We start from the raw sequence: 568,047 nt of genomic DNA on the forward strand, positions 1-568,047 counted from the left end.
GGGTTCTCATGGGTGGTTTCTGCTGCCTTTGTGCTATCCGAGTAGTGCAAAGAGGGTGGCACACTACAAAGATTCTGCCTCAGAGTACTGGTTTTAGCCTTCACCTTTTTGAAATATGTTTGGCCTCAAGATGAAAACATTGTTGCAGCAGTGCATTAAGTGCTGGACTAGTATCTATTCCATGCTTTTCTTTTGCCTTTTCTCTCCCCAGGGCAAAACACTAAATTTTTATGATGTGCTAAGTGTACATATTTGCTAAAATACAATACCTAGATCTTTTTTGTGAGGTTACCACTAATTCAGAACTCATCAGTGTATATGAGAAGTTTAAGTTGTTTCTTTTAACATGCCTTATGTTGCACTGGTCTACATGGAATTTCATGGGTTGCCACATTGTCTGGCTTTGATTGGTATTTCTGAAGTTCCTCAACACTCCTTAGGCTTGAGGAACCTAACTAGTACCTTACTGGTATATTTTGCCACCTCTCTATTCACCCTTAATTTCCAAATATTTAATATATTAAACACCAATCCTAGAACTTATCTGTAGGTTTCCTTTAAGCCCTTTCCATGCTGAAAACCAGACAGTTATTCCCTCTTTTTGCCTAACCCTTAACTACTTTTTAATCTATACCAAAACCTTACATCTCAGCTCTCTGCTGCCTACCTTTATCCCTTAAACATAAATGTGGTCAGGAAGAATTCACGTCTGAAGATGGCTGACAGGCATTTTTTCAAAAGCTTTTTTAAAGTTTAAATAAAATTTTTTGTCATTATTTAGTTAACCCTTTCAAAGAATTGCAACAAGTTGGAGACAAGATTTATCCTTAGAAGAGCTGTACTGGTTTGTCCTCTTGTATTGTGTTATATCAAGAAAGTCAAACTTAATTTAACAAAAATAATCCAAGTAATTTCAGATTATTTGAAAGGGGTTACCTCTTTCCACATGCATTGTTAGATGTTATAGATGTCCAATACTAGGCTCATTGATAAGTGCTAAGAAGAAGGCCAGCAGCTTTCACATGGAATTTCCTTGTTACATTGCAGCTTAGTAAGGCCCCATGTATCTTGCAGTGAACTTGATCTAAATTCACTGCAGCAAGGGCTCTTCATTTCTGCTGCACTCCAGTATAGCACAATGAAACATGCAGCTTCTTGTACCATTCAAACATTGCTCTTTGAATTTACAAGAAGCTTGTGCCTGAAAGGTTTTTTTTCGCGTATTCAATATTATTCATGCTCCAGAGCGCTTTACTTATTCCACCTTATCAGCAGATGAATAGAACCAACAATTATATACGATGAAATGAAAGGCAACTTCCTACTTCACATAAAATGTTCAGACAGCCATCTCAGGGAGGAGAGGTAACCAAGTATGGCACCACTCACCCACCACACACAAACAAAACCCCTCTCAAACTCAACCCTCCTCCTGAAACTCTTGAGTCAAGAATCCAAAGTCAGCCTAGGACTTAGGGCTTCCAAGTCAGAGGACTAGAGATCTACAAGCAGCGGGGATCAGTACAGTAGATAACCCATTAAATGTATTTATCTGTAAACCACAGCAAAAAACAAAACAAAAAAACTTATGCCATTTTACAAAAGTGAAGGGACCCATACAAACTCCCTGCCACGCTCCACATATCCACAAAAATACCCTCATCCTACTCCACAAATATACCCTCATCCTACTCTTGAGCAGCTCCTGCTCTCCCACTGCTACCTATCCCAATGTCTCTGTCAGTACATCTCAATCCTAACATCCTGCTATTCCAATCTAGGCACACTGAACAAAGACGGTCAGTTGTACCACACTCTGGGATGAATATTTGCTAAGGAGTACAGTAAGAAAAAAAATCATTTCACATGTAATTTAAATCAGGTTTCAACATCTGGAGAAAAATATTGTGGCAGCAGTTCTCAAATTATGGCTTGCAAAGGGTTCTTGCTTTCAGCTTGTGCTAGCTGCTCATTTACAGTGTCTTCTATGGGTAAATAAGCTCCTCACTACAGAACACTGATGTAGAAGCAGCTGGAGAAAGAGGAAATGAAAAGAAAAAAAGGAAGACAGGATTCAAATTATTTCTTTTCAAAAAAATGTAATTTGGCATTTACTAATTCACCAAGTACACTACTTGCAACAGGGATATCGTGGTGCAGAATGGAGAGGTATGGAGTGGGAAACTGTTCATTAAATTCTCATACTTTAGTGATCCATATGACGACAGGCTTTGAAAACCTCTGGACTAGGGCAGTAACCAAAAAGTGCAACTGAATTCCAATACACAGTGTTTTTGACCCAGAAAGGTGAAGACTAAGCCCCCAGAAAAGTGGAGCGTAAACTTCACCCTCACTATGTTCAAAGTCACCATTAATATTCTGAAGCTAATCCTCCCCCTCACCCGCCAACAAACTCTGAACTCCATACAAAGCTGGCAAGAAAATGGATTTCTCCTTCCCACCGGAGATTTCAAAAAAGATACCAGGGAGTAGGATACTTCTCTGAAGAAACTGATACAAAGAAAGGAGGAAAAACAACATCTACTGACATTTGCAATCAGTTGCATTCAGAGGACGTATCATTGGAGGAACAGAAGCTAATACAGAAGGGAGACTGAATCCCAAGACAAGAGCATAGAACTCAAACAAAACCCAAACACAACTTTGAAAGGGTACCTCTATGATGTATGAAGACGACTTGAACAATCTCTCTCCCCCTGCCCCAGCTTGTGTTTTAATAATAGCAGGAATGCATAATATTGTCTTCTTTGGTTTTGTGGTGGGAGGCATTTTGGGAAGTGGAAGATAAGCAATTACAATAGATATAACATTTTAATTGAAGAGGAGAGGGTGATGACTCACAAAGGCTTCCTGTATTCAAAATGGTAAATGCGTAAGTGTCAATAAAAAATAGTTTTAGGCAGTTTAACTAAAAATCTTTTCCCCTAACAGCTTAATTTTCATTATCTTGCTGCTTTCTTGTGATGTCACCATTTACACTAGCTCTCCAGTTTTTCAGCCTAGATGGGACCTAAATTTCTCACATAAAAAATAAAGCAAAAACTTCTGAAAAAAATTCACGCTTTTACACGCATTTTTTTAAAAAGCAAAAAGGGCACCAGTCCATTTTTCCCTTTGTAAGTCCACCTTTAAGAATAAAGAGTTACAGGCTGGCGTGGAGTAAAACAAGAAATATGAAATGGTAAGTCGCTGCTCCTTTCTGCTAACCTTGCATAATTCAGAACTTGATCAATTTCCCACTGAAGTCAGTTGGAGTCTTTCTGCTGATTTCAATGGGAATTAGATCAAGCCTTTACTGGTCAGGCTTAATAGTGGAGATCTTACTTCTCTACTGCGGTCATATCAGTGTCTCTCATCACCTGAAGATGGTTAAAATGAAATACTTGTTTGAAATAAAACAATGAAAATTTAGAAAAAAATATTTTTGATTACCATAAGTTTATTTTAAATGATTTAACAAATAAAAAAATGTTAGATTTATGCAAGCAAACATTTTAACGCTTTAATCTTTGACAAACTGTACAAATGAAAACCATCACACTACAGGTTTAATGGCTCAGGGACCATTCAGGGTGGGCATGTATGCAGCTGTGGCACACCGAGCGAGTCCAATTCCTGAGACCAGGGTTCAGATCTTCTGGTTCTTCAGAGCAGGACAGCTGCTAAATGATTTAACACAAATAGTTACTGGATCACAATACAATGAAAGAAAGGCCATTTCAAATCATGTAAGTGACCTCAAAATGTCTGGTCCAGGTGTCAGGCCACGGAGCCTTACCGATTAGTCTCCTTCTTCAAAAGTGAGTTGACAGATTTTCTCCCTTGCTTAGTGAGGTGGTATCCACATGTGTTTATACAATACAGTATGAGACCATTTAAGTACAGGTGTAATACAACAGTAATTACAAACCACAGGACATGAAACAAAGTCAACTCTATTCACACTTTCTGCATTTCAAACAATGGGAGCAATCAAAATCATGCATTACATCTGAAATAAACTTTTAGTTTCAATTCTTCTGCAAGAGTGTCCGTTTCCTTAAGTTCTGAATGGGTTTTCTTGAGCTTGTCTCACAGGCTAGTTATGGAATGTTACTGATGGAAACGTGTGAACTGGAAACCATCCAAAAATGGTAAAGAATAAAAGACAAAAAATAAACAAAAACAACCAAATCACACATTATGAGATTCCATTTTAATGGCAGAGTACAGAAAAGAAATTGGTGAAATTTCACAAGAAAAGCATTTTACACAATTCAGTATGTACAGAATAAAGTGTGTGTCTGGTTTTTGGTAAAACAAGTGTAAGTTTTAGTCAGTATCTACTGCAGGATGCAAAATACTCCCATATTAAACTGAAACAAAGAATATACATAACAAAATCCCAGCACCGGCTCCTCAAATATTGAGACTGGCTGGGTCCATTTCAACCCACTGGGCTCTCTGCTGAGCTTTCAGCAGTTACTGAAGCTAGCTTGTTAGTTTCCAAACTACCGTCAGCAGTTTTTATCTTGCTCTGAACAATGCACAATCCATTGTCCCCTGAGCCACTCTCCTTTGCAGGTGTTTCCTTGAGCTCTGGGAGGACAGTTTCAATGCAGCCAGCAGCCTGGTTTTCCACACTGTCTCCATCACAGCTCAATGATGGCATTTCAGCAATGTCTGCTGTGCTGTCTTTGCTCTCCTCCACTTGCAGAAGGATCTCAGAGATTGGAGGAATGCCCTGTATTTCTAGAACAGGCATGCCCACTTCAGTAGTGTCACTATTTGATAAGCGTGACTCAAGGTGTGGGACAGCTGTTTCAGAGATCAGGGTGCAAAATTTGTCTTCTTGATCACCAGAAGTTAATGCAACAAAATCAATAATTTCTGGTTCATCGACTGGCTGCTCAATGCTCAGTTCACTGGTTTTGCTGGGCTCCAGCCCGATGGATGCAATGGTTTCTAATTTGGGGAGATCTTCAGTATCCTCATTTAGAATTCCTGCTGTTAGGATACCAAGATGTTCACGTTCCACTTCAATGTCCCCCAAACTGAAATCAATGCTTTCTAACTCCAACTCTGCTTTCAGGATGGGAGTGTCACTAGGTTTCACATCTTCTGGCTTTAAGGAATCTTTCTCATTTTCCATATTAAAATTTAGCGTGAGAGTTTCTGATTGTTCAAAGCTAAATTCTGAGTAAGTGGTGTTAAGGTCAAAGTCACTAGCTGTTGAGGTACTTAAGACCTCCTGGTTTATTTCTGCGTGGGTAAGGGTCCCTCCTCCTAGACGACCCACACTGAAGTCTGCTGGTAGAGCATCTAGTGGCTCTTGAACCATACCAGACTGACCACTAGAAAAGTCAACACCTCCTATTTCTAATGCATCTTTCTCTGCAGTAAAATTCCCTAACTTTATATCTGATTCAGGGCCCCTCAATGTATTATTTTCAACATCATACATTAATTCTAGGCTGGAATTGGGTTCAACAGTGTTTGCAGTGCAGGTGCTGACTAGCTCTGTGACACCCTGTTCCTGGTGGTGGATGTCTAACGTCGCACAGCTTGAATGTTCATGCCTGAGCTCTTCTTGTACCACTAATATGCTATTTTTCATTTCTACATTGGTGAGACACGTGACAGGGACATTGACTTCATTAGAACCATTGTTTATTTCTGGATTATCTACTGTTTGAGTATATGGTAGTTCCTGACTACGTGGTGACTGAGAACTAACCAAGATGACCTGTTTGTTTTTATTACTAGTTTGAGAGGAGTCCAATTCACTTGGGCATTTTGCTGTCAATTCTGAAACCCTATTTTGCATCTCTGAAGTCTGGAGGGCTTCATCAATGACTGCTGACTGAGACCTTTCCAAGACTACATTTTCCAGTTTTATACCTCGTAAGGAAGCATTATGTTCTATCATTATCGCTACTGAAACTTTTTCCTCACTGACTTTATTTGATGTGTCTAGTCGTTCAGGAACCAATTCACCCTGAACATATGGCAACTCTGGGCTGTCAATTTCTGTATTAGTTTTATAGCTGTCATCACTTAATTTTTCCTCTGTTAAACTGGGATCTCCCACCTTGTGGATTTCATTGCATCTTTCAGGTAACTGATTCTCTGGGTGTCTGAGACTAAGTTCAAACTGAGCTCCTGTTAACTCTGAGTCTTCCATCTCTATATCTTTTTCAGAAGCATTAGATATATCTGCTTTGGCATCCACAGTACTGTCTCTCTTCTCCTCTCTGGTTTTCCCTTGGACCTCAATTATTTGTGGATCTTGGGATTCCTGGCAGACCTCTTGTTCTCCACTTGTTCTACCCATGTCTCTCATTTCTATAGATTTCTGGATATGGGTGATGGTTTTAATTTCTGACAATTGTGTGACTGACATTTCTGGTATCTGAGGCTCTGGCAATTTCTTACTAATTTCTGCCTGATCAATAGTTTCCATTTCTACCTCATTCTCCCAGTGAACTGAAGCACCTGCTGCTTGATCTTTAGACTGCACGATTTCCTCTTCTTTGGATTTAGCTTGAAAATCTGATGCAAGAACATTTTGGGATTCATAGCTCACCTCCCCCTGAACTCTGTTTGGGATTTCAGTGCTCTTTTCTGTATAGGGTGTTGAAGTCTCCTGGACTTCTACTTTCTCAGGTTCTGAGGCCCCCTCATCTGAGTAGACCTGACTAACCTCTGAGTAAGTAGCTATATTTTGGAAAGTTTCTTTCATGGAAGATGGACTGCTACTTGGTTTAGAGTTTGCTGGCATATCTGTGCTTCTCTCTGTTTTTGCTATGTTAAAGTTTTCTCCATTTGGAACTGGGGAACTTGCAAGTTTGCTGTCAGATGAATTCTTTCCACCACTACTGTAGAATATATCATAGAGGTCTTTAGCATTTGCTGTGGCCAGACAAGAGTTCCGTTTCTCTATTTTTTTAGCCTGGTCACTAAAAGCAGTAGAAGGTGGTGGTGGAGGGGGGCGCACTGGCATTGCCAGCATTTCCTGGTCACTCTCAGATACCCCTGGCGCCACTTCATCTGCTGGGATGACTGCTGCCTGTTTAGCTGGGGGTGGAATTGAGGGTGGAGGGGGAGGTGGCTTCTCAGAGGATTCATTCTTCTCTGGCACTTTCATATCTTCCTGTGTCCCTTTCAAAATTACCTCCTCTCCCCCGAACGCTTTTGAGATTATATCTGGAGGCAGCAGAACATCTGCATTGGATTCTTTCACCACGGGTAGTGGTTTGGTGGTGGCACCAGAGGATTTTATAGACAAAAAAGTGTTTAAAGGTGCTGGCTTGCTTACTGTTGCAGTTGCAGACTTCCTGAAAATCATGGTAGGGACTGGCAGATTGGGTCGAATTTTTGCTTGTGTTGAAGTGGAAGCGACTGGCGTCCAGGGGCTAGTGTGTGGTATAACGGTTTTCCCAGAGAGCTTAATTTCAATGGGCTTAGCATGGGGTTTCCCAGATTGAGACTTGCCCTCCTCCTTATCTTTACTTCCTTCAACACTCTCCTCCTTTGGGGGAGCTGCAACTGCTCCTGGATTTTTATCCTCTCTCTCATTCTTTTTCCAGCTGAACTTTCCAAAGGAAGATTGAGTTGGCGATTCCTTTTTTGAGTCCTCTTTCTTCTCTTCCTTTTTTTCTTCCTTCTTCTCTTCCTTCTTTTCTTCCTTCTTCTCTTCCTTCTTTTCTTCCTTCTTCTCTTCCTTCTTCAATTTAAGCTTAATACCAAGTTTCCGCCCAGCAGTATCCATTTTGCCCTGAGTACTACTGGTTTCACTAACCCCTTCTCCCAGCTCTGGAGTGCTCTTTGTTTCTTCTTTTTTTGCCACTTTTGCCTTCTTCTCATCTTTCTCCTCTTTTTGCTTTTCTCCCAGTTTCCTTTTCATCTCATTCTGCCGCCTGCGCTCTGTTTCCAGGACCACAGCCAACCCAGCTTGACGGTCCAGGTTTCTCCTCTCTTCATAAAGTGGATTCTCATCCACATGTTTCTGTGAAAAGAAATGGCACAATCTCAGCAGCTGTTACTAAAGAAATAAAACTTTGCTCTGGAACGGTTCTGACTTGTTAGATTTGCCAGTTCAACACTATTAGGAGAATAGAGATCTTCTTCCTGCCAAGAAACAGGAAATAGGGGTTTCACGCCCAGAATTCTGCAACTCAATGCTAAGAAAACATTAAAATTAAATCCTATATTCTATGGAAATGTTTGAAAGTCAGCACTGGGATTAAAGCCTGACTTCAATACCACACAGATGAACGAGCCTCTATATAAGCTAGTAAATTCTATTTATTGCTCTTAGTGTGTTTAATTTGTTCAGTAGTAAATGGTCACACTACTCAACCATGAGGCAAGTATTATTTCAAAGGGAAGGAACTGAGGCAACGGGAAGGAAAAGAGAGAATCAGAAGCTAACCAAGGAATGGCTCACTGCCAGTACCCCAGGTACCAACCTTGTATTTCTCATTGTGGGGATGACTTTTCACATGTTGCTCTCCTGAGATTTGATCTCCAAAAAATTCATGACAGAGCTGGCAATAATATCCAGTGATGGGAATCAGAAACTCAGAGCCTGAAAAGGCAAAAGAAAATAGAGAAATAAAACAGAAGAAAATGCCTAACCTTTAATAAAAGCCAAAAAAAAATCCATGACAGGTACCAGTGATGTAGAACCTCCAGCAATGTTCCTATTCATGCTCCTGGAATTGGACAAACTATTCTTTACACTTCCAGTATGGGAACTTGCACTACCGGGAATACTCCTTAGATTTAACACATCCTAACTTCAGCATCATGGCTGGGAGAATTATTTTCAATTCTTTCCCTCATCCACTACTATTTCTTAAAATATTAAACTGCTAGTGCTTGTGCTTTTTGTCTGCTTTCTCATCTCCAACACGAAGTCCACTCAAATACCAATCGCCACCTAAAACTGCAAAGCCTTCTAAAGGAAAGCACTGAAAATCCACAATGCATGCCTGGGAAAAAAGGCAACTTTCTCAATAAAGCTTAATTCATTGTGTCTTTGTGCCTACAGGAAACCACCTACTGTAACCTAACATACAGCAGATCCTTCCTCCAGTGCCATTATCCAACACACCAGATTGAGAAGATTATACACAAGACAGTAAATCAATTCCTAGCTGGACTGTTAAGTACATCACTTGTGTGCAGTAGTATTTTTTGATCCAAACATTATACCTTCCCAATTCACTATAAATCCTTTCCTCTGGTCTCTGTCACTTGAACCCAACAAGTTTACATCAGAGGCCTCTCAGGGGCAATTCCCAGGACCAAAGCAAATATATAAAGGAAAGTTACAGGCTTCAGAGCAGCTAAAATACTAAAGTCCCCCAAAACACTAAATTTTGCAACCTTTTTCTTACTCCCACTGTTTCAGCAGCAGATCATGTTAGAATGTCCGGAGAGAAGGAAACAAACCACCTAACGCTTAGAAGAAGCAACCACCGCAAAAGTCAAATGTTAAAAACAGCTTATGTTTCCCTACAATCTCACTCCATGCCCTTTTAAACTTGATAATCAGGTAATGAAACATTCCCACCTAACTTGGAATGGTTACCATACTCCTCCCATACATAGCAAGGTTTTACACACTATCTAGAACCACAATCAAAACCATTGGACTTCCTCTCCCAGAGCAGCTGGAACCTGCTGGAGGGCAGATCAAGATCATATGTAGGAGAAAAGGAAGTAAAGTTACCTTTGGCGGGAACTGTTATCTTATCAATGCGTTTTACGAAGTCTTGTTTGGCCTCACTCTGGGTCTTCGAAGCCCAAGGTCTGTTGTAAGGATCCAGGGTCTATTTGCATAGTGACAGAGGCATACAAGCTCATTCATTACACTAACAAGTCAAATACACCCTTCTTGTTTTTTCTTTTTACATCACTTTAATACAGTGAGAACCAAAATCAGAATACAAATATGTACAAGAACTATGTTCTATTCCCTTTCCCCTTCCCTCCTTGTGATTTGTTATAAAGAAAATAACCTGTGAAAAGGTAACAGATAAATCAAATCAACAAGTAGGTGGTGTTTGAAATGCAAATTTTAAAAAACTGGTGCCCTACTGAACTAGATACAAAAGCCCCATTTATGCTCATAAACAAGTTACACAAACTGCTGAAGCTTTACATTAAGCAAATTACATTAGGCAATTGCTCTTGAGTTCAATATCACTTCAGGCTCTCTTGCAAAGGATAATTTTGTGACTGATACTTCAGTGTGTAATTCCTTATAACATGAAATCTACTTAATGAAGGAGGCTTGACACATACCTGTCTGTGTTTCTTATTGTGCATGTGTGTAAAAAAGTCAAACATGGTCCCACAGATGGTATTGCAGTCTTTGCACCAGTGGTTCCCTGCATCATAATATTCATAAATATTGGCCAACTGGAAAGGATGCTTGGACGACTGAGAAGAGGATTCTGCAGGCTTGGGACTTTTACCTCTGGACTTTTCATTTGTTGTTTTTGATTCCTAAATGGAACACAAGGAAACGTTTCTTTAAGACATGGAAGGACACACGATGTGTTGGAACTCAAAACCTGCCTCCAGCAGAGACCATACACACACAAAAAATATATATCACCTGCTAGTCAACGCTCAGGCTAAGTCCACCGTTTCAGTGAGCTGGCACTGCAGACTCAGATGCTGTGTGGCCAATGAAGAGCTTCCAATAAGATTCCCAGATGTAATGGCTAGATAGTAGGTATGTAATCAAGGAACCAAATGAGCAAATACCCCCAGGGCAAGCATCCTCCCCACTTTACGGGGTAAGTGTATGTACCCGAGTGGTGCCAGTTAGGAGTACCAGCTAAACATTGCCAGGAATATCTAAAAAACTCCCTACTGCCATACTGTGGTTATTGTAAAAATAACTTGGATGGAAACAGAATAAAAAGAAATTGAATCATTTAACTCAAAACTATTTAACAGGCAAAGAACAACACCCTGCAAAACTAAACAAGTGCCTTGTATTTTCCAACAGGCTCATGATTTCTAAGGAGCCAGAAAGAAGCCTCTTTTACCCAAGTTTATGTGATACAACGTGTGTCTTGTGCTTAGATACATCCTGGAATAGACGCTAGCGCTTTACGCTTTGAAGTCTATGCTAATGGACACTGACCTGTAAAGGCCAAAGTCATACAGCAGAAGACCCCCACCATTTTTAAAAATAAACAAAATGAGTATCTTAAATCAGGAATCTGAGGTACAGGTGAAAATCTGAGAGTGAAAAAAATTAAACAATACCCAAGAGGGACATAAGATTGAGTCAGCCTTGTTGGCTCAGACAATGACCTGTAGATATTGCCATTTAGTAAATACCGAGTTTGTGCTTTACATTCTGATTGGGTGAAACAGCATCATAGGACCATTTCTAATCTGTGCAACTGTCTCAAAAATTAACATTTTAAGGTAACTGAGATGGCACAAAGCATGGATCTGTTGCACCATCTCCAAGTTATTCAGTTCCCAGTGTCGAACAAATCCAACTATATGACCACTCCATATCTTCTCATTAGTGATCCCTACTTGAAGTTCTCTTTGATAATGGAGCCGGAAGAGATCTACACACCTAGTGGCTACTTCCAGAACTACTGACTGCTCAGGAACAGAGTGAACATAGCATTCTCTCATCCAGAGAATGTGCAGGGCAACAAGTGATTGGTCAAAAGAACAAGAAAGTGTATCCATGATATCTAAGAAGTGGGATTGCTTATGCTGTTAATTTTATATACACTCATATTTGGGGTCCTATAAGGCATTGTGTGTATGGCAGGGACAGACCCCAATAAGTCACATCCCTTTGGAATGATCATATTGACCCAATGACAGATGGCAGTCACTTCTCACCTCCTTTTATGCTTCTTCGCTTGAAAGTGAGCAGCATGCAGATCACAGGATCTCTCTTCAATACCAACAGAAACCGTAAAGGAAAAAAGCTCATGCAGGAGAGCAGCCTTATTAGGGCCTCTTGTTTAACAGGCAATACTGCAAAATTGGTGCTTCACTTCTTTACCACTAGTATTATGTTTTCAGCTTCCATATTTGCAATGGGTTTGTGCCAACACACAGTGACTATCCAGTCTCAGCAGACAGATAGATTGTAAAATATTGCCACAGAAACAGATATACTCATGCCATGGAGAGTTTGTTTCAGCCCTGCCCAAGGCCAAGGAAAATGTTCAGAATCTTCATGTCAGATTAGAAAAGGTCACAACCAATTTTTCTCTTTTTCTTTTTATTAAAGTTACCAATCCGAACTCCTAGGTGAATCTAAGAGATTAATCCCAGTATTCCATGTGCCTGTAAGAATATACCAGCTGTTCCTGGTGAGGGTGTAGAATTTTCCAAGTTAAAATGAGCAACCATTAAAGGAAATCAGTTGACTATGAGTATACAGAGTACAAACAACATAAGACGAAGTAATAAGAGTGGAATGCTCCACAGTCTGAACTGCCGCAACCCCACCGACCCCTTTGCAAAATACACAATATGGTCACACCTACAAAACAAAACAAATTTATGATGAATACTATCTCCCTTCCAAATATATAAGTTACCCATTCAGAAACTAGGTTCATATATCTCCCAAACATATACACCCCTCTTCAGAGGCTGTTGTACATGTGACCTACATAAAAGTTTCAGGACTGTCCCCAGGAATGTAGGTAATCTATTCTGGGGTTACTGTTACCCCTTTAAATGTAGAGAGCCCATATGAAGAGTGGTGGCATTCCCCAAAAGTGAACAGGCATGTATGTGTGCACCAATAATGTCATATAAAAATGTTAGCTTAATAAGTCTTGCCCTGATCTCCTAGTGAGTGGCTGGGAACAGACACCTCCTCAGTGCCCTCTTCTCAAAGAGGGGAAATCATTTCTCACCCAAGTCTAAGATTTTACCTTATTGGAAAAGGGCGTTTTCTCCAGACCTTTTGCATTCTCTGACTTGCTGGTTTTTTCAGTGGATTCTTTAGTTTCCATGGATGGTTTCCGGGGTTTTTCAAAAATGTTTATCCCCAGGATCTGGGCTACTTTGTCAAGCTCAGATTGCTTCTTCTCTGCTGCATCAGACTCCTTGTGCAGCTCAGAAATCTCCTTCATAATGTTTTCTTGCAGCCGGTTCACCTCTGCTAGTAACGGGTCTTTGTGCCCATCCTTCTCCCGCCTTTTCTTCCGCAGCATCTCCCCTGAGCCAAATGAGGAGGTAGAGGAGTAGGAAGCGCAAGAGGAAAATCATGTTAAAACATGTACAATTATTCCAGTCAGATAATTAACTGTTAAATTTATAAAATATCTAGGAAATATCTAGGTTAGAGTTTTTGACCAGAAAGGAAAGAAGGATGAAGTTGAGCTCTTGGGAAATAGGCACAATGGAGTCAGCTCACACCCCAAGAGAGAAACTTAAATTTCCCTCTTACTTCTGAGCAAACAAGTAGTCCTTGGCTTTCCCTGCATTGCTCCACAAATGGATCTCAAACTCTGTCCTGAAGGACACTTTTTCCTGGGATGAAGGAAGAATTCAATCTTTTGTTGGTTAAACAAAAGTTTGAAATTACCCAAAAATGTGTGCGACTCTGTTAAGAGATTGCTTGCACTGTTGTTGTATCCTTGTTGGTTCCAGGATATGGGAGAGACAAGATAGCCAGGTAATATCTTTTACTGGACCAACTTCTGTTCGTGGAAGGTACTAACTTTCAAGCTACACAGAACTCTTCTTCAGGTCTGGGGAAGGAAATCAGAGTGTCTGCACTAAATACCGGTTAGGATAGATTGTAATTGTATTTAGTTCAGACACTCGGATTTCTTTCCCCAGACCTGAAGAAGAGCTCTGTGTAGCCAAAAGCTTGTACCTTCCACCAGCAGAAACTGGTCCAATAAAAGATATTACCTCAACTATCTTGCCTCCCCAAAGAGGAATTTATCTTCTCTCTCCAGATTAGATTTAATAAAAACAAGTAAGTGAAGGGTAAATTGACAGGCCCCCATTTCTGCTACATTAACACACTGCAATGTACAGAGTGAAGTAAATTTAATTTGTCAAGTTGCTCAATGGCCCATTTCAGAAAGTTGGGCACAAGTCGTGGCCTACATACTTTGGGTCACTACAGAGAGATTCCAATTCCAAAGGCGTGTAAGCAACTGCTGGTTACAGAATGGCTGTTTCATTTGCCTACACGCATGATGGTAATGTTACAGTCACTGCTTTCTAAAAAAATTCTGGGGTGCCTGGGTGGGAAAACATTAAATCTCATATTCTAGACTATTATTCTGATCTGTACTCATATTCTAAACTATTATTTCTGATCTGTACTTATTCTGATCTGTACTACGACATAGGGCCTTTGGAGCACATCCTGAGAGAAAAGGGAAGGAGGAGAAGAAAGCAGTAGTACCTTGTTGTTTACGTAGCCTATCTAATTCAGTCTTGAGATAATAGAGCTTCTTCTGTCTTGCTTCTCTGTCATTCTTCAGTTTCTCTCTCTCTTCTATGACCTAAAAAGATTGGGAAGAAAAGGGCATGAAACTCCCATCTCCTTCCAGCACAGATAAAGCAATACTGCAAAAGTGATTGCTAGGACCCCTTTGCAGTTCATTGGATGTCAGTCACTTATTCTAATCACTGTTCTCAAAATAATCTTTTGCTGTTAACTTTTTAATATAATAAACAAATCCACTTTTTTTTCGCATTTTTGAGTTACTTTTTGCATCTGTGTCAATTTTTCAATCCAACGAAAACCCAAGAAAAAACTCACCACTATATCTAGACTTGAACTGCATTAATGCTGGTTGCTGCTACTGCACTGGTAAATGCAGTTATTCTCAGAAAATCTAGTTTAACTTTTTAAAGAATTCAATCACCAGTAAGTTATGGGAGAGAGGACAAGGCTCATGCTAATCTACCGCAAGCCAGTGACATCTAATTGTAGAATAGGGCCTTTTGGCAGAGAATAAACTAAATCCATTAGCTTACAAATTCTTTTTACATTATGACTGGGATTTTCAAAAGCACTCAGGTGTTGGCCTACTGACTTCGCTGAGTGCAGTTAGTCCAGTGCAGAGCCCTTTTGAAAATCCCATGCTATATCTTCACAGCATGCACACTTCAATGAAAACAAATGAAAAATGGACTGCCAAGCCCTACATCTAGCTTTCACTACTTACACTCTCCTTGGATTTAACAATTTATTTTTGTTTCAGTGCTACCAGTTTGTAATGCTCTGTGTTTTGAAACACAACTGACATCTGTTGAGTCCCTGGATGCTGTCAGCTTCTTGTATAACACAGACAGAGATGGGGACTGGGGAATTCATAGCGCCTATTTTCAATGTAAATAGGCTTCCATTTAGAAAACAATGTTCCTGTTCTAAGGAAAACATTTACAATGAATTTGGAAGCTTTTTTCAGCTTCCCCTCATCCCCTCCAGCCTTGTTTTTTAACAGATTCACCAGGTTTTGTTACCTAGGAGAATCTGGCAGCATACAAGGACCCTCTAAGAGGGTATCACTGGTCCCTCCCGTACAAAAACAAAATGGGATACAAATTAACATTAAGGAGTCTTAACCCTGTTGTAACCATAAAGTGCTGAAAGGACATCATCAGTTTGACAACCAGTCAAATTTTAAGAGTGAAGTATTTTCAGGTCCCCCTAACAATCAAAGTTTTATGCTACTATACTTTTATTCTAGGAGTGCTTTATCAGTAGGAATATCTGTACTTTATGGAGGCAAAGAACTCCTAGTGTGGATGCAGCCATACCAGCAAAGCTGTGCTTTATTCCAGTATACTAAGACCCTGCCCCAACAAGCTGGTAAAAGCACAGTTTTGCCACTATAACTGCATCAACACTAGGGGCTTCTTCCAGTACAGCTATGTCAGCCAGCTATGTCACACCTCTTCACACTATATAGCTATGCTGGCAGAAGTCTATAGCATAAACATAGGAAAATATGATTGTAAGGCTATTTTAAAAACATTTTTCAATCCCTGATCTTATGTGGAAGGCCCACACAAACAGGCAATCTGACAATACAAAAAGATATAGGGAAATTAACTACACAAAAAATGCTGTCAAATGCACTAAGTAAATTTAAAAAGCAAAGAACAATATTTTTTCCTATCTCTTCCACTTCTTAGAACCTTTGGAGTTACTTGAAACAAATTTAAAAAAAAAATTTTTTTTAAATGTGATGTTTAATCTGGTCCTTTAATACCTATTTAAGAATTTCTAATGCATCCAGCACTGTGCTATCACATTGTATTTTAAAAAAAAAAATAATAATAATAAAAAAAAAAAATCAGAAAAGCTTGTTTACCTTCAAAGGCTCAACAGTTCCCCATCTCACCAGAAAATAGTCTTCTCTAACAACTATTTTTCCCGCTGATACATAAAAAACTCACCTGTTTAATAAAACAAAACAAAAAAAATGCCTACTACTGTCAATACTCCAAGCTCCTGTAATGTTTTAAGCATAACATAGTGGTCTTCATGTATTCCTCAGCCATTTCTTAGCTGGTTGCAGGTGATCAGCTTTGCACCTCCCTCCCAAACTGCTCAGCAACAGCCCAAGAGCATATGACTTGTTGCGGTTTAAGTGAATTCAGTATAAATATTGTTAAACTGCAAGCACACAGAAAAACATGCCTCTGAAGATGAAAAGCCAATTATTTCATCAGAGCATCAGCAGCAACTAGCAATCTAACCAAGAAACCTTGCTGTGTCAAAGAGGATTGAAAAACAAACACAGATACAAGTTATGATTCTAAATTTGAGTGGTTTAGCCAAATATTTATAATTCCAAATAATACACTCACCTTCTGCTTTTGAGCTGCCCGATTTTTTTCATCAGAGATCTTTTCCGTGGTACTTTTGAGTGGGCGTGTGGCAAGCCGAAGGGGCATTTTGGAGTAAGTGGTAGTGGTGATGGGGATTTGCATGAGCACAGAGTCACCTCTCTTGATATTAGGGGGATTTTTGCCCATGGAAACTGTCTCAATCACCCGGAGGTTTGGGCGTGTGGGGTTTGCTGGCACTGCCATTGTGAGAAGCCCATGAGCCTCTGGCAGTGTAGGGTTAGGCTGCTGTGGAGGGGGGTACATGGGCCAGCCAGAGGCTGCATAAGCCATATAGTGCCCATATGCATCATAGGCGTGAGGGGCCATTGTGGGAGGTGGATAGTTTTGTGGCATCTGAGCTGCAGTGAATTGTGGATAGTTTGGAATCTGGTATTGGGAAACAGAGGTAGGGGGCAAACTGGCAGGAGCAGGCGGCGCAGAAGGGATTAGAGACACAGAAGGAACAGACTGTTCTGGTGGGCAAGCAGATATCTCCTGACCCACAGCTTTGCTTTGAGAGTATTCTGATTTCTGGAGAGAGGATGTCTCTTTGGATGGCTGGAAAGAGCCAGGAGGTGATGCAGAGCGCTGCTGGCTTGACTCTGGAGAACGAGTGTCACTCCGGCTGCGGCGCATCTCCCAGGATTCCAGTCTGCGGGAATCTGAAGAGTGACGATCAGGAGAATGAGATGCCAGCTTTTTGCCATGGAGACGTTCCTGCGTGCGGACAGCCAGTTTGCCAATTTCAGCCACCCCAATGTCAAGCCCAATGGTTTTGAGTAAGTCATGAATCTTTGCATATTCTGTATTGGACTCTTCCAGAGAATCTAGCTTTACAGCTGGAGAAGGAGGGGGACTCACTTTCTGGCTTGTAACTTCACTCCCACAACTCACTGTGGGCTTTTGAACAGAGGAAGACTCTGTTTTGGAGTCTTCATCCTCATCACCATAAAGAAATTTTTCTTCATCCTCAATGTCAGGAAAGCTGCGCCTTCTCTTTTCTTGAGCACTGGCAGAATCAGCCATCATGCCCAGAATGCGAGAGAAGCCACTGCCATCCTGACTGGCCCTCTCATGAGGGAGGAGGAAGTCAGTATGACGGTCTGCAGGCTCTGATTTTGGTTCCAACTTCTCCTTGTGACTTAAGAAGTTTCCAAACTTCTTTTCAAATGTAAAGTTATCATTGGGAAGCCCAGGAAGTGAATTCCACTCATATACACCATCATGCAATTCCTTGTTTGCCGACTCCACAGAGTCTGTGTTAAACCGTTTGAGAAAGTTCTCCACTTCAGAGGCAAAAGGAGTGCTGCTGCTGCTCTGGGACAAAGATGAATGACTTGAAAGAAGAGGGAGATCTTTGCTGGATGGAGAGCTGCTTGGAAAGCCCTCAAGCTGAAAAAGAAAAGAATGTTTATTACAGCACCCCAAAAGGGGGATAAGCACCTCAGAGTACAAATAAAAAGACATGCTCACTTCACCTGAAGAATTTACAATCAAAAATTTAGAAAAGACAACACATGAGAGCAACAAACCATGGAAAGGGAACAAAGGAAAAGAAGGTAAGTATTATAAAAAAAGCTCATGTAGTTACTTGGGAAGTCATTAAGATGTTTTTATGGGTGCTTAAGAGAATACACATGCACAACCACTTAGCATTTTATTACAAGTTCTCAACAGCCTCACAAATTGAAGTTTTCTTCTGTGAACTTCTATGAGATAGAGAGCTATGCCACAGGTTTTAATCATGTATCTAGATAGATCAATCTCAAATACAGGTAAGACTGTGTGGATTGGGGCTATTTTCAATCACTTATATACAGGGTATGCATGCAACTCATTCTCCCTTGAATAGGGCTTCCTCTAATACATCTAGCCGAGACCCTTCACTTTCAAAGTATCCTATACTACAAACACCACCACTACAAAACCAAAGCAGATCAATATGAGATATTGGTTGAAGTGATGAACTGAAACCTGAGGCAATGCCAAGCATCCCTTTTATCACAATAATGCTAAATGCATACCAATGAGTTTTTATTGCTAGCCTTAATCGGTGACTGAACTATGTAATCTTATTTCTCATAACAAACATGGTTGAGCCTGATCAGTACTTGAATGGGAAACCAATGAAAAATGCAAGATTTTGTAAAAAGTAATACTGATACTCAGTAGGTGGCTCTCTTCACTGAGCCATTTCTAATCTAACACTCTGTGTCAAAATGTTAGATTGGAAATGGCTTAGTGAAGAGTTCTAGGGGGCACTGTAGCTGGAGGTGCCACTCAATTAATATACTGACTGCCTGTGTTACTAAAGATACTGTAGCACTTTCTGTAAAACTTGGCGCTGATCCCAGTGCCCTGACTAAATTGCAGCCAGGGCATTTGATTCTGCCTCCCTAAATTCTACTTGCATACAAGAGTCTTCATTAACTGCCCTAACTATCGTATGGAGTTACCATGAACTGCTGAATATCTGCAAAATTCCACCCTCTAACCCAGATGCTAATGCACCATTTATTCCTGATTGTACACTCATTCCCTCAAACCCAGCTATCATAGCTTTAACATAACGCAAAATTTAACACACACAAAAAACAGGCAATGCAAAGATTCAGGTTCCGACACGTTAACCTGGTCACATTAAATACATGTAACATCTTTTATTCCTCCTTTTCCTCTCTAAATATACAGGTTTAGTATATTTGTTTAAGTTATTACATATATATCTGTACCATAAAATATAGAATATGTGCATCTTGGCTGAGTTAATGTTGCTGCTACTTGACCTTTCACATCTCCGGACTTAACACTTATTTAACTGTGGGGACTTTCTTTAGAATTTCAGCTCATGTGTGCACTTTTAAGGGGTGGGGGAGGGAGTATATCTTAATTCTGGACCTATGCAGACAATGACAGTGACCCCACTAGATGGCACTAAAGCACAAGATTTCCCTCCATAGCTATCGCTTCTCTGGAAAATCTTCAGTAGAGTTCCATTCTGCACATAAATGAAGATGTTTATAGGGAGGACACACAGATCTGATGCCCTGAGACATAAGAAACTAGGGGAAGTGGCCACAAGTGGTCCTAAGGTACACAGAGCAATTGCGGCTTCTGTAATTAACTGTGCTGGATCAAACCCCAGGACAGGGAGGGCAACCTGCAAGAGATGCACCAATACGACAGAAGAAGTATCCTTAATTCAGTCTATCAGAGAAAGGAAAAGGCAAGAGACTGAAGATCAAATTAATGCAGTGGAGTGCAAATTGACTGTTCTGAGAAGTAGAGGAATAGTTGAGGGCCAAACCTGCATTGGGGACTCCATTTCCACCTCCACTCGTTTCTTCAGGATAGATTTTTTGGGCATAGATGGCGCTTCATCAGGTCTGTATAAGTACCGAGTCTCAGAAGACTGCAGTGTGCTAGTTAAGCCAGGGATCATGTATCCACTACCAGACAGATCATGGTTCAAGTTTCTGCTCCGTTCTTCCTCTTCTCTTTTCCTCCTGGCACGGTCAAGCTCCCGGAACTCTTCACCCAGATATGATGGGCTTTGGCTTCGGCCACGGCTCCGTCTGCGATAATTTCGTGTTCCCAATGTGAAACCATGATGATCCCCACTCATGCCATGCATCTTCTCATCCTTGTCGTACCGAGGGCGCTTCGCTTCTCGCCCTCTCTCCTCTGGCCTTGCTGGGTAGGAGGATTTCCTGAGTTTATCACTATCCCTGTCAGGTCCCCTTGACAGTTCTTCACGATGACCATAGTGTGGACTGTAGTCTGATCGGTGAAGGAATACATCTCTGTTGCGGTAGTCCTCATCATGCCTCATTATGTAGGGACTGGAAGACGGATCTTCATGAGACGGATAGCGTTCAAGGCCTCGAGGGCATGGGAGGCCTCTGGTAAATATTGGACCGTCAGCCATGTCATCCCTGGTAAGAGAGGCACATGGAGTTAAACCTAGGTCAGTGAGTTAGAGGAAAAGTTTTTCAGTCTCTTACTCTACAGTAGCAAGACTTCAACGCTGCCATTTGAAAACAATATGAACTCATGGCATAAGTGAAAAGCAGCACCTCAGAAGCAGGGAAGAGGACCACCAGTATTATATACATATCGTACTTCACCCCCCTCCTATGGGATCACTCTCAAATACAGAAGTCCAAACACAAATTGCAGAAGGACAGCCAAGATTTAATATAGGGAACTGATCAATAGGATAGCTTTGGTTTTGTGAAGGAAAAAGGCTACATACATGTTTTCTAAATTTCATTACTACTAAGTTTCAGGCCACAAAAGACTTCTCCCACCCTCTACTAGGTACTCTGGTTGTGTTACATAGGAATTATTCAGGATAATTTAGCTTTGCATTGCACACGTGGCCAGATCTTCAACTGGTTTAAAATCAGCTATGCAGATTTACACTAGCTGAGGATCTGGGCCATGAATTCTAGACAGATTCTGTGCACGGGTTATCAGTGAACGCATTTCTAGTGTACCAGAAAAGATGCTTTGGAACCTCTTCAAACTCAAGAGGACACCAAAGCAGTGAAGTCTGTACATGTAAGAAAATCACTCCTTTGTGCTAGCCTCAGTTTAGATGGGAAGAGTATATATATGATATGATATGTTGATAGTTAGTACAACACCAAATCAGCACCTTCTTTGGTGACTGCTCCCTACTAACACTCCCTAGTGCAGGGATGCCCTCTTTAAGAATGTTTTTCCCCCAGTATGCCTTTCTGGATCGGCCTTTAACAGAGCCAAGCAGCTGCAGTCCTGAAGTGGCCATTTTGCAACTGGCAGCTGCTGGATGTATCTCTATCTCTTCCATCTAGTAAGTACCTGTTAAGCTTTCCCCTGATTTCCCCATTTTCTTCTTACTGGGAAGATGGAACATTTTCACAGTATATAAAAATGATGCCTGTACTGGACTTCTTGTAAAACACTGCTAATTACAGCTTTTACTATATAGATCAGTATTTGACACAGTGAAATTATGATATTTCGGCAAGAACGCTGGAAGCAAAATGAAACTGGAACAAGAGTCTGGGGAATCCAGAACTTCCTCCCAAGAGCTGCATGTGAGAGCAGTCTTCTCTAATATGGATGGGTCAGAAGCAACTATTTCTTCAGTGGCATTAAGGTTTTGTTCAGGTTTCAATTAAGTGTTATTTAAATCCTCATTGAGCATGGAAACAAATACTGATGTTAGGCTAAGTTCTAGAGTACTTTTTTTATGCAAGTCTGCCATGTGACCCCTTAGAGAAATTTAGGGCTGGTGTCTAACTGCTTTGGATCCCTCTCCTATAAAAGACTTAACAGTTCAAACTTTCAGGAGAGGTAGCTCTAAAAGTCTCATGTACTGGGTAGTTTTTAAATAGAAATATTAAAAGGCAACTAACTTATTTGGGAATTTACTTGCCCTGTAATTTTGCTTCTCTGAAGAATTCATCTTGCAGGATTCTCATACATTACATGCACTGGAGTCATGGGAAATTCCCATCTCTCAATACTATTGACCTTCTGAAGCGCATGTAGGGTAGCTTGAGGGGTCTGTCATACTGAGCATGGTTCAACTTCAGGTACCCAAACATTCTAGCTAGTTCCTTTCAACAGCAGGAAACAAAAGTGCCCTGTAAGCCTCTAATGAAACAAAAAGAATAGGGAAAAAGCCTCCCTCAAGAAATCAACATGCCACATAAAGGATGGACAATGGATAGATGATTGTCTAGAGGATGAAACCCCAAGCATATCATCTCCTGTTCAAAAAATTCCAGAAATCGGAGATGTGATAGGTGAATGCATGTGATTCTTGCCAAAAAGACACCTTCAAAGAATCAGAATTACAGTAAATATACTCCCATCTCTAAAGACATCAAACAAATCATTACCATTAAAAATCCTAAGCATTAAAATGACTGGAAATTATTAGATAAGGTAGTCTGCATAAGTATTCTATTCCTCTTACAGTTTATACATTGTTAATAACACTGATATGTGAAAATTCATCTTCCTCATACCAGCAATTCAACTCTGAGCCACAAGACAATTCTCAACACACTTCATAGGTCACTGACTGGATGCTTTGCATAGAATCATAGAATATCAGGGTTGGAAGGGACCTCAGGAGGTCATCTAGTCCAACCCCCTCCTCAAAGCAGGACCAATCCCCAATTTTTGCCCCATATGGCCCCCTCAAGGATTGAACTCACAACCCTGGGTTTAGCAGGCCAATGCTCAAACCACTGAGCTATCCCTCCCCACCCCCAAGTCAGAGACATACAAATTTAGTGATGGATATATACTGAAAAAGTTAATTAGCGCTGTCTTTGGATCAGAGTTAAGGTGGAAGTAGGAATTAACAAGGTTCTACTATATCCTAAAGTAGAATGCACCCAAGTTGACTACATGATCACGTTTCTAGCTTTGGCTTCTGGCAACATACACAAAATAAGCACCAAAATATTTATACCACAGTAACTGAAAATAACTTGCACACAGATAAAAGCTGGTACTTTCACCACTACAGGGCACAGCTGACTAACTTATTCTTCACTTTCAGGAAACACCTTTTCAGTACCACCCCCTCCTATTCCTGAGATCTCACTACACCCAGAAAAAATGCATGAAAATGTCATGGGGAGTAACTGATGCGCGTTACAAAATACCTTCAGCTGATTTTTTTCTGCAATTAATTATGTCACTCTCACTAGCCAAGTAGCAATCAACAATCCTTATGAACTCTGATTATAGCAGCCAACTTAAGGGGAACATTTAATGATATCTCAGAGGGGATGGAGCTGAAATTGTGTCATCGGTATAATTAGCAAAGGCACCAAAAATACACTCTGGACAGCAAAGAAACATGGATTTAGAAGACAGCCACACTGGAGAGCAAAGGATATAACACACCTGTGTACAGGGCTGGGGATATATGAAACGATTGCTTATCCTACAGCAACTCTGGTTCTTCAAAACATGCTGTCAATATACATTCCATTGTGGGTGTGCCTGCATCCCACACACGTGGCCAGCAGTTTCCATTGGGACTGCACCTGTGCCCTGAGTGTCCACAAGCCTCCCATCCTGAGAGCATAAATGGTGAGGCAACCCCAACCGCACCTCTGTTCCTTCACCAATAAAGAATCCAGGGATTACAGGATTCCCTAGTAGTGAGGAGGAGGAGGAGGAGGAGGAGGAGGAGGAGGAGGATGGATCATGGAATATTTGTGGACAGTGCATCCTAAACAGCCACAGCTACTGTAAGGTAAGTAACAGTTTCTTTGCCTTTGATATGGTCCCTCACCAAAGGTTCTTAAGCAAAGCAAGCAGTCATGGGATAAAAGGAAAGCTCTTCTCGTGGACTGGTGATAACTGGCTTAAAGATAGGAAACAAAGGGCAGAAATAAATGGTCAGTTTTCACAGTGGAGATAGGTAAATAGCAATGCCCCCTTGGGACCTGTGCTGTTCAACATATTCATAGATGATCTGGAAAAGGGGTTCACACTTATATGGAAAAATCTGTCAATGACACAATTACTCAAGATAGTTAAATTCAAAGCTGAATGTGAAAAGTTACAAAGGAATCCCAAAAAACTGGGTGACTGAGCAACCAAAATTGCAGATGAAATTCAATGTTGATAAATGCAAAGTAATGCACGCTGGAAAACAATCTCAACCATACAAACAAAGTGATGGAGTTGAAATTAGATGTTACCATTCATGAAAGAGATCTTGGAGTCATTGTGGACAGTTCTCCAAGAACATATGCTCAATGTGCAATGGTAGTCAAAAAAGCTAACAGAATGTTAGGAACCATTAGGAAAGGGATAGATAATAAGACAGAAAATATCTTAATGCCATAATATAAATCTACAGTATGCTCATACTATGAGTACTGTATGGAATTCTGGTCACCCCATCTCAAAAAAGTATATTAGAATTGGAAAAAGTCCAGAGAAGGGCAACGACTAGGGGTATGGAACAGCTTCCATATGAGAAACAATTAAAAAGAATGGGACTGTTCATCTTAGAAAAGAGACAACTAACGGGGATATTATACCGGTCTATAATATCATGAATGGTGTGACAAAAGTGTTATTTACCCCTTCATAAACCACAAAAACCAAGGGTCATGCAATGAAATTAATAGGCAACACCTTTAAAACGATCATAAGGAAGTACTTCTTTACACAATGCACAGTCAACCTGTGGAACTCGTTACTAGGCAACATTGTGATGGCCGAAAATATAACTGGTTTCAAAAAAGAATTAGATAGGTTCATCTGTGTTTACTAGCCAAGATGGTCAGGGACATAACCCCATGCTTCTGAGACACCAGAAGCTAGGACTGGACAACAGGGGATGGATCATTCGATAACTACCCTGTTCTGTTAATTCCCTCTGAAGCACTTGGCACCGACCACTGTCAGAAGACAGGATATTGGGCTAGATGGACCATTGGTCCGACCCAGTATGGTTATTCTTATGTTTGAGTGTTTATCCATATATATTCCACTGTTGGTGACTCACTAGCAGAGACCTAGATCAGTGGTTCTCAACTAGGGGTCCAGGGCCCCCTGGGGGGCTGTGAGCAGGTTTCAGGGGGGCCCACCAAGCAGGATCAGTTAGACTTGCCGGGGCCCAGGGCAGAAAGCCTAAGCCCTGCCACCCAGGACTGAAGCCCGGGGCCCTGAGCTCCACCACCCAGGGCTGAAGCAGAAGCCTGAGCAACTTAGCTTCATGGGGGCCCCTCTGGCGTGGGGCCCCAGGCAATTGCCCGGCTTGCTACTCCCTAACAACTTTTATATGCAGAAAACAGTTGTTGTGGCACAGGTGGGCCACAGAGCTTTTATAGCCGGGGGGGGGCTCAGAAAGAAAAAGGTTGAGAACCCCTGACCTAGATCACAGTAGGTGGGCGCTAGGAGCCTACGTAAACAATGATTATAAGACAGCCCTACCAAAATGGGGATCAGATCTTGATGCTTCTACCACAAAGTAATGGTGAACCCCAGGTAGCTCCCCTATGTATCTCTTGTACTGAACATTTCTCAAACAAGCTAAAGAAACTGCCTGAGCTCTAGTGGAATGTGCTGTAACACTCTATGGCAGATCTAAGTTGGTTACTTCATAGCACAACTTAATGACTGTAGAAATCCAGCTAGAGTCTGTGTGTGGATATGGTCTGACCTTACACTCTACCTCCCTAAACTACAAATAATCTGGGGGTAGGGGATTCCAAAAACGATTTAGGGCATGTCTACTCTAGAAACTTAAGTAGACCTATATTAGGTCGACTTACGGCCACCGCAGTAATTACTGCAGTGGTGCATATCCACACTACCCTCCTTGGGTCAGTGCTGTGTGTCCTCACCAGGTGTGTTGTCCCCGCCCCACGCCTCCCCGGGGGAAGCCACCCAGGGCTTCTCGCCTCCCCATTCCCCGCCGGGAATGGGGGGGAAGACACCCAGGGCATCTCACCCCCCGGGGGAGTGGGGTCCAACTGCCCTGGCTTTCTTTCCTCCGCCTCTTCCCACCCACTCCTCCTCAGGTTATTTCACAGCTCTGAGTCCTGTTCCAATAGGAAAGTGCCCTACAAACATCTAGGGTGTAAAGTTTAGTCTTCCCTTTGCTGGAATGTGGCTCTGAAAAGAAAACAGGCAGATGTATTATGTGGTTGACATGGAATTTACAGAGTACTTGGGCAAGAATTTTGGGTGAAGTCTCAAAATTACTATCTTTATGAAAAAACAGGGAACTTGTAGGCAGAATGCTCAAAGGGTAGACCCTTTAAACCTATCAGTATAATGTTGAGATCCCAACAAGGGGGAAGCTTTCAGACTAGAAGATATAATTCCATAGGGTCTTTCAGGAACCTTGATACTGTAGGATGTAAAAATATGGAATATCCCTGAATTGGATGGTGGAAAGCTGAGATGGCTGCCAGGTGGCCCCTAAGAGAAAGAACTCTGCGCTATTTGAGTTAAGCACAGAAGGTATTCCAGTATGGCAGGTGCTAAATGGAGTCAACTGATGCTGCTGAGCGTACAGTGAATCTTTGCCTCTTGGCTGTGTAAGTAAGTGTTAGAGTCCTTTCTACTATGGATAAGGATGTTTTGTACTTAAGAGATACAGGTCCTTTCCAGGGATGTTAACCAGACAGCATTCAGGCTGTGAGGTGCCAGAAGGTGAATCTGGATGAAGAATCTATCCTCATCTTTGGGATATCACATCAGATTCAACTGGACTGGAGGTTGAATGGAGAGATTCATCATGTCTGAGAGCCAGAGCTGCCTCAGCCATGCTGATGACCAATGTGAGAGTCCTGCCTGAGTTTCTCTGAGAGTTCTTGGGATCAATAAAATATCAGAGTAAACATTAATTACGTCCGAGGGCCAGGGGATCAGGAATGCATCAGACTCTGACTATGCCCATCTCTGGAGCTGATCTTGTGGCACTTCTTGTTCTCGTTAGTGGCAAAGAGGTCTATGGATGACCCCACTTAATGAATACGTCTTGGATAATGGTATCCTTTACTGACTTTACTTTCTCCTTTTGAAGGAAGAAATCGATCAAAAACTCTAAAGCTAACTCAAGTAACTATTAAGTACCAAACTATGTACAATACAATGCATAGACCACACAGTAACCAAGAAATTTGGACACTACAAGTTCTGACTCTGACTTGTAGCTGGGGGGAGGATATCTAAGATACAGCTAGGGTCATTGTGCCCTTTATGCCCTCAGGTGGGATGTGGGAGGCATGAGGACACTCAGGGCACAGATGCAGCCCAGAGACTGCTGACCAAAAGAATTTGAACTGGAGTACATGAGGTTCATGTATGCCAACAGTGGATAGATATGGGAAAGCATTCAAATAAGAATGTAAGTTTATATTATCTCCCTTTCTCCTCCTTATCTTAGTCTGGTTTAGCTGTTGCTTCTCATACTTTTTTAGCCCCATGTTCCTCACTACTTCTTTTACCATTTCAAATTAATAACGAAGCTTTATCAGGGAGTCAAAGTGAAAGCTGTTAATTTGTCTGAGGGAGGTAATGTCCCTCCCAGTAGGGCATTTTCACTTTTACATTAAAATAAACTAGGCCACTTCTAACCCTAAAGCATGACCACAAAACATGATATATATACACCTACTGGAGAAAAGAAAGCAGTGGGGAAGCCCCAAAAGGCAAATAAGGACAAGCCTTAAAGTTGTGGCTATGCTCACATTTCTCTTTTGTATCATTTCCCTCCGCCTCCAGTACATGCTGCTATCCCCTGTGTACATGCACCAGTTCTGGCTGGAAAACTAGTACCCTGCAAAGGGGATTTACAGATGAAACACTGATTACAAGAGAATTGAGCAGAAGGCTTAAAAGTGATAGTATTACCAACTAAACCCTAATTTTAATTACTGCATCTGCTGGAACATAATAACTTTAAAGAGCTGGTATGCTTCTAGAGACAGGAAACATAATGAAAGAATTCTGCTCAGTTCCCCTCCTTTGTGCTACTACTGCTGGGGTATTTGCATGAAAAGAGGATGTTTCAGTGCCTCCTCTGCACCTGCTGCTTAACCCCTCACCTGAAGACACAAGTGGCTGCAGTGATGATGATTATGAGGGGCACAGACTCTATGTAAAGTCTTTTCCATCTCTGACCTACTGTGTTCCTATGTCAAAGCAGATAACAATTTCAGTGGGGAAAAGACGATTCAAGCTTTGAGTATTAGTTCTTTGTTTCCTCTGCCCAGTTTCACCTGCTTTTCTGTAACAGACACTTTTAAAATATAGATGTCTATCTATATTTATACCATGCTCCTCACAGTACTATCTATCACTTCCAGTAAATCTCTTAACTAGGTGTACTTGTCTCCAAGTCCCATCAGTAGGGCTTTTGAAATCCTAGCACTTCACTGAATTTTTGTCCTGTGTGAGACACTCTCCTTCTCAATGTCCTAGCAACAAAGCATGGCCTCTTGCCCAATTCCCAAAGGCTGCTTTTACATCTTGATGCGCCCTCCATACAGCTTCCAGACACTGCAACAGCTTTTTCCCAGCTAGAACACCCATTTCACTCTAGGGCTGTTATCTGGGCTTTTCTATGGCTCAAGCAAGTAGGGCATTCCAAAAAAATTGCTTAAAGAACCTGGGGAGCTAAGCCTTAGTCTCACTCTATGGGATCCCAGTCTGCAGAGAACCATACCTGTCCATGTCACTGAGGTTATCAACTGGTGAGCCCAGTCGTTCAGGCAGCCTCCTTCGCTCTGGTGTGTCAATGCAATACCGGTCATTACCAACAGTGATCCGCAAACTCTGCTCCAGTGAAGACTCAGAACGGAGGCTCGGAGAACGTCTCTGTAATTGAAGAGAGAATGAAAGCCCAGCACAGGACTGTCCCCTCAACCACAAGACAGGCATCTGAGTCTGTCCACCTCATCATATTAGACTTGGGGGCAGGGATCGTAAGAAATAAATTAATTGTACATCTTCTCCATTTATATAAATTACTATGCAACTTAAAAAAAGAAAGGGACTGAGTGTAGTTACTTCTAATCCTACATGCAACTAACAATCACTCTGTATTTACACTAGCTCCACAGGAACTTTTAAACTTGAAAATACCTTTTGAAGAACTGCACTTCTGGAGGTAGAACAACAGAGAGGAAGAAGAGGAAAAAGAAGTTGTTCAAGAAATTCCAAAGCTGCTGTTGTGCTCCCCTCTTGGTTGGGGAAGCCAACTGTATGAATTGCGTACCCTGCAGTGCCAAGGAATTTTTGTGCACCTATAGCAGATACACTTACTAGGCAGGTCCTCTTGGCTTAACGAGAGCCTGGGTCACTGACAGTGACAAAGCCCATTAGCAAAACTGGAAAGTGTTCCAGAAGGGGCTCTGCTACTTGACTCAGTAGTAAATGAATGCTCTACGTCAGTAGTTCTCAACCAGGGGTACGCATTCCCCTGGAGGTACATCAACTCATCTAGATATTTGCCTAGTTTTACAGCAGACTACACAAAAAGCACTAGTGAAGTCAGTACAAACTAAAATTTTCATACAGACAATGACCTGTTTACACTGCTCTATATACTATATCAAAGTTTCTCAACCTGGGGGTGGGAACCCCGGGGCGGGGGAGGTGTCACAGGATGAGTTTAGAGAGTCACAAGTGCTGGGCCAGCATTAGCAGGTGGCAAGCAGGGGCCCCCAAAGCTAAGATACATGCAGAAGCCCAAGCCCCACTGCCCACGGCTCAAACTGAAGCCCGAGCTCTGCTGCCCGGAGCTGAAATCAGACTCATGAAAGGGGTACAGTTCTCTGGAAAGGTAACCACTGCTCTACATGAAGGAGCTATGCTATTACATAGGACGGTTAATCTACATGAGCTGGCCAGTTCAAGATACTGAACACTCGTGATGGGTTAGAGATGAGAAGCTGTAATGCCTCCCCAAAACACATTACTTCTGTAAGGGAAGGAAGATGCACTAGTCTGGAGTAAGAAGTACAGCATACATTTCTTTTTATCAAACACACTGTACCCATTCTGTGTTGTTTTGTAAGAAACAATACTATTTCCAGCTCCTCAACAAGCCACCTATTATTTGATGGAGCCCTGAAGACCACGTTCAAAACAAAGCCTTGGAATGCAATCGCTATTCTATCTGAAGAGTGGGCAGGAAGATCTTCCAAAGCCCATCAACAAATTGAATGGCTGAAGGATTGTTGTTGAAGGGCACAATCACCTTCCTATCCCCAGGACTGAGCAGCACCTGCACTGGGGTTTCTCAGCAGAAATTTCTACATGTTGCTAGTGCAGCTCTATCAGAGCAGTACCAATGTGAACCCTAGTGAAAACAAAGCTTCTTTATTTACTGGCGTTTTCAACACCTTCCTTGTTGTCTAACCCTACTTACAGCACGTATAAACACCACAGTGTTAAAAGTGCCAATGGCCACAACCGCCTCATGTACATTAGCATTACCCACATTGTTACCATTAGAATCATAGAATATCAGGATTGGAAGGGACCTCAGGAGGTCATCTAGTCCAACCCCCTGCTCAAAGCAGGGCCGATCCCCAATTAAATCATCCCAGCCAGGGCTTTGTCAAGCCTGACCTTAAAAACTTCTAAGGAAGGAGATCCCACCACCTCCCTAGGTAACGCATTCCAGTGTTTCACCACCCTCCTAGTGAAAAAGTTTTTCCTAATATTCAACCTAAATCTCCCCCACTGCAACTTGACAGTTGTGCTATAGTTTAAAAAAAAAAAAATCTCAGTGTATCTAAGTAGGCAAGGTCTGAGTGAGCTATCTTTGTAGACTTCCCCCTAGAACACTAAATACCCAAGAACTTCATTAACACAGAGTTAAGGTTGCCCAGTGAGGCATTCCAGAAGATGGAGTGATGACTAAACTTAAAAATCAGAAAATCAGGACATAAAAAAGTTATGGTATATGCCACCTGCACTACACTACCTTGACTCTGACCCTGAGAGCTAGCAACACTCACTGGGAATGGTTCAGTAAGGGAGATGCCATAATAAGCAGACAAGGAAGTTCTAAGAGAATATGCCACTGTTTCTGTTACATAGCACAGATTTGAATTCCAGCATTTATCTGCATGCACTCCAATTGCCTTCACTGCGCTATGTTTAGTTGTACTAAATGATGGAGGGTTTTGTTGGAGCAGTGTGACAGAGCTGTTACTGTGATATGATGAGAGGTGGCTGTATACTTTGAAGGATGAAACACACCTGATTTCTGCAATGAGTTTTGCAGGATGTCAGTAAACATGCACAAGGGCATCTTCTTCCCATGGGCATTCTCAATGGTCTGGTAGAATAGATGATAGCGTTCTCCAGGGCTTACTGAAAGGGGTAAGCGAAGGCAATGTGTCAGAAAGAATCCTCAGGGCAAGGGTGTTGCAGGACCACATTTAGCAAGTGGGGCAGGGCGGTGAGTTGTATGGCATAGACTTAGTGTTTCAGTGTAGGCCTGGCGAAGACAGCTCCCGATTGCTATACCTGTCCTAAACCCGAGTTTTGCCTTAACAAAGAGGTGTTGGGACTTTGTCCTGTAGTGCTCATGTGCTCTGGTCCCAAAGTGTTCTGTAGCACCTGAAGGGTAGAGTGCGAGTATATGTTACTGCCATGGGGGGGGACATTGCTCAGAGGGCAGAAGTAAAGATGCATAATGGGGATAAGATGTACCTTAACTTAGTATTTCCTGGTTTCCAGAGGTTTAAGTTTGCATTACCTTAACTCTTCATTGTCTGGTTTTCAGTTTTAAGTTTAGCCACTCTCCTTGTTCTGGAAGGGCATGAGGCATCACTGGGCAACCTTAACTCTTGTGTTTATATTTTTGGGCATTTAATTGCCTTGGGTTTTAAAAATAATAGTTTCTCAGCACCCCCATGTACCACAGCCCATCTCTCCCCCTCCATTGCCCCAGGCTCCTTAGCCATGATTCCTCCAGCCACAGAATGCACTGGCTGCACGTTAATCCCTTCACTGCCCTGCATCTTGTCTTGGTCTTCCCTCTCTCTGCCTATCCACAAAGGCTTGGTCCTTCCTCCCTGCGGAAAAGAAAGGGTCAGCAAAGGACCTGCAGTTTGAGGAGCTGTGACGAGGATGCAAGAAGAGTGCAGGGACAAGCATGGAGTCAGTTGGGACAGACATGGGGGGCATGGACGTAGCGGGTTTTGGGGAAAACAGAGAAGTCCCCTAACATTCCCCATTGCACAGCTCAGAACTCCTGCTTTCCATCCCATTTTTCAATATACTGTTCCAACACCCCTCATTCTCTCACTGCTGCAACTGCCTATATTCCATTCAACTGTGTAAGAGACCCACAGATTGCTCCAACAGAGCTCCAACTCCTCCAACAGTCTCTCCCTTATACCCATTGCTCTGATTACTCACATATCCCCCACTGCTTTGAGGCTCATCTCCACCTCCCTCCCCCGCCAACTATATCATGTAAAGCCTTCTCACTCCACCTCATCCTTTTCACTCCATGCCCCTGCTAAGCTTGGAGAGCTGGTAGGGAGGTGGTGGGCTGCCAGGAATGCTGGACACAGAAAGGGGCAGGAAACTGGAGATACAGTTTCCCATATCTAGTTCTAATGTATGGGGAAGGAGATCTACAAAGTCATCTACAGCATGGGAATCTTAAGGTCTCCTGTGTAGCCACTCTATACTGATGGGAGAGAGAGCAATCCTGTCAGCATAATCAAACAACCCCCTGAGTTGCGGTAGCTATGTTGGTGGGAGAGCATCTCCCGACGACATAGCACTGTCCGTGCCAGTGCTTTTGTTGGTGAAACTTATGTCGATCAGGAGTGTGTTTTTTCACACCCGACCAACAAAAGTTTTACCAAAAAAGTGCTAGCGTACACATAGCCTTAGAGAAGTATAAAGAAGCGTATTCAGCTGAGAACATCTCAAATGAATAAGTACAATCAATGGAGATGAATACAGCCTGAAACAATCACTCTGAGATTTGTGACCTGCTCCGTTCAACTCAGTAGGTGTTCTCATTGCCTCCCTCAACCTTTAGGCTCACAGAGGGGAGTGGGGCTCAGATCCACACCCCCAAGGGAAAGACCCCAGATCCCAGCTCACAACAGGGCAGGGAGAGGGGTTTACCCTCACAAGGGGAAGGGCCCCCTGATCTTGGCTTACACACTGGGGCAGAGGGACATAGGAAGAATGGCTCAAACTGCTCCACCATCCTAATCCCCCAATTCCACTTGCCACTCATCCCAATGCTCCCTCTCAGCCTCCCAACCCCTCTCCCTTTGCCATTTATTCCCCACCCCATAACCCACCCTCTCCTCACTGCAGCCCCAAACCCCCCTCTCCCATCTCCCTCCTAAAACCCTCTCTCAATCTCCACATTCCCACACCGCTCTAACAACCTCCCCGCATTCCCCCTCAATGCTATAACCCCCCCTTATTTCCTTGGTCTGCACCAACAGGTTATAAGGATCTGAAAACTTTATGAACAGCTCATGTTAGGGGGACTCTGTATTAGGAAAAAGCCCTGACCAAATGACCCAGTGACTTGCTTTCCTTTGATCATGCTTCCTGAACAATGGAACTTTGAGTGTGAGCACGTTATCCTGTCTTTCATCTTTTCTCTGTTTGATCAATGCTAATTTTCTTGAGAACACACCTAAATTTAAATGAGCATATGCATGTGAATTTTAGAGCACTCTGAAAAAATATCATTTTTAAATCAGAAGTTTTGGCCTCAGGGCAAAACTTCCAAAATGAGCCCTTGCAGAATGCAGGTAGAGAGCAAGGAATGTACACAATGCTATGAAAACTATCAAGTGTAGGGCTCAAACTCAGTGCACAGGTGAGCTCTGGGTCATTGACCACAGCATATCGTCTTGAGCCACTCAGTCACTGCGGCAATAGCTTGCCTAGAAACCCTCTTACTTCAATAGAGCCCTAGTCTAGCTGCAAATGCACATTTCAATTTCTTTGGTTCTGCAGTTTGCCAATCTCTAGATCCAGAAATCTAAGGTCAATACCTTTTTTTCCCAGTATTGCTTCTCCAAAGGGGCAGTGGGTGCTATGCCCAAGCTGAGAAAAATGCTGAGTGACTGCGATCAGTTGGGGAGGAAGGCTATACCTCATGAACCCCTTACTCAAATGACCCCAAAATTGGAGCATTAACACTACCCAGCACCCCCAAGACACATAGCAAGTGTAAAGACAAATTGAGTAAACATATGGATTTTAGAGCTCTCAGAATAATAAAAGCAATTATTAACTTTACTAGCAGACCTGGTGCTAGGCTACAATCATTTGGGAATCTCTTCTGCAAGTATATTATTAACTAAGGGCTTGTCTACCCAAGAAAATCTGGAGTAAGGTAGGGTATGAATTTAAAATGGATTAAGTATTCCTGATTAACTACATGTGCAGATGCTCTTATTTTGGAATAAGAGTGCCTTTTTCTAAATTATCTTAATCCACTGGACTGCTGTCAAACCCAGTGGATAAAGCTAATATGGAAAAACGCACTCATTCCTGAATAAGGGCATCCACACATGGAGTTAATCAGGAATAGCTATTCCAAAATAATTCTCCACATTGAGAAGCTCTTAGACAGTTCAAGACAAAAACCTCTTTCTTACTGCAAAGCATATTCATAGATAATCTACTATTTACTATATAGATTTACTCCTTATACAATCACAGTACCAGACAGTAAAGATATTCACATCAGAAATAGAATTTTAAAAACAGGGTTTTACATGCACAAATCTGAATATTTTGCTTAGGCTGAGATGAGAAGTTTTAAAAACATATTAAACAACTTTCAGAGAATGAATCTGATGAACCACTAACTGGCTCTCTATATCAACAGGAAGAACTTAAACTTAATGTTTATTAGACATTTGATTTAGAAAGTTCTCTGCATTCTGCACATATAAATGATCTATAAGTACAAGATTCTGTTAAATGGTCAAACTAATCCCATTAGTTAAATATTCTATTTTACCCATAGGAGCCTTTGCTTAGCTAAAAGATAGTTTGATCTTTGATTCTTAGCTGAAATAGCTAAGGTTTCTGGCCAGCTATAACTCTGAAAAGGAATAAAAGCCTGAAGGGAGAAAATCAAAGGGGCATTACTTGGGATGGGGACAAATGATGAAAGGAGAAATCATTAGACATTAGAAGCGAAAGACCCCTAGTAAATAAAACCACCTGCTTTTAATTTGTAGATCTCAAAAGTAGGTGAGAATGATTATCCTTACTCTACATACAGATGGAGAACCTGAGGCTCAAGGAAATTACGTGATTTACGAATGGTCACACTGTAGGTCAGTGACAGAATCTGAAACGGAGCCAGTTCTCTACACCCACTCCAGTGCCCCACTCACTGACTAGACCATCCTGTCCACTTCTCTAAAAACACAGGACTGATCCCCACGGACTCTGTCAGTCAGGAAAAATATTGTTCTGTGGAAAGAGGTGTCAGATTCCGAACGGATTATTTCATGGAAGAATCAGAAAGACTTCAGGGGAGCAGGACAATCAGTATTACTGAGTGGAAATCAAACGGGGTTATTTGGGAAAAATCAGATGAGGGAGATGGGGCATTCAGGAGTAGTCTCCTGGCTGCGGCTGTCCCTGCATGGTGGGACAGGTGAGAAACATACAGAACAGGGTGTCCTTACCCCAGTAAGAGGGAAGGGTACAGTGGGAGCGGGGACAAGTACACAGCGCTAAGCAAGCAGCGCTAGGACACCACAGACTGTCCGATCCGCAGGGCAATCGCCCAGCCTGGGGAGGGGGCGGAGCGGCTAATTACCCGGGGCCTAGCCGAGGGTGTCCTGAGGGGTAATTACCCGGCTACTGCTGCTGTCTCCATGCTCGCCCCCACGTCGGGCCCGGCTCCTCCCGGGCCCCGCTCCCCCCGGCGGGGAGGGCAGCCTCTTGCTGCGGTGCGGGGACGGGGAGCGGCGGGAGGCTGCGCGGTGGCCGGACGGGGAACGGTGGCGGCGGGACGGGGGAGGCGGCGAAGCTGAGGAGGGGGGGCGGCCGCGGCCTGGGCCCGGCCCGGACCCCGAGGTACCCGAGCGGGAGCTGCGGGACCCCGACGAGCTGCTCTCCTTGGAGCGGTGGGAGGAGGGCGGCGGACCGGAGCGGCCGCTGCTGGAGCGGTACATGGCGGCGGCGGTGGTGGTGGTGGTGCAAGGGGCCGGGCGGGAGGCCTCGCAGTTCAGTTTCCCGGCGCTGTTCTCCTCCTCTGCCCGCGGGGCCCCTTGCGTGCGCGTCCCCGACACCACCACCGTCACGAAGGGGGCGCGCTCAGACACCCGAACAAAATGGCGCCGGCAGAACCCCGGTCACGTGATCTAAGGCAGGCGGGAGCGTCTCCCTGTTTCGCGGGTGACCCTGCCTTATGGCGCCCACCTCCCGCTAGGGACAGCGCCTCTTTTTCCCTGCCTCCCCCAGCATTGGCGCCAGCCCCCGCTCTGGCGGCATCCTGCCCTGCAGCGCCTGCCGGCCGGGGGCGGCAGCTGTAACCCCTCGCGTGCGGCCGCGGGGGCTCCGGGGCTGGCGGGCAGGCGGCCCTCCTTGGAGCGAAGTCGGGACGGAGCGGGGTGAGGCCGGTAGCTGCACAGAAGCAGAGCTGCCCCTCCGCGACCAGCGCCCGGTGCAGAGAGGAGACCGCTGGCTTCGCCAACAACGAGCAGTCGAGAGGAGGCGGCCGGCTCCCTCTCCCCCTCTGGTGCTACAGGAACAGAGGCACGTGCCATGAACCGGGGACGCACCAAATGTAGATGTGCTGGAAGCAAATATGTTGACACGCGTGTAATTAACCGGTGGAATGCCGAGCCCAAAGCTACCACTGAGGCCAAGAGATTAATGGGATTCAAACCAAGCTATCTGGGGATTGGGAATGCTCCTGGCTACGTTAGATAGAGTTTTGTAAAAGTTTGGAAAGCATATCAAGTCTCCTGTCTCAAGGTGTAAGCCAATCACTATACAACCGAGTCAGGAAGAAACTCCTTTTATGGGGAGATTATTCCATACGTGTCCAGGCTCTTTTGCAGCTTCTTTGGAAGCATCTGGTACTGGTCACTCTCAGAGACAGGACATTGGACTGAGGGACTGCTGTCCTGATCTAGTGTGACAAATCATATTTTCCTGTGTCAAAGCAGACAAGTTAATGTTGCAGTGGAAATCCCCACTTTCTAAATCCCTGCCCTTCTTTGTTGATTAGGAGTTGAGATGGGTTTAGTCTCTGGTTAACAACAGGTTGGGATCTGAAGGGTGGTGTTTGTAGAGCCCTGTACGGATACAAAATTCATATTCGCATCTGCTCTGCAAACATGTTCTGCAGATTTGCAGGGCTCTAGGTCTTTGCAAGCTCAGCTCAAATTTTGCCCACTTCTGGGGTTTCGTGCCCCAGAGCACACTTGAATCAGACAACTGTAGCTGTAGAAAGGTTTTCAGGCTTATTGGTCCCCTGACACCTTAACAAGGCACATGTGCAAATGGGGTAAACTGAGTCTTAATGGCACACTACATCCAACTGCCACACCTTTAAACTGTTTCTGAATGAGTGCACTGCTATACTAATTCAGGAAATACACTTAAATGTGTAAACCATCAAAGCATGCACAACACACAGCACTCTGCATAATCATGTGAATTTATTTCTGTTACCCTTCTCCACCCTACCCACTACTCTCTCAAAGTTTGTTAAGATTCACTTGTGACTTTTGACTACATTGCATGTATTTGTACAGTGCCCAACATAAAGGGACTCTGATCCTAACTGAGATTAAGTGTGCAACACAATAGAACTAATTAATAATAAGGAAAATGACCAGGTAAATAATTTCTAACTAATTATTTCTGTAGAGCTCAGAATCTTTCAAACTCAGCATGCACTGAGTACTGCTCTGTGACAATGTTATGAAACCGCTACAGCACTTAAAATTTGCAACCAGGACAATGTAATAGGTACAAATATACTTTGTTTATTAATTTAAAAAAAACATTTTCATGTCTGAAAGTCAAGGAAAGATGCGAGCCACAAACTTTAAAAATGCAAAAATAGACTCCAGTGATGGAGAAAAATGTCCTTTTTTGGTTTCCAGCTGCCTGAATATTTGTTCCATCCCTTTGCTTTCCTCAGAACAGTCCTGAATCTTTGGTTTAAAAAAGACAAATTTGTTTCCTTTTTCTGTAGTCATTTTACCCATAAGACAGTCACTTTAAAGCAACCAATATAAAAAACCTAGGAAAGCTTTCTCTCTCAGGCTTTTAAATAACATTCATTACTGTGGCATATAAATGCTGCACAGAAACCCAGAACACCAAAATGTTTTATCACTCTGTTCCTCTAGACAGAAGAACAGGTCCTGGTGACTATATTGTAGTAAGTGGAACCTGGAAGCAGAAGTTATCCAGGTGCCATTGCTATTATGTTTTTGTTCTGTGTGTATACAATGCCTTGCATAATGCTGCCCTGATCCATGGGCTCCTCAACATAATGATAATAAAAATAATAAATAATATGTTACAAAAATGCAAATGAAAAATAATAAGACTAAAACCTCTTTCTCCGTTCAGATGACAGAACTGCTCAATGGCAAATAAAAAGGATGCAGATACGAGAGATTACATGGGGCTGAAACAGTCTAGAGTAGAAAAACTCATCTTGTCTTAAAGAAGCATTACAACCTAATGTTATAGTGTCCTATTATCCTACTGGGCAGCTCTTTACATTTTCAGTTAAGAAACTGCACTATATTTCCATCTCTAGAACACACACTACTGACCCTTTTTTCAAAGGGGCTAAACAATCTTTAACTTCAATGGAATTTATAGGTGCTCAGCAGTTCTAAAAATAAGGCCATAAGGGTTCAATCCTTCCAGGTGCAGAGCAAAATGTGGATGCTCAGCACTTCACAGGATGAGGCCCTAAGCTTTGTCATGTGATTGAAATACTCAAGCAAGGTCCTTACCTGCTTTGCAGAGGTTTTTGAAAAAGTCCCATCATTGATGCTCCAGGCTTTCACAGGACAAAGGGGCTGCCACTCAGTCTTCTGTGCTAATCGTTGGGACCTGAAACTGTCCTTTGGAACCCTGAGGCTCATTTTGGGCTGAGGAACTTCCAGCTAGCTGATGCTTGAAGAAAGAGATTTTAACCAATCAGATGTAGATGGCAGTGTTTGGAAATAAGGGGTCTTTTCACTCTTATTTCTCCCAGTCGGTAGCCAGATGCCCAGAGCTGGACACAAGAAGCCTTGAATAAAGAAACAGAAGGGAGAAAGTGGCAGAAGAAAGTACTTTTAGGAAAGAGAAGGGGAGAGAGTAACATGAAAGGGAATTAGCCAACAGAAGTTAGAGAGGATTAAAAAAGTAAATAAGAACAGGCATCGGGAATTGGGTTTGGCTGACAAGCTGTTAAGTGACAAGGACAAGAATAAAGGCTAGGAAACATGTAAAATCTTTATTTTTAAATTTGTTTTACCTTCATAAGTCTGAGAAAAGACCAGAGACCAGCACACAGCAGGCCCCAGTATCTCTAATCCCTGGAATATTAATAAGAGAAAATGTGGTTTCTTTTCTTTCTTCCTAGGCAGAGTTGCATGTTTGCTGCTGTGTGTGCATTCACCCATATGAGATGTGTTGGAGGTTATCCCCTGTCTCCAGAATTTGGCATTAGTTTTTTCTGTGGAGGGCAGAGAGAAATGTACATTCTGTGTCTTCAGATCCAGAAGTAAACAGGTCAAGAAAATATTCCAAACTGAGCCAGCGAGGGAATGTTCAAACCTCCCCCTTCTTGTGACATCACAGAATTGTAGGAGAGTTCAACTGATAGTAAAGCCCCAGCTGGGAGAACAAAACTGCAGCCAAATAGTTATTTTAAGACCATTTGTGGATGATGGTGAAAACGCTGATATTTCTGGGTTCGAGCCTTGTCTGGATCTGCCTCATCCTGATCGAATTCAATACCTACCTGTGTTTGGGAGGTGAGATGGTCATACACCCCCCTCTGTCACTTCCCAGTGCACAAGCCCTGCTGTGGGCACTATGTAATAAGTCCAAAAATAAATTATCAACGAAAATAGGAGACGCTTCATCATTTGGGACATTTTAATCTTGATTGGTCAAAGCCCTGGAGAATAGACGGTTGGGAACAATTTTGTGCTAGGCCCTGGGGGAGGGACTAGTCCTAACTTTTTCTCCATCTCTAGTATTAGGATTCTATGATAAATGTAGGGTGTGTTATTATTTATAAATGGTGTGCATGGTATTTTATAGGTGAATATGGCACAAGCCCCTGCTCCAAGTTGCTCAGAGCCTAAATCAGACAGAAACATAACGGAAAATTAGAACAAGCCATGATGATATTACAAGAAGATGGAAAACATAGGGAAAAAAGCATTATTTAGTAATGAGACCCTGCTCCCACTTAAGTCAATGTGAGTTTTGCCATTGACTTCAATCAGAGGGTACAGACTTCAGACCAATAAGTTCAGATCAGTTATGTTGGACTCTGGTGGTTTTTTTGGTTCTTTTCCTGGTTCGCTTTATTAGTTTTTTATATATATATAATCGTGTGAGTGGGTAAACAACACTGGCTGAAGTAAAGAAGGATCAGTGGTCCCTGAAAACTGCTTCTCGTTCACTCCCGAGGAAGCAGGTCCAAAAGGAGAGGTCAGGAGAGAAGAGTAGGCAGAATGCAGGGCACAATAGGGGCAGCAGAAGGAGACAAGAGATGCTAGAAGGTCTAGTTGAAAAAATCTGGGGAGAGTAGTTTGAGGAACATAAAATCATGCTTTGTTCTGGATATCTAAGAACTTCTCTTGGTGCCTTATAAAGCTATGAGAAGCTTCTGCATTTGAACTTAAGTAAGATTTCAGCACAATGAAGAGCTGTAATGTTTTATTCAAGGATAGATCCAAGCTTGGATGTTTCATATTTGTGTTCTTGAGATTCCTTTTGTATCACAACATTTCCTCAGTTGTACCTTCCTTGATGAGAGAGCACATAAAGCAACAGCAGAAATCCAATCATCATGTCTTCTACATGGAAGCTGACTTACTTATTAAAGTCAACATAATCTTTCTTCATAGCCTTTAAAACAGTATGGTAGAGGCAAGAAAGAACCCACCAAACACACACACAGTGTGTACAGAATCAATGGCCGGCAATACATGCATGATAAAGGTACCTTCTGACTTCTACATGCAGGTAAGTGTTACATTTAAGACCAGGAGGAGCCAGGATACATGGGCAGAAGAATGGGACAAGCATATAGATATACCAGTAATTGCTTTATGCAACCAGGCGGACCAGAATAGACAAATAAACCTTTTTCTTGCCCCTTAGTAATAATACTTAACATTGATAGAGGGCTAATGAGTGGAATAGAGGCTCACAGTCATGGCCTACACAGAGCCAGTTCTTTCCTTTTGTCCCTATTTACAGTACAAAGAAAAGGAGTACTTGTGGCACCTTAGAGACTAACCAATTTATTTGAGCATAAGCTTTCGTGAGCTACAGCTCACTTCATCGGATGCATACTGTATTCCACAGTATGCATCCGATGAAGTGAGCTGTAGGTCACGAAAGCTTATGCTCAAATAAATTGGTTAGTCTCTAAGGTGCCACGAGTACTCCTTTTCTTTTTGCGAATACAGACTAACACGGCTGTTACTCTGAAACCTATTTACAGTACAGTATTCATGCCCTTTGGGTCCCTCTGTCTGAGAGGAAGGGCAGGACCCCAGTTCACTCAATCTACCAGTAACTCCAGCTGAAAGCCAGTGTTCTGATGTGAAAAGAATAGCACAAGATGCTAATGGTGGGGAAGAGGTACTATCTCTTGTGGAGAAGGGGAGGGCATAGGGTGACCAGATAGTAAGTGTGAAAAATCGGGACACGGGGTGGGGGGTAATTGGCACCTATATAAGAAAAAGCCCCAAATATCGGGAGTGTCCCTATAAAATCAGGACATCTGGTCACCCTAAATGGGAACGTAGTAGAGAAACCTTGATCCTTTACACAGTTTCTTCTCATCTTTCACAGCATGGGAAAAACAAGATAAGAGAGGAGCAAAGTGAAAGGAGTCCAAATACCAAATAGGCTCAAGTAGGAGTCTTGGGAGTGAGCACAAACTATCTGGGACTGGGGGCACTCAGTATCCACCCCGGGGCTTCAGTCATTCTCCATCCCCTTAAAGCCTGCAAAAGACCTTTGGTGAGTGCCAGCTGCTTCGACTCTCCTTTCTCTCCCTCTCTCTCTTTCAAGGAGCCTAAGATAAGAAGGTGCTTTGGCCTCACAGCTTTTACTTCTGCCTCTTCTATCTCAAACTCCCTCAGCCTGATTGTTTTGTTTTCCCAGACAGGAATGCTGCTGGTGTTTTGTTTCCCCAGCACCCCACTGATAACATTGACACTTACTCTCACAAGCACAGAGGACTCTTCACCATGTGTGTCTGTACTGGCTGGGAGTTGGAAAGACACTTGCTATCTACAAGGAATTGCTTGCATCTGATGATAGAATTACCACTTTGTACAGAATTGGAGGGGGCAGCCTGTCTGGCCCTGAAGTTAACTCTGGCAGAGTCAGGGGTCAGAGAGACCTTGGCAAAGGCGTGTACTCATAGCTTCAGTACTGAAAATCACAATTCCCTTCTCCACCAGCCAGAGTGCTCATACTCTGGGGGTGACCTTACACCCACCTATCATTCTGTAATAGATGGGTTGTATGTGCATGCAACTGTCCCATCCCAGATGGGAATGTTGGACCTGCTTATGTGTATATCAGTTCTTTCTTGTCTGACTTGAGGAAGCTGAGCCTTTATCTCATCTGCTAAGGGCCTGTGTGTTTGTAGTTAAAAGTTGTGTCTTGTATTTCCTGATTCTGCTTGCCTCACATTATACATGCTTTAGTCAAATACAGTGATTGGGCTCAGTCAGGGCTTACTTTCAGCCGGAGTCATCTGGAGTGGAGCTCCAATAAATATTTTCAAACATGCAGGAGCTCTAGCACCTCCTGCGGGGCTGAAAGCCTGAGCCCTGGTTTGCCCTGTGGTGCAGAAGCCTCAAGCCTTGGGGCGCCTCCTGCAGGGCAGAAGCCCTGAGCCCCAACACATCCCGCAGGGCTGAAGCCCCGAACCTGGTGCGTCCCACGGGGCTGAAGCCCTGAACCCAGATGCATCCCATGGGGCAGAAGCCCAGAGCCCCAGTGCACCCCACAGTGCTGAAGCCCTGAGCTCCAGTGCCCCACCGTGCAGCTAGAGCCCCAAGCCCTGGTTCCCCATATGGAGATAGAGCCCCAGTGCCCCCCTCAGTAGGGCTAAAGCCCCAAGAACCCCACCCTACAGCTGAAATCCGGAGCCCTGAATGGGGCTGGGAGGGCATGGGGGGCTCCAGGAAATAAGTTCTGAGAATTTAACCCCTGGGCTCAATATAGTGGTAATTGATATAAATTCTCTGGCCTAGTTATACTAGATTATCCTTATGGTCTCTTCTGGCCTTAAAATCTATGAATCTGAGAACAGGTGGCTGACGTTGAGAACCAAGATGAAGGGAGCAGGAGGGATGTCTGGGAAACCTGTGAGGGAACTAATGGGATTTGGGAAACAATTATTGTTGTTCTTGGATACCGATCTGCTTTCTAGGCATTTTTTCTGGGGGGTGGGAGGGGAAGGAAGGCTGCATAGTATTTGTATATGTACCCAGTGTACTAGTTAGGCAAATATTTAAAGAACTCAGATTCATTAAGCTGCACATATTTTACCCTTTCCTCATAACTTGACCCACAAACGTGTTTTGTTGCACTTCTCTGATCTCCCTCTAATTTGTCGTCGTTCTGGTAATGAGGTACCCAAAATGGCACACAATATTCTAGAAGCTGTTGCGGTGGAGCTGATTAGAGCGAGATTGTGAACTCTCTACTCCAGGATACGACGCTCTGTATGCAGCCCAAAATTGTATTGACCTGCTTAGTTGCTGTGTCACTTTGCAAGGCCATGTCTAATTTGTTGTTCAGTCACTCATACATCTCTTTCAGCCATTCCTACTTTCCAGGTTGCTCCTTCCCATGTTACCCTTCCACAGACGTACTAGCTGCATATTTTAAAACTCAATTTATTGAAGTATTTTCTACCTCTCTTTTATCTCTGTTCCCCCCATTGTATTATATTTCTCTAACCTAGTGTTTGCAACTCCTTTCATTGTAGTGTCATCGGCAAATTGTATATTCCTTGGGGTTATTGCTTTGTGTGTCAAGAGTCTCAAATTCTATTGCTCTCTAATTTGTATTTTTTATTATTTGCCTTGTTGATTTGACTGTCTCTGTAGTGTCTCTCCATCAACTTTATGGTAGCAGGCATAGATTTACTTAACTGATGAATAACATATGCGATTACTTTGTAATGCTGGATGTTTGTCTTCTGAATGGCACCCTTGGCTATGGTACCCATTGGGAAATCAGATCTCTGCGGGTGGACCCTTACACCTGCACAAAGACCAGCTGAACTCCAGAGGTCTCTGCACCAGCACAGGGGTCTGCTTGCACCCATCTCACTGCAGGGCCAGGGCTGAGGTTCCTCCTGGTCTCAAAAAGGACTAATTCTAAAATGACCAATAACCCTCTCCCCTCCTGCCCATAACCGTTTAGACCTTTTCTCTTCTATCGTTTACTTAAAGAGGAGCTAACAAAAACATGGGGTTTTAAAGGTGACCCAGAGGCTCCCAGAAGGGACCAGCCCCGCTGTACGATCAGTGATCGGCACCTGCCCGGGCCCTGCCATCTGCCCATCCGCGGAGACGGGGAAAGACCGGGGACGGGGGGGCGGTGTCTGACACTCCCCTGTGCAGAGCCAATGGACAGGCGCTTTCCCCTCCTGCCCGCTCAGCCCCGGGGCCCTGAACGGCTGCCACCGGAGCGGCTCGGGATTGACGCGGACACTGCGCCCAGGCCCGCCGCCGGACAGGGCCCGGGTTTGTCCTTCTTGGCTCGCCGTCGCCAGGCCGGCTCGGCAGCAGTGCGGCCTCCCGGCGGCAGAGAGCGCAGCCGCGAGGAAATGGGTGCGGGCTCGTCCTCGCGAGCCCAGCGGAGACAGGGACGCGCTCAGGTACCGCGGGGGCAGGGGTCAAAGGCCGCCCGCTCAGGGGGAGGCAGCCAATGACATCACCCGAGCCCCTGGCGGGTGCTGCGGACGGCCCCGGCCCTGTCCTCACTGCCTGCCCCTGGCGGGTGGGCCGGGGGACCCTTCCCTTTCCGGGCATCGGGCCGGGCGGCGGCTGGGGCGGGCGCTGCGGGCCGGGCGGGTGTGCGAGGCTCAGCCGGGGCCGGAGGGCCGCGGGCTCCGCTTGGAAGCTCCCAGAGCCGGGCTGGGCCCGCTGCCTTGGCCACGTCCCTGCCGGGCGCTCCGCCCCGAACAGCCCCTGCGAGAGGGAAGGTGGAGCCCGGCCGACCCCCCGCGGGACCGGGCGGGGTTTGGGGAGGGAACGGCCAAGGGCGGAAGGTGCGAGGGCGGGAAACGGGGCCCGTGTCTGGTTCGATCGAAGGGACTTTTCGCTTCCCAGTGAACGTGTCTCTCATTCAAACAGCGAGGGCTGCGCTGAAGGGAGACACCCTGCTACCCCCCTGCCCCGGGGATTCATTTGTTGGATGCTCCATCCCTACCAGCTTTCCTCTGCCCGGCCCCAGGCAGGATGGGACCTTTTTTTTTTTTTTTTTTTGGAGCTCGAAAACTCCCTCCCCGCCCTAGTAAATTGCATTTTCTCTCCTTTCGGGCCCAGTCAGGGTTGTACCCAAAGTGATGGGAATTAGGTTTGAGATTTGCTGAGACCAAGTGTTTCGCTGAATCCAGCTTTGGAAAATAATTTTGGCCCCCTTCCATCACCCATCCAAGGAAACAAGTTTGTGACCTGCTGAGGATCATTGTAGAAAGGGGGCTTGGTGCCTTTTTTTCTTTCTTTGCTGCTTTATGATGGAGGAAGAGGCCTGAAAGAGGGTTTAACCTTTTTAAAAATAAAAATAGGGGGTGAGGTGGGGGAAGGCTTTGCTTATTTTCTTAACCTCGGAAATGGAAGGCCTGGTCTACATGTAAAATTTAGATTATCCTAGCTACTTCTAGGTACGGAAAGGAGTAACAAAAATTACTAGGGTTATGGAACGACTTCCATAGGAGGAGAGATTTAAAAAGACGGGGGCTATTCAGTTTAGGAATGAGAAGGGAGGGAATATGACAGAGGTCTATAAAATCGTAAATGGTGTGAGAGAGAATAAGGAAGTGTTATTTACCCCTTCACATACCACAAAAACCAGGGATCACCTGATGAAATTAACAGGCAGCAGGTTTAAAACAAACATAAGGAAATACTTCTTCACACAGCACTGTCAACCCATGAAACTCATTGCCAGGGGATGTTGTGAAGGTCAAAAGTATAACTGGATTAGGTCCACCAGTGACTATTAGCCAATGGTCAGGTATGTAACCCCATGCTCCAGTTGTCCCTAAACCTCTGACTTCCAGAAAGTAGGACTGGACAACAGGGGATGGATCACTGAGTAATTGCTCTGTTCTTTTTATTCCCTCTGAAGCATCTGGCACTGCAAGTGTCGGAAGACAGGATGCGAGGCTAGATGGACCAATGGTTTGGCCCAGATGGACCAATGGTTTGTCTTATGTCCCTCAGAGGTGTGAAAACTTCACACCCCTGAGAGATGTGGTTAAGCCAGCCTAAGTTCTGGTGTAGACACCACTAGGTTGCTGGAAGAAATTTTCTGTTGACCTAGTTGCTGCTTCTCGAGTTGGCAAATTTACTACAACAATGGAAAAACCCCTCCTGTCGCTGTAGCAAGTGCTTACACTACTGCAGCACTTGTTTTGACAATGTAGCGCTTGCAGTGCAGACATATCTTCAGGCACATTAAGGGCATGTCTACACTTAAAGCGCTGCAGTGGCGCAGCTGGCAGCGCATGTAGTGAAGATGCTGTATGCCAACAGGAGAGAGCTCTCTCATCGGCATAAAATCCCCACCTCCACAAGCGGCAGAAACTTTGTTGGCAGGAGAGCTTCTCTCCTTACGACAGTATTCACACCCCCTGAGTGACATAAGTTTTGACGACTTAGGCTGTTGTGTAGACATAGCCGTAGTCTAGTTTTCCCTGGTTTGCTGGGGAGGGCTCAAAGTCTACAAAATTTTAATTAGTTCTTGATGTAGAATCATAGAAGATTAGGGTTGGAAGAGACCTCAGGAGGTCATCTAGTCCAACCCACTGCTCAAAGCAGGACCAGTCACCAACTAAATCATCCCAGCCAGGGCTTTGTCAAGCCAGGCCTTAAAAACCTCTAAGGATGGAGATTCCACCACCTCCCTAACTAACCCATTCCAGTGCTTCACTACCCTCCTAGTGAAACAGTGTTTCCTAATATCCAACCTAGACCACCCCTACTTTAACTTGAGACCATTGCTCCTTGTTGTGTCATCTGCCACCACTGAGAACAGCCGAGCTCCACCCTCTTTGGAACCCCCCTTCAAGTAGTTGAAGGCTACTATCAAATCCCCCCTCACTCTTCTCTTCTGCAGACTAAACAAGCCCAGTTCCCTCAGCCTCTCCTCGTAAGTCATGTGCCCCAGCCCCCTGATCATTTTCGTTGCCCTCTGCTGGACTATCTCCAATTTGTCCACATCCTTTTCATAGTGGGGGGCCCAAAACTGGGTGCAGTACTCCAGATGTGGCCTCACCAGTGCCGAATAGAGGGGAATAATCACTTCACTCAGTCTGCTGGCAATGTTTCTACTAATGCAGCCCAATGTGCCGTTAGCCTTTTTGGCAACAAGGACACACTGCTGACTCATATCCATCTTCTCATCCACTATAATCCCGAGGTCCTTTTCTGCAGATCTGCTGCTTAGCCAGTCGGTCCCCAGCCTGTAGCAGTGCATGGGATTCTTCTAAGTGCAGGACTCTGCACTTATCCTTGTTGAACCTCATCAGATTTCTTTTGGCCCAATCCTCCAATTTGTCTAGGTCACTCTGGACGCTATCCCTACCCTCCAGCATATCTACCTCTCCCCAACAGTTTAGTGTCATCTGTGAACTTGCTGAGGGTGCAATCTATCCCATCATCCAGATCATTAACAAAGATGTTGAACAAAACTGGCCCCAGGACCGACCCCCTGGGGTACTCCCCTTGATACTGGCTGCCAACTACACATTGAGCCGTTGATCACTACCCATTGAGCCCGACAGTCTAGCCAGTTTTCTATCCACCTTATAGTCCATTCATTCATCCTATCCATACTTTTTTTAAATAGGCGCTAACAAAAACCCAGTGTTTAAAACAGTGACTAAAATGCCCTTTCCCTTAATTACTGCAGCTTTCACTCTTTTAACTGTTGTAATGTCATGCTGTCATGTTTCACTAGTTCTCCAGTTGTCAACCTTATCATGATGCACAGGACCGGAATTGCTAATATAAAAGAACCCTTTTCATAACAAAACATTTCCAGGCCCCTGTACGTATCAGTAAGAGGCAAAAAATGAGCACAAGTTCAATCTTTTTTCCTTTGTAGGTAATCTTTAAATTCCCTTGGCAGTTTCAATTGGAATAGGATTCTCTTCTGCTTCCTGTTCTAAAGCGTTGCATAATATTGCTGTGTGCTGTTAAAGATCTGCTGTTTTCCACTCCAGGCATAGTCACATAGCGGTCATTGGGAGAATTGTAGGAATAACTGACTTTTCAGTTCATTGGCCATTCCAAAAAATCGGGGGGAGAGGGAATTGTTGTGGGTTGACCCAAAACAAAAACAAAAAAATCTAATTTTTAGTGAACCAAAAAGTTGGGGGAAAATGTCATTTTGGGTCAAACAAAATGTTTTGTTTTCAATATTTTCAATATTTTTTATTTTTTATAAAATTGAAGTGAATTTAGAAACAAAAAGTTGTTTTGAATTGAAACATTAAAATGTTTCATTTCAAAAATGTCAAAACAATGTTTTGATCTTTTGTGGATTTGGTGGGGGTGGGGATTTTGACCAAAACAATTTGACACAAATTCATTAGATGTTTCAAAGAATCATAGAAGATTAGAGTTGGAAGAGACCCCAGGAGGTCATCTAGTCCAACCCCCTATTCAAAGCAAGACCAACCCCAACTAAATCATCCCAGCCAGGGTTGTGTCAACACCGGCCTTAAAAACCTCTAAGGATGGAGATTCCACCACCTCCCTAGGTTTCCATCAACCTGAACCTACAATTTTCAGCAAAAAAAAGTTTCACATGAAAAATTTCATCTGTCTATAGTCATGGATGAAGTTAATCCTGTGTGTGGCTTACCTATTTCACGGGGATAAGGGGAAGGCAGTAAAGTGTAATAAATGTTTGTAAAATTGTTTGAGATCTTCATAACAAGGGACCTGCAGTGTGGCAAGGAGTTTATTATTATTAAAGGAGGAATCTTCCTTTCCTATCTCAAGCTGTGTTTGATTTAGTTGTGTGCCTAACTCATTCTCTTTCCTGTTTTCTTCCCTAGGAGCTCCCTGGCTGTTGCACTTGGCTCCTAAGAGAAGATGGAAGAGATCCTGGCTGATCTGTGTGGTACCAGGCCGGAAGACCCACTTCCTGTGTGGGTCCATGGTAGTGTTGGTCACTGCTTTAACCAGCTGATTTTGAATGTTGTCCCTCACGCAATCCTTGCTTTAGTAAGCGCCTGCTACCTCGGCACTCCAAGGTACGGTAGCCATCTGTGTCTCTTCTTCATTGTAATGAAGAATGTGGGAAAAGGCTCCTGGATGGTGGAAATCATTTCTCTCTGTGCCACGTGGCAGCTGCCTGCAGGAAACATTCACAGTCTTGTGTTTACTCCCTTTTGGGAGGAGTGCTGGAGCATATGCAGAGTGAAAAGGACTATTCAGTCCTGTTTAGTCCATCCGTATCTCTCAGGGCCAGTGTAGAATCTAGCCCTATAGTTTATTCCCCAGGGTTTTGTCCAGTTCAGTTTCAGATATTCCAATCAATGGAGATTCCACCGTTTCCCTTGGGGAGATGATGCCCAAGCCTAATTGTCGCTAATATTTCCTGATATTCAGCTGACATATTCCCTTTTGAAAAAGTTATATTTATCCTGTGTTTGTGTTTTGTTGCATTACACACCATAGCTAAGCCAGTTGTACTTCTTTTCTCCTTCCTCTTAGTTCAGTGGTTCTCAAACTTTTGTACTGGTGACCCCTTTCACACAGTAAGCCTCTGAGTGCGACCCCCCATAAATTAAAAACACTTTTTTTATATATTTAACAGTATTATAAATGCTGGAGGTGAAGCAGGGTTTGGGGTGGAGGCTGACAGCTAGTGACCCCCCATGTAATAACCTCGTGACCCCGTGAGGGGTCACAACCCCCAGTCTGAGAACCCCTGTCCTAGTTATACCTTAGGTATCACCCTAAACAATTCCTCCTGCTCCTTTCATAATTGTAGGTGGTTATCATGTCCCTCCTGAATCATTTCTTAGCCAAGCACATATATTCTCTGTATCTCACTGCCTCCAGTCCCTTAGGTTGTATTATTTTTTAAAACAAGAAAAGTCCTACATATTGCTGGGTTCTAAATTAACTGTAACCTCTCAAGAAAGATCTGTTCATCATTGTGGACAGCTCAGTGAAAACATCTGCTCAATTTGCAGTGATAGATTGTTAAACAAATACATCCTTAATTCTGTATAAGGGATTGGATAGAGAAAAATATTATAATGCCATTACACTAATCAGTTTCCTCACCTGGAAGTATTGTATATAGCTGCTGTCGCTATATTCTCAAAAAAGATTGAGTAGAAATAGAGGGAGTTCAGAGACTAGTGATCAGAAGGATTAGAGGCCTGAAAAAAACTTCTGTATGAAAAGAGATTGAAATTATTTAGGTTAGAAAGGATATAAATACAACATGGCATTGAGAGAATATACAAAGTAATAAATGGTGTACAGAAATTATATTATGGTTTCCTATTTACTCTTTCTCATAATTCACAAATAAGAGAATGGTCAATGAAATTGAAAGGCCACAAATATATTACTGATAAGGAAATTGTTATGCGGTGGATAATTAGCCAGTGAAACTCTTTGCCACAAGACATCACTGAGGTCAAAAGCTTAGGAGGAATCAAAAAAGAATCAGAAATTTGTATGAAGAACGTGAACATCCAGAGTTATATTAGAGAGGATAAAAATATATATTTAGCAGGGATTTAAACCGTCCTGGTTCAGGACCTAATTCAACCACCAAGTATCACAGGTTAGGAAGAAATTTCCCCATAAATGTCAACTGTGGGGTTTCTTGCATCTTTCTTTGAGGTATGTGCTACTGGCCACTGTCAGAGACAAGATACCAGAGTATATTGACACATGATCTGATCAGGTGTGGCAATTTTTATCTTCCTAAAAAGCTCTGAATGGGACACAGAGCCTGACACCCTCTGTATGGGTAAGAACTAGGGGTGACTGGATAGTTGTGGGAAGAGAAGAGGAGGAGTGAGTCAGAGGTAGCTGGCTCCACTCTGAAGCTTTCACCACCTTTCTCTCCACTAGATCTCCTGTCCAAGGGGCTTCCCACAGACCTGGCTGGAAATGCAGAATTGCTGCCTCCTTCGTACTCACTGGCCTCCCCATCCTTGATATAATCTCAGCAGCCATCACTCAGCAGGAGTTGGGTACCCTGTATCTGGCAGTGCTGGCAAGTGGCATTGCTCTGCTGGCATGGCTCACTCATAGCCTGGCACTCCTCATGCTTTACAGGTCCATGTACGGTTCCTCCCGTGGCCCTGTAGCCATGGTGCTCCTAGCCCTCTTCCCTGTCCCTGCCCTTATCATCACACTGGTATGGTACTGCCAGAATGGGGTGGCCTGGCCCCACTTCCATGCTGCTCACATCTGCAGACTCTCCATCCTCTGCCTGCAGTTGGCCTCTCTACTTATCTATGTGATCGGGTATATTACTCCTGTTGCCAGCAGGCAAGTTTTTTGCTCCATCAATGACTCCTGGCAGCGTGAACCTCTCATCACAGAGTCAGGGATCCCAGCGCCTAACTGGCAGGGAGTGGCAGAGGATGGTGAAAGCTGGCTCTCGCGCTTCTCTTATGCTTGGATGAACCCTCTTATGAAGCGTGGCTATCAGTGGATGCTGAATCGGCCACAGGATGTCTATCTGCTACCTCGACGGCTCCAGGCTGCCAGGGTCCATGACCATTTCTACTCCTGCTGGCAGGAAAAGGCAGCTCTCATCCAAAAGGAGGAAGATACAATGTCTTCCACTAGCCCAATTGTCACCAAAAGTGATGGGAGTGGAGATGCCTCCCCCTCTTCAGGGAGCCGCTGTGATGCCCAGCAGGCTGTGCAACTCCTCTCAGTGCTGCATGCAGCCTTTGGGCTCCGCTACTACTCCCTAGGACTCCTCAAACTGGCTGGCAGCCTGTTGGGTTTCTCAGGTCCCCTGCTCCTGAACCTGCTGGTTAGCTTCATGGAGTCGCACCAGGAGCCTCTGAGCCATGGGGTGCTGTATGCCCTTGGCCTCTTTGCTGGCTCCTTCCTGGGTGCTCTCTTGCGGAACCAGTTCAGCTATGAGGTGAATAAGGTGATGCTGACGGTGCGTGCGGCAGTCATCTCTGCCATCTATCGCAAGGCTCTGCGGGTTAGCGGCAGCAGTCTGGCTGGCTTCACCATGGGTGAGATTGTCAACTTCATGAGCACAGACACCGATCGGCTGGTCAACTTTTGCGTCAGCTTCCATGAGGTGTGGAGTCTCCCTTTCCAGTTTGCCATCACCCTCTACCTCCTCTACCAGCAGGTGGGGGTAGCCTTCCTGGGAGGCCTGGCCCTGGCCCTGCTGCTTGTGCCTGTCAACAAGGTCATAGCAAACCGTATCATGGAGAACAACAAGGAGATGCTGAAGCACAAAGACACACGAGTTAAGGTGAGGCAGTCTTTGGGTTCATTGCTGCATTTTCTTCCTGGTCATTCTTAGAACTTTGGCTACATATTATGGAACCCATTTAATGAGCTGGGACCTCGAAAACCCTGATGGGAGAGCAGAAAGGTGAGATACCCGAGGAGCTCAGTGCAAAGCAATGTCATTGTGATTCCACCTAGAGGGAAGTTGTTCTGTAATATCATTCTCAGGTGTTCCATTGCCTCCCTGGCATGTTCAGTCTCTCCAATAGATCCCTGTCCTGTGAGTAGCAGTTACTGTGGAACCCAGGGCCCATTCCTTTGAGACACTCCCATCCCATCTTCCCGCTGATGCCTTCTAATTCTGGGACCCCTGCCCACTGCTGGTTCAAAGTGCGTGCATGCGTTCACCATTGTATGGTGGGTTTGTGCCTCTCTGATTTGGCACCCTCAGAGTCAGTGTCATCCACTTTCTTGCTTCTGCCATGTGAGCATCTCCACCACTGACTCTTCCCTCTTGGGATTACTATCCAAGTGTCCTGGGCTCCAGAGTGATAGGATTTTATTGTAATGTTTTAATTTAGCATCTGCAATGGCGACAGAGCTCTCTCCAGCCCTTCCAATCCTTTCGCAACTCTCAACCCATATTTTGGAAGCATAGAAACTTAAGTCTCACTCCCATACACACAGCAAATCTGTAGGAGCTTTTGCAATATGTTCCTGAAGGAAGTTATATCTAGTTTATATTTCCCCCAGTGTGCACAGTGGTCTTCTCTAGATAAGTCGGGACTGCTCTGCAGGATGAACCTTATGTGAGGAGCCAGTTGTTTTGCTCAGACATTAAATACTCAGTGTTTAGTTTTTTACTGAACACCACAGAGCTCAAATAGGAGGGGGTAGCATCAGGGAAGAGGGGTCAGAGCTCCGGACTGCTGCCACTGCCACATGTAGACATATTCTAGTCCTAGCCCCTTGTTTCTCCATCATTTGTCCCCTCTTTGTCAGATCTGTCTGGCTAGGGTCTAGTGTGACATGGCTCTGGGACTGTTCTGTTCTGCTTGCCTCTCTGACACAGCTAATGACAGAGTTCCTGTGTGGCATGCGAGTGATCAAGTTTTACACCTGGGAGCAGCACTTCGGTGCCCGGATAAATGCCTGCCGAGCCAAGGAGCTGCAAAAGCTGCGAGCCATCAAGTACCTGGATGCCGTGTGCGTGTACCTATGGGCAGCACTGCCAGTAGTCGTCTCCATTGTCATCTTCATCACCTATGTCCTGCTGGGGCACCAACTCACTGCCACCAAGGTGAATGACAGGGGAGACCTGTGCAACCCCATTGCTCTGCTCAGACTGATGTGTGAGGTGGGAGGGGAATTTTCAGAACTATTCTAAGCATAATGACTGTGGGGCACCTCTCCCGCATGGGGTTGCATTTCTCTGGAATGTCCCCTGGGGACAGAGCTCAGCCCATCATGCTGAGTGCAGCTATAGCCACCCTGAGAATAGAGCTCAGGACCCTTCTGTGAGCCATGACCTTCCCACAGATGCAAGGACATCTGTCCATGCTGTCTTCCCCTTCCCCATGATGGTCTCTAATCTGTGAAACTCTTCTTTGTGTGTGTAAGGTGGGTGCCAAAGGGTCACTATCCCCCGATTCTTTATTGTCTCCCTCTCTGACACAGGTATTTACAGCCTTGGCGCTTGTTGGGATGCTGATTCTTCCCCTCAATAACTTCCCTTGGGTGTTGAATGGAATCTTGGATGCCAAAGTGTCCCTGGATCGCATCCAGTGTTTCCTCGAGCTCTCTGACCAGGACCTGCATGCTTATTACACCACTGGTATGGAGACAGGAGATGGGACACAACCAGGAATGGATGCTGTAGGCTTTTGTGTGGAATTTCCATGTGAGGGGTGGGAAGAGAACGGAGAAGTCTGAACACAGAAGGTGCTTGGGTGTATACGGCACAAGCCTATAGGAAACGGGCTCACTGGCCCTAGTGCAGTTAGGTAACTGCTCCACCTCCTCTGAACTCCCTAGAGTGCTGAGCAGTGAGCTGTGCTTCCTTCAGTCAATCTGAGGTGAGCGCACACCGTGGACCTGTGGAAGTGTCCCCAGGAGAGGACAGAGCAGTAGTATTACTCTCCACCAGCACCAAACAGACCATGCCTGTGCCTGCTGATTCCAGCCTTTGTATATTCCTAAAGCAAAGGCTGCTTGCTCATTTCTCAAAAATCTCCCTTGACACTGAAGCCATCAGCCCTGTTGGCTTTGGTTGGCAGAATGGGTGGAACTTCTGCACTGCCCTCTACCATATTTCCCTTCTCCCCCGCCCCCCACTCCCTGTTGCCAGCTCCCTGCTGTTCCTTCCACCTTCAGACATAGGGAGTCCAGTTTGTTCTTGGAATGACTCCATGGGAGTCACTGGGTCTCCACTTGCTTCCTACAGGGATTCAGAGACAGGTGGAAGAGAGAAAGAAGGAAGGATTTTAAGGTGAGGTTACAACAGGGAAGTGTCTCAGTGTCACACAGTGGCCTTGTACAGCTGCAGGGAGTGTGTCAGAGCTGTGTCTTATCCTTGCCTACTCTGTTTGGGAGTGGAGTTGATGGTGCTACCAGCATCTGAGATTGTCTGGGTTGCCTTTTCTCGGAAACATACTACAGGAGTGACTGAGCCCAGCTTAGTGTCTCCCGTGCACTTTCTGATCCTTGAGGATTAATGCAGTGGCTGTGCTGCTTTTCTTTTGCCAGATGGCCCCACAGACCCATCCTCTGCACTGGAAATGCGTCACTCCACCTTCTCCTGGTCACCGGCCAGGGAGGAGAGCACCAGGCAGCACCTGTCCAGAGGGACTCTGCAGATCTTCATTCAGGACCTGGCAGTGGCAAAGGTGAGTGGGGGTGCAGGGAATATGGAAGAGGGAGCCATTACCAGAAGGACCAAGTATTAATCCAATAAATCTTCTGCTGCTTGTTTCCCTCTTCAGGGGGCGCTGGTTGGAGTTGTTGGGAAAGTTGGCTGTGGCAAGAGCTCTCTGCTTGCAGCAATCACTGGAGAACTCAACAGGTAAATAGCCAAAAGACATTTCTCTCCCCTTGTCCCACCTTCCAGCACCTCTGCTACAGGGGATTTTCCATGGGTAGACCCATTTGCCAGGCACACTTTCCCCATGTTATTTCTTCTCCTTTCCTTTTCTGCCTCTCTCCCCTACCCGGCTCTGGGGTGTTTGCAGATTTGGCGGGCAAGTGTATGTCTCGGATCTGGAGCGAGGATTTGGCCTGGCCACGCAGGAGCCCTGGATCCAGTTTACCACTGTCCGTGAGAATATACTCTTTGGGAGGGACTATGATGCCAGGCTGTACCACGAGGTGCTTGAGGGCTGTGCACTTTCCGATGATCTGAATGTGAGTGCCCTGTGATGAAAACATCCCACTGGCTTCCCTGTGCCCTGCCCTGAATCTCAGCCTGAACCTTAACTTCTTCATCAGGGCACAGAACCTATTTCCCCAGCCTCTCCCTCCTTCCTAAGCCAAATGTGCCATGTGTCTCACACAGCTTAGCTGTTTGTTCATTTTCATTACTGGTCCCTGACATTGAGTCACTTCCCTTCCCTTGGACAGAGGCTCATGTGTGAGGTTGGCTTGACAATACTTTGTACTGTTTCCTCTAAGACTTGTCCTGAGGAGCAGAAAGCTCTGAATCCCAAGAAACGGAGAGGTTGTTTGAGGCTGCCTGAGTACTCCCATTAATAAGCAGTTAGGTTCTGGCTACAGGGAAACTATCAGAAGCCAATGCTTTGTTGGAGCAGAAAGTCCTTCCCCAGGATCTGGTGGAGCCACACAGGATGAGAAGAGGCCTGAAATTGTGTCCTCCGTGTGGGACTGCTGGTAGTAGCAAGGCAGGAGCCCCAGATGTCCCAAGGAACTGCAAAGCAGACTCCTTTTGGGAGATGAGGCAGCAACAAATCTCTAAGCAGGTCTGATGATGCTCCACGCCTCAACCCTAAAGAGAACTGGAAGGAAAGAATTGCTCATCTAGGTTGATTCAAGCCCTCACCCTTCTCCAATCAGTAATCCCCACATCCCATCCAGGAAGCACATTAGAAACGTTAGCTGATGAACTCTCCTACAATACCCGGGAGGGAGGGATTGTTGTCCTTCCATTGCACAGACAGGGAAGCAGAAACACAAGGAGGCTTATGGTCTGATTTTTCAAAGATGCTGAGTTCTGGCAGCTCCCTTTGATTTTAGCGGGAGTTGTGGATGCTCAGAGTTTCTGAAAATCAGGCCACTTGTGTCTTGTCCAAAGTCTCATAGTGAGTTAGTGTCAGAGCCAGGAATAGAACTCAGGAGTCCTGGTTCTGCATCCCCTATGTCATGCTGTCTCTGTGAAGCAACTTTTTAAATGGATTATCTTGTGCGTTTCATTTCTAGATCTTACCAGCAGGTGACCAGACGGAGGTAGGTGAGAATGGAGTGACCCTCAGTGGGGGACAGAAGGCTCGAATCGCCCTTGCTAGAGCCGTTTATCAGGTAAATAGGAGAGTGACCCTACAGAGGGCCAGTTGCTGCAGGTGCATTATCCAAGAGCCAAGGCTGGGCTAGAGAAGCAGGAAGCGTCCAACAGCCAGAGCTCCTGCTGCACATCCTCCAGCTCTTCCTGTTCAAGCAGGCTGGCGGTAAAGGAGCTGGGAACTGCCCCAAGCCAATGCACCTTTCTCTACAACACCACCTTGTGGGGAAAGCTGGCACTGATGGAACTGGGAGATGTATCACTGTCTCTTCTTCCTCAGGAGAAGGAGATTTATCTTCTTGATGATCCACTGGCAGCTGTTGATGCTGATGTAGCCAATCACCTTATGCAGAAATGTATTCTGGGAGTTCTCAAACACAAGACCAGGATTCTTTGCACACACAGGACGGAGTTTTTAGAGAAGGCTGACACCTTGCTGCTCATGGACAATGGCAGAATAGTCAAGACAGGTACAGTGGCACACCTGCTTTTGTTTCAGTCTGTGTACCAGAGGGCTAAGAACTCTGTCCCAGCCTTATCAGACAGACGGATGGGCTGTGAGTTCGGATGGAAAATGGCCATAGAGGATCAAAGCAGACAGCTGCAAAGAGGCTGGGGTAAATTAGTGGAAGCCCAGGGGAAGAGGAACACTGGATAAGCTGGGAGAACTGGGACATGGTGAATGTACAGGAGTATGGATAAAGCAGATGGAATCTGAAGAGATGGGTCTTGGGGTAAGACACAGTGCATGGACAGGAAGCAGTGGTTGTAGGGTTGCGGGTGCTGAATGGAGGAATAGGAGGGCAGAGGTAGAAGTAAATTGGGCTGTCTTGTACCAAATAGCTAGCTGAACTTCCGCAGCTAGCATACGGTCCTTAGGATCTCTGCAGTGTGTAAAGCGCTCATGCTCTCTCTCTTTCCAGGGACCCCATCTGAAATCCTGCCACTGGTGGAAGCCACTCCCAAGGTCAATGAGAATAAGAGGAGGCAAAATAAAGGTCAATATGTGGCAGTTTGAGGGGCTTTGGTGAGGGTGGGTGGGGTCACTGTGGCTCAGGATAAACATCCATGCGTAACCGCCTACTGCCACTATCTGACCTCCAAGCAGGAGTTCAAGACAACTGCTCTAATGGGACAGGGTGGAGCAGGAAAACAGCCAAGGGAAACTGAGGGAGACAGAGGAAGTGACTTGCGTAACATCACAGGGTGAGTTGGGATTATTAGACTCCTGGTTCCCAGCCCTGTGCTTGATCTGCTGACTAGGCCTTGCCTTCTTTTCGTGGCAGAAATAAGAGCATACAATGTATGTGGAAAAGGTCTGAATACACAGGTTTCTCTGAGTTCTCCTGGCGCCTTAGCAGTAATCACATCCGCAGTTATGAGCTGAAATGAGGGTAATTACATTGATAGCTGTAGGGCTTGGAAAAGAACTCCCATTCCCACACCTCGCACAGTGGGCCAGGGGTATTTTCTGTGCTTGGGGTAAAGGGGCCATCGGATACTGGCCAGGAAGCAGTAAGCTGATCTGCACTCCCACCTGCTGCAGGATTTCCTGATAGAGGCCTATGGTACAGGGTGCAGCTGGCATGAACTCTGTTGCAAAGGGAAGGAAGAGGGGACAAACCTTAGAAAGCCTCCTAGGAATATGGCGAAGCCTTCCCTTTGGCATAGACCTGCCCTGTTTACAGTGAGGAGCTGGTCCTATTGATGCTGCACTGACCTGTGCCTTTTCCCCCAGTCCCTGCTGAGCAAGGCCAAGAGGAGGACATGGAGATAGAGGCAGAGGAACTGGGCCAAGCCAACTGCCTCCTCCAGCGAGAGGAAGAAAAGAAAGAAGGGGCAGTAGCTTTTCAGGTGTATAGGGCATATTGGCTGGCAGTGGGCAGCTGCCTAGCATTGTCCGTCTTCTTCTCCCTGCTCCTGATGCAAGGTAAGGCAGCAGCTCACTCCATGCTCTGTTTGGGCCATTCTCCATTCTTGCTCCCTTGCTATGCTCCCCAGATATATGAGGGGTCCCTGGGGGGTGGCAGACTTGGTTTTCTCTCTCTCCCTAGCCCCTGCAGGAGGAAGGCCCAAACCTCCTAACTTTCCAGCCGGGGCCACTTCAGCACTTTCCTGCCCATCAAGTTGAAGGGTTTGTCCAGAGCCCTTAGCCAGAGTGAGGGCAAGACATTGTGTCCTAATTTGTGCCCCTGCTACCATGGGGGACACCGGGGTGTGGGGTGGTGTCTCCATAGAAGACTGTTTTTCCCTAGGGGACCTGCTGTACTTGGCTCCTATGGCTGCTGGCTGTCATCTCTACTGCTCAAGTAACCGCAGTGGCGAATGTATTGACGGCAGGGTATAGGTTAGGCTGGGTAGTGAGATGGTAAGAGCAGTTCCTCAGAGTAGCCCCAGCTCAGCTCCACTTCCTGCTCTTCTCCCCCATGTTGGCTGAAGCAGAGTCTAACCCCCCACCCTGCGCTGACTCTTGTGTATCTCTGCAGCATCTGGGAATGTCTCAGTTTGGTGGTTGTCACACTGGATCTCCAACCTGCCCCAGACGGCGAACATCTCCACGAGGCCCCTGTCAGCTTCTGTCCCTTCCCCACAGCTGCTGCTCTTCTCCCTTGCGGGGCTTGTGTAAGTGGGCGTAGGTTGGCTCAGGAGCTGGTGTGGTCTGGCTGTCGGGGGAGCAATGGTCTCCAAAGTTGCTCCTTGGTGCCCCTTTTGCAAAGGCCTCTTGCTGTGAATAGAAGCTGGCTAAACACCCCCATTGCATAGAGCCAATATAGTTGTGCGACCTAGATAGGGACAAAAAGCCCAGCCCAGCGCAAACCGGTAGTGAAGAGGTGCTGCTGGATTTGCTGTCTGAGGCAGATGGAAGACCCCCCTGGCTGCACAAGGCTCTTGGGGGTGGAGAGCGCCTACAGCTGGAATTGTAGGGATCAGTCTGCTGCAGCTTGCCAAGGCTGATGAACAGCAGGAGGAAGCTGGTAGCCCACCTTGGGAATAAGGACTCCTGGCTTCTCCCTCACCCTGGCCCTTGTGTTTGCTGTCTCAGGGGCTCTAGGCTTCAGCCTTGGCATAGTGTGCACTGTGGCTGAAGCATGTTCTGTGTCCTTCTCTCTCCCAGGTCCCGCATCCAGGTGTTGGGCACAGCTCCAGTCCATCCCAATAGCACACTGGATGTGAACTTCTACCTGATGGTGTATGGCGGCATTGCTGGGGCCAACTCAGTCTTCACCATCCTACGGGCCTTCCTCTTTGCCTACGGCACCATCCGCGCTGCCACTGTCATTCACAGCCGGCTGCTCCAGAGAGTGATGAAGGTATCGGTCATAAGGGTGGGGTAGAGTGAGGTCCCAGGAGCTCAGCTCAGGGAGAGAAATGGGGGCAGGGGGAACAGAGATGGTCACAAATGGGGTGGAGTGCTGACATGCTCAGCCGGAGAGGGGGAACAGAGATAGTCACAAATGGGGGCAGGGGGAACAGAGACAGTCACGGCTCACTGGAGTGCTGACCTGCTCGCCCACCCCTTGGCTGCAATCATTATGCCTGCCTCTCAACTCTCCACAGCAAGAGGTACCTTGAAGCCACCACATTGTGAAGGTGGCTGGCTGTGCCTTGTGAGATGTGTGCTGCTGCTGGGGATTGGGGATGCCCATTCCAGCAGGGCACCTCTACACTCGGGGGGAGAGGGGTTTGGAGTCTGGGTCTGCTGGACCAGTGCAGGCTGGGAATTCCTTCCTTGTCCATGTTCAGTCCTGCTTCTCTCCAGGCATTCTGAATAGTGGCTGCTTGCTGGGCCATCTACCAGCCAAGCTATATATAACTCCAGGGGCACTGCTCCCTCTCCAAGGTTGTCCCAGTCCAGTGTGGCTCTTACCACTCTGGTTCCCATGTTGCCAGGCCACGGTGACCTTTTTTGACATTACGCCGACTGGCCGGATCCTGAACCGCTTCTCTTCGGACCTGTACTGTGTGGACGACAGCCTGCCCTTCATCCTCAACATCTTCCTGGCCAATGTCTTTGGGCTGCTGGGCATGCTGGTGATGATAACCTATGGGCTGCCCTGGATTGGTCTGATCTTGCTGCCACTGGCTGCCCTCTACTTCTCCATCCAGCGCTATTACCGGTGTACCTCCCGTGAGCTCAAGCGCCTCTACAGCCTCACCCTGTCCCCCATCTACACCCACTTCTCAGAGACCCTGACAGGGCTGAGCACTATCCGAGCCACCCGGGCCACTGACAGGTGAGGGCTGCTCCTCGGATGGGGAGGGTGACAGCAACTGGAGAACTTGGGGCTTTCACTCTTGTAAGGGACAAGAGTGTTACCTAGAGCTTCTGGCCCTGGGGCTGGCTGGGGTGACAGATGAAGGGCAGTGGACCCTGGGACTGATCCTGGTATTAACCACTGCATTGTGCCCGGCTCAGATTTGAGGCAGAGAATCAGCTGCGACTGGAGCAGAACCAGCGCTGCCTCTTTGCCACTAACACCGCCATGCAGTGGCTGGACATCCGCCTGCAGATGATTGGAGTTGCTGTGGTTACAGCTATAGCAGGAATCGCCATCATCCAGCACCAGAGGCAACTGGGAAATCCAGGTGTGCTGTGAAACTTTGGAAGTTTACCCAGATCAGTAAGGGGTTGTGTCACTGCCTGCCCAGTAACCCTGGGTGCTTCTGTGCTGTGCAGCTTTGGCTCAGAACCCTGATACCAGCAGCCTGCTCGCAGCACAGTGACCTCATCCTGGCTTCCACCAGCCTGGTTACTCCTTGCAGGGTGGCACCAGCAGCCCTTCCAGTCCTGAGTCTCCCCAAAGCCATCTCCTCTGCAGTGCTCAGCCCCGCTCAGTGCAGCACTCTCAAAACCTGATCAAGTTCTCTGCTTCTTTAAAGAGACAGCACCAGCCCGTTAGGTTGACTGGGGATTTTACTCTTCAGTTGGAAATGCTGCACTGAAAGGGTTGTGTAATAAAACAAGATTAGGTTTATTAACAAAGAACAGGTATTTGAGCCTTCTTAGTGTATACGCAACGTGCCTCAGGTGGCACGTGACTTGGATTCATCACCGAATTTGGTCCATGGGTCAGATCATTAGCTTGCCCGGGCCGGGTACTAACAGGGAGTGCGACATGAACACTGATTCATGGCCCCCGGTATTCAAGTGATACTAAGTAGAAGGAAAGTGGGATAGAAATGGTTACAAACAAACAACAGTAAAAATATGCCTCTAAGACTAAAACCTAACTTAACAAACTTGAATCTCTTGTTCAAAGTAGCTTTCTCACCACAGTCATTCTTCCAGCATGGCTGTCCAGTCCTTAGCCAGGATCCAACACAGAGCCCAAAGCACTTGGTTTCAGGCCATCCTGTTCCCTATCCTAGAGCTGCAGCTCTGTCCACCTTCCCAGGAGGTAGATCCTCAGCCTCTTCTCCTCCCCCTCCATCTCCCTATCTCAGAGATGGGTTGCCAGCTTATAACCTTCCCCTGGTGCTTTGGCTCCTTCCTTGTCCCCCTCAGTCCTCCCTGGCTGGAGTTGTGTCCCCTGCTTTCTCCACTCCTTCACATGCCTGCTGTGCTCTCTTATCATCTCAGGTCTTGTAGGCCTGGCCCTCTCGTATGCCCTGTCTGTCACAAACCTGCTGTCAGGCCTCATCTCCAGTTTCACGCAGACAGAGACCATGATGGTGAGTGTGGAGCGAGCAGAGGAGTACTCCACAGACATCCCCATAGAGCCCCAGGAGCAGCTGGTCCAGGTAAAACTTCTCACTCAGCCCTCCAGGTCTGGCCTGCATCCCATCTCATGGATCTGTGTTTTGCACTCTCTCTCCTGTCTGTGCATTCTTCCCATCTGCTCAGGTGTCCCACAGGGCTCTGATGAGCCGGTGGCTGGAGATGATTACAGGGATCTAATGAGTGGGCACTGGGGACTGCTGGCCTGATCTACAGGAACTGCCCAGAGCAATTGCCCTTTCCTAATACCAACCCCCCATTTCCCCCACCCCCAAGGTCTTCTTGTGCAGTGGGAGAAGGGCAGGGTGGGTGGAGCAGGGCTGTTGTGCGGTTGGGAAGTGCAGAGGAGGCTTAGAGTCAGGGATGGTCAGGAACAGAGAAGCCAAGTAAAGGGACAGATGGCAAGTGGGGCAGGCTGGTAGTTGATCCTGGTCACACTTTGGTCTCATCCTCTTCTTCTTTTGAGGTTGCCCCTGACTGGCCGAGCCAGGGCCACGTGGAGTTCCAGCAGGTGGTTCTGACATATCGGCCAGGACTGCCCAATGCTCTGGATGGGGTAACCTTCACCATCTACCCTGGAGAGAAAGTGGGGATTGTGGGGCGCACTGGATCTGGCAAATCTACCATCTTCTTGGCACTCTTCCGCATGGTGGAGCTGAGGGGGGGACGGATCCTCCTGGACAATGTTGACAGCCGATCAGTGGGCCTGGAGAGCCTGAGGTAGGGTGGGCAGAGCAGAAGGAGGAGCAAATGTCATTTAGGGTCCAGCCAGGAGCCCTTCCACCAGAGACAGGACTCTGGTTCTAATGGCTGCCAGCAAAGTGATACTGAGGGGGTTGGTTAGTGGAGATCCTTTCTGGCCACTTTTGGTTGCTTGTGGCAGTTTCCTATCAGTTGCTGAAATGTTCCTGAGCCCCTCCTGCCCTGGTTGTGTGTGCTGAGACTCCTAGGCTGAGAAGACCCCTGCCTGGTCCCTAGTGTGTCTCAAACATGCCCTGTTTACATGGCCATGCCTGGGACCGGCCCAGGAGAGTCAGGGCCAGCCTGGTTACCATTGGCTCAGAGGAAAGGCCTTTTGCTTTCATGCTGTTCCCACCCGCTAAGCCTTCATCTCTCCTCTCCCTGCAGATCCAAACTGGCCATAATCCCCCAGGACCCATTTTTGTTCAGTGGGACAATCCGGGAGAACTTGGACCCCCTGGGGCGACATACAGACTTTGACCTATACCAGGTGCTGGAGCAGTGCCACCTACAGACGGTGATTACTCAGATGGGTGAGTCCAATGCCTGCAGGAGATGAGGAGGCTCTGGCAGTGGGCAGAGCCAGTGAGTTGGAGGTGGTAGTCAAGGGCCTAGATGCAGCAAGATCTGCTTTGGGAGGCAAGACCCCAGTGGGGTCCAATGGGATTGACATGTGAGGCCCAAACAGAATCCTGTAAGGTCCAGTGGAAGGACATGAGCAGGTGAGTTTATCTGATGGGGGTAGTAGGCAAGGCTCTTGCAGGACTGACTAAGGGAGGCCAACCCCCAATGGGATCCAGTGTGGGGGAAGAATAGGGGCTTCCAAGTCTCACACACTAGTCTTTGTGATCCTAGCAGAGGATACACACACACTGTTAGTGACAAATCTTGCTTCTGTCCGAGTCTAAAATCCCAAGGCTTTGGGCTGGGGCTGAGCAGAGATGAGGTCTTGAGCTGGAAGCTCCTGGCCCAGGCATGCTGTGCAGGGGCTCTAACCAAAGCCTTGCTAGATAAGAGCTGTCCTTGCCTACTTGCAGGTGGACTGGACTCTGAACTGGGGGAGAGAGGGAAGAGTCTGTCGGTGGGACAGAGGCAGCTCGTGTGTCTGGCAAGAGCCCTCCTGACCCAGGCCAAGGTGAGTGCTGCTAACTCCATCTGGATTCTCCCTGCTCAAAGCAGGGAAATTACTTGTTTGGAGAGGGGGTGCCTATTCCTGATTGTGGGGATAGTAGGGCAGGACAGGGAGTCTGTGTCAGGAGGCCCTAGTAAGTAAATGGACTGTCTGATGTGTATGGGAATTAGGGCTGTGAGCTGATTTAGGGTGGCCTCTTAGGTGTATCTCTGGGCCGGGAACAGAGATCTCCTCCTATGGTGTTGGGATACCCTTTACTTTGTCACTGTGTCACTGGCAGGTGCTGTGCATCGATGAGGCCACAGCCAGTGTGGATCAGAAGACCGATCAGCTGCTACAGCAGACCATCCGCCAGCGCTTTGCTGACAAAACTGTGCTCACGATTGCTCACAGGTACAGCCGGCTTCCTCTCACACCAAGGGCATGTCTCCTCTGCACTGGGGAAAGAGCCTTCCAGCCCCGTCCACAGATTTGTGCTAGAGGGGCTCACACTACTGCTCTCAGAATAGCTGTGTAGATGTTGCAGCTTGTTCTAGAGCTCGGGTTTTAAAGCTGGGGGGAAGAAGGGGGGCCATGTGAGACCCTGAGCCCAGCCCAAACCATAACGTTGAAGCACCATCTGCACAGCTATTGTTAGAGCGCTAACATGAGCCCTGCTAGCACAAGTCTCTGGACCTTGGCTGGGAGGCTGGCTGCCAGAGGCAGTGTAGACATACCCTGTGAGCCTTCTAAATGCCTTATGGAGAAAGGGACAGCCCTCTGCTCTTAAACTCACCTCACCACAGCGCCAGCCTTCCCACACCGGCCACAACCCCACCATTAACCACTCACCATGCCCACAGCGCCAGTCTTCCCCCACTAGCCACTTCTACAGCCCCAGCATTACCCACTCGCCATGCCCAGTGCTGGCCACGCCCACAGTCGCAGCATTGTGTTTGCCCCCACCTTGATATTCAGCCCCATATGTGAGTTGACCTGTGAAATCAGCATGACAAGATTTTTCAAGTGCAAACTTGTCTGTTTCCTTTTGCTGCTCTGGAGCGAAGCAGGCATTTACCATCCCCCTTCAGCTCCTGCCCCTGGGCCCCAGTCCACCTGACTGCCAGTCTCCAGGAGCATCCAGATACTGTCCAAATAGCAAACTCTTCTCTTTGGTGGGTGCCAGGTGGAAACCCAGCATGTTCTATATATTGCTGGAAGCTGTCTGATAGGGACTTAGGGAGCCCCTGAATTTCCTGCCAAGTGGAACAGGGGTATTGTAGCCTCAGAGGGTGAAAAGGGGTTGAGAATATAGAAAACTGAGAGCCTGACAATTGTACTCAAAGCTCCCCACCATCATGGAGAGCAGAGAGGGTGCAGAACATGAAACAGAGCTGGTCTTGCCCAGTAGAGGGCACTGCAGGACAGGCAGAGGACGAGAGACTGCACTGCCACCTCCCGGCCAGGGATGCCCTTGCTCCCCTGATGTGGGCCATTACCACTAGATTAAAAAGCTCCAAGAGAAAGAAGGGACTGGTGGATAGGAAGAGCACGCTGCAGCCAGGCCACCTCAGGCTGTAGACTATACTCACCTTAATACTGTGTGCAGTTCTAGTCGCCCCATCTCAAAAAAGATACATTAGAATTGGAACTGGCACTGAGAAAGGCAACAAAAATAATTAAGGGTATTGAGCAGCTTCCATCTGAGGAGAGATTAAAAAGAAGGGGACTGTTCAACTTGGAAAAGAGACGACTTGGAGGGTTTATGACAGAGGTCCATAAGATCAGGAGTGGTGTGGAGGAAGTGAATAAGGAAGTGTTATTTACCCCTTTTCATAATGTTGGAGACCCCAGGGCATGGCCACTAGTTAAGTCGAGGGGATGGAAGGCCATAAGGGTCGAGGAGGTCTTCCTGCTGAAGGCCTAAGGGCTTTTTTTTTAACCCTTTTTAATAGAATTCAGGCCTGGCTGGTTTGAGTAAGCTCTTTTGCTTTTAAAACAATGTTGCAGCCGCAGATAATGCCTTATAGTGTAAGGTTTGCTGACGCCAAGTTAAAAATAATAGGAGATAGACCATTGCTCTGACCCAGTATGGCTGTTCTGATGTATGTGGCTGAGTCATTACTTGGATGGGAGACCTTTAGGGAAATCCAGGTGCTGCAAAAGAATCAGTTGTTGGTACTTTTCACTCCATCAGGACTGACTCGTGCCCCAGCCCGGCACCGTGGGCTGTGGGAGGTTCTGTCTTTTGGGGGAGATGGGAAACTGAGATCCTGACCACCTGGGGTCCATGTGAAGATCCACTCGTACTTTCTGTAAGAGTTGGGTTATTAATGTCAGTTCTGATCCAATTCCAGTGCTGTGACTTCATGCAGTTTATTCTAATACCATTAATAATACTACATCCTCCCACTGTATCTCTGTGTGCTTTAGACAGGAATGAATTTAGGCTCCCAGCCCCCCGGGAGGCAATGGCTATCATTATCCCCATTTTACAGATAGGGAAACTGAGGCTCAGATTGGCAAAATAACTCATCCAAGTTCACAAAGCCAGTTGATGGAAAAACCAGGCAGGTGACCCAGGTGTTCTGACTCCCAGCCTTCCTGCTCTCACCTACTAGAAATGCTGTCTTCCTGGGTTCTCACTCTGTCTTGAAAGTTGTTGTGTAGCGTTCCTTTAAACAGCTCCCAGATTTCTCCCCAGAGATGGCTGCATTTTAGCGCTGAAGGAGTGATCCCTGTGTATATAAGTGCTCCCCCAGCAATGAGCCCAGCCCAGATGAAGGGCTCTGTAGATATTGGTGCCTATGTGGGGGGGGTCTCAGGCTTCTGTGCAAATGAAGGGGGGAGCAGTATTTGGTGTGTCTCCCCCTGCACAGACCAAGACACCCCCGCGCATACACACACATGCATGTTTCTATGTTTGCTCTCATCAGGCTGAACACTATCCTGGACTCAGACCGTGTGCTAGTGATGCATGGGGGGAAGGTGGCGGAGCTGGATTCACCTGCTGTCCTCAGCAAGAGGGAAGACTCCTTGTTTCAGCAACTCTTGACCAGTGGGCAGCAATGACTTCTCTGCTAAGAGACTGAGACCAGTGATGAGCACCTCCTGGCTGCACACCTGCAACCCCCATCTCTGCTGGACCCCAACAGGCTGGTGGGTGCAGGCAACTACCTACTTCCTGCTGGGCCAGGAGCTGCCATAGGGATGCACTAGCCTGCACAAAGGACAGCAGAGGGTGACACTGGCTCTCGGCTTGGGTCCTGCTCAGAATGGACCTTGTTTCAGGTGGGAAGTCGTGGGAGGACGAGGAGCAGTCTCCCAAGCCTTGATGGGGTTGGACTGAGACTTACTGGTCTGGGTCAAGAATCCTAGGATGAGGAAACATGCTCCTGGCTTGGGGCAGCATCCCCTTTGGTGTAATGAGGGTTTATTCTCTACTGTTAAGTGAATCAGTGACTCCTAGTGAAGGACTCATGATTTAAAATAAAGAGCAAATGTCCTTGTTAAGCTCTCTGTTTGTCGTCTGGCTCTGGCCCTCATCACTGCTCCCCTTTCCCCAGAACCAGGCCCCCTCACAGTCCCTCTCCCAGTCAGAAGATTCCCTCACACACACACAGTTTTCAGGTGCAGTCTCCTCACCGGCCTCCACAAAGCAGCCCATGACTCTCCACACTGACACCAGTGACAGGCAGTGCTTAGGAGCCATGGTTCCTCTGTCCCTACATCTCCTGCTGGAGTAAGCCCTTTCGCATGCTGGGAGCCCAGCACAGGTTGCAGATACCTCCTCCCCTGAGCTGTGGTTTCCTTACGGCACAGCCTCAGCGGACTGAATAGCGGGCATTGGGTTAGGGACAGGATCTGGCCCCCTGTATGTACAAATACGCTAGTGCCCAGAGATGGTGTCAGCGTTGCATGTTGTACTCGTTATGGCTGCTCGGGGACCCCACACCCTTCAGGTGTTTAAAGGCCTCCAAAGTTAATCTAGGTGGCACTATTCCAAAGGAGATCTTATATCCCTCCTCCCACAACTCCACAACCTTCTGGTTCAGGAGGCTGGAGAAATCTTCTCCTCAAACCGCCTCAGCACTGCTCTGATTCCAGCTTGGCCATAGAGAGAGGCCCCTGTAATGAAGACTGAAGCCTGGGTATCTCACATAGAGCCTACCAGCCTGGGGATCTGGGCTGTGGGCAGGGAATGAGGGAGCAGCAGAGCTGGGTTTTGAATCCATGTCTCCCACACAATGACGTTGGCCTATGTAAGCTGAACCTCCCTTTCTTACCTCCCCATGGGTGTTAGTTTTCCTCCATCCTTTGGCCTGAGATCTCTCCCCATTTCTCCTCCCACTGCCCATAGTTAGGCTAGACAGACTCATAACCCATCTTGCTCTCCTAGTGTGCAGTTTGGGGACCCTGCCATTACCACACAGCCCCTCTCTCCACCACTCTGAGGATGCCCATAGCAGAAGCAAACCCTTCTCCAGACTGACCTGAGACACAGGTGCCCCTTTCCTGCACCTGAGGCTGCAGGACCCAGCTGCATCCCTGCGGGGTGCCCTGGTCCCTCTTTGCTCATTGAGCTGTAGCCCAAGTTGTAACACTGCCTTTCTGTCTTGGGGGTAATAGGATTGAGGACCCCCCAGCAGGCCCCATGGGTTAGAGGGTCTCTCTGAGGTACAGCATGAGAATCAGGTATTAGAGGGGCTATGGGGAAGCTCCTCTGGCAAAGATTTAGGGTGGACTTGGGCAGAAGAGAGAAAACCACCAGCAAAGGGTTCTGCTTGTGGGCTTGTTAGGCTCCATGCTGGTTCTGGTATTTTATTTGATAAAGTTACATCATCCATCAGTGTATTAAAAAAAATAATCTTCCTTGTAAAGCCCTAATCTCCTCTCCCTCTAGCCCCTTTGCCTGCTCTGCCTCATTCCCAGGCAGGAGCCCGCCCTTCCACCTGGGGCTCTAGCTCCTTTACCTTGGCTGTGGCATGGCCTCTGTGGACCCTGCCTGAATACAACATAGCAAGGCTGTGGGGCAGTGGTGAGAAACAGGGAAACTCTCTCACCCTTGTTTGAGGCATGGTGTCTAGCCCTATGCTGTCCCTGGCGGGGAGGGGGTGAATGATCTGTCAACGGTGATTGGACTGGACCAGCCAGGAGATTACCTAGATCCATGGTTAAATGTCCCATTCCCTCTGCTGTGTTTTAGGGATCAGGACAGGTGTGCTTCCTACTGAAAGGTGCACCAATGGCTGCTGAGCAGATAGGGCTACCTTTCTGTTCCCCAGGGCAATCCAAAACTTTAATCTGCCCCTGCATCCTGTAGAGAGAGCCTCGCCCTCACTTTGTATTGAAAGGTGCTACAATGGCTGGTTTTAGCTTACTCCCAGCTCTGTGCCTGGGGGAGGCAGTCAGGAACTGGGACCTAGACTACTTCTGAACCAACCAGAGCTCACTTCCAGCCTCCTCCATATTCAATTCCACCTGCAGGGGCATGTGGTAGGGACCAGCCCAGTCCTCCAGAACACTGGAGGGGAGATGGCTGTGTTTTTAACATATCTGGCTCTCCCCCCTCAGCGAGTGGGGAAGCGGAAGCATGTGTTGGGGTGGGGAAAGAGCTTTGTGCATTACTAGTAGAAGACACACAAACCAGTTTGGTAAAGGGGGAAGAGACAGCTGGATCAGCAGCAGCAAGGTACAAAACACTCTCACAAGAAGGGACATGATATCAGGGCAAGATGGGCTCTCAAGCCACCTCTGGAGTCTCTCCCAACCAGCTCACAGCACCTCAAGGCTATGGAGGGAGCCCGTTTGCTCACTCCTTTGGACTGTGCAGTTGGAACAGACAAACTATGGCCACCAGAAAGAGCTGGGAGCCCCACAGCCCTACAGAAGGGCAGACACAGAGCCCAACAGCTCCAGAAGCCCTAGCCCCATTGTGAACAGTAGGCCAAAGATGGCACTAGTGGCAGCACTAGGAATTACCAAGCATCCAGGGGCCTGGCAGAGTTTGAGTTTCTCAGAGGGTCATGCCCCTCTTCTGCTCTGCCATGATCAGTCTCATTTCTAGCGTGGTTTAGTATAAGATGGTACCAATGTCTTCTGGTGCTAGCTGACAAAGTCAGTGTGCTGCCGTTTCCAGTAGTGGGCTGTTCGGACGCAGCCCTTGCTCTGGACTCCTAGGTGCGCCTGGTTGATGGAGATGGATTAGATCCAGGACAGGCTGGTCACACCCTGTTCGAGAGTTCTGTTTTCAAATACGAATTCGCTGCCCTGTGGAAACCCCCTCTCCACTGAATCTCAGACCAGGTTGCACCAAAGACCTTTAGTACTTTGGAGATACCCAACCAGAATGACTCCCAGGGCGTAGTTTGAAGGGTTCATTGGCATGACTGCCTGGCAGGGCCCCACTCTAAGAGTGCCAGAGCCCTCACAGCTCTGTTGTCTTCCTGGGTTCTACCATGACTGTATTTAACATGCCCACTTGACATTCTTGTTCCTGGAGCTTCCTTGCAGCCTGTGAGGGGCTTTGGCACCAGTTTGACCTCTGACGCCCTCTCTGCCGGTTCCGCAGCATTAACAGTATGGTCACCAGGACCAGCGCAGCTGTGAGTATCCCAAACACCAGCACGGTCACCAGCTGGGACTTACTCAACCCTGCATCCCGCTGGGTCACCACCTCTTTCACAGAAATTTTCAACAGCCCTCCCCCACTGGCTCTCTCGCTGTGGTTGGCAACCCGCCTCCCAGTAACCACAGTCCTGACTGGCTCGGGCTGCGTAACCCAGAGATGCTCGCTGGTTGTGCTTTTCACAGCACCGTTGTTCTTCCTGTTAGCAGGCAAGTAGAAGGTGACCCAGGTCGGTTCCGGAGTGGAGACCTCGCACGTTTTGCCAGTAAAACCGTCAGGACACAAACAGTCAAAATCATTGATGCGATCATAACACTTTGCCCCATTTTTGCATGGACGGCTGGCACAGTCGTCAATGTTGACGGTGCAGAAACGGCCTTCGAAGCCCACCTGGCACTGGCAGGAAAAGCGGTTCATGCCATCATGACAGGTGGCACCGTTGGCACAGGGACGCATCAGGCAGTCATCTACGTCATTCTCACAAAGGGCACCGATAAAGCCAGCCAGGCACTTGCAGGTGAAGTTCCTAGCAAAGCCGTTCTCATCCTGGCACTGGCCACCATTCCTGCATGGAAACCTGAGGCAGAGAGCAGGAACAGATCACAGGCCTGGATAGGACATAGCTCTGGCCCCAGATAGACTTGCATTCTCAGGGTGAAATGCACTCATGGGCTTAAGTGGTGCCTAGGCCTTGTGCTTGGTCTCTGCACAAGGGGGAATTCCACCCTCAAGCGGGGGAGAGAAAAGGGCAGGTATTTGGGTCCCTGTGCACAGAGGGGAAAAAGGCCGCCAAAGATGTCTCTATGGACGTGCACAGACACACCTGGAGCCCAGCTACCTCTCACCCTTCTAGAGAGTGTGGCCAAGTCACTGGCCAATCCCACATCAGGAAAAGCCTAAAGCCAAACCTTACAAAGGAGAAGGCTGACTCCCAGTAAGTTTCCCTGAGTGCAAAGCAGAGGCAGGGTCACTGTGTTAACCGTGAGTGACTGGAATCTCCTCTGATCACAGCTCAGACTCCATCCACTGTGGGAGCTGCCATTACAGTTAGCTAAACCAAAGCTCCCCTAAAGACTAGGAAGATTTTGGCTTCGTGCCATAAACATGGAAATCCACAGCTAATGATCCAAGCTGGGCTATTGATTGGTAGAGTATGAGCTGGAGCTAATGCCTTATGTAATCTCCACCTGCCCTGCCGCTCTCTCTCACCCTGCCTTCTCACATGGCCCTGTCTTCCGCTCACAGTCCTTCCCATGGAAGCCCTCAGGACACAGGCAGGAATACTCCCCGTCCCCGTCATAGACGCACTCAGCCCCGTTCTGGCAGGGGAGCTCATGTTCACAGATGTGTACGTCTGAGGAGAGAGAAAGGGAAGGCATTTGGTAAGCTGAGCTGGTGCCAACAAGAACTGTCAACCCCACTCCAAAGGGAAAAGATGAATCATGAGCTGCAGCTTCCCTCAGTCCCAGCAGCATGGCTTTTACACAGAACTCTCTGGGGTACAACTCAGTCAGTTCCCTGTCATTGCCTCAGGCACTGGAGCACCTCAGTCCCGCCTGTTCTCTGCCTGTGGCACGCAGTAGTTTAGCCTTCTGAGGGCTGTAAAACTTTGGTCTAATTCTGGGGGTTGGGCTTGGAGTGGGGGTGGCTGAGTAGGATTTAATGGCCTGTGGTATAGAGGGGTCAGACAGTTTAGATAAGCTGGTGGTCCCATCTGGCCTTAAACTCTTCAGCGACAGCTCTCAACGCACTTTTACATTGTTCTATATGGCAGGGAAAGCGAGATGCAGAGAAGGGAAGGCCCTTAGCTGCCCTGTGGCTCTGAGCGCCATAGAATAACTGTGTACTGCATTCTGAACACCCTCCAGCCTGAAGCGCAGAACCCCGAGACCCCTAGCTGGAGGGCAGATTAGCTATGCCATGAAGCTGCTTCATCACTCACTTCCATTTGAAGTGGACAGAGTGAGTGGCTCCCACCCAGCTGGCTGCCAAAGGCAGAAAGTGCGGATGGAAATAGAAAGCACTGTCAGCAGACCCAACAGTGAGGGAAAGCCAGCGAATACCATTAACGCCACTGCCTCAGGCCCATCGATGTCACAGCATCACGGGCCCTGCAAACTGGGAATCAGAGCCCAGTAGCCTGACCACCTTCTGTAGAAAGGAAAAGGGATGGGCCAAATCTCTGACAGAAAGATAAGACCCCAGCCTCCCATGCAAGCATCACAATGAGAAAACGCGGGTCACCTAAACAGCCACATCAACCTTTCATTTAGGGAATGTGTGCTGGGCTCCTGCCCTAATCGTGAAAGAGTAAAAAATAGAATCTCATGGGGATATGCTCAGGCAGCTGGATTGACACCTGGTGCCTCGAATCCCTGTGCCCTCCACATTCCCCTCCCTTGCTTTGCAGGGCACTTGGACCCTCCCCCACACCACATTTTCCCCACCCGGAGATCTTTATTGTAAACAAGTTACCAGTCACTGAACCCTTTGCTGAAGCAAGCTGATTCCTGTCCAGCTGGTGGGACCTACCTTTGTCACAGAACTTGCCAGCCCAGCTATTGTGACAGATGCATTGCCAAGGCTGATGGCATGTACCATGGAGACAGCCCGGCATCCGCACACACTGCTCGCAGTACTCTCCTTCCCAGCCTGGATCGCACCTGCAAGAGGATACAGGAGGGTCAGTCCGAGCACAGCAGCCTCCCCAATAGCAGCACAGTATAGACAAGAAGTGGATTATGTGACGGCTTACATAAGCCTATCTTCACACACCTTCCTGCGCTTGCTATAGGTGTGTGGGGTGCTTGGAAAGTCTTCTTTCAAAGCGCCCCCAGGAGGCAGAAAATTGCTTCTTCTGGGGAGCCCATCAAGGCCAAGGGAGGAGGCAAAGATGACAGATCCTGGGCATGTCTACACTCTAATCATGAGGTGTAATTGCAGCTGGTGTAGACGTACCCAAGCAAGCTTTATTGTAGCCAGCTTGGGTCCCAGAAGCAGTGAAGCTGGGGCAGTGCCGGCAGCGTCAGTATTCCTGGAACCGTGGGTAATTCCTCTACAGCTAGCCCATCACGCCGCAGCATCACTGCTCCAAGACTCAAGCTAGCTCACTTAAAGCTAGCTCTGGTATGTCCACTGAGCTGCAGTCACACCCGTGACTGCAGCGTAAACATACGCCTGGTCTGGTAACGTGGCTGTAGTGACATTGTGTGCGTACATGTCCACCGCTGCTACCGCATTTATTTTCTCCCATAAAAGCTGGAGTAGCAGCACTCAGCACATGCTTTCACACACTTCAGCATCAAAGCCCTTTCCCAACATTTAATGCCTTATTCCTCCCAAGGGATGGAGGTAAATATTATCTGCATTTTACAGATGTGGGAATTGAGGCAGAGAAGAAAAGAGATTTACCCAACAAGGTTACATAGGGTGGCAGAGGCAGAGCCAGTAACAGAACCCCAGACATTTGGCTAACAGCCTTGATTTTAATTGCTAGTCCACATTGTCCTCCTCCCAGTAGTCCGCTCTGTATCCAAGTATCAAGTTAGACAGAAAGAAAATGCCTGTACCCTTCCAGCCAAGCTAAAGGGCAGGTGGCAGGCACCATCAGGGACGCAGAATGCCCCCCAGGGCCCCGTAGCTTTGTACATTTTGTTGCTTTCTTTTTACTAGTATAATGTGTCCATTTCCTTCCTGCAACAAAGCTACCAGCTCAACACACCCCCTCCTCTCTGGCTCTGGCATTGCAGCAACTTTTGCCTCGGTTTCCCCTTACTGTCCTTTGGCCTACTCCAGCTATAAGATTGGTCTGACCAGAGGGCGAGGACAATTTGAAAATTCCTGCCCTTCCCAGGGCCATAGAGTCCTTTACCAAAGAACAAAAGAAATATCAACAAAACCAAATCTTCAGCCCTCAGCTGGCTGCCTCTTCCTCACAAGTGTGCCTCATCTCCTACAGATTGTCCCCATACTTTGTCAGGCTCCTGTGCCTTGAACAACCCACTGTCCAGGGAGCAGCACATTCCTTCCTTCCCTCCCTCCCTCAGGGGTTCTGGCAGGCTATAACGCCTCAGGGTCCCTGTCTCCAGTCAGGCTTCCAGCTCACTCCTGCAGTAGCCAACCAGCCTGCCCTGCTTCTCAGCCTCCTATCAGGCTGCTTCCTAGAGCAGAAACTTTCTACCTCCTCTCCTCTGGGTCTTTCCTCCCTAACTGGGCTCACCCAGCTCTTTATAGAAACAAGCCCTGCTCTTCCCCCAGCTGGGCTTTATCTCTAATTATGCCTGGCCTACCCTCCAGGTATGAGCAGGCAGGTTAATTGGTCTCTCAGGCCCATATTAACCCTTGCCCAGCACATGTGGGATGAACACCCCATCACACTTCCTGAATTGTGGACTCAAGGCACTGCACAATAATCCAGATGGGATCCATGTATAGTATTACCTTATTCTACAAGTTCACCATAAGAGTGTGATGGAGAAACCAGTCACTGCAGTACACGGCAGCATTCTGGACCTAACAGGACAGTGGGCATTGATTGTAAGTGTTCCCTGATTGGACAGTGCCCAACTCCACAATGGGGAAAGAAGAGATTATGTGTCCGAGAAAGAGAGCACCCGGATTAAAGTAGAACTGAGCTGAGGTGACAGAGCAGGGAAGATATAAGAATCGGACTCAAAACGTATCACAGAATTAAACCTCACAAACTCAATGCAGCGCCTACAATCCCAATAGGCTCCAGCAAGATAGCAGGAGCTCTGAGCTTCTCCACATCTGGGCAATGAAAGTCCGGACAGAGCCAGCCAGAGCTAGCACAGGCTAGCCAGAGAGTCTCTCTGAGAACCAGATGATGGGGAGAAGAGGCTGCAAGCTGCAGGAGGGTTCAGAGAACAAGGGTGACCTGAAAAGGGAAGGCAGTAGCTAACACCTCTGTAATCACCTCAATAACAGGCAGCAAGACCACCACCCTGACTAGCACAGCACCCTTGACTTGCCCTTGCCACCTCTTGTGCCCCAAACCAGCCAGGGGCAGCGAGTTACATGGGTCTGTGGTGCCCGGGCTCCAGGAATATTCAAGGCCAGGGGCCCAGCTCCACCAATATTTGGAGCCAGGTCTCTTCCCCGGCCTGGCCCCTGCCTGCCACCCCCCCGCGTGCCTCCCCCCGGGCCCCGGAGCGTCCCTGCCTGATTGAAAGCTGGGGGCTGCCCTGCCGCTCTGCGTTGCTCTCCCTCACCTGCCCTGCCGGCGGCTGCTGCTGCTGCCTGAGGCTAGGTTACAGCACAAGAGCAGGCCTGAGGCAGCTGGCTGCTGCTGCACCTGAGGAGGTGCACACATGATTGGCAGCCCAGCCCTCCCCTCCCCCGGCACCCACCGGGAGGTGACCCAGAGTGGGTTTCCAGCTGGGGTACCTCTGGACCTCATTCACCTGAGCAGCTGCTAGGGCTTCCTTGAGTGTCTGACCCTGTGATCCTGCCCTGCAGGCAAGGGGCAGCCGTCCCCTGTGAGACTATGGTGTGGGGCAGGAGGTTGCAGCAGGGGAGGAAGCCACATGTGATGGCAGCTCCCTCCCCCTCCAGCAACCACCTACCACAGGGGAGATGAGGGGGCTTCCTGGACCTGAGCAGCTGGGGCTTGGGTGAGTGTTGTGACGCCCTGCACACACCCCCCACACCCCCCGCACACAGTCACTGTTCCTGCCCCATGCTGGGCAAGCAGCAGCCCCATCCCCCACCCCCAGTGAGGCTACAGTGGGGGGCAGTACCAGTGGAGGAGAGGGTTGGGGGGAGTCCTCCTCCCGGCCCTAGCCCCGGGGCAGCCTGTCTGCACCCCAAGCTCCTCAGCCCCGGCCCTGCCCCATCCCAGAGCCCTCACCATCCTGCACCGCAACCCTCAGTCCCAGCCCTGAGCCCCCTCCTGCCCCAGCCCATCCCCCGCACCCAAATTCCCTCTCAGAGCCCATCCCCCCGCACCCACTCCTCCTGCCCAGCCCGTCCCCTGCACCCCAACTCCCTCCCAGAGCCCAGCTTCTGCCCCAGCCTAGAGCCCGCACCCAAACACCCTCCCAGACCCTTAAGGAGGTGGGGCGGGGGGGAGGGAGAGAGGAGCATGACTTGAACCTGTTCTGGACACCACCAAAAATTATACAAACCTGCCACCCCTGAAACCAGCCACATCACTGTCTTAGAGGCATCACTACAGAACTGAGCCACAGTGGGTTCCCCCATTCCCACCTGCAACAAGTAGCACAGAGAGAGTATGGCTCCAGGGACACTGTTATAACTGAACCCTAAGCCAGGACTCTAGCTAATACTGCTCTTTCTGTGTCAACGCTACTGTGGCCTTCTATTTATCATGTATGTTATGTGTTCTGCAAGTACCCACATTGCACACCCACAGGAAGACAGTCTCTGCCCCAAAGAGCTCAGAGTCTAAAGCAGCTTACAATTAACCTTTTCCTGCTGTCTGGGTGGCTATCGTTCTCTGTCTAGGATACCCATCACTGTAATATCTAAGCCCTGAGGATCCCTAGTGTCACACACATTGCTGTGCTGCCTATCAGACTGCTGTTGAGATTATAGGGGCCACTTTGCCTCTGCAGAACTGTGCAAGTTTGTTGGCTTCAGGTGGGATCTAAAGGCTTTGAAGCAAAGCCCACAACCCTTTCCCACCAGGAGGGTGGTCCATCCAGTTGGCTGGAGTATGTGACTCTTGGAGCCTGGGGACTGAGATTTGGATGAGTTGAGTAGGATGAGTCCCTTTGCATTCCTTGACCTAGGAAAGGGTTTGGATGTCCCAAGGAAACAGTGCATGGAGCGAGAGATCAGCTGTCCCAGGAATGGTTAAAGTTGAAATGCACCCACACTGGAATTCCAGACACCATACCTGCACTTGCCGTCCTGGTCACAGCAGCCGTGGGCCAAGTTACAGTGCTCACTGCAGTCATCACCTGCAGGACAGGGCAGAGAGTGGGAGTTAGTGCACAAGGAGGTCAGAAAAGCAAGCAAAAACCAGTGCATGCAAGCCCCGGGGTTCCAGAACTGCTCATGCCAAGGGCCCCTATTAGGTCAGATCTATCCACACTGAGGGCCCTGGGGCAATATACCCCTTTTATCTTGCAAGTGCTCACTTCCCCCTCCTTCATTTATCTCTGACTGCCCCTCATTATGTCACTACCACACTGGGTGTGAGGGCTTTACAAGAGACCATCTGCACAGGGAAGGATCAGACAGTGAGGAGCAGGTGCACAGAAACAGTTAGTACTTGTATGACAACAGCATTTTGGGACCCCAATCAAGAATTAGGGGCACTGGCATGCTAGGTGCTGTATAAACAAGACAATCCCTGCTCCAGAGAGCTCACAATCTAGGGCTGTGACAAGACACAGCAGGTAGGTGGCTGAAACACTGCGTCTTTGTTCAGAAAACTAACAATGTGCTTGAAAATTACGTATTGGGATCATGTCCTTCACCCTGTCTGTGGCACTTTCCTAAGACAGTGGCTGTTCTGGGAGGGAATATGTATTACTTGTGGGTTTACAGCACCCAACCCAATAGGGACTCATCCTACTGGGGCCTCCAGGTGCTACTATAATATAATAAATAATAATGATAGTAAAGTCTAGGATTAGCTTCCGAGCAGAAATCTGAGGAGCTTAAGGGCCTTGAGAAGGATTCCTTCTATTCTAAAGATTCTAAACATTTGTGTCCTTTGGGAAAAGCCAAGTTTCCCCAAGATGTAAGGTGAGTGAGGCTGGACTGGCACTGTCTCAGTCCCCAGCAGTGCCTCTATCCCTAGGGCTGCAGATGCTTTCAGAGTGCTATGCTGCGAGGCTCTGCCAAGGCCAGGCTGTGAGTAACAATCCCTCACTCTATTGCAGAGAGAAAGGCAAGAGTAGGGCATTATTACCTGACAGGTGTCAAGTTCTATTTATTTATTTAAAGGCCCCAAAGGCTGTAACTGAGCCATGGCCTGACCCCGCTGCTCCTCCTCCCCACCACTGGCCTCCTTTCTTCAGTCAGGTGTCTCCTTTCATCTCCAGCCCTCTTCCCTCATGTTCATTGCTCTCTGCCTCTCCCTCTCGGGTCACCTGCTCTCTTCTTTCTATTCACTGATTATCACTGAGACTTGGCTTTCCAGGGCTCAGGAGTGGCCATTAGACTCAGTCCAGAGCGCTCAGTCTCACATCGTCTTGTGGCTGGGACAAGCTGGGGGAGCTCCACTCCCCATCATTGTTACTCTTAGGCTTTGAGAGCTAGGGGCACGAACAAAGCAAACAGCTTCTCATCCTGCCCCCTGTCCAGCAGGTGTCACTGCACACCTGAAACATGGGCTGGAGTCAGACAAAGAGAGCAGGAAGAGAGACCCGCATGGGGTAGGAATGGGAGAGCAGAAGCAAATATCAGGAAATTGGACCTCTCATCTCGGGGACTGAGCCTCCTTTAGCCCCCGTCTTGGAGATGGAGGACTGGTAGCTGATTGAGTCCATCTCCCCTTGGCCTGTGCTGGATCTCGAATCCCATCAGCAGAGCTTATATCAGGCTGCCAGCAAAAGAGACTTTTGGAACATGAGAAGTCAGAGGAGATGGCGTGTTCTCCTCACTGCATCCTAACGGCCTTCACTGCAAGCGGGAGGCAGACTCTCTCTGGCCCAGACCAAGACTAGAAACTCCCATAATGTGCCATGGCTAATCTGGAGCAGCATGAGGGGCCAGTTCAGCCTGTGGCTGAGTATTATCTTGTTTCATGTCTATAAGCACTCTGCAATGGTGGGTGCTTTGTGGCTTCACCACTTAACTGGGGCAAATTCAGGATCCAAGTTGGCGTTTTGCACTCCTCCTGCCTTTCCCTGCCTCTTGGAACTTTTGTGTCCATTACCATAATCCAGCCATTTTTATAGAAAGTGAGTGAGCTCCCCATGCAGCCCAAGGGAGTCCTACCCTCTGTCCCTTTGGGCATTGCCTAGCACTGCACTGATATGACACTTCTGGAAAGCAGCCAGTCATGCACAGTACGCCTACTGGCTAAGCAGAGCCTCTGCTCTCATCTGTCGGATCAGCTTCCTTTTGCTGGACAACAGTGATGTGAGGAGACTTCAGCAGCACCAAAGTGGGTTTGGAAGGATGGACACAGGAGAAAGACACATGTCTACTGAGTCTCACCTTGGGCAAGATGGTGATGGGCCAAGAGGATCCAAACCAAGGACATGAGCTGAAGACAGAAACTTCTAAGCATGGTCAATGTGGCCCCACCGAGATGAACACCTACAGAGACATAAAGAGAACAGTCAGAAAAACCCTACACCCACCCCCCTGCAGCCTTGTTTGGTTTGCTTCACACATCCCTTTCTCCCCATCATCCTATTTCTCTAAGTTCACATGCATTTTTACAAGGATTGTCCACTTGTCACATTCTCACTACATCTCTCCACCAGGTCTTTCTGGGCTACCTCCTCTCCTGGGGACAACCAGAGCTCCAGGGTCCAAACAGCCTCCTTTAAATGTATAAAGCAGAATTATACCCGTGTACTGTATATAATGACTAAGGATATTAAACTGGAGCCCATCCATGTATCTCAGCCTTCCCCTCCAGCAACCCCACTTCCCCAGCATAGGGGAACCATCCCCATTTTTATTCAATACTGAGATCACTCACATGACTCTACCAATGCATCTTAACTGCGGTCTGAATGGACAGGTGACACTCTCTGAGGTGCAGCTTAGGCTGTGCTGAGGAGATTGCTTCTCAGTCCTCACTGCCTCTGCAATCAGTGCAGCCAACTGCACTCAGATGTAGAGCTGGTGACTTTATGTCCTCTCACTAGACTCTGAGCTGCAGCTAGCAAACCTAATAAAGCTGATGGCTAAGCAGGGAAATTGTTTCTGTCTCTGCCAGACTCAAAAGGGGGGGGGGGAGAAAATAAATCCCTCCAACTCTGGCAGGTGGTCAGTACTGCCAGGAGCAACATTTGCAGGACGTGGGAGTGGGGTAAGGGCCCCTAGATTTGGGGTTAAAGCTTAAAGAAGCAAAAGCAAAGATTCCCTTCCTAATTAACTGTAGTTCATTCTTTCCTGTTTCTCCTGCCTTCCTGCAGAGCCACTGGTAGCTCCAATGTTTCTGAGTCCCTTTATTTTCCATCCACTGCTTGCCCTCCTGGAGCAGCACTGCTACTTCCCAAAAAGGCCTTGTTCCTTCATAGCTTTCTGGGGCACACTGGGACTGTTATGGGCAGGCAATTGACACAATAGGGAAAGAAATATAACCAGATCAGAAGGGTCAGGCAATTTTCCTAGGAGAATGATGAGCACATGGAGGGACTCTACCCAAACATGTGGATGGGAAGGACAGGGGCTGTTCTACCTTAAGGGTGGCTTGCAAGCAATGCAGAGCTGGGCTGAGCTAATACTTGGATGGGAGACTTCCTAGGATTCAGGCAGCAGACAGACTCTTCAGGAAGTGACACTGGTACCTCAGCAGGGGGCTGGTCTGAGTCTGGACTGTCCTGTTGTCTTAGAGGTACGGTGCTGCTAGAAGCATCATTCAAATGAGTTGCAGAACAAAGATTCTAACCACCTGTGGCCATTACAAGTCCCATGGCACTTCTGATTAGCCTGACCAAATTCCACCACAGATAATTACATTCTACCTCCCTGAATTCCCCCTACAGTTACATTTGGGCACAGGATTCTCCTTCACTTCCTGTCCTAAAGTGCTATGTAGTGTTGGTGTGAGCTCTTGAACAGCTGCTGCATTTCAGGCGAGGGTGAAGTGATTCCTGTGAATCTTATAAAATAATTTAGGGATTATGATTGAACAGTTGGCAGCCTGCTCCTCCGGGGCCGTTAGGAACTGAGCCTCATACCACATGTCATTGCAAAGGTCATTTTCCCTTAGATTTCTCATGAAGTGTCCCAGTTTGAGGCATGACCATCAAAATGTGGACATTATTCCCAACGCTGTACCTGCAGCTCAGGCAGAACCTTCCAGCACTAGTGGGGAGGCAGCATGCAAAGACCGTGGGATCCTTTGGGATTAAAGGCTCTAAATAAACATAAGGTGTTCTGACAATGCAAAGGCAGTATGAGCAGTATTTGGACTGGGGCTAGGTCTTTATTCCGAGCCCTAGGTCACTCTCATGAACTGAGGGAACTTTCTCCTTTAAATACTGTACTCATGTATTTATTAGGCTTGCTGAGCAGGGATTCTGCAGGCTACCAGATCAGTGGGTTCTGGGTGAATTGGTGGATGGGGGGGTTGGTGGCTGAGGGTTACTGGGGGGGTTGGTGGCTGAGGGTTACTGGGGCTATGACTTACACCTCTAAGCTCCACTCCCCACCTTGAGCTGCCCCCCTGACCTCTCTGCTTCCTTAGCATTGACTTCACAGACACACGAGTTTGCTCGCTAGGCGAGCGTCACACTTTGGAGGTGGGGGCGCAGGGGCTCCCTACAGCTCTCTCTTTTTTGGGAGAGGGAGTTAAACTAAACTAGCTGTAAATGAAGACAGAGCACAAAGTGGATCAGCTGAAAAAAGCAACCACCTCAGAGCAAAGTAGGAGGATTGTCCCCTGCCCCCAGACGCTATTGGAGGGGATGGCCCTGAATCTCTCTCTGGCACACCCTGATATTGCTCAAGCTCCAGGTTCTGACTCCTTGAGGCCAGGGCCCGATCTCCCCCTGGCAGCAAGGAGTGTGCAGGGGGTGGTGCCCCTTGGGGTGCACCCCTCGAGGTTCAGTGCTTTGGGGAGAGGAGCACTGTCAGCCCTGCCTAGCCCCCTGACTCCTGTGCACTCAGGCGGGGTCTCTGCATCCAGCCTGACCCCCAGCCCAGAACGGCCCTGCCCCGCGGGATGGAGCGAGAAGAGAGGGACCTGGGAGCCAGGTCTCCGGGACCGCTGCAGACGCCTCCATTCCTCCTCCGAGCCAGCTGCAAGGGGCTCGCTCAGTGCAGACACGTGCTGCCCCCGCCTCACCTCAGCCACATCCCCCTCCCCAGGCGCCCGGCCCGGCAGGGGGCGCCTCCCCTCCGCCCGCCAGCAAAGGCCGCCGGGCACCGAGAGCCTGGACTCCAGCTGGCGGTGGGGCAGCACCTCTGCCGGCTCCTGCCCCCCGCGCAGCTGCCTGCTCGCCTCCTCCGTAGGCAGCCGGATCCTCCCTCCCTCCCCTCGCGGCCCCCCACCCAGCCCACCGCCCCCTACTCCTTCCCCAGCCCGCAGGCCGCCCCCTGATCTCCCCCGCCTGTCCTGCCCGCCTCCCGCCTCCTCACCTCGGCGATCGCAGCGGCTCCTTTGGCTCCCGGGGTCTAACGCGGGGAGCGGCGGAGGGGGGCTGCCATGCCCGGCCCGGCCCGGCTGCGGGGGGTTCGGGAGGCGCAGGGCTGCGGAGCTGCTGCGAGGCTCCCCGCTCCGGCTGCTCCTCCCGCCGCTGCCGTGCGCTCAGGCCGGCTGCCAGGGGCTGCGTGTGGCTGCACATCCCTGCGCCCTCCCCGGGACATGCCGCCTCCCGCAGCCCGACGGCGAGCGGGAGCCAGGAAACCCAGAGCCCCCAGCCGCAGGCAAGCCCCTGCCCTGCCCCTCTCACCTGCTCCAGCCCGATTGGCAGCCGGGAAGCCGCCTTTGCCTGAGCCGAGAGCTGGGCTGACGCCTCCCTGCCCCCTCCCAGGAGATCTTCCCCCTCCGGCCTCCCCCGCAGAATCTGCCCCAAGGTTTTTGTCCCTGTGCTTGCTCACCTAGGGGGTGGGGGGCAGCCACACACCACTGCAGAGGAGGAGGGAGGAGAGTGCCCTGTTACAGAGCCAGAGCCCCCGGCTCTGTCCCAATCCTGGGGGGAGGATCCCCCTGTGATCTGGAATGGCACTGGAGCCCTCTGGGGTCTGCCCAGGAAACACTGAAAGGGAGTGCGGGGCTGAATAGACAACCCCTTCCCACTGATGGGGTGCTACAGTCCCATATGAGTGAGGAGAGGAAGTGGGGAATGAGGTCCGGTGGGGAAGGATACAAGGAATGAAAAGCCAAGGAAGGAGAAACCACTGGGTGCCAGGAACCAGTCCCAAGGGCTAGAGAAACAGACGTGAAACAAGGAGAAACCCCCACAACAACTCTTGGGTTACCCCATGTCACAGGATGCTGGTCAGTGGTCATGGAGATTTTAACTACCCACATATTGCTTGGCAGCCAGCCAAAATCTGCTTCATGGAGACTGACCAGCAGAGACACCAAGCCAGGCTTCCTGCTGAGAATGAAAGATGAGAACCAAGGACTGCAAGCAGCTTCAGATCCACATGGAGAATGGGGCAAGAGACTCCCCTAACACAGCAGGGTCTTGGCTTCTCTGGCATTTCTCTCCTTCTCCCAGTGGCACTAGCACCAGTACGGCTCCAGCAACGGGAGCAACATTGGGAGTCCTTGTGTGAATCAACCACACAAAGATGCCACATTTTAATCACTGCATTATTTAGGCCTGCCTTGATCAAGTCTTCCTGCTCACACTTGCTGCTTTTTTCTACATACATTTTCATACATCAGTGCTCATTTCCCCCATTATTAATCATCTCTTGAAAAATGTCTCCATCTTCTATTTTGATGTTTATATTGAACGTACATGCTAAATTATCTGAATTAAGTGAAAGCTCCTCCTTCAGCCCCTTCCTGTCTAGTTTAAAGGCTGCCCTACAAGCTCTTCCAGTTTTCACCCCAAGGGATAGTCCATTGCTTAAAGCGGAGACAGAGTAATTCTGACAGTCACCTCCCATCAGAAAGGCAATCTGAATGCTCTGTGAATCCCAGTCCTCCTCTTCATACCATCCACAAGCCATTAATTGATCTCCAGTAACCAACTTCTTCTTCTCCATCCACTCAAGACGGCAAGGATCTCCAGGAAGCTTACTGGTGTGTCAGCCCCATCTTCAGTCAGCTGATTGCTTGTGTCTGCGTGTGCGTGTATAACAAGGATCTTTATGTGTGGTGACAAGGACTCCTGGGGAGCATCTGATTGTTTGTTCTGTCTGCATCTCCAAACCAACTTGCCTCTCTAAAAACTCTACGTTTCCTTGCTCCTCCAGAACCTTCCATTACATGGATAAGCTCTAAGCCCTTAAGAGATCACTTGGAGAGGTACTGGTGCCCCAAAGCTTTCTTCATCAGACCTAGACAGAACAGCTAGTCCTCTGCAAGGCCTCTCTCCAACCCAGGAAGGCACCTTCCTGTCTATTGCTGTGTAACATCCAAAGGCCCTGGCAAGTTTCACTCTTCAGCATTACCAATCTGCTCCACCACCTGCCCACTTTCTCCTCTTCCCCTCACCTCTTGCCCAGAGTTTGCCACTTCCTACCACTCCAGAACTGCATCAGTTAACAAAAGCACACAGCCACTAATTCCGCACTCTCTGTCTCCCAATCCTCCCAAATCACCATATCCACGCTCATCACATCTGACTACCTTCTCTCAGGCCCTGTCCTCTCCACTCTGGCTCTCTCTGCCAGCACTATGATCATCCATTCATTTCTTGGCAGCTCTATCCCTACCACACTCATAGCTGCAGTGCTCCTCAAGAAATCACTTTTGACCCCACTGCTGTCAAGTGTGGCCCCAGATCAAATGTACTCTTCAAAGCAAAATACTGTTGAAAATCATCTCTGCAACACCCTCACTGCCCACAGCATCCTTGGTCCATTTCAATTTGAACTCCAGAGCACTGAAAGCACTCTCCTCAGGCACTCTCCTCCTCCCCTCTGTTGTCTAGGGCTCCCTCACACTTGACCTCAGTGTCGCGTTTGACATGGGCTACACATCCCTCTTGGACTTCAGGCTGGTGTCTCTGCTCCCTCCCTACCTGAGATCTCACCTGTCTCTATAACTGTGCCTCATATGTCTGTCATACAAGACACCATTCTCTTCTCTGTCCACCCCTTCCAACTTGGGCACATCATTTCACTTACCTCAACTATTGCTTTTATGCTAATCACCCTCAACTCCCTCTCCTTGCATCTCCCTCCCCTTTTGTCACACACGGTGACACCTGGCTCTTAACTTGCTCCACTCAAACATCAACAAGACAGACACCTTCCCTCTTGAATGGAGAAGGACACTCAGCTGTAACCACAATTCAACCACCTCCCTTCTCACTGGTCTCTTTTCTCCTCTTGGCCCTAAGTTCCCCTAGTCTCTGAGCAAACTGTTGCACCTCAATCTATCTTCTAGACCTTCTTTGCTGAATCGCTCCCTTCACAAGTCAGGTGCATGAGCACCCATTTCCATGGTCTCCAGAGGCCCCTCAGATCCATACCTCAGTCTCTTCAGGATGCTTCAGCCATCTGCTCAGATGTGCATGGAACAGAACTGCTCCAGCTCTATCCTGGGAGGCCTTCACTGGTTCTCCATCTTCTACAAAGTCACTAGCCTCATCTTTGTAGTAGTAGTTGTATTATCATAGCGCCTAGGAGACCTAGTCATGGAAGGCACTGTTCTTCAAGGCCCTTTGTGTTCTGACTCAGTCTACAACTGTGACCCTACCTCTCTTGATACTAGGCATTACAGTAAAGGGGAGCAGTGAGGAGGAGAGTACATCTCCCCTTCCTCTGCTAAAAGCAGAAGGAGAGCTCTCCTTCCCTGGCTGGCACTGCTAAAAGAACAGGAAGAACTCCCTTGCTGTTCAATCTTCTTTGACCATTGCCCAATATCCCCACTTGCTCCCTCTGCTCTGCCAAGCCCAGGCAGCGCCTGGCACTGCTAGGACCTTTGCTATGGGGCTTAGGCTGCTCACCTCCCTCCCTCCTCCTCCTTCAAATGGTACTGCCTGCACCAGCTTCCTCGGACACTACCCTGGTGTAGCAGGCGCTTGCTATTACTCACTCTTCACATCTCTCCCTGTTCCCTGTCCTCACCTGCTCTCACATGCTCTTATTGTGATATTGCCCTTGGACTGACTGCTGGGCATTGCGAGGCCACTATGGGAACAGGGTCCCATACAATTACATTGTATTTTTCTTAGTTTGAGTGATAAGGACCTCTGAGTGCCAGTGCCATTGTGTGTGCTGGCGGACGGAGTGTGTGTGTTATGTATTTGTGTAGCCGTGGTGGTGTCAGTGTGTATGTCTGCTCTGACAGAGTGAATGTGTGTGTACCCGTATAACGAGAAGCACTCCATGTTAAGATCAGTGTGTGCATGTACATACAACTCACCAGGATCTGTAAGAGGGGGAGATGGGCTTAGATTGCAGTAAGTAGTACAGGACCCAGGGTTTTCCATTTTGTTCCTCTCAAGCGTGAGAGTCGTGGCACTGAGTGAATGCCATCTGGGTACGTGAGGTGACACTTGGTCACTGGAGATATAAACTCACAGGCAGTAGGGTAGGGAACAGAAATCATTTCAATAACTGAGAGAGGAAAAACTGGGTGAATTTAAACAAATGACACTTTTCCTTTCACTTTTTAACCATGGTCCTTGTATGATTCTTACAGAGAGTAAGAGATGGGGAGAAGGGAGGTAAAGAAAGTGGGGGAAGGGGACAGAGGGGAAAAAGGAGTGGGAGAACACCTGCAGCTTCTTTGTCTAGCACTAGGGGCTGAGAGTGAAACTTCCCCAGGCGTGCAGGATTCTCAACCTGCCCCTGCTGAATCCTTGGTCTAGGACTTGCTATAACAATGTCCAACTCTTTGAGACCTAGTCAGGAAAGACAACTCTTTCTGCAGCACCTGAGATTGGAGATTGGGATTCCTGCCCCCTACCTCAGGCTTAGATCCTGCTCTGCTCGCCTCTGATCACTGCTACACCATCCCCAGCGGCTTCTCACACTGAACAGCTGCTGGGTCAGAATTAGGAAGGATTTTTTTTCTAGCCATAAGAATCTGTCCAGAGATTTTCCCCTGTTCAAGGAAATCCCACAAAGTGGGAACCTGGGGTTGGAATGGGGTGACCTGTCACCCTTTTGCATTTGTCCTTCACTCCCTTGGCACGTGCCAGCTAAACAGCCCCTCCCAGGCCACTCTTCCAAAGTGCTGTCACCACTCACATACAGCCAGAAAAATTACCTGTCAAAACCAGCTGGACCTGCTTCCCTTTCTTTTGCTGTCTGGAGCCTGTTCCTTGGAGGCAACTGGACATCAGGGGCATGAAGCAGATGCTGGGCTGAGGGAACAGGTGATGCTGCGGCTTCCCCTCCACTGGGGAAACCTTCTCCGAAGCAAAGAGAGAAACACTTTTCTGTGCAGAAGCCCAGTGAAACTCACCCCTTCCTGCCCCCTCTAATACCTCCAGGCCAGGAGACAGGGGAGTAGTGAAAACCAGCTGGAGAGGGACCACAAAAGCCACTGAGCTGCCAACTCAATTTAACATCCCATAGCTTGGCTCTCACTCCAGGTCAATCACACACGCACGCTGCACAGCATAGCACAGCACCAGGCGGGGGGCTATATATTAAAACAAATGTTCTCTCCCTCCCCCTCGCTTTTCCCATTCCACCCTGGCCCACAACAAACACCCGCAGCCCGCTGGCCCTGCGGCAATGTAACCCAACCCCCCTGCCATTGTTCCCCCTTCCCCAAGGTCTATATTTGACTCTGCAGCAGCAGCAGCACGTGTCTGTGTCTGTGTGTGTGCGTGCACGCGCACGCTCCGATATTTGTTCAGAGCCTCATTCCCCAGATGCCCGGGATTGCTTAGAAATAGCTTCCATGGGCAGCAGGGATATGAGCGTGAGTGTGTGTACTGGGGAGGTGGGGGTGGCAGAAAGAGGAGAGAGGGTTAAGGGCAAAGGTGAAACAGCTTCTGGCTCTTCCTGGGTAATTTTCACCATGTCAACAATCTGTCACCCTGTGGAGAGTGGCTGTGTTGAAATACAACTATGCACACACCCGACAAGTGTGGTTGGGACTTGGAGCAGATCCTGGGAAGAGGAAGAATGGGAAAGGCCTAAGTGATAGTACTAACTCCCTCACACTGCCCGCCCTTCCTCAGCCTGCTCTGGTGGTCGTCCTCCGATGGTACAAATGGAGTTCAGTCTCCAAGGCCCTTTCAGTCCTTTGGCCTCGCTGCTGAGGCTGCCACTGAGGACCAGCAAAGGGGTAACTAATGCCATTAGCAATGGTGGGTTTGTGGTATGCACACTGGCATAAGAGGAACTAGGCTGGGACACCCTCTGGCTCAGCTCTGCATTCTCTGCTATCTTAAACCCCCCCGGGCCACCTAATGCTACATTTTCTGTACCCCAAAGTCCTTGGGGATGTTGTTCAAACCCAGTGCCAGATTCTCTCTGACCTTGATGTCCCGGTTGCCATTGCCTAGACTCAGCACCAGACTCATTAGTTCATGGGACTTCACATCACTTTTGGCCCTTCCAGATGGCACTTCTATTTACCCTCTTGTGCCATTCAAGAACAAGGGTGGGGACATTCCAATTAAATGGAAAGGCAGTATATTTAAAATTAATAAAAGGTAACCCTTTTCCACACAGAACATAAATAACCTGTTGGGGCCTATTACAGGAGTGGGTGGGTGAGGTTCTATGGTCTGCAATGTGCTGTAAGTCAGACCAGATAATCATGATGGTCCCTTATGGCCTTAAAGTTTATGTGTCTATAACCCCTGGAACTCGCTGCCACAAGATATCAAGACAATGAGCTCAGTGGAACTCAGAAAAGGATCGGACATTTACATGGATAATGAGAACAACCAGGGCAATGATAATAAGGATATAAAAAATAGTTCCAGGAGGGATACAAACCCTCCAGCTCCTGGGCTCTTAAGCCACTCTCTAGTTCAGAGTCATTAGGAAGAAGCAGTTTATATATGCTGGTTATTCCATAATTGTTCACTAGGGATTCTTGTACCTTCCCCAGAAGTATGAGGTACTGGCCACAGTCGGAGACAGGATTCTGGACTTGGGGCAAATCCATCCATGCAGTTGCATAGGTGCCAGCATCTGAATGGAGAGGAGGCAACTTGCTATTCCCATATTCAGAAGTTCTTTGGGCCAATGGTGATTAAGTTGCACCCCTGCTTGAATGGCCCCATAGGGCTTTGTAGGGGTGTAGAATCACCAAAAGTGAAGATCCGTTCAAGCCGTATCCAATCCTCCCTCCTCTGGCCTGCCCATGCCCTGCCTCTTGTCTGCCCTGCACCAGGCATAGGAGTCTCCTGTGCTGGGATTATTCCTTCTGGGATTTATGTCTGCTCTCTGGACTCCATGCTGTAGCTTGGCTGGTGCAAGGGGCTCCAGGGTGACAACTAACTGGGCCCTAGATGGACCTGTGGGCAGATCCAGTATGGCAGTTCCTACGAACAAACCTGCTTGCTCAATACTGGGTAGCCTCAACCCTTGCTAGAATGAGCTGGAGTGAAGGATTGGATCATAAGTCATTTTGGGAGGGGCAGGGCCCCAGATCCACTCTAGCCAGGAGAGGGCAGAGGGACCAGAAAAATAAAAGGGAAGCTTGCGGGCCCAGAGGCTGAGGCTCCAGGAGTGAGGCAGAGGTGCTTATAGGCAGCAGCCTGGGACCTGACTGGGAAGGGAAGCGGTATTGCTCACCCCACATGTTCACAAATCCAACTGCAAAAAATCATGAGATTGTTTTAAAGGTTAGGCTGAGGTTTTTACTCCGTCTTTTGATTTTTGAGCTTCCCCTGCCCACCCCCAGTTTGTGTGAGAGACACAGTTCATGTTGCCGCTCTCCCAGAGATACACACTAGGGTGATTTGGGCCCTGGCTGCAGGCTGCCTGGTGGTGTGGGGCTTCCAGCTTCTCCCCAAACCCCAACATTCCCCCCACCCCACTTCTGCCCATTCCCCAGCCTAAAAGTTTATCCCCCCAGTCCCACCTCTGCTCCTCCTGCAGCTCCAGGGCGCTTCCTCCCCTCTCCCAGGCCTGGGGGGCAGTTGCAGTGGGGTCCCCTCTCCCCATTCTCATGTCTGGGGCAGGGGACAGCTCCATGGGCTCTTCACTCTCCTCTCCTCCTTCTCAGGCCTGGCATTGCTGAGATTGAGAGGGGAGGATCAGACTGACCCCTTATTTACAGGAGAGGAGGAGGGAGCGGAGCCCCCCTGAGCTGCTGGGCTATTTCTGCTCCTTCCTTGCTGGGGTAGAGCTTTGCTTGCTTCCTGCAGCAGCCCTGACCTGCTGCTCTTCCCCAGGAGAGGAGGCAAGTGGGGAAGACAGCTGACTGACCAGAGGGGCTTTTGCCTGGCGAGACTGGCTCCAGCAAGGGCCCTACATTGTGTTGCTCAGGTTGAACTCAGGAAAGTTGGTAGCACTGGGGAGTAGCCTGCAAGTAGGAGACAGGAGGCAATTGCTGTGGGTGGGCAACAGCATGTAAGAAGCCCTAGCGACACCTCAAGGGATGGTGGTTAGCTGCCCTCAAGGGATGGACTGCTCAGGTCATGCCAGGAAGGAGGAGTCTCACAGGCAGTGGCTAGCTTAGGGGCTCCTGTGTTTATCTTTTATTGTAATCTCTAGGCTGGTACCTAGGATATTTGCCCACTCTTCTTCCTGTTGGAGGCCCTAAAGTGAATCCTCCTCCAAGTCTAGTGTTTGTGGCGTCTGAGCTTGTGGTACACAGAGCATGCTTCCAGCTATCTTCTACGAGGGCTGGTGTACCTAGGGTTGCCAACTTTGTAATATTTAAAAAACACACACCCCAGTAGGAGCGCCAGAACCTCCCCCTCCCCACTTCTTCCCTCTGATGGCCCGCCCCCTCCCCCTCCCCCAAGGCCCCGGCCCCATTTGCTCCTCTTCCCCCCTCTCCGCGTTGCTCGCTGCTCTTCCCCACCCCACTGCCCGGCTCAGGAGGGACTCATCTGTGGAGCAGGGGCTGGGAGCTGCAGACAGCACAGGTAGGAGGCAGCCCCGACTAAGTAGGGGTTGGCATGGGTGATGACCTGCTGCCTCCCTGCCTCCCCTGCCCACAGTAACCAGAATTTTGCTGTCCCATCAGTAGATCTGACTGGACACTGTGAGGTCCCCTTTTCAACCGGATTTTCCGGTCAAAAACCAGGCACCTGGCCACCCTAAGTGTACCTCACCCTCACAGTGAGGCCTGGCAGGAGTGTCAGCTACAGTAGATGCCAAGCTCTCTTCCTCCAACTGCAGCCTCTCCTTAGAAGAGCTCAGAACAGACACTGTGAGCGATAAGGAGGAGCCCATCATTTCCAGCCAAAGCTCTAGGGGTGCCCAGGCCTCTGGGGTTGAGATGGTAAGGCAGGAAGCTGATTCCAGACTGACTGGCTCCTTGGCCTCAAGAACTCTTGTGAAGCAGGGAAGCAGCACACTCAGCCACACACCAAGTGTGTCCTAAGGAAAGGTAATTCCTTCTTGGCCTGCCTGGACCTGTCCCTATAAACAGCCAGGGCTCCCCAGGGAAAGCAGTGTTACGGATTTCACAAGAAACATCTCTTCCAAGCTGGAGGAGTGAGCTAGGAATGGAGAAAAATTCAGACAAACTCTGATTCCTCAGGAGCCTAGGTAGCCAGATACCCCTGTCTGACAGATGCTCAGGATAGACAAGGATCAGGGCAACGCCTGAGTCTGTGCAGGGCTGCGGGTATGAATGGCCCACATTACAGAATAAAATCATCATAAAAGGTAAACAGGACCACCCCCCCCACACACGTGAGACCTCCCTCTCCCTGTACACACAGGGAAAGCACCCCGTCTCCCTGAACACACAGGTGAGGCTGCCCCTGGTCCCTATTCACACAGCTAGGTGAGGCAGCCACCTTCTACACAAACATACACAGGAGACAGCCTCCCCTACTTTTGCACACCCACGGTGACTCCTCTGCCCCACCTATAGGGTATGCAGACAGGTGAGTCCCATCATCATACCTAGACCTCAGCCACCTTCCTGCACACACAGATAAGAACTAGGGACTTGACTACACTTGCGAGTTACAGGGCAATAAAGGAGCCCCGGGCGCCCTAGCTCACTCCCTGTCCACACTGGCAAGGCACGCAGAGTGCTCTGTCTCCGTGGCTACAGCGCTGCTTGTACTCCATCTTGGCGAGTGGAATAACGTTTGCTGCGCCACCGCTGGAGCGCCGCGGTGCCAGTGTGGACGCCCTGTTCCATTATTACACTGTGATCAGCCTCCAGAATATCCCACAATGCCTGTTCTAGCCACTCTGGTCATCACTTTGAACTCTACTGCCCTGCCCTCAGGTGACCAACCGTCAGACCCGCCCTTTAAATTCTCTGGGAATTTTGAAAATCCCCTTCCTGTTTGCTCAGCCAGGCATGGAGTGCTCTCAGCACAACTTTCCACGTGACCATGCCTCCAGGTGACCATGCCTTCATGCGCTAGGAGATCCCCAGTATGGAGCAATGGCGAGGTGCTGGACCTCATCAGTGTTTGGGGGGAGGAAGCTGTCCAGTCCCAGCTGCGCTCCAGCCGCAGGAATTACGATACCTTCGGGCAGATATCAAGGGCCATGCTGGAAAGGGGCCATGAGCGGGACACACTGCAGTGCAGGGTTCAAGTGAAGGAGCTGCGGAATGCCTACCACAAAGCCCGAGAGGCAAACAGCTGCTCTGGTGCTGCCCCTGCGACCTGCCGTTTTTACAAAGAGCTGGATGCGATACTTGGGGGCGACCCCACCTCCATGCTGAGTACCACCATGGACACCTCAGAGGCCAGTGCAACAAGGCAGGAGGAGGAGGAGGAGGAGCAGCAAAGCGGGAGTGAGGGTGCTCTGGCGGAGGAAGACACCCCAGAATCTTTAGATGCATGCAGCCAGGAGCTGTTCTCAAGCCAGGAGGAAGGTAGCCAGTCACGGCGCCTGGTGCTTGGGGAACGACAAACACCAGAGGAGGTTCCCGGTAAGCGGCTTTTATTTTGGGAAGGAAGTCATTCAGTGCGGGTTCTTGGGGTGAGAAGGGTTAGGGCTGCATGCATGCCTAGATGCGGAATAGGGCGTTTTCATGCTCTCTCACATCGCGGTAATCGGCCTCAGTGATCTCTTCAAAGGTCTCAGCCAGAACTTGGGCAATGCTCTTGCGCAGGTTTTTCGGGAGAGCCACTGTTGTCCTCGTCCCAGTAAGGCTAACTTGTCCACACCACTGTGCCGTGAGGGGTGGGGGGACCATTGCTGCACACAGGCAAGCTGCATATGGACCAGGGTGGAAGCCGCATTGCAGTAGAAGACCCTCTCTTGCTTCCCTGGTCACCCTCAGCAGCGAGATATCTTCCAGGACGAACTCCTGAGGAAAATGTGGAGACAGTGTTCAGTATAGGGGCTTCCTGCCACTGTTGGCTCTCCCCAAGACACAGAAACCCAGAGGACAGTACAGCCATGAAACAATCAGTTACGCTTGACCCTGTGCTTACTCACCATTTTGGGGCTCCCGTGGGTTATGTGCGCTCGCTTTGGGACAGGCAAATTATGCTATTGTGTAGCCTGTGCTCGCCCTTGAGTATGGGGGAGTCATTGCTCTGTCTGGTGTGAACAATGCTGCCTCTGTTAAGTGTTGCATTTTGCCTTTACAGATGCAACCTTGAGATCTCAGCCATCTGTGTTATCAACGGCCGAGAGGCTGCAAAGAATCAGGAAGAGGCCACGTAGAAGCAAAGAGGACATGCTGCAGGAAGTCATGCAGCATTCAACTAATGAAAATAAAAAAGTGCAGGAGTGGTGGGAGAGTGAAAGGAGGGTCTGCCAGCAGAAAGCGGATCCCTGGCACCAAAGCACAGAGCGGCTGATAAGCATGATGGAGCGCCAAGCGGACTCTATCCAGGCGCTCAGAGCCATGTAGGCAGAGCACTACTGCACCCGCCCTCCCCCCCCTGCAGCCCTTGTCCCAAAACTCTTTCCTTTGTGCCACCATGTCACCTCCAACCCACTTTCCCCAACATCTGAGTTCTTACTGCCACCCGCTGCCTCCAATACCTGTAGCTTCACCACCCAGCCCTGAAAACGACGACCCTTACCCACGGCACTCAACCCCCATCACCATGCAGTGTAGCCATCCTGAAGTGTAGCACGCATTGCACAGCACTCCAGACAGGACGTACGCAAATCTGTGATTGTACCGTTCCCCACCCCACTCCCTTGCCCTTTGTGTTTCCCAAACAGTTGTGTTGTATTTCTTTTCAATAAATTGATTTTTTTGGCTTTGAAAACATTCTTTATTATTGCATAATGTAAAAGAAACCTTAGCCCAGGAAAGCAACAGGCACTGCAAGTCAGCGTATCATATGTAGCAAACACAGATTCCTACCGCACTTCACTCCAGTGCAGGGCACCACACCAGACATTACTGTTGGCTTTCTGCCTCAAATTGCTCCCTCAGGGCATCCCTAATCCTTGCAGCCCCGCGCTGGGGCCCTCTAATAGCCCTGCTCTCTGGCTGTTCAAATTCAGCCTCCTGGTGTTGAACCTCCAAGTTCCATGCCTGAGTGAATCTTCCACCCTTCCCATCACAAATGTTATGGAGGGTACAGCACGTGGATATAACCGCGGGGATGCTGTTATCGGCCAGGTCCAGCTTCCCATACAGAGAGCACCAGCGACCCTTTAACGGCCAAAAGCACACTCCACAGTCATTCTGCATCAGCTCAGCCTGTTGTTGAACCACTCGTTGCTGCTGTTAAGGCTCCCTATGTAGAGTTTCATGAGCCATGGCATCAAAGTGTAAGCGGGGTCTCCAAGGATCGCAATGGGCATTTCAACTTCCTCTACAGTGATCTTCTGGTCTGGGAAAAAAGTCCCAGCTGGCAGCTTCCTGAACAGGCCAGTGTTACAAAAGATACGTGCATCATGCACCTTTCCGGGCCAGCCTGCATTAATGTCAATGAAACGCCCACAGTGATCTACAAGCACCTGGAGAACCATAGAAAATTAGCCCTTCTGATTAACGTACTCGGAGACTAGGTGGGCTGGTCCCAGAATTGGAATATGCGTTCCATCTATCACCCCTCCGCCATTAGGGAAACCCATTTGTGCAAAGCCAGCCACAATGTCATGTACGTTACCCGGAGTCACGGTTCTTCTGAGCAGGATGCGATTAATGGCCCTGCAAGCTTGCATCAACACGATTCCAGCGGTCGACTTCCCCACTCCAAACTGGTTAGCCAGCTTCCAGATTGCAATAGCCACCCACTTCTCCACCGTCAGGGCAGCTCTCAATCTCGTGTCCTTGCGCCACAGAGTGGGGGTGAGTTCCTCACACAGTCCCATGAAAGTGGCTTTTCTCATCCATAAGTTCTGCAGCCACTGCTCGTCATCCCAGACTTGCATGACGATGTGATCCCACCACTCAGTGCTTGTTTCCTGAGCCCAAAAGCACCGTTCCACCATGGTGAGCATGTCCATGAATGCCACAAGCAAACTCATGTCGTTTGCTCAAGTCAATATCATCGTTGGAGTCCTCACTGTCACTTTGGATCTTAAGGAATAACTCAACTGCCAAACGTGACGCGCTGGCAAGACTCATCAGCATATTCCTCAGCAGTTCGGGCTCCGTTCCCGCAGACCAAAAGGGAAGACAGAGAGCGCAGTACAAAAACCATTGAAAGATACCGCCAAATGTGGACGGAAGCAAAGGGAATGCTGGGATGCGAACCGATGCATCACGGGGGGGTTGGGACAGGACCCAGAATGCCCTGCACTCCCCATCCCCTTCCCACAAGCCACAGTGCCAGAATGGGAAGAGGTGCTCTGTGGGATAGCCGCCGACAATGCACTGCTCCCAATGCCGCTGTGAGTGCGGCAAATGTGGCCACGCCAGTGCACTTGCAGCTGTCAGTGTGGACAGACTGCAGCGCTTTCCCTACTGCGCTGTACGAAGGCGGGTTTAATTTACAGCGCTCTACATCCTCAAGTGTAGCCATGCCTAGGATTGCCAATTTTGGTTGGATGTATTCCTGGAGGTTTCATCACATGACATTATCCTTAATTAAAGATTAGTATTTAATTCCTGGAGACTGCAGGACAATCCTGGAGGGTTGGCAACCCTAGGAGAACCCCTGTGTACTTTGAACCCAGTTCATTTCAAACACTTTATTAGCAGGACAAGCTAAACAAGTTTTCACACAAAGGTAACAGATCCAGAACCCCTGGAGGCTCTGTCTGAGGCAGACAGAATCCCTCCAGCCTCTGCCCAGGACAGGGCTTCACCCTGTAGTTGAAGTTTAACACCCTGGATCCATTTGTCAGTTCCCTGTGTTCTTTATTCAGTGACAAGTTGCAAAATAGTTATTATTTTAATGTTTACTATTTGTATTGTAGTAGCACCCAGAACCCCATCTGAAATCAGAGCCCCATTGTGCTGGGACTGTACAAACATATAGTAAGACACAGTCCCTTCACTGACGAACTACCATGTACTGCAACTGGACTTCTGGGGGTAGATCGCTGTGTCCTATTGACTCCAACAGGGATCTGTGAAGGTGGAGGGGTCCAACTACGCAGAACTCATTGCAAGATCGCAGCCTCATTAAAGGCAAGATGGAACAAGTGAGTGTAACCAACAAGCAGAACAGGGGGGAGGAGGCAGGATGAGGGGGATGGTAACCAGAGCACATGGTTACAGAAGGCCTTGTTTTCTGTTGCCCTGCCAGCACCTTGTGGAGTGATGCACACCAGCGCAACTCTTTGGATCTGATAAGGTTTTGCACTCACTCTGTTGCAGTTATTGTTTATGCAGGCTATCACCACCACACTCAGTTATCCATAAGTTCCTTTATTAAATCCAAAGGCCAAATGCTATTTATACAAGTGCTCTAAACATGCCTAAAAAGCCTAAATAATAAGCAATTTATTACATCCAAACAGTAACAAAACATTTGATCAAGATACTTACAAACGGGCTAATGCCATGGGTGTTCAGACCTATAATGGTCAACTCCAACCAGGTTTTAGCAATGCACTCTTTAAGAGTTTACTTTTGTATACCCTTTAACAAACAAGTGACGCCATTGCCAATTATCAGACTTTAGCTAAGGCCAGATGAAGTAATTTCTTATATAGACAATTATTTACTGCACCTTATACTTAACTGTGTTTGATTTCTATTACTTTAGCCCAAACCTTAAATAAGAAAACACTGGTTTCCTGAAGGGTCACTAAAAGTTAACACAACATCTCTTCTTTCTCATGATTTCATTCTCTCTGGTTCCATGATTTGGGCCTATTTTGCAAGCTAATATCCCACTCAATTTAAAACTATAGTTTACCCAAATCTAATGGGGGCCTATATTCCTACATTCCCCACCTTAAAACCCTATGCACTAATGTGGGTTTTAGGACATTAATCATTTCAAACAGACTTCTGCAGTTTTGCAAAATGTTAATACAACTGCTAAATTCTGCAATATAGAATCAATCACCACAATAATATTGATCATTACCAAAACTTCTAATGATAACCTTCACCATAGATATAATCCCACATTATAAGATTGATCTGCCTTTAAAGCACCTTTCTGCAATTTTAACTTTGCCTTTATTTCAATTACATTGTGAAAAACTAGTACAAAAATATTTTATTTCCATTTATTGCCATGGGAAGTTCAGGTGTGAAACAGAACTTAGGCCAATTAAAATAACATTTGCTGGTTCCATACGGAAAGTAGTCGTTTCCAGTCACCACACAATATTTGCCATTCTCACAGCATAGTCCCAGATATTACCTTACCCCCTTGTCTCTTTAATTCCCAGCATAGGCAGTTCTTACTTAATCAGCTTCCCAGTGTCTCAACCATACTATGCAATTTGGAGACTGTTCCCCAATAGTGAACCTACATGCTGGCAACTCTGTTTGTAAGACATTACACCTGCACGTGTAAGTGTCCCCCAGGTGAAAACAGCAGTACAGACCTTGTCATTGTCTGCAACAATATGTGAGAAAGGAAAACACACTCCTTCCACACCATATGGGTTGCAGCATTTTCCAGTATTTCACTGGTAACACTCTGACCAAGGCTTATGGGACCCTTGTTAATTTCTTACCCTGTACCAATTAGTATTCCCTTGTACTGAATTTTTAACATTTGTCTGTCACTTAAGGCTGATTTCACAGCATATATGTACCATATACTAGATGTGTCATTACTTCTGCTTTTTACCTTTCATGACAGCAAATTAATTTTATCTTACAATTTTTAAAAACAATCATTTACAACAGGATGCATATAAAACACTTAAAAGCTTTTTCTCAATCAGTGCTTTGCTTTGTTCATTTTTAAAAATGCAATGCAATTCTCTAGATACTAATTCTTGCTAAAACACTTGCTTGTTTAATAAATACAGTACTTCTGCTGTTAGCTTCTGTTAAAATGCTTGGTCATGTTCCCACAGTGTCTCTATATGTCAGCTTGGGTTCAGAGCGACATACCAGTCCCAAACAGTTCAGCTTCCATACCATTTCTAGTAAGTCCCCTCTGGGTTTCATTGCTGCCCACCTTGGCAGGTTTATGCATTTTAAAAGTCCTTTTAATAGTTTTTAAATAATTTTTGACCAAACTCCAGGGAATGCAAATTAGTGAAATTCAATAACACTGGTACATGAATAAACTGAACATTGTTATACAATATTTCTTTAATAGATTTAACCCTAAGCCATTATTTGGACCCGTTTCCAATCTAGCACATTTCAGTTTCTCTTTTTACATTTTCTTATACAATTGACCAAAAATATTATTTTTTTGTTTTGATACAATTATTCTTTCTCCATTTACAAAACAACACCACATATGTTTTTCACTCCCGTCATCACATTTACTTTACACCACAGCTGAACAAATCGGATAGGATTTTTAATGGTTAAGCTCAATTTCTTATATTCGCTGATGTTGCTTGATGCTGGGTTGCTTGCTGCTGTCAAAGCATACAGCCCTCAGAAAAAGAAAACACAACAGACTCTGGCTCCCCTTTGGAGCTTTTATATGATTTTAATTAAATAACATGTCATATTTACATTTCTTTTACACGTTTTCCAGTATATGCTGCATATTCTGTGGGAGTGCACATTTCTTCCATATTTTGACCCCCATCTTTTATTTGCCATAAAGTCATATTAGCCATATCACTTTTCACATAAAGTGGAACTGTGGGTTGTGTTCTTATAGAGTTACCTCTATCAAAGTAACTGTCTGATTACCCAGAGCCTCCTTAAGGCTCAGTGTTCCTAATATGGCTTCTCTTGTGCTGCCCCACACCCTGCTGCTCGAGATACATGGTGTCCTATGATTTTTCATTCTTCTCCTGCAGCTATTTTAGCTGATGCTTTATTACTGAAAATAAATCAGGGTGTCTCCCCACTATTCTGGTTCTGGCCACTTGTGCCACAGTCAAGACCATGTCCTCTAGTCCTTATTTAGAAAGAGGTTGAACTTTAAAAAAGCACTGAGGTACCCAAAGAGTTAAATGCTAAATAACAAAGCCAAATAACACCTGCTACCTGTGTTTGGCAATAAGTGTCAGTTTTGCAACTTTAAATGAAAGATTCAAATAGATTTGTAGTGAAATCTTTTAAAAGCCCATTCATTTCACATATACAAAATTGGGTTTGACAAGCAAGGAGTGTTAGTTTAGGTTTTTAAACTTTGCATAATTACACAAGTGTATCTATATTTCTTGTAAACATTTTTGCTCAATACCCCTTACATTGCTCTAATTATTACTTTTTAGAGAACTGTACCCAGATATCCTTCCCTACTTGTACACTCGGAAGCAGTCACGCTCAAATGGAAACCCCTCTTTTAGTGATTTTGACTAAATCGTTCATAGTAAAATGATTCAAGTCTGCTACAGGCAGAGAGACAAGCTGTCATTTACAATCGATTTTTTACAGAGGCATTCAGTGGGAAGGGTCCATTTCCTTCAGAATGGCTATAAAGGCTTGTGGTGGAGAGGGGGGAGAAGCATAGTGGTGGTTGTTGTCACTACTGTTGCATAATTTGTTTGATTTTACTAAGCATTTCACTGGGCATGACTGCAGGGAGTTATACTGCCATAAAATAACTGGGTTTCGTTATCAAACCAAGCACTCTCTTTTCCCATTTTACTGATGTTGCTTCTAGTCCTTTTACTACACCAGCTTTCTTAATCCCTCCAGCACACTGCAAAGTTTTTGATGTCTGTATAAACACTCCCTTTAATTCCTCACTCTTTTCCTTAAATCATGTACTTATTTTCCAAAGTGACATGGTCATCAGCCAATTGCTCTTGGCACTGACCTTATCTTTGTGCTTTTTTGCATTTACTGTTTAGCTACAATTACTGTTCTCTTCATGGTCACCCATGAGTCCAACTCTTTAAAATTTCAGTGGCACTCAATGGACCTCTGCCGTGATTTGCCAGGAATTTATTTATGGCATTCAATGGACCACTGCCATGGTCTACCAAGCTGTCTTTTACATAGGTATCTAAAGTACCTCCCACTATTCCCCTTATGGTACTGAATTTCTTTTTAGGAGAAAATTCTATACTGGCCCCAGAAGATAGGTCACTACCTCTTCACCCTAGGGACTTAGAACAACTGAAATTAGTGTTGTCTGTCCCTCCTGGGTCACCACAATGTTGGAATCATTATTATTGATGGAGGGTATCACCACCACACTAAGTAAACCATAAATTCCTTTATTAAATCCAAAGGCCAAATGGTATTTATACAAGTGCTGTAAACATGTGTAAAAAGCCTAAATAATAAGCAGTTTATTACATCCAGACAGTAACAAAACTACTTATAAGTATTTGATCAAGATACTTACAAATGTGCAAACGCTAGGGGTGCTCAGACCCACATTGATCAGCTCCAACTTGGTCAGGCAGGTATTAGCAATGAACCCTTTAAGAGTTTAGGTTTTTATACCTTTTAACAAACAAATGATGTCAATGCCAATTATCGGATCTTAGCTAAGGCCAGCTGAAGGAGTTTCTTATATAGCCAATTATTTACTGCACCTTGTATCCAATTATGTTATTTTAGTTCTATTACTTTAGCCCAAACCTTAAATAAAATAACACTGGAGCTACATCTGAAGTAAGGCTCTTACAGCTGTACTGATGCAGCTGTGCTGCTGTAGTGCTTGTGGTGGAGATGCTCTAAGCCGACAGGAGAGAGTTCGCCCATCAGCTTAATAACTCCTGCCTCTGCAAGAGGCAGTAGCTGTGTTGGTGGGAGCTCTCCCACTGCCTTAGTGCTGTCTTCACCAGGGCTTAGAACAATATAACTTACATCACTCAAGGGTGTGGATTATTCACATCCCTGAGCAACATAAATTATACTGAGGTAACCTGTAGTATAGACCAGGTCTGGTATTTTGAAGAGTCACTACAAGTTTAACACAACTCTTCTTTCTCATAATCTCATTTTTTTTGGTTCCTTGATTTGGGCCTACTGCTTGTGCTAATACCCCAACTCAATTTAAAACTATAGTTCACCCAAATCTAATGAGAGCCTATATTCCTAGAGTCTGCACCAGGGTAAATAACTGCACAAGGTGTAGGATAGCTCAGTGGTTTGAGCCTTGGTCTGCTAAACCTAGGGCTGTGAGTTCAATCGTTGAGGGGGCCATTTAGGGATCTTGGGCAAAAACTGGGGATTGGTCCCGCTTTGAGCAGTGGGTTGGACTAGATGACCCCCTTCCAACCCTGATATTCTATGACAAGAGACGATCAGGTCTGCTATATTCTTTTCTTCATGGCTAGTTAGATGGCCAGTTGGGATCACTGAGAATTGTGATATTGTACGGAATTGAAATGTACTGCTAAGGAAGGCTGAAGAACACCAGATTGACATTTTCAGTTCTTGCCATCTTCATCAGCTGCTCCATATCAAGTGGCAGGACAAGCTCAGAAATAAGGATGTTCAAAGCTGAATCCTGCAACTACCTTCATAAGCACTAGTTCCGTTTCTATGTGTGGATATATTATTAGAATGGAAAACCAATGAAATTCCAAAGCATGTGTACCAAGGAATGCTGCTACATATGGCCGGTGATCACATGAGGACCAAAAACATCAGTGGCGTGATAAGATTGCCAGTGATGGACATACGCTGAATATACAGTTAGACCACCGGAAACATCTTCTCAGTGACTGACCTGGGTGGTGCTTGATTTGCAAGGAGGCCATATCTTTTTGGGATTTGTCATGTGAATGATGAGGAGGGGCCATTGAGATCTATTTGATTTCTGTGTATTTATATTTTATAATAAATATACCTATATACGTATGTTTAAATGACTTGAAACCATCTAGCTGTCCTAAAGGCAGTCTATTGTAACCATGTGTTTTTATCATTGTTATCCTCATCCTTCCTCCCCATTCCCACTGATCATGTGTTACACCCACTTGCTGAGTCTTGTCTTGAATTTAATTGTATGCTCTTTGAGATAAGAAACTGGGCCTACTTGTATGGCTGTACTGTGCCCAGCACAATTGGGATCCAATCCTGACTGGTGCCTTTGGGACCTACCAGAATACAAGTACTAATTAGGAAGGGGAATCAACCCATTTTTGATGGAGCCATTATTGCTGGAGTTGATAGGTGCAAAAAGTATTTGCAAAACTCAAATAGGGGTTCTCTGAAGGTTTTATCTTAATGAATATGATTGGCTGTTAAAGCTGGGCCGCAGACTTTGCTCCCATATATGAGAATGAGTTGAATTATACGGCTCAGCATTGGTAGCAGCAGTTTTATTGGTGAGTTGTATAGATCCAGTAGGTGCACACGCTGGCAGGGTGTGTTTGGCTGTCCCATAGTGCCTTGGCAGGATATAGTTGGCTGTTCCAGGGTGGAAGTGCTTAGCTGTTCTTGTTGTTCCTGGGAGGGACCCCACTGTATCTGGGTGTCCCACTCTAAGAAAGGATCCTGTTGTGCCTGGATGCCCCAGGATCCCTTTGTGCCTGCCTACCCCAGAGTGCATGTCCTATGTTGCAAAGGTTTTGTTCACATACTTCCTGTTTTGGAGCCATCCCATGAGAATTCCTCTCCCACTGAGGCCCCAGCCTTTCAGCTGAGGACTAGCCAGGAATCACCTCCAGAGCCTGCCAAAGCTACTCCAGAATGAGCGGGAATGCAAGCGGGGGGACAGAGTATTTCCTGAGTGCCCTCTGCATGCCTGTGATGTCCCAGGGAAGGAGAGGGGAGAACATCTCTACAGGGAGGCTCCATCCCTTGCTTCATACAGAGGAAAGCTGGAGGCCAGTGAGTCAATCTGTTATTTCAGGCTTCCCTGGTGGGGCACAGCTTGACATGGGGTGACTGTGAACCTAAGCAGCCTGAGCCTGCGCTGCCTCCCTCTGGTGGGGAGACAATACTTCTCAGCCTCCTGATGTCCACTCCATCACCAGTCAAGGTTGTAAATGCGTTACTAAATAGGGGGATTCATCTCTCCACAGGGTGGCACCTGCCCCTCCAGGGGTCTCTTTTATACTGTTACAGTGGTCTATATAAAGTGCTGCCACTTGGAAAGTATTTTGAAGAGATTCTTTCCTGCTCTTCACTGAGGGTCATAAATTCAGCTGGTATTTAAGAGAATCTCAAATGTATTTCCAGGGTCATTTGTTGGGGGCTTTTGCATCAGCCAGAGGCCCCTTAAAATAAAGGGATTATTGGGAGTCCAGTGTTAGATTACCTGGGGCTTGTTAATTGAACTTCAGAGGCTTTAGTGAGCAACTGGCTCCAGCAGGGAGCAGCGCTTTGGTATTAACAGTGTTATATAAATGAATATAATCTAACATAACATAATGCCCCCACAGCATGTCACACCTCAGCTCCCAGTGCAGGGGTGAACCTGCTGCCTAGCTTGTAGAAACACAGGGATAGGAGAGCCAAGAGGGAGTAAATAATGGGTAGAGTAATAGGAGTCAGGACTGGTTTTAGGTTTGGGAGGGGAGTGTTTTATAGTGGTTATAACATGGGATTCAGAGTTATATTGCTGACTCGGTCTCTAATTCATTGTTTGACACTGTGGAAGTCACTTAGGGTCCAATTTTGAGAAGTGCTGAGCACCATTAATTCCAAGAGGAGCCAATAGGAGCAGTGAGTGCTCAGAATATCTGAAAATCAGGCCCTTAACTTCTTGTTAGGCTTAATTAATGTATGTTTGTAAAGTGCTTTGAGATCCTAAGTTGAAAGGTCTATAAAAGAGCAAGGGGCTCTCTAATCATTGTCACCTACAGCATATACTCACAGAAACTCGTACAGGCTCAACTGCGAAGGCTCCAAGGCCCAGTGGAAATGAGAAACCTCATCGGCTATGAAAATTTCATCAGCTGGCGCTGTGGAGGCAAGAATCTGGAAACACAGAGCAGATGGGCAGCCTGGATTCTTGGAGCCATTGTTCTTCTGCCTGTTATCTGACTCCAGTGCAGAGAGAGGATGTTGAGAATTTATGGAGGCACAAGTATTGAAGGCTTTCTTGAAATATCCCTGGCTGACGCATGGCCCAGGGCAGCAGGCACACACTGGGTGTGGTTCACACGTTCTAGCTTCTCCCCAAGCACAACGATCTCAAGGTCATGGAAGCAGAACTCTGCCGAATCCCTGTCTTCAGCTGTGAGAGAAGAGATCTGTTTGAGGGTTCAGCAGCACTGTGAGCCAATATGCCAGCCTTTCACCACTTGGATGTGGACCTGGCAGGGTCACAGAGGAAGTAAGTTTAGGGGTCTCATCCAAATACCCGGAGGGCTTTTTCCAACTTAAAAAATCTCATCTCAGTTTGGCTCAGTCCATTTGCCCTGCTCAGGAGATGCTCAGGACTGAAAAATAACAGGGGTGGGAAGGGCTGCTGTACAGGAGTGAGGGACAATGGGCAGAATTCTATCTGGTCTAAAATTGAAATAGCTTCAGGTCAGGATTCAGAGAGCTTGAGGGTGGGGGGGAGGACTGGAATAGCAGGGGGTTGCAGGTGAGGAGTGAGGGTTACTGGTGGTAGTCCCACAGTTTTAACAGGCCTTGCTCACATTCTGCCTGCCTCTATTCATTCTCCTCAGTCCCTGCACTTTTAGGAGACCACAGTTCTCCTACAGCTCTTGTTAAGTGGATTTTTCCACTCTCCACCTATCTCTTTCCCCCCCACTTGGTCCCACATACAGGTTAGAATCCTCTGTTTATAGCATTATAACATAGCAACAGACTATGATGTGCCCCAGGACTAAGTCTGACATGCAGCCTTCTGGGGAGGGGAGACAGGGTTTTTGTTGGGAATTAGTTACATAACAAGGGTAAGATGCTCTAGGCCCAGGCATCTGCTAAAGCGACACCGTTGGGAAATATCTGAGGCAGAATTGCCTCTTGTTCTTGCGATGCAGGCCAGAGTGCCCTGCATTCAGCAAGGAAAAGACTCCTGCATGTACATGCGAGTCATAGCTTCAGTGCCTTAGATTCTGCTTGTGATACCATCCAGGACTACAACCCTACTGCAGCAGAATCATATCTCTGTGTCATGGCCTCCCATTCAATTGATTTATGGACCCTTGCAGCATCCCTAATGTGAGCCCCGTCTCTGAGATGGGAAAAGGCCAAGGGGCCAAAGCAGGAAGGAACCGCCTCCTTCAGGTTGTTTTAGTGACGCTGAATTCCCCTCCCCCAGGAGGAAGCAGGGCCTCCAGGGCAGGGTTAAGGTAGTCACAGGGCGGTGGAGGTGGGGGGTGGAAGTCTGGGGAGGGACTCTGAGCAAACACATGCTCTGAACTGCCCCTCATCCGGGATGGGGAAGCCAATTAGAGGAGGTGGAGCAGCCTGGCCCCGCCCCAGTGTCCCGGATGCCGTGTAGTTGTCGCTGTGTTAGCCCCAGGATGTTAGAGAGACGAGGTGGTAAGAGCTTTTAGGGGACCAGCTTCTGGTGCGGAGTGAGACGAGCCTCCCAGCCTCCCAGCGAACTGGAAGGCGGAAGAGATAGTTTAGCCTAAGTAGTTAGCACCTGTTGTAAGGGACCATTCAAGGCAGAGCGGCCCCTTAACCCCCCTGCAGTCATAGGACAAACAGGGGGTTACAGAGCGTGGCTCTCTCCGGGGCTGGCCTTACCATGAGGCAAACTGAGGCGACCGCCTCAGGTGCCAGACTGGGGTGGGGGGGCGTCATTTGAGCTCCCGCCTCAGGTGCCAAAACGTGGTGGGCCGGCCCTAGCTCGCTCACCCGCAGAAGCTGGCCCAATAAAAGCTATCGCCTCGCCCGTGACCACCTCCTCTCCCCTCCCCGGGGCCGGGTCCCTGACACCTGGCAGATGCTTGTGAACGCGGGACAGCCCAGCTCGGTGAGCTGCTCCCGGCCAGGGCTTGTCTCCATGGGACGGCCCCAGCAGCCCCCCGTTACGCGGTGACTCCGGTGTCACCAGCCCGTGGGCAGCGGACGCTCCTGCGCTGCCCACACCAGCGCAGTCCTGTGCCGAGCTGCGCTTCAGGGGGCGTCTACACAACAACCCGCCGCCGCCGCGAGTCCGAGCCCGGGACTCGCCCGACGAGGAGCGCGCAGGCTCTGCCCCCTCCCGTTGCCATGGTGATCTACCACGCGCCTCTCTCCCTCCGCCGTGCGTGACCCCTCCCCCCTCGATGACGCACCTACGCCGCTGCGTGGGGATTCCGCCGGATTACCCAGCGTGCCCCGCAGCAAAATGGTGGCCTAAGCGGAGCGCGCGGGGCCGGGCCGAGCGGGGGCAAAGTTTGGGGCGGGCCCGAGACAGAACCGAACCGGGTCAGAACCGGCTGTAAAGTCCCCGGGAGTCCGGGAGAAGCGGAGCCCGACTGGTTCCGAGCCAGTCCGGGACCCTGGGGGGTTGAGGGAGTCCAGCCAGGTCAGAACTGAGTCCGGGGCGGGAAGGGGGCCCAACCGGGCCGGCACCGAACCTGGCTCCGAGCGCCCGGGTCCCAGCTGGGTCAGAGCCGGTCTGGGATAGGGCCCAGCCTGGCCAGGTCAGAGCTCCGCCAGCGCCAAGAGCGCCCCATCCGGGTCAGATCCGAACCGGGACCCGCGAGAAAGGGAGGAGTTCGGCTCTGCCCCCAGTTTGTCGCCCTCGGGCTAAAGGGGAGGGAAACGGGCAGAACTAGATGTAAAGTCACATTGGTGTTGGGGGAGCTGGGCCCAACCCAGTCAGAACAGAACTGGGAGACGTGAGCCCAGGGAGGAAAACTATCAGAGCCAGACAATCACCGCTGGGCTGCAGGGGCCAGGGCAGGCCGGTACTGAATTGGGGACAGAAGAGGTGTATGGGTCAGGAACTGAGTCCTGGAGGGGAAGAGAGTGGAACTGAGCCAGTTTAAACCCAGTTGAGTCTGGAAATCGAGGAAGACTGATCCCAGAACTGAACTGGGTCTGCTTGTGGGCCAGAGAGGTCTAAACTAAGTTTGAATGGAACCAGATCCTTATGGAGTGAAACATGGGGAGCGATGTGTATTTTGGGGAGAGACCGTGATAGCCACAACAAGAGGGCTTTGGAATTGGAAATGAAGTGAAGCAAATTTGAGACAGTTTGTGTTATCTGTGTTGAAGAAGTCAGAATAGGGGAGAGGAAACAACACTGTTTCTGTGGCAAAGCAGAAGGTCGGGGAGGAGAGAGGATCGTTTACCAACTAGAGACCCTCCCTGGCACCAGGCAGCATCCAAGAGACTTTCTGCAAGAAAGTTAGTGAATCTGAACAGATCCCAAGAAAAAGGAAAGTTTAGAGAACAGCAGAGCTGAGCAGATGATACTGAACCACATCTGGATCTGGTCTAGAGTGTGAGTGGGAGACAACGGAGTAGGAAAGAAGTGAAAGGTTGAGCACTGGCACCGGGATTTGTAAACGGAAGAGGAAAAAAAATATTTCCAACTGAAATTGCATTAATAGGCAAAAGGGTGAGTGAGTGAGCTGTGAGTTTCTCTGAGCTGGGAATGGACCAGGTCTGAGAGAGGCCAGCTGGAGTGAGTCCACTGAAAAGACAGCCCTGCAAAATGAGACTGCTTCTTGCCTGACAGGGCTTCTCAAAGCTGCAGATCTGTATTTTGCAGAATCAGAATCAGTCCAGAGACAGAACTGATGAAAAGGGTCTGCACAGGAGGAGGAAGTGAATCCCTTGGATACAAACAGCAGAGAGCAGGTAAGGAAGCCAGGAATGAGGTGATGCTACATCAGAGCACACTCTGCTTTTCAATATTTGAATTCCTGAAATCCCAGAGTGCAAATGTGTGAGTCGCATACCTAGCAAATGGTCCATCTGTAGGTCCTCCATGCTAGGGCATCCTCCTTGTCATATTAGGTCCATGTTATGCAAAGCGGGCCCAAGGTGAGATGGTAGATGGAGAAATGGTAACTGCAGGGTGCTAATAAGAGAGATAGGGAGTTTCTGGTTAGAATTCAAGATTAGCCACTAGGCAGACTAGCTTAACTTGAACCAGGGCAGTACCAGTGGTGTTTGTGCCTCATGAAATGAACACTTTAAAGCCCCCTTTTTCGGTGCTGAAGTAGCTGTGGATATAGCTCCTGAAATGAGTCAATGTGGACTGGGTCCAGGGAGCGCTGGAGCTATCCCAGCCTAATTAAAAAAAGGTCTGTCCCGCTGGAGCTGCACAGACAAATCCTCAGGATCTCTTTCATCCCTGGTCTGATCTTAAAATGTGAATTGACCTAGCAATTCACACCCCTGAGCACTGTTGCTGAGCCGCCCAAACCCCCAGTGTAGATGCAGCTAGGTTGATGGAAAAAATCCTCCTGTCAGTGCAGGAAGTTTCTACACTACGGCTCTGTAGTGGCATAGCTGAAGCTGTGCTACCATAGCACCCGTAGTGCAGACATGGCCTCTTGTGATAATTGTGATGTCTCAAATTAGGTAATTTTAGTAATTCCCTAATCTGCTAGGTAATTCCTTCTAGTAAATTATCCTTTGCATCTATGTTTTAGGTGATTCTCTAATGCCAAGGCAAGTGCATGTCTGAGCTTGCCTGCAGTGGGGTAAGGAGTGTGTGGAGATCAAGTTGAGAGGATGAGATGTTCCATAGTATGTTTTTTTTTTTTTTTTACTTGTGCTGCCCTTCCTCACTCCTTTTCCCCTTGAATCACTTTCAGTGTAAACTTCCTTTCCGTTTCTACCTGTCACTGAATCTGTACAGAAAGTATTGGGTACCTGTACCTAAACGGTGTTCTGTGCATACCAGATTCAGAGTGTAAGGTCAGCATTTAATCTCACTGGTGTAGCCTGCAGCATCAGGAGTCCTTTCTCTGCTTTTAGCTCTCCTTATAGGCAGCCATGTGGCTCATAAATATACAGGGAACACACTCGGGGTTGCTAAATGTGGCCTATAGAGTTCCACAATGCAGCCTGTGGCTACCCTCATCTTTAATATCACCGAGCCACTTGGTGATCAAGAGGAGATGTTACTTCTGGGATCTGTTGCCTCTGTATCAAAGATGCATTGCAGACTTCTACATACTGTGTTGAGTAGTTGTGGCTCTCTGCTAGTTGCTTGTTTTGCAGATTTCAAACCCTGAAGTGTGTATGATAACACCCATTTTTTCATGTTCTGTGTGTTTATAAATCTCCTCACTGTATTTTCCACTGAATGCATCCGATGAAGTGAGCTGTAGCTCACGAAAGCTTATGCTCAAATAAATTGGTTAGTCTCTAAGATGCCACTAGTATTCCTTTTCTTTTTGCGAATGCAGACTAACATGGCTGCTACTCTGAAACCTATTTTTGTCCTGTCTTCTTAAATGGCAGCTGGGTGGCACAGAGTGTAAAAGGGCCCTGGAGTTTGGGAAGGGTGTGCTTCTCATCAAGGATCTGCCCCTTGTATTCAGGATGGGTAACTGATGCACCACACTTCGGCATGGTGGTGGGTACCCTCTGGAGAGTATGTGGTATCTGGAGCTGCATGTAATAAAGGATTGTGGCAGTTGGCCTTCCTTGCCTTTTGGGTGCTTTTAAGGGTGGAGCAAAGACAATCAGCTCAGTAATGGCAGAATAAATGGAATCGACTAAAACCATGATTGTGCTTTACCCAGTGGCCCTAACTAGCAGGTCACACGCTTCATAATTTGTGCAAGATGAGATTATTACACACACTAGGGCTTCTTACATCCCTTCTTTTGCCCCCACAACTCCTTGTCTGCCTTCCTGTCCCCTCTATTTCGGGGACTCCCTGCAAAGCCCCCTAACTCCTTCTTCATGCTTTGGCCTGTTAGTGTCCCACATTTTCTCCTTACCACCACAGCAGGGGATTTTTGTTCCCCTCCATTTCCTCCTGTGTTATGTGCCAACATCTCCCAATATCCCCTCATGCCAATGGTTCTATGTGCACCCCATTCTCATGTGCCCCCTGTGCTAGGGGCTCTGTGTTCCTGTTCCCCTCTCCCCATACTGGGGTCCACCAGTCTCTCCCTGCCTTGTGTTCTGTGTGCCCCATTTCTCCCTCCCCCATATCAGGGACCCCAATTTCCTCTCCAAACCAGGAGCGCTGTGGGCACTCCCATTTCCCTTTCCCCCACACCATTATTCTTCTTTCTGTCTGTGAGATGTCATTTAGGGTGTTAACATGTTAAACTCTATTGGGAGGGTAGGCAGATATGAAATAGGGGTATTGTTGTCTTAATGCGTGCCATCAACCAGTAGTTTGATCTGTAGACAGTTGCAGAGGTGCTTGAAGCTGTGGCTGTGCTAGTCAGATGGCCGGGGCTTCGTGTGTCCCCCATTTCCCTCCTTCGGTTTTCCGATTTTCTCCAGAATCAATAGGGTTCTGGCCATTGATACCTAGAACATTCCTTGAAATGTTGGAGTTGATCAGATTCAGAGTTCAAAAGTTATTGCATTACAGATAAACAGAAATGTTGTTGAGTTGAGTAAGGCCTTCACAAGCTCGGCCAAAGACTCTTCCATTCAAAGTAAACTTGGTGCCTGAGAGCCCTGGAGATTGGCATTGTGTATCAGGAGGTGCAGCCTGGGTAGCAGCAAGTGGGCTTCCCATCCTGATAATATGCCTTACTCATTTTTAGGGAAAGGGCATTTAAAGTTGTTGTGGGGACTTCATTTGTTTCCAAACTTCAAACATTGCTGCATAGGACAATTCTGTAGGGCAGGGTCACAGCCAATCCACATATTGCTTCAGCAGCAGAGGGCAAGTGCTGTCAGTAGTGTGTGTGATGAGAATTGCCAAATACGGGTCCAGTTCCCTCTGCCATTGCTGCTTCTGCTGTACTGTACGCAGGAGACCCGCAGGCACAGTCAGTTGTTAGATGGAGTCGGGGTGGAGCAAAGGGAGGATGCCCACCACAAGAAGGGGGACTTATCTTGTATTCTTGTTGGCAGGACTGAGGCTGGAATTGTCACGAGGGGGCAGATATGTTAATATTAGTGACTCCCAGCCCCATCTCCACACTTGAAGGTTTTGTGGATTCTGCCCTTCAGATACAAATTAAGATGCCTGAATAGGACAGTTCAGTCTGTCACAGTCATGCTTTTGATCCTTGGCCTCTACTCAGACTATTTGCTAGGCTTCAGTTAGTGCCAAATATGTTATGGATACCTCTTCACTAAGGATGGGAGTGAACTGAACCCCCTCCCAAACTGACATCATCCAGGGACCAACAAAGAGCTGTGAATGTAGATTTCTGCCAGCTTGGCCAGTGCCACAAAGGTGAAATCATCAGTCTTCTTTCCCTGAGCCAGTACCTCTGCATAAAGTCTGCTGTTTTATCCAAGACAGATCTGTAACTGCATTGGAGGAATGTTACTTTTCTCAGGTGAAGTATCTTTACAGAATGGATTGAGAGGAAGGATGATCTTGTGGTCAGGGCACTGGCCTGGGACACAGGAGAACTATGTTTTGTTTTTGGCTCTGCACAGATTTATCGTGTGAACTTGTGAAAGACACTGCCTCCCTTTGCCTCCTTTCCTCAGCTACATATAGGGCTAATACTGCTCCCCAGTGAGGTGGAATTGAGGGAGTTGAGCACCTCCATTAGTGCTTGTGTGGTGCTTAGATGCTTTGGAGATGAACACCATAGAAATACCTACAAATGAGTAAATTTAACTAAGATGTGACTTGCCTGATGCTCAGAATGAAGGAGGAACTTGTGTGGTCCACTATCCTGCATGCTCTGTGGAGTTATGAAATTGCTGTAAAACGGCCTAAGTTACACCCCTGTTCTATTTAAAGGAGGAGGGCATTCTAAGAAAGCCCCTAGCGTCTCTGATCTGTACATTTGTTTCCACTGTTCACATGCTCTCTTGTATGGCTGTGTCTTTACACATGACTCAAATTTCCTCCTCTCCTTTCTACCCTTTCCTCACGTTTAGACTTGGAAACTATTCTCTTGTTTGCCAGCGTGTCAGTGTACTTTCTTATTGCTAATGTGCTCAGACAGGGATGCCCCAGAAGCATCAGCTCACAGTCTATCTTGTGTCTGGAATGACATGATACACTCTGGAGTGTCTTACTGGAAGTTATGCTTAGTGGATTGCTAAGGCTTTCCAAACTGCTATGAAGGCATAGCCCCAAGGGGGTGTGAGTCCCATAATGCCAGGGTGGGAATGAAGAGTTACTTGGAATGCTTTATTCATATCACTTGCATCAGCTCTGTATTCCTGGCCCTGTCCAGTGCTAGGTGTTGAGTCCTGGAAGGCTCCATATGAGAAGTTAAAGTGACTGACTGTATTTTTCAGTTAAATGGAATGAAATTCAATGAAGCTGATAGGCAACAAATTTAATACTGGTTTAAAAAATACTTTCACACAATGCATAGTTAATCTGTGAAACTCACTACCACATAATAGCATTAGGGCTAAGAGTTTACCAGGATTCAGAATGGATCTGACATTTAAATGAATGAGAAGGTCCAGAGATTTACTTTTGTTATAATATATGTATTTTAAATGGGATTATTACTCTTGTGCTTCAGCACATAAACCAACTCTAATGGCTGAGGTTTACGAGGAGGAGGAAGAAGGTATTCCATAGCTGCCCACTATGATTTTCTTGCATCTTCTTCTGAAGCATCTAGTACTTGGCAGTGTCAGAGGCAATATCCTGAATCAAATGGACCCCGTGTCTGATCCAGCCTGGCAGTTCCTTAGAGGTACAGTACATCTTTGCCCTGTCACATTGCCTGTTAAATCTTCCTCTTTATGATCATGACCCTTAAAGATCACTCTTTTTGGTCCTAACATTTGAGGGTTTTAGAAGGTCTTGGGGGGGAATCTTGCGGATTTAGTGCAGCCTCTAGCAGCTAACTTATCCATGAATGGGTCCTCCCTAGACCTGTGGGTATGGCCTCCTTACTCTTGGTGGTTAGGGGACATCATCACTCTATGCTTCTTTCAGCTGCTGCTAGAAGGAAAAGGAATGTGTGGAGTTTGGCCCCTCCACGTTGCAAGCTAAAAGTGGACTTTAGTCTGAGAGGTGCTGGAAGCCTTGCTGGCTGGGGGATGGAATTCTTCTAAGGACATTCTAGTGAAATCTGGTATGCTTTTATGCCAGCTGAAGCCTTCTTGTTCTGCAAGGCATTTCCGTTGTCCCATTATCTACCTCCATCTGTGCTGAGGACCTAGAGGTGGTTGTGTGCTGCTTGTTCATGTGGTCTTGCTGACTGAATCGGGCAGGAGGGATGGGCTATCAGATAAGGCAAGAGGTCCTGGTAAGTGGCTGTGGTGGGGAAGTGTGTGTAAGAGAGCATTTGGTAGCAGTGTATGTCTGAGTGTGGCAGGAACTGTTACAAAGGCCATGGAAAAATTGGAGGATTTCCAGAGCTGTGGATGGATTCTAGCCCTGAGATCTGTGCACACAACTCCCATGGATTTCACTGGGTACTATGCATGCATCCTAGGGCAGAATTTAGCCATTTGTGTGTAACCATGTTCAGTGAACAAACAGCTAGTGATTTCCCCAGCTAGTTCTGAGCAATTGCCTGTGTGATCGTGAGGGAATAATGTTGAGAAGTGAAATGATGCAGAGTCAGATAGTAGGACTTCCTGCAGGGCTCAGGCTGACTGCCATGGGTTCCTGCACTAGGTCTGATCTGTGGCTGCTTCACTTGGTTTGTGCTGATGGAGGAGGCAGCTGAGTGCTATGCATTGATATAACAATTTCAAATGCCCAAGGGTCAGCATTCCAGTGTTTAACTGTGCTTACAGTTAGAGCTGTGGTTTGCACAGGAACAGTGTCTTGGGCCAGGTTCTGTCTTGTTATAATTTATCTATGAAATGAGGTTGACTGACAGTGCTGCAGAAACCACAATTGTGAAATTTCCAACTGTTATACATGTAAAATCTCAGCCTTAATGAGGCATTAATGTAACTTACTGACTTTTCTTTAAAGTCAAAAGAAGAGAAGGGGAATTGCTTATGTCTGTTGGGGCATTGTACCTGGACTTGTATAAAACCTTAGGCAAATTTGACTCTGTGGCATTTGTTTCTTGTGAAGATCAAATGTTTTCCAAGTTAATTAGACTAGAATCATAGAAGTGTAGGGCTGGAAAGGACCTCAAGAGGTCATCGAGTCCAAAGCCCTGCGCTGAGGCAGGTCAAAGTATACTTAGACCATCCCTGACAGGTGTATGGAGGCTTTTAAGAACAGGTTAGACTATGATAGGGATTCTACAACTTCCCTTGGAAGCCTAATTCCAATGCTTATCTATCTGTATAGTTTGAATGTCTTTCCTAATATCTAACCCAAAACTCCCTTGTTTCAGAGTAAGCCCATTACTACTTGTCCTACCTTCAGTGGACACGAAGAACAATTGATCACTGTCCTCTTTATAACAGCCCTTAACATATTTAAAGACTATTCTCAAGTCTCCCCCCCGCCTCTCCTCTCTCCCCCCCCCCCCCGCCTCTTTTCTGAAGACTAAACATGCCCGGTTTTGTTAATCTTTCCTCATAGGTCAGGCTTTCTAAACCTTTTCTTGTTTCTATAGCTCTCCTCTGGACTCTCTCCAATTTGTCCACATCTTCTTAAAGTGAGATGCCCAGAACGGGTCAGTACTCCAGTTGACACTAGTGCCAAGCAGAGTTGGACAGTTACCTCTCATGTCTTATATACATCACTCCTATTATCTTTTATGCACCTGTCTTATACACCCTCTAGAATATTAGCCTTTTTCGCAACTGCATCACATTGCTGGCTCATATTTAATTTGTGATCCAATATAACTCGTCAGTACTACTGCCTAGCCAGTTATTCCCAATTTAGTATTTGTGCATTTGATTTGTTCCTTCCTAAGTATAGTTCTTTTCACTTACCTTTATTGAATTTCAGCTTGTTGATTTCAGACCAATTCTCCAATTTGTCAAGGTCATTTGAAGTTTAATCCTGTCTTCCCAAGAGTTTGCAGCCCTCTTAGCTTGGTGTCATCTGCAGATTTTTTTTAAGCATATTTTATATTGCATTATCCAAGTCATTAATGAAAATATTGAATAGTACCAGATCCAGGACAAACCCCGCAGGATCCCAGGTGATGCATTCCCCCCCCCCGTTTGCTAGTGAATCTTTGATAATTACTGTGAGTATGGGGGTCAAGCACTCACTTTGTAGTAATTTCATCTAGACCACATTTTTGTAGTTTGCTTATGAGAATGCCATGTTGGGACTGTGTCAAAAATCTTACTAAAAGCAAGATATATCATGTCTCTTGCTCCCCCCCTCCCCCATACACTAGGCCAGTAGTTACGACGACAATTTTTTTTATTGTTTTAGCATGTGCAGCTCTTGGTAGGTGCTCCATGGTTCCTGGTCATATCTGCAGCTTGAGCATGTGTTGCTGCACATGCTCGGTATAATTTTCAAATACTCCTAAAACAGGAATATTTGAAACACTCTTGCTGTTCCTTAGTAAGGACTGTGTCCCTGCCAAGTGGGAAGCTTTAAAAAATGAAAGGGATGCTGTCAACTTGAAATCTGTTGATATGAAACGGGCTAAAAGTAGTTGCAGCTGCTTCAGCTGCCCCAGATTCTCCCTGCTGGTTTGTGGTTTTAAATCTCATGTCCTATTTTTTAAAAATATTTTTAATCGGAGCTGTTTTGAGCAACAGTATTAGAGAAGTGGGATTTTTTTTTTTTTTTTTTTTTTCCCAAATTGGCAGTGTCCCTTTAAACTGTTTGAGCTTTCTAAGCAGGAAGTGTCTGCATGACTAATATATGAAAAACATATTTTATGCCCCCATATTCATAACTCAGCTTTCCAGGGGTCCTCTGTTCAGCTATGCAAGTTCCTGAAAACTAGCTTTGCTCGGAAGGATCTCCTTGGCCGTAACTCTTCATTATTAGTAAAGCACTGTAGTAGCAGAAGATGTTTATGTATGTACTAGGTGTTTATGTATGTACTTGCAGCAGGTTGGGAATGTAATTTGAGGAAGTCATTTGCACCAGGCAGGGGTTGATTCCTGAAAGTAAACCCAGCCTGCAGGACTAGGGAATTCTTATAGATTATGTTTGTAAATGTATCAATTTTTCCCTGACTTGTTAGTGCTTCTGTTTAAAAAAAAAAAAAAAAAAAAGAAAAAAAAGAAGCCTCCCAGGTGTGTCTGAAGTGGCTCTAATCGGATTCAGTGTAGTCAGGGTGCCAGCTGGGTGGGGAGAGCTCTATTACCATATAGTACAGAAGATGATTTATTGCTAGACTGACAACTTGCAATATAAACATTAGCCCAAGCATGATCTTCTACCAAAACCCCGCCCATGCAGGGAGCCAGGAATCTTCCTGCCACGCGCCATAAATCGTTTATGGTTTGCTCATGCCAGTGCATTTGAGAAACAGCTGGGCACGGGGATTAGCAGTTTGCAGAGGGCTCGTGCTGGGCTAAATTAGGGTCTGCTGCCCTGGTGGTGAATGCTGGTAGTGGAGAGAGTGGAGTGCAGGAGTGCTTCTCTTCAATCGGAAACCTGTTAGCCAGGGTGGATAAAAATCAGCATTTAAAAAAAATCAAATCAGATGTTTTATTTAAATCAGATTTTTTTCATTTTATTATTACTTAAATAATTAAAAAAAGATAAACCTGTTTAAAATGAAATCTGAATTTAATACAAAATATGTTAAGGCCTAAACTACTTCTAATCTCTTAAAATATTTAAATAAAAAAAACTATGACCCTCTATCAAAACCTTTGAGTTAAAAGCTGTTTTGTCTATATAAAGAAACAATTGGGGGAAAAGTAACTTTTGAGGTTAAGCTTTATAAATATGGCACAATAGGACATGTACTGTATTAAGAACTTGATCCTGTGTGGGTCCCAGGAGTTGTGCTACTGGATGCAAGAGACTAGCAAAGCCATCACAGCTTTTGGAACCTGACCTCTGACTTCAGGAGACACCATCCTATATCTCATCAGGATCATCCACAGAGCCCAGATGGGTGGTCTTATACTCTCATAGGCGCTGACTTTCTAATGTGCCAGGGGGTGCTCGACCCCTGGCTCTGCCACAGGCCCCACCCCCACTGCACCCCTTCCTGCCCCATTCCGCCCTGTTCCCCAATGCGCTGTGCCCTCGCTCTTCCCCCTCTCTCCCAAAGCCTCCTGCATGCTGGGAAGGAGGGGGAGGCACTGATTAGCGGGGTCTGCTGGCTGGTGGCAAATGCTGGGGGGGAGCTGAGGGGGCGGGGGGGCTGCTGGTGGGTGCTCCAGTCCAAGAGCACCCATAGAGTCGGTGCCTATGTGTACTCCTATTTTTACAGCTGCTCCCTACCTTCGCTTTGACTGGCTCAGTTTTCAATTTAAAGAAAGTAATACCACAGAACTGGTGGAAGTCACTAGCTAAGCATCTGGAACCAACCAATCAGAGTTTGTTGAAGTGCTAAATCAGCTATTGACAGCAGTAGCCTTTTCTGCAGGCCCAGAAAGAATATTTTTTTCACTTGCACTAGTTAATTCAAAGTTGAGAAATCAACTGGGAGTTGAAAAAGCAGGAAAACTTGTCTTTCTCTTCCAGTCTATGAATAGAAAGGAGGGAGGAGATGAGATCTACTAGTTTTAAAAGTTGAAAGACAATCTAAATAACTTAGGAGACTCTCATTTTCAAGAGACTTAGGAAAATAAGCTCCAGCCACATTCACTTAGGCATATTTGAAAGTTTTCCAAAGGCTGACCTGAAATAATTAGTTTAATTCAATTACTACAATTAATCTTTCTGTTTAATAAATCATTTAGTTGTAAATGTGAATCGTGTTTTGATTGGAAGTTTATGTATCCAAAACTTTAAGGTTGTTTCGTTTAATAAAAATTTTATATGCTGTTTTGTGTAATTAATTAAATTCTAGTTATGAGCTAAAAGTTAATTATCTGGTAAATAAATAAGCAACATATTTGCCATTTTCTATTATACTAAAAATGTACAATTAATAAGAACCTGAAAACATGAAGCTATATAATTGCTTAAATATATGTATATAGTTATAGTGTACCCTCCAAGATAGCAAAAAGATGCACACACAAATCTTGTGTGAAGGCTCTATTTAGTTGTAAATCAGTGTGTTTTAATGGTTATGTCAATGAGAATGCACTTTTCTTTAGAAAATAACTGAGGTACAAATGGAAAAGTTGGTTTAAAATAGATTTAATTCAAGCCTTTCCACTTGGTGATTTAAATCAATCCACCCTGCTGTTGGCTCAGGATAGGCAGAAGGGCAGGGAAAGGGAAGTGGTGGTGTTTCAGGCTGTCAGGGTAGCTATGTGCTTGCTACTCACCAGCTAAGGTGGAATACCTGATTGATGGCTGCCCTGCATAGTGGGGAGATTAGCTGCTAAATGTAGGCAATCAATTGTGTTATTAGGCAGAATGCGGATCAGCCATTCCTGCCACAGAGGAGCTGAGAGAATATAAAGGCTACTCTCAGGGGCTTATTTTTGCAGCCTGGCTGTGGTACAGTTTCTCTGGGATTGCTGATCGTCAGCAGAACTGGACGTTGTATGATGCCACCCAGGGCTTCACAACTACCTTGCAGGTTTCAGAAAGAGTTCTACTGTAATGCTAAAGATGCCTCAGTGATAGATACACCATAAGAACCTAAATAGAATTGGGGTCTATTTCTTTCCTTCTGTCTTGGGTATTGAAAGAGTGGTAGTGAATCACCTACGTATGTTTCTAGTGACTAGCATGTGGGAGAGGGACTATTTATGGTGAATTCCCCCTTCAGTCCCTAAAAGTGAGATGTTTCATAACACTGAATGTGTTTCCACGCTAATGGTACAGCATCTAGCACAAAGAAGCTGTGGTGTTAATTGGTGTCTCTAGGTGTTACCATAATACACAGAATACTCAGACCTTACAGTCTAAATGGGACCAGCCATTATGTTCAGACATACTCTGCACATGTCAGAGATATTAGTATGTTAGTTGTAGCTGGATTAGTGTCTCCATGAAAAAATCCTTCTGTAGGTTGTTTGGCTTGAGAATCCGTGTGGAATGTTTTTCAGCAAGGTTGTTGCATCCTTCAAACATAACAGCCATGTACCAGTGCCTCCAGACTACACCACTCTGTGTCATTGCACACGTCAGGCAAAGCCAGGGTCATGGACAAGGGCAAGACAGATGGGTTCTGGAAGCTAGTAAGCAAATAGTTTTTCTAATTCCATCGCTTTACAGGCAGCCTCTCAGTCTGTTTCACTGAGCCACTGTACAGATGCCTCTCTCTGGAGTAGGAATGTTTTCCCCTCAATTAGTTTTTTTTAAACTCAGCTGTCATTCATTGACATTTCTTAACTGACCTGGCCATGCTTGTGGCCTGCAGATGAGCAGTGTGAGGCACTGCAACACCTAGATGCATTGGGGTCTAGAAAAAGGGCTGAACAGCTTCACACTATCTTTGCTTACCTAGGTTTGCACTGATACATTGGTTTTGGGGATGCAGGGGGACATGGCTCTTCATGTCCTTGCCAGAGTACTGAAGGTTCCCCTACATTTCACTAGCTTTTTTTAGGTGAAGGTATTCAGTCTCCAGTGTCAACCTGACCCTTGGCATCTCTGCCGAGACTGAGGTCAATTAGTGTCAAATATATTGGGGGCTGTTTATGTTATGGCCACCCAAGAACAGGGGAAACAGTGTGGTCTAGTGGATAGAGAACTGGACTGGGACTCAGGTCACGTGGGCTCTGTTCCTGGCTCTGCCACTGACCTGCTGGCTGACCTTGGACAAGTCATTTTGCCTTCTTGCACCTTAGTTTCCCCATCTGTAAAAATGAGGGTAGTGATAGTGATCTCCTTTTGTAAAGTGCTTTTAGCTCTATAGATGAAAAGTGCTATATAAGAGGTAAGTAGGTGTTACCATCTTTCGGGATCCCTAAAATCCATCTCTGTGGGAGAGTGGCCCTAAGCCACAGAATCTTAAAGTCTAGGTCTGGATGGCTGTTAACCCAACGGACTAAATCAGATTCTTTACTCTTCTTTATACAGAATCCCCCAGGTACATAACGTGGCTAGAGAGGGGTGTGGTTGTACGATCATATTTCTAGCTCTCTTGGTTCTCCTGCTGCTGTTGGTGGAATGGACCCCTCCCCCACCCTGGAAATCAGTGCAAAGGATTTACCTTCTCTGTCACCCAGACTGGAGCTACAAGTTTAACCTTAAAAAGAAAAGGAGTACTTGTGGCACCTTAGAGACTAACCAATTTATTTGAGCATAAGCTTTCGTGAGCTACAGCTCACTTCATCGGATGTGTACTGTGGAAAATACAGAATGTTTGTTTTTATACACACAAATCATGAAAAAATGGGTATTTATCACTACAAAAGGTTTTCTCTCCCCCCACCCCACTCTCCTGCTGGTAATAGCTTATGTAAAGTGATCACTCTCCTTACAATGTGTATGATAATCAAGGTGGGCCATTTCCAGCACAAATCCAGGTTTTCTCTCCCTCCCCCACCCCCCAACATTCCCCCCAAACAAACCCACGCTCCTGTTGGTAATAGCTTATCTAAAGTGATCACTCTCCTTACAATGTGTATGATAACCCAAAAAAACTTGCCTTGAGGCTATTTGTCCCTAGAGTTAGGACTCTTGTTCCACAGGCAGCAGGTTGCTTGTGTGAGACTGTATCTCCTGAATCTTCCAGTATAACTCTGAAGAGAATAACCCAATGGCGGAAACCTCACACTGGCTAGTGTCTGTAGCTCTCTGAGGGGGGAAGTGGAGGGAAGGAGAGGAGTAATAGAGGAATCAGTGGTTCCAGAGTAACAGCTGTGTTAGTCTGTATTTGCAAAAAGAAAAGGAGTACTTGTGGCACCGTAGAGACTAACCAATTTATTTGAGCATAAGCTTTCGTGACCTACAGCTCACTTCAGTGAAATTAAGCTCACACTGTTTGCTCCCCTGCCCAGCTGTGTAGTAAGTTAGCAGTACGTGTCTGTTCTTATTCTTCTGAAAGTAGACTTTGTTCTCTGGAGACTGCTAATCATGCCCCATGGGGGTGTAATCAGTTATAAGGTATTTAATACAGTGCAGGCGGTAACAGGCCGCCTGGCCGGGCTGGCAGATTGCAACACTACAATTATAAAGGGCCCCTTTCCCCCCCTTACCCGCCCACCATTGGCAGGATGAGGGTTGTACCAGGAGACAGTGTTAAACATACAAAGTATATGTGTGGGTTGTGGGAGGGAGAGGGGAAGCTGCAGAGACACCACCTATTCCTGAAAAAAGAAAAGTAGTACTTGTGGCACCTTAGAGACTAACATTTATTTGAGGATAAGCTTTCGTGAGCTACAGCTCACTTCATCGGATGCATTCAGTGGAAAATACAGTGGGGAGATTTATATACATAGAGAACATGAAACAATGGGTGTTACCATACACGCTGTAACCAGAGTGATCACTTAAGGTGAGCTATTACCAGCAAGGGTGGGGAGACAGGGAACCTTTTGTAGTGATAATCAAGGTGGGCCATTTCCAGCAGTTGACAAGAACGTCTGAGGAACAGTGGGGGGTGGGGATAAACATGGGGAAATAGTTTTACTTTGTGTAATAACTCATCCACTCCCAGTCTCTATTCAAGCTTATTCAGGGACACCATCATAGGGCCTAATCACATCAGCCACACTATCAGAGGCTCGTTCACCTGCACATCTACCAATGTGATATATGACATCAGTGCCAGCAATGCCCCTCTGCCATGTACATTGGTCAAACTGGACAGTCTCTACGTAAAAGAATAAATGGACACAAATCAGACGTCAAGAATTATAACATTCAAAACCAGTTGGAGAACACTTCAGTCTCTCTGGTCAGTCGATTACAGACCTAAAAGTGGCAATACTTCAACAAAAAAATTTCAAAAACAGACTCCAATGAGAGACTGCTGAATTGGAATTAATTTGCAAACTGGATACTATTAACTTAGGCTTGAATAGAGACTGGGAGTGGATGGGTCATTACACAAAGTAAAACTATTTCCCCATGTTTATTCCCCCGTCTCCCCCCCCACTGTTCCTCAGACGTTCTTGTCAACTGCTGGAAATGGCCCACCTTGATCCTTACTACAAAAGGTTCCCCGCCCCCTCCTTCTCTCCTGCTGGTAATAGCTCACCTTAAGTGATCACTCTGGTTACAGTGTGTATGGTAACACCCATTGTTTCATGTTCTCTGTGTATCCCCACTGTATTTTCCACTGAATGCATCCGATGAAGTGAGCTGTAGCTCACGAAAGCTTATGCTCAAATAAATTTGTTAGTCTCTAAGGTGCCACAAGTACTTCTTTTCTTTTTGCAAATACAGACTAACACGGCTGCTACTCTGAAACCTGTCACCTATTCCTGGAAGCAGGAAGATTTGAATGCTGGGAGAGCTGCAGCCATTGTACGCTGCATTGTTGAGACTTGGAGAACATGGGGGTGGGTTGTGTGGGGATGGCCCTTTGCAAATTGTCTGGGTAGAAAGGGGCTTCCTTCCTCTCCATTGAGCCTGAGCTGGATATGTGTGGTGCACATGTGGTTAGAATTGGGGAAGCACTTCCTTCTGTTCCCTGTGCCTTCTCAGGGCCAGATTTACAACGTATTAGGTGCCTAGTGGGGTTTACAAAAGTGCCTAACCTGGTGAGCTGCCTAAATCCCCTGGGAGTTAGGTGTCTAACCTGTTTAGGTACTACTGTAAATCCCATGAGTTGCCTATCTGCACCTTTATGTGCCTAAATACCTTTAGTAAATCAGGCCCTTAGTCCCTCCATGGTGTGTGGGGGCTCAGTTTGGGGAATAGCCACCCACCAGGGCCTTGAAATCTTAGTTCCACAGCCTGGTGGACCTTCATGGCTCCCTAGACTTGCTTTCTCCTGATTAAACCCTGGTGGCACACTAGACTCCTTTGCACCCTTCCAGTGCTTGTAGGTAGTGGTCCTCTCTCCCCTTTTCTAAACTCTACAGGTATGTCCCCTTGTGAATACAGCTCTTCAGCCATGTAATCATCTCTACTGCTCTTCTGTGAGTTCCCTGGAACTAGGGAGGAGTACCGCTCTACCCAGTGCCAGGATACAGTACTATTGCTACAATGCTGTTCTGCCTCACTTCTAGCTGGGAAGTGGTACTGCTCTTCTCCTCGGCCCCCCTTCACCCTGCCGTTTGGTAGCTGAGGAGCAGAAGTGAATATCTTTTCTGCTGTATCTCTGTATGGTCTAGTTTCTCTGTTTTTGCCCTAGGCATGTTATAAAATCCCAGCCCTTCCTAAAATCCCCTTGCATAGCTGCTGCCACCAGCCTGCATGCTAATGACCACTGGCTAGTATTCCATTTGGAGCCCATGGGTGGGTGTTGCTGAAGAAAAGGAGTACTAGTGGCACCTTAGAGACTAACCAATTTATTTGAGTTAGTCTCTAAGGTGCCACAAGTACTCCTTTTCTTTTTGCGAATACAGATTAACACGGCTGCTACTCTGAAACCTGTTGTTGAAGAGTGTCACATGAAGCATACGCTCACCACAGTGCTGGTCCTGAAGGTTGTGTTTCCTGTCTCTGTTAAATGCTGAGCCCTTGGCACGAGACAGAGCTGAGATTCCAACCCAGGTCTCCAGCCTGGTAGTGAGAGTACTGATCACTAAGTTCCATAGCTGCCCACACTTCGATAGACAAAGTGGGCTGGTGATTCTTCTTTTTGAGTTTAAAGAAAAGAAACAGAAAGGCAGAGTATGTGAGAGTCAGCTAAACCTGGGCTGCTTGGGGATGCTGGCCACTCGTGTCCTCTTGGGGATCATTCTTATTGCTTTTCCCTTTGAAATGGCTTCCTAACATGGGAGCAGGGCTTCAGCTGAGGGGCAAGAGAAGCAGTTCTCTGGCTAGAGAGCCAGGGCTTGTTTGTAACTCTATCCAGCAAGGTGGGTTCTGTGCGAAGGGATCACCTTAGGCAGAGGTTACCAGGCATCTGAGATCTTTGTGTGTATTGACTGAGTTCTCCTCATGTTAATACAAGTGGCCATGTGCCTACCTAGAGACAGAGGAGTTGAGTAGAACTGAGATCAGATCAATTTGTGCTGGCAGTATGTGTGAAAGGATGTTGGGGTAGGGTGTGTGCGCGCGTAAGAGTGAATGGGAGTGGTTTTGTATCTCCAGGGAAGGATGTGTGTGAAAGTGGACCCTAGAAAAAGGAAATTGGTGTCTCTTATGGGAGGCCCAAGGCCCAGCCCTTCTGACTTGTTTCATACCTGAATTCAGCTTCAGGCTTTGCACTTGAGTTCAGCTCTGTCTGCTCCTGTTAACAAGACTCACTCACAGGTTTGTCTGTTGACTTATATATAAGGAAAACAGGGAAATTCCCTTCCCTGCTACTCTGCGAACTCTGATGTTCAGTCACTTCCCAGCCCAGACAGCGTCTCTTCCCCTTTCTCTGTGGGTTGCTTTATTAACTCTCTTGTCCTATGCTATTTCCCTTGCTTCGCAGCTACATGGGGCTCCTACTCCCTGTTGGTTGATTGGGTTTGGGACTGAGGCCGTGGTGGAGGTTCTGGAGGTGGCATGGCCTGTGTGGGGAGGTCATGTGGGCATGCAGAGGGCATGTGGGCTCAGCTGCTTGTTTTCTTTCCCTGTTTGGTGTGGAATGCACCGTGTTTGTCTGTCTTGGCCTGTGATTGTAGCCCACATTCCTGCACAGCGAGTCAGCACGGCAGCAGGCGGCGTGCTGTTTGTGCCCTGTGGCTACATGCTTTCAGCTCCACATCAAAGGTGTGTTTGGTGTGTAGCTTGTGCCATTTCTGGCCACACCTGGTGGCCTGCAGGCATGCGGGGGTGGAGCCTGGGCTGTGTTTGCAGATGGCAGTCAGCATTCAGGCTTCTCCTTACTTGTGGAAACGAAGGAGCCAAATCCATGTTAAACAACCTGAGGAATGCAGCGGGAGAGCAGAGCAGAACGGAGTCACTCCAGGGGCATGTCCTAGCAGCAACATTGCCTTAATAGCTGCAGCAAAATAACTCGTGCTTGCTCCCTCCAAAAGGATTGGATGTGTGGTGGGTTTTAACTTACACCAAAAAGAAAAGGAGTACTTGTGGCACCTTAGAGACTAACCAATTTATTTGAGCATAAGCTTTCGTGAGCTACAGCTCACTTCATCGGATGCATACTGTGGAAAATACAGAAGATGTTCTTATACATACAAACCATGAAAAAAATGGGTGTTTACCACTACAAAAGGTTTTTCTCTCCCCCCACCCCACTCTCCTGCTGGTAATAGCTGAGGAGGGAGTCTACATACACAAACATCTACAAGATCTCTATGTAGACTCCTTCCTCAGGCCCTACGCTACCAGCACTCCCAGCTACCTTCGAGACACCACTGACTTCCTGAGGAAACTACAATCCATCCATGATCTTCCTGATAACACCATCCTGGCCACTATGATTGTAGAAGCCCTCTACACCAACATTCCACACAAAGATGGACTACAAGCCGTCAAGAACACTATCCCCGATAATGTCACGGCTAACCTGGTGGCTGAACTTTGTGACTTTGTCCTTACCCATAACTATTTTACATTTGGGGACAATGTGTACCTTCAAATCAGCGGCACTGCTATGGGTACCCGCATGGCCCCACAGTATGCCAACATTTTTATGGCTGACTTAGAACAACGCTTCCTCAGCTCTCGTCCCCTAACGACCCTACTCTACTTGTGCTATATTGATGACATCTTCGTCATCTGGACCCATGGAAAAGAAGCCCTTGAGGAATTCCACCATGATTTCAACAATTTCCATCCCACCATCAACCTCAGCCTGGTCCAGTCCACACAAGAGATCCACTTCCTGGACTCTACAGTGCTAATAAACGATGGTCACATAAACACCACCCTATACCGGAAACCTACTGACCGCTATTCCTACCTACATGCCTCCAGCTTTCACCCTGACCACACCACACGATCCGTTGTCTACAGCCAAGCTCTGCAATACAGCTGCATTTGCTCCAACCCCTCAGACAGAGACAAACACCTACAAGATCTCTATCAAGCATTCTTACAACTACAGTACTCACCTGCGGAAGTGAAGAAACAGATTGATAGAGCCAGAAGAGTTCCCAAAAGTCACCACCTACAGGACAGGCCTAACAAAGAAAATAACAGAATGCCACTAGCCGTCACCTTCAGCCCCCAACTAAAACCCCTCCAACGCATTATTAAGGATCTACAACCTATCCTGAAGGATGACCCAACACTCTCACAAATCTTGGGAGACAGGCCAGTCCTTGCCTACAGACAGCCCCCCAACCTGAAGCGAATACTCACCAGCAACCACATACCACACAACAGAACCATTAACCCAGGAACCTATCCTTGCAACAAAGCCCGTTGCCAACTGTGCCCACATATCTATTCAGGGGACACCATCACAGAGCCTAATAACATCAGCCACACTATCAGAGGCTCGTTCACCTGCACATCTACCAATGTGATATATGCCATCATGTGCCAGCAATGCCCCTCTGCCATGTACATTGGTCAAACTGGACAGTCTCTATGTAAAAGAATAAATGGACACAAATCAGATGTCAAGAATTATAACATTCATAAACCAGTTGGAGAACACTTCAATCTCTCTGGTCACGCGATTACAGACATGAAAGTTGCGATATTACAACAGGAAAACTTCAAAACCAGACTCCAGCGAGAGACTGTTGAATTGGAATTCATTTGCAAATTGGATACAATTAACTTAGGCTTGAATAGAGGCTGGGAGTGGCTAAGTCATTATGCAAGGTAACCTATTTCCTACAACCCTCCCCCCCCCCCCCCCCCCCCCCCCCCCCCCCCGACGTTCTTGTTAAACCCTGGATTTGTGCTGGAAATGGCCCACCTTGATTATCATACACATTGTAAGGAGAGTGATCACTTTAGATAAGCTATTACCAGCAGGAGAGTGGGGGGGGGGGGAGAGAAAACCTTTTGTAGTGGTAAACACCCATTTTTTCATGGTTTGTATGTATAAGAACATCTTCTGTATTTTCCACAGTATGCATCTGATGAAGTGAGCTGTAGCTCACGAAAGCTTATGCTCAAATAAATTGGTTAGTCTCTAAGATGCCACAAGTACTCCTTTTCTTTTTGCGAATACAGACTAACACGGCTGTTACTCTGAAACTTACACCAAGAAGGCCAGTTAAGGTTGGTTCATTCCCTGTGGCCTGCATGCTTCTTTCCCGAATGGTTGATGATTGGGTGTCTAGTGCCATCATGGTGTAGTCTGTACGAACTGTATGTGAGAGACATACAGGAGACGTAGAGGCTCCAGAGTCTGTGATCACTGGAGTTGTTTTGGTGTTTTTCTTCCACTCCTGTGAGTCTCTCGCTGAGGACACATCCAGTCTTCATACAGTTAAATATTTAAAATGAGCATTGGGTTGAATTGCTCTTGCCACTCTCTTCCACACACACCTGAAGAGACCAGCCCCTGTCACTGACAACTCCAGCGCTGGAAGTTCAGTGATGACTGTAGACGGGGGACACAGATATATAATAATCTGTCCCACTGCTCAACATGCTGTCAGGAGAAGGCACTTGTTTTCTGTAGCCTTGCCATGTACAACCCTCCCCTGTCCAGCCGTAAGTCTTTATTGGCCAGGGGGATCCATCTGCCATGGCCCAAGGGAGCAATCTGATTCCATTTGAACTGGCCAATATGGAGATGCAAAGTCTTGGGTCAAGTCTTGTGGAAAGAACACAGAACTTCCTTTCTTCATTAAACCCTCTGAGGTGTCCTGAGTGAGCCTCCAGTCTCTACAGCAAGTTGTCCTTCCTGCCTCTGTGGAATGCATGCTACACATAATGAAACTTCCTGTGGGAATTCCCAGCAGGCCCAAAGTCTGTGATCATAACCCAGGCCAGTCACTTCCAAATTCCACCTCACAAGTCAAAGCTGCTGCATTTGAGGATTACCACTGCCATCTGCAAAAGACCCTCCCTGCCTCCACCCTTGATCAGTGAACAACAGAATTTTAGGGATGCCTTGGTTTTCATTTTCTTGCTTCCCTTTCCCTCTGACATAGTCTTCAGATCAGGTGCTGCTGGTGCCTGTTTCTGTTCAACTTGTGCGGGCCATCCTGCTGTGTCCAGATGCGAATGCAGCATCAGCACTGTTCAGGGATGCATCCGTTGACACGAAAGGAGCAATCTCAAACTGGAGGTGATGAGGTGCACACTACTCTACCCTACCCTTCCCTACATGTGGCACCCCACAAGCAGGGGTGTTAAGGTTTTTTATCCTAGAAGAAGCCTAGGTAATGAGTTGGGCTCCAGAATCTGAGCTACAGACAGAGCTGGAACTTCAAAGGGTGGTCTGCACGGCTCTTTTTAGAGCACTAGCGTGTGCGCAGTTAACCCAAGTCTGTCAACCCAGGCTGGGAGGCTCGCTTCTGCGGGCTGTGTAGACATACCCTTAGAGACTCCTGGATTTGTGGTTCAGTAGTGCTGAAATCTGCACCAGACTCAATGCTCTGTGGCAGAATGAGATTAGGAAAAAAATATTAATAAATGAGTTTACAGCTGAATTGTGTAGAATCATAGACATGTACGTCTGGAAGGGACCTTAAGAGGACATCCAATCCAGCCTCCTGTGTTGAGACAGGACCAAGTAAACCTAGACCATTCCTTACAGGTGTTTCTCTAATCTGTTTTTAAAAATCTCCAATGATGAGGATTCTGCAGCCTCCTTTGGAAGCCTATTCCTGTGCTTAACTATCTTTGTAGTTAGAAAGATTTTCCTGCTATCTAACCTACATTTTCCTCACTGCAGACTGAGCCCATTACTGCTTGTCCTACCTTCAGTGGACCTGGAGAACAATCAATAACCATCCTCTTTAAAACAGCCCTTAACATATTTGAAGTCTGTTTTCAGTCCCCCCTCAGTCGTGTTTTTCCAAGATTAAACATGCCCATTTTGTTAACCTTTCCCTAGGTCAGGTTTTCTAAACATTTTATCATTTCTATAGCTCTCCTCTGGATTCGCTCCAATTTAAACCTACATCTTTCTTAAAGTGGATACAGTACTTCAGCTGAGGCCTCGCCAGTGCTGAGTAGAGCCGGACAATTACCTCCTGGGTCTTACATACAACTCTCCTGTTAATACACCCCAGAATATTTGCCGTTGTTGGCTCATACGCAATTTGTGATCCACTATAATCCCCAGATTCTTTTCAGCACTGCTACTGCCTAGCCAGTTTTCCCCCACTTTATAGTTGTGCATTTGATTTTTTTCTTCCTAAATGTAGTACTTTGTACTTGTCTTGATTGAATTTCATCTTGTTGATTTCAGTCCAATTCACCAATTTGTCAAGATCGTTTTGAATTCTAATCCTGTCTTCCAAAGTGCATCCAAACCCCTCCCAGCTTGGTGTCATCCACAGATTTTATAAGCATACTCTCCACTCCATTGTCCAAGTCATTAACGAAGATATTCAGTAGTACCAGACCCAGGAGAGACCCCTGCATGACCCCACTAGATACAGACTTCTGGTATGACAGTGACATTTCCCTAGTTTGCATATGAGAATGTCATGTGGGACTGTGTCAAAAGCCTCACTAAAATCAAGATATAGCTAAAGCTTCCCCACATCCACTAGGCCAGTTAGAGAAGGAAATTAGATTGGTTTGGCATGATTTGTTCTTGAAAAATCTTTTGTGATGGCTATTATTCTGTTACCCTCTAGGTGCTTACAAATTGATTGTTTACTAATTTATTCCAGTATCTTTCCAGATATGGAAGGTAAGCTGACTGGTCTATAATTCCCCAGCTTCTCTTTGTTCCCTTTTTAACTGTAAGTACTGTTTGCACCCTTCTCCAGTCCTCTGGGATCTCACCCGTCCTCCATGAGTTTGCAAAGATAATTGCTAATGGTTCTGGGTTCTGAGATTGCTTCAGCTAGTTCCTTAAGTACTCTCGGGTGAATTTCATCAAGCCCTGCTTTTAAGCGTCTGGGCACAATTAACCATTTTGGTGAAAACTGAAGGAAAACAGGTATTAAACACATCAGCCTGCTTGATATAATCAATTAGTTCTCCTGCCCTGCTGAGTCGAGTATTTGTTTTCCTTCATCTTTTTCTCTTTCTCCTAATGTATTTAAAGAACTTCTTCTTACTCTCTTTTATGTCCCTGTTTAGGTGTAACTCATTTTGTGCCTTAGCCTTTTTGATTTTGTCCCTACATGCTTGTGCTAATCCTTTGTACTCGTCCTTAGCAATTCATCCATGCTTCCACTTTTTGTAGGATTCCTTTTTGATTTTCAGGTCATTAAAGGTTTCAGAGTAGCAGCCATGTTAGTCTGTATTCGCAAAAAGAAAAGGAGTACTAGTGGCACCTTAGAGACTAACCAATTTATTTGAGCATAAGCTTCGTGTAGCTCACGAAAGCTTATGCTCAAATAAATTGGTTAGTCTCTAAGGTGCCACTAGTACTCCTTTTCTTTTTAGGTCATTAAAGAACTCCTGATATAACCATTTTGTCCTCTGACTTTTCTTTCTATCTTTCCTTCATATTGGGATAGTTTGCTGTCATGCCTTTAATATTGTCTCTTTGAGAAACTGCCAGCTTCGGTGAACTCCTTTTTCCCTTCTACCCGTGGGACTTTACTTACCAGTCCTTAGAGTTTGCTAAAGTCTGCTTTTTGGAAGTCCGTTGTCCTTATTCTGTTGCTCTCACTCCTTCCTCTCCTTAGAATCATGAAATCTATCATTGCGATCATTTTCACCCAAATTGTCTTCAGCCTTCAGAGGGGCAACCAATTCCTTCCTCTCTGTTGGTCCGAATCAAGTCTAAAATGGCTGGCCGTCTCCTTACTGCCTCTGTCTTCTGAAACAAGTTGTCCCCAACTTTTCCATCAGATATCTGGGTAGTTAGTCCCCCATTTATCATCCTTTAACAGGGAATAATCACTGTGCATTTATTTTTCCAGGCTTTGCAGCTTACTGGTAGTTTGCTTTGGGATACAGATTGTTACTGTAAAACCAGGGGGTCTTGTAGGATTTGGGGTCACTATGTTGTTCCCATCCCCACCTCCTCCTGCTTGCTAGGAGGTGTTAGGAGGGGGCTTGGAGTGAAAAGGACAAAAGTAAGTGTGTGTGTGTGTGTGTAGGAAAGGTAAGAGGGCCCTATTCCTTTCCCTTCCCATCAGCCAGAGTTCAGACCGGTTGTAGGGATCACACAGCCAGTTCTTAAATTCAGTTTCCAGGGTTAACTTTCACACTGGGTTAGGGGCTGCTGATCTGCAGGGTTTGAAGTTCAGCGTTCTGGTCCAAAGCCTAATTGCCTGAGGAAGCTCCTTCTTGTTACTCCGGTGGCAAACTGCTCTCATAAATAGCTAGGTCTCCCTCTTGTGGACTAGGGAGAGGAAAGCAGGGAGCCCAGTATGGCAGTAGATTGCAATAATATCTGCTAATTGTCCTAAGTACTGGTGTTCCTGTAGCCAGTAGGACTGCTGTGGTTACTTCCCTGTACGGCAAATTCTGCAACTCAGAATCATGGAATCCCTGGGGCCCTGCCCGTGGTGCCTACACTAAGCAGAAGGAATGAAAGCAAACAAGCTGCTCTACAGGTTTGGCCAACGCAACCGTCTGCAGCATCTCAGGAAGACAGCAACATCCACCTGTCCTCAGCCCTCACATGACTAGTGGAGTGTTAGTTCTATGAAGGCACTATTACACTATGGCCCTTAACAAAAAAGGTAACTGTAACAGAGTGGTCTGGCCCTTGTGGGGCCTGGGGCCAGTCAGTCCCTGTTCCAAGACATGGCCACGTTAAGAATAGGTGTTAGGGGGAGAATCAGCAGACAGCTTGGGAATGGGGGCCAAGTGCCTAGACAGATGACAGTAATGCTCAGCCGGTAAACGACTGCACTGAGCTCACTTGAGGGATCCTAGACTCCGGAGAGAATTGGAGGGAGACTCCCTGGAGCAGAACCTGATCCCTGATGAGGGTGAGCTAGGGAGTCAGTGACGACTACAGCATAGACCTAGGAAGGAGGGCTGTGGAGCCTCATCCCAAGGAGAAGCTGAAGGGCTGGGGGAAGTCAGCCACAGTGCCAGGAAGGAAGGCTGTGGCCACCCTGTTCCAAAGGTGGAGACATTTGAGCCCAGGAAGGAGGGGCAGCAAATATAGGAAAAGGCCCTGGGAAGGAGAAGCCAGGGCAGCTTGTGGCTACAGAGAGCAGACAGCCCCATTATTTAGGGTTTCCAGAGCTGAGGAGTACTTGGTAAAGGGTGGGTGTGGGCTCCCCCTATACTGGATGGGGTGCAGCAACCCTTGCTGTTAAGGGGAGGAAGAAGGGACAAACCAGAGCCAGGAGTGCTGGAAGTTGACTCCAGGATGCAAAGGGTTGAAGACAGTTGTGTGCTTGACTCAAGACTGAGATGGAAGATTGGCGTGTTCTTTTTGAACTTTGATTATCCTGGAAGGGGTGAACGTCTGTGGCTTTGCCCTCTGGCTAAGTTGCTTCAGCAACTGAACTGGCCTGAAAGCAGAGTCATTGAAAAACCCAGGAGGGAAACTGAGGCAGGTTGACTGCAGTGCCGCTCTGCCTGGGGACGTGCTCTGGGACTGCACCCTGCTACAATAACCGTACTGCTCTACCACTTACAGAGCCGGGGGAAAATTCTGTGCCTGCTCCAGCCCTTGGCCTGTGCTCTGAATCTGCTAAGCCCAGAGTGTATCTTTATAAAGCAATCTCTTTTCTCCTCATTCTCAATGTATGGTGTGTAGAAACAACTGCTCTCAGTAGGTCAGACTGCTGTGATCTAGGCAGAGCATTGAAGTTGTAGGTCCCAGCATGCAATGAACTGCACTAGTAGCAGAGAAAGGAGTGGCCGTGGACTGTGTTGTAGAAGTCTGTGAGGAACACTTGGCCACCCCGCGATGTGGAGACCTCGCGGGTGTTAAGAGGGAAATGTTCCTGACTGAAGAGAGGTGTGGGTGCAAGTGGTGTGATAATGGCCACCAGCCCCACTCCACTGGAAGATTGGACAGCATCTCCCCTCAGAGTGCCAGCCTATCAAGAGCTATTGTTGTCTGTACATGAACGGAGCTTTCATAAGTCTAGGCTGGTTGGGAGGGGGACAGGTCCATCTCACTGTCTTTACACAGCTCAGAAGTCTGTAGATTTTAGCTACGCTAGGTTGTATGCCATCTGTGTGCTCAGTGCTGTATAGACCATGGAATTGCCCAGTCTAACAAGCTTTCTAGGATGGCTAGCAGAGAGGATGGCTAAAGTTTCCATAGAAATGCTTTTAAGTATGATTGGATGTCACCTAGGCAATATGAAAGACTTCCAGCTGACTGGTGTTTGGAGTTTTTCTTTCAAGGAAGATGAGGCTGCATTTTAGTTATCCCCACCTGCTTTTGGACAGTGCTTTTTCCTCCAGCGTGGAATCTGGAGAAAGGGGGAGACAATGCCATTGTGCCAGAAATGGACCTTAGCAGCTATAAAGTTTACATGGCATCAAGGACATACACATAATTGTTCAGATACAGATATAGCTGTAAATCTACACACAACAGCTAGGTCTGTACCATCCTCTGCCTTTCATGTCTCTGACCATTTGCTGATGAAAGGGTAATTAAAACAAAAGAAGTCTTTCTGGGATGAAAGCCTAGAAGCAGAGAGAACTAAACCTGGTATAAAGATCCCTCTCCTCTCCTCTCAGCAGAGTTGATGCTTTATTTTTGCTTGTTTGGGATTCCAAGGCATTTCTGACTCGTTGCTCTGCAGCTCAGTTATGTGCTTATACCATGCACACTTGCCCTTTCTCCTTTACCTTTAGAATATGTATTTTCTGGCTACAGGGGGTGTGTGTGTGTGTATGTATTACTTGCAAAAAACCCTACACTAATGCAACATTACGTCTGAGTTTTTAATGAATTTTCTGAAGTAAATTCCAAAACAATTGTGGCTCTTCCCTTTTCCAAGCCAAACCTCATGGAAATGAGGTGTTTTCTTGAGGTAAAAGCACTGGATGAAACCATATTTGCAGTCCATTCCCAGCTTTGCTGTTGACTCACCTTGTGACTTTGTGGAAGCCACTTCCATTCTTGGTGCCTCAGTTTCTCCACCTGTGAAATGGGGATAGTTCCTGGTGGGTGGAAATGGGGAACATGAATCTGTTAATGTTCACATAGGACATGCTGCTGAAGTGCAAAACACTTGTCAATCGGTGGTTAAAGTCAAAACACTTAAAATATCAATCATCAAAAGCGAATGCAACATTATTAGGGTTGAGATTTTAAAAAAAACAGATCAGGAACTAGGCAAATATGGGTCCCCCAGCAGCTGTAACTATTCCACTTGTGTACCTAGGTTGTGTTACACTGCTTGATCAAGGCTTCAAAATTCCCTCCATAGCCAACAACAATAGACTGGGCCATGTCCAATTAGTGCAACCTGTCCAGGTTTCTGTATGAAGCGGAGGACTGTATCTAACCAGTGAATGACCAAAATCGGGCTCGTTGGAGTGCCACAGCTCTGGAATGAAGCTGACTGCCATTAAGAGCAAGTCTGTTTCCTGGCATTTGCTTTTGCCTTGGCCATGCAGTGCTTAGCACCTGGCAGCATCAGCATTGGATTTAAGGCTTCCACGGAATCGGTAATGTTCACTTTGGGTGGGCATTGCTACAAGCTGCTATTTTTTTTATGTGGGAGGGAAGAATCTCCTTTAGTAGCCCCAGGGGATAAAAACAGATTTAAAATTTTTATTAAAGCTAATGTTAAAAATTATATGCTACACAGATTAAGAAACGAGTGTCTGTACATCTGGGTACAGTGCTTAGATTATCCACAAATACAAAGTTTGTTTTTAAAAGTCATAAAATACATTTCGTGCATAACCAGCAATAACCCAAATTAAGGTGACTAGATTAGATTTAACAATACAGTTTAGATATTAGCATCCAAGTATTTGGGGACATTACTCATGAAAAGTTATACAGAGTGGAACTCAAATATAGCAATGAGTAAAGATTGTCCCTCAGTAGTTGAGAATGTAGGGTAGGTTGTCCATTTAGAAAATACAGTCCATCAGGGAAGTATTTCAGTTACTTTCCCGACTGCGCTTCTCATCAGCACTCCAGCTTATCTGTCCTGATATTGCTGATGGCTGGTGATGTGTTCTCGTACTACACAGAACACTAGTTCTGTGGTGCCTTCTCTGTAGCTGCAGAGCGTTCATGGATGGGGATGTTTGAGGCAGCGTATTACAGTGAATATGTAAAGACCCAGAATATGGAACATCCTTTAGTGCTGTGATAACTTGCGTGCTAGAGGGTTATTTTAGTGGTCCTGTTGGTCGGCTATATTGTTATGGGGTGAGTTATGGGAGTTTAGGTTTCTTAGAGCGCCAAGACTGTGAGACTAGACAGAGGGGCTGCTGATCTAGATTGCTGTGGATTATACAAGATTTAGTGAATGTTATACTGCCTGAGGAAAGACCAGGCAAAGCTTAACCTGTGCCTGGTTTGTCTGATTTAGTGGCTTATTTTGGATTCCATACTCCAGTTTACTGATTTCTTCTTTCTCCCTCTTCTTCCCCTCCTATGCCCACCCACACAGCACAAGAACTGGCAGAGCACTGGGAAAGGGGATTCCTGCTTGTTGATTTTTTTCAGAAATGTTCACCCACACTCTCTCACCGCTCTCCAAACAGTTTGCTTGCTGCAGCTGTTCCCTCACTGCTCATTGAGAGAGAATTTAGAACAATGGCTCCCTAACTTCCCTCCTGTGTTTTGCCAGCACTTGCCCAGAGTATTAGGCCTCAGATCAACACTCACTTTATACTGTCAGGGCCATCACTGTTATCCTCTGGAACCTTTGACAGCTCATCTGCTTCCTGTGAACTATTCACCAAGGGACTGGAATGCTCTGATGTATCTCCTTCAAGAGGCTTAAACAGAAGTACCCCTGCCTTGCTGCTGTTGCTGTCTCAGTATGAGGCCTAACGATGATTCTTTAGCTCTGCCTGCAGAGGAGACATTTTAAAGATAGCACAGGTAAGAGAAAATTTGTTCCGGGGGAGGGGATTAAAAACAGGGGCATATGTGTGAGGGGAGGGAAAGCAAATGTAAACTGGGAACTCGAGCAGAGAACTACTTGGCCAGCAGCCAGACCATCTTGTGAGATCTGAAGAGAGCACAGCCCAAGCTAATCTGGTTCAGTATTTGGGTGGGAGATCTTCAGTGAAAACCTTGTACAGTAGGGAGTGGTGCAGATAATTCAGTAGATGGCACTCTTCTCTGAGCTAATGCTGAGTCTAACCATTAAAGATTTTTCAGTACTTTTATTAAACAAAGAGAGCGAGGGAGAGTTGGAATGCTAGTTTTGGTATCCTGGTCAAATTTTAACTTGCCCCCCTGGCATTATCTCTACATTTTGGTTGGGTATCAGATTCTTTGCTTCCTGTCTTAACCTTTTGTGTAATGTTGCTGTTCAGCTGTTAATCAGCTGTTGCATTCCACTCCAGAGGTGGCTGCCTGTTAATGGTGGATGGATGTAGGGAGTGTGCACTGTTGATCAGTTCAAGTTTATAAAAGGGTTTGGGATATAAGGCGCTGTAGAAATTGATGATCGATCAATGCAGTAAGTAATGGGATATGTTCCTAGTGAATGGACTACAGCTGAATTAGAAAACCTGCTATCTAGAAACAGCATATTATAGAAGAGGAATACTAATGATGCTTACTCTGTAATATGGTAACACCCTGGTAAATAGAAAGATCTGATGACTATATTCCTATAATGTTTCTTTAAACAAAAGCAACTGTTGTAATGATGGTTTTGTTTCTTATATTTACATGGCAAGGGTTTGTAAACTTGTTAAAACTTAATAAATAAATAAAAAGAAAACCTGTGATCTGTTTTGAGTGGGAGGGGATGAGGGGAATTGTGAGGGAGGTGTGATTCTGGTAACTTTACAAGGGGTTCTTCTGGGACACATTATCTGGGCAACCTATTCATGTTCCTGATCCTTCTTATACTCAGCAACAACAAAAGCTTTCAATCTGTGGGCTCTGTTGATCTCATTAACTTTGAAAAATGTTAACTATTAAGTAGGGCTCATTGCTTAATGGCCAGTCTGATCCCTTTGTTTTGATCGCTCTTGTGACCTATCACATGCTTGGAGCAATGTTGTCTACCTAGCTATCAAGATTTACTGATATGAAAGAGCAAGGAATGAGTGAAAATCCATGGAATTCCATCCTGATTCTGAGGTGACAGACAGCGTGACATTGTTAGTCCAACCTGTGTTGTGAGCATTAGGATACGCAAAGCCAGCCTAGTAGGGGGATGCGTGTTTCTGTGCTGAGAGCAACTAACCTGCTACAAGCTGCTTAGTAGCAGAATGAATCTTGAACCTAATTCTAGCTGGGATTCTCTGGTTGACTGAAGAGATTAGCCAGCTTCCAAAGAGAGCCTTCCTCTTTGGATGCTAAAACTTCCTGTAATTAATACTCTGCAGCCCTCTCCTGCTATGGCTGGACTGTTGGGGAACAGTCTGTGGTGATTGTTTTAGCCTCAGTCAGGCTAATGTAGTCTCCTGGTCAGGATCTCTTGATGAAATTCTAGCAGCTTTTACCTGACCTGTCTGGTTGCTCCATTGTCTTGAGCATCAGTCCCACTACTTGAGGCAGCTAGAGTCTATGACTGATGATGATATATCTGCAAGGCAGGGGGAGGGGACTTTCTGGCTCTCTTGCAGATGGGAAAGAGTTCATTTTCTGTGATCTTAGTAGAGTGAAACTGTTACACACCAGAGTGTTATGTAACGAGGTCCGTCTCATTGGACTCAAATAAAAGATTCAGTCCAAAACAGAGTGAAACTGGTGGATTAACAGTAGTAACTAAATGCACGGGACAGAGCAGCAGTGGTAGCTTTCATTGGTATATCTTGAGTTCTGGGCTTTGCGGGGTACCCTAGCCCATTGGTGTCTGGCCGCCCCAGGAACGCTTCTCTAGTGAAGCGTTGTCTTGAGAAAACTGGATTGTGATCAACATAGACACTTGAGCTGGAGCCCCCTTGGTGCAAGAGAGGGAAACTATTAGCAGGGAACATTTCCTGGAAGTACCCCTTGACTCTGGAACTCTTTCGCAGTCCTCCCTCTTACCTGCCCCTTCTGAATTTGCTGGGCTTTAGAGTGTACTGCCAAGACTGTTCTCTTATTACTGGAGCTGGCAGCTGCATTGTCAGGAGCGTTGCTGATAGACCTCGTGGCTCAGATGCGCTATAAACACAAAGTTAATACAGTTCTGTGGAGCCTGCGCAGTAGATGCAGGGAGCAGTTCCTCTTCCAGTTCTCTTTTCTCATTCCATTCCTGATGAGGGCAAGGATGCTGATTCCTCCTACCCCTTCCCAGGCCCCAAATCATACATGACAATCCTTCTGGTTGAGGAGAGGACGACTGTGCAGTGAAGCTAATTAGCACTTCCCTATGCCCAGAGCAAGCATTAGCTGCGGGATACTTCACAGCATCATCATGGTGTGTCACTTGGTCAGATAGGAATGGGTTCGGGAGGAGGAAGGGAGCACCTGGAGTGGAAATGCAGCTAATGCTGGAAGCCATGCATGGGGACCTCATCACTTGTGAATTAGAACTTGGAGAATGGAGGCAGTTAGGATGATTGGGGTAGGAAGCAAAGCATGTTCCTTTCAGAGCCCTGGGCTCCCTCTGCCTAAAGGGGAAGAGGTGCTCCCCCACCCCCTTGTGTGTGGGCGGGGGAGGGGAGGGAGACGAGAACTATTCCCCAGCAGTTTGTACAAATAGAATGAATTGCTCTGTTACCCTGAAATCCTCTGTCCCTCTGAGTGTTGGGTGACCATGCCCACCGCTGAATCTGATCACTGAGAAACTGTCTTGGAAGAATGACAGCCCCATATGATCCTTCCCAGTGTGTTTGCATCTCTCAGTGGACTCTGAAATGGGATCAGCATCATTGCAGACAGCAGCCCAGAAGAGGGGAGGGATTTAAATCTTGAGGAGCATTGCCTGCTGATGAGAGATAGCGAGGACAGATAAAAGGGACTGGGAGATTAAGTTTCCTATTGCAATACAGATCTAATTAGAGTGGCCAGAGACCTGGCTCTTAGCCACCTCCTTCTATGGCTTCAGGCCAAAGCTGTGATGCTCTGGGTCTCACACACTTGGCTGCAGTATCAGGGCTGCACCCGAGATAGGGTTGCTGACAGCTTGGTGAGTATGGGGCAGAATCAGTGCATGCTGTGTGCCCAATTCTGGCTGTTATCTGCATGCCTTTCAGCAGTCCATCCTCCCCTCCCTCAGAACAAACAGCCCCATATGTCAGCTGGCGTTTCCATTCCACTCTGAACTGAGGCCTGTTTCAGAGTCGCTCCTCTGAATCCTCCCCTCTGATTTTGGAGCGCAAAGGGACAACCTAGATATTATGCCTCCAGGGCCCCAGCCATATTGCTGGTGAAGGATTATGAAAGTCCACTTGCTCCCCCTGGGCCGCTGTGGCAATTACTAACTTCTTAGAGTGAGAGCGGTTACACACACCACACTGTATAGGAATAAAATCAAGGGAGGAGGTGCAACCCTGCTGTCGTTCCTGGAGTCATTCTGCCAAAAGCCACTGCTGTACTGAGGGACGCATCCGGCCATTTAGCAATCCTGCTCCTTGTTTGGGGGCAGTGGAGTTCCTGGTCTCCTTGGAATTCCCTGCTCCATGAGGGGATAATTGGAAAGCCCTTCCCTTTCCAGGACACAGTGGAGGCAATGAGCCGGTTGCACTGTGAAATCCTGCCACAGGGAAGCTTCCTGAAGCTGCAGACTCCAGCCCTGGTGCATGGCTGTATTTGAGCGCACATGCATGTGAGTCCGTATGTGATGCTGATAGGTGACTGACGCCAAGTTTCCTTTCTCGTGTTTCAGAAGCCATTCAGATGCTGCCAGATGCCACCAGGGGAGAGCTGACTTGGAGGCAGGTGGACCGGGAGATGTTTGGATGGGACGTCGCTTTGGATCTGTGAGTCCTTGTTTTGAGGGACAGTTACTTGGGGGATGATGTGAATGTCAGAGTGTCTCTGGAAGTTGTTTCAGACTGTGGAGTGGGTTAGGAATTCAAGGTGGGGTTGTCCTCCTCCCACCCTGGGGGTCAGGCAAATGGGGTGAGAATGAGGAATGGCAGAGGTGCTGGATACCAGGGAAGGGAGGAGGATAGTCACAGTGAGACTGAGGAATTGCCAGCTGAGAGTTGGCCAGACCTTTAGCTTGAGCCTTCTGAACGTCCCTGCAGTGGAGACCTCAGCAAGGACTCTCTTAGGCCATTCATAGCAGCTGTACCAGGTGAGACCAGACGGAGCCTTGCTATGCCAAACTGGTGGTAGTCATTTGGAGCTGTCATCTGCTAGCAGTCAGTGCCACAGCCGACCCAACAGGAGCTGCTCTGAGCCCATCCCTGCTTGTTTCAGAGTAACAGCCGTGTTAGTCTGTATTCGCAAAAAGAAAAGGAGTACTTGTGGCACCTTAGAGACTAACCAATTTATTTGAGCATAAGCTTTCGTGAGCTACAGCTCACTTCATCGGATGCATACTGTGGAAAATACAGAAGATGTTTTTATACACACAAACCATGAAAAAATGAGTGTTTATCACTACAAAAGGTTTTCTCTCCCCCCCCCGCCCTACTCTCCTGCTGGTAATAGCTTATCTAAAGTGATCACTCTCCTTACAATGTGTATGATAATCAAGGTGGGCCATTTCCAGCACAAATCCAGGGTTTAACAAGAAAGTCTGTAGCTCACGAAAGCTTATGCTCAAATAAATTGGTTAGTCTCTGAGGTGCCAAAGTACTCCTTTTCTTGGAGTCTCCTATCTGTGGATGAGTAGGTACGAGCTGTACTGAGCTGGTCTCTCTCTCTCTGTGTCTTGTAGCTGTGCTGGGGCCCTGGGGAGGGGTAGCTATGCCATTGTGAAGCTGTTTTTCCTGTACTAGTTGGGGCCCAAGGACAGCACTGTAGTAGGGAACAGGGCCAGCCAGCTTGTTGGGGCCAGGCCAATGCCAGGGGAATCTCTTAAACCTGTTTCAGCAGAGCTCTGCATAGTCGCTGCTGCCTGCCTGTTCCGTTCGCCTTGTGTATGACTCTCCCTCTGCATGTGTACAAATGCTCCAGTCCCCACCTCCTCGGGCTGGGTGCCATGGAGAGAGAAAGGTCTGCAGCAGAGGTGTATGGGGAAGGGAGGGCCCCATGGAATTTCTGTAGTGCCTGGGGCGGTGCAAGGAAATGACTGTCTGGCTCCTATCACCAGAGTATCTCAATATGTTTTGTTGTGATGGTTGCATAACCTGGGCTCTGGCCTTCAGAGCAGGTGGGTGTCAGTCTCTTTATGTTTGTACTGTGTGTGTTTGTCTGGGAGCACCTCACCTCAGAGACCCCTGTAGAACAGGGAGGGCTTTGGAGCTGTGGTGACTGTTGCCAGGAGCCAGAGAACAGCATCTCATGTGTCTAAACTGGAGTAGCTTGCTCTTCTTTCTAATATAGAGGCCATGGAGCCGTTCCAGTATGCAATACCCCCTCTTGATCTGAATAAGAATCTGTTAGGTGCCACCAATGCAACCAATAATGCTGGATACCTGCATTAGCTAAATGTTTCTGCTAAAATGCTCAGCAGGGAAATAGTTAACATTGCCAAATCCAGCATTGTGCGAGTTCAGTGCTAACTTCCCATTGAGGTGAATGGGAAAATGTGTCATGCTCTTCAGGGCCCCATTCCTGCTAGTGGCTTGCTTTTGCCATCACTGGAAGCACGAGTGGGCTTTTAGAGCCATTGTTTTGGCTCTGGGAAAGTGCTGCACCAGGGTAACACTGGGAAGTTTTCTACCCACTCCAAAGGACTAGAAACGTGCCTTCAACGTCAGAGAGTAGATTCTGCTGGACTGCTTTTGCGGCATCTCAGGGACATGGGGCTTCCCACCTGTCAAGGAGATTCTGGGCTGTGTGGGGAGAAGAGCCTGCCACTTCAGAAACTTATATATGCTTTATTTTAAAACAGGGTTGTGACTGGGCAGTAACAAGGGCACTCAAAGCCTGGGGACTGGGGAGCAAGGAGTGCCCAGTTTCCTCTGGCTGTCCCTGCTCTGTCTGCTGAGTATGAGCCTTGAAGCAGAAGTTCCCATGGGGCTCACAGATGGGGACCAGTTCTCTCCCTTATCACATGGTCCCCCACAGACACATGAGAGCAGAGCATTAGGAGTGCTGCAGCCAGGCACAGGCACCCGTGTTTGGGTGGGCTGGGGCATGCAAGTGGTCTCTGGGCGGGGGTTGTTAAATTCTTTGTGTTCTCACCTGTAGGGCATCTGAGTGAGTGTCCCCCTACATGAGACTTCAACTCTGAGCGCAGGCTGGTAAGTGCTCCAGCTGTCATGGGGTACAAAGATTGCTGTGGGGTAACATCTGCACTAGCACATGTCTATGCTTCCTAGATGTGGGAGGAGGTAACAAGACCCCCCCTCTCGGTCACCTAGCTGCTGTGTGGCTAACATGAGCTGCCATTCAGTCAGGACTTAGCACCTCTCTCTGAGAAGGAATGCCTTTCCAGCAAGGCAGGTTTATCACCCAGCCGATGTGCCTCAGGTCCTGCACTGAGCAGCAGAAGGAACAGGCCCCAGTGGTTACCTCCCAGCAGCGTTGGTGTTTGTCTTGCAGAGTAGCACCAAGAGGCTCTAGTCAGGACTGGGGCTCGTTCTGCTGGGTGCTGTGCTTACGCTCTAGAACAGGGGTGGGCAAAATATGGCCCGTGGGCTGGATCCGGCCCATCTAACACTTCTGTCCTCGCGATCTCCAGGCTGCTAAAAGTCCCACAGCGCAGCGGGGCACTCAGGCAGGCTGTCTGCCTGCCATGGCCCCACCTGCTCCCGGAAGCAGCTGGCTGCTGCTGGTATGTCTCTGCATGCCCCTAGCAGAGGGGGAGGCAGCTCTGCATGCTGCCCTCACCCCCAATATCATCTTCACAGCTCCCATTGGCTGGAAACTGGCCAATGGGAGCTGCGGGGGTGGTGCTTGTGGGCGTGGGCAGCACGTGGAGACCCGCTGCCCTCTTAAGGGGCATGCAGAGACGTGACAGCCGCTTCCGGGAGTGGTGGGGGCCATGGCATGCAGGCAGCCTGCCTGAGCCCTGTTGTGCTGCCGGCTGGGAGCCGCCTGTGGTAAGCACCTCCCAGCCAGAGCCTGCACGTCACGCCCCCTCCCGCACCCCTGCCCCAGGTCAAACCCCCTCCCGCACCCAAACTCCCTCCCAGACCCTGCACCCCAAGATGTTGCACTAGCCCGGAGCTTCCAGACCTCACACCTCTTGCTGCACCCTCAGTTTTTGCACGAATTATTTTATTACATGGCACTGCAGTGGAGGGGTAGAATTTAAAAATTTCATTAATATAGTAGAAATATGCGGCCTCTGATGACTTACCAAAATTTGTGGAGTGGCCCCCCTGGGAAAATTATTGCCCACCCCTGTTCTGCAAAGACAAGTGATGCCCAGGTAGCGAGGGAGAGGGATACAGAGTGTGTGTTTCTACACATTCTATACCTTAGACTTGCTCTTCGGAACTATTAGAAATTGCCTCATCTGTCCCCATCAACCTGCCCTTTCCCAAGGTATCGCAGCAAAGGTGAGCTCCAAGGATTTGATAGAAGAAGGGGTAGTGGCCTTACAAATCAGTTCAAGGAGGGCATTCCATGCATCTGAGGGGGCTTGTGGGAACTTCTGTGTTTGGCAAAGCAAAGAGTGACACAACAGGAGATGATTGTTGTTTATATAATGGCTAGGAAGCTCAACAGGGACCAGGGCTCCATTGTGCTAGGCACTGTCAGGCAAGGAATACGCACAGTCCTTACCCCAGAGAGTGGGAGTCTAGGTGTCAGACAGGACACGACAGAGCACTAGTGGGGACGTACAAATGAAGAGAGTGGTTGTGCACTGTGTGTTCTGGGGGCTGCAGGCTAGGAACTGTGTTTCAGGCTGGGAGGGGCACTGTGAGCATTGCAGAGATGATTAGGAACAGGAAGTCTTCGAGCCATTGAATTAACGGTCCCTGCTCCCCCTATGGGAGGGGGAATAATGCTCTGAAAGGAGCCAGGCTGGGAGAGCTTCTGCCCCGGTAGAGCAGCTCCTGTGCACAAGGGAGAGGATTTAGTCTGAATTCAGGAGAGCTGGAGATGCCACACAAGTGCTGAGGGAAGGGGAGGTGCCCGGGCACAGAGCGGCGTTGGATTATCAGCATTGGGAGACTAAGGCAAGGAGAAGGAGAGCCGATGAGGGTGGGAAGAGGGAGGCTGTTCTGAGCATAGGGGTAGCTGTGTTACCTACCCGAGCACCCGAAGGGAGGACTGTTATGCCTTTGGCATTGGAAACATCAGCAGGCACCTTCATTACTGGGTTGCCTGTGGCGTGCCTCACTCCATGTCCTGTGCTTACTGAAATGGTGCAAACCCTGGATGGCAGCAAGAGCTTTCCTGAGTGCTGCCCTCTGCTGCAATTGCCTCTAAATGGCTGGAAGCAGAAGCCCCCTCCATGTCCACAGAGAGCCGTTGTAGTTCTGCTGTCTCTGCCCCATTTCAGATCCTGCACCACTTCTCCTGAAGCTTGGGGGTCTGAGCCTGCCACAGGTTGGAGGGGTGGCTGGTGACTGATCTGTCCTTCCTCATAGTGCTACTACTGAACATGGCATAATCCAGCCTCTTGCCTGAAGGCTGGGTGGCATCACGCACCCCAGCTGCCATCTTGTGCCTTGATGGTGCCTTGTATTTGTTTTCTCTCCCCTGAGTCGCAGCTCCCCAAATCCCAAGAAAGTCCCTCTCAAGACACCCAGGAACAATCTGGCTTTAACTAGTGCAAGCCAAGGACTTCTTGGCTCTGGCTGCGCATTTAGTGACTGCAGCCCCCTTCCATGTAGCCCCTGTTGGCAGTGACAGTGCGAGATCAATAGCTCCTGCCCTGACCGTCGCTGCTGCCTGTAAGGCTTGCAGTTTCCATATTAGAAAAGGCGTTTCCTAAAGAGCCCAATCAATATGCTGCTCTGAGGCCTGTTCTCGTTTACTATATATAATCTGGACACACGCTGTACGTCAGCGTGCGCGCGCGGCGGGGGGGGAGAGGATGTGCCAACTCTCTGTTCACGCTGGCTGGGAGAAGGACACAGCTAAATTCTTCTCTGTCCCCCTTCCCTGCCGCGGCTGCTGTTCCAGGATCCAGGGCTGCCAGCTCCTCCTACTCTCTCAGCACTTTGGATGGGAAGCTGCTGGGGAGCATAGGGTATTTGATCTCCTGCTGCTGGGAAGCCCTCGGGGCTGGCTGGGGCACTGGTGACCCTCTTCTCTCTGCCCTTTCTGCTTTTGGCAGGTGACCAGTTGTCGCACCCAAGCAGGAGGGAGGATGACGAGCACAGCTCCATCCAAGAAGCCTTACCGCAAGGCACCGCCGCAGCACCGCGAGATCCGCCATGATCTGCCCATCCTTCGAGACGACCAAGACGGCGTGATTTTGGCTGAGCAGAGTCAGGTAACGGATAACCGGGCGGCTAAGGGCCTGGCGCCGTTACGCCAGCAGGCGGGGTTTAGTTACGCCGAGGCAGGCCAGCTCAAACAGGTGGATGGGTTTGAGGTGCGCAACCTTAACTTTTCCTCCTCCTGGTCCCTGGAGTCAAGTAGTGACAAGGAGGTAGCAGGGTGCCGAGCGGAGCTGAAGCTGAAGAGCCGGACTCTGTCACCTGTGCTGCCGCACAGTGGGAAGGCAGGGAGGCGGAGCGGGAAGCACTGCCGGCACCCCAGCCAGGGGTGTCTCAGTAAGTTCATGAGCCGCAGTGTGGAGACGGTTGTGGTGTCTGGAGACGAAGGCCGGAGGCCAACCTGCTCCTTCAAGAGCAGGAGCCTGGAACGCTCCCTCATGTTCAAAGAGCCTGCCGAGGTCCTAGCTCCCAGGAAGTTCCAGGTCTCTGCCACCCATCTGCCTCTCAAAGGGATCCTGAAGCAGACGGGCATGCTGGAAGTGCGCCCCGAGAGCCTGCGCAAGTCCCGCTCAGTGGAGACGCTGGCCCATGGCCGCAGCTCGCGCAAGTACAGCGACCCTCAGCTGTGCTTCAGCCCGAGGGAGAGACGCTCGCTGGAGCGCAGGAGCAGCACTGCCGATGCCATCAAGCGCCAGGAGAAGGTCACTGAGGAGAAGCTGCAGTTCTCCAAGTTCCTGGATGAGATCACCCACCGTGTGCTGAGCCCTGTCCACCTGCAATCCCTGGGGGAGGGCAGAGCAGGAGGGGGAGGCCAGGACTCTCCTTCCTCACCGAGAGGCTCCACTCCAGAAGGTCAGAAGGAAAGCCAGCCTGAGGGGGCCAAGCGAGCAGCTGAGAAGAGCCACCGCCTGAGCAGGAGAAAGGCAGATAAGAAGCGTGAGGGTCTGGAAATGGCTTCCTGCCGGAGGAAGCCCCCTGAGGAGGCTGAGAGGGCCCCCAGGCTGAGGAGAAAGCCCATCCTGGTGAGGAAGGACAGCAAGGAGAAGTTCCTCTCCCTGGAGAGGCGGGTAGTGGATCTGTGCCAGTATGAACTGCAGCAGCTGGCAGAGCTGGGTTTGGCAGGGGTGTCCTCTGAGCAGCAGCAGCAGCAACTGCTGCCTTCATGGAAAACCAGTCAGGAGGGAGGAAGGGACAGAGAGAGGGACCGAAGCAAGCACCAATTGCGGCAAGTGCAGCCTCAGCATCTTGGCACCAAACCTGGCCAGAAGCCCATGACAGAGCCAGGCTACCTAGAGAGTGCATCCTTCTCCCCTCCGACACACCGGAGCCAGGAGGAGGGCACTGCCTCACCTAGAACCTCCCCTTCCTTCAGCCTAGCACTAAACAAGGTAGGTACCAGTGTCCTGGAGCCCAGGCCCCTCACCCAGGATGGGGACAGAGGTCTCCAAAAGGCCATGGCCATCCCCTTCGGCTCCCAGAGGTGCCCTTAGTGCTGATGTGGGGAGTGAGGGGCAGGGCATTTGTGTCTGAACTCTCATCTCATCCATTCAGATGTTGATCTATGGAATGTGGAGCCTCCATTGCCTCAGGGAGGCCTAGCCAAGCAACTTTGACCTCCCAAGTGGTGTGAGGGGCTCTCTGAGGCTCACTTAGGGTACAGTCTTCATCCCAGCCCCCCTCACACCAACCCCCATTGTTCCCCACTGGGAGGCTCCTCCTGAACTGGCTGTTAGGGGTGCCCAAGAGCAAAATGCTAAGACCTCAGAGGGGACAGAGCATCGCCCTTGTGACTCCCCCGACCTAGCCCTTCTGTGCTCCACACACACATGTGGTGCCAATGCCTCTTGAACCTCCAGCCTCCCTGCTGGCCTGTTTGGCTGCAGATCCTGCTCCTTGTTTGTGTTGCTCCCAGCTGTGACCCAGGTGGAGTGCCTCTCTTCAAAGGGGAGAAGGGAACAGCTGCCCCTTGGAGTTGTTAGCCATAAAAGCAGCAGCTGGTGCCTCTTTCCCCACTGAAGGGGCTTGTCTGCCTTCCAGGGTTTAGAATCTGCCTAGCAGACTGCAGGATACCAGTGTGCAGAGCTGGACACAGCGGGATGGTCTAGTGCCTTATGCGGGCCTTTGAATCCTCCTAGTGCTTTAATGGCTGGATACCCTGGTAAATCAGACCCATATTTATGTGAGAAGTCCCTTGTCTATTGAGGTAGAGTCCTTGTCGGGAAGAGCTGCCAACCCCTCCCCTTCCATCCACCCAGCGGGCTCCTGGGACATTGACTCATTTAAACAGGAATCACCCGTCTCCTGGCCTGATTCTTGTGCACCTGATTGCCTGGTATCAGCTGGAGTCCTCAGAGGTGAGACAGTTGCAGGGTGGTGATGCTGCGTATGGTATGAGTTAATAAAGTGCACTTGGGACTGGGACAGTATCATGTTGTATACAGTGCAGGCTGCTGCAGTGCATTTAGTGTCGGGGACACAGCATGTCTAGTGCAGCTAGAGCTATGGGGCCACCCTGTACAGGATGGGCCAGTGCAGTGCACTCTAGGTTGTTGGGAGCGAGAAATGGCCCCACGTGCATTAGGGTCATGATTGGGCTGGCTTCTATACCATGTTGTTGCTAGCACTGAATCTGTTCCAAGGAAATCTCTGTGGCAGGGTCCCATGTGCGGACCTTGTACGTCTGTTAATATGCACCTTTTGAAGCGCAATGTCATCTTTGGGGACCTGTGTGCTTTGCTTAGAAAAGGCTCCAGGGCTCCATCCAGTATGTCCCAAAGCCGCTGCTTCAAGTCATTGAAAACAACCTGGTCTTTCCAAAGAGAAACCTCCAGCTTCCAGGGTTAGCCTCCTCTTCCCAGAAAGGGCCATCCTTGCTAGCACGAACTGGCTCTGGAGATGGAATTCTCCTCCCAGCCACAAGTGAGGCATGTTGAGAGGCAGCTTCTGTTACCTGGTCTAGCACATCAGATGCACAGAGTGGGGAGGCTAAGCTGCTCATACCCGCTCCCTTGTCCCTGCCTATGTGCCGGAGCTCTGGTGTTGTGGGGGTGCCTGCTGGAGAGGCGCAGGTGACTTGCTCTCAGCACTGTAGGCCCTTCTGTTGGGCTGCTTGGCCTTTAGCATGTTGCCTGTTGTTTTTGTGTCCAGGTTCACCCAGGAGCCTGGTTCCAGTAACCAGCTTGAGCTGAGCACAGAGGAACCCTCATCTGGGCTTACCTGGGTGAAGCAAATGGAAAAGGTGCTTCCCAGCTCCTCAGCCACTTAGAGCAGTTCTTTCATTATCTACAGGGGTGCTTCCACCACAGTGAAGGGTTCATAGGTTTGTGTATGCAGGTCCACGAGACTCCCATCCTAATCACCCAGACATTGTGGGGCTGCTGAATATTGAGGCAGCAGCTGTGGGGTGATGACTGCGGGGTCCCTGAACTTGTAGCACGGGGGGAAGGAAGTTGCAGGCTCTCTGTGAAGGTCTCTGGTTTAACCCAGACTACTGCTGACCCTGAAATAAACCATGTGGTCTGTCTTGATATTGACTAGTTTGAGAAGCAGTGCATGTAGGGTGCTAGCTATTCACGACATGGCCTGCCCAGAGCTGTCAGGGAGGTGGGAGGAGTTCACTTCTCAAAATCTTGCCCTTTGGTACTTGCTTGAGTCTGACACCTATTTTGAGAGGTTCTTACAGCTGTTTTCTTCTCACCACAGGAGCCCTTGACGGATGCAGAAAGGATGAAGTAAGTGTCCTGTTCCCTACTCATGCTCCAATCTCACTGCAGCTGTGTGTGTGCTGATTCCCACCTCCCATTGTCCAGCTTCCTTTGAATCTGCATGGTGGGTTTCCCTTCTGTTGAGAAGCTAGGCCCATTTGGAGAGACTGGGGCAGGTGTCTCTCTGTTCTGCTCCCACTTGCCAAGTTTTGCCGTGGTTCTCTGCATTCCCTGAAAGGACAGTTTAGAGCTCTGTGCAGATGGGATGCCTTTAGGAGACCCATCTCAGGGTCCCTTGAATGCTGTTACAGTTTGAGGTGGTGGGGCAAACGCTCCTGATTCTAAACATCTGTTCTTCACCATCAAAGGGAGAAAAAGTCAAAGCGCTACCATTTTGGTAAAAAGAAGAGGAGCACTTGTGGCACCTTAGAGACTAACAAATTTATTTGAGCATAAGCTTTCGTGCGCTACAGCTTATGTTGGTCTCTAAGGTGCCACAAGTATACCATTTTGGTGTGACCCACTGTAGTGTGTGAGCTCCCCCTGCTGACTGTGAATGAAAACTTTTTGCACAGACAGAAACTTAACAGGACGCAGCTCTGAAGATCTCAGTCCCTTCAAAATCCCAAGTGAAGAACAAACTGACGCAGCTAGAGAGAGGCTGTATTTTCTAGGTTTTTCTGAACAGTTGAGCACAGTGAAAGCACACATGTAGGAGTGAGTCTCTTTGTTTGAGGGGAACACAGCACTTAGTGTTATAAGGGGGCCTGTTGGAGGCTGCCACAGCATCTCCCCATAACGCGTATGCTGCCCATGCCTCCCTCTGCAGCCCGAGCTCCCCACGCTAGCTGCACTTGCTGGCCCAGCAATTGCAGGGACTCCTGCTTTACTGCATGTTTAGGGTTAGGGCTTTGGTTGGGGCTGGGGATTTGTGATGCCTCTTTCACCTCCAACTCCTGCAGTATGGGCTGGGATAAATTATTGAGTGGGTTTCATTTTCCAGGGAGGGACACCTAAGCTGTGCAGCCCATTTGGCTAGTGGACTTTATCCAAATGCTGCAACCTGAGCGGGAGCTGGTGACATGGATAGCAGGGCTGCTTATGCTTCTCTGCCCCTGTTCCAAGAGTCGAGAGCAATCTGTGTTGCCAGGAAGCAAGGGCTTGAATTTCTCATCTTCTCAGCTGAGCAGAGACGCATGCCTCTTGCTGCATTTGACCCTCCTGTCAGTTTAGTTTATTGCTACAGGCCCTGACTGCTCATAAAAAAACAAAACCCACGGCATGAGCAACAGCAACCTAAGGCAGGAGGGGCTCTGCAACTGCCCCCAAACTCTGTCCATGCATCTCACTCCTGTCCTCGTCAGCGTCCCCCCACTAGTCCAGTTCTGCTCCCCCCAGCTCGGCCAATGCCCCATATTCTTGACCTACATAGCTTCCTCCCAAAGTCCTTGTCCTGGGGCTTAGAACAATAGTTGAGAGTCCAGATGAACAACTGAGTCCTTCGGGGGCAGTGCATGCACACAGCCACCTTTCAGACTCCATCGGACTCCTCATGGCGTCCCGTTGTGGGTGTGAGAGGAGGGATGAGATCTGAGCCTAAAGAATCGCTTCCATTCACAGGGGAGGTCTGTGTGTGAAATGCCCGCATGCTCCCCAACAGCTAAGCTGGAAAGGGGATGGGGTCCAATAGCACCTGTTTGGATGGTGCCACTACAACCACCTGGGAGCATCATCAGTGTCTATATGGGGTCTCTGCTTCTCAGGGCCCTGAAGTGAGCTTAGATGCTGGGTGTCTGCACTGAGGACTGCAGCCCCCATCGCTTACTGAATGGTGCATTGTTGCTCTGTGTGCCTCAGGCTGCTGCAGCATGAGAACGAGGAGTTGCGCCGGCGGCTGGCCTATGTCACTAACAAGATGGAGGCGATGGAGAGGGAACTGGAGTCCGGCCAGGACTACCTGGAGCTGGAACTGGGCCAGAACCGCGAAGAGCTGGAGAAATTCAAGGACAAATTCCGTAGGTATGGCAAACACCAGAGGAGAGGATGTGGCTGTGGGGAGACAGGGTTCCTCTGCCTAGGGACTCGCTTGGCTGTCTAGAGAGGGCTGAGCCTGTGTTGTGTTAACCTGAGGCATGTGGTATGGGGAGATTAGGAGAGTTACAGGTAAAGCTCAGCACACATTGCAACCTTCTCTGGGGAGGAGCACAGCAATGCTACCCAGCAGTTTAAGGCAGGAAATGGAGAATTCTTTATCGGTTTGAATAGTACAAAGGCAGAAGGAAATTGTCTGAGCTGGAATTTAGCCAGGATTTGGGGGTTAATACCCTGACAAATGCAAAGGGAAATCAGTGGCTATAGTTGGCTGGGTTCTCTTTTTTATGTCTTATCTGAAAGGCAGCACCTTAGTTAGAACAGCACTCCCTACCACCACATTTGAGTACTATAGAGTGCCCACACCACTTCCTGCAACAGCCTGTTTTTCCCTTGGAGGTGTCCGGTCCAAATACTGACCCAGTCTAGCCTGAGAACTGAAGGGATTACAGCCTCCAAGAGAGAGAATCCGGGCAAAGAGTTAACATGTCGGTGTGCTCTGTAGCAAGCAGTCTTTCCTGGTGTGTGAGGGGCGATTCACACATTCCAGGCTATCAAGAGGACTTGAGTTGATGGCCTGGATTCCTTTTCACTTGGACATTCGTGCCTCTGTTTAGGTTACAGAACAGCTACACTGCTTCACAGAGAACCAATCAGGACCTGGAGGAGAAGCTGCATACCCTGGTAACTGACCTGCTGAGCCTCTGGGAAGAGGAAGTGGGGGAATCTGGTGTGTTGGGACAGAGGGAAGGGACCCTGGCTTTCAGGCCAGGCATTACAGCAGCTCATGGGGGAGGTTCTGGTCATGATCCTTCCCAGGCCTAGCCTGTTGTCCTGAACTGGGTACTTTGCTGAGCCCCCACTTTTATCATGCACCAAAGCTTGGTTTCCCCACAATGTAATTGTCATGTTGCATCAACCTCTTTGAAAGGTGCCAGGGATGTGTTGCTCCCTGCAGATTCCAGGGGATCACTCCCAGGGGACTGGGGCTGTTGGAGCGGAGCCAGCGTGTGTGTGTGTGTGTATTGTGTGCATTCATAACACTCATGGCTGTTTCTTTTCTCTCCCTCCCTCTCTCTCTCCTCCCCATGCTGCCGCTGGCACACTCTGGGCGCACTCACCTCTCAGGCCTCTCTCAGCCAAAACTGGATTTTTGCAGTTGCGTCTTTTCGTTTGTGTGGTTTTTTTCTTTCTCCTCTTCACATGTCTCAGCCTGTCATTTTCATTGTCAGTCACACATTACTTGGCCCACTTGTACCATCCTCGACTGAGGGGCCCCAAACCTCGTCCAGCCAAAGGCTCCACCTCTACTGAACAAAACAGCTGTCTGCAGAGACGACTGGTCCTAGCACGCAGTGCTCCAGCCGAATGTGAGCATTTGCTTCTGATCCAAATGGAGCATTGCCTGCTAGGAAGCATAATGCCCACAGGCTGCAATACTATGTTATGGGTGTGGGCGTCTGTGAACCCATTTGGCCCACCCGTACTGTAAGTAAACAGATGCTTGTTCTAGTCATCATCAGTCACCTGTCCATAATAGAGAATGCAGGGTCGGTTCTCGCCCTTGGCACTAGGAGCTTTCGGGGTTAATATTATTTATGCAGTTACCAAAAAGTCAATCCATGTTTCGGAAATGCCCTGTTCCTGCATGCGTCACTGCCTGTCGCACTGGGCCTTGCTACCACTACTGGTCCACAAGTGGGCCCTGTTAGTCACAGGCTGAGAGCAGATTCCGGGGCTTCTGTGGCCCTGAGGACTTGGGACACGTACAGGAGCTGGATCAGGAGCTCTGAGCTGTTGCCCCCCCACTGCTATTAGCCTTCATGTCTGTTTCCTCTGAGCAGGAACCCATGGGGAGTCTAGTGAGGAAATGTTCCCCTTTGGGAACAGAATTAACCGAGATGAAACTGCACAGACAGGTCCTTTCACACCAGGGCAAGCCCCGGAGTCTTCCCTGAGCTCTTATGCAAAAGCAGAGCCCTCTTGATGCTGAGTCAACTTCTGCTGTACCTATCATTGACTCCCATGCTTCTCTGAGCAACAGCTTCCTGTTGCCCTGGTGGAGAGGATTGGATGTCACAAACACAGTGATCTATGCTGCTGGTGAAAGGTGTTGGATTGGCAGGGACTGAATCCTTTGTGTATCTCTAGAGAAGCACCAGTGCAAGCTTCTTCCCCAGTGCCAGTGCAGTCCACTTGTGACTCTAATGCTGAGAGGGAGTTCAGTCTCTGCATGCTACCACTGCAGGAAGGGTAGGAAGAGCAACTGGGCTGCAAAGGATCAAACTCACCTCACTTCAGTAACTAACAAACATGGCAAGAATTCTGAGCAGCCAGCATAAGGTGGCTGGCTTTATGTGCTATCAGAGACCCTCCCTCTGTGCAAAGCTGGGGCTGTTACCTGTCTGTCTGGAAGGTTTTATTTCCAAGCTGAATGTGTTTGTGTGTTATGCAGGGGGCTAGGTGGGGTAAGAGGCCAAGCCAGCCTGTTCTGGTGGAATTTACATCTTGTGTTCCTGTGCCCCAGATAAAAAAGGCAGAGATGGATCGGAAGACCCTGGACTGGGAGATTGTGGAGCTCACTAACAAGCTGCTAGATGCCAAAACTACCATCAATAAACTTGAGGAGCTCAATGTAAGTGTCCAGTCCACAGCCTGTCTGCTCAACGTGGGGAAATGTGTGGTAGTTTCATGGCTGATTAATATAAGGTCTGGTCTATAACTTCCTTACTAATGAATGGGGAGGGGCAAGCAGAACATGGCTGACATTCATCATGGCTAAGTCTAAGTTTTTGTCACGGATATTTTTAATAAAAGTCATGGACGGGTCATGGGAAATAAACAAAAATTCACGGCAACCTGTGATCTGTCCCGACTTTCACTAAAAATATTCCTGACAAAAGAGGTAGGTGGGTTCAATACCCAACTGCTTCTGGGGCTCTCAGGTCCCCCACTACTGCGGTGCGTGAGAGCTCTGCGGTCTCCCTGCCCCAGGGGCTGGTAGCTGCAGGGTCCTGCAGCTGCTGGCCGCAGCTGTGGCTGTGCAGCTGTGGGGAGTCCCAACTGCCTGCCGCGTCTGGGCAGCTGCTGGGGGGTTGCCCACAGAGGTCCCGCCAAGAGTGGGCAGCGGCGCCCACCCGCCAGGGCTGGGAGCTCCAACCCCAGGACAGAAAATGTCACGGAGGTCAATGGCAATCACAGATTCCGTGACCTCCATGACATAATTGTAGTCTTAATCATGGCTGAAATTGTGGGGAGCTGAGGACGCCAGTGAGGACAGATAAATAATAGAGAGGGGAAGCAGGAAATAGCAGCATGACTTGTGATTTGAGTCCTAGAAGTTGAGCAGAGAGCAAATGAGATCTGGGCTTGCTGTGTGAAGTGGCAGCAAAAAAGGCCCACCTGAGTTTGGGCTGCAAAACTAAAGGCTGAGCAGCCCAGAGCCGGGAGAGGGATGGTCCCTCCATGCAGCTTTGGTGCCACAGCGCCTGAGGTCTTGCACTTGATTCTGGGCACCTTGTTAACACTGGCAGGAGTTCAGAGAAGGGCTGTGAGGGCCTGTTTAGGCACTGAACTCTCCAGTTTGGCTGACAGCACCCTGTGGTGGGCGAGGGTACAGACCCTCAGATATTTGAGGGGTGTCAGGCCCAAGAGGGGGAGAAGCTTGTTACAGACTCAGTGTAAACTTGGAGGGAGGGGCTGGAATGGAGAGGAGCTTGTCAGCCGAGTGGCAGAGAGGTACTGGCCTGCGAAGGAGCCTCCTCAGGGGAATGGTGGGAGCCCCCTGGTGTTGGATGGCTGACCTCCCCTCACCCATGTGAGTGAGGTGTCTGCTCGGGCTGGAGCAGGGGCCTGCATGCGTTGCTGGCTGTGTGTGTATGTGTGTGTATGTGTGTGTATGTGTGTGTATGTGTGTGTATGTGTGTGTCTGTGTGTGTTTGTGTGTGGGGACCAGATGAGGCCAGCATGACTCCCATCCCCGTGTGCTCTCTTGGCAGGAGCGATATCGGCAGGACTGTAACCTCGCAGTGCAGCTACTCAAGTGCAACAAGTCCCACTTCAGGAACCACAAGTTTGCTGACGTGAGTAGCAGCTCTGGTGCAGGGTGTGGGAGGGGCTCACAGCTGCTCTGTTCCCAGCCCATAACTCCACACCTGGTCACTCTCCTCTGCAGGTAGGGTGAGCTGCCTTGTGTTCCACCGACCCCCGCTCCCCTGAGCATCAGTCAAAGGTGTAAGGAGCTCCTGGCCCTCTGTGCAAGGTCTCTGCTGGCTCCTCTTTCAGGCTGGCTCCATCTCACGTCTCAGTCAGGGGCTGTTATAAAAAGAGCCTTGAGCTGCCTTTCCAAGGCAACGAGTGTCCTACAGCACAATAGCCTTGAATCCGATAGCCTGTCGGGTGCCTGAAGGCAGCTGGCAGAGGAGCAGGCCTCTCGCTGACCCTTTTGTCTTCTCCCCTTCGCACCTGGCCACGTGCAAGGCTCATCCTGCCTACTGAGGGGCCAGGTGAACCTGAATGCAGCTGGTCTGGCTCACGGACGCGGCTACTTGTGCCAGATTTGGGTATGCTTACCACTCCTGGGGGCTCACAGATCTGCCGACAGGCAGGGCACCAGGGAGGGCAAGGCTTTGAGTGCAGCACTAGGCTGGGAATGTCCCATCCCTGTGGGTGAGGGAGGAGCCCATGTTTGTATTGGTGTTTCTTGTTCCCCCTGGAACGGGATCTGGCCCCAGCCCAGGATTCTCATCACCTCTCCATAAAGCTTCCTCACGTGGGCTCCCTTAGAGGGCCCTCCCGGCTCCCTGCACATCCAATCCTGGTGCTTGTCTTTTGTGAGTGAGCACATGACTGGTATGTCGTCCCCCAAGCATGTCTCAAATTAGCGCTCCTGAGGTCACCGTATCAGTTACAGCTGGGATAACCTTCACCTCTCCCAGCTGTCTCCCCTCACAGGAGCTTTGAATTCTGCCCCCAGAGGGCTCGACCACACTCGGATGCCACTGAGGCAAAATGCAGCTGTGCAAGGACCTTCTACCTTGCACTCACCATTCCCACTCTGTATGCCCTGGGCCCACCTGTCTGACTGCAGGATCCCTCTTGCAGCAGCCTGTGCCATGGCTTGGGGCCCTGGGGGTTTCAAGAGGAGGGTCCACAAAGCCCAACCCTAATCTTTCACCATGGTGCTTGTGTGGCCAAAGAGCAGCATGGTATTTAACAGGCAGGGTGGAATCGACCTGCTTGCCTGGCTGGCTGTGGCAGGTCTGTGCTCACCCTAGTCCTGCAGCCAGTTTACCCGGGACTCAAAGAGGCTGCCTCCAGAGTGCAGTGAAATGTTTGGCATGCCCTGAGTGTTACTATTCTCGTTGTTGAAAGCTCTGAACCAAAAGCTAAACCCTCAGTGAGGTGTAGGGGTCACCAAGGCTCTGCCACAGCTGCTAATGCCTCAGTGAGGCAGCTGGACCAGGCGGGGGAAGCAGCAAGTGCTAGGACAGTCATCGATACTGATCCTAGGGCAGGCTGCCAAGGCAGTGGGGCTGTAATTACTGTGTGCTTCCTGGGAGCTGTAGATCCTGCCAGTGGGGGCTGTTCAGTCACTTCTACGCAATCACCAACTGATTTTCCACTGATCAATAGCCCCTTTGCCTAGCACCCACCAGCTAGGCCTCATCTCCACTCTCATAAACTATGGGCCTGAGGCCCGTGAGCAGGCTTCCCTTGCTCCCTCTCCCGAATGGGGCCCCTTGGTCAGGCTTGGGGCAGGCTCCTGTGTGCTCTGAGAGCAGTAGCATCCTGCAGCCAGAAGTTAGAGTTGGGAAAGCTCTGCTATCTCCTCCTGTGGGGCAGGCCTGTTTTGAGAGTGGGGAGGGCAGCATGTATGTCAGTGGCTGGGCCCTGCCCAGGTGGTGGGGAGCAGGTGAGTATGTTGGGGTAGGCAAGTGTGGGGTGTTAGCTAGGGCTGGGTGGAGCAGGCAGTGTATTGCAGTCTCCCAAGTGCTGCTTGTGGCTCTGTCCCAGCCTCTCCTGGCTCTGCTGAGGTCCTGAGGGGCTGTTTCAGGCTTAATGCCCTCTCTCTTTCTCCTTAGCTTCCCTATGAGCTGCAGGACATGGTCAATAAGCATCTGCACAGCACCCAAGAGTCCCCAGGCCCTGGGCAGGAGGCTGCACATACCCTGGCCCCATCTGACGTCGTGCCCACCTCAGTGATTGCCAGAGTCCTGGAGAAGCCCGAGTCACTGGTCCTGAACTCTGCCAAGTCCAGCAGTGGCAGCTGTCCCATAGCTGAGGATGTCTTTGTGCACGTGGACATGAGTGGAGCTCTGCTGGATGCCTGCCCCAGCCCAGGGCTGCCTGGGAAGGAGAGAGGGGAAGGGGGGAAGCAGCAGAATGGGGGCTGCAAGCCACAGAGCAGTGTAGAGAGCGTGCCAGAGGAGGTGCCTGCCTTCGAGAAGCTGAGCCCCTATCCCACGCCCTCCCCTCCCCACCCCATGTACCCAGGGCGTAAGGTGATTGAGTTCTCTGAGGACAAAGTGAGGATCCCAAAGAACAGCCCCCTGCCCAACTGCACCTATGCCACACGGCAGGCCATCTCCCTAAGCCTGGTGCAGGGCGAGGACGAGAGCAGTGACCGGCACCGGACGCTCCCTAACAGCCCTGTCTCAGAGGGCCACCACTCAGCCTCCAGCTGCTCCTACCAGCCGTCTCCCAAGGCAGCTCGAGCACACGGCTCCTCGCAGAGCAGCCCTTTCAGCAGCCCACCGCAGATCCCCAGCGCCTTTGCCAGCTCGGCCAGCTCGGAGCAGGACCTCCTGGCCAACTGGCAGCGGATGTTTGTGGACAAGGCGCCGCCCACTTCGGAGCAGGTGCTGGTGAGCCGCACCTCCTTCAGCTGTGACATGGCCCCGGAGCTCCAGAAGCGGTTCAGCCGCTCCATGCAGGAGCTGGGCAGGGCGGCCTCGGCCTACTCGGATGGCGAGGAATCTGCACAGAGCTGCAGCTGGACCGTGAGCCGGGACTCGAGCGTAGACACAGACAGCACTGAGTCCCGAGCCCGCAGGAGCCATTTCTCCTCCGATTACGGCGTGGACTTCTCCCAGGATGAAGCCCAGAAGCTGCTCCAGGGCAGTGGCGGGGGCACCACTGAGCCCAGCAGCCCCCCGCCAGAGAAGCACAAGGACTATGTGGACCTGGGCTCACCTGGGAGCCCAGCCGAGGAAAGGGAAATGCTGCTGAAACCAAGCAAGGAGAGCAGCCCAGGGGGAGCCCTGGAGGAGAGCGGGGAATGCAGGAGCAAGCCTCCCTCAGGACGGCCACACCGCAGCCCTAAGAGGATGGGTGTCCACCATCTCCATCGCAAGGACAGCCTGACACAGGCCCAGGAGCAGGGCAACCTGCTCAACTGAGGCTGGGCAGGGAGCAGCGCCACAGGGCAGTGCTGTAGCTGCCTCACCACTCATGGGGTTGGTGTCCGTGGCACCACACATGCCCCAGGGGGCTGCAGGCTCCACTCCCACCTTATATTTATTCTGGTTTTGATACCCGGAAGTGACAGGATCTTGCTGGCGTTCCGCACCCACCACACCAGAACACAGACTTGGGGGCCTTGCTTGCCCTGGCATGCATGCCCATGCCTGTGCTCACCACTCATCTGGTGCCTGCCCTCACACTCAATCTTACAGCCCCACCCTGGTGCCCATGCCCTTACTCACCCTGGGGCCTGTGCCTGCCCTCACACTCATGTTCACAACCTTGCCCTGGTGCCCATGCCCTCATTTTCACGCTGATGCCCATGGCCCTGGGCGCACTTGTGCTGGTGCCAACAAATAGAAACTCTTTGCCCTGGTCTTGTCTGATCCCCATGAGTCCCTGCAGGCTGAGTGGGACATGAGGACTGCCCTGGGGGGTGGGTGCTCCTTGCTGGCTGGCCCCCTGCTGTGGGTCAGAAGCATTGAGTTGGACTGTTGTTTTGCTATTTTTTTGTTTCCCCCCTGCTGCCATGTTGATCTCTCTGGAAACCAGCCAGCAGTTGTGGCTGGCTCTCCTTTAAAGCTTCCTCTGCAGATCCCTGCTGCTTAGCTCATGGGCCTGGCCCAACACTTGGCTCATGCAGAGGCAATGCCCTGGGAGAGCCCCAGTTCCCTCTGCCATGGGGCTGGGCCATAGCTGCCCCCGGCAGTTGCTCAGCGAGGCTGGCCTGCAGCGTTTCCATGACAGTGGTTTCTATGCTGTGGGTTGGATTGTGTGTTTGTCTCTCCATCTCTGGGTGCTGTTGCACTGGCCTGGCTTGTGTTTGGCTAGTGCTGATTCTCCGCACCTGAGTCTTCCTCTCATTTTTCTCCTTTCCAGGCCTCTGCTTTTAAAATGTTGTGTTTTTCTCTTCCTGCATAAATGAGCAAAGCAGCTGACAACCAATCCATTGCCTGCCCAGAGGTTTGGTGTGAGGTCCTGCCCTAGGAGCCACCGGCTCCCCCTTCCCATCCAGGTCTTTTTACTCCAGCAGAGCCATATGGACTCCAGGGCAGGATTTTACCCCAGGAGAGCAATAAATGAAAGACCATAGCAAGCCGCCTCTGGGCAGGGCCCCAGCAAGGGCTCTGGGGAGAGAGGGAGACCTGCTGGGGAGCAGGGCTTATCGTTGCCGTATGCAGACACAGTACCTCATGGCTCAGCAGTGGCCCTTTGGGAAGGCCCCTGTGCATGTGCACCCCTTCCTCTGGCTGGGTCCCGGGCTGGCTCCGGTGCCCTTCCAAGGCCTCCCCACTCGGGGGGGCTGGAGTTGTGTGTTTGATTTTCCTTGTGTTCAGTGTTGGTGCGATTTTCCTTTTCAGTATTTGTGCTCCACGTCCCTGGGGTGGGGAAGGGGAGAGGTCGGGAGTGTAGATATTTTATTTGTGAGAGAGTGCGCCAGGGTCTAGTTACTAGCTTCCTAACCTGCCCTTGCCTATCTGGATTTTTAACTCTCCACCCTGAAGGTGTAACCCAGCACACTGGCATGGTCCCTGTGCTGCTCCCTTGGGCCTGGGGACCCTCTTCCCTTGGCTGTGGTGGGTTTGAAGCTGGAGCTGTAGCGTCCTCCTTCAGTGAGAGCGAGCTGCTGCTCTGTGCTTTGCTATGTATGGAGGGTGCAGCCTCTCTCTGCAGGAAGGAAGCTCCCATTCAAACACCCAGCAAGAGATGCTGCCCTGGGGCAATATCCCTCCCTAAGCCCCTCCGTTTGTAGCTGGTGGCAGCCAGGGCCAAAGCTTTGCTCTCAGCTCCAGGCTGCAGGGCCTGTGAAAGGGAGCTGTTCCCTCTCCTTGCATTTTGGCCCAGCCCGTGGCTGCTTCCTGTGTGGGTAGGTTTGGGCACTCTGGTAACAGCAGCTGCCTCTGCACTTGCCTTGTTCCTGGCCACTCAGCTCAGTGTGGAGCTGGGCTGGGACTCAGTATTTCAGCAGCTGCCCTAGCAAATTGGTGCTAATGGTGGGAGCCTCTCATCAACCTGCAAGGTACTAATCCTCTGTGTGGGGGAGGGCCCTGCCCAGCGCAGCCCAGCTCGTCTCTCTCCTGTAGCCTCCTTGCAGTGCTGAGGTCCAAGCTGCTGCTTCCTCCCACCCCATCTTCGTGCCCCAGCCACAGGGCCTCTCCTGTTGATTGGGCTCCTAGGCCCGACTCTACCTTGTCAGCACAGCTTGACTCCAAGCCTCCTGGGCTGCGTGGTGGCCTCACTTGTGTCATGACCTAGCTTTGAGCTGCAAGTGCATGCTGGGAGCAATGGCGGCTGGCCTGGGCTGTCTAGTCCTTGAGCTGATTAGTGTAGCTGGGTCCGATTACCTCCACTTCTCCGCGAGAGGTGCTTCCCCTCCTGCCTCAACCCAAAGGTCCCTGGTTGCCCTGCAATTGGCTGTCCTGAGCAGTTCAGACCAAAATGAAAACCACCTGATTGTAGAAGCAGTTGGTGTGCTGGTCCCTGTAAGGCAAAAGCTAATCTCCCTTTTGACTTTGATCACATCAGGCTAGAAGCAAAGGAATGCCCATAGGCCCAGTCCAGGCCATGGTCCTGAGGTGCCATTTCCTTTGGAGTGTGACCAGGCAGCAGCAGAGCCCACGAGAGAAATGGTGAGGGGAATGTTGTGCAGCCAGAAGAGAAGGAGCAACCTGCTCCGAGGCTGCGTCCAGAGGGCATCAGGCCTTTGCCCTCCTTCTTGTGTCTGGCAGTACTGGCTCTTGGGGGGGAGGGGGCACTTTTCAGTGTCCCAAGTCCAGCCTGTTCATCTGCAACTAACGTGTTTTTCTGAGATTTTCAAACTGATGTATATTTTAAAACCAGAAATAAACTATTTTAAAAGTAAGCTGTGGCTGTGGGGTGCTGGGTGGGAGCCAAGAGCAGGTACGTCCTGGTGGCCGGGGACCCTCTTATGGCAAGCTGCTGTCCCACAGGTGTGCAGGGTCCTGTGTGCCACCTCCTGGCTTGTCAGGGATAAATTGAACATATGGCTTGTCTTTTCAGATGACATCCCGGTTCTTCCTTTCACCATTCAGTACGTCTGTGCTTTAACTACACAATATTTGTTCAAGATGTCTCGTTGCCCAGAGCATCTACTCGGTGCTCACCAGGACCAGAGCAACAGGGCTGGAGAAGGAGAGTTTAGAGTGGTGAAGAGTGTTGGACTGAAGAGAAGTCAGCTGAGCGTAGACGCCATGGGAGCTGCTCCGTTGCTCACAGTGAATGTTGTCAGGTGTTCAGGCTCATTCGGCCTATTAAGTTTGTGGAAGAATGCTCACTCCCAGCAATGTTCGCATGTCATTGACTTGGAAACTGGCAGTACCAACAGGAGCACGCTTTTTATAAAGGGTACTTTTGCCTTTTGCATGACTATTTTGTGAACCTAAACTAGCTGCCTAGTGTTGTGGTTTCATATTTTGAAAATGTAGATGCTCCTGCCTCAAAGGCCAGCATCATTCAACCAAAACCTTCCTCGCAGTGAGTCCCCGAGACTCGAGAGAGAGGCGTAGGGCTCATGGGAGAAAGGGGCACTGAACACCTCTGGACCTTGTTGGGGCTGGTTGTCCCTGTGCTGTAATTCCAGCGCTCAGTCTGGCAGCTTTTTTAACTAGCCCACATGGCGCCAAACTCTGTTGCTAACTCTGCTGTGTGGTGGTTTTTCTTAAAGCCCCAGCTCCTGGAACCATGTGATTAGGTGAGACTGGCAGCTTTCATTTAAAAGAGATGTCTTTCTAACCCTTGAGGTTGTGGAGAAAATCTGGCAGATATGACCCATGGGCACCTACAGGCTCAGAAAGCAAACGGCAAAGAGAAAGAACCCACTGTTTAAATCTCTTTTATTCTTGATTTTTATGCCAGTCCCATAACTTTGGGGGGGCCTGACGTGATTTTTGAATATTAGGTGCTGGTGATGCTGTGAACCCCACTGGAAAAGGCTGTTCAAGTCTGAGGGATAAAGGGGCTGCTGAGCTCACACAGTGAAGTTCACTCTGCACCTTAGGAGCTCCCTGGCCAAGACCTGAGGGCCAAGCAGAGGAAGACTTGTTTGCCTGCCTCTCCATGTGGTAGCTTGAGCTGATCCAGTGCTGCCTCCCTGCTGGGCTCTCCTCCTTTTTAGTTGTGGTTTCTGCTCCCTTTGTCCCTATAATTATTTATTTTGTGTGCTCCTGGGAGCAGCTGCTCCTGCTGCCCTTTAATCCTCCAGCCTAATTCTAGCCCTGAAACACAATCTTCCCCCCTGCCTGGCTCCAGCAAGGTGCAAGGGGCACTTGGCCCACAGTGTGTATCCTGCTGGGCAGGCACTGGCTGGAGCCTTCTCCACAGGGTGCATGCTCCGTGCCAAGTCCCCCACAGCCCTGCCTCCCCAGCAGGGTTCTAACAAGGGACCCAGCCCCTTCCCTCACAGCCTGGGGGATGTGTGACGCAGAGCTGGGGTTTAGTCTTCGGGTGATGGAGCTGGCTTATCAAGGCATTTCCCCTGGGCTGAGCCTGGAAGTGGATGATTTACGGCTGCCAGTCCTGCTACATGGGGGAAATTGGGGGAGACTTACTATGGGTTTAGTACTGAGGGGGGAGGAACAGAAGCATGTGGGCCCTGTCTAACATGAGAGAGAGTGAAGTCCATCTCTTGCACCTTCCACAGGAGGAGCTTGGAGTTTTGCAGATATTATGGAATTTAAGTCTGTGGTCATTTAAGGGACCCCATTCTAGGCTCCCAGCTTCTCAGCCATCACCTCTCTCAGGTGGAGACCTGTCTCTCTTGCCTTCCTGACAGGTTATCCCAGGCTATGCAGTTCCCTGCCTGCACTGTGATATTCCCAGCAAGTGAGAAGGCTACAAGGCCAGTGTCTGCAGTTTGCTTTCTCTCTAGAGGCTATGAACAGTGTAATAGCCAGCAGTTGTGCATTACCAAACAGCTCTTGGTAAGGAAGCACATTCTTAAGGTGAAAGCATTATAGAGAAAACATTAAAAAAAATAAAAACTTACACACATGCTAAAAAGCTTATGAGCTGACTCTCTGGTAGGTGTCAACCCTTCCACAAGGATTGGAGGCCCCTCTTGGACCAAAGTTCCTGTCTCTTTGCTGGATCAGGAAGAAGATCCTGAGTCAGTGTAAATTCAGGCTATTTATCCAAAAGTCCTTTCTTTGTCCGGTATGTGGAGACTCCAGTTTGAACTAGTATTTATGAGCCTCTGCAGGAGGTGATACCTCTCGGGGGGGGGGTTAACAACCTGCCTGATTTGCCTTAATCCCCACAACTGTTGTTAGTTCCTGGAGGAGCTGTGGCAGCCTTCCCCTCTGGAGGAGAACACAAATCGTACACAAGCCAGTCATTTAAAACAATGGATCCCTGAGGATACTGCATGGGGATGCAATGTCTGACATCTCTCCCATAGAGAGGTTACATGAAATCCTGTTCCACAATAATACACAAACTGTATACAACAAGGTCTTTAGAGGATAGTACAGGAAATTGCCCTAAGGCCCACAACTGCCTTTACAGATGGGGAAACTGAGGCAAGGGACCTGTCCAAGGTCACAGAGTTGGTGCTAGGATCTGGAGCCCTGTGTCCCAGTTCTGTGTTTTAACAATAATCCCATCCTCTCTCATAGAGTCTGGATAGAACCTAGGCATCTGACCTTCCAGTTACTTACATGCTCCTGCTGCTGGCTAGTTCGGCTTATTTGGCTGCAGTGGGGACTGGGTGCACGTTGCATTCACCATTTCATGCAATGTTCTTTGCCTGGGCAATGAGGGAAATATTCTAAGCTGCTGCCTGGGCTCTTAGCAGCTTCCCTCCCTCTCCCCGAGTGACTGCAGAGGAGTGCATGCTGATCTGCAATCACTAGGCACATCCTTGTCACATGGCAGCAGCTGGGTGCTCTGGAGGGAACTGGGCACATCACAGCCCCGCTTCAGTAGTGAGGAGTCAAGCACAGTCAGCAACTGTGAGACGCTGCCAGCGCTGCTTCCGTACCACGGGCTTCTTCGTGGAGCCTGCCTCCAGGCTCCAGCTGCTTGCCTCTGGCTATAATCCCTATCCCCTCCTTGTAGAAAGCCCTGCTTTCCCCCAGCTCCCTCCTGAGAAAGGTAGTTGCTGATGCTCACACCCTTCCTGTTTCTCCAGGGCTGGCCCCTGCTGCCCTGAGCCTCCCGTTGGCAGCTGTGTGTGGGTTTTTGCTGGGACCCCATTATCCTATTTATCTGAGGTATTTCTGTGCTCCCCATTACCATAGTATTCTGAGCACCTCACAGTCCTTACTCTATTGATCCTCCCACACTGCTGTGAGAGAGGGCACTGATCTTAGCCCCGTGTCACACATGGGGAACTGAGGCACAGAAAGGCTAGGTTCAAAGGTGCTGAAGATGCCACGAGTGGCATTTTCTAAAGCAGGTAACTCTCACTGACCACAACTAGGCACTGCTCTGCAGCTTTTAGACCCCCAAATACCTTTACAAACCCAGCCCTAAGTGACTGTCCAAGGTCACGTAGGAAGGTGCTTGGATTCCCCCAATACCCAGGTTAACACCCAACCCACTGGCCCAGTCTGTCCTGGACAATTCACTGTGGTGAACTCTTCCTCATTTCAGCTGAACAGTGGGGGGGAGAGATGGGGGTGGGGGAAGGAGGGGCTGCAGAATGGGGCATGATAAGAGACCAGGGCACTGGTGGGCCCCAGTTGCTTCACTGTGCCGCAAACAGGAGAACCACAACCTCTAAGGAAGGGTGAGAACATCGCTGTTTCCTGTCCAAGGCAGTGAAACGGCTGGGGTGTGACAAGCGGGACAAGTGTGGCCATGTAGAAGAGCCAGACTGCTGTGGTCCGGCTAGCATGTTGCGGGAGCCTAGGAAGGCGGCCCTGACCCAGGGACTGGATCAGTCTGGGTGTGAATGAAAATGCAGCCGCATGGCAGTGAAGAGAGAGCAGAGCTGGGAGAATGCTAATGAGCTGACACTGCCGTAGTGCGGCCTTTCCTACCAAGTGCGCCATGGGGCTCTCCCCAGCACCGCCTTGCCCAGCCTGGGCCTGACAGGATCCCACCAGATAGAAATGGGTCCCTGTGTCCCACAACTCACCTGGCTGCTTGTCCCTCCTCCTCCATCCATCCTTCCCCCAAAGCCTTCCTCCAGTGCTGCAGGGCCAGAGCTGGGTGCCCCCCAGCAGGCAGACATCACCACCACAGGACCAGCAGGCTGGGAGCTGAGCGGTCAGCCAGCCAAGCCCAGCCAGGCACTTCAGAGCGCTGCTGCCTCCTGGTGGCTCTCCTGGCTTTTGTTGTGTGCTCACTCCCCTGTGCGCTGAGGGCTCTCCTCAGTGCTGGAGAGGGTGAACTCGCCCTGCCGCAGCCAGTTGCAGTTTATTGTTCTAGCCAGCTCCAATCTGAGCCTTTCTAGCTAACCACTCCGTCTGGTTCTCTAGTGGCAGTGCAGGAGGTTGAACTCAGATGCAAAGGGGCTCTGCCCTGCTGGGTTTTATTATTATGGAATAACACCTCTTAAACTGCTACCATGCCCCAGCCATCCCAAAGCACTTTACAAACTCACTGACGCAAAGCCTGGGCTAACAGCACGTAGGAACGCGCCACGGGAGGGCAGGACAAGCCGTCACCCAGGGCCGATTCAGGAAGGCAGGTTGGACTCGCAAAAGCTGGAATTTGACTTTCCTCCCCACTCTTACATAAACTGCCCCAAGGAGCAGACCCTTGGCTTTAGGGCTTACCTGAGATACAGTGGCTTCAACAGCACATCGTCCCTTGGCACTGACCTGGAGCATTGGTGTGGTTGTGGCCCAAGGAGCACCTCTGCCTGAATCCCCTTGTCACACCCTGTAACTGCATCCCTCTGCACTTTCCTGAGGCATTAAAGTCAGCACTGAATGAAAAGGGCAGCGCACCCCTTCCTGAGTCCTCCCTCACCTCTGCCTGCAGCGCCTAGGTTTTCACTGGCCATCTCCCCTGTAAATCTGCCCAGCTCTGCAGCTGTTGACAGAAGAGCAGAGTTAGAAGGGCTCCAGGATTAGAGGGACAGGCCCCTATTACAGCAAGGGCTTTGGCCCTTTCTCACTGTTATTCCCTTCAGGGAGATGGGGCTATGCAGGATCTGGCTCAGCTTTGATTTCCTGTGGGAGCATATGCTTCGAAGGTACCAGCAATGAATGAGATTTCAGGGCTCTGCTCTCATGGAACAGCAGAGAGCCATGGTACATACAGGCCTTCTAGCATCTCCTATATACATGCACTGGATCTGGCTCTCTCCCACAAGGACAGAACCAAGAACTTCTCAGCCCATCCAGCCTGATAGCGAGCTCTGGGTCATGGGGAAGTGGAGACAGAGCAGTAGATTCTGGCCATATGGTCTTTGCTCACACGCCCAGCACCGGCTCCAGGACATACAGAGGGGGATATGAGCAGCACCAGCCAGGCATCTGGTCTTGCCCCAGCTATTTGTGCATTACCTTCTTTGGATAAATGCACAAGCACAATACACTAAACGCTGGGGACAATTTCCTGTCCCTCCCCAGATGCATCGTGGAACCTCTGTTGGAGGCTGTGCCTGGCTTCCTCTGCTACCACTCTAGCCTGGTTTCCATCAGCAGATTGACATGCACCTCAGTGGAGGGCAGCTCATGTGGCTGCTGCTCGTCCAGCAGTCCCTTGCAATTGTTCTGCTGGGGGAATCCCATCTCCATTCCAGGGCTCTGTTTGTGATAGGTCTCTCCTCACCCGCTCAATCAACCTCTCCAAGCCCATTCAATGCCCTTTCCTGTAGGTGGGAGCAGGAATGACAGAGCCTCTTGCAGCCATGAGCTGTGCCATGTCTGTGACCTTTATAAAACTCTCTTCAAGACACCGGTACAAGCAATAGAAAGAACATCTGTTATACACAAATATATACCTCTGAATAAATACAACCTCCAGCACGTGGGTCAGGAATGTACAGCCAGGAGAGGGAAGGCATGTGATCTAAACAGGCAGTAAGTGGATAAGCACAAGCAGCTGACAAAGCATGTGACACAGACACTCATGTAGATTCACTCAGGCCAGGATCCAAAACTCAGAGCCCAAAGATGGCATCGATGTGAACGCACAATTGGGGCAGGCTTGCTGGAGGCATGTGGGCATGGGCACAGCAGGGTATGCACACACACAGCACAGACATTCACCGAGCATGTGTGGTGTGAACACACACACACACACTCCATGCACGCATTGCACATGGCCCACCCATACAGGCAAACAGTGCTTGTCTCAGCAGACGCCGCAGGAGTATCCTAGTCACATCTCTGTTTCTGCTAAGAGGCTCTCGCCCAGACCTGACGTCACCAAGACCATCTGGGAGCTGGGATCTGTGGAGCAGGTGGGAGAGAGAATGTTAGACATTTGAGCTGGAGAAGAACACAGGTCTGGCCACCAGGCGCAGAGTCGAGAGTGAGAGAAGGGGATAAAGGACATGACAGAGGCAGAGCAAATGAGGGCTAAGGAGGAGCTTGGCTAACATGGAAGGAGCCAGAAGCCAGAGAGGATTTTGAGGGGGAGAGGTGACCAGATGCACACTCTCTGTGCAACATGGCAGAGTTAATGCTGTTTGGGGGACCTTGAAGTGACTGCCCCAATGTCACTGCGGGGATCCAGATGTATCGTCTCGCAGGGACGCCGTGTGCTCAGGTTACAGAGGAAAAGCCAGCCCTGAAAACTCCCCCTGGGATCTGAGAGTCTGTCAATCATCAGGAGCACTATGGGTTCTGCTGGCCAAATTAGCCCTTCAGTGACACCTGTGCAAACCCACTGCCTTCAAAGTCTGCCCTCAGTGACAACTCCTGTGCTCTCAGAGAGGCTGCACAGGTATAACTGACTAGAACTTCGCAACCCCTTCTGTTGCCAATCCACAAGAACAGAATCCAGCTCACTCCCCTTTAGCTGTGCTGGCGCTGCAGAGTTCACAGAAGTAAGCAGCAGATCTACCCCGATGCACATGGGAAGCAAGGCTGTGGAGAACCAAGGGGCACCAGCACATGGCATTTTGTTTCCCAACTGACACCTGGAAATTCTCACTCTTCACACTGTCTGAATTGAGGGTTGACATGTAACTTCCCTGTTCAGTTTTAAAGAGGCAGGTGAAGCCGGAAAGCAGATAGGACATACCATTACCTCACACTCCCCGCTGCTCCTGATGGCACTGGCCAGTACATGACTGCACAAAGAACCAGCCACCGTTGCCAAAGGAATTCTTCCCCAAACTCAGCTGAGTGTCTTGAGGATGGTGTGTATGGAGCTGAACACGTGTTTGTTGAGAAGCAGACAACCCCATCCTTCTTCCAAAGTGCTGGAGTCAGGTTCTTGTACCAGGAAGTATTGGGGGTCACAATGTTTTTGGACTCAGAGAAGTTATCCTGGTCTCTATTTGGACAATTAAATTTGAGGGACTAGGTCCAAATATTGATTGGATCTCACAGAATTTGGGTGTTGGAGGCAGGTTTTGGGGCACTGCTGCACCGAGATGTGTCAGGGTCCAGATGTTTTTGGTGCATTATGAGCAGCTATACTTGTTCTCTATTTAGACACTGGAATTGGAAGTGGGGAGGGGTGAGCATTGGACAAAAATTGGTTGGATCCAGGTACTAGTTAAAAAATTAGCAGGATCCAGGTAGATCTCCTTTTTGCCTTTATCCCTGTTAGTTCTGCTGGATTCCTATCAAACATTGGTATACAATAGCTCATTGGAATCACTACAATATCCCTTTCCTTCAAATACAGCCAATGGAGATAGAATATAGTGCCGGTAACCCACACAAGGTTTACCCCATTCAAATTGGACGGGAATTTAGGGAAGCAGCCTGGAATGACATGAGCTGGAATTTAGCTAAGACACCAGGGCCAAATCCCCAAGTTTTATGAAAAGACCCATGGGAGTTTTAATATCCATGACTCTGATTTTACATCTCTGCTGAAAGATGTTAATTCCTGCAGCATCATGCCAAGGCATTGGTACTGGAAAGAGCCCACTGAGCCCCACCTCCACTTCTTGTAGAAGCTGGATTGTCCTGGGAGGCTTCCTATAGAAGTTCTGACCCAGCCCAACTCTACTTAACTGGCCGATGAGACTTGAAGTCAGTTTGTATTCCAGCCCACAATGAGATGGGACCTTGTCCATTTACCAACCCCACAATGACATACTCATCCCAGCAGAAAACAGCACAGAACCCTCATTCCTGACAGCCTCCCCAGTCCAGCCTCATCTCCACCTCTCTGGGGTCCCAGAGGTCTTACTGCTCTGGCAGATCCAGGGGTTCTTCTCCCTGGCCGTGACTTCATGAGCCTCATTCTCCTCCTCTTCCTCACCCTCGGAGAGCAGGTCCGAGATCTGCTGCTGCAGCTCGGGACTGATGCTGTTCTCTGCCAGGATCAGTGTCCGCAGGGCTGTCGGGTAATTCTCCACCATGTCCAGCAAGGTCTGAGCAGAACGAGAGCCAGAAGCGGGTAGAGAGGCAGCACAGACAGAAGTCAGACTGACAGGAAAGGCGTTCAGAGCTGCTTTATACTCTCTTCATCTGCCCCAGCCCCTGTCCTCGTTTCTTCTCTCTGCCCTCCACTGGCTCTGCGCCGCACCCCGTCCCCACCCCAGCTTTTAGGGACACTAAGAACTCTCCACCTGAGGCCATTGCCAGGACTTCCTGGCTGTACCCAAGGAGGAAACTACTGCTCTCTCCTACCTGCAAATGTCCCCTGCAAGCCTGAGTCAGATGAGACACTGAGAATGGGAAATCTCAGTACCATGAGCTGAGCTTCTCAGAGAAGAGACTGCAAAAAACCACTCAGCAGATAAATATCTGTTACCCCCTAATCTCGCTCTAAGCCTAAACTCCAAGACTTATTCACAAACCTTGTTCCTGAAACCAAACCTTCTCCTTCACTTTTCCAGAGAACCAAAGATGCAAAAAATCTGCTCTCTCGCCCTTCACTCACTGGAGCTGAGGCAGGGGCCACAAGCCTCAGGCTAGGGCTGAGCAGGACCTCCAAGGGCTGAGAGCCATGGGTCAGGGAAAGGAACAGATAGTAGCAGTACTTCTAGGTGCAGAGACTGTTCTGAAGAGAGCATCCACTGATGGGGGGAGGGAAGGAGGTACATCTCAGGGTTGGGGACCCCACTGTTTGTTAACACCTGTGTCCCTGAGGCGCAGATGATGCTATATCAGCACCAGACACTCCTTACCTGGGCCGAATGGTTGGTAAGTCCTGTTCCTTCCAAGTCCAGAACCTCCAGGGTGCGACTGGAGGCCACAGCAACAGCCAGCATCCCTGCTACCTGGTCCCCTGGAGGAGAAGAAAGCCAGGGGATGTCAGCAGAGTCTGGCTTCACACAGACCATGCATCCACTGGGCCAGGCAGACCATGGGACTACCCCGTCCCAATGCTACCAACTAATCCCTATTTGCCAGGAACACCTTGGAGGAGGAGGTGAAGGGTTGTTGGTTGTGAAAAGAGCGGATTGTTAGTTGTGGGCTGTGACTTGCTGTTCTGGGACTGAACATAGAGAACTTGAAGGAACATAGTGAAATTGTTTCTCTTACAAGAAGACTTTGTTCAGACACAACATCGTCCATCCCGCTACCCAAGGATCTCGGAGCCTCCCGTCATCACCAGTGGGGAAACTCAGGCAGAGAGAGGAGAAGTGACTGGCTCCAGGGTCAGAGAGGAAGTCAGTAGTAGAACCAGAAACAGACTCTGGGAGTGCTGGCTCCCAGCCTTCTGCTCTGACCACTGGCCCCCACTCCCTCTCAGAGCCAGGAATAGAACCCAAGAGTCTACTGTCCTAGCCAGCAGACATGCTGTCACCCCTTGTAGGGGGTTGGCTCTTTTGGGGCTGACCCCACTGGCAGCCAGTGCCAGTGAAGCACTCCCCTGAAAATCCCCAGGAAAGAGGCAGGGGACAGTCACAGGTGGGGCTCCATCAGCTACCATGTTAGGAACTCTTAACACAGAGTAGAAGCACCCACCCAGCCAGGGTCTCTGCTGGGGTGGGGGTGGCAGGGAGGGGAGAGAGAGCTGCTTGGCCTAGTTTCCTAGGGCGGGGTGAGGTGGGAGAGCCACATGGCCTGGTCTCTGCCTCACCAGCTGCCAATCCTGCTCCAGCAATACAAGCTGGAGAAGGAGAGTTGGTTTCCATGGCAACCATTGCCAGGCTCTTCTCCTCCATGTTATTATCTGGGGAAGGAGCTGGAGGAAAGGGGGGGGGGGGGCATGTTCCATCTGGCAGGCCAATGACTCAGACCTAAGGGATTGGGAATGGGAGGGTGCAGAGGAAGGTCACCACCTGAGCTGAGGCCTGACACAAGCAAACACAGCCAGTGGGACAAGGGGAGCCCAGAGTCCCTGGCGGATGGAGGGGGGGGGACACAGTCTTTCCTCCCTGCGTTGCTTGCAGCTGCCATCTCCTCTGTGAAACGTGTTTGATGCATTTCCTGGCAGGACACGTGTCCTCATCACACAAACTATCAGCACAAGTGGGACTAACTGGCCCCCAGGCTCTAGCACAGAGGACTGAATGGGCTATGAAGAATGAACTCCCCCCTTACTAGGGTGACCAGATAACAAGTGTGAAAAACGGGGACACTTTTTTTTGGGAAGGGGAGTGGCGGGAGGGTATAGCTGCCTCTATAACACAAATCTCCTAATATCAGGATATCTGGTCTCCCTAGCCCGCACCTCCAGGGCAGGGAAGAGGCCCAGCAGAAGGGACAGTGTGGAGGAACCTGCCCTGCCCTGCCCTGCCCTGCCAGTGCCCAGGATGTCCCTGGTCTAGATTCAGTCTCCAGGGCCATCAGACAAGCACCTTCAGCAGCAGCAAACTCACACAAAGCCTGTCAAGCTAGTAGTTCAGAGCCTCTCACGCCTTGCCGCTCACCGAGGGGGTTGTAGTCCAGGTTCAACACTCGCACCTGGGAGCTGTGAGCTACTGCAATGGCCAGCCGGCCCCAACCTTTGGCCGTGACACCCGGGTTTGCGCTCAGTGTTAATTCCTTAAGGCCTGGAGAAAAGAGAGAAGCCAATGAACACCCTAAGGCTCCAGACAAGTCACCAAACCTTCCAGAGGAGAACCCGCTCAGCCAATCACAGAGCTAGGAAGTGGCATGGCTCAGAGTTTCACAATTCCCTGCATCCTGATTGGTGGAGAAGGTATGGTTTATAGAACGACTCAGGTTAATTATCTGATTAGCACTACTACCTGCAGTGCTGCCCCTTCATTTGCTCACAAAAAGCAGTCTCAGCGTGGGAGGGGGAAATGGGTAAGGGTGGCAAGGAAGGGCAGGACAGGCAGGTACTGAAGCTTGAGTTTCAGGAGGGGCGGCTGCTGTGTCTATTGTGAGCATATACCTGGGGAGGCCTGAGGTCAATAGCTGGTTAGGGTGCTGGGGTGAGAGCCCAGGCCTCAGACTTCATCCCCTGTAAAAAGGAACTTATTCAGCCAGCAGACAGTTATTCCCTTCCCCATAAAACAGCCACAAGGGACCATTCAGTGTTAATTCCAAGAGGAGTCAATGGGCGAATTTACTGTAAACCCCAGTTCCGGGGCAGGATGGGGGGAGGGGGCGAACGTAATGTGCGTTGATCTGCATTCATTGTAAATGAACCAATCACAGCTCAGGCTTCACAAGTGCAAAATATTAACACCAAATCAGAAGTCCAAGCCTTGTGCCTCCCTCCCACTAAATTCAAACTCTCCCATCACGAGGCAGCAAACTGGTCACCATTCCCCACTAGCATCGTGCCGATGGAACAGTCCACTGTACCAGGAGCCATGCTCCATTGGATAGGGCTCCCTCCCCTTAGAAGTACGCAAGGAGGAAGCAGAGTCCTCACCCAGTGCAATGGCTCCTGTACTAAGGGACGGTTTCACTGCACTTACGCTGGGAGGAGAAGCTTCGTGCCATGTCTCAGCAGAGGGAGAAACTTTACGTGCTGCTCCCCGAACAAGACACAAGCAGAGGAAGTTTAGCTCTAAGCAGAGGTGCCTGAGCCATATATGAGTTCCACTGGCCACTGCATACCCCACAGACCCTTTTGCTTACCTGACTTGGCTCCATCGGGAGGCAGGAGCCCACAGATCAAGTTGATGCCCTCGTCACCCAGCATGCAGTCTCCCAAGTCCAAAGCCACCAGAGAGGGATGGATGGAGAGCGCTGGATTGAGGAGAGCTAGGCCGGCGTCTGTCAGGGGGCTCCCATGGAGGCTATGTGGGTAAAGGGTAGGAATTATTAATGTGCCTTCCTCAGGGCACTGGGGACTGCCTCAGACGATGGGAACCAAGAAACAGAGGGAACAGGAGAAAGATGCCACTGCCTGGTGGGGGCAAGGCTCCAAAATGCCTAGGGATGCTGTGTCCCTGAATGAGGGAGCTTAGAACAGACTGGGCAAAAAGGGCTCTGGTGACAAGTGACAGAGGTACAGAGACAGTCCTCTCAGCATAGGACGGGAAGCAGGCCTGGGGACTTCAGGGGTGCAGACAATTCCCTCCCAGCATGGGACAGACAGGGGTCTAGGGAATCAGGGATGCAGAGACATCCCCCTTCCAAAATAGGAAAGAGATCAGTTATGCCAGGAGATGGGAGAGGTGCAGTGGTGGCCTCCTCCCAGCATGGGGCAGGGGAACTTGATGCTTAAAATCAGGTACATTTTTTTTCAGATAAGAATTAATTTACAGGACTGAAGAGCAACACAGCGCCACAGAAGGGTGAGGCAACCCTGTCAGAACAGCGGGGGGAGGGTGCGGAGCACATCTCCTGACACGGGTGCTCACTGAGGGCAGGGATACTGGACTTCTGGAAGGCCACTCTTGGGGGTGGCACATCTCCACATCCACATCCAGTAAGGTCTCCCCTACTTACAACAGAGACTGGACAGAGCGGTTTGTCTTCAGGGCTTCCGCCAGTTGCTTGACCCGGTTGATGTTGGACACAATCCCCAGGTTGAGGTTGAGCTGAGCCAAGGAGTGAGATTCCGCTACCCCTCGGCAAATGCGCCCGAAATCCCGGTCAGAAAGCTGGCAGCCCCGGAGTGACAGCAGTCGCACCGAGTTCTCCCGCAGGCTCTCGCAAATGTCCCGGATCTCAGCACTTGATAAAGTCTCCCCAGAGATCTGGATAGACCCTGGCAACATCTTTCACCAGTTTTGGCCGTGAGCAAACACACACAGACACCTGCAGAAACTGCTGTGCAATCTGGATCTGTGCAGGTAAATAATGTGCTATTTGAATTGGTGCAAGTGAATAGTGTGCAATCCAGATCAGTGCAGGTGCAATGAATGCTGGGATCTGCTGTGTAAATCTAATTAGTGTAAAGGTTTTTGTGCAGTCTGGATTAGCCCAAGGCTACCGAGCAACCCGGATTGGTGCAGGTAAGTAATGTGCAATATGGACCTGTGCAAAGGCTGCTGTGCAATCCCAATTCCTGCAAGTAACTAACGTGCAACCTGGAGCTTTGTCGGTGCTGATGTTGTGCAATCGGGTCAGTGCAGCGCTGCTGCGCAACCTCGAGCGGCGCAAGGAAACTAAGTGCAATCCAAATAGAAGCAGGTAGATAATCTCCAATTCTCGTAGCGGCTTCAAAATTCGACGCAATTACGAGTCAATTACAGAGTCAATCAAGGCTGCAGTCCGGCTGGAGCACGATTCCCGGGACGGGAAAGAGGTGTGCAATCCGCAACGGAACCGGGTACCGTGCAATCCGGCTCACCGAGAAGGAGGGTCTATATCCAGATCGGATCCGGATCACCGCGTGGGTCACACCGGATTCGGAGGGATCTGAGCCCGACCACTAACGATATGGGGAGACAGAGCCGAAGCAGCCGCGGGGCCCCTGAGACCGGGAGGGAACGGGCTGCGCTGTCATCAGGCTTCAGAGCAGCATCAGGGGCCGGGACCTCCCCGGGCACAGATCATCCCTACCCCGGTGCCCAGCTCCCTTCCCCCGGCAGGCGGCAGCCAGCCCGGGATCTCTGCGCCACGGCTCTTTCCGCCCGCTGCACCTGCTCTGCTGGAGACGGGGACTCTGCTGCTGTGGCACCGGGATTCCCGGGGCGGAGCTGGCCGGGCCCCCGGCTGGGCCCGGCTCCCTCTGCACCTTGCTCCGGATCGCCGTGTGGCCGACCCGGAGCGGCGCCTCCCTCGCAGCCCCGGCTCCTCCTACCGGCTCGGCAGCGGCTGCAGCCGCCCGGGCCTGGTGCCCCCCGGGACCCCTGGTCCAGCGCGGCTGCGGGGATTCGTGCTGCCTCCCTCCCGGGATCCGGCTTTGTTTGGGGCCGGCCCGGCGGGGGCTGGCTGGTTCCTATTGCCACAGTCCAGCAGCCTCCGCCTCCTGCCCTGCCTGGCTCCGCGGCGACCACCTCTCCCCGCTGCTTCCGCTAGCACAGGGCAGCAGGTACCTGGTCCCGTGCAAAAGGCCTGGGACCGCCCATCCCCCACCCTTTCCTTAGGCCACCTTGCTGCACCCTCTGTTTTGGGATATAGCCTCTACCCCACAAATGTAGTTAGCGCAGGAGGCCCTGCACCTTACACACCTAGGTCCGTGAAGCCCTCAGCCCCCCCTGGGGGCAGGATCCACCCCTTACAATGAGAGAGGGAGAAATTTACACCCCATGGTCAGGAGCTTCCAATTCCCACTCCCCTGTTCAGGCCACTGGGCTCTCCAGGCTGGATACCTGGGTTGCAGCTGGGGCTTAGGGAAAGGCAAACTGAACCCTGTTGGGGTGTGTGATTGAACTACAAATGGAGAAGGAGAGACAGGCAAGAGAGGGAGGGGACTTGCCTAGAGGCCAAGGCCTGGAGCAGCCCTAGTGGCATGAAAGCAGATCTTGGAAAGGTAAAGAGGAGGGCAGTGGTCCAGGTAATAGAGCCACAGAAGAGGGAGTTGCACAGTTTCAAAGGCTGAGGAGATATTTTATGGTATCATGGGACTAACAGAGTCTTGTCTGAAGCACCCAGGCAAAGGGTCAGGAAATTAATAAGTTCCATGGACATCTGAGAGGGCCAGGCATGTGTAAAAAGGACCCTACTTCCAGGCCAGAGATGGGTGGGGAAGATATTGTGGTGTTACCCGTCCAGTGAGACAACTCCACATGCCAACCCCAGGAGGGTCAAGCTGTTGGTCTAAAAATGGGGAGAAAAGGATTTTAAATGGTGCTTTCAGGGCTGCTGCTATCAGAGACATGTTCTGAAGTAGGGCTGGTATGTGAGTGGAGTTGGTGGTAGGCTGGGGGCGAGCAAGGTGATGTTGGGAACAAAGATGCTGTATTATTCACCATTAGTAATATTGTTGTGGCATGGCACGGGTATAAGTAAAATGCCTGGTATGACATCAGTGAGAGTGCTTGATATAAAACTCTCCACAGCAAGGGTTAAAACAGAGGGCCTCCCCAAGGGGCGCCATGAGGGCTGGCTGCAGCAACAGCTTCCAAATGGTGGTTTGGGGGTCCCGTCGACTAGGCACTTTCTCTTCTTTGCTTGGGGAGTTGCAGAGGAGCTGGTTGCAGAGGCCATTGGCTTTAGTCAAATCTCTCTGCACTGGTGGAACTAAAGCATGGCTTGAAAGGGAAGAGTGGAAGGCACATTCTCTTCTGCACAGCAACACATATAAGGGAGTCACATGGTTTCATAGAATCATAGAAGATTAGGGTTGGAAGAGACCTCACGAGGTCCTCTAGTCCAACCCCCTGCTCAAAGCAGGACCAACCCCAACTAAATCATCCCAACCAGGGCTTTGTCAAGCTGTGCCTTAAAAACCTCTAAGGATGGAAGTTCCACCGCCTCCCTAGGTAGCCCATTCCAGTGCTTCACCACCCTCCTAGTGAAATAGTTTTTCCTAATATCCAACCTAGACCTTCCCCACTGCAACTTGAGACTATTGCTCCTTGTTCTGTCATCTGCCACCACTGAGAACAGCCTAACTCCATCCTCTTTGGAACCCCCTTTCAGATAGTTGAAGGCTGCTATCAAATCCCCCCTCACTCTTCTCTTCTGCAGACTAAATAAGTCCAGTTCCCTCAGCCTCTTCTTGTAAGTCATGTTCCCCAGCCCCCTAATCATTTTCGTTACTCTTCGTTGGATTCTGTCCAATTTGTCCACATCCTTTCTGTAGTGGGGGCCCCAAAACTGGTTGCAATACTCCAGATGTGGCCTCACCAGTGTCCAATAGAGGGGAATAATGGTTTCCCTCGATCTGCTGCCGATGCTCATACTAATGCAGCAATAGGCCGTTAGCTTTCTTGGCAACAAGGGCACACTGTTGACTCATATCCAGCTTCTTGTCCACTGTAATCCCCAGGTCCTTTTCTGCAGAACTGCTGCTTAGCCAGTCGGTCCCCAGCCTGTGGCAGTGCATGGGATTCTTCCTTCCTAAGTGCAGGACTCTGCACTTGTCCTTGTTGAACCTCATCAGATTTCTTTTGGCCCAATCCTCCAATTTGTCTAGGTTACTCTGGACCCTATCCCTACCCTCCAGCATATCTACCTCTTCCCCCAGTTTAGTGTCATCTGCGAATTTGCTGAGGGTGCAATCCATCCCATCATCCAGATCATTAATGAAGATGTTGAACAAAACTGGCCCCGGGACCGACCCCTGGGGCACTCCGCTTGATACTGGCTGCCAACTAGACATTGAGCCATTGATCACTACCCATTGAGATCGACAATCTCAAAGGCTAACGGGATAATCTAGGGTATCATGGGACTAACAGAGCCTTGGCTGAGGCAGGGAAATGACGGGGGATTGTAGATCCCAGGAGAGTTACTCTGAAAGAAGAGGAGGAGAGGCAGGGGGTGAGGAAGGATTCTGGATAACAGCTGGAAACATGGTAGGACTGAAGGGAGTCAGGCAGTTTGCCTCCCCGCCCCCCCAACCCTGTGCCTTTCTTCATTCAGTGGAGAGAGTGAATTAAAGCTGATCAGGGAATGATCTGTCAGAGCAGAGAGGCCAGAGACCTGGGGATTTCTTTGATAAACACTGGTGGTGTGTGCTCAGTGACATGGTTCCTGCCCCCAGGGCTCATCATCTGAGGGCATGGCTACACTTGCAGCTGTAGAGCGCTTTGAGTTAAACCAGCCTTTGGAGAGCGCAGTAGGGAAAGCGCTCCAGTCTGTCCACACTGACAGCTTCCAGCTCACTGGCGTGGCCACATTTGCAGCACTTGCAGCAGCATTGGGAGCAGTATATTATGGGCAGCTATCCCAGCATGCAAGTGACTGAAACATGCTTTTCAAATGGGGGTGGGGTAGGGTGGAGTGTGACAGGGAGTGTGTTGTGTGTATGTGGGGGGAAAGAGAGTGGGTTTTTGGGGGCTGAGAGCATGTCAGCATGCTGTCTTGTAAGTTCAGACAGCAGCAGACCCTCCCTCTCCCCCGCCTCTCTCATACACCCCATTCCACAGTAATGGTTGCTTTGTCTGGGAGCAGATAAGCAGCCAGCTGTCAGAAACGGAGCTTTCGAACGCCATATCCACATTCCTACAGCGAATTCAGAACAATGACCAGAGTGGCACTTGACTTAAGGGGATTATGGGACGTTTCTGGAGGCTGATCAGAGCACAGTAATGCAACACCTCGTTCACACTGGCGCTGCGGCGCTCCAGCGGGGGCGCAGCAATCATTCCACTCGCCAAGGTGGAGTCCCAGCAGCGCTGGAGCCGCAGAGTCAGAGCGCTCTACGTGCCTTGCCAGTGTGGATGGGTAGTGAGCTAGTGCGCCCGGGGCTCCTTTATTGCGCTGTATCTCTCAAGTGTAGCTAAGCCCTGAGTTAGACGGGCCAGGCTCTGCTCACATCCCTTGCTCAGTGCATGGAGGCAGAGGGAGAGAGAAGGGGGTTGAGAAACATCCCAGCTTTGCTTACCTCAGCAACACTCACTGTGCAGGACTTTTCTGGCCCACTCCCATTAAATGAATGAACTTAAGTGTGAGCAACGCAGGTGAAGGGGGCCTGGCCCCCTTCCATTCACAATGCTCCCCAGGGTGCAGATGAGAGGGACCTGGGAAAGCACCATGCTGAGGTCCCTGAAAGAATTCTGTAGCTGGTGGGAAATAGGAAGCAGAGAGACTATGGCTAGATTTCAGCTCAGTATAAACTGCAGTATAAAGAAGCTAGTGGAGTGATGTGAAGATTAGATTAAACTGCATATGTAGGCAGCTTTCTGCAAAGAGCTAATCCACTAAGGAAAAGGATTGGGTGCTGTATATAGAAACCCCCAAGCAAAATCCCATCTCGTGAGTAATTAAGGAAGCAAAACCAGGCTCCTGAGCATCAGGCACAGGAGAGAGGCGATGCCAAGTGAGGGAGAAACTGGATCCTGGCGAGCATGTTAAGTAGCCTTTCAACTTCTCTCTTTGGAAGGGAGAAGTGGTCACTTGAGCCAGGGTTTGCATGTCACGAGGCCGCACGAGGCAGCATATAGAAACCAAAGGGGAGCGGCAGAACAAGGCAGGTAAGGGTCTGGGCTCAGGTGATAAGTCCAAGGCCTGGGTTGCAACACCTGATTTTCTCTGAAGGTGTCAACGCCCTGACTGAATAACCCTTAGCTCCCTTCTAGCACTTTCCAGCCACCAGGTTCTAGAGGCGAGTGAATACCGGTCTCCCCATTTCACAGCAGGTGGGATGGAGATAGAGGGGGTTGATGGGGGGCTAGGTTTTCAAAAGGCTCAAAAACCGAAGCAAGAAGACTCTGAAGTCAAGTGGGTGTGGAGAAGTAACTGCATGGGCCCTGGAGCAGGAGAGGGGCCATTGTGGTGCCAACCCTGGCTCCCGGCATCCAAGTGTCCAGTGCTGGTATAGGTGATGTTTTGCAAACAGGGAGTTGCAGAATCTCTTGTGTGCTCAGATTAGGTGTCTGAGTGGGAATAAGGTCCTTTGCTGTGGGGTTTGTGAGTAAAATGGCTGTGTGTCAGAGCAACCTAGACAGACACACAGTAGCTCCAGCAGGAAGGATTGTCGGATAGCGCAGCCAGGTCTCTTTTCAGTGCCTCTGGCCAATGCAGGTTGAAAGGGAGAAAATGTTGCATTCTCCCTCATGATTACCTCCAGGCACCAATTACCCATGTTCCACTAAAAGGGCTATTATTAGAGAGTGGCTCTGGGAAGAGAGCCCCTGGGACATGTCCAACTTCCATTAACTGTAGCAGCCCTGCAGCATCACTTGGCATGAGTGGTAAGCCACTTCTAAGGTCCTGGAGCTGGGATAGTGAGGAACACTTTGAGAGGACAGAGGCTGTTAGTTCCAAACATGATTCCTCTGGGTGTCTGGGGCACGGGCTGTGAAAACAGCCAGTGCATGGGGCAAGAAGGCCTGGTGGCTAATCAGTTCCTAATCCTGGCCCCAGACCAGATTTAGTGAGATATAGGGAAGGGGCTTATGCAGTAAAACTTATGCTGCAGACTGTATGTATTGTTCTTTCTTATGCAAAAGCACTGGCTGACCTCCATATGGTTCAGCGGAATATAAAACCCTACAGGGCAGAAAATACCATTGTACACTCACACTCGTGCTCATAGAATACAAACTGGAACTGGAAAAAGGAATGAAACAAGCCGCACTGCCGCTTTTAGCAGCATGGAGTCGAGGGGTGTCAGACCTTATGCCAGGCTGTAGTCCCAGACTCAGGTGTGGCACTCCCCAGAGAGCCCGGCACGCTGACATTTGCTGGGCTTTCAGTGAGCATGAGGGAATGGACTGGGACCCAGGCATTGGGCCTAAGCTGGAGGAACCATCACTAGATGTGGAAGCGGAGACACAGTTCTTTATCTCTGTGTTGGGAGCCCTGAAGACCCAGTTTTGATGGAGCCTGGCCTAGCAAAAAATGCAGTGTCTGTGGGCCAGCTGACAGAGGGGAATGAGTTTTGGGCCCTGCTGAGCTGGGCTGGAATCATCCCAGTGGCCTAGAGCCTAATGGCTTAGAGCTGAGTCTCTCTCCTTCCCCATCTCCAAATCAGTCCTGTTGCATGTACTCCATTTGGTGTTGGAAGAACCAGCATTCAGGGAAGAACAGGAATAGACTCATTTTAGATTATGAGAGCAGAAGGGACTAGTTGGAACGTAGGCCCTACACCTAAGACATTAGAAAAGAGGACAGTGGACCAAAGTAAGCCACTCAGAGTACCTGACTCTAGACACTGCCCCCAAAGTGATCCTGATTGGGTCAATCTGGATGATGATAAGCCCAAATAAGCTGCCCTGAGAAGGGAAGCCAGACAGGCAATTCTGGGGAGGAACTTACATTGCAGGGTATGTGCGTTGTGGGAATGTACCTGTATCCCTGGGTAGGAGCCTGTGATGAATTGGGGAACCTATGTACAATTTAGGAATTCTGGTTGATATTATGAAGTTGTTACTATGAAAACTGCTGGATCATGAATGCCCCTCTGTCTGTGCATGCATGGATTCCATCTCTGTTGGTAAAGGCTGTCTCATGTCTTCCTAAGACTGGGCACAAAAGAAAGCTGACCTTAATGACTGTACTCGGATCACACAATAGTTTTGCTAAGGAGGGTGTCCGAGGGTTGGGAAGTTAGTTTGAGCACATTGGTCTGCAGGGAGAGGGTTTGGAGAGTGGAAAGTTACCAAGTGGCACAAAGAGACAGGTGACTAAGCAGCAGAGCTGAGCAAAAATTGTTTGTCAAATAGTTTATTTGTCAAAAAGTGCGAGTTTGTTCATCATGAAATGTGAGTTCAGCAAATAGTTTCAACCAAAACCAAAAAAATCAAAATGTTTCAGAAATATCAAAACCTTTAATTTTGACCCAACTCAAAGTTCTGCATTTCAACAAAGGCAAGGGAGGCTAGAGTCACAAAATGGCCTGGTGGGAGGAAGGAAAAAGTCTCCCTTATAACCTGTAGTCCAGTCATTAGGGCCCTCTCCTGGGTTGGGGAAAATCCTGGTTCAGTTTTGCTCTCTGCCTGCTGTGGAGAAGGGGTTTGAACTGAGTTCTTCCACATCACAGGAGCAGTCCCTAGCCATCAGGCTACGGGACAGTCTAATGCAGCACTTTCTCCGTCTCTCCTTGTCATAGTTGGGGCTAGCCCCTTAACAGGGAGTGGACCCAGTCCCGCTGTGGCCAGTTAAGTATCTCCTAATAAGGTTAACAGTGGGCACCTCTACCCTATATAAAGTCAGATAGTTCTTAGGAAGAAGGAAAGGGAAGGAAGTACCAACAAGATGGGCCTTGAGGAAGATGGCAGGATGGTACCCTGGGCTGAGGAAGACAGGTAATTATGAGCTCTGGAAAGGAACCTGTGGCCAAGGAGAGCCCTAGGAAGTATCACTTGATAAAGGGAGACTGGATGTATGGTTTATTGATTTTTCTTAGGGCTGTACATATGGATGTCTCGGAGAGGAGTTTGAGGAAGGGCACATTTAAAGAGGATCGGTGATTTATTGATTTGGCTTGGGAGTGTACTTAAAACAGTCTATGAAAGAGGCACCTAGGCCTGGCAGAAGTCCCAAAGGGAATGTTACTTTGGCTGGACAGTTGGGAGTTTGGACTTTCCATTAATGTGGGAATAAGAAAGTTACATGTGTGCCAATAAACAAACCAAGCCCGGGAGTAACAGTGAAACTTGTGCAGTTCCTGCTCAGGGAGAGGGGGTAGAAATGAGGCAGATCTGGGGCACAGGCACACCCAGCTGTAAGGGGGTGCTACAAGATGACTGCCTCTGACATTCCTGCTGAAGCTATTTCATTTTTTTTCAGAAACACTGGGACAAGGTCTCCCCAGTCCTAGGCGAGTGCTGTAACCACCACACTAGAGTAATCCCCATACTTTCCCTGGCCTGTTGTCTAATCACTGTCTTTCATGGTAGCAATGTATAGTTAGGTGCTTGAATAGCTCTACCCACAGCTAGGGAAGATTCTATGAAATATGGGTCCTCTGCTACAGAAAGCAACCTAGCCCAGCCTTCGGGGGAGGGGGAAAGCTGAGAGCCATCTACTCGTTGCCTTGGTACAGGTTGGAATAGCTTGGAGGCTGCTCTCATTTGCACTAGCTGGCTATGGCTGCCAGAAGACAAGCCAGTAGCTAGGGCTAGTTTGAGCTGCTCATCTGCACCCTGCCATAGCCCCTGCAGCAGAAGGCCTATGAGCTGAATACATCTGCTATAATGCACTGTGGAGACTCTTCTTCCCTCTCTTTCTCTCCCCACACCTCCTACCGCACGGGGGAATCCCCTTCAGGGGACTAATAGATGTTTTCTGCTCCCCTGGTGTTACCTGAGTGGTCCAAATGGAGTGGAGAAGGCCAGAGAATCTGCTTAAAAACACTTTTGGGAAACAGTATTTGAGCATCAGACTAAGAGGTTGGACAGCTGAGGGCAAACAATTCATGGAGTGTGCTGGGGAACAGGAAGCCCCTCCACTACACCAGACACGAAAACCAATGTCCACAGCTAGGAGACAGGCAGAGTAGGTGATTTGCATTTACTGCCAAGAATCATAGAAACGCAGGACTGGAAGGGACCTTGATATGTCATTTAGTCCAGTCCCCTGCACAGAGGCAGGAATTATTCTCTCAACCATCCCTGACAGTTGTTTGTCTAACCTGTTCTTTAACATTTCCAGTGACTGGGATTCCACAACCTCCATAGGTAATTTGTTCCACTACTTAACTACCATTACAGTAGAAAGCTTTTCCTAAAGTCTAACCTAAATCTCCTTTGTTGCAATTTAAGCCCCTTGCTTCTTATCCTGTCCTCAGTGGTTAAGGAGATCACTTTCCTTTATAACAACCTTTTCCATACTTGAAGGCTTATGTCCCTCCTCAGTCTACTACAGACTAAAACAAACCAAATTTTTTTTCAATCTTGCCTCATAAATCATTGTCTAGACCATCAATCACTTTTGCTGATCTCCTCTGGACTTTCTCCAGTTTGTCCACATTCCCAAAGTGTAATGCCCAGAACTGGATACAAGGCCTCAACTGGAGTATTATCAGTACTGAGTGGAAGCTTAAACACTCCTGTTAATACATGCCAGATTTTTTTTTTATTTTTTTTTGCAACCATGTTAAACTGATTCATTTAGTTTGATTTCCTATAATGCCCAGACCCTTTTCTGCAGTACTCCTTCCTAGGCTGTCCTTTCCCATTTTGTATTTGTGCAACTGATTAGTCCTTCCTAATTGTAGTACTCTGCATTTGTCCCTAATTCAGATTATTTCTCCTGTCAAGATCACTTTGAATGCTGATCTTGTCCTCTAAACTGCTTGCAACTCCTCCCAGTTTGGTATCATCAGAAAACTTTAAGTGTACTCTCCATGCCATTATCCAAATCATTTATGAAGATATTTAATAGAACGAGGTGCAGGACCGATCCTTGCAGGACCCCACTTGAGATGCCCCACCAGCTTGATTGTGAGCCACTGATAACGGAGTGTGGTTTTCTAGGCAATTGTGCACCATCCTACAGTAGGTTTATCTAGAAGAAGGTAAATAAGCACCTCTGCCAACTGCTATGCGCAGGCTCAAGTAATGCAGTTGCTGGTGGGATGGGTGGGGGAACCCCTGTCCCATGGAACAATAAAGCAGGGGGAGGTATCAGAAGAGCAACAGCGCGATCATGGAGGTGGAGGGACTGAGTTCCATGACCAAGACTGAAACAGCTTGGTCAGTCCGGCTATGACATATAGCAACAAGAGGGGAAGCAGGGTGAGATAAGCCTGCACCTACTGGAAATGGAGAGGAATTGTTTGTGGGGAATGCTAAGGAGGAAGGGGGCTCAGTTAAGCAGTGCAATGTTCCAGCAGATTCTCAGGGCACCTTTGCTAATGTTGAAGGGCCTTTTGAGTTACTGAATAGTTGCTCAAGGGAAGCCCCCTCACAGGACTTTTAAAAATGCACCAGATAAAGGTCCAGGGAACAGGCTGCAATGCATAATCCTGTTCAGCTCTGGGAGGGGAGAGGGAAAGATTAGATGGGACCCAACAAAACTCTTCCTTCTCTCCCCTGTATGAGCAGGTTCTAACATAAGGCATCACTCAGCACCAACATCCATTTAATTCCTCCCTCTTCAGAAGGGGAGCAGAGCACACAGGCTGGTAGTTACAAGACAAGCAAAAGGGTTGGGGCGGGAACAGCAGCTATAAAATCCCAGCTAAGTGTGCAGGAGGCTGAGAGGACAGCTCTGACCAGCACAGATGCAGGCTGGGAAGAGCTGAGTTCCTTTGAGATACAAGGGGGAGCCCTGCACTCAGCTCCCCAAAAGAGGTTAAGAGAAACCAAGTCCTGCTCTTTTGTCCTTTCCCCAGGTAACAGCAGGTGGTTATGACCTAATGGCCCCAGAAGAGGTGAGGGCAGCAAGTCAGAGTCCATGAGGCTACAGGGTCAGCGCGATGGCTTTGGCTGTTGTGTTCAGTACAACAGAGGAAACAATGGGGATGTCTCTGGCGACTCTCTGAAAGGGGGGGACGTTGGGTCCTTCTAACGTGTCCAGGATACCTGCGGAGAAGGGTAAGAAGTGAGAGTTAGACACTAAGGGAAGAGTGTTTCTATTCCACTCTGGCCAGGCAGACAGGGCACATGCTCAGAGGCATTGCACATGTATGCTGGAGGCTGGGGTCTCAGGACAGGTAGCTTTTAGGTTCATACAAGCAGTAATACTTCCAGAACGAGCCCTGTGTGCACGTGGCTAAACAGCTGCACTGAGCAGAGCCTGTCACCTCTGCAGTAGGGCAGGGTGGCTATGTATCTGAAGAGTGGAATACAGAGCCCCTCACCCTGAGACTGTCAGCCATCATTCTTTCTGGGGGACCACTGCAGTGTCACATGCTCCCCTGAGATACTCCTAGGTACCCTCAGCTTGAGGGAGCCCTCTCTCCATTTGACTTCAGCACCTGTCCAGTTGTCCCTCAGGACAGTCCCACAGATCTCCTGTTTTTCATCCTTAGTTATGCATAAAATATTTATAGCGGGAGCTGCAGCTGGCAAGGGCTGTGAGACATTTGTATCTCTCTGCAGTACAAATATGGACCTGGTGTGGCAGGGAATACAAGTACAGGCTGAGGACCTGTGCCCCAGGCCCTGCCTGTAACCCCTTTAAAGCAAGTGATTTCTAGGGCAATCCTTTGGAAAATGTTCTTCCCAGCAGATGAGTCTCACACTGTGGACTTGGAGCCCTTGCTCCAGCAGAGAGAATGGATCCATGACAGGGCAGTGCTGACTTCCAAAAAACGTTAAGCCATTCTATAAATATCAAGGGTGGGGCCGCGTCTGGAATACTGCATGTAGTTCTGGTCACCCTATCTCAAACAGGATATTGAAGGGGGTTTAGAGAAGGGTGGCAAGAATGATTAGGGACCTGGAAAAACTCATTTGAAGAGACTGGCATTGTTTACAGTCAGAGAGGAGATTATATATAATGGATGGTCTAAACAAGGGAATTCTCCCTGCCTCATAACACAAGAACAAGGGATGTTACATTCAAAGTAGATAAACATACTTTTTTCATACAATGCATAATTAGACCTTGGAACTCCCTGCCACAGGCAGTAAGTGAGACTAAGAATTTAGCAAGATTCAAAGAGGAACTGGACATTTATATGGATTACAAGAATATCCACAGTTAACACTTATGCTAACACTTTGGAAGGGCTATCAATTCTTGTCCTTCAAGGCTTATGCCAGGCTGTAGCTATTCGAATGAGACCGAACGCAGGCAGCAGATTATACCACATTAGACCTGCCTCTGAAGCATCTGGTACTGGCCACTGACAGACAGGACACTAGAGTAGATGGATCTCACATCTGATCACATATGGAAATTCCTGTGTTACCTGACCCAGAACTGTGCTACAGCTTGGGAAGAACAGAAAGCAGGGCCCCAGGATGCCCAGTCAATAACCCCAAGCCTAAACAGGTGTTGCCTTCTCTTACCTTCCACCACCTTGTGATAGGCAAAGTGCAGATAGAGGAGAAAAAGCATGTGCAGAGCAGCCAGGGTTCCACACAGGATGAGCCGCTGGGTATGTCCTACTGTGCGTGACACCAGCACAGCAACCTAGGAAAGAGACCCGGGTTAGACAGACAAGGCCCCGCCTCTGACTTCAGAATCTTGAGCAGGAGATGCACATGGGAGATGGGCCAAGCTGCAAGAGCTTGCTGATCCCTCACCCCCTCTTCAGGCAGATCCCTGCTGCAATCAGGCCTCCAATATCCCTAGACAGAGCTCTTGGGTCTAGCCAGAGGAAGCTGGTAAGGGTTAGAAGGTACCATGTTCAGTGAGCAGTCACCTCCTGTCAGTGCTAACGGAATACTCTTTGTGGGAATGGGTATGGACCTCCAGGACTCCCCATCATGCTGCCCACTACAAGGGGAGTCAGGCTGCTTCCCATGACATCCCACTCAGTTGTGATGGGAATTACTGCCAGTCCTGCAGAGCTGAAAGCACATCACACTGCTGTCTCCTCTAGTTCACCTGCAGTGGGGCTCCCCATAGCCTAGCGAGACCCAGACTTTAGCCACTAACCTCAGGGAAGGGAGGAGTGACATCAAAGGTGTATCTCTGCAAAATTACAGCTGACAAGCCTGCTTAGCAGAGAGCCCCTGCTAGGCTGCCCATCCCTTACCATTCGTAGTGTGGAGAGGCCGCCAATCACCAGCCAGAAGATATAGAAGAGGGAGTGGAAGTGGATGTTATAGGTAACAAAGAGGGTGATGCAGTGTCCAAAGAGACCATAGCCCTGAAAGGAACAGAAAATGTATGGTAAGAGTGGCAGCCCCACATGGAGGCACATAATATGCACTGGACATGAAAAGTAGCAGCTTACTCTGAGCACACCAAAGCTTCACTAGGTGCACGTACGCCAGAGAGGTGCAGCAGCCAACTATCACACAACCAGCTGTGGCTACTGTGATGGCTGGAGGTATGGCTTCCTGCCCCAGAATGCCAGGGCCTGCTGGAGGTGGGTCTGGCAGTAGGCCCCACTGTGGGCTTAGATACCACAGGGCCTGGCTGTGGCAGATGAAGGAAACTAACTTATGTCTAGAGGCAAATGGGAATCTCCCAGTTTCACAGCTGGGCATTGAAATCAGGGAAAGAAACAAGCTGTCAGTCTGGAGCAACTGTCCCCTCCCCTTGTCCCAGGAGAGGGGTCCCCAGCAGGGATAGCAGCTTGAGACTCAAAGTAAATTCCTGCCTTGCCCCAAGGGATTATTCATATGTATACAGTACAGCCACAAATAGAAACCATCAGTTTACCATGATGCAAGGGCTACATTCCCATCCTCCTTCCCCTGGTGGAGCTCTGTGCAGCTACCCTGCACCCTGGGAACCCCGCTCTGAACATACCAGCAGTGACAGCATCTGCACCATGGTGATCTGGGCATTGCACAGGTATGCCAGGAAATAGATGAAGGAGGAGACGCCCAGCCAGTAACCGAAGCACGTGCCAATTGCTGTGCCCATCAGTGTGCCTTCCCTCTGCAGAGAGAGCAAGAAGGTGAAGAGGATGGCAGAGAAGACACCACACACAGAACAGTTACCAACCAACCATTACCCACCCTCAGCAGATGTCCCCTTGCCTTTGGTAGATGTTTACCTAATGCCTGGCTAGCAGCATCCAGGGGGGATGGACCAGTGATGCAGTGCTAATTGTATAGTGCAGGAGGCCTGCAGAAGTGATCTCAAGTTGGTAATTCTGTCACGCATGAGTGTGTGTGACATCACCATAAAAAAGCCCCCATATCCAACATCTAACTTTTACCAGTACGTTTAACTGAAAAGCTGCATAACACAGCAATTGAGACTTCAGACCTTACTAATAAATACATGTATCGTATCAACATAAAACATACCTAACTCAGTTTACAGTTTGGTGTATAAAAGCTAAGTAGCAAGGCACATCCAAAGCACATATATGCTTAGTCAAAAAGCCCACTGGCGGCACAAGTAAGATACTGTTTTTACAACATTAATAATCTCTACAAATGTCAAATTAGGGCAACGCTCACTGGTATTCTCCAGCTATGTTTATTGGGCTGCTCCATAAACCCAATTTAACTGGCTGATCAGATAATGGCAATGGTTTTCCACCAGCCCCAACTTATCCTGACAGCCCCCACGCACATCCCAGCAGCCCTGACCATACATTCCACTCCCAGCAGTGCCCAACACCTCAGCCCCACTGGTCACAGCCCTCACTCATCTCAATATCCTGGCCCCCCGAACTCCACCAGTCCCAATCCCACGACATCCCCACTCACAACTCACCCCGGGACCTTTCTGGCCACTCACTGGGAACCCCCGGCACAGCACTCCGCTCCTCTCCCAGGCTAGGGCGGCTCCTCTCGCTCCTGACCATCCTGTCCTGGATTTCAGGTGCCAGAACACCTCTCTGGACTGCTTAAGCAGCACTACACCCCTGCACTGGTCCATCCACTGCAGTAGGCTCTTTCCGAGCTTCCCAGACAGCAGAGCATTGGATTCTTCTGACCCTGCCAGCCCCAGAACAATAGGCCCTACCACACACCAAGGTCCCTTTCACCAACGCATTTCTAAGTCACTCTCAAAACAGAAGCACCCTGTGTAACCAACAGCAGCTCAAAGCCTGGTGCAAACCCTGGCTTGAAACTGAAATGTTCCCTTACAATGATGGTATCTGAGGTCTTCATCCCATGCAACAGGATGGCCACCAATGTGAAGACCAGCATGAGGGGGCCGTAGAGCTCACCTGCAATCTTCTACAAGGGGAGACAGAGAAGGGAGGGGTTTGGTTAGTGCTGCAGGAAGCCAGACCACCTCCAGGCTATATGGGAAGTGCCCTAGTCCTAGCTCATACTCTGGTCACTTACCGACCTGAGCAATTACAGCAAAGGCTGGTGATAGGAACCAAAGAGAACCGATCATATGAGTAAGGGTTAAGGAGGAAGCTTAACTGAGATACTGACTGAGAAGTCAGATCAGGAGCTAGGGTCCCACTGCATGGGAGTAGGGGGATGTGGTTTAATGGGAATTAACCAGGAAATCTGGTAGAGGGACCATACAAGAACTTCTGTCCCACACAACCCATACACAATCACCCTTACACATGCAAGGCAAAGTGCTTTAACAAATTCATCCATAGAGCTCTATTTGGTGGTGGGGGGAGGGGGAAGAAGGGAGGCAAAACACAAGGCCACAAAAGGAGTCTGTGTCAGAGCCCAGAGTTTCCTGCTCTCAGGCCATAGTCAGCTCCAGTACAATTAGTGAGAGAGTGAACAAAAGTGTCTGTAGCACTGTGTCAGCAGCACTTTGCTGACAGGATTATTACTTAGCAAACTGACAGCTTTGGAGAGCACTGGACTTGGGGGTGGAAGTGAGTAGGTGCTGTGCGATTGTGCTAGCTCTGAGAGAGGCATAAAGGACAGCACTGCCTTAAGAGGGCCGGCCTTATGGGCTCCTTGCTGTCGGTCACAACTGCTGAAACCCCCTCAGGCAAAGGTGTGCAGAGTACTGATAGGCATTTCTAACACACTCATCTCCCAAACATCTGATTAAGCGCACCAATGCCTCTGAAGCCCATTCACTCAGGATACAGAGCCTGGTTCATCACAAGGGAACTCACCTGGGGAAAATTAATCATCTTCATGGGGATCATGGACTCCAGCAATCTGCACCGCACAAAAGCACAGGAGGATGTCAACAGCAAGGAAGACAATTAAAAAATTAACAAGAAACCTGAGAAGTGAGAGATGCTGTATTCCATTCCCTGATCTCCTGAGCCAGTGTAACCCCGTGACCTGGGGCCATATTGGAATCAGTGCTCTAGTGATGTAAGGCTCCATCTCTCTTTCCCTCTGACCCCCAACAGAGCCAGCCAATCCCAATAGCAACCAGGGACCAGTCTGGAAACAGTGCCCTAGAAGGAAAGGATCTGTATTGCAATCCTAGCCCTCTGTGCACAAGTAGATTTCTGAAAGAACTCTTGCCTGGTGTCCTGAGGGCAGGGTGGCACCATGGGAAAGTGGGGACTGTAGAGAGGCTATCATAGAGGAGACAGCCAAAGCTTTGCATCTGTGGAAACAAACGTTATGTGGGACAGATGGAGGTTTAGTAGGCCTCTGCGCTTTCCCCACACAGGATGAGAGATTAGCAACAATGAAAGGCTAAAGGAGCTGCTGGGCTCAGCTCCACAAACCCTGTGTCTTGAACACAGAATGGCACCAACAGGCTTCAAATGAAACAACATCCAACTCAGTTCGGGGATGTTTTGTTGTAACTGTTTAGGGATAAAGAGGGATAAGTACTTTGAGTATCCGGGAGCACTTTCCCCCCAAAACCTTTCTCCATAAAAAGCCCATAAGCAGAAGTGGACTAATTAGGAGCGATCCAGGCCTTCATTATACAAGAAATAGCGTGGAAGATGCTCCTCATTTTATGGCATGGCTCTTCTGCCCTGTTCAGTGGCACCTTTACTATGTGTTCCTGGTCCATTATCATGGGGCAGCCCTTCTAAAGCACCTGGTGTATGGGCCACAGCAGTGCATACAGCTGCTCAAAAGCAGGTGAGAAGCCTGCATGACCTGAATCATTTGCCCCTCTGCCCAGTTTGCTCACCTGTTCCGAACTTGGATGGGCTCCACATCAAAGTAGGGTCTGAGAATATCTATGTTGGCATAGAGACTGAAGGCCTTCGAGGCTTGTCTCTTACCTGCCTGCCACATCTGGGGAGAGAAATGGGCAACTGTAGCAGACTGAACACTCCTTCTGCAATGCTGCTCTGAGCAGATTCCCCTAGAACCAAAGCACCAGGTGGCTAAATAACCAGGAGGAAACAGAAACATCTTCAGAGAGATCAGCATCCCACCCAAAGTCTGGGAGGAAGCAGGACAAAGGACATCAAGGCCACAATGGGACTCAGGTTGGAGCACTGGGAAACCCTCAAGGAGATGGGGAATAGAGGCCAGGAGAGAACAGGGTCAATTGGGAAAGGGCTACCTGGCCCCGAGATGGGATCTGGCGCCCACCACAGTCAGAGCCAGCGCATGAAGGTAACATAGCCAGGGCCCCATCCCTTGCAGCACTCTGCTCACCTGGTCAGCTACTTGTCGGCCCAGCTGTCCCTTAAAACCCTTCATGCCCAGAAACTCTCCATCCTCCTCGTCTGCCGCAGCAGCTTCGGCATCCACGTCCTCCTCCTCCTCCTCCTTCATGCGTTGGTGCATCTCGCCCATGTCCTCGAAGCTGGAGCCAGACGTGTCGTCCATGTTCTCCATGTCGATCACGGCGGAGCCTCCCCCCTGCGCCCAGGGCAGACGGACAGTGAGCCAGGCTCAGCAGAGCCGAGGCTCGGGCCAGGGGAGACCCCGTCCCAGCGCTCCGGTCCCGCAGCCAGAGCAGGTGCCGCCGCCCGAGGGGCAGCGCAAGGGGGGGCCCCCGCAGGGGCTGACCGCTGCGGGGCTGCACAGGCCGGCCAGGCCGCCTCCCCCCGCCACTAGCCCTGGGCGCCCCGCAGCGGCTCCCCCAGGCCGGCCCCCGCGGCCCGTACCTGCAGCGTGTCCTCGAAGCCGCCCCACTCCGCGCCGGCCCCGCTCCTCCCGCCGCCGCCGCCTGCCCCCGCCGGCCCCGACATCTTCCCCCTTGGCTGGGGGGACAGGAGCCCCCGGCCGCTCCGCGCCGCGCCGCAGGGGCTCGGGGAAGCCGCGTCTCCACCACGGAGGACCCGGAGGTGACGGACACAGACGTCAGCCGCTCTGGCCGAGGACGTGGAAGCTCCTGTACTCTCGCGACTTTTCGTAATAGCGGCCTGGCCGCGACGCCATTTTGGTTGTGGCAGAAAAAGCGAGCGTGAAGAAGGGCACCCCTGGGAGAAGGGTCGGCGCTGCGCCCTACCATCCGGACAGCGCGCACCCAGCCCAGCCGCTAACGCCAACAACTACGCGGGAGTAGCAGTGGCTGTTTCCTATGACAGCGCCACACCCAATATGGTGAAGACCAAGCCGGTGCCCTACGCCAGCGCTGTCAAAGGGGAAGAAAAGGCAGAGGCCGTATCACGTGACGGAGAGGCGAGGACGTGCTCATGCGCCTGCGCAGTGGCGAGCACCCTTGTTGCTGCGTCGCGTGGCCGGGGATGCGAGCGGGGCATGGCGGCGCGCGGCGGCGTGGAGGAGATGCGGAGCCGCGTGATACTTGGGGAGTTCGGGGTCCGCAACGTGAGTGAGTTGGGGGGGGACGTCACTCCCGGGCGTGGGGCAAGGGGCGGGGCCTAGCGCGCAGGCGGCGGTTGGGGGGTGGGGGCGGGCACGAGGGGTCCTGGGTCCGGTAGCGGCCCCGGCCCCGCCCAGCACCGAGCTCTCTGCTTCGCTCCAGGTGCACACCACGGACTTCCCCGGCAACTACCCCGGGTACGATGACGCTTGGGACCAGGCCGAGTTCGAGAAGGTGAGAAGCCGCTGGGGCCCCTGAGTGGGGGAGGGGGGTGGGTGAAGGGAGCGGGGGGTTAGCGGGGGGGGCGGGGCCCTGAGAGCAGAGCGGGGGAGGGGGATTGGGGTCTCCCGTGGCTGGTCTCTGCAGCACTGTGGCGGGTGGCCCCGGGCCTGGCTATGCAGGGCCTGGCTAAGGGACAGGCCCTAGGCTGCCTGGTCACCTGGCAGCAGCTAGCACGGCCCAGCCGCACCTCACCCCCCCCCCCACTTCCTGGAACTGGGGACCCCCAGTGACTCTGCTCCCTTGCGTCTGCCCTGAAGAATTTCCGGGTGGACGTGATCCACATGGACGAGAGCACGCTGGAGTTCGACATGGTGGGGATCGACGCAGCCATCGCCAATGCCTTCCGGCGTATCCTGCTCGCTGAGGTACCTAGCAGGGACTTCTGGACCTTCACGCCAGGGCTGTCTGACCCAGCTGCTGGTCCTGTGAAATCCTGTCATATCTATTTCTCACTGCTAGTCCTGGCTAAAGTTGAGCTGCTTTGGGATGGACAAAAATTTATCCCAATCTTCTCGTTCTTTGCCCAGAACCTACATTGTGTTGACTGGTAAAGAAGTCTCAAGGGAGGCCGGCTGGGGCTCTAGCTCCTAAGACTGTCGGGAAGTGAGTCCCAACTTTTGGGAAAAGCGAGCTTGTGACTGAGGGGTGTAGAGAAGACAGAAGCCCCAAACTCAGTGGGGTGGAGAATAGGCTTGAAGTGCAGTGAGGATATTCCATGGACTGCCGAGCTCACAACGCATAGTCTTTGCCCCTGAGAGAGGCAAACAGTCCTTCTGTAAGCTAGGAGAGCTTAGAGGGCATATAAGAGACCACCAGCAAAAGCTGTTGCATTTCTGGGATAAGTGTAGTCCAGCTGCTAGTAGCTGTTAAACAGCTCCCCCCCCCGATCATATGCTCAGATCTGCCCCCCCAGCATAGGGCCAAGTTCTACAGCTGCTCATATGGGGTAATGCAAATCCTATTAAAATCAATGGTAACACTCAAGTGAGGAGCAGAGAGAAGATACAGGATCCTCGTCTAGATCCCTCCTTTGGTAATGGTGTCCGTGAAGAGCAAGAGTTAATCAAACCCCAAAGAGGGTGGGGGTGGAGTAAGAGAACTTCTGGCTGGGTATTAGGGAATGGTGCTTAGCAAATAGTGTATGGCTGGGGTACTGCCTGCCTGATTTGCTCTGTCTCCTTCTCCCTCAGGTGCCGACGATGGCTGTAGAGAAGGTCTTTGTGTACAACAACACGTCCATTGTGCAGGATGAGATCCTGGCCCATCGCTTGGGCCTCGTTCCCATCCGAGCTGACCCACGCCTCTTTGAATATAAGAATCAAGGTGAGAGTCTGTGCAGGGGATCCTATGATAAATGGAAATATTGGAGGCTGCTCTGAAGTGAAACCAGTGCCAGATGGATTAAGTAAATATGCTGTTCCAGGAGGGAGTGGGAATCTCGTCAATGGGGAGATGGCCCAGGCAGGACTTATTCTGCTTTCCCTATCCCTTTTTAGGTGATGAGGAAGGCACAGAAATTGACACGCTGCAGTTCCAGCTGAAAATCAAATGCAGCCGGAATCCTTGCGCAGTCAAGGAGTCATCTGACCCCAATGAGCTCTACATTAATCACAAAGGTAAAACTATCCTGTTCTGGAAGTAAACTCTCCCCTTCCCCAAGAGGATAGGGGCTTTGTTGACCCCAGTGAGCTCTACCTCAACCAGAAAGAGAACTCCTCTCTTCCCCTCCCCCTGGCATGAAGAAAACTGATCCCTTCCCTCTATGAAACTTGCTTTTTGCAAGGTCCAATCCTCATGGTTGTATTTTCCCTGCCCTGCTGGGATCAGCAGCCTCTTGTATAAGTGTTGTCTCATCTCTCTAAGTGCTGAGGCAGCTTGGCCTGATACCTGTCGTACGTCTCTCCACAGTGTACAGCAAAGACATCACGTGGGTGCCCCTGGGAAATCAAGCAGACCTGTTCCCAGATGCAGATTTGCGGCCTGTTCATGATGACATCCTTATTGCCCAGTTGCGGCCTGGCCAGGAAATTGATGTGCTCATGCACTGTGTCAAAGGCATAGGTGAGTCAAGGGTGCTCAGTGGGGCAGCGAGATGAAAAGCGTGGGTCTTTCAGGTGGGGTATGGTGTGTGTAGTGGGCATGAGGTCATAGGGATTTTTCCCTGATCTGTGGGGCCTTGAGTGTGGCTTGGCTCTCAGCTTTTTTGTCTTAAATTTCAGGCATTAAGGAGCAGTTCAGAGCTTAACCTTCTCTAATGAGGGATTAGTGGGCACTCTGAATGGAGGTGGGTTCTGTGTATCCTTAATGAAGCCCAAGGCGGACCTAGGATGAGCACCACATCATCCAGAAACTAAATTGGGCGTCCATCCTGGCCACACAAAGCAGCAGTGTCAGACTGGGTTGTGATGTCTTGTTACTTCTGACAGTACCATTCTGAAGGGCCTGCTTGGGGTAAATTGAGCTGGGAAGAGCCATGGTAATGGCAGCCCTGGGGGATCTTGCCCTCTCTGAGTTGCTGCAACGTGCTCCTGCCTTTTCCCTCAGGTAAAGACCATGCCAAGTTTTCTCCAGTGGCCACAGCTAGTTACCGGCTGCTGCCTGACATCACTCTGCTGCAGCCCATTGAGGGGGAGGCAGCTGAGACGCTGAAAAAGTGCTTCTCCCCTGGAGTTATTGAGATTCAGAACATCAAAGGTACCTTCCACCTCTACCCCAGGGACTCTGCATTTGCAGAGATGACTGAGTACAGTCTAGAACCAGGCATTGTACAAACAGAGCCTACTTCCCCAATGGCCCTCAATCCGGAATCTCGATTCTGGGTTTGGGCTCTACAAATGAATGGGTTTGTTATGTGTAAAAAGGTGATGAGGTTGAGGCTGTTCTCTCCCTGAGATGCCAGGGTAGGATATGCCTGTCCACTTAGCTCTTCTATTGCTCTTTACAGCTGCAGGTGCTGCTCAGTTGTCCATAAGGCTTTGTTCTAACTGTGGGCTGTTAGTTTGCCATTCCCAGCAGTCTCGAGGCCTCAGGTGGAACTGCGCCTAATGTTGGACAGGATGCACATTATCTTTTTGAGCTGGAGCTACCTATTCGGGCTTATGCCTTGCTGAAGTTTGTTTTGGAAGTAAGGCAGTTTTTTGTGTAGGACTTCAATGCCTTTTCCTGGTGGGGAGAATTGCATGTTTTGGGTGCAGTGCTGGCAGGAAACAGATCGCTGGTCCACTAGTATGGAGAGGGGGTATGTATTTGTCCCTATCTCCTGCAGGGAAGAAGGTGGCAAGAGTGGCCAATGCTCGGATGGACACGTTTAGCCGGGAGATCTTTCGGCACGATGATCTGAAGAACCTTGTGCGCCTGGCACGAGTGCGAGATCACTACATCTGTAAGTAATCCTCCTCTTCTGCTGGATGCTTCAGCCCATTTCTTGGCTTCTCAACTTGTCATCAAGCTATTTTAAGCCTCTTCATCGTCTGCAGAAGATCCACCCTTTCATACATTCATGTTACAGTGGGTGCCCCTGGGGGGCTTGGCTTTGGGGCAGGAGACATTCACATTTCCTTCTCCCTGTACGAAGCAAGCCCTGCAGTGTCTGAACTGTTGCCCACATTGGCTTAACTTGTCACTGTATGCAGGTCACTGTCTGCTTATAGCCACAGGTAGGCAGAGTGGCAGGGAGCATAGAATCGTAGAAGGGGAATGGACCTTGAGAAGTGATCAAGTCCAGCTCTTTACGCTGAGGCAGGACTAAGGAAAGCTAGACCATCCCTGGCGGTGTTTGTTCATCCTGTTCTTAATTTCCAATGATGGGGATTCCACAGCCTCCCTTGGAAGCTTATTCCAGAGCTTTAGTACGCTTATTAGGAGAAACTTTCTAACTATATCTAACCTAAATCTCTTGCTGCAAATTAAGCCCATTACTTCTTGTCCTACCTTCAGTGGATGTGGAGAACTGATCCTTGTTTTTATAACAGCACTTAACATCTCTGAGGACTGTTGTCAGGGTCCGTCCTGCTCTCCACCCCCCCACCCCAGTCTTCTTTTCTTAAGACTAAACAAGACCAGTTTTAACCTTTCCTCATGGGTCAATGTTTTCTGAACCTCTTATTTTTGTAGCTCTCCTCCGGACTCTCCATTTTCTCCACATCTTTCCTGAAGTGTGGTGCCTGAAATCAGACACCGTACTGCAACCGAGGCCTCACAGTTACTTCCTCTCTTGGGCTATTCCTGCTAATACACCCAGAATATTAGCCCTGTTCACAAGTTGTGAATTTGTGATCCACTTTAACCCCTCATCCTTTTCAGTGGTACTACCACCTAGCCAGTTATTCCCCATTTTGTAGTTGTGCAGTTGATTTTTTCCTTCTTAAGTGTAGTATTTTGCACTTATCTTGATTGCATTTCAATCCTGTCCTCCAGAGTGCTTAAAGCCCCTCCCCCGGTGTCATCTGCAAATTTTCTAAACATACTCTCCATTCCATTATCCAAGTCGTTAATTAACATGGAGGATCTGATGCTGGGTAGTAGCTGGGCTGATCCTTGTCTGTTTCCCTAGTCTCAGTGGAGTCTACAGGTGTCCTGCCCCCAGATGTGCTGGTGAGCGAAGCCATCAAAGTGCTGATTGGGAAATGTCGACGGTTCCTGGATGAGCTGGACTCCAACCACATGGACTGAGCAGTTCAGAGCCTCATGTTTGAGAAGCAGAGACTGATTCTATTGGCCTGGGCTCTTCATCTGCAGGGATTGTTTCCAGCCCACAAGCCTATGTAAACAGGAAGGGTACCTTCTGTGTTACCAAGCAATGGAACCATCCATCACCTATCCCCCATACTGTATGTAAGCAAGCAGGTGGACACACTAGAAATGAAGGTGTGCTGTTAACAGTTTCAGGACTGATAGCACCTCCACTTCCAGCTGTGTATATGCACTAGCAGGAGCCTAGGAAAGTCTTATGACTCATTTTCTAATGGTGTGCAGCACCTGCAGAGGATGGCCAGTAAGGCACAACAGAGGCTTGTACTGGCCACTGGGCTTTACTAAAGGCCCTAGATCTTCTAACTGAAGCCTTGCTAAGGAGAAGACCCAGCTTCAGCCAAAGGCAGATTGTGTGGAATTGTTAATAAAGTAGAGGCTGTTTTAACTGTCAGACTTCATTAAGTAAATTTAGCTTGGGGGTGGCTTGATTTTCGAGGGGGGTAAGTGGAAAGAGTCACCACTTACTGCACTTAATTCATTAACAATAACAATGCTAGTGCTGCAACACCTGAGCTGGTGCTTTGAAAGCTGGGCTCTAGTGTTGAGAGGCTAAAATGCCACTTTCCCTTTTTTCCCTTCAGGGTTAGCAATTGCTGTATTTGCTAAAATGGATATTTGATCACCAAAGGGAAAAGAGATGCTAAGACCATCTCTATTAAGAGGGGGTCTGCTCTGTGAAAGTTAAAGCAGTACTGCTTATACAGGAGCATGTGCTCTTGGTCAAGCAGTGCAAATCATGAAGAATAAAATTGGATTTTCAACGTTCTTAGTCAGCTCTAGGCCTAATATAAGCCTAGCCACAGAAAGTTTTAGAAGAGGATGCTAGCCTATTTGTATGGAGTCCCACCTTGCTAAATGTAGGCATGTGATCTGTATGACTGCAGATTTCATCACAACTAATGAACCTAGTAAGAGGGAAAGTATAATATTCAGGTAAGGATCACAGTGGAGAGGGAGTGCTGCCCTGGCTCTGAGCCTGTTCACTATACACAAGCAGCTTGCTTCTTAGGTTGCAACTAAGTATTATTAATCTTTATTTATGGGCTCCAGTAGGTGACCAAAAAATAAAGGAATATCTGTATCCTGCTACCCTAAAAATAAGGCTGCCCAATTTTTCCCACCTAGGGAAAAAAAAACTTTAGGGGATTAAAATGAGATTTCACTTAACTTTAGAAACAGTAACATGCTATCCCAGTAGGAGCTTAATACAGGGCATCTGGTGACTGCTGGAGCCCTGTATTTCCACTTAAAAAAAAAAAAGGCTCTTGCCCTCTTCCTTGCAGAGACAGACTCCAAAATGTAACCCTGTTGTTTAGCAAAATAATTATCTGTGGAAAGAACTTTTCTACTAATAGTGAAGTCAATCAGGCCAGCAGTTTGCACTCCAAAAAGTGACCCTTTAGCTCTTAGAAGGGAACAAGGGTGGGAGAGAGAGCTCCCCTCTCCCATATGCCTCTGTTCTCCAATCCCAGATTAAGAGTATTAAACTGAGGAAAATCTGAGGCAAAGTATAAAAGCTGGAAGAAAGACTGGGTCCATGTATGTAATTTAAGCATTTTACCAAACCTTGAAAGGTAAGTTAGGGATCTTATCTCTCAAAATAAGATACTGACTCAAATAATCATCACACCCTTCATTCTGCCCCTCAGAGTAAATGAATTGACATCTGTCTAATCCCACAGCTGCAATTAATAAAACTAGTACAAAAGCCAAATGTTTGCAAGATTCATTCATTCCTGGATCTACTTCCATATCACTTAAACCAACATCTTATGGGAACAGCCCACTTCATATTTGCCACTTTAATGATTAACATCCAGATACAGGCTATAAATTTTTTTTTTTAATTTTGGAGTTAAAAAGAGGGAATTCCTACTGTGTAACTAAGTAACAGCAGTGACAGATGATATGTCCCCTCTCTAGTCAGTCTTATTTTCACTTCCAATTTTAATAGACTTTTAAGGCCAGAAGGAACCACTGTGATCATATAATCTGACCTCATGCAGGTCACAGGCTAGACAAGTGGTTTTCAAACTTTTTTTTCTGGGGACCCAGTTGAAGAAAATTGTTGATGCTCGTGATCCAGTGGTGCTGGGGCTGAGGGGTTTGTGGTGTGGGAGGGGCTCAGGGCTGGGTCAGTGAGAGCTGCAGGCTGGGAATGAAGGGTTCAGGGTGCAGGAGGGGGGGTCTAGGCTGGGCTGTGGCTGAGAGGTTTGGGGTGCAGGAAGAGGTTCCAGGGGGAGCGGGGGGCACGCTCAGGGCTGGGGATTGGGGCCTGGGCTTACCTCTGGTGGCTCCCGGTTGGCGGTGCAGCCAGGGTGCAGAGACAGGCTTCCTGCCTGTCCTGGCACCGGAGACTGCGCTGCGCCTGAAGGGGCCAGCAGCAGGTCTGGCTCCTAGGTGGAGGTGTACAAGTAGCTCCACACAGCTCTGGCTTGCAGGCACCACCCTGCTCCCATTGGCTGGGAGCGTGGAGCTGGTGCTTGGGGTGGGAGCAGCGCACAGATCCCCATGGCCCTGCTGCGGGGCGCAGCGCAGTGTCGGAGAAGGTAGGCACTAGCCTGCCTTAGCGGGGCAGCACCGCTGACAGGACTTCTAACATCCTGGGCAGCGGTGTGGACCAGAGCAATCCAGTGCCTGACATGCTGCAACTCAAACTTTGAAAAAGGCTGGACTATACCACCTCACCCCATGGAAATTAGCTTCCATAGCTCAGTATCAGGAGTCACTTCCAAAGGACAAATGAACCATCCCAGGCACTGCTTTGTTTCATGACGGTGATACATTCTTGTATGCCAGCGGAGGCAGAGTTAGGTTGCAGTGGTTACATGAATGAGAGATAGTATTTTGTTTAGGTGCAACTGTAGTTTTTTTTCCCTGGCTTTAACTGCAGCCGTTGGTCTTGAAAGGTCATGTATACCTTCCCCTTAATTAGATACCTTTAATGTAGACTACAGTTCTTAAGCTTCTGAGTTGATCTTCACCCAAATGTATGGCTAGTGATGCAAGTCAGCCTGGAGAGTACATTAACCTCAGTGCTGTGAGTCTGAAACACTTTTGCCACTGGAGTGAAAAATGGGTGTTGGGAGGAGAAATACACAGTGTGGAAGCCTCACCATCAACTGGACAAGAGAACACCACAGAATAAAGACAGACATGATACCTTGTGTATGAAACCGAAATACCTTTATTGACATTCAGAGGTTTAACAACCAATCCAGAGACAGCTTCGCATTTAATATTCCTACAAAAGAAGGCTCTAAAAACCATTAAAAAAAAATCTTTGTTTGTAGCATGAAGTCACAATGTTAAAAATACCACAACACAATAAATACAACCAGCCTCTGCTGAGGCCAGGAGCCACTTCAGCTCAGGAGTAAGTAAAAAGATTATGAGGCAAAGAGTGGAAGGGACTGTGTAACAAGGGCAATAGGATGAGTGGGCTCAGGCCACAGGGATGGTCACGCTGTGTTCCCGAAGCCTGCTGTTCTCTCCAGCCCTATTCTAAGATTTCTGTTCTGCCCCTCGTCCAGGCCCCAGCCTAGCCAATACACTTCTCATTGGTTTCAGTTCTCTGTTCTTTTGCAGTCCCCTGGATGGCAAACCATAAAAGCTCGTTTTGGATAAAGACCTTCCCCCACCATACAATTTGCATTACAAAGCCCAACTCCTGCCACAACACTTGATCCTCAAGTAACAAACTCTAAACCACCCTCACTGCCACCAGAACAGGGCACAGAAGGGTTCAAAGCTCAGTCCCCATTTCCTTATTCTGCTAAAATGGTAGATCAGGAATTTAACCCCCATCTTCCTCAACCCTGGCTACAGCAGGTCCAGATTTCAAGAAGAACGGTGATGCTGGAGACTGCATATCCCTAAAGCAGAATGCAGGCGCACTGTCATCCCCGCGCAACACTGAGGGCTGATCCCCTTCAGGGTTTACAGGCTCTTGGCATACTGGTCCAGATTTTCCACACTCTGCACCTGTCATTTTCCAGTCCACAGGAAATGCTGCATGACATTCCTGCCCCAGCCCTGAGGGGCTTTTGATAGAAACTAGCATAAGGCTAAGCCAGCTTTCCATTTGGTTCCTTGTGGAGTAAGATCTACTGAGCACACATACGACGACGTCTGTCTCCTTCCAGAGAGGAGCAGTGTTTTAAAAATCAGACTGAGAACACTGACTCCGGGAGATTCTAGGGCACTGTATCACTCCCAAGCATGCAGCCTCCAGCCAGGAAAGCAATCACAGCTGAGAAAACTAGGGCTGCTTTCAAGTAGTCCAAGAGGGAAAGAGATTCACCAGAAAACAAGCCCTCTGCTGTCGTCACACTGAAGATGATACCAGATGGGGACAGCCAGTGGTGGGCACAACAGGAGTGTGATGCGTCCCAGGTGAAGCCTGGCTCCCTCCCTTCAGAGTGAGGCTGGGGAGCGCCATCTTCGCTGGGATACCATTCTCCCTCTCCTGTTCAACCTAACTCCTGAGGGACGAGCCCAGAAGCAGGTGGGGTTCGAGTGACCCAAGGCTGCAAAATAACTAGGCTCTACCTAGTGGAGTCTTTGTGCTCAGCTCTCATCTTGCACACAAGCTGAGACCTAAAGCTGCAAATCTGACAGGAAAATTAGGGAAAGCTTGACAGGCTGTATCAAGTCCGAACTCAGGGCGCATCCCCGCACAGGAAAGGTATGGGGATGAGACCAGTGGGGGCTCTGTTTAGGCAAATGCACATGGAGCAGTGATAAGAGGAATCTAATGTGGTTACTACAAGAGGAGACAGAAAATATGAAGTGAGGATGGGGGTGGCTGAGGTGCCCCAGCTCAGGGCTCGAAGAGTGCAGTGAGGCCTTCTCCATCCTCGTTGTTCTCCAGTACGTCTGTCTCCAGCGATGGCTTCACCTTTTTGAAGAGAGATGGGAGGTTCCGGATGTGAACCTCTTTGCGGAACTGTTCTCCCAGAGGCTTCTGCAGGGGATAGAGGGACAGGCCTAGGTTAGTCACTGCATCTGCAGACCCACTCCGCCAAAGGAAAATCTGTCACCTAAGTGTGTCTCAGGCATTCTCCGGTTCTACGGCAGTCATTACCCAGCTCAGGTGCTATGCTTTGCTCCAGTTCATGTCCCCCATCTTTTCTGTGTCCAGGAGAGTAGCCTGGCATCTGCAGTACATGCCAATGGAGGTGACACTGCCACAATGGGGTCCTGACTGTGACCACATAGTCAATAGGAGCCCAATGTTTCTTAACCCAATGGAGCAGTCCTGGTTAAAGCTCTGTACCCACCCATGGGCCCTGCCCAGTGGTGCTTACACCTTCTCTGCAGGAGCCCTGTACGCAGAGAGCCAGCAGCCCTTCAGCTAGGAGAGCTCCCACAAGGTGCCCTGAGTGCTCAGTCACCATCTCACCCAGGCCAGGGCTGAAGAGAGCCAGAGCAGCACAAACACTATGAAGGATGTGCTGCAGCCACATTCCAGCAGCACCAGAGAGCTGGACAAGGGAAAGGGGCTGAGGGGAGACGCAGGCTGACTAGGGCCGTTTCTGCAGGATTCAGGAGCCCAGTCCACAGGGAGGAAACAGGTTTGCTCTGGGCTCAGCGGTTGCCTACCCCGATGCAGCCTGCAATGAGGCGTTTGAAATTGTCCTTCCGGCGCTTGTCTGCCACTTTCAGCAGAGTTGGGTTGAGAAGCTTGGAGTCAAACTGCTCCAACGATTCCTTCTGGATTTCTGGGATCTGTTCCATCACTGCCTTCAGCTCAGCATAGCGGGGGCGCTACAGGGAGAAGGGAAGAGACCAATCAATAGAAGTTCTACCACAGAAGCCTCCACCTTCCCCTGATGGCACAGAGGAAGGGGGCTACTACCTCCTCCACCCCTTCCTCACTTAGGCCTGGGACTAGTTCATTCATTACTATCTATCAAACCTGGCACCATAAAGATTCCCCCTTTTTTCCCCATAGCTCCTTACCAAAGCCTCATAGATCTGGAAAGCCAGGTGGACAAGAGCTGCCATGCAGCCGTCATGCTGTCCGTGTGTCTGCAACCCTTTCAGCACGCCGGTGAAGAACCAGGTCACTGCATCAGGGAGCAGGTTCCCTGTGAGCACCTAGGGGAGAGACAACAGCAGCATGGAACCAAGATACTAACACGAGCCAGGCCTGCTCCAGACAGTCCATTCGAAGGAAACATCTAGCTCCCATACAGACCAAAGTCAGAGTCTGTCCATGAAGGTTAGGGGGTCAGAAGGGAAGGAACCACCAGTACCCAGAGCCTCCATTTCTGCCCCCTCCACCAATGATCCCCTGTAGGGAAAGTACCTGTTTGAGCAGTGGCCAGCAAAGCTGAGTGGTGGTTCTTTGGCAGGACAGGGTGTCCTTCCAGGAGAGGGATCTGTAGGCTGTGATCAGCAGAGCAGTGCAGACATCCTGGAAAGGGGAAGGCAGAGGAAAGAATGAGTCAGTGGAAGCACTTCTCAGCTTGGCTGAAGGGTTTGTTCCTGATGGGGGTGCATTCACAGGAACCCAGGTGGGATATCTTCCTAACAGAGGCACCCTACTGAATGCTCCAAGAAAAGGGAAGAAGCATGCTGAGGTCCCTGACTATTCCAAAAGGCAACACTGCATTCCACTCTATGCATGAGAGAAGGTCAGCATGTACCTGGTCAGCCTGCAGGTGCCACAGAGTCTGGGTCTGCTCCTATTTGCCAGTCTCTGCTGAAGCAAGGTGTCAGGCAGTTGCAAGTGGGCAGGAACAAACACCAGAACACTCCAAGAACTCACACTAGCTGCTACTTTGGAGTCGGTGCAAAGAACTCTGGGGCATATCTGAGAAGGAGTTTGAGTGTGGGGAGGAGAGTAAAGTGGATTGGGCCAGTGCCTCAGGGCAGAGAATTCCCAGCACCCCCACCTCTGCTCCGACCTGAGCAAAAACTGCTAATTTGGGCAGATGTTACAGAAGAATCAGCTGCTCCAAGTAGTTCTTCTTGAAAGGCAGGGCCCAGAAAAGGGGGCAGGGCCAGGCAGGCAACACTACAGAAAAGGACTTACTCCTAGCATGGACCATACATCAACTCAGATTGCAATGCACTAGAAGCCTGAATCCTTATTCTCTCCTCCCCCTTTAGCACTTTCCAGGATGATTGGTGAGGCCCTTAAAACAGACTTTCCCTCTGTTACAGGGGGCTCTTGTTTCAGGGGATACACAGACTAGACAGCTGCACTGGGAGCATGGACAGACTACAGTAAAGTACAAGGGGTACAGAAAGCGAGAGAGGCCGCCAGCATCTCCACTCTCTTACCTCCTGCTTCATCAAACACTTGCCCAGCTCAGTTAGCTCTGCACTGGAAGGTGGGGTCACGTCTGTGGACATCATCTCATCATCTACAAGCAGAGAAAAAGCAGCTGCGTGAACACCATCTTCCCTTGGGAAGGGCTACACCAGCAAGGCTCACTCTAGTTCTAGAGTTTGTTGACACTCTGGAGTCGACACCTCAGCCCACCAGAGAAACACCTCCAAGCGAGCCTGTGTGGGTGAGAGCATCCCCCTAGCTATGGCTCACCCAGCTAGGATGGAGGCCATGCAGATAGCCTCTCTCACCAGACACCCCGGCTCAGTTCATTGGGGTCAACTTCCACTGTCCCACTCATGCCAACAAGACCTGGAGGGCACCAGTTGGAGCAGGTGGCTTGCTTCATATGCTGGGGTGGAAAAGGCATCTTGTATCCTAGAGGTAAGATCCGGCTGAGAGGGGATTAGGAGGAGGAAGCCTCAGCATCACAGGACAAAGAATCACAGACACTTCCCCAGCGCTTGGGTTCCTGCAGAGTTACCTGCAAAGTCAGTATGGATAGCTCTGACTCATGAGGCTCAGACTGGGCTCCTGAGCCCTAGAGAGGAGCTCCACCAGGGGCAGAGCTGGAGACCCTGATCAGACACTGTGCAGAGCCTCAAATGAAAGCCACAGTCTCTCTGAAAGGCCAGCCTAAAGATGGGAAGGGTCTGTCTGTATGCACGGCAGTGGTGAGCGGATACAGCAAGGCAACATACTCACCGTCTCCATCTGCAGCAGTAGAGCTGTTATGCTCAGCGGTGCCTTTCTTTGAAACACAGCAAACAGCTGCAAAGACAAGAACAGGTCAGGAGGGTGGGGGAGATATCAGCACAGAGCCTACACGGATCATCCTGCTCACTCTCATGGGACCCTGCTGCTTTGTTCTCCCCCAACACGCCCCAAACTTTGTTCCTTGCACAACAGCTGAGGAACGCCAAATGCAACATTAGAGCCAGGAAGTGAGGCCAAAGACTGGGCTAAGGGGCAGAAAGTTCAAGTGTCTTCATCACAGCATCTTCAGCCTCAAACCCGCTGCAGTACCAGACTGGAGAGGGGGATTGTGACACTGCACCCCATATGCTTCATAGTGATATTACTGTGATAGGATTAAGATAGAGTTATGATGTATTTTACGGAAGATACGTCATGTGAGAGGTCATTGGAAAGGTTATGATTTGCTGAATATGAGTATCCTATTTGTATGCATGTATCAAGTTTGTATCTGAAATTATAAATATTGACTAGGTCTCTGCATTTCAAATGTAGTTACACATCTGGGGAACACCGACTAGACAACATGCTTTCATTCTAGACAGTGGGTGGGGAATGGACCATTAGGAAAACAATAGGCCTTTGGAGAATCTTATCTCCCAATGGCTGCTATGATTCTACAAGGACATGTGATCAGACCACATGATGCTGGACTCCATCTTGGGATGTCAGTATTTTTCCACAGACTGGTCTGGGGACCAAGCTTTGAAACAAAGGGTTCCCGCCATATGCAAAAGCTATATAAGGCAGGGAGTGTCATTGTCTGGCGTTCTTCACTCCCCACACAAGATGCCTGGAAACACCTGAGGAACAAAGACTGAACTGGGGGAAGTGCTGGATCCAGGCTGAAGGGATTTTTAGCCTGTGAATGGAACACCCGGGGATTCCAAGCTGTAAGCAAGTGCAGCTTGCCCCTTAAGAATCTGCAGCTTGCTTGTATCATCTCTTAGGGTGAGAAATTGCTATTCATATACAATCGATTTTGTATATTAAGTTTAGTTTGCGTTTTTATTTATTTTCTAGGTAATCTACTTAGATTATAAGTGACAGCAAACAGATCAATCTTTTGTAGATAATAAACTTATTTTTGCTTTATCTAAACCAATGTGTGGGAATCATAACTCAAGGGCAAAAGGCTGTTGCATATTCCTCTCAACATTGAGGGAGGGGGCGAATTTTATGAGCTTATGCTGTACAGTTTCCTATGCAGCACAAGACAGTACAATTTTGGGTTTATACTCCAGAGGGGGTGCGGGCCTGAGAAGCTGGTAGATGCCCTAGCTGTAGCTTTCCCATGCAGGGGCTGGCCAAAGAGCCTGTATGCATGTAACTGCAGCTGGGTGTGTCCCTTCCTGTATGTATGCTGGGGAAGTGCAGGCTGAAGCCTGGAGGGTGTTGCAGCTTTTCACAGCAGTACAGTGTAAGAGAGAGCCCAGGCTGGTGGAGCAGGGGGGCTCAGTGGCACCCCAGTTCCAGGTAGCACACTTGGGGAACCTGTCACAGGGCTTCACAAGGTACATGACTGTCTCAGAAATCCTGAGCAGTGAAAAGGGCACTGGAGCAAGTTTATTCAGTGCCAGGATCCTGGCTGGGGTGCAGCAACCTAAAGGAGTGAGGCTAATTAGGAAATGAATCACAAGGTCAGGCTCTCACACATGGTGTAATTCTTATGTGGAAATAAATTTCCTCAAACTCTGGATTGGGGTGTGTGAAAGCCTGAGAGCTAATTAAAGGGGACTGCCAAAGAAAGAGAGAGATGTTCTCATCACAGAGGGAGAAGGGATGTGATCACCAGCAGAAAGATGATGATCTGGCCATGCCCCTGACTCTGCTCCTGGTGGTGCCAATGCACTCGGGCTAACGCCCCCACCCTGATCTCACACACAAGGAAACATAGCACATGTACCCCATCAGACACCAATCAATAATTCAGCAAGACTCAAAGAGGGGCTGGACTCCTACATGGATACAAAGAATATTCAGAATTCTAATAGTTAATGCTAACAGAAAAACGTACTGGAAGGAAGATAAACCTCCTGCTTTAGGCTGTAAACTGATTTCAATTAGGGATTAGATGAGATCTTCATGGGGGCAGTTTCTCTCTCATCTGCCTTCCGTTGCTGGCCATTACACCATAGGTATGATGCAGTCTGGCAACCCCCGTGTTCCTGCCCAGGGCAGGACTCTCCCTGCGACATCCTGCAACCAGCTTGTTTCACTTACTGATAAGATCCATGACTTCACGGGTCAGCAACCTGACCAGCTGCTCCTCAAGCATTTCCTGGGACTCAGGGTTGTCATCTGCCGTGTCCTCCTCGCTGAAAAGAAAAATAAGATGGTGGGAAGTTTAGGGGAGCACTTTGAGACCAGGGAAACAGCACCTTAGTATGCTAGCTTTGCCTACATACATGGAGCAAACGACTCAGCTGGCCAGGCTTCTGGCCTGGATCACAGCCCAGATTAACAGAAGAGTGGAGGGCAGCAACTTCTCCCATGACCAAAGAGTAACCAAGACCTTCACTTCCCAGTGAGGATGGGAGAGAGACTGTGGAACTGAGAGACTCAGCATCACGGAGAAGCATCAAGAGGGGTGGTGTCTCCCTTTTCAGGGTATCTTCCCTTACAGCGCTGCAGGCTTGGAGGGAACAGTCACTCCTCAGGCAGCTGCTCAACAGCTCACACTCCCCACAGACTAGGAGTCCAAGGAGCTGCAGACTCCAGCCCCAGGCCCAGCAGCACCACCTCCATTTTGATTCCCTTTCTCTGGGGCCGGGGGGTGGTCTCTTGTGCTCCCATCCCAATCAGGAGGGCTGGACACGACTCTCCGGAGCTCACAGATATTGCTATTGGAGGGTTACTCCCTTCCTCAGTGCTGACAGCTGGAGGCAAAAGACCAGATGAGAATCCCAAGATGTGGTTCCCACCCCTTGCCTCTCCTTCAGTCCACATCTCTTACCAAAGTATGCTCCGCTGGCTGATGACCTGCCATTTCTGGGACAGTCTCTGCAAAAATACCAGATAAGATTTAATAACCTCAAGGAGCCATCCCAGAAACGCTGTACAGAGTTCTGAACACCATTCACCAGACCGCAGAGCCAACAGGGCAGGACCCTGGCCACCAGACATGGCTCTGTGACGAACCTGGTCTGACTCAAAGGAAGTTTAAATATACCTCTCTCAAAGCTCCCCCAGCCCCTGAACAGGGCAGGAGCCCAGCGAAAACTCCTACTGAAGCGGTTCCCAGCCTTTTTCCCTGCATGAACCCATTTGCAGATGTATTGTTTCCCACAACTCCAGGCAGCATGAAGGATGCCATTTTAAAATGGCAGCCTCCACACAGCAAGATCTTGCATGGAGTGTACATGTGAGGGCATGCTGTGTGGAGGATGCCATTTTTGCTCCGGGGACGCCATTTTGTAGCACACTTGGGATTACCACAACCCCATCTGCTGATGGAGCAACCCCACTTGGGGCACAACCCATTGTTTGGGAACCACAGGCCTAGTGATGGCTGGAAAGCTGGTTTAGCTGTGCTGGCTCTAGGAATTACAGAGCTACCTACCAGGAAAGGGAGAAGGAGAGAGTGCAGACCCAGCTTCACCAAGGGCCTAAGGCTACAGAGATTCAAATGACTGAAGACCACAGGGGGCTCACATCCCCAAGCCTGGAAATTCACAGCCAGGAACTCTTAACACACCAGCACAGGGGGTGCAACTGGGCAAGACGATATCTGGAATCCAGACTCCACACACTGAAGTGGCCAAAGTCAAATTTCTAGGCTCTGCTCCCTGTGTAATTGGGCGTTGGAGCCCTGCTAAGGATGAGGCTGGAGGGCTGCTGAAAAAGCTGTTTCTTACCACATGTAGATAGGTGAAGAGTGGGCCGAGCATGGGACAGAGAAGGGTTTCGTAGTGCTCCGAGGGGCAGGAGAGAACCAAGGGCTTCACAAACACACCTGCATGGGCTGGTTAAGGAAGTTATGCAGCTCAAGTCTCATGCCAGGGCAGGCTGCAGTGCACCAACACAGCTGACAACCATACAGCATGGAGACTGCAGATCCCAGCATGTAGTGCTCCATCGTCTACTTGGAAGAGCCCCATGCATTCTGCTTCTTAGCTGAAACAGACTGACAACCACCAATGAACCGTTCACACCAGTATCAGCATTTGAAGTCAGAGCAGGAACTGCACAGAGCGGCCCAGCAGGCTTCTCTAGCCCACCTTCCCAGCAGCCCTGACCTGGGTCTTGGAGGCCCCACTTTTAGTGTGTGAAGGCCGTTCAATTGAGACTGCCCAGAAAGGGAACAATTAGTGCCAAGTGGTGTTGCAGTTTTGCAATGTAGACAGCTGTCCCCTGGGAACCGAACTGAGCACCACAGCTCATTGCACACAGCCAGTCGGAACCAGTCACCAGATTACCCGGTTTCCAACCTCCTGAGAAATCTAGCCCCCAAAGGTTGTTGTAGGTTGGACTTGTTGGCAGAGAGGCCCTCCTTCTTGCCGCTGCCCAGGGCAATGCAACTTCTTTGCACGTGTAATCTGTGCTGACTTTGCTTTTTGCAGTGCCTTTCGAGGTGCACCTGCTCACACTCCACTAAACAGAGCGGAACAGTCCTAGCCACAATGTAAGGGGGGCAGAGGCAGGATTTATTTAATTTGATCTAACTTCCCTACTCCTGCCACTGGCTCAGCCTTGGAGAGGAGGGGGAGGGACTGTGAAGCCAGAGCAGTTTTGGAAAGGGAGCCTTCTGCCACATTCTGTAGTGGTTGCTGGGCTGGTTTCAGGCCACAGCCAAAGGATACGAAGCATGGGGCGCAGCCTGTAGTCGGGAATATTGTTGAGGTTAACAAAGGCTGAGTTGAGGAACTGGCTGGCGAGGCCGTCAACAGTGTAGAAGTCTTGCTGCATTGACGGGCCGGCATTACCCAGGATGTGAAAACTACAATGAAAAGCCAGGTATAAGTGAGCTAAGCTGCACAACAGATGCGATGCCTCCCATGGTAGCAAAGGCTGGAAGGGCTCCACTCTGGAAATGTGTTTGCCTTGTGGCTACATAAAGCCCACAGGAAGTTTCACTATGGGATCCCTCTCTCAGGAATGTGCAGAGGGACCATCCCTGAAGTATCTAAGCACCAAGCATTCCCAAGTGCTGATGTTACTAACCCTGAAATAGGACACAAGCAGCAAACTAGGTCAGGGTATTACAAGCTGACAGTGGAAGAGTTATCAGGAGACCCACCAGCCTGTGTTGCTAATCTGGCAGCTGCACACCAGGTATGTTTGGTGGGTTACAGGAGCTCTGTGTAGTTCATCACTGCTCATGGTCACTTGGATATTAGAAAAAACCATAGTGCACACACATGGAAAGCTGTCTGCTAGCTGAGGTCAGAATGCCATCCCCCCTCCCCAGAATGGTCCATGCCAGGTTACAGCTGATCAGTGACTGTGTGAGGGAGATCTTACCAATTGTCATAGAGGGTACAGAAGAAGCCCTGCATCCTTTCTAAGATGGTTTTGTAAACAGGAGAGTCATAAAGCTCCAGGAGAGGCTGAGGGAGGCCTGAAGGGAAAGGAAAATCGAATATATCAACCACAGACCTCAAACCATCCTACAGCACCTTCACAGCAGCCCCAATTAAGCCAGGCCTGGTGGCTGGGAGAGCACAAAGCGAGGTGCTCAGCACGATCACGTGGAACCAAGCAGCGAGGCTAGGAGGCAGCCAGCCCATTTACAACACCAATACCACACACCCAACAGAACCCCACATCTGGACAATTGCTGACTGGACATACCCACTACATACATGTGGCAGCTCTCTAAGCTTAGGGAAATGCAGCAAAAGCGTGTGCAACTTCCAACAGCTCCATTAGCCCCTCTTCACTGCTCTGGATAGGCTGACAGGGCCAGCCTTTCAAAGTAGGCCAGAAGAGAATCTGCCAGTTCTGCAACCCCTCTTCCAACAGCCCCTGTGGGCTCTTTAATAGTCACCTGCTGTCCTGGGGGCTGGCCAGACTCACTGGGTGCAAGTCATTAGCACCATGGTAGCCTCTAGAGTTCCAGCAGGGCCCCAGTGGCCTAGGTGCTGTAACACCTCGGAAGAGACAGTCCCTGCTTGAAGAGCTTCCAGCCTAAAGAGAGGAAGGCTTATCCCTGTTTTAGAGATGGGGAGCACAGGCACAGGGAGATGAAGTGACTTGATGAGGTCACAGTGAGTTTGTGAGAGAGTCAGAAATTGAACCCTGATCTCCAGAGTTCCAGGCCAGTGCCTTAACCCCAGGACCATCCTTCCCTGGTTACACAGAACACTTCATATATTAACATGCCTGATGCATCCCAAATCTGTTGGATGAGGTTCTGAAAACCTACTTATAATTCGGGCCCTAGCAAATTCACAGTCCATTTTGGTCAATTTCACACTGACAGGTTTTTTAAAATAGTAAATTTCACGATTTCAGCTATTTAAATCTGAAATTTCACGGTATTGTAATTGTAGGGGTCCTGACCCAAAAAGGACTTGTTGGGGTGGGAGTGTTGCAAGGCTATTGTAGGGGAGGGTTGCATTACTGTTACCCTTACTTCTGCGCTGCTGCCGCCGGGGCACTGCCTTCAGAGCTGGGCACCCGGCCAACAGCTGCTCCTCTCCAGCCGCCCAGCTCTGAAGGCAGTGCAGAAGTAAGAGTGGAAATACCACGATCCCCCCCAAAATAACCTTGTGATCCCCCTGCAACTCCCTTTGGGTCAGGATCCTCAATTTGAGAATTGCTGGTCTCCCCCATGAAATCTGTATAGTATAGAGTAAAAGCACACAAAAGGCCAGATTTCACGGTCTGTGATGCGTTTTTCATGGCTGTGAATTTGATAGGGCCTTACTTATAATGACTAGAGGCAAATGGCAGGGGCCAGATTTCTACTGAGGATGCCGAGATGGCAGGTTTCTGCTCCTATAGCAGGCAGTGTTACTGTGGAACAATGATCTAGTTATGGGAGCACACAGATCCAGATGTGTATACATGGAAAAATTAATGCAGCTGACAGACAGACACACATGAGTAGCTCAGTCCCTCTTTTGGGAATGAACTGCCAGGAAGCTGTAATGCCCCCCCAGCCGAGATAGCGAGATGGGGGTTTGTGCTACCACTTCCTGCCGGTGAACTGGGTAGGAAGGTTGATTCAGATGAAGATGAGCTGGCTGTCTTTACCTAGGATGGCATTCTTCTCCACTTCCAGCATATCTAAAGCCTTTGCAAATGTTTCCCCCAGCTTAGCCACCATCTCTGGCATGTAGAGATTGTTGTGGGTCCTGAAAGAGAAGGGAAAGTAGTTTATACTCATGCAAGTCAGGCCCCTTTGCTGCTTTGCAATGGAATCCTCCACCTTCAGCCTGTCAACAGCTCCTCTGTGGCTGAGGAAGGTGAGACCAAGCACTTGTGCATGGGATCCCCCTTCTCCACCTGGGAAAACATCAGGGAAGCTCATACTCCAGAGACATGGAGAGACTCCACCTCCTGTCCTGGAGTTCCCAGCTGCCCCCTCACATTCCCACCCGTTCACCCCACCCTTTTCGAGCGCTAGCAGCAAAGACTCCCAACAATTCTCCAGTCGACACTGGCAACAGCTCATTAGCTTGGCCAGCGCGGCCAGAGAATATATTTAAAAACCCCACAGACATGAATTCTGTTTCCAGCAAGATCTTCTGCACCCAATGGCCCAGCAGAGGGAGAGGCTGTCCCAGCTCCGAAATACACACGCTGCACCTCAGGGATGGGTCACAGTCCCCAGAGTGGCAGGCGGCACTGGAGGAACTCTAGGGAGCACAACAGCCTAATATACACGTTACAAGTGGCAGTGTGGCAGAGACATATACCCCCTGGACAATGCATCCGGCAGGGAAGAGTTCTGCATAACCAGGAGATAGCCACTCACTGTCACCTCTCTGTGATGGATCCCAATTCAGCCAAGGGTGGGTGGTCCTTTGCCATCCAGGCCAAAAAGGGTCCCTCACTAGTCAGAGTAGTGACTCTCAGAGCCTGTCTCAGCAGGGGGTGTCTCTCTCACCTACCTCTCTCCTTTGAGACCTCAGACCTCCACTCTGGGCGTCGACAGCTGCACACAGCATAAATCCTGCAGCCAAACGGCCCAACAGCCTCCTCCAAAACTGCAATGCCATTGTACCTGCTGCTAGAGGTGATCAAGGGCAACTCAGTATCTCCCCCTAGAGCAGCGTTTCCCAAAGTGGGGTGCGCGCTCCCCTGGGGGGCGTGAAGGACTAGCTGGGGGCAGGGGGCACAGACAAGCCTCAATTGTTCTCCAGAGTCTCAGCTTTCTTTTTTTTTGTTTAAATAAGTCTCTAGCTGCTATTGTCATGAAGAAAACCTTCAAAGAGATGACCCAAGTACAAAAAATGCAGCAATCTCTGCCTGAGTTTGCAGAGAGCCTGAAACAAACACAGCTCTGAGGTGTGAACTATCCCATTCAGTTCAATGAGTGCTAACACAGATGCCAGTGATGATATTTTAGTTGTAACCAGTATTAACTATTTCACTGTTCAAGGCATATAAGGGAGCAGAGGAAGTACATGAAGGTCTAAACAATCTACTCTGACTGACCACTCATTTTGGGTAGGCTTTTAACACCACACAGTGGGGCAGAAAGGAGGTCATGACTGGTTTTACTTCCCTGAAAGGGGACTCCGGGCTTGTCTACACGAATAGCTAGTCCATGACAAGCTGAGGTGTAAATCTACAGTGCAGTAGCCCCCTGCACACTAATTACCCATGTGGTCCCCCTTGCCATGCACTAAAAGTTCCCTGGTGTGCTTTGATCTAACCCAGTTTGAAATGGGAACAGACAGAAGTGCACCACAGAACTTTTACTGCTAAGCAGAGGCCGCACAGACATTTGGCGTGTGGCAGACTACTGTGGGGAAGATTTACACCAGCGCTTGCTGCAAATTATAGACAAGGGTTCAGCTTTCAAAAACAGATTTGGAAAATGCTGCCTTACAGGCTCAGAGAGTGCTACATACCCCTATCGGAGGCTTACACAGAACCACTTACGCAGTGCTATGTGGCACAACCAGCCAAAGGAGCTTCATCATCTTTAAACAGTCACCTCGTGTGTCTCTCCAGCCTGCTTCATGCTAATAACAGCTGGAGCAAAGGGACGTGGTTGGACGCTGACTAAGCCATATTGCATTCCAAACTCAGGATTATGGAGCTGGCGGTTAGTCCGGCAGCAGGGTGGGTTAGGAACATTATGCTGACCAAAGAGGTTGTCTGGACAGTCCGGTGAGGATCAGAGTATCACATCTCGCAGGCCTCTGTCTTGGGTCCTATCTTAGAACATTTTCTTAAATTGGTAGTAGAGTTGCATGAGCCATAGAGTTTAATGTCAGAAGGGATCACAAAAATTATCTTGTGTGACTGCCGCAATATCACAGGCAGAGGCACGAGCGGATGCTCAGTCAGATAAAGGTCAATCTCCCCTGGCTAATGGCTCAGCAAAGCTACAGCAGTAACAGGTTACATGAGGGGCTGATCTGCTGCTCCTCATGAAAGCACAGCCACCGTGCATGGTAGAATTCAGCCACTGCGTACGACAAGATCAAAATGTGACCCATGAGCATAATCGAGAGGGCAAAGAGGCCTTTGGGGAATTCATCACCAAAGAAAAAACATAAAAAGGACATTCCTAATAGATGTATTTATAATACAGGAAAGACCCAAGGAAAGGATATGGCAGGGCATGGGGGCTGTGTTTTCAGAGAAACAGAGCTCCGCTCAACAGGCAGGCAGTGTCTCCTGTGCTGAGACTAAATCGTCTGGGCCATAGGATTGGCCTTTCAGAGCCTCCCATATTGGAAAAAAGGGAGTTCCCCAGAGCATATTATATATATCTGTACACCTGATCCACCAAGGACATGGATGCTGTATAAAAGCAGTATCGTGTCAAGATGGATTCAGAAAGAGCCCTGTGGCTGTGCAGGGCACATGATAAGCCTGTTTCTAATGCAACAGGAACAGATCCTAGGTATAGAAGATGCTGGGTGAGTCAGTCTGTGCAGCTGCTGACTCCAGGAAACTCCCCTTTCTCCAGAGGCAGAGATCATGTCCAAGGCCGGGGGCACCGTTATTCAGGCAGGAAATAAAGATAACCAGAAGCCAAAAGCAGCTGGATAAACTAAAATACCAGAGGATAAGGGAAATGATTGGCCAACAAGCTGCAAGCGACAAATAATTAATGGAGCAATTTCAAGCCCATTCAACAAATATTCACACAACCACCAAAACAGCGAAAGGCAAGTTAGGTCAGGCATAAAAGAACTGGCCAGCTGAGGTTACATTACACTATCTATGCCCCTCAACATGCACCCGGACTGCCTCAGAGGAGTTACCTATTTACCATATCAGCTCACTGGCCATCTCCCTAAAGGCATGGCCAAGACTGAGGACCTATTCCACATACTACTTACCTTAGCGCAGATGTTGTGACTACTGTGTGTTTTCACAGCCTCTATCTACTCCCATACATGGCACAAAGGATGAGACAAGACACCCAGAGAGGAGTAAACACAACCATTTACACTGGAGAACAGTCCTGCTTTGAAGGGGCTTCTTTACTTACAGTTCAACTCAGCTGCTCAGGAGAATTTATGTGGCTGCCTCCTACCGATCCAGTCTCTCTCAAGTCAGCCAATCCATCCTGCAAGAGTTCCCAGCTCCTACCCTAAGCCCCTTCTCCTCAGTGGCATATTTACCATGCAGAAGCTGGCTGATTCTCCCAGATAGTTGGCCTATTGGCACAGTGTTATGAGCAATAATCGATCCCAACAATAAGGCAGCTATTGTCCTGATCCTGCAATTACCACTCCAGGCAGCCACGCTTTGCCCTTACACTGTACCTCCCCACATGGTCTTTTCCAGACCTCACAGCCCCTCGTGACATCCATATTAACAGGTACCCTAGGAGACAAGTGCAGGGGACATACACACTGGGAGAGCAGAAACAACTCCAGAGAGAAGCACAACACAAGCTCTACCCTTTCCTGGCAGCTCCAATGCTGCTTATGTGTAATTTTGCAAATCTAGAGCAACCACAGAGAAATCCCTGCATCCTGCAGACTGGGGCAGCCATACAGAGTTGGACCTCACCTCCCGTGCTCAGCAAAGTAAGGTAAAAGGCAGGAGGCTGGTCACTTTCAACATCCCAACCATTCAGTTCTTCCAGGTGCAGCACCAGCCTCGAGAACTCCATTGGGAAAGGGAGGGTGCCTTTGAGGATTAAGTGTAAGCCACTGCAATACGCTACAATCTACTTCTCAGACATGCCTAAAACCGGTTGTTCCATCAGTATGGGGCAGAAAAGTCTTAATGGGAACACTGGTGCATCCCCACAGAAAACAGCAACGGAGCCACTTCCACAGCACTGGAGAAGGAGCACTAGCAACAGAGCAAATACTGGAGCTTCTGCTTCTTTAGAACCAGTACAATGGGAGTTTACTGACATACAAGGGTGGAATTTAGTTTCCTAGGCTTGTCACGCAGGTATCCTAAAGCCTTTATTAAGTACTAGCCTGGTACTGGCAGTGCAATGACTGTAAAGGCAAACAGCTCACTCAGCCTCGGCCATCAGCCTGCTTCAAGGAGTGGGAATGCTCACTTGGACACTGGTTTGGTGGATTTCAGAGACATGATGCCATATAAACATACACTGACGAAGTGCTCAGCACCCAGGAAACTCTGCATGAGACTGTCTGCCCAGAGAGCTCACAACCTGCAAAAAGAACTGACGCATGGGATCTTCCACCTTCACGAGTAAAGGGCAAATCTCATCCCTGCTGCATCAATAGCAACTGGATAGCTCAACACTGACAATGGGCTAAAGTGCTCAGCCTTGTAAAGAGGAATTTGCTTGAGTGGGCCAAGACTATACACCTACCCCTCCCCGCTCTTCACAACTGCAGCAGCACTGTCCTGATTTGGTCAGTGACTCATATTTTAAGAACCTGGCTAGACAGTGCCCTACATGGGCCTCATCCCCATAGAGCTGAAAAGCTATGTGGCGATTAAACACAATTCCCACCTGCCACCCAGCTCCAGAAGGCGGGGAACGGCCTCATACACTACACTCATCACTGGCCAGCGCGAGGTTGAGAGCCAGCCCCAAGCCTAGCAATGCTTCCCTATCGGCAGTCACAGAGAATCCACCAAGGGGTAGCTCAGAGAGCTGTTACTCTCCTAACACTGCATCACCGGGTGAGGGAACAGCACAATCCAGAACTCCTCCTCCCACCCAACCTGAACCACCTTCGTCTCACCTCCACCCTGGCCAAGCTGCAGACACACGATGCAGACTCCCAGCGGGTACACCGAGAGGAGGCACTGCAAGGCACAGAAAGAGCCTTAGCATGAGCCCCCATTGGTTTCAATGGCAGATCACGCTTCAGGCAGCCAGATCAAAGAAGCTCAACTTAGTACTGAAGCGAGACTAAAGCAAACTCCCACTGGACGCCAGGAGAGCAGGCCCTGCTCTGGTGGTGACTGGAGAGGTGGCCTGGTGGGGGCTGAAGGCAGAGCAGAGATGTTAGTTGAGAAATACTTGGTTAGTCAGGGAGGCAGCTTTAGGTTGGACACATTCCCAGGTGGAAGTGGAGGTGGGGGAGGCAACCCCAGCCTGAGCTCCCATTGGCTTTAATGGAATCTCATGGGCCAGGGCTGTGCGTGCGGAGAAGGCTCACTTCCCCAGTCCCATTCCCCACTGAGAACAGTCGGGAACAGCACTGGTGCAGGTGCCCAAGCCTGTGCTCCCGTTGGCTTCAATGGGAGAACACGCTCAGAGAACACAACATACATTGCAGGTTCACTTCCAGAGACTGTTTAGTCAGCATAACTGGTGTCACGTCAACTCGACCCACCTTATGAGAGCGAGCAAGTTGTCGAGAAGTTTCAGGACCTGCTCAGTGCAGGGGTTACGGTAGATCGGATTGCCGCTGGGCATGCACCCGATCACAAATCCTCCGGCCTTAGCCTCTTCCAGGGTAGTGGGCCAACGAGCCCGTTTCACAACTCCCAGAATGGTGTACACGCAAAAGCTTATCTACAGCAAAACAAAAGACATGGAGAGAACTCTTCTTAGCAAGGGTGCAAGCAAAAGCAACAGAAGGCCAGAGAGAACCCTCTCCCCCTGGCCCTTCTCCTGGGATGGCACTCCACTTGCCCAACCCGGAGGGCGGGGCTGCCTCGGGGGAACGTGCGCATGAGAAGATCCCTCACACTATCCTGATACCTTCCAGAGTTTGCAAGAACCCCTTGACATGCAGGAATAGCACAGGAGCTTATTACTGGACACACAGTGTCAATGCAGAAGGTCTCGCCGAGTCCAAATGACCACGTGGGGCACCCTCTAAAAAGAAACATTGAAGTCATCACTGTCTCATCTCCCCGCACACATCATGGACTGACCAGAAACTCCACATTCCTGCAACTGCCTAAAACCGCATTAGTTTCTGTCACAAGCAGAGTCCTACCATCGGCATTTCCACATCCGCCAAACCCTGAAGACAGCAACTACCAGTTTGCAGCGAAGACATCTTGCAGCTAGCCTCTCATACAACACCAGGTCCTGGTGAGCATTTGAGTTACATGCCACGCCACGCAGCCTTAGTCTCACGCTTTCCAGAATGCTTCACTTGGGAATCGCAATTCACTGCGCCACATTACCCAAAACATCCGGCCTTAACCCAACTGCATCCACAAAACAGACTGCTCCAAAAAGAGCCTGAGCTATACCAGGCACAAAGGCTTGTGAACTACCGCATGAGGAATACAGCAAGACTCCTGCCTTGCAGGGTTACAGGATTCTATATACCACACAGGGATGGGGGAACGGGAGACATGATCCTGCTTCTCTTACGTGACCCATGTCCACTGAGCTAGAGTCAGAAGCCATCCGCCATTCTGCAGTATGAACGACGTAGTGATCTGGGTTCAACAAAAGGCGCATGTTTAGGTCAGGTCTTGCACAAGGCAGAATAGGTGAGCACGTGTAGAAGGCAGAGGAATTACTTGCCACTCTCCAAAGACCGAGCCTCCCCAGGTAATGGATACTCACTCTAGATCGGTTCAGGCCACTGGGATCTTCCAAAACGGGATCAGTGATTTTGTTGTCAGCACCCACGTAGGAGATGAAAGCTTCAGGATCTGATAGGACTCTGAGGGGCAGAAACGAGTAAGCCTGGGATTATCAAAAGCACTGAGGACCTTTAAGCAGAGTCTGGCATCTGCGATAAATGCTGTCCCAGCACAGATAGTCAAAAGTCCTATTCACCACAGTCAGTCTTGAATCTTAAAGGTGAACTCAAGGTGACCGCCCTCAACAACTGCGCTTAGCTTCCCCTTTCAGTTTAATGAAACTGACCCCCTCACTGTACACAAGGCCTCATCAATGCCAAGTGACCCAAGATCAGGCCAGGCTGGTGAAACAGGCTGAGCTGTAGTCTGCTTCTCCGCATCGAGCTCTGCTGACTTGGCCCAGAATTGCAGAAACAAGCCAACAAACCGCTCTCCGAATATCCCCATGCACAGTCCACCTACAGCCCAGCACCTCTTTCAGTTCAGTTAAGGAATATTCCAGAGAAGCCCTTTTGCACCTTTCAAAGCTCAGTAATTCTGCTTCTAGCTGCTGCGTGGCAGCTTTCCCAGGTGCTGGCAGAGGACAGCAGCTCTGCACACCTGGCTTCTCCAGGAGGTCAGCGAAGGGGGTATTTTGACTCCCCTTTTTGTCAGAGGTTTGGAGAGTGCTGTGGCCCCATACCCCTTCCCAGCATGTGCTGTTTAGATATACTCCACACCAAGAAGCTTTTCCATCTCCTGGGCTATTAGCAGGGACTCAAAGCATGGCCAAATTTCTTAAGAGTGCAGAGGGCTTGTGGCTAGCAAACACAGGAGGCACAAAGCGATGCTCCTCTGCGGCACACATTCTCTAGAGGGAGGCACATGCTAGCCCCTGGAATCTCTGCACCATCTTCAGCTCTAGCTCAGGAATGGTTAATGTGGACCATGTACCTCTGCATCTCTTCAGAGAGCCACAGGTTGGCAACAGGAGACATGAGCTCCTCCAGGAAAACCTTCTGCCGCTGGTAGTCCTTGAATTGGTTGCTGATGAGGACCAGGGCCTCCATGAGAGCGCACTTCTCCATCTGCGTCAGGAGCAGCTCATTGGACAACAGTTGCTTCACGTGGTTATACAGCATCTCAAAGTTAGGCTGGAACAAAGACCCAAGCAGGACATTGTCACTCACCCACCTGACTGGGGATGCTGCACTCACTTTTGGGGGGAAGAGACAGACTGGTATGTACTGTAGTCCCACACACAAGATGCAGGAAATAGCTGGATGAGTAGGGCCTGTTCTGATCTTCCCTTACCCTGATCTTTCCAGCCTCTTCCTTAAGGCTGGCAAAGCCTTGTTTCTACCCTGCTCCTCTATCTTCCTTCCTCCCCCTAGGTACTCCAATGATTTCCATTGTTCATGGCAAATAATGTTTGAGATCAGGGTAGACGCTGCTGCCTCAGCCAGCTGCACCATCACAGCGTGGTCTAAACCCCAAATTGCTCTAGTCCTTCATGGATGGCAAGGAAGTGAGCTGGCCTCTAGGCACTCAAATTTCAGAGTTCAGGACTTTACATCTCTCCACTCCCACCCTTGTGAGTCTAACCAAGAAAACCTGATTGTCCAAGCTAATGGTCTATCCTCACTGCAGTGGTTCAGTTTTCGCTTGCCTACTCTACTCGTAAGTCAAGCGTCAAGGAACAAGCATAGAAGCTTGTACGAGCGTCAAGGAGCGTTCGCTACCTTTGGGATGGATGATGACAAACCCACTCTTTCTTGGCAGCTGTACTGAAATACAAGCTGGAATCCTAAACGACCCCAATTAGCACCTTCAAAGCAGCAGCTTGTGTTTTGCCACAACATAGAGACTAATCTGTAGCCACAAAGTGAGTGGCAGCTGCTACGCCTCCAGCAACCGAAGGGATCCTCAAGAGGAGCAGAATGCCATCCATTATCCTTCAGGCCTCAACAGTTCCCTTCCTTAAACAGGTTGACAATACAATGTCCCTCTAACTACAGCTCCCCTGGTCCCCTAGCAATCAAATACCAGTGCTGCTGGAGCCAAGAGCCCAAACAGAGTTTGCAGGCTTGCTGGTTCAGCAAAGCTAGTAGAAGACTCTGATCTGGTGGGATCAAGCAGAAAGAGCAACCAGTATTTATATTCTCTTTTACTCCCCCTGGACTGATCCAGAAAGCCAATATCCTCCCCGGCTCCTTCACATCCCTTCTCCTGACCCACTTCTGATGCAAAATCTAAGAGATCAGCCAGGGCTAATGGCTTCAACTAAGGGCACAACTGATATTACAATAAATAAAATATAACAAATGTGCCTATAAAATGGTTAGAGACTTGAATACTCCCTTTCCCCACTTCAGATGTTGATCAGCATCTTGGATTGTAAATTGTGGGGCAGGGTCTGTGCCTTGCTCTATATCTTTAGTGGGCCCAGTACAACAGGGTCCAGGTCCTGGTCAGGGCCTCTAGGTGCTACTGCAATATATTTAAAAACAAAAAACAAGTCAGTATCACTCTAGTGTTAAGAAAGAGAAGAAGTCGGCTGACTTTCTGTGCAGCAGAAATCTCTCTGCTTTACAGTCCCATTCGAGTCAAAATAGGGAGAGTCTCCCTGGAAAAAAAAATGGATTGAGGCAGAGGAACTGAAGATCCCCAATCCCCAGAAATACAGCTGAAGATGGGGCAGTGGTGCCCTGGAAGAGAGGTACATATACATACCAGGACAAGCTGAGGGTAGTCCCGACACATCTTTATGATCGAGGAGCATGCATGTCTTCTTACATTCTTCACTGCCCGAGTTCTTGGGGCCTGGACCAACAACAAAATTCAGGGCCAAGCTACAAAACCCAGACAGACCCAAGGCCTCCCCATTAGCCAAATCCATTAATGTAATTTTCTGGGCTGTGGAGACCAGGGGAAACTGACACTTCCATTCGTGCATTCCAAGAGTTCAGTTAATGCCAGTTCCCAGAGGAGTCGCTGGAAGCCGCAGCCTCTGGGCTCCAATTCAACTCCTGGGATGAGAATGCAACTGATTTTCACCTACTGCATTACGGTTCCCAGCATGCACCCAGGGGTAGCAGCCATACCAACACCAACCACAGCCACACACGGGCCAACCACTGAAGGGTACGCGTGGCGGCTAGCGAGTGAAAGTCACTCCCAAGTAGAGGTCGGCTGCACAAATACCCAAATGGCTATATCCTGGACTGTTTCTTGGGGGTGAATTTCACCCTAAATGACTCCCAAGCTTCCACCAGCCAAAGCTTATTGGCTAAGACTGCGAAGAAGGGATTTAAGTGTCTGGGATCCCCTTGTGAAGGACAGATCCGACTGAGAAGTTAGTTGCAGCGCAACTTCAGACCTTGTCTCAGGCATCAATATGCTTCTCAAATAGGGCACACCTGATGCAAGTCCTATAGCATATTGTGCCCAAGGAGTATGGACTTACCTTACTCTCTTCTATAACTTCAAAAGTGACGGCGGTGAATAGCTGTGGGACAAAGGAAAAGTCAGTCACGCATCAATATCTGGCATTCATTCTGGAACACTAGGCACAGGATATTGGTGTGACTTCACCAAGCCAGCAGAAACCCCTTTATTCAGGAAGGGTATGAGTTCCCAGTGCACCAAGGCCATGATATAAGATAAAGCTTTTATTGAGACAGAGTATGTCATTTAGTGGTTGAAGTCCAGGACTGGAAATCACAAAATCCAGGTTATCTGACTCCTCCACTGATTCCTTGTCTTTGGACAAGTCACTTCACTGCCTCAGTTTTAATCCCATTTCTAACAGGAGGATAATTCCTCTCCTCGGGGTCTCATGAGGATTAGTTAAAATATGTAAGGGCCATGTGGTACTAATACTCCACTCAGAGGCTATCTGATCAAAGAGTAGTTTACAACAAAAAGAAAAGGAGTACTTGTGGCACCTTAGAGACTAACCAATTTATTTGAGCATAAGCTTTCGTGAGCTACAGCTCACTTCATCGGATGCATACTGTGGAAAGTGTAGAAGATCTTTTTATATACACACAAAGCATGAAAAAATACCTCCTACTACCCCACTCTCCTGCTGGTAATAGCTTATCTAAAGTGATCACTCTCCTTACAATGTGTATCATTGTATCAGTGTATCACTCTCCTTACAATGTATAACATTCATAAACCAGTCGGAGAACACTTCAATCTCTCTGGTCACGCGATTACAGACATGAAAGTTGCTATATTACAACAAAAAAACTTCAAATCCAGACTCCAGCGAGAAACTGTTGAATTGGAATTCATTTGCAAATTGGATACAATTAACTTAGGCTTGAATAGACTGGGAGTGGCTAAGTCATTATGCAAGGTAACCTATTTCCCCTTGTTTTTTCCTACCCCCTCTCCCCCCTCAGACGTTCTTGTTAAACCCTGGATTTGTGCTGGAAATGGCCCACCTTGATTATCATACACATTGTAAGGAGAGTGGTCACTTTAGATAAGCTATTACCAGCAGGAGAGTGGGTTTGTGTGTGTGTGGGGGGGGGTGGTGGTGAGAAAACCTGGATTTGTGCTGGAAATGGCCCAACTTGATTATCATACACATTGTAAGGAGAGTGATCACTTTAGATAAGCTATTACCAGCAGGAGAGTGGGGTGGGAGGAGGTATTTTTTCATGCTTTGTGTGTATATAAAAAGATCTTCTACACTTTCCACAGTATGCATCCAATGAAGTGAGCTGTAGCTCACGAAAGCTTATGCTCAAATAAATTGGTTAGTCTCTAAGGTGCCACAAGTACTCCTTTTCTTTTTGCAAATACAGACTAACACGGCTGTTACTCTGAAACTAGTCTACAACAGTGGTTCTCAACCTTTCCAGACAACCATACCCACTTCAGGCGTCTGATTTGTCTTGTGTATCCCGAAGTGTTTCACCTAATTTAAAAACTACTTGCTTAAAAACAAAAACACAAAAGTGTCTCAGCACACTATAACTGAAAAATTGCTTACTTTCTCATTTTGTCTGTATGAAATTTTAGTTTGTACTGACTTTGCTAGTACTTTTTATGTAGCCTGTTGGAAAACTAGGCAAATATGTAAATGAGTTGATGTACCTCCTGGAAGATCTCTGCAAGCTCCCGGGGTACATATACCCTTGGTTGAGAACCACTGGCCTACAGAACACCTACCTTGGAGAGGACTTGGGGTAGATACTCTGGCCTATAGGTGACAAACGGGAAGAGTGCAGAGACATTGGTGAGCACACAGGATAAGATGAGAGGATCCTTTGTTTCAAAGTTCAGGACAAGCTGCAGCAGCTCTATGCCATCATTCACTGGGATCTCCTGCAAGAATAAAAGGGGAAGGGGAAAGGAAAGAAAGCAACAGTCAGAGATGTGAAATATAGCCAACTCTCCAATGTCTCCTCCCAGGGGCTGGCCAAGGAGCTGCTGTGCTGAATAGCACCCTTGGGTGAAGTCTTCCCAAAGTGGGTTAAAAGTGGCAAAGCTCATTTTAACTTATGCGCAATTGCTGTTGCAAGAAAGAGGGAACAGACAGCATCACCATCTCTACACGTGTCTGGAAACAACCGGAGGTTCCAACTCTTACTGCCTGTCTAGGGTGTCCACTTCCTCCCACCTCTTCCCTAGCTCTCCTTTTGCCTGCTGGCTAACAAGTCTCAGGCTTAACCAGCCAGCACAAAACAACCCTTACAATTCTTTGCTGTGACCAGAATGGCATGCCCAAGCAGCCCAATCCTGATTAAAAACTGGCCAGACCCTAACTGGCAAATAAAGATAGTGCACTGCGCTTGTGTTTTTCCAGCTAATGCACTGCAAATTGCAGAAAGAAGCTGCATTTTTCTCATCTTTTGCTGTTCACTTCTCTCTTCCACTGTGTGTGCAAGTTTGCCTCAAAAAACACAAGCTGATCTGAACAACAAAACCAGAGAGCTACCACTTAAAACAGACTCTTTCTCCCAACAATACAGGCTGCTCTGAAGAGATCACCTGGGACCCTAATCACTGCACTGGCTCCTCACTGAATAGTGTCCAAATCCAAAGTACTTTTCTGGCGTTCAAAGCCCACAGTGGAACTGGCCCTATCTTCCAAAAAGATCACCACTCCCCAATGCAATTACGACTTCCTCTGGCAGCTGGAGTTTCAGCACTATTGTATTTTGCTACTGGAAGCTAGAATTTTTGGGAAATATTATCTGAAAGGCAACACAGTCAGCAACCTCCCATGTCAACCCGAGACACAGAAACCACGCAAACAGCAGTTAGAGGGTATGTACTTCCTTATCCAGGGTCCGGAACATCTGGCTGATGACACTCTCTGAGAAGAAGGTCATAGCATCCCACTGTACAAAGGAAGGCGAGAAGATGGAGCAGAGACCTTCCCCAGTCTTAGCTGCGAGTGGAGAGAAGAGAAGAGAAGATTGGAGCACTTGTGACACTGGAGATGTCTAGCTTCCCCTTTCCTCCCAAGCACAATGCCAGCTTGGAAAGTCCTCTGCAAAGTCCCACACTTAGGGAAATCTTGCTGGACATCTGAACCACCCGCTCACGAGTGCTCCTATCCTTTCTCTCTGTTCCCTTTGCCACTAGGGAGAAGGTTTCCGGCAGCAAGCATGGGAGGTAGATACTAAATGGTGCTCAAAGGCTGTTTGCTTTGTCATCGAGGTGGAGGCTCCTGGGTCACAAACAACATCCCTGAGATATAAGAGGAAGTGATTCTAACAAACCACAGCAGAAGGGAAAACAAAGGAAGGGTTTCACTTAAATGGGATTTTAAAGGGAGCAAGTGGCCTGTGTGGAGGACGAGCGATGTAAGTGACAGAGGCCTTTGCGAGGCAGATATGTTTGGATTTCTCAGGACAGAGATTGGCTGCATTTTACAGGAAGGACATATCCAGTCAAGTCTGGCCTCTCACTTTGAAATTGTTTTCATGGGAAAGATACAAGTGAGAGGAACTGGGGGAAGGAAGGATCTTTCCTGTCAGTCAAAGGCTCTAGACCAGTGGCTGCTGAAGTAGGCAGTGAGGGATTTTTCCTGCAGAGACCCTGGAAAGCCTGACTTGGAACCTAGTTGATTTTAAGAGGTGTGGCTTCAAAAGACACACACAGAAGCTCGTTTGGGGCTCCACGGGGAGGCTGAGCCTCTTGTCTCTCCTGCTCTTCAGGCAACTTACAGTTCATGGGTCCAATATCCACAGGAGCTGCCAGCTGGTACTTCAGCCACTCCCCAGCCATCTGGAAGCCAGTCCTTGGGTCCAGGCGACACGCCATCCTCATGACTTCTCCCTGCTGGGCACGGAAAGCTGCCAAGGGAATTGGATTTGAGGAGTCAGGTTCAGCTATTGGAAATGGCTCCCCTTCAGTGTCGCTCTTCACTTTTCCACAGCTGGGAACATCTGTGGCTGCTACTTTGGCAGTAGAGTTCTGCAGAGCGAGCTCAAATACCTGGTAGTAGACCAGCTTGTAGTACAGCGCGGGAGCCTTCCAGCTTTGCTTTGGGAAATCAGATTAAATTCTTTAGCTAAGCCCCCTTTTTAGGATCCTTGCCCCCAGGCCTGGCTCCTGTTCAAGTCCTGGGGTACAGTGAGTTTCATTCCCCCTGCTACTCCGGATAACTGACTGAGGAAGCACATGCCTCAGACACTGAGTAATGCAGGCTCAGCAAACCTTAGTTGCCACCTGTTGGCCAAGAGGAAAGAAAATTGAATGCCTGGGCTGCCATAGGAGAATGCCAAGAAGTTCACCAGGCACAAGGCAAGCGGGAAGACCTGGAACAGCAATGTGAGCAACTGAAGCTCACTACTGAGCTGAGAGGGTGGGCACTAAGCTAGGCCAGGAACCCCCAGCCCTGTGAGAGCGAGGGGAAGACTGCAAACTTCAAACAGAGATAGCAGGCCTTGCCGGGAGGCCCCCAGATGACTTACAGTTGAAGAAGGCATTGAAGTCCTCATCACTGTCGAAGTCAAAGCGAGAGTATTCACAACTGGGGCTGTCTGTTTTAGAGGGGAAGCCCACCTGGAAACAGAAGGGACGTGGTGAGGGAGCGAGTGGAGCAATCACCCACCTCTGCCTGAGCACCAGCTCCAAGGGGACTCACACTAGGGAAAGAGCGGAAGAACTGTAATCTTCAGACCAGGACTGATACCCTGCAGCCCGGAGATGATGCTCTACGCTGCTGTGTCAAAAACCCAGCTTCTCCACCGTTACCACTATGAAACATTCACTGAGGCACCACCAGCTCACACCCAGCAGAGCAGAGCTCCTCCATACCTTCACTAGGTTAGTCATAGATGCACGAAGGTACTTTGGGATCATAGCCAACAGCAGAGGTTCACGGGACAAGATTTCATGTCGAAAGAGGGCTCCCCAGGTGATCTGAGTGGAAGAGCGCAGGAACTGAGGGGAAAAGAAGAAAGAACAAAAAAGTTTCAATAGGGTTGTACTCTCTGGTGCAGAAGCTTGAACCTTTGTGCTAAAAGGGGAATGGCAAGCTACAATGACTCCCCAATCCAGGCCACACACTTTCCAGACCCAGACAAAACTGCCAAGCTACTCTGGCAAATGGGAAAGAGTCTCCCACCAAGCAAATACCAGGGTTTGCTCCAGTCTCTGAAATCTGTGCTCTCCATGCTGTGTGGGCCTTATGGGACACTGGATGGCAGTGCAGCAATGACCACATCACCCTCTACATCCTCAGAGGAGAAAATGGTTAGAAAATGGCAGATGGCTCTCAAAAACATAACAGACATGAGCTGATTTCCTCTGCAGCAGGAGTGACACAGTCTCCTACGCGGTGGTTTAACTACATACGCTGCACTCAGAGCCCGCTCTCCCTTTCCCCTACCTGGCTGGGATGGGTTGTGAAAGCTAGAAACGAGTCCAGGTATTTCCCAAGGTTGGCTGGGGTGTCCACGTCAGAATCTGAGCCCTGTTAACGGAAGGATGAGTAATTTCAGACAAAACGACGAGTGATTTCAGACAACGCTTCAGCAGTAGAGCAGGAGGAGCTGGGTGGCAGCACCACTTGGAAACCAGGAGCGCAATGTGCTGGGGGGACAGAAAAGCCAGCGCATAATGGCTGAAAAAGAGCTGTGTTCTGAAACTGCTGCTGCTCCAGAGTGCCAAGTTCCCATTACCTGCCCTGGAAGTGCCAAAGGAGACAACAGCCACATTCAGGAGAAAAGGATGGACTATGAGTAGCTTGGAAAAAGTTATAAACACTCCACAACACCCAATCCATCATGAGGTATTCACTGGCGGGCCAGGAGGACCTGACTACCCCGGAAATGGAGGGAAAAAGGAGACCAGAGATGTAGCAGTTCTTAAAAAAGCCTCAGTATTTGCTTCACTCCTCACTCCGGCAGTACCCTTTGACCTAGCACTGTGCTGAGTGCTCCCTTCTTGGGGCTGTTCTTCCCAGGATTTCCTTAGCAGCACATCCTTCTGTGGGGTTGCCTGTCACTTTGACATCCCTGGAGTGAACTGACCCTGTATCATAAAGGGCCACAAGCCCTTGCCACTCACAGCAGGCTTTGCTAAGGATTAATAGCCAAGGCTCCCCTCCACCATTCAGTGAGTGAAGTCACCCTAGCTTGAGGTAGTCAAACCTCCAAGAGCTGCTTCTTGTTAAGTCTATCTTCTCAAGTGGTTCAGGATTTTCCTTCCTCCCACAGCTCCCTGTGAGTTTACTGTCACACCAATTCTCTGCAGCCAGCTGACCTGGTCTTTCCACAAACAACATCTTTCAGCAAGCCAGCTCCGTTATTAAATGATCGCTCTTGTTACATCCCCACTTTGGTGCAGGCGGTAGAAGATCCAAAGTTCCCAGCACACCCCTAGAAGAGTTGGCATCAAACATGCCAGGTTTCACTGCGTGCAAGGCCCTTTCTGTTCCCTCCTCTGTTAGAGGAAAGAACTGCTGCTCTCCATATCAATGGTATAAACAAGAATCATGGTATCCATATCCCCAATCATCCCCCTGAAAGACAGTCTTGTCAGGACTGCTTCCAGTGTTTGCAGAAGACTCACCACTAATGCACACAGCTGACTGCCTAAAGCACACAAGACCTGGCAAAGTCTCTTCAAGAAAACATAATGCTTCTCTACCAGGCCTTCACCATCTGCTGTCCTGGGAGGGAGGAGAAGGGAAAGGGAAGGTCAGGATTACACACACAGTAGTAAGTTGGGAAGACAATTTGACATCAGCATGGTTGGGTTCCCTTCCCCATTACAGAAGTTATTGATATGAGATCCAATTTTAAGATTAGAAGTATTTCTAGTCTAAACCCTTTGGACCTTCTCCCAATATCTCCTGATCAATCTCAGGCCAAAAGAGAAGATTTCGGGAAGTTGGGAGTTACCCTGAGCAGCTTCTTTTGAAGTTATGGGACTTAGGAAAATGGTTGGCTTTTCAAGTTTGGGAAAAGTAACTCTTTCTACCCTCTCCTAATCCAATGCCAGCTTGCTGCCATTAGGCCAGACTGGATCTGCATGCTGCCCACACTCAGGATCCGTGCACAGTAGTGGTTCGATATGCAGCACTCGATAGTACAAGGCTAAGAACTCTATCCACACCTGAGCAAAGGCCATGATGGGAACAGGTGCTGAGGTAATTTCCAAGAAACCAGTTTTAGTTTTATAGCTTGGGGCAGAGAGGTACTTATTAATACAGGCCAGCCGCAGCCAGTTTCCACTTAAGACCATGATGTGCTCCCACAGCAACTGGACAGTACTCACTGCGCAGCAGAAAGTATGTAGTGCATGGCAACATCTCCAAACAAGACCATAAGGGGCTTCCGATCCTCCAGCTTCCCCTAGACAAAAAGCAAAGTACGCACTGGTCAAAACACGTGACCGCACCTCATCCCACCAGCGAGAGGGAGCTGGCAGATCACTAGCTGTGCTACCATTTGGGGACTTGAATTCCACCACTGAGCAGAACAAAATGCAACAAGAAATTAAAGAACTATTGGAGAATAAAGTAGTTTTCTCCAGTAACCCCACTGGGAGCCTTAAACCAAAATCTGGTCCTCATAGGCCTATTTCTTCATCCACTGCATACTGGCTTGTTGCTGCAGGGCAGCTGGATTGGTTTGTTATTGTAAGGTTGCTTGTAAGCACTGTGCTTGTGCTACTGATCTGGGATAAGCACACCCTGGGTGGGCATGGCAGCAGAACATACAAGGCACACCTCGATGGTGCTGTTTCAGAAAACATCTACTGGGCATCAGAAATCCTACTAGGTTCTTACAGCGAGATGGCAATACCCCAACACTCCTCTGTGGCAGAGAGCACTGAGGACAGCAGGGGTTAGGAATGAGTTAACGTTATTTGTTCAAGCAGGGATTTCAAGCTTCAAAGTTGTATGGAAGGGCAGACAGAGAAACGGGGCCTGGGTGGGTTCCAGAAACTGCTCTGTCCATTGTCCTGGGGAAGCACCCACCCTAAAGTCACTCGGGTGCCTGGGCAGCCAAAGAGGCAGGTGACTTAATTCCTTAGCTAAAGGAGTGACGTTACCATTGCTCAACCTGATAAACTAAGACTAAACCCAAGGAGAGGAGCGGAATGTGCAGGGCAGGAGGGGTCAGGGAGGCTTGGGAGGAGGAACTCACTTTCCTGCTGACAGCGATCAGAAGACACTCTGCTGCTCCCACTTGGAGCTCGGGTTCATTCAGGAGCAAGCACAACATCTCCAGGAGCTTGCAGTTATCTGCTGTGATGTGGCTCATGGCCACCCAGTCAATGTAGCCTGCTAGGGTGTTAAGTGCTGCTATCCCAACGCGGCAGTTTGCCTGGGCCTGTGAACGGACCATAACCAACAGTTCAGAGCCAGAAAGGATTTATATGGAAACAATCTCAGTGCAGAGCTTTGCCTCTGGCCCAGATGTGGGGCAACCCATATCTTAGCCATAGCTGACTTCTCCATGTTGGAGCTGCACATGCATTATATGACAGCAACTACCTTCTGAAGAGCCTTCTCCGGGAAAGTAACTGAGATGGCAGTGGGTAGGGGAAGGGGGCAAAGTCCTCAGGCTTGAAATGAGCAGTTCCCTCCTTTCCAGATAGTAAGGTAATTAACCAAAGTATAAACTGCAACTTGGTGTCTGGTGACAGGCTACGGCATGGAAACCTGAGTCTGGTTCCAAACAGCCTCGGTCTGCACTGCCTCCCGAGGCCGTACTCACCTTTGGTTCCTGGGCCAGTTCAGTCTTCTGAAAAAAGAACAAGAGACAGTAAGTGAGCTGCTGTGGTGCACATCTCCTCCCAGCAACTGCTGGGCAGTCCCCGGCTCATTCAAGAGGGTGCAGCCCGGAGAAGCCTCAGTGAATAGATGCCTGGTGAAAGAGGCTGCAACACATTTTCCAGCTTGGGACACTGCCCCAGGACTTTCCACTGGAAGTTAAGCCACAGATTTTCTCCTCTGAAAGAAGATGTTCCAGGTGGCAGATTCCTCTGAATGTGCGTGTGGGGGTTCCAATACTTCCTTGAAACTTCCAAGGAAGAAGATGCCTTTGCTTCCCTTTTAAAGCGTCTTACGTTCAAGGATCACAACCTCTGGGAAGCGTTTGTGGCCTCATTCTAATGAAACTAATCTTTAGAAAGAAGTGACTTGACCAAGACCACAAAGTAAGGCAGTGGCAGAGCTAGGACTGGAACCCAGGAGTCCTGACTTCCAGTCCCCAGCTCTAACTGCTTAACAGCAACAATTCACTGTGTGTGTGCCATCTTATTGCCTAAATTATGCAACAGCAGAGTCTGATCTGAGCAGATGCTCTGTTTTTCTGCATGCAAGGAAAATTGCAAGCATCCCTTTCTTCTGCAAGGTTTTGCTTTGGAAACTCCATTCTGTCAACATTTAGAGTGCAATGACTCAAGTCACCCCAGATGTACCCCAAATACCTAAGTACAGACCCACCACACCACAGCTGAATATCTAACAGCACTGCAGAGTACAGCTCCCAGGCCTTGTAATTCCCTCCCTCTCAATCCAGTAAGCAGGCTGGTAGCTGGACACCCAACCCTCAGTATTCACCCTGTGCACAAACAGCTCAAAGATCTGCTAACCTGTGGAGTGGTGAGGATATCTCGCTCCTGGGGCGCTCCCACCTGGCCAAGCAGAAGGATTCCACCATTAGCAGAAGAAACCACACTTCAGAGTCTCAGCATTGCAATTCAGACCTCAGCTGGAAATGTACTCAACCGAACTACAAAACGCAACAAGGTTTCCCACCCACCCCAGGTCAGCCATAAACGGCACAAAGAAATACACAGCTCTATGGAATGGTCTATGCCAGTGGCTCTGAACCTTTCCAGACTACAGTACTCCTTGTAGGAGTCTGATTTGTCTTGCGTACCCCCAAGTTTCACCTCACTTAAAAACTACTTGCTTACAAAAATCAGACATAAAAATACAAGTGTCCCAGCACACTATTACTGAAAAATTGCTTACTTTCTCATTTTTACCATATAATTATAAAATAAATCAATTGGAATATAAATACTGTACTTACATTTCAGTGTCTAGCACATAGAACAGTATAAACAAGTCATTGCCTGTATGAAATTTTAGTTTGTATTGACTTTGCTGGTACTTTTTATGTAGCCTGTTGTAAAACTAGGCAAATATCTAGATGAGTTGGTATATCCCCTGGAAGACCTCTGCGTACCCCCAGGGGTACACGTGCCCCTGGGTGAGAACCGCTAGTCTATGCGGCCAGTGAATGTGCCAAGGAAACTGGTTGAAATGTCCCTCTCGGCGAATAGGATACAGCCTTTCACTGCTTCATCTCCACCACACTGTTGTCATGCTAAGCATGACTCCACATTTTAACACATTATAAAAGGGAACAAGATGTGCACATAAGAAGCTTGTCTCTGGACTGGTCACTGCTGTATCCCTCACCTTCCCAACCCCATCTCACTCTTACCGAATCAGACTACGAGCTCTTCAAGGCAAAGATCTGCCATTATCACGTCTTGAGCAACCTGCACATCTCCAGTATCATAGGATTATAACCGTAGTAAAGTAGAGCCCAAACCGCCCCGTTTATGGGAGGACAAGGGGCATCTGCTACTAGAAGGTAGCAGCACCTCATACCATCTCTTTGCAGTAGGAGTTTCTGACCTGATCTCTAGGAGAATGGGGCCAAACCAATGCCTTAGTGCCAACAAACTGAGCCTCCCAGTGCCAAGCGCAAGGTTCTCATCCATCTCAGGTGATCAACACTAGAAATCCAGACTGCTGACACCAATGCTGCCTCCTGAACCCTGAGACTTTCTCAACAGCCATTGGCTGTTTTCATGCTCACAACAGAGCTCCAAGGTGTAACTACAGCAATTGATTTCAGACTGAGTCTCCTCTCACTTGCCCAAAAAGTGCGACCCATATCCAAGATCCCAGTGCTGACTAGGCTCCCAGGAAGAAGCTTCTTACCATGCGCCTATACTTGTTGACGTTCTGCTGCAGGGTAGTGAGCAGGAAGCTGAAGATCTTCTCCATGTTCTGGGTAAGGGTTTGTTGGATGTCCCGTCGCCGCTGGGTGGGCAGTGTCTGGAAGGTCACCACGTCCTCTGCCAGACGCAGGAGGATGAACATCACCAGTTCTGTCTGTGTCTCCTAATGTCCCAAACAAACACACCCATGAATCTAGCCGTAACATGAAGCCCTGCAGAGAGCAGCTCAAAGACACAGATTAACACCAGACCAGGGTCTGGGGAATAGCCAGAGAAGGATGACTACGATGGTTTAGTCTCTGATAACGTGATCTCCTGGAATAATGGGACCTGACAACAGCCTGTGAATCTACTGTAACTCCAGCTTGTTTGACCATGAAATAAGGAAAGGAGACCTAGAATTATGAGCCACTGGAAGAGTACAGACAAGTATGACAGACAGGTGTGCTTCATACCCCTTGTTTGGAGAGCGTATCCAACTCCTTCAGCATATCAGGCCAGTGCTGAGGCCATTCACGCTTGATCATCTCCACCACAATGCGAGACAGGACATCCTTAATGTGACTTTCCTCCTCTAAAATATTCTGTGTTCCCTATGAGAGAAAGAAGATGATCACACAAAATGGAGCCAGCTGCCCCCAGAACAATCATTCATACCATGGGGGAGTCTGGCTGCAGACCCACTGGACAATAAGAAAAACACAAATACACCTTCATCCCAGCTGTTCTTGTCCTGATTGGAACTCCCGCCTTCCCAGGCCTTCACAGCTGGCAGGCTCTGTGCACCAGATGACTGTCATTTGAGGAGTAGGTCTTTGAAGACCATCGCCTCCATTGGATGGATTGACAGTTGTGGGTGGGAATTTCCAGGAAACCTCCTGTGGTGGCCAAATGGGAGGAGGTCTAGAACTCTAAAGCATCTTTGGGTTCAATCCACAATTCTCCTTCCCCAGACACTGCTGACCTACAGCACCAGACCAAATTGCATGCTCCACAGGAGTCAAGGATATGGCTTTGATGCTACATCTAGCCTTCATGCAAAGAGCAGCAGAAATCCTCTCACCTCAGAGATTCATTTTGGAGCAGTGATCACTATACTTCAACTGAACGAGTGACAATCTCCACATTTACTGAACCTTCCATCCAAGGACTGCAAAAACACTGTGTAGATATGAAGCAAACCTCACAACCCCCAGCTCTTCTGAGGTGGGTAAGTTATCCCCATTTTACAGAGGAGGATACTGAGGCAGAGAGGGAAATGGTATCTCCCCCAAGGTCATATAGCAAGTAAAGGGCACAGTCTGGAATTGAACTCAGGCCTCCTGTACTTTAACCACAAGTTAAAGGCCTCCTCACTTTCATGTGCCACCTCAACAAAGTGAAAGAGCTCCGCAAGAGGTCGTGGGACTCTCAGCCAGAGGTTATGGTTAAGGCTGCATGTATCGGTCACGGAAGGCACGGATTCTGTGACTTTGGTGATTTTTGGTGCGGCTGGCTCAGGGGTTGCCTGAACACTCTGGAAGGTCACCAGCAATGGCAGCAGTTTAGGTGTTGGAGGGGGCTTAGGGCTGGGTCAGGGGGTTGGGATGTGGGGTGGCACTTACCTGACCTAGGCAGAAGGGCAGGGGGCACTGTGCGCTGTCACTGTTTGCAGGCACCACCCCCACAGCTCCCATTGGCTGCGGTTCCTTGCCAATGGGAGCTGCAGAGCCAGAGCTCATGACGAGGGCAGCGCATGTAGTGCACCTGGCCTTCCCTACCCCACCCCTAGGGACTGCAGGGACATGTGAAGCCAGGTAAGGAGCCTGCCAGCCCTGCCAACCCTCCCCTGCCCCCCAGCACCAGCAGGTTCCTGGGCCATCCCCCCAGCACCTGCGGCACCCCCAGACCACCCCCTGAGAGCACCCGCAGCCCCCCTGTCCAAGTTTTAGTTAGGAGTATATAGTACCAGTCATGGACAGGTCACGGGCCGTGAATTTTTGTTTACTGCCTGTGACCTGTCCATGACTTTTACTAAAAATATCTGTGACTAAAACATAGCCTTAGTCATGGTCCCTTAGCCATAGGTTATGGGTCTATTACAGGAACAGGGGGATGAGGTCTTGTGGCCTGCAGGGTGCAGGAGGTCAAACTAGATGATCATGATGGTCTCTTCTGGCCTTAAAGTCTATGAGTCTGCTCCATATGGTGGTTTGGCCCTGGAGGCAGCCAGCACTTACATTGGATATAAGCCCCATGACATTGTTCTTCAGATAGACCTTCTCGAGGCGAGGCATGCTGTTCCAGCGAAACCTGTCCAACAAAACACACAGAGGGCACCAAGTCAATACGCTGGCACAGATCACTGACTTGTTTTAGAAATCCATCAGCCCTTTGCCCAAGCCAGGGAGGCTGAGGCTGCATCGTTCATTTGCGCTGCCAATACCCAATCCCTTACTGAGCAACGTTATTGGCTGAAGCTAAAATTACAGCCCAGTTAGAGCATCTGCACCGAGACCAGCACAGTTCAGGGAACAGGCAGGATTCATTAACATCTACAGGAAAAGGACCAAGAGCACAAAATATTGGGTTTGTGGAGCCAACAGAGAAGGATCTCCAAATTGTACAGTGGAGAAGTACTTTTATTAATCTGAAATTAGTGGCAGAGAACTTTACAGTGATCTACTGATAATACTTTCCCTGCCTGTCTCCAGCATCTTTTGTCTAAGATCTATGCAATGAATTAACCTGCATGCCCCTCTTGCAGTGTTTGCTATTACCCTCATTTTAAACACAGGGAGACAAGGACAGAGATGGGAAGTGACTTACCCCCTCAGGTCACCCAGTGAGTTAATGACAGGGCTCAGTACAGACCCCAAATCTCCTGACACCCTGTCCACTCCTGTAACTAACAGACATCTGGGAACAATAATTAGCACTGACAACTGTGACATGACAGGCCTGTTCTCTCTCCATAGTTTAGGATAGCACCAAAACCATGCAGCCCAAGTGAGCTCCCTTACTTGACCACATGCTCCAAGATCTGAAGACCAAAGTGCCTGACAATGGCTGTCTGGGTTTTCTCTGCCAGCTTCAGACCACAGGGGACACAGATGGGACACTTCTCCTTAAACTCCTCACAGAACTGAAAAGGAACAAGGATAACAATGAGCCAAAAACTATCAAGTGGCAACATGGAAATGAGCGTGGGAAAAGTGAAACATTAGGACAATTTGGAGATAAGAGGAAAAACAGAGCTTCAAAACTGCCCACTGCAAGTGGTGAACTCTCCCTGGAAAGCACAGGAGGCTAAGCAAACAATTTCTGTACAATTTCAGCTTCACATCGAGTGTCTCAAATCCTCATTATCTGGGAATACTTTCCCAATGTGGCCCAATACCGTGAGCTGCCTTCCTTAGGCTACAGGCTACTTTCAGCGCCTCTGACGCTGCACAGAGCCTCCTGAGCAGCAGGATGAGAGTCTCTGATGCTCTTCAGACCCCCCTGACCAGCCCTGAAAGAGACAAACTTCAGAGTCATATTCACTCTGGGAAAGGTGCTGCAGCAAAGCCCAGCCCGGGGAACTGCCTGTCTCTATAGACCTTTACTAGAGCGTATCACTGGGGTCCCTAAACACCTGCACAGGGATTAAAGGCAATGCAGGCTGCCAGCTCTCCATGCCACGGGGCAGGGCGAGCCCACAGACAGAGACTGGGGAACCCAGCTCAGGCGGGGGCAGAATTCAGGGGTATCGGACACGTGCTGTCCCGGAGCAGACCCATGGGCTGAACCCTGCACAGGGGGCAGAGCCAGGCTGCGGATCGGGGGGTGGGGGCTGGGCGGGGACAGGTTTCAGGGCGGGGGGTGTATCACCGCGCTCCCCGGGATCTGGGGCCCGGGGGTCCGGCTCTGCCCCGGGCCAGGACCCCGGTGGGGAGCGGGCAGCGCTGAGCCCGGCCGCCCCACGCGGACCCCGCTGCCCTGGTACCTTGAGCGCCTCCAGGCGGTAGCGCTGGGTGGAGGCCGGGTCCATGATCACCGTCACCGCCTTCACCAGCTGCTCGCACAGGCTGCTCACCTGCTCCGCGGACATGGCGGCACCGGGCGGGGGAAGGTCCGCGCGGGGCGACCGGAGCAGGCGAGGACCAGGGGCTACCACACCGGGAGAGGGAAGGAGGCGGTGCGCAGGCGCGCCCGGGACCAAGATGGCTCTACATACTACGCATGTGCAACGGGAACCGGGAGGCTTCTACGCATGCGCCAAGTGAACCGCGCGACGCTTGAAGGAGGGAAACCGCATGCGCGAAGAGAGGATAACGTCGGCGGCGGCGATTGGGGACATGGTAATGCGCTTGCGCCAACCCCCGTCCTGACACCTTAATGTCCGGCGATCCAATCACAAGCAGCCGCACATACCGCGCCAGTTCTCCGAACCGGAAGAGGGAGCTTATATCACCGGGGCGCGAGACCAACCCACCACCAGTCCCCTCCGCGGGAACTACAGTTCCCAGCATGCACCGCGGGCCTCCTGCCCTCATCCTGCTGCGCGCGGGGACTACAGTTCCCAGCAGACCGCGCGCGGCGTCACGGCGGGGGCGGGGAGCAAAACAAACGGCCGCCGGGTGCGGTCCGCTTGAGCCGTAGCCGTTGACTTTTCCCGGCGCTGGCTCGCTCGCGAGGCCAGGGGGCCATGTCTCGCGGGCGGGAGCGCGTGGTGGCGCTGGTGGACATGGACTGCTTCTTCGCGCAGGTGGAGCAGCGCCGGGAGCCGCGGCTGCGGGGCCAGCCCTGCGCCGTGGTGCAGTACGACGCGTGGCGGGGCGGCGGGTACGTGCTGCCCCTCCCCCCCCCCCGCCCCTCCCGCGGCCCCCGCCCCTCCCGCGGCCCCCGCCCGGCCCGGCCCGCCCCACTCTCTGCACTGTCTCCCCGCAGGATCATCGCCGTCAGCTACGAGGCGCGCGCCTTCGGGATCAGCCGGGGCATGCGGGCGGACGAGGCCCAGAAGCGCTGCCCGCAACTGGTGGTGGCGCGGGTCCCGGAGGCCTACGGGAAGGCGGACCTCAGCAGGTGAGGCGAGCCCGGGGCCCGCTGGGCGTCTGTGCAGCGCCGAGCGCCCTGCTGCAGGGTCGGGGTCCCTCCCTCCTGGGCGCTAGGAGACGCTGACCAGAGAGGGCCCGGGTTTCAGGATGCGAGGGAAGAGTGGGAAACCTGCGCTAAAGCTGTCCCAGCCACGACCCGGGTCTGTGCTAGGGCACAGGTAGGGAACGGCAGAGGCTATGTATGCGCTACAGCTTAGCTTGGGATAAATTATGTCCCTCAGGGGTGTGAATAAGCCACCCCCAGGAACATAAATGGCACAGACCTAAGCCCTGGTGTGGACAGCACGCGACATGGCTACCGCTGCTTACGGGGGCTGGAGGAATGAAGCTGACAGGAGAGCTCTCCTGTTGGGTTAGAGCGTCTGCACTAGCGGTGCTACAACGGTGCAGCTGCACCACTGTAAGCTCTGTGGTGTAGCCGTAGCCCCACTTGAAAGGTCATCGTAGCCTGAGCGTAGATGCTTCCTGCATCGACGGAAGAGGTTTTTGCATCAGTGTCATTAATTCATCTCTCCAAGAGGCAATAGCTGGGTTGCTGGGAGACTCCTTCCATCGGCTGGCTGTGTCTACACCAGGGGTTAGGTTGGCATAGTAACATCTCTTAGGACTGTGGGTTTTCTGGCACCCCTGAGAGATGGAGCTATGCTAGTGTAACTTCTCACTGTAGATTAGCCTTCAGTGTCTGAATCTATCAGGGCAGACCCTTCCCCAACACTAACCTCATATTTAGAAAACCTGACTGAGATGTGCCCTGACTTTCAGCCTCTGAGCTCATCCACATGAGAGTCAGACTAGTGTCATTGAATAGTGGGGCTAAGATATTCATGCAAAACGTAAACTTAGCTTTGGGAGAGGAGCACATCCATTAAACCAGCTGCTCAGTAGCTCAAGTGGTTGGCTAGGTCTCAGCCAGTAGGGAAGTTGGACGGAGAGACAAAAGGAAAGAGACCGTGGGCTGAGAGGCCGCTGAGTCCCAGGTGCATGACAAAGATTGAGCTCCTTATGTCTTTCTGCTGCAGATACCGAGAGGCCAGCGTAGAGGTGATGAAAGTGATGTCGCGCTTTGCTGTGATTGAGCGTGCCAGCATTGATGAAGCCTACATGGACCTGACTAGCGCTGTGCAAGAGAGGCTCAAGAAGATGCAAGGGCAGCCTATCCTAGCAGAGCGGCTGCCAACTACTTACATCCAGGGACTGCCAAATGTCTCTACAACAGCAGCAAAGAATAAGAGTGTAGATTGCAAAGGTAATGTCAAGCCACCAGGCACATGCTGCTTCTTTTCCTGGAGTTAAGCAGTTCCTTTTTGCTTTTCATCTTAGTTTATTTCCCTTCAGCTCTAAAGAAAGTGAGGGTAAAATGAAATTGCCCTACACTGCAGTTCGTGTCAAAGAAAAAGTAAAATGCAGGCCTCACAGTGTAGAAATGCACTAATGCAAGGGAAACAAGGCTGTCCTAAGGAACAGGTGAAAGACGACTTACTTGTGACTGTGAAAGGCCAGCATTGCAAATAGTCTGGGAAAGGATTTCTAGAGTCCCTTTTCCCTGTTTGGCCCTTCCCAACCTCTTTAATCCTTACTTGCCATGCAGAGTGTCTGGTCCCAGGGCTCTGTTATCCATGATCTGGTGCTGAAGCTCAAATTCAGACTAAAGTTTCATTTTCAAAAGAAAACATCTATGGGCTGAAATGTACCCAAACAACCACGTGGGAGCACTGTTGTTCACATAAATAATTGAGCACTTTGCAGATCTGGACAAATGTACCTACAAACTTGGGTCTTATCTAGAGCAAACTCATTTAGTCTGTTTCAGGTTATTCCACAGCAGAGAGCTGTGTGTGAAAGTCTTAGCTCATCTCCATCTCCTTCTCCAGCTCCTGTTGGTGCAGTTGGGAAGTAGTTGTCTGTTTCAGTTGTTTGCCAGGAAAGTGACTTGCTTTCCTTTTTCCAAAGGACGTGTCTGGCAAATAGAATTTCTCCTCTTCTAAATGCACTGGTGCAGGGAGCTTACCTCTTGACCATGGAATAAAGGTGCAATGACAAGTGTGTGGCCACTGTTCATTCTAGCTTGCTAAAACCACCACGCTCCTTGCTGTGTTGGGCTTTAATCCCCTTTGTGCTCTTTTTCAGAGGATCTGCGGCAATGTGGCTTGCACCAATGGCTTGAGTCGCTGCCTTTTGCTGACATCAGCTGTCCAGAGCTGCAGCTGACAGTAGGAGCAGTAATTGTGGAGGAAATGAGGGCAGCTGTGGAAGCAGTTACTGGACTGAGGTGTTCAGCTGGGATTTCACACAACAAGGTGTGTGTAACACAATCGGGTGGTTTTGTTTCAAGTGGTGTACTTTGATTATGCAGTAAAATAAATAGAAAAGGAGTACTTGTGGCACCTTAGAGACTAACCAATTTACTCTGAAACCAGTAAAATAAATGAAACCATCAGAGTCACCATCTGATGGAATCTGAGCAGAATGGAACATCATGGCCACATTTAAACACATGTAGTTGAAAATAACATTAAGCATGGGGGATAGGCTGTAATGTGTGCCCAGTACTGTTTAGATGTAAACTACCTAGAACTGGATTCACTTACTGGCCAGGGCCCTGATTTTTCTGGCATATCCCGAGCAGTCAACTCACTGTGGAAAAGATCTTTAAAGTGCTCAGGAGAGAGTCCTCGCTAGATATGACTGATCTTAAAGTGAGTGTTTCCTTCCTAGAATGAGGAGACATATTCTGTGCCCATAGGAGGGCTTTACTGGTGTAAACTCCTGTTTAACTGGACAGAAAGAACCCTAGTTCAGTGTCTCCCCTCCTCCCCACATCCCACCCCACGAATGCTGATGTGATGTGGGTCAGGTTGGCTTTCTGGTCTTCCTGTCTGGTGGATGTGCTTTGGGTAATGTACAACCAGCCACCAGCAGCAACCACAGGAACACACACACAGCTAGCTGCAAAGGGGAACTGACTCACTCCGATACTGCAGCTCTGAGTTTCCTGCTGCATTAACTGTGACACCTTTTACTGACTAGCATCTTGTAGGTTTCCTTCTGTAGCACTCTGTTGCTGCTGACCTTGCAGAGAGAAGACTAAAGGAGACACAGCAAGAAAGAGCAAGACAGGAGCAGAGAGGATGGAAGAGGAGAGGCCCAGACAGAGAAAACAGGCATGGGGTGGGTAGTAGGGCAGGAGTGTGAGGGCTGCTCTTGGGATTTTAGCACAGTTTCCTGACCAGAACTGAGCCAGCACAACCATGCTAAACACACTGAGTCCTCTAAACTGTCTAAAGCAGGGTTCAGACTCTCTTCTCAGAGCTAGACTGTTGCAGTTGACACTGTGTTTAAAGACAGTTTAGCCAGCACAGTTCAGATCCTGTGGTAGTTAATAAGGGGGAGTGAAGAGTGGTAGAACCTGAATCTTGTCCTCAACAGAGCTGTGCCCATGGAAGACGCTGTGGAATCCCAAAGCTTAGAGAGAGCCCTTCAGCTATTAGCTGGGGGCTCTACTGCAGAACCTAGTAGGCAGTCTTTTAGAAGCCTGTGGTCCATTGAGCATGTGGGGTTTGCAGTAATGGGGTTTCCACACTCTTCCATATTCCAGGCACTGGCAAAACTGGCCTGTGGGCTGAACAAGCCCAACCGCCAGACGCTGGTATCCCAGGGATCTGTCTCACAGCTCTTCAGCTACATGCCCATCAGCAGCATGTAAGTATTGGGGAGTCATGCTTTCGCTGAACCCGGGACTTGGACTGAGTTGGCACCTGGCAATAGAGTGTATCAGCTCCTCTTTCATGCTGCTGCTTTGTTCACCAGAATTTAAGCTTTCATTTAAAAAATAATCTCTAGCTGGTCTGGTTGCCAAGATGCACATTTTAGTTCATGCTCACTCTGCGTGCAAAACTCAGTTGAATATCTTGGAGAGGTGTGAACCGCTCTATTCAGCTCAGTGAGGGCTAATTCAGATGCCCAGTGATGATGATGTAGACATTTTGGGCTTGTCTACATGAACATTTAGTTTGCGGCAGGCTGGGGTATGAATCTACCTCACTGCACACTGTCTGGACCCTGTTTACATTCACTAACAGTTCCTTAGTGCACTTTAAAACGGGACTAGATCAAAGCGCATTACCAGATGGTTTTTGCATGGCAAGCTAATTGCGGGGTCAATTCGCACCGTAGCTTGCTAAGAACTAATTGTTTGTAGACAAGCCCTTAAAATATTAACTACTTCACTGCTCGTTAAAGCATGCAAGAAAAGAGAAAGGGGATCCTATTGGGAAGATCTGCACAATTTACTGAGCGTGACCGCTCATTCTGACACCGTGAGTGACTGGGTTTGGGAGATGCTGTCATTCACTCCTTCCCCAATGAAGGAGGCAAGCCCAAAAGGCCTACCAGAGTTCAATTGGCATCATTTGAACTTGTTCCCTAAGGTGTAGCTAAGCTCAAGAAGTGCAGTTGGACAACATGCAAGGCTCACCAAGTGGAAACATGCAGACTCCTCGTGCTTGGTGTATTCAGACTTTAGTGTTGGGGAGCTGAGCACCAGAAGCCTGGAGAACATGCACGGTCATATTCTGAACATCTGCACAATCTATTATGAACAATGTCTCAGGAACAATGGTGGAGCTGAAAAAGTAACCACCAACTTTTCCAGTCGGAAGCCGTGCTCCAGAGCTGCAAAGTTAGCATCTGCCTTCAGGCAGCTACTCCTGGGGTCTTTCCTGTCCACATAGGAACGGCTAGATCTGGGGAGAGGGCAGGGAAGAGTGAGTGAACAAATAGATTTTAAGCAAGGGTGGGTGCTGGGGTGCTGCCTTTGTGCATTTCTGCCTTTTCTCTCCCTGTTCCTATGTGACCACGTCTCAGGCTAGGAATTGATGAGCTGTCCCATCCTCACTGGAATCATCATGTGTTGCTCCTCAGTCAAGGAGTCTGGCCAGCCAGCGCTGCTCCCTCACCTGTCCTGCTTCCTGCCAGTGAATGGGAGCTGGGGTGTGCTGAACATGCTTCAGTCTCCATGTGACAGTTCTCTTCTATGTTTCCTCCTTCTCCTGCAGCCGGCACCTGGGAGGGAAGCTGGGTGCCTCCATCGCAGACGTCCTGGGAGTGGAGTACATGGGGCAGCTGACCATATTCAGCGAGTCACAGCTCCAAACTCGCTTCGGAGACAAGACTGGGTAGGTGACATGCTGGCTTCTAGGCTGCAGGTCTCCATAGGATAATAGGCTTGTGTTCTCCCTCTTCTTCACGAGTAGATCTGTAGGCCATTCTGCTGAGATTGTTGTGCAGGAGAGTTTCTGTCTGGGCCTTTTCAGGGTTGCATTGAGACAGTGTCCTGTAATGGTCTGCTAGGCATGTGCACTGGCTTTTGATCTTTCCAAGCACCTGTCCATTCTCCCAAGGCTAAGTGCTTGTTTGTCATTCGGCTGTCCCCTGTATGCTGCTGTGGAGTATGTGCTGCTCCAGGGACACAACCCAAGCTCCGGAGCAGGTTAGAGAAGATGGAATGGGAGGCAGACAGTGCTCAGGCCCAGCACGGAGGTTCATCATTTAAGTGTTGGGAGCTTAGGAATACCAGTCCCAAGCTTGGGCATTGGGAGCTTAGGATACCAGTCTGAAGCCTGAAATGTCCAATGCACAGAGCAGTGGCTGGGAACCTCTAGTCTAGGGAATGCTGCTGTTGTAGGGAGGGAGTTGGCGCACTTGAGCAATAACTGCTGTAAGGTATTTCCCCATTAGTAACTGAATGAAATCTGCTGCTGGCTGCCATTGCAGCTGCCTGGGGAGCTGGAACCATCACCTGAATATAGTTCAAAATGGCCAAGCAGAGAAGCAGCCCGTTGCTTTAGCCAGCTGAAGTCACCTAGCTCTGTAGCCCCAGATGCGGCCAGTGTGAGATGCAGTTGGGGTCATAACTGTTGGATAATACCTGTCCAGTACTCTGCAGGAGTAAAGGACTCTGTGCTAAGGGGTGAGTCCCATGGGGCCCATTGTGTGGTTTATCTAACTGCCTACCTAGGCAGGTCTAGGCCAGGAGAATTCAAGTGGCTGGCTGGGTTTAGAACAGGAAGTTGTCCCTGAACCCTGCCTGTGTGCACTGCCCCAGGAGTCCCTGGGCCTAGTTTCACATGCAGGTGTGCAGGAGCCATGAGGTCTTCCTGATCTGAATCCTCAGTGAGCTCAGGAGGAGAGATGGACCATTATCAGCCTTAATCTCAAACCTCATGTGGGACTTTCAGGTCCTGGCTCTATGATCTGTGCAGAGGAATTGAACAGGAACCTGTGAAACCCAGGCAATTGCCTAAGTCCATTGGATGCAGCAAGAACTTCCCTGGGAAAGCAGCCTTGACCACTCAGAAGCAGGTAAGAGAGCGTGAGATCTCCTGAGCAGAACTGGTTTGGACCTGAGATAGGGATAGCCACTGATCCATTCCACAGGCTGCAGCCCCCTCCCTCTGGGCTCAGACTGTGTTGCAAGAGCTGCTGCATTTCACCATGCTGAATGCAGCGCCCTGAAATCGGGCTCTTAGGCTTCGTAGAGTCTGTGCACCAGCAGCTGTGTAATTCCTTGGGGAAACACCTTACATCTCCCTCTGTCAGCAGGGAACAGGAATCTCTCAGCCCTTCGTACTCTACAGCACACTGGTCAGTGTGGAGTGAGGAGAGGGAGTGTTCCTTTATCCTGTCCTCTCCACAGCTGTGCGCACAATCCCTTCTTGGCACTGATGGATTTCTATCCCCTTGGTCCTGCTGTGCCTGAGGGAGCACCTGGATGCGCCAGGATGAGAATGTCCTGTACACTATATTCTGCCTTTGCCTTCGCTACAAGATGTGCTCCTGCTGCCTTTCAGTCTGCCTTGGTTAACTGCAGCTAGTGGGAGCTTGGATGAAGACCGCTAATGGATTGTGCTGCTGAAATTCCCTGTCATCTAGCTGCATCTGTCAGGATTGCTGGCCTTCTGTTACTTAGTCTCTTCTCCAAGGGGAATCCAGATTCCTGCTGGAAAGGAGCCTTTAAATGCCTGGATGGAATGAAAGTCCTTGTGTGACTGCAGCAGTGCAAGTGATGGTAAACCTGCTGCTAACACAAATGCCACCCACGTCAGCTGGGCCCATACTGGAGGCACCTTGTCTTTGGGCAGGGTGGGAGAGCGTTCTCTAAGCATCCATATGATAGAGCAGCACAAAGCTGAGCTCTGAATCTCCCAGCCTGCTTTCAGATCCAGGTTTAAATGGACATTGTCATGTTAGAAACTCTGTCCTTCCTTGTGTTACTAAAAGCTGAGAAGGTGGGAGTGATGACGGTTCTAAAAATCTACAGGATTTCTGCACTTGCTGCGTTTCCCTTGGCCTGGGACAATGTCACTAGAAGATCTGTCCCTTTCAGATTCCCAGCACTGACGTGCTGCAATATCTGGGATGCTCTAGATCAGTGGTCTCCAAAGTGGGGTGCGCCAGAGGATCCCAGGCGGTGCGTGGCAGGAGGAGTGCTGCCGGATGGCACTCCGCTGTTTTTTTTCTTCGGCAGCAGCTCTTCCCCTCCGGCGGCATGCCTGCAGCAGGTCTTCCGCTCTTCTTTCTTCGGCAGCAGCTCTTCCCCTCCGGCGGCATGCCTGCAGCAGGTCTTCCGCTCTTCTTTCTTCAGTGGCATCGTGGGGGTGCACGATCCAAAAACTTTGGAGGCCACTGCTCTAGATTCTGGGGCATGGTGGATGCATCTCAGATTAAATCTAAACCCCGTCTCCCCTGGGTTTATTGATTCTCTGGAAGCATTTGTGGTGATCTTGGGGTTTGTAAGAAACTGACCTTGTGGTCCTAGTTTGAGCCAAATGCCCCTTGAATGTTCCTCACTGCCTGGGGCTCTGGCTGTCAGCAGCTTGCCGAGTGTGGTGATGTTCAGGGCTGACTTCCAGGTCCTGTAACAGCAGCTGCTTGGATGTGTGTGGGGATGTCCTGGGGCTGTATCAAATGCTGCTGTGTCCTGCTTGCAGGTGCAGCACTGGCTCCTGCAGATGGCCTTGGAGCTGGAGGAGAGACTGAGCAAGGACAGAGACCAAGTAAGGCGGGGCTTGAGGGTTTTCTGCCTCTCTTGCTGTGGGGCTGAGCCAGAGGCAGCAGGGTCTTCGCTACCTGAACTGTCTGACACCAGCCTGGGGGATGTGGTGACTGTGGTGAGTGGCAGAGGAAGTTGCCCTGCATTCAAATGCACAGCTGCTGGCTGACTGAGTTAAGAAGTGAGGAAGGACCCAGAGAGGGAAAGGTGCTGTAGGAGGGCCTGACCCAAAAATACCCTGAGCTAACCACTGTCCTCCTCTCCCCTCCCTTAATGCGAGCATTAGGTACACATGAGGGGATGAGTGTGCTGGGGCAGGCAGCTTCCTCTCTGTGCACCTCGGTCCTAGCATGCGCTTCTTGCTGGCTCACTTCTGGGAGCCCTGCCCTGCACCCCTAAAAGTGAACGAGCTGCTTTATAACCCATGGATCCTACGTTGCTGGCCAGGGCTGAGATTAACCTGGCAGCTGTGCTGTATTGTGATGTGGATAAAGGGGAACGTACCGGTGTAGGGCTGGAAGCAGGGATGACACCCCCTCCCCCCCATACATGCACAAGGTGTATGAGCCCCTCACACACTCGATATCCACCTCAGACTGTGATGGTGACAGACAGCAGCTGATCCTGCCAGGACCGGTGGTGGCATTGGATTGTAAAGTTACTGGCTGGCAGTGCAGTGCTCCAGGCTGAGCGCCTCTCTGAGCACATTCCTGGCATTCACTGCTTTGCCCTGTACTGCAGCTGTGTCCTCTCTCCGCAGAACTGCCGGGTGGCCAAACAGCTGACTGTGAGCATCCGCATGCTAGGCGATCAGCGAGCCAGTGGCCTGTCACGCTGCTGTGCCCTGCCCCGCTATGACGCCCACAAGATCAGCAGTGATGCCTTCATGATCATCCGAAACTGCAATGTGGCTGGAGCCCAGCAGGCTGCATGGTGAGCAATTCCCCTTTCTGGCCTCAGGGTTGGTGTGCTAGAGGAGGGGGGCTGGGCTGTGCCCTGGGAGATGACACATGCAGGACAAAGGGGCTGTGCTGAATACAGACAGGAGCAGCGATTGAATTTGGAAGGAGCTGGCTCTGGCAGAGAGAACTGGGGCCCTCAGAGCTGGAAGACACAAGGCGCATGTTGTCCTGCGCTCAGCTGCAGGTGAGCACTACCCACCCAGGAGGGCAGCTATTGAGCATCGTCCTCCCCCAAACCCCCACCATGCAGTGCTAACTTCCACCTTCAGCATCTGGGCGGTGCCAATAGAAAGGGGGGCAGGGCTGTGCTCCTCTGGAGTTGGAATGAATTGAGCTGTACTGCTGCAGCGTGAGTACCTGGCTGGCTTGTACTCAGGGTGCCATCATCCCTGGGATAGTCAGAAGAGAATGGCTGTGCTTTGGTGGTCAGGGGGACAAGATGCTTGTTGGGCAGAGAGGGCATGGGGGGGAAATAAAAGCACTTTAAGTACAACCTGTTTCCTTTCCACCTTCATGTCCTAGCTTAGGCAGGAGGATGAGGTGTGCCCAGCACAGCGCAGTGACTCCTTCAGGACAGCTCGTCCCTGACTGGGAGCCTGAGAGTTGCAGGAGCTCCCACCCCTGGCAGATGGGACTGAGGGTTCAGGCTCCTTGCCAGAATCCAGGGGGCCTGGCAAGTCCCTCTGCTCAAGTCACATTCCTCAAGGAAGCACTGCTTTGCTCCTGGTAGGGACACAGGCAATCTGCAGCGCCCAGGCCTCTTACTGCAAAGTCACGAGGAGGAGGAGAGGGTACTAGTGTTTGGCCAACAGGCATGACTAAAACATCCTCCCCTACCAGCCCACCAATGTCCTGTTGTCTCAGCTGCTGCACTGTCACCATGCCCAGTGAAACCTGACACACTTACTTAAATCCTGCCTTGAAAGGCTTCGCACTTCTTTGGCTGGGTTTGAGCTGCTGCTAATCTGCCTTTCTCCGCAGGTCCCCTCCGCTTACATTTCTGCATATCTACGCAAGCAAATTTTCTGAGGCTCCCACACTCTCTCCTGCAGGCATTGCTGCCTTCCTGACCAGTGATGCCCAGTGTACCCTGCCAGCTGGCACCAATGCAACCAGCCCAAATGTCAAGTGCACTGGGAGCCCAAGAAAAGAGCCCAGCAAGAAGCCCATGAATGCTATTGAGTCCTTTTTCCGGAAGGCAGCAGAAAGGCAGCGAGCCCGTGTGACCACAGGGCCCTGCCTGCCTGGTGTCCCCAGTGCAGAGGCAGAGTTGTCAGTGCCTGATACCTGTGGCCAGAGTGAGAGAGACGGTCTCATCCTCGGCAAGAGTCAGACTCCAGAAGCCCTTGCGAGGCACAGTCCCAAGGGTGGCAGCTCCCCCACCCCATACAGACTGCTTCCCCCTGAGGAGTTGCTCCCTTATCCTGCAGAAATGCCCTCTGCTGACCTAGCCTCCAGGAGCACTCTAAAAACAGAATCAGCTGGAACAGCTGCTTCCCAGCTCCCTGAGTGGAAGGAGCAGAGTTTGCCACCCTCTGCTGGGTTTTCACAAGGCCGTGCCAGCTCACCAGACCAGCTGCACTGTGAAAAGTGTGGCCAGCGGGTGCCAGTGTGGGAGCTCCTGGAGCACATGGACTATCACTTTGCTGTGGAGCTGCAGAGCTCCTTCTCCAAACCCAGCCCCCTCAGGGCCCCTGCTGCTGCTTCCAGTTCTCCTGCCAAGAGCAAAAGCAAAGCCAAGAGCCCTGGTGGCTCCAGTGCAAAGCGACCCAGGCAAGGAGTGACCAGGACTCTGGAGTTCTTCTTTAAACGGCTGCCCCCCTAGGAGCTCCAGGACCATTTTAGCCTGAAGTTGAGTGATTTGTGAAGTTTTTATCTTTTCTGTAAAGAACTTTTATCCAAAGATTGCATAATAAATGTCTGGAACCTAATGAGGCTCTTGGGGAAACACAGCAGGGAAATGCACCCACCTTTTCACTTGGCAGATTCTGGTAACATTTCTCCTGCCTCTAGGTGCTGATGCTGACAGAAACAGTGTCAGGATGGCACAGCATGCATAGTGATCAGGCATTCCCATGGTCCCATCACTGGGCATTTTTGCTCTGCAAACAGTAATGGATGTTACACTTGCAATGCTCCTGGGAGTTGGGAAGTGTCATTATCCCCATTTTACAGCTGGGGAGCTACAGCCCAGAGGGACAGTGATTGCCTCAGGGAGAGCCGTAATCCCTGCAGTGCCTTAACCACAGGATCTTCCTTCCTGTCTGACTATTCTAGTTATCTAGTATAGTACCTCCACTCCTTGCTACTGGGGCAGGGAGTGGGGCAATGTGGTAGCTGAGCCCTATATTCCACACTCCTTGACCACCATCCTACAGCACAGGGGGAGTTTCTCTAATCAGTCCTGTCTGAGAAGCTGCCATCAGTGCTAAAGAGTCTCCAGGGGCACAGTGATGCTCTACAGCAGGGGTGGGCAAGCTTTTTGGCCTGAGGGCCACACTGGGGTTCTGAAACTGTATGGAGGGCTAGGTAGGGAAGGCTACCTTCCCCCCCGCCCCCAACAGCTTGGCCCCTGCCCCCATCCAACCCCCCTGACTCCTATCCACACCAACACTTATCCAACCGATCCCTGTCCCCTGAGTGCCCCTGGGACCCCTTGCCCCTTATCTAATGCCCCTGCTCACTGCCCCCTTACCATGCTGCTCAGTGCACCAGGACTGACAGATGCGCTGCCTAGGCAGAGCCAGTTATGCCACCATGCAGTCTAGAGCATTGGGGGAGGCTGGTCACTCTTGCAGCTGTGCTGCCTGGCAGGAGCTTGCAGCCCCACTGCCCAGAGCGCTGGTGGCACAGTGAGCTGAGACTGCAGGGGCGTGGCCAGGGGCTCAAGGGCCAGGCTGGATGTGGCCTGCGGGCTGCAGTTTTCCCACCTCCAATCTACAGCTTTGTTCTGTCAGCATAGCCTCATGTATGGAGGGATGTGATCCACTCCTCTGGGACAAGTATGTTAGCTCTAGTCCCCTTTTAGGGAGGTTTTTTCAAAGCCAGGCATGCCAGCATACTGTGCAGGCCTTTCTTCCTCTCAAGGCAGGGAAGCCAAGGCATGGTACAGTGCATTGCATTGTAGATTATGGCAGAGCACTACAGCTGAGGAGGGTCAAATAGCACCTGCAGCCTACAAGCCATTACAGTAGCATCAGCACAGAGCTGGGCTCTGATACACACAAGGCAACCCTCACTCAGAAGAGATGTGTGCTTCCTGTGAGATGGCCTGGGCAACAAGGCCCCAGAGCTCAGTGGATCTGTGAGGCCCTATGCCAGTGTCCCATGACCCCAGTAATGATGGGCGTGTAGCTGAAGTACAGAACTAGAGCCCTTTTGGGGGAGGGCAAAAGAGACTTGAAAATCATGTTCTTCCAAAATCAAACCCATTGCTTGCAGGGGGAGAGGAGAATGGGGTAAGAGTCCCTCAGAGGCCACATCACTCAGTTTATGTTACTTCTAAAAGCATGTCCTTTACCCCAAGCATGAAAACAATGTGCTCTACAGCCCCTTGTTACTGGCCCAGTTCTCCCCTGCTGCACCAAGGAGGCTACAAAGATCTTTGGGACTTTTGCTGGCAGGCTGGGGAGTGATAGCTCACCTTGGGGGGATGGAAAGGGCTGGCTTGGCACTTACTACCCTTGCAGCAGAGCAGACAGCACTAGAATGTGTAGGGAACAAGCCTGAACTGAGAGCTGGACTGTACTGCATTCAGTGACTGAGGAGAGCTATCACCCTGCACTGCTAGCACAGAGCTCAGTGAACAGGGAAATAACCCTCCAGTAGATGATTTCTTGAGGCTTAGTCACTGCCGTGCAATTGAACTTAGTACTGTGTGGGAAAAGCAGCTCTGGGTGTGGTTCATAAACTCTAGCCTTGCAGGCAGTTTCATCAGCTGTGGGATTCTCCTTAAATGAGCAGCAGCTGGACAGCCTCAGGATCCTACTGCTGAGTGTAGATAGCAGGGAGCACGCTACAGCCGTATTTGCATGATTATTTCCCTTCCCTTCCCCCATTAGCTCAACTGCAACAGCAAGTTCTTGCATCAGTTGCTAGCTCTGCCTCAGCCAGAGCCTGCTGCTTTGTCCTGTTCTGGGATGCTCCTTGGTGTTAGTGCAGTTCTAATACCTTCCAGTCCATCTCACTCCTGTAGCTTTTTTTGAGGGGGGTGGAGGTAGGGATGTACAGCAGCATAGGAAAGGAATTCTGCTTCACAGTGCTGCCCTTAGTCATTTGGGAGGGACAGAATTAAAATGACCCTCCCACTAATGTTAGGCCTCCACTTTAGAAAGAAATGATGGGTTTTCACCCTCCCCTGAATAGACATTACAACCTGTTTGGTGGGATTGCATCACTCTCCTGTCACAACAGCTGGTTCCTGCAGGGCAATCAAGAAATGAAACTGACTCAGGTGGTGGCCAAGGCCATGAAATAGAAAACAGGTTGAGTAAGAGAAGATGCATCCAGCTGGGATCCACTGAGGTGTTGGTCAGGATAAGGAAGGGAGGAGACAGGTCCAGCAGGTCACCTTCAGTGATGCACGCTGCAAGAATTGCTCCTGCACTTCAATCCCTTCAAGGAGAAACACTGGAGCATTTCCAGTTTTGTTAGTCTCCTTTCTATGGGTGTGGAAGGACTAGATTTTTGAAGCAGTAAATGTCAAACATCCATTTCACTGTATGCATCCCGACTGCTGAGAAAATATTTCCATTGATAAAGCATAGACAGGCAAAGAAAGGAAAATGCTGCTTGAGAACTTAATTTAAACTATGGCTAGTTACTCTGTGTATTTTGACAAGTTGACAGTTTGTTTATAAAGCTTTAGCTTTTTGAATCTCAACACCTAGTGTCATAAAATAATTAGTTTGAGCCCCCATTGCAAAAATTTAGATCAATAAAAATAAAAAATGCTTAAACATTGATATTATCCATCCAAATTAAAGATGGCAGTCTGCACTCAGCTCCCCTCCCCCCGCAGTTACATACTGCTTTTAAATTAACATGAGCTGTGTCAAAGCACCAGTGAAGGTCACATGGTGTCTCCCTTTAAACAGACTCCAGGGTAGCAGGAATTTGTGGCTTCTGACACACAAGACACAGCTAGCTCCACCCACTGCAATAAGAACTGTGCTCAGGGCGACGTGGCTGTCAGCTACCTTAGCCTCACAGTCGGGCAGGCTCAGCTAAGCAGCCAGTGGATGCATGTAACCCGTGATATACGCAGTCCTTACAGGCCCCAGCACAGATTGTTTACCACAGGGTAGTAACTGAAAGGGCAGTGGCTGGGGAGGGCTGGTAGGGGAGAGGCTAGAGGGCTCTGCTCAACCATCCCCCTTCACAATTCAGCCAAGGTTCTGTCTCAATAAAACATCTTTATTCTGTACATTATATATAGATGCCAAGGAAATGGAAGCCATCCCTCTGCATTAGAGAATCCAAGACAAGAGAACAGGGAGCATGGAAAGCATGGCACTGAGAACAGTCACGCCACAGAAGGGGAGGGTGGAGGGAGAGAGGGAAGGTGCTCAGCCCCATCAGCTCTTCCAGGGAAGGGAGCAGCAGCTTGAGTATGTGGCAGTGCTGAAGGTTACCCCAAGGTCACTGCAAACAGCAGGAAGAGACACTCACCCTTCCACGGCACCATTATTTGTATTTACACAATAACAAGAGAGGGGAGTGCTCACTGGGACTCTGTTCTCCCTGCAGGAGCATATGAGGGGCACACACTGTAATGGAACTCAGCGCTAAGTGCCAGGGCTGGAAGGGGAAGGGTCCCCCTTTCGGACTAGCTGAGCCAGCAGTCATGTGCAAGGGGACTGAAAGGGAGAAAAGACAGACCGAGCCTCCCCCAGCACGAAGTGTGCAAGGTACTACCAGCAGAGTGAATACATTACCTCTCCCAGGGAAGAGGCAGTGCCTGCACACGGCTAGCTCAGTTGGTAGAGCATCAGACTTTTAATCTGAGGGTCCAGGGTTCAAGTCCCCGTCAGGTGGAGGAGGGATCCTACCCCCCAAAAGAGGCAACTCTTCAGTACCTTCCTTGACAATGCTGCTATTAACAGCAAGTGCATGACAGGCTTGCCCTATAGGTCCCAGTCTAAGCCAGGATTCCAGCACAGAACATGGCGGGAGAAAGCACAGGAGCTTCCTCATAACCCTTCACAGGGGAGGAACAATTCTCCTCCTCTCCCCGCTGATCAGCTTGGTGCACTTGAACAGCTTGCAGGCAGGAATCTCCCCCCCCCCCGGGCAAGGCTCCTCCCGACAGCAAGGGCAGGGCCTGTGGCAGGGAGAGCTGCTGTGAGAAGCTCAGTCTTGTGTGCACTGCCCATGCCAGTAGCCCCTGCATGAGACCCTGAGCAGGAGGCAGCACAGCCTGGGGATTATCGGCAACACTTGGAGCAGAGCCCCCTCCCTGCCCAGACACCACACCTTGGCTCAGGCAGCCGTGCACGTCCAGCTCTATTCAACAGCCACCAGTGAAATCAAAAGCCTTCTGACAGCTATGCAGCCCCCACTACATAACCCTCCCCAGCTCCCCTGTTCCCAGCTGAACAGGGCTGACCCTCAGCTGCAGCTGCACAGGGCAATGCTCAGCACTTGGTACCTGAAGGGCACAGCTGGGGAAACATGGCAGCAAGTATTCCATGTCTTCACACACCTACCGAGCCTCTGGCTGTGCTGGCTCCCACCAGCTCTCCTAGGCACTGAAACCTCAGTGGCAGAGAAAAGAAAGGAAGTTTCCCTTAAGTAGAATGAGAGCAAAAAAACAAACAAAAAATCTTTGCAATAGCTTTGTCAGATGGCATCCAACAGTAAACGTCCTCCTGGGCCAGTACGGCAGCCCCCTCCGCCTCTCCTCGAGAGTTAAGGCAGGTCCCCGAGGAGCAAGCTGGGCTGCAGCAGGGAAATCCATCACAAAGCACTGCCACTAACTCAATGAAGGAGACTTCCCACAGGGGCACTTAGTTGAAGCAGACAAGCAGATACAAGCCCAGCTGTGGGCCCAGCTCTGTTCCCCAAAAATGATCTCCTGCTTTGGCCGGCAGGTCCCCGAGGAGCAAGCTGGGCTGCAGCAGGGAGATCCATCACAAAGCACTGCCACTAACTCAATGAAGGAGACTTCCCACAGGGGCACTTAGTTGAAGCAGACAAGCAGATACAAGCCCAGCTGTGGGCCCAGCTCTGTTCCCCAAAAATGATCTCCTGCTTTGGCCAGCAGGATGCTCAGCTGCTGCAGCGAGCAGAAGGCTAGAGGCAGAGACCCTGGCTTCATGCAGGTTCTCGAGGAGGCTGATTGCACTGGGATGTGTGGGGGCAGCCCCAGCCACCCACAAGACACGAGCACTAGGATGGGCATGGGGCTTAAATCACAATCTTGCAAGGGCTAGTCCATGGAAGAGATCCCTGTTTGCGCTGGTTTGGGGAACAGCTGGGACAGCCAAGCAGGAGCCACTGAACACAGAAGGGGGGCCCACGTGGGATTAAAATCAACCAAGATTAAAAGGGCTACAAGGGTCCTGAACTTTTCTCGGGTTCCTATTGTTTGTGAACCCGAGTTTAACCAAGTCTCTGCACTCTGGGTGGCTGGGCCTCCTATGCTGTCCCAAAGGTCTCTGCCCTGGAGGGAAAAGCCTGAGACTGGAAGACAGGGGCGCACACAGTACAGGTCAGGCCCAATGCTCAGAGAGCTGCAATGGGACTGACCCTGTAACAGCGGTGGCAGCATCCCTTCACCGCTGCTCAGCACCTCAGGAGCTTTGCTTTGTACCAGCCAACAACTTCCCACCGAAGTACCGTAAACAAAGCCAGGACTCGCCTGCCCAGACTAAGGCTGCCTCTGGTCTATTGTGGAGGAGGGCAGGATAATGAAAGCAGCAGACGATGCAGAGACAACACGCTTAACTTTCCCCGTGCGGGGTACTGAACACAGGGAGCTCTCCTGGGCTCCACCCTCACAGTGTGGAGAGGAGAAGCCCATGCTAGAACCGGACAGCAGAAGTTCCAATCACGTCCTGCCCTTCACAACTCCCCACAACTCTCTCCTCCATTGCTGGTGTCTGGAGATCTCACAGATCTAGTGGGAGTCAGAAGGTCAAATGCCCAGGCCCCAGGGTCTCCTCCAGGCCATTCTCTTCAGTGGTGATAGCTTGGAGGTCGGTGACGTGCCCGATACCTTTGGTGACTCCTTCACGGAACAGCAGCTTGGCGCCAATCTTTAAGTACTCAGGATGTTTGATGAACCGGAAACGAACAACAGCCTTCTCCCCTGTCCTCAGCTTGTCCTGAGGGAGAGGAGAGGGCTGTCCATCACAAACAGGAGCATGCCCACCCAGCCCTTTGCCTCCACATCCAGGGGCACTGGGAAGTCCAAGGCAGAGAGGGGAGGAAGAATGCTAACAAGATCTCCCGAGTCTCTCCCAGAACCCACCGTTTAAGGCGCCACAGCTTGAGGCCCTCCCACTAGTCAGGGCACTGTGGCAAAGGAACTCTGACTTGCAGCAAAGAGGTCTGGAGACCAGGGGGTTACTCCTCTGCCCTGCCTTGCTGAAGTTCCCCAGTGATACTAGCAGGCCAGAGGACAAAGGCAGCTTCCTGGGAGGAGAGGAAAGGCAGGACCTAATACAAGTGCCATGGCATTAGCAGGAAGGAGCGAAGTGAGACTTCCTAACAGAGGGGAGGGGAGGGGAGGAGTCCTAAGGAAACCTAACAAGCCAGAGCACGCAGGGCTCTGGGACACTGCCAGAACACCCCTGCTGGTGAGAATCTCACCTTTCCATGGATCTTCTCTACGATGGCCGTCTGCCGCACATTCCCCACGTGCACAGTCACCTGGAATCCCTTTCGGAAAGTCGTGGCATGGAAGAGCAGCACGATCTCGGCTTCAAATACTGAGCAGATGGTGGGGTTCATCTCTGGGCTCACCATCACCATGCCCTGCACAACACTTCAAGCTCAAAACCCAGACCATCAGGAACAGCCCCCTTGCTGCTGCTGAACCCCATGGACTTTCCCCTACAATTTCCCCCAACCCATCCTCTGAACCCTACTTAAAGCTCCATGCATCCATCTCTAGCCTGGAGGCCAACTACCCCACCATTTGAACCAGAATCTGGCAATAGGACAGAAATGGGGTGAGGTTTCTATTGGGGATGTGCCTTGTTTCATGTTTCTAAACTCCCTCCCCTTGAGTAGGAATCTCAGAGGAAGCACAATAGCCTCCTCCTTGCCTGCTCAGGATGCTGTCAAGGTGAGGAGCCCAGCTGCAGCGCCCTGGAGATGGGAGCACGACTCACCTTGCGCAGCAGGGAGCGGTCGAAGGGCCCAAGGGCCAGCGTGGCAGCCTGTCCTGCCCGGAGCACACGGCACGCAGAGCGGTTCCGCTGGATGCTGCACACCTTCAGCTGGAGGAACTTGCCATCATCAGTGGGGCCGACCACAAGGCTCTCCCCCTCCCTGCAGATTCCACTGCCGGGGGCACAAGAGCAGGACGGAGTTTAACCAGAGACACAGGGAAAGACATCCAATGAGATTAACCTGGATAGCCTCTTTGAATCCCACTGGAAATGAGTCTGCCTGGACTCTCCCTCCCCAGTGTCTGACCAACTAACTCGGGTGCCCAGCAGAAGGGAGTCTGGATTCCCAGGACTATCAGCTAAAGCAGCCCTCTGAGATCCCAAGGGGTTTGACTTAGACACAGGCAACTCAGCCAGTCTCCACCTGCTCTTCCATTCTGTCTGTTCCAATAGAGGCAGCACAGAGGTGACCTGCTGCAGGTCTGGTGCTGCCTGGGATCCCCGAGAGACTGGGTGCACTCGACTAGCCCTGGAATACTGACCAACTGCTAAAGCTGTCCCACACTCCTCCTGGGGCCAATGGAGCAAGCATTGCCCTGAGCAGACCTAAGACTGCCGATTTGCTGTCTCTCCTCCCAAACTACCTACCTGCTTCTTGATGAAGGACTTCTGAAAGTCCAGTGAAAGACACAACCCTCAGGAGGCCAGCCAGGCTCCAACCACAGCCCTGTCAGAGGCAAAGCAGCTGCCCAGGGTTCCCACCAACACATTAGAGCCCTGCTCTGGAGACAGCCTGTCCTCTGGGCTGAGATTCCCCCGTCCTACCCAGGCGAAGGGTAAATTCAGCCTCCATGTTCACCCCCATCCCCACTTACAGGCAGCTTCCACTTTACTGCCCAGCCCGTAAAGGATAAATTAAATCCTCTGGGAGATCTGTCAGTGCTCAGCCCATGTTCTCCCCTCCAAACCCTAAACCCCCTGAGCCCATCCAAGTCACTGTGCACATACCTGGACAGAGTTCCTCCCACAACAGTCCCCACTTCAGGCACGGTATAGATTTCATCCACCTGCAGCAGGGCAACAAGAGTAAGCTCTTTAGACTCACCATGCAACTGGGAGAGCAGCACTTCAGAACTGGAATGAGCCACCATCCACCCACCACAGGCGCCCATGGGACAGGGGCCTATAGCAGACCTGTTCTCTGCTCCAACTGTTTCCCATTTTAAAGAGTCTCAGAGTGAAGTAGACACCCAAGAGCTCATTATTCAGAGATGTGCCCAGCACATCTCTTGGCTTGCACTAAGCTGGGCACTCAGATACCTGGCAGGCCCTTTCAGAAGCAGCACATGGAATATAGAGGGGACCAGCACCACTTCTAACTCCCCATCCTCCTCATTACTCCAGTGGCTCAGCACATTACCTCCCCTCACCCTAGGTCAGCTGTGTGCTAAAGACTGCGGGCTCTGGGCAGCCGGCTGCCTCCCGGCCCCGCATGGTGGGGGTTGGGGATCCCCACACAGCAGGGTCCAGGGTCCCTTCCCCCCACCCAGCTCTCCGCTCTTGGCCCCACTTTGTGGAGGGATCTCTGGGCAGAGAGCCCTGAGCATAGGGGTTTGTGTTGGGGGCACGGTGCTTCTCAACCTGTGGCCCAGGTAACACTTTGTGGGCCGCATATTTGGCCCACAACGATAAATAGGTTGAGAACCACTACCCCAGATACAGGGGACTGCAGTGCAGCTTGCCCTTAGGTAGGTGCTCAGCTGCCATGGTAATGGGTGCAGTATAAGAACATCAGTCCAATGCCTGTATGTACCTGAAACTCTGTAAGTTGCTGCATCAGCTCCTCCTGCTCTTTGCTGTTGGTCAGAGGGGGAAGGATGTTGAGGAAAACTTTTAAGAGATCCAGGTTCTCTCCAGAAACACTGGATAGTGTGAAGATTGGGGTGATGCTGCCAAACACACAGAGAAAGGAATGAGCTGGGGGCCACAACACAGCTGCAGAGCCCATCTTGGGGAAAGTACTGCAAGGAATTGGCCCCCAAGAGGAGAATACATGAGCTAAAAGGGATCTAGCGGAGACAGCACTATGAGAGCCTCTCCAGAGCTCGGCCCGGGCCATCTGCACCCAGCCAATCCAGGCTTCCTCACTGGAGCTGTGTCTCTAGGGTAAGCAAGGAACACATTCACCCCACTTTCAGCCACTGAAAAGGCCTGGGAGAGGGGGCCATGCGTGGAGGAGCTGAAGGAGTGAAATCTGGGGAGGAGACAGCTAATGCCTCCTAGAGATGTAGTCTCCTCCCCTGTGTGAGCGGAGCTGGTAAAATCCCAACAGACTAAACTCAGCTGACTCCCTCTGCTCCTTTCAGAAGAGATTAAGGTTCCTTACTTGGGAGACTGTGCGAACTGCTGTGCTGCCGTGACAGCGTCATCCTCCGAGTTCACTAGCAGGGGCAGCTTGTTGCAGCCCGGCTGCTTCAGGATCCGCTCCAGCTGCTTCACTGTCCGTTCCCCGGTGGCTTTGGAACACAAGTCCACTTTGCTGACGACAATGAAGAAGGGAACCTTGAGGGCCATGGCCAGGCCCAGGTGCTCCCGCGTGGTACCTGCTACAAGAGACAAGGGAGAGCTCAGCTAAAAGGAGCATGGGCACCAAAGCCACCTGCTCACAGGATGCCAGCATCTCCCTGCCCAAGAAGTGTCCCATGGGCCCATCATACAGATGAGGATGGAACTGTGTCACCCCACCTGCTCAGCATCTCAGGCAATGGCAAGGGGGCACAGCTCTTTAGCCATCATTCCAGAAAGACAGATCAAGGCTTTTCTGGGTCAAGGCACCTGCTTCTGCTCCATTAGGACCCAGGAGTTTCTCTCCAGAAGCTAATGGATTAGTCAGAAAAGTGGCTGTCCAAATGGACAGGGGAAGGTTCTAGTTTACTTCCTTTAAGATGCTTTGGGATCCAATATACACCACTAATATATCAAGGCGATTTTTCCCTGACATGCTCAGAATGCCCTCAAATGCTACCCAAAACTTTCCTGCCCTGGTCACAACCCTGAGCAATAAAATCAGAGCTCAGGTACCAATGGTGTATGAGGCAGCCAAGTTCCCAGCTCACCTGCAGCACCCACAGGTGCACTGGAATCACTGGGCTACAGGGAGTCAGGAGGGAATTGGAATCAGTATCATTTTTTCCAACTACAATCACCCATTAGCCAGCATCTACCACTCTTCAAGTGCCCCTAAAACATCCTGCCAGACCCTCTGTGCTTTCCCCAAGGCTGGGTCATGGTGCACTTACCAATGCCAGTGTTGGCGCTCACCACCAGCATGGCAAAGTCTGGGCAGTAGCTGGTGAGGCCAAATATGGTGGTTTTCAAGTACTTGTGGTGGCCAGCCAGATCAATGAAGGTGATCATCTTGGAGGAGCTCTCACAGATCTCTTCTGCCGTCCGTGAGTCACTATAGTTCACAACCTAGAGAAGACAAGGAACCAGAGACTGAGGTATGGGGTATGCAAAGGAGGAGGCAGAGGGAAGAAGAGACAACCCCAACCATACCAACTCCATCTGAACAGAAACAAGTGCCAGAGGGCTTGAGACTCTGCACCTGGAAAGGGACTAGGCCTGACTATGCAGGCTGCTGTGGCTATACTGTAATGTCAACCCTGTACACCACTAATCTGGAGGCAAGAAGCAGGACACCAGAACAGATGCCTGTTCCAACTGGACAAGCAGCACCTTCTCCTACCACCTCTAATTACAACTTGATCACTCCTAGGCTCCCTGCTGCAGCAGTAGGGGGCACAGAACTCCTTTGTTGCTGTTGAGTCAGTGCGCCGCCCCTCACTGCAGTGGGCGGAGCAGGAGGAGACAGGAGGGCAGTCATGTTCCTCCCACTCCTCATAGGGAGTTGGGTGTCACTCTCTCCGCACTGCTGCAACAGCATTCACGCTCCATACCTCTCCTTTGCTATTGAAGCCAAGGATCTCAAAGCTGATGCTGGATGTTCTCCCTGACTGGATCTCATGGAGGTGCCGGAAGAGATTGAGGCGGGCTCTGCCCCGCCCATTATCCAGCTCACCCTGGGTCAGGACACCCAGCAGCGTTGACTTCCCTGAATCCACGTTCCCCAGCACAGCCACTCGCAGGTCTAGGAACTAAAGGAAAAAAGAGTCAGAGCAGAGAAACTATGGGGCAACCTGCTCCTGATGCAGGGACAACAACCCCACAGGTATGGGTGGCACGTGCTCACCCCATGTCAGCCGACATGCCCCACATGTTCCCTCCAGAATGGGCTGAGAAAGGCAGGGATCACTATGCAGCACTTCTTTTTAGATTCTGACCATCCCATGATATTGCAGACCAGGGTTTATGACTCCACCTGCCAAGCATGATGTCCTATGCCAGGCCTATGACATCACAAAAAGGTCATCTACACACTTACTCCAATACAGATGCCAGATCATTCCCCAGTCTCCACACTGGGCTGGATTAGAATTGGTGCTGCGGAGGTGAAAGGTTTCATATCCCATTCCCTGGCCCAGCCAGTCTCCCTTGTCTGGGGTAGGTTGCAGCTGGTACCCGGAGGATGAAAGGCTCAGCCCCCTTTTGGTAGCTCTTTAGGGTGTGCCCTGTGAACTGTTATAATGTGAAGTGGTTCCAGGGGGAAGGGTTCCCATCTCATCCCAAAGGGAAACCTCTTGAATGGAGTCTGGGAGTCTCCAGTACCACAGGACTCCCAGGTCAAGGAGAGCAACCCAGCCAAAGGCTCCCTACCTGCTGGTTATCAGGGACCTTCCGGACAAGAACCTCTGTTATCTTTCTGGGAACATCGCTGTCATAATCTACCTCGCGCTCCCGCAGGATGGTGATGTCAGCTCCGACCCTGCAAAGGGGGCAAGAGGGAATAGTTTGGGGTGAGCTAGTACATGACTGGCCCCTTATCCAGGGCATCACCTGGCTGGAGCACCATAAGGGACCTAAGAACAGGACTCAAACTGCAGGGCAGGCTGGAGGCTCTGAGAGCAGCAGGGCAGAAGCCTCAGACCTTCAGACAGAGGACTCTAATGGCAAAAACCCCAAAGCCTCGGCAAGGCTGTGTTCACGCTCTCTGAGTGTGAACTGGACAAGGTCCTAGGCTCTTGGCTAGGAGACGTGTTTCCTTGATCTACAGGCCTTTCAGAGGAGGGGAGGAAGAAGAAAGAGCCACCAAGACCCTTTTGGGGGTTGCGGGGAGAACGGGGCAGAGCTGGGTTTCTCTGGCCCAGCAGGGGTTAGAGATCCTGAGAAACGTACTTTTCAGCCATCCGGCGCAATGTCTTGAGGGAGGCACGCATCTCTTCCTCTGACAGGCCCACCAGTAGCCCATTGTCCTCCACGCCAATCTGGTAGACAGCCTCACCCCGGCCTTCCTGCAGCCGCCACTTCATCTGTGTCACCAGGTGCTCAAAGCGATACTGCGAGGGGTTCACCAGCTTCAGCTGCTCGAGGGAGGGAGCGGTTACAATTGCTGCCTGGGGGCAGAGAGAATCCCATCTCCCTGGGGCAGTGACTCCCTAACCCTCTGCCATGGAGCAATGGCCCCCTCAGCAGACCCACCTCTGGGAAACACACTCCGAGTTAGCACCTGCAGAGGAGCCAGTGGGATAGGAGAGAGAAGGTTACAAGAGAGACAAGAACTTCTGTAGCAGAACATTCCTGTATCTTGCAGATGGCACCTGAGAACTGGCTGGTATGAGGGAAGCACTGGATTAGGGAGCCTGTGCCATAGGGCCCAAACCATTTGTGCTCTGGCCTGAGTGAGAACGGCAGGACTGCCCCAAAATACAACTGGAAAGGACATAAATGGCACCTATAGCTCTGGGTCTTTAAGGAAAGAGAGAGGGGGGATGAAAAGACGGACTTTGCAGGGCAGAGTGACCTCTACACTGGTCAGCACATGGGACACAACACACCTGAGGGGGCTGGGAGGCCCCTCCAGAGTACGGTCCAAAGGGATTCTGCACTGCACATTCTCTAGCATCCAGTTTCTCCCACCAGGTTCAGAGAACCCAAAGTGAGATGAATAGTGCCCTACCTCAGGCCCACCCTCCCAAGGGCAAGGCTGGAATGGTTCCCTTTTGAGTATCCCCCTGGGCATGTCCCCCATACACCCGCTTTGCTCAATTCATCCCCTTGGACCCGAGGTTACAGGGTAACTGGTCAGGAAGAGGATCCCCCTTTGCAATCCCCTGAGGACTCACCTTGTATTCTATGTTCCCATCTTCTGCCTGGTTAAAGAACCAAATGAGACATAGGTTAGCAACCACTTCACCACCCCAGGCACTTTTCCCAAACGCCCTTGACCACCCCACATGACTTCCCTAACACCATGGAGCCCACACACCATTCCGGGTGGTCTGGAAAGACACATGGATAATCAGCTGCTGCTGCCAGCTTCGCAAGGAGAAAGAAACTGCAGGGAATTCAACATACACGCTAAGTCATAGCCTCCCTGCCAGAGCTGCAGTCCCACGCCGTACTGGAAACTACCACGTGCACATTGCTGCTGTTTGCGCTACAAAGCAGCTGGGACACTCTAGTATGAATGCTGGGAGGCCAAAATTAAGGGGTCGTACTGGGAATGGACAATCTTTTTAGTGCTAGCAAAAGAAAGTGCCCAGTTAAAAGTCCTAAAGACCTCTATGTTCACAATGGGCACAGCCCGGGCAGTGGAACGCACAAGCCTCTTCATTTACCTCCCAACCCTGCCCTGGAGTCACTCCATGTAGGGGTGTGAGGAGAGTTCATTCTCCATGGCCCAGTCAACTCCTTGTGCCTCTGCTGAGGTTACCAGTGATAGCATGTCCTCCTAGGAAGTGGTCCGAGACAGTGGCTCTCAACTTTTCCAAACTACTGTACTCCTTTCAGGAGGCTGATTTGTCTTGCGTACCCCAAGTTTCACCTCACTTAAAAACTACTTGTTTACAAAATCAGACATCAAATTACAAGTGTCCCAGCACACTATTACTGAAAAATGTCTTACTTTCTCATTGTTACCATTTTGTTATAAAATAAATCAGTTGGAATATAACCATTGCACTTACATTTCAGTGTATAGTATACAGAACAGTATAAACAAGTCATTGAAATGTCTGTATGAAATTTTACTTTGTACTGACTTCACTGGTGCTTTTTCTGTAGCCAGTTGTAAAACTAGACAAATATATAGATGAGTTGATGTACCCCCTGGAAGATCTCCGCATACCCCCAGGTGGACATGTACTCCTCGTTGAGAACCACTGCTCTGGAACACACCTCCCCACTTTATGTTACACAGAGTCCATTAAAAGTCTTATGGGAACAGCTTTATTACTTGCTAGCAAGCTGGGCCTGTCTTGGGTCTGGTAACCTGGGGCAAAAGGTTCCATATCCCTCTCCCCAATCCCAAACCACCCAGCTCATCCTCCCCTGATCTATACTGGAACTGGTGACATGGAGTAAAAAGCTCTTTACTCCTAAACCCAAGCCTAAGCCATCTAGAGACCTCCAACCCTAACAGCGTTGTACTGCTCTTAAATCTGCATTCAATACAAGAGAACCAGACAACCGATCCAGCACTGAGCTGGCCTATCAGAGACTCCCACTTTTCTTGACAGTGACTGCACCCACTGCTAACTGTTCCTCTCTCTGACCTCTCCCCATAAGCATGTCTGGCTGCCCCCCAGTGAGAGATGCTCCTCACAGCCATGAGCAAGCAAGTGCTATTGATCAACTTGTGGTAAAACAAACCACTCACTGATCTGACAGCTCCCGAGAAATATGAGCCAGGAGCTTCCCTGGGCACAGAAGGGTTTCCTCAGGAGGCCAGATCATTGTAGGCAGAATGAAAACACGTATTAGCTCATCAATTCCGTTCCAGCCAAGGCAGGATTCAGCCCCCAGAGAGAAGACATGTCCAATACTAAACTGGATCCCCCACTGATCTCAGTCTACAGGTTACAGAGACAGGAATTCCAGTGGAAAGAGCAGTGAACCAGATTGACAGCAGTGTGAAAACTGACCTGCTTGGATTTCAGCTCTTCCTGAACTACAACTGCCCTGCCAGCTGGCTTCTCTGGAAATATACAGCTCCCTCTCCCAGCACATGGATCTGCCCAGCAAGGGAAAGTAAAGCCCCCACCCTGCATTCTAACTCAGCCCCTAACCAAAACAAACAGCTTATGGTGGCAAAGGGCGAAAGAAGCAACTGTACTCTTAAAGTTGGAGCTTCTTAGCAAGATAGGAGCACTGGTAAGAGGGTCCCTTCTGCCAACCTCTCCCACCCATTAGCCTTTCAGCTCTGGATACTGCATCAGTATCTGCGTTGTCCTCTGAACAAGGGTTTTGTGCCTGTCTCATAGCAACTGAGGCTCTAGCCTAGTGCAAGAGGTGCAAGGACAGCGACAAGTCTAGACTTGCTGGACAGTGGTGCAGGCAGGGTCTCTGGGGACAGGAAGGAAGAGATACTGAAGCCTTAGAGGACTGTCCCTCCTGCAGCTGAAAGGCACAACAGCCAGGTCACTGCAGGGAACAATCCTGTCCCTGAGGATGGACTATTTGGGACTCGGTAGGGATTAACCTGTTCTAGCATCTCTGTTCCTCATCCCCCAAAGCAAGGCATCCTGCCTTGGACAGAAGTACCTGTCCCGCACCTCTCACTTGGGACTTGGCACCCTGATGTTTTTGAGGATGGTGTAAATATCCTGTGATGAAACACAGGGCCAGACTACCAGTGATCCATGGCAAACCTCATGCTCCTCAAGCAGTGGTATCCATCAGCCCCAGGCCAGTGGGAGTTGTCTGAGCTCCAGCAACTAAGGTGGCCACTTACCAGACTCATTTTCACAATGCAGCAGGAAAACCCCATCAGACATGGCACCATCTGCTTTGGAACCACCTCTCACTTTACCCAGGGTTTGGTCTGAACCCTCTACAGGGTGGAATCCCAAACTCAGCAAATATTTGCTAACTCAAATTAGCAGTCCAAGAGGAGTTGGGGTGTCACTGGGCCTGCTGAGAATGTGTTTCCATAGAACATGGCAGATCAGATCTCAGCAATGGAAGGGAACTGGGCATCTTGGACTGCATGCTGAGCTGTCCAGCAGAACCTATTCCCAAGGCTGTAGCTATCAGACTGCAAAGTGCACTCAAATGGCATGCCAGACAACGCCCCACCAATGCCAACTCACTAAACACCAATGGAGTTTAAGTACCTCTGTGGGATTGGCAGCACAAGAGAGGAGCACTGCCACATCAGAGCTCTAAAGAGGGATTGCCCAAGTGTCTCCCTCCACAAGAGGCCAAGCTGCCAGTATTCATTAATCAGAGTAAAAGGCAGAGAAGGCAAAATGTGCTAAACACACTCAGGATGTGGCCAAGGTGGGAAAAAGGATTTAATGTGGCCTCATTAACCAACCAAGCTACACTAAGACTATGTCTACACTGGCAATGGAATGACAAAAGTTGTGTCTTTCAGCGGTGTTGACACCCCCTCCGAAAGACAAAATTTTTGCTGACGAAAAGCACGGGTATGAACAGCGCGTTGTCGGCAGGAGCACTCTCCTACAGACAAAGCTAACACCGCTCATTGGGTGTGGAAGTTTTTTGTCTGCAGGAGAGCCGACAGACAGCGACTACACTATGCGCCTTTTAGCAACACAGCTGTGGCAACACAGCCCTGTCACTAAAAGCTGCATAGTGTAGACATAGCCTAATATTCTAGTGCCTGAACAGCAGATACACATCAACGCATTCTCCTCAGTTGACCAAACAGGATCCACCCTCAGGAACTACTTCCAATCTAGTTAATAATCATGAAAACCTATTATGCTTTTCCACACCTACAAGGGTGGGGGCTAGTGAAGAGACAGGAAGAGACAGGAAGAGACAGCAAGAAACTAGAGTCACACACAAAGAGGGGCAGGAATTCCTCTGCTAGGATCCCCAGCTGACCATCATTTTCTCTTACCCGATGAAAAGCCGTCCTCCATAAGCTTTCCAAGCCTCAGCTCTCCTGCATCCAGCACATATATTATCTTGTTGTCACTGCCTTACATCATCAAGGCCTGAAAATTTCGCTCGCCTGTGACTTTTGGAAGCGTTGCCTGGCAGGGAGCGAAGCCACCAATTTACACAGAAACTAACCTGTCAATTAAAGTTTTTCCTAGCCTTTACAGTTGCAAAGGCACTTCCAAATGTGAACTGCGTATAACCGAGGCAGACAGCCAGCTCCAGTGACTCGGTCACAACTCAGAGCTTCAAAAAATTGAAAAATGACTAGAGCTTTATTCAGTTTTCCCCTACTTCTCCTGGAAAGCCTGAAGTAAACGAGAACCATACGAGTTTCACTCTCGAGCGGCTTGGCAAGCTATAGCGTGAGCAGAGGCAGGCACCGGAATTCTCTGCCAACGGGGCTTTGAGAAGGCTGATAGGACAGCAGAGACTGCGTCCCCACCTCCAAAACTTTTATCGCCAGCCCAGGGGCACTGGAATTGAGATAAGGCCTTTCTGGGACTCCAGGATACAGGACACAAGACAGCTGCACACACAGATCAACCCCCCCCAATTCCACAGGCAGAGATGGCGGCCCCCCGGCCCCGCTAACACAACCCACACCAATGCACAGCGACAAGGACCCTCTAGCCCCATTAACGCCCCCAGCCAGGGGAATCGCGTCACAATAATGAAAGCACTCGGCGCTGCCCATCGCCACGGAGCAAACGCTAATCAACGAGACGAAAGTTACCCCCAGCCCAACGCCCCCCATTCCCCTCCCCCGCCAGCCCCCCACCCTCGCCCCACCCCCCACCTGCCCTGGCCCGCGCTCACCTCCGGCGGCAGGTAGGGCGGGTTGTTGGCCTTGCCGCCCCGGTTCCTCCCGCTCTTCTTCTTCCCCTTGGAGCCCCCGCCGGCCCCCGCCCCCCCGCGGCCGCGCAGCGCCCCGCCGCCCCCCACGGGCCGGCAGCAGCCCCCGAACAGCTCCGACACCCGCGAGTCCATCCCGGCCCGGCGCGTCCCAGCCTCCCTGCCCCGGCAGCCGCCGCCGCCCCCCCGGCTCCGCTCCCGGCTCCAGCCCTTCCAGCTGCCTCCAGCCTCTGGCGTCAGAAACAGCCGCAGGGCGCCACGGGAAACCGAGTGCGGGCAACTGCCCATGACTACAACCCCCAGCACGCACCGCGCCGCATAGCAATCCCAGCATACATCGCGCTAGTCACGCCTCTCTCCCTATGGGGCCTCCTCGCAAAGGACCACGGGCGCAGCAGTCCCAGCACACAGAACTACAGCTCCCAGGGTCCACCGCGCTAAACAGACACCGTCTGTGGCCTCTACTTCGAAAGGACTACAGCTCCCAGCATGCACTAAGGCCCAAACGCCCTTTCCTTATGGATCTGCTGAGCAGAGGCTCCTGGGAGTTGTGGTTTTCCAGTTCACTGAGTGGCTGCTTGCTTGCTGGTTCTCTGCTATCTTACCATTTTGTGATGGTTTCAGACCAGGCTCATTTCTTGTGTTTGCTTTTTTATGAACAAGCCTCTTTGTCTTTCATGAAAGGAATTGGGGCACTGGAAGGGAGGCAGAATGGCATCACCTGTGCTCTGCACCTTTCCCAAACGACTTAACACACTTCCAAGGGAATAAGAAAAGGAGTACTTGTGGCACCTTAGAGACTAACCAATTTATTTGAGCATGAGCTTTCGTGAGCTACAGCTCACTTCATCGGATGCATACTGTGGAAACTGCAGTGTTCTGAAACTGCAGTGATCCGATGAAGTGAGCTGTAGCTCACGAAAGCTTATGCTCAAATAAATTGGTTAGTCTCTAAGGTGCCACAAGTACTCCTTTTCTTTTTGCGAATACAGACTAACACGGCTGTTACTCTGAAACCTTCCAAGGGAATGAGATGGAACACTTGATGCTGAGGCCCATTGCCTCCATGGGCTGCTCCTCCGTATTATAGCTGTGATTGACATCATTCTATCTCAAGCAAGTCCCAGCAAGCTTCTAATGCAGCTTCATGGTTGGGCAAAGTTTGGACACCAACATAGTAAGATCCGATTTCTGAAATCTACAGATTTACATCTTGTGTACAATGCTTGTGTGTATGGTGCTGGATATGTACATAAGACCCCTAGCGTCCTCTGGCTACTGTGGCCTTATATAGCATAGAAGAGAGCTGTGGGAACCTCAACTGTATAGTACATTAGCAAACCAAGAAACTATCTATCAAGAGGCCACTTTTTTCCAGGGGGGAGAAGCGAGGGTGCAGTGCGCTCGGGGGAGGTGGTGGAACTGGGTGAGGAAGAGGAGGGGCAAGAAGAGGCAGGGTGGGGGCAGAGTGGGGGTGGGAAGAAGCAGGGTGGGGGTAGGGCCTTGGGGGAAGGGGTGGAGTGAGGGCTGAGCCAGAGGGGAAGCACCCCCGGCAGATTAGAAATTTGGCGCCTAAATATCTATAAAGACAAAACAATATAATATATTCATATCAAACATACTGTGACACATGTTAACAGTATGGTCTAGCAATTAAAGCAAGAATTTTGGACTGGGAAACTCCTAGGTCATACTGCCAGCTCCCCCCACTGATTGACTGTATAGTTTTGCCAAATCACTTTGCCTCTAGTGAGGTTCCATTAATTAATGTTTGTAAAGCACTTTGAAATTCTCTGATGAAAGGTGCTATAAAAGGACATGGTACTAGTGTAATCTAAATACAGTACATTACATCCCCACACTAAGCATATTACACACACAAGAACATGCAGAAGCCACGGAACTACAGATCCCATCATGCATGTAGAATATAGAATTGGGACTCCTTTTTCTTCCCTATTTTGATTTTTAAAATTGCAGCCAATGAGGAATCAGGGATGCTTTGTTTTCAAACACAACTAGCTGTAGCCACACCCTCTCAGTGCTTCCTGGCACCGCCTCTTCCAGGACTGACCTCCTATCGGTAACAAATTGCATCACCCACTACAGCAAGCTGAGAAGAGATAACTGCTTCAGAGCAGGTTTCAGAGTGGTAGCCTGTTACTCTGTATCAGCAAAAACAAAAACAACAAGGAGCACTACTCCCATCTGGTGGTTATGGGTCCTAATTTTCCTAATGTAAACCAGGTCTGTTTGTACAGTGCTTAAAATAATGGAGTCTGATCCTGATTAGGTTCTTTGGGTTCTACTGTAATATAAATGATAAAACAGTAAGTGTCTTGGCCACAGTCATGCAGTGAACTTGTAGTAGAGTGGGGAGTAGAATCCAGGAGCTCTTAGTCTCAGTCCCTCGCCTGCACTAATCACTAGACAATGTTGCCTATAGCAAACCAGCTGGACGTGGAAATTAAAGAAGGGGAAATGGTGTGTTATGTTATGATATATCCCCACTTCCCCCAACTTGGTATCATCAATAGTCTGAAGAAAGAGTATTGTCCTTGGCCCACACCCAGCGGGCCTGTTCCACTGATACAGGTCTTAAAAAAAGATATTGCAGCTGACACTCCTTCCTGTTCTTGGTGAGAGGTCATTAGAAGGACACTAGAACCCAGCCTTTACCTTGTGGCATAATGGTGGCCAAATTCAGTTTGTTGTCATAGCCAAGTTAAAAAGTGTCAGAATAAGTCTATATGCCTAGATACTGTGGTGTACAGAAATGCAAGGGAAGACCCAGTTTATATGGAGCACATTTAATTCAACCCCTTGCTTTTCCCCAGGGTGTTTTTGGCTCACCTGTAGACTCCTATAAAAAAGATGGTCAGACTAGACATGCAAGGCTGATTATGTGGTTAAGCCACAAGCTAAGTAGTCAGGATTCCTGAGTTCTAGTCCCAGCACTTGGCAAAATCACTTCTCCTCACTGTGCTGAGAGAACCTTTTGATCTCCCTTTCATTGCCTTTTGTATAAATCCCATTGTTATATTAATTATGGTAATGATGGTACTAGTAATATATTAATTATGGCTGGAATGTTATCATCATGGTGGTTAAATATCACATTTTTTTGTGTCAGTGTCACTCACAACAAATGATACACTTGAACTGTGCAGAGACAGTGCTGTTCTCTGGTGAATGTCACTCTGTAGCTGAATGCCAACCACAAAGCTTGAGTTTTCACTGATCACATGCAAAAAGTAGCCTAATATCACCAAACAAGAGTTTGCTTCAAAAAGCCCAAATTTTTCCCATTTCAGAAAAGGTTGACAACATTGTGCAGAGGCCACCTCTCCCTCATGTGAGCTGTTTCCAAGTTCATATGCTGCCCCTGCTTCCCCATTGGCTGCCTCCTCACCCAGCTGGATACATCCCAGTGTCAACAAGAAGCCCTGCTTTGCTGCAGAATTCTTTCTGTTCCCAATGGCACAAGTGCCACGTGGCCTCTCCTAACCGGAGAGATCAATTTGGTCCAGTTGCCTGTGTGCCTGAGTGGCTCCTCAATTAAAGGCCGCCAGGTAGCAGCAAAGAGCCAGGGATTGGGCAGCTGTGGGACTCTGCATAAAACTGCCCCCATTTCACCCCAAGAAAGTAATTTGTAACTCAAATAAATGATTCAGTATTTTTGGCCTTGAGGCCTTTCAAAATTGGCGAAAAGTTGCAGCAGTTGGCAACGCTGCACTGGCGGAGGAGAGGGCGCAAGGGCTTTAGGGAGCGGAGCGGGAGGCTGTTCGTGCCCAGGGCAGGAGGGCTTGTGGAAGGGGCAGGCAGACGGCCGATGGGAGGCTGAGCATGGCCCAGTTAGACAGGAGTGATAGAGCACAACTATGGGGGGCTTTCAGGGCAACAGACAGGCCAGGAGCCTGGGTGGTGCAGCAGGGAGGGGAGCCCTGGCCCTGTGGTGTCTGGGTGCTATAGGGTGACCAGACAGCAAATGTGAAAAATAGGGACAGGGGGTGGGGGGTAACAGGAGCCTATATAAGAAAAAGCCCCCAAAATCGGGACTGTCCCTATAAAATCGGGACATCAGGTCACCCTAGGCTACCATGCCCAGTGCGCCATACCCAGGCCCCATCCCTGGCACTAGATTCTCCCCCCTCCCTGCCACGCACCCAATCGCTGCCTGAGGCCCAGCTCCCCTATGCCGGGGATGGGGGGGAAGCGACAGAGACAAGATCCCGCCCCCCCCTCCGAGCACACATGCCATGGCCTCCCGGGCCCCGCCTCTCAGCGGCGCAGGCGCAGCTCCTCTCCCTTGGGAAGGGGATGGGGCGGAGCGGGACTCCACTGTGCCCTAAACAAAGATGGCTCCGGTGGGGGGGGGGGTCAGGCCCGCCGGGACCGGAAGCAGAGCGGACGCGAGGCTCCCATGGTGCCCCGCGGCGGCGGCCATTCAAATCGGGGCCGGGACGCGGGAGGCGGCCGAGCTCGAGGCAGAAAATGGCGGGGCCGGGCCGCCAGGAGCGGGCAGGTGAGGCGAGGGGCGGGTTCCGGGCTCCCACCCCCAGTCCGTGCGTACGCGCCGCAGCCGGGTGACCTCTCCCTTCTCCCCACAGCTGACCTGCTCCCGACCGAGCCCGTGGAGGCCCCGACGGTGACGCCGGAGCTCGCCGCGGGACGGGGCGGCAGCAGCGCGGCGGCGTTTCACTGCCCGCAGGGCCCGGCCGGCCGCGCCCCGGGCTGCCGCTCCGTCTCGGTGGCGTTCCCCGGCCCGGTGACCCAGCAGGGCTGCTGCCACTTCGCCTGCGAGCTCCTCAAGCACGTGCTGTACCAGCGGCACCAGCTGCCCCTGCCCTACGAGCAGCTCGCCTACTTCTGCAGGAGGGCGCTGCCCCGCCAGCCGCAGGTAAGTCTGGGCCTCCCCGGGGCCAACCAGCCTCGGCTAGCGACAGCCGGCTGGGGCGATAATTGGCGCAGCCCCAGATCGGCGACCCGTCTGCGCTGCCCTCGGCTGCCAGGTGCGCTCCGCACTGTGCGGCGTGAGACGCTGTTATCCCGAGCTGGCGGCTGGCCGTCTCCTCCCGCTCCAGGAAATCTGCTTCATTTCTCTGCCTGCGCAGCAAATCGCGCTCTGCGGGTGCCTGCTGAGAGCTGCGCTTCCATCGCCTGCACGACAGTGACTTTACCGGGGGCCAAGGCGGGCTGGAGGCAGTTCCCGGCAGGTTCCGCAAATAGCAGCCGCCTCTGCAAGGCCAGGCAGGAATTCCAGCTGCTCCCTGCAGAGGTAGAATGCTCCGCCCTGACTCGGGAGAGAGCAGCTACAGATCAAAGTAGTAAGCTTTCTGGTTGGTTCAGGGGCAGCAGTGACTGGTTGCAGAAAGTGGCTTGGCTGGAGCGGTATCTTTTGGAACCAAAGAGAGTTGGGATTTGGGAGAGTGCCTGACCACCCAACTTTGCACAACTAAGATAGACCAGACTCCTCAGGACCGGGGGGCAGGGGAGGTCTGCCAGGGATGTTATGCCCCATGTATTTGAAATAGGTTATTAATGATAGAAACTTGCATGTGGTAGAGAGATTATGTATTTTAAAACAACTCATCAGGTTAGCAATGCAGGATTTAGCCAACCTTTCTCTTAAACCTGTACAGAGTGTGTTTAGTGTGCAAGAAAAATGTGAATAAAGACTAGGAGGCTCATCTTCTTTCTCACTGAATGAAGTGGCACTGGCTCCTAAGGCAAGTCAGCCTTTTCCAAGAATTGCATGTCTAATCTATTAGCTGTCTTGATTTGTAGCTTCTGTCAAGATATCCTTCTGTATTTCAGGTTACATGCACTGTAGGTTTTGTCTTAAACACTGCATTATATTTAATGTGATTCCTGGGGATACAATATCCTAAAGAGAATACATTTGGTAAGAAGAAAAGGAGTACTTGTGGCACCTTAGAGACTAACCAATTTATTTGAGCATCTGCTGAAGTGAGCTGTAGCTCATGAAAGCTTATGCTCAGATAAATTGGTTAGTCTCTAAGGTGCCATAAGTACTCCTTTTCTTTTTGCGAATACAGACTAACATGGCTGTTACGCTGAAACCTGACCTTTGGTAAGGACAAAACTACTTCACCTCTCTGGCTGTTCTACTCCTGGGGGAATTCTGTGCTATTTTGTTGGACTAGAGGACCTCCTGAGGTCCCTTTCAACCCTGATATTCTATGATTCTATGGATTAATGAGTCATGCATATTTTTAATTTTTTGCACAGAAAAAAGCTTCTGCTGAAAAGTTGCTGCAGTTCTGCCTTTTGCCCACCTGAGGCCGCTGTGGCGATAGTACGTGGCTGCTGCAGCCAGCCAGCCAGGAAAGAGAACCTGCAGAGCCTTCTTTGCAGTACCTGTAGGGCCAGGTCGGGAGACAGTGTGGGGCTACCGGGGGGGGGGGGGGGAATCAGATGAGGGCAGTGGGGGAGGACAGATTGGGGCAGGGGCTGAATGGGAGTGCTGATGCAGAGCTACAGGGGAAAATGGGAGTGGCTGAGTGAGGACACAGACACATGGGGATAGGAGAGGGAGGTGTAGAGCTATGGGGGAAGGGGTGGCTGAGTATGTAGGGACAGGGTGCAGGGCTGTAGGGGGATGGGAGGTGTGGGTGTGCAGAGACACATGGGGATGGGCAGATGTGCCTAACTGAATGGGAGAGGCTAGGTGTCAGCCAGGGTCTGCATGGGGGAAGCTCCCTAACAGCCCCCCCCCCCCAAACCTGTTCCATAGTTTTCCCACCCACACCCAGGCTTCTTCCCAGCAATTACTTCCCTCTCCCTTAGCTCCTCCCTTACCCCCGGCTCTCCCCAGCCTTTGCACTGCTTCTGGGGGGTGTGGGAAATATGGGTCTGTATTGTAGTTTAAATGAATTATTACTCAGTTCTAAATTAATATGCCTAGTAAGGAATCTATTTGTCAAGAAACATTTTCTGAATCTTTGTTTGTATTGTTAGACGTACCTGCTGACAGGTATTTTGAAATAAATGACCAAAAATAATTGAAACTGGTGTGGTTATACTGTTTTGACAAAAAAATATGCAGAATTTTGCAGAAAATATTGTGTGCAGAATTAACTTTTTTGCACAGAATTTCCACAGGAGTATTGTTCTGCTGTGCTCCAAGGTCTGTAGTTAAGACAACTTGAAAATCCGCCTCCTAAGAAAATCCAGACACACCCCTACAGAGTGGGGTGAATGTTGACTGAACTGTGACACACTGAGCCATGACATGCTCTGAAAGCTCACACGTTTCTAGTTCTGTTACATCCATTCTAATACCTTTATTTCTACTGACCTTAAATCCAGGAAACACTAGTACTGAAATTGTTCCAAGTTGGTTGTTAAGACACCAGGATGATTCCTTTTTTCAGTCTTAAACTGGTGGTTTTTTTTTTTTTGTTAGAAAAATCTCTGTTCTTCCTGTGTCAGGTCTGGTTGTTCAGGGTGCTAAACGCAGTCAAATGCGCCACTGCTTGCCTAATTCAGAATGTACCAATTTTTTGCTTGGCAGGATGGAGATGCAATTAAGAAGAAGCCACATCCCCCAGACCTAGGGAGCAGCAGGAAATGCCAGCAGTTGCTAATGGAGCTGGAGGGAGTGTTCCGGCACTTGGAAGCCATGTTCAACCTGACATTGGTCCCTCGGGTCCTTATTCTACTTGGAGGAAATGCCATGAGCCCCAAGGAGCTCTATGAAATCAACTTGGAGGGCATCTCTGTGGGCAATGCTGAGGAGAGCCTGCAAACACCATCCTGTGTTCGTAAACTTTTCCACTCACTCTTCCTTGCAGATGTCTTCAGTGAGCTACAGGCTGTCCCTGTCATGGGCACCATTGTCATGGTCCAGGGGCACCGTGACTGTGGCATTGACTGGTTCCGACCCAAGCTCAACTACAAAGTGCCAGCACGTGGGAGGAAGCTGACGGTCAACTTGTCCTGTGGTGGAAACAGCAGTACAAATCCATCCACTCAGCAGGGAGTGACCTCTGCCTGGGACAACTACATATGGTTCCAAGCACCAGTGACAGTTAAGGGCTTCCATGAATGACTCTTACTCTATAGCATTTTAATGGGGCATTTTTAATAATATCTGGTGCTACTTTAGTTGATACAAAACAATGTTTTTATGATCTGTAACTACACCTCTCTGAATCCTATATCCAGGGAATCTGCTACCTGCATGCAGTTGGGGTGCATTCCACTGTCCATACAACAGAGCTTTAAATATCCTCATGCAAGGGTAAGCACTAGAGCAGTTTTGCCCCAGATATAGGTCTCTTGGGGGAATGAAGAAGGAATTCCCTAGAGGGTTGGTGGGAGTAATTTTATGTTTTTGCAGCATGCCCACTTACCCAGCCAATACTTGAAGCAACCTTCTCTGGGAGTATCATGGTGTTCACATAGCTGTTCTCCTCTACTTGCTGATAAAGTAGTGTGCAATGTTAATGGATGCACTGGGACTTGATGGATTGGTGCTTATGCTTAATATGGGGGTGACAAAGGCTATCTAGCAGGTCTTACTAAGCCACTCAGGATCTCACCTCCTTTACAGTCTGGTAATATCATGAAAACAGAGGGAGGGTTGGAGGTTGCATAGCTATAACAAGAATCACTTCAGGGATATAATGTTGTGTGAGGGATGTTCTAAAGAGGGAGATTTCTAACCATGAGAGAGGTCTGCCCAGCACTACCTTTTCTATACTTGTGGGAGAATGGATATCTGAGCAATGCCACTTGCACCCATGGTGAGAGGGCTCTGAATGTCTTAAATTTTCCAACTATCAGTGAAAACATATAAATGATTCATGTTTCATTTCTATGAATGGCTGAGGCTCTTCACTAATCTCTTAAACTGCACAGTATCTGATGCCCTAGTTTAAACTAGAAATGTCTTCAGGCTTGTGGATTTCACTTTATAGCCCTTCCTGCCCCTAATTCAGTAGAAGGCTCGGGGTTTATAAAGGTACAGGAGTTTTTTACTTGATTTATGCTGTTCTTCCCCTATATACAATCAGTTTGTCAAATCTATAGGTTGTTACCCATTCTAAGTTTTGTTACAGAACTAGCATACCTATCACTATCTCTCCCTAATCTGTTCTGAAAGGAGATGGATTACTTCCATACCATACCTGGGTTTCGTAGATTCAAGTTCTGTAAGGTAACAGCACAAAATTGAGTCTAGTTACTGAGAAACTGGAAGTAGGGGCAGTAAAGTGCCCTGGATAGGGTAATACCTTGCATATGACCTCTGAGCAAGGAGCATAAGGAGGGGTCATGGAAGATGGGTGAGATTCCAGAGGACTGGAAAAGGATAGTCAGGACTGGAATCAGATAGTCAGCAATAGTTTGCAAACACCTATAAGATAAGTAACAGCATGGATTTATCAAGAACAAATGGTGTCAAACCAACCTAATAGCTTTTTTAACAAAGCAACAAACCTTTGGGGGGGGGAACGGTAGATGCGGTATATCTTGACTTTAGTAAGGCTTTTGATACTGTCTTGCATGAGTGTCTCAAACTAGGCAAATACAACCTAGATGGAGCTACTATAATGTGGGTGCATAACTGGTTGGAAAATCATTCTTAGAGTAATTACCAGTGGTTCACAGTCATGCTGCAAGGATCAGTTCTGGGTCTGGTTCTGTTCACTGTCTTCATCAATGATTTAGATAATGGCATAGAGAGTACACTTATAAAATTCATGGATGATACCAAGCTGGGAGGTGTTGCAAGTGCTCTGGAGGATAGGATTAAAATGGTCTGAAGTAAATAGGATGAAATTCACTAAGAACAGTGTTCCTTCCTAAGTGGAATAATCAGTTGCACGTGTACAAAAGGGGGAACTACTGCCTTGGCTGGAGTACACAGAAAGGGATCTGGGGGTCATGGTGGATCACAAAAATGAGTTAACGGTATAACACTTGCGTCCTGTCCCCTCCTCCCCCCCCCCCCCCCCAAAAAAAAAAACAAAAAAAAAAAACACCAAAACCCTGTATGCTGTGATGTATTAGCAGGAGTGTTGTAAGCAAGACATGAGAAATAATTCTTCTGCTCTATTCCACACTGTTTAGGCCTCAACTCGAGTAGTGTATCCAGTTCTGGCCACCATACTTCAGGAAAGATATGGACAAATTGGAGAAAGTCCACAAAAGAGCAACAAAAATTATTAAAGGTCTAGAAAACATGACCTATGAGGGAAGATTGGGGAAAAAAAATGGGTTTTAGTCTGGAGAAGACTGTGAGGGGACGTAAGTTTTCAATTACAAAAAGGTTGTTACAAGGAGGAGAGAGAACAATTGGGCTCCTTAACCTGAGGATAGGACAAGAAGGAATGGGCTTAAATTGCAGCAAGGGCAGTTTAGGTTAGACATTAGGAAAAACTTCCTGTCAGGGTAGTTAAGTACTGGAATAAATTGCCCAGGGAGGTTGTGGAATCTCCATCATTGGAGACTTAAGAGAAGGTTAGACAAACACCTGTCAGGGATGGTCTAGATAATACTCAGTCCTGCCTTGAGTGCAGGGGACTGGACTAGACTTCAAGATCCCTTACAGGTCTACAGTTCTATGATCTTGTTCAGCAGCAAAACTCTCCTGGTTCCTTGATGACTTGTGCAGAGACTTGAAAGGGTTACAGCTACCCTGGAATAAGAGGGGAGAGAAATAGAAACCTACCTGACTTCATCTAGTACATTATGAAAGGGAGCTCTATTGGATCCAAAGCACTCGAGCTAGTTTTAAAGCCGTTGGGTTGCGTGATCCTATTGCAATGCAACCAGCTAGGCTCTTGTTATCCAATTTTGGGGTGTGACCTGAGGCTGTACAAATGCCTCTTCATTAAGTTCTCTTTACATAGATTAACTCTTAATGGTAAAGTCATTTAGGCCCAAATCCACTAACAGAGTGGTGACTAAATCCAACATTTTAGTCACCACTGAGACATAGGTGCTGGAACTGGGGGTGTTGTTGCACCCCCCTGGCTTGAAGTGATTTCCATCCTATAGAGGGTTTAGTTGGGGTGCTGAGCAAATTGTTCCAGCACCCCTGCACTGAGCTCCTTAATCTCTGCTCAGCTGCTACCTAACTCTGGAGGCATCTAAATGTCCATGAGTCTCCAGGGCAGCTAAGTTTCTACTTTTGGGTATGTGCACTTCTGCCTCATTCCTGGTGATTGGTACCTACCTCAGCTATGGACCTTGACTTAGTAGGTGTTCTTGGAGCAGGCCTGACTCCACAAAAAATGGCCGGGGGCTAGATAGGAGGCAGAGGTGGCCTCCCTTTAGCCCAGTGGTTAGGTCTACCACATCCTATCTGACACAGGTTCCCAACTGTGGGGTGCACCTCTCTAGGGGGACACAGAGGAACATTAGGAGGGTGCGGCAGCGCCCAAGCCAGCCCTCACGGGGTGGGGAGGGAGTCTCACACAGACCCGCTCCGAGCTCTGCTCCAGTCTAGCCATGGACTTGGCCTCAGCCCCTGGCCATAGCCCTGCTGTGACTCTACACTTGGCCCCAGGCTATAGCTCTGCTCCTGCCCCCAGCCCTGGCCTCCTTACCCCCTCCCCCAGGAGCTATGGCCCCAACTCTGGAAAGGGGGGTATGACCCTGAAAAATTTGGGGACCACTGCCATGTGAGAAGCCTGGGTTCAGTATCCCCCTCTGCCTGATGTGGAATAGGATTTGAACTGGGTCTCCCACTTCCCCCAAGAGTGCTCTAACCAGTGGTCTAGGACCCTAGGGGATGTTCTAGTGTAGGGATCTCTGTCACTCTTGTTGAAGCTGTTCACTAGGTGTAAATAATTAAATATACACTGGGCCAGGGAGTAAGAATGTGTGTGTATAGAGCACTCTTCTGAGAGGTGGGAGGCCCCTGTTCAAATCTGGTCTTCACATCAGGCAGAGGAAGGAATTGAAGCTGGGTCTCCCATATCCTGGGTGAGTGCCCCAACTGTTGTAGAGAGACCCAGTGGTCAGTGCTGTAACATACAACAAATGCACTGATCTATAGTGAGGCACAATTCCTGAAAACAAAGTGGGAAAGCTGCCTTGCAAAGGGCTATCCAGAGCTTGTGGTTGAATGGTGCATTCTAACATACTGTGCTCTCTAGATTTTGTGGCACTGTTTGCCATATGATGCTCTGTAGCCATCCAGGAGGAGGGTCTTGGATACGCATGCCTGGAAGAGTAAGACCTTCATACCAGTCACTTCCACCTCAGCTACTGAACCCAGGTCAGGTCACTCTAGAGATGAAGACAACTTGGATGGGCTTTTCTGTGGAACCTACTGCCCTTGCTCAGAAATAGGTGGCCATTTTATCCTTAAAAAGCTAAAGTGCAGTGCAATGTTGTCACACATTAAACAGCAACCACCCATTCTCCAGATACAGCAGGAGTTTTCCCTCTAACATGCTCCTAGAATGAAATAGGACAAAATACTCCTACCTTTCAGTGAGAATTTAATGGTTATTTTTAAATTAAAAGCTCTAGACATTGATTTTTAACCATCTGGCATTTTGTTTTAGGCTGGTGTCTGCGGCTATCAAGCAAATAGATATTTGGCTTTATAAAGTGTAATCAGAAATGCAGTTAATAATTACCTCAGGCTGGTGGTCTAGCAATGTGCTACCATTTATCTGTGCATACTGCCCCCCACTTGCTCATGGCTCACAGATGCTCCACCTTTCTGACCAACCGCCTGATATCCTGTGCCAGGAGCTCTGGTTCCTCAAAGGCAGCAAAATGCCCCCCACGTGGCATGTAGGAGTAGACGACTATGTTCTTGAACAACTTCTGTGCCCAGGAGCGTGGGCTATGTGCAAGCTCCTGGGGGAAAGCAGCAATGCCAGTGGGTACGTACACTCCAATCCTTAAAAACAAACAAAAACAAAAAAACCCATCCTGTTAGGAGCTTTTTAAATCAGTACATGTTATTTGTAGAGGGAGATGTTATTTAAAGCATTTGGTTCTCTTAATAAAATATCAGATAATCGAGCTCAATCAGATCTATTCACCAAAAGGTATTAGTTCAAGATTAATCAGCACAACTACAGAAAGATAGGGGTTAAATCATTACTACTCCATCTATGTGGGAAACAGTCCACAGTGCAATCTGTTCTGGAAATATATATTCACTACTGAGTAGCATGTATACCTTATATGTTACTCTGACAGAAAACTCTCCAAATTCATTTTTTATCAGGAGTACCCTAATATTTCTTTTCCCATACAGTCGGCACTGGTTGTTCAAGGTTACTGGAATTCTGTACACAGCTTGTTGCAACAATTCAACCAGTTTGCATATTAGTCTCAAACCTCAGCAGAACAGTTATCTTGTTCTTGGCTATCTCTACCTGTGCCAGGAAGAAGAGTTCATACATTGCAGTTTAATATATTTCAGTACAGAGCATACTGGGAAAAATGGCTCACTAATACTTCTTTGTATGGCTGATTATATATTTAGAGTACCAACTATCATTTTACATTCAGATGGTTAAGCCAAGAGTGTTGCTGTGATAGCTGCTTCATATCTATGAATTGGGCACTGAGTTGTATGTTCCATGGTGTGTTCTGGGTGACCACAGTTGCACACTGAAGAGTCTTTAATTTTCCAATTTGTGCAGCAAGTATCCTCATCCGCCATGGTTTGTGCAGATGTGGTTTAGGGTTGCTCATGAACTTCGCAGGAGATCAAAGCCAGGGATCTTCTGCATCAGGTCTTTCATGAGGTGTGTTTTTTGTGACTTCTCGTGAACTCCATTCAGCCTTTCAAGCTTCTTCAGAGTTGAAGTTGCATTGGCGAAGGTTAAACATGTGGGTCCAAAAGGGCTTACATGACTGCAAGCAGGGGTGAGGAATGTTTGTTAAGGTTCTGGTGGATGGGGAGACATTCATTTTCCTTGATCCACTGGAATTCCCAAAGGGTAGTGGCGTCATGATGAATGGATGGGGGAGCAATATGCAACAGCACCAGCAGCCAAGGTGTTGGGCTCAACTTGCGGGTTCCAGTGATATACCGCACTGGATATCAACAAGTTAAGTGTGGCTACTTCTGGTCCATACCACTGCACGGTATTTGCTTCACTTTAACATACTAGAAATCCTTTTTAGAAATACATACTATTGGCTAACAATTTTGTCCAACAGTCCCACGTGTTGTACCCATCCACAAAGACAAATGGAATTATTGGCTTAGAATCTTGTTTGAACCCAAGCTAAGCTCTCCAGTAGGTTAAAGCTATTTAGATTCTCTGTAGCTGGAAATTTGAAGGGTAGTAGAAATGTAACTAACCATTATATGTCTGCCTTGTGGTCAATTTCAATTGGACTAGTGCCAAATTAAAATAAGTTAAGTTATGTGTTTAAGAAACAAAACAACCCTGTAGATCATAAATCCGATTGGCCCAGTGTGAGCAGACAGGCCTGGTGACCCTGGTTTGGTGAGTTCTGCCTTTCTATATGCATGCTGTCATATCTTTAAGGCAACTTGACATAAACCAAATTGAGCTGACTATTCAATGTCTTATCATTCAATGGTATAAATTGAACCTTACATTTGTTATACACTGAGGACAATACCATTAAGCTAATTATCTGTCACTGATTAGAGCAGGCAGTTTACCTTGTTCAGCATTCCTTAATGAATTGGTTTAGCTAGTTAACTCATAGCTACCACAGAATCTCTTTACCCATGTGATGCTCCTTCTTTTCTGTAATTCCAACATTTTTCTTGTATTTGGTTAAAACCCTTGAACAGTTTCACACATTGTATATAGTATATCTTTCTTCAATGGCCAGACCATCAATACCAGGCACCATAAGTTTAATAACTGTTAAATATTTCAAGCATCAGCATCCTAACATATCTTTTGATATTTTCCAAATCTGCTGGCTGTAGTTGGTGGTAGGGCCTGCAGCAGCATAGCAAATTGAGTCATGGCCATAGGTACTGCTGCCTCCTGGGAGTGCCTCCCTTCTTCTGGCTTACTACGTAGGCTGGAGAAGTGATATGTGCCGTTCAGGCTCTGAAATGCTTCCATTAAATAGCAGGGTTGTACTAGAAACAGACAGCTTCTAGAACAGCTTTGCATGCTGTAGACTAGACCAGTTTAACACTTTAACCTTACTACACTTAAATTTGTATAGCAGGAGCCCACACCCTCCCATGCAATCGACCCATCTCCTCTCAGTAACTGATTGCATTTTAAAGCCCCTGTTGCTGTTGTATGTAGACTTCCCTATACAAATCTAAAGGAATCAATTCCATCCTAAAGGACAATTTTCTCGATTTCCCTATAGTGCTAGCCAGTCTTGGGGTGGGAAGGGAGGAATCATGGTCAGCAAAGTGCTCTGGCTTAGCCTTATCAGTGGCAGTCAGCTCTTTACGAACCCAAAGCTAATACTTGTTCACCATACCAAATTCCAGATAGTCATCCATGATTTGCTTAAATACATTAACACACTACTACCTCTCCTAGAGGACCACTCCCTTTGTAATATCTTTTCTAAATTCTCCTTCCATGTGTTCTTTACTTATATCTGTGGCTCTTAGTTGTAGTCTGTCTAAAAGTGATTACTTACTAATTCAGTGAAACAGTTGACCAAAAGGGAGAGGCTCATGAGTGCAGGAGACAGAACTCTCACAGGAGCTAGCTTCAAACTAAACTCACTCCCAGAAGAGCTAAGAATGACTATGGGCCTCTGTTTTGAACACATCACATACAAAACTCATCGCTGTTACTTCATGTTCCTTCAAGAAATTCTACACGTCACCACTCACCTCTGCATTCCAAAAATAATCAAGCTGTTTCTCCAACAGGTTAGGGAAAAAACACCCTTTTTGTTACAGTGATAGTACCACTGTAAGAATCTGGATTGATTTGTTTTTGAAATATGTAGGAGGAGCTCAGCTACTACAATGATGGAGCCATATAAGTACCTAGATGGTTTATTGCCTGCAATGGTGTCTAACCTGCACCTCATCCCACCCCTTCTTTACCTGGCAGCAGGAGCAGTGTTGAGGTTCTTGGAGAGATTCTCCTTGTAGAAGCGCATTGAGGGCACAATGGACGAAGTTACCCAATAAATCATCACATTGGTCAAAAGGTCATCCAGAGAGAATTTCCTATTGAGGGATAAACCAGAGAAGCATCACTGTCACAGGGGCTACTCTCTGCACATTATCAGGTACATGCCTTGAAGAGTGGGCAGCCTATCTGTTCTCCTCTCATCACTTGGCCCGAAACTAAGCTGTAGAGCACTGAGTGTTGGTGCAGTAGTGCTGCAGTCAATCCATTACACAAGGCAATTTGCACAGTTTAGAATTGTATGTTCCCTTGCCCTCTACTTAAATTTGATCTCAGTGGTGGATTGTCTCACCTCCCTACTGTTGTGAGCAGCCTTCTTTTAGTTGCATTTCTCCCTCACGCCCATTCATTGGCATGCCACTGTTCCATACCTCTCCAGACCTCCATTGTCCATGTCCCGGAATGATCTATCGGTCCAGGTAGAGAACTTCTCCAGAATGTATGCAGCAAGTCCCACAGGGGAGTCGTTTAGTCCACAGCCTAATTCAGGAAAGCAACAGAACAGCTCTGAGGTTCACATGGCACTGCATTACCTCCACTAAGGATAAACTGGACTTCCAGGAAGTCTCCTATAGGGATCAAGCAGAGACTTTGGATACTACCCACCTTTGTGCAATTCCATTTGGGACACTTAGTACTGGCAGAGCCCAGATTGTCATTCTCAGACCCGCCCCCCCAGTTTTTTAATGCAGAGAGAAGCCAAGAACTAGGACAGTCATGGTGGTGGCAGTAATGGCACGACGGGAAAGTGTCCAAAGGAACTACACTTTAAAGGAGGCAGGAAGTGGGGATCGCATTCCCAAACAATGGGTGTGACTGGAAGAGGTCAGCAGGTTCTAGAGTGCCCTTAGTCAGTGTTTATGAAGGTGGAAGGGTGAGAGTGCTGTGCCCCCACAATCCTTTTCTTACCCATGCTTTGTGAACCAAAATATAATAAATGCAGAATTTATATAGCATATTATCTGTTCACCTGGTGGGGTAGGGAAGTATTTTACAGTTAAGGAAACAGTCAGAGGGAGATACAGTGACTTGCCAAAAACCATGTGTAATAAATCATTGTTAGAACTTGACTAGAACTCTGGAGTTTCTGGTTCCTAGTCCTTTGCTCAGTCCACATTGCTCCTCAAACATTCTAGGCCTTTGTCCAGATGTGACAGGTATCTCATGGACCACATGTGTCTATTATACAAACTCCCCAGCCACGTGGATACTGTACTCTACCTGCTGTGTCGGGCTTGGTGGCCTGGATGTGCAAATACCCAGTCTCCCGCAGAAGTTCATACACGTTCTTCTCCAAGTATGGGTATAAGCGGCGGGAGTCTTCCCTGGTGAAGCCCACCAGCCATGGCACGTAGGCCCCCAGCAGTAAAGACACCAGCCTCCCCAAACCTCCTGAGGTGGTGATGACAAAATTCAGATGAAGCCCTTTCACAGACCTGGAACCAATGGTATTGAGGAATAGAATAAGAATCAGCAATATGGATTAACAATAACAGAACAAAAGGGATCTTGTCTCCAGGTTCCCTCTGAGATACAGAGCTGTGCTAGGACAGCAACACTGCACTAGGCCCATCGGTACTTCCGGAAAAATGTCTCTCCTAACCATACATAGCTCTTCAGGCATGTGTATTCACAATTCCCTTACGTGAAGACATGTAGCAAATAGTATAGAGAGAGCACAGCTGATGCAAGCACCAACACAGCTACGTTGGAGAGGACAGAATAACTACAGCAGTCTTAGACTCCCATTTGACTTGGCATGGCAGAGCCATCACTGTGGCTTGGGTTGTTCTCCTAAGAGCCTCATTTTGAACCCTAGGTAATGAAGGCTTCATTGTGCATTTGCTGAGAAGCCTTTGGTGAACCACACATGACCCTAAAGCTCCCAGAGACTTCCCATTGAAATCAGTGGGCGTCTCAATACTTTTAAGGATCTGGGCCATGATGACTAACTCCTTTAGCATCTTCCCCCTTGATTTGGTCTCCTTTCACCTGTTGGATCAAATTAAAGAAGTTCTGTATTAAAATCACAAATGAGTTTGATTCCCCATAGTTTAAATTCCAGGGTATTACTAATTAAGAGGTCTCTTGGTTTTTGGTACTGTTTCTCTCCCTCTCTGTGTGAAACTTGCAAGCTGCTAATTGTGTTAGTACATTCTAAGACAGAGTCTGTTCTCAAAGCAATTCTTTGTAACAATAACTACTCACACAGAGAGAGACTCAAAGCAATACTCTGTAACAACAGAAACAGCACCCAGAGACTCCCCGCCCTTTTGTTGTATTCATCTCGCTTTGTTAACAATTATGATTAAAATAGAGATAGAAGATGTACGTGGATGGATGCTTGGTGCAGATAATAACTGAATGATCAGGGAGCTGCCAGCCTAAGAATCCAGTGTCCATCAGCTGAAGAAGGTGTCAAGTGGAAATAACCAGAGGACCCCCGGAGGGCAGACTGGAATCCACCCAACAGCCTCAAGGATGGGAGAACCAAAGAACAATATAACATCTGGCAGCACAGAGCCATCAGAAATGTGCTATCTGCTGATTGATTCAGCAAGAGCATGATGAAGCAATTCCCATAGACTGGCATAGGAAGAAATTCCTATAAAAATGGACTCTAGAAAGTGAGAACTTTGGGGTCTGATTCTGCAAACCAACTTCCAGGAGCATCAGATGAGCATCTGACAAGGCCCTGCTCCCTCCTCATGTCCAGGCCACCTGGCCAGGGGCTTGGCATGAGCAACTCTAAGGCTGGTAACTATGATAACAACCTTGCAGAACCTGTGTGTGTATGAATGAATGTGTGAATAAATATGAGACTGAATGGAATGTTATAGCTATAACTAACTGCTTACTATGATTCTTTCTGTATTCACAATAAATGTGGCATTTTGCCTTTTCCCCTTTAATAAGATCCTGCTGGTTTTTATTTTATTGGTATAACACACCTAGGGAGCTAATATGGAGCACATGCTTTACAACAACTCACTGTCTAAGGCTATGTCTACGCTGCACTTTTGTCAGTAAAACTTTTGTTGGTCAGGGGTGTGGTTTTATTTTGCCAGGAGGAGAACTCTCTCCTGCTGGCAAAGAGCAGCTCCACGGGAGTCCTTATAGCAGCACAGCTGTGCCGCTGTAAGGTACACAGTGTAGTCATAGCCTAACATTTAACTTCATCATCTAAGAGCAGCCTCATGTTTCTCCTCCACCCAGATGTTCTAAGCCTGCATTTTAGGCAAGGAAGGAATTTATATCTCATGCTACCATTTAGCCTCTCAAAGGTTCCCCAACCAGATTTGAATCTCCTCATTACCTCTCCTTTCTGATTTGGAAGAGAGATCACCGGGTAGGTCTATTCTAAGCCTTAAGGCTTCCTTGGAGGATGGGATGGAGAGGGCACAGTTCACATTCACAGCTGACTCAAAGCTGGGAGTGATCACAAATACTTTAGATACCACTGAAATATGAATGCAATAGAACAAGCTTGAGAAATAGGCTGAGATTTATGAAACGGGAATGAATAAAGATGAATGCAAAGAGGTGGGGGGATAAGTAAGAGGGGATAATCCAATGCACAAAGTCAGAATGGAAAAGAAGAGCTAGGCAGCGGCAAGGCAGCCCCAAGAATTATCTGGTTTTGGGGGTAGAGTGCAGGATAAACTCAACAGGAGTCAGCTATGCATTGTTGCCTGTACTGGTTTATATTATCAGCGTGGCTGTGTAGATCAGCTGTGAAGCCAGAGCTGTAGCCTTACATTCAGCTTGGGCACTCACTGTGGCAAACATTTTTTAAAAATGGCCACTAATTTTGGGAGCCAAACTTGAGGTTTCCAAAAACTGGGACACTCAACATTAATGGCCATTAAAAAATTTTGGATCTATGCTATTTCTTTTTTTAAAAAGGACATTAACTCTGGAGAGAGTCCAAGTGACAACAACATACATAGGAAAAAGAACGAAGAGTACTTGTGGCACCTTAGAGACTAACAAATTTATTTGGGCATAAGCTTTCGTGGGCTAAAACCCACTTCATCTGATGCATGCGGTGGAAAATACAGTAGGAAGAGATATGTGCACAGAGAACCTGAAAAAATGATATAGTTGGTATGTCAACCCCCATTTTTTCATGTTCTCTGTGTATATATATATCTTCCTACTGTATTTTCCACTGCATGCATCTGATGAAGTGGGTTTTAGCCCACAAAAACTTATGCCCAAATAAATGTGTTAGTCTCTAAGGTGCCACAAGTACTCCTCGTTCTTTTTGCTGACACAGACTAATACGGCTACCACTCTGAAACCTGTCACCATACATAGGAAAAAGTATGGACAAATCAGAGGAAAGAAGACTCCTTTACCCAAGGTTAAACAACTCTACAAATGCAAAGGGGACAGGGACCAATTCTCAATCAGCTTCATAGGCTCCAGTTATGGGGCTTGTTTCTGGGTCAGCTTATATCCTAGGATCTCTCTACTAATTGGAGTAACTCTATCTAAGGAAAGTTTAGAACCCCTTACGGGATTGTAGCTTTGCTTCTTGCTCTAGAATTCAGACTACTGCCTAGCAGCGATGCAGAAAAGACAAGAGAAATAGTTTCAGAATCTTCCTGACTCCTGCTCACCTGGAGACTGCTCGTCAGCTATATTTTGGTAAAGGTTCTCTGGGCTAGGGCTGTTCAAACAAGGGCTGCACAGATAACTTGGCGGGAGTCCGAGGACTGATGTTAATCCCTATCCATTGGAGAAGATGGCAAGCATCTGAATCCTTAATACAAGGGTGCAGCTTGCAGAGGCTCCAGCTGAGTTGCCTGACTGCTTGCTGGGATGTGTTTTTTAAAAAATCAGTACATTATTGGTTCTTTCCATTTTCCTTTTGATTTTTAAGCATTTAGGGTTCATATTTTTCAGTTCTCTCCAACTACAAGGATGAGAAATATTATTTTATTTTTTAAATGAATGATGAGATTCTTATGTAGCCACGTGACTCCAGGAGCTGGGGAGCAAGACTCCAAATATCACAAGACTGGGGATAAAACTACAAGAGTTGGCAACAGTGTGTCCTGAGTACAAGGGGGAGGGCAGGATGTGTCATAGGAACCAGAACAGACAACTATCCCTCTCCTAACCCCCTTTGCTACTCACTTTGGCAGCATCTGGGCCATGTTTATGGTGATCTGAGAGCCCCAATCTCCCCCCTGTACATAGAACTCCTGGAAGCCCAGTCTCTGCATCAGCTTGTGAAATATCCGAGCAGCAGCCAGCGTATCAAAACCTGTGCATAAGGAGAAACCTATTATTAAACACCTGTTCTCCCCTCAGTGAGGAATCATTGATACCACAGGGGATGCAGGTCAGTGTTCTGTTGGGTATTGCCTAGTACTGGTCCTCTGGATCACAGTGAAAGAAGACTTGGGGATTGGAAGGTTTCCAATTACCTCTACATTCCAAATCTCCACACCCACCCCTAGAGCTTTGTGACCTCAGCCCCATGGACTTTCCCAATATCACTGCAAAAGACTAACTCTTCTCTGGCAGATGGAGCTGACCCATTATCACAAAGCAGTTAGCACACTGGGGTTAAAAGGCCAAGAAATGAGTGCATTGCAGTCATTTCAGTGTCCCATGGGGAAGACAAGCACTGAAAGCACCAGGAGCCTAGAATGAAGCAGATACCAGCTGCCTTCATCCTAGTATGGAGAGGTCGGGTCCCAGACTGTAGACAGCTTGGATCATCCTTAAGAAGCACTGTAAGGGTGCAGGGTGCTTTCCCAGATACAACATAGGGCACAGACTCTCCTTCCCTCTTCACTTGTGCCTTCTCCACCTTGCAGTTCATCCAAATTAATCTTTCTCCCCATACCTGCACCCTCCTTGCTCAAATCCCTTCACTGGCTCCCACTTAATCTCCGGCATCAAGTTCACATCCTTGCTCTTCCCATTTAAAGCTTTGCAGTCTCCAGTCCCACTCTCCTCATTTCCCCTTCTTCCACTCCCTAGTCTCTGCTCCCGTTGCCTCCTTCACTCATCCTGCATCTTCTCCCAGGACACACTATGGGCCTGTAACAGCCTCCCAGTTAAGGTTCCCAGCGCCCTCCCTTATCTCCTCCAACAACCACTGGAAAACACCCGCCCCAATCCATGAAGTGACCTGGCTCTAATGACCACCCATCTCATATTGCCCCATGTTCTATTGCACCCCTATTCCTTTGGGAAAGGGATCTGTTAGGTATACATCACCCCATTGTACAGCATGGTGTTCACCTATTGTGCGTCATACATCAGAAAGAGCTGGCACAGGAGAAGACTTGCTGGCTCGTGGGGGTCACCGACTAGGATACAGAGTCTTTCACCTCTAGGACCCTGGTTCCTTTCTGGTTCCAGGCTGGGGGGATTGGTGGTGGGGTCTCAGGGAAGTGGTAAATGGAATATGGATCCTATTGTCTATGGGGCATTAGTTCCACTTCAGCCCAAGATTGGGGTGACTGGCTGTCTTGGGGTATGTGTGTAGAAAATGAGATATGGAGCCTTTTACCAAGGCAATAATTACCTGACTCACAGGAATAGGACACAAAGACTTTAACTTTCAGGGCATTTAGTGGATTGTGTGACTTGAGCTGTAAGTCTGAGTCCAGTTCCCACTGGACATGTCAACAACACAAACATCATCATAAATGCCCCTCCCCTCCAGCCCAGCAGAGACACCAAGGACTGACCGGTTTCTGGAGCATGAATTGCCCTCTCTTATTTAGGTGTGATCCCTAGAGGTCAGGTGAGGCAGGCTGAGAGAAGTCTGCCCTGGCCTTGCCCCTGCTGTACCTGTTCTGTGGATACCAGTATCTAGGGCAGAGGTGGGCAAACTGCGGCCCACAGGCCACATCTGGCCCCTGAGCTCCCAGCTGGGGAGGCTAGCCCCCGGCCCCTCCCGCGCTGTTCCCCCTCCCCTGCAGCCTCAGTGCGCTGCCAACGCTCTGGCCTGCCGCTCCAGCTGGGCAGTGCAGGTGGCGTGGCTGGTTCTGGCCAGGTGGTGGGGCTGCGAGCTCCTTCCGCTCTGAGCAGCACGGTGAGGGGGCGGGCAGGACGGGAGTTTGGATAAGGGGCAAGGGGTTCTGGGGGGCAGTCAGGGGATGGGGAACAGTGGAGGTTGGATAGGTGTGGGAATCCCTGGGGGCCTGTCAGGGGTCAGGGGTGTGGATAGGGGTTGGGGCAGTCAGGGGACAGGCAGCAGTGGGGGCTGGATAGGGGGTAGGGTCCCAGGGGGGCGGTTAGGGTCGGGGGGTCTCGGGAGGGGGCAGTCAGGGGACAAGGAACAGGGGGGGTTGGATGGGTCAGGGGTTCTGAGGGGGGCGGTCAGGGGGTGGGAAGTGGGAGGGGGTGGGGGCCAGGCCATTTGGGGAGGCACAGCCTTCCCTACCCAGCCCTCCATAGAGTTTCATAACGGCGATGTGGCCCTCGGGCCAAAAAGTTTGCCCACCCCTGCTCTAGGGCCATCAATCCACCACCAGATTTGCTTTATTAAAAGAGCAGGTGGAGAACCCAACTCCCAGTGTTCAGAAATTAATCCATGGTTCCAGGGATGTCTCCCAGATGCTATTCCAGAAAGCACTGGGATTCTAATTAACTCCCTCCTGCCCATCACTCACCTTGTTGGTGAGGTGCCTCGGAGAAGCCATAGCCTGGGATGGATGGGCAGATGACCTCAAACACCACATCTTCATTCAGGCCGTGCCCAGCTGGGTCAGTGAGCAGTGGGATGATCTTATAGAACTCATAGAAGGAGCCAGGCCAGCCATGCACCATCAACAAAGGCCTGGCTGCCTGACCCTTGGGGATGCCAGGGGGCTTCACATGGACAAAGTGGACTTCAATCCCTGCCACAAACCCAAGAGAAAAAAGTTAAGGCTCCAGTTGCTTCTCAGCGCCTGGCCTAGACCCTAAAGGAGAGACGGAAATTCCTAGCCAGTGTTCACGGCAGGGCCACACAGAAAACCACAGCAGAGAGAGGAAGGTGCTCAGCTGGAGCTGGGAGGGGGATGCCCTCTACCCCTTTGGATTTATGTTTGCTCCTTTGTGGATGAGGAATAACGCCACAGTGAGAGAGGCCCAGACCCCAGTAACTACGTCTCTTGGGAAAGGAGTCCTAAATTTTTCCTCCTGAAGCTGATTCCTGTGAGGTGGTGACCCTAGCAGACAATGGATGCCCTGGATACCTCTGCCTGCTTTACTATATCTCACTGCAATGCTGAGCTCTGCATGGAACAAGCAGCCTAGTCTTGGGTTCCAGAGAAACCTGCATAGGAGGGCAGATGAGAGGAAGTGAAGTGGGGGATCTCAGAGAATTGTGGGAGCTCCAAGGATGGAGTGCTAGGGATGGGAAAGAAATGGAGGGGGTGATTCATGAGTGAGGGGACAGGACAATGGGGCAGCTAGACAAAGGAAATAGAGGGAACTTGTTAGGAGCACCAGGGCTGCTAGGGGAGCAATAGGTGGGTGCTCCATGGAGGAAGAGGCACCAGGACCTCTGGAGGAGGCAAAGGGAGCATTCAGGGGCAGCTGAGACTCACCTTCAATGGTTGTTTTGAAATGTGGATATTGGTTCACAATTTCCAGCTGCTTCTGCCAGTTGAACTGGTTCCTCCAATAAGCAACAACTCTCTGCAGGTAGGTGGAGTTGAAACCATACTGGAAGGCAACTCCCTCCAGTGGCGGTGTGTAGCGAGCCTGGTCCAGGCGCTGGTGCAGTTCCTGCAGAGGGAGAGTTCCCACACTGCTCCATCCCAGGCCAGGCTCACAGGGGCTGCTCTCAGTGCCCATTACCCGCTGGAGGAATTGTTCTAACAGGGGAGCCAAGGATAAAGACTCCTACCTGCCCAGGGCCTTAAGAAGGCAGCTCTGCTTTCTATATCATTATCTGGGGCCCAAAGGGCACTGTTCAGGCAGTCACATGCCACACAGGGCCTCCTGGATCAGGTACATGGTGAAAATATGTTTTGTATGTTATTGGTTAGAACCAGGAACTAGGGACAGAACTCCTTGGTTCTACTCCTGGCTCTGCCTCTGACTTGCTATGTGACCTTGGTCAAATCACTTCCCTTCTCTGTCTCAGTTTCCCTGTCTATACAGTGAGGTAATCCTACTGACATAATGCAGATTAGGGACTGGAGGCTGTTAATGACTGCAAAGGGCTTTGAGCTCCTTGGAGGAAAGGTGGGTAGAAGGGCCTGCTGCATGGAAGTGCCAGGTTCTAGTCTATCAGCATTCTCCTAGAGAGCCTAAAGCATCCCGCTTGGTGAAAGGAGCTATTTTGCCAACACCTGGGTTTAACCCTATCTTTTTACCATGGTGCTGGATTATGAGCCCTGGGAGCTGAAGGCATCTTTTTATTCGTAATATGGATCTGGCATGGAACCCCATACTGCCCCAGCAAATGTGCCTCACCCCTGCCCTGGAGGGACAGTGCTATTCAGGCCTTGAAGCCTGAGTAGAGACACCAAACAACAGAGATAACTGGTGCCAGATGCAGGGTAGTTTTGTGATCTGGCCACCCAACATGAGCAGCTCCTCAATCAAATCAAATAACAGCAGCTTTCAGTCACTACTGACAGGGACTGGAATGGAATTGGTGACCTAAAGGTGAAAGTCTCTATTGCTCAATCCTAGTTACCTGCCCTGCCCACTGCTAGTAAATTAGAATCTTAGTGGTAGGCATAGTCTGCACTTTCCCATAATAGTTCTGCCAGTGCCCCGCACCCTGACCTGCAGCCTCCCTGCTATTTCCAACCCTGGGCTCCCCACACACTGCTCTGCCAGTGCCCTTCACCCCTGACCTGCAGCCCTCCTGCTATTCCAGCCCTGGATTCCCCACACACAGCTCAACTGATGCCCTCAATCCTGACCTGCAGCCCCTTGCTATTCCTAAACCGATACAGACAGCTCTACCATTCAGTGCATCTCAGTCTCCACCAGCAGCTTCTGCTGTTCCAGGCGTAGGCCTCTCAGCAGAAACTGTCTTGACCTCTGTGGAGATTTTGATAAACTTCCCTTAGACTGGGGCTCAGAAAACTCGGTTATTTTGTGATCTAATTTGGACTAGAACTCAAGTGTGGAGGGATGGATAGCCAGTACATTGTCCCACAGTGCCAGACAGCTGTGCTGCTGTATTCAAGTACAACGCTAAGGTCACTCGGACATCACCTTGAAGCAGTTAGATGGATCTGACTGGCTAACTCTACCTCTCATTCTGCTTTCTACTCCCCACCAGCTGCCCCTCCCTGGATACTTCTCCCAGTTCCCTATTTCTCAGTCAGTGATACCTGAATTTCCCTGTCAGAGGTTTCAATTTGGAAGGATCGTATTCTCTCATCTTCTTTCTCTCTTGGGGGCCTCTTGCCTGAGCCCCACCATCCATCTCCCATTTCTAGAGTCTTGATCTTCCGTCTAGACAGGAGCCAACAAACCAGGAGCCCTCCAGCTCCCAGAGCAGCAGGGGCCAGAATTACACTCCTCCAGGGATATTTAAAGGACCTAGGAAGACACAAGATGCTTCCATTCAGGAACAAAAGCTTCAAGACACTGAGACTGCACCAAGACCCGTATACATACATGGTGAGTTTGGGAGAGGATAAGCACCCACAACTCCTATGAAGTCAACAGGAGCCATGAGTTCCCTCACCTCAGGAGATCAGGCCCTAGATGTCCCTCCCAAGTTGGGGACACCCAGAATGAGTGACCAGCTCTGAAGATGTCGGCCTAAGAGCCTGGAAGCAGGTTAGAAACAGAACAACAATTTGAACAAGAGCTGAACAGAACTGCACCTGCTGGAGAGAAGGTTCTAGGCTTCCACAGAGCTCCCCCACCAGCTCTCCAACAGGCAATCAAGGTACCACACCTGCAACTAATGAAACATGGGTTGAGGAGCCTGGATCACCATCTGCCTGGACACTGGTCACAAGGCTACCCAGGCCCTCTCCTTGTCGTGACCAGCAATCCCATATTCTTAACAGCAGAAAAAATATCTGCACAGACTGGGGAACTGGCCATGGGGGACACTGGGAGGCCTAATGTTCAGATATACATTAGCACTGCAGTGTGGGAGGGGAGCACACATGTATATCTCAAGGTAGCCGAGTCAGCTCATCCAATAAAGAGCTGGATTTGTGTCACTGCCATGCATGGGAGTGTGATCATAGAATCATAGAAGATTAGGGTTGGAAGAGACCTCAGGAGGTCATCTAGTCCAATCCCCTGCTCAAAGCAGGACCAACACCAACTAAATCATCTCAGCCAAGGCTTTGTCAAGCCAGGCCTTAAAAACCTCTAAGGATGGAGATTCCACCACCTCCCTAGGTAACCCATTCCAGTGCTTCACCACCCTCCTAGAGAAATAGTGTTTCCTAATATCCAAACTAGACCTCCCACACTGCAACTTAAGACCATTGCTCCTTGTTCTGTCATCCGCCATCACTGAGAACAGCCTAACTCCATCCTCTTTGGAACCCCCCTTCAGGTAGTTGAATGCTGCTATCAAATCCCACCTCACTCTTCTCCAGACTAAATAACCTCAGTTCCCGCAGCCTCTCCTCGTAAGTCAGGTGCCCCAGCCCCCTAATCATTTTCGTTGCCCTCCGCTGGACTCTCTCCAATTTGTCCACATCCCTTCTGTAGTGGGGGGACCAAAACTGAACACAGTACTCCACGTGTGGCCTCACCAGCGCCGAATAGTGATGGGCAAGGGGGGGTGGAGCTTCCCAATGCACAGCAAGAGTGCACTCTGGGGCAAGGGAAGACAATGGCCGTCAACCTCTGGAAGGAACCTTCAGCACAGGAGCATTGAGACAATTTCCCCCAACTCCACTCTGCAGGGCCTTCCACATGGTTTCATCACAGGTTTGAGCATCCTCTAGGTCACCACTGGACCTGAGGCCTTGGTTTCTCCACAGAAGCAAAGATCTGCAGGGCTGTTGACGCTGGTAGACCAAGTGGCAGCTCTTGCCAAGGTTGTAGGCATTAGCTAAGAACTGACAAGCTCATAGCTGGAAACCAAACCAGTTCACCTGTATGTTAGTTTTGTTCAGAATATGTATTAGTCTTATAAGAAGGCATTTAGTATTTTGACTCTATTAAATGCTTGTAAGTTGCTGCATGCATTAATCTCACTTGTAATGTCTGTACTCCATACTACAAGGTAAAATATAAGTTTGTTTTATAATTGCAAAAATGCCTGCTCTGAACTTGTGAACTAGACAGGTAAAGTGGCTCCCCCTGCCCATCCAGGAGGACTATCAAAATTAAGTGAGCTATTGTAAGACAAAAGCTTTGTTGATTACCCCATCCACCCATGGGCAAGTATGTACAGAAGGCCTCGTCCTATAGGTTTAGATGCTGGAAGAGGGAAATAAAATTAGCTAACATGAAGAATTTTCATCTCTTTGCTATTTGGACTCTCACTGGGGCTGGAGCTAAGAAACAAAAAGCAGAGATTCCCAGGGTCAACCTGGGTTAACCCCTAAAAAGAGATTCAATGCTGATAGATTATATCTGTCACCTTTTGAATCACAGATTGAAACTCATCGGTGTATATATGCTTGCTTGCTTTAGCCTGTAAATAACTCATTTCTTTTTCCCAGTGAATAAACCTTTAGTTAGTTTATTACAGGATTTGCTACAGGAGTTGTCTTTGGTGAGAGATCTAAGGTACATATTGATCTGGGGTAAGTGACTGGTCTTTGGGCTCTGGAAACAACCTTAATATTTTGTGATTTTTGATGTAACTGACCATTTATCACTAAGTCTAGCTTGCCTGGGTGGCAAGATAGACTGGCGAGCCCAAGGGCATTGTCTATGACTCCATAGTAAGACTGGTATAATGATCTAGGAGTTCACATTGGTTACTCGGTTGGTGAAATCTAATTACAGAACATACCACCAGTTTGGGGTGTCTACCTGGTTTTGACAGTCTGTCCTGAGGTTGGCCACTCCAGACAGCGTGACAAGGGCCATCTCTGTCTGGTGTCCCCATTCCTTCCCCAGGGCTGTCACTCTCTAGGGCCCATACTCACCATGACACTGGCCCTATATCATGTTGCAAGGTGGTGCTGTAAACTCAGGCTATCTAGGAAAGTGTCACGTAATCAGGGCAGGCACTAGCAAATATGAGGTATCATTTAAAGCCATTCAATCATCCCTCAGCTATGTAGTCTCCAAGCCTTGCTCCAGCTCTTCTGCCAGTTGTGGAAATAGTGACTGTGTCTAGACCTGGCATGGAGGAAGTTAGGAGGGTCAGGAAAGGAGATTTGTGGGACACAAAGAGTGTGAGGGGCTGCCCTGTGTCTAGCCAGGGCAGTGAAAAAGGGGGAGACAGCAGCATTTGCTCCCACTCCACCCACATGATTTGGAACAGAAGCAGCTCCTGCTGGGCTAGGGTTGCCACTTCTGAGGTGCAAAAAAATGGGAGATCCTGCTGATCCTGAGCCAATAAAACTGGCCAGCTGGCAGTGTGTCCTGAGCACCCTGACAGATTTCCCCGGACAGCTACCTCAAAAAAGGGATGATCCTGGGAAAACCTAGACAGGTGGCACCCTTAGTTACTGGAGACCCCGCGACTGAAACGGGGCAGCATTCTCTGAAACAGCCTCAGTCAAGTTGCTGAGCAGGAGGCTCCTGTCAGTGCTGCCTGCCAAGAGGGAGCAGGGCTCCTGAGAACAAAAAGCCTAAGCTGCCCCCTTCATGGTGCTTTCCGGGCGCTGAGCAGTTTACGCAACAGGTAATCGAATCCCCGTGCACTTAAATCCCAGAGGTTTAACTGCCTGGAGGCCTGAAACACAGAGTATCATGGCAGGTTATGGCACCAATTTAGGGCTGAGCAGCTTTAACCCTGCTAATCCGCATCAAGTGGCTCAGATCAGCAGCCCCTTGATTGCCCCAAAGCAGCGTTCACTAGCAAAGCGTTCTCAGTCCAGGGGGTGCATAGGCAGCCACTCCCAGGTGACACTTCCGAATGGAATGGCTACACTGGGTAATGTTCTGTTCCCAGCATTAGTTTAGTGCTGGAGCTTGGACCAAGGGCCCTGTTGGACTTCACCCCTCTGCCATGATTCTGGATGACAAACAGCACAACCCCATAGCACTCGCCCCCAAAGGGCTCTCCTGCACCTGCTGCACTCACCGGACACTCTGAAGGATTTGCTGCCACATGTCTGTACAAGTGCCTGTGACTTGCAGTTCAGCTCTGCCCAACTCTAGTGCTGGACTTAGAAACTCACGCGCCCCAACCGCAGCTACCGCCTTCTCTGATTTCTCAGTGAGGATGCAAACTACCTATATATAGTCTGCTAGTGCCACCTGCTGCCTTCATATGGAATTGCAAATGGCCCAGTCACCTGGGCACCTCTCCAATTCACCTATAGTTTTGGATGAGACAAAAAAGTGAGGCCCTGTCCTAAGCATCAGGGTGTTCTAGCTGCATTCTAGCCTAGGGAATCATATTTTGCCTCCCTAACATTCCATTGCAGTCTCATTTGGATAAAGGATTCTCCTTCACCTCCTGTCCTAAACTGCCTTGTAGTACCGTTAGTGCAGAATGGCTGCTGTATTTCACCCATAAGATGCTGGTATTTCAGTGATGGGGGAAGAAACTTCCTCTGTCTATGCGGTGTTCCAGGTGAAATGGAATAATTCATAGATTTCAAGGCCAGAAGAAACCATTGTGATCATCTAGTCTGACCTCCTGTGTAACAGGCCAAAGACCTTCCCTGAAATAATTCCTGTTTGAACTAGAGCATGTTTTTTTTTTAGAAAAACAACAATCTTTGAGATCCTTGGTGCTGAAGACCCATTTGCTGAGAGTCTCTTTGCATTTTCAGGGCAGCCTGCACCTCTGGCAGCGGGAGGAAAGTGGGTTCCCTGGGTCTTTCAGAGCCTGGCATTTGGATTCATAAGCAGAGACTGTATTAAGAAATCAAGTGAATGAGCAGCACAGAACGAAGAATTAGAACTCAACTGTATGGAAGCCAGCTGGGAAGTCCTGTAAGAATGCTAATTAAAGTGCAACAGACTATGATCTCTCTGAAATGAAGGAGAGTCCAAGGGGAGTCCACCTTATACTGGGAAATCTTTATTATTTATTTCTTAGCAATAAATACAAGTGAAGTGGCCTGTGCAGTTAGATGAGGAAGTGGCTCAAAGATCTCAAGGTAAAATCCTCAGTATGAGGATTGCGGGAAAGGAACCAACATAGATAGTTAAGGCTCCAAAGAGAAAGATAAGGGCTGAATGAGTTACTGCTGTTAAAGGGCTAAGGGGAATCAGATGGTCTTTAGCTAAGATATAAGGGGAGACAGTTTTGGGCTATTAATAAAAAGGAGGCAAGGGGAGATAGGGGACTCCTCATTGTTTTTGCTGATACAGACTAACACGGCTAACACTCTGGATCCTGGTATGGTTGAAACTAAAACTGCATTTTCAATAGGGCTCTAAAGCACTGAAGTTTTGTCTGTGCGGAACTGAGGAAGCCCTGAAGGGAAAAAGAGTGCAAGGGAATCCTGGGAAATCGTCTACTCTTGGACTGCTGCAGTATCTACCCAGTAAACAAGAATAATTTTCTGTTAAACTGCTACCTCCAGTGGCCAAAATGCAGAACATTTGGCAGGAGTAGCTATAGCTGAATTCAACAAGACTTTCCTATAATTTTAATGTGCATCCTAAGTCCATGCATTTTCTCAGGGAGATATCTGGTTTGAACTACAAAACCCTTTACTATCTACTTTATTCCCCTTTTTCTCGATACATCTGAAATGAGCAGAGGTTGACCACATATAATATACTGATTTTCTCCAGACATGCTGCAAATTAATTCAGCTGCTGGCAGCTCTCTCTGCACTTTTACCCTAGAGCTTTGCTGCTGACCTGCCCTTCTAAAAATGACAATGCTACTGTTCTGAACAGTTGTGGGTTCAAACACTGTCAGTTGTAGTGCTTGCTTAGATTACTGCAGAATACCCTAATTGTAAAAGGGAAAGCACCCCAGAGTTTGAATGATGAACATTTAACAAGACAATTTGCCTCAATTAAGAACAGAATTAAATTAAGCAGTATCAGACTTGTCATCTTAAATACACTTTGCGAACATTAACTCGTCCATCCTAAGAACATGCCAAGAAAAGGGATAAAGGATTATTTTCCTCTCCTGCTTACAAATGGGAAACCTTCCCTGGCCATGGTTGCAGCAGGGCCTGAGAACCAGGAACGAACAGGAAATTGACAAGACTCTAAAGCAAAACTGACGCCTCTCCAGTTTCATTGCCCAAACTGAGTGAAAGGCAGAATGCAAACAAGCAGCATCAATAGGGCAAAGTCATGTTTATCTTTACGATTACTTCAGTCCTTTCAGGAGTCATTAGTGACATAAGGAAGGACAGGATGGGTGGCTATTAACAGCATGGCTTTGCAGTTTCCCGTTAATGTTGCTGCTTTTCATTAATGAGAGGTGTAGAATTTGTCCCATTTTGTTGCCCTTAAGTTTGATTCCAAGGCACAGTATTTGTCCTGGAGCAAAGAGAAGGGAATTCAGTCTCCATTCTACCTCGGGCATACACACAGGTATGTGCATTCTCAGGATAATATTCCACCCAGGAGCCGCAAGAGGAACTCAAGAGAAGCCCTGGAGCTCCTACTCCCTTCCCAGTCTGGTATCTAAGGAGATCAAAACCACAAAAGTGTTATTAAAGCCATATCTGATCGGATGGAATATGTAGGGTGGTGGACAGGGAATTAACTCACCCAGTGCTCATTAACAAGAATAGGAATTCCTCACTCACACTGCTGACATTCCCCAAGCAGCTCTGACTACTTTAGCTATGGGATTCATTATCTTCATAGCAAGTAGGCTTCCACTAACAGTGCTTTCTTTTTTACGATGTCTGTTAATTGTGCCTATCCGGCATGCAGCAAAGTGAGGAGCAGGACCTACGGTTCTGTGACTTTTCTGAGCTTCCCCGGCCCAGCTGCTTTTATATCGTTCAGAAAAAAAGGGTGGCAAAGAAATTTGCCCTAATGCACTTCAGTCTAGCAGATATAACTCCAAGGCCGCTGCACAGCCAGCATCTATTATAAGGGATCACAAACCTTTTAAGGACATGAACCACATTTTAATAGAGAGAGAGTTTCTTAGACATCTCCCCTCCCCTTTGCCATTGCACTTGGCTCCTACTGATCATTGCATATCACCCCTATAATGACTATAGCAAATGCTCTCATGGCAAAGTAATAGTAAGCATTTGAGTGTATTTTAGCTCCAGTTTAGCACCTGAAAACAAGCAGGAGAAGCCGTCACAGCGTAACCGGCCAGCTCACTACACACTATCAGTAAGGGCTCCACAGATCAGAGTCTGAGCACTGCTGCTTGAAAAGGCACCTGGACATACCTTGAGTTTGAAAGGATCTCTCTAGTGCTCAATTTGTAATGAAAGAGGTGCCGGGGCTCAAGCAATTTTTTACATTCATATAAATGTATGTATGCATTCATATAAATGTATGATGCAGCAAACCCAGAGGTGCTAGGGCTATGAACTGACAAGCCCAGAGATGCTGGGGCTCAGCCCTGGCACAAATTAAGCACTGGATCTCTCTATAAAACCATCACAGGGCCTAACAACATCAGCCACACTATCAGAGGCTCGTTCACCTGCACATCCACCAATGTGATATATGCCATCATGTGCCAGCAATGCCCCTCTGCCATGTACATTGGTCAAACTGGACAGTCTCTACGTAAAAGAATAAATGGACACAAATCAGATGTCAAGAATTATAACATTCATAAACCAGTCGGAGAACACTTCAATCTCTCTGGTCACGCAATCACAGACATGAGGGTCGCTATCTTAAAGCAAAAAAACTTCAAATCCAGACTCCAGCGAGAAACTGCTGAATTGGAATTCATTTGCAAATTGGATACTATTAATTTGGGCTTGAATAGAGACTGGGAGTGGCTAAGTCATTATGCAAGGTAGCCTGTCTCCCCTTGTTTTTTTCCTGCAAAACCCCCCCCAAGACGTTCTGGTTAAACTTGGATTATTGCTGTGCACATTGTAAGATGAGCTGTTGCCAGCAGGAGAATGAGTTTGTGTGTGTGGTTTTTGGAAGGGGGGGGTGTGGGGGGGGGTGAGAAAACCTGGATTAGTGCTGGAGGTGACCCACCTTGATTATCATGCGCATTATAAAGAGGGGTTTCAAAGGGGGATGGGCTGTTGCCAGCAGGAGAGTGAGTTTGTATGTGTGTGTGTGTGTGGGGGGGGAAAGGGTGAGAAAACCTGGATTTGTGCTGGAAATGGCTCTACTTGATGATCACTTTAGATAAGCTGTTGCCAGCGGGGGAGTGGGGTGGGAGGAAGTTTTGTTTCATGGTCTCTGTGTGTATATAATGTCTTCTGCAGTTTCCACGATATGCTATGCATCCGATGAAGTGAGCTGTAGCTCACGAAAGCTCATGCTCAAATAAACTGGTTAGTCTCTAAGGTGCCACAAGTACTCCTTTTCTTTCTATAAAACTAACTCCTATGCTATGGGCCAAAAGGCAGCTAGAGAAACTGCAATAATTTTGTGTGGATTGGGTTCCCTCTGGTGGACATAAGGAGTTCATGGCGTCACTGATAGTGCTTTCCCCTGTTCTAGCGCCTTCATCAAAGGATCTCAAAGGCCTTTACACATGTCAATGACTTAAGCCTCACAAGTTAGTATCCTTATGCCTTATCCCTGTTTTACAGAGGAAAGAAAACTGAGACAGTGAGAGGGAAACTGGTGACTTATTCATGGTTATCCAGTGAGTCAGTGACAGAGCTGAGGCTAGAGCCCAAGAGTCCTGACTCTCAGTGCTTGTGCTTTTGTATCTTGGGGTAAGATGGTAACTTGTAAAATCTAAAACAACCATTGTGATCTTCAGAGTCACTGTGAGCCTCTGACTTGAGTTTGTGGAGGTGACTGTAATGCTTGGCCCTTCTCCTTAGGCCAAGACTATAACAGGGTTCAAAAAAGAACCAGAAATATTCATGGAGGATAGGTCCATCAATGGCTATTAGCCAGGATGGGCAGGGATGGTGTCCCTAGCCTCTGTTTGCCAGAAGCTGGGAATGGGCGACGGGATGGATCACTTGATGATTACCTGTTCTATTCATTCTCTCTGAAGCACCAGGCATTGGCCACTGTTGAAAGACGGGATACTGGGCTAGATGTTCTTATGTTTGTAGAGGAAGTGCATCCCTGGTCACACCGGCCTTGGTTAATAGTCCCTTTTTCAGAGGAACTAAGTCAGCTTCAGCATCTCAGAGAATCTCACTAAGGGAACAAATATCTCAGTGTGTAACAACGTTGCAAGGAGCCCTCCTTACTCATTGACATGCTGGGGGGACCAGGCTGTCACCTCTTCATGTGGCCACCTCATAGCTTGCTGGCTAGAATATACTTGTGCTGCGTTGGGCGCTGTCCTGCATGTTCTGGCAGCTTCCTGGGAGCTTCCTTTTCTGGGCTTCTATATACACTTTATCATAAGAACCATAACATCTCCCCACCCCCAATCTCCACTAACTTCAGAAGCCCTGTGAACTATCCAGAGCTGATTACCAGAGAGGGCTGAGAAGCATTTCCTCACCCTCTAGGGCTGAATCTGCTGGTCATGTCCCAGTTGATTTGAAGGACAAAATCCGTCCAAGCCTAGAGATAATTATAAGGGGAATGGATGAGGGTCTGACAGGAAGTTCATCTTCTAGATATGCCCTGTATAACCACTGCCCAGAAACGGCTTCACACAGGAAAAATCCACATATCACATGTTCACCTTTTAATAGTACTAAGGGTCTCTGCACAGTGCATTTCCTAGGGACCTGGTGGCTCTGTCTTGGGTCATCATTTCTTTCCAGGGGGATACAAATCCCAAGAAAATGCCCCACAACTCATTTGTTATTGCTTAAATCAAATCAAGAACTCTCATCCCTCTTGCACGGAACATGTGCCTGAGCAGAGAGCCTGTGGCCTCTGGCTGGATCGTGGGGCCCAAGGAAGAGCTCTATCCACACCCCAACACCCACAAACAATGGGCAGGAAAAGATGCCCCCTTCTCAAAGGAAACAGTGGCCTCAAGGGATTCAGCTGGTCTAGAGGAGATTTGTTTTGCCCCGAAATCTGCCCCATGCATGAATGGCGGCCTCTGTACTCAGCCTTGATTATTATATCTCGGTAAGAAATGCTGAACTCCTAAGCGCTTCCGAGCCGTTAATTCCTGAATCTTATTAACAGCAAATAAATTATTACATCTGAGAGCGGCTCAAGGTATCACCTCCCTCCTCCCGTGGGAAGTCTGTCCACGAGGCCTCCACAATGGCTGATGCCTCAAAACATCTTACATAAAACTTAGGTTCAGGTAGTTGCTAGCAGCCTGGAGGAGTCACAAAGGGTCTTCCTCTCTCCATACCTACTGTCCCAACATCCCATCATCAGATCTCCAGACCCCTTCTGCACAGCACCCTCCCCATCACTGCCCATACAGATCTCCTTCCCATGGTCTACTGTAGTAAGTATGGGAATAAACATTTGTGTTTTCCCAGCTGGAGATGGTCCCTTTTCTGCCTCTTTCATTCTCAGGAGAGCTCACAAATGTTTCACTGCTACCTCCAGCAAGGATTAGCCCTTTCTGTTGCTAATTAGGAAGCTAAGAGGGTCCTTAGGGCACTTCGCAATGAAACTGAGACCATTACATGAAGGGTAGACAGTGGGATTGTTGAAGGGGGAGGAGGAGTTACACAACAGCCTCATAGAACCAGATGATTTGTTGTTACATGTGCTGGTTTCAGAGACTCAGCAACATAAAGAAAACAAAAACAACATTCAGATCCAAGACTGTTTATTTAGGTCACTGCTACCCAGGGGTTGTAATGGTTGGGATATCATACTCAGAGTCTGGGTGTGAAAGTCCTGGCACTATTGCCCTCAGGGTGTGGATCCTGTTGAGCTCAAGAGGCTGTGTTAGTGCCTTAGGGTATGGATCCTGCAGTGCTTGGGGGTGGAAACACAAATCTGGGCTAGTACTCTAGAGTTCTCCTATGCTCAGAGGCTGGGAGCGAGAGTCCTGATGCTACTGTGCTATAAGACATCGGATCTAAGTCAGGACGTGAGTTTGGCTGAGGTAGGCAGGACTGGCTAACCCAGGGATCTGTACCCAGGTGCATGGACATGGGCAAACTCTGCACTGAAGAATACACCCTCAGTGAGAGAGACCATCAAAGCCGGACATCCCGCGTAGGGGTTTATCCCAAGCGGCCATGCTGTTGGGACTCTAAACTGGAAGGGTTTTTTTTAAAGAATGGTTCTTCTTCGAGTGATTGTTCACGTCCATTCCAATTAGGTGTGCGCGTGCTGCGTGCATGGACGTCGGAAATTTTTTCCCTTAGCAGCTCCGGTTGGGACGGCGGGGAGCCCCCTAGAGTGGCGCCCTCATGGCGGTGTATATATTACCCTGCCAGCCTGACCCCCCTCAGTTCCTTCTTACCGTCCGTGGCGGCGTTGGAATGTTCTCTCGCTAGCGAGTGATCCCTTAGCCTTTTCGTACATAGTTATCAGTAGTTTAGAAATCCTTTGTTTCAGGTGTCTGGAAGCTACTTCCAGCACCAGCCTTGGGCTGCGGGGCATGCCGCAAGCCCAGGGTTTTAAAGCTTGCACTGTGTGCCGCAAGTCTATGCCCAACAGCGACCCCCACGACTCCTGCCTCCAGGGTCTGGGAGAGTCTCACCAAGCTGAGCGCTGCAAGATCTGCAAGGCCTTTAAGCCGTGCACCAAAAAAGAAAGAGACTTTCACCTTAAGCAGTTGCTCATGGAGGCCGCGTTACGGCCTCTGGCCTCTGACAGTCCGGCCCCGGCCCTGGTGCCCTCAGTGTGAAGTGCCCTGACGTCCATGCGTCACCCAGCGCTGCCCAGGCACCGAAACTTATCGGCACCAAGACAGGACGACAAACTTTGGGACTGATCGACTTCTCCGGCACCAACTAAGTGGCACAAGCAAGGGGAAAGAGGGCGCTGGCCCCGGAGAGCTGACAAGCTGTTCAAAGATGCTCCCGGCACGCAGACGTATTGTGAGCCCGAGCCAAGAACTGGCACCATCGACTCCAGTGCCACAGGCCCTGTTGAGTCTGGTACCCAGCCAATTTAGTGCCATCAAGAGCTGGAGGAGGTCCTCGAACACCCCTCCACACCCGACACTTTCGAGGCAGCAAAGGACCTCATTGAGTTGTCGGTACCGAGCCCCCTCCTGTGCAGGGAGAAGCCTCCGGCACCACCTAAAAGGGTGCCGTCCAGAGGAAAGCTGGCAATGGTGCACTGCTCCCAGCACTGTTCTCGGTCGAGTTCAGCATCCAATTATTCCCCAGCTCCCATGACCCAATGTGATGTTTTGGCACTGGAGGTGGACCTACCAGCGGTACCTGCAGCATCGGTACGCCGGTCCCCAGCACCATCAGCCACCTGGCACCGGAGCATGGCACAGTCTTTGGTACTGAATACAGGACATCAATCCCGGTCCTGGGACTCCCGGCACCACTCTCTGGTTCCCCAGCACCCTGCGACCGCTCAACATTTGGCACTGCCCTGGTCCTCACAGTCAGAATCCCCTGGGTCCAAGGCCGACTCTGGCCGCTCTAGCTATAGTAGACAGAGAACAATAGCTAGCAGAGAATCCCAACCATCCTGACAACCGCAATGGGCCCCTCCAGGTCAGTGGCCCTTCTGGACCCCATGGGCCTACCACCAGCAGGAAGGCATCTCTCCTAGAGCCTCTAGGCCTGGTCAGTCTCTGCGACCCCATTCCAGGTCACTGCACAGACGCCCATCAAGGACAAGGGAGGCCACTCTCTCTAGGCCCCCTCCGGACTAACAAGAGCAACTGGTGCCCCCAGGCCCATTACCCAAGACAGCGCCAAGCTCTGCAGTGCCTCAAGAAATGCCAGCCCCGCAGGGCCCTGAGATGACCTAGGTCTGTGGGGACACATAGGAGGATCTAGATGAAGACAACTTACAGCACCTCACTTCCTCCTCTTCCCCAGACGAGACTGTGGTGGGTACGTCAGTCTCAGGACCACCACCTATAGACCACAAGGCTCACCAGGAGCCTCTCCGCAGAATCACCCTCAATATGGGCCTTCAAGCAGAGGAAACGGTCGAGCACGAGGATCCGATGGTGGACATTCTGACCTCCGAGGGTCCCTCCAGAATCACGCTCCCCCTCATAAAGACTATACAGTCAAATTACAACACTATTTGGCAGACCCCTGCCTCCATCACCCTGACGGCTAGGGGGATAGAGAAGAAATACTTTGCCCCCTCCAAAGGCTACGAGTTCCTGTTCTGCCACCCGACTCCTTGTTCCCTAGTCGTTTCAGTGATCAGCGAAAGGGAACGACATGGCCAACAAGCCTCGGCCCCCAAGGCCAAGGAAGCTAAGCGCTTGGACCTTTTTGGTAGAAAGATCTACTCCTCTGGGGGCCTCCAGCTGTGCATAGCCAATCAACAGGCGATCCTCAATAGACACAACTTTAATTCTTGGACAGCAGTGTCCAAGTTTAAGGATTGCCTGCCCCAGGACACACACCCTGAGTTTGCAGCTTTAGTCGAGGAAGGGAAGACGGTAGCTAAGACTTCCTTGCAAGCCTCCCTTGACTCGGCGGATGCTGCAGCCAGAACCATCGCTTCAGGAGTAGTCATGCGATGCTCAGTGTGGCTGCAGGTGTCGGGCCTTCCTCCAGAGGTCCAGAATACCCTCCAAAACCTCCCCTTTGAAGGTTCGGGCCTCTTCTCGGAGCAAACAGACACCAGGCTGCATGGCCTCAAGGACTCCAGGGTGACGCTGAAGTTGCTAGGAAGGCATACGGCGGCGACCCAGAGAAAACCCTTTAAGCCTCAGCTGCCGCAGCAGAGGCAGTACCATCCCCGACCTAGGCAGGAACCGTACCACAGGCGGGGCAGAAATAACAGGCGCAGACAGAACAACGCGCCTAACCAGGGCCAGAATAAGCCTCAACCGGGTAACAAGTAAGGGTTTTGAAGGCGCACCCGAGGACAGCCTACTAACCCAGTTCCCAGATCCATTCCCAAGGTTTTCAAACTGATTATCCCACTTTCACTGTGCATGGTCCCATATAACATCGGACTGATGGGTCCTATGCATGGTACAGGTGGGATACGCTCTCCAGTTTTCCTCTTCCCCACCCTCCCACCCACCTTCCCTGTCCCTCTTCAGGGACCCCTCTCATGAGCAACTCCTTATGCAGGAGGTTCGTTCGCTCCTCGCGATAGGTGTGGTGGAGGAGGTTCCACAGGAGCTAAGGGGAAAGGAGTTTTATTCCCATTACTTTCTAATCCCCAAGGCAAAGGGGGGTCTTTGACCCATTTTAGACCTTTGTGGACTCAACACATTTTTGGTCAAGCTCCAGTTCCGCATGGTCTCCCTGAGCACTGTTATTCCGTCTTTGGATCCGGGGGATTGGTACACTGCCCTCGACATGAAGGACGCATACTTTCATATCACTATTCATCCAGCGCACCGAGGCTTCCTCCAGTTCGTCATAAACCAGCATCACTACCACTTCATGGTTCTCCCGTTCGGCCTCTCCTCAGCCCCCCGAGTGTTCACAAAATGCATGTCGGTGGTGGCAGCCTTCCTGCGGAAAAGGCACATTCAAGTGTACCCATACGTCGATGACTGGCTTCTCACAGGTCGTTCCATGGAAGAAGTTCAGTCCCACGTGACGATGGCCATAGAGACGTTTCACAGGCTGGGGCTCCTCCTCAATGTGCCCAAATCATCTCTCATACCCACCCAAAGGTTAGAGTTTATAGGGTCAGCCCTGGACCCAATACAGGCAAAAGCGAGCCTTCCAGAGCCCAGATTCCAGGCCATACAGCAGATCGTAAATTCAATGCTGCGGTATCCCACTACTACAGTCAGGTGTTGCCTACAGCTAATATGGCATCATGCACGTACGTGGTCAAGCATGCCTAACTCAGACCCTTACAAGCGTGGCTCACACTGTCTTACCATCCGTACAGAGACCCCCGGGACCTTGTGGTGACAATCCCTGTTCAGGTGCTAGAAACCCTGCGCTGGTGGCTGGACCGACCGGTGGTCTGTGCAGAGGTCCCCTTCGCCAAGCCCCAACCTTCTCTGATGCTAGTAATGGACACATCAGTTCTGGGGCGCACACTTAGGGGACCTGAGGACGCAAGGCTTGTGGTCGAGGGATGAGATACCTCTCCATATCAACCTGAAGGGGCTCAGAGCGGTTCGTCTGGCCTGCCAAACCTTTCACGCCATATTACAAGGTCACAGCATGACAGTCCTGACAGACAATACCACCGCCATGTTCTATATAAACAAACAAGGCGGATCCCACTCCTCAACTCTCTGCCGCGAGTCTCTCCTTCTCTGGGACTTCTGTATAGCCCGCTCCATTCAGCTTGAAGCACCCTACTTCCCAGAAGTGCGGAACGAGCTTGCAGATCACCTCAGCAGGTCTTATCACATGCACGAGTGGTCAATCAGGTTGGACATCATACAGTCAGTCTTCCAAAAGTGGGGTTATCCCCAACTAGACCTCTTCGCCGCCAAGAGCAACTGTTAGTGCCCTCAGTTCTGCTCTTTCCAAAACCACAGTCCGATTTCAGTCGCCAGTGCGTTCTTAATATCATGGGGTGGGGGTCTGAAATATGCCTTCCCTCCTATTCTGCTTGTCCACCAGGTCCTCCTCAAAATTCACAGAGACAGGGTGACAGTAATCATGATCGCCTCGTCTTGGCCCCATCAGCATTGGTTTACAACCATTATAGAGTTGTCTGTGGATGCCCCGATTGCACTGTCCCTCCACCGAGACCTGATCATGCAGGACCATGGGCGCCTCCTTCACCCGAACCTGCAATCCCTGCACCTCATGGCGTGGAAACTCCGTGGCTAAGTTCCACGGAAAGACAGTGCTCTCAGTCGGTGAGGCAGATTCTCCTTGGCAGTAGGAAACCTTCCACTAGGGCGGCCTACCTGGCGAAATGGAAAAGGTTTCCCTGTTGGTATGAACCCAAGCATCTTCAACTGCTCCAGGCTACCATCCCAGTTATTCTAGAATACCTCCTATACCTTAAACATCAAGGTCTAGCCCTTTCCTCCATCAGAGTACAGCTGGCAGCCATTTCAGCTTTCCATCCAGGGTACTCTGGGTACTCGGTGTTTTCTAATCCCATAGTGGGGCGATTCCTCAAAGGTCTGGAAAGGGTGTTCCCGTATTCTCGCCCACCTGTCCCAACCTGGAATTGAACTTGGTCCTCTCCAAACTCATGAGCCTACCATTTGAGCCCCTGGCCCCTTGCTCCCTCCTCTACCTTTCTTGGAAGGTGGCGTTCCTGGTGGCCATTACATCAGCAAGGAGGGTGTCCGAGGTGAGGGCCCTCACCTCTGAACCACCTTACACAGTGTTTCATAAGGACAAGGTGCAGCTTAGACTGCACCCTAAATTTCTCCCCAAGGTGGTCTCCCAATTCCACATGGGTCAGGACATTTGCTTACCGATGTTCTTTCCTAAACCCCACATGAGCCTGAGACACCACAGCCTGCACACCCTGGCATTCTACGTAGCGTGAACAAAACTTTTCTGCAAGTCAACCCAATTGTTTGTCGCCATAGCTGACAGAATGAAGAGTCTTCCGGTTTCTGTGCAACACGTATCGTCCTGGATCGCAGACTGCATTCGCACATGCTATGAGTTGGCCAAGGTTCCAGCCCCAGCAATCACGGCCCATTCAACCAGAGCACAGGCATTTTTGACAGCCTTTCTGGCTCAGGTCCCTATCCACGAGATTTGCAAAGCTGCCACCTGGTCTTCAGTACACACGTTTACAGCCCACTATGCTATTAACCAACAGGCCAGAGATGATGCGGCAGTCGGCAGAGCTGTTCTCCAATCAATCGTTCCATGATGCCTACCTGCCTCCTATGGTAAGCTTGGAAGTCACCTAATTGGAATGGACGTGAACAATCACTTGAAAAAGAAAAGACGGTTACCTACCTTTTTGTTACTGTTGTTCTTCGAGATGTGTTGTTCACGTCCATTACAATACCCACCCCCCTTCCCCTCTGTCTGAATCAACGGCAAGAAGGAACCGAGGGGGGGTTGGGCCGGCATGGTAATATATACACTTCCATGAGAGCGCCACTCTAGGGGGCTCCCCTTTCGTCCTGATGGGAGCTGCTAAGGGAAAAAGTTTCTGATGTCCATGCATGTGGTGCGTGCACACCTAATTGTAATGGATGTGAACAACACATCTTGAAGAACAACAGTTATGAAAAGGTAGGTAACCATGTTTTTTAGAATATCCTGCAGGGAATTAAACTCAAAGTCAAAAAGAGGCTGCTGCAGAAACCTTCTCACTTACTGTGTTTATTGTTTTGCCACACCTAAAGTGTACTGTGACCTGACATGGTCCCTGCCCCAAAGCACTTACAATATAATTTCACATGACCCAGGAGAAGCAACACAATAGTGGGGTAGAGATGGGAGGGGATCCCAACGCTAAGATGACACAGTTGACCGAAGGGCGGGGCACAGCATGGAAGAAGGTGGTTTTTTATTTGCAAGATTACATAGATATAAATAAATAAATGTCTCTTGGAATAGAGTGCCTCAGAAGACTCACTTCTTGAGGGTGTTGCAGTAGAAGAGGCCGAGGAAAGAACAGAAGTCAGGATAAATTAATATGGCTAAGGGGCAAGCCCAAGAGTGCATTCAGGTCAAACCATGAACTCCGCCCCCCTGCGCCCCCCAACCAGCAATCAAGCATGAATGAGGCCAACAGAGCCAAAGAGAAATGGGAGGAAATTTCCCCCCATCATGCTCAGTAACAATGACCAGAGCAAAGGAACCCTCCCTGAACAGCATCCTCAGTCTGTGCGGTTAAACCTCTAATAAAATAATAATAATTAATAACCACAAGTTAACATGGGCCAGATCCAAAGCTCCTTCCACTTAGTCCTCACTCAAGGAAACTCCTGGTCTTGCCTTCAGGTACTACAGTGATGGGCCAGATATAAGAACGTGGTATATTGCACTAGTGCAACAGCCATCTTGCTGGGGGAAGAGAGAGGAGGGAAAGAGTAGGAATAAACGATCCATTCCCAACAGTAGGAAGAGGTTAATTGTGTGATTCCCCCATGAATCACCACCAAGACTGATGATGGCCAAGATAAGTCAAATACAGCCCCTTTGAATTCAGTGGCATAGTTCTCTAGGACTTCAGTGGGACCAAGATTTGGCTTTCTATGAATGATCCAGAAGAAGGAGTGATTAGTGAGGGGGCCTGATTTGATTATGGCAGAACATTTAACTTAGTCAAGATGAGGGAGGGTCGTGAAGAATTTCCAAAGGCCCTAATAAAGGCTTTTGCTCCTGCTCCTACTGAAGTCAATGGGTATTTTAGCATGGTCTTCAACTGGAGCAGGACAGAGCACAGAGCTAGGTGTTCGGGGAACATGATAGCAGATGAAATTCTACGTGGAACAATGCAATTTAAGGCATGTTGAAAGCAGTTGTACACACAGTTGTGTGCCCGTTATGCACTGTGCATACCATTGGCAGGGAGGTACCAAGTCATCAGCACTGGGCCCTCCTAATGGCAGCAGCGAGGAGCAGTAGTGCTGGCCAGATCACTGCCCATTTGAGTTTGGCTCTGTGGCCCTCCCATCATGACCGGAGGGGCACGGGGCCAAAACTGAGTGAGTGGCACATGGGGGGTGTCACAGCCCCACTCACATTTGGCCCCACAGCCCTTGTCATGACTAGGAGGCCCCACAGGGCCAAACCTCAGCTGCACTGCAACCCCCAAGCAACAGATTGCAACCCTGCTCACTCAGTTTTGGTCCTATCATGACAGAGGGGACATGGGGCAAAACCTGAGCATGCTATGGGGCAGCTAGCACTGCTGCTCATCAATGCTGCCATGGGGCCAAGTCCTGCACCATCTGTTATAACTATAATGCAGGAACTAGAGGGCACTTGGTTAATAACAAGGAAACATTTAAAATTGTGTAGAACAGTTGACTCACTGCAGGTGGCTGGGCGCGCTGTAGCAGCTCCTTCCTGTCTAGTGCTCCCTGCCAACAGTTGCTCTAGGGGTCTCCCTCTTCTCATCACTCAGCCCTCCAGCCAGGTCACTTTTTAATCCCACCCTTTCCAGGGTGCCAGAAAGTCCAATAAATCATTGCAAGGCTTTGTATCAGATTTCCAGCCTCTGACTCTGGGGCCAGGGATCCTTACATCCTTTTCTCCCGTCTTTAAAGTCACTCTTATCTCCTCATGTCAGGGGGGCTTCAAACCACTTTCCCCATTGGTTGGTAAAGGAACTCAAGGTCCACCCTCTACACCAGGTTCCCATCCAGGGACCTTACGGTGAGCAGCCAAGGTCTGCTCAGTCAGACACATAGGCACTCCTTCCTGGACTCCTTACTATTAGCCTTTCCTCAGGCCTTTCCCCCCGGGACTCTTTGTAATGAGCCACACCTCCCAGGGCTTCTGCCCAGAGGTCTGGTTTCTACCCTTGTGTCAGGATCAGCAACAGAAGTTTGCTTAAATCCTGTGTCTTCACAGTACATTCCCTTCCATGCGCTCCCTCCTAGCCTGCAAGAGCCTTCCTGTTTCCCACAGGTCTCTCCATGCCTTAGGGCTAAACAAGTAACTACACAATTCCTACCCCCAACCCTATCTACTCCAATTTCCTGCCTTTATAGCTCCATCCAGCTCCTCCACACCTGGGCTTCAATTTTAATTGTCCCTGGCTCACCTGTCAGGAGCAACCAATTGCATTCAGAACCGGCATAGGGGTATACATCTCATCACAAAGGGATTAAAGGAAATACATTTTATGTGGCATATACCTAACCTGTGGGACTCTTTGCTGCAGAATGTGACCAAAGGCAAATAGCTTAGAATAAAAAAAGAGTATTTAGATAAGTGTATGAAAACAAACAACCCCCAACCCCCCCCCCCCAAAAAAAAAACCCCCAAAACCCCAAACAAACACCTTCCTCAGCATTTGAAGTGACTAGGGCAAAATTACTGGGATTATCCTCATGGCTCAAGACATACACTGATCACTGGCTATGGTAAAGAAGAAGTGTCCCTACCATTGTATAATACTGCACAGTTAGCTATATTTTGGCAGTTTTATGACACTGTTGGAGACAATCTCCCAGAATAGATGGGTCATTATTGGTCTGTTCCAGTCTGGTAATTCCTATGTTCCTAGTCTCAGGATTCACAAACTCAGTTTCTTAAGGCGACATGGTAACACACACCAGGGCACTAGAAACAAGATTTACATTCCTACCCTCTAAGTACAGCAGGATTCACAAACTGTTCAACAGGAAGAAGAAACCTGCAAAGCTGCAATGCAGAGACTTAGGGGTCAGAGTAGACAGCAAGAAGTGGCCAATGTGATCCTGGATTCCATACACAAAGGCAGAGAGGTACGAGCTGCCTTTTTTGGGTGTTTGTACAGCACATACCACAGTGGGCTCCTGGTCCATGACTGGAGTGCTTAGGCACTATGGTAATACAAATAATAAATAATCATCGTCATCATCCTCTCCACAGCTCTGATGCAGTAATACATCTATATGCTGCAGATGTATTATAATTCTTACCTATATCACATCCTCCTTTTGCTAGCCACCTGATGGCAATTTCACATACCTGCTCATACACACAAAGCCCATATGCCTGGAATATTGCGTTCAGTTCCAGGCACCGCTCCACCAGAAAAATATTGTCAAATAGGAACGAGTTCAAAGAACAGCAACAAAAATGATCATAGGGCTGGAGGAACTGATGAGGAAAACATTAAAGGTAGCAAAATCTGTCTAGTTTGCCTGGGAGTGACACAATAAGAGTTTCCAGACAGCTGTAATGTGTAAACAGCCCTGATGGAGGAAGATTATTTAGCATAATAAAAGGAGGTATAACTATGAGTAATTAGAGGAAATAAGACAGGAAAATGTTCCTCATCTTCATGTTGAGTTTTCCCTAATGGTAAGATATCAGGCTGTACAATTTTATTATTATTTATTGAGGAACCACAGTCAAAGAACAAGGTTCCAGTGTGGGAAGCATGGTACAGACCAGTGAAACGTAGCCCTGCCCTAGACAGTTTACAATCTACATGACAGACAGGATGCAATATGTGGATGAAACAGACAAATGCGGTGGGAGTGGGTGGGAAGGATGAGGGAATGATAAAATGAACAGTTTAGAGAAAAGCAGAAGTCAGTCACCTGCCCAAGGAATGTGATTGAAGCCCCATCACCTGGGACATTTCAAACTAGATTGGACAAAGCAACAGAAAATTTCTTTCAGCATTGGTCTACATGACATAATAGGATTCTTCCACCCTAACTTGTGTGATACAGTGCTAGATCCTCCAGCCCCTGAGCACATAAGCAATAGCCCCTGTGTAGCGGGGTCCACAGCCCAGGGAACTAGTACCAGGATTCATCCTCCCACCCCCTAAACATGGTGGGATCCATAGCTCAGGAAACTAGCACCAGAATTCACACTCCCAGCCTCTGAATGCACCAGGACCTACACACCTGTTGATCATAATAAGCTCTTGTGTTGCTTCTCATTCTTCCCCTAAGCTTGGTGTCTAGCATCATGTTAAAACTCCATTTTTACACCTAGAGGCCCCAACTCCTGCTGTGTTACACTGTGTAGTTTTGCTGCCATGTTTAACTCTTAAACTTCTAGGCTAATTCTGAACAGCACCTGTCCTCATGATCTTCCCCCCTCTCTGGCATTCACCTTGAGCCCCAGAGCCCATGAGGATGTGCTGCTTTTATCTATGGAAGAGAAGTAGAAGTTCTGCGTGATGGGAGCTGGGGGGATGAGATAGGATGGGGAGGCTCAGAGGCTGATGTTCTGTGTGGGGGCAGGCTAGCATGGCAGTGTCTCAGAAGCTCTGAATATTAGCCCTGGCTAAGCCTTAGTCTCAAAGTGGATTCCTCAAGACAAAGAGTAGATTCAGTAGCCTAGGAACTCACATAGTTGGCAGGATCACACCTCGTCAGCGCTGAAGGCTGAGCTAAGCTGCAGGGCTAAAGCCGTGACACTTTCACCCAGTTAGGATCTTTCCTCCCTCCAGAGTGGAACCCCCCCAATACTGGCAAGGTGATTTTCCTCCCTTCCTCAGAGCACACAGGAGAATCTGGTTCAACTCAGCCTTGTGCAAGTTTATAGGCACTGGCCATGGGGGGCAGCTGGATTCAGTATGCCCTTTGGGTCAGAGTATGTTTCCATGGACAGTCAGGCTTGGAATGTGCTGAATGTTCCCATGGGCCAGTGAAACCAGCGTGGGGAAGAAAGGAAGGGGAAATATACTCAGCATGTCTCCGTGAGAGGTAAAACAAAGCCTGCACCGTCTCCAAGTGCCTGAAGCAGGTGGTGAAATGTTGGCAGGGCCAGTTCTGTGCAGTTGTCTCCCATTTCACAGTTGGCGGCTGCCAACATGTCTGGGTGATTGGTGCTTGATGGAGTAGCCGCCCCAGGCCATGGCAGCGTTAAACACAATGCTGTGAAGGGAATCCAGCTCCTTTCTGTGTGCGTAAGCACAGTCTACATTTCTACAGTCTACAATTCCTTTTTGTCTAATAAGAACAGAACAAGCACTCAGCTGACTGATCCATCTCATTGTCCAGAGGCAGTCAGAGGCTAGGGACTCCCAGAGCATGGGGTCGCATCCCCAGCCATCTTGGCTAATGGCCATTGATGGACCTATCCTCCATGAACTTCTTTAGTTCTTTTTTGAACCCCATTATAGTATGGGGCTTCACAACATCCCCAGGCAATAAGAGTCCCAGATTGACCGTGCCTTGTGTGAGAAAGTACGTCCTTTTGTTTGTTTTAAACCTGCTGCCTGTTCATTTCATTGGGTGACCCCTGGTCCTTGTGTTCGGTGAAGGGGTAAATAACACTTCCGTATTCACTTCCTCCACACCCGTCACGATTCTATAGACCTCTATCACATCCCCCATTAGTTGTCTCTTTTCCATGTCTGTAACTGGGATGATTCCTGCAGGGACTGAAGTAGCTGGCATCTCCCGCCACAGCCAGCACTCCTGCCCTATTCCCTTCAGTGCCTCCTGCTGCGTGAAGCAGGGACTGGAGTACCTGAGAGCTACCCCCCCAGCCAATAGTTCTTCATTCTTGAATGGCCATTTCCCATGGTCTCTATGTTTGTCTGCCCATTGCTCTTCCTTTTCTTATGTCCATATACCTCTCTTCAGTGATGTGTAGTTGACCCGACAGGAGCCACAGTGGCTCTTGGAAGATGTCAATGCGAGGTTCCTCCTTTTGGTGCAGAGTTCTCAGAGCCCCCTTGCAACTGTGAAGGGGTGGCCTGACCCTTAACAAATGCTTGGCTGGAAGAAAAACAGACTTAGCTAATCCCTCAGGAAAATGATTACAGCCACAGAGCTGCCTCCCAGTGGCACAGGATTTGGGATTCATTTTATTAAAACACTGCACAGTCAAATACAAAGGGTGTTCTGAGGCCACTGCAGAGCCCTGGGAAAAGAACAAGTATGACCCCCTCCCATTTCTAAAGTGCCCCCGTTAGAGCAGAACCTTGGATCCAGACAGGGGGCTGTATATTTAACATTCTCACAGGCTGAGGGGGATGCAGCTCACAGATGGCTGCTGTGATGTAAAATCCTCCAAAGGGAAATTTCTAAGTGTGGGTGGGGGGTGTGGGGGTGTGTGTGGGGGTATTTGAAAAATCTGAAAACTGTTTTGTTTTTTCAAGGAAAACCTAAAAAATTTCCACAATATTTTTGTTTTGTTTTGTTTTGAGCATAAATGAAATAGTTTAGTCTTCACAAATGTTTCACAGGAAATAAAATACCATTCCCGACCAGCTCCTGATTCTTACTTTTATATGTGTGTGTGTCTGTGTGTTTGTCTGTGTCAATTGCTATGTGTATAATGAGACTGAATAGCGGGAGATTGAGACTCTGCGGCAGATGCTGGGAATCCGTAAGGCAAGTTACACTGATTTAATTACATTGACTTCACAGGGGCAGCAGTAAAGCAACAGAGGAGGATAAGGATCTTTTTTTCTCTCCCTTAATTCTCCATTTGAGGGAACAAGAAGCTGCTTCTTTTAATGCTCCAGTTAAAGTACTGTCCTGTACCAGTGATAGCATGTCCTCTAGGGAAACAACATTTATCTGCAGATGGGTTTAGCTACATCACCTCACTCAGTTTGCTGCCACATTTCTTCATGTTGAGGACAGTGAGATCCCCACCCCCAGGGTACTAACCCATCCCAGTCTCTGGATGCAGAAGGATCCACACCTCAGAAGCACTACCACCAAGATCCGTAGCCCAGCACTATCAGGTTCTTGGTAGGTTAATAATTAAAATTCAGATAGCTTTGTTTTAGACTCTGTCACTGATTCTAGCCTGGACGCATGTTTGGGCAAGACAAAACAAGCAGGTGCCGCTAAGCCATGGGTGGCCAACCTGCGGCTCCTGAGCCGCATGTAGCTCTTCAGAGGTTAATATGCGGCTCCTTACCTAGGCACTGATTCCAGGGCTGGACAGATAGATGCTAACTTTCCAATGTGCTGGGGGTACTCACTGCTCAACCCCCTGCTCTGCCTCAAGCCCTGCCCCCCCTCCACCCCCTCCCCCAAGGCCCCTGCCCCTTCACCTGAGTCTGCCATGCCCTCGCTCCTCCCACCTCCCCCCCATAGCCTCCTGTGCATGTGAAACAGCTGACTGTGGTGGCGGAGGGGTGGGGGGGAGTAGACTCTGATTGATGGGGGGCTGACGGCAGGCGGGGGGGGCTGGGGAGTGGATGGGGGGGCTGCTGACATATTACTGTGGCTCTTTGGCAATGTACATTGGTAAATTCTGGCTCCTTCTCAGGCTCAGGTTGGCCACCCCTGCTCTAAGCAAAGGGAACAAACCCCTTTCTCCTTTCAGCTTCTGGATGGTTTGTGTGACTGGTCTGAGCCTCAAGGCCTTCTGCACTCCACAGCACCATAGATGGAACCCAGCCTGGGCCCTTAGGCTCACAATACAGGCCTCTACCATCCAAGTTAAAGCCGCAGCTCCACCAGCCCAGAAAGAGGGAACTGTTACACACAAGCAGGTGTGACATAACCCCTCCCATAAGCCTCTGCCTTTCTAATGTTCCTGGAATGACTCTGGCTGTTCTTTACTAGCTTCTCTATTTCCATTAGTTCCAGGCTCCTCAGCAGCAGCCAGTGCAGAGACAAGCATATGGAGGGGACTGAAGGGAACCAGGCTGAAGAAGAGGTTCTTCACAGCTTTGCATAGGCTTCCGAACACCTCCCTCCCCCATATCCACTGTTGCAGAGCTATGCCTAGTGGGTGTCCCACAATGCACTCATGTACCCGACCTGTGTGGAGATCAAAGGAGCACAAAGAGGGATGCACAGCTTGTTCTGAAACTGGAGAGGTGACAGATGCAGAAGGGGAAGCCGCAGCTGGGTGCCTGTTTATTTTTCCTGGCGGTTCCTCCCTGACTGTGCAGGGTCTCTGCCCACAGGCTGTTTTCCTGGGAGAAGCAGTTAAAGATTTTCACTTGAACTCATCATATCCTGTTTTTACCGGCCTCTTTAAACTGAAGCTATTGAGAGTGTGAGAGAAAAAGGGACAGCTTCACACACATTCGCTCTACAGCAGAACCAGTCAACTCTGGGTTTCAGAGGCTCTGAGAGAGCAGCTTCTCCTGGGTAACAAAGAGCCCTGATGAAGCAGTGTCCTCTGGTTAGCACAGAGGCCATGGCAGAGAAAGCTGTCAAAGTATCTGCTAGTTCAGGGGTGGGCAAACTTTTTGGCCGTCGGAGTTGTGAAACTGTATGGAGGGCTGGGTAGGGAAGACTGTGCCTCCCCAAACAGCCTGGCCCCCGCCCACTTCCCGCCCCCCTCAGAACCCCTGACCCATCCAATGCTCCTTGTCCCCTGACCACCCCCACCTGGGACCCTGGCCCCTAACCGCCCCCTGGGACCACATCCCCTATCCAACCCCCCCTTCTCCATGTCCGATGACTTCCCCGACCCCCATCCACACCCCCGGGCCCAGACAGGCAGCCCCGGGACTCCCATGCCTATCCAACCCCCCCGCTCCCTGTCCCCTGACTGCCCCGACCCCTATCCACACCCCCACCCCCAGACAGGCCCCCCTGGGACTCCTACACCTATCCAACACCCCCTGTTCTCTGTCCCCTCACTGCCCCCCGGGACTCCCTGCCTCTTATCCAACCCTCCCCTTACCATGCTGCTCAGAGCAGCAAAGCCCTGCCGCCTGGCCAGAGCCAGCAATGCCACCGCTGCGCTGCCTGGCAGGAGTGGTGAACCAGAGCGCTGGCATTGCGTCGCGCTGAGGCTGCACGGGAGGGGGGGACAGCAGGGATGGGGCCAGGGGCTAGTCTCCCCAGCCAGGAGCTCAGGGGCTGGGCAGGACAGTCTCGCGGGCTGGATGTGGCCCACGGGCCGTAGTTTGCCCATCTCTGTGCTAGTTCTTAACGGAAGATCCCTATCCAGTCCTGGTTGAAGAAATGCTGCCATTGTACCAGAAGGAAATCTCTGCCTCTCAGGACAGAAGCTTAGCTTTCTGTGAGATCTCTCCCCATCCCTGTCATGCTGCAAGCTGCCATTGTCCCATCCCTTCTCTTCTTGACTTAGGGAGGAGGGGAGTACATTCACCAAAGCGGAGAGCTAGGTCTGCAAGAGATGGTGTTCGTGTGGTGCATCTAGAGATTAGCACCCCTGCTCTGCTTGGGGCCCCATGTTTTGCTCCTCCTCCCCTGCTCTGGGACTTGGGACTCTGGCGCCTGCCAGCTTTGTTGTACAGCTGGACATGGAGAGGTAATTTCACAATTCTTTGGAGCTGCTCTGGGTTCACTGGCCTCTGAAATCCATCCCACTGTGTATTGCTGACATTCCTTTTCCCTCTGCAATGGTTTCCCCATCCAGGGTATTGCCAGGTGTTACTGCTTCTGACTGCAGCATGGCGCTGTGTACGAGGAAGGCGCTTCGCCGCATCAGCTCAGAGTTCAATGTCCCTGCATATTTCAGCTCCCTGGGGACTGCCAGGATGCTGAGGGTTAGCAATGATCCTGGCACATCACTCTGGGGAAGGATTGGAAGTGGAGGGCACGGCTATTTTATCCTTCTGTGCTTCCTGATCCCAGAGGATCAGAATGGACAGCATGAAGTGCCAGGCAGGAAATGATAGCATTAGCTGAGGTTTCTCACATTGTCTGGGGAGGAGACCACTTCCCTCTCCCAGACCCCCTATAAGTTCTATAGACACTCTCAGCATTACTGGGAGACATTCATTTTTCAAACCCTAGCCCTGAAGGCTCCTTTGTGAGCCACCTTGGCGGGGGGTTGAATGGGGAAGGGCTATATGTGACATATTAGCTGTCTCCTCTCAGTAGGACATCCTTGGCTCCTCTCCCAGTGCCTCACTGAGCTCCCACAGGGGCAGGAGCAGAAGCTGACCAAGCACACGGCCTTTGTTGAAGATCTTTAGGATTCAGTATACTCAGTGTTCTGTTCCCTGGTCTGATACTGTAATGGTGTGTACTAAACAGCGTACGCAAGAGGTTAAAAGCTCCAGCATCCTGAAGGCAGAGGCCTTGCAGATGTGGGAGTAGCAGACATTGACTGTGTAAGGGGGTGTGAATAAAAGGAAGCCCAGGAGGTTGTCCTGACATGAGTCTTTTGTAATTAGAACAACTGGAAACAGTGAGGTCAGAGAAGTGAAATAAAACAACTCTCCAGTCTCTTGCAGCTGAGCTCTTATGAAGTGGTCTGGGAACACTGCTGGATTCTGGTAGGATAGGAAGAGGTACAACCAGCAGAAGTACACCTGCAGACTCTGAAAGCATCCCAGGTATGGCTGTGAGTGCTGCAAGAGCTCTTCTGTCCCAGCAAGCTGCAGTTCAGGGTAGTGGCTGTGGATGAGCCAGGGAGTGTAATTCATTATGTAGAAGAGCTCCAAATCAAAACAGAGAGGAACAAGAGATTAAAGGGGAACAGATGTTGGCTGAGCCTGCCCACCCTGCTCCTGGGAGGCAGCCCTTTGCAGCTGCTGTCCGCCTGGGGCTCTGTCAGCTTGGGCCAGCTGGGGTGGGACCCTCTCAGACAGTCTGTTCTTCCAGAGACCATTGCTGATTAGGGCCCTTGGTTAAGTACTTTCCTGCCTTGGTAGCTTGTTTTTTGGGGAGTCCTTTTATCAAAATTCACTTTAAATAATCCCCAACCATAAGATATTTACTGTAGAATCCCGGTCTCCTGCTGACACTCTGCAAACCGGGACATAGACTCCACTGATGAGAAACCTTCTGATCCATAATGGGAGAGGAGCTTGCACCACCAGGTCACTGGCTCCAATCCAGCCTAGGCCAACCGTGACTGAAATCTGTTGCCATCAGAAAGCCCTTTGGTGGCCTGTGTAGGCCTCTGTCTCCAACCTGTCAATCAGTAGACTTAGTTCCTGCTGATTACCAGCACTGATCATCCTGCAGGCAGTCTGGGTGTTTGGGTTAGCTGGTCACTGGTTTTATTAGCTGCAGGTATTTTTGGTCGATAATAATCTGATAATGACCTTGAATTTAGATCGGCCACTTGCTCCACATAAGAAACCTTCCCAACCAGGTGAGGGAACATTTCCTTGTCGCAGAGAGGTGGCAAGAGAAGGAAGGGATCTTGGCACTATCCCCAAAGGGAAATGAGGGACAGGTTAGAGTCTTCCCCCACCACAAGCCCAGGCACACAAGAACTCTAGAGAAAGTGGACCAGCAGCCTTTATACTTTACTCTTCTTAATGTCTTGACTCTCCTGTATTAGATATTTGGATTTCAGTGAATTGAAGTAAGTTTTTCTATGGGGTTCCAGGGCCTAGTGAAATAGCCCAACAGCCAGCTGAACTGCAACATCTTCCTTTACCACCTCTCTAAAACCAGCCTTCCCCTCTGCATGCTGACTGCCTAAACCCTTGTCCAAGCCTTGCTTGTGTTTCCTCTTGACCCTGCTGCAACCTCCTCCTGTCTGGCCTCCCCAAGTCTCACCTCATTGCATGCTATGCAGAGTTCAATTGCCAAAATCGATCTCCTCACTCATTGCCCAGGCCATGTCATTCCCTTACTCAAATCCCTGTCCTGACTTCCTCTCATCTTCCGCATGCTTTCTGCCTATTCTTCCTTCTCCCTCTTCTGCTTCACTCAAGCCTCCGCTCTTCATTTTCCCTCTATACCCTTCTCCCACCCTCAGATTCGTGCCTGCTCCATGCTGCTCCTCACTTGTACAACAGACAAACCCCCTCTCCTTATATGCCTGTCCCTGACATTCTCTTCACTCTAATTCCTCATGAAAACGCTACCTCCCACTTACGCATTTCAGGTGGGCTTTTCAAAAGTGCTGAAGTGGCTTTCAAAGGACTTGTGCTTCTCAGTCACTTTTGAAAACCCCACCTTGCAGCCAGAACCTCCCACTGAGAGAAACAGAAATGATTGGAGGCAGTGAAAAGCGAACCAACAAAACCCAGCCCAAACTGAACAACTTATTCTCTTCTCAGATATCCTCCCCCAGCACCTTTTCCCTTACCCACTCAGTCAGCCACTGGAATCTGTGAACATAAATGGGTTCTCATGGGTCAGAGAATTTGGGCCAAATTCTGTCTAATCCAGTCCATCTAGCTTTACTGTAGCATCACTGTAGCCTCCAAATAGCAGTGAAATCCCTGGGGGTCACGCCAAAGTATCTTCTATGACAGCACATCCATAGGATTGTACTGCAACCTTCCTCTTAGCTCAGCCTCAGGACCACACCTTTCCCCTCAGTGCCACCTTACCACCTCATTGTCTACCTCCACCTGGGTCTGTACCTTCCCCATCAGGGAGTTCCAGGACTGCAAGTTCTTGGAGTTTTAATACAGCCTCATATGCCACCTGACTCGTGCAAAAGGAACATCTTTCCCAGCAGGTGTCCTGAGCCTCCCCATGAAGTGTTTGCTGTTCTCTGTTTGCAGATCTATTCTCATTTGTCATGTCAGCCCAGTCACTCATCACCTCCTAATGTTAATGCTGCACTGTCCAGGCATTGAGTGCAAGAGTGGCAAAGCCGTCATGCTCCAGCTGGGCAAAGGTGGAGTCTCACTTGGTAAATATTGACAAGTCTGAAAGCAAAGAGAAGGCAGCTTTCAACAAGAAGCTCTCTGGCTCCTTGCGTTGATGGGCGACCAGGGAAGCTTCTTGCTTTGTGGTGAGCCTCTGTTTACAGAGTGGACGGAGGAATGGGTTTCCAGCAGCTGCGATGACAACAGCAAATTGATGGGTTCAGATGAGTCACCAGTTGGGTGCCCACTGCCCACCTGCAGCACAGGAAGTGGCTGCAACCACTTCAGTCTCTGGAAAAACAAGCTGTGTTTCTGTCTCTCCCAGCTGAGTCCATCATGCAGCTACTTCCAACCACTGACAGAGCTAAGGGCAGGCCTTGTGTGAAGAGTGTGTGTAGTACAATCACCCTAACAAATGCCCTGCACAGCTTTGAGTCTCACCCTCAGTCTCCAGCAAGCCTGTCTTCCAAGTTCCCTGTCCCAGTCATGATCAACAAGGTTACCACTGGAAGAGTATAGGACCATATGAATGGTCAGACTGGATAAGCCCTGTGGTCCATCTTGTTCGGTATCCTGTCTCTGTCAGAGGCCAATATCAGTTACTTCAGAATTCTAATGTGAACAATTATGGAATAACATGCTCGTAGGGGAAGTTTCTTCCTAACCCCTGGCAAATAGAGATAGGTTTAGGACCAAGAGCGGGAGGGTTTTATATACTATTTCCTGTTGGATAAGGAACCCCACTTCTCTGCAAAGACTGCACAGACTCCCCCACTGAGGAACAGATGGAATTGTGATTTAGGCACTGGATCAGGACTCAGGAGATGTGGGTAAGTTACTGGATCTTTTGGTGCCCCAGTTCTCCATTTATAAAACAGGGACAATAATATTTCCTCTCTACTGCTCTTTGTCTGTTTTGCCTACTTAGATTATAAGCTCCCTGGGGAAGGGACTGTCTTTTTGTTCTATGTCGTGCAACAGCCAGCACAGTGGGGTCCTGGTCCATGACTGGGACTCCTAGGCACTATGGAAACACAAATAATAAATAATAATCTGATCTTTGTTGGGCCCCCAGGCACTACCACAAACAATGAAGAATGGTAAGAGAATGGATCAGATACTAAAGTAATCTCAGATGAAAGGGCAAGAAACAGAGCTACCTGCTCTGGGGTGGCTCAGAGGCCCCATGTGACAAGGCAGCCTCCCTTTCCTTCTTTAATGTTCTCCTCAAATTTCTTCTTCCAAACTGCTTTCCACCCTGCTGTCTGGCCCACTGCCAAGCTCCCTCCCTCCCTCTGGATAAAGACAAAACTATCTGTCCCCCACCCCACCTGTGAAACAAACATGCTGTTGTGAGCACTTTGCAGAGAGCAGCTCCCTACCCTTGGGGCATGTGGTCCCCTTTCCTCCCTGTGCTCTGTTGTCCTTTTTTTACAGTTATCATTCTAATTTAGACTATCAGTTCCTGGGGGCAGTGACCTCTTCTATAGCACCATGCACACTTATGGCAGTATAACAGCAATAGTAGTGGCATTGCCCCTTCCCAATGTCCTACCCCCACTCATAGGAAACACACACCACCAGAGGCGGCGGAAGCTGGCTTGAAATGGGAGTGTGGTGTGGAGCCTCTCACCAGGGGTAGCTGCTCCTGTCCTGATCACCTCCTGCTCTGGACACTGTGGTGGCTGCTCCAGCCCCTTTGGGTCCCACTCTTACCTCTGCCCTCAGCAGCCACAGGGCCACAACCAATCTCAGTGGCCTGTGACATATGGGGGAAGAAACATACATCAGTTCCCATGATGCTTCCATTGCTGGGGTGCTAGCTCCCCCTGCCCCCCAGTTCTGCTACCCTTGCACACTGCAGTGACCTATTCTTAACTTCTGGGGTGGCATTTTTTAAAATGATGACTGAAAGTCCCCCATCCTTCCACTTCCATGGTCCATATTTTGCAAACTGTGGATGATGGCAGATCTATAGTTTGGGGACAGGAGGGCATATATGGAGCCACTACAAGTGGGGTGGGGCACAATGGCGTAGCCAGTGTGTGTTCAAATGTCACAATGCCACTGCAGCTACAAGACATAAGGAGCAGAATTGGAAGCCACCGAAGTGCCACTTGTTAAAATATCAGTTTTCTGACATGAATCTGGTTTCTACAAGGAAACCTGATTAATGCTAAAAGGTCTCAGTTGTTACTCTCCCTCTGTTCTCTCTGCACTGTGGCATCTCTCCAGGACCCTGTATAGAAACCTCCAGTGCCTTTGGTTCCAGGCTGAGACCAACTCTTCTGCTATGGTTATTGGATCCTGTATAGAAGCCAGTGCCAAAGTGGCTGTGGGCTTCCTGCTATGGCAAATCTGCCAGCAGAAAAGGGTTATAGGGAGTAAGCATAATGAGGCACATTACCACAGAACTGAAAGGTGGGAGGGATCAGAGAGAGACAAGGGAAGAAGAAAAAGAGGAAGACAAAGGGTATAGATAGAAAGCAGAATGGACAGAAAGGAGGAACATTAATGAGAGGTGCTGACTGGTGATACCTTTGGTTGGTTACTCACTGAATGACTGTTCATACACCATCATTCAGGAGCAGTGATATCACTAGGAACTTAGACCTCATGGAGCTGGCAAGCTCCTTGCCTCTTCTGGAGGCAACCCACACTGGCAGGTCCTTATATCTTGCTTCCTCAGAGGATTCTGGGATCTGATATTATCTGTATCGCATTTTCAGTGTACCTGGTGCTGCACCATAGGAGAAATGTGCCAAGTAAGAGGTTTTTGCCCCAAATAACTTCCAGTGTAACACCATGGGGGTACAAGGGCAGCACCATACAAGTACCAAGCATGTGAAATCATGACAAAATGGAGAATCTCATTATTTTGTCCTGGGCCTTTCCATGACCAGAGTGGGGCTGGAGTGCACCCCTGTCTGGGGTCTGAGCAGAGTATTTCCAGTGCAGGATCCATTTGGAACACTTTCTTTTCTCTGGCACAGACAGATGTGCGCAGACAGACAGATGTGCACAGACACAGGGAGGAAACATCTTTTGGCTGAGAGGTCAGTGTATATTGGAGATCAGCAGTGGAATGTTTTTACAGCAGACACCCGGCGCTGTGCAACAGTAAACATACCTCCTGTGAGGAACGATGTTCTGACCCAACTGAGTCCCTCTCCAGGGACTGGATTCCCAGGGCCTATTCACAAGACCCCTGTGGTATTTACACAGCTCACCCGTTGAAGACCAGCTGCCACTCAGCACAGTTTGTTTCTTTTCCTGATTATTTAGTTTGTATTTTCATTGCTCCTCCTGGCTGCCTCTTCGACTAGTTCCTGGAACCAAGAGGGTCTCTGGACCTTTGAGGCACCTATGTGCATAAGCCAGGCAGAGCAGCTGCACGATTCCTCATTGTTGAATGTGCTCAGTCAGCCCATACTTGTCTCCAGACTCCTCCATGAAAACAGGTGTCTCATCAAGCTCCGCTCCAGCCAGGGCAGGCACAACCCACGTTAATTTCCAAGCATAGAACCCATCGCAGCTTCTTCTCCAACATATGAAAACTCTCCTGTCAGCATCCGACATCTCTGTTCTCTGTTCCATTGGTGATTTCTGTTACTGAGGTGACACTGCAAGAAATGTACTGAAAGCCAACTGTGCCCTTCTTGCCCCCTTCTCTATGACTCAAAGGGAAGGCAGATGGGGCTCCAATGCAGCTACAAGAGTGGTTCTTTGAGGAGGAGGAGGAGAAGTCTTGTGATAGTGATTCCAGGGACGAAGTTCATGTGTGCAGAGAAATGTTTCTGAAGGGAAAGGGTCACTGAATGAGGGGCTCACTAAATCTACATGTTCAGGGCATTCCATAGGCTCGTATAACCAGAGGGGCTCCCAATTCCCGAGGCTACCTACCTCAAAGGAAATAGAGCTTAAAGTGGGTGTAATTCTAATGATCTTGTGGAAGGTGAGAGCACCCTGCACCGATGTTTGCAGAGGCACAAGGACTCCTCCTCTGCTCATGTTTGCAAGAGTTCCCGGAATGAGCACAAATACCCCTGAATAAATGTTTGCTGTGCTCTGTCTTGTGGCTGTTAGGACCCCTGACTTGCACATGATTTCCAAATTCACCAAGATTAGCTTGAAGAGGCAAGGCTGTACTGTTGGCATCTCCTCAGCGTCTCTGTCAAGCAAGATTAGCAATGTAGGTACAGAAGCTGCAGTCTTGTTTGTGGTACAAAGAGGGCAGTGTCTACCAAGCTTTCCCGATCTGAGATAGCTCAAATCTTCCATACTCAGAAATTCCCTGCTCTCCTGGTTCACAGGACTTTTGCCTCCACCACCTACTCTAGTTCCTTTAATTATGATCCAACCTCCATAACAATGAAACATTCAGTCCACATAAATTGTCCCTCATACACAGTATACAGCTGTTCACCGTCCCCAGAGACTGAGAGAGAGAGAGAGAGAGAGAGCGCGCGAGAGCGAGCGAGCGAGCTCTCTATCTAGCCCAGATGTATTCTAGAGGGTCAAAAACCCTGCAAAAATATAATGAGCTTTCAAGAAAAGATAGATTAAAAAAAAAAAATCAAACATTCTTCAAATGTGAAATAGTAACTGCCCCTCCTTCCTTAGGGTTTTACTGGATTGAATCACTCAGTCTAAAACCAAGAGCGGGGTGGGGGAGGGGGATGACAACATTATTATTTGTTTATAGCACCCAAGAGGGTGCTTTTTAATACTGCATTATGCCAAAAGCTAAGATCTCTTGCAAACCACCCCGTCCAAAACCAGATTCCTAATGTTTGGCAGGAATTACCAGCTTGACATTCTTACATAGATGAGGCAGCTGCTCAGTAGGGTAGGAAATCTAGGAATGTTTACCAGACAGGAATTACAGGGCATACAGAGGTATCTAGTCCTCAGCCAAGGTTACCACTGGCTTGAGCAATCAGCTCAATGGACTATGGAATTGTTATTCAATTGTAACCACAAGTGCCCTGCACCATGCTGTGTTCTCACAGGAAGTAACCTGGCAGACAGGCCCCCCTTTTGTGTCTGTGTGGATCAGTAATGATGAAAGGCATCAAGGTCTCTCTGCAAGGATGGTACTCATAGTTACCACAGCCACATTTTATGCCCTTGCCATCCTGATGTGAATCCACCTGCCAGCTCTTTTTCATATCAGATGGCCACTGTAACTTTCTCACACTATCCATGAGCTCTTCTACCTATCTATGGGCTTGTTCTCCTGTCTCTCCATGAGACACAAGGTACCTGCCTTATTATAACTGCCTTACAGCCCATTTTGCTGATTTTGTTCCATCACCCTGAGGGCCCATGTTTCCACTCTATGGGTGAAATTCTGGCTCCACTGAAGTCAATTGGGGCGGGAGGTATTGCCACTGATTTCAATAGGATCAGGGTTTCACCCCATATGCAGCCTATTACTCCAAAGATAAATGGTCTCATGCTGCAAAATGTGATACTGGGTTAACTGGAGTGGATGTAAAGCCAGGGTCAAATGAAAAGGAAACACTAAGTGGTTCCACATTTTGAAATCAAATCGGCTGGTTTTTGCAAACATGGAGACATGGAAACTCCAAATCAATCAGCGCAGCAGCTCCAGAGACCTTACTGGAGTTCTGTGCTGAGACAGGCTCCTCTGCAGCCAGAAGTAAGGCCCACACCAAAGAAATGTCAAACCCATGACTCTGAAAGACAGTGGTGACTGTGAGAGCGGTACCTCAGTGCAGGAGCATTGTTCCTAACTTAGTCCTCATGCTTCAGGTCTTTATATGCTGGCAACATGAGTTACTTGTCATAGATGCCACAGCCCATCATAGGGTAAATCTATTGCACTATTTGCTTGCAGTGTATCAGGAGGGGCATATGTTCCAAAAATTGTATGACAAATTTAACAGCCCTAGAGTTGCTGTGCAAAGCTATAAGAATGCAGCATATAGGGCCAAGCCAGTTGTTTAGTGGCAGCATGTTGTGCCGCTGCAGGGCCAATCTGAATTTGGGGGTTTGTGGGAGGTGAGTCTGTTACTGTCACCAGAAAACGTTCACAACTGAAATCTGGAGTGACTTCTTGGATACTAGTAGAGTCACTGCACTTTGAGGGTGGAGCAGGTAGAGGGGAAGAAGTGAGGTGCACCGTAGAGGAGTCTCCAGAAGCAAAGCTGTATTCGGTCATTAATTATTATATATAACGTATTACTTGTATTCCAGCAGTGTCCAGAGGCTCCCACTGAGATTGGGACCCCATTGTGCTAGGTGCTGTACAAACATCATGTGAGACGTCTCTCACCGTGTGAGAGACAGCTGTAAGCCAGGTTCCCCAGGGCTGAGGAGATCTCTGAAGGGGCAGCATTTGCTTGCCTATTTTTTTGCTGTAACTTTTTTCAATCTTTTAGAGACTGTGGAATAGGAAAATGTATCAAACCAGGAAAGGGGGGCTTCGGGAGTTCCTATGGATCAGTGCTTTATGGGGTTAACGTGGACTTGAGAGGTATTCAGACAAGGACAGACAAGTCGAGGAAGGAAGGAGAGAGGCAGGAAATAATTTTCAGAGGATTATAAGTCTAGAACTGGGTATTAAAAAGATGGAGTGAGGCTTCGTTTACACCCATGAAACCTCAGCCTATGTCCCACTCTGGTACCAGTGGGAGTCTCTAAACTAAAGAGAAACAAAAATGCAACTAAACAGAGTGCTGCCAATAAAAGCTCACTTGATTAACACAATTTCTCAACACACGATATAAAACACAGCAGGGTGGTCCATCATTCCTCTAAATGACATCCCTCTCCCAGCTACAAGTGCTTACTTATATTTTCAATAGCTATGCAGGGGGCATAAATCCATTAAATGTTTTAAATATTTCATATACAATACCCTCCTGAGCGGGGAGCGTGGTGGTTTAGGCTTTCATTATATAGGATACAGCCTGGGATAAATTCTGCTCTCAGAAAAGCAGATGTAAATCTATCTCCATTAAAATCAATGGACATAGATTACACAGGTATAAAACCAGCATCACTGAGAGCAGAATTTGGTCTCATTATGTCCAGTAGAAAGGCAGGAGGTGGGACACAGCAATGGAATACTTTAAGTATTTAAGTCAGATAAATAAATAATATTTTGAGGGCCTTTGTTGCTGAAAGGAGATATTCAGTCTGCCCAAAGCACCGTCTAAGTCATTAAAGGATTCCCAGGTGCCAGCATTTGGAAAGAGTATTAACTCTTCAAACAGTTTAGGCAGACTGCTGTTCTCTCTCCTGGCCCATCTCAGGTTTCTTCAGTCACAGCCCAGCTCTGAGCAGAGGAGACACTGCGGATTTCAGAAGGGCAAAACTTTCTCTAGAACCAGAGAAAGCATTTCCCCCCCTTCCACTGCAACAACAAGGATACCCCTTCTGTTAATGCAAATTTAAAGCTACATGGAGGAAGGCCTGTGCAGCGTGTGTGTGTATATATGTATAAGGGAAATGAGGGGGAATGGGCTCATCAGCAGATGTGGTGCAGAAAGCAATGAATATCCATCCCTTTCTTCCTGTAAACAACCTGAATTGACTGTACCATTGGAACAGGGACAGAAGAAGCCACACAGCATGAGACAGCTGGGTTGTTTGAACATGTTGTTATGAGGCATTTGGTGACAACAGGGGAACCACAGAAACCCAGAATGGTTACTAAGGGTGAATGACCACAATATGGGGTGAGACATATTGCCAGACAGTCAATGCTCCCACAGTGAGACACAAACACTTAACCAGGAGGGCATTGCAGACTGATGGCTCAGATCCCCCTTTGACTCTTAGTTCCAGCGCCTACTAAACTTTTATAATCTGGTATCTGAGACTGAGCAGAAGTTTCAGGTTAGAAAGAGTTTTCCTGAGAAAGATGAAGGGTGTCAAAACAGGATTTAGAGTGGAAAATAAACCCAGACAATGCCATTTTTCTGCTCTTCTTGTACCTCCGGCTGAGGTAGTAACGTGGCTATAACTAGATGGATAAGGCTCATTCTAGATAAGAAGCAAAGCTAGCTAGAAGAAGTATTCTGAGGAAAAAGAACGAGGAGTACTTGTGGCACCTTAGAGACTAACAAATTTATTTGGGCATAAGCTTTTGTGGGCTAAAACCCACTTCATCAGATGCATGAATACACACACACACACAATATGAAAAAATGGGGGTTGCCATACCAACTCTAACTAGACTAATCAATTAAGGTGGGCTATTTTCAGCAGGAGAAAAAAAAAAACTTTTGTAGTGATAATCAGGATGGCCCATTTCAAACAGTTGACAAGACGGTGCGAGCAACAGTGAGGGAAAAATTAGCATGGGGAAATAGTTTTTAGTTTGTGTAATGACTCATCCACTCCCAGTCTTAATTCAAGCCTAATTTAATGGTGTCCAGTTTGCAAATTAATTCCAGTTCTGCAGTTTCTTGTTTGAATCTGTTTTTGAAGTTCTTTTGTTGAAGAATTGCGACTTTTAGGTCTGTAATTGAGTGTCCAGGGAGGTTGAAGTGTTCTCCGACCGGTTTTTGAATGTTATAATTCTTGACATCTGATTTGTGACTATTTATTCTTTTGTGTAGTGACTTGGCCAATGTACATGGCAGAGGGGCATTGCTGGCACATGGTGGCATATATCACATTGGTAGATGTGCAGGTGAACGAGCCCCTGATGGTGTGGCTGATGTGATTAGGTCCTATGATGGTGTCCCTTGAACAGATATGTGGACAGAGTTGGCAATGGGCTTTGTTGCAAGGATACGTTCCTGGGTTAGTGTTTTTGTTGTGTAGTGTGTGCTTGCTGGGGAGTATTTGCTTCAGATTGTGGAGCTGTCTGTAAGCGAGGACTGGCCTGTCTCCCAAGATCTGTGAGAGTGAGGGATCGTCCTTCAGGATAGGTTGTGAGGAAGTGTCACTTCACTTTGAGTTAATGGAATTTGCCCTGTGATCCCAGCATCTTTGCGGACTCATTTCTGCTCTGGATTCTCCAAAAGCAGGCCAGAAATGCCCTTGTCATCTTCAGCTGGCCAAACAAGTGTGTGCTTTCCTTTTAGCTAAAAGAATGAGGAGTACTCCTTTTAGCTGTGAGTCTAGCAATGGTCATCCAGACTTTTGTCACTTCCATGCTAAACTATTACCATGTGTTCTACCTGGTGCCAACAACTGGAAGCTACAGAATGTGTTAGCCTGCTTTCTCTAGGACAGGCTGATAAGACCATGTAGGACCAGTGCTATGCTTTCCATTGGCTGTCAATTCACTTCTGGATGCAATTCATGGCCTTGGTCAAGATCTTTAAAGCCCTAAATGGTCCAGGACTCTGGCAATCTTAGAGACCACTTTTGCATCCCACTGCAGCAGTTGCAGCCCACACAGATGATCTGGATGTTGTTCAGTCCCCAGGGTTGAATTTGTGGGGGTCAGACATTATTGGCAGCAGGCTGTTCAATCAGGAATTCGCTCCCCACAGAAATCTATCAAAGCTCATATCTTGCCACCGTTAGGGCATGATGGAAGATGCATCTCCTAGTTTGAGCTATCTCTTTACTATGGATTCCCTCTGTCTGCTTCTCTTTTGATTCTAATATCCTTTCAGGCAGTAGTGTTGGATGTCATGAGGGAAAAACAGAGAAATTATTCCCTAATTTAAGAAAAAATGTATTTTCTCAAATTATATCTATTAAAGGTGCCAAGATACTAGGGCAATGGGCTCCTTAGAAATGTGTCAGATAAATAAATAAAGAAATAAATACAGACATTGAAGCCTCCCACCACCTTAACTAGGGAGTTGTGACTGTGATTCCATAAAAGAGCCTCTTTGTGATATTTACCCCTCTTGAAGCACTTTAACAACACACTTTCTATCATACAGTGGGCAGCTTGATTGGCAGTGTGGTGGGTACTGAGTCCCACAGAAGCCTACATCTTATTGATCTGGGTGCATGGAGAGCACAAAGGAAGGGGTCTGCACAGAATCTGTTGGCAGGAGAATGGCTGCTGCCCTGTTCATGTGATGCTCCCTGCAGGACGATACAAACAACACACTGGCACTTTGATAAATTCTGCACCTTTCCTCTTTTCACCTAATTTCTTCTTCCTTCTTCCAGGAGGCAGGAAGAACAACACTACTGCAGAAGTGCTGAAAAATGTGGAATGCAGCCAAAAGACAGAAAACTGTATGTAACTAACTGATATAAGGAAGACAGCTCTTTGGGCCTGGTGCCTGTCTTCTCCCTGACTAGGGCAGGATAACCATGCTGTCTGGGCACATTTTTTACTCAAGATCATGCCAAAGAGAGTCTCCAGGGAAAGCTGGCCACAGTTATCTCACAGATTTGCTCTATCTCAGCACAGCTGTTCCCATCGTGACCTACTGGCCTGGTTTCTTCCTATCTTGTTACAGAAAATGCTACTAGGGGGATTCCAGATGTGAAACATGTGGGATGAATCCCAGACTCTGGAGCACTTTGAATTTCTCACCCCTTCCTTTCCACCAGATCTTTTCAACTTTAGAAACAGATTACTGAACTGCCTCGGGTCTCATCTATGAGGAAACTTAAATGGATGGAAGGTTCCTGAAATTTTCACAGCAATAGTGAAAACGGCAACAGTCATGGAAAGAGTCAAAAGAAACTGCGTCTCTGGCAATACTCTGCACTCAAAGTAACTTGTGTTTAGTGCAAACCCCAGGCCAGAGCAGAGCACCTGTGCTGTGAGAAGAAGGGACATCTCTGGTCCTTTCTGTCACTACAGTGCTGTCACTGAACTCCAGTTCCCTGTTCACCTTCAGTGGAGCTCAGGGTTTTGCTTTGAAGCTCTTGATGAAGTTTGTGCAATTGTTTATCATCTACAAACTCCTCCCACATTAGCCCATCCCATCATGAACCCCCTTATTCATCCAACACCCCTGTTAAACTACGCACCCTTCTGTCCTGCTTACTAACATTCACAGCCCCATCCACCCTCTCCAGTGCTCACTTATGCACAAAAAGCCCTCAAAGTCATGGATGTTTTTTAAAACCATGACAGTGCTGGATTCCTGAGACAGCCATGAGAAAGGTCTGGCCTTACACTGTAGGAATGAGTAACCTCTGCCTGCATCTCTCTCCACCAAGCCCAGTTTCTGTCTTGTCTCACAGCACCAGGAAATAACCCAGGGCATGTCAATGATACTGATCCCGCCTCTGTTAATAGTATAATCTGAGAGTAGTGACGGACTGCTGGAAACACTGAACTGTGCTGAATTTATCCCATGGCAACTACTTCAGAGCAGGCTTTCATGGGCTACTGTGGTAGCCCTGGCTGCTCTGCAGTGTCCCCTTCCAGGCCATACATGGTATTCCAACCACTCCCTGCCTGAGTCTGTAAAGTTTGCCCCCCTGTGTGTGCCATAAGTCTGTGCCAAAAGCATGGCATCAGTCCCTTATCAGTCATGTAACAAAATAGCAACACAGGATTTCGCTGTATGTACCTTTAAACAAAGAGAAAAAACCTTTTCAAAATATAAACACTTAGTTGCAGGGCTTAGGGCAAGTGCCAGGGCCTGTGTTTTGTGTTCTCCCTGAGGAACATCTATCTAATCCAGTGGTTCCCAAACTGGGGTTTGTGGGGGTACAGGGGGTTCACTGGACAAATTTCACTAATGGCGGCCAGAGGACCCTGGGCATTGGAGGCAGCAGGTGGGACCCGGTTGCAGGACAGACAGCCCGAGCCCCAGGGAGAGCAGGGCCGGTCAGTTGGGGCTGGCAGCCCGAGCCCTGCCCCCGTCAGTGGGGGAGCTGGCTGCCCAAACCCCAGCACTCTGCAGGGGGCTGGCAGCCCGAGCCCCAAGGAGAGCAGGGCCGGGCAGTTGGGGCTGGCAGCCTGAGCCCTGGTGGTCAGCGGGACCTGCAGCCCGAGCTCAGTGGAGCTCAGTTGACCGGGGCGGTCAAAGGGGTCCAGCAGCAGGAGCCCCACGGAGTGCAGCGTGCGGAGGAAATTTAAACTTAAATCCCTGGAAATATTCATTTTTAGGAGGGGGTTCATGAGATTTCACAATTTAGTGAAAGGGGTTCGCGGGCTGTTAAAGTTTGGGAACCACTGATTTGGTCTGTTCCCAGGGCCGGCTCTAGGCACCAGCTAAGGAAGCTGGTGCCTGGGGTGGCAAATCAGAAGGGGCGGCACTTCGGCCGTTCTTGGGGCGGCACTCCTTCCTCGGCGGCCCTTCGGCGGCAGCTTTTTCATTTTTTCTTCTTTGGCGGCCGCTTTTTTTTTTTTTTCTTCTTCACTGCTTGGGGCGGCAAAAAAGGTAGAGCCAGCCCTGTCTGTTCCAGTCTCACCCAGCTCTGCCTTTCTTAACTGGCCTGCTGTTTCCTGATTTGCCAATATTTCCTCTTGGCCCTTCTAGTTCTCTGGAGGGCTGTCTTGTTGGTCACTGGATCTGAGTAGATTTTCCTTGGCTGGGGAGTGTGTATCTGTCCCCTTAGCAAAGGGCAGAGAAGGCCTGAGACTCTGTCACATCTATTCCAGGAGGTAAGGAGACATTGACCAGGCCACTATTAATATGATATCTCCTACTGGTTCCCATGAGGTAGTTAATGGATCAACATCTGTTCTTTCCCCTTGAGTTGTGAAGCCCTAAGTAAACACCATGGAAGAGAAACTGTTTTTCTACAACACCTTTAACATCCAAGGTATCTCAAAGCACTTTATGAAGTCAAGTAGTACTAATAGTGTAAAGCTTGCAGTGGCTATTCTGCATCCAGCAATAGCCTGCACACAGCCTCCAGCATTAGAACTGGTCTAATCAAAGAGGAAATGTTTGAGCCTGATACTGAAGTTTTCCTTGAACTCTTTTTGAAAACTGCCATAGGATATTCAATGTCCCACCAGAGATGGGTGGAAGGGACCTCAGTTTAATATCTCACCCAATGAATGGTAACTCTAACAGGACAGCCATCCTATTAACTTGTGGTAGGATCTGAAATCTCTTTGGGGTAGGGGCAAGAGAGCTAGCTGCACTGACAACAGGTCCGTGTATGTTCCTGGAACACTTGACTTTCCCTTTTTGAAGAAGGTATTAGAAATGAAGCCCACAACCAAGTGTTGGACTGAACTATATCTGGCGTCGGTGCTTTGTTTCCCCCAGCCTGCCTGGCTCCTCACGGGCTTGCTGCTTTATCCTGGAACAGCCACTGATGGGAGAGGTTGCTTTCAAATTGTTTAATAACAGTGATGGTAACCTTTGACCTTGCTGAATGGCAGTGCTTTTGACCTTTCATTTGTTAAATAATACAGCCACTTACTTCCCGATCCTTATCAGTGTTTAGTAATTGGGGTCAGGACAAAGCAAGGCAGAGTACAGTTACCCACCAGGCTTTATTGAACCTGGAAGAATTTCCTTAAGCTATAGATTTCCTTTTCGATAATCTTCAGTCAAGACAGGCAGAGACTGGAGACTGGGTGGCTTAGGGGATCAGTAATGGGATAAAGAGCCTTTCAGCTGTTGGCATCTGGTTTGAATCCAACTGTGGATGATAGTGATAGAAAGTCATTACCACGTTAGGGTGGCTGGCTGACCTAGGTGAACTGAGTTGGAGGTCTCAGTCCAGTTCCTAGTGGACAGGTGTCCATATCATAAAAATCACCATAACAATGGGTGTAGCTGGCAGTCTCAGCATAGAAACCAAAGACTAAATGGACTATGGAGACTGAACTCCCCTCTTACACCTACAGGTAATCTCTCCTGATCGGAATGAGGTACAATGAGGTAGGCGACAATGTATGTGGAAAACTTGAGTTGCTAGTGTCTGTGATGATCTGAGGTTAAATAGAGGCTGTCTCCAGGGTTAGCAATCTGACCCCTTTCACCAGAATTAACTAAAAATAATAGACCAGATTCTGTGCTGTGCCTCTCAGAAAGCATATCCCAGAGCTAACACTAAATTTAATAATGCTTGGTAGAGGGACAACTGCGAATAGTTTATTTATATAGAAGGGGGAGACCAACCAAACATAAAAGTTATAGGCAGCAATCCCTGGAACACTTTTTTCCTCAGATGTGAGTGTGAGGGGAAATGTGCAAAGAACCCAGGAAGTTAGATTTGATAAGGAATTTTTATATATAATTAAAAAATCTTTAAGTGACTTAGAGCTGTCAAGCTGTGGACGTTACAACTGTGGACTCATCAATCAGAACCACTGGATCTGATTACCTTTGCCCTCATCTTTCACTCTCTGCATCTTGCCTTAAAACTACAATGTAAGCACTATGGGGCAAGAACTGTTTCCTCTGTCTGCAGAGTGCCCAACACAATGGGGACCCAATCCTGACTGCTGCCTTCAAATGTTGCCATAATATACTAGATAAACAACAATAACATCAGTAAAAATGATACCAGAGGGGGGTGGGATTCATGGGTTTTTTTTTGGAAATGGGGAGGAAGCAGGATGGCACGCCAAACAAGGTACATACAACAGTTAGCTATCTTGCAGGTTCACAGATTACCTTGAGGGTGTACAGCCTCCTGAGGAGGAGATCTGATGTGTATCCATGCAGCACAACCTGCTCCAACCACCTTCTTAAGAGACTGCTTGTCCCCGATTGCTCAGGGAATGCTCCACTTTACACAGGAACAGCACACAGGGGTCTGTTTGGCCAGGCTGCCATCTCTAAACTCTCTTACAATCCTTGCTCTCTCCTCCATCACAAGGTGGAGCTACAGGAGAAGCACAGGGCTGCCTCTTAAAACTGCCCTGATTACAGGTGATTACAGGTGTCTGGATTTCTCCTCTCACTGGATCTCCTGGTAGCATTCACTCCCTGCCTGTTAATGGGGGAGGGTGGGTGAGGCTGCAGAGGGAATTCTACTCCTGCCAAGGATTCACCCCACACAAGACAAGAGGGTGCTAGTATAGCCAGTGCTTGGGAGCCCTTGAGATAGCGACCCAAATACACATTGATCCCCTCAGGCTCTCTGAGTGCTCCCCAGCCCCTTGCCATCCTTTGGGGTCTTGGACTCCTGCCCTTGCCTGGGGACCTGCCCAGGCCAGTCATGCTTGTCAGTGCAACTAAGCAGATTGGCCATTTTGTCCCTTGAGCCAGGATGACGACCCTGGTGAATCACAGAATATCAGGGTTGGAAGGGACCTCAGGAGGTCATCTAGTCCAACCCCCTGCTCAAAGCAGGACCAATCCCCAACTAAATCATCCAATTTCCCCCCTAAATGGCCCCCTCAAGGATTGAACTCACAACGCTGGGTTTAGCAGGCCAATGCTCAAACCAGTGAGCTATCCCTCCCCCCAGTGACAGAGGCCGTCCCCAGTGCAATTCACTGTGTGGCAATGCCCATTCCCACCCCAACGCTCTCTCTCTAAGTGGGAAGGCCGGGGCAGAGGGGTGTCAGGATTGGGTGGGACAGGCTCTAGGGGGGCTGCCCCTGGCTGAGGTGAAGGAGGGAAGCCACATTATGTCCTGTATGTGTTTCTTCAGGTCAGCTATTCTGGGGAGAAACTGGGACTGCAACTGATCTGGTGTTGCCATTGCCCAGGTGTCCTTTAGTCCCATGTGTGTTGCTGTTGCCATGGCATCATAGGTGTTGTGGTTGCCATGGCATCATGGGTCTTGCTGTTGCCATGGTGCCACCATCTGCCTCTGCACTGTTTCCATGTGACTGAATTTGATTAATTTTCAGTTTTGACCAAAAATTGAGAACCTCCCCCGCCCCGAAGTAAAGGGTTAACAAGGGAAGTTCAATTTCTGCTCGCCCGTGACCTCTGACCCCAGCACCCTGTGCCCTCTGACCTCCGAGCCGCAGCAACGGCTCGACTCCGCCCGCTGCGAGAGACGCGTTTCCATGGAGGCGGTTGTCAGGTAACGGGACGCGGCTTCCTGCGCAGCCGGCACCACCCGCCCCCCGGGAGCCCCGCCATGGACGCCGAGTCGCTGACCTACGCCCTGGACCTGGTGGCCGGGGGCGGCGGGGGGCTGAGCTCGGAGAAGCGGGCGGCGCTGCGGGCCTCGCTGCTGCTGCTGCGCCGGGACTATCGCTTCGAGCAGGTCCGGTTCTGGGGCCGCATCCAGGGCATCCGCGGGCCCTATTACATCGCCGAGGGGCTGGGGGGAGACCGCGCCGGGCCCAGGAGCCGCCTCTACAGGTGTGTGGGTGTGTGCGGGGGGAGGGGCAGGAGCTGTTCATACAGGTCGGGGGGAGGCTGGATCCAGGAACAGCCCATAGAGAGGTGTTGGGAGGGCAGGCAGGGCTCAGGAACTATCCATGCAGGTGATGGGGACATGGGAGGCTGGACTCAGGAGCTGTCCATACAGGGAGGAGGGCAGACTGTCCAGGAACTGTCCATATAGTCCCTGGAGGGGAAGCTTCTTTCCAAGATTTGTCCATGCAGGACACAGCAACGGGTTGTGGGGTAGCCTGGGCCGAAGAGTTACTTCTGCAGCTGAGAGAGGCTGCGGGCAGGGACGAGCTGGTTTCTGTCTTTGCCTCTTATTGTGACAAGACTTTATTATGGTGTTTTATGGTGCTCATCACCATAACATCTGAGCACCCTACAAACCCTTCATGGTTTTCTCTGCACCATTTCCCTATGGGAAGGGGATTTTACAGAGAAGGAACTGAGACACAGAAAAGTGTGGAAGCTTGCCTAAGAGTACGTCTACACTGTGATGAAAGACCCACGGCACAGCCATATCTGGCCTGGGTCAGTTAACTTAGACTCACGGGACTCGGGCTGTGGTGAGTCTAGGGTGACCAGATGTCCCAATTTTATAGGGACAGTCTTGATATTGGGGGCTTTTTCTTATATAGGCTCCTATTACTCCCACCCCCATCCCAATTTTTTACACTTGCTATCTGGTCACCCTAGGTGGGTCTTTTATTGCAGTGTAGACATACCCTTAAGTTCACACAGAGAAGTCTGTGGCAGAGCTCGGAATAGAACCCAGACCTCCTAGTTCTTTAACCACAAGACTTTTAAAAATGTCTGTGTGATGCTGACTGTACAATGTAGTATTGAACAGCAGCTTCCATCCTTGCTTTAAGAAGGCAATCAGTTTCTATCAATGCACACCATTGAGTCTCTCTGCATGTCACCTGTTTCTCCAATGGTTCTTGCAAGGTTCCCAGTGGGCTGCATTACATCTGAAAAGGAGGGTCCCTGTGTTTCAATAAGCATTGCCCTTTGTTGTGTTTGTGTGGCTGACAGCTTGAACTGTGTGGAGTGGAGTCTTCTGCCACCAGCTACTGAGGAAATGATCACACAGACTGCAGGGCTAAAGGGCCGTTTCCAGGGGGATCCATCTTATGAGTATGATCCCACTGAGAAGAAGGGGGAAGAGAATGAGAGAATATATGAGGAGGAAGGTGGGGTAAGTACAACAGGCCATTTTCCACACCTGTCTTCTAAGATGTCCCCTGACACAGTTGTTCCCAGCTTGAACTGAACAAACTTGAAATTGATACTTCTTCCTGGTAATAAACCTATACCGGTTCCCAGTCTGCTGCCCTTCCCAACCAGCTGTGAATGCTTTAATCATCAAGGGAGTTCAGGCTGCTCCAGTACAAAGTGTTACACTTGCGAGGATCCCATCATTCATAACCAATACATGTGTGAGTGGGTGCCACTGAATGGGAGGAGTTGTAGAGAAGCAGGCAGCGCTAACTGGTGCCCCCAAAATATTGGGTATTGTTGCCTTAGAAGAAGAGGGATAGTAGTATTTCAGTCTCAACAGGAGCTCAACATAGCTCACATCTCCTTTAAGGAAATCCCTGTTCATATTGGGATGAACATGCATTTCCCTGATTTCTGTCTCTATGGAACAGCAGCAACTTTCATTGACCACTTCAGCTAACCTTGGAGTTATAAATGGCTTGGAAACATCCTCACTTCTTCTTTCTGTTTATATGAATTAGTTGGATTCATTTCAGATATTTTTATGTAGCATTATTTAACATTTGCATCTTGTCTCATAGCTGTGCCTGACACTTTATATAGAAACTGAACACACAATTGCTATTGCTTATAATCAAATGGCCAAATTCGGATCTCAGTTATGTCTGGGTTAATCCAGAGGGAAGGAATAATAGCTACTGCCCCAGTGGGTTTGACATGTCTACTCTTAACAATGTTCCATGTTATATTGTTTCACTAAGAATATGTGAGGTGTGATCATTCTCATAATCCCATCAAACTCAAGATGATGACTGTATTGTGGTTCCTACATGCACCCTGAGTTTATTTCCAATAAAAGAAACAATGAAAGCTGTGATTTAATATTTGCTTATTTTTCTTTAAAGCCCATGATCAAGGAGGAAATCCGTCTTGTAGCTACAATAGATCAGATAGATAAGGCAGTGGGTATCGTCCCACGGGGTGCATTTGTGAAGACCCCGCTTGGCCCTGTCCATGAAAACAGGAATTTTGAAGGTAAATCCACATAATCTATATCAGGATTCAGGTGCATGTCTGTACTTTGAATACAAAAGCAGTAAGAGAGGTTTACTTTCTCCTTTTAGCTGGTATTCTGGTTCCTGGCTTGTTCCTCTCCCTTGACTTAGTGAACAGAGACTAGGGAATCCAGTACTGCTGAATCCATTTTGGTTCATCTTATGGAACTGTTAACAGAGTTAACAAAATCACTAATACAGAGTGCATAATTCTGAGAGATGGGAGGAGAAGGACTCCAAATCACCAATGGATTTGATTTGGCTCTGAGTCTCTAAAGTTACTGAGCATAGAGTTTCCTTTATGCAGGGGTTCCCAAACTTGGTTCGCGGCTTGTTCAGGGTAAGCCCCTGGCGGACCGTGAGACACTTTGTTTACCTGAGCATCTGCTGGTACGGCTGCTCGCAGCTCCCAGTGGCCATGGTTCGCCGTTCCTGGCCAATGGGAGCTGCGGGAAGCGGTGGCCCAGCCCGTGCTGCTTCCCGCAGCTCCCATTGCCCAGGAACGGCGAACTGCGGCCACTGGGAGTTGCGAGCGGCCGTACCTGCGGATGCTCAGGTAAACAAAGCGTCTCGTGGTCCGCCAGGGGCTTACCTTGAACAGGCCGCGAACCAATCTTGGGAACCCCTGCCTTTATGCTATGGTCCATGGAGTGTCTAGCAGCATTTGGTAGTTGTAGGGCTAGAGGAATTCTCCCTCTGATTGCAGGGCTCACAGAGAGATTTGTCTTGTTCAGCACCCAGTGCTAATCTGGGACTGAAATTTGCATTGCCTGCAAAATCTCCCCCAGCACTGTGAGGTCATCCATTTCCAGCAGGTCTCTGATCTTTCTGTGGAGCCCATGGGACAAAGCTGGAGAGAGGCTGTGGTTCTGCTGTGCACTCTGGATTATGAACAAGCAGAGAGATCTTGATATAATGAGTATTTGATCAGGTATAGTGCTAATGGTCTCCAACTGTTCATACTACAGGTCTGTCTCTGACTGAGGCAAAAAAGTTAAATTCCTATTTCTACTTCACTGAGCCTGTTAACCTGAAGAACAGAACACTCCTGCAAAAGGCTGACCTGGACCCATCCATTGACTTCCTGGACTCTCTGGAGCATGATATCCCAAGAGGTAAACAGACTTTCTTAAGAGATTAGAGTCAAAGGATGGAAGGAAAGGGATAACCTCCTAGTGGCCTTCCAGATCCGAAGTGGACTAGGCCCAGGAGTTCTGTGGAGCTGGCATGCTCAGAAGGAGCCTTTTGTCTGTAATAGTGCTCTCAGTTGAGCCACTTTGATTTTCAAAGGAGCTCTGTCCAGCACACAGGAATATTGTGTTTTGACCCTCGCTCAAGAAATCTTAAACATTTACAGTGCCAAGATTCTCCTGATAAATATAAACTGCAGTAGGATTGTCACATCCTTAATAGAGGTAACTTCTCCTGACCCCTATGTCAGCACTCTCCTCTGCTAGAGCTCTGCATTCTCTTCTGATTAGGAAGGGGTCTGTAGCAGCTGGTGCCCTGCTGGGGCAGATAACACTGCTAGCGATAGAGGGTAGTTTATGGGGTTTGAAGTATTTCACACCTCCCATCCCACCCTATATTGCTCTCCTTATCTAAATGGGCTCTCATTAAGTCTAAACTCATATCTTTGAGAGGCTGGGTTCAAACTTTCCTTTGATAAACTGTAGTAGAAATGTTGCAGTGTGTAATAATCTGTTACACTGGCAGGATAAAACAAACTACAAGGAGAAAGAGGGACTACACGCATGTGTATATTACAGTGTAGGTGTAGTTCAGATCCCATCAGTCTGGTGGACAGTCTTTATTTGTTTTCTTTAATGTCCCCCAGAAGACTCATTTGGCAGAACCTTTCTCTAAAAAGATGCCAGCAGGTTGGATTTATGAAAATCTTCTGTCTCTGAAACTCTGGCCAGGATCTAGTTCATAGCTTAAAGGGAGAGTGAATCTTTATCAGTCCCACATGCTCTGTAGATACATTCCTTGTTGCTGTATTAGGTTTGGAAGTTCACCTAGATCTACAAACATGCACTGGTTTCAGAGTAGCAGCTGTGTTAGTCTGTATCCGCAAAAAGAAAAGGAGGACTTGTGGCACCTTAGAGACTAACAAATTAAACATGCACTGTAATCCTTATAAAACATTAACTGCTTCCAGTTTCTCACTCTTTATTTCTGCCTGTGTTTTGCTGGCTTGCTAAATGCTTCTGGCTGGGGCCAAGGATTCAGTGTGGGATATTCCCTTGTCCTGATGTTAAAAGCTCTTGTTGCCCCAAAAGCCTGGATTTTGGCTTGCCATTTTATCTCCCTTCTAGAGTAGCTATCTGTGTAAGCCTCCCTCCATGGCTGGCAGAGCTGAGAAGTGCAAGGATGTAAATAGTTTCCCAGACTTTGCCCAAATACATATATTTTTTGCTCAGACTTTCTCTGTCAAAATGTAACTTTTGAGCAGAGAATGATGACATTTCAGCTGAAATTCTGTAAGTTTCAGGAAGTACTGAGTGAGTGTAAACAGGAGTAAACTGTCATTCAACTTTATTGGGAGTGCTGCTACTTGTGCCATGATCCAGAGGTGTAGCCTGAAGAGACTGCAAGGGCTTGTCTACATGGCCCAGCAAAGCACACCAGAGGGGTGAGATCTGTCAAGTACACTAATGTGCTGTGCACTGTGACTGCCTTGTGTTGACCTGCTGGTTCTAAAAAGTACCTAGTTTGCATTAATGTACTCCTCTTTGAAACAGAACTACATCAACGCAAACTAGGTACCTTTCAGAGTGCACCAGCTGGGTCTACATGGGGCAGTTAGAGTGAAACACATTAGAGCACCCTACAAATCAGACCCCTCTAGTGCACTTTGCCAGTGCCGGGTAGAGAAGCCCTATGTCTGTCTCTGCATGTAGATCTCCATTGATTTGATAAGCCTGTCCTCTCAAATAAAAAAAGGAACAGTGTACGTAGAGATCTGTAGTGTCCATATGTTGCACCTTCTTATTAAAGATCAGGAATATTGTGGATCACCATCCTGAACAATGCTCGAGGGCTGCAATCCCTGCTCACCCTGTGTCTTTCCCACTGGGGACAGTAATCTCTTCTTCTGAGGCTCTAGAGAGTATACCTCTTAATGCTGAGCTTCAAGACATCTTAAATGGCCTGGCGTTGGCTGCACTGCTATATTTGCCCATTTGTCTCAGGTTTTTACTTACATATTTATTTCTCTTCACAGAAGGTCAGGGTTGGAAGGGACCTCAGGAGGTCATCTAGTCCAACCCCCTGCTCAAAGCAGGACCAATCCCCAATTTTTGGCCCAGATCCCTAAATGGCCCCCTCAAGGATTGAACTCACAACCCTGGGTTTAGCAGGCCAATGTTCAAACCACTGAGCTATCCCACCTAGTTCTCTCCTACATCCATTCTTCATTGAGCTGTATGGCTTCATGTTTACAAAGCTTGGCTCCTAGATGCCTCTGAAGAAAGGTAATGAGGAGTCCTTGTGCGACAAGGACTCCTCGTTGTTTTTGCGGATACAGACTAACACGGCTACCACTCTGAAATCTGAAGAAAGGTGTTAATCTTATCCTAGTGTTGTAGCAGCAATACTGTGCTGTAGTTCAGGTTCTGTCTGGGTTTCTCTTATAGACCCTTCTCTTCTGGGGTTCATGTTCCAGCTCTTTCTGAATCCCAGGGTACAAGTTTGTAACCTGATGGTGAAACAGTTAGATTTTAACGTAATGGTTTATATGATATGCTACTTTCTTCCCTAGTGCACCATTTGGAGATCCTTAATGTTAATGTGGGGATTATAATTCAGATTCCCAGTACAGTGTTCACACCATTATATCACACCTCTCTTGCACTGCTGTTGCTGACCCTGTTCAGGTCCTTCAAGCTCAGTGCTGTCAATGAAGCTGGTACCTTTCACCAGCACTCCAGAGTATGTCATTCCAGGTTGTGAGAACCCAATCTTCATGACTTGCCTATTGCTTCACTGATATGTGTTGTTGCCACCAGTCCAGGAGAGAACACCCTCTGCAGAGGTAACAAAGACGCTCGCATGCAATTCAGCTCATCATCTCTATCAACAGCAAAGTTTGTGAGGATTGAGGTCAAACCAGGAACTGACTGAAGGAGAGAGAGCTTAAATCTGGGGCACTGCTTGAAAATGTATCCAGGGTCAGGCCTGTAGTTGTTCTGTGAAAGCCAAGAAATCCAATACAGTATAACTGCAAACAGGCCCAAGGCAAAGCTGAACAGAATTCTTTACTCATTCTAGAACTGAAACTATAGAGCCAATGCAGGAGGCTGTGCATCCTTAGAGCCTTCCATGCTCCACTAGAACAGAAGCAGCAAGGGCATTGGCGGTTGGCTGAGAGCCTGAGGGCTAATTTGCATAACATATAGCTGATTGCAGCTATCTTCATCTGTAATATGCAATGGCATCCTGAAGAGACTACAGGTCCCACCATGCAACTCCTCTTCTGGTTCTTCAGGACTAGGCCATTTGTTGGTCACACCTCTGTGTTAGACATGAAGGTGGCTGCTTTGTAGAGCTCTGGTAGCTACATTTGACCACAGGCTGCATTTTAGCCAGCCCTGGGCTAGAATGTGGGGGTCAAAGAGGGGAGAGGCAAATAACACATTTAGTTAACTGTAGCTACCTGAGGTTACTGTAAATGTGAGTTGTTGCTGTCTCTTCTGGGGAGGCTGTTGTTGCAAATCTAAATGCCTTTAGTGGAGGTGATTCTCAAAGGCAACTCCAGCCCAGGTGCAGCTGTGCACTTCCTAACAGAAGAGTTGGCCATTGTAGGACTTTGTGTGGTTCCTGCACAAATCCATCTTATGTTGCCTGTATAAATCCAGTCACATTCCCCTGCCACTGCTTAGACTATAGAGATGATTCTTATAGGATGAGCCCATCAGGATATGAGAACAAGGCAAATGTTGCTGACAGGGTCAACAAGGCATGCAGCCTCTCTAATTGCTTCCCACAGCATGCAGACCAGTTGCAAATAGGAGCTCTGAAAGTTAAAAAGACCAGCTCATGCCCTGGATGAGCATGCAGTTTACAGAGTTTTTTTCCCCCTATCTAAAACTTGGAATGGGTGCTTATTAAAATGAGGGGACAGATAGCACAGGGCAGAGCCAGGCATAGTGCAGGTAGATGCTATGCAAGTTTCCTCTGCACAAATCTACCAAAGTCCTTCAATTTTGGCTGCACCCCCCTGCTGTTCCAGTCTTGGGTTCTCCTTCTCCACTCAGCTCTGCCAATGCACCTCAGTCCTGACCTACAGCAACTATGGCCATTCCTGTCCTGGACTCCTTCCACACTGCTCAGCCAACCCTCCCAACCTGAAGCATCCCTGCCTTTCCAGGGCAGGGTCTCTCTTGAGCAGAGATTGTCAAAGCTCAGAGGTGGGTAACCTCAAAATGTATTTTTGTTGCATTAAAAACTGTGATTGGGGTTAAGGTTACCCTCTTTCCCTTGATTTGAAACTAAATAAAACTCCATCCTTGCTCTGCCTACCCTCCACTTTATTGCAGACCAGACCTTTCCCCTCCCAAGATGGAACAAAACCTGTGTTAGCTAATTAGTCAGGTTTCCATGTTTGGTTCCTCTTTGTTTCTCTGGCAGGTGCTCATGCAGCTCTCATACCACTAGTTTATTTTCTAGTGCTTCAAATTGGTCTTCTTTATTCCATTTGAAGCCATCTGATCAGAATAAGGTACATGCTATGTGGTACTTGGCTTCCTGCTCTGCCTCAGTCAGGTACGTTGAAAAGTGGATCAGCTGAGTGGGAGCTGTATGAGTAGTACCCCCAGCCTGCATTGACCCTAAAAACTGTAAGAGCTGCTTAAAGACAAAGGAACTGGACCAGGGGATTAAAGTATGAGTTTCCATGTCTAAAAGCAGGCAAGTAACAAGTGTAATTGGAGTAGTCTTATTTTTCATTGAATGCTGAGAATTTATGATGGCTTCCAAATGGATTCCATTTATAAAATGTTTGAGAATCGCTGTAGTGGGAAAGAAGCTAGACAGATATGGGAGACTGGAAAGTTGGAGGCAGAGTGAGGTTTCTATATGAAGTCTAGGAGATGGAAGGAAAAGCAGCTAACACCAGATTAATAAAACACACAGTGGTAAGAGCAGGGAACCAATTGCAGGGGTGCAGCAAGCAGAGTTCTATAATGGGGTCCCTTGCTGCCCTTATCTTTAGTATAAAGGTGATACCTAAGGAGACTACAGGTCCCAGCATGCTGTATTATCTATCTGTCTAGTTATATGTATATTTCCATAGCTTAGCCAGCGATGCTAATTCTCATGACTGTATTGTGAGTCTCATGATATTTGATGCTTTTCTCAAAGCCCCACCTGTTAGAGAAAAGTGATCGTGTGAGAATCTCATCTCGCTTTTAAAAAAAAAAGTAATTTCTTGCCTTAATGATCATAAAGAAAAGTATGAAAATGTGAACCCTACAGTCTCAAAAAACAGAAAGCAAATAACAAGCCCCAATATGTATTATTTTTTTAAATCTTACAATATTTAAATGAACCTCTTGAATTTTGGAGGCCTCTTTCATGATTTCTGAGCATGTGGTGGTGATGATACTGATAACCACCATCATGGCCGTCCCTAGGGGGTTGCGGGGCCCGGGACATAGGGACCGAGTTTCTAATCTGCCAGGGGGTGGTCCCCCTGTCTCCGCCCAGGGCTTGCCCCCTCTCCACCCCTTCCCCCAAAGCCCCACCCCGCTTCTTCCCACCCCCACTCCGCTCCACCCCACCTCTTCCCCACCCAGTTCTGCTCCCTGCCCCGCGCGGGCTCTGTGTCCTCGCTCCTCCCGCCAGCGCCTCCTGATGCCGCGAAACATTGGATCCGCAGCAGGCAGTAGGTGCTGGGAGGGCGGGGGAGGCACTGATCTGCAGGGCCCACCAGCAGGCAGGAGGCGCTGGGGGGAGGGGGAGGTTCTGGTAGGGGGGCTCCTCCTCGCCCCTCCCACCCACCTGCCTGCCAGCCACTCGCCTCCCCATTTGCCTGCTCACCCTGCTTGTCCACCCACCTTCTGCCTCACCTCCCCATCCTCAGGGCCCCCCAAAGCACGGGGCCTGGGGTGGTCGCCCCGATTCGCCATACCCAAGGGACGGCTCTGGCCACCATAGTATCTGATCGTGCAATTCTCCATTTAGATCCAAATGGCTATGCTGCTGGAGCATTGCATGCTGGGACTGTAATTTTTGCTGCCATATCTCTGTATTAAAGGATAAGGTTGTCTGGTCCAGTCTAAGCAGAAAATTTGCTCAATTTTATGCATGTTAGGTGTAGCCTTTGAGATTCTGGCAAGACGTCAACGTTGGGCAAAGCTTGGGTATCCTGGGTAACAGCATTTCAGAAACTAGTGCTGAAACAGTTTTTCACATAGCAGGAGGCAAAGGAAAGAAGTTTGGAAAGAGAATGATGATAATTCTTAACATATCTATCGAACTTTCAGTTGACCTAATACTGTACAGATATGAACTAATAGTCACAATGAGGAAAGGAGAAATGTGTGAGCAGATTTCAATTTCATGGGCACGACTGAGAAGTGAAAATTAATGGGGGCTAACTACTGATGGACAGAGACTGTGTACACAAGTGATTGGAGAGGACAGGAAGGGGCATGAGTATCTGATGTGCAAAGAAGGCTTAGGAGGAAGTGAAACAGGAGATCCTGGGGATGGGGAATACAGTTATTTTATGGCTCAACCCCAAGGAAGTAAGTTGACACTAAGAATTTGCTACTGATCACTGGATCAGCTAGAGAAGAGCTGTGAAATTAATGGACATCAGAAAAGCCTGTGACAAAAACCAGTGGGGCAAATGAGGGTGTTCAGCTCCATATCCCTTCGCTGGAGTTCAGCAACAGGAAGTGGTAAATGCAGTGAAAGACTTGTAGAGACGGTGTAGTCTGGCTTTCCTTGCACAAAATGCAGTCTGCTAAAGATGGAGGAGTGTGGGGAAAAGAGTCAGTGACACTTGACTAGTCTCTTGGTGAGAGTGAAAGGGGACCCAGTTGAGATGCAGTTCCTTGCAACCTGACCTAAACCCAACATGATCCAACTACAGGTGTTGGGTTTGTGTCAGGTCTTGTCTGAAAACAACCCAAACATCTTGGGCTCAGGTTGTCTCTGATCACCTCCTCCTGCCCAAGTGATCAGTGTGGCAGGGGCTGTGTGTCCTGCTCCGCCCAACTGCTGGCTCTTTGCTGTGCTTTCTGTTTGCTGTGGAGTGTGTGCGCCAATGAGTCGCAGTACCTCTCACACTGCAGCACACACAGCGCAGCAAGGCAGCAACTGCCAGCAGCAGTAGGGCACAAAGCTGCCACTGCCAACCCCATGCGGAAGAGATGGCCAGAGACAGATCATGGGCATTGAATGTGGGGTGTGGGGAAGCACCCATCGGGCCTAGCCACTGCTGTCTCAGCACATGGGGGGATGAACTGAGATAAGACTCCCTGTGGTTTAACTGCAGAACATATATTAGAGAGTGGTTTTTGAGGAGGCTCCCTGCTGGCTCTATATAGGCAGGATGGACCAAGATGGGGCTCCTTGGCCTCTTTCTATTTCAAGATTCACCAGGGGGATGGGGAGAAGGAGATTACTTAATGGAATCCACATAAACAGAAACTGTTCCAGCTCCTTTCCAAAGTAAGTGTTGGGGGAGCTGGCAGCTACTCGTCCCCAGGCACCACCGCTTCACAAGGAAGTGTTGCTGCCCCATAGTATTCCTGATGCAGCACTGCATATGAAGTGGTTTGTGACCACCACTTGGCCCCATGCTTGTGCGTTACCCTATTCCTTAAACTCTCCTGACAATAGCCTGGTGAAATCAGGGATGTAATTGCCTCTGAACTTGGCTTGCACACACTTTATCTGCACACTGAAAGCCAAGACTTAATGGGCTTTGCACACGGAGGAACTGCATTCTTGAGCGGGAGATAGAGCCTCTCTGTGCGTTTGCTTCGGCCACGCTCATAACACCATTTTGGTGGTGGTTTCATGGCGGCCTGGAAAGCCCCAGGTGCTGGGAGTGACAGAGCCAAGAGACATGAACCTGCTTTATCTCCAGGCATTAACACAGCTAATTAACTCCCTTTCAAAGGCCCCCCTGGGGTGATTAATCCCTATCAGCCTCCATCTCCAGCCATTCAAAGAGTCTGTGTCTGCTGAGGCATTTACGGCCCCCAGCTAGCCTGCAGAGTGCAAGACAGCCTGTTATCGGGGCTCTAAGACAAATGGCTGCCTATCTCCCCAGTGGCCTTGCAAAATCCAGCAAAGTGCTATGCTGTGCTGGCCACCTACTTTCACCCAGCCTCCCTTCTCTGCTAACGTTTCACAGATGTGACCTGAGCCCACCCCTTTCATTGCTTAACAATAAGCAGCACCACCCTAGCCCTGTGAAAGCTGAGTGAGAGCACTTTACTTTTCAGCCTGCCAAGAGCCACACAGGGACAAGGCTTTTCAAGCTGCTTCACTGAAATCCAAACTAAAAGGCCCATAATGAATGAGGGGGGCAGTGCTAGAAAGAAAAGGATGCTTTAAAGCAGGAGTGGCCAAAGTATGGCCCAAGTTCTCCAATGCGGCCCATAGCCATCCTTATCCCCAGAATAGAAGGGCGATCCTTGGAGACTATGTCTAACAGCCTGAGATACTGCAGCCCATTGGGTTACTTGCCAGTTAGAAGGCTATTTTGGTTAGGGTGACCAGATAGCAAGTGTAAAAAATCAGGATGGGGGTGGGGGGGGGGTAATAGGTATCTACATAAGAAAAAGCCCCCAAAATCGGGACTGTCCCTATAAAATCGGGACATCTGGACACCCTAATTTTGGTAAACAAGCAATAACATGACGACACTGGTCAGTACAGCTGACGAGTGTGCCCAGAACTTTTGGGAGCCTCCAGAGCTGGGAATCGGACCCAAACAGCCGGAGCAGTGGGTTACACGACTTGACCAAGGCACTAGTTTTGGCTGTACTGTACCTGGTTTCCTCTGTTTAACAGAAATCAAGCATCCATGGGGTAAACTGCTACACCTCATGTCTTCCAGCAGGGGACAGTATGGCATCAGTATCAGTGCTGAGTACATTATAAAAGGAAACTATTGAAAAGTAAGGTTTCAGAGTAGCAGCCGTTTTAGCTATATCCGCAAAAAGAAAAGGAGTACTTGTGGCACCTTAGAGACTAACAAATTTACTTGAGCATAAGCTTTCATGAGCTACAGCTAGCTCACGAAAGCTTATGCTCAAATAAATTCGTTAGTCTCTGAGGTGCCACAAGTCCTTCTTTTCTTTTATCAAAAAGTAAAATGAGCAAGTCTAGTATTGAAGAGAGCTTCAGACTTTTTGCGAAGAAGGTGAGGACAGAGAGACCAGACTGCGTCCGATATATTGACCTGTCAGAGAAGAGCTTTATCTGTCCCCCTTCAGATTAGACAACTGCCAAGAAGGGCTGTTGGGATTTTGCACTAGTGTACAAGTGTGCACATGTGAGTGAGAGCATGCATATGTTCAGTTCCTCCATAATTTTCCGCTTCAAAGACTCCACATCAGCCCTACCCATCCTTCTTGCCAAGTGGAGAGGAGTCTGGAGTTGCTTCAGACTTGTCAGTGCCACTCCCAAGGGAGCTGCTCAAGAGTGACACAAGATGTTCCCTCCTCCTGGAGCTGGGCACTGCCAGCTGAGGAGTTCCGGACTGGACTGGAATCCCTCATGTGGCAGCGCAGCAGGAGAACTCCAGAGGCAGCTAGCATTACAGTTTTGGACTTGCTGTCCACAGTCTGCTCTGATTTCTGGAATGATGTCTGTTTTCCTTGGGCTTGGGTTCTATGCATAAAGCAGTGTATTTACTATCTTTGGGTCCCAACTCTACATCACTTCAGGGGGCTTGTTTAGCCAAAGGCCTTGGCTGAGTTTATACTGGAGCAGGGTTGTCCATCAACCTTTGGGTTGTGGTGGAGGCTTTCACTGTCCTGATTGCTACAAGGCGATGATGAAGCCAGAGACAAAGAGTCTTTGCAGCAACTTTCCAGGGATTGTATTTAAAGTTCTTTCTTCCTCAAAAAAAAAAAAAAAAATCCCCACTCAGTCTCCATTTTGGTTCCTGGTCTCTTGTTCATTCCACTTTTGCTAATGCCTTTTTTGTTGACCTGACAGGAAATGCAGGAATAGCCTCTTAGATAGAACCATGTGTTCTGGTTTATCGCCACATAAATCAGTAGTGGAATAAACCTTATTCTGGGGAATGATGAGACATTATATGAAGGTGAAGCGCTAGGGCAGTAACAGTGTTACTGGACATTAGAGAAAGCTTAACCAAGACAGCTTTTGCTAGGAACAATCTGCATCTGATGCGGCTTCACGTGAGATGTGGCAAACTGTGCCTGCTCCCAGGTTGGCATTGACGTCAGCTGCATTTATATTGTCTCCTAGCTATTTATTGTTTTAATGGCTGCTCAGGGTAGCAGAGCTGTGCTGCATGCCCTGCAGACTGCTCGTGCACAGTTAAATTCTCTCTTCCCATCCCTGACCTATGGAATTATCGTTCATTAGTTTGACTTCCCCGCAGTTCCCATCATAGGTGACTGTTAATGCCACAGACTATGGAAGAATAGCTGAAGATTTATCGTGCAAAAATAATCTGGAAGCAATGGGACATATCTTCCCCCTCTGGGGCACGATGCAGAAGGGATGGAAGGAACAGAAATCCTACTTCTTTGGCTGTAGAACTTGTGGAAGAAGGGGAGTCAACATGAAGCTGACCTGTCCCTTTATACCCTAGAAACGCTTCTATACAAACATCATGTGGGTTGGGGCTTTGAGGGTTTACGGGATATGTGGCTGCATGGAGAGTGGAGAAGTTTAGGGACGTCACCTTGTGACACAATTCCCCGTGAAACTGGCAAACCTACAGGGAAATTCCCAGTAAAGTTAATGCAGAGTCTGTTAGCATGAAAACTCCCAGATTCTGACCCATGACCTCTATTCCTACTAGGAAGGGGAGGGAATAGTCTGGGTGTGTGAGTTGGGGGCGGGGGGAACTCCTGAGCTCCTCTTCTAGTCCTGCTAACTGGATGAGTTGGGAGCTGTGTGAGTGGCTGCCTCTGTGTAACTCTTCCCATCCTACGGGTTTTTCCACAGAGCTGTGAATGGGATATGCAGCGAGTGCACTGAGTCTGGATCACAGTTTGTGCTGGTGCGTGCTAGCACAGAAGCCAACACACAGTCCTTTACTGTAGGATAATTTCCAACATTTGCCCCTAATCCATCCCCTACTTGTCATAACTACATCCTAACAGTGGCCAACACTTTTTGATCAAGTGAGGTAGAGACTTACAAGGCAGCCATAATCTCCTCTGAGTCAGACAAATATTCTCCGTTGGATAAGAAAGAGACAGTGACCGAAAATTCTGAGGGGAAGAAGGATCCTAAGGCTGGAACAAAGCTGCCCATTGAGCCTTTTCATCGAACTGTTAATCTTTCTTTCAAAAACGTCACATTTGTTCAGTAACAAAAGCTTAAAAGAAGCTGAATTGAGCCTGAAAACCAGCAGCAAGATTTAGAGGAAGTGTCTTTCATTCAGAGCAAGGAGGGGTGAGAGACTCCTTTTTCTTGCCTGTAACCAATGGGATCACAGGAATCCACGAAGGTGACGGATTAATGCAGGGGCTCCCCAGGTAGATGCTACGTGACTTCTGGCACGCTCCAAAAACGTTTCCACAGCGACCAGCTGAGCAAGAAATATGGAGTGTGACGGAATCCAACGGAAGCCTGCACTTGAGGAGGAGGGTGCGTTGCAACTCTAAGAGATTCCTAAACCCACCATACAGGGCCCACGATGAAGTGACGGGTTGTAGTAATCAAAATCACAGCAGCTAGGAAGAGACTGGCATTGTAAACATCCTACCCCCTCAGCTTTAATTCTGCTGTTTCCCAGTGCAAGGCTCCATTCCAGATCCCTGTTCCTGAGCCTTTCTGTGCAAAGTCTGCATCCTTCTCTTTGGCAGAAATTCAGCTAGTGGGGGAATTTTAGCCCCTTCCTGAAGATCAGATGGTGTTAGACCAGTAGGTCTAGCTGGGCTGGGTGTGAATCTCACAGGCACCTGAGCAATGTGATTCTGGGAAGCAGGGGCTCCTCCTTGCCATAAGAAAGCAGATACCTTGTTTTTAACTGAAATGCTTTATCTTTTGTAATGAAAAATAGTTCACAATAGGAGAGAAAAATGTAGAGAGAAGGCCGTGAAGTGAAAACTTTTCCCCTAGAACTTTTGGGTGTAATTGCATTTAGGTAACAGGGATGTTGCAGGCATTAGGAACAGGCAAGAACCCTTTTTGGTAACATTCTACTCTTTGTAGGCTCCACTTTCCTGCCTCTGGTGGGTTCAATAGCATTGAACCTCTGGCCAGGCTGTGTTTTAGTTTAGTTTTTATTAAGAAATTTAAACAGGGAATTTTAAATGTTTGACTATAGCTGAACATGTGGGATGCAGGTGGCACGTTGGGCAAGTGGGAGAGATTCAGCTTGCAGCCGGTGGTGAGTGGCATGATGGGGCTAAGCCCCACAGGGAGTAGTAAGGATTTGCTCTACAAAGCTAGTGTGCAATGTGAGAATGCTCGTGGGCATAGAATTCCACCAAGAGCTAGAGCGGGGAGCCCTATCCTTTCCTTATGGCCCACTCCTTTGCAGTTAGCGACAGTGAAGTAGGAGTGTGAAACTCTCCCCAGTGTAGGCTTTTTTGTCACTGGTAGAAGTGGAAGCTAAGGGTGATGTAGGTGTGGGTGATGCACTATCAGAGCTAAATGCTTGTGGCTATGAAGGATGTGCGGTTGCTTTAGAAAGGGAACCTGGCCATGCTGTCATGTGTATGGATATTAACATTTGTGCTGTTGACCATGTCCTCAGGTTTCCCCCCAGAAGTGGCAGAATTGCAGTGGTGTAAGGTCATCTTATGTGTGATGTTAGTGGTGAATGCAGCCATGCTGTTCCCTCTCTAGCCATAGGACCTTTCCTCCTTTTAAGAGGAGCTGGTGCTGTCATTTCTATTACCCTGTAGGGACCTTTTAGGACATGACGCCTCTGTATCAGAGTCGCGTTCCGTATAAAGCTGCCTTTTCTCAGCATCACCCCCAAATGAGGAGCACTGAACCACTTCCAAAATAGCTGTGCAATTGGAGGTTAGCTTGAAAGTGGCCCATACACTGGGGGAAGCTCTTCTGCAAACAGCATTGTTTAAAAAGCCTTTCCCTCTACAGTTACCCTTGCACACTCCCTGTTGCTTTGTGAACAAGGTTCAGCCCAGAGCTGAGACAGACATGGAGGATGAGACAGGGATTTCTATCTGTGATCGGAAAGTAAGAAGCTGAGAGGGAGGTTGACTTTTGAAATGCAGCCCAGGTATCCTGGCAGCTCTCAAAGGGCCATAAAAGAGGCAGTGGTTTAATACTGGTTGGTTGAGCTTCAAAACATTTTATTGTTTGGAAAGATGTAAGGAACTCCTCAACATTCCTGCCTGTGTTTGGAGGGGCGGAGGCTGTAGTCTGCTCCAAAGAGGGAATAGGAAGCTCCAGATCTTCATCCAGAGGATATTTTTCCCATGCTCTTTCCTCCCACACAGCAGCGCCCTCCCTTCCCTTCTGGAGCTGCGACAGGCAATAGTTTCAGCACACAGACAGCGCTTGGCTTATTTACCTTTGGCGGATGCAACTTAAAATGTAAATTGTCCTTTTTTCCCCCCTTCATTTTAAAGAACAGAAACTTAAACTGAGCAGCATTATTGTGGGAAGCTTCTGCCACAAGCTCAGTGATTCTCCAGGCCCCTGCTTCTGGGGAAACCACTGTCTAGTTACTGCCAAACTGTGGGGTCAACCCCAGGTGTATGTGAGATTTAGTTACAGCACAGGCCACATCTGACACAGAACTGTGGCTTACAAACAGTAGTACTTAATGCTAGTAAAAGCCACTTCTTACTATTAATTCTTACTATTAATTCTATTTACATTTCCCCTGCAGTACAAATGATTTTTGTATTTCCCTAGTACCTTCCATCTGAGAACCTCAAAGCACTTATCAGACTAATGAATTAAACCTCAATCTTCCCATGAGGTAGGCTTTAGCTCTATTTTACAGAGAAGGAAACTGAATGAAGTACTGAGTGGAATAACTCACATAGGCTCGTGCTGAGTCAGTGGCAGGAATAGAACCTAGGAGTTCTACCTCTTTCTTCATCTTATACTTTAACACAAGACCAGCCTTCCTCCCAGATGTGACCTCAGTGGAGGGTCGGTTCACAGCACTAGGAAAGACCCCAGCATGGTGTGAATGAAGCATTTAATTTTCTTAATTCTCGGGAGCTGTTGTAATACCTTCTCTCAAAGGGGAAAGAAAGGGATATTCTTCCCATTCGACTGCTCTCTGATCGTGCTCAGATGCTGGTGATTGACTTCTAAAAGAGCAGGCTTAGGGTGATCTATGACACGCTTATTTGGAAAACTCCTGCATGAAAAGGTGGGTTTTGCACTGTTGTATCAAGATGGTGAGATGTGAGCTCAGCCTGCTCTCTGGTGAATGAGAGCTCCATAGTTACAAATCCTCCACGGAGAACACTCCAGGCCCGTGCTTTCTGAGTTCAAACCTGCTCTCTCTCACCGGAAGCATCCTTTTTTGAGTGCATCTCACACAGTGGGCTATGGAAAGTCAGGCTCTAAGATAGCAGAGCCCCAAATCCACTTAAAGCTAAGGACCAAGACGTCAATATGATCTGAAGTTTGATTAGCAGGTAGGGTAGAGCGCAGAGCTCTGTTTAGATGTCCTCTCCTCAAAAGGCAGACAGCCACACAGTTGACCAGTTTCAGTTTCTGAATGGGCCTTTAGCATCAGTCCCAAGTAGAGAGCATTGCAGAAATCCAGTCGGGAGGAGATAGATGCATAATGCACCGGCTTGGGCTGTATAAGGGCGGAATGGCTACAGCTGTCTGGCCATCAGAAGATGAAAGAAAGCATTTCTGGCCACATCTATTCTGGCATTTAAAATACATAACAATGGTAAGCCTGCTCACCACTTTGTGCATGGGTGAAGAGATAATCTTAGTGGATGGTGAGACCATAGTTCCAGGAAATGCATCCTCCCACCAACCAACATCTCCTCTGTCTCGTTAGGCTTGATCTTGAGTCATCTACTTTTTGTCCTGAGCCGCATTTCACAGGGGTCTGAATCATTAGGGGCACTGCATTGTCTGCATTTGTCAAGGCGTAGGCAAAGTGGGGGATCAGCTGCACAGTGGTGAGATGGAAGAGTACAGCATCTCAATTCCTCCAGTGGCCACACAGACATGAAATAACAAGACTGAGTCCTGTAAGACTTTCCAGATGTGAGGGATCTCAGGAAGGAGGAGCAGCTGCCCATCACAGCCCTCAGGGATCTAGCAGAAAGAAGTGAACCAAGCCACCCATTAGGTACAGACTGGGGCTTTTTGCTTGTTCTGGAAGCAGCAATAACTGATAGACTCTCAGTCTAGCTGAACTATGGGCCAGTAGGAGCCTGACAGTTCCAGCTGCTGTCTTTCTGATTTGGGCCTGATGCCTTATAGCTGCTTCTTGTTTGGATCGGGGAGATTTACCAGTAGCCCTTCTCCCCATGCATTTTACCTCTCTCTAGCCCAGGGGTGGGCAAACTCTTTGGCCTGAAGGCCACATCGGGGTTCCGAAACTGTATGGAGGGCTAGGTAGGGAAGGCTGTACCTCCCCAAACAGCTTGACCCTGCCCCCTCCCACTTCCTGCCCCGCTCAGAACCCCTGACCCATCCAACCCGCCCTGCTCCTTGTCCCCTGACCGCCCCCTCCCAGGATCCCCCCACCCCTAACTGCCCCCCTGGAACCCCACCCCCATCTAACCCCCTCTGCTCCCTGTCCCCTGACTGCCCTGACCCCTATCCACACCCCCACCCCCTGACAGGCCCCCTGGGACTCCCACACCTATCCAACTGCCCCCTGTACCCTGACTTCCCCCTGGGATGCTGGTGGCATGGCAAGCTGAGGCTGCAGGGAAGGAGAAACAGCAGGGGAGGGGCTAGCCTCCCCAGCCGGGAGCTCAAGGGCCAGGCAGGACAGTCCCATGGGCCGTAGTTTGCCCACCTCTGCTCTAACCATTGCAGATTTGGTGTCGCAACCCATGTTTTCTTCTCCAGGCAGTTCCTGGCCCCTAGCGCTGAATCCTAGTTAACACTCCTGCCACCTCCTCTCTGGTGGGTTGTTCCCAGAATGTCCTGTCAAGTATAAAACAAATAGCAGCTCAGAGCTTCTCACTTCCAGGAGAAACTGCATTTTCACACTGGCTCCTAACCTTCTCAGCAAAGCCAAAGCACAATTAACATTGAAACTAATCCCCACTCTAAAGGTGGAGCCAAGAAAGGCTCAGGAAAATTAACCTTTTCTATAAATCACTCAGAGCTTGGAGGCAGCTCTGAAAAGTGTCCCTGCCTTTCACTTTTCTCTTCTTTCCTCTCACTCAGGACCTACAACAGGGCAAATCTTCCATCTTGGAGCTGGAAATCTTTTCTCTGTCTTCATGCAGCATTCTGGGAAAAGAGTCTAGCTCTTGACCAGTTGCGGATTCCTGTTCCCAAGGCTGCTAGAGGCTTGGATCCAAGGACTGAGATGAGCAGAGCAAATTGCTCCAGAGCTTAGTACTCCACTCCAAGTTAGCCTCCTGAGATCAGCTATATAGCTAGCTCAGGTACCATATAATAATAGCAGAATGCCAGTGCTGCTTTAGTTAAGGTTGAGAACTGCTTTCTGTTTACAGGTCGACTTAACTGGATTGCCTTGAAATCTGATGTGCTTCATGGAGACGAGGGGTAGAGTCAGTTATCCAAATTTGGGGTCAGTTGTGTAAGAGGTTCTCAAGAAATAGCCCACTGGAGAGAAAAAAGAAGAAGCTATTTTTAAAGTTGACACAGTCTACCAACTTTTTTGTGTGCAGACATAGGATCAAACCATGCCTGTGATCATCGCCAAAATGGTGTCAATCACTCATCGTTTACCCCGACTAGTGCAAGGCACCCACTAAGCCCTTTGCGGGAACACAACTGAAAACAGTATTTGAAAGAGAGTTTGGCATCTAGATACGCACATACCTAACACTCGTGAGCCAAACAGATTACACTTTGAAGACAGACAGCCCAAGACAGTTGCTAGCTCGCCATAGCTCATCAGACCTGTGTGACTCAAGGGGACATCAAACTTGAACAACACTGAGGCACTGTAAATTCAAATCTGACACTTGCCAGAAATCTGGGGGGGGGGGGAGGGGAGGAGGAATAGGCAGTGCTACGATCTGCCTCTGTCAAAGGTTTTTTTTTTTAGTTTGGGGAAATGTAATCTGCATACAGCAGAAAACTCAGAAGGCATTCAAATTATTTTTGAAAAGAAAATAAATGACAGGTGAATGCTTGGGGGAGGACGGGAGGGAGGGGAGGCTGCAGAAACAGAAGAGGAAAATGGGAATGAGTGGGAGGGGAGGGGAGAGGAGAGGGGTTGAGGTGCTCAGGTCATGGGGGAGGTAGGTATTGGGAGGGCTGCTACAGAGGTGCATGTTATGGGTTTAAAGTTGCATAGCTGTGTACCTTACCTCTGTATTTCCTGGTTTTCAGAACTTTACATTCTGGAAGGACACAAAATACCAGCATGCAACCTTAACTCTGCATTAACCATTTTTTTTTTTTTTGGGTCAGTGGGTACACAGACCAAGCAGGCTACAGAGCCCCACGTTAGAATATCTGCTGCCTCCCTTAGCAAATAGAGCCAATAATAGAATCTGCTGACTCTTAGGCTCAGATCACACACCAGTACCCCTCATCACACTATAGCTGTGGGAAAATGCTGAGTGAAACTAGAGGGGAGTGCCTGGAAATAGAAAGGCAGCCTGGAGTGCTAGGGTGAGTGGTGTGGAAGGGTTCAGAATTCTTTGTCCTCCTGGTATGGCAGATCCTTTGATATCCCCAACACCCATAAGGTAGCAGAGTCCCCACTGAGCTCAGCCTTGTGTACCATTTAATTCACCTCCCTGTGCTAGCCAGGCAGCAACCCATTGGGATCGCTCCTTGATCTTAGCACATATCACTGCAGGAAGGGTGTCTTGCATTTGTGCTGACTCTCAGCAGCCACTTTGTTGTTATGTAGGATCCTGGAGCATCCAGCTGGAGAGGGGAGGCAGCCTGGTGGTTCTGAGGAGCTTGCTGTGGCCAGGATTGACATTCTACCACATCCCCATGACTAAACAATATGGCTATATCTACCTTGGCACAGGTGAGAAGAACATAGACCTGCCCTTCATGCTGTGAATTGCCCACCCAAGCTGAGGATTCAAGGGAAGAGGTGTCACATTTAGATTTTATACTTGGGGATTTGCAGTTATTGTTTGTTCTAATAAACCTGTGTGAAACCCCTGCACCTGTCAGCAGTTTTCTGTGCCTCAAAAAGAGTCCTGAGGATTTCCCTAATGCCTCACTGTGCGTATTCTTAAACCTAGGCCCCGTCTGAGTGCTCAGGCATTGTGTGCCAGATCTTATTCCTAGGCAGCGTGAGCGAAGGTTGATTGTAGCACGTGAACGTAAATAGAAAATAAGGCTTCTGTCTTAGTATCAGAAGGAAAAGCTGCTGCATTCTAGGTCTTGCCTACACTCAGGGCTCCACACTCCACCTTGTGCTCGGTGTGGGTGTTGGGGAGAGAAGGGGGTCTCTGTTGTTAAAAGTAGAGGTCCACCCTGCTCACTGCTGGCAGAAGTGAAAGACCCAACTGTACAAGAGTCAGTCTGTTGTGCTGGTAAATACTGTGCTCTCAGGTTCTGCCATTCAGGGTCCACATGGCGTACCACTGCACTTGTCTCACCCAGTCATTCTCCACTATCACATTGATGGCTGATTTGGGTTACCCGCCATAGAAAAGATGCCAGGGAAGTGTGTTTGTTCTAGACACAATGTGAGTAGCGATCGTTCAAAGAGAGCAGAAAGGGACAGAATAGGGCGATAGAGCTCCTAGCCTCCATTTTCTGAGAGGCTCAGCTAGAGATTTTACCTAAGGATTCAACACACTTAGAGTCAACACTTACATTTTCCCTAAAGCCAAGGATCCAGGCATCTTGCACTCCGCCTGGCCTGAATCTAGACCTTCCTTTTCACAGACTCAAGCCCAAAAGGATCATTTTGGTCATCTAGTCTGACCTGCTACACAACACAGGTCATTGACTCTCCCCCACTTCTCGTCCATGGTGATAGATGGTAACAGACGGTCCTGCCTAAGCTAACACAGCACTCACCAGCACAACAGAAAATAATAAAAAAGGGCTACACAGCCTGGGGCCTCAGAGGTATGTTGGATAGAGGGAGGCATAGCAGCAATGAACCCTAGTAAATTTAATCTTGCTTTTGAATCAGGTCCATACCTAACATTTTGGAAGTAGGATTGCTCACTAAGGTGAAAGCCAGCTGTGTGTATGAACTGTACAGGAACAGAGCTACAGGACAGACAATGATGTATAAGCTCCAACCACACACTTGTCAAGGTTGCAGCTGCTGCCTGGAACAGAGTGGCTCTCAGCAAGTTTACATGGAAGGAGAAGAAAGACCAAGGATGTCAATGTGTTTTGTATTTGTCAGGAACAGGAGTTACAGCGAGCCAGTAAATAATGCTAACAGGCACACAGTGAGACACAATCGTCATGCCAAATGCCTGTCTGCCACTGTCATGTGTTTTCTGCCTCAGACTAAAGTCATTACACACTACACAAATATTCCACTTCAGCACTGATTAACACAATTTCCATCACTCCTGATGTGGTAGTAGGGAGCAGAGAACTTTTCTTCAAAGGTTGTAGGGCTTGGGCCAGTGACAGATCAGATCTGAGAGGTATTCTCCTTCTAAAGCTTCCTGCTGCAAAAACCCTCTTGGGTGGTCACGAAGCAATGATCCGATCCTTTCCTGCTTTTAAATGATAATCAAATGTCAGCCCTTGTTCTACCTGCACAGGAAGGCAATGATGACGAATCCTGCATGCCCCCAGAGGAGCAGATGGTTGCTTGCTCGCTGGAGACAATGCAGAATGCTAAAAAGAGAGATGCTTGGAATCAGGGTGTCGCTGGGGCTGAGAAACTCAGAACAAGGGCAGAGTGGCCTGAAGAGCTGTGATCCATTGGCTGTGCAAGTTCCGCTGTGCCTCAGTGATTTAAATAAACAGGCTTCTGCCCATAGTTGATGTTATCCATTAGCAAGGGGTGTCCAACACGGAAGGGGACTCTGCACCACTTAGGACCCCTCTTCCAGATGGGCTTAGCAGATCTGACTGACCAGCGGGTAAGATACCTGTAAAAACAGAAGCAGAAAAGCATCTCAAATTTGAGACTGATAACTGAGAAAAGGCTTTGGCTAAAGCATGGGTGGCCACTGCCACTTTTTTATTTCAGAGGCAAGGACTATGAACTCCAGAGGACACAGTAAGCAAAGCTCCCCACTGGATCAAGAAGGATCACTGAAAGGGAACACTGCATCCTGGGACTCATAGGTTGTACCTCTGTATGGAAGACAATGGCAACTGCCATGAGCTCCATTCTGTGTAAATTAGGTGCAGGCTCCTGGCAAGTTATCCATCTGATCCTGTTTGGCTAAGTTTGAGCATCCAGTTCCTTACTGTATCAAAAGCCAACTCTAAATTCACCCCCCCCGTGCCATCTTATTGGGAAGATACCAGCTCCACAGCCAGCCTGAATAAGGCAGGCCCAACTCAGTTGAAAGTCTCCGAAGATGTTAGTCTATTTTCATTAGGTAGGCAGCTATTTCTCCTGGGATTCTGGCCAATTAATTACACACACACACGTTAGTTGTGATGTGCTTGTATAACTGTGTTCCAACATGCTGGTGCAGGAAACCAGAACTTGCAATGCAAAAAGCGCTGGGAGTGGAATTACAACTGCAAATATATCACAAGAGCAACTCCTAGTGATTTAACGGACTACACTGGATTTTTACCATTGAACTTTACATCTGGCCTTGAACACAAGATGGAATTTCATGCCCAGTGTCAGCTAGCAGGGATCTAATTCCATGTCTGGGAAGCCTGGAGTTTTCTTGCCCTTCAAATCTTTTGCTACTGGTAGGGAGGGAATAGAAGTCCTTGAAGAAATAAGTTTTGTCAGGCAAGATCTGAAGCAAAACTCTGATGTAAACCATACTTGGACAAATGAAAATTTGTAACAGTCTGGTAAGCTTTTTGCCCAACAATGTTGTTTGCCCATCTCTGCTGAGTAATCATGTGATCTTAGTACGACCCCCAATCTGTTCCTCCCACCCCCGCAAAACAAACAAACAAAAACAAACAAACAAAAGGTTTTGTTACCTCTTATTTGCATCATGTGTGAATTTAAAGGTTAAGTGCTTTGGGCAGAGGCCATGTGCAATTTATATGTATAGCAAGGCATTTACTACATGCTTGGGAACTGTAAAATAAATCTCACAGTGCTGGGTGGTTATGGACTATATGAAAACAGCACACATTTTGCCAGCACTTTTCTTCCTCAAGGATCCCGAAGAACTTTACAAACAAATTGTGTCTAAAGATCTCTGCTACTGAAACAAAGTTGCCTCTCAGCTGCTTTACAGACAAATAAAGAGATTTAGGCTTTTCGTCCAGGAGCTTACAACTAGAGCAGACATGAACATGTCCAGAGGAGACAACAGGAAGGGGGTGAGAATGGGAGGCAGAGTTGCACATCATAGAATCAACTCACTTGTTCTCATTTGCATACATTGTATTAGTCCCTTTCTATGGTTAATCTTAGGCCTGATCTACACTTGGGGGGGGGAAGGGGTAAATCGACCTAAGATACACAACTTCAGCTACGAGAATAGCGTAGCTGAAGTCGACGTATCTTAGGTCGAATTACCTCGTGTCCTCATGGCGCAGGGTTGACTGCCGCTGCTCCCCCGTCAACTCCGCCTCCGCTTCCTCACCGCAGTGAAGTACAGCAGTCGACGGCAGAGCGATCGGGGATCGATTTATTGATCCCTGATAGATCGATCACTACCCGCTAATCCGGTGGGTAGTGTAGCTGTACCCTTATACTGGTGCATTAATGGAGTCTTTAGGACAGGAAATGAAGGAGACTCCCATATTCAACTGAAAATGCAGGCAGGATTTAGAGAGATCAAAAGCAATGACCAATTTGGAATTTGGCCAGAAACTGGGGGGGTTAATCTATTTCTTTTGGGAGAAGTTCTATGGGATCTTTACTGAGCACAAGGGGACAGGGTCCTTATTTTTACATTTCATCTGAACTGCAGCCATCCACCTACAGTGAGCTCCGATGGAGAGGAACTTAACTACAGGGAAAGAGGAGGAAAATCCAAAATTGTTTCAATGCATCACAATGTGCCAAGTGCAGTTTTGGTCACATGACCATCCACTTACGGGAAAGAGCTCCCGTGATAACAAATGATCTCACTAGAAGAGGGAAGCACAGTGAATGTCGGAGATATACATCAATGCTGTGTGCACGTTTAGACAGCCAGTGGCTTTAAGAAATCCCTGTCTGTTTCCATGTGGGCGCTGGACGCGCACACCCCAAATCGGCATAGGAAAAAGAATTTAGTAATGGCCTGTTTTTAGAGCTTTTGTTATTTCTCCTTTGAGCAGGTCTAATCCAGCCCTCTGCTCCAGCCCTTTGGCTTCCTTTGGGGACAGCAGGCTGGGGCTTTTCATTTTTAGTTGAAACAGACATTTGGACGCTCTCCCTTCCTGGAGCATAGTTTGCTTTTACTGTTTCTAATGCTTACTTTGTCCAAAACTCAATTTTGACCTATTTTGCTTGCTGCCTTTTACTTTGATGATCCTGCAATGGCAAAAAGCAAGCATCGCCCTGAGGCCCAAGACCTGCCACTCTGCTGCAAAGCACCTTTCCTACTCTCTGCCTAACCCCTTCTTCCCACTGTTTGATGCTAGAATGCACTCATTTTCTATCTGGAAGGAACACAGAGAGGAAGGCCATGGAACCTGTCCAGCACCTGGAGTTTTCAGGCTAATTCTGGTTTCCAAGCACACTGCTTCGTTTAATAATTTGTGCATCCCATTCCACTCAAGTTTCCTTATTTCCCATTACCATTGTATCCAAGCACTAGGGTCCATTGTAGAGGGGTCTTTGCTTTCTCCTACACTTCACATGGTCGCATTTTCTTAAGCACGTCAGTGCTGCCAGGGCAGAGCTTAGAGCCTGACGTGCCTTGGAGTATGGATGGACAAAGCATTCTGCATTCTAAGAGTATTCACAAACTTTTAGCCACACGGGTGCCAAAGGGGGCCATGGCTACCCGTCCTGGGGAAAGAGGTTTGGGAGAGGTGCATGCGGCTAGCCCCACGTCATAATCACCACTATGTAACAATGTATGGTGGGAGTGAGCAGCATGCAAAGCTATTTTCAACCCTGCTGGGTAGTGGCAAGAATGAGAAGTACAAAAACAGCTGCAGTTGGTCACCTGTGGTCTTTGGAGTACCCTGGGCCATCCCAAATTTCTATGGCGTGTGGAAGTCAGGTTCCAGGGTTCACTTTGTGAGAGGGAAGAGCCTACAAGTTATGTTATCCAGACACTGCTGCTAACACTAAGGAGTGTGCTAGGGTAAGGGAAATGACTTGCACATGGGGCAGCTGTGGACCTGCGTGCAGCTCAAGCAGGAGCCATCCTGGTGCAGCTCAAGGCTGAACTTCTGAACCCTGACTGAACTTTTTCAATCTGGCTCTTGTTTGGATTAAGAGCAGAGGGCTTGAGCCTATGCAGGAAACCCTCTATCAAAGTGCTGGCAGGGTTGTCTCCTCCTTGCCACGCCCCCTTCCCAGGACGCCTCTTAGCTTCCACTCACCTGAGGCTGCTCTGGTTCTTTGTTTTTGAATTAATAGGAAACAGGGCTACAGGCTTTCAATGCAGGTGAGAAGCCACATGCCACATAAGTTAAGTGCTGATAACAGCTCCCAGCAAGTGGAAAGCGGTGTCAGCAGGAGACACACTAATCCCAGCGAAAACTTCCTTCTAGGAGTTTAGCAGCCAGTTGCTACTAAGTAATCTCCTTCTTACCTAACCCAGGGTAACTTCTCCTTTCTCCAAGAGACAAAGAAGGGCTAAGACTAGGGAAGAATAAACTGGGAGCTATCTGCACCCAATACTCTGACTTCAAGCCTTATAATGCCTCCTTCTGGCAGGAAGGTGGAAATGGAGTAGTTGTGAGCTCTCCAAATCCAGCGTTTCTACCCCATAATTCCACAGCATCTCCCACTGGCAGAGAGCAGGCTCTGAGAAGCTACGACCTACATTCACAACTGTAATCCCCGTAATAGTTTATGGAAGGGATAATTTCATGGAGTTTTGCTTTAACCAATATTTTGGTCCCGACCAAATGAGCAGCCCGTGCAGCATCCACATAAAAGTGACTCCAGACTCTGCCTCTGGGATGGCCATTGAGCTCAGAACAGCGATCTCCCACACTTGGCCTCTAACAACTTAGATACTAGAAAGGAAGCTGCCAAATTAGTGCGGTTTCTGATCTTGAAAGCAAGGAGGGCGGTTTGGTCTGCAGCTGCTCATGACAGCTTCCCAGATTGTTCTGGTGTGTGTGGCCTGCACACACATGGCTCTGGAATTTTTGAATGCAGACTGAACTTGCACATGGTACTGGAAAAGCCTCACAAAATCCCACTCTCTCAAGCTGGCCGTTGAAAAGATTGTGTTGCTGTGGCATGTAACTGCTCAGCACATACCCGGTGAAAGCATAACAGAGGCATAACTAGGTGTAATGTGATGAAATTAAGAAAAGAAAAATGCAGGCTGAAGATCAGGGAGCAATCCCTGACAGTGAGGGATCATCTCCGTAGCCTGTGGAATCATCTCAAGGAGGCGGCAGAAGCCCTAAACTGGGCAAAACACTAGAAAGTGCCCTGTAGGGAACAATTCTGCATTGCCAAGAGGTGGAGTCGAAGGCTTTTCTACAAACATGATACCATGGGCAGAGGCATCTCTCCAATGCGCATTGAGGAGGGGCACAACAGCTAACACATCCTGTTACACTCTGGCCACCAAAACGTGGATACCCAACAACAGTATTGCTACAATGGGCCCTCAGCTGGTAAAACAGCTAACAGATGGCACTAACAAGCTACTACTGTCAAGAACAGTAGCAAACAGGAAGCAAAGGGGATATGAGAAATACAGTGAGAGGTCTCTCACCTGGGCAGTATCCTGCTAACAGGGAGGAGACCACATTCAGCCAAGAGTGCTGCTTAGACCCGGATCTCCTCTCTCTGGCTCAGCTGCTAACCACAAGCTATCACAGCCTCAGTAGGTGTATCACACTCTTGCACTAGACCTGCTTCTACTACTGTCACTTCTCAAATGCCTCCTTAGTGTTAAAGCACAGAGGGCTCTTCCAATCCTGAATGCAGACTCCTTCTTATGCAGGGTAGCGTGTGTAACTGAAAACAAACCAGGGTGTGCGGATAAGGAATGGTGTCCCTAGCCTCTGTTTGTCAAAGAGTGGAGATGGATGGCAGGAGAGAGATCACTTGATCATTACCGGTTAGGTTCACTCCCTCTGGGGCACCTGGCATTGGCCAAGGTCGGCAGACAGGATACTGGGCTGGATGGACCTTTGGTCTGACCCAGTATGGCCATTCTTATGTTCTTACCATTTCCCAATGATCCAATCCTCAGTGCTTGCCCTGCCACACACAAAATGAGGGCAGCAAGAATGGCAACAGTTAGTGCCAACCACATTACTGGGAGCACCTTGAGTGGGAAACGGGGATGCTGCAAGTGACCTGATGGAAAAAAGAGCTCAGATCAGGGAGGGACTCTTATCACTCTTCAGGGAAGGGAGCAGTGAGGAGAGGTTCACACATCAGGTAACACTATGGGACCACTTCACAGTCAAGAGGAAACAGGGCTTTTGTTTCCCTGAAGAACAACAGATAGGAGAGACACGGCACCATGTATGTGCAGGGAGCATACTTGTGAAACATTTTATGGAGGGACAAAGGGGACAAGGCAGACTGGGGTCGCTGGGTGCTCAACACACAAGTTAGACTCACTGGGCCAAGAGGCCAGTGGTTGGGCAGCAACTCCCACTGCCCTACAACAGAGGTCATCTTGCTTGACTGAATTTCTTACAGTGGCACTCGGCAAGCACAGTCAGAGTGATCACCCAGATAAGATCAGAAGGCAAACCCTGCGCTATGAAACAGGGTCACTTAAATTGACAGGACGAGTGGAATTTGGGCACAGCACATTGGGAGACAGAACATCCTTTGTGAGATGACCTTAAGTGTAGCAGAGGAAAAGTTCAGGGGCTGCTGCTGTGCAGTCCCCAAAGTTAGTTTGTGAGAAGCCAGAGTCTGACAAGTACCCAATAAACTGTCCTTTGCTCATTGCCTCAGGAACTCTACAACCCATCCCAAGAGCTGGTCTTCCACGCCATCTCAGCAGGTAAGGAAAGAAGGAGCTGCAGATGCCTCAGGAACAAAGACTATCTGTTGGGACTGTTTGTGCAGCTGGCTTTTCATGGGAAAGTCCTTTAATGAACAGCCCTTTGAGAAGCTCCATGGAGCCACTTGGCCAGGGCCTCGATGTAGTAGCTCACTTCAGGGGAGGGAGGGAGAAACAAGGGAGTCTTACATTGGTCCCTCCAGCTGATGCTGCTCTGAGCAGCACTGATGGGACTCTGGAAGAAGCCATGCATTAAACCTCCTCTGCTTCCCTCAAATGAAGCCATTTGCCTGATTCCTGCCAGTCAACACATTGAAGCTCAAGTCCAACTCTTGGAAATAGGATTTAGAGCCTCAGTCCAACCTTTAGCAAAGATGTTGGGCTGTGACTCCTACTTGAGGAGCAGAAAGTCCATGGGGATGGAATGAAACCATTGTTATGCTGATCAGCAAGGTTGCCTTGTTTTTGACTTAATGACCTGCCAGAGGTAGGTCTACTACGAATAGTGAATCTCTTCTGACCCTAGGGAAGGTGGATGGGAATCTAACACCAACCTTCTCATCTCAGGCAGCAGTCCTGAGCCTGTCAGTCCAGCAGCCAATGAGAGCACTTATTCAGTCTAAGCGTCCAGATGACCTACACTGGCTGTTTGAGAAGAGGTTCAAAGCACCAAACACCTTCACATCCAGCTCAAGATAACTTTCCCCCTCCTCACACATGAGCCCAGGTCATCTTCCCTGACACCCTCTTATGGAGCTCTCTGGTGGCCATGTCCAGAGCTAGATAGTCTCTTCCCAGCTTTTTTGTCTAGGGCAAAGAGCCAGACAGACAAGAGGTGGCTGAATGGGATGAGAATCAGGGAGAGCTTGACATAGCTAGGCATCTGAGCAAGCTGTTCTTCTCCAAAAGTCTGCAGCCCTGGTACCCCCCAGGAGTTAGGCATCGCATCACTCCTCACCTCCCTTCCTCTTGGCTTTACTTCCTCATGTCTTCCAGGTCCCATCCACCTGCCATCTTCCTTCAGCTAAAGGCCAGAAAGACTCTACAGAGCTCAGCAAGTGATCCCCCTCTAGCCAGAGAGAGAGGTCATTGCAGAGTAATGCAAGGTGCTCTGCCTTCCTGGCCGTCCCATGTAGTGCTAAGAGGCCAGCCACGCCCAGCTGAAAGCATTTCAATAGCACAGTCAATATGCTGCAGCAGTGACAGGCAGGGAGAATGTTGTTTTTAACACCATTCACACAGCAGTCTCACTGGGAGGGGTGGGCAGGGAGAGACAGCCAGCACTACAGGAAGAGCTGGTTGAGTTCAGTGGCTACATAGGCTGGTTTTAAGATTCCTGGAACTCATTCACTTGTTTCCCTCTCCTTGGAAGAGGAACTGCAGGGCTTTAATAACGGGACAGAAAAGTTGCCTGGTGTCACTGCAGCTCCTGTCAGGGTCTCTGTAGAAACTTTTTGCAAGAACACCCCTCAGCGAATCCCCATGGATGTCTCCAAGGCTATAGCAGCAATGCCAAAGGAAACTACAGGATCTCATTCAAGTAGGGAGGCACCTGGAGAAGCCAAGAGGCTGTGCTATAAGGACCAGAGCACTCAACACAGCAGTCCCCACAGGGGAAGATGGGAGTGGAGGCTACTGCTCTTGGGGAACTGGTAAATACACCATTTAGCTGTGTGAGACAGTGTCTGCTGAGAGAGGCCAGACCCTTCTGCTCTGCCTCTCACTGCAGAGACCCCCTCCACCCAGTCTCAGGCCCCTCTCAAAGCACAACTGACCCCTCCCCAAGTTGGCACTTTGAAATCCAATAGGCTCAAAGGCAGCAAAGTGACAAGTCAGATGACCTGAGGGGTCCTAATGTTACACCATAAAGGCTTTGTGGGGAAACAGGTAAAAACTCCTCAACTCTCACTACACTGAATGGAGGTGTGTGAGTTTGCTCAAAGGTCCCGGCCACCTAACTCACTATGGACAGGATCTTAGGTCCCCCATAGCCGCAGGATCTGAGCACCACCTACATACTTGTGGATATTTAAGGAACTTCACAGATGTGGGGAAATCAAGGCAGAGAAATCAAATGAGTTGTCCAAAGTCATGCAGGGGAGCCCATGGTTGAGCCTGGAACTGAACCCTGGTCTCCCAAGTCCCAGTACAGCATCTTAACCACAAGCCCATCTTTTAACACTGCTGTGTACCATGAAGGGAAAGGGAGGTGGTGATTTGGGCAGGAGGAAGGAAGTGGTTAAAGTTTTTTGCCCTGTGCAGTGCTGGCTGCTGTTCCACAGAGCAATGTGGGAGGCACAGGTGGGAGTAGGCATGGGGCCAAAGCTCTCACAGTGCTGCAGCAGCCGAGACATGGCAAGGCTCCAAAAATGCAGAGCCTTTTACCTCCAGCAGTTAGAGGAGACAATATCTAAGCAGCATTCCTGAAATGCCCTCATTGCAGTCCCCCAGCTCCTGGCCTGCCTCCCTCAGCTTCATCCCCATCTTCCCCAATCCCCAACTTGATCTCTCAACCCCAATCCTGCCTCCTTCACAAACTGCCAGCTCCCTCTCAAATCCCAGCCTGCTGTGGCCCAGCTCTGTTCCCTATCTTCTCTCACTCAATCACAGCCCCAGCTCCGATACCTTTCTCCTCCCACTGAGAGGAAACAAGGGTACTGCAGAGTGAAGCGATAGTGATCCAGTAGAGAACACTCAGATACCAAGTCCCAAGCTTGGTTCTCAGGGATGCTGTGCTGCCAGATGTATATGGAGGTACCCAACTGAAGAGCCCACAGCATAATTAGCAGAAGTCAGGGTGCTAGCCCTGGAGCCTTGGTCCCTGCAATGAGTTCTAGGATTCTCCATTTCCTGTCCTAACCAGCTGGGCAGAGTTGCTGTGTGTGATAAACAATCGCTGCACTCCACCCCAGATGTGCTGGATAAAGGGGTTTAAGATATGGAAATGTGAGGTATTATTTCAGAGCCCAATATCTGAGGAGCCTGGGGCCGTATCCTATACAGTCTCCCACTGTGGAGACCCTGAATGCACACAATATGATCCCTGCTGACAACACAGCGTGGGTATGTCTACACTGCAATTAGACACCCGCAGCTGGCCCGTGCCAGCTGACTCAGGCTCGTGGGGCTCGGCTGTTTAATTGTGGTACAGACATATGGGCTTGGGCTGCAGCCTGAGCTCTGGGACCCTCCCACCTCGCAGGGTCTTAGCGCCCAGGCTCCAGCCCAAGCCTGAATGTCTACACCACAATGAAACAGCCCCTTAGCCCGAGTCAGCTGTCATGGGCCAGCTGGGGGTTTTTAACTGCAGTATAGGCACACCCCCAGTGGCCTGGCAAACCCCAAAGAGCTGCTCACCAAGTCTCAGCTATAAAGCCAGGCCAAAACCCCAGGAGTCTCAAGCCACCCTGAGATTTGGAGTCTAAGCTCTCCCAGCAACAGGCCCATGGCCTTTGGTAACCCCACAACTCTCTAATGAAGGTTCATAAACCGCTCTGACATCTCCATGGAAACAGAGTGTGAGGTCATAAACAGGGGATTAGTACCTCCCAACAGTGAGCGAGGCACAAGAGGTGACAGGGGGTTTTCAGTTCTCCCATCAAAGGCCAGGGGGCTGGGCGAGGGGAGAAGGAGGAAGAGAAGAGAGCTTGTTACACAGGACGGGCAAGCTGAGGGTGAATGACAAACTACAGTCAAAAGAGGAAAACACGGAAAGGGCAAAGAGTGCAGCATGCCTGTAACAAGCTCCTTCTGCCTGCGCTCCTCCGCCCACTGTTATTGCCCACCGTGGGCTTCTCTGCATCCTATCTAGCTCAGGGATTTGTACCAGCAGTCCTCACCGCAGTATCTTCCCTGTATTATTGCCAATTATGGGGAAGCCAATGGATTTGAGGGAAGGAGAACGTATCTGATGTGTCCAGCAGTTTCTAAACTCTGTGTGGATGGCTTGGATCAGGGTATGGTTAGTTGTGGAGTGCCATGAAGTATTGGCAGGTCAGAGCATAGTGACAGAACCTCACTCATTACAGGTCCTGAATCCAGGCTGATTTCACTGTCTTAGGCTTGTTTGGAGGCAGAAATGCCCGCCCTCCCACCTCCAGTCCCCTTAAAGGCAAGAGAAGACTATTTACCTGTTGAGCTTGGGTTTCTTGGAAACATGCCCTTCAGGAAGCAGTGGCCTGTGGTTTGGCAGCAAACCTGAGATGGAAAAGGAAAGATGTGAGATTTTGCATTGTTCCCTTGCTAATAGCTACAGTTATACCACTCTGAGATCCCATTACAACTCATAAGATAAGCAGACCATATTTGGATAGGAGATTTCTGGAGAGAGCCCAAGGGGCTAAAATGGAAGAGGTATTCTTCCCGTTGAGTCAGTATTGAACCAATGCCCTAACACAGGCAGGGGTGCAGTACTGTTGGAGGTGCTGTATTTGAGATGAAACATATAACTGAAGACTTGACCACTTGTGGTCACTAAAGAGCCCATGGTGCTGTTTATCAAAGAAAGGGCACTGACATCTAGCCAAATTCCAGCACAAGGATTACAATCTGCCTCTTTGAATTCTCTCTGCATTTTAATTTGGATATAGCATGGGAAAGCAGGCATAATGGCTAGAGCAAGGAACCACTCAGGGGACCTGGGATCCATTCCTGACTGACACCTTGCTGTGTGACCTTGGGCAAGTCACTTTCCCACCTCTGTAAATTAATTTGAAATCCTCAGATGAATGGGGCTATATGCCAAACATTACATTCACTTCCTATCCTGAACACTTGTGTGTGCTGCTATGCACAAATTATTGCTTTGTTCCATCTCAAAGATCACTGAGACATGAAAGAATAGTTACTTATTGGAGCCCACTGACTAAATGGTCAGCTCCCCTGCAATTCAAAACCCACAGTAGCTGAGAACTCCTAAGAGCAGGCTTGGAGGGGCAGTTGTGGGACCCACGCTGGCTACATCATCTCAAAGAACCACTATTACTGTAGGGTAAATAACCACTCTCTTTTCGAGAGCGTGTCAATGTGGAGCCCACTGCAGGCAAGAAGTATCTCCTATGGATGGTCGAAATAAAATATATATACTTATGGCATTTCATCAGTAGATTTCACAGTGCTTTACAAAAGGGTTTTTCCCCATTTTACAGAAGGGGGAACTGAAGCAGAGAGAGGTGACAACTTGCCCAAGGTCACCCAGTATGCCAGTGGGAATAGAACCCCGGCTTCCCGAATCCTAGTTCATTACTGTATCCATTAGGCAACACTGCCTCCATAGAGTTCCAGCTGCAACAATGATTCTAGTGCTGCTCTCCTGAACTAGGCATCTGACCTAACCGCTAAGTCCAAGGCACAGCGCTTGACAAAGGTCAAGTGGATTACTCTACATGAGATCTCTGACATTGGCACATGTCTGAAGCAGGCAAAACAAGTCATTTAAGCTCTGGTGGAGTGAGCCTTGATATTCAGTGGGAAAGGTACAGCAGCCAGTGATGGCGGCAAGCGTTACCATCCTGAATCTGAGATAACATATGTATTTGTTCAGTCTCTTCAGGTCTAGGACAAAGATCAGCTGTCCCTTCCCTCTTTGTGATAAAGATGCACTGCAAGTAGAAGCCTCTACCCCTGTACTCCCATGGAACTTCTTCTATGGTGCCTAGATAAACCAACACCTCTTCTTTCTGTAATAGGCTCTCATGAGATAGGTCCCTGAAGAGGGATGGGGAAGTGAGTGGGATAACCACGGACATGGTTCCCAGCACCCATTTGTCCAAGGTGATATCAGACCAAGACCAACAAAGTGGGGCAAGCTGGCTCCTGAAAGTAGTTGCCAGCACCTGATCGATTCTGATATGGCCTATGACATTCCCATCAAATTTGCTATTGGACTGAGGAGGAGGAGTGGATGCTGGAGGAGGTAGATGAAGGGCACCTTCTCTGGTACTGTGAACATTTCTATTGTTGGAAGTCCGGTTGTCTGCTCTGGGAGTAAAGGTGAGCCCACTGCCTTTGTTGGGGTTATTTGTAGGAATTCCCACTGGTGAATGGTGTGTAAATCCTCTGGAAACCCAGGGTGGCCTGATTCCTTTAGGGAGGTAGTGCCTAGTCCTCGAACTGAAGAGCTCCATTTCCTCGAATGGGAGATCTTGAATGGTATCCTACACCTATCTTGGTACCCTCCAGGATGATAGCCATGAGGTTAGTCTCCTGATCACAAATGTAGCCATCAACTTGTGGCTATGTCCAAAGTCTGTGTGGCCACCACCTGCAGAGCTCTCCTGGCAACTGTCTGGCCTTCCTGTATAATTTCCTTCAGCTCCTTCTTAGTGTCTTGAAGCAATTTGGGCAAAAATGGATCACTCTCTTCCAAGTCAGGAAATTGTTTTTGGCAAATTATGCCTGGTAATTTGCCATATGTAGTTGCAGTGAAGCCAACAACAGGCTTTTTGCCTGAACAGATCCAATGTTTTGGGCTCTTTGTCGTCAGGAGTTCCTTTCACTAACTTGGATTTTTCTTATACTGCCGTGACTACTAATGACTCATAGTTTAGGTGGAACGAAGAAGACTCAGAATTCTTTAGGGCCACTGGGTAGCGTTTCATCACCCTTTTGGAGGTTGGTAGAATGATGGCCAGGTTTTACCGAAGGGCTTTGGGCACTTGGTAGTAAGGGATCCCAAAACAATAAGAGCTCACTGGCAGCTGTTATTCTGGTGGCTGCGGTGGTGCGGAGGGAGGAAGGTGTGTTCCCTCCCCAAAGTGGTTACTACTAAATAAAGGGGTCAGGGGCTTGTTCCCAGAGAGGACTCATTACCTGCTCGGTGAGCCATTTGTATGCACACTGCAACCTTCTTATGCTCCTCCAGACAAAGACCTGTGATCCTACGGGGCAGCATCCCTCCATCAGAACGGATGAACTGACTCAGCAATAAGACATCCTAAGGAAGCAAGGAAAGAAGGTAGAATGATCAGTGCCAGAGCTGTACCAACAGCTACAATTCTTAGGTGCTGACACTGCCCCAGTGCAACGTATGAGAACTTCAAAATTATTCCTTCCAGTGTATATTACCTGGCATTTTGTCAGCAATGAATTTCACCTGCCATTGTGTAGCCCAGAGGTTCTCAAACTGGGGGTTGGGACCCCTCAGGAGGTCGCAAAGTTATTACATGGGGGGGTCGCGAACTGTCAGCCTCCACCCCAAACCCTGCGCCTCACCTCCAGCATTTATAATGGTGTTAAATATATAAAAATGTGTTTTTAATTTATAAGGGGGGGGGTCGCACTCAGAGGCTTGCTACGTGAAAGAGATCACCAGTACAAAAGTTTGAGAACTACTAGTGTAGCCTATTGGCTTAGCTTTGTTAGGTCCTCTAAAGTTCACAGCCTTTTATAGATTAATTAATGTAAATCATTGTGTCATCTGCCATTTTTGCCATCTCACCATTCGCTGCCGTTTTCAGACTACGTACCTAATATAATCTGTCGAACATCTAGATATACAAAGATACAGTTTTACAAAACACGCAGGAAGATACAATTTTACACAATGTTTTTGACTGAGTGGAGAGCTGATTTTTAGCTCATCAGTATCTGCGTACACAGCGCTCACACATTAGGCCACATCTGGGTTTTCCCCTATAAACTGAGTGCAGGATTGTCTTCTACTGTCTATTCCTCAATTCTTTATCCAATTTCCCAAGGTGAAGCTTCTGTCATGTCCCTTTGGGGTGCCCAAAGGGGGATTAGTCCAAAATCTAGTAGATTTTGTCAGCAGTAAGCGCCTCATAAGAGAACTGTACTGTAACTGGGGAAGTCCTAATAGAACAAACCTTCAGCCCTTTGGCTGCGTGCACATTAGGAGGGACTGTTAGAGCAATGTCAAGGAAAGGAAGTCTTGTTACCAGAGAGCACTGAGAGCAGGTTGTGTGTTCAGCCAGAGTTCAGAGATCTGTGTAGACTTCACTGCTGTTGACCTTTCAGATTAAAAGCTACAGAAGTGCAAAGCATTATTTATAAAACACAATTTAAGTGGTGTATCTTCCGGATCTGGTAACACCACATAACTGCGATGATGGACCTTTAGACACAGCAGCGGCAGCTGCTGCACTGGGGTCCATTAGCTGTGCAAAGAGCACAGCCCAGCATTCAGATATGTTTTCCATTTCCACACGCAGCACAACAAATTCCAGCACACCGCTCAGACCAATGCAGACACACCTCTTTCACATGCTGATATCATGTTATCCCAAGAGTCCACTGGAAATGCTTGGCTTGTTTTTCCCAATCTGCTGGAAGTTTCCCACTGCCAGACTCACCATGCTAGTTGGGAGTTTATTTCTCTGTTGCTGCTGTAAATATTTCCATATTTTGGATGGAAGGCATGTGTGCATGCGGCTCGCAGCCTGGAAAAGACCTGTCAGTAGGCATTCCCCATGCCCAGCCTGAGAGAAATCAGAGCCAGATGGACAAGCACAATACACACCCCCATACCTGCTGGTGCAGGCAAACTAGACCTCTGCTATTGGCTGAGCCAATGCAAAAGCCAGGATATCCAGCTACCAAGGTTTATATCCCACACCCATCACTACGGTATTGGAGAGACTTGATTCTGAAATAAATGGACTGTAGCACTGTGTTCTGGGAGCTATTGCTCATGCTAGACCCTCTCACAAGCTCTGTTGACATCAACAGAAACTGAGTCTAGAGCTTTTTTCAGTCGCACTTTCTTTACTACATAAGGGCACTTGTGCCAGACTATTCAAGGTGCCTGCCACTGACTCCTCCTCATCTACAATTCCTGTTCTCTGGCTCCATTCTAACCCTTTTTTTCAGATTCAGTCCCTTTTAAAATTAAACATTTAGGCAACTTAATGCTGATACAAGGGGCCTGACCAATAACTGTGGAGCGATGATTTATCCGGACAACAGGGACAACATCCGGAGAGACCACCTAAGGACAAAAGGAAAGCTCAGTGTCCATGTCCCAGCCAATCTCTGGCCTTGGCACTGAGGCCACTACAAGAGGGCTAATAACTGTCAGCTGGATTGGTGGAAATTGGACTGAGATCTGCCAAACAGTCAAAGGGCAATGATTTTTGGTCACTGCTGATGTGAGCTGGATTTGATCGACTGACCCAGAATGAGACTCCACATCCCTTTCCCCAGCTCTTTCAGCTATCCAGTTCTCCACGTTGCCAATACCTTGGCTCCCCCACCCAATACTGAAAGAGCTCACTTCCCAAAGGGAGAAGAAGGGTTCAGGTAGGGTGCGTTTGGTCCAAGGGCCTTCTCACATTACCACCACGCCCTGTGGGGGTCACCGGGCTGATATCAAACATTTCCATGCAAAGAAAGAAAAAAGGGGAGGGGGAGATGGATGCTCTTTATCTATTGTGCTGCCAAACAGGAGAGCCCATGCCCCAGTGTTATCTCTGCCCAATGCTGTCAGCACCAATCAGCTTCTCTCTTGTGACGGTTATTTCTTTACTGAAATCTACGTCCCACCCTTTCTGCCTTACAAATTATGCTCAAGGTCATTTGGCTTGAAGTGCTGCACACTGGTGAGAATCTTCCGACGACTTGAGAAGGGTCCTAAGTGTAACGTGCTAGGTGCCTCTCCCAGAATTCTTACCCAGACGCTCCTCACCCCTAAGAAGAGGTCGGACAGAGACAGCCAGTTTTGGGAGGATGGGGAGGAAAGCTGAACAAAAACGTAAGGGGGTTAAAGAAGAAAAGAAGTCTGGCAAGGTTACATGTTGCCGTCATGTTCCATGAAATTAACTTTCTGTGCTAGTGGGCAGCCAAGACTGTAACCACAGATTTGCTTTAATCACTGGACAGCTCTCAGGAGAGGTTGGACCCAGATTCCCACCCCTGTAATCTGTAGCATCTGATGAAAACAATTTGGACGGAATTAATCTGGGGCTAATAGGCAAAGGCTGCAGTTCGGTCTCCCCTGTGTGCTGCCAAAGTACAATGACATTTACTGCCTGCTCAGACTAATGGTATTCAAAGCAGAGAAGGGGAAAAAGGAAATACGAATTTACTTTTCCCTACAAAGGGTGGATAAACTAGATAAAAAATATAAAACCAAGTTTGAACAGCGCATTCCCTTCATTGGGTGGCCTGCTGAAATGCAGCACAGACCAAATAACTGCAACACCCTTGAGAACTAAGACTGATTGCTAGTTATGCACATTTCATGAAAATCTTAATTCACTCTGAGAACAGTTCTGTTTGTACAACAAAACAAGTATGGGTCTGTACCAGACATATCTGCCAGTTGTTACTTTGAGATACATAAGAATCAGTTTTCTTTCTTCTATTATTCCTGGGAGCTTTACACCATTCTCCAGGCGTTATATATCAGGTATATTTGGGGGCTGAGACTTCTAGGTTGCAGGTTCTAATCTAGCCTAAGGTTGATAGTAACTGAAATTGGTTTTCATCTCTAATGGCTATTAGGTGACCTAGGTGAAGTGAACTAGGGTGTCAGTCAATTTCCTAGTGGAGAAGTGTCCGCATCACTAGAGCCCTGTGCGAACACAAAATTTGTATCTGCATCTGATCCACAAAAATGGTTCATGGATATAAAGGGGATATCTGCAGATTTGCAGGGCTTTACAAACAAAATCTGTATCCACATCCGATCTGCAAAATTGGTCTGCGAATATCCGCGAATTTGCAGGGCTCTACCCATCACATAAACCACTATCATAATTGGCACTAACTGGCCCAATTGCAGGGAACCTCAGTAGAATCCAAGGAATGAATGATCAATGGAGGCTGTCCCCCTCCGGGGCAGCGTTGAGGAACACTGGTAAGGAGGCCAGATGGAAGCTTGACCTGCCACTGCCCGCAATGCCATTTTCGGATTCATTAAGAATCTGTTTATCTGACACCAAAACTAAAATCACTCATTGTACCACTGCCTCGGGCTCCACTATCAGAGTTGTTAGAGAAGTAGTAGTCCTGAGGTCATCTCTTCCATTCCCCCCAGGGACTAATGGAAGACTCCCCTGTATTATAGTGCTTTATCCAGTCCAATCGTGTGTGCCCCCAGCAATGGGGCTCACATGCTTTCCTTTGCTTTACAGCTGAGTGGTATTTCATATATCCCTAAACTGTAAGGCCAGAAGGGACCATCATGATCATCTAGTCTGACCTCCTGCACACTGCTGGCCACAGAATCTCACCCACCCACTCCCGTAACAGACTCCTAACCTCTGGCTGAGTTACTGAAGTCCTCAAATCATGATTTAAAGACTTCAAGTAACAGAGGCCACAAGACTTCCCTGAAATAATTCTTGTTTGAACTAGAATCTCTCTTTTAGAAAAAACATTCAGTATTGATTTCAAAATTCCCAGTGATTGAAAATCCACCAGAACCCTTGGTAAATCATTCCAATGGTTAATTACCCTCACTGTTAAAAATTTCAAATTCTTTATTTCTCAAGCACTCACTACTGCTTTGGCTAGGAAGCATAACTGAGATTTTTCTGGGGGCGAAAAAAACATTTATTCCACCCAAACACTTCAAAATTTGAAAAACCATGACTGATACAAAGTCTAGACATATAAGAGACAAACTGAAAAAAGAGACTATTTACAATAGAACTCAAGTTACTCTTCACAACTCCAATCAGTCCCACTGGAGTAAGGCACACCTCCAGCTGTGGATTTGTCATGATCCGCTACTGCTCTGATTTACCAATCCACACCATCCCCTTTATCTCTTTCTCCAGCCTCTCCTTTGATTTGCAGCAAGAGAACTGGTTATATAATCTAAGTTCAAAGGCCAAAATGACTGCCATGATGGCCTACATTTCCCAGCCTGCTTCCTGAGACCACGAATGCAAACTTTCACACGATGGCTCCTGAGATTCCAGCCACGCTTCTTAAAACAAGGTGAGCTCCCCTGGTGTTTAGTTTTCACCTCCTTCCAGAAGATCAGCATCTAAGGGCCAAACTGAATGCTAGTATGGGGCAAACTGAATAGCTCAACTACAAGCACACTGACCAGCCGAGCTGAATTACGGCCAAAATCTTAAAAGAGGATCATACCTTTCATCCAGTGATGGGACCTACAGTCAACTCTGATACTAGAACTCTACTCTCAGGCTCTAAAGCCACAAACAGCACAACGGACTTACCTACAACTACCTCTGTGCTTCCAAGAAGCCCTTTTATTCCCACCAGTGGCAGAACCTCCCACCACAGAGAGCACTAGAAAGTGATTCCTAATATTCATCTTAAATTTCCCTCTGCTTAATGAGGCCTCACTGCTCCTTGTTCTACCCCTTGTTGACAATACGTTTGTCCCCCTCCCTTAGTGATCGAAGTGTTTTGGATTACTACCTATCCAGACTTGGGTTAGAGTGTGGGTGCTGGGGGTACTGGTAGCCTGTGCTATACAGGAGATGAAACGAGATAATCCTAGTGGTCCCTTCTGCTCTTAAACTCTAAAACCCCATTTTATTGCTGCATTTGATAGGCTGAATCTTTGTTATTTTCCACTGAATGCATCCGATGAAGTGAGCTGTAGCTCATGAAAGCTTATGCTCAAATAAATTGGTTAGTCTCCAAGGTGCCACTAGTACTCCTCCTCTGTTTGTTATTTCCTGGCTCTCTTTCCAATACCCACAGACTACAGTGCTGAGGACATTAGAAGTCTACTGATTTTTAATTTCTCAAGGCTCTTAAACTTCGGTCCATGAAACACTTGCTGGTGATCTGATGAAAGCTAGTTGGTGCTGGCTCCTTGTTTCCAGTTGCTCAGAGTCACATTAAAAAACTAAAACCACATTACATTCTTTCCTAATGTTATTTTTCTGTGTAAGCAATTGCTGTAGTTATATATTCTGCAATAATGAACTGGAGAAGAGTTCCTTCAAGACAATCTTTGCATTAAAGTGTGGGCAGCACTATGAACTAGATAAGTTCATGGAGGATAGGTCCATGAGTGGCTATTAGCCAGGATGGTGTCCCTAGCCTCTATTTGCCAGAAGCTGGGAATGGGTGACAGGGGATGGATTACTTGAAGATTACCTGTTCTGTTCATTCCCTCTGGGGCACCTGGCATTGGCCACTGTTGGAAGACGGGACACTGGGCTAAATGGACCCAGTATGGCCGCTCTTATATTCTTATGAAAAAATCTGATCCCCATTATGGATAGTATTTTTCTATCCTTGGTGTTTGCAACTCCCCGCAATTTAGAATGATAAATTTGCAGATGATACTATTTCCTGATTCTTCTAGATAATTACAAAGACCAGACCAGCCACTGGACACTTCTCACAATCATTTCTTATTGCACTCTGCTCATTGTGTGTTCAATCCATTGATAATGCTCCCATCCTAGCCAATTTAATTTCTACAATATTTCACTAGACACGATCAAATATTTTATTGAAGTTTAAATCTCCCACTTACTGTGTCACCTGCTCGGAATAAGTTTTCGTTTGGCATGATTCTTCATAACCCCTCAACACTACTTGTTGCTCCTGCTTTGAGCAGGGGGTTGGACTAGATGACCTCCTGAGGTCCCTTCCAACCCTGATATTCTATTCTATTCTAAGTTCCATTATCTGGTGAGCGCTCAGTGTGGTTCTCCCCCTTTGTCTGTTATATAACTAGGAATAGAGGTTAGACTTCCCAAAGAGCAATTGCCAGGACCATACTTCCATTTCTCGGATGTTTAGTAACTCATTCATTATTTTCAAATCCTTTGGTACCTCCCCAGTTTTTTATGCCTTCTCAAAAATATCAGCTAACAAACCAACTGCTCCATTAGCAAATTCAAGACCCTGGAGGGTTGCATGTGATCCTGGCATGCTGGTGTGTGTATAAGTCAATGTCTCTAAGAATTTCCTTACCTACTTTTTTGCAAAAGCTTATTCACAGGATTGTCATCACTACCCAATTATTCAAACTTCTTTTCCTTATTTTTCTTGTTATGGATACATGTGAGTAGTTCAGCCATTTTAGAATCATTCTGGCTTTCAACCCCCTCATCATTAGTGGGCCTACTTTCTCACAAGTATTTATTTTCCTCCAGATGTATTTGTATCTATATCCCCCTAATCCCACTGGCATTAACTTATTCTGCATTTTTGGTTGCCTTATCTTTTAACTGTGCATTCTTGTCTGGTTCCCTTCCTTTCTATTTCTAGTACAGATTTTTTTGTTTGGTTGTGGGGTTTTTGGCTTTATTTTTTAAATAGATTCATAGATATTTAGGTCAGAAGGGACCATTATGATCATCTAGTCTGACCTCCTGCACAACGCAGGCCACAGAATTTCACCCACCACTCCTGCGAAAGACCCCTCACCTATGTCTGAGCTATCGAAGTCCTCAAATCGTGGTTTAAAGACTTCAAGGAGCAGAGAATCCTCCAGCAAGTGACCCGTGCCCCATGCTACAGAGGAAGGCGAAAAACCTCCAGGGCCTCTTCCAATCTGCTCTGGAGGAAAATTCCTTCCCGATGCCAAACATGGCGATCAGTTAAACCCTGAGCATATGGACAAGATTCACCAGCCAGATACTACAGAAAATTCTTTCCTGGGTAACTCAGATCCCACCCCATCTAATATCCCATCACAGGCCATTGGGCCTATTTACCATGAATATTTAATTACCAAAACCATGTTATCCCATCATACCATCTCCTCCATAAACTTATCGAGTTTAATCTTAAAGCCAGATAGATCTTTTGTCCCCACCGCTTCCTTTGGAAGGCTATTCCAAAACTTCACTCCTCTGATGGTTAGAAACCTTCGTCTAATTTCAAGTCTAAACTTCCTGGTGGCCAGTTTATATCCATTTGTTCTTGTGTCCACATTGGTACTGAGCTTAAATAATTCCTCTCCCTCTCCGGTATTTATCCCTCTGATATATTTATAGAGAGCAATCATATCTCCCCTCAACCTTCTTTTAGTTAGGCTAAACAAGCCAAGCTCCTTGAGTCTCCTTTCATAAGACAAGTTTTCCATTCCTCGGATCATCCTAGTAGCCCTTCTCTGTACCTGTTCCAATTTGAATTCATCCTTCTTAAACATGGGAGACCAGAACTGCACATACTATTCCAGGTGAGGTCTCACCAGTGCCTTGTATAACGGTACTAAAACCTCCTTATCCCTACTGGAAATACCTCTCCTGATGCATCCCAAGACCGCACTAGCTTTTTTCACAGCCATATCACATTGGCAGCTCATAGTCATCCTATGATCAACCAATACTCCAAGGTCCTTCTCCTCCTCCGTTACTTCTAATTCATGCGTCCCCAGCTTATAACTAAAATTCTTGTTATTAATCCCTAAATGCATGACCTTACACTTCTCACTATTAAATTTCATCCTATTACTATTACTCCAGTTTACACGGTCATCCAGATCCTCCTGTAGGATATCCCTGTCCTTCTCTAAATTGGCAATACCTCCCAGCTTTGTATCATCCGCAAACTTTATTAGCACACTCCCACTTTTTGTGCCAAGGTCAGTAATAAAAAGATTAAATAAGATTGGTCTCAAAACCGATCCTTGAGGAACTCCACTGGTAACCTCCTCCAGCCTGACAGTTAACCTTTCAGCAGGACCCGCTGTAGTCTCCCTTTAACCAATTCCTTATCCACCTTTCAATTTTCCTATTGATCCCCATCTTTTCCAATTTAAATAATAATTCCCCATTTGGCATGGTATCAAACGCCTTACTGAAATCTAGGTAAATTAGATCCACTGCCTTTCCTTTGTCTAAAAAATCTGTTACTTTCTCAGGTTGGTTTGGCACAATCTATCTTTTGTAAAACCATGTTGTATTTTGTCCCATTTACCATTGACTTCAATGTCCTTAACTACCTTCTCCTTCAAAATTTTTTCCAAGACCTTGCATACCACAGATGTCAAACTAACAGGCCTATAGTTACCCGGATCACTTTTTTTCCCCTTCTTAAAAATAGGAACTATGTTAGCAATTCTCCAATCATACGGTACAACCCCTGAGTTTGCGGATTCTTTAAAAATTCTTGCTAATGGGCTTGCGATTTCATGTGCCAATTCCTTTAATATTCTTGGATGAAGATTATCTGGGCCCCCCCGATTTAGTCCCATTAAGCTGTTTGAGTTTCGCTTCTACCTCAGATATGATAATATCTACCTCCATATCCTCATTCCCATTTGTCATGCTACCATTATCCCTAAGATCCTCTTTAGTCTTATTAAAGACTGAGGCAAAGTATTTGTTTAGATATTGGGCCATGCCTAGATTATCCTTGACCTCCACTCCATCCTCAGTGTTTAGCGGTCCCACTACTTCTTTCTTTGTTTTCTTCTTATTTATATGGCTATAGAATCTTTTACTATTGGTTTTAATTCCCTTTGCAAGGTCCAACTCTACTTGACTTTTAGCCTGTCTCACTTTATCCCTACATGTTCTGACCTCAATAAGATAGCTTTCCTTGCTGATCCCTCCCTTCTTCCACTCCCTGTATGCTTTCTGCTTTTTCTTAATCACCTCTCTGAGATGCTTGATCTACACCTCCTGCCTATGAATTTTTTCCCCTTTCTTGGGATGCAGACTTCCGATAGCTTCTGCAGCTTTGATTTAAAATAATCCCAGGCCTCCTCTACCTTTAGATCCATAAATTCTTCAGTCCAATCCACTTCCCTAACTAATTTCCTTAATTTTTGAAAGTCAGCCCTTTTGAAATCAAAAACCTTAGTTGCAGATTTATTTTTGTTAATCCTTCCGTTCAGTTTGAACTGAATTAGCTCATGATCACTTGAGCCAAGATTATCCCCTATAACCATTTCTTCCATGAAGTCCTCACTACTCACCAAAACCAAATCTAAAATGGCATCCCCTCTTGTCGGTTCAGCAACTACTTGATGAAAGAATCCATCAGCTACCACATCTAGGAAAATCTGAGCCCTATTATTATTACTAGCACTCGTCCTCTAGTCTATATCTGGGAAGTTAAAGTCTCCCATGATCACACAGTTTCCATTAGTATTTACTTTATTAAAAACATTAAAAAGGGCTCTATCCATATCCAAATTAGATCCCGGCAGTCTATAGCACACCCCAAGCACTATCCCAGGGGAGGCTCTAATAGTTTTCTTCCCCAATGTAATTTTTGCCTAGACGGACTCTGTCTTATCCATTCCATCGCTTCTTATTTCTTTACATTCTACCTCATCATCCGATGAAGTGAGCTGTAGCTCACGAAAGCTCATGCTCAAATAAATTGGTTAGTCTCTAAGGTGCCACAAGTACTCCTTTTCTTTTTGCGAATACAGACTAACACGGCTGTTACTCTGAAACCTACCTCATCATTGATATACAATGCTACTCCACCACCTTTACCTTTATTTCGGTCTTTCCTAAACAGCACATACCATTCAATACCTGTAGTCCAGTCATGACTACTATTCCACCATGTTTCTGTTATCCCTATAATATCTGGTTTCACTTCCTGCACCAGTAGCTCTAGTTCCTCCATTTTGTTACCTAGGCTCCTCGCATTGGTGTACGAACATCTTAATTTTTACTGTTTGCCTTCACTGCAGTTTTTGAAAAGCCCCTTGTAATACTACATTCTCCAAGTCTTATTTACCATATTATGGATTTTCAAAGGCACTTTTGGGCCTTTATTATAGGATTCTCTACTGTCTTCCCCCGGTGTATTTTAAAATTTCCTCTCTAACCTTCTCACACTCGATTTCCCCCCAAAATACTTACTGGAAATCCATCTCCTTCTACTGACAGGAAAGGGGTTTCAGACACAGAAAGGCTCGTTTTGCGGACACTTCCATATCCAAGCACAACTTTGTGTAAAACAATTATTGGTCATTTGTCATGTTTCTAAACACTTTCCCCTGCCCACTTCCCATTCTCCACCATCCAGTTATAAAGATAACTGATGACAATGAGAAGCCTGCAGTGTTTGGAGACATTATATCTAATTCCTCTTTGGGAACAACGACTCAGGCTTTCTGAGCTACCACGAATCAGGAATAGGCTTCAACAAGCTGACTAGCAGCGGGTTTACTACCTAGAGTCCAGTTGGAAGACTGATTCAATGTTGGATACTGGGGCTCATTAAAAAGATAAATCTATTCCAGATCATATACTGGATGGCGAGAGATGCATGTTTCCAAAGTTCTGACATGTCCTATCCCTTCCTTCCCACTGCACACAAACTACTCCAGACCAGATATGAACAATCCAAAGAAGGGCTGTGTGGTATGCAATGTTCCCTAATCTGTGCATATGCACAGTCACACAGCAATCTTCCATGTACCACACATCACAAACTATGCTACTCAGACCTTTGACTCTGCCCCCGCCCCCACCAACCAGCTCCAGTTACTGCCTCCCAATGACTGATTGTTTGAGAGCTGAGAGCCAATAAGGTTCTGGCCAAGGCTCCCAGCAGCAGGCAGGGCACACCTCCACCAATGGAGAATGCAGGCTCCATCACGTGAGGCTCTGTGGAGTTTGTAAACCGCTCAGTACAACGAAAATTTAGAAGACACATTGGTAATAGGACAGTAGTTAGCACAGGACTAGCCAGCTGTGCTTAGATGCTGTTCATCTAGGCTAGTTGTGGCTTTGTAGGAACTGCTCTCGCACAAGGGGGTTTTCACTAAACCTTAAGGAGGAGGAGATAGAGCTGTGAATCTTTATTCTGCTCAGGAAGCTAAAAGAATGTCAGGCTGTGCAGTTTAGTAGCAGCATAATGAGTACAGCTTTGAGAATAACATTCAACTAGCTAAGTGTCACCACACTTACCTCATAATTGTATTTGTGCTTCAGGTTCCAGCGACAAATGGGACACTGACCAGAAGGGTTAGGAGGAGTTGGGGTTTTGACATCTTCTATAATTTTGCCCTCAATCTGGGAAACAAGTCAGAGGATACACTGATCAGATGAAGAGCCCAGAGTTCAGGCCTATGTAGACTTATCGCTCAAGTTCCAACAGCTTACTCAGCCCTGTATAAACATAAGACAGTCCCTGTACTGAAGCTGTTTATAGCCAGGTACATACAGAACAAGCATTTCAGATGTACATAGGAGCTGGCACAAGTCCAAAGAGTCATTAGGGCCTGGTAAGTCTTGATCAGTGGATTTGTGCTGAGTAGTGGAGAGCTCGATTAATTTGAATCCCTCCTATTTTGCAGATGTTTCATATTACTTTGTAGGTAAAAATCTAGAGAATTCAGACTGAGCTCTCTGCTTCTGCGAGTGCAAGGTAGTGTGTGATGGGGACAAATACTTAGAGTTCTCTGTTTGAGTTTGGTCTGGTGTCACACAGTGAGGTACTAGCTGTTGGGAATATTTCATGCCACAGCCTGTGTTTTGGACCCATGCCCTTCTTGCCCGGTGAAGTACAGTTAAACCACTGTGGGCAGAATCTCTCAGTACACCCAACTTTTATTAAGGAAGCTGTTGTAGAGGTGGCTGTCTCTCAAAAATCATTGCTTGATATTAACAATCTAGCCAAACATAGGCCAGCATCTAGTATTCTGTTCTTTGTCAGTCTGGGTGTAGACCTGGTGACATTAAACACTGCACTGGCTGCTCTGATAAATGATTCCATCCTGGTAATAGATAAAGATGCATCATCCATGTTGATATTATTATATCTATCAGCTGCCTTTGATATTGCTGACCACAAGGTGTTGTTGACTTGTCTGTGAACCCTGGAAAAAGAGCCACATGCCCTTCAGTAGCTTCAGTCTCATCTCTTGGAGAAATTTCAGAATGTATTTTTTGGCTCCTCTATACCTGATTACTCTTATGTGGGTTTCTATGTGGTCACACCATGTGTTCATTGTGTGTACTGGGCCTGCAGAAGGGCTAATAAGGAGGCATATGAGTTTATGTTTTCACGGGCTCATGAGACCCAGCACATTCTCATCCATACATGGTAAATACCTTTCTCAATGTTTGATAAAGATTGGAATACAGATAAGGGCTAGCTGTCTGAGGCGGAATCCAGAAGAGACTGAAGTGATGTTAGTAGGATGGGTGGAGCAATCAGAAGATATGAGGAGGACTATGTCTGCCCCTTAATTGATGCTATGTGCCCACCATTTGTTGAGAGTTTCCATTCTGTGGATATTGATGATCTCCAGTTGCTGTTAAGAAATTATGTAGCAGAAATTATCTCTTTTCCCCCCCACCATCTACCTCTCGCCAGGAGTTTGTGACCATTTCTTTCAAATAAGGATCTTGCTACTGTGATCTATGCTATTACCACCTCAAGTCTAGTTTATTGAGAAGTGCTCTGGATGGAGCTTGCAGATTTCAGTAATCCACTTACATGAAAGTCCCTTGTTTTTGAATGGAGACACTATTAGTAGGGTGTTCTCCCTGAGGGGCTTCCAACGTTGGAATTCGTTTCTCCATTTGGGCTGAAATAGCATTAATCTTTTGACCTTCTGGGCATGGTGCTAGTTCATCTTTTTCTCCAGATTTTTGCAGAAAGGCATGCTGAGTGCTGGTGCATATGGACTTGAGGGTAGGAAAGAGAGAGACTGTCATCCATCCCCCAATTCCATGGCTGCTGATCGGTTTTACTCTTGTTGGTACAAATATGTTAAAAATACAATCAGTTTCATATCAAGGACACAGAGACCTGGATAGACCGTTTATGTTATATAATGAAACAAATCTAAAAACTCTTACCCAGTAAGGTGCTCAGATTTCAGTCAATACATGAAATCTAATGTAAAAATAACCAGAAAAAAACCCCAAACTTTTTAGGGAACACACTTTTTGGTAAGTGCTGTCTTGCCAAACTTGTCTATACATCAATAGCAAGCAAAGAAAGGACAGTTGTAGGCCACCTTTGATTTCATCCAGTCACTCCTACTTATACCTGCTGGTAATATAACAAATTGCTCTCCTTTTTGGTGTTTGCCTTCATCCTGATCTAGAAAACGGACATGATCTCAAGTCCACTGAGGGCCCCAATGCTTAGGGATGAGCTGGAAGGATTTTGGCCTGCTAAGACCGCATAAGCCTGTGTTCTTGTTCTAAGAAAAGGGTGTAATGAACTTGAAACCAAAGGAAAATCCCTGTCTGGGGTTCGAAGGACTGCTCACCTGCCAGAGTCCATTTTGGAGTTAGAATGATTTCTGGTAAGCTTATTAGTATGCATGTAGGTTCTTCTATGGTTTTTAATGTTTTTGCTATATTGCTTTTACCTTAAGAATAAACTGTGCTTGCTTAGAAAGAGCTGTGTAATATATTAACTGTGGTAATTACACTGTTAACCACCTCTGAAGAGAATGCAAAAAAAGCCTGTCTTCTGTTGGGGATATCAGAGTTTAAACTGTTCAGCCTGGAAATACCCCAGTCAGAAGGGAGAGAGATGAATGCCTCCACTGAAAAGACGAGGCTGGGGAACCAGAAGCCAAGAGTGCTACAGGTGCTGAGTTGCGATAACATTGGAAGTCCCCCCCAGCCAGGACTTCCAATGTTATCAGTCGCATTGCTGGACCATAACATGGGAGCATTTACAGCTACATGTGATTCTGACCATCAGAGCTTAGGATCTCATGCTGCTTTCATCCATGCGAGAGAGGAAGACCCAGAACTTTAACAACCCAACTACCCACCTGGGTTGCCTGAATTCTTAATACACGGTTACATTTGCATTGCATTCGAGCCACAGAACATTTACTAAGAGTGAACTGCAGTAAGCAGAAAGAAATCATGTACTGTATGTCCCACCTCCAGACAAAATAAGCCAATGTGACCAAAAAACCTCCCAACAACTTCATCCCTGAAGTTTCTAAAGAAAATGTATTTCTCCCCATGCAAGAAAAACAAACAAACAAACCAACCCAAACTATGTGGCTTTAGAAGTAGTGTGTATTGTGACTTGGAAAAAAGTAAAAACTTACAACGGTTGTACTTCCTTCCGTAACTTCCACAACTGTAGAAATAAAAGATGGAAAACCAGGTCAGACATGTTCAAGCTGGAACTAGTGACTTTCTTTTAATCAATAAACTGAAATTATGTACAAACAAAACATGTGGTGGACAGAAGTCTGGGATGCAAGAGAAGAGTGTGACTCCCCAAGAAAGCAAACCCGAGGTATGAAGACTGTCAAAAGTAATGCTTTACTGGTGGGCAGTGGGAGGCAGAGCAGAGAGCAGGCCTTTCAAACTGGGGACCTCTCATTGCTTAATTTTTACTGTTTTGAATATATCTGTGGTGTGTTCAAAAGTTTTATGATTTCCCTATCATCTGTGGCTACTTGTGATCAAGGAAGTCACGAGACCCTCTTAAGTAAAAGCAATTTGAAAATGTCAAGCATTTAGGCTGCCTCCAGAGTTTTTAGTTCCTCCATGGTTAAAGTCTGTGTAGAGAGGAAAGAAACTTCCTTGCCCTTCTGGCTGTGACAATCTTCAGACAGAGAACAAATACCTTGCTTTGAATCTGTGACACTAAAAGTGCAGAACTGGGATTTTGGAAGGTCTCCCATTCATAGCGATGGGAAATTAAACCTGAACCGTAATTACTGCAACTTTAATGGCAACACAATTATTTCTATTTGTTTTAGATGTCACATCTCATTGCAGTAACTCAGTGGTGGACAATCATCAGTGGAGCGTATCTGCACCCCACCCTTTTGAAGAAGGGAAGCACTATCCCCATCACACATCTGGGGAACCAAGGCAGACAATGTGACTTCTCCAAAGCCACGCAGAAAGCCTATGTCTAAGCAAACACCTAGCTCGGGTCTCTAGAATCCCTATCGCTAGCCCCACCCCTCGCTGCTCCCTCGCTCACAAGCCGACCTTTGCCAAGCAGCTCGGAGGGGAACAGCCCCCTACAGGTGCCAAATCGGGCTAGCCGGTGTGGCCGATGGGCGCCTCCCGGCTCTGGGCCCAGACGCGCTGCCAGCAGCAGCAGTGGTAGATTTCACCCTGACAGCCAGGAGCCTGCAGCCCTTCCCCGCCCGTTGCCCCCCCCGCGCGAGACCCGCACCCCTCGCTCCGACCAGGGCCGGCAACGGAGCGCTGGTTCCCCCCGGCTCGCGTCTCCCGGCGGCGGCAGCAGCAGCGCGGCGCCCCCAGCCGCCCCCCGGACTCACCCTGCCGGAGCGCGCGGGCCGGAGGCCGGGCCCAGCCGCCCCCCCGCCCCAGGAGACCGGAGACCAGCCGGCTCCAGCCACCGCGCAGCAAGCCGGGGGCCGCCATCTTGGGAATCGGACCCGACACCCCCCCCCTCCCGCCGCCGCGCGCCACTTCCGCTTCCGGGGCGCTCGGGCCCGCAGGCGGGAAGAGGGCGGGGAGCAGCCTGCGACGCCGCCATCTTGGAGCCAGGCCCAGGCGCAGGGCCACTCCCCAGCCCCCACGGAAGGGACGGGCCCAGAGCTGCGGCTCTCATTTGGGAAGCTTAGAGCCAGGGGCGTATCCCGGCCGTGGGGGCCGCAGCACCATCAGCCCTCGCTGGGGCCAGCAGAGAGCTCGGGCCACTCCTACCGCGGGGCCCTGCCAGGAAGAGCTGGGTCTCCAGCTCCATGCACCCGCCCCGCTCCGCGCTAGGGCTGCCCCTGGCTGGGTGTGCCCAGGGCCCGCCTGCCCGCCCTTGGAAGTCGCTGTGGGGGGACACTGGGGCTCAGCATCAGCCTGCCTGGCCTGGGTTTTATAGCTCGGAGGTGGAGCCCGCAGCTGGCAGAGGGAGGCCTGGCTGCAGTTAGAGCAATTGTAAAGTTCTCTGGGGGCTTGGACCCCCCTGTTTAGACCCCCCTCTTGGATCCCTTCTTCGCACAGTTGAGACCTGGTGCTTGATTGGGGGTCTTAGGGAACCATGTAACAAATAATAATAATTAATAGAGCCTTTTCTTCATACCTATCTCTGCATTTTTTCATCAGCCCCCTGGCAGAGAGGCATAGAAATGTAGGACTGGCAGGGACCTCAGTAGGTCATCTAGTCCAGTCTCCTATACTCAGGGCAGGACTAAGTAAACCGAGACAATCCCTGACAGGTGTTTAACCTCTTCTTAAAAATCGTCAATGATGGAGATGCCACAACCTCCCTAAACAATTTGTTCCAATGTTTACTTATACTGACAGTTAAGTTTTTCCTAATGTCCACCCTAAACCTCCCTTGCTGCAATTTATGCCCATTACTTAATTTTTCACCCTTCTCCTTGTAATGACTTTTTCTGTACTTGAAAACTCTTATGTCCCCCCTTAGCTTTCTTGTCTCAGGGCTATACAAACCCAATTTTTTCAATATTTCCTCATAGGTCAGGGTGGACTTACTTTCTCCAGTTTGTCCATATCTTTTCTGATATATGGCCACCAGAACTGGACACAGTACTCCAGCTGAGGCCTTATCAGTACAGAGTAGAATGGAAGAATTACTTCTCATGTTTTGCTTACAACCCTCCTGCTAATACAGGAGTTCAGTACAGAATTATGTTTGCTTTTTTTGCAACAGTGTTACACTGTTGACTCATTTTTATCTTGTGATCCACTATAATCCCTAGATCTCTTTCATTAATACTCCTTCCTAGGCAGTCATTTCTCATGGCATCTTACTGTTCCCTCTCCCACTGCCTCAGGGAGGAGGCGGAAGGAGAGTGGCAAGGGTCTGACTGATATTTATGGATATGATTTTGTCACATTTTATTCGGAAAAATGCATGGAACAGTCATGGTAAAAATGTACAAAATCAAGATGTGGTCATGTGGGGGCCGAGTCCAAGCCCCGTGGTGGGAGGGCTAAAGCTGGAGCCGAAGAAGTCGCAACCATCTGTTAAACTCATGGAGTCTGCGACCTCCATGACCAAATTGTATCCTTACTGATGATACAGGAGATATAACATGGATCATGGGGACTTTATGATAAACATTTCTAGGCCTTTACTACCTTAGATCAACCCTTACTAGGCTGATCAATGCCTTTCGTTTTCAGTATTTGTGATGCCTTTTCAGGAGTAGTTTTCTTAAGGATTGATGGCTAAGGGGTACTACATCTCTTGGGGAGCAATAAGTTCACTTACAGGCTTTCCCACAAACTTAACTGGCTTTCTTATGGCTATTTCAGCAGCATGAAAATTCACTGGGAGCAATGTCCTCTTAAAACTAAAAGGATGAGCAAACGCTACGTAAAAAATCCAGCCATTCAGTTGAATTGAGGGTCAGGAATCCAAAAGCACATGCAGGATACCCTGTTGATGTTTCTAGCTAAACTGCAACTCTGTGTTCTTATTACTGCCTCTCCACCCCTATTTGTTACACTTACTTGTTACACCTTATCTTAAATTGGATTATAAACTTTTTGGGGCAGGAGAACCATATCTTATATTACTTTATACAGTGCCTAGCACAACAGGGCACTGATCTTGATTAGGGTGTTTGGGTGGTACCAGAACACTAAAAATCATCCTGTTGGCCTTTGGAACAGGAGAGCAGACCAGGAACTGAATGCAAGGCTCTCCCATGGTGATGCAGAACACTAGCTAAGGGCTAGTCTACACTAGAAGTGCTCTGTGCTGACAGGAGAGAGCTCTCCCACTGACACCGGTGCTTAGGTTGGTGTAACTTACATCGCTCAGGGAGGTGGCTTATTCACACCCCTGAGTGACATAAGTTATACTGACATAAGTGGTATTCTGTACAAGTCCTGAAGGATCTTTCCAGAGAACAAGAAACTAAGGCAGTGATTGCATCCAGGTCTCTTGTGTTATATACAAAATGGACCAGAGAGAACGCCAGTCACAGAAGACTCCTGCCACACTACTTCCCCTACCTCTGATAAACTTTCCCAGTATACCTCAAGATACCAGACATATAGTCCATGGCTACACCACAGCAGTTAACCATCTGAAATCGCGGAAAAGCTTCCTAGGTGTAATGGAACCGCTTAAAAAAAATCAGTGATGGCTGCATGACGAAATGTGGCACAGACAGCTTGAAATACTTCACAAGGATATCAGAATGCACATTGACATTGCTGAATGCCTTCCCATGGGCACAGAAAAAGATTAGTCAACCTGGAGATGTTTAAATTACTTCCAAACAAGAGCTGGTAGGTCAAAAGTCAATATGCGGAAGTGGGGCTATTCCAACAGTCCAGACACACGTGGCTGCAGTGAAACAGAAACCATGGAACATCTGTTGGTCTGCCAGCTCCTGGAGGAACCATGCACCATGGAATATCTTGCCAGTGCTACAGATTGGGCATTCGTGCCCAACACTGGAAAAAAAACCTATGATTATGATGGAAGGACATGAGAAGAAGAACAATATACCTCTCCCCTGGGAGGCCTCTTCCAAGTATTCCCCTTGCATCCCACCTTTTTAATATGATTCTTAGAGCCCTTGTTAATTAGCATAAGGCTTTTAAATTGTTCCCTCTTGCTTTGTTATATAATATGGCCATCTCTAGAAGCGGGATGGTCTTTAACTTCTCTAAGCTTATACCTAACAGCTATAAGAGACATTACTGATTTCCAGTCCAGGGATATTTTCAGCAGTATTGGACACAGTGATGCCCCACTTTTGTGGGGGTTTTCTTACTTTTTTCTTTATAAAGTGAGCTTCATGCTGGTGAAAGGAGGTTAGCTGCAGGAAGCTGATAGGTTATTGAATAAACTCTCAATTAAATCCAATATATTCAACTTTCCTTCTCCTAACTGGCTTGCCACAGGTGGCAGAGAAGGCAGACTGTGTTTCAAATGGGAGGGAGACCAACAGTTGGAAGTACAACATTGGTTCACAAATAATGAAGACAAGGAGGCAAATGAGGCTTTCCAGGAGCTTCACAGTATCTTTTGACCTGGGGTAGGGATGTTAGTGCAGCACTAGGGAGAAGTCCTACAGAATGAGGCTAATATGGTGTTGCAGATACAGTACTTAATTTGTTCTCCTTGACCTTCCACCCAGCTCCATCTTTCCAGAGAAATTTAACTGGCACATAATTTAATGCAGGAAAGAAGATTATCTGTCTTCATAACAAAGAGAAACCTTTGGGCAGTCTGACTGTTTTGTTTACTTTTTATGATCAGAGAGCATTTTTGACAATAACTGTTAACAGTGTAGATCATACAGTCCCAAGGATACAAACAAAGTGCCTGCCAATTTGGGTAGAAGCCCATCCTATATCTCTGAGTTTGGAAATTTGTCATATTTCTGATTTCTCACAGTTAATTTTGAATTTGGAGCAGTGACCATATTTGTTTCTCTCATCAAGCCCTGGTACTCAGGGGAAAAGAAAAATAATGTTGGATAGTGTCTATGTGTCACAAAAGGAGAAATGAAAGAGGTTCTCCCAACAGACTTCTCTTAAAGCCAACAGCCATATAGTCTTGGGCTGTGACCTTGTCAGCACTAAGTAGAATCAGGTGTGATCAGTACTTGGATGAGAGACTTCCAAGGAAAATCGAGGATGTTGCAAGTGATGCTGGTAATTCAGTAGGGGATGTTCTTTCTTTCTTTCTTTCTTTCTTTCTTTCTTTCTTTCTTTCTTTCTTTCTTTCTTTCTTTCTTTCTTTCTTTCTTTCTTTCTTTCTTTCTTTCTTTCTTTCTTTCTTTCTTTCTTTCTTTCTTTCTTTCTTTCTTTCTTTCTTTCTTTCTTTCTTTCTTTCTTTCTTTCTTTCTTTCTTTCTTTCTTTCTTTCTTTCTTTCAACGGAACAATTATACTATTGTGTGTTTGGTTGGGTAGGGCAGAGGCAGAGAGATGGCATTTTTTGTATGAGACGTAAAACCAAGTTTCTTACTGTTTGTAATCATTAAAGATTTCATCACACTTTCTCAAGGAAAGGGTGTTCCTCTTTGTATTGTACTTTGTAGTGAAAATATTATATTTTGCAGAAGTAAAATATTAAGTGAGGCTTTGTGTTCCCTTTTTTTATTGGCTTCTGTTCCATTCTTTGTCCTCATCTGAGGTATTTAATCTATTGTATTTTTATGTTGATTGTACTATATTACTGCTTTCTGCTTCCAGTAATAGAGAAGCTGTTCTGGTCCCCTGGACTGCCAGTGCTAATGGATGGCATGTGTCTCCCCTGCAGCAATATCTCCATATAAATGGCAGGACCTATTCCTAGGAAGGTTGAAGCAGTTCCAACTAACCCTGATCAAAGAATCATAGAAGTTAAGATTGAAAATCTTATAAGGCCATCTAGTTCCCACACACAACCCTGGCCAGTGCAGGTTTGTTCCCTATGGGACATTTTCTGTTACTTTCCATAAGAGGTCACTGCAGGTCAGTATTCAGAGTTTGTATCCAGAAAGCTCCTGTGAAAGTCAGGAAACCTTCAGAACTCAGCAACAAGTTGGTTGCAAAATACTACTGTCAAGAATTACAAGTGGTGTTGTAGCTGTGTTGGTCCCATGCTATTAGAGAGGTCAGAACCCAAAGAAGAGCTCTGTGTAAGCTTGTCTCTAGGACCAAGAGAAGTTGGTCCGATAAAAAGTATTAACTCACCCATCTTGTGTCGCCACTGTCAAGAAGGACAGGTTTCAGAGTAGCAGCCGTGTTAGTCTGTATTCGCAAAAAGAAAAGGAGTACTTGTGGCACCTTAGAGACTAACCAATTTATTTGAGCATAAGCTCAATGAAATCAATGCAAGTTAGAAACCCAAATAGCTTTGTGGCTCTGGCCCGTAGTAACTATCAGTTATTTACTGTTCATCAGAAGTGCAGCTCACCAAATAGCCCAACCATCCAGAGCCAGAGTTCAGAAGCCCTTCTGAGAATTGTACAGTAACCCTGATCCGTTAGGGCCCATGGGTTACTGAAGAAGCTCATCTCACCTATATCTCATCACTCATATCTCATCTCACTTCAGGTTTAGTTAGCTGGATGCGTCTTCGTAGGTGAGGCTAGTCCACTCCATAAACTGACAGCCTCCCTAAATGTCCAGATTTGTGCACAACTAGCAAGTAACTTGCCTTTTATGAAGTGGAGCTGAGGAGAAGGTTTCTGAGACAGAAATAAGGACGTTGTGGGAGAAAGGAAAGGCAAAGGAAGGGAGAAAGACAAGAAGGGAGATACTGGGGAGAGAGTAGGGCAAAGGGAGAAGAAGGCGGCACCGTGATAGGAAACTGTCACTCCCCACTCACTTGAAAACAACTTGTTTATACTTCCAAAGTTTCTTGCTTTTCCCAGGGGATATGGTTATTTTTCAAACTAAAACAACAAAGTAATAATTTAATTACATTTCCTTCCAAGATTTCAGGCTAAGTGTAAACAAGTAAAATCCAGAGGGGAAATAAATCCAACAACTTTTTGCAATAGGACTTTAGCCTCATAGGTTTTTTTCTTACTATCCTGGCTGCTACTGTCCATAACTTTGCTATCTGTGGCACTGTTGTCACCAGCTGAAATTCCTCAGATAAATATTTTTCAGGTGGATTTTTTTAAAATTGCTCTGTATCCATCATGGCTTTTGACGTTTTGGGACGTCTGCGTATGGGCAAGTGGATGTGACAGTTACAGTTGAACCACTTACACTGAGAATCTTGTGTTTTGCCAAGTTAAAATCTGTGGCTTGTGTACAAAGGGACACTCATGAAAATTAATCCAAATTAACATTTTAAGTGGATTAGTTAAACCATATTAAATCAATGTGTGGACATTATTATTCGGAATTAAAGTGGCCTTTGGTTAGTTTAATTCACTTTGGAGGTGAATTAAGATAAACAGAATTAAGGGCAGTTTAATTCTGAATGATGGTTTTTACATACAGGTTTAATGCGGTTTAGCTAATATACTTCAAATTCACATCTTTAGTTAATTCATATTAATTTTCCTGAATGTCCCTATGTTGACAAGCCCTGGCTGCATGGGAGGATCACAGAGAACGGAAACTCGGCAACCAACTAAGGAACTCCCAAGCAGGATCTTTAATATCACCAGAGTTGATGAAGTTTCGCCCTTCCCCAACCTAGGTGAAGAAGGAATTTTAACAAACTAACAATGAAGAAAGTTGTTAAAGAAGAGTTTATAAAGGCCCGCTCTAGAACAGCAGTTGCTGTACTGTAGTATGTTCAGCTTTGTTCAATGTTATCAAAGCATAAGCATCATTCATTTTCAATGAAATAGAAAGATTACTTGGGATATAAAACGATGCCTGTGGTATGTGACCTTGTGATTTAAGACATTTCCATGTCCCTTGCCCTTTTCACCATGAGCTGTCTGTGACTCCCTAAAAATGCCATGATAAAGCGCCCTTGCTGATATTTCAGGGAAGTTCTGAACAAAATTGGGGCTGGGTTGTGACGAATGTCCAGCTGTACCTCAGCAATGGGTGAATATTTGGGATGAGTTCGGGAAATAAGCAGGAATCCCTCTGCCCTCCACATGTACTCATACATCAATGAATTTCTTTTTCCAGATGGATAGAGTCCAATGGGTGTTTTTTATTGTGGAGAGCTTGGGAGGTCTAATACCAATAGTCTCCCTTAATGCGCTTATGCTATTGACTGGAGTGGATAGACTGTAGCTGCTGCTGCTTCTCTCCGGTTATGACTAAAATATAAAATATCTTGGGGCAATGAGAGCAAAGCCAATGATTAGGGCCCTACCAAATTCACGGCCACGAAAAACTCATCACGGACCATGAAATCTGGTCTCCTCTGTTAAACTTGGTCTTTTGTGAACTTTTACTCTATACAGTACAGATTTCATGGGGGAGACCAGCATTTCTCAAACTGGGTTCCCGACCCAAAAGCAGGTTGCGGAGGAGTCGCATGATTGTTGTAGGGGAGGCCATGGTATTGCAAACTTTTACTTCTGCACTGCTTTCAGAGTTGCGTAGTCGGAGAGCGGCAGCTGCTGGCCAAGCACCCAGCTCTGAAGGCAGCACCCTGCCAGCAGCAGCGCAGAAGTAAGTGTGGCAATACTATACCATGCCGTCCTTACTTCTGCACTGCTGCTGGAGTTTTGGACATAAAATTTTAATAGGATTTAAATCTGAAATTTCACGGTGTTGTAACTGTAGAGTTCCTGACCCAAAAGGGTATTGTGGGGGAATGACAAGGTTATTGTAGGGGTGTCACGGTATTGCCACCCTTACTTCTGTGCTGCTGCTGCTGGTGGTGCTGCCTTCAAAGCTGGGCGCCCAGCCAGCAGTCGCTGCTTTCCAGCCGCCCAGGTCTGAAGCATAGGCGCCAACTCCGTGGGTGCTCTGGGGGTGGAGCACCCACAGGGAAAAATTAGTGTGTGCTCTGCACCCACTTGCAGCCAAGCTCCTCCTCCCTTACTTCCCCTCACCTCCACCTTCTCTCCTGAGTGCGCCGCGTCCCTGCTCCTCCGCCTACCTCCCAGTGCTTGCCACTGCCAACCAACTGTAGCAAGCTCCGGGATGGAGGGGGGAGGAGCAGGAACATGGCGCGCTCAGGGGAGGAGGCAGGGAAGAGATGGGGGTGGGGATTTGGGGAAGGAGTTGGAATGGGGGCAGGGAGAGTGCGGAGTTTGGGGTGGGGACTTTGGGGAAGGGATTGGAATGGGGATGGAAGGGGGTGGGGTGGGGTGGAGTTGGGGTGGGACCGGAGGCAGAGGGGAGGTGAGCAGCAGCACCTAAGTAAGGGTGGCAATACCACGATGTCCCTACAATAACCTTCTAACCCCCACACAATACCCTTTTGGGTCAGGACCTCTACAGTTACAGCACCATGAAATTTCAGATTTAAATATCTGAAATCATGAAATTTATGATTTTTAAAGTCCTATGACCAAAATGGACCGTGAATTTGGTAGGGCCCTACCAATGATCCCCTAACCTTCCTTTTAGTGGACTCCTTTACCACTGCAGAAACTGCTTCACTGAGTATTTAATTTGGAGATCTCTAGGCTTCATATTCCCATCGTCTGAGCGCGAGAGGATCCACAGCCCCATGCTCTGAGTAGAAAAAGTTCCATCTCTCTCTGCCTCTGAGCAGCAAGACACCACACATTGCACTAGTGCCAAGGTTTGCACTCCATTCTCTGAGCACAGCACAGGGTCTGCAGCCCAGTGCCAGGACGCAGACTCCCAGACTCTAAGTGCAGCAGGATCTGCATAACTAGGCATAGAGTCAGAACTGAAATCCTTTGCAAGAGTGAGTGCCAGCTGGACTCATACATTGTGAGTACATCTGAAAGACAAACTACAGAGAGTCCTATTCTCCCTCCATTTAGTTGCACTTCTTTGGAATGGAGGAAACCCATATCATGCTCTGATATTGGAGCATCATGGGGTATGTTGGAGAAACCTCCTGCAAGGTTTTCCTCTGATGGCTGCTCCAGCCAGATGGCTTCAATCTACTGACCAATTCTCTGTGCTTTGTGTGAGGTCTGTATGCAACTTAAATGGAGCCTGTTCTCAGCTAGTCTTGCCTTTTCCCTAGGTCTTGCCCCAGTAGCAGAGCCAGATTTTGTAACTAAGGCGAAACAGGAGGAGAGTGAGTCATTGGCCATTTTTCAATTGAAAAATATGCTTGAAAAGACACCATACATATACCTAAAGGGTGCCGGAGTTCGGGGGGGGGGGGATGCCACTCCCATGGGCCCCCAATTGGTTTCAGCACTGCTTCCTTGCCCCCTCCCCCACCAAACACACTGACCAGAGCCTGCTCTTCACTCCTTTTTAGGCATATTGAAACATTATGCTGGTACCGTATAACAAATATCTCAACTGTGTCTCAAAGCCCTTCACTTCTGGAGAGCTCAGCCACCAAAGCCGCAACTTTGTTTCTCTGAGCAGTGCACACTTAGGATCAATCACCTCATGGAAGTTGTAACTACCAGGAGGCTGTTCCTTTTTGCTCCTGTGTTTTCCTGATGGTTAGAAGTCTAAGACCATGACACTATCGGTGCCACCTGGGCTTGATGCCATCACGCACCAAGCTGAGTCCTGAGATAAGTATGGAATGGACAAAGTATGTTTATCTGAACCTAGAAATCCATTTGCAGATCCTGAGAGAACAGGATTTCTTTCCAGCTTTTTGGTAATTCCCTGTACTGCTCAATTCAGAATGATCTGTGAGAAAGGCTCTTCTGTGTTTTGGTAAATTTCTGGTAATAGATGGAATCTCAAACAACTGTGAAAGTTGGAAAAAAAATAACCATTTTTTTTTTATCCTAGGAAGGTTGGGTGGTTGGGCTGGTATTTTGGGCAAAGATTCAGGTTGGTTGGATTGGAATTCAGGTTGTTAGGCTACTCAGATCAGTTTACGCCATCCCTAATTATTGTATGTGCTTTCTGTTTCACAGACTCTTGCATTCCAATTTTCCGCTGAACATTCCCTAAGAGAATACCCAGAAGGGGACTTATTCTTTCATTACCTAAGGGCCTGTGGTAGGTGTGGAAGCTGCGGTGAAATGTGGCACCTCTGAGCCTCCTTGCCAGTCAAGCGAAAACACTACATGCTATTTTATTTCTTAAGGCTTTTAAGTGTGTCTCCCAGGCAGGTGGATTCATTCTCTGCGGGGGAGTCACAAGAAAAGGATTGGGGTGTATTTGGCACACCTGGGGAGGAGGGATCATTGGTGGCTTTATGACACTTCTCTACTGATACTGGGGACTACACTGGCCTCTGACAAAATTTAGAGCAGCCTCATGGGCTTTGAGGGGCCACTCCACTGGCCAGGACCATTAGTGTGTATTGCATTTTCGCTTGGCCCTCTCTCCCACTGTCCTGTCTCTCACCTCTCCCTGGGAATAGCTGTGAGGTTCTATGGGGACTAGAACCCACGTTGCTGGCCATGGCCTCTATGCCACTACCCAGCAGCCACAATAGGGCCATATGCATTATCACATACAACCTGTGCAAATAAACACCACAGGAAGTACCATCTTGGAAGGCTGGACTGACAGCTTCCCTTGTGGCCTCTGATTGATTCAGGTGCCCTATGTAAGCCCACAAGCACTTCCAAGAAGTGTCAGTGCAATGAAGTGGACTCTGCTGCCAGTCATAGTGATAGAACTGCCTCTTGGCTTGCTCTCGGACTCCTGACCCCAGGTCTGAGTCCTGGTTCCTGACTCCAGCTCTGACCTTTGGCATTGTTCCTGGCCTCCGACCACCCCTGTTCTGACCACAAGGCAGGACTGCTGAAGCCCCGTTGGTGACAGTAGGATGAAGTATGTATGTTCATGCGTGTGTGGGGGAAGTTTACAAGAGTTTCAGGATACTGCCTTGTGCATGAGACATCAAGATAGGACTGCACTATCATCATTATTTATATAGAGACACAGTTGTACATAGTGCTCTGCGGGTATACACGGCAAGTTAGGTACTCTACCCTAGGGAGCTCTGGGGTATAATCTTACTGAGTGAATCAGAAAGGAGGATGAGGCTGGTAGGAAAGGAGAAAGCTGATACTCGGCAGAGATGAAAGCGAGATACTGAGGACCAGAGAATTTAATTGGGTTTTCCTAAAACACACAGTTCTTTTAAATTTGTCCAGACTGTAATGGCCTCTTTTTAAGAGTCTGGCAAGATAACAAAATTTTAAATCTCTTTGTGACGGGAAGAAGAAGCAGAATGATATTCCGAGCAGTACTCGAACTCTGTGTCTCTGGGACAGAAAAGAGGAGATGCAGTGGAGAGGGAATAAGACTCTTTTGAAGAATCACAAGCACAAGTCAGCACTAAATCAGCTCAGCTGCACCCCTCGCCCCCACATCATATTCTTTGGTTGCCATTGGGGAGAACTCAACTCATCTCCAGACAAGATTTTTACTTGAGTTCATATTTATTTCCTTTTTTACAGATGTGCTGTCCAGTGATGGATGGGGCATGTTAACCTTCTGCTCTTTACACTCGGTCCACAGCTGGCTGGGACCTCAGTCCCTGCACCACTGTGCAGTAGCTCCTGAGCTCAGTGGACCCACAGCCCTGCTCTGGAATTGTAAACCACACTGTTGGGAGGGAATGTTGTGGAAAGTCTCAGCTGGGAGGTGTTTTACTGAGGAGAGGAGGTTGATGCTTGTGGTTTATTCTTAAGTGGATATTCAGCCTCATGACAAACCATAGCACAATAAGCCATTTCCATCTGATGGCTGTTTGGCAGCCCATATGTGAAATGATTTGGGTGCGGTTAGTTGAATTCCTAGCATCACCCAAACAACCTAGCAATTGGCTGTCATCATTCTCCTTGATAGTTTCATCAGAGAAGGCATGGATTGAACTCGTCACAGAACTTCAACTCCCTAGGGTACCGAGAGATGGGGTACCCTAGGGAGTTGACACCCTGGCACCCTGGGGAAGCTGGTGCTGTTCCTTTTGTGTCCAGAGAGGCTTTCATTTTCTAGGGCAGTGAATTCAACAGCATGCAGTTCAGCAAATGATTTACAAACACAAAACAAATGGTGGTGTTTGGCATTATGTAATGGCACTTTTTTTCACTTGCAGTGCAGGAGCTTTTAATGCTAGCATGCTGAAACTAACGAAATTTAGGTTAGTCAGGACCAGGAAGGGCTTTTGAGGAAGCTCAGAGGGATCTAACCCAGCTAGGTGAATGGGCAACCTAATGGCAAATAATGTTCAATGTTGGTGAATGTAAAGCGGTGCCCACTGGAGGGAAAAACTTAAACTACTTATACATATTACAAAGTCCTAAATTAACTGTATAAATGCATGAAAGGGACCAGAGCATCACTGCAGACATCTCAAGGAAAACCTTTGCTCAGTATAACGCAGCCATGGTCAAAAACACAAACAAGATGTTTGAAGGCATGAGGAATGGGATGGAGAATAAAACAGAAAGTAATATAATGCCATCCTATAAATCAATGGTGCAATCTCTTTAGGAATAGTGTGTGACGTTCTGGTCATTTCTCTCAAAAAAGATACTGCACAGTTAGAGAAGGGCCATGATCATGATCACGGAAAAACTCTCACATGATGAGAGATTGAAAAGACCGGGATTGTTTGTCTTTGAAAAGTGATGAGGAGACGATGAATGGTCCAGAGAAGGGAAATTGGAAGCTTCTGTTCTCCTTGCTTTGTAACACAAGAACAAGGGGACATTCAATGACATTAAAAAGTGACAAATTCAGAGCTGATAAAAGGAAATCCTTTTTCACACAATGTGTGATTAGATTGTGGAACTCATTGGCACAGGAATTTGTTGAGATCGAGAACTTAGCAAGGTTCAGAAAGGGATTGGACATGTATATGGCTGACCAATATTTAGAGTTATAATAGTTACTGCTAATAAAAATGTTGGAAGGGATGTTAAACTTGATGCATTAGGGTGTTAACCCTATCTCTATTAGAGATTAGGATGAGATGTAGTGTGTTGGGTAGATTATCCCATATCTGCCTAATTGTAGAGTTCTTACATCTTCCTCTGAAGTGCCTGGTGCTGGCTAGTGTCAGAGATAGGACAATTGGCTAGAGGGACTGCAGGTCTGAACCAGTATGGCAATTCCTATGTTCCACAACTGATAATTATGTCTGGGGAAGACATAACATGGAGTAGGAGGTGATGCAAGTCAGGACTAAGGTGCATTGGAACGCTTGTGTTGTGGAACCCAGGACTGCAATAGCAGGGGATGTCATAAATCAGGACTGAAGTGCATTAGCAGAGCTGAATTTGGGCTCATGACTAGAACAGCACGGAGGGGCTGCAGGTCAGGAATGAGGGGCATGGGCAGAGCCGGGGGTGGGCAAGGCTAGGATAGCAGGGGGGGCTGCAGGTTAGGGGTGAGGGGCACTGGCGGAGCTGTGTATGGGGAGCCCAGGGCTGGGATAGCAGGGGGGCTGCAGGTCAGGGGTGAGGGGCATGGGCAGAGCTGTGGGGGCGGGGGAGGACTGGGATAACGGGGGGCTCTAAGTCCGAGTGAGGAGTGTCAGTAGAGTTGTGCAGGGAGTGTGGCGCCCAGGACTTGAAATAGCAGGGGATGCTGCAGGCTAGTGTTGAGGTGATTTTTTTATCTTTCTTTTTTAGATGCAGGGATTTGAAAATCTTTTCTGTATTCTGAAGTTTTCCTTTCAGGATTAGAAATCTGTGAGCAGCAGATGATCCTGACGACAGTGGAGAGGAATACTTGGGAAAGTTTACTTAAAGGAGGACAGGTTAGAAAAACAACCTCTCTCTTCACTGTTTGAATCAGTCAGCATGACGCTGACGACGACACAGCTGGAGGGGAATGCAGCAGGCTCCTTGGTCCTGAGGCAAAGCAGCCCACACAGTCAGTTAATGTTAGGAGACGTGGATGCAAGTCAGACGATCAAGTGTCCATAAGCATCTAATCAAAGCAATCCTTTTGATTCCCAGCTCTGCCAAGGGAATAAAGGGGGTGGGGAAAGTGCCTGCGGAGTTTGAAAGAGGTGCTACAGGACTGGGCTTGTCTCCAGGATTGTCTCCAGGGTACTCTTGAGTGTCCCTCTCTGGGACCGTGTTATTGAGCCGTTAAGTGATGAAAAACTCCTGGTCAGGAAGGCGCTCTCTCTCTCTGCAAGCGTCTCCAGCACCAAGGGGCACTGATAGCTGGGCTCAGTGCAGTCAAGGGGCAGCGAATATTCTGGGCCGGGGGGAAGTGGCTGAGAAGCTGTGGAAGCCTGTGTCCAGGGGGCCTGGGAGGTCAGTCAACTGGCTCTTGGCTGGTAGCCCAAGCCAGGTGGCTGATGTTTGTGCTGGGGGCGGGAGGAGGGCATTACTGCAAATATTTTTACACATATTCACACTGGCTTTGTTGGTGCCCTTTTTGTGTTCCTTTTGGGAGAAATCCAGTCCTGGCCAACACAAGGTGTATGTAACACTTAAATCCCACTCACTCCCCCTCCTCAACACATTTGTGGATGCCATGATGTTCTGGCACAAGCAAACAGTTGTGGGTGTCAAAGCACCATTCTTGACCAGCTCATGGCTTGATGGGTACCTCTACGGACAGGGGGACCTGAACTTCTTCAAAGCTTTAACACCATAACATCCTCTCCCTTTTGCCCCACTCTATGTCATCCTGAGGAATGCCACCTGGGAGAGCTTTCCTACTGGTGATGTCCCTTGGACCTCCCACTCATGGTTTGCTTTAGTTTGCAGGGGAGAGGAGATGTACGTTCCTTTCCCAGAGCTCAGCCCATCATCCAAACCAGTGGGAGCCTCTTAGGACTAACAGGAGCTAGCGCAAATCAGATCTGATCTGGTAGGAGCTTTACTGAGCTGGACTTAATTTGAAGTCACCTGCCCCTTGCCAAGACGGTCAGAATTACACTGAGCTGGTATAATCCATGCTGAGCTCGTCTTGGAGGAAAGTTACTTCCTCACTGAACTGGTAGGAGCCATTCAGGAGAATTTGCTTTGCCCCGGACAAACCATGCTGGGCTGGTATCCTCTGAGAGTTGTTCACAGATTACACCATCCAAGCAAGACCTTTTCTAAAGGGCCAACACTGGAGCCTATATTTTTTCCACAATAAGTGGCAGACTTCATGCCGCTGAACCTAAGGCCCGGCTGGGACTTTCTCTGCTCATAGGCTCTGTCTGAATCCTTTGTGCGTTCAGCTCCACAGCTTGGATGGTGGGTTCATGTGCTCACCAGAGTAGTTCCAGGAAACTCTGCTTCTTGGTCTTAACGCTCAGAGACAGTCATTCTCCTCTCCACCTTCTGGCCCCCCTCATGAAGGTTTGTAGAGGGGTGGGTCTGACCATAAAGTTGCTCACAACTGGAGCACAGGAAGAACAGTAACCTAGAGGCTGCAGCCAAACCACAGAATCCAGCAGGGCTCAGCCTGCCAGCCATCACCTGGACGTTAAATGGATTGCACATGGATTTCCTGATTGCAGACACTGGAAACCCCAGACTTCAGGGGAGATGGAAATACATCTCGTAAGAGGAAGAGTTTATGTCCTGAAAACAGTCAGTGGGGGATGTGAAGGAGACAGGCAGGTAGATTTAATTGCTAGCATGGGATTGGCTAGAGAAGGGCTATTTGGAGAGGAGATGATGGCATTAGCTGATATTTGGGACCCTTTGGTAACACTGCAATAGATATAATAATAAATAATAAATTAATAATGTTTGCATGTTCTTGTATGTCATAGCACCCACAAACGTAATGTGGGGTGTGAGAGTATATCACAGATGCAGCCATGCAATTATGCGTGTGAGCATGTCCTGCTGAGTATAGTTGTGTGCAAGTCTGTGAATACAGCTCACACATTCTCCCTAGCTACTTTGCTCCTTCTCTGTTAGGCTTGTAACCTCCTGATGATTGTGTAAAGTTTCTCAGGACACTTCCAGGCTGTTACAGCATCGTGCTCCCAGGGGTTAGGACACTAGCCTGGGACTCAGGAAACCCCAGTTCAGTTCTCTGCTCTGCCACAGGCTTCCTGAGTGACCTTGAACAAGACAATTAGTTTTTCTAACCCAGAGCCTCAAAGATATTGAGGCATCTGATGTCTACTGATTTCCATGAAAGTTAGGCGCCTGAATACTTTTGAGGGTCTGGGAGTCAGTGCTGATTTGTAAAATGGGGATAACAGCATGGCCCCACTTCACAGGAGATGTTGTGAGGAGAAATACATTTAAAATTGGGAGGTGCTCAGATACCACAGTGATGGGGGGCATAGAAAAATCTAGATGATAGGTAGATCCAGTATAGTGCAACCCAACTCCCTTCAACATTTCCGGCCTTCAATCCATTGTACTATTCTTCTGAGTAGGTTTGGCACTAGTACTTTAGAAGGGTGGGGGATGGAGGTGGGTGGAGGGAGAGCTGTAGTAAGTAATTAAATTAGCCACTCACCATAACATTTGCGTTGTTTTAAATATCCTTCCCTATGTTACTAATGACATGTGAGATCATGCACATGGAAAGAAAGTTTAAAATCTCAACAACTGTAGAGTATTGAGTCTGTTTGTTTACTTTTTGCTTTTTCTCATCCAGCTTGGACAGGGAAACCGTCTTGATCAGCTGTTCCCGTTCTTGGTTCTCTGGCACTTCAATGCCATCAAACTGGGGCTCCAGAAGAAGCAGACCTTGTTCCTGGTCCTAGTGGAAATTACAGTGGACCTTGTTAGAACCCTCAACTGGTCTCTCTATGTGATGCACTCATGTTTCCCTTTACACTGAAATGTTTCCCATTCATAGTGCAAACTGCGGTGCTATAAACCAGCACTGATTGCATGTCCCAGTCCAGTGGAAATTGCATGCTATAAACCAGCATGGACTGCATGTCACACAATCCAGTCTATTCTGTAAATATGGTAGAACCTAGGCCAGAATGGCAAGGGATGGAAAAATATCTGGGATTGGGGGAATAGAAGACATAGCCTGGAGAATATACACAGTTGTTCAGAGTCCTGTTTCCACTTTGACCAATTTGCATCACTCAGTCAGTGCATACTATCTGGAATCTGACTGCAAGTGGCCACTAGAGATTTCCCCTGGTGGAAGGAATCTCTCAGCTGGCATAAAGCTGGCAGAGATGTCTCCTGCACCGGCTGCCCCCATCACCCTGGTCTAGGGACATCTCATAGGCAAGGAGAGAACATGGCAAAGTTCTGCTTTGTTACACTGATTCTGCACTGGTGCAAGATCCTATAAAGATCATACATCAGTGGCATGAGCCCGGACTGGCATAAACCAGCCCATAGGATCAGGGAGTTGAAACTGGCTCCCAGATGCCCTCAGCCTTCCTCTGTGCTAAGCAGAGCTTATATACATGGGAGACTCTTTAAAAATATCTGTATTTTTCAGCTTCAAACAGTGCAATTCTCTTGGATATAATGTAAGGGGACCTCATCCCCATCAGTGTGAAGATGCTGTGGGATCATGTCCAGTAGAATTTGACCAGCCCCATTCTGGATTCCTTAATTTCCCCTCCCACAGATTGGAGAGTCACTTCCTGATTGAGTTTCTGGCCGCCTGCCTGAGACCTGCAAATAGGGGATCTGCCCAATCAGTCTTGGGGGCTATCTATCTACCTATCTAAAGTGACTCCCTGTTTCTCTTCCCTGTGGCTGGGAGAATGAAAATTCAGCCTGTCTGGGGCTCGTTTAAAGTAGCACAAGAGATTCAATTATGGCAAATCCCCCTCTGCCTTGACGTACACACACACACACTGTGCTCACCCAGCCCACCCCCCGCAGCTACGTATGGTTCGTTATGGGAGAGACACCATTTGCCCGATGGCCTGCAACCTTTCATTGGCTCTGGAGTGCAGGAGTGTGGAGGCAAGATTCTCACAGGGTAAGAGGAGGGTTTATTGGCAGGGCGGTGAGGGGAAGTCATTGGATCACTCTGAGCTCTTTCATCCACTCAAGTCTTCTTTGCTTAGCAGGATTCAGTTTTTTGGGGTGCTGCAGCAGAGAAACAGCCCGTTCCCAGATGCCACCTTTGTTCGCCGTCCAAGCAACCTCTTCACAGCTCTCTAGTGACTTCTTTTGCAACCAGAGTGAAGAGGGCAGCAGGGCCCTGACCCTGCCAGCAATAAAGCCAGTAGCATTGTGCTGCCCTGGCACCTCCAGGGAGCCCCGCACCACTTCTACCTGAATTGCTGGAAAGAACAAGCTACATTGAAAGCCCAAAGGCCAAGAATACATGAAATCTGTGGATAGGGCACGTGCCACAGGGGTGCTCTGTTCCTGAGGCCAGTGTGGAGGACACTATGGCCCATTCCTCATGAGGCAGAACGTGGCAGTAGGTGCTGCTGTGCCAGAAGGTTCTTGACTAGGCTTCCAGGCCTCTAACAAGAGACTCTGCTCCTTTTAGAGGAGATCTGGGGTATGTCTCCACAGCAAGCAGCAGCCCATGGCAGCCAGGCTCAGAGCCTGTTGTCTACAGACTTGAGTTCACGGGGCTTGCCCTACAGCACTCAGAAGTGCTGTGCAGACCTTGGGGCTCGGGCTGGTGCTTGGGCTCTGAAGCTGGGGCTGGGGGGCTTCAGACCCTAAGCGCCAGTCCGAGCCCGACCATCTACACAGCACCATATTGTGAGCCGGAGTCTGTAGACTGAGGCTCTGAGGCTCAGTGCCGTGGGCCGTGGCAGGCTGTGGAGACGTACCCTTCGAAAAAGCTTCCCGCCCCAAAGGCTGAAGTGTAGAGGGATGGGCCTGGCTTTAAAGGAGCACATGGAGCTTTAAAGGAGAAAGCACTGAACTGGCTCCACGTGGCAACTGTGTTTTGGAACAGGGCTCACCGGATACTGTGCCCCAGAAGAATCCATTAGACTTAAATGTACTTAAAATCCATGTGCAAAATGCTCAGGCAGGAAATGGGGTTCACGGCTTCAGCATATGAAGGCACTGTAACTAGGGTCAATATTTGCTGTTACTCAGCTTTCCCGTGATTCACCCATGGCTTTGTGGCCCAGATGAAGCAAGATCTGTCAGGCAGATGTGTGCACAAAGCGAAACTACAATCTCATCATTCACTGCGCACTGCTCATGCTCCATAGACAGCACTTGGCTCTTCAGTTAAAGGGCTTCTGTCCCCAACCTACTGCGGCTCGGTCCCTGTCTCCTGGTGGGAGAGCTCTGCTCACTTCTCCATTCTCCCCTCCCCTCTCACCTTAAAGCTTCTCAGAGCCACTGGGAGGTGAGGCCCCGTTGAATAGCTGCTACTTGGTGAAACACATCCCTGGAAGCCAGTACAGCAGGGCTGGAATTAGTCAGAGACATGGGGTTGCTCAGTGCTAATGGCCACTCTTCTCAGCAGGACATTTATGAGGCCTTGGCTTGTGTGGCCGCCTCCACTTATGAGTGAAAATCAAAACCAGATTGGTGTCCCCCTCCTAGCAGCAGCAGCCTGGTGCGTTCCATAAATCCTGCTCTCCTGCCCCTCTCCTGGGAACTCCATCCAGTAAATGGATTCATTATATGCAGATGATTTTCTCTTCCTTCTGCATTGGTTAAACAAAGAGCCTATTAGACACAACATGGAAACTCTCACACTCTCTCTCTCGCACTCACACACCCAGGGAGAACATGAAAACACCCCCAGACATTGAAAGCTCTTTCACACTCTCCCATCCACTCCCGCCCACCATCAGAAAACACACACCTCCCTCTTGTTTGCTGGGCTGCATGCACCCAACAGATATGCAGACCCCTTCGCACACAAACACGTGACTGTCTATAGACACCAGTCTAAACCAAGCAGTGCTGGAGCCCCCGACCCCTACAGGGTGCAGTATCATCCAGAGAGCAGCGCAAGTGAGAGCCCCTATTCCTGTGGGTGTGCTGAGTGGGTCAGTGTCCTTTTGCCCACATGCCTGCTGTGCTCCGTAACATCATTTAGTGCCAATGGGTTGTGCCTCTGGTATTGGGTAGGAGCCAGGTCTGTTACTAGCCGTGTGTGTGACAATATAACCACAGGAGCGGGCCAGCGGCCGAAGGACTGGCGTTTTACTGCCAGAGTTCTTGCCACAGCTCTTCTTCCAGATCCAGCAGAACTAGGGAGCGAGAAAAGGCAGAGGGCTTGGGATGCAGGGACTGGTGAGAGCCCTGAGTGCTCGTCTCTCCTACCCAGCACCATTCCAGTAGGAGGTAATGCTGCATGAGGAAAGGGCTGGAAAGCACCACTCCTCTAACAGAAGAGCTCTGCGGCTTTGGTTAACCAAAAATCCAGATCAGCTCCCGCAGCCATGCACCTGGATCCCTGCCTTATGGGTGTGGGGTTTGGCCATGTCAGATCCACTGAAGCTCACCTGGAAGGGGTGTGAGTCGTGAGGCACTCACAGCAGTGACTGTCCCACTAAAGCCAGAAGCCTCAGAGGAAAGGCAAAGACATGACACGGGGGTCCAGTCTGGTGGGAGATGGGAATTCAGCTGGATCTATCAGCTCTGCTCTCCTAAGTCTCCCCTCCCCTGTGACAGTGTGGAGGAGGCAAGGGAGCCTGAGCAAGGACATCAGCAGGGCTTTCACAGGAAGGACAGACAGGTTCCTAGGGGACGGACAGGCCAGACAAATAGCCAAGGAAACAAGACTGGAGCTCACTCTGCCCACCACCCACTAGGTTCCTATGCACCCAACAGGAAGGGGAACACACTTTCCATTAGTTTGTCAGGTTCTGGGGGGTTGAATGTTTTAAGCAACATTATTTTCAGGTTCTTCAGTTCCCGGCGCTGCCCCGCCCCAGCCCAGCACATTTGGCATTCTCAGCTGAAAGAACGGAAAGCGGGAAGCAATGGGGATGGGAAGGGAAGGGGCTATTGATGGTCATACATGATAGCATACACCCTCACATCCCATACAGTATGCCACAGCTCTTGTGAGAGGATAGCTGGAAATGATCCCCTAAGCTGCCTTCCTTGGGTTAAAATCCTATGGGGGAAGAAAAGGGGAGGGAGAGAGCTAAAACATCCATCCATCCTCTTTGTTTACCTACCGTGCCGACCACCCTAGGGTTGCCAACATTGTATTTCAAAAATAAGGGCCTGTTTTCTTACAGCCCCTGCCCCAGCTCTCCTCCTGTTATTATCACCATCATCATTATTATTAATAATAAGCTGTACTCACCTATGTTTGCCAGGGGTATTTCTTGCTGCTTCTTGCAGCCCTCCTCCACTCCCGATCTTGCTGTACAGAGATGAAAAAGTAATGGCTGTCCCTCTTAATAAGGGACTGTTGGCAACCTGACCCACCACTGTGGTAGCTGAACACCTCCATGGTATTTGAATGCCTGGAATCTGGACGCTGCTTCCCACCCGGAGGGCCTGATTCCAGCTACTGAGCTGCTGCCAAGCCCTGGTTGCAGGGGTAAACATTCCTTTCCCCACCGCGGGCACTCGGAAGATATGGGCAGGGCTGGAAGCCTCAGGAGTCACTAAAACCAGGCTTATAAACCTTGAGCCAGGGAGCAAGATGAAGAAATGTAATGAAGAGGGGAGAAAAGCACTGATGAGGAACAGCCCCCAAGGGGAGAGTTTCCAGGAGCCGAGAGGCACTTTGTCGGAGGAGTGTTTAGAATTGGATCTGAGCTGGCTGAAAAGAGCAGACTGGGGAGAACTGCTTCCCTTGAATCCTTGCTCTACTGTCTTCTACTTTCCTTCTGTCTATGTAAGTCAGAAGGGCTAGATGGCCCCGGAGGGGAATGGCAATTAGGCTAGGAGGCGGTGACACAGCCAGCCCTGCAGCTCAGGGTCAAGCGCACAGGTTAGGATGTGAGAGTGTCTAGTTCCACTCTCTGCTTAATCATAGCCATCATACACTTAATCATACACTCTTGCTAGCATAGATGCTAGATCAGCAGCGGGAGACGGGCCAGAAATCCCCAGTGCATATGCACCCTCTGAGAACTGAGCTGGATGGTGGGGGATGAGGAGTTCGTTCCTGCCTTTGAACACTGCTTTGCCAAGTGCCAGCTGGGAGCTTTTGGGTAGCTTTAAAAAGCTCCCAGAGCAGCTGAGCGTCTCACTGAATGGCAACCACAACAAAGCTGCCCCACTGAGGTGGCAATACTAGGGCTTTGATTCGCCATTAGCCAACACCCTGTGGAGCCAGCTGTGCCAGTGTGAAGTGGGTGTAAAATTCTCCCAGATCAGAGCAGTCGCGTCTTCCATACCCGCTTTGCCCTGGTGTACATCACCCTACAAGGGGCAGGGCGACCAAGAATCAGCTGTTACGGTTTCACCTTGCCACTGATGTATCCACCCACCAGTTCAAATAGTCCCAGGGGATTATTCAGCTTGCGGCCACTTGTGCTGCTGTTGCTGGTGAGAGGCAAGGTTGTGCTCACTGTATTATGACAGAGTGCGGTCCGGAATAAAGCAGCACTGCAATCAGCCTGCAGCGTTTAGACTGCAAGGGGTGAAACACCAGGATGTGGCTTGTGGACCAACTCCATGTGCTTCTTCCTAACAAAAGTCCCTGTAGTGTGGGTCTTCTTTGATTCATTCAGTCTTGTTTCTCAATTGCCTGGGGGTTGCAGGTTGGTCACAGGGCTGGGTGTGCGACACACACACAGAGCAAGCTTTAAACCTCTGCCCGTACAGTAGGTAATATTAACTCCTCAAATGCAACCTTGTCTGGCCACGCCCAGCAGGAGCAGAGAGGTGCAGAGGAGAGGGATTCATGCGGGAGCCCATTGACTGACACTGCCCGGGTCACTGCCTGCTACTAACATGGGCTGTCTAGGGGCTGGAAAGCGTGCTCCATGGAGGAGAGGGACGTGATGCCATGAGATCCAGGCATTGTTCCGTGTGCGGAGACGGACGGGACAGGTCCAACAGAATTGCCCTAATGATGTGGAACTGCTCAGCACTTCATGTGCTTGTTTGGAGGTGAGTGACAGGAAATGGTTGAGGAAGCAAAAGCGGCAGACTCAGCGACCCAAGGGAGAAACTGTTCCGAGTGCTTTGCAGGGATGGCTTGGCTCAGATGAGAACTCAAAAATTGTTCCTCCTGAGGTCTGGCTCTCTCCCTTTCTGTAACAGTGCCCAGCTCTCCTCTGTCCTTTTGATGTGAGCTCCTCCTTTCTCAGCAGCAAGGCTCCTCTAGAGAGAGCCAGCCAGATGGCCTGTTGCCCTTCCCTCTGGCCTTGTGCACTGGGAACCAGCAACCCTCCACTGGGGACCTGGCAGCTCTTTGCAGGGGCCCGTAAACCATTGTTTCAAACCTTCAGATCTTGGGTTTGCACCTTGGGATAGGACAAGGGTTCTTATTTCATCCAAACCCAATTGCTCATCCCTTATCAGTCTGGAGATTTAGCAATAAGGTCTGTCAATGCAGCACAATGATATTAGTTCTGGGCAAAGTGGCAAGCCCAAAGCACTGTAGGTAATGCAGCACAGAGCACCCTGAAGATGTAGAGGCATGTCTAAACGTGGCCCAAGGATCGTGTGTGTGTGTAGGGGGGATGCATCTCTGCACTGGTGCACAGCCAGAACAAAGAGGGGAGGACATCTCTGATGTGCTGGGGCTGATGGTCACCAGACTGGCTCATGGAACACGTTAGAGAAGCCTAAGGGCTGCCTTAACTTTTGTCCCCTAATGCCATAATCCCTATGAGCACTGTGGCAGCAGGGAATTATTGGGACGTAGAGAAGCTCCAACCATGCCTCCTCCTGCCCAGCCCCTGCATGCCCTGACACATCCCCAGCTGGTGGGGACAGAGCTAGAGTAGTTGTCTCTGCATCTGCCCTGTGCCAGGGTAATTCATCAGGAGGGACCTGGGCCTGCTTTGCGGCTACATTAGCTGGTGGAGCCAACATAAAGTGACCACAGTCCAGTGATGAATTATCCCTGCCCCCCTGGTAGTTCTGTGATGAGGCCTGGGGCTGTTCATCTGTTTAGCACAGTCCGTGGAAGCTATTCAGTTGCCCAGTGCCAAATGTGGATGGCTGCAATCCACTCTGTCACGCAGCCTTGGGGTAGCCCGCAGGCTCTCGGTAAGCTTTCACAGCAGCCCCTTGTTGGCAGCCAGCCCCCAAGCAAGCAAGGTTTGGCCACTTCTAGTGTAGCTGGTGGTGTGCAGACCTGTCAGGTTTCTGTCCTAGGGCAAGAAATTCCCCAGCACTGGCTGAGTCTCTTAGGGGTAAATGTGTCACTGAGGATGGGCATTAAGGGTTTCCCCCTGCTGGATACGTGCAAGTGAGTGAGCAGTAAATAAGCATAGGGAGCATACCTGACCCCATCAAACCCTATAAAATAAGCATGGCTGGAACTGGTCACTACATGGCTGGAAGACGTCCAGGGGAATAGCCAGATGTTGCAAGAAGTGGTGAAGGTGATTTCATAGGAAGGAAGTTTTCCTTCTGAATCACTGCTGAATTAAGAGGTGTTTTGCAGGGAGTGATACTGATTGTTCAGTAACTGACACTTTCCCGTACTAACTGAACCCAATGCCACCAAACGGTGCTCGGGTTAGCAGGGGCAAGGAGGCATCATCTATTACATGAGAGATAAATCCATGGGCCTGATCACTTATTAAAGATATTGGGGAATTTTTCACTGGAGTTGACGTATTATCTGCAGTGTCCTGGCCAAATTCCACCTTCAACGCTTCCATGGTACCTCTCCCTGCAGTTTCAATTGAACAACAGGATTCTTCTTCACTTCTTTCTCCAAACTGTTCTATCTAATTAACCTATCTATCACTTCAAATGCATCCCTCTCTGTGGTACATAGGCACGTACAAAATGTCCATACATCCAGTTTTTCTCATGGAGGGCATTCCCTCTCTGCCATTAGAGTGAGCTAGGTTTAGATGCTTTTTGAGGCTGGTTCTAGCATCAGAGTATTCCTGTCTCTGCAGGGCTGAGGTGCCGATCCTTTCTTTTGGGCTGTTTCTGTGGAAGGCTTTTGCACAGAGGTGAGTTTGCGTTTCACTCCAGAGATGGTAAAATCTGGGCTCGTCTGGCTTTCTGTTGGGCGAAGTCAAGGTTTTGCTGCTGAAAAGCCTTGCTCTGAGCCCCCCGGGCTCCACACAGGTCACTGTCAGACATGGGTCCTGTGGCTCAGAGCTGCTGCAACATACTTAGGATCATTTAAACATCACCATTAATTGTTTCACTGCTGGCCATTTTAGCAGCATTATCCTGCTTCTGTGCTCCCGCCACAATCCCAGCCAGCCTCCCCGGTGCCAGCCTCCCTCCCCACCAATATTCCCTATCAGCTGCCCAGACCTCCAGCTTCCTCAGCTCCCTGGTCCCTTTGGTAAAGCAATGATGTATTTTCAAGCCAACGTCCTGCAGCACATTGAAAGTGTCAAGGCAGCATAAACACATGGAATCTGATATCCAACTGAAGAACAGCACGGGGACATGGGAGTGATGGTATTGTTCATTTTCACATTTCATTCAATAAAAATCACCACCTTTTCACAGAACTGAAGATGCCAACGAATTTCCAGTTGGTTGTCCCAAAGCACTGCAATAACCAGGGTGTCCTGCTGCAGAACTTCCATGGAGCACATGGGGCAGTTAGAACAGCTATTACTCTGGTGAGCAAATTGGTGCAGTTTGAGGCTTTTGCACAGCGGCAATGGAGTCCTGTGAACAAACAACATATGGAAACCCTTGTGCTTTCTAAACTCAGACTGTCCCTGGCCTACCAGCTGTTCCAGGCCTCTGCCAAGACCGGCAGAGAGGATGATGTCAGGGAATTGCTCTGCGTGATTTTGGAGAGCAGTGACACACACACAGATCAAATCAGTGATGACGTTTCCAGACCTGCCTGGAGCTGACTTATCAAGGATCACCCTATGGCCCTGTCCTGTCAGACGCAGACCTGGCAACAGTGATCCATGCAATCATGACCCCTAGGCTGGATTATTACAACTCATTATAGCTGGGAATGATGCCAAAGAAATTGAGAAATCATCAAGTGATGCAAATTGCATCTCTCTCTATGCTGAGCAACACAGGTCACTGAGAATACATCATCCTGGTGCTCTGCTCCCTGTTGGCTCCTTTCCTGAATACAGTGGCCCAGGTGGGATCTCTGTCTTGATGTTCAAATCCTTCTTTGAGACTGGCCCTATCTATCTGAGGGCCACCTCTCCCTCTGTGACCATAACAGCTACATTCCACGCTGGAACTATGAAGCTGTCACTCAATAGTCTCTTGGGTGCAGGAGACAGCTTTGGCTCTAGAAAATGGAACTCCCTCCCATAAGAGACAAGAGACCATGGGCTTCACCATGGTCAGCACTGAGCTCATCTGACTTAGTAAGCTCATCACACATATGCACAGATACACAAGGACAAAGCCTTCATCCTCTCCAGCTGTTCCTGCAGACAGCAAAAGGGGAGAGAGGGTGTTTTTTTTTTCCTTAATGTCTTTATTTGAAGAATCCACAACATACAATCACAGGATTAAGCAGTAAATACAAAGGGGTAGTACACAACTGGTCCTTCAGAGAAATGCTGAATCAGTCCCATTAGTTATGGTTCATTCACTTCTTGGATTCTGGTTGTGAGGCCATGTAGAGAGCTACCAGACAGTAATGGTCCCTCCTATCGTTAGAGCCATAGTGGTCCGATATAGCAGCTGATCAGGAACTCCTCCTTTGAGAGGTACTGGCAATCCATCAGCCTTCCGAAATAACTTCTGGAGGTCCGGCACCTCGTTTTTACCCAAATAAGAAACAGCTGCTGGCGAATCTGAGGCAAGTTTAGTTGGCGTTCCAAAAATCAGAGCTGGTGATTCTGTTGTTTTCTTTGTGTTTGGGACACGCTCTGATAGCATGCTGAAGAGCGCTATGTAAGCGGCGAGATAGGTGTTTGCGGGCTGGCTTTGTAGAGGGCAGTTGAGAACAGGCTGTGATGGGACTGAAGCCCGAAGAGCACATGTCTGCACAGTCCAGGCTGTACAAGGACATCCAGAGAACAGGGTGCTGGAGCACACTAATGACAGAGGGACACTAGAGAATACCAATAATAGGGGACAAAGCACTGGAGGGCAAAGGCATTGAGCAGATCTCACTTAGATCCAGTTTACCTCAAAGCCTTTTTTCAGCACTGCTCCTCCACCCTTCCACTGAGAGGGTACCATGTACAAAGCCAGCTCAGTGCTGAGCTGGTTGGGCACATGGCCTGGGAAGGCCCTGTGTCCCGTTCGCTACTGGGCAATGTATGTGCATGAGGCTAGCTCTGTATCGTACTGGGTCCCTCAGCAACCTCCACAGCTCCCTTTTGTTTCAATAAGTGGGAGCAAGAGTTCTTGCATTTCCAAGTAGTGTTGCCTAACAGCTAGAACAAGACTCCTGTGTTCTGTTTCCAGCTCTGGGAGGGGAATGTGGTCTAGTGGTTAAAGCAGGAGACTGAGCATCTGCACTCCTAGCTCCATTCCTTGTTCTGAGTGGGGTATAGTGGCTAGAACAGAGGACTGGGAGTCAGGACTCCGGTTCTATTCCCCGCTGTAGCAGAGAGTGTAGCCTGGTGGTTAGAGCAGGGGACTGGGGGATCAGGACTCTTGGAAAGAGAGAGACTGTGATGTGAAGAAGCAATCATCAAGGAGAAGCCTGGACTTGACCTGACTGAACTCAGTCCATTCTTAGCCTGAGAAAATTTTGAACCCATTCTTTCCCCTTTCAGATCATTTCCCATTATGGATAGAAGTGGAAGAAATGACCTCATTGCCTGCCTGAGTAAACGGATCTCACTTATTCCTCGGTATTGGTCAGGGGCTGTGGTAGGTGAATCAGAAAGTGGATTTTTCAGAGGTTGAGCGCCAAGCTACACAAGGAGAGAGAGAAAAAATGAAAAGAGAAAGTGAGGCGAAAAGTCAGATGATGGAGCAAAGAAAACCGAGTCAGTGCCAGACGTGCCTCAGTGTCTCAGACTCCCCAGGAACCAGAGGGTTCAGGGAGTCTACAGATGAATAGAAGGGAAATCTCCAGTTTGCTCTGTCCACAGAATTCAGGCTGCAGGGCAGAGCAAAGCAGGGAGAGCGTGAAGGCCCAAGTGTGTGCGTGTGTGAAGGGGAAGAGGCCCTGCTTCTGGCACTGTGACAAAGGAGCAGATGTGTTACTGCAGCCGTAGAGACAAACATGAGTAAGGCCTGGTCTACACGCAATGTTTGCACCTATTGCGCTATCGAATTATACATGTAAAGGAGCAGCTGTACCAATACAAGTACCCCTATAACTCCATCTATCGGGGGGCTGGGGGGACGGGGTGGGCGGGGGCGGGACATACTGATTTAGCTATATGGCCTTCCAAACATATCTAGGTAAAGGGATACAGACTATGTGTAGATCAGCCCTAAATCGTGCTTGTCCTTGTTAATGTTCTGTATCTAGCCAGGTGGCTGGTGCAGGGAGACAGCTGGCTCTGAGGACTGTCTCCTTGGCTATGAGTAAGGAGGAAGGACAGGGATAGGATCATGAAGGACTGGCTGGCAGGAACAGATCTCTCTTCTTTGAAAGCAGCCTGCAAAAACTCACCCCCATTTCCTGGGAATGAGGGGTGGGGTTTGTTTTTGCTTTCTGTTTCCTCAGGTGTATTCAGTGCTGGCAAAAGGTGCTGGCTTGATGGCCCTGGAGACTGCAGGGCTCTAGTTATTCCCAGAACAGGGTCCATATGGGTAGCGGTAGCCCCTGCCAAGGGCCCTCAGCCTCAATCTGGAGCAGACAGCACATCCTTTCTGCCAACAGGGCTATGGCCCAGACCATCCTCCCACCCAAGCTTCCCCAGCATACTATGTCACTCAGGAAGGAGGATTAGAAAAGAGTGGGGGTGGGAGCATATTTTTGTGATTTGACTTTGCCTGAGCTGCCTGTTGGTAGGAGCGGAGAGCAGACAGTGCCTGTCTTGCCTTCCTCCAAGAAGGCAGCAATCATGGGATTCGCTGCCTGCCATTCTTTGGCCCCAGACAACAGCGTCCCCCGGAGTGAGTCTGCAACTGGAAATGGACCCACTGGGAAGTGCACAGCTGGAATCTCCCAGGTTAGCCATGTCAGTGTCTTCTAAAATTCTGCTCATGGGGCATTCCGAGAGACCTGGAATAGCGTCATCACTGACACGGGGTGGAACATGCACGTACAGTTAAAGCTGGGAGGACTCCATCTCCAGCAATTCATCCGCAAGCTGTGGCCTTTTAGACATATTTTTTCTTTTGGGGAGCTTCCCCTAACAAACCCCCCCCGCACCCGCCAGCTCCCTGCACTCAAGCTCACAGCAGAACAATGCCCAGTCTCACCAATAGAATTCATCTGCAGAGGGCCAGGTGCTGAGACCTGGAAGATCCTGGAAGCTCCACCTCTCTGTGTCCAAGCTCCACTGTGTGGAAAGCGATGCCAGACTGCAGCTTACTGCAGAGACAGCTCTTAGGAAATGTATCAAAGATTTTCTGGGCAACAAACAAATGATGTCATCCAACTGTACGGTTATCAGCCTTGTCTGTATCCTACTTCCCAATAGCATGGGGCGGCGGTTGTCAGACAGGAAGGTTTCTGGGTGAGGGGAGATAGAGGAGAAGGATGACATGGAAAGGTAAAGGGAAGAGAGGTTCTGAAGAATGAAGGACAATAGCTCTTTGTGGCTATTGCCACGTCATTCCTACGCTGTTTTGCTGGCACTGTCTTCCTGGAGATCCAGCACAAGACTCCTGGGGATCAGACTAGGTTTCCAGTAACTGAGGATGCCCATGGATCTTGCTGGTTGCTTTGGGTTTCCAGAAACAGTAGATACCAAAGTCTCTGGAAGATTGGCTTGGGGTTACAGATGGCCAGGTGAGAATGACTTAGGGGTCCTGTAGCTGGGAACAGCTGGGTCTCCTGGGGTTGTTGCTGAGCGTCCCGTGATCTGGAGTTCTGAGCAGCACACTGTGGGCATGGAGCTTCAATAGTGCCACCCAAAATTCTTTCCCCCCATCTAATCACTCTTCCGTTATTAGTTCCATCTATGGGATGTTAGATGGGGTGGGATCTGAGTTACTACAGAGAATTCTTTCCTGGGTATCTAGCTGGTGAATCTTGCCCACATGCTCAGGGTTCAGCTGATCGCCATATTTGGGGTGAGGAAAGAATTTTCCTCCAGGGAGATTGGAAGAGGCCCTGGGGGTTTTTCGCCTTCCTCTGTAGCGTGGAGCACGGGTCACTTGCTGGAGGATTCTCTGCACCTTGAAGTCTTTAAACCATGATTTGAGGACTTAAGTAGCTCAGACATAGGTGAGAGGTTTATTGCAGGAGTGGGTGGGTGAGATTCTGTGGCCTGCATTGTGCAGGAGGTCAGACTAGATGATCATATTGGTCCCTTCTGACCTTAATATTTATGAGTCTATGAGTCTATAGGACATCAGGTAATTAGAAGTCTAACTGACATCAGAGTTCCTCCAGTCATGTCCCCAATCCAGAGCCTATCCTGCACTTGAGTCCAGTGAGCCCAGACCCTGCCTCATGGGTGCTGAGTTCCTGGTTGTGATGAGGCTGAGCTGGTGAACTGGGGAAGCCAAAGAGAGCTGAGGTTACAGACTGACCCTCTGTCTAATCACTCCACGGACATGAGTAGGCACAGACATGTAGTCACCAAACGGAGGCCACATGCCTTACTCACCACTGAGTCACAGGAAAGTGGAAAATAACAATCCCCTTCTAGTAGTGTGAAGGATGTGGGTCTGCTCCGAAATTATTTATGAATGCTGCATGTGACCTTCCTCAGGGAATGTTCACTGCATGACTCTATTGGGTTAAATCAACAGGCTTGCCTCTTGGGAAACAAGCAGGAAGGTGAAACAACCACGCAAGATCAGATGCCCTTCAGCAAATACTTGAGGGTTGTCACAGTACAATGGCAGAGCTGCTGGCCTCGAATAGACCGGCTTGACCTATCCCTGAGCCCACCAAACTGGTTTAGGGCAGCAGGGCCAGAAAAGTAGGGAACTGAGAGAACAAAGAACTCTGGCTGGGTCAAAAGTGACTCTCCATCTAAGAGATAGTTACTGTTGGGGATTGTTGAGGCTGGCAGCCAGGACTCATTGGGTTGCCATCACAGGGTGGTAGGGCTATAGGTAAGAGACATGCATGTAGAGATTCTTATGCTTTGTTCCTACTGTTAAGATTAAACAATACTTTGGTTTTAAGAAAGCTGTCTGGTCTCTATATTCACCACTGGTCACAGACTCCTGAAGGGAGGAACCCAGTCGTACCTGCTGGGCAACCACAGTCGGGGCACAGGATACTGTAACCCCAGGGCCAATTGAAGAGTGGGAGAATAGCATGATTCTACTTTAGGAGAGGTAAAGGCAGAAGGCCTGACACCTGAGGGGGTGCACTCGAGACCAGGAAGGGGCCTGTGGGCCAGGTAGCACTGCAACCATCCCAAGCAGACACTGTATTTTGTTTACATTTTGCTGAGGGGGGGAACCTTAATTTTTTTTTGTCAGGCTTCTCTTAGACCTGCAGGCAAGGCTGCTGGGAGGCCTCACTGAGCCCCCATACTGTCACTAGAGGCATCTTTCTGTGGGTGGAGCATCATGACAGACGTGGCGCTTGCAAGAATGATGTCACTACAGTAGCCAGTCAGTCCCCCCACCACTATCAACCTTGCGTTTCACCTTGCCCTGATCAGGGCCCATTCTTGTGTGCACTGCCATTACTAATGATCATGATTAGTATTTGTATTTCAGTAGTGTCTAAGAGCCCCAGCCATGGGCTGGGATCCCATTGTGCTAGGACCTGTACAGACACTGACCCAAAGATGGACACTGCCCCAAAGAGCTGACAGTCTGTCATGATGCTGCTCCCTTGGGCCCTATCTGTGGGGCTGTTCACAAGGGCTCTATCTATGGGGCCTGCTGTCAGGGGTTCATATATCAGGTCCATTCCTATAGGACCCTGAGTGAGGCTCAGTCCTACAAATTCTGCCTATGGTGTTCGCTCCCAAAGGCTTCACATAAGCAGTCCAGTCACATGGGCTCTGCATGTGAGGTCCATTCCTATAGACTCCACAGTCAGGAGCAGTCCCATGGGCTCCATATATGAAGCTCACTCCCATGTCCTCCACCTATGGGGCCTGCTCCCAGTTGCTTCACTGCAGGTCCTACTACCATGAGTTCTTCACTGAGCCTCGCTCCTACAGACTCCTCGGGTTCCAGAATCTCCGTCGGTGAAGCATCGTTAGAGGGACACGTCACTGCTGCTCCGACCGCCATCTCTGCTCTACTCTGAGCAATGGTCATTCCACACAGCCACGCTGCAGTGTGATTGGGCTGCCAATCACAGGCAACCAGCGAGGCTGTGTCTCTGTCTTCCTCTCTCTGCTGCACTAAACACATTATAGGGAGTCCAAGTCATGGGGTGGAGACAAACAGAAACAAAGAGCTTGTCTAAAGGCACTGGACTGCCAGCATAGGAGACCAGCCAGCTCCTGCCCAAGGGAGAATCAGATACTCACACAGAGTTGGGGGTGGGGGAGAATCAATGTGGTGTGTTTAGAAAGAGTGGTGATTCTTTCTGCCCTCCCCAAGGTCTGGATACTGTCTGCCAGTGCTGGCAGCTGTGCCCAGCCGTGTCCATGTGCTGCATCCCCCTTCCTTTTCTGGTGGGACTGAGAAAGGGTCCCAAGAGAGTCCACAGCACACATGAGAAATCTGCTGTGTCTGTGGCTTTTAAGTTCCATTGTGCAGTTCACTGAATGGCGAAGCTTTGGCCCAGCTGCCATATCAGAATGGGAACGTTTGACTCTTCCTTTGCACAGGGGCTGGCCTCTTGTCTTTTGCAGCAAGGGGCAGGGAGTGCTGCAGAGGTGAATCCTCTGCCTGGTGAACAAGCGTTAGTGGCGTGTCCATGGGGGATCCCATCCACTCCCCTTCAGACACAAGGAGAAGCTGTGATGCAGAACTCGGAAGGAGGGGATCGCTGGGGTCCTGGAGAGCTTTCACGGGTCATGAGGATGTATTCTAGACGGTGCTATTACACGACTGTCTTCACCCTGACTAATTCCAGTTGCCTTTAGCCGGGGCTGTGTGGCTGGCCCAAGACCTCAGGGGGAAGCTGTCAGAGCTTCTTGATGCAGGGGTGAGTCCTTCACTGACTCCTCAACTATACAGGACCTGAAGGCTGTCTCGCTAGCTGCTGTCTGGGGACCTCCCTGGCCATGACTGAGTCCAGCCCACACATACATTCTTCCCTGCCTCCTCCTCCCCAACACCCAAGCATCTGGCAGCTGCAGCCGGAGCCATGGTCCAGCTGGGCTTTATGCAGAGTTCCCAGCCAATCCTATTAAAGGCCCCAGCTGCCAGGCCCCGTTTAGTAATTCACCTACCAGCCCAGCCAGGATGGCAGCCATTCAAACCCTTGGGTACAAGTGGGCTGCTTTCTGTATCCGTTGGCAGTTTGGTGCTACGCAGTGCTCTGGCTGGGATGTATCATGTTAACCCCGCTCCTGGCTCTGTGCGCTCAGGATCAGCCCAAGGCACAGCCCCAGCCCTCAGTCTTCAACCAGTCCTAAACCCCCATCTTCACCCAGCTTGTGTTTCTCCCCACTGGCCTGCACTGTCACTCACATCCCTGTCCCATCCCCACCAGCGCTACTCCCCATAGGCTGATTAATTATCCTGGGAGCTGTAGGAAGCTGTGTGCAGCAGCTGGAGGGTGAAGAGGAGCCCCTAGGAAAGAGGCTTTCAGATGAAGGTGGATAATGGTGCAGTGTGGACTGACCACGGCTGGAAGCCAGGATCTCTTGGGGCTCAGATACTGTGGTGGCGGTGGGCAGAGAAGTAGAAATGACTAGACCTCTTAGCATAACTCTGTGGCTTTGGACGAGTTCCTTCTCCACTCAGTTCTTCTGTGTCCCCGCGCCTGCAATGAGGATAATGCCCCTGACTCCCCTCTTGGGGGGTGAGGGCTGTTTAAGGCATTACACATTTGTGAAGTGAGAGAACAGGTGCGGAGCTCTGGGGGGAGGGCTCAGGGCAGAGTTCTGCTTCACTTCAGAACAGCCTGACACCTGCTACAGATGCTCCCACCCCCTCCCTGCTTGGCAGGCAACATAAATGCACCATCCCGCCTGTCCCAGACCACCTTCCTCAAGATCCTGACCCCACATCACAGTGTGTGTGGGGGGGTGGGGGGTGGGAGGGGGTGAGGGTAACAGGCCTGAGCGGGTTTCCTATCCACTTTTGCACAGATGTGACTCCACAAGGGGCAGGGGAGACTCAGGCCCCTTGTGCTGGCTGCTGCTGTGGTTTCAGGTCTCACCTGAATGATGTGCCGTGGACTTCAAAGAACCAGATCCCACCCAATGCCTCCAGGCCCAGTCTGCCTTTGTGACAAGCAAGGGGATGGGAGGCTGGAAGGGGGGAGAGGGCACTAGATATTGGGAAGGGGAAAGAAGGTGAGGAGAAGGGAGGGATAGGCTAAAGTTGGGGCTGGTGGTGCACTGACACCGATACCGTTCTCAGCTCTAGAATGGCTTAGCAAAGGTGGGCCAGGAGCCTGCTGCGTTGAAATTTTGGATTCCCAGCATGGAATCTCAGGCTAAGAGTTTGGAGGTCAAGGAGCAATTACCCCTGACTGGCAGGGTGCGATGTGGATATTCACAGCCCAAAGGCCTCAGTGCAAAGAGTCGCTCTGCACCAGGAGAGACTGGATGGTGTGTGCGACTGAGGGTGGGGGCTGGGCCGTTACTAAGCCTGGATGATTTAATGCCCTCCCATCGGTCATTAGCCTGTTTCAGGGGTGAGTGGCTATGCCATTCTCGGGGAAGTTTTTCTGGGAGAGTTTTGCACAGGAATGAGGCTTTTAACTCAGCAGATGGCAAGATCTGTGCTCATCTGGATTTCTGCTGGAAGGAAGCTCAGCTGTTGAGGGGCCGCTGCTGAAGAAGCCCTGTCTGTAGCCCCACAAGCTTCACTATCAGCACCACAGTCCCTATAGGTTATAGCCACCATCCTAGGTTGAGGTGAGAGCTCTGGTGTTGAAGTGCTGCCATGTTCCAACCCAGAGCTGGCTGCAATTTACCACCTGAATGTGTATGCGCGGTATTCCCTTGCTCCTCCACAGCGATGGGATGTTCCAGTTTGTCAACTTTTTTCCTGGTTTCAGTTAGCCGCAATGAAGAGAGGGTGCAGAACCACCTCTTCACCCCTGGGGTACATCTAGCTACACAAAATGGGCTACAGATACTGTATGCAAGATCCTATCTGTCCCAGAAAAGAAGAGATGGACACGTACAGTTTGAGAGAGCATTGAGTGAAAAAATGACATGCGGAAGCCCTTGGATTTCCAAAACTCAGTTTGCCTCAGACTGACACCCACTCTGGTTGAACAGAGCACAGAGCAGGATGTCAGGGATTTGCTCCAGGAGAACAGTGACCCATACAGATGGAATTAGTAATAACCTGCCACCCCCACTCTCATGTGATTTAGCCAAGTTCAGAGGTGGGAATAGAACCTGGGGTCCTGATGCTTACTCCCCTGCTCTCACCACTAGACTGCATGCCTGAGCTTACATGAATGTGTTGTTGATGCTGCCTTTTCAGCTCTAAGGAGCTTGAAATGTTTGCTCTTTGAATTCTACAGTGCCCCAGAAGGGGCTGCAGTGAACTAATCCCACATGGGGGGGCTTTTTCCAGAGGATTTCCATGGAGCTCATGGTTTTGTGGTCCCCGGGGCAGACTTGGCCAATCACTCTGAGGTTTTCTCCAGCTGCCATGACACAGGCTTGCTCTCTTATTGGGTGCTGCAGCAGCCCAGATGTTGCATTCGCTGGTGAGAGTGAGCTGAGTCAGGGAATGTCCAGAAACGTGCAGCCAGGTGCTTTCAAACGCTACATGAACAGACGTTCCACTGCAGAGTCCTGTTGAGTCTGGGAATCCTCCGTCCAACTCTGCACGTAAAGCAGTCTTCTGGCCACTCACCTGCTGCCTTCTGTGTCTGAATCACAGAGGTTGAGTCATGGTGGGGGGGGGGGGGCAGAGGGAGCGAGGAGGCTGCAACTTCCTCCTCTCTGCTCTGTGCAGCACCATGCACCCTGGCAGACATGAACAGCCTGGCTGCCAATGGTTGGACATGAGTCCATGGGGCACGTCTCCTGATAAGCTGGGGCCCTGGGAATCCCTGGAATGGGAGGTGGGGACATGGGCGCATCCAGGGGAATTGTAGGTTATTTTAAATAATGAGTGAAATGATCAGGGCCTTGATGTTGATCCCCTCCATGCCCCCAATAGCTCAGCCTCTTTGCAATACTGTAAAAATATTTATAAACTGGGAGGGAGGGAACCCCCCAGTACCTGGGCTTTGTAAAGCACCTGAGTGCTGTTCTGAGCCAATGGAGGTCCCTGTAGGCCTTTGCCCTCTCCCAGAAGGGCTCTACCCCTGTATTTGTCTGCTTGGAGGGGGCGGGGACCCAATGGCCTGCTCCCACTCTGGTGTGCTCCAGAAACAGATGGCAGGTCTGTACCCCAACCTCTCGGGCATCTTTAGAACACAGCAGGCTTCTTCCCACCTCTCATGGTAATTTCAGGAGGCATCTCCCCCACTTTCTCTCTACTTTGGGCTGGGTCCCTATTACACCCATCTAGATTCTTCCTTGCTCCCACCCTGTTCCCCAAGTGATTCTGTCTGCCACACACAGGTTCTGGAGGGACTGAGAGAGGGAAATAACTCACCCCCTTCATTCTAGGCACTGCAGCTGCAAGAGGAGGACACCAGCCGCAGCTGCAAGAGGAGGCAGGGGGAGGAGGCAGCAACCCCCAGTCTGTCTCTCAGCACAAGAGTCTTAATAGAGGGAGGCTGGCTTTGTAGGAACCTCCCTCTCCTGTAAATGTATAATCTTCAGGTTATGGCTGCTGCCATCCCAGCGGCTGTGGGCCCCTGACACCAGTGTGCAAAATCTGGGTCAGTCCCACACCAATGATAATAATACCATTACTGGGAGACTATGGCAAGCAATCCCCAGGGAGGGAAGGATTAAGATATAGGCAGAGAAGCCTATGGCTATGGCTCCAGCTTCTGGAGTCATGGGATTGGATCAGAATGAGGGTGACTCATGCTTTTGCCCCTGCCTTTCTGGGAGGAAGGAGCTCCTCTGTTACCTCTACTCCAAATGGGAGGGGGAGTGGAGTGAGAGGGGACCTGCATCATGGGGTGCCTAGGGCCCCAAATTGCCTAAATCTAGCCTTGGAGGGGAGGGAAGGGGAGAGGAGAGGAGGCTCAGGGACTGCCTTCCCATCCTTAATACCTTCCCCCGAGACAGTGAAATCACAGCCCAGCCTGCCAGCCTATTAGCCAAGGGGTGCTGAGCTGGATCCCCCTCATCCAAGCATGTCAATATCTCCCTTCCAGTGAAATGGTCACAGATGAAAACTCTGAGTCCTCCCGCCCCGACTTCTCCCCTGCAGATGCCAACCATTGCCTCCCTTCCCCTCCCCAGACTGTCTACACTCGAGGGGAGTTTATTTCCTGCCTGCAGCACTCTTTATCCCTGGGAGACTGTTACAGGGTTAAATTCATGCCCTAAAGGTGTGTGGCAACAGCAGGCAGCAATAGCTATGCTCCCCTGGGAGCTGCTCCAAACCCTTTCATCAGATTTCCACTCCTCTGCTGGCTCAGGTGGGGCCTCTGTGGATATGCTAGGGAAAGGTGCTTGGGCTTGTCTAGGTTGGGTCCGTTGGAAGTGGAGGGATTTCAGTCGCTTCCAGCAAAGAGCTGCTTGTCCCATATTATTCTGATGGAGTTCAGGCGCTCAGCACATTCCTGGGCCCTACAAATAAGGGGCAAGGGGAATCTGGCTCTGTAGTGAGACAGTGCCTGTTAGTGCATGTCAACTCTAAGCACCACTAGACATGATCTGTCCCGTATGTCAGTCCTGGACATTGCAGCAACCATTTGTCCCATGGGGAAAGATCTGGGCACTCCATGGGCACTCGGTGTAACCATCAGGTCGGATGAGTGCCAAACCAGAGAGATAGATGGACAGAGGGGAACACGTGGAGGGAGAGAGAGAGTGAGAGATCAGACAAGCTATGGAGCTTTGTCTCCTTAGAAAGACCTTTCCATCTCCCGTTCTGTGCGCCGGGGTGAGGCACTGGCTTGAATCCCATCCGTTGAGTCCTCGCTCTATGTTGGTTGAGATCAGGCGTAGTCTAGAACTTCCTAATAACGAGGGGCCTATGAGGCTTGGAAAAAGGCCTCCCCCAAGGTTGTGGTGGAAGCCTCAGTGCATGAGTCATTTCAAACTGTGCTGGACTCAATACTAGAGAGTAAACTGCAGGCAACAGTCGTCTTCTGGGCATAAGGGATGGAGCAGCTGCGACCTACGAGCTCTCAAATTTCTCTGCCTCTGTGATCCTCCAGGCTGAGCTCACCAGGCGCAGCAACCAGCAGTCCGGGGTTCGGCTGGGTCCCTGCCAATCACACCGTGACCCAGCTGCTGGCTCATCCCTCTCTGGGGTGGGGAAGGGGGTGTGTGATTTCAATAATAAGGTTTAATCAAAGTGCGGGAAGACGCCGTTTCACAGTCGCGTGACTCCTGGGGGTTGTGTGGCTCAGTCACCCCTGGCAGGCAGCAGCTCCACTGTCTGAATCATGAAGGAATGGCAAGGAGTCTCAGCTCAAATTAAAGATTACTCTTTAATTAAAGATTATGTCATGTGATGGAACCTCCAGGAATACGTCCAACCAAAGCTGGCAACTGTAGCTCAGCTTCTCAGATGGCCCCTGATTTCCTGGTTCCTGAGGTATTTGCTGGCTTCAGCTGGGACCTGGCGGGGTGTGGAGGGAGCGCTGCCGTCCGAAGGAGCGCGTGAACCTTTGCTTCTCGTTGCCAAGATAGTAACAGGGGGTGCAAGAAGTGACAGACAGGAGAAGATTGTTCTCTAGCAGTGTTTGCCCCAGGCTCACAGCCCCAGAAGCTCTCTGAATTCCAGCATCCAGGTCACAGGCCTAGACTAGATGGGAAGTGAGATGAGCGATCTCCACTTCTCCTTCACAACACTTCACCGTGCTAGATGGGTGCTGTGATGGGCTGGGTCACAGAAACCCCCTTGGGACTGTCACCTGATGTGCTGAGACTACCTCTGAGCCCATTTTCTCTGCCACTTTGGGCCGCCAGAACCCTGCCTTGTTGAGCCAGATATGATAATCTGCTGCAACACAAACCCAGGGTCTGACAAAGCTGCAGACTTAACTGAAAATGGCTTAGCAAGTGCTCCTGTCTGGGTGCTAGAGGCACCCAGTTCCCAATGGGATCCAAACCCAAAATAAATCTGTTTTACTCTGTATAAAGCGTATACAAGGTAAACTCATAAATTGTCCGCCCTCTATAACACTGATAGAGAGATATGCACAGTTGTTTGCTCCCCAGATATTAATCAAAAAGAAAAGGAGTACTTGTGGCACCTTTTCTTTTTGTGAATACAGACTAACACGGCTGTTACTCTGAAACCAGATATTAATCACTTACTCTGGGTTAATTAATAAGAAAAAGTGATTTTATTAAATATAAAAAGTAGGATTTAAGTAGTTCCATGCAATAACAGACAGAACAAAGTAAGTTACCAAGCAAAATAAAACAAAACAAGCAAGTCTAAGCCTAATACATTAAGAAACTGATTACAGATGGAATCTCACCTGCAGAGATGTTCCAATAAGTTTCTTTCACAGACTGGACTCCTTCCTAGTCTGGGTCCAGCAATCACTGACACCCCCGTAGTTACTGTCCTTCACCCTCAAGAGATTCCTGAAAGAAACTGGAACGAAGAGGCCATCTCTTGAGCCAGCTGAAGACAAAATGGAGAGGCTTCCAGGGCCTTTTATATTCTCTCTCTTGTGGGCGGAAACCCCTTTGTTCTTCTGTGCAAAGTCACAGCAACAAGATGGAGTTTGTAGCCACCTGGGCAAGTCACATGTCCATGAATGACTCAGCTTTTTGCAGGCCGATGCCATTGTTTACATGTTAGTTTAAACGTTTCCAGGAAAGCTCAGAAGTGGATTGGTGTCTCCCAAAGTCCATTGTCAGTTAAGTGTTTATTGATTGGGCACCTTTTGAGAATAGTCCTTTCTCAAGAAGCTGACCAAATGCTTCACTGAGGCTACTTAGAATCAAACACATTGAGATACAAGTACACAGCCAATATTCATAACTTCAAATACACACATACAGACATACAGCATAATCATAACCAGCAAACTACAACCTTTCCATAGACACCCCACTTGGCCTCCTCTATACAAGACCTGGCGCCACCAGAGGACCCTGGTTGCAACAATGATCTATACGGTCACAGTTCATGTCAATAACATCACAGGTGCTACTTAGGATCAGCCCAGGCTGGGAACAGAGGGGGACAGGACTATAGCCAGAGGTGAAAGGAAGCCGGTACGGGCTGGTACGGTGCACCAGTAAGACAGTGGCCGCTGGTACGGGCTGGTACACAGCTGACGTTAAAAGTGCTGCTGTGGCAGTGCTTTAAGCACTGTACCGACAGGGCGGCTGACGGGGTCTGGGAGAAGGGGCAGCTGCCCCGGGGTCTGGTGATTTAAAAGGGCCCAGGGCTCCAGGCAGCGGCTGGAGCCCTGGGCCCTTTAAATTGCCGTCAGAGCCCCGGGCAGCACAGGCTGGGCAATGCTGAAGGGCTGGTTGCAGGAGTCTGGCCCCAGCCCCGCCCCTTCCGCCTGAGGCCCCGCCCCTTCCAGGGCTGCAGAGCCCCCTGCTCACCTTGCCCAGGAGCCCAGCCGCCCTGCGTACTGGTAAGTCCTTTAAGTTACTTTCTTGTAACTGACTATAGGTCACTGATGGAGCAGGATGGGTGGGAGAAGCTTGCACAGCACCTACACACTCTACACTTGGCTCCCTGCAGCCAGCATCAGTCACCCTTTATGTTCTAAAACACTGCAGGCGATCGCCACAAGGGGAGGAGGGAATGGAAGCCGCCGGTTTTAATGGCAGATGTGGACATTGGCCCCTGTGTGTGTGATACAGGCTGACGGGGCCTGATCTCTCCATTTCCTTACAGTCTCTGCTCCATCACCCAGGGCGCAGGCTGGCCTCACTTCACATGGATTCTGCCCAGCACTGGAACCTCCTCCAGGAAACGCATTGGACATCGAAGGCACTCATCTCATTTGCAGCATGTCCTGGCCTCCAGAGTCCCCAGCGTATGGAGGGCATGGTTACTGCTTCATTGTGCCGCCCAGGCCTGGGACTGTGGACACCTGGCTGAGCTCAGTTCCCAGCTACAGAAAGGATGTAATGTCCTATCTGAGCTGCTGATCTTAGTGATCCTCACATGGATTCCCCTCCCCTCCCTCTACTCCAGTGCAGGGACCAAACCACAGGGAAGCAGGGGAGGGGGAAGGGGTACTTTGGCCCAAGCAGCACACAGAAGCCAAACAAGCAATTGCTGGGGAAGGCCTGTGTTTCTTGTGCCGTGGCGTGTCTGTTTACAAACGGCTCAGCCCTGATTTTAAACAAAATGGAGAAGTAATAAAAAAAGAACCTTGGCGAAGAGCTTTAGCAGAACACGTGTCAGCGTGAACGTGATCCCCACTTCAGGGCCTTGCTGCGAGATCACTTGTCACATGGATTACGTTATAGCCCTGGATAGGTAGCAGTACCACTCTCTCTGAGTTAAAAGAAAAGGAGTACTTTCTTTTTGCGGATACAGACTAACACGGCTGCTACTCTGAAATCTCTCTGAGTTGATTCCCTGCGGGTCATGTACACCGCAGGAGAGCTGAGTGCTGTGACAAGCTCTGGAGCTGGCGTGTGGGGAAGGTCACTAGCAGCCTGTGTGAAATCTCAGGTGAGCAGCATAATCCCTGATCTCCTGGTCACTCTGGCTGACATTTGGTAGCATCCCTCAGTGCGCCTCTGTCCATTTGCATGTGCTGCCTGAGATGGTGTGACCCTGGGAGTCCCCCAGTGGCAACTGGCAGAAGGTACACCACAGCAGAACTCACATCAGACCTGACACACTCATTGCCCCAACTCAGTGCTGTCAGAATCTGTATCCCAAAGGTGTTGTGTAAAGTATCCTGTGCAAACTGGTAACAGGCTGGTCCCGATAATCATCACTTGATGTATGTACGGGGTGTGTACAAAGAGTTATAAATGTGTGCTGGAAATGTGTTTGGCAGGCAGAGCATGAAGCCAGGACTGCCCCAGACAAAGGTAAGTTTATTTACTTGTCAGACCAGCTTGATCGCCGAGGACAGTGACAAGTACACTGACGTATAAGGGAACCAAAGCCAACAAGCTAACAAGTAAGGGGAGATAACTGCTTAACATCACACCAAGGGATGGAGTCTGCACCCCAGGCCACCTTTCTGGCTCTTGAAACAGAGACAATGAACTCTGGGCTAATATAAAGGGGGCAGAGACATTCGAGGCATCCATCAGCTAGGGGACAAAGGAGAGCAGCATCCTCTGAGTCCATGAAAGATGGATCCTCTTGACCTGGGAGGCAAGAGTAGCTGGACACTGGACTATAGGTAAGAAACCTGCTTAGACAAAGATTGTAATTTGCTAAAATTAAGTTTTTGCCATTAGAAAGTGTGTTTTGTTTGGGTTTTCTTGTAATCAAACCCGTTTCTGTTATCCTTACCTATTATCACTTAAATCTCTTCTCTTTGTTAATAAACAGAGTCTTATTTCATTACAAACCCTTCCCAGTGCTGTGTATTGAACTGGAGAGTGAGTTCTCAGCTAACCGAACAGGCTGACATACATACTGTCTCTCTGGAGGCAGCAAACTTAATAACTGCTAAAAGAAAAGGAGTACTTGTGGCACCTTAGAGACTAGTCTCTAAGGTGCCACAAGTACTCCTTTTCTTTTTGCGAATACAGACTAACACGGCTGTTACTCTGAAACCTGTCATTAATAACTGCTGTGAGTGTCCAGCAAGAGGGACTGGGCATTGCAGAGAGAGAGCTAGGAGCGGGGGTTCACCGTTTGTTACCTGCAAGACAAGGTTTGGCCTGGCAGAGTCCTGTAGAGTTTGCTGGCAAGGCCGGCAAGCTGGTATGTCAGGGAGCTGACACACAGCTTAGCAGCAGTGAAGCTCTCACTTGCTGAGGATGAGAGGGATAACAGTGGCTTACAGTTCTGGGTACCCTAAAAGAAGCATCGCAGATAGTCTTTCTCCGCAGCTGGCAGCAATCAGTCTGGGCCCTGGCTAAGCACTACTGTCAGGGATCCAGCCTGCCAATCCTGAAAAGCTGCAGGTTATGGCTCTGGGCAGCAGCAGGCTCAATGTGTGGAGCTGAGAGTGCTCAGCAGAGTCCAGGATCTGTGGACACATCCGGTAACGTTCACTGAGGCTGGGAAATAGCTCTCCTGAGGCATTTTCCCATCATCCTCTGGCTGATCGTGGGCCTCCTTAATCCCTACTGGATCCAGATGCAAAGCTATGGCAGCAACTGAAGATAGCTTCAGATGGGAAATGAAAATGCCCTGTGGAAACTAAAGGGGTTTAGTGTGGCAAGCAGGAGCCTTCTGAATTGTGTGTGTCTGTCTAGGACAGTATTGCTCAATAAGGGGGGCTTTGTGGGAATAGTGTGTGTGGGGGAGTTTTACACCTTCCTCTGAAGTACCAGGATTGGGTGCCAGATTAAATGGGTCAGCAGGTGGGGTCAGCAGGTGGGATCCCAGAGTAGGGAGGAGAGGGAATCAGGGAATGATTTATTTCTCCAGTGCCCCCAGACCACTCATCTGCCTCCATCATGTAGCTCTGTGTGACTGAAGGTTGTTCCCATATGTCTCTGTTTGGCCCCCGTGTTGTCATTCTAATCACAGGCCGAGGATGGAATGAGCCAGGGAGACTGAACTCCCCAAAACCCCAGAGGGAGTCCCTCCAGGTCAGAGTTGAGAAGCAACAGTGACTGGTCTTGCGTAGGAAGTTGTTGCTGTTGCTGGACTTCCTCTGAGGATAAATAATGGAGACCAGGCCATCAGTCTCCAGGGCTGCTGTTCTCACTCCTTAAATACTCTTATTAATTCACTTCCCTCACACTGTCCCAGCACAGTTTGCTGTGTTCTGGCAGGAAGAAAGCTGATCATTAACTCCTGCGCAGTAATTTCCTACACAGCATCCTCAGCCATCCACCGTCATTGCTGGGCATTATCATACAGTAGTGGGTACCAGTGCTGATTGCCCAGTTGTAGCCTGCAGGGCAGGGAAAGCCCCAGAGGGAAATGTCAACCAATGGAACGTTTTATTTACAGCTTATTCTACACAGCCCTTTCACAAACGAATAAACCTAACAGAGCACAGCTGGCAAGGCTCTTGCCATTTAACTCAGTCCAGATGTGCAGTCACATGTTACAGATTCTAATTAATGACATCTCGGAGGAAATCCTTCAGGATTCTCTAGTGACAGGGAAGGGGGAGGGGGACCTGTAAAGGGGAGTTGACACCCACTGCCCTGAGGCTGCTGCCAATATCACCCAGTGAACGCCCAGTGGCAGGACCTCCACTTGCTTGCTGTAGCTCCTCTGAGGCCAACAGGGTGGGGCTGGTTTTGGAGAGTCTGACCCTGACCCTTGAGCAGAGCGAGAGCGAGTTTGTGTAAACATCACAAATGAAAGGTCCTGAGCCTCCCCCTCAGATTCACTTGTCCAAACGCAACAGGAGCTCCAGGAAGGTCTGAACAAGTTTGGGTAAAACTTGTGTGCGCTGGACCAGAGGTGGAACCCCACCCTAGGATTTCCCCGCAGAACTGTAAACAGCAGGCTAAAATTTGTATTTGCAAGAATTTCCAGCTACATTTTGGGACCAAAGAGGTTCAGATACATCCCAGGACTTGCCTGCTTATGATCTGAATGGAACTGTTTGAGGTTCTTCCTCTCCCTAAGTCTTCATCAACTCCTAAAACCAGTTGCATCTGCCCAGTGCTCCCCTCTCTCTCTATCTTAGGTATTTATGTAGCCTCTATTGCTATAGCGTCTGAGCACCTCAAACTCTTCAAAGTATCTATTGTCATAACTTCCCTGTGAGGTGGGCAGTGTGATCATCCCCTTTTTACAGACAGGAAATTGAACACTGCGGGTCTCACATCCCAGGTGAGTGCCCGAGTGGCTGGATGATACCTGCTTTAAGAAACACAGCCACACTGGAGGTGTGCTTGCCTGGTAGTTGGGTGAGTAATTTGGGGTCTTGCTGTAGGTCCCATCCTATCTGTTCCTCCCCACACACCTTTTGCATCTGCCTCCTGGAGCTGTTAACGCTGAACTCTTGCTGATCCTAGGATTAGCCATATCACAGCCTATCTGATAAAGTTCTCACCACCCCTGTTCTATCCCAGAATTCCTGACAAACTCCCTGCGGGGTCTGGAAAGCCATGCCCCACCAGATGAGGCAGGAGATCTTTAATGGATGGGGGATGGCAGGAATCTGAGAGAGCCCCTGCTGGGTAGCAGTAACCAGAGAGCTAATCCTTGAGTCATATGCCCCTGATAATCATCTCCCAGAGCACAGGAGGAGCTCAGCAGACCACCAGGCTGCCCAAAGGAGGCAGCCCTCATGACCTCTTGTGCCTAGAGATACTCTGGCAGCCTCTGCCATTATCCCTACCTAGTGCATGGACAAAATAAAGGTAAACCATGTTTACAGATCGGGCTGTGTGGGAAGGGCAAGGGGAAGCCTGGCAGCTCTGCTCACATGCCCACTGGCAGCTGCAAGTCTCTGCTTTGCCTGCAGGTTGAGGCTGATGCCTATAGGATTAGCCTCTCCTTTATGACCTGAGCATCACTGGCAGTGAGGCAAAGGGGGATGTAATCTCCATGTTTGCTCAGTCCTGAGCACCCCCCACTTGCCCCAGAGGGACCCCACTCTGGAAGGGAGAGAGCTTTAGTCTCTCTGTTTGCCTCATAAACCTTTCTCCAATCTCTCCTAGAGTGGCTGGAGCAACTCACGCAGGCCCCTCTGATGGTGTGAAGGTCACCTTGGTGCACCCCTTTTCAGTCACTTCAGTCCTGCCTCACTTCCATTCACCTAGGTTATAGACAAGCCCAGACAGACCTTTTAAAAAAATATTAAGACGCAGCCCCCCCCATTCAGGGGCTGCATTTATTAGTGATAGCCATAGGCACAGGCAGAAGTGCACTCAGATACACCCAGGGATATCTGTCTGGACTAGTTCCACTAGCAGGCTCTGGCTCCTTCCTTGGGAAGACTCTTCTTTCCTGTGCTTGAAAACAGACTGTGGTGTGGGAACCCTTCCCAGCTCCTTGTCAGGGTTACCCCCGTTTCAGTCCTTCCTTAGCAGGATCCCCTGCTCTCCTCTTTGGAGCTGGGCTACAGGAGTTACTGCCACGCTTTCTGCTTAGTCAGGTCTCCTCCCTGGAGCTGGATTCTGTCTGACAGATTGGCTAGTCCTTCCTAAACAGGAGCCCTCCTCTCTAGAACCGAGTTGGGGATTAGCCAGCCGTGAGGCCTTTTCCCCCCAACTGGCACTTTCCCTTATTGTGGCTTCTCAGCAGGCCAGCCTTTCCCTGCTGTTAGTACCTCCTACCATCTACTTTGCTGTGAAAGGAGTCAGCCTTTATACTGGTTGCCTTCTCTCAGCTCATCCCCAGTTGGTTAGGTGAGAGGGGACCCTTGCCCCGCCCTCTGTACCCAGCTCCTGACCGCAGGCCCTTAAAGAAACAGTAATAGGATTTCCTTCCAAATACTTCTTAGTCTAGGGACCACTTCCTCTCCCCCAATATCTCTCTGGGCCCTATATGATCAGACCGTTTAACCTCTAAAAGGGCCACGCCACAAGAAAGGATGGATGGACCATTAGGCACCACTACCCTGTCACAGCCCCAAAAACCCAAATTAGGATTTTCCAGAAAAGCCCCAAACAACCAAAACCAATGAATGTTTAACCTAACGTAGGTAAGAATGGCCTTTGTCATTTCTTTGCTTCCTTAGCTAGGGTTGCCAATTTTGGCTGGACATATTCCTGGAGAGTTCATCACATGACATAATCTTTAATTAAAGATTAATCTTTAATTCCTGGAGACTCCAGGACAGTCCTGGAGGGTTGGCAATCTTATCCTCAACATGAACATTCGAGGCCTGGTGAAGAGTGTGACAGTAGGGTCCATTTATCCACAGGAGCAGCGTTTAGCTCCCCCAGGTCCAGCTGGGTAATAGCTGATGTTGTGGGAATAACAGAAATCACGACATAGTCATGCTGTGCTTGTAGCGTTGAGGCGTGGGGATTGATACAAATAAAAAAAGAGACTGGAAGAGACGTCTCCCACTGATGAACAAGGCCTCCAGGCAGTGTGTTCCCCACGGAGCAAAGGACGAGACGCAGGAACAGCCTCGCAAAGGAATACCCCCCCGGGGGGTTTGCAATAGAAGGCAGACATTGACACCAAGGGAGCAGTTCTGATTTACCTGCGCTAAGGATCTGTCCCATTGAGTATAGTGGAATGGCGCTGAGTGACCCCAGCTGGGGATCTGACCCACACAGTATAACAGTCCCATGCCCCCTGTTAAACCCTTCAGCCTACCACAAAGGGCCTGATTCTCCACTCACTCTGGGATGAGTCCATTGACTTCCATGGAGTCGCTCCTGATTTTCACCAGTGTGTCGAAGGGCTTGTTCACATGTTGCTGGCAAAGTGCATCAGAGGGGTGTGATTTGTAAAGTGCTCTAACGTGTTGTACTCTGTTAACATTTGAAACAGGACTAAATTAATGCAAATTAGGGACCTTTCAGTGAGCCAGCAGGGTCTACACGGGGCAGTCAGAGCGCAACGTGTGTGATTTCTATACTCCTCTGGCATGCTTTGCTACCTTGTGTAGACAAGGCCTAAGAGGAGAATCAGGCCCAGAGACTGGATGGAGTCACCTGAGCAACACATGGTACCCTGTCATGCCAGTAAACTGGTTGCAACTGAAGGTCAGTGGCCCATTTGTGGTCTCTTGACACGCCCAGTCCCTTGCAGGGGGGATGTCAGCATTGTGCTGGGGTCAGCTGCGCACAGAACATGACCTGACCCAGATTTATTTCAGCCCAGCCTGGGGGAACTGCCCTTTCCCCTGCCTTTACTGTGCCCCAAGCAGAAGAGGGTGAAGCTAACTCCATCCTCCCTGGTGCTGGCAGGGAGGGAGCCCCCCTGCTCAACCGCAGGAGCTGTCTGGGGACCATCCAGAACAAGCAGTGCAGCGTGAGCTGGCAGTTTGTTTACACAGGACTCCCGTCACCTCTGAGCTGGGGAAGGGCTGAGCCACGTGATGTCAGTACAGGGTGATGCCTGGACAGGGGAAGAACAAACAGGCACTTGAGAAAAAGAAGGCTGATAAAGTCACATCCGGGCCATGTGATGCACTATGCGTGTGCCGGATGTTTTGGTTCAGGTGTATCAATCAGGAGAGCTCCGAGACTGGGGATGTGAATGGAGAGAGTGGAAGAGGTGGGGTGTTGTGCTCCTTCCCCGGATAATCTGCCTTCCTTTCTCTATCACACACATAGAGGTGACGCCTTGTACACTTTGTATGCTTCCTTTGACTCAGCAGCCCTTGTGGCTGCTCTGTTGGTCTAGGATATGACTCAGGCTGACACATCCCAGCTCAGAGCCCTAAGTAGGAGCCTCCAGCCACTACATGCCTTTTGGTTCCTAGTCCCAGATGCCCAACAACCCGCCCACATTGACTAACACGAAGGCACCATCATCACCTGTGTCTGCCAGCGAATCAGAGCCCTCCTGCTGGGATCACCAGTCAGAGAGGCGGGACTGGGGTGCTGGGGTTTCCATTCTCCATCCTGTTCCCTCCTTGGGGAGGAGCCACTGATTGACCTGATCCTCTCATGTGTTATGATGAAACCATACAAGCCAAACTAGCTAGCAGGGAAAAAAGAAAGCATAGCTGAGCGAGAGGTGAGTTTGCCATTGAGACAGATGGATCAAGCCCCCTGCTGTTGCCTCTGGGATTGGAGGACAGGCTGTAGCGGGCATGGGACTGTTTCGAAAGTGCCAAGATCCTCCGGTGATGGGCGTAGTGTGAAAACCCAGGTAGACAGACAGATGGCTAGATGGAGAAAGGGACAGACAGAAGTAATTGGAGATTGGAGCCAACTGGGAGAAAAATGCAACCTAGGTGAAGAGGGTCTGGGTAGCTTGGAGCAGCCAGGGACAATGCAATGTCATGGGGACAGATATGGTAGGCCCAGAGCCAGTGACACAAAGGGCATGAGAGTGACACAAAGTAGCCCTGCAGCATGTATGCTGACTGGCCTCAGAAAATCCTGGAGCTCTCACAAGCAGAGCGAGTTGTTCTGGACTCTGTCTGTGGTGTCATCAACTGGCCAGGAATTCTGGGAGGTCTAAGCTTCCTCCCTCCCTGGGGCTGTTCATGCTGAGCTGGAAGAGGGAGAGAGAGAGAGAGTGAAGGAAGGTGGCAGACAGAGCAGTCTCACCCCGGTTGGGCCAGCATAGTGTTGACAAGCTCAGTCCTCTTCAGCTGAGTGGCAGGGAAGAGGAGACCCACAAACGAGCTCCCAGCATGCACTGGGGTGGGGTTCTGCCAGTAGAACCAAAACACAAAAGGAAAAGTTTCCATTATGAGCGGCACCAACTGGCACCCTCATGGGCTGCTTCGGCAGGGAGGTCAAGGACTGAATGGGCCGTGAAGAACAAACCCCCCTCTTCTCTCCTAGGGACTGGAATAAGCCTTGGAAGCAGCCTGGCACTGGGCCTGGTCAGGCTCTAATTCTAATGGAGGTCTTTACACAAGGGATTCCCAACCCCCACCCCCTGAAAGTTCCCACCTTTGCTACCTTTGCTTGGTGAGAGTGGACAGAGTTCCTGTTTTTAACGTCTCAGCGCAGGCTTACAAAACACAGTGCCTAAAATGCTGGGGGTCTACCTACACTAGCGCTCCCATCCATACTAACAATGCTGGGAAATCTGGCACAAACAAACCTAGGGTAGATAAGGCCAAGTAGTGTTCCGCATGCACCCGCTCCAGCCAGGGGGAAGCCACGCTGACATCAGTGGGACACCAGAGGTTGTAGGGAGCCATAGAGGCCCTTGAAATTCCAGCCACCCCTTGGGATTGTCTGAGCTTCTCTTTCGCAAGGTGTTTAGATCAGTTTCCCAGGGTTACAGACACTACAATAACTCCATTCCCTGTAGCTGCATTCCCGCTCCTGCCCCACACACCTCAATTCATGTCACTGTTTTGATACTTCTCAGCTGTGCAGCAGAATCCCGACCTGGCAGGGATAGGGAACTCTGCTGGGGAAGAGCAAGCCAGGCCTGAGGGGGAATCTCCCGGGCACTTGGGATGGGTTGGACTAGGCATTTCTCCTGTGGAATGCCTGAGGTGAAGGATTGACAGGTTGCATCTTGACTGGAGATGGCAGGTCTAGTCTGCAGACTGGAAACTCAAGGCACTGACAGTGCAAACACCAGAGCATGTTGAATCACCTGTTCCCACTGCGCTACTTACTACCCCGTGGGGGTCTGTAGGCCAGGTACCTAGGAGGAACAAGGTGTCCTGCTTAGCTGAGACAATGGAGCTCCTTAATGAGAAGAATGAAGCATCAGATGGAAAGAGAGGCCAGGGTTGCATTGGAGAGCTCCATCTAATGTGACCTGGTGCTGCTGTCACAGGGGCTTCTTGTCAGAGCTGGGATGGATAGTCCTAGGGAATCCTCACCTACAACATGGCAGTCCTATCTGGCCTCCTCTTCACCAGAAAGAGGGCAAGAAACTGCAGGGAGTTGAGAAAAGGGCAACCAAAGGGGCTAACAAGTCAGGTGGGAGTGAATAATTCGGACAAGCCTAGTTTAACTATGACTAAGGGCGGAGACGTGACTACTAGTCTGCCAAGGGTGTAAACCCCAGATGAGCAGAGGAGGTGTATGGGTGGACTAAGCGGGTGGAGCTAGGAGAGAGAGAGGTGAAATTACACAAAGAAACATTTAACCTGGACATCAGCAAATGTTCCCTAATGGGTGAGGAATCTATGAGGCTATGGGACTATCACCCAAGCAAGGAATGGGACCCATGTAACCCAAGGTGTTGAAAACTGGACTGTATAAAGTATGGGAGAATAGACTGTATGGGATCCTGTCCTCACTTCCAGAACAGGGAATGGACTAGACGGGACCTTGTGGGGCTTTTACATCTCTGTTACTATCCTGGTGATGGTGTGGGAAAGGGAATTTTACTTCATGGGGCTTTTTTTTATTGAGCCTGGATGGTCCCAGAGCAAGTCCCATGGGATGAGGAGAAAACAGCAGAGCAGGGAAATCCTCTGAGCTGGTGAGAAGAAAACCGCTGGGAAAGGGCACAGCCAACTTACATGAAATGCTTCATTCATTGCCATCGAGGCAGGAACTGATCCTGGGAAGGAGAGGAGGGGAGAGTTTTCCATTCCCAGCAGGGTGATGGACAGGGTACCGGGGGCTGGCTTTGTTCAGAAGTGATCTGCACCTGGATCTCTGTACTAATGGTAACTGGTACCTGCTGCCTGAAGCGTCTCTGGGACTGGAGGAGGCTTGCTCTCATTTGCATCGGAAAGGGCCTCCTGTGACCGTTGCACTCACAGTTTGAATAGGTTCCAAGGCTCCTTTTTTATCATCATAATTATTTTTTAATAAAGTTCCCCGATGAGCTTCCAAGACTTGTGGCTGAGGGGCCTGGGAATCCACTTCCTCCCATCCGCCACTCAGAGTGAATTCCAGGCCAGCTCAGAGCCGCGGGAAGAGAGGGGAACTGAGAGCCATATCTCTGAGGAGGGGGTTAGGGTCAGGGCACCAGCATTTCACCTCAGGAGATGTTCGTCTCCATCATAAAATCAATACACTTTTTAGGATCGTTACGAGAGTGCTACGGTTGGGCTGGCAAAGCTACAGAGCTATTCTGAAAAGGAATAAGGGGCAACGGCAGAGCTGTGTGTGGGGAGCCCAGGACTGAAATAGCAGGGGGCTGCAGGTCAGGGGTGAGGGGCACTGGCAGAGCTGTGTGTGGGGAGCCCAGGGCTGGGATAGCGGGGGTGGTGGGAGGAGCTGGTGTAGGTCAGGGGTGAGGGGCACTGGCAGATTTCTGCAATGGACTAAGAGCCAGGGATTAAAAAAAGTAAAGAGGGCAGAGAAAGAAAAACTATCCCTAGACTGTTTTCAGAGTAACAGCCGTGTTAGTCTGTATTCGCAAAAAGAAAAGGAGTACTTGCGGCACCTTAGAGACTAACCAATTTATTTGAGCATGAGCTTTCGTGAGCTACAGCTCACTTCATCGGATGCATACTGTGGAAACTGCAGAAGACATTATATACACAGAGACCATGAAACAATACCTCCTCCCACCCCACTCTCCTGCTGGTAATAGCTTATCTAAAGTGATCATCAAGTTGGGCCATTTCCAGCATTTCCTAGACTGTAAAAAGCAGAGGGAGAGCTCGCCCTCCTCTCCTTGATCCAACAGAAGAGCATGTATGGGAGCTGGGACTTGGCCATCGCCTACGATTGGTTTGTTTCACACCATTCAGAGACGCCATGCAGAGCCAGGGAGGCGATAAGATGATACCTGGCAGTAGTGGGCACAGCCTGCAGCGCACCCTGTGTGTCAGAGCACAGGACCCTCCAGAGAAGGGGCCAGTGAGTCTGTTTGGAAATTGCCCTTGGATCCTGTGTGAGTTTATGAGCCCTGGGGAAGGTCTGTGGATAGCAAATCTTCATTCACATGTTCAAGGCTGGAGAAACACTCCTCAGTGTTGGGCTCATCTGAATGTCCCTAATGCCCTTCTACAGGATCTGAGGCCTCCGAGAGATTCTGGTTTGCTGGGGATATGGGGGGTGGGAGAGGGTGCTCAGAGCATCCCCTTTACCAGAGTTTCTTCTTCCTCTCTGCTCTTTCTGTCTGGGTTCTTCACACTTTGGGCTGTGCCTCTTGCTTGTTGCTTCCCTGCTCCCACCACCTCCTCACCTCTTCTGCCCTTGGGATGCGCCAGAGGGAAGTGTCTGATGGTGATGGGAGCATCTCTGCTGCCTCTGCCTGGGAGGAACTGAGGAGACCATCAGATCACAGCCTGATGGGAAGGGAGGAGCCAATCCACACAAAGAAAGCAGGGTCACTTGTGTCCCTGTTATAGTCCGGAGAACCACCCTTCCTTCTCACTCACCTCACACCCTCTCCTCTTACAGCTTTGAGTTGCTTTCAGCTTTCATTCTCCCTCTCTCCTCCCAGTGATGTGCTGAGGATAAGACCTCTCCCCTGTCTTCTCGGCCTCTCTCCTCCTTTCCCTCCACTCTCTATGTTTCTCTCCCTCCATCTGTGAGACTGAAACTTGGCAGGACTTTCACAGACATGGTCAGTCATTAAAATGACCGACACAAGGAAAGGCTAGAGCACAGCTTGAATGGAGGAGGGTGGGGATCTGCTATCAGCTGCTCCTTGTGAGTTCCAAGTAGGTAGGGAGTGAGATTCCTTCTCTCCTCCTTAACATCTGGCCCTCTGCCAAGCCAAACTAGCTATCAGGGAAAAAAGAAAGCATAGCTGAGCGAGAGGTGAGTTTTCCATTGAGACAGATGGATCAAGCCCCCTGCTGTTGCCTCTGGGATTGGAGGACAGGCTGGAGATGGTGGGGCATGGAAGATGGGTATGGGCAACTGGTTTTATCGAGGTGCTGTCCAGATGCTTCACATTGTGACCCTGTCGAAGGGTAGAGTCTGTGAGAGAATAAATGGGAAGCTGTAGAGGGGAGATGAACAGGCCTTTGGGGAGACAATCCGCATTGCCCTCTGAAACAAGCATGCTGGCACTGTATGGTGCACGCATATGTGTGTTTGCATGCATGCACTCACTCACATGTGCCAGCTAGGTGTCTGAGTGCACGTTTGTTCACTGGGGTGTCTACTGCTTTGTGTGTGCCTGCCTGTGCTTTTCATGTACAGGGAGCGATGTGTTTTCTGAAGGGAGAATCCTTCTAGAAATCCTTTGTTCAGTTTTGATCATCTCAGCCCCAAAAGGGCAGAGCAGAAATAGAAAACAGCCCAAGAAAGGCAATGGAAACACTGAGAAGGATGTAGGGCTTTAATCCAAGAGACATGGGGGAGATAGGGGCTGGGAAGTGTGGAGACGAGGTAAGGGGAAGACAGCATGCTTGGGTATAAAATAATTAATGGTCTAGTGAGGATCAGTCAGGCACAGTTCACCACGTCCCACAATACACGGGGAATGGGGCGTGGGATGAAATCAAAAGGCAACAAGTTGTAACCAGATAAAAGGAATTGTCATGCAACCGTGGAACTCTGCCAAACAATAAAGATTCAGAAAGGATTCAATAGTTATATCTTTATAAAGCTGTTATATTTAGCTGCTGTATCCAGCATCCGCAGTGAGATTGGCCAGGATAAAATTGCCAGGGTTACTAGACTCATGTGTCAAGGTATACACTGATCAACAGCTTAAAAGCTGGGCTGTGGAAGAACAGATGTCCTCCGCATTCTATATTGCACAGTTAGGTGTGCCACCAGGGTGTGGAGGAGGGATTATGCTTCCTCTGAAGCATGTGGCAACATAGATTGTCAGTGCTTTGGGGCAGGGACCATCCGTTTGTTCCATGTTTGTGCAGTGCCTAGCACAACACGGTCGTGGTCCATAACTATCGCTCGTCAGCAGTATGGAAATACAAATAACAACAACAATAACTGGTCCCTGCTGGAGGGTGTGTTCTCAACTAGACCAGGTAATGGTCTATTCCTGTCTAATGAGGGCAGGATATTAGACTAGAAAAACCAATTGTTTGTGGTTTGTGAAGAGCCGGGGTTCTAGGCTAGCTAGACCAATGATCTGATCTGGTATGGCAGGAAGGAGGTTACTGGTGGCTAGGTGGCCAATGCCAGTGTTAGCTTTTCTCACTTGCTCTCAACGCAGTGTTGGCTTCACTTCTGACAGTGCAGAGCCCATGGCTCCAGTTCCCCACCAGCAGTGGTGGCGGCAAAGCTTTGGGGTGTCATGGTTTTGTTTATGCGGCTTCTAGGGGAAAGCCCTTCTCTGGCTAGCCTCCCAACCTGCCATCAGGCTTTACAGGCACTGGCCACCACAGGGTCAGGAGCAGATATGAGACAGAGCCAGCTGCTTCCAACGGTGAGTGCCCCATTTCAGGCTTGAGTAGAGTGAGGCGAGGAGAGCGGCCTATTCTGAGCAGGGCTGTGGGCAGCATAATGGGATTCCCCTCAAATAAGACAGATCCCAGGAGCCTGAGGAGGTGGTAGAAGAGTAGCTTCCCTGTCATCATAACCCCTCTCATTCCCTCAACATTCCAGACTTTTGGGCGTTGTCCAGGCATGTGAGGTTGTCTCACCGCCAGTCATAGCGTAGCGTTGGGATCTAGTAAGAATTTGACAGCGTCCTCTTTGTGGGATCTTGGGCAGCCTTGGCCTCTCCATCGCGTTCCCTCTGTGACTTCATTCCTTCACCAATTATCCATAAAAGAAACCAAATGGGAAAGAATAACCCTGACAGGCCTTGGAACCCACCGTCCTATGAGAGGAAAGGAGTTTCATGATTGTTACTGGAATCTGCTGGAGCAGTTACCAGAAATAAACCACTTCTAATCGAGGCCAAGCATTCCCAGACTAACTGCCCTGACAGCTCAGATGGAGGCTTAGTTAGCTAGGCCACCTTCCTAGTCCTCCTGCTTTCTGGCAGGGAGATGTTCTGAAAACAACCAAAGCTGCAGTGTGACAAGGACAGAAGAGAAGATGGGAAAGACAGACCCCAGTATGCAGATGGGCATGGCTCCCCCCAGAAGGCTCCTGCATGGGCCCTCTACTCTTTTGGAAGGGAAATGCCTTTTCTGAGAGCTCTTGGGTCCTGTAAGCATATGGTGCCTCCTGCTGGTGTACTGGGAATTAGCTCTACTTCCAGCCTTGGAGCGCCCTCTGCAGGCCGGTGTCCCAATTATGCCAGGCCCCCGTGTCCTTCCCAGACCCAGTGCCCCTTGTATGCCAGGGTGCTGCCCCCAGCAGTAACTCCTCACTTGCAGGGTCTGCCCACCCAGGGGAACCCTCACCTCGCCTCAGTCTTTGGCTACTGCCCAGTCACTATCTAGCCCCCATTCACTGGGGCTGACTGCAGTATATAAGCCACGCATCACAGGCAAGGAGGGTTTGGACCTGATGCCTCTGCCTACCTGTGGGTTGCCCCCTACAACCCCAGTACCTAACTGACCTTCAACTGGGCCACAGCCCGGGCGGTTTCCAGGCCGGAGCTCCCCAGCTACAGGTCCCAAGACATGGTGATAAGTAGAAACAGAAGAAGCAATTTGTGTTTCACAAATACTATTGAGACTGGGGCCAGGAGGTCTTTGAAATGACAGGGGGACTGCCCATAGCAGGCCACAACTCTCTGAAGAGACAGGGCTGCCCAAAGCTGCAACGTGGCTGCAGGGTAAGTGGCACTTTAGCCAGGTGCCTCGTCAGTGTCCTGCATGGCGTTCAATATAATTAAACTATATGTGTGTCTCTAGAAATTTCTGTGGCCCCCATCTCCATACTGTCTGAGCCCCACACAGACCGTAAGAGACTTGTCCTCACAACACCGCTGTGAGCTGGGCCACTATTTATCATCCCCATTTCACAGAGGGGGAACTGAGGCCCTTGCCCCAAGGCGCACAGTCAGTTTGAACCAAGGTCTCCTGAGTCCAGTCCCTTAACCACAAAGCCATGCTTCCCCCTGCAGTCTCTGAGAGATACCTGGTGCACAGGTAAGGGCTGGGAATGTTACCTATATATGTCATGCCCCCATTCTCCAAGGGGCACCAAAGGCTTATAGGGTCCGTGAGCGAAGGCTTTGGAAGGTTCTTGGAAGAGGAATCCGAGCCGGGAGCTCCTGGTTGAACTGGGATGGAGTATTGAATACTCAGTATTCAGCAGGGAATGTCGCACGGGGTGGCCAGTGGAGGCAGACAATGAGAGCACTGAGCTCCTGCAGTATCAGCATCATCCTCATTCGAGGCATCCACCTGCCCATGTCTAGGGTGGGTAGGTAGAGCTGGTCCCTCACCAAGAGAATGATCAGACGGAGGTTGCACTCTTCTCTGCCCTGGCTGACGCTAGAGCAGACTGCATCAGGGACAGGCCTGGGGAGCCCTCTCCTCACCCAGCCGGAGCACAGACCCCAGTAGCAAATGCTGTCCCACCCAGGGCCTAACTGACAGTTGTGCATCCCTCAGAGTGGGCTGTGGCTGTTCTCATTGAATCTGCCCCCTGCCCCCTCTTGGCCCTGTGCATTCCACCTCCCAGCGTCTCTCCCCGGCTCCTCGTCAAGCGGCGTGCTGGGACATCAGTTAGCTGAGGACGCGGAAAGGAGGATGAATTCTGCAGGCATGACAGGCAGCAGGGATGAGCTGAGCTCTGTATGGGTGCAGAGATTGGGCCAAGACCATACTCCTGGTGGCAAGGATTGGGAGCTCCCATTGTTCACTGAGTGCCCAGTTGCCTTGTGCTTCTCAGGTGTCTCGATCCTTGGTGAAAGCAGAGCAGAGAGAGAGGTCCGGGGCAGAAGCTGAGAACCTGTCAGCAGCACACTATGTGCTATGAACACAGTCAGCTCAGCCTGCAGTGGACAGGCGTGCGGAGTCAGCCATCTTGGCCAACAGCCTAACCTCAAATAACAGAACCAGTTGCCAGGCAGTGCCTGGTTTTCTATCTTGGAGTCAAAGGGAAGGAATGCAGCTGGCTCTGTGTGGTGAGGCTTCTGATGTTCTGAAGGTCTGCCCCCTCATCCCCACTGAAACTCAGCCTAGCCCAGAAGCTGTGGGCAGCCGGACAGCGTGGGGGCTTGCATTCTTCTTGTCTTTACGTTAATGGCCTCTTCCCAGAAGGGGGAGGAAGTCTCTGACTGGGCAGCCCAGGACAATAAACCTCAGACTCTTGAGAAGGTCTCCATCTGAGCTGGGCAGAGAGAGAGACTCTCTGGGGTGGGGTAAAGAAACCCATGGCATTTGTGAGTTAGATGAGTGTTAGGACAATCTGCCTCTCTCCTCATCCTCATCCCTCACGTTGAACTTCACATCTGAAGGTTTCACCTGCGGGTGGCAAGATGATACACCATCAGGGGAAGGACACCTCATCCTCAACCTGAGGGATTATGGTAGAGCAGCAACAACCTCTCCTCCAGATGAGAAAGGAGGTGGGAATTCTCTAAAGGGACACTGACCGCTGAAACCTCATCCTTCTATCTGGCAGCTCTTCCCCTGCTACTGATCTGAGGCGCTCCCAAGAATTCCAGAAATTAGAGAAAAACATTCACACTATTTTCCCAGTTTGTTCCCTCTGTGTATTTATCAGCACTCTGCATGTAGTCACTTTCCTCTGTTGTTTGTGGGGGGTCTTTCATACACGTTCAGGGGAGAGAAAACCTTTTAAAAAATATATGTGACTAACCTGGGGTCTCAGGGTAATGTGTAAAACCTGAAATGACTTCCAGCTGTCCTGATCGTTTTGCAGGCCTGTTGTAGCCCTATGTCCCATCATTTATCTGTTCTTTGTCTTTATAGATTATAGGGTCTTTGGGGCAAGAACCCTGCCTGCTATATGTCTGTACAATGCTTAGTGTGCTATGATTGCTCCTGTAACAAAGAATTAGACATAAAATAACCATAATATACTCATTTTGGAAACTGACTAGAGTTCAAATTGATGGTTTCCCTTCACATTTAGGATGGAAGCCACAGACCCTGAAAAAACTACAGCTGATAGAAAACCATCTGCTTAGCAACTCATGAGTCTTGCTCCATTCTCGTAATTGTCTCCCCATTGAATACAGAGTCCAGTTCAAAGTCTCGGTTTCAAAGCCCTCCATGAGACTGGCCCTAGCTACCTCAAAGGTTGTGTTGCAGTACATGACCACGACCTGCTGTGACAGCAGTGTTCTCTCAGAACAATGAATCAGCCGGCTGATAGGGGAGGCTGGTGAGTGTGGGAGACAGAGCTTACACAGGAGCAGGAAAAGGGCCATAGAAAAGCTTGAAAGCATGAACCAAGTGTAGCTGATGCTGTCACACCTGCCTGAGTCTGCACAGAGCCTAGATCAATACTCCTGAGAGGTGTGAACTATCCCATGCATCTTAATGGGGTGTTAACTCCAAGACCCACTGCTCTGGGGAGCCCAGCCAACACCATCCCAGCAGAGACCTCTGTGGGTGGCAGACGAATGGTGCAATGGACTCAGCCCACCCATCCATGTGGTAAATACTTAGGGCCCCCTCAGCTTCCCTGCCTCTCTAGGGAGTGGGGCAAAGAAGACCTCCGCTGCCCCCCTACTGCTCATGAGGGGATTGAGGGCTTCTGCTGCCAGTCCTAGAGGGAACAGGGGGTCCTATGCTGCTGCTGCTGCCGCCCCTGTCTCTTTGGGAAAAGAAGGTGCCCCTCTGCCACTGCTATTCTAGGTGGGGGGTTGGGGCCACAGTGCAAATGGTGGGAGCATGTTGGGTGTTGCCTTAATGCAGCCCTGACTGGCCCTGTCACTTAGGGTCATACACCTCAAGCAGCAGACAGCTGCAAAGAGCCAAATCCTGTCCACAGTTACTCCTGTGACACTCTAATTCCATCAAAGGCCCTGTGGATGCAGGGATGTGACTAACTGACATTGCTCCTCATAGTTCTGGTGCCAGCCCCTTCAGCTGTACCTCACCCTGTTTAAAATCCATGACAGTCACCTGGAGCCTCGGGTTCTCGAGGTCCCTGTGAAAGCTGCTGATGCTGGGAGGGAGCAGCTCTTGCAGGGAACAGCCGAACACCCTGTGCACTCAGCCATGCACTTTTATCATGGAGGTCCCACCCTGGGAGAGGACCTCGACACAAGCAAGGAGGGAGGTGACCGTGCATAAGGTCAGAGGTAAAAGTTCAGACTACCCACTTGCCATCTGGAGCTAAACACTGTATGATTTATGCATCATAAAAGGTAACAAATGCCAGCGTGGGGCCCAGGAGAGAAGGTGGTGCAGCGTCCACAGGGAGGGGTGAGGGGTGCTCCTTTCTCAGTCCTGGTGACTGATCCAGTTACTCTAAGGGGAGTCACATGCACTCCTCCCTGGCTGGGGGCTGGGGGGGAGTCTTGTAGGATCAGTGGAGGCCTTCAGAAATGAGTGGCTCCATATTATGCTTTAATTAAACCTTTCTAAAGAATCTGTTTCAAACCACACTGCTGAGTGCTGGGTTACAGAAACAGCCAAGATCTACATCCAGAAAGGGTGTGGCAGCTTTGTGCTCCAGCTCCAGAGAATCTGGATGGAATTTCCCATTGGCAGAAGCACCAGGTGCAAAGGATCTGGACCCTGCAGGGAGATTTTATGGCTGTGTTAATATTGGGAGATGGGGCATGTCATGAAGATGCTCATCAAACCCTCCCGATTGCTGGAATGGCTCTTATTCTACAATGTGTGCTGGGGAGGCCAGAAGAGGCAGGGGCTCCCTCTGAAAATTGGGTCAAGGATCACGGAAAGAGTCACTTTCTTCTAAGACTTCCTGCAGAAGCTTCCATGGGCTGGAAGTGCCGTCTGCCCCGTGTTCTCCATTGTCACCCATGGAACTCTGTGTTCTTAAGGGGCATTTTTTATGTTGCTTCCCTTCTCCCTCTGCAATTTTTGTCTTTGTTTCTCCATGTACCCTGCTTCCACACTACGTTCCGGCGGGTGACTTGCATTCTCACTTGTCAGTTGCACAGCCTGTTCCTGAGTTAGCTCTCACACTAACTGTAATTTTTCTGAAAGTGCGTTGTTTAAAATCTCAACTGCTAGACAATGTAGGATCTGGTTCCTTTTGGACCCTTTTGTCTGGGGTTCTGTGGCTTTTGCATTTGTATGCATGTGCTGGGAGAGATCAAATAGCTAAGCAACCAAGAGCAGGGAAAGTTTCTGATGGGTCTGCCTGGAAGGGACTTTCATTCTGTATTGCCCCTATTCCCATAAATATCTGAGCACCTCCATCATAGCTCAGGCACATAGGCTGGAATGACCCTAACCAATGCAGGGAGGTTCATTATAGTGATGCCGTGTCTCCCAGTCCTGCCACAATCTGGTCTGGCTACTACAGCGGTCATTGTTTTCAAAGCCCTATGCAAGCTTTCATTAATGCTCACATCCCTGCCTCATAAGGGAGGTCCGTATCCTCCCCATTTTACAGATGGGAAACTGAGGTACAGAGCTGCAAAGGGACTTGCCCAAAAGCCACATAACAAGCCAGTGGCAGAGCATATAGGCATTAGGCCTCAGGAGTTCCTGATGGTCAGTCCCTTGCTCAGTTCACTAGCCCACACTTTCTGTTGGATTCAGAGCCCGCCCCTTCTCCCTGCTCCTGTGGCAGCTGGGACAGGTGTGATGGAGGAATGCACATATCCAAGTGGCTATCCGTGCTGTGAGGGGAGCTCTGCACCCACAGAGAATTCCTACAAACCACTGGCTTCTAAGCAGTGGTTAGAGGCAGAGGTAGGGACTGTGGCTGGCTGAGGTGTGTCCAGCATGCTGCAGCTATGCCTCGGGGACTGCACAGCCTCAGAGACAGAGCTGCCTGGCAGCACTCCACTGAATCCCAGCTTCATCCATTTCCCTGCTGATGGTGATCTCCCAAGGGAAACATGGTCTGAGGATCACAGTCAGCCTATGATAGGGGGCAAGGCACTTGCCTTCAGCACTGGAGCCTGCATTTTCCGCTCCAAGAGCATTGTGAGCAATGCTGCTCTTATTTACAGACATATTAGAGAGCTGATCTGTGTGAATGGTGTGGTGAAGCTTGTCCATAAGGGTAACTTCTGTGGACTCTGATTCACCACTGCCCTGCACCCTGGGTGGCCATTTATACTAGTGCAGAGAGAGTGTAACATGCTGCCATTTTTATCCGGGAACATTTTATCTCCACTTTGCACTCACTAGCCTAGATGTAAATGGCTCCACGAAATACAGGGCAATGACGAATTGGGCCTTATATGGCCCTGGGCATTAGAATAATAGAATCATAGGGTTAGAAGGGACTGCAGGGGTCATCTAGTCTAATCCCTTGCCAAGATGCAGGATTTGTTATGGCTAAACCATCCCAGACAGATGGATCCAGCCTCTTTTTGAAAACCTCCAGTGAAGGAGCGTCCACAGCCTCCCTGGGCAGTCTGTTCCATTCTCCTAATGTTCTCACAGCTAGGAAGTTTTTCCTGAGATTTAATCTAAATCTGCTATGCTGTAGTTTGAACCCTCTGCCCTGTGCGGCAAGAGAGGACAACTTTTCTCCATCTTTTTTATGGCAGCATTTCAAATATTTGAAGACCACTATCATGTCCCCCCCACAATCGCTTCTACAAACTAAACATACCCAGTTCCTTCAGCCTTTGCACATATGGCTTGTGTTCAATCCCTTTGATCACCTTTGTTGCTCACCTCTGGATCCTTTCCAGTCTCTATACATTGGTGACCAAACTTGGACACAGTTCTCCAGCTGAGGCCTAACCAGTGCCGAGTAGAGCGTTACTATCGCCTCCCGTGACTGGCATGCGATGCCTCTGTTAATACAGCCCAAAACTGCATTTGCTTTTTTTGCAGCAGCATTGCATTGCTGACTCATGTTGAGGTTGTGATCCACCACAACTCCAAATCCTTCTCAACAGTGCTGCTGCCACGCCAGTTCTCCCCCATGTTGTATTTGTGCATTTGGTTTTTCTTGACTATGTGTAGCACCGTATATGTGTCTTTGTTGAATTTCATTTTGTTGTCTCTAGCCCAGTTCTCCAATTTATCAAGATCCCTCTACATTTTAGCTCTATCCTCCCAAGTATTGGCAAGCCCTCATCAGCTTTGTGTCATCTGCAAATTTGATCACTCTTCCTGCATCCGGGTCATTAATAAAGATGTTAAACAACACGGGGCCCAGAACAGATCCCTGTGGAACCCCACTTGAGACCTCTCTCCAATCTGACATCATTCCATTAATAGCTACTCTTTGTTGTGGTTGTTTAACCAACTATGTCTCCACTGAATGGTAGCTCCACCAAGCCCACGTTTCTCCAGCACGCTTATCAAATGTCATGTGGGACTGTGTCAAAAGCCTTGCTGAAGCCCAGGTACAATATGTCCACCGCATTCCCCCTAACCCCCAAACCAGTTACCCTGTCAGAGAAGGAAATCAAGCAGGTCTGACGTGATTTGTTCTTGGTGAATCCATGCTGGTTGCTCGTGACTACCCCTTCATCCTCCAGGTATTTGCAAATTGAATGTTTTTTACATTGCTCTAGTAGCTTCGCAGGTATCAAAGTCCGGCTGACTGGTCTAGAGCTCCCGGCTCCTCTTTCCCCCTCTTTTAAAAGATGGGCACCACGTTAGCCCTTCTCCAGTCTTCCAGGACCTCTCTCTCATCCATGAGTTGGCAAATATTATTGCCAATGGCTCTGAGATTTCTTCAGCTAATTCCTTCAGCACCCTGGGGTGAACAGATTCAGGCCCCGCTGATTTGAATTCATTCAAATTGATCAGAAGATCTCTGACGTGTTCTTTATTTATCCCGAGCTGCATCCTTTCCCTTTATTGTCTGTGGTAACTTCGCTAGGTGTCCGGTCACATGTTATTTTTTGTGAGAAGAGTGAAGCAAAGTAGACTTTGAGCAGCTCTGCCTTCCTATCATCTTCTGTTACCAGCTCACCTCCTCCATTGAGCAGCAGACCCACACCGTCCTTGATCTTTCTTTTTTGTCTGACATATTTGAAGAACCCCTTCGCTATAACGTTCCTTGCTAGCTGTAACTCATTCTTTGCCTTGGCTTTCCTGATTTTGTCCCTACCTGCTCATGCTATTCCCATATATACTTCTGCGCCCAAAATCTAGGCCCGTAACTTTACTAGGGTGTTTGCTCCCAACTTCCCTACCTCTGCAGGGCACACAAATTGTGCACGTTCTCTCTCTCTCTCCACACACATGCACACACACACAATGGTAAAATGCTGGCTGCCTGGACTGAAGCGGAGAGGAACATCCTTAGGTTCCAGAATACTCACCTCTCCATACTCTCCCTCCAGTCTCTGAGTCACCTGAACATTTTCCATTTAAAAATAGGTATTCTATTATTTGTAAAGATGAGGCCATTGTCTGACCAGAGCCTAGAGACCAGAGATCGGCCAGACAGGGAGCGTGTTTGGCTTTGTGAAACCTCAGCGCTCAAGGCAGTATTGTGCAGGGCCCAAATCAGCAGCGGTTCAGACCCTGGCCCCTTACATCCTCATCCCCGACAGGCTGGTCATCAGAGTGTTCATAATCGTCTCATCATTTCCTTGCTCCCCCTCCCCCAGCCTTCCCATCTATTTGTTGTATCCGCTAAATGGTCTTTCATCTTGTACCTAAATTGTGAGCTCTTCAGGGTGGGGACTGTCTTTTTTAACATTTATTTGTACAGTGCCCAGCACAACAGGGCCCCGATCCAAATAACAGCACAGATAATGAGTGTTAATAATGCTGGGAGGCGGGAAGAGAGACTTGGATAAATGGTTCCAATCTGGGCCCATTGTTAATGTGGCTTGAATTCCTCTCACTCCTAAGCATCAAGACCAGGGAATGGTAGTAGGGACAGTGGCATGTGGATAGAGGAAGCTTGTCCTCCTGCTGCCTGGACTATACCTGCCCTGAGGATACACAGGACTCGTCAGTCTCCAGAGCTGTCAGTCCAGCATCAGAGTCACTTGATGAAAGCAGCTGCAGCAGATGGAGCTGTGTGTGAGCAGAGAGTCCCCTCTTTGCTCCATTCCAGGGGCCTCTGTCTAGCCAGCTCCATCCCTCAGGTTACTGTGCCCCATTCCTCAGTGCTGTCAGCCCCCTGTCCTACGCAACCAGCCCAGGCCCTGAGACACAGCAAAGAAATGACCACCCTCCCCCATCCTGAACTGAGAGGGGTGACAGGATTTGTCACACAACAGAGGGTCTGTGTGGCCCACTCGCTCCCAACGGGGTTGCTATAGGAAAGAGTGGAGGCTGGGGAGAATGTGTGGGACCTATTCACACCCCCAGTCCTAATTCAAAGTGTCCCTGAGGCAATGTTTGCCTGGCTCGCTGTGATTGCTGCCCGAGAAAGGGCCCCGAAGGGGGGGAAGCTCACAGGGGCTGGGAGAAATATTTGCCTTGAATGGAAGTGACTTTTAGAGATGGAGAAAATAAGAAAGAGCCCTTTGAAAGAGGGAGATGGGGGAGATAAAAGGGGCATGGTGCTGGGGGAGTCAGGCCACAAGTGCGCCCCTCTACGGGAGTTTGGCCGCAAGAGCAGCTTCCCTCCATGGGCATCCAGCTCGGTGCAGGGCTGTATTAGCTTTCAAACCCAGAGGGCCCAATCCAGCAGCTCCAACAGTCAATGAGGCTGCACCCACTTGCACCAAGGTTGACCCAAGCTGGAATCAGACAGGTGAACAGCTCTGTCGCGCATTCTTAATCCCTTTGAGCCAGCCGGACTCCTCCCCAGTGACTCTGACCAAACTGGCCCCGATGATTCAGAGGTGAAAAGCTTTGTGTCCTGCCCCAGCCCTGCTCCATCCAGTGCCCTGTCCCCTTTTCCATCTGGGTTTGAAAAAGTGGTTTGAAATGAACAGTCCCCTCTTGTACTGAGGTGTTCCCCCGTCCCTTCCCCTGTGACCATGACACTGAGCTGGCATCTGCCACCGAACTCCCAGAGAGCCAGCAAAGAGGGGCCTGGTTGACAGAACTGCCTAACCTGTGGGTGACAGTGCAGCAGGGGGATTGGGAATGCAGCCCCCTCCCCCTTTTTCACTTCACCTGCAAAGTGCCCCATGGGAGGCATGTGATGTATGAAAGGTCACGGAAGACAAGGGCCTGAAAAGGGGGGGTCGTCTCTGGGAGTGTGGCGGAGTGGGGGATCTTGAGGCTCAGGGCGCGTCTGGCCAGCTGCCGCATTCTTCACACACCAGCGGGAGCTGCTAAGCGCCTGGGTGTCCCTGAGTTAATGAATGGGTTCAGGCATTCAGGTGTCGAGGCAGGTTGAATAGGTCACCTGCCTAGAACAGGGTCGCCTTGTTGAATGAACATTGCCAGGATTCATTCTGGGGGCTAGAACGATAACTCATTAGGGATGAAAATGTCAAATGTGGCTGCTGACTTTATGCTTCCACTGCTGGGCGTCCCAGATTTTGGCTGCCTCCATTTTTGGGTGCCCAACCCCCCAGACTGGAGGCCACCAAAAACAGGGGCCACTTTTGGAGAACTTTGGCCTAAATATTTACTATTTATTATTATTTGCATTGGCATAGGCCTCAGGAGTCCCGGTCATGGGCCACGTCCCCATTGTGCTACATGCTATGTACAAACACAGAATGAAAAGATGCTTCTGTGTTGCCATGGATGCTGGGAACGACCACTGTAGCCACCAGACAGTTTTCATAGGAACATAGGGATTGCCAGACTGGATCAGCGCAGGAGCCATCTAGCCTAAAATCCTGCCTCTGACAGTGGCTAGCAACAGCTGCTTCAGGGGAAGGTGCAAAAAAACCCTGTAGTAGGCAGACAAGAGAACTTAGGAGCACCTGATCCTAGGGAAAATTTCCTCCTGACCCAATAGTTAGAGGTTGGCTTAAGCAATAGGCTTTATATCCTTTCCCCAAACTCTTGTTTATTTCTTACTGTTTAAACTCTGTATGTTCCTGTTATCTCCAATGATTTTTCATTCTTCTCCCCTGCTCTCATGTGCTTGGAATTGTAAGGACCCACTGACTAGAACCCAGGTCTGTAGAGCCTAGGGTGGCTGATAGTCCCTCAGTACCATCAGAAGGCGCTGCAGAAGCACACCCGGGGAGCACTGTGGAGAATAGGTGCTGCAGGAAGTACCACCCACAAGACCTGAGTGACAGTACCCTGCAGTCCTCTGCTTGGCCCAGTGCCCCTACTTAATCCCAGGGGTGGCCTCCAAGAATTTGTCTGGGCAACCATACAGACCGTGGCTTGTTACTATGCTGAACTTTGCCTAGTCTTTTGGTCTCTGACTCTGGCCTGATCCTAACCCTGAACTGCCTCTGATCGCCAGTCTCTGACTCCAGCCTGACTTTGACCCAGATTAGTGCCTCTCGATTCTAACCTGGTACTGCCTTTGCTTTCCGGTCTCTGACCCCGGCCTGACTCTGGCCCTGACTCTTGTTTATGGAACCTGACCTTGTGATTCCTCTAACTCTGGCCTGGCAAATTCCATCCCTGATGGGCAGCCCTCAGCCTATCTGCGACCTCTGGGCAAGGCAGCCTACATCCCAGTCCCTTACGGGAATGCTCTGAAACAGTCACTGTTTGGGATGAAATTTTCCACCCTCTGGCTTGGCCTGAGAGTGGATTTTGTTTTGGAAAATCCCGTTGCTGATTGTGAGGTCTGGGAAAAAGAAAAGAAACTTTCATTTTATATAAAAAAACCCCCAACAACCCCAAGCACGTGTTTCTGTGAGCGACAGCCCTGGCTGGAGAAGAAACTTGGCAAAGGAAAGGCACTGAGGGAGGGGGTGGAGAAAAAAACTCTGAGCATGCCAAGCCGCCTACGTTTCTATAGCCTGGCTAAATGAAGCCTCAGCCTTGTCATGCCACGAGCACTCTTCTTGCTGAGCTTGATCAAGAGAGTTAGGCAAGGAGATTGGCTGTTGCAGCGATAGTTTGCAAGAGGGAGACTGCAACCAAGCATAGGAATCAATGGGCAATTTTCAAATGCCCAGAGGTGCCACCTTACAATTGGAGTTTAATATATTTAAGGGAGAAGAGACTAAGCAGAGAGGTGGCAACACATAGAATCATAGAATATCAGGATTGGAAGGGACCTCAGGAGGTCATCTAGTCCAACCCCCTGCTCAAAGCAGGACCAATCCCCATTTTTTGCTCCAAATCCCTAAATGGCCCCCTCAAAGATTGAACTCACAACCCTGGGTTTAGCAGGCCAATGCTCAAACCACTGAGCTATCCCTACCCCCACGTGGAGATGACACCAAATGATTTAGGTTAGTCGAGCCCGATAAAGACTGTGAGGAACTTCAGTGGGACCTAACCAAGCTAGGTGAATGGGCAGGTGAAATTCAGTGTCACCAAATGCAGGGGAATGTACACTGGAAGGAATCACTTGAACTATTCATACACATGACTAGGTTCTAAATTAACTGTGACTACTTCAGGGAAAGACCTGGGCATCACTGTGGACAGCTCAATAGAAACCTCTGTTCAATGTGCAGCTGTGGTCTAAAAAGCAAAGAAAATCTTTGCATGCATAAGAAATGGGATGGAGACTAAAATGCAAAACACCATAATACCATTATATAAAGCAATGGTGGGGCCTCATCTGAAATTATCCATGCAGTTCTGGTCATACTATCTCAAAAAGATAGTGGAGGGGGTTTTGTACTGGCAGTGAGAATGTTTAGGAGCTTGGGAAAAGCTCTCATATAAAGACAGATTAAAAAGACTGGGGTTATTTATGATTAAAAGTTTTCCCATTGGCTTGATTTGGACCAGGAGTGAGTCCTGTACTCATCTGTCCATTTAGATTTTCATACTATCTCTATTCCTATAGAATCTGAGAGCCCTACAAAGAGATCACTACTGACAGAGGCTACAAATATAGTTTAAAACATTGCTGCTTGTGCTGTGAAATGTATGTGCTAGAGCAGTGTCTCATGCCCTTTTCAGGCTGGCAACCCCTTATCTGAAGTCAAAAATGTTCATGACTCCATCCCAATTACCATGAAAGTAAGAGTAAAAAAGAAGTATCAATGCTAACAATCCTAAACCTGTATAATTTATTTGTGGGTGTGCTTTGAGAGGTTGACAGAGAACACCAGACCTTGAAGGGTAAGGGGCAAGTGAGATTTTCTTTGCTTTAGCTTGTAATAAAATTTTCAATGCCCGGCATCTGGACTGCTTTTTGTGAACCTCCGCTGGCCTCCCAAGGGTCATAAGTCACCAACTGAGAAACATTGCACTAAAACATAGAGTGTGTGCAATGCAGTGGAGTTAACACTGCATTTAGGGCCTTCACCTTTGTATTTCATTACAGCAACCTGAATGTTGCCCTGCCATAGGGTCTATTGCACTTAATTCTGTATTAATATTTACCAAATGGTTCTCCCAAGCAGTTTTTGGAATTCCCCTGCAGGAGACTAAGATGGATGATGCAGACTGGGCTATAGCTCCCTTTTGTGCTCATGAGAAACTGAGGGCGTTCAAAGTTTGCTGTCATTTAAGCTCTATTATTTTTTCACATTGATTGGTTAATTTAATAATGGCCAAAAATATTTTCCCTAGTAGAAAAGCACCTCTTTAAAGCTCTGTTTTAGGTGACCCAGAGAGGTTCTGCATTGCCTCCAAGCCCTTCGAGAGCTGCAGTGGATAGCATGGATTAAGGAACTAGGTCATATTTCTAAACTATAACACACACGGTTGTGCTGCTCCAGCTGGAATATCTGTAAAAGCTGGAAAAGCAATTCAGAGCCCTGGAAAGGGATTCTATTGGATGTGCTCTTCCCAGAACTGCACAAAAAAAAAAAAATCAATCTAGCTGTGCAGGCGGTAGTGGAAGGACTTCAAAAAGCCTTCTGTAAATCAACAGGGCAGGCTGAAATCCAGTGGGAAAGGGAGAGCTTTGCAAGAGAAATCAATAAATAATGCTAGTCATTATTCTGCACAGCATCATTCCCAGCTTCATGCCTCATAAACTAGAACAAAAATAATAACATATTGCAATTCTTCTTCATCCCAAAACACTGCTGGGAGAACTTCACCCTCCACTGAAGTGCAGCCACTTCTGGGTGGGACACGGCAGCTGGTCAGTATCGCACAGCAACACTGAATAATTGTTTAAGACAGGAAGTGAGAAAGAATCTTGTAACCATTTGAAACTGCCTTAGGGATTTGGGGAGACAGAATGTGCTCATACTACAATATTACATTTAATATATAGGGAGCAATCCGGCAATGGGCAAGGAGATGAACTGGATTACTTGACAAGACATTTTCACCCCTAGACTTTATGATACTATACTAGCTACTCAAATCATACTCAGATCAGGCCAGGACACCAGAAGGAACATCCTGACTCTTGTGAGAAGTGCCATGAGATTGGACCACAAGTGCACAGACCGTCAGCTTTACACAGCACCTTCACCATCCTGATGCCCCTCTACCCCAACTTGGAGTAGTAGTTTAATACAGGCTCAGAAGAAAGATGAAGAGCATTTTCTGCCCCACAAGGGAGTTCCTTTGAATTGACCCATCCAAGCAATGAAGGGACCCCGGCCCATTGATGTATTGTGTTACCATCTTCTTTTCGTGTTCTAAAGACAGCATAAGCATGTATAGTGCCTTCCCCCTGTCATGTATGGTCCAAGCCATAATGTGTTTGGATGTAGCAGGCACAGCAGACTCCCCAGCGTGGGAAATTCCAAAGAAGCAGTTTGCTGTAAACCACATTTTCATTTAACTAGTCTAAATATATTCCAGCTTGAAAACACATACTTAAAAATAACTTACAGAAATAGTTAGTTGTGCTCCAAAGAGAACTTGCCTGCTCAGGTCACAGGCTTTGGGGATGTAACATACAGTCCTCTGTAAAGGCCCGAGCTGCTTGTCTGCTCTCTTACTATTAAGCAAGTCATTGACTCTCCTGTTTCCAGGGTGTCATTGATTCTCTCTCTCTCTCCTAAAGTCATCTCCTCCCCACTGACCCTCACCCCACTCTCAAGGTTTTCCACTGATGATATCAAGACCTACACTGGTTCGCTTTTTCAGTGTCATAATCAATCATCACCTCTCTCTCAGAATTGCAGGTTCTTTCTCTTGCATTTCAACCTAGTTGCCTGGTATCAAAACCTCTTTATTGGTTCCATTTCTTTGATCTCTGTCTATGTGCCTGTCTTCTCCTTGGATTGCGAGCTCTTCAGGGCAGATCCATCTTTTCATTATATGTGTGTGCAGTGCCTCTCACAATTGGGACTGAGGCTGAGATCAGAGATGGGGGCCTCTAGGTTTGATTGCAACCCACATATAATAATAATAATCAACTGTATCCTCCAGTCTCAGGATTTTCACTTCTTTTTCTGGGTTACCATTAATACTCTCTCTTTCTCTTATGGCCTTATCAACCAGGCATCTGCTGGCCTGGGGACAGCAGGTGTGTGTGACCATTGCCTCCTGTACACATCCCTGTACCTATATAAAAGTAAGGCACATTTCTTGATATAGCATCACATCTAGATCAGGTCAGGTAAGTACTTCCTTCATGTGATATAAAGCAACCTGAGAGCTCAGTGCAGATGTCCCCCTGATAAGTGTGTGTCTGTGTGTAAAGTGACCACATGTCCCAGCTTGTCATATGATGTCCCAGTGTCCCAGGAACCAGTATATGTGAAATGTCCTAGTTTTTCATTTCATTGGTCAAAATGTTTGTTTTTTAAAATAACTGCTGAATGTTTAATCCGTATGTAATGCTGCACTGAGGCATTTGTCCAGTGTCTAGCGTGAACTAACAGCCCACTGGAAGGTTTGTTCAGTGTGATGAACAGCATTTGGACTAAGAGACAACTCAGATGTGGGAGGACACCATCAAAGCTGTATTAGCATTCAGTTTTGTTCACTGTTTCACGTTAAAGCTATTTAGAACACAACATTACTGGAAAAAATGATGCCATCATGTGCCAGCAATGCCCCTCTGCCATATACATTGGCCAAACCGGACAGTCTCGACGCAAAAGAATAAATGGACACAAATCAGATGTCAAGAACTATAACATTCAAAAACCAGTCGGAGAACACTTCAACCTCCCTGGACACTCAATTACAGACCTAAAAGTCGCAATTATTCCACAAAAAAACTTCAAAAACAGACTCCAACGAGAAACAGCAGAACTGGAATTAATCGGCAAACTGGACACCATTAAATTAGGCTCGAATAAAGACTGGGAGTGGATGAGTCATTACACTAACTAAAAACTATTTCCCCGTGCTAATTTTCCCCCTACTGTTTCTCACACCTTCTTGTCAACTATTTGAAATGGGCCATCCTGATTATCACTGCACAAGTTTTTTTTCTCCTGCTGATAATAGCCCAGCTTAATCAATTGGTCTCATTAAGAGTTGGTATGGCAACCCCCATTTTTTCATGTTCTCTGTATATGTATATATCTTCCTACTGTATTTTCCACTGCATGCATCTGATGAAGTGGACTTTAGTGCACGAAAGCTTATGCTCAAATAAATTTGTTAGTCTCTAAGGTGCCACAAGTACTCCTCATTCTTTCTGCTCCAAGAAACACTCATGTCTTGCTGTGGAGTTGGAAGCTGGTGGCAGTGACATTAACACCTAATAAAAAAAATCACTAGTCTTTTGTAGAACACTAAAAAGTGTCACCACAAATGATTCTGTTTTTGATTTTGAAAATATGGTTAGTCACCTTAATGTTATACCAATGAGTCTGCCTTTGTATTGTGCTTTTCATCCAAATGCATCCTACAACATTGTACAAAGCAATGGAAACAAACATTTGCCCCACAGTGAAATGCAACTACCTCTGGAGCAAAACATAGCAGCTCTTTAAAACAGTGCACACCCAAGACCAGATAAAGGTATAGGAACTACAGGCCCATGCTTAGGGCCTGGGCTCCTGGAGTCATGAGATTAAATCAGAATCTCAGCTTTCACTTTTTAATAAAGTAAGGCTCTAGCCCTTTTGGTTGTGAAGAAAAGCTTGAGAACCAGAACCAGCTGATGCAGCCATATCTGTGACCCATCTCAGTGGGGTGTTAACTCCAACACCAAGTGCTGTGGAGAGCCCAGCCAACACTGCCCTGGTAGGAGACTCAGTTTGAAGCCATGGGAGAAGAGTGCAGTAGGCCTGGATCACCCACCCAAGCAGATATGTACCCCAGCAACTGGGATAACACACTCCCCCATCTTTCTGCTGCTCCCTAGTGGTGCACGCTTCTCTGGGTAGGGAGGAGGATCCCCTGGCCACCACCATTCCAAGTGGAGGGCAAGGCTGCAGGGGCAAAGTCACAGGGGCCTCAATGTTGTGATGCATATAGAGCCCTGGACAGCCTTAATCTGGCCCCTGTGCACAACAGTGTTACACAGCTGTTTAGGATAACAAGGCTGAAAATGGAATTTAGCCAGGACACTGCTGCTGACAGCTCAGGTCTTTGAAAAGTGCCTTGAGGCATAGGTGCCAACTTTCCCCAGCGCCGGTGGGTGCTCGTGCCCCCCCCCCCGGCCCCACCCCGACGCCACTGTTTCCCTGCCCCGGCCCCGCCCCCATTCCAAGCCCTTCCCCCCCAAAGTCCCCACCCCAACTCTGCCCCCTCCCTTTCCCTATTGGACCCCTCCCCAAATCCCCGCCCTGGTCCCGCCTCTTCTCCGAGCCCACCACATTCCCCCTCCTCCCCCCTCCCTCCCTGCCATGCGAAACAGCTGTTTTGCAGCACAAGTGCTGGGAGCTAGGGGGAAAAAGCGGGCATGCAGCGTGCTCACGGAGGAGGCGGAGTGGAGGTGAGCTGAAGTGGGGTGGGGCAGAGCGGAGAGCTGCTGGTGAGTGCAGAGCACCGAACAATTTTTCCTCCGTGGGTGCTCCAGCCCTGGAACACCCACAGAGTTGGCGCCTATGCCTTGAGGGATCTTTAACAATCACATGTAGTCAGGATACTTCGTTGTGCATTGTAGCCAAGGAGCAGCACCCTCCACAGCAGAGGCCCCCTAGAAACCATGCCAGTTGTTGGTTCAGTATGGATTTAGGGGGAGGGACTATTAATCTCCAGCGCATCTTGATTGCAGAACTTTAGTGGCCTGTGCAAGTCTCCCATGCAAGCACTGGCACCTCCTAACACTTCTCAGCTATCTGGGATCTGAGCTGAAACTTGGCATGATGGCAGAACACACAAGTATGTGTTCTGGAGGAGTACAAGCCATTTTTTTCTGCCCCAATGGGTAGAAGAGGGCTTGGGGAATTGCATTACCATGGCATGTGGACTGACAATGAAGCCTGCATCGAGTCAGTAATCCCCACCCACCCTAACATGCAAGTTCTCAGGGCTCATTTAGCAGTTTGATGCACTTACCCTACACTCATTGCATGGCAGTCAGCAGTGGCTGAGAACCAGCACACTAATTTCAGACAGAACCAGTAGGGGTCACAGTTGGTCTAACAAATTCCCACACCATCATTATAATCCACCCTGCCCTCACACCCGAAGCAATTCACCATTGATTGACTGGTTTTAAAACCTCTTCCTACTGAACAGCTGCAGCAAGTCAAACAAGCTCAACCTTCTGGCTGCTACTTGGTGTTGCACACTTTCCTGGAAGGAAGAATTAGCTGGGAATATGCTGGTGCGCCTTGCCTGGAGGTTCATGGAGTGGTTTCATCTACCTTCCCCTGCAGCTAGCTGGCATATAATATATTGCTGTTAGGGAGGGCACCCAGTCTTCAGGATGTGGACACATTTTCTTAGTGTTATCCCAGAGGACTAACAATAGATCTTCCAGAGTAGAGGGTTTTCACACACCCGTATCATTCTCAGAACTCCCCCCCCACCACTCATATTTCTCCCCCACAATCCCTTGCCAGAGACAAAGAAGATTCCATTCGCCCTAAGATGACAGAGTCTTGAGGTGGATCACTTGGACTCCACCCCTGCTGTGTTGTACGCTGGTGCACATACAGCTTGTCCAGAAAGATTGTCTCTTTGACTCACGGTGTGGATGGATCTGCATCATTCTAGGCTCTGTTGGGGTTGCACACTGCACAGGACGGGCTCGGGCTGTCCATAGCTGAAGGAAATGTGCTCTTGAGCAGTGCAGTCTTAAAACTGACCAGCCGATGTCCCTGTTCAACTGCAGCTCCACTGAGGAAGTTCCTAGTGTAGTACAGTATATGCAACCTTGGTCTTTATACGGCTCTTGATATAGAGGTACCTGGGACTCCCCTCCAGTTATAACAACAATCCTTGGGGTGAGAAGAAAATGGGACTGGGAAGCCCTATTTCCCCAAATTTGTAAATGTGCCATACTTAACTTTTCAACAGCTTTGAGGATCAGGTCTACGGAGAATGGATATTTGCACTGGGTGCCAGGTGCTCACCGAATGGTGATTGGAGGGTTGAGCTTTGCATGATGTACAAGCTCTCTGTATATCACAACCGTGCGTTGTCACAACTGGCGACTTCTAATTTCTCCGTTGGGGCTTGTCTACACAGGGGGGTTAATTCGCAGCTCTTTGATGTGAATCAGATAACTCGCACTATGCAAGCCGCGCTAATGGCATGCACATGGAATGCCAGTGCTGCCTTTCAATTTGCGTCCTGTGTACTGCATACTAAGCGCGGAGGATCCTCAGAGGTTATCCCGTGGTCCTTTGCTATGCTGCGTAGCACTGGGCATCCAGAGATTTTTCTCACTAGTGCATTGTGGGATGCATCGTGGAAGCCAGGTAGGTTCAAATTTGAAAAAAATCCCATGTGTCCATTGTCTCCACCCCATGCTTCCTTTCTGGGTTGGCTAGTGCCATTTTTGGATTGCTGCTGATTGGCATGGACCCAACACTGCTCTGTTGGCAACCATGAACACACCGAGGCTGCTTGGGCTGTATTTCAGCCCTCAAACCCAGATGACTTTGGCTTGGGCTGTGCCCACTGCCCCATGGAGCAGATGATGCGGCAGCACTGGCAGGAAGGAAAGGTTCAGTGGCAGAGGAAGTGGGATGAGGGCAAGGATGAAGAGGACACCCAGAACTGATACTAGAGGAGCTGTTCCTGGAGCAGCTTCACACAGGGCAGCACCTTTTCTGGGCGCGGGAAACCCGAGTATCAGGCGGTGGGAAAGGCTTGTTCTGCAGACCAGAAAGACCAGCAGTGGTCAGAGAATTTCAGGATGGGGAAGGCACCCTTTTTTCAAGATCTGTGCTGAACTAGTACCAACACGCAGTGCCCAGATCCGTGGAGAAGCGGGTCGCCATTGCCATCTGGAAGCTGGTCACCCCAGATTGCAGACAATTCGGTGTGGCTAGATCGACTGTTGGGGCCATTGCCATGCAGGTGTGTGGTGCCATGAGAAAGGTACTGTCCACTAGGTTATAACATTTGGTCATACTCAGGAGATTATTGCTGGCTTTGCACGCATGAGGTTCCCAAACTGTACTGGGCAACTGATGTCCTCCCCACCTGCAGCAGGGTACAGACTTTATAAACAGAAAGGGTTATTTCTCCCTGGTGTCCAACAGGCTGGTTGACCATCACAGCAGGTTTACAGACATAAAGGCAGGGCAGTCTGGAAGGGTTCCTGATGCTAGGCTCTTCCAGAACTCAGTGCTATTTAAATTAATGGAGAAAGGACTGTCTGTCTCCTGGAACACTGTGGACATTAATGGTGTGACAGGTTTCAGAGTAGCAGCCGTGTTAGTCTGTATGCGCAAAAAGAAAAGGAGTACTTGTGGCACCTTAGAGACTGACAAATTTGTTTGAGCATAAGCTTTCGTGAGCTACAGCATCCGATGAAGTGAACTGTAGCTCATGAAAGCTTATGCTCAGATAAATTTGTTAGACTCTAAGGTGCCACGAGTTCTCCTTTTATTAATGGTGTGGAGATTGCTCCTATTACCCTGGGAGACCTGGCTTATCTGCTGATACCCTGGTTAATGAAGCCATTCACAGCCCTTGGACAGAAGGACCTTTTAAACTCCCGACTCAATAGTTGCAGAATGGCGGGGGAGGGTGATATTGTTTGTGGGGTAGGTTGGAAGCGGCAGAAAACAACGTTCCAACGATGTTAGCCACATGCTGTGTTTTGCACAGTATTTGTCAGGGTGAGGGAGAAAGCCTTAACGACGGGTGGGAGGTCGAGGTGCCGAGACTTGCTCAGCGGTTTGAGCAGCCACCAAGGCGTCCCGCAGCAAATGAAAACAGCTGGGGCAATATTGTCAGGGATGCTTATTGCTCTTATTTTGCGTCTCCGGCCTGAAAATGTGCAGCTGCACGTCCAGCTGTTAAACCGTAGAGCGGGAGGAGGGGTAGGGCGGCTTATGAGCTGTACAGTCTTGTTTCTGGGTCGTGGAAGAGGGGCGCTCTGGCAATCCTTCTATTACTTTGTGTCTTGGCCTAGGTGCTTTTGTGAAGCCCGGTGAATTATTTTTGTTCCATAGCTTGTCTTTGTTAAATGTGTTGATGACTCATTAGGAATGAATCTGTAGTGATTTTTATGATGAAACAACATCAATTATGTAACAAACAATAGAGCTTTATTTGAGCTACCGACTAGAACGAAACCTTTAGTTCAAACAATAGCGAAGCAAAAACTGGAAGTGCAACAGTGCCGTGTGGGCGGAACAAAACATACGTGGGGGGGGAGGGGCGGTGCTTAAAGTCACAGGAGAGTATATGTCTTGCCTCTGCCTCTTCTTGTTCATGGGCCTTGGTATTGAGTGGTGAGGCTCAAAGCTATCGGAGGCATTGCAGAGCTCAAAAGAGCTGGGCTCCCAAGTGTGACTGTTCTCACTGCCCTGAACTTGGGTCTGTGAAGGGAATGGCCTGAGGGAGAACTGCTGCAGGGTGCAGTGGGGAGGAGTTGCTGGGGTTCCCCGTATCTTGCATTCTCCAGAGGCTGCAGAACATGGCTGGATCCCAGGTTTCGACTCTGCAGTGCCTGCTGTCCCAAAGAACCTTTCCCTGCAGGAGTTGCCTTTGCCTCTCCCTGTCTTTGGCCATGGTGATGCTGTCCTTGGCCACTCCACAATTTCCCTTGGGGACTCCCTCTCTGTTTCCCTCTCCATCCTCGGTTACTGCCTCCACCTCCCTGCTGTTTTCCTTTTTTCTGTGGGACTCTGCAATGATGTTTGCAAATGTTTCATCCCGAGTTTTCTCCCCCTCAGGTTAGCCAGCCGCTCAGCCACAGATAAAAGCCCTGTCTCGGAGGGTCTGGCTGCTGCAGGTGCTGTGGCTGTAGGAATAGGAACAAAACACAAGCGGTTCTTGCTCATATTCTAGTGAGGCTATGATAGTGTTTTTTAACGTGCATTTCTGACCTTCTCACCCTGAGATTCTTCCAGGTCTTGGGGGAGCTCCAAGATGGTAAGTGGTATGTGCAGGAGGAAGCTGTACTGGGATTTTTGTCTATGCAGTGTATGCCGATTGGCTTTGCCATTGGAGAAAGGCTGTGGAAAGTATGTGTGCACGTGCGGAGGACGAAATGGGAATAATGTTCTTGCTCTGGGTTGGCAGTTTTGCGGTGCCATGGAGGTGCTGATACGGTGTTGAAGGGTTAGCGGGGGGCATCCGGGGCAAGATGGATGGTCATCCCCTTTAGGCTGTCTGACTTTTGATGGTGTTACTCTGAGGCGGGTGTCTAGGAGACAGAGAATGACCTTCTTCAAAAAGCCAAAAGGGCAGATGACCGAGATACACTGTGAACTGATTCACCAAGATGGTCCCCCAGAAGGAGTGGAAGGGACTTGTGAGCAATACCGGGGGTATGACGGTGCAGTTATCCCCCATAATGTCCGGACCAAAATCAAGCAATTTCTCCATCTTAGGTAGGGTCCTGCACTGATTGTCTGGAGCATTCACTGTTCCCAGGCTTTCTCTGTATAAGCCTGTGACGAGCCATTAAGAGCTTTCCTATCCCCAACGTAAAGCCCTTTTCCTGCAAAAATGCATGTTATAGGGCATCTGTACTTCAGTGGGGAGCTGTAGTCCTTGTACCTTTCTAGGCATGCAGTATCCATGTCTATCTCATGTAAACCGAGAATACAAACCTAACTATTTTTTCTGTAATCACTGTCTGAAAAAACTGTTGAATTTCACACAATTGAATGTTTTTATTATTTGAATCTGCCATGGTGAGTGGGGTAGAGGCTTTGGGTTGCCAACTTTCTGACCGAACAAAACCGAACACCCTTGCCCTGCCCCTTCTCCGAGGCCCCGCTCACTCCATCCCCCCTCCCTCCATCGCTTGCTCTCTCCCATCCTCACTCACTCGCTCGTTTTCACTGGGCTGGAGAGGGCTAGCAAGGGTCCCTTTTCGACTGGGTGTTCGGTTGAGAGCTGGATACAAGAGGCTATACTATGCCATGTTGCTGCCTGCCATTCTGAGCTGACAAACAGCTTCATGGGGCAGCGGTGTTCACTGGGCAGGACAGATGAGGGAAGGGGAAAAGAAAACAGGTAGGTGGGCATGTGCCTTCTGTGTCATGGGCCTAAAAACGGTCGATAGTTGGGGCTTTAGCATGAGACAGGGACCGATTGTCTGGCTGGAGTAGCTGCCATTTTGGGAATGTATATGGAAGGGCCCAAGCGGACAGGGTGAGATGAGGAAGGTGGGGTCCTCTGACTCGGAAAGGCTCCTACCTCACATCCGCTTAAAATGGCTGTGGGCCATGGGGCATGCAGAACAGAACTAGCACAGTTGTGTAGCACAATAACAATAGTAATAAACTGTAAAGAGAGGTACTTATATGCCGAGGTTCCCTCCACAGGATCTGCCTCCTCAGGCCTGGCCTGAGTTGCTGGCTGGGAATCAGGCTCGATAGGACTGAGGGTCGCCTTCTACGTGGCTGGCATCAGGGTCCCGAGTCCCAGAGCGATGCTGATGCTCAGGGACAGCTCTTCATTGGCCTCCTCACGCTCCTCCTCCAGTGAGCCTTGCTGGTCATCCTCATGGGTATGTGGATGGGCAGAGAGTAAGCAGCATGTTCCACAACCTTCCTGGGTTGGGTGGGCATGTCATGGTGCAAAATCCTGTCCAGCTCTTCAAAAAATGGACAGGTTGCATGTCCCCTGCTGGATTTTTTCGTGTCATCCCTAGTTTTAAAGTACATTCTCCTGAGCTGTTTGCTCTTTATCCAGAACTGGCTAGCATCCTGGCCATGGCCTCTCATGGACATCTGCTGAGTAGTGTCCACACAAAGATCTTCATTCGGGTGACTGGCCCCAAGAGCTTCCTGATCATCGCCTCCCAGGACAGTGCCAAGCAGCTGTGCAAGGCATATTGGCGGGCTTCTGGAGTAATAGCACAGCAGCGCTGATATACTTGAATCCAGGAGTAAATGGGCAAAATCTGGCTCCCTGCCAACTTTTATATGGTGGAGAGGGCATCTCTGGCAACACCAGAGCACAGAAGGGCACACAGGTAAACAAACCGGTCAGTAATGGTTGCCTGCAAAGCAGTGTGGGATAGCCATTGGAGGACTGCCAAAGTAGTGCATAGCAGTATTGTGTGTACACAAACAATGGGCTGAAATAAATTGATTTGGAGCAAACTTAGTTCACTTTGCAAGAGAACTCCCGAGTCTGCAATAAATGTGGAGTTAGTGCGTTGTAATGAGCTACCTCATGCCTGTGCAAGCATTTTCAAACCGTATTAACTTGACTCAATTTGGTTAAAACCCCTGGGGAGACAAGCCCTTTGTTGTAAATTTGAAGGATTACAGAAGAATGCGGCTCCTTTTCACTATCCCTTCATTTCTCTCCTCCTCCTCCTCTCCCGCCTCTCTAATGTCAGGGCTAGTTTGCTCCCGAAACCATTCTGATCAACTCAGACGTAATGCTGTGCGCTAGGAGAGTCGTGGGCAGTGGGGATCGACGTTGTGGTCTCTGAAGATAAGCACACGGGCCTCTACAGCTCGCACTAAAAGCCTCTATTCTGCTAGCAAAGGCTGTAGCAGGCTGCTTAACAGCCGCCACATCTTGCTCTGCCACCACTAGAGGGTGACAGAGCGCCTCATTGAGTGGGTCACAAACTCCCCATGGCTTGAGAAGCTTGTCCTGTGCCTCAGAGATTCACCTAGCTTAATAATAAAATATTATTATTAATAATAATAATAATACGTGAATAAAAGTGGTGGTGAAGAAGCAGGAAGGTCCATTTAAAGTCTGTTTGCCTGGACCAGGGATGAAGGCTGTATTCTGGGACTTATCATCTTAGCAGGCTGCACCTGCATATCAGGGAGCAGGCTGGCTGAGACCAGCTCCCTTTTATGTAAATTGGGGGCTGCCCACTGAGTCCTGGGAAGTTATGAATGTATCAGTTCCTCGTCTGGACTCTCCTGAACTGGCTCTTTTCAGAGGGGGTTTGCCAGCAAAGTTTTCACCCAGAAATGTGCTGGAATCCCCAGGGGTTCCCTCAGCCTGGGAGTCTTTCCCACGGAGGTGTGTTGATGGGTGACTTCCTCAGTGCTCTGTGCAGAGAGGAGAGGAGGTGACGTGTGCCGCTCACACCTCACGCACTCAGTCCTCAAGCTCCATGGTTGCTATTGTGCTGCTGCCAGTGGCAGTGAAGGCCCGGGAGTGAAGCTGCTTTCGCCTGTGTGGAAGGGGGGATCCTTGTTGCTGGCCAGGGAAGGCACTTCCCACATCAGGCTGAGCTTGATATGCCATGGTCGCCCCGGCATGTCTCCCCCTAACACCAGGCTGCAACTGTAGAGCCCCGATTGGCAAATGCAGCCTCTCTTTGGCATTGCATCAGATTGCAGGCTGCGTTGTGCAATGTTATGAAGTATGTGATGCAACTGAACTTTACATAACCTGATGCAACATGTACGGCAGTTGTATAGGTGGGTTGCACATTCTGGGTCCGTAGTGTGCATATAGTCTCTGCATGTATACACATGAAAGGCAGGCAATGGGGTTTGACAGTAATGCTGCCTCGGGGAACTCCAGCTTTCTTATAATTATTCTTGAGTTTTAAATAGCCAGATACATTTGCTGCTCAGGAAGGAGAAAGGCGGAGAGCACGGGCAAGATCTAGGCATAGAGCAAATGGGGACTGTGCAAACTTCCTCCCCACAGCCCTGCCAATGCCTTTCACTCTTGATTGCAGCTCCCCCAGCTATTCTACTCCTAGGTCTCCAACACAGCTCTGCCAAGGCCCCTCACTCTTGACGCCCAGCCCACTGCATGCTATTGCAGTCTTGGGCCCCCACCACAGAGCTATGCTAACACTTCTCAATACTGACTTCCAGCCCAACTGGCTATTTCTGTCCCGGACCGCCCCCCAGCTCTGCGGGTGCCCTTCAGTCCTGATCTGCAGCCCCCTGCTATTCCAGCCCTGGGAATGGTCTGAAATAGCTTCCTAAAACAGACTGTCATGATTTGAAATTCAAATATTGGTCTGTCCAGTATTGCCGGTGCCCTATAAATACCATAGATATAGAGAGGATATCTTGAGACTTTATGGGGCTGGAAACAAATGCTGCGAAGCACTATATCTTTGGAAAGCCTGTAACCTCAGCTCTCTGGTGATATGAGGATGATGTTTCTGGCCATGGCAGGTTGCAATATATTAGACCTTAAAACTATCCCTGGTCCAGTATTGACTATTGCCCATTCTGGGCCTCAAGCCAGGGATAATTCTCCATCTCTGTTTTTACCTTAACCATACCTGGAGTAAAAGAAAAAACACAGTGTTTATAGTAGAGTCTTTTTTTGTGGTGACTTGATTATTTATTTGTATTTCCATAATGCTTAAAAGCCCCAGTCATGGGCCAGGACCCCATTGTGCTAGACACTGTGCAAGCACTGAACCAGAAGAGGGTTCCTGCCCCAATGAGCTGCTCAGAGGTGTGACATGTGTTATGTAGTCCCAGTAGAGCTGAGTAAGTGGGCACAGTGCAGGTGAGAAGGCCCAAGGTGCAGGACAAATGGAAGGTATTTCAGAACTTCAGCAGGAAAAGCACTTCAGTTTTGTTACCTACCTATGTATCTATCTTAGGGCTTTGTACTGCCACCCATCATTGCAATATTTGAGCATTTCACACATTAACTAGATTGGCAACAGCAAAGTCCCTGGTGGATTTACAGAGTCTTCTGCCTCTTCTCCATCACCTGCTTATGTGCTTCATGGGTAGCATTATCTCTCTATTCAAGAGAGGGAGAGATAATAGACAGTTCCAGATTTTCTCTCTGATAAGCCTTCTACAAGAATCTTATAGGTGTTACTTCAAGTATCATTCACCTTTCCCTTCCACCTCCAGGGGAAGCTATTTCTGGGCATCACCTGAACTGCCAAGCTTATACAGAAGATGCCACTAGCAAGAGCCAAGTAGTAACTACTTCTGAAGCTGAAATGGGCGGTGAGGATGATGAAAGCTGGCATCCTCTTTCCTGACGTGCTTCTGTACCTGTGACTCACCTTGCAAGAGTTTTCAAAGGAAAATGTGACCGCAGCGAGTGGTTTGATGCCTGGGTTTTATGTGTGAAAGCATTTTCTTTCATGCTGCCTAAGCCAGACCATAATGATGCAACGCTGCAGGTGAATTTCCACACCTTTGCAGTCTGGTGTATGCCAGATCCCAGTAGGGAGGCACAGGAAATGTCCTCTCTGTATGGTAGATGGAGCATGTCTTCCCCCTCTCCTTTCCCTCTGCAGTGCATGGAGAGTGCTTCCATTGCTGGACAGGGGACATTCCCCCCACTAAGGTGCATGGAGACCACTTCTCCCCCATCTCTTTATGGCCTCCAGAGATGGTGCACAGAAGGCAGTCCCCAACCTATGGGGAATGTCTGGAGAGTGCCCCAGTGCAGTGCAGAGACAGCTCTTCCCTTCTGGTATGGTGCATGGATTGTTCTCCCGCTCTGCACTGAATGAAAGGCATGTTCCTGCCCCCAGTCCCCCATGGTGTAATAAGAATGCCAGGAAGAAGTCTAGTCTCGGGTGTAGAGCCAGGAGAGCTGGGTCTCTCCTGGCTCTGTCACTTGCTCATTGTGTGACCTTGGGGAAATCACTTAACCTCTCTGTCCCTCCACTTCCCACTCGGTGGAGTGGGGATAATGGTGTTGATGGAAGCACTATGATTTCTGCAGAAGATGCTGTAGAAGTGCAGGGTCTTATGAATATTACCCCTCCTGTAGAGCACACAGAGCTGCACATATCCCATACAGAGAGCACTGTCTACCATATGGGGTATGGAGAAGGCCTGCTCTCTCCCATACTGCACGTAGAAAGTGCTCACCCCCTCCAATATATATCCCACAGAAAACATATGGCTCTTAGAAAGAACTTACCTCTATATGGCCCTTAGATCTGGGGCAGAATTTCCTGAGGGGAATAGCTGTCCAATGAAAGGCCACATTTTGGGAGACTAACTTGCTGGCTGAGTACATGAACCTGGCAGAGAAGAGAGCATAGAAATGAAAACCTGGGGACCTGGAGGTGTGAAACGAGGGTTGCGTGGGGTGTGCAGGATGGTTCCGCCCAAGCGGCCGACAGAGACATGTGAGGTTGCGGGACAGAGAGGAATAGGGGACACAAAGTTGATTGTGTGGGGTGGGGGATAGGCAGGAGCAGGGAGCACAGAGGAACCTGTGTGGTTGCAAGAGCCATATTTACTTTATGTGTGGTAAGGAGGAAGTGACCCAGGAGTGCCGGCATAGTAAACCTACGGTGTTAACTCTTAAGGTGCCTCCAAGCACAAGAAGGGCAACTCTTCCTGCCTGGTTCGACCCTGCAGTATCCAGGACTTGATGAATCATAGAATCATAGAATCATAGAATATCAGGGTTGGAAGGGACCTCAGGAGGTCATCTAGTCCAACCCCCTGCTCAAAGCAGGACCAATCCCCAATCAAATCATCCCAGCCAAGGCTTTGTCAAGCCTGACCTTAAAAACTTCCAAGGAAGGAGATTCTACCACCTCCCTAGGTAACGCATTCCAGTGTTTCACCACCCTCCTAGTGAAAAAGTTTTTCCTAATATCCAACCTAAACCTCCCCCACTGCAACTTGAGACCATTACTCCTTGTCCTGTCCTCTTCTACCACTGAGAATAGTCTAGAACCATCCTGTCTGGAACCACCTCTCAGGTAGTTGAAAGCAGCTATCAAATCCCCCCTCATTCTTCTCTTCTGCAGACTAAACAATCCCAGTTCCCTCAGCCTCTCCTCATAAGTCATGTGTTCCAGACCCCTAATAATTTTTGTTGCCCTTCGCTGGACTCTCTCCAATTTATCCACGTCCTTCTTGTAGTGTGGGGCCCAAAACTGGACACAGTACTCCAGATGAGGCCTCACCAATGTCGAATAGAGGGGAACGATCACGTCCCTTGATCTGCTCGCTATGCCCCTACTTATACATCCCAAAATGCCATTGGCCTTCTTGGCAACAAGGGCACACTGCTGACTCATATCCAGCTTCTCGTCCACTGTAACCCCTAGGTCCTTTTCCGCAGAACTGCTGCCTAGCCATTCGGTCCCTAGTCTGTAGCTGTGCATTGGGTTCTTCCGTCCTAAGTGCAGGACCCTGCACTTATCCTTATTGAACCGCATCAGGTTTCTTTTGGCCCAATCCTCCAATTTGTCTAGGTCCCTCTGAATCCTATCCCTGCCCTCCAGCGTATCTACCACTCCTCCCAGTTTAGTATCATCCGCAAATTTGCTGAGAGTGCAATCCACACCATCCTCCAGATCATTTATGAAGATATTGAACAAAACCAGCCCCAGGACCGACCTCTGGGGCACTCCACTTGACACCGGCTGCCAACTAGACATGGAGCCATTGATCACTACCCGTTGAGCCCGACAATCTAGCCAACTTTCTACCCACCTTATAGTGCATTCATCCAGCCCATACTTCTTTAACTTGCTGACAAGAATACTGTGGGAGACCGTGTCAAAAGCTTTGCTAAAGTCAAGAAACAATACATCCACTGCTTTCCCTTCATCCACAGAACCAGTAATCTCATCATAGAAGGCTATTAGATTAGTCAGGCATGATCTACCCTTGGTGAATCCATGCTGACTGTTCCTGATCACTTTCCTCTCGTGTAAGTGCTTCAGGATTGATTCCTTGAGGACCTGCTCCATGATTTTTCCGGGGACTGAGGTGAGGCTGACTGGCCTGTAGTTCCCAGGATCCTCCTTCTTCCCTTTTTAAAAGATGGGCACTACATTAGCCTTTTTCCAGTCATCTGGGACTTCCCCCGTTCGCCACGAGTTTTCAAAGATAATGGCCAATGGCTCTGCAATCACATCCGCCAATTCCTTTAGCACTCTCGGATGCAACTCGTCCGGCCCCATGGACTTGTGCACGTCCAGCTTTTCTAAATAGTCCCTAACCACCTCTTTCTCCACAGAGGGCTGGCCATCTGCTCCCCATGTTGTGATGCCCAGCGCAGCAGTCTGGGAGCTGTCCTTGTTAGTGAAGACAGAGGCAAAAAAAGCATTGAGTACATTAGCTTTTTCCACATCCTCTGTCACTAGGTTGCCTCCCTCATTCAGTAAGGGGCCCACACTTTCCTTGGCTTTCTTCTTGTTGCCAACATACCTGAAGAAACCCTTCTTGTTACTCTTGACATCTCTTGCTAGCTGCAGCTCCAGGTGCGATTTGGCCCTCCTGATTTCATTCCTACATGCCCGAGCAATATTTTTATACTCTTCCCTGGTCATATGTCCAACCTTCCACTTCTTGTAAGCTTCTTTTTTATGTTTAAGATCCGCTAGGATTTCACTGTTAAGCCAAGCTGGTCGCCTGCCATATTTACTATTCTTTCGACTCATTGGGATGGTTTGTCCCTGTAACCTCAACGGGGATTCCTTGAAATACAGCCAGCTCTCCTGTACTCCTTTCCCCTTCATGTTAGTCCCCCAGGGGATCCTACCCATCCGCTCCCTGAGGGAGTCGAAGTCTGCTTTCCTGAAATCCAGGGTCCGTATCCTGCTGCTTACCTTTCTTCCCTGCATCAGGATCCTGAACTCAACCAACTCATGGTCACTGCCTCCCAGATTCCCGTCCACTTTTGCTTCCCCCACTAATTCTTCCCTGTTTGTGAGCAGCAGGTCAAGAAAAGCTCCCCCCCTAGTTGGCTCGTCTAGCACTTGCACCAGGAAATTGTCCCCTACGCTTTCCAAAAACTTCCTGGATTGTCTATGCACCGCTGTATTGTTCTCCCAGCAAATATCAGGAAAATTAAAGTCACCCATGAGAACCAGGGCGTGCGATCTAGTAGCTTCCGCGAGTTGCCGGAAGAAAGCCTCATCCACCTCATCCCCCTGGTCCGGTGGTCTATAGCAGACTCCCACCACGACATCACTCTTGTTGCTCACACTTCTAAACTTAATCCATAGACACTCAGGTTTTTCTGCAGTTTCGTACCGGAGCTCTGAGCAGTCATACTGCTCCCTTACATACAGTGCTACTCCACCACCTTTTCTGTGCTAGGCAGTGCCCGTCTGGGCTCAAGTCAAAACTAGGAGATTCGGACAGTTACTACTGGTTCTATCAGAGGGAGTATGCTGGGGAAAGACTCCTCTCCTTTGTAGGAGCTCTCACTAGAGATGGAGACAATAGGCGGAAGCTTTGGCTTCGCAGGTAAACATCCAGTGCAGATATCAGTTGCACTGGATGTGCAGTGCTTTGACCTTGAGCTGGAATTCCAGTGCCCAAGTACATGATGTTGACCCCAATCTGAGGTAGGCCAGTGTTGGTGCACTGCCAGTGCAGGTGCCTTGCCAGCTGTTTTCCCCGGCAAGGACCTGACACCTCAAACCAGACACACACACAGCATTGTGTTTGGAGGAACTTTCACTCTAGAGAGGACCCATCCTGCATAGAACTAGGAGCAGCTGCCGTTTAGATCTCAGGATGTCTGAGATCAGTTTAAGGACAACCTGGGAGGATCAGTAATAAATCTGGCTCTTTATGCCCTGGCGTTTGACAGCCTCCAAGGAGTGAGTCAATGGTTAACGTGACTAGCTGAAGCACTGAAGCAGAATATATTGTTTCCCCCATCACTCTGACTCAGTTGTTACCTGAGAAGGTTTGTAAGTGTCTGGCTGCTAGCCCAGATCAGAGGTAATTGCTAGTAAATTTCAGTTCTGTTTTAGGAACTGCTATGGTTCCCATGACTGGAGTAACTGAGTGCCTCATAATCCTTAATATATTGATCCTCACAACACTGCTGTGAGTTAGGGAAGCATTATTATCCCATTCAAGGTGTGTGTGGGGGAACTAGGCACAGAGAGACATACCCAAGGGCAGACAGGAGGTCTGTGGCAGAGCAGGGAATTGAACGCAGGTTTCCTGAGTGCTAGGTGAGTGCCCTAACCACTGAACCATCCTTCCTCTCTATGTGCCTGACTCAGGCCTTTGCAAGGAGAGCCCTGCACAGAGAAAGCAAGTGACAGACCACAGGGAGTGTCTAGGATGGGCTGCTGGTCACTTGTGGGGAAACACATATTGGACCTAGTGTACTGTGCCTGCAGAAGGCATTAAAAAATACACAGCCTGTACACCTGGGAGTACATGGGTGCTGCCCCAAATAGAGTCTAAAAGGAGACAGTATGCCACACCTAACTGCAACAACCAGCGGTGGCTGTGGGGCAGAGTGAAAAGGAGGCCATGGGTAGGATAAAAGTTCACGCGGCTACTTGGGGCTGTGATGTGTATATTGTGATGGTTCCACTATTAAATACATGCTCTGTATGTATAGATGTGTATGTGTGTGCATCTGTCTATCTTCAGTGCATGGGAAAAAGAGTAGTCTCCCTTTAAATAGGCTGTGAGCCTTCTTGTGATATTCACTCAAGTCTGTGATTTAGAAGCCTCCGTTACTCAAGCAGAGCAGCAGTGTTTATTTGTAACTAGGCCTTGCAGGTTGTGTATACTCTGCAAACATTCACTCAGATCTCTTCACGTCCAAGTGGTTCCTTCGTATTTTCTTTGATGTGTAAAGAGCAAAACCACAACATTTGGTGATGAGGAAGGGCGCCTAATCCAGGAATGCTGTGAGTTAGAAAGTGACTGCAGAGGCTTAGCAAAAGCAAAACGAACGAACGAGGAAACTGCAACCTAACCACTCCTATTAAACCAGATGACAAAGCATTTGCTGAGATTGTAGGAATTTTACATAATTACCTCTCCCCACAGTCGTTGGTGATTGCACAGCACTTATGCTTTTGTAAATGGCATTAACGAGAAAATGAAACAAAATCTGAATATGTGGTTGGATTACACAAATTAACAGAGCATTGCCAGTTTGGAGAGAGTTTATATGATACATTGAGACCTGCTAGTGGGAGGTATTGAAAATAAAGGAATACAAAAACGGTTATTGACTCAAGCTGATTTGACCTTAAATCGTGCTCCAGAAATTGCCCTGTCAACGGAGACAGCTACTAAAGATGCCAGGGAGTTGCAACAGCATCAAAGGGCCCAAACTTAAAATTGCAGAACTTCTGGACGAGGCAGCTGATGTCCTTCACAATGGCACTGGAAACTTAAATCACGTTAAAGTAAAAATTGTGCTTGAAGTGCGAATTCTTGAATTTTGCAAAGCTCGCTCAGTACCTTTTGCAGTGCTGCCAAAGGTAGAGACACAACTTCAGCACTTACGGGACTCTGGAATTATATCTAAGGTTAACTGGAGCAAATGGAGCACCTCTATAGTGCCAGTAATGAAAAAGAGTGGGCTGTTTGTAGCTGTAGTAATTCAAGGTTACCATTCAAGGTTACCATTAACCAGTGGTCTTTGCCTAGATTAGAGGCTATATTTGCCTCATTAGCTGGAAATAAGGATTTCTCCAAGATCCACTGGTCCAAGCCTAACTACAAATAGAGATTGAAGACAGTGACAAGAAGTACCTCAATTCAATTTAACAGCTTAGCGTTTGGAACAGCATCCGCACCTGGCAAGGACTTTCAGCTTTACAATTCCCAACTGGTCTTCATGTAATGCTTGGAGTACATGTGACCTGAGCTTCATACGAATAACCACTCTGATGCAGTACATTAGGCTCCTTGATATACACTTATCTGTTCTTTACATGAAAAAAACCAAAGCTGGAAATGGTTGTTTGCATAAGTCCATCCATTCATCAGAATGCTATACACTTTAGCCAGCAGTGGATCATTCTAAGTTTTGTGTTGTACCCTGGTATTTATAACTGCCAATGGTTCAATCTGAGCCATATAGAGCATATCTACTGTCTCTGGTTCTCCTTCACTATCTCCAGTGGCAGGCCTGACAAGCAATCTGCAGTCTTATGTTGGTTGGTGCTTTTCAACTCAATACTGCGACTGTGAATGCCTATCTTCGTAATCGTGCTTCAGACACTGCCAGTACTCTTGCCTTTGGGTGAAAAAATGAAACCAAAAGTTGCTGATCAGTAACCAGAGTAAAATCATTTTCCATACAGATATTGGTGAAATTTTTTAACTCCCCAGACCAAACTCAGAGCTTCTCTCTCAGTTTGAACATAGTTACTGTCTGTTGAGGTAAGGGATCTAGAAGCAAAGGCAGCAGGTCTTTCAGTACAATCTCCCATCACATGTGAAATTGTAATAAGTTGGGTGCGAAGGCTTAGGCCTGATATACAAATCTAGGGAATGGCAAAACAATGTCAAGGTCATCAGTATTGCTGGTTGGGAATTTTTTGCTGGAATGACTTTCTGATGGAAAATGCTGGCCTCGTAAAATCAAAATTTTCCATGGGAAAATTTCAATTTTCTGTTGGGATAATTGAAATGACAGCTCCTTGGTTGCTCTCCTGCACAGCTCAGATCAGTTGACAAGAGCCTTCCAGACAGGCAGCTGACATGGTGAAAAATTCCATTAGGTTCTGACTGTCCTGATTTGGAATGAATTTTTTTGCAAAAATGTTACATTTTTCAAAGGAAAGGATTTGCATTGTCTGTCCAGTTCTCCTTATCAGCAAACACAACACATCCCTAAATATGTTTCTTTGCACCCTTGGGAGAGACCAACTGCTCCATAGCAGCAAATCCGCATAGACTGCACTGGACCATTAATAGGCCATATGTTTTTGATTGCAGTAGATGCCCATTCTAGATGGCCTTCAGTATTCTGTATGAATTCAACTAATTCAGTGCAGACAGTGGAAGTGCTAAGACTATTATATTCACGGATGGGAGTCCCTGAAAAGATTGTAAGTGACAATGGAACTCAGTTCACGTCTGAAGAGTTTCAGTTGTTTGTCAAAAGAAGTTATGTCAAAGATGTCACATCAGCACCTTCCCATCCAGCCAAAAATGGATGAGTGGAAAGGTTTATCCAGACATTCAAGCAAGACGTTTATGCAGTGGCTCTGGATAAAGATTGCTTGCAACATAATATTGTGAATTTTTACTTGCCTATTGGTATGCTGCATGTGCTACTACCCATGAGTCACCAGCAATGTTGGGGCCTCCTAGGACATTCTACTTTGGATTAGGGGAGAAGGCTGGAGTCAGCTGTTAATGCATCTGAATGGGTTTGCCGTGTCCATGGCCTTTGGGAGATCATGAACCAGGGTGATGCAGGTTGCATTTGGACTCCTCCTGCTCCCTCTGGACTTGCTGTAATAAGGGTTTCCCATCGGGCAGGCAGAATGGCCCACTCCCACCACACCTGGCAAACTCCTGTGCAGGCCCTGACCATGGGAACAATGCCTCCTGTCTCACTGGGCGATCTGAACAGATAAGTCCTACTGGGGTCAGAATTTAAATATTTAGGAGCAGTCCTCCGAAATACATGCAGCAGCTGTCCTCTGTTTCCCTCTCTCCAGAGCCCGGTCCCCCCTTGATGGTTGCAGGGTGTACCCCAGGCTGTACACAGCACACCCCCCCACCCCCACGTATATTACACTTCCCCCCAGAACTTCCCCTGGGGGAGGGTGATCACTAGACTGCAGCTGCTAAGCACAAAGGGAAGGAGCTCCCTTGTTCTTTGCCTCTCCCTGTTATCCTTCCTCCAGATCTCTGTATCATTCTCTCTTCCTTCTTCTTTTCACTCACTCTCTGTCCTCCTTTTTCCCTTGCAAAGTCATTCCTCCCCCTCCATTTCCACTGCTCCTTTTCCTCTGCCCTTCCCCTCCCCAGGCTGAGTACTGTGCTCTTCTCTTCCCTGCTGGAGGCTTGTGCTGGTAGGGAGGTTAAAAGGCATATGGGGAGCTGTTGAGGGAGGCAGGGCAGGCAAGTCGCAGACCTCCCAGCAGGGAGTGACACAGGAAACCCCTAATTACATGCTTGTGACAGCAATGCTGTATCATCTTAATCATGCTGCTGCCATGTCAGAGATGCTGCTTGGTGGGGTTTAGGCAACACAAACACACACTGATGCAGCACAGCTCCACCAGGGAATTACCCTGATGGACTGGAGCTGCAGCTGATTCTGGACATGGGGAGAATCTGATACACCCCTCTCCCCCGAGCACCCGCCTGGCCTACATTCTAGACAGGGCAGCTTCTCCCACTGAATCATGCTGGCTTCTCTCCATGTAATGATCACACTTCTCCCTCCCCTTTCATCAGAGGTTCTCAAAGCTCATTACAGGCATTAATTACACCTCAGAGCACCCAGCGAGGTGGGTCAGCTTCATTCTTCCCATTTTATAGAGGGGTAAACTGAGGCACAGAGAGATTAGGTGTCAAGGCCACACAGCGCTTCAGTGGTGAAACTGGGATTAGAACTCAGACATTCAGGCTCCTTCCTTCCCCGCCTCCAGCCCAGACTCCCTCCCAGAATTGGACTCTGAACCCTGGAGCCCTGACCCTCAGACCCCTGCACTAATACTGTACACCACACTCTCGTCCCCAATCTAGGAATAGAACCCAGGAGTCCTGACTCCCAGGCTCCCTATTACATCACACTCGCTACCATTTCTAGTGGGCGTTAAACACTTCTCTACTTCTGTAACAGGTACTCTCCCAGAACTGATTCCTATCTTCACTTCCCTAATGAAGCAACCCCGCCTCTCTCCGCCCATTCCCACCTAATGAAACCACCCCCTCTGCGTGGCAAAAATCTAGATGTTCCTCTCCAAGACAGATTTTACACCAGGCTGGCCCATCCTCCTGGCCAAATGAAAAGCTGGTGTGTGACATCCCTGTGTACAGTTCAAACCCATTCCTGGGTCAGCTGACAGGGAGCACTCATAAGCAGAACAGCTCAGCCCTAGAAGGATGTGAGGTCTGTGGGATTGGTCAACTGGCCAAGGGTTCAACCTCTGCAATAGTCTAGTTAAACATGACGTTATTAGGGCTAACTCACCCATCCCCCTCCTTGTAGGGTTTACAGATTTGTCAAGGGAATCCTAAGGTTTGGAGCAGGGGACACATCAGCCCACACTGTGTAAGCATGACTTCATCCCCGAGAGAGGAAGTTTTGGGATGAAGCTCTCCTTTAATATGCTGCTAGAGACATGTACTAACTGGTGAGTACCTGTGTATCTGAGGTTCAGTAAAGCCTAACGGACTTGGTATCGGATCCTTCCAGGACTGGGAGAGGTTCCCCTCCTTCTCTATTGCTCCCCTCTATGACACTGGCAGGCCAGTGAGTGAGATACTGGTCCAGCTTGGGATCCTGTGGCTAGTGCAAAGGGTGCAATTTGTGAAGAGGGGAACGTGAGGTTCATTGCAATTCCAGGAGCTGTGACTCATGGAGAACAATTCTCACTGTGGTAGCAAGCTGGCTGGGCCAGCCCGTAGCAGTGAGGCTCCCATCCTACAGGACAGAACATTGGATGTATTCAATAAAGACAAGTGCAAAGTACTTCACTTAGGAAGGAAAAGTCAAATACACAACTAAAAAATGGGGAATAACTGGCTAGGTGCTCATGTTGATTGTTGGTAGTCCGTTGCTGACGATGATGACAATATTGTTGCAGTTCTCGTCTATGGCTATGCATATGACTCCGAAGTCCCAAACGCTGAGGCGCAGAGTCGGCCGCACTGAGGGCACGGGAAGTCTGTATCTATGATGTTTGATGATGCAGCTCTGTGGCGCCTTTCACTTGCAGCCTGGAGATGAATTTGTCGATCCTGCTCAAACCTGTTACATGCTGATCTTGTCAGAGACCACCAGTGAATCCTGTTCTGAGCCATTTGCTCAAATTCTTTGGGATTGATGCCAGCCCCCTGGAGACTGCTCTTCAGATTATCTTTGAAGTGCTTATATGGATGACCCTTCTTTCTTTTGCCTTGACTCAGCTCAACATACAAGATCTGTTTTGGGGAACAGTGGTCTTTCTTTCTGATGACATGTCTGGTCCACCTAAGTTTTGCTCTCTGTAGCATTTCCTCAATGCTGGTTGTGTCTGCTATTTCAAGGATCTTACTATTGGTCACTCTGTCCTGCCAGCGGATGCTCATTATTGAAATTGCTCAAGCTGCTTAATGAGCCGTCTATAAAGAGTCCATGTCTCAGAACCATACAGGAGAAATGTTAGGACCACGGCACTATAGATTTTCAATTTGGTGGAGAGACAAACGTTGTGTTGGTTAAGGACTTTTGTTCGGAGTCGGCTAAGGGCCTTGCTGGCTTTACTAACTCTGGAGGAAATTTCCTTATCGCGGGAACCGTCACTTGAGATGGTGCTGCCTAAATACTTGAACTGAGCTGCATTTTTCAGCTGTATGCCTTGGATGAAGATGGCTGGCACTGGGGCATTGGAATGAGGTGCTGGTTGGAACAAGACCTCTGTCTTCCCGAGACGGATGGTGAGGCCAAAGAGATGGGGTGCTTCAGAAAAATCTATCAACGATGACCCAAAGGTCATTATGTCTATGAACCACCAAGGTGCAGTCATCTGCAAAAGTGCCTCGATAAGAACTCTCTCCAGCGTCTTGGTCTTAGCACTGAGTCTTCGAAGATCAAAGATGGAGCCATCGAGTCGGTAGCGGTTGCATATCCCCTGATGCAAGTCCCTTGTGGCATGGCTGAGGACACAGGCAAAGAACAAGCTGAACAGCACTGGAGCAAGTATGTAGCCTGGCTTCACTCCATTCGAGATTTCAGAAGTGTCAGAAAAGTCACCACTGGCGATCGCTTGTACTGTCATGTGATCATGGAACAGACCGATGATTTGTATACACCCCACAATGATTTTAGCCTGTTTTGCAACTGCATCACATTGTTGACTCATATTCAGTTTATGATCCACTACAATCCCCAGATTCTTTTCAGCAGTACTAGCACCTAGCCATGGACCTGGACCAAAGCTTTTGATACAGTCAGAGAGGGTCTACGGGCTATTCTACATAAACTGGGCTGCCCAAGACGGTTCATACAAATCATCCATCTGTTCCATGACCACATGACAGTACAAGTGCTCGCCACCTGAAATAAAAGTGCCTTAGACCGAGGATACCTGTTTTGCACTTTGTATCACGAAACAGAACGCTGAACTGGATCTTGGTTTCCATCGGAAATGGGTGCATTGTTGCAATGGGAACTTTAACTATGTTCTAAGGTTGGCTCCAGATTTTTGCTTCTTAAGGATTTGAAGGAGAGATGGGTGCATCCTAAATGGCTCAGTTAAGCAAGGTGCTCAGCAGTACATGTAGTACATTAGTAATAAGTGGCCAGCTAACTAAAGGCCTGATTCAGCGACCATTAAAGTCAATGGTAAAGCTCCATTAACTTCATCGGACTTTGGCCCTAGATACTTAACTTGTGGCCCAACACATCCAGGTGCTCCCCTCGAGCTCTCCTGTCTGGGGCTTGCCCCGGTTTTCTGTAAAGGCCCCAGGTGAGAGTGCAGGGGAATTGCCATAAAGAGCAAACTCTCATTAAGTCGCCTCCGTTTTTACTCCTAGTGTTAGGGGCCAAGCGGTTCCACTTTGCCCTCCACCCCTCTTTGTCCATCATCTTGCCTCCTGTCACCTCTGAAATGTCACCACAGCAGACACTATCTCAAACCCTCCTCTGCTGAGACCAAGCTCCTTCTGCCGTCTTCCTGCATGACGCTGTCCATAAATCCCAGCTAGGCTCCAGCCTGTCCAAACTGCAGCACAGCCCCCTCCACCCCAGAGCAGGAAATGAGAACATGTTGTTGATTCTGCTTCCAAAATGTGCCCTGGGCTTCCAGCTGGTTTCAAAACCCAGGAAAAAAATCCCCCCATTTTCTAACGAGCCTCCATGAGCAGCCCTCCCCACATCCTTTCCTGTTCTCCAGTGCCCACACCTCTCTCTGCAAGTCTGCTCTTCCCCAATCCATAACTTCCGTTTCTTGATCTCCCTGGTTGCCCACCACTGGCCCACTACTGATCCTATCCCCATGCTTGTACGTCCCCTGGATTAATTTCTCTGGCTCTCTCAGCTTGACTCCCTGGCTAAAATCCCATTTCCTCTTCCTGGACCATGGACTTTGAGCCCCCTTTCTCATGCAGCCCTGTTCCTTGAGCCTCCTGATCCTCCCATGCTCATTCTCAGCCATTGCTCTTTCTTTCCCTTTCTCATTGTGAATGGGTGCTCCCCTGGCCCCATGCCATTGTGGCCTGAGATGACCCTGCAGGCACTCTGCTCTCAGTCAGGGCTGGCCCCAGACCAAATGGCTCCCCAGGTGAGGAGCATCTTCAACACCCTTCCCATCCGTTTCTTAAATGTTTGAATACTTTACAGCATCCCGAGTCCAGCACCCCCCAAGCCCGGCACCCCAGCTGGTTGCCTGGGTATCTTGCCCCTAAATCCAGCCCTGCCCTCAGTTCCCTCTCGGGTTCTTTGCAGTGACTGACTCTAAAACCAGGATCCTTACAATAAGATTCCCTTTTGTGGGATCTTACTTATTCAGTCTTTAATCAACAACAGATCCTTTGGCCCCACAGTCCCAGCACTTTGTCTCAGTAACCCAAGCAAGATTTACTCTTTGACAAAGGAGTCCCACCACACTCCTTCCCAGGGCCTAGCAGCTTTCCGCCCTTCCCAGGCTCTTTTCAGTCTCTCCCATTCAGCACCTCCTGAAGTCCTTTGGGGGTGTTCCCTGCTCTCTAGCGAACTCGCTCCCAGGGCAGGCAGGTGTGCTGGCTTCTTTCTCTGAAGGCTTTCCTTCTCTCTCCCCCTCATTTATCCCAGAGATCCGATTAGGTCATGTGACCCATTTTCCGCATCTGGGGAGGGGGCCTTACCTGTGTCACAGGTGGGGTTGAGAGTCATCTTCCCTTAAAGGGCCTGCCACTGTGTGACACCATAGGCATGCACAGCACATTTCATTAGGGTGTGCACCCAGGGAATTTTATTTATTTATTTATTTTTAAAGGTGAACATTTATTGAATACTCAGTCATAAGGGACATTAGTTAAGTTTTAGTTTCTTTAGTTTGTTTGATGAATAAAAATAAACTTAATTTTTTAAAAACTAACAACTAAACTTTACTTAAAAAATACAAACTTAAAAAATGAGACACAAAATACCAAATTTTTGCTGTAGTGATAACCAGGCGTATACAAAGATGCAGTCAATTTGCATGATCTTTATCTTTAACCAGATAATGAACTAACCCAAACTGACCAAAACAGATTAAGGTTTCTTCATATTCCTGTCCTAGAGAATGAGATGTCGCTCACCAGGTGTTATGGACTTAACTTCCTCAATCACATCATTGTAATTAGCTGACGAAGCCAATTCTTGTTCAATGTACAAAATCATGAGTGAGTCAAGGCGCTGTTAGGACATTGTATTTCTTAGCTTGTTTTTTACATGTGCTAGTTTCGAAAAGGCTCTTTCACATGAACAGCTTGTAACAGGTAAGACTGCAAAGCACTGAATAGATTTGTAAAAGGCCTGGAACATGGAAGACCGATCCGATTCCAAGCCCTGTCCCATTCTTCAGGGGGGGACAGGATCCAGGGCAGCCTAGGGGGCTTAGCGGGGGGCCTGGCACCAGCGAGCAACCTGGCCCCAGCACGCCCCACACCACCTCTTCCCCCCGCACTCCACTCCTTCCCCCAAACCCCTGCCCCTGCGCATTGCTGGGAGCCGGTGGGGTGGAGCAGAGTGGGCTGGGGCAAGGTCACTTGCTCCTGCCAGCGCCAGGCCCCCCACTAACCCCCCAGGCTGCCCTGGACCCCTTGTCCCCCTGAAGAATGGGACAGGGCTAGGCACCATCATGTTGCGCGACGGACACTTGACAAAGTTATCGGATTTAGTGATGGACACTAGGGGAGGTAGGGGGTATTATGTCATTCAGTCATTCAACCTGTAAAATAGCACACAATTTTCCACACTGAAAAAAAACAGTAACCTAGTTCATAATAATAATAATTATTATTATTAATAATAAAATCAACTCATAATTAATGAAAAAAGTGTATATACTGTATATGAGATTATTATATGAGAATTGAAAATGAGCTTGCTTTGGGATTTTACAAGGCACTTATATCATTTAAACACACTTGGTACCCTGAGTAATGATAACACTTCTTGCAAATCACATAAATAGGGAACCCATGGTCCCCTTCCCTCACCCCATTGCAAAGGCGCAGGTGTTATTGCTAGCTGCCCTAGGGCTGCAGAAAACCCTACGGGCAAAACATATGAAAAAAAGAGGATCAATTTATACAGCGGGCTGAAGGGGGACTCCCATAGTGCATTAATTAACACTTAATAAATACATCAAAACTAAATACATTACAGAGATAAGAACCTGTAATGACAACTTTACTTCGTGAGAAGCTCCAGAGAAAGAAGACCCAGAGGGAGTAATGGTAGGGGGAATCCCAGGGAGACCAAAGGGGCTGGTAGAGGGAGCAGACAGAGAACAAGGGTAGAGGCAGAGTGGCTGCAGGGTTGGCCCAGTCTTCTGCATCTCCCCTGTGGGTGGAGGCACTGATCTCTATCACTGTAAGAGGGAACAATAGAATGGAATGGCCAGAAGAATGAATGACTTGAGGACAATTTCCTGAGGGACCCATACCCTTGCTGAGCTTTTCTAGCTCTGACATTTACATTTCTACATAGGGTGGTTTGGCCCGCAGAAATAAAAGTCTGCACCTCTTCCATGTGTTTTTGGACCAATGGAAAAAAACAGTTACAATTCAAGTGACTTTTAAAATTCCCTATGAAACTGAGTTAACAAAATAAATGAGCTTATGAACAACCAGAAAATATACTTCTCAAGTGAAAAACTATAACTGGACTTCTTTGCAAAGAAATTGTAAGTTTTCTTACAGGAAAAGCCACAAACTGTCTGGAAAAGAAGAGTAGATTAAATTACTTGCCTTAGTGAAATTAAATATCCAGAGAATTGCTGGGCCTGTGATGATGATGACTGGGGTTTGCTCACCTGTGGCTCCCCCTCCCCGTGCTGTGGAGACACAGCCGGGCAGGTCTGCATCTGCAAGCAGGCCCCCTGCGTCAGGAGCAGCTCCCATTGGCCTTGATGGCCAACAGTCTGGGAGCCTCCTGGCCAATGAGCTGGGGGCGGGAGGGGGAAGGCAAAGGGGAAGATTGTAGGGAGGCAGCGGGGTGGGGAGCTGTTTCTGGAGGCACATGGGGGGGGGCTCTCTGGAGAGAGGTGATGGGGGCATAGGGGCTGGTGGGGATCTTCCAGGGGGCAGAGGGTTGTTTGGGTCTCTGTGGGCTGGGGGGGGAGTGATGAACAGGGGCTGCAGCCTGGGTCTCTGGTCTGTGGGGGAAGGGAGTGTTGCTATACCCCCCCCCCCCAGGAAGCCCCCTTTGTACTGTGTATTTTATGCCAGCCTCGGGGTGTCCATCGCTGCTCCTTTCTCCTGCCCCCGGCTCCATCTGTTTGTCTGCCCCCACAATGCTCCCATCCTGTCTGTGTCTGACAGTGACAGACTCCTGCTGCTCTCTCTGCCTGCAGCTCCCTCCCTCTCCCTGCTGGGGAGGCGTGGTCAGGCAGCTCTGGCACCCCCCCCCCCCCAAGCTCCAATGGGCTGGGAACCAGGTCAGCTCTGGGAGTGGGGACGGAGGCAGCGTGCAGAGCTGCCCTGCCTCTGCCGAGACTCTCAGCAGCATGCTGAGACGCCGGGGAGGGGGGAGCTGCCCCCGAGGTTAGAACGCCCCACAGCATGGCCCATCTCGCCGCCTATGTATCCTACCCACCCTGCTCCCTGTCCCCTGAGTGCCCCCGCCCCTTATCCAACTCCCCGGCCACACTAACCATGAGGCTCATAGCAGCTTTTGGCTCAGCGCAGAGCCAGACACGGTGCCCCACGGGAGCACGCAGCCCCGCCCCCCCCCCCAAGCTCTGCCCTGCATTAGGGTGTGCCTGGGCACACCTGGCACACCCCATGTGCACGCCTATGTATGACACTCTCATGTACAGCTGTTCCCTGCAGGCTGCACAGGCTAAGCAACATAGCCCATGTGTATGGACTAAAAATGACCTGGAACCTTCTGTATGAATGAGCAGTGCTAGTGATAACTAAATTGTACTGTATGAAATGGAGTGTTTTGGCGTGGGAGAGGAAAGGGGCAACTGCATGGAAAGCACCGAGAGAGGAAAAGCGGAATTTTCCTGACCTCCTGATCACACCAAACTCCTTATATAAACATAGAGTGGAGAGCCTGAATCAGCCTTTGAAGGGACAATAGGAACCAATGAATAAAACTTTTCCATCAGAGCACACATTAGGCACAGACAATGGGGCCACACCTGTGGTTTCACTAAAGAGTCTCACCTGATCTTGTGCTGGTGGTTACAGTCTGACGTTTTCACATGCCGGACCTATAAATCCTGCAAGGAATTACGGCCTGTGCACAGGATAAGTGCACTTGGAGCTGGCTGGGGCTGGAGGAACTGGGTGCTCCCAGCAAGTCAGTGCTTCTGCCCCATTCTTGGCCTCACCCTCCTGCTGAGAGCGGTGAGCTCCCCTACAGTCACGACTTCTTCCCCAGACCCCACAGCGCTTTCTGCTGGGAGAGGCTGGGGTTGGATAGGTGGGAGCTCTTTTCGAGCCATTCTCTCCAGAGCCTTCTGCTCTGAGCTGACCGTGTCTCATTTGTTTGAGCTGTGTACTGTTTTTGCCTATTTGTCAGCGACGTGGCACCTATTTAGGTCAATGTATTGTGCGATAAATGTGGTAATTGATTCAGGGAAAGGGAGTTGGGAAGTTAATGCTGTCTTGGGCCTGGTTGGGGATAGGAAGCAGCTGGAGGTCTCAGAGCAGGGTCATTCCTCATCTGACACACATTTCCCTGTCTTGCTGGTAGTGGGAGATGTCCAGTTTTCAGCTGAGCTCAGCAGGCTGGGCTCAGGGCCTCTTTCTGCACAAGAACTGCAAGTGTCCTCACATTTAATGAATCAGTATGTTCTCTCAGTCAGCCTGCACTGGGCAGGAGAAGAGGGGGAAGTCAGAGATCTGGTTCCTTTGCCTCTCCCCTAGGGGATCAGAGGTCAGGCTGGGAATTCCCAGAAGTGCCTTAGGAAACACCATTTTCTTCTCATGTAGCTTTAGTTTGAATGTTTGTCCCTCCAGTTCAAGGAGAGACCCACAGGAGTCAGGAGTCAAACCTGGGACACCCCTGGAGGTCTGAATTTGGGATGGCGCTGGGAGCCTGAGCTCAGGGACCTGCATTTGGGGTGGAACTCATCGCCTGAACTGGAGACAGCAGACAGGGCCTGCATGCACGTGGGCACTGAATTCATGGCAGCACTCAGGCTGGCCTTTGGAGCCTGCTGCTGGCTTGCCCACTTGGTGGTCTATAGAGACGGTGCAATCTTTATGGCTTCTGTTTGTTACTCTCCACTGACTGACACCTCTTCCCCCTGCCTGGGCACACAGAGCACAGAACGTTCTGTAACAAGGCGGGGGCTCCTTACCCAGCATGTCCCATGGTGTGGCAGGCACACTCTGATGGGACTGCTCTGTGCCATGGTGGGTGCACTCGAACCAGGCATATCTGGAATATTCCACGGTATGATGGGCACGCTTCACCCAGAATGATCCGTGCCATGGTAGGTGCACTCTACCCAAAACTAAGAACCACTTCCAACCTCCCCACTTTCCATTCCAACTGCAAGACATCCTTGCCCTCACTAATAAAACACAAAGCACCTCATAACAACAGCAACCCCCCCCCCCACACACACACATAATGTTTCTCTCTGGGGAGAGAAGAGGAACAGAGGAGGCACCGTATCATATGCAACAGATACTAGTCATGTTGCAAACTGCATTGTTGGATAGTGCTCAGATACCACATGATAGCTGCAATTAAACAAAAATAATAAACAAACGTAGTCACAGGAAAGATATCCCAGCAAACTATTGCCTGAAGCTGTATGTGGTTGGGCTGCTCTGTCTGGAATGCTCAGTGTCATGCGTTTTGGGTCCCAGAGCTGGGAGTAATTTTTCTTGTAGTGTGGGAGGGACAGTACTCTGGGAGGTGCTATCATGGCCAGGATGTGGGCAGTCTGGCCGAGCGGGTACGACCAGGAGTTAGGTCTAGTGGTCAGAACAAGAGTAGGGCTTGGTGGTTGGAGCGAAAGTTGGAGTTGGGAGTCAGAGCAGAGCAAAGAGTTAGGAGTCAAACCAAGGGTCAAAGTCAAGTCAGGAGTGGAGCCAGGGGTCAAAGCCAGAGAACAGTGCCAGAGTTCAGAGCAGGGAAGGAGGGCGGGGGTCTGTCGTGGCAGCAGGCCAGGTACTGTGGCTTGCACAGACAGCTTCCTGGAACTCCCTCCCTGCTTAAATAGTGCATTTGAACCAATCAGAGGTAGGGGGGTGGGTGGCACTTCCTGTGGGGATTATTCTGCCAGGATCTATAGTGTGTTGATCACAGCTCTGCCATGGCTGCTGGGTGGCAGCATGGAAGCATCACTTGCCTGGGTACTGGGCCCCTGGATCCTCACAGGTGCATAAGAATACTCTACATATCATTGTCCCGGCAGGGCAGTGTCCTGCTGGTAGAGAATTCAGTGAGACAGTGTCCAGCAGGGTATTTTTCTGTGTAAATGTACACAAGTCCTGTTTATCTTGAACAGAGATGGTCAAACCCACACACAGACAACGCCATTCTGCAGAAACCGCACCCAAGACTCTCCTGCTGTCCTTGTTAAGACAACAGCTCCTTTAGTCACTGTCCCTCTTGATCTTTAGCTGCTTTAAAACACTCCGCCAACTTCTCCAGCCCCTCAGCTTCATACCTAGTTATGCATTACAATAACGCCCCAGCCATACAACACTGTCAGGCCAGACACACATGGGAAGCCCCTGGGAGTTCAACTTGCCTGGATGTTGGGGAGAGGCTAATGTCACATGTTCTGTGGAGGGCTGTCCCACAGTTCCCTAACATGGCTCCATCCTTTCTCCACTGGGAGCACCAAACCGTGTTATAATGCTTGGGCTATAGCTTTGTTATTACACAGTCCTCCATTACAGTTTGTGAGGATGGTCCTTCAGTGACGCTGGTTCTCTTTACCTTCCCATGACACTGAGACCAGCCATTGTTAAAGTGAATTTAGTGCTGGCTACAATCCGGCCACAGGTCAACAATGAGAGACAGTTGGTTGGTGATCTGTGTGAAATTAGTTACTGCCTCCTAGCTTTGCTCTGAGTAGATAAGTTTCCACATGACGGACCCACCGTCACAGAGAGAAGTCATTGGTGCCTTTATAGGCATGGGGATGAGCTGCCTCCTAGACGTGTTCCTGATAGGACAAGATGGAGGCCCATCCACAGCTGTTGGCCAGCAAGGCACATTGGAGGCTAATGCTGATGTGACCTTTTTGTACGTACATTGAGGCCTTCATCTCCAGGGCCACCAGTTCAATACCTTTCATCAGGGCTCAATTCACTTGTGGTGAGGGACAGAACGAGGCCTGTGCACACTTAATTCCCACTTACCCCCTCAGTTTCAGTGGGACGTGGTTGGTGCATAAGCTTTGCACTGGCCCTTTGCCCACTGGTGGATTTTACCCATAAAGCTATGAATGAGTGCTCCCATTGTTCAAATCCTTTTTTTTTGCCTCCCAATAGTAACTGCAGGATCATCTTGGTCCCTTTAAACAAAATGTCCCTAATAGCTTTGCCCATTCTGGACTCATTGCTTTGGGGAGCTGGCAAAAGAGCGGTTTGAAAATGCCCCAGCTGTGGCAGATTGGAAATTGTTTGCTGAATGTAGACAGGATTGTTTGGGTCACACAAGTAGTCTGTGTCATAGTTACATGTTGTAATGAGGTGATTACACTTCAATATATTAATTGTGTGATTAGACACATCCTCATTAACTATGTAAATAAACTGTAACCAATAAATAAACTAAGCAATTAATAATGATCTAAAGCCAAAGGAAATGTACACATAGAATCAAACACTGGAAGCCAGTTTTGCAGATCACAGACTTCCCTAATGTTCCCAAGAGTTTCCTTATTTCTAACACACCCTGCGACTGATTCAGCTCTTAAACCAGTGTCATTTCATTGACTTCAGTGGGGTTACTCCTGATTTACCCTGGCATCAGTGAAGACGTTTATTTTTCTGTTTTGTATAGGTCAGGTTGAGACTGCATCTTCCCATCAGGGAATAGGGAGTCCATTGTATGTGTTCCAGATATTTGTCAGTTTCATTAGTGGAGATCTGTTTCTCAGGGAGAGCAGAGTGGCAGGGTGATGCATTCATTTCAGCACCTGTCTGCTTTCCATGCAATTTGGTGGTACTGTTGCAAAGTATGATGTACAGGGTGAATGGACAGAACAGCATCACTGGATTCCTTCTCTGCGTTCATGGATTTCTTTTGTTTGCATTAGTTAGGAAATGCTTGGACTAATGGTGCACTCTGCACTTTTGCCCAAACACCGGACAATGTTCAGTCTATGCAAGTGCAGTCCCCACTTTGCTCTGACTAGAATATACACATACTGTATAAGGTCCAAACCCTCCCACTTTCCTGGAACATGCATTTATTGATAACTTATAGATCAGCTTAATTTGTCCAGGCACCCCTCCTCCCACCCCCAGCGGAGTTTGGCTGTTCCTAGAGGTTTCCTGTGGGACCTCTGTGTTCTAGACCCTAAATCCCTCTGCCTTTGAAAGAGATTCGAAGGGTCTTTTTGTTCTGAGTTTGTACAGCACCTAGCACGGTGGGGGTCCGGCTCCATGACTGGGTCTTGCTCCATGACTGGGGCTCCTAGTCACTATAGGAATATAAATAAATAAATAAATAAATAATAAAATTACTCTCATATATCTTGGTTGGAGCTAAGTGAAATCTACTTATTGACATGATTCAGCAGTAATTACATGGTGCCTTCATTGATTCACAGATGTTAAGATCAAATGGGACCATTTGATCATCTAGTCTGTACCACACAGGCCATAAAACCTCATCCAGTTACCTCTGTATGAAGCCCATAATCATAATTATGTTTAGCTAAAGCATCTCTTCCAGAAAGGTACCCAGTCTTGGTTTGAAGACATCCAGAGATGGAGAATCCACCACTTGCCTTGGTAGTTTGTTCCAGAGGTTAATCACCCTCACTGTTAAAAATTGTGCCTTATTCTTAATTTGTATTTGTCTGGCTTTATCTTCCAGCCAATGGTTCTTATTATGCCTTTCTCTGCTAGATTAAAGAGCCCTTTGGCACCTGATATTTTCTTCCTGTGAAGGTATTTATACATAATCATGTTATCTCTTGATTTTCTTTCTGATAAATTTAACAGATTGAGTTTCTTAAACCTCTCGCTGTCACATATTTTTTCAACCCTTGAGTCATGTTTGTGGCTCTTTCCTGTACCAGCTCCAATTTTTCAACATCCTTGAAATCCTGCAGGGTTCAAGCACCTGATAATCAGCTGACTCAACAGAGAAGCCTTTCATCCTTATGCAGGGCTCTAGCATCTTATATGCATGCCATATCCTTAATCCCCAAACAGTTATGTAGACTGAAGTCTGGTACAAGGCGTGGTTGTCTTTTCCTGTGTGGACTGATTTGAGTCTGCCTCTTCCTCAGCCTCACTCTGCAATAACCCCAGGCACAGTATCTCAACAACCCCCTTGAATGAATTTTCATTGAGGCTTCTTCAGTCACCAGGCAGGTTTGTTCTGGTCCCTGAATGGATGTACATGCACTTTCCTATCACTGCAGCCCTTCTCAAACTATCACATCAGGGAACCTTTAGCAGCTAAAGTTGCAAGACTGGCTCCTGGGGCAGCGAGCTATTCCTCAAGGCTTCTATCCGTGACCTATTTCTCAAGGCTTTCGTATGCATTTAGGGGCTCTTGTATGAAAATCAGGGAGCATAATAAAGCCTTGGAGGATGTCATGGCTTCTCAGAATCATCCCTATCTGTGGGTGTGACTGAGCATGCCTAGGGCCTCTGAGCCATTTACAGTTACTAACAAGGCCTCTTTCCTCATTGGCCCCATGTCCATTGCCATCTTGTTCAGGGAAACATGTACCAGACCAGCTCATATTACACAACCTTCCAGGTTAAGAGACAATCCTAAACTATCTCCAGACATAAGCCCTGATTCAGGAACCATCCCTATCCAGGACACAGCTTAGACAACACACGCTTAGCTTTAAGCATGTGCACAGGTCCCATCAAAGTCAAAGGGCGTGAAGCACTTGCTTAATTGCTTTCCCCATCTGGGGCCATAGTGAGCACAGTTTTGCTCCACCCTTGCTAGTAGACATTTCTATTAAAAGCAACCCATTTTTGCCAGTCTTTTTAGTGCGTGCTTTAAACAGGGTTCATTGCACAGCAAACCCTGCTGCATATGTTGCTCCCAGGGTTCCTCCACATTGCCACCAGACCTTAATTCAGGAGTGGTCTTTCTGACAGCCTGCTTTATTAGCTGTGTCACGTGGACAACAAGTGCCTCAGACGGTGCTGGTGGCTTGTTTGCGCTGCTCCCCAGCTAACTGGCTGCTGGGAGCATTCAAGCTTTCTTCAATAACACCCGTAGGTGCTGGAATTAGAGGTGCTGGGGATGCTGCCCCCCCCTCTGACTTGAAGTGGTTTCCACCATATCCAGGGTTTACAGTTTGGTTCAATGGCTCTCAGCATCCCCACTATACAAATTGTTCCAGCACTCCTGGTAACCGTGTGTTACAGTATTCTCCCTGGGGTGCTCTCCTACCCAGCCACTCTTGGTGCTACGTGTGACAGTGGAGGATTGCCAGGTAAGCACCAACCATAGTGAAAGCAAGTACTGTGGAAAGGAAAAAGCACAGAGAAAAGTCTCATGGACTTTTTGGGTGAGGAATAGCGAAAAGAGAGACAGGGGAAAATGAGTTATGAATAGCTGAAAAAAGTCAGCTGATTGAAATACGCAGGGAGAGGCAGCTCAACGCTGGGGAGCTGGACTAAGGCACAGCTAGTCAACTTGCTCTGTTCTGAGGACCAGAAAAGGAATGACAATCCAGGGTGGCATGGGACAGTCAGACCACTGGCAGAAGTGGGGGTGAGTGGGGGGTGGAAGTCTTGGAGACACTTTCCGAGAACTTAAGGAAGCAGGGAGGAGGCTGACAGAGACAGAAGCTCCATCTAGATCGAGCGCACCAAGGCAACAGGGATCATGGACAAATGGACATTTAGAGCAAGAGAGGCTGCAGCTGGAGAGAGACAGAATGAGTCTGGAAACTCAGCTGCTGGCAGACCTGGAAAAGCAGCATCAGCATGAGGAGAGACAGAAGAAGAAGCTGCAACAGCACAAGGAGAAAGAGAAGGATGAGCATAGTTAGTAATAGCTAAATATGGAAAGACTGCACCAACAAAACCCTAATCTGGTAGGTGGAGCCAGACCCCATGAACCTGTCCCAGGCATAGATTCCAAATTATTGCCTTACTTTAGGAAAGGGGACAACATGGCTGTGTTTTGAAATGGGGTTTGAATTGAACCAGGTGGGGTAGGAGGACATGGTATGGTATCTGTCTCCACTACTGTCAAGGACAAAGGCCTTAGACATTTTTACCCATATGGACAGAGAGGACTGTCAAGATTATGAGCTGTGTAAATAAGCTTTGTTGCAAAAGTTTAAATCGACTCCTGAAATATAGAGGAAGAAGTTTTGGGGAGTTTAGTAAAAAGGGGATATGAGTTATGCTCAGATGTCAACCCAAATTAGGGGTTGCATAAGAAAACGGGGAACTGGTTGGGGGATTACCATGGTTGATAAGACCTAAGAATTAATAGTTTAGAACAATTCTATAAACTCTGTCACTCTGACAGAAAAAAATCACTGGTGACAGAAAAAGATCCTACAAATGCAACCATAGTTAGGACACTGGCAGATCATTATGTGAATACTTGGCCTGTGTCTGATAGAAAATCTAATAGGAATGAAATGGGATCAGAGAACAGCGATTGGGCCCAAGTTGAGACCCACACCCAACGTGGAGGGAAACCACCTCCAAGATGCCCCAGGACTAGTGGGGAAAAGCAGTATCTCATTTATAGCTAGCTAGGTCACTTTGTCCAGGATTGTCCACTCCACCCACTAAGGCCCCATGAAGTGCTGGAAAGGCCATGGCACCCCAACCCCACAGAATTAACTTTGGAGGGTGTCACACAGCTGGTCCACCAATGGCATATGATGTTCATGCCAAGCTCTTCACACTCCAAACCACCCCTCTCCCACCCATATCCCGCTGCCCCCTCCAGCATGCAGACCAAGCTGATCCCTAATGGCAGGTGGTAGACTGTGGGGAGACATTCGTTGGATGGAGAGACACTGGGACTGCTAGGACAATAGTTAAACGCCATGTCATAAAACCCCATCAAATGCCCCAGGGTGTGAAATGTGGGTAAAAGTTCCCGGTGTCAAAGCTTTTGCTCTACCTACAGCACCGATTCCTATACAGACCCAGGAAGGGTCAGGCATGCTAGTTGCAGGCGTGCTAGCAGACAGTCAATATCCTTTGCTATTGTGGGACTATTATGACTTTGAAGGCAAAATGGGGTGAAGCAGGACCCTTCAGTTAGCTCCAAACCTGCAAAGCGCTGTTAGCCAACATGCAAATGGAGTATTTGACGGGGAGGAGGTGGTTGTGTCATCCCTGCCAGAATGAGAGAGGAAACACTGTTGAGCTCAAGTTACGCCCCCAGCACATGCAACCAAATACCAGGGATTGAGGGAAGAGAAGATGAGACAACCTCTTGCTCAGGGGAGCTAGGAGTCTTATGGACTTAAAGGGAAATTCTCTAAGTCCTGATGTCCAGGCCAGGGAAATAAGCTCTCTTCCCTCCCATACCTGGGAACCAGAGACAGTACACAGCCTGGTGATGGCAGTGTCTCCAGCCAAAGATGGGGACACTGAGGCGGCTGCAGTGTGCTGCCAAGTCTATGACACATGCCCTATGGTGGGAAATGCTCAAGTGAAATGAATGCCAGCTACCTGGGAGCTGACGGAGGTAACTACAGGCAAGAAGAAAGGGGAATTTCCCCCCCAAGTCTGTGATGCCTGATGGTCCGTGAAAATGTGAAGGACCCTAAGTCTGATGGGGGAAGAACTGCTGCGCACCTTGACTCAATGTGCGGGGATCAAAAGGCCAACCCAGTCGGATGGGGGCTCAATATTCTTCCCCCTCCCCTCAGAGAAGCTGAGGTCAGGCCACAGGGGTGCCCAGGCCCCCACCTTGAAGGAGGTGGGGCAGAGAAAGGAATTTGGGTATGGGGGAGGTTTGAAAAATCTCCCTTGCCCAATTCCTATGCTGTTAAGCACAGTGGACAGTAGTTCTCAACCTGCGGCCCAATCAGCACACAGCGACTGCTCATGTGACATCCTCAGGGGCACACAGGTAGTATATATATTGTGTGGCTGTGGCCCACATAACACACAGTGAGCTGCATATGCAGCCCACAGAGGTAAATAAGCTGAGAACCACTGAACTAAGAGCTGCGTTGCAGGGAGGTGGCCTTGCCTTAGTTCTCTCTTTTGTCCAAAGAGTTGGTTCCTGGAATACTCCAAAGAGGGGGTGGGGAATTTTCGACCGACATGTTGAGGGACAATGGGACAGCTCACACACTCCCTAGGAACTGGATGGGAGCTGGGAGTAGGACGACTGGGTCTCAAGTTCACACCCAAAGGTTTTGGGATGACAGGAATAAAAGGGGGCACCTAAGAGAGCTCCCCCTATAGATCTGCCCCATATGTTCTAAAGAGAGAAATTACATGAATGATGTATGTCAGCTTGTTAGCAGAATGTTTATTATATGAGAAGTAGAAATGTGAAATTCTGAAAGGCAATGGCAGAAACACTACCCGGGGAATAAGCCGTGGGTTCCCCTAGGCTGCTGGTCACACACCTTAGTTACACTCACTTCTTAATGGGGAGATGTGACAGATATGGCAATCACATGCAGTATCTTTGGGGGAACATATTGTATTTGGTTTCTGTAACACTGTGGACCAGTGACTGTATATAGGATTGTGTTCAAGTCCATGGGGAAGGGTTACCACAGCTCCTCCTAGAACCAAAAATGGGGAAGGAGCTGTTGAGGTGAATCATTTAGGTTGTAAACACCTCCAGAGACATACCACCCCTGTGGAGGCTTGCATACAGCAGTTCAAACTGGGTTTTTCAGAGACCAAATGCCAAAGAAAGGGCTTTTGTCATAAAAAGGCGGTGGTTAAATTAACTCCAGGCCTTCTTTCTGATGCAGCAAACAAAAAGGACCTTCTGTTCCAGGGATGCTGTTAGAATGAAAGCCTCATTTAATACTTTATATTTCAAACGCTTTAACTGTTTTTTCTTCTTTTTTGGTATCTTTAATAAAAGGTTAAAAGAAATTTAATGGTGTGTTTGCCATGGCACTAAGCAGGCTGAGGTCTCTGTATACCAAGCCCTGGATCATGTTTAACATTGTTTAATGCTGGAGAATGACTGAGTTATGGTAACATCTTTGGCCCATATATTCCATCTAACTGTGACCTCTGGTGAGCTTTTAGCATGTGAACAGGAACTTTAATTGTTTTTTATGTTTTCTCTGGAATGCTTTTACCTCAAAAATAAATGTGCTTGCTTAGAAAGAGCTATGTGGTAACTTGTAACTGCTGGCAATACACTATTCATAGCCCTTGGAGAGAAAGCAATGACCAGCCACTGGCCGCAAGGCAGACTGGCTTGATGTGGATATCATCATGTAAGGCAGGGAAATGCTGAGCCTTAAAACGCCCTGGTCAGAAGGGAGAGAGAAAAGGGTCTCTGCTAACAGAAAGTGATGGCAGGAGACTTGACTGGGAACTCCTGGAGATGACCAGGAAGGGGGAGGGTGGGAAGAATGCAGCTGCAGTTACTCTGAAACTATGACATCATGTATTGCTCTTTTCTTAAGGAGACACTTTCCTGTTATTAGCTCTGGGTATAAGACTGTTATCACAGTAGGATGTAGTCTATTGTGTGTTTTGGCACCAGCAGTGGGACACTGTTATTAAAGTGTAACATATGCTTTGTTGAATATTATTGTACCTAGAGAATAAGGATATTATTGTTACCTAATACACCCCCTGTTTTGTTATCACACCAGGGGGATGAATCTCTGAGTATTACATTTTAACTAATGCACACCCTGTTGTATGTTATAGCATTCAAGGCATAAAGATTTTATGGCATTATAACACACACTATGGCCTGTTGTGTGTTATCACATCAGACACCAGGGGCTGTTATAAAGGCATGATATCATGCAAACTGAACTGTGCATTGCTGTACCTGGGGCGTGAGGCTGTTATAATGGCATAACATAATACAGGCTGTTCTGTGTTGTACCTGTAGCTGCTATAGAGGGGTAATACACAGTACGTCATGTGCTACTGCACCGGGGGCACAGCGCTATTACAGGGTAACACACATGCTGTGGTGTGTCCCGTGTTAGCTGCACTGGTCTGCTCTTTCTCTGCCAGTAACATGTCTCTTGCAGGAAAGTGGGAGATTATTAATGTCTTTGGTGTCTGTAAAGTTCCTTACGGCTTAATTCCTTCTCTGAATTTTCCATTTCTTATGTAAGGAAGTTAAAGCAGAGATGGGGGAGGAGGTGATTCAGCTCTGTGTGGGAGGGGAACTTGGACGCAAAGCCAGAGACTCTGGCATTGACTGCAGGGCAGTGGAGAGACATGCTGTGGGGTAAGAAGCCAACCTGCGCAGGTTTTCCTCATTGCTCTGGCTTTGAGGGTTTTCCATGTGTTGCCTGGAGGTGAGCTACAGCCCAGAGGGACTCTGGCAAAGCCTGAGACAGAGCTTTCATCACAAATAAGTCATTATGCATTGCATAAAGAACTAGACAAAGTGAAAGGGCTCAGGAGCCGGCACACCAGGTTCCTCATCTAGAGGGGAGATCTTGGCTGAGTTCCCAGCCACCACATGGACCTAAAAAGCCATGAGTAGAGTAGATGGATCACTTATAGCCACGAATGCATTCTGTGAATTTAGCCTCTTTTAATGATTGCAGATTGTCCATAGGCTTATGATTTCTTGAGTGTATTGATTATTCTAAACTATTTGCCATATAATTTCTGCTGACATTTTTGAGCTTTTAGCCCATTTGGGAGAAGTTTGTTGTGAGTATCTGATGTTCAAGATTCCAGCTGTGATGGTTAATGTTGATTGGATACCTAACTCACATGGTATGGTGTCTGCTCCCTTATTGAATGGACATAACTCTTAGAATGCTACAAAGATTTGTTTTCCACCAATGGTCACATACAGTTTCCTCTTCTCACAAACATTCTTACCTGCGAACACATTGGCTAGGACAGTTTTGGGGACTGAACATGCATGGGGCGTGAACTCAACTGACATGAATTCCATTTTCTTTTATTCAAGCCAAAAGTTTTCAAGATATTCAGGCAGCTCTAACCAGGAGCATACTTCACCCCTCTTCATTGAATTGGTAACACAAGAGAATGTCTTGTACATTTCCTGTAAGAGGATTCAGCTTGTTACCCACTCATTGTTTGAGCCTGTATCAATGATGATTTAGCAGACAGCCTGAAATTCAGTCAGACACAATTAATAGGGATTTTGTTTGTAAATGACAGCTGTGCAAGGTAAGAATGAGCTTGCTAGTACACTGACCAGGTGAACTACGGGGATTTGTCACACTGAGTTATTTTCAGTCAGCTTTTGCAGTGGTCTTAAACCTCAAAAAATGCCACAGAAGCCAGGTATGTTCAGACCCAGTGTCACAAATCCCAGATGTGTTTTGAACTCCAGTACTCATGTGCCACAAATCAGTGAGGGCCTTCCCATGCCCAATATACATATCACAAATACCACGGAATTTTTCCAAATGTTTCCCAAGATTATGTCTCCAGATTTTTAAACAAATTCACTCCCTCCTTGTTTATGCTGCTTCTGTGCTCATTTTTCATGAATATTTATTACATATGTATTTATTCAGTGTGACAGGGTCGGGCCAGATGGCTACAGGAGAGTAATAGAAGGCAGATATATTAGCTCCAGGCTAAGTAGGTCCCTTTTCCCCGGGTAAGGTAACAGGGAAGTTCCAGAACAACCAAGAACCTTCTGGAGACAATTAAGACAGACAGGCTGATTAGCACACCTGCAGCCAATCAAGAAGCTGCTAGAATCAATTAAGTCAGGCTAATCAGGGCACCTGGGTTTTAAAAAGGAGCTCACTTCAGTTTGTGGTGTGTGTGTGAGGAGCTGGGAGCAAGAGGCACTAGGAGCTGAGAGTGAGAACGCGGACTGTTGGAGGACTGAGGTGTACAAGCGTTATCAGACACCAGGAGGAAGGTTCTATGGTGAGGATAAAGAAGGTGTTGGGAGGAGGCCATGGGGAAGTAGCCCAGGGAGTTGTAGCTGTCGCACAGCTGTTCCAGGAGGCACTCTAGACAACTGCATTCCACAGGGACCTGGGCTGGAACCCGGAGTAGAGGGCGGGCCCGGGTTCCCCCCAAATCCTTCCAACTCCTGGTCAGACACAGGAGGAGTCGACCTGGACTGTGGGTTCAGAAAAACGGCCAAGCTGAGGGCTGCTGTGAAGCTCCAAGGCGAGCAAATCTGCCAAAAAGTGCAAGACCCACCAAGGTAGAGGAGGAACTTTGTTACACCAGTTATACATAAATATCTCTAGGTGCCCATCTTATGTTCAGGGTCCAAATTCCATATATTAAAACACACAATATCAGAGAAAGGACTGCCCATAATTCTCATTATGTATCATGGTAGCCCGCCAGAGGCCTCAACCAAGATTGGGGCCCCATTGTGCTACTCAAACATTTACTGAGAGACAATCCCCACCCAAAGACCCTATAGTCTAACTCAGCAGTTCTCCCAAAGTGGGCCACAAATTCATTTTAATGGGGTTGCCAGGGCTGGCATTTGACTCGCTGGGGCCCAGGGCAGAAAGCTGAAGCCTGAGCCTCTCCGCCCACGCAGGACTGAACCCAAAGCCCAAGCAACTTAACTTCACAGGGCCCCTGGCAATGGCCCTGCTTGCCACCCTGTAACGCCGGCCCTGGGCGCCACTACCTCTCTCAGGTCCGCGCCGGTCAGAACGGTCTGAAACGATTTCCTAGCAACGGATTGAGCACATTGTGGCTGAAGCCAGTTTGAAAAGTTGCTGCAGAAATAATTTTAGCAATGAACCATTTTCTGAAGAAAAGTGGAGGAAGGGGGGGTAATGAAGGGGAGTCAGTTGCCACGCGCCGCAAAGGAAGGGCTGTCAACGAGGATCCGAACAGCAGTAAAAAAACAAGAAACCACAAACATGATCCGTACTACTTGGAATATGGATTTACATGGACTGGTTTTGACCCATGGCCACAGTGTTTGGTGTGTGGTGAAGTTCTGGCAAAGGAGAGCTTAAAACCATCTAAAATGTTGTGGCACTCGCAGACATGGCACAGTTCTCTTCAAACAAAACAGCTTGATTTTTTTCAGTGAAAGTTGAGAGCGCTAAAGACAACAATACTGGGAACAGCAGCTCCAGCAAATGAGAAAGCCCTGGAGTCATCTTTCGCTGTCATATAGGATAGCTAAAACTGAGAAATCGCACACTTTTGGAGAATTTTCCCCCCTATCGTATGCCAAGAAAATGCTTCTGATTATAATGGGGCAAGGTGCAGCGACTCAACTTGATTCGATTACCCTGTCTGACTATACTATTGCCAGGTGTATTCACAGTATGGCAAATGATGTAACTGAACAAGTGATTGCCAAAATCAAGTGGAGTCCTTTTTTCCTCCCATTCAACTTGATGAAATGATGGATGTGTCAGCTGCTGCTCAGATGCTGACGTGTAAAATTTGAGAATTACAAAAAACTCCAAGAGGAATTTCTGTTCTGTCAGTCATTACCACAGTGTGCTACAAGGGAACAGCTCTTTGCACTTTTGGATGCTTTTGTCCCTGATTCTGGCTTGGAATGGCAGTGCTATGTAGGAATTTGCAGGGATGGTGCTCATGCAATGACTTGAAAAAACAGTGGGCTAGTCACCCGAGTGCAGTCTGAGTGTTGCACCACAAACAGTCTGGACTCACTGTTATATTTTTGGTACTGTATTGTATTATAGCAATAGTTACAACAACAACAAAAAGCCACCCATTCTAAAACAAGCTCTCAAGGAAGCTGCTTGCACAGGCAACTTCATGAAGAGTTGCTCCACATCTGTGGAGTTTTGTGAGCTAAGATGGGAGCTGAGCACTATCAGCTACTTTACTACACAGAACTTCGGTGGTTGTCTTGGGGAACGGTTCTCCATCATTTGTCTGAGCTCAGAGAGGAAGTGAGTATTTTTCTTTCAGACAAAGATTCCCTGCTGGCCAAAAAGTTTGCAGATACGAAGTGGCTTGTTTGGCTAGCTTACTTGGCAGATATTTTTGAAAGCTTAAATGTGTTAAATACCTAACTTGAAGAGCAAGATGCTTCCATCTTTTCTCTCACTGACAAAATTAAAAGTTGGTTCAAGAAACTTTCCTTGTGGTATGTTCTATCTTGTGGACAGTGGCAGTTTTGAAACTTCTTTTTTTACTGGATGACTTTTTGGATCAAAATGCCTTGCCAAAGCATGACTTGCAACCCATTAGCAGCAGCCACCTGGAAAGCTTTAAATTGCAGTTTCCGGAGTACTTTCCTGAAAAGGATTGGGAAACAGAGGCATGGGTTAGAAATCCCTTTCATGCAGAAGCAACTGCAAATGCTGTTATGTCACTTCTAGTGAAAGAAACATTCATGGACCTTTCCTGTGATGAGACATTGATGCTGAGATTTTCTAACAACCGCTTGCTAACTTCTGGATTTCCAGCCCAGGTCTCCCAAACCAGTGAACTACCCACTAGACCTCACTGTCTCCTGTAAATAGCCCCCACAGTCTCCCCAGCCAACCTTCCTGCCTCATCCTGTCCTTGAAAGCCCACAAAAATCCCTCCTACAAATGATGATTCGGCAAATAATTCTGAGTAACTAATTTATTCATGAACATCATGACCTTCTCGCTGGCAGTTTGTGAAATGAGAAAGAGGTGACAATTTTCAATTGCCCTACTCCTTGTGGAAGATTCAGCTAGCTTTAGTGACAAAGGAGCCAAATGTGCAACACTTATTCACACTGGGGCTACTGACACGAGCATCTTGTTTACTGCTGGACAAAATCCACACTTGGGCAGAGGCCAGCACTGGCAGTGAGGCCCATGATCTCTTATATCCTGTGGGAGTGAATTCCACTGCCTAGGATCAGAGCCAGTAAAAGTTCTGCGTCCCGCACTCCTGGCCCTCCCACTATTGGTTGACAGAATCATTGCTCTGCCAGAATGTAGCTGTCATGGGAGGTCATCATTGATGGTGAACAGAAAGAGAGAGATCTGGAAAAGCAGCAAGATCTACCAGAGTAATAATGAAGGACAGTTTCAACCACTCAAATATTAACTGGCTGAATGAAATACCAACCAAATTAAAACAGGTTGAACAAAATGATAAGATCTCTGAGGCCCAGACTGTGTTTCCTAATATATTTGCACAGCATTGAATGTATTGTCAGTGCTCAAAAAATAATAGTGACATCAGCACACGGTGTGGTGGAACAAGTCCTCAGTGTCACACGCAGGAGGAGTGACTGATCTTGACCTAACCCTGAGTTACACACAAGGGTTGGTTCAGGAAGCAAGTGCAGTTGAGCTACTAAGTAACAAATGCTTAAAGACTTCCAAGTATCAAGTGAGAGTTACTTGGCTGAATATCGGAGGTGATGGGACACGCTGTAGTTGGCTACAAATACAAGCGAGGCAAGGGGAGTCTGGTTATTACATTCAGTGGGAGTGGGGTCAGATCTTCTGGCTGGTGGCAAAAATTCTTTGCTCCGTAGAAGTGACTGCAGCATGGAGCTGCCTTGTGCGTGGGCTTTGCGTGCTTTCTGTTATCTGATAGTTCAGATAAAAGCTCAATTCCCCTTTAAACTCTTAAGCGCTTTATAAATTATCAGAGAACTTTAATCCTTTTTTCATGAGATAAAGGGCAGCCTAAGCCCCAAACTCTAATTGAGTGGCTTTGGTTGTTTTGTTTTAAGTGCCTCTAAGCAGCCCCGTCACCCTGAGAAACGCTTTCCAACATGATCTCTCCTGGAGTCGAACACAGCTGGGGCACTGGGGATGGGCTTGAGGAAGGGCTTTGGTTTGTTTGTTTATACCCTTAAAGGAATTCCTCGGAAAGGATGGATTGGGGGTAGTGTATGCTGGAGTCTCCAGTTCCTTACTGCTATAGTGTATGTTCAGGGTGATATTTCCTGTAGGGCTGTGCAACCCTGCTGGGGAACAGGGTGCTGCCACAGCTGTTGCCAAAATTGCCCCCAGTTCTCGTACATGGGTAGCTGCGGGTGATCAGTACAACTGAGCGAATCTGCGGCTATTCATTTAGTGACCTCACCCTGCCCTGCTTTTGGCTGTGCTCTTTAGCATTCGCGATCTGTGGAAGGGGTAATCACAGGTATTAGAAAATACTCTTAGGGAGCAAATTCTGAATTGGTTATCTGGCATCGCACTGTTCTGAGGGTTACACTTACCCAGTCAGGGACAAGAAAAGGATTCCACATGACCTACATATCCAATCACAATCATTTGTATTTCAAGCATACGTGCAACGAGGTGTTCATGACTGAGCTACAGACCAGGAATTACCTGTGGAAATATTTTGGTGGAGAATGTTGTACAACAAGACAGAGATCTGGAGAGAGAGAGGGATGGGAGGAGGACCCAGAGAGAAGTTTGAAACAGGGACACAGACTGGAAAGGGGGAAGAACCAGGCATTGGAGAAGGACAGTGGATTGTCAGTGCTGTATTTTCACTCTGTTTTATGTTTTCTGTGTCTGCTGAAGAGAAGGCTGAAGCAATGAAACATGATTCCCAAGCAGACTGAAAGATGTGGGCCACAGAGTTCTTGGCAGCGTCATGGACCTTCACTGCGCTGACTTTCTCCTCTAGGGACTGAGGCGTGTCCAGTGCACTCTGTTGCCTGGGTTTGCTGTGTTAATAGGCAGACCTAATTGGTTTAGAGAGCTCCAGGCCATATTCTCTCTATGCTTCACTTAGGGGGAGGCCAGGCACTTGAATGCAGAAGGCTGAGGCAAGCAAACTCTCTTGGCCAGAGTGATCTGCGGGTAGTGTGCTCCTGACTCAAGAGGTGCGGAAGTTACCTGGTGAACTGGCCTTTCCCTCCCCCGGCAGAGATGAGAGGAGAAGCCGCCTGCCGGACCTCCACACAAATCCCACTTTGATGTGCCACTTCCCATCAGGATGCCTGAGCGCCCACTGCTTAAGCACAAGGGGCCGCTGCTTCTGCCCTGCTCTCAAAGCTGATGCCACATGACTTAGTGCGAGAGCTGCTGACAACCGCCCCCTCTCCCCAGGTGACAGGCTGATGGAGGCTGAAGCAGGCTCAGCCATTGGCTCCGTGGAAGACTTGGCTACTGTGTCAGCCTTTCCAGGATTTTTCCAAATCAGAAAAGCGACACCCCCTTCTCAACCCCGTCCCCCTCATTCATCTGAGATGGAGAGATGGCAGGCACACTTCCATGGGACTCTAAAGATGTTAGATGGTGGGTTCTTTCCTTTATATCAGAAGGAAAGGGATGGAACAAGATGCCAGAGCAGCGCGTGGAATCCTTATTCCAGGACACACTCAGGGCCAAGACTGGACACTCGTCTGCCAGGACTGTTTTCAGGACGATGGGCTCAATCTTTAAATGATGCAGGACAGGAGACTAAATGGCCCACTGGAGGGCTCTTGAGATCCAAAAGAGTCTATGGGCCTGGTTTGCAGTTACACTAAGAGGGTCCTGCTCTTAAAGGGAGTGGAACTGTCCTCTGAGAATACCCCTTTGTGTAGGTGGGCTCCCTGAGAGCAGAGAGCTGGCATCAGAGCTGTATGATAGCTCTGCTCCTGGCTCTGGTGTGTGGGGGGGGGGGGGGATAGGGGTGTGTGTGGCTAAGAACATGGTGCTATTGCAGTTTCTGCTTCACAGAGCCCATAGACAGACATAGGAAGCAGATGACAAGTTATAGCAACCTGGAAGCTGCTCTGACTTACACTGCAAGCCAGCCAGGCCCCTGTCTATGCAAGAATATGGGAAGTGCAAAGGTGGGTTAACGATACCATTGTCTCCCATTGTCCCATTCCTGCCCCAAGTGCTGGACAGTATGGCCGTTCAAGGCCTCTGACGGCATGAGGCAGAATAAATACTAGCTCAGATACTGTGGTGATGAGCGCTGTATAAGAACCTACATAGAATCCCCCAAATCCTACATTAAAATAAATGATTAAGGTTGCAAAGCCAAGCACTCAGAAGTCAGGAAATGCCAGAATTAAAGCTGCCTGTGCAACCTTAGTTTGGCCCCCTTGCCTGTATACATTCTGATACAGTCTTTAATTATAGGGACACATATTATTTTTTCAACAGGACCCTTGATTCATTAAGAACGGCCACACTGGGGCAGACCAATGGTCCATCCAGCCCAGTATCCTGTCTTCCAACAGTGGCCAATGCCAGGTGCCCCAGAGTTAGTGAACAGAACAGGCAATCATGGAGTGATCCATCCCCTGTCGTCTACTCCCAGCTTCTGGCAAGCAGCAACTAGGGACACCCAGAGCATGGGGTTGCATCCCTGACCATGCTGGCTAATAGCCACTGATGGACCTGTCCTCCATGAAGTTATTTAATTCTTTTTTGAACCCCATTATAGTTTTGGCCTTCACAACATTCAGTGCACAGGATGCACCACGTTCTAGGGATGAATCGGATTTGTGCAGTGAAGGAGTCTATTGTCTGTAGGACCTCTGCCTCATTTGTTGCAGAAGTTGGAAGGCAAATAAGGCTGGTTGAAAAGTTTTGGTCCACATTGTTTTTCAGTGGCGAATTGCATTTTCAGGTTAATTAAGTTTTTCACAAAAAGTGCCTACTTTCTGCAGAAAATGTTGATTTTTCATTGAAAAACCAAACACCCAAACCCCAAATATTTTGATTTGGATATCCTGCCACAGAGCCTCATCAGAGCTGTAGTTCAGATTGTCATGTAGGAGCTGCGAGGGGATACAGCATGCTCAGTGCGGCTGTTCAGAGTTTCATTGCCAAATTCTAAGAGGTCTCTATTGAGCATGTGTGAACTAAGATTTTTAGAGGTTTATAACTTGACCAAATTTGGGCAAAGTGTCACAGGGACAGCAAAAGGCACATCTTTGACACAAGGGTGATATCTTGCCAAATTTCAAGCTCTTGCTCCAAAACTAGAGCTTCTCAATGAAACAGCGGTAAGAATTTTTTTAACATGGGTGAAAACAATACACTTTCCCCTAATCTCATTCTGAGAAATCACTGAACTATTTTAGCTGCAATGTAAAAACAAGTCAGTCTGTGACAAACACCCAATATGGAAAATTTCAGCCTGGATGATTAAAGTTTGGGAAAGTTATAAGCAACAGAAAACAGGGACTTATAATGGAAAATGTTGGGCAAGCTTAACTAGAGGTGTTGCTACCTTTTCTGCCTAGAATAGAATATAACAGAATACAATAGCTTCGGGTCTTGAGAAGCACTTTGAGGCAGTTTTCCTCTGTGGAGATCTGTTTTTCTATCTCCTCTATAGCATCACCTTTGCCCTTTGTCCATAAGAACATAAGAATGGCCATACTGGTCAGACCAAAGATCCACCTAGCCCAGTATCTTGTCTTCCGACAGTGGCCAATGCCAGGTGCCCCAGAGGGAATGAACAGAAGAGGTAATCATCAAGTGATCCATCCTGTCGCTCATTCACAGCTTCTGGCAACCAGAGGCTAGGGACACCACCCCTGCCCATCCTGGCTAATAGCCACTGATGGAGCTATCCTTCATGAATTTATCTAGTTCTTTTTTTAACCCTGTTATAGTCTTGGCCCTTACAACATTCTCTGGCAAAGAGTTCCACAGGTTGACTGTGCGTTGGTGAAAAAATACTTCCTTTTGTTTGTTTTAAACCTGCAGCCTATTAATTTTATTTGGTGACCCCTAGTTCTTGTGTTATGAGAAGGAGTAAATAACACTTCCTTATTTCCTTTCTCCACACTGGTCATGATTTTATAGATCTCTATCATATCCCCCCTTAATTGTCTCTTTTCCGAGTTGAAAAGTCCCAGTCTTATTAATCTCTTCTCATATGGAAACTGTTCCATACCCCTAATCATTTTTGTTGCCTTCTTCTGAACCTTTTCCAATTCCAATATATCTTTTTTGAGATGGGGCAACCACATCTGCACGCAGTATTCAAGATGTGGGCGTACCATGGATTTATATAGAGGCAATATGATATTTTCTGTCTTATTATCTATCCCTTTCTTAATGATTCCCAACATTCTGTTTGCTTTGTTGACTGCCATTGTACATTGAGTGGATGTTTTCAGAGAACTATCCACAATGACTCCAAGATCTCTTTCTTGAGTGGTAACGGCTAATTTAAGACCCCATCATTTTATATGTATGGTTCAGATTATGTGTTCCAATGTGCATTACTTTGCATTTATCAACATTGAATTTCACCTGCCATTTTGTTGCCCCATTAACCAGTTTTGAGAGATCCTTTTGTAGTTCTTCGCAGTCTGCTTGGGACTTAACTATCTTGAGTAGTTTTGTATCATCTGCAAATTTTGCCACCTCACTGTTTACCCCTTTTTCCAGATCATTTATGAATATGTTGAATAGGACTGGTTCCAGTACAGATCCCTAGGGGGCACCACTATTTACCTCTCTCCGTTCTGAAAACTGACCATTTATTCCTACCCTTTTAACCAGTCACTAATCCATGAGAGGACCTTCCCTCTTATCCATGTTCTCTGATGTCTGTTCCTTTTGGTTTCCCCTTCATTGGGAGGCACAACTCTCTGAGTCACTTGCAAATCTATGTCTTTATCTCAGAGCCCAATCCATTTGGCCCTTTTATGGGGTCACCTACGCTCAGAAAATCTGCTTCCCAGTACCAGGGCTAGGGTCCTTTGTGGGTTCAGTAGAATGCTTTTTCTTTCTCACCTCTCCAGCTGCAATCTTTGGCCCTGGAGTGGAGGGTAGTGTGTGCTTGGCCTCAGTGCTGTATATAGCTGACAGGCTGCTACAGCTGATGGCCTGCAGCTTCCCTTGAATTTGCAAGCCTCATAGAAATGTCGGGCTGGAAGGGACCTCAGGAGTTCATTTAATCCATCCCCCAGGCTAAGGCAGGACCAAGTATACCTAGACCATGCCTCACAGCTGTTTGTCAAACCTGTTCTTGAAAACCTCCAAGGACAGGGATTCTACAACCTCCTGAGGTAGCCTGTTCCAGAGCTTATCTATCGTTATAGTTAGAAAGCCTTTCCTAATATCTAACCTAAATCTCCCTTGCTGCAAACTAATCTGATTACATGTTGTCCTACTACCTGGTGGGTGTGGAGAACAATCAATCGCTCCCCTCTTTATGGCAACCTTTTATGTCAGAAATGAGAGCCTCCAAACTAGGCCTGACAGAGGATGTGTTTCACTCTGTCCATGGCATTTCTAATAAGCCCGTTACAATTGTCTCCAGATGCTGGTGTATGATAGCACTTCTACACAGGACACTCCATTCAGGCCCATCCTACGTTTATGTGCTTGAGTTGTTATTGACCACCAGGTTTGTGGCTTGAGTCACTCACAGCATCATTTTCACAGAGGGTGATTCACCTCCAGAGACGGGTGGATGACTTTATGTTACATCTTCCCTGTGCCCTGGCCCTGCCAACTCCCTGGCCAGCTCTGCCCACTTTCTGAGCACCAGGTGAGGCAGGGCTTATGAGCAGTATGTGCCACTGCCACTCACTTCTGACTAGACTTTCTGCCACTGGGCAACCACAACCTGGATTTCACTGGAGGAGCCCAGGGTTAGAATTTGGCCCTTGATGCATGAAGAAGGAGTGAGAGGACGTTACCGCCATGTTTCTGGGTGAGCAGCTCTGGCGGGATGAGTCATCTAGCAATAGCAGCAGCTGGCAGAGTGTGGAGCCAGGGGAGCAACGTTTCATTAGATATAAATGATGAGGCAAGTAGGCAGAACTGTAAGTAACAGAGTTTTTAACCCAAAAGGGGAGACGTGCCAGAGACTCCATGAAGTCTACTAGGGACATTGCTATTGCTATTGATTTTATGCGGAAGGTACCCAGACGCTGTGGGGATGGGCAGCATTATTAGACATGATGAGAAGCCAGCCTTAATGCTGTGGCTCTGCTGTTTGTCTCCCAGCAGCCAGCCCCAGTCCTGCATTCCTGAAGCTCTGGTCCCACACCACTCTAGGTTCCTCCTGTAAAGTGATCCTCTTTCTCCAATTTCACTCTCATCACACTCCACAGCTGGGAGCATTGGCCGGCAATGGGCTTAGCTCCTAGTGAAAGGGAGCATTTCACACCCCAGCCCCTTCCAGCCACCACAGAAGTGATATTGGCAGGCTCCAGAGAGAGGCCTCTCCATTGGCCATCCAGGTCCCAAGTCCTAGGCATGAGAGACAGCACCAACTCTTGCATGGGAAATGCAAAAGTCTTCACTTGGGAGTTTTTGGGTAAGTAACAATGGAAGCGATTTCCAGCTCGATTGTCTGGAAGTGTAATGTCCTTTTGTAACACTCGAGTCCTGCCTGGAGGCCTTACTCTGCCTTCCGTATTGTAGATAGAGTCCCTGTATGCTCTGCCTTCCGCATTGTAGATAGAGTCCCTATATGCTCTGCCTTCCGATTGTAGATAGAGTTCCCACAATCTCCACCTCCTTTACCAAAGGCGCGGCATTTCTGCTCTCTGTAAGCAAAACATCAAATCTCAGTGTTAATGTTGCTCTGGCCATTTGCATTTCCTTGCCTAGGAAATCCGTAGTGCTGCTGCTTCCCCAGCTCCCGACGGGAGAGAGTCATAGATCTGCAGCAAAACAAACACACGGAGAAATGTTTGGCGACGCAAGGGCCTAGTTTTCCAGGAAAGTCAGTTTTGCCAAGTGTGATCTTGTGAAATACTTTCCCTTGGTGAGGGGGTTTACAAAGGTACAAGGTTTCTGGGGCTCAGGATAAATGGACAGATGAAGAAATATGAACATGTCTCCAGTTCTCCTTTGCACGTACAAGCTAACAATGCGTGGTCTCTCTCACCCCTACCAATCCACACCTTGCTTCCCTCACTCTTATCTGTTCACCTCCCTTCATTCCCAGGCACTATCACACATATATCCTGCCTCCCTGCTCCCCTCTGGACCCCCCTAATCTTTAGCTCACCCGCCCCATTTCCCCCCATTCCAACTCCTCTTAGCACGCCCCGGTCACCCTCTGCTCTAACACACAGACCCCTTACATCCCCTAACCTCATTCCCTTCAATCACACATCCCTCCCTCCCCTATTCCCACATCTCTTCTCTCACACAAACACACACAGCCTTCTCTTGAAATCATAAAGCCTCATAAGCTGTGCTGATGCTAGCCCACTGGGGGCTCTAAGCAGGGATATTTTTGCCCCACCCAACACATACTAATAATGAATAAGGGCCCCCTTGAGCTGCTCGGGCCCTAAGCAATTGCTTAGTCTGTTTATGCCTAGCGCTGACTCTGATCATAAGTCATGAATTGGTTTCAAAACCCCTTGTAAATCCTGGACGCCTTGAGAGCCAAGCTGGGGCTCCAGCGGTGAGAGTCTGGCCTTTCTGAGCTGGTTTGCATTGTACGTTTTCAGTCACCCGGCTGTCCAGCGCAGCTGCCAAGGCCTGGGGTTTGGGACAGGCAAAGTAGGTGGATTTTTTCAAACCCAGTCAGAACTGCCCCAAAGAGGCTTCACACCTGAAAGCTGATGTCACAGCACAGTAAACGGCAGGCCGGCTCTGCCAGCTTAGCGCTGTGTCCTCCTCTGAAACCGATGAGTCAGGCTGGGTGGAACTCTGCTCCTCTGCCTTGGGACTTTCACTTAGATCCTCAGTGTTTGCACTACTCAGAATTTTTTGTTGGTGGGGGGCGGGGATAGGTTGTAGCCTCTGAGATCCCCCATATTTCTCCTTCTCCCAATTTTATTCCCCCAGTTCCCAGGGCCTCAGCATCATAGTAACATGACCCTCCCTCCTGTCATTGTGGATGGCAGGACTTCAGTGCCATCAGTGTTGCTGGAGAGAAAACCATCAGGAACTAGTAGGCACCTGCCCTGGTCCTGGCTTCCCCCAGTCCCTGTAGCCAGTCTGAGCCCTGGATTTCCAGGCAGGGGCATTTGTTTGGATCATGGGGTTTTGGTTTAAAATAAACTTGAAAGATGAAGAAAAGCAGGAGCTCTGCTCTCTGTGGTGACACTGAAGAGGCCAAGTCAGACCGGGCTTTGGCTGTGAGTTGTGCCAGGCTCTGTTCCTCCCACCTCCCTAAAGGCTCATCTTCATCAATCAACTCAGTGATTTGACATCACTGATGGCAAGAGGAGACGCTGCACCTGGGGAAGAGCCAGGACTTCCATGTACCAGCCGGCCTGCAGCATGGAAAAGTCTCCAACAGCAGTGCCCTGAAGGCCCGGGGAAGGAGCGTGTATATATTTTAGGAGAGGGAGAAGCACAGCACAGTAGGGTCTGAAGAACATGCCCATGGAGTAGAGAGGGTCCTTGATGGACTGGGCTTGGAAGGGGCTTATTGCCCACACATCTGCTGGGGGCTGCTGCTGGACTGACACCAGAATCACACTCAGCCCACCATATTAATGCAACAGGATAACTGGAGATTGAGGTGGGAAAGACTTATTCGTTCATTATAATCAATGATTTCTCCTGCAACGGCATAGCTCTGCCTGGGGCTTACCAGACCTCTGCCCTGAGATGCTCATGGCCAGATTTTCCACAGTGCTCAACATCCGGCAGCTGCTGCTGTGATTGCCCTGGGGGAGGGGATTCTCCATTTTTTTCAGTGGAAACTGAGCACTTCTGGACATCTGGCCATTACAGCCTAAAGCCAGGTCTACACTAGAAGTTAAAAATGTACGCCTTATTTCCAGTCTGAATTTGTCTAGCTTCAACTTCCAGCCATGGGATCATGTGATACCTTTCTCTGCTAGATTAAAGAGCCCTCTATTATCAAACTTTTGTTCCCAATGTATTTATAAATGGTGATTAAATTACCCCTGAACCTTCTCTTTGTTGAGATAAACAGATTTGGACTCCTTGAGTCTATCACTATAAGGCCTGCTTTCTAATCTTTTAATCATTCTCCTGGTTCTTCTCTGAACACTCTCAAATTTATCAGCATCCTTCTTGCATCGTGGACACCAGAACTGAACACTGTATTTCATCAGTGGTTGCACCAGTGCCAAATACAGAGGTAAAATAACTGCTCTACTCCTGTTTGAGATTTCCCTGTTTATACATCCACTGTGTTTGTTTTTCCACACACCTGGATTGGGCCTGAACCACTGTTGCCTGGCACATGGGGCAATCATTTACACATAGGTGCATGCTCAGCACATTATGACTATCCAGACCCTTTAGAGATGGCTCAAGTTGGATACCCAAAGACAGAAGCTCCACAAATCACCAGTCACTTTGGAGAATCTTGGCCCAAATTATTATATTAATTATTATTATTATTATTTATTAATCCAGCATGTATGGAATTGCATAAACCCATCATGACAACTGAACCGCATTCTACGAGTGATACTTGACACTTCTAGTAGATAGTGTGGTTACATGTGAAAAGCACCATGCAAACATTAACTAGCCTTCCCAGTGCCCCTGACAGGCAGGTATAGTTTCATTAGCCTTTACAAATGGGGAAACTGAGCCACGGGCCAAAAATGTTCAGACCTGGATCTTAAAATTAGCTGTCTAAATCCATAGAGAGGCACCTGAATAAGGGGCTTGGGTTTCAGAGCTGTTCAGTGCCTTGCAGGATGAGAGCAGGAGAGGAAGTATGGGGAAGGAAGGGAGGGTGGAGAAGCCTGTCTGCCCTCAGTGAAGAAGGGATCCCTCGTGTCTGTAGATGCACATCAAGAAATGATTCCAGTTCACTGTTAAGTTCCCAAGCCAGAGGGCTGCCTTTTCTTTGTGATCCCCTCTGGGTGGAGTGGCTGGGCTGGGAACCTGCTGGTGCTGATTAGACACAAGTGAACCTTGGTATGTCCTGGCTGCGTCCTTTCTGAAAGGATGATGTCTCCAGCCATAAACTCTGTGCTGCCTGTACCTGCTTGCCCCTTTGATTGGCCAGGGAAGGTAGAGGCTGTGGTGAGAGGCCATGGCTGAGAGGCTGCAGGAGCTCGAGCTCTGTGCTGGCCTTTCCCGCTGTGCAGACGACAACCGCTTTCTCTGGGGAGCAGAGCAGGGAGAATGGGCTTAAACCCTTTCCCAGACCCTGCCTTGATCTCCTGCTGCACTCGGCATCTCTTGTGACTTTGTCAGCAGGGCAGACCAGACAGGGTCTCTGTGACGGGCTCATTCCGGGCAGCTAAGCTGAGCAGAAGTGACAAATTCCCCAGATGAGAGATAAGCAGAGGTCTCCTCATGTCCCATCCTCTGTTCCTCCCCTCCACCTATCCCCTGGGGGTTAATTAACACTTGACAGGGAGGGCTCTGGGGACAGAAATCAGGGAAATACCAGGATCCTCTCTGTCCAGTACAGGGTAAGGAGGAGGAAGTGGAGGAGTGCACTATGGCTCCAAGCTGCCCAGCTCTCTGCAGGGGAGGGAGATTTTGGCTGCAGGTCAGGCTTGACAAGAGAGTTTGGCTTCTCCCCCTGGGAAGAGCAAAAGAGGTCAGGGAGCTAGCACCTAGTGGAGCACAGGGGCACTGCAGGACTTAGGAACCTGGCTTTTGGCATCCGCTTGAGAAATTCTTAGCTCTTTCCCCGTCCTGTGTGTTCCCCACCTATACAGGGACACAGCCAAATCAAATCCACAAGATAAAGAATGTGAAGGGAGAAGCCATTGGGGTGCATCCTTCAAACTAGGCCTGGGAAGTGACGCGGTGTTCAGTGAGCTGCCCACTCCTGGGGGAGTGAGTTAGTGATAGCTGGCTTGCAAGCCTCCCTGTCCTGCCACCTGATCGGAGGAAATAATGAGTGTGCGAGCCAAGGGCACCAGAACCTTTGTAGAAGTGGGGAGGTGCCACCGGTGCCAGAACTGGGGGGTGGGGAGGGAGCAGGGAGCCATGCCCCCTCACTTTTTAACATGGGCATAATATGAGGGGGAGGGGGAGGCATTGTCCCCCCAAACTGCAAGCCTCAGGCAGGCATGGAGCCCCTTGCTCCCCAAACTATGCCCATGTTAAAAAGTGGAGGGGCATGACCCTCTCACCCCCACCAGTTCCAGTGCCATTGGTGTGAGCACTTTCCTTGTGTGTATTCATGGTCCCAGCCTCAGGCAAACTGGACTTTGATCACTTCCTGGACATTGATTTTAATATCCCCAGGGAAGGGAAATGCCTGACTGCTTGGAGGGGGGAATGGAATCTCGAAAGCAAACTCCCAGGATCAGATTCCCAACTGGTGTAAATCAGCATAGCTCCATTGAAGTCAATGGGCTAGATCCCCAGCTGGTGTAAATCGGCATGGCTCCATTGACGTCAATGGAACGACATTGATTCAGAGGCTCTGGCGCTCTGAGAACGTGCCATGTATGCAGCGGAACCGCTGGGGGCCAGAGCTGAGAGCTCTCTGACGATTCCAGGGAGAAGGGAGATAATCCCTTCACTGCACACTATCAGCCTCACGAAGAACGTCAGCTCCCAAATGGCTGATAGAAGTGGGGATATTACTGAGTGGAGGAGTGGATAAGGGAGGGATCTGGAAGAACACACAGAGTCAGCACTCCCTCCTTGCTGAGCCGGGCCAGGCCTTCTGACTGCACAGATCTGGGCACTGGCTTTGTAGTACTCGGAGACTATGGAGACATAGACCTCAGCTGAAATGGAGGGGAGGAGAGGGCTGGGGGGAGTGATGCCCCAAGAGCCAAAGCTGGAAGGTGCTAAAAGTGCAGGGTATGATAAGTGATTGAGGGGCTTAGAGACAGCTCTGCCCATAGGCCAGGCACTCTCTGTATTTCTCTACCCTGCTGATTTTATCACTGGGGGCATTAGTATGAAACCAGCATCTTTGCCCCTGAGGCCTCCCCCCCCAGCTGTTCATTCCTCAGGAGGTAGATACTGCTGAGACGGTTGTGTCTCGCCTAGTGGAGCGCCAGCTCTGTGCAGCTGGAGGGGCAGGATTTGGTGACTCCTATGGCAAATGCTACTACTGACGCTTAATAAGTCAATAATACGAGTGCATCATGTGATCATTTTTAAAGTAGCCCCAAGGTTCCAGTATTAAACGTGTTGGCCATTCAGTTAAAGAGGCCTGTCTACTCACTAAGTGACCTTTGCTGGACTCTTGGGCATTCATCTATAGACAGCATTTTAAATATGCTGGACCAAATTATCCTTGTTGCAAGACTCCTGAAGTCAATGGATTTACAGCAGGGATGTATCTGGCCCATTGTGTCCATCCTATTTATGAGAATTCCGTAGGGAAGCCGGCCAGTTTCAGATCATTCAGACAGATCTGCCATGTTGTCCCATATATTTTACACAAAGAGGCAGCAAGTGAGAAGGCCTGAGGTCTATTGTGACAGGCAGGAAATTAGACCCACAACATCCATGGGAAAAATATGGCAAAGCTCTGAGTATAGTCACCTCTCTCCAGCAGCCAAACACACCCACCGCTGCCTCCAAAAGTCCTCTACTGGAACCAGGGTGGAAGGAGACTAAGCCTTCGTGCTGGACACCACCTGAGGTTGCTAATGGGAGCACATGTGTGTAAATTACAGCCCAGCTATGTGCTGACACTCAGAGACCTTTGCTGCCCTGGGGTCTGCAGCCTCCCTGCTGTCCAGGGGTGAAGTGCTTCATTCATCCCTCAGGCCACCCAGCTCTTCAGCACAGAGATGCTGAATTTTTAAGTGATGGATTTAGAGCTATTGAAGGGAAATGGGATTAGCAGGGCTAGACCTTTTGACCACTTATCTGTTCTTAAGCACTGTGCTGTGAATCCCTCGCACAGCTTCCAACTCCAGGCTGGGGGCATTTCTAACCACCCCCCTGCTAAGGCACCCCCAGCCCTGCCCTGCAGAGGCCTGTCTCTGCTGCTGCCCCCAGCCCCAATTCTGCCCTAGAGGGACCCTGTATTTCTCCATCCCTAGACAATCTTCACCTAACAGCAAGAACCATGGTTCACACGGAGTAAAGAGGCTTTCTTGTTCTTGTGAGAGTGCCACCACTTTTTGTTTCTCCAATCCAAACTTCTCTTCTAGTGACACCCTACAGTACGTGTCTCACCTAAGTTACAGTCCCCTCTCCAGTGACCAAGCTTTGCAGTTGGAAATCTTTTTTTATATGCTGACCATTACTGTACAGAAACAGTGAGGGACTGACAGTGCTGGCTACATATAGGCAAGGTGAGGACAAGTGTCCCTTACAACGTTTTGTCAATGTCTCTCAGGCCTGACCTGTAGCCCCTTCTGTTCTAGACCTCAACCCTATGCTGACCTGCCAATGCACCTCAGTCCTGACCTTGGACATCCCCTGTTATTTCCCCACCCCCACAGCTCTGCTGGTGCCCCTCACTATTGACCCACAGACCCCCATTATTTAGTCCTGGGCTCCCAACACACAGCTCTGCCAATGCCCCTCACTTCTGATGTGTAGCCCCCTGCTATTCTATTCTATTCTATTCTATTCTGTATAGGATCTTATACTGCACTCACCACCATAGTATCTGCGTGCTTATTCCACTCCTGGTCTTCAGCTTTCAAGAAAACCAAGTGTCCCAGCTGTTTTGTGATATGGAGCTATATTTATTGGAGACCAAACAGAGCAAGCCAACTCATTTCACTTGCGATCCTGAAGAACTATAGAGCCCACGTGTCCAGAGGGACAGAATGGGAGCAGAAACCCACTGTGCTGCCTAGCTTTCTCCCAGGTCCTACTACAGTGAATCAGAGGCACAAGAAAGACCTGTTTTAAAAATGACTGTGTGGCCCACAGGGGAGTTGACGGGAAAGTTCTGAAGCCGGCACCACTGCCAGGCTCGGGGGACCCTCTGGATATCTGAATGGCTCCTTGTTTCCAGTGGGGGTGGCTGAAGGAAGCAGAAGAGTTTCGGGAGAAGTGAGAGCTATACATTGTAATCCCTATTTGTAAACGCTGCCATTTCATTTGCTGAGGATAAAGCTTGCGGACTGTTTATTTTTCATTAGGCCCCATGGCCATTTCTTTGGGGACAAAAGGGAGGGTGGAGGGAAGGTAGAGAGGCAGCAGCCTGACCTGGTTAAGCCATCAGGCCTGTTGAATGGCACATTGTAAAGAGGGAGAAAAAGGCCACATAATTAGGTCTTAATTTCAAACTTTGTGAGTATCTGGGCCCAAGGGGGGAGATGAGGAGACGCCCAGCACACCGGGTTCCCACACACAGAAGCAAATGGCACAGTAGGCGGTGAGGAGGTCATCACACTGGCCAGTCCAGGCCAAAGATTTTAAGTGGAAACTGAAACTACTCCTTGCTCTGCCACACCTCCTTCTGAGAGCTCCCCCAACAGCCAGGGCTTCTGCCCCATTCTCTACAGCTTGTCCTCTTGGGAGCGGCTGGGACTGGGGTAGCGGAGAACTTCCTGCCCTTCTGCTCAGTTCCCTAGAGTGCCTCCCTCTGGGAGCTAAGGTAGTCGGGAGCTCTCAGTGTTCCTGCATCATTCACCATGGTTCTTCTTGCCGGATGATGCAAGCACTGGAATAGATGGGAGCTCTCTACACTTCTTCATCATTCCCTACAGCACCTCTTGCTGGGGAAGGCTGAGACTGGTATACTCAGGGATGTGCCCTTAATTGTAGTCATTCTGCACTCCTATCATTGGCCCCTGGCCCCGAGAAGAGGTGTAAGATTGGAGTTAACATACACCACACAATGTTGCAGATCGTGGAGGCATCCGTAGTACCTATTCGCTCCTGTAAGAGTGGACCTCGGATAGCAGCCCTTGGAAACTCTGCCAAAAGAGCAGCTGTCGGGAAAGGTTCCATTTTTATGTAGCTATTCTGAGCTCTGTGCAGTACTCCGGGGTTAGTGATGTTTCTCTGCTAATCCAATGCAGGAGGGGATCGGCCGAGGGAGTCTGGGCCTAGAGATCCCCCTTCTCATTCTGCTCTCGGATGCCTACATTTGTCAACTCTTTGCTTGCACGATTAATCTGCAGTCCCGTGAAGGAGGCTGCATGAGCCTGAAACAATTTGTAGAAATCCAGCACGCCCACCCAGAGCCAGAAGACCCCAGGGTTCTTTAAGCTTCAGGTGGGTGGGCAGGCTCCCCAGAGCAGTGGGATGGCGGTGACCAGGCCTGCATATCAGTGGGCTCTGGAGGCTTTCAAGAGAGCCAGGTCTGCTTTGCCTACACTCTTATCTCAATCTGAGGTCGCTTGGCAGCGCTCCCTGCTCTCTGCCCCTCCCTTAACATGGGTGATGTCAACTTGTTCTGATAAGGGGTCTATGGAGAATTCAGCCAGGGCAAACCTCTGGCCCAGGCCTGATTTACAGGCTGTGATGTTGTCTTTAGTTCTCCTAACACAGACTTTCAAGAAGATGTCTGGCCTGGCCATCCCAACTCCAGTGCAAAACAGCCAGTCTCTGTCAGCTCAGTGTCTGCAGAGGATGGAGTTACGCTGGGAGACCATGTTTATGTTGCCAGGGGTTGCCCGTGCCCTTGACAGAGGTCACAGTGCTTTTTAATTTCTTGTTTGGAACTGCAGCTGGAAAGTTCAGTCCATTACTAGCTGGGAGACTCCCTCAGAATGTCAGCACTATTTACGAGCCCCTTGTCCCTTCTGCTTGGGGAATGCTGACTGCAATTAAAGGAACCGAGGGAGTCAGAGTTGCATGCAGTGAACTCCAGCCTGCATAGCCACGAGATGGCTGGGAGGGAATAACCAGATATCTGTTGATGGCAATCAGAGGACAGACAACAGGCCCCGGTGCAAACGGCGAATTGGGGATGGACCCAAAGGCCTCATAGAGAAAGATGTATCAAAGAGTTCACAAGAGGGTGAGGCAATGGGGATGGAGCTGAGGATGTTTGACATGCACAGAGGATGAAGAAGGTGATGTGATGACAGAAGGTGAGGACGATAAAGGCAGAGGCGATAAGGAGAACAGAGAGATGCTATTAGACCATAATGAATGCTCTGTATCCATCAACATGAGGTTCAGATGTATATCCACTTAGTGTGCCCTGCACCATATTGCTAGTGATATTTAATGTATCATTTGACATAAAACACATTTGGCCTGATTCCCATTGACACTAAGGCCCCTTCATGTGGCTCTGGCAGTGTAAAGGGGCCTTCAAATGTGCTTAGACGTCATTTACACCCACTCTTTCCATTACCAGAGCAGTGGAAAGGAGCCTTAGGCCTGGTCTACACTTATAAGCTTTGCCAGCATAGCTGTCTGTTAGGAGTGTGAAAAAATCACCCCGCTAACCAACACAGCTATGCCAGGAATAGTCCCTGTGGAGATGTGGGTGTGCAGGCAAAAAAACTCCACAACTGTTTTTGTTCGGGGAATTGGTTTAAGCTGCACAGGCAAAGTCTGGTATAAGCTACGTCTCCACTAGGAGGGTTTGCCAGTATAGCGTTACACTATCCATGCTGTCTAGTGGAAATGAGGCCTTGGTCTAAATGAGAATAAAGCCCATAATATATCAGTCATGGCAAATGGTGAAGGCCCAATTCCACTTAATGTGAGCTGAATGGTGTGGATGAAACAGAACAAGATTTACTGATGGCCCATCCCATACGAGCACTGCATAAGGATGCTGGTGGAAACGCGTCACGTCGCAATAGCCATCAAGCCACTTCTTGCGTGGCTAGCAGAGCCCATACACTGTCACTAGCCACCTGGCAACTGCTGAGCTGGGACTGGCATCCCCTTGCTAGCATTGCCTCTTGTCTCATGCACTGGATTAGTTCCCAGGAGAGTCGTGCCTTTTGAACACATGCATCCATTCCCTGAGCTGGCAGGCTTCCCCTTAGCGGCATGTCAGTGTGAGAGAAGGTACATGCATGCAGTAATTGAAGAGATCAAGGCCGAGTGCGCTCAACAGACCGACAAAGCCAATTACTTCCCAGGAATTCCCGCTCCTCAAGCTCAGAGGGTGATTACGAAACCTTTGCCATTAAAAATTAGCCAAGGGAGGGACATGTTGCCAGAGTCCAGCAGGAATTTCCCATGCCCATTAGATATACAGAGTGACCAGAAACAACACACACACGGCACAACACGCTCACTCGCACAGAGACATAACACACCCATTCACTCAGACACATACACGCCACAGCACACGCGTACATAGAGACACACCAACATGCACAGAGGCATGCCAGATTCTCAGGCACACAATGCGTTTGCACACACAGAGTAGATAAAGTTCAAAGTTGCTGTGATAGGTGGTTGTGAAACCCAGAAAGCAATTGCACCGACAGCTCCTTTCGCTGGCGGTGTGCTTTGGTCCTGGAATGTCTCTTGGGGAGTGGGTGGCAGTTGCAGGAATGTAGCAGGGAACATATCATGTTGCTGAGATCATTTGTCGTGGGAGACTGGCAGGAATCCCATGACCGGCCCCAATCTGACCCAGGTACTACTGAGTTCATTGGCTTTGTGGCGCAAAGGGAATTTGCTGGGGTGAGAGCGGAAGGACCAAAAATGATCAGGAAGGACAGGACAGGGCTGAGCTGCTCTACTGTTCCTCCCTTTAGACCTGCACTTCCCTAGTGTCCTCCCTCTTGGCGCTAGTCTTCACTGCACAGTTAACTCGAGTAATAATTTGAGTGCCCCTAACTTGAGTCCTGTCCACACACAAAAGTGTGGTGGAATTTTTCACTAGAGTTGCCTGGCCTGTCAGAGTGTGTAGGCTAAAGCTCTTGTGAGCCCAACTCAGCAGCTACTATGACTACTCTATAGTGTGGATGTAAGCTAGGTCCACATGGGTGCTGCTAGTCCTCCGGTGTTTTCTCACAATTCCCTCTGTGTGCCCAGAAAGGACCAACACGTTTTCTCACAATTCTAGAAGCATCTGGTTCAGTAATGCAGGAGGCATCCTTACAATGTGGAAACACACAGCCCTAAAACAATAACAACTATCATGTTATCTTGCTTCCTGAGCTCCATTTACTGGTTTTAAAGTATATGCCTGGAAACCAGAGAGTCTATTGCTCTTCCATCCGTACTAAGAATTTGCAGTGGTTTGTTACAATTTTTGGTTTTGTCTGTATCTGAATCACACACAATTTCCTTTGTGGTGGAGTTCTTTGTATTTTAACTGAAATATTTCTTTCTTTGGCATTAGGTATTTCAGTACTTGTCTCTGTTTGCTACTTCCCAAAATTGTTTTCCTCCAGATGTGGGGCTTTGCAATAGTATGGGCTGGGAGCAGGGGCTGAGCGGGGTCAGGGGTGTCAGATTTAAAAATGAATGCTCTCTTGGCACATGCAGATGAAGTCCCATGAGTGATATGTGCATGCAGCTATAGACACAGGCATCTCCTTTGCTGTCTTATTTCATTGAATCTAGTTCAGAATCTGGCTGGGGTGAGGGGTGGATTGTATGATCTCAGCTGTGAGAAGTGTGGGTACATACCCTTGTCTGTGTTGTTTAACTCGATTAGTACCAAGGCTCCAGCCTGGTGTTTGAGGGACACAGTCCCTAAGAAGGTTACTGTGTTAACTACTCTGGCTTATCCCCTATGCAGTAGCATTTCATAGAGCTACCCATTTTCTTGTCTCCATTCCTCCCATTTGTCACTGTCACAAAGTGAAGGCTAGGTTGTGTAAGCCCTTACTCATTCTGGGGAGCACTCACAGAAAGAAGCCGGGTGGTTCCTTGTGTAAGTGCTCAATAAGGTTGCGCAATCTAACCGTTAGTAACTGCAGCGTGGGTGTACATCCCCTGTCCTGGTGGGAAAGACACAGTAAGTTCTTTGGAATAGTTTCTGTTTCAGGTCTCTGAGGAGCATCTCAACAAGCCTGTCCCTCTGCTATGTCAGTTATTACTTCCTTTACAGGTCATCGGCACAAACACTGAGTGAGAGAAGCGGCAGTAGGAGAAAGTGTTCTGCCAAGTAGGCTCCACCCAAGAGGAAAATCATAACATGGGCCCCACCCATAGCTCCAGCTTCACAACCTGGGACTTCTGGAAGAGGCAGGCCGCAGCCATCTGCTAGCCAGACATAGCGGTCTCTGCAGGGCAACCTGACTGAGGAAGAAAGGAAAGTACTCACTGCTGAGCACAGTACTGAGTACTAGCCCCGATTCCCGATTTAGACTACATCTTGTATGACGCAGCACAGTCTTTCCCTGTGGCTGAGCTGCTGCAGTGCATCGTGGGGATCCCTATGGGAGTTGAAATGTCGGGTTCATAAATCACAACATTTAGACTCCGAAATGTCAAAATGTTTCATTTCAATTGAAAATGTCCAAACAAATGGACTTTTTTGGAGCTTTTCATTCTGTGAATGGTTTTGATATTTCAACTTTTTGTTGGGGATGAAAACAAATGTCCAAATATTGCAATTTCCCACTGCAAATATCCCAATTTCCCAAATTCTGGTTTTCAACCTGCTCTACTCAGACTGAATTTTGGCCACAAGAATTTGGCCGTGAACATTTGTACCAATAAAAAAGTTCACACCAACGCTGGTGAAAGTGAACGCAAAAGGGCTGAGAATATGGTAAGTCGTCATTCCCTTTCTATTTCACTTCAGTATTCAAGGGGAAGTCTTCCTGGTCTTCTCCTAGCTCTTCTTGGCAGGTTTGCTGGGAATACATTGGTGAGGCAGGGAGCTGATGCCAGACCAATAGAAACAGGGGAGAATGAAAGCTTATGGCATAGTTCACTGTGAATCTTTCCTCGGATGATTCCTTTTTTCTGTTTGTGAATTCCCACAATTTTTACAAATTGGTTCATTGTATATGATTGTCTAATGATCTCCACAAGTAGAGACTTTCACCCTCCGGGTTGTACAGGCACTAGCCACACTGTGCCCTTTCCTGTGCTGTTTGGTTGGTCTCCAGAGTCACATGGCAATGTTTCTGTTCCCAGACTGAGACATGAAAAGTATTATTATTTCTCTCCTTTCTCTGGCAAGCTTTTGTTTGCTCTTCTTCTTTCCTTCTCAATTTTCTTCTCCCCTTCTTCATCCTTCTCTTATTCCTGCTGTTCACCTTTCTCCCATTCTCCTTTCTTCCCCATTTTCTCTCCCTTTCACTCCTTCCTTTTCCTTTATTCTTTCTCTTTCCTTTTCACTCTCATTTTTGTCTCATTGTTCTTTTCTTCCTCCCTCCATCCCTTTACTCTCCTATTCCTCTCAGTTTTCTGATAAACTATCATTTCCAAGCTGTGTTTTGCTCCTTCCCTGCTCTGGGATTTTATTGATCTAAGCGATTCTGTGAGTTCCTTCAGAATAGCAGCCAATGACTGACCTGGAAAAGAGCCCCAAGAAGAGAATGTGAAGAATTAGTACTAAGTTTCTTTAGTTACTGCTGGGGCTGAGATGTAAATGGTCCAGTCTAGTGGTTAGAGCCAGAGTCAGAGTGGGAGACTCAAGCCAGGGGTCCAAGCCAGAGTCTAAGAGTCAAACCAAAGGTCAGGGCAGGCTTTGGAGATGAGGAGCAAGGAACAGGAACTAGTTAGGACAGCTGGAATGAGACAAGATCCAATATAGCAGCCAAGTAGAGCCCAGTTACATGGACAACTTCCTGTGCCTTTCTTTGGGTTTAAATAGGAAGTCCTGACCAATTAGAATTCACGGTGTTTCTCCAACCCGGCCTAGGGAAGCCTTCTCTGATGTAACTTCAGGTTTCATGGTCTCTCCAGCTCCACTGGCTAGTAATGAGCTGCTTGTTGGGAGCAGGGCAGCACTACTTAACTAGAAGCTTCATAGACCCAGGTTCAAGTCCTGCAGCATCATAACAGTGCCCCCTTCTTTGGAGGTGCCCTCAGGGCATTAAAGGACTGGGTTTCTGTGAGTGGTTTTTGTGAAATGCCTTGAGAAGAGCAGGGGCATGAATGTTTTCTGTCAGTTCCCAAGTATGTTTCTCTGGGCCACATCCTTTTCACTTGATTAGGTACCAGAATTTGCCCCACTGAATCGTGGAGTCTTGGAGTCTAGGAGCACTCAATCTTGGGGGAGAGGAGGTGGATTATTCCGATGAGGGAAGGGGTTTTCTGTGTATGGTTTTAGCACTGAAACAGGCTGGATCCTGTGGGTGACTGGGTTGATCTGTTATTGGATTTGAGAGGGACCCAGGAACTGGTGGTTCAGTTTGCATGAAGGTCTATCAGTAGAAAGACCTTCTGCTGAAAGCCACACCTTATCACCCACTGAATAAGGGCGACCTGGTTTATGACGCTGGTCGGCATGCCTTTTATAATGCAGTTTTGCTTTTCGAGATGGTTCCTTAGTCTCTCCTGGGTCTGATGGATTTGTTGAACCCCATCTGATGCAGCTGGGTTAGAGGAGAATGCTGGTAACTCTGGGTGGAACCCATAGTTTGCAAAGAAAGGGCTCTGACCTGTGGAAATGTGATCTGCACTGTGGTATGCAAATTCTGCGTATGGTAATAGTGAAGCCCAATCATCCTGATGGTAGTTGGTGTAGCATTGTAGGTACTGCTCCAAGATTTGGTTTACTTTCTCCATTTGGCCATTGGTCTGAGGACAGTATACAGAGGAGGGATGTGTGTGGACCCGACAATTTGCAGTGCCTCCTGCCAGAACCGAGAGATAAATTGTGGGCCACAAGCAGAGATAATGTAGTCTGGGAGACCATGGATATGGGCAACATAGATTGTCCTTAATTAGGCTGTTTCTTCAGATGAGGGTAGATGGGCACTGAGAACAAAAGAAGCCATTCTTGTAAGGTGGTCTACAACTGTCAGGCTCATAGTAAACCTGTTGGACTCTGAAAGTTCTACAATAACATTTAATGTGATAGTTGCCCAAGGCCTAGGTGAGGTTTCCAGGAGTTGAAGGAGGGTTTATTGTGTGGTGCCATCATGCATAGGGGACCAGGGGGAATGTCGATATGGCCCTTCACAAATGTGACTCCCTCCCAAGTGTCATGTGCCTCTTTGTTTATTGCAGCTAATTCATTGGAAGGTATTCCTGAAGCAGAGGCAGAATAGATTAAAGAAAATAAATTCTATCAGATGGCAGCTTTCATGAAATTATGGGGTTAAAATATATGAGATGGTTCTTGGCTTGAATCCTTTAAAGTGGTGTAATATTTTCCCTTCCGGGATAAGGCATTGGCTTTGCTATTTCTAATTCCAGGATGCTAGGAAATAATTAAGTTGAACTGTGAAAAGAACAAGGCCCATCAAAGTTCTCACTGATTCTGTGCTCTAGCGTTGTGTAAGTACTCTGAATTTTTATGGTCAATAAAAACTGGGCTTGGATGGCGGGCCACCACGAGGTAATGGCACCATTCCTGGAAGGCTGTTAGGTGGGTGGAAGTTCTTTGTCCAGGATTTCATAGTTCTGTTCTGCAGGGGTTTGTTTCTGAGAAAAATAGGCACAGAGATGTAAAATCTCCTCAGCCCGGTGTCTTTGTGAGAATCACACTCCAATCGTCATACTGGAGGTGTCTGCTTCTACAACAACATCCTGTGGGATGTCTGGGTGAGCCAATATAGGAGCAGTGGTAAAGGCTAGCTTAATGGTTCAAAAGTAGTTTGGGCCTCCGGGGGCCAATGGAACTAAATGTTCTTTTCAAATAGGGTTGTGAGAGGTGTGATCTGCTTTGAGAAGTTTGGGATGAACCAATGATAAAAGTTGGAAAAGTCTAGAAAGCATTACAGATCATGGACATTTCAGGGAATGGCCCAATCACAAACAGCCTGAATCTTGTATGTATCCATCTTAATTCCTTCAGGAGACAGGATAAAATCCAGGAGCTCTATAGTGGTTTGATCAAAAGTGCATTTTTCTAATTTAGCATAAAGGCCATGTTGCCATAGTCTCTCTAGGACTGTCCTGGTGTGGAAATTGTGCTTCTTTGAGTTGTTGGAAAAAATGAGTATGTTGTCAAAATAGACCAAAATGTTGTAGTGTAATATATCCTGTAACACATCATTGAGGAAATGTTGGAAAGTGGCTGGAGTGTTCATAAGGCCTAACCGCATTACTAAATACTGGAAGCAGCCATAATGGATCCTAAACACCATTTCCACATATCACCTGCACAAAACTGTAGGCCCCCTGAAGGTCTAGTTCTACAAATATTTGGGTAAACCTTACACAATCCAACATCTCAGGAATTAGGGGCAGAGGGTATTGATTCCTGATTGTGATTTGATTCAAGGGTAGGTAATCTACACAGAGACGGAGGCTGCCATCTTTCTTCTTAATGAAGACAACCAGTGCCATGGGCTAGTTCTTTGGGATTTGTATGGGACAAACAACTACAGCTTGACCAGATTCACCACAATAAAAACATAGGTGGCATTTCTGGTGCCATTCCTTCTCTTTGGGGGCAAGCTGCCTGGGGCCTAGATCTATCTACATTGGTTCGGTAGGCAGGGTGCGTGATGATGGACTTGCATGGAGACAAAGGGGCTAGAGGGAGCCCTTCTTTTCCTCTTTCTGCTTTTGCAATTGGTCATCAATTCAGCAATAGCATCAGTTTCATAGCAAGGCTGATGAAAGTGCCCGGCCTGCAGGATTCATTATCTGGGCCAACTCATCCTTAATTTCCTCTTGCAGGCTGCACTGGAATTGGTATCATCATGCTGCCTCATTCCACTGAATGACTGCAATGCACTGGTGGAAGTGCACCATGTAAGAGGTGGAGATGCCCTGTCTCTGCTGAAGCTTCCTTAATGCGGCTTCTGCTAAGTGGGCATGATGAAGGTCAACGTACTTTGACAATATTGACTGAAAAAAGTGTCCCAGTTTGACAATACCAGGCTATTGCCTTCCAGCAAAGGGTAGGCCCAATCCAAAGCTTCCCCAGACAGTAGACTAATTACCAGGCCTATCTTGGCCTTGTCAGGCGCATAGGCCTAGGAACGGACTGAGAACTGGAGGTGGCATTGATTCATTTAATGCTTTTCTAGACTCTGCCATTGTTTGCCTCCATGCATTCTGCTGGGCTCTTTCAGTGCGGGAGGACTGCATGAGCTCTGAGAACATTTCATCACAAGTGTGGGTTTTTCGCCTTCTAATCTGGAACCGCAATGACTTCCGTCAAACCATTTTGGCAGGGGATCGAGGGACCCTGTTCTGGGGCAAAAACTGTGGGTTGTGCCCGCAGTGTTGTGTTCTTATTATGGAGCTGGCTCACCTGCTCCCACAACAGTTGGTTCTTAGTGGTCAATTGTGCACTTTGAGATGTAGTGCTTGGTTGTCCACCTGAGGGCAGTCAGCCCATTCAGGTAAGCCTGGTTCTTCTTGAAGCTGAGGTTGACTAATTGGCTCCATCCTCAATCTTTTCCTGGGCCCGCCTCTTGGGGCAGTGGTCCACACAAACGGTCAGGACCAAGAGGTAGGTGGCTGGGTCTAGTGGTTGGGGCAGGAGTTGGAGTTGGGAGTCAAGACAAGGGTTAGAGCTGAAGTTAGAGGCTCAAGCCAAGAAATTGAGCCAGAGTCACAGTCAGGAGTTGAGCCAAGGCTCAAAACTGGAGTCGGAAAGTCAAACCAATGATTGGAGTAGGAGTTGGAGTCAGGAGTCGAGCCATGGCTCAGAATTGGAGAGTCAAACCCAGGGTCAGAGTCAGATTCAGAGACCAGGGGCAAGGATCAGGAATAAAGCAGGAACCAGGAATAGGTCAGGGAATCAGGGTTCAGGAGGCAGGCAAGAATGCAGGATCCAACGTAGCAGCCAGGTAGAGCCCAGATGTGCAAATAACTTCCTGTGCCTCAATTCGGGTTTAAATAGGAAGCCCTGACTAATCAGAGTTCCCAGTGTTCCTCCATTCAGGCCCTGGGAAGCCGTCCCTGATATAGCTTCAGGTTTCATGGCTTCTCCAGCTCAATTGATTAGTAGCAACCTGCTAGGTAGGAGGAGAGAACCAACAGTTGACTGTGGACCCAAGTTCAAGACCTGTAGGGTCATGACAGGTACTTCTAAAATGATTAGATTTCTGATGTTTCAGATGTTATTCTGATGTTATTTCTGATGTTTCACAGGCTACCATATCCCTTGGCCTTCCTAAAAGTGAGGACGGGGTTGGGAGGAGGGACACATAGGAAATGGAAGGGAGGCTAAAAATGTATTACTGGGTAGACAAATTCTATTGTAGAGATGCCCAGAAGCTCTAGAGCTGTGGTAGACAAACTAGGGCCACTAAGGAACTTCTTTTCTTAGATTCCATGATGATCATCTAGTCTGACCTCCAGCATAACACAGGCCATAGAAACTCACCCTGTGATTCCTGCATCAACCCCATCATTTCTGGTTGGGCTAAGAGCATATATTTTAGGAAGACTGCAAGTGACAGAGAATCCCCCATATCACTACATCCTTGTGCCCCTCAGATTCTGTAGAATTTAAGATTTCTGACTTTCTTTATTTTTAAATTAGTATCCTGCTTGCAAAGAAAATCTTCTGACTCTTCCGATGCTCGTGTTGTGAAGCAAGGCCTGGTTGAAATTATATGGCCTTATGTTTAGGGCCCTACAAAATTCACGGCTGTGAAAAAATGTCAGGGACTGTGAAATCAAATCTCCCCAGTGCAATCTAGCTATTGGAGGGGTGGGGGATTGGCAGGGCTAAGGGTGCCCCAGTTGGGGGCTCCCTCCATTCACTGGGCTCCAGCTGCTAGTCCACCAGGCTGGGGAGGGACAGGACTTCCTCTTCTCCTTCCCTTGCACGGATGCTCTCAGGGAGAGATCAGACCCACCTCTGGGAATCTCCCCCAGCTGCAGTAGGTTCTGTGGCTGCTGTCTCCAGAGCCCAGCTTTGAAGGCAGCACAGAAATGAGGGTGGCAATCCTGTGACCCCCCCCCCCCACATCAGCTTTCTGCTGCAACTCTGTTCTCCTGGTGCCATGAATCCACCTCGCAGGTCCTATTGTCATTCTGTATAAATATCTATTCTCATGGCTTCAGCTGCAACTCTGCTCTCCTGCTCTCCTGCAGACGCCATACCACGGCAAGCATGGAGCCCGCTCAGTTCACCACTGTTGTTGTGAGCATTGCAAACACCTCACACATTATCCTGCAGTAGGTGCAGAACCTGCAAAAGCAGGCGAGGAGACGACAACAGTGCGATCACAATAGTGATGGGGACATGGACACAGACTTCTCTCAAAGCATGGGCCCTGGCAATTTGGACATCATGCTGGTAATGGGGCAGGTTCATGCCGTTGAACGCCAATTCTGGGCCTGGGAAACAAGCACAGACTGGTGGGACTGCATAGTGTTGCAGGTCTGGGATGATTCCCAGGGGCTGCGAAACTTTTGCATGCTTAAGAGCACTTCCATGGAACTTTGTGACTTGCTTTCCCCTGCCCTGAAGTGCAAGAATACCAAGATGAGAGGAGGCCTCACAGTTGAGAAGTGAGTGGCGATAGCCCTCTGGAAGCTTGCAATGCCAGACAGCTACCGGTCAGTCAGGAATCAATTTGGAGTGGGTAAATCTACTGTGGGAGCTGCTGTGATCCAAGTAGCCAACGTAATCACTGAGCTGCTGCTATCAAGGGTAGTGACTCTGGGAAATGTGCAGGTCATAGTGGATGGCTTTGCTGCAATGGGGTTCCCTAACTGTGGTAAGGCGATAGACGGAACACATATCTCTATCTTGGGACCGGACCAACTTGGCAGCCAGTACGTAAACCGCAAGGGGTACTTCTCAATGGTGCTGCAAGCAGTGGTGGATCACAAGGGATGTTTCACTGACATCAATGTGGGATGGAAAGGTGCATCACGCTCACATCTTCAGGAACTCTGGTCTGTTTGAACAGCTGCAGGAAGGAACTTACTTCACAAACCAGAAAATTACCGTTGGGGATGTTGAAATGCCTGTAGTTATCCTTGGGGACCCAACCTACCCCTTAATGCCATGGCTCATGAAGCCATACACAGGCACCCTGGACAGTTCAACTATAGGCTGAGCAAGTGCAGAATGGTGTTAGAATGTGCATTTGGATGTTTAAAAGCTTGCTGGTGCAGTTTACTGACTAGGTTAGACCTCAGTGAAACCAATATTCCCATTGTTATTGCTGCTTGCTGTGTGCTCCACAATATCTGTGAGAGTAAGGGGGAGACACTTATGGCGGGGTGGGAGGTTGAGGCAAATCGCCTGGCAGCCGATTACACACAGCCAGACACCAGGGCTATTAGAAGAGCACAGCTGGGTGCTCTGTGCATCAGAGAAGCTTTGAAAACCAGTTTCATGACTGGCCAAGCTACAGTGTGACAGTTCTGTTTGTTTCTCCTTGATGAAAACTCGCCCTCTTGGTTGACGCAACTTCCCTGTAAGCCAACCGACCTCCCCCCTTCGATCACTGCTTTCAGAGGCAATAAAGTCATTATTATTTCAAAATCAGGCACTCTTTATTAATTCATCACACTAATAGGGGGAAAACTCGCAAGGTAGCCCAGGAGGGGTGGGTGAGGAGGGAAGCACCGGGTGGGGTGTTGGATGAGAGGAGGCAGGAAGGACAAGGCCACACTACAGTTCAAAACTTATTGAATGCCAGCCTTCTGTTGCTTGGGCAATCCTCTGGGATAGAGTGGCTGGGTGCCCGTAGCCTCCCCCCGCCACGTTCTTGGGTATCTGGGTGAGGAGGATATGGAACTTGGGGAGGAGGACAGGCAGTTATACAGGGGCTGCAGCGGTGGTCTGTGCTCCTGCTGCCTTTCCTGCCGCTCCACCAGACCCCTGAGCATGTCAGTTTTCTCCCCCATTAGACTCAGCATTGCATCCTGCCTCCTTTCATTGCTCTCCTGCCTCCTTTCATCACGCTCCTCCCTCCTCTCATTGCGTTCATTTAATGCTTTTCTAGACTCTGCCATTGTTTGCCTCCATGCATTCTGCTGAGCTCTTTCAGTGCGGACTGCATGAGCTCTGAGAACATTTCATCACAAGTGTGGTTTTTTCGCCTTCTAATCTGCGCTAGCCTCTGGGACGGAGATGATAGGGGGAGTGTAGAAACATTTTCAGCTGCAGGAGGAAAAAAAGGGAGAGTAGTATTTAAAAAGATACATTTTAGAGAACAAAGGAAAGACTATTTCACACTGAATCAAGCGATTCACATTACATGGCACATGTGCTTTTGGTACAAGGTCGCATTTTGCCTCTTATATTGAGCGCCTGCCGGTTTGGTGTGAGACATCATGCACACTCGGCTGGGCAACAGAATTCAGGTTGCAGGCAGCCATGGTAAGGCAAAGGGTTTTGGCTTCTTCAACCTTCATAATATGTAGGAATGGTTTCAAACAGCAGCACCTTCCTTTCCCATACCAAGCAAAGCCCGTTGGGTTGGCCATTTAAAAGGAGGGGCTGTGGTTCTAGGGTGAATGTGCAGCAGAACCCAAATCCCTCCCCACTCAATTCTCTGGGATGATCGCTTCACCCCACCCCTCACTGTGTGGTTAGTATCAGGGAAGATCCCTGTCAGCCAAACGTGAACAGCTCAGCATGAACGGGCCTCCCCCCACCGCGTGGCTAACAGCGGGGATGATTTCTTTTCACCCAAAGGCAAACAGCCCAGCAGGAAAGGGCACCTCTGAATGTCCCCTTAAACAAATTTCCTGTATTTCAACCAGGTGACCATGAATGATATCACTCTCCTGAGGCTAACACAGAAAGTACCTCCAGGACAGCTTCATGGAGATGTCCCTGGAGGATTTCTGCTCCATCCCCAGACACATTAACAGACTTTTCCAGTAGCTATACTGGCTGCGAATGCATCCCAAGTCTTCAGGGCAAATTAATCATTAAATACGCTTGCTTTAAACCCCTGTATTATATTTACAAAGGTACAATCACCAGAGGTGCCTTCTCCGGCTTCATGGTCCAGGAGCCTGCCTTGGGAGGGTTGGGAGGGTATTGGCTCCAGGGCAATGAACAGTTCCTGGCTGCTGGGGAGAAGGGATTCTCCACTTTCCTGCTGTGTGCTATCCTCAGCCTCCTCCTCCTCCTCATCTTCCTCATCCACAAAATCCTCATCCCTGTTGCGTGAGACTCCCCCCTTGCAGGTGTCCACGGACCGTGGTGGGGCTCCCCCTAGAATTCCATGCAGCTCATCGTAGAAGCGGCATGTATGGGGCTCTGACCCGGATTGACTGTTTGCATCCTTTGTTTTTTGGTAGGCTTGCCTCAGCTCCTTAACTTTCACATGGCACTGCTGTGTGTCCTTGTTGTAGCTTCTGTCCATCATGCCCTTGGAGATTTTGGCAAATATATTGGCATTTCATCTTTTGGAATGGAATTCTGCCTGCACGGATTCTTCTCCCCATACAGTGATCAGATCCAGTACCTCCCGTTTGGTCCATGCTGGAGTTTTTTTGCAATTCTGGGAGTCCATGGTCACCTGTGCTCATGAGCTCTGCATAGTCACCTATGCTGATCAGCTCGCCACGCTGGCCAAACAGGAAATGAAATTCAAAAGTTCCCAGGGCTTTTTCTGTCTACCTGGCCAGTGCATCCGAGTTGAGAGTGCTGTCCAAAGCGGTCACAATGGAGCACTCTGGGATAGCTCCCGGAGGCCAATACCGTTGAATTGCGTCCACACTACCCCAAATTCGACTCAGTGAGGTCAATTTTAGTGCTACTTCCCTTGCCGGGGAGGTGTACAGAAATCGATTTTAAGAGCCCTTTAAGTTGACAAAACAGACTTGGTCATGTGGACTGGTGCAGGGTTAAATCGACCTAATGCTGCTAAATTTGACCTAAATACGTAGTGTAGACCAGGGCTAAGTAAAAACTGTTGCCCTGAATAAAGTTACCCAATGATGAATTGAGGGTATGTCTACACTATGAAATTAGGTCAAATTTATAGAAGTTGGTTTTGTAGAAAGCGTTTTTATACAGTCGATTGTGTGTGTCCCCACACAAATGCTCTAAGTGCATGTAGTCGGCGGAGTGTGTCCACAGTACTGAGGCAACTATCGACTTCGGGAGCGTTGCACTGTTGGTAGCTAACCCACAGTTCCCGCAGTCTCCACCACCCATTTGAATTCTGGGTAGAAATCCCAGTGCCTGATGGGGCTAAAACATTGTCGCGGGTGGTACATGTCGTCAGGCCCCCCTTCCCTCCCTCCTTCCATGAAAGCAAGGGCAGACAATCATTTTGCGCCTTTTTTCTTGAGTTACCTGTGCAGACGCCATACCACGGCAAGCATGGAGCCCGCTCAGCTAACCGTCACCGTATGTCTCCTGGGTGCTGGCAGACGTGGTACTGCACTGCTGCACAGCAGCAGTTTATTGCCTTTTGGCAGCAGACAGTGCAGTATGACTCGTAGCCGTCGTCGACATAGTCCTGGGTGCTCTTTTAACTGACCTTGATGAGGTCAGGGGCGCCTGGGCAAACATGGGAGTGACTCAGCCAGGTCATTTCCCTTTCAAGTTTCGTCTCATGACAATTCAGTCCTACTGGCAGTGCACTGTCTTTTAATCAGCAGCCAGCAGAAGATGATGGCCAGCAGTCATACTGCACCGTCTTCTGCCGAGCACTCAGGAGATAACGATGGCTAGCGGTCATACTGCACAGTCTGCTGCCAGCAAGATGTATAAAGATAGATGAAGTGGATCTAAACAAGAAATAGACCAGATTTGTCTTGTATTCATTTTCTCCTCCCTCCCCCCATGAAGTCAACGGCCTGCTAAACCCAGTTTTGAGTTCTACCTTGAGAGGGCCATTCTGTTTTTGCTAAGCCACCCCCTTTGTTGATTTTAATTCCCTGTAAGCCAACCCTGTAAGCCATGTCATCAGTCGCCCCTCCCTCTGTCAGGGCAACGGCAGACAATCGTTCCACGCCTTTTTTCTGTGCAGACGCCATACCACGGCAAGCATGGAGCCCGCTCAGATCACTTTGGCAATTAGGAGCACATTAAACACCACACGCATTATCCAGCAGTATATGCAGCACCAGAACCTGGCAAAGCGAAACCAGTAGGCGAGTAGGCTACGTCAGCGTGGTGACAAGAGTGATGAGGACATGGACACAGACTTCTCTCAAAGCACGGGCCCTGGCAATGTGGGCATCATGGTGCTAATGGGGCAGGTTCATGCGGTGGAACGCTGATTCTGGGCTCGGGAAACAAGCACAGACTGATGGGACTGCATAGTGTTGCAGGTCTGAGACGATTCCCAGTGGCTGCGAAACTTTTGCATGCATAAGGGCACTTTCAAGGAACTTTGTGACTTGCTTTCCCCTGCCCTGAGGCGCAAGAATACCAAGATGAGAGCAGCCCTCACAGTTGAGAAGCGAGTGGCAATAGTCCTGTGGAAGCTTGCAATGCCAGACAGCTACCAGTCAGTCGGGAATCAATTTGGAGTGGGCAAATCTACTGTGGGGGCTGCTGTGATGCAAGTAGCCAACACAATCAAAGATCTGCTGCTATCAAGGGTAGTGACCTTGGGAAATGTGGAGGTCATAATGGATGGCTTTGCTGCAATGGGATTCCCTAACTGTGGTGGGGCCATAGACGGAACCCACATCCCTATCTTGGCACTGGAGCACCAAGCTGGCGTGTACATAAACCGCAAGGGGTACTTTTTAATAGTGCTGCAAGCACTGGTGGATCACAAGGGACGTTTCACCAACATCAATGTGGGATGGCCAGGAAAGGTACATGATGCTCGCATCTTCAGGAACTCTGGTCTGTTTCAAGAGCTGCAGGAAGGGACTTTATTCCCAGACCAGAAAATAACCGTTGGGGATGTTGAAATGCCTATAGTTATCCTTGGGGACCCAGCCTACCCCTTAATGCCATGGCTCATGAAGCCATACACAGGCAGCCTGGACAGTAGTCAGGAGCTGTTCAACTACAGGCTGAGCAAGTGCAGAATGGTGGTAGAATGTGCATTTGGACGTTTAAAAGTGCGCTGGTGCAGTTTACTGACTCGGTTAGACCTCAGCGAAACCAGTATTCCCACTGTTATTACTGCTTGCTGTGCGCTCCACAATATCTGTGAGAGTAAGGGGGAGACGTTTATGGCGGGGTGGGAGGTTGAGGCAAATCGCCTGGCTGCTGGTTACGCACAGCCAGACAGCAGGGCAGTTAGAAGAGCACAGGAGGGCGCGGTGCGCATCAGAGAAGCTTTGAAAACCAGTTTCATGACTGGACAGGCTATGATGTGAAAGTTCTGTTTGTTTCTCCTTGATGAAACCCCCCGTCCCTTGGTTCACTGTACTTCCCTGTAAGCTAACCAACTGCTTGCAGAGGCAATAAAGTCATTGTTGCTTCACATTCATGCATTCTTTATTAATTCATCACACATATATGGGGTTAACTACCAAGGTAGCCCAGGAGGGGTGGTGGAGGAGAGAAGGAAAAGGCTACACAGCACTTTAAAAGTTTAAAACTTTAAAACTTATTGAATGCCAGCCTTCTGTTGCTTGGGCAATCCTCTGGAGTGGAGTGGCTGGGTGGCCAGAGGCCCCCGCACCGTGTTCTCGGGCATCTGGGTGAGGAGACTATGGAACTTGGGGAGGAGGGTGGTTGGTTACACAGTGGCTGTAGCGGCGGTCTGTGCTCCTGCTGCCTTTCCTGCAGCTCAACCATAGGCTGGAGCATATTAGTTAATCCTCCAGCAGCCTCAGCATTGAATCCTGCCTCCTCTCATCACGCTGCCGCCACCTTTCAGCTTCAGCCCTCTCTTCAGCCCACCGCTTACTCTCTTCAGCCCACCAGCTCTCCTCCCAGTCATTTTGTGCTTTTCTGAACTCTGACATTGTCTGCCTCCATGCATTCGTCTGTGCTCTTTCAGTGTGGGAGGACAGCATGAGTTCAGAGAACATTTCATCGCGAGTGCATTTTCTTCGCCTTCTAATCTTCGCTAGCCTCTGGGAAGGAGAAGATCCTGTGATCCTTGAAACACATGCAGCTGGTGGAGAAAAAAAAAGGGACAGTGGTATTTAAAAAGACACATTTTATAGAACAATGGGTACACTCTTTCACAGTAAACCTTGCTGTTAACATTACATACATAGCACATGTGCTTTCGTTCCAAGGTCGCATTTTGCCTCCCCCCAGCGTGTGGCTAGCCCCTCCACCCTTCCCCCTCCCCATGGCTAACAGTGGGGAACATTTCTGTTCAGCTACAGGCAAACAGTCCAGCAGGAATGGGCACCTCTGAATGTCCCCTTAAGAAAAGCACCCTATTTCAACCAGGTGACCATGAATGATATCACTCTCCTGAGGATAACACAGAGACATAAAGAACGGATGTTGTTTGAACGCCAGCAATCATACACTGCAATGCTTTGTTCTACAATGATTCCCGAGTACGTGCTACTGGCCTGGAGTGGTAAAGTGTCCGATCATGGTGGATGGAATAAGGCTGTCCTCCCCAGAAACCTTTTGCAAAGGCTTCGGGAGTACATCCAAGAGAGCCGCGAATGCCAGGGCAAATTAATCATTAAACATGCTCACTTTTAAACCATGTATAGTATTTTAAAAGGTACACTACCAGAGGTCCCTTCTTCGCCTGGCGGGTCCGGGAGGCAGCCTTGGGTGGGTTCGGGGGGTACTGGCTCCAGGTCCAGGGTGAGAAACAGTTCCTGGCTGTTGGGAAAACCAGTTTCTCCGCTTCCTTGCTGTGAGATATCTACAACCTCATCATCATCATCTTCCTCATCCCCAAAACCTGCTTCCATGCTGCTTCCATCTCCATTGAAGGAGTCAAACAACATGGCTGGGGTAGTGGCGGCTGAACCCCCTAAAATGGCATGCAGCTCATCATAGAAGCGGCATATTTTGGGCTCTGACCCTGAGCGGCCGTTCACCTCTCTGGTTTTCTAGTAGGCTTTGCCTCAGCTCCTTAAGTTTCAGGCGGCACTGCTTTGGATCCCTGTTATGGCCTCTGTCCTTCATGCCCTGGGAGATTTTGACAAATGTTTTGGCATTTCGAAAACTGGAACGTAGTTCTGAAAGCACAGATTCCTCTCCCCATACAGCGATCAGATCCCATACCTCCCGTTCAGTCCATGCTGGAGCTCTTTTGCAATTCTGGGACTCCATCATGGTCACCTCTGCTGATGAGCTCTGCATGATCACCTCTGCTGATGAGCTCTGCATGGTCACCTGCAGCTTGCTACGCTGGCCAAACAGGAAATTGAAATTCAAAAGTTCGCGGGCCTTTTCCTGTCTACCTGACTGACTGTGAAGTGCATAGTGCATGTCACCACCCCCAAGGTGAAAGTGGGGATGAAGCTGGTTGCAAAGAAGCTGGGCCAGTTTCTCTTGTTACAACTTCCCTTGCCATTCTCAAAGCCTAGTTTGTTCTCCTCTGTATTTTGGAAGGGGCAGTGTGCTTTTACTGTCCAAAGGAAAAATAATAACTATGAAAATTTAGCTCTGATTAAAACCTTATGTACATTTATATTAGTTAATATACAGGCCTCGAAGACCTGGCAAAATGCCAACGCATCCCCTTAGCGTTGCCAATATTGGGCACCCGTGACCTTCAGGAAAAACAGTGTCAAGGAATAAAATGAGGAACACCTCTCGCTAGAAGCAGAAGGGTTTTCCTAAGCTTCACGACTCTACCTGGGTCCTGCCACAGAAAGGAGAATGAACACCACCAGGGCTGGTCACTTTTCAGATAATCAATTTGGCAGGCATTTCTGCCTGGTCTCAGCTGTTCATTCTCATCCCAGGGGGAAGCGTAAAGGGCAAAAATGTTTCTTTTATGTTTGAACATGCAGAGTGCCTGAAGTTTGCATAAATTCCTAGTTGGGGTAGGTTCAGGATGATCCAATTTTTGGAAAAGATTACAGGCTCTGTGTATGTGTGTGTGTGTGTGTGTACGCGCGTGTTCATGCTAGGGCTACATCTACACTTGGAGCTGGGGGTGTGACTCCCAGCTCATGTAGCCATTGAGCTAGCAGGCTAAAAACAGTAGCATAGCCATGGTAGCACGGGCAGTGGTGAGTGGTGGCACCGGCTAGCCGCCCATGGGATCCAGGTGAGTTTCCTCTTGGGGTGGTTCGACCATGCTGCTGCTCGCTGCTGCCCATGCTACTGCAACTACACTACTATTTTTAGCACCCTAGCTCAGTGAGAGTGAGTACAGATATGTCTACATTCGCTGGGAATTGCACTCCCAGGTCCCAGTGTAGATGTAGCTGAAGGCTCACTCCGTGCTACCCTGCCTGACTGGATACAGCAGTTCATTGCTCCAAGGCTTGGAAGAACACAATTACAGAAAATAGTTTCTTGTCCCCTGTTGTATTCTGGTTCTTATACTGCGCCCATCATCCTGGCACCTGAGCACCTAATTTCCAGGCATATGTGTTGCAGAGGTATTGAAGTGGGCAATACTAAAGGGTCGACTAACAGCATGTAGAGTGTGGATGTTGCTGACAGGTGTCCGTGCTAAGGCCCCTCCACTCTCATCCCAGATCCCCATAGCCTCTGACTAGCAAAGAGTACCCTAGCACTCTCTCTGCCCCTGGCTAATCCCCACTTGTGTTCAGTTTGAGAGTGATGAGGAATGGGAGAGCCACCTGTGTAATGGGACCCTTACCCCAAGGTACTTCTTAGTTTAACAAAGACGCTCAACAGGGACCACAAGTAAATAGTCTGTTAGTCAGGGAAGTTAAACATTGCTCTCTAGCACCCTCTAGAGATCAAAATAAACAGGTCTTAGGAACTAGTGGCAGTGGGAGGAGTGAATTTCCAGTAAGTACGAGTCAGGCTGAGTACATGGGAAGGAGAGGAGAGGGCAAGGTTATCTTTAATCATAACAAATTGTAATTCTTTATATAGCGCCTTTCATCCCAAAGGACTTCAAAACGCTCTCTGGGTGTAATTCATTCCTGTGCAGTGGGGCCAGCTCATGCATCATGCTCATTTACAGCCTCTAAATACCTACTGGATGGGAGCTAATGGGTGCCCAGGCCATGGCAGAGTTATTGCATCACAGCATTTAGAGATGGGGAACACAGAGCTCTGGCTAAATCCCAACTCTTACACAAAGTGCCTTGGGGTCTTTAATATCCCACTGCAGAACAGACAATAATATTTTTTTACCAGAGCAATTGCCAGTGGGATGTGTGGACACCAGCCCGCTCTGTGCCACCAGGCACAGCAAACTGTCACTCAAAAGTTGTTTCATGTTTTGGATCGCTGCTCTTATTTATTACTCCTTGCTGGCTGTAGGGAGGCGATGCCGAGGCTTGAATACAGGCCTGGAGCGGAGATGTTGTGTTTTTGGAGCATGATCTGTGCTGGGCTGTCAGCATATTTGTAAACACTGCTTAGTTCTCCCCGCCAGGGATAAAAAGCAAACAAAGCTAGCTAAGCTTTAGGCCCCTTACACTGCCACTTCCCACTTCTCCTCTGTTTCCTAAGCAGATGATAAGCTTAATCCTTTTCATATTTTAATGACAGGGTAGCCTGCTTTACAGGCCCATTTCCCCCCTCTCTTGTGTTGGGACTTGTATCCATGAGCCTGTTTCTAAGCTCTGCTGCGCTCACTCCTTCACGGGAAAAGGGGCCGGGGTGTTCCCAGTGAAAAGAGGCTAGACCTCTGAATGGACTCTTTGCCGTAACAGTTTGCGGCCAGGAATTCTGCTGCTTCTTGTGTTCTGTGGAAAGGGCCTGCTTGGAATGGGAGCTGGGGGGGCGGGGTGGGGGGAACGAGTTAGGGAAGGAGAGAAAGAGAGTGAGAGAGAATGACCTGCACCTGGCCGCTTGCTCTCCAGGCTGACAGGGGCTGGGAGCTCTGCTGTGACTGTGTTCAGTCCCTTGGGAAGGAATTTCCACCACAGTGACCCCGTTCTGCATCTGACCTGAAGCAGAGCTGGGTCCATGTCCACTTCTCCTCCAAAATAGATAGAAGGTTGCTGCAGTGGGGGGTGGGGGAGGGGGGCTTTGAAGGGGGAGCTCAGAGAGGGAAATGGAGTGAACTTGGAGAACTCCCTGCCCCAAGAAAAAGAGCAGGAGAGAGAAGGCTTTGTCCTTGCTAGTGACGGAGTGGTTTTCCCCCGTGTTCTTTCAAGTCTCTGAGCAGTGAATTTGTATATCTAGCCAGGCCTCACCCATGTGAGAGGGCAGCACAATTTGGAGGGAAAGAGGAGGCTGGCAGCAGGCAGCACAACCTGAAAGCTCAGTGGGAAGAACAACAAATAATAGGGGGCGGGGTCACAGTCAGGCATGGTGTAAGCAAATGCAAATGAATTGACGTCAATGCCAGGGATGAATTTGCCCCCTTGTTCCAACAGGTGAAGGATCTGATGAGTCGTGTTGTGAGCCAGTGCCTAGCCTGGAAAGGTGAATCCCAGTGAGGAGGCAGAGAGCTGGGCCTGAGCCCTGGGCAGGAGGAATTAGCTGCTGAAGAGGAGGGAGGGAGCACTGAGAAAGAAAGAGGCCTGAAACCATGGAAACGGTATCTTCTTGTCAGACTCCCACCCCCCACCCCACCTCCACCCCCTTCCCTTCTCACTGAATTTCCCAGAATAGACACTGAGCTCGGGTTTCTTTTGATGAACCAGACACTTGGGTCAGTGCAGCTGTGATTAAAGTGGTCATCACAAAGCTCAGTGAGGCAGGCAAACAAGGAGCCACCAGCTACGGGTCTTCCCTGCCCTCCCCTGACCCAGCTGATCCTCTTATTCTCCAAAGGGAACTCTAACAATCTACTTCAAGGTCACCCACAAACTTAGAAGGAGGGTTTTACATGGGAGATTGATAGGAAAATGTCCCACTTAACAGTCCTAGTTTAGCTTGCTCAATGGCACAGGTTCAGTTTCTCTATCAGCGAGCTACAGGCCTTTTGAGGTAAATCCTGAGGTCCTTGCTTGGTTTTCACCCATCAAAGAGAGTAGGGCTTCAGGATCTGTTGTAGTGGCTTTTGAATTTGTGCGGCCATTTCTTTCCCCTGAGCAACCCCCTGCTGCCTCTACTGTAGCTCTGGTATGATTTAGACAAGGTGTTGTTGAATAAAGACTGGGAGTGGATGTGTCATTACACAAAGTAATGCATCTGATGAAGTGAGCTATAGCTCACAAAAGCTTATGCTCAAATAAATTAAGGTGCCACAAGTATTCCTTTTCTTTACACAAAGTAAAACTATTTCCTCATGTTTATTCCCCCCCCGCCCCCCCCAACCCACTGTTCCTCACACGTTCTTGTCAACTGCTGAAAATGGCCCATCTTGATTATCACTACAAAAGGTTTTTTTCTCTCCTGCTGGTAATAGCTCACCTTAATTGATCACTCTCATTATAGTGTGTATGATAACACCCATTGTTTCATGTTTTCTGTGTATATATATATCTTCCTACTGTATTTTCCACTGCATGCATCTGATGAAGTGGGTTTTAGCCCACGAAAGCTTACGCTCAAATAGATTTATTAGTCTCTAAGGTGCCACAAGGACTCCTCGTTCTTTCTGTTGTTCAGGTATATTTGAAAATCAGTGGAGGGAAGAGTGACAATGCCCTGAACTGCTGAGCCTGATAGGGGAGAGGCTGGTAAGAGTTGAGGGACATAGAATAGGGCAGAAAATGAAATGGGATCTGAAGAGAAACTGAGAAAGAGAGAGAGGAGAAGGCTGAGAGGGAAAGCAAGGAGGAGGGAGAGATGGGAGGTGGAGAGAATGGAGGAAGAGAGAGAATGTGGTTGTGCACGTGTGGAAGCTGAAGACGTGATTGAAGTTCATTTGGGCCCTGTCTGATTCAGTCTCTCAGTAATGATGTGCTCAACTGTAACTTCTGAAAATGATTATTCACGCTTACATAACAGTCTAAGGAAGAGGAAATAATAGATTTGTGCTCATAAGCACACAACAGGAACATTGGGTTTAGGGGAAGCATTGTGATTGTGTAATAAAAATGAGTTCAGAGTGATATTCTAATGGTGCTGCTTTCTGTGATGAAACCACGTGCCACTTTCCAGGGGCATAACTCTTGCTCTGTCTCTTGATACACCACATTAGCCAAGCCACAAGTGCACAGCCTATGCTGATCTGTCCACACCCACTTTTCCACTAATAAAAGCCCTCTCTACATTCTACTCCAAAGAAGCCTCTTTATGCTGACCCAACCAAGCCAACCATTCTACAGAAGAGAGATACCCTGTAATCCAAACAGGATTGTATGATGTTTCCTAGGAGCCAAGGCCAGAGGTACAGATTCAGGGGAATGGGTGAAGGGATAAAATCAAAGACCTGGGAAGAGAATTGGAGATGGACTGCAAGGGATACTGTCTGAGATCTTTCCATCAACAAATGCATTCTTGGCAGTGCATTCAAGGATCTTAGACTGAAGACATCTGGTATAGCTCTCTCTGGGAAAGAAGCTCTGTAGCTAGTCCATGTCTGCTAGCAGCAGCCATGGAACCTACTGTGTACAAGGAGTACATGACATGGTGTCAGAAGTAAGGGCAACCTAACTGTTGCCAGTGGAGAGCAGGAACAGCAGGAACAAAGTAACAAAGGATGCAGATCTCATCAACATGCCACTCTTCAATGCCCTAGAGAACTTCAGCTTTGATACACCTTCAGAATGGACAGACTGGAAGAAGTATTTTGCAAGATTTTACATTGTTACAAAACTCGCACCTTGAAACTGGAGATATTCAGGTAACTTCTTTAATTTGTCTTATGGGGAAGCAGGTAGAACATGTCTTTAAATCTTTTGCCGTTACTGAAGACAGTCACAAAGATGACTATGAAAGGGTTCTGGCTATGTTTGATGCATGCTTTATACCTCAGAGAAATGTGGTTTATGAAAGAGAATGGTTTCATCAGAGAATTTAAGAACCAAGAGAAAATGTTTAATCTTTTGTAAGAGCTCTGCATACATTGGCTGAAAACTGTGATTTTTGCTCTGCAAAAAGTGAAAATGTTAGAGATAGAGTGGTTATTGGGTTATCAGACAAGAACCTCCTACAGCAACTACAATTAAAGACAAACTTACATCTGCTCACAACTATACAGATAGGAAAGCAGTCTGAACTAGTCAAACAGCAGAACAAAAGGCAGGAGCAACTTGAAAAACCTGAAACTAACTTAGAAGTTGTAAATAGACACAGCATGAGAGCTAAAAGTCATTACCATAAAAGCCCTGAATCTGTGAGGGAGTCCAAGGCAAATTACAAAGCCTTCAATTCTAAATATACAAGATGTGGAAAAATTCATAGCCCAACAGATGAATATTTAGCCAAAGGCACAAGGTGTAATAAATGCATAAAATATGGACATTTTGCAACTGTTTGCCATATCAAGGCAGTCAGGAAGTTGATTAATATTACAGACAATCAAGGGCCATTGTTTCTGGTATCTATCACACATAATGACACAGAGCCTGCCAGGAGAGTGAAACTGAGTATTCATGGAAAGGCTGTTGTCTTTAAAATTGACTCAGGAGCAAAAATGACAGTCATCTCAGGAGGGATTGACAATTACCTTCAACCCTCCCAGAAGTGAAATCACCTGACACAGCCCTGATTAGCCCTAGGGGTATTCTGATCTGTATGGACCAGTTCACCACAGAAACAATTTACAAAGACAAAAGCTTTGCATTCAGAGTACATGTGATCAAAAGCTCAAATGCCAACATCCTTCTCAGCTGCAGCATGGAAGCCATGATGGGCCTAGTGAGAAAAGTGGAAGAACTCTATGGAGAATTTGGTGACATTGGACTTTTGAAAGGAGATCTAGTACAAATAACCTCAAGAGACAATGATGAACCATACGAGACAGACCTTGGAAGAGACTAGCTGCAGATTTATGCAAATTCAGAGGACATCATGACCTGATCATAGTGGACTATTTTTCCGTGTATATAGAAGTAAGGTACTTGAAAGACATAACATTTTGCAATATTATTGAGAAACTGAAGTGTTATTTTGCTCATCTTGGTATTCCAGAACAACTAGTGACGGAAAACGGACCACAATTCACTGCAGCAGAATTTAAATCATTCTGAACAAAATACGATTTTGATCATGTTACTAGCAGCTTACATTACCCACAAGTAAATGGAGAGGCTGAGAGAGTTGTACAGACAGCCAAGAAAATCCTACAGCAGGAAGTTCCATTCCTTGCTCTTCTGAACTACAGATTAACACTAACAGCTACTGAATAGAGTTCAGGGTCTAGAACCTGGTGACCATGTTTGTGTCAAACTGGATGGAGAAAAGGGATGGAGAATGCCAGCTGTCATAAAGAAAAAGAATTCAGTGCCCAGATCATATGTGATCAAGACTGACAGTGGAGAGTTCACAGAAACCATCAATACCTACATTTTTTTTCTCAGAAAGAACAATCAACAGAGATGGCTGGTGCAGAAGAAGACAAAGACTCAAAGATCTGAAACTGACTACAGGCAGTGGTTGCAACTAATGGACAGCCAGATGACCAAGCTGTTACATATTTGGGCTGCTTTGGGTGATTAGAAAACCAGTGTGATTCAGAGACACTTAGCAGACTGATCTGTACTGAACTTTAAAGATAGCATGATAGTGTCAATTTTTGTAAATGCTAGGAATTTAAAATGTAATGAGGGAGATGTAATAAAATGTTAAACTGTACTATATTGTTAATTATAATATATTATACTATTATAGTATACTTAAGCACACAACAGCTATTCCTAGCAGTGCATTAAAAGATCTCAGGGACAAATCTCTAGTATCTCTCTCTGTAAAGGAATATCTGTAGCCAGTACATATCTGGTACAAGAGCATGACCTGCTATTAGCAGCCCTGCAACCTAGAGTGTACTAGAAGTACATGACAGAGACCAACGAATGGATGTAGGGAAGGTGCTGAGAGGTTTGGGATTCATGGAGCATCAGAGCTTTCTGCAGTAACAGGCAAATGTCTGGATGAAACAGTCTCTAGTTAAACGAGGTACCAAACCAGCAGGGCTTGTTAGAGCTTTGAACAGGTAGCAAGAAAAGAGAGAAGTTTTGCTTGAGTCAGAAAAAAATCTGGCCTATGCTTCCAACTGGAATAATGAGAACAAAGAGCTATCCTGCAGCAAAAGGTGAGCTGTGGTTCCTGAAACAGTACTGAACACGGTTCATCTTGGGCTGCTCTTGCAATTCGGCTATGTTCAGAGCAGGTTCAGCTGCACCCTTTCTCCGTCATCGGGAATTATGCTACCACAGACAGGACTCTTCAGTGTAAGCAGCATGGGGGGCGTTATAAAGAACACATCCTTCTAGATAATGCTCAGATTACAAAAGGCCATTCTGAATTCTCCCATGGGTTCTAGGAAACTCCATGACATTTATCACACAAAGTCTCCTCAAATTCTCCCTTCATGGGGGGGAGAACACTGGGGGCCATGGAAGAGACATGTGAGCACTTAAACTCATGTAGACTGCGGATCTGCAGGAAACTTTGCCCCTCAGCTCACTGATCCCTCAGCCTCCACAGGGAGAGCCTTCCCCTCTGCAATGATCTCCCTGGCAGCACAGCACCCTCAGAAGCACTTGGAAGATGAGGTCTAGAATATTGTGTACAGCTTTGGGCATCCTGATATCAGAAAGATGTCATCAAACTGCAGGGAATAAAAAAAAGAGCAACAAATTTGACCACGAATTTCCCATGACCCAATGAACTCCCAGAAGTGCTCCATGACATGGGGTTTGTATGTATACTGTACATAGGTGTAATAACAAACATGTTACAGGTACCCTGCAAAGGAAAAATAAAATTGGGTTTGTAGCCTTTTTGTTTGTTTTTGTTGCATAAAAAAGGCCTGAAAATTGGGCTTAAAAAAAACAAAAACAAAAAAACAAAACAGGAGGCAGAAGTGTTTGAGGCTTGTTTCTGACCTTAGAAATAGCAGGGATTTCAAGTCTGGTCTTCCTTGGAGGAAAACCTCATTGATGTCTCAGTTGTGTTTTGTGAGTTTTCTTATGCCTTAACTGAAGTGGGGATCTCAGGCCTTTCCCCCAAGTGTTTATTAGGGCTTTTTTTTTTTTACTGTCTCTAGGTGTTAATAAAAACAAACAAAACCCAAAAAATTTTAAACACTGTGACTAAAAAGATCCCTACCTCTCTCTGCATTTTTCACTTTCTTGTGAGGTAATAATGCCAGTAGATTTCCAGCTATCCATAGAGTGGCAGACAAGACAAGACCTAGATTTGTCATGTAAAGAACAATCAGAAACAACCTTTTTAAAAAGTGTGATATTTCCTATTAAGGTGAGATTTCTGTGAAACCATCCTCCTTCTGCTACTCAGCTCCACTGAGGTCAATGGAAAGATTGGATCTGGTCCTCAATGTGTTAGGAGTAAGTCTTGGGTTTCCTTCTCATGGGAGAGGGAGGGAGGTACAAAGCATGGCATACAGTACTTCCCGGGTGCATGGGTGTGTGTGGGTGTACACACAATATATATATATATATATATATGTGTGTGTATATATATATATATATATATATATGAGGTAGGTGACAATAACACACTTATGATGATCATTGTAGGCATTTATCAGCAATGTGGTGAGGTGATATTTCATATAAAAGTTATATGTGTTTCTCTCTCAGGGGCACAGATTATCATCCTCACGTTTCAAGGCTTAAACTGATCGTGTATGTGGGGATCAGGAATGAAATCCACTGTGTCTCAGTGGTATAATTTTGCACAAATGGCTTGTTGCATCTAAGGTTGGGGTTTTTTTTTTGTCTCTAAAGAATCATATGCAAATTAGTTCACCACATTATGTACTTAAAAATTCCAGTTTTCTGAAACTACAGCACGAACTGTTACGTGTGACGTACCTAGCATACTTTTGGATGCTGTCAAAAATAATAATAAGAAAATAACATGGCATTCCAAAAGAAAAGAAAATCATGGCTCCAGTGAAGACTCTCTCTCCTCATTCACAAGAGAAGCAAAATCCTCTAGAATAAACATGGCCAAGGGGCTAAAGGCTTGGGATTTATGAACAAATGGCATTCCTAGATAGAGACAGTACTAGGTGGTGTGCAAGCAAAGAACACACTTTCTTTATCAGCTCATACCAATAAAGGAGCCATGTGCTATTACTCCATGAGAGATTCGGCTTTCTTACGTGCTGAGTACTTGAAAAATTTTTGATTCCTTTTTTCTCCGCAACCTCACCTTCCTCTGCTCTGCCATCACACAGATACCACATTCTTTTCACCTCTTCAAACTTTAGTTTTAGTGGCACTTGCCCCAAACAGAACATCAGTAGAGACTGCTTATATACAGCCATATATTTCTTATTGATTTTTGCTGCAGTAATTAGCTATTCAGCTATTGTAAGGAGAAACAATATAAATGTGATAGACAGAGAGAAAGAATTGTTCTAGTTATATGTTTTATATATGAATTATAAAATACAGTATAAAATATGAGAGGAAGGATGCTCTTACAGTTAAAAACCAAATGACTTGGAGCAAGAAGATCGGTGTTCTGCTCTCAGCCCTGTGACAAACTCTGTGGATGACTTTAGGAAAATCATTTCTCTATATGCTTGAGTTTCCCTATCTGCAAAATGAAGATAATGATACCTTTTATAGAGGGTGCTTATAAAGCTTAATTCATTAATATTTGTAAAGATCCTGGAATTGAAGGAGCTGTAGATATGCAAAGTTATGATGATTATGTTCTTTTCCTATTTCCCTTCCAAGAGAGGATAAGCTGTTTATATTGCTTTTTAAAGGTGCCTGTAAAAATGGTACCACGGGACACCATGTTACCATTGACTCCAGATGAAATTTTCTCAGTTTACAAGTAAAACAATGGTTTATTTACAGTAAGTGTCAGCCCCGCAATCTCAGTCTGAGATCTGATTGTCAAGCTGGGTTCTTTATGATTCATGACAGTAATAAAGCTGGAATGAAGTTGATGATTTTGTGAACAGACTCCAGCTTGCTCTCTCAGAGTTGTATGGCTCTTGGACAACTAACTCAGGCAAAAAGCAATACACATGTGTTTTAGTTAGTAAAGTATCTATGAGTCTAAATATGCAAAGGGACCAGAGCTGCACAGGAAGAAATGCCCATTTTTACAGTTACTTTGCAACCCACAAGCCAAACACTCTGTGTAATTATGATATTATTCTGTACACTATTGGTCACATTTCCCATATCTGGAGATGCAAGCTGTTTACCATATTCCTTCATATCAGGCAAGTCCACTTCTGAAATTGGCGATTTGGCTAGGGGCTGTCTCTGAGGATGAGACTTCCGGCACCAGGCTATGGAAAGAATTGACAAAAGTGGAACGGATGCTTTTACTCCAGGATTATTGAGCACATGAAGGATGATTTGTTGAACTGTGCGCCGAAAAGTCTGCAAACAATGAGTACAGATCCAGGACATTGCAGTCAGAGGTGGAGAGCCACAAACCAGTCCCTGAAAAGCAATTTATTTAAGAAAATACATTGTTACCAAAACCAAAACACACACAATCTTGGAAACACTGGAAAATAACACTGGGGCTACAAACCTTTGAGTAGTGGAATGTGCAAAAAGTTTAAATGACATAGAATGCTCTGGAAGATCCAGATACTATTTTAGGGCTTGATTTAGCTCCCATTGGGAGCTTGATTAGATCCTTAAAAGAAAAAAACGTGATGGACCTTAACCAGTATTTTGGATTACAGGAGCAGCTGCAGGTGTTCGCTGTGTGGTGGCATTAATGGTTCACTTTCTGATCCCAAGAACACTTAGTACTGTATGTATGTCTGTTGGAGACAGAGCTTGGAGTTTGCTTGAAAGAAAATGCAGAAAGTTTAACTTTTCAGACATGTCCGTATTTCCTCAAACGTCCCATACAATCCATCAGAGAGAACAGAGATTCGATTGTCTAAAGCCAAAGATTTCTAGCACAGGGAGAGAAATGTTCTAGTGTTTTATCCAGGGGAACTCTGCATTAGTTTATGTCATATAGATATGGATATACATGAATGATGCCAAGATTTTTTTAATTCAAAAATGTTATCTTCATGGGAACAAGAGGTTGCAGAAGGGGCCAGGGCCGACCACTCAGAGGAGGAAATTATTAACAATTCTTATCTTCTGGAATTTGTGTAGATTTTGCTTGGTGATCTGTACTGAACAATATTTATCTCTCCCTGATGGACTTTCTCTTTGTGTCCTCTCGATTTCTGTATTACACACTGTGTTCTGCTTGACTGTTCTCTCAACTGGGAGCTCAATGGCCGGAATGTAAAGACAATGGAATTACAGTTACGGTTGACAGTGTGTGAAGGTATTTTGTTTAAAGGTTGGCCGGTAATCACAGGCGACTGGGTTTTGGAATGACTAGTGGCTCTTTACTCTCTTTACCCCTGTGCATTTCAGGCTGTTGAGGGCTGCAGAGAGGGTCTGGAATGTGATGTTCAGTTAGGATTTGTTGGCTTGATATCTGTATTTGTTAATGTGATTGAATTTTTGTCAATTTATCCTTTCTTTGTCTATGTTTACATGGAAAAAAAAAGACAATTGATTGGCAGAAAAATCTGTTCTCATTTTCAGGGCTATTTAAAATATTGTCTTGAAAGGTTCTAACTTCAATCCTAAGGTCTTCTCAAATATACTGCTCAAAATTCCTCTGTCTCTTTTCCTCCTACACTGCCTTATCTATCCTTCCTCACTGCACTATCTCTTCCCATATAAATACGCCCGAATCTGTATGCCTGTATGACCTCCCCTATTTTGCTTACATTATCTATAGATATACCTGTTGCATACACAATAGTAAACAACGATAGCGAAAGTCCCTGCCTTTTTTATTATTTGTATATAAACATGTCAAACTCTCAGTTGTGGGTTGTTGCTCTTTGCCTCCTCTGTTTGTGTGGCATTGCTGGCTGAGTGTGACAGAAGTGCAGCTCCACCCCAGAGGATGTCAGTAGTGGGTGTTGGATTTCTCACAGTATATACAGTTTGTGACGCACTGTGGGACACTTCTGGATGAAAGGCTGAGAATGCTACTGAGGCAATTGTACCAAGTTCTGCTGAAAGAGAGAGCAGAGGTGTGGGGAATTTAGCCATACATGGCAGGGTTGTTTTAGCACAAAGTACTGCATTAAAGATATGGGATTCAAGAGCGTTTTCAGACTTATTATGTTCCCTGCTGTCTACGACAGGAATTGGGGGAGTGGTACCTTTTTTCTGATAGGGTGCTTAGCAGCCCTGTATAAGCTTAATCCAAAGCCCCTTGAAGTTAATGTGAATGCTCCCATTGACTACCCTGGGCTTTGGATAAGGCCCTATACAGGTTTTAACAGAACAGGTCGCACAGTGTGATTTGGGGGGTACAGGAAATATGAGGTACATTTCCCATGGGCATGTTTCCATCCACAGCAGCTAGTACACACTCCCTTGAAAAGTCAAATAACATGCCCTTAAGTATGAAGTTTTAATAACTCTCCCAGATCCTGAAATCCTCACTCATTCGTTCTCAGTCCATATTTCAAGCAAACAACTCCCTTCGACTTCAGGTAAGAATGTCAGGATTTGGCTTCTTCTTGATGCATTTCTGCAGCACCCATCAGCATGGTATCAGGGCACACAAGTCATGGAATCACACCCCTCTTCCAGCCACGTGCCATTGCAAATTGTGAGTAAACATTCCAAAGAACACTCACATCCACTGTTCCCTCTAAGCTGTGCGCGTGTGCACGCGGACACAGATCCTAAACCCCGCGCACAAGGCGAAACACCGCACGCACGAAAATTTGCACAGAACCACCACAATTTGCACACAAGACATTTTTTGTGCACACACCCTGTCAAAAATTAGAGGGAACATTGCTCACATTCCTGATTCCCAGTAAGTTAATGACATTTCCAGTCTACATCCCTACTTGATGGCATTCCATAGCTACCCTGTTGCGAGAAGCAGGTAGATGGTATAGTTCTCTGCCCACTGGGCCTGTCTTATGATTGAGTTTTCAGGCAGCAGCTTACATGGTTTGGAAGGCAATGTTCAAAGAGTCCCTATTTTCTCATGGCATTGACCAAACAGGCTGCCAATCCTAATAGCTATCCTCATCAAGGCTGAAATTCACACTCAGTCTAATTGTGGGTGTGAAGGCTATTTTACTCCTGCAGTCTTGGGGGTGGGAAGGGGTGTCAGCTGATCTCATGGGCCTTTTCCATATCTAGCTTCTATAAATAAAGATAACGAGAAAAATTAACAGAATCACAAATGGATAGTCCCATGGGGAATGTCCTAGTGTAGATCTGATTATATGCCGAGTATCTCTTGTTTCAACCTCTGCTCCCCTGGCGGAAGGAAATATAGACAGCATGAAAGTGTGAGCTAGCACCATAGTCAAGAGGTGCTCCAGTGGTTTGAATACTAGTCTGGGACTTAGGAGACTGAGATCTGGTTTTAATTCCCTATTCTGCCACAGGTTCCCTTGGGAAAGTCATTTACTTTCTTTGTGCCTCTGATTTCTATCTATAACATGGGGATAGTAGTACTTCCCTATCTTAAAGACCGTGAGGTACTCAGATACTATCGCAAGGAGGGGATGATGGGGGAGGAGGGAGGATATAAGTACCTAGATAGAATTATGAGAATTCCAATCACACCATGGGCACAAAAACCCACTAAGGCTGTCACACAGCCTGAGACCAGCAGGGAATTCACTATCAGAGCAGCATGCTATGCTTCACAGTGTCATTGTGAGATGAATCAGCCCCACCTTTGGATTCTCTGCCTGCTGTTAGTTTGTGTCAGTCGGAATGGCAGTTAAAGCTCCTTTAGGATGGTATCCTGTTCCACTTACCAATACTTTTCTGTACCTATAGTTAATAAAAACCCTAATACTGAAGTCTGATTTCCCTACTGAAATCCCATACCCACCCCAACCAGTAGTTTGTTGCACTGGATGGGGAACATTGGCTAAGTATACTTTATGAAGGTGATCAGTACCTTTGATATACATAAGATGGATAAGCATTGGGCTAAGGACATTGGTTTGTCCTTCATAATCACTGCTTCCCAGAACAGACTCCCCCATCCTGTAAGTATGGCCTATATTCTTTGTTTCTTGATGTATAACTTCATATTTGGCCCTATTAAAACACACTGCTTACTAAGAGATCCAGCTCACTCTGCATCAGTGACCTGCCCTCTTCATTGTTTACCACTCTCCCAATCTTTGTGTCATCTGCAAACTTTAACATGTTTATTAATGACCTGGAAGGATACATAAAATTACTGATAAATAGTGTAGCGCCAAGAAGTGATCCCTATGGGACACCCTTAGAAACACATACCCTTGATGATGATTTCCCATTTGCAGTTATATTTTGAGACCTATCACTTAGCCAATTTTTAATCAATTTAATATGCACATGGGGATTCTGTATTGTTCTTGTTTCTTAATCAAAATGCCATGCTGTACCAATTCAAATACCTTACAGAAGTCTTACTATTTTATATCAACACTATTACTTTTATCATCCAAACTTGTAATCCCATAAAAAAAGATATCAAGTTAGTTTGACAAGATCAATTTTCCATAAACCCATGTTGATTTGCATTATTTTTTTATCCTCGTTTTAATTCTCTATTGATCAAGTCCCAGATGAACTGTTTTGTTATTTTGCCCAGGATTGATGTCAAGCTGTCAGGGTTATAACTACCTGGATCCTAGCCCGTTCACCCTTTTTAAATATTGGCACCACATTAGCTTTCTTCCAGTCCTCTGTAACTTCCCCAGTGTTCTAAGTCTTATTGAAAACACAATATCAATGGTCTGGAAAGCTGCTCAGCCAGCTCTTTTAAAACTTTGGGATGCAAGTTATCTGGGCCTGCTGATTTAAAAATGTCTGACTTTAGTAGCTACTATTTAACATTCTCCTTAGTTCCTGTAGGAATAGAAAGTATTTCATCATCATATGATATAAATACCTCATCTGACTTTTTCCCTAAGACAGTATAGAAATATTTACTGAACACTTTTGCCTTTTCTGCATTATTATTGACAATTCTACCATTTCCATCTCATAATGGACCAATACCATTGTTAGGATTCCTTCTGTTCCTAATATGCTCAAAAAACCCTCCTTTCAATTGTCCTTAACTCTATTGGCTATGGGTTTCTCCATGTGTCCTTTTGCTTTCCTTACAAATTTTCTAAAATTCCTAGCTTCTGATTTATATTCATTGCTATTAAACTTTCCCCTTTCCCCATTTTTCTTCGATCTCCTTTTGCTTCCCCTCTAAGCCAGACTATTTTTTTTTATGAGTGTGGAGTTCTTTCTCAAATTTTGAGATTATGGCTTTTTGAACATCTAGTAAAGTGATTTTAAACAGTTCCCAAATATCATTCACATTTTTCTATTTTGTTCTATTCTATCTTTCTTCCCCTTGATTTGGCTCAGGCTTGTTTTCAGCTTTGTGCAATTGGCCTTTTTAAAGCACCAAATGTCATCTATATCTATATAGAATAAAGTCTCTATATAAGTACTGTGACTTGCTTTGGCAACACCTAGGTTGAGCCTTTGCACCTAAGCAATCACTAATTTTTAGTTCTGTGACCAATTCCTCTATCTGCCAAGATGAGGTCTACTATAGAAGAGATTTCTGCTGCGAGAGCTGCCTCTTCTGGGACACTGAGACTGTGCACTCATTGTATCCCCTCATCACCCCTTTCTGACGAGGCCTGCATGCCACACGTTATTGCAACTGTGATGTAATAACTGCTGTGGCACTTACTTCTAGCTCAACCTAGGTGTTGCCAAAGCAAGTCAAAGTACAATATGCAGCAGCAACACTCCTCTTGTCATATAACCTGCTGCTCTGTAGAGAAGGGTATCTCAGTGCTGAAGTATTGCGGATGTCAGGAAGTCTCTGGGTCTGCTGCAAAGTGTTAAGAATCTCATTTTATCAGCAGCGCTGGCAGAAAGGTCTGCTTTTTCCTGGTTGGATGGACTTTGGCTTGGCTTGTTTGCATGCTGTTGAGTTTTGGGGAAAGGGATTGTACACTGTTAGACCCCTTCTCCTTTGAGTTCTTTCTTCTCCTCTGGTCTTGTCTGACTGCAGCTGAGAGACACTGGAGCAGCCAGGAATAAGCGTCATATACTTTGTGTTTCTTTGCTTACCAGTTGACAGTCCCTTTGTCAGCAGGCCCAAATAACTTGCATCCCAGAGTCTTGTCAACTCCAGTCTTACTGCCCACTCCATAAAGAAATAAAAGGCAGTTTCCTCAAGCGAAACCCTGCAGGAAGGAATAAACCTGCCACTAGTCCCAACTTCCATGTACCGGAGGATGCAATCCAACAACAAAGCAGAACTGCAAACTGCATGCACTTTAGGGGTTCCTCTTGGACCTAGCATATGTCACTAAACAAGGGAGAGCCCGTAAAGGCCCCCAAATCTTCCAGGAATACACCCTGCTCTTCAGAGGGTCCCTTTAGTGCTAGGTAGGCCTTTCAAAAATACCACAGAGAGTCTGTATGGTTCAAATATCAGACAAAAGCACCTGCACAGCAGAATCCACTCAGCACTCAGTGGCTTCCAAGGGTCACTGGTGTGATGTGGCAGAGTGAAACGCTACACACTCAAGCTGATTGGTAGCTCTGTCCCCATGGTATACCCATAATTACCCAGGGCAGATCTGGTGCTACACAGTACATGAATATTAACCCAGCAGGGACTGTTGGACAGAGAGACCTAGCTATATGGTAACCAATAAATGAACTGATAAGGTACAAAATAAACCTCCCAGTCACCACAAAGATGTTTTCCTTCCAGACAATTAATGCCGACCCCCAAAATTAGAGGCTGCTCTTAAATCTGTTTTTTAAAAAACATAAAGAAAAACTCCATCTCAGGAGAGGCTTTTGTCCATTGCAGCTGTCACAATATCCATCCATCCAGAGCCAGGAGAGAAATCTCCAGAGAGTGGTAAGGCAAAACAGCAGGGAAAGTACAGGCAGCCTGGCATGTTAACAGGGAATTAGAAACAGTACCTCGTGGTGCAGACTGAGTAGGCTTCCCAATCCCCTGTGCAATGTGATTGATATGAGGGTGCCTCTACGTGACATACACTCACAGGTACGTGCAATGAGAGACACAAGGCTGGCTTCAGGTTTTTTTAGATAGCACTAGATTGTGAAATTCATTTTAGTCGGGAACAAAAGCCTGCCTGGATTATTTTGCCACTGTGCCCATCATGTGTGAGGTGAAAGTCATGCATCTGATGGTACCTAGCCGTTGAAACGAGCACACAATGTTCTCTAGGAGCGTTTTGGTCCTGCCTCTGACTCTAGACTGTTCCTATGGCAATGCTGTCCAGGCCGGAGCAGGGTGTAATGCCTTGCAACTGAGACACATAAAAACAAGCCCAATACAAATCAATGACATAAATCTCGACGGTGGGGCAGAGAAAATGATCCTGCCCCAACTCTAGGGTTGCCAGTATAGGTTGGACGTATTCCTGGAGGTTTCATCACATGACATAATCTTTAATTAAACATTAATCTTTAACTCCTAGAAACTTCAGGACAATCCTGGAAGGTTGGCAACCCCCCACTTCAGCCCATATTTGATTGTTACTATTTTAGTCAGTGGAGACTAAACTGGGGACATGCATGAATATGAGCCCATCGTGCAATGCTCTACTCACTGCTGGGTGGTGCCTCCTTCTGGTGATTAGCTCCACCCAGTTCAGCACCCTCTTTCTTCTCTTCCACCTCCTGCTCACGTAGTCACAGTACGGCCACTTTGTGACTCGGCCCTCTGGTCCCACTGTGGTTTCCCCTTCCCGGGGAGTCTTTCAAGGTCTCTCTCCACAAGCAGGGTCAGGCAGTCCTCATGCCCACTGCCCTGACTATGTCACTCCCGCAGTGACTCAGGCTGTCTTCCCATTCGCTGCTCCATGCAATAGCACTGTGCAGTGGATGGCAGGGGAACCCAGGCCTACCCTGTGGGTTCCAGTCCAGGGCTCTGTACTGAGCAGTTAAGGGCTGTGGCTACACCAACCTT

At 48.6% G+C, this 568,047-nt stretch overlaps 14 protein-coding genes and 1 long non-coding RNA gene across 66 annotated transcripts; 7 read left to right on the forward strand and 8 right to left on the reverse strand.

Moving 5' to 3' along the window:
• Positions 1-3,440: 3,440 nt before the first annotated feature.
• ZNF318 (zinc finger protein 318) lies at positions 3,441-40,477 on the reverse strand. 4 transcript variants are annotated; one of them, XR_006289755.1, is made up of 11 exons: positions 36,249-40,477; positions 29,090-29,241; positions 20,189-20,816; positions 16,861-18,273; positions 14,441-14,540; positions 12,948-13,234; positions 10,315-10,518; positions 9,740-9,839; positions 8,472-8,590; positions 3,800-8,008; positions 3,441-3,683 (listed from the first exon to the last, which is right to left on the reverse strand). XR_006289755.1 is itself a non-coding variant. In XM_043543438.1 (11 exons), the coding sequence occupies exons 1-11, from the start codon at positions 36,567-36,569 to the stop codon at positions 4,448-4,450; spliced, it is 6,837 nt and encodes a 2,278-aa protein (XP_043399373.1). In that variant the 5' UTR covers positions 36,570-40,477; the 3' UTR covers positions 3,441-4,447. The 4 variants fall into 4 exon arrangements, 3 of the variants coding, with proteins under 3 accessions (XP_043399373.1, XP_027689659.2, XP_043399374.1); XM_043543438.1 differs by having other exon boundaries at positions 3,441-7,651; positions 7,700-8,008; XM_027833858.3 differs by having other exon boundaries at positions 3,441-8,008.
• A 1,541-nt stretch (positions 40,478-42,018) lies between these two features.
• ABCC10 (ATP binding cassette subfamily C member 10) lies at positions 42,019-68,918 on the forward strand. 4 transcript variants are annotated; one of them, XM_037895453.2, is made up of 22 exons: positions 42,019-42,627; positions 49,925-50,122; positions 51,969-53,349; positions 54,400-54,627; positions 55,005-55,161; positions 56,073-56,212; positions 56,309-56,388; positions 56,555-56,726; positions 57,756-57,854; positions 58,115-58,304; positions 58,758-58,832; positions 59,573-59,764; positions 60,321-60,456; positions 60,950-61,145; positions 61,726-62,069; positions 62,252-62,421; positions 63,416-63,576; positions 64,020-64,273; positions 64,682-64,827; positions 65,332-65,429; positions 65,707-65,819; positions 68,342-68,918. In XM_037895453.2, the coding sequence occupies exons 2-22, from the start codon at positions 49,962-49,964 to the stop codon at positions 68,475-68,477; spliced, it is 4,629 nt and encodes a 1,542-aa protein (XP_037751381.1). In that variant the 5' UTR covers positions 42,019-42,627; positions 49,925-49,961; the 3' UTR covers positions 68,478-68,918. The 4 variants fall into 4 exon arrangements, with proteins under 4 accessions (XP_037751381.1, XP_037751380.1, XP_037751382.1 ...); XM_037895452.2 differs by lacking the exon at positions 42,019-42,627 and adding an exon at positions 45,288-45,511; XM_037895454.2 differs by lacking the exon at positions 42,019-42,627 and adding an exon at positions 45,676-45,838.
• A 1,292-nt stretch (positions 68,919-70,210) lies between these two features.
• DLK2 (delta like non-canonical Notch ligand 2) lies at positions 70,211-84,939 on the reverse strand. Of its 8 annotated transcripts, none has more exons than XM_043543447.1 (6): positions 84,754-84,939; positions 81,190-81,291; positions 78,914-78,977; positions 74,566-74,696; positions 73,243-73,387; positions 70,211-72,610 (listed from the first exon to the last, which is right to left on the reverse strand). In XM_043543447.1, exons 2-6 carry the CDS (start codon positions 81,260-81,262, stop codon positions 71,833-71,835), a joined length of 1,191 nt encoding a protein of 396 aa, XP_043399382.1. In that variant the 5' UTR covers positions 81,263-81,291; positions 84,754-84,939; the 3' UTR covers positions 70,211-71,832. The 8 variants fall into 8 exon arrangements, with proteins under 8 accessions (XP_043399382.1, XP_043399384.1, XP_037751388.1 ...); XM_043543449.1 differs by lacking the exon at positions 84,754-84,939 and adding an exon at positions 84,606-84,741; XM_037895460.2 differs by lacking the exon at positions 84,754-84,939 and adding an exon at positions 84,292-84,458.
• A 23,600-nt stretch (positions 84,940-108,539) lies between these two features.
• TJAP1 (tight junction associated protein 1) lies at positions 108,540-163,931 on the forward strand. 19 transcript variants are annotated; one of them, XM_037895468.2, is made up of 13 exons: positions 108,545-109,793; positions 109,947-110,035; positions 138,137-138,342; positions 142,238-142,331; positions 144,658-144,710; positions 147,704-147,862; positions 151,512-151,540; positions 153,371-153,532; positions 154,222-154,288; positions 154,733-154,762; positions 156,132-156,239; positions 157,603-157,686; positions 159,688-163,931. In XM_037895468.2, exons 6-13 carry the CDS (start codon positions 147,737-147,739, stop codon positions 161,002-161,004), a joined length of 1,923 nt encoding a protein of 640 aa, XP_037751396.1. In that variant the 5' UTR covers positions 108,545-109,793; positions 109,947-110,035; positions 138,137-138,342; positions 142,238-142,331; positions 144,658-144,710; positions 147,704-147,736; the 3' UTR covers positions 161,005-163,931. The 19 variants fall into 19 exon arrangements, with proteins under 19 accessions (XP_043399385.1, XP_043399391.1, XP_043399389.1 ...); XM_037895465.2 differs by having other exon boundaries at positions 138,171-138,342; XM_043543452.1 differs by having other exon boundaries at positions 108,545-109,676.
• A 5,967-nt stretch (positions 163,932-169,898) lies between these two features.
• LRRC73 (leucine rich repeat containing 73) lies at positions 169,899-178,543 on the reverse strand. Of its 2 annotated transcripts, none has more exons than XM_043543459.1 (6): positions 176,974-178,543; positions 176,158-176,318; positions 174,993-175,115; positions 173,301-173,401; positions 172,430-172,541; positions 169,899-170,436 (listed from the first exon to the last, which is right to left on the reverse strand). In XM_043543459.1, the coding sequence occupies exons 1-6, from the start codon at positions 177,243-177,245 to the stop codon at positions 170,366-170,368; spliced, it is 840 nt and encodes a 279-aa protein (XP_043399394.1). In that variant the 5' UTR covers positions 177,246-178,543; the 3' UTR covers positions 169,899-170,365. The 2 variants fall into 2 exon arrangements, with proteins under 2 accessions (XP_043399394.1, XP_007071712.1); XM_007071650.4 differs by having other exon boundaries at positions 172,358-172,541; positions 176,974-178,507.
• A 6,190-nt stretch (positions 178,544-184,733) lies between these two features.
• Positions 184,734-195,805, reverse strand: YIPF3 (Yip1 domain family member 3). Its single transcript, XM_037895478.2, has 9 exons — positions 195,578-195,805; positions 195,123-195,329; positions 194,647-194,753; positions 193,655-193,700; positions 192,699-192,791; positions 191,401-191,532; positions 190,679-190,792; positions 189,987-190,110; positions 184,734-188,552 (listed from the first exon to the last, which is right to left on the reverse strand). The coding sequence occupies exons 1-9, from the start codon at positions 195,659-195,661 to the stop codon at positions 188,431-188,433; spliced, it is 1,029 nt and encodes a 342-aa protein (XP_037751406.1). The 5' UTR covers positions 195,662-195,805; the 3' UTR covers positions 184,734-188,430.
• A 208-nt stretch (positions 195,806-196,013) lies between these two features.
• Positions 196,014-202,984, forward strand: POLR1C (RNA polymerase I and III subunit C). Its single transcript, XM_037895476.2, has 9 exons — positions 196,014-196,241; positions 196,399-196,470; positions 196,776-196,883; positions 197,709-197,841; positions 198,015-198,134; positions 198,427-198,579; positions 199,063-199,212; positions 199,784-199,900; positions 201,071-202,984. Exons 1-9 carry the CDS (start codon positions 196,014-196,016, stop codon positions 201,187-201,189), a joined length of 1,200 nt encoding a protein of 399 aa, XP_037751404.2. The 3' UTR covers positions 201,190-202,984.
• A 1,455-nt stretch (positions 202,985-204,439) lies between these two features.
• XPO5 (exportin 5) lies at positions 204,440-242,457 on the reverse strand. 8 transcript variants are annotated; one of them, XM_043543461.1, is made up of 33 exons: positions 242,305-242,457; positions 240,952-241,073; positions 240,169-240,241; positions 238,405-238,542; positions 237,930-238,112; positions 236,561-236,602; positions 235,681-235,704; positions 235,108-235,293; positions 234,233-234,309; positions 233,525-233,624; positions 232,341-232,424; positions 231,767-231,892; positions 231,421-231,511; positions 230,671-230,799; positions 229,774-229,889; positions 228,665-228,820; positions 226,944-226,985; positions 226,211-226,300; positions 224,432-224,631; positions 223,479-223,578; positions 222,283-222,464; positions 216,569-216,669; positions 214,832-214,928; positions 214,171-214,307; positions 213,226-213,323; positions 212,325-212,371; positions 211,592-211,686; positions 209,318-209,383; positions 208,564-208,646; positions 207,584-207,691; positions 207,235-207,372; positions 206,875-207,039; positions 204,440-206,236 (listed from the first exon to the last, which is right to left on the reverse strand). In XM_043543461.1, exons 1-33 carry the CDS (start codon positions 242,440-242,442, stop codon positions 206,093-206,095), a joined length of 3,678 nt encoding a protein of 1,225 aa, XP_043399396.1. In that variant the 5' UTR covers positions 242,443-242,457; the 3' UTR covers positions 204,440-206,092. The 8 variants fall into 8 exon arrangements, with proteins under 8 accessions (XP_043399396.1, XP_043399395.1, XP_043399397.1 ...); XM_043543460.1 differs by having other exon boundaries at positions 235,681-235,707; XM_043543462.1 differs by lacking the exon at positions 222,283-222,464 and adding an exon at positions 223,281-223,348 and having other exon boundaries at positions 235,681-235,707.
• Positions 242,458-242,486: 29 nt separating this feature from the next.
• On the forward strand, positions 242,487-253,970 carry POLH (DNA polymerase eta). Of its 3 annotated transcripts, none has more exons than XM_043543464.1 (10): positions 242,487-242,755; positions 242,861-242,995; positions 244,047-244,273; positions 245,155-245,324; positions 246,623-246,726; positions 248,082-248,201; positions 249,264-249,387; positions 251,016-251,081; positions 251,838-252,010; positions 253,092-253,970. In XM_043543464.1, exons 1-10 carry the CDS (start codon positions 242,619-242,621, stop codon positions 253,114-253,116), a joined length of 1,281 nt encoding a protein of 426 aa, XP_043399399.1. In that variant the 5' UTR covers positions 242,487-242,618; the 3' UTR covers positions 253,117-253,970. The 3 variants fall into 3 exon arrangements, with proteins under 3 accessions (XP_043399399.1, XP_037751410.1, XP_037751412.1); XM_037895482.2 differs by having other exon boundaries at positions 242,492-242,755; positions 251,016-251,195; positions 253,021-253,970; XM_037895484.2 differs by having other exon boundaries at positions 242,496-242,755; positions 253,021-253,970.
• Positions 253,971-257,433: 3,463 nt separating this feature from the next.
• Positions 257,434-272,411, reverse strand: GTPBP2 (GTP binding protein 2). Of its 5 annotated transcripts, none has more exons than XM_037895485.1 (12): positions 272,226-272,411; positions 267,620-267,646; positions 266,673-266,857; positions 266,154-266,262; positions 265,337-265,534; positions 264,677-264,851; positions 263,764-263,983; positions 263,191-263,326; positions 262,386-262,444; positions 261,378-261,549; positions 260,854-261,018; positions 257,434-260,366 (listed from the first exon to the last, which is right to left on the reverse strand). In XM_037895485.1, the coding sequence occupies exons 1-12, from the start codon at positions 272,394-272,396 to the stop codon at positions 260,169-260,171; spliced, it is 1,815 nt and encodes a 604-aa protein (XP_037751413.1). In that variant the 5' UTR covers positions 272,397-272,411; the 3' UTR covers positions 257,434-260,168. The 5 variants fall into 5 exon arrangements, with proteins under 5 accessions (XP_037751413.1, XP_037751414.1, XP_007071715.2 ...); XM_037895486.2 differs by lacking the exon at positions 272,226-272,411 and adding an exon at positions 271,542-271,652; XM_007071653.4 differs by lacking the exon at positions 272,226-272,411 and adding an exon at positions 271,366-271,517.
• Positions 272,412-276,620: 4,209 nt separating this feature from the next.
• LOC102939027 (MAD2L1 binding protein) lies at positions 276,621-281,104 on the forward strand. Of its 2 annotated transcripts, XM_037895489.2 has the most exons (3): positions 276,621-276,786; positions 276,872-277,161; positions 279,799-281,104. In XM_037895489.2, exons 1-3 carry the CDS (start codon positions 276,756-276,758, stop codon positions 280,333-280,335), a joined length of 858 nt encoding a protein of 285 aa, XP_037751417.1. In that variant the 5' UTR covers positions 276,621-276,755; the 3' UTR covers positions 280,336-281,104. The 2 variants fall into 2 exon arrangements, with proteins under 2 accessions (XP_037751417.1, XP_043399402.1); XM_043543467.1 differs by having other exon boundaries at positions 276,623-277,161.
• A 1,629-nt stretch (positions 281,105-282,733) lies between these two features.
• On the reverse strand, positions 282,734-343,310 carry LOC102942209 (epoxide hydrolase 1). Of its 2 annotated transcripts, none has more exons than XM_043543468.1 (9): positions 343,081-343,310; positions 298,681-298,891; positions 296,932-297,112; positions 296,011-296,238; positions 293,513-293,642; positions 289,589-289,803; positions 288,739-288,847; positions 288,280-288,405; positions 282,734-285,150 (listed from the first exon to the last, which is right to left on the reverse strand). In XM_043543468.1, exons 1-9 carry the CDS (start codon positions 343,125-343,127, stop codon positions 284,949-284,951), a joined length of 1,449 nt encoding a protein of 482 aa, XP_043399403.1. In that variant the 5' UTR covers positions 343,128-343,310; the 3' UTR covers positions 282,734-284,948. The 2 variants fall into 2 exon arrangements, with proteins under 2 accessions (XP_043399403.1, XP_007071717.2); XM_007071655.4 differs by lacking the exon at positions 343,081-343,310 and adding an exon at positions 302,532-302,675 and having other exon boundaries at positions 282,737-285,150.
• LOC122465147 lies at positions 299,935-325,747 on the forward strand. The gene is made up of 3 exons (XR_006289757.1): positions 299,935-300,087; positions 316,529-316,538; positions 325,736-325,747. It is a non-coding gene; the product is annotated as an uncharacterized LOC122465147 (long non-coding RNA).
• A 1,061-nt stretch (positions 343,311-344,371) lies between the features above and the next one.
• On the forward strand, positions 344,372-366,506 carry RSPH9 (radial spoke head component 9). 4 transcript variants are annotated; one of them, XM_007071656.3, is made up of 5 exons: positions 344,372-344,730; positions 345,793-345,955; positions 346,884-347,013; positions 348,002-348,148; positions 366,241-366,506. In XM_007071656.3, the coding sequence occupies exons 1-5, from the start codon at positions 344,504-344,506 to the stop codon at positions 366,399-366,401; spliced, it is 828 nt and encodes a 275-aa protein (XP_007071718.2). In that variant the 5' UTR covers positions 344,372-344,503; the 3' UTR covers positions 366,402-366,506. The 4 variants fall into 4 exon arrangements, with proteins under 4 accessions (XP_007071718.2, XP_043399406.1, XP_043399404.1 ...); XM_043543471.1 differs by lacking the exon at positions 366,241-366,506 and adding an exon at positions 365,425-365,510; XM_043543469.1 differs by lacking the exon at positions 366,241-366,506 and adding an exon at positions 352,292-352,480.
• Positions 366,507-367,686: 1,180 nt separating this feature from the next.
• On the reverse strand, positions 367,687-397,870 carry MRPS18A (mitochondrial ribosomal protein S18A). 2 transcript variants are annotated; one of them, XM_037895491.2, is made up of 6 exons: positions 397,680-397,870; positions 396,483-396,514; positions 393,361-393,465; positions 381,386-381,509; positions 378,706-378,772; positions 367,687-368,419 (listed from the first exon to the last, which is right to left on the reverse strand). In XM_037895491.2, the coding sequence occupies exons 1-6, from the start codon at positions 397,783-397,785 to the stop codon at positions 368,275-368,277; spliced, it is 579 nt and encodes a 192-aa protein (XP_037751419.1). In that variant the 5' UTR covers positions 397,786-397,870; the 3' UTR covers positions 367,687-368,274. The 2 variants fall into 2 exon arrangements, with proteins under 2 accessions (XP_037751419.1, XP_037751420.1); XM_037895492.2 differs by having other exon boundaries at positions 368,363-369,203; positions 397,680-397,832.
• Positions 397,871-568,047: the final 170,177 nt, after the last annotated feature.

Source organism: Chelonia mydas, chromosome 3 (genome assembly GCF_015237465.2).
Source record: "Chelonia mydas isolate rCheMyd1 chromosome 3, rCheMyd1.pri.v2, whole genome shotgun sequence".
Classification (NCBI taxonomy): Eukaryota; Metazoa; Chordata; order Testudines; family Cheloniidae; genus Chelonia; species Chelonia mydas.

What these genes read in the sequence shown, in the direction of transcription:
- DLK2 (XM_043543442.1), bottom strand. Translation starts at nt 81,597, where the DNA reads ATGGATGGGCTCCAGTTTAATATCCTTAGTCATTATATACAGTACACG. An exon ending in CCATCACCATCTTGCCCAAG is followed by an intron (nt 78,978 to 81,189) that starts GTGAGACTCAGT and finishes CCTGTCCTGCAG; the next exon opens with GTGATGACTGCAGTGAGCAC. An exon ending in TGGCAAGTTCTGTGACAAAG is followed by an intron (nt 73,388 to 74,565) that starts GTAGGTCCCACC and finishes CTCTCTCCTCAG; the next exon opens with ACGTACACATCTGTGAACAT.
- YIPF3 (XM_037895478.2), bottom strand. Translation starts at nt 195,661, where the DNA reads ATGTCGGGGCCGGCGGGGGCAGGCGGCGGCGGCGGGAGGAGCGGGGCC. An exon ending in CCCATCCAAGTTCGGAACAG is followed by an intron (nt 193,701 to 194,646) that starts GTGAGCAAACTG and finishes TGTGCGGTGCAG; the next exon opens with ATTGCTGGAGTCCATGATCC. An exon ending in TGCAGATGCTGTCACTGCTG is followed by an intron (nt 190,793 to 191,400) that starts GTATGTTCAGAG and finishes TGTTCCTTTCAG; the next exon opens with GGCTATGGTCTCTTTGGACA.
- TJAP1 (XM_043543450.1), top strand. Translation starts at nt 147,737, where the DNA reads ATGACGAGCACAGCTCCATCCAAGAAGCCTTACCGCAAGGCACCGCCG. An exon ending in ACGGATGCAGAAAGGATGAA is followed by an intron (nt 151,541 to 153,370) that starts GTAAGTGTCCTG and finishes TGTGTGCCTCAG; the next exon opens with GCTGCTGCAGCATGAGAACG. An exon ending in AGGAGAAGCTGCATACCCTG is followed by an intron (nt 154,289 to 156,131) that starts GTAACTGACCTG and finishes CCTGTGCCCCAG; the next exon opens with ATAAAAAAGGCAGAGATGGA.
- POLR1C (XM_037895476.2), top strand. Translation starts at nt 196,014, where the DNA reads ATGGTGAAGACCAAGCCGGTGCCCTACGCCAGCGCTGTCAAAGGGGAA. An exon ending in GGGAGTTCGGGGTCCGCAAC is followed by an intron (nt 196,242 to 196,398) that starts GTGAGTGAGTTG and finishes GCTTCGCTCCAG; the next exon opens with GTGCACACCACGGACTTCCC. An exon ending in CTTTGAATATAAGAATCAAG is followed by an intron (nt 197,842 to 198,014) that starts GTGAGAGTCTGT and finishes ATCCCTTTTTAG; the next exon opens with GTGATGAGGAAGGCACAGAA.
- ZNF318 (XM_027833858.3), bottom strand. Translation starts at nt 36,569, where the DNA reads ATGTACCGCTCCAGCAGCGGCCGCTCCGGTCCGCCGCCCTCCTCCCAC. An exon ending in GAGACAGCAGCAGTAGCCGG is followed by an intron (nt 29,242 to 36,248) that starts GTAATTACCCCT and finishes CTTCAATTACAG; the next exon opens with AGACGTTCTCCGAGCCTCCG. An exon ending in AAACGCCCTTTTCCAATAAG is followed by an intron (nt 10,519 to 12,947) that starts GTAAAATCTTAG and finishes TGTTCCATTTAG; the next exon opens with GAATCAAAAACAACAAATGA.
- RSPH9 (XM_007071656.3), top strand. Translation starts at nt 344,504, where the DNA reads ATGGACGCCGAGTCGCTGACCTACGCCCTGGACCTGGTGGCCGGGGGC. An exon ending in TATATGAGGAGGAAGGTGGG is followed by an intron (nt 345,956 to 346,883) that starts GTAAGTACAACA and finishes TTTTCTTTAAAG; the next exon opens with CCCATGATCAAGGAGGAAAT. An exon ending in TGAAAACAGGAATTTTGAAG is followed by an intron (nt 347,014 to 348,001) that starts GTAAATCCACAT and finishes TTCATACTACAG; the next exon opens with GTCTGTCTCTGACTGAGGCA.
- ABCC10 (XM_037895453.2), top strand. Translation starts at nt 49,962, where the DNA reads ATGGAAGAGATCCTGGCTGATCTGTGTGGTACCAGGCCGGAAGACCCA. An exon ending in TGCTCCAGAGAGTGATGAAG is followed by an intron (nt 61,146 to 61,725) that starts GTATCGGTCATA and finishes CCATGTTGCCAG; the next exon opens with GCCACGGTGACCTTTTTTGA. An exon ending in GCCACCCGGGCCACTGACAG is followed by an intron (nt 62,070 to 62,251) that starts GTGAGGGCTGCT and finishes TGCCCGGCTCAG; the next exon opens with ATTTGAGGCAGAGAATCAGC.
- MRPS18A (XM_037895491.2), bottom strand. Translation starts at nt 397,785, where the DNA reads ATGGCGGCCCCCGGCTTGCTGCGCGGTGGCTGGAGCCGGCTGGTCTCC. An exon ending in CGGAAGGAAGTACAACCGTT is followed by an intron (nt 393,466 to 396,482) that starts GTAAGTTTTTAC and finishes CTTGTTTCCCAG; the next exon opens with ATTGAGGGCAAAATTATAGA. An exon ending in AGCACAAATACAATTATGAG is followed by an intron (nt 381,510 to 393,360) that starts GTAAGTGTGGTG and finishes TTGCTTCCTTAG; the next exon opens with GATGTCTTATTGCTGAGTCA.
- XPO5 (XM_043543460.1), bottom strand. Translation starts at nt 242,442, where the DNA reads ATGCTGGGAACTGTAGTTCCCGCGGAGGGGACTGGTGGTGGGTTGGTC. An exon ending in ATCTTGGAGCATGTGGTCAA is followed by an intron (nt 240,242 to 240,951) that starts GTAAGGGAGCTC and finishes TTTGTTGGACAG; the next exon opens with GTTTCGCTGGAACAGCATGC. An exon ending in CTCTCTGAAGAGATGCAGAG is followed by an intron (nt 223,579 to 224,431) that starts GTACATGGTCCA and finishes TCTGCCCCTCAG; the next exon opens with AGTCCTATCAGATCCTGAAG.
- LOC102942209 (XM_043543468.1), bottom strand. Translation starts at nt 343,127, where the DNA reads ATGGATACACATCAGATCTCCTCCTCAGGAGGCTGTACACCCTCAAG. An exon ending in ATGGCCCAGATGCTGCCAAA is followed by an intron (nt 289,804 to 293,512) that starts GTGAGTAGCAAA and finishes CATTGGTTCCAG; the next exon opens with GTCTGTGAAAGGGCTTCATC. An exon ending in GACAATGGAGGTCTGGAGAG is followed by an intron (nt 288,406 to 288,738) that starts GTATGGAACAGT and finishes ATCCCTCAATAG; the next exon opens with GAAATTCTCTCTGGATGACC.
- LRRC73 (XM_007071650.4), bottom strand. Translation starts at nt 177,245, where the DNA reads ATGTTGCCAGGGTCTATCCAGATCTCTGGGGAGACTTTATCAAGTGCT. An exon ending in CGCTCTGTCCAGTCTCTGTT is followed by an intron (nt 176,319 to 176,973) that starts GTAAGTAGGGGA and finishes TTACCCACATAG; the next exon opens with CCTCCATGGGAGCCCCCTGA. An exon ending in TTACCAACCATTCGGCCCAG is followed by an intron (nt 172,542 to 173,300) that starts GTAAGGAGTGTC and finishes CGTTCTGCTCAG; the next exon opens with ACCTTGCTGGACATGGTGGA.
- POLH (XM_037895482.2), top strand. Translation starts at nt 242,619, where the DNA reads ATGTCTCGCGGGCGGGAGCGCGTGGTGGCGCTGGTGGACATGGACTGC. An exon ending in GGGAAGGCGGACCTCAGCAG is followed by an intron (nt 242,996 to 244,046) that starts GTGAGGCGAGCC and finishes TTTCTGCTGCAG; the next exon opens with ATACCGAGAGGCCAGCGTAG. An exon ending in GGAGCCCAGCAGGCTGCATG is followed by an intron (nt 252,011 to 253,020) that starts GTGAGCAATTCC and finishes CTTTCTCCGCAG; the next exon opens with GTCCCCTCCGCTTACATTTC.
- LOC102939027 (XM_043543467.1), top strand. Translation starts at nt 276,685, where the DNA reads ATGGTGCCCCGCGGCGGCGGCCATTCAAATCGGGGCCGGGACGCGGGA. An exon ending in CGCTGCCCCGCCAGCCGCAG is followed by an intron (nt 277,162 to 279,798) that starts GTAAGTCTGGGC and finishes TTTGCTTGGCAG; the next exon opens with GATGGAGATGCAATTAAGAA.
- GTPBP2 (XM_037895485.1), bottom strand. Translation starts at nt 272,396, where the DNA reads ATGGACTCGCGGGTGTCGGAGCTGTTCGGGGGCTGCTGCCGGCCCGTG. An exon ending in CGCCCTACCTGCCGCCGGAG is followed by an intron (nt 267,647 to 272,225) that starts GTGAGCGCGGGC and finishes TTCTTTAACCAG; the next exon opens with GCAGAAGATGGGAACATAGA. An exon ending in ATGGGAACATAGAATACAAG is followed by an intron (nt 266,858 to 267,619) that starts GTGAGTCCTCAG and finishes TCCCTCGAGCAG; the next exon opens with CTGAAGCTGGTGAACCCCTC.